Raw genomic sequence first — 576716 nt, 5'->3', positions numbered from 1 at the left:
AGGGAAATAAGTATGAACGAGAGATGACACTACCTAAAAGATTTGAAAGTCTCTATCCTGATTTGACCTGGGCGTTGGAACGCAATAAAAACAACTAGGAAATAGGTCAAGCTCCGGTACGCAATTGGGCTCAAGGAGATAATAGATCCTATGTAGATATTAACATTTTTTGGAGACATCGTAACATACAGAGGGCCTGAGCATTGGTGGATACAGGAGCGGAGGCCACTTTAATTTATGGAAACACAAAGAAATTTAAAGGACAATTTTTCACAATTACTGGCTTAGGTGGTAAAGAAACTCCCGCAGTACAAGCTAATGTTGAAATGAAAATAGGTAGAATTCCCCGAAAAGAATATTCTGTACTAGTAGTACCCCTTCTTGAATATATAATTGGAATTGACATTTTAAAAGGTATGACATTATATTTAGATGACGGATGTTATCGATTTGGAGACAGGAAATACATATCACCAAAGTCCGTGAGAGTTGGTCGTTTGAGAATTCCTCCTGTAAAAATCCCTGAAGCTACAAAAGTAATTTCCTGACACAGTATCATTTTAAACTTTGCTGCTAATTTTATTTGCACAATATTGCCTCCGAGCCTGCTTTTAAAATTGCTGCAGGTCCTACCTGAAGCTGCTCGCTGCTCTCGTGCCAGTGCACCCCAGTCCGTCACGGCAAGTGCTACTTGTACGGATGGTGCGGAGGGCCCTGCCAGCACTCACTTACTTCCAGGAGGGAGCCGTATCCGGTGGTGAGCAGGATAGTTGCACACGCCTCACAGCCTACATAAAGCGGTGACAGAGAGGACACAGAGTCTGTTTGTTTAGGGTTGCCGTAGCTCTGACACCAATCGGATTGACATGCTATAATCTTTTTAAAACCTTTGCTACTAATTGTAAGTTTTAAACTTTGCTGCTAATTTTACTTGCACAATATTGCCTCTGAGCCTGCTTTTAAAACTGCTGCAACTCCTACCTGAAGCTGCTTGCTGCTCCTGCACCAGTGCACCCTGGTCCGTCATGATAAGTGCAGTTTGTACGGAGGGTGCAGAGGGCGCTGCCCGCACTCACTCACAGGGAGCCATTTCTGGTGGTGAGCGGGCTAGTTGCACACGCCTCACAGCCTACATAAACCAATGACAGACCGGATGCGCAGCAAACGCATGTAGTGGGCTGGCCGCTGGCGCGCCAAAGGCAAGTCCGTCTGCGCCGGTCCGCGCCTGGCCCAGGCTTAGGGCCAGAACCCCTGCCCAAAGTAAGGTAAATCCAGCTAGGCTGGTTTATAGTAGCAACAAAATACTTACATTGAGGACCAATCCATATTGCCCTATACTAAACCTGCTGTCCGAAATTAAACACTGCCCAAGTTGCTTACCTCCCTTCAGCTACACACTAAGTGAAACACTGACTAAGCACTGCCCGCACGCTGGTAAGGCAAATAAAGAGGTCAAAGCAGTATTAATTTATGCAAGGTCTTTAGTGAAACACAACATGGAAGTATCCAAACCTAATTGAAAATTACGACTTAGACCTGCATTACAGATGCTTGGGCGGACAAAGCCTCATATATAGACCTGGCACTGGCTCTCCCGAGGGGCTATACTATAATTCAGGCAGACAAAAAAGGAAAACTAGGGGGAGGGCTAGCTATCATCTGCAAAGAAGACCTACAGGCTAGGGGCTCAGCTACAGGAAGCAGCCCAGATTGCGAGACTTTATCGTTCAAGATTGCCATTACAAAAAATTACACTTTTTAAGGCCTTTATAGACCCCCAAAGGCGAAAACCCCCCTGACACAATTACTTTACCCTTTTCTAGAGTCCAATATAAAAGGGGCAGCTTATACTATACTGGGGGATTTTAATCTAAACCTAGAAAAAGACACGGATAAAAACACAATATTAATCTTGGAAACAATGGCCAGCTGCTCCTTAACACAAATGGTCCAGCAGGATACACATATAGACGGGCACACACTGGATGGGATTTTCTCTACCAGCGCTAATAATAAAATTGGCGAAATAATTTCGGTCCCGTGGTCGGACCACAAAGTCATAAAATTCTCCTTTACAATATAACAAGTAAAAACAACAAGGGTCACCAAGGGAAGGCACTGTATCTACCAGGACTGGGCGAAAATTAACATACCCAAACTGCAGGAGCAACTCACGTGGACCAAACCGGAACTGACTGGGATAGTAATACAGCCACATATCAAGTAAACACCTGGATCAAATTTGCGGTCGTAATTGCTGCTCCTACAAAAAAGATAAACTCGAGGAGGAATAACATTTCACAACCTTGGTTCTCGGAGAGGCTGAGTCTACAAAAGCAGACATGGAGGAGGGCCGAAAGGAAATGGAGGGTCAATTATGAGGTAGCGGCTAAAGAAACCTACTGTGGGAGCTTGGCAACCTATACAAAATTAATAGTTGAAGAAAAATCTGCCTATTTTACAAAAATAATAAATGATGTTAAAAACTCTAGTAAAGAACTATTTGCCACGGTTAAGAAATTGACAAATCTTGCCTCAAATAAACAAATTGAAGGTAGCACTGGACTATGTAACACACTAGGTCAATTCTTCATCGACAAGGTGAAATTAGATTATGATTTCTTTACTACTACAAATAACTCTAATTTGTCTCAAGCGAAGGTACTCCCCAACCCTTGCAGGTACACAGAAACCGGGAACCCAGGGTTTTGGTTCGCGACCCCGTCAGTTGATGAAATACGGCAAACAATATTGACAACTAAGTCAGGGGGCCTTACCCTTGTCTACCTAGAGACCTGTAGGAGAGTAGGATCTGCTTCCTATCGTTACCCCCACTTTTGCTGTGATTCTCTGGTTTTTCGACTCTAGTCTGGCTGTGACCCTGCTAATCAGGTCCACAGCCTAGCTGTTCTTTCTCTAAATTGATACCATATAGTTTAGGTGCATACCAGATTGGTTACTGGGTCACCCTTGTGAGCCCCTGTATAGTGTACCCTAGGTACCCAGGGCATAGGTGCTCCCTAGGCCTACCAGGGGCTGCAGCATGTATTGTGCCACCCCTGGTTTGCCTTCCAAACTAACACCACAGGTCTGTTCACACAGTCTGGGTAAGGTGGTTTAATCACCTCTTACTTAGGTATAGTATACCTATATCTATATACATAGATAGACACATATACAACTATAAGTCACTCCTATGGCAGGCCTTGACCATCCTGGAGGAAGAGGGCTTGGTTTTATGTGAGAGGGTGCCCTAGCATGAGCTGAGTCCATCTGCAGCTTTCGGAACCATCTCCTTATAGCTGTTCTATGATATAGCCATGCCATATACTCTTATGTGCATTATAATCCTCGCGGTTAATGCTAACTTTGGTTTGGCTTTATCAAAACATGCGGCAGGGGTAGCATTCCACCCTTCTAGAGGGAGAAGACATGTAGTTACTGGTAAACCCAGTTAAAGTTAAACAGAGCATCACAAAATGGATGCTGCTGCCACAGACACGAGTCTGCCCTCCTGCTGCTGGAAGGAACTCCGGCAGGGGAGGCCTGGACAATAGGTTTTCTGTCCAGGGAGGTGCTGGCACCTCCCCAGACAGGCTTTAGTGTATTGGGGCAGGGAGGGCGGCATTCAGTGAATGCTTTCCAGACACTGCCTGGGGCACACAAGGTGCTCCATGCATTTCCCAGTTCAAACCGGTTGCTGGGGCCCTCTGCCCCAGCTCTGGCATTAAACTGGACGAAGGGAAAGGGATGTAACCACCCCCTTCCCAGGTCTACCCATAGGAGGGACCTTAAAGTTAGTCCAGCCCCTAAACCTAGTATAAGTATAGGATCCCAGTACCTAGGAATTTAGATTACCCTGGACGAAACTCTGAAACATAAATCCTGGACCTTTGACATTCCATTTCGACTGGAAGATGGAAGACATCTCCTTTGTGGTCAAGGAGTGACCACCCTGTTCAAACAGGCACCAACAGCAACTTTGCCAGTCTGCATTTTTGAGGCTCCCGCCGGATCCCGAAGAATCTGCTACACAGGACATGGACTTCCAGACATCTCTGATCCCGACCCTCGCTCGCAGCAAAGTTGAGACCCGTGGTGGACACAAGAGATGTGGAACCCGAACTCCTGGACATCCTGCATTTTGCAAGATGCACTCACTTCCTGAGGTATCTCGAAGTTGTGCATTGGGGTGCTTGAAGCCCAGTCCTAAGCACCATTTGCTCCGAAGCTCGAAGGCCCCCACTCCACGAGTGTCCCTTGGGCTCCACTTTTGCATTTCATCTTGACTCATCTTCCCGGTTCCTAGTACATTGGCTAGTGAGCCCCCGAAAGACTTCCTTTTGAATTTAACTTGCTTTTCTGGTTGCTCCAGACTTTGCTCAAGCTTCCCGACAAAGGAGAAGTGCCCCAGACCTTACTGGTTTGCAACAAAGCCAAACTCAACATCCTGCATGGATTGCGTTTGCCAAGGCTTGTTGGATCCAATCCGGATACTGAGACTGCAGTCAACTTGATTCTTTGTGGGACAGCTCGAATCCAGCTCCTGGTTGTCATCGACACCTCCTGGACCTTGTGGCTGAAGAGACAAGCTTCACCTTTTCACCTGAAATCACCCGACTTTGGCTGGCAGCTTCCCATCGACATCCTGGTCACTGGCAAGTGACCCAGACTCTGTCCCTTCTGCTTTCAGGTTCTTCAGATCTTCGATCCACCCTTGGATCCATCCGGACACTTTTCCTCTGGTCGCCTGCAGCACTTCTTTGCAGCTCTCAATTGAAATTGACAACGAAACCCGACATCAAAAGACACCTATGCACGCGGCTTCCATGGGTGAGGTAACACAAGTACTCTGGTAGTCTCGAGGGTTTTGGCCCTCCTAGTGTCTAAGTCTAAAAGGGTTCCATCGTAGTCCATCCGGAAGTATCCTTAAATTGTAAAATTGTAACTTGTTCGTTTCCCATGGAAAGTCAATAGTAGTAACCCGCGGCTGTGTTTAGACACAGCACGCATCTCCCGTAGGCCTCCTTTTCCCTAACCTTTGGTTGTTTAGAGTAGGCCCAGTATTCCACAGGCCCAAGGCCTGCTTTCTAATTCTCACTTGGTTCTTATACCACTATTTTAATATATGGTTTGTGAGGCCCCTAGGGCAAAATGTATACTGTGCAACTTATTGTATGCTAATTAAGTAACTTGTATTTTACTTTTACTCATAAAGAGTGCAGAGGGGTTGTGTTTAGAATAAATACATATATATTTGATATATACCTTGTGTGGTGTACTTTCATTTGGTACATTTGGGTTATAATTGGTAAAACATCTTGCTTAATGCGCTCTCTGAAGTCTTAGCCTGATGAGTGCTGGTCCATGCTACCACTAGGATAGCTTTCTATAAGGTTGACTTTACAACCACCAACAATAAGGGTTGATTAGATTGGTGCAAGGTGCCCATTAGAACTAGTGGACATCATATGCCAGGCTAACTTCTCACAAGACCTACATCTGTTCCCAGAGCTGTTCAGCAAACAACTTCAGTTGCTCTTTGCAAAGATAATACAGACAAGCCATTTCCCTGATGCTTGGAAAACTGCATCTGTACTGCTGCTGCTGAAAAAGCCCAACTTGGATCTTCTAGACCCGGCAAACTATAGGCCGATCTCAAGATTACCCTTTCCAGCAAAAGTGCAAGAAAAGCTCTTGAATTTTTAAATTCTGTTTATTGATTTTAATAAACCGATATAAACCACCCAGAAGTGGTGCATTACAAGTATACAAAAGTAAGAAACATTGGCCATTACATTACCGCACTCATCCCTCGGCTATGAACGGTGTAATTACATGTCTCCGGCGTATCAAAACGATTGATTGTGGCAAATGGGTGTGATACACTTATGCAGCCTTTTAACAATGTTGTGCATTAAAACAATACTCAGGGTACATCAACCAGCTCTTTAGTTTGTGTGTAATTGGTAAAGAACTGCCAGTAGTCTTTAGCTCTTGACCCTCGTGGTAGCTCCTCCTCATACGTTAGTAAATTGTCTCGACAGTGAGCCATGTCCTTTAACCACTTTTTTATACTAGGTGTATTAGCGCTGTCCCAGTTCTGAGAAATTTGACGTTTTGCTAACAACAGGGCGATTACACAGAATTTGCGTTTTTGTGCTTTCACATTCGTCACCAGCCCCAATAAACACGTTTTTATCGAACATTCAATGTCTGTGCCCAACATTTCGGATAGTGTAGCAGTTATCTCAATCCAATATCCCTGTATTTTCCCACAGTACCAGGCAAAGTGAATAAAATCCGCTTCCCTCCATTTACATCTCTTGCATGTTGCTTCATCGCGTAGTCCATGTTTGTGTAATTTTAATGGTGTATGATATGTTTGGTGGATATATTTAAAATGTAAGATACGGAGGTTGCCGTTTGGCGTAAGAAGTTTAACCAATGCACATGTTGTAAACCAATCTTTGTTTGACAGTGGTTCCCGCAATACCTCGCTCCATCTGTACTTGGCCTTGTCAGTATTATTTGGCAGTTCACCCTGTGCCACCCTGTAAAGTCGGGAAATCAAGTGTGATGTGTTAGAAGATGTCAATATCAGTTGTAGTGATTCTAAACATGCTGGTTCCAAAGGATAACTGGGAAATATTTCCTTAATAGCACTTTGTAGTCTGTAGTATGTGAATCGAAACAGCATGGTTTGATTACTTATGTAAGATAATTCTTCTAATTGACAAAAGTTCCCGTCTTTGCATAGGTCTCCAAACGTGTCTATACCAAACTGTGTTAACAAACCCATTCCCACCATCTCGTTCGTTACTGACAATGCTGGGTGATGGCGTAATGGTAACGCAGGGGCATACAGAGGCAGTTTATGCGTTAGCCGACCCCGTGTTTGTGGTGTCTATGGTATTTATGTCTTCCGAATGTAACAGAGGTCTTTTATGTGGTATAAGTGCTGTTAGTGGTATTGGGAACGCATCCCCTTCCTCCACTGCTGCATGAGTTAGATAAGGCGTTTTGTGAAACCAGAAAGCAGCGTAATGCGCTTGTGCGCATAGATAGTAGAGGTAGAAATCTGGCACGCTGTAGCCTCCACTTTCATAGGGCAGCGTTAATGTGCTGAGACCCACACATGCTTGTTTGCCCGCCCGTATGAGTTTGAGCACTAGGGCAGTAATGTTTTTAAACTCCGCTTTCGGAGGTGGAATAGGAATGTTATTAAATAAATATAAAAATTTGGGAAGGATGTTCATTTTCACAACGGCAAAACGATCTGCCAGCGACAGTGGTAAGTGTATCCATTTGTCAATCTTCCCTTCCAAGGCTTCTATTAGCCTGCCATAATTTTCACAAATAATTTCCTCTGGGTGTCTACTATACCAGACCCCAGATATCGTATAGGGTCAGATTGCTATTCCAGTGGCAATTCTGTGGTATGTGGTAGTGTGGTGTCCGTTAGTGGAATGATCGAGGACTTATCCCAATTGATCTGTAGACCAGAATTCTAGCCAAATTTAATGTATTCCCTCAGTAACGGGTCCAAATTTTGTACCGGGTCACGCACGTACAGGAGCATGTTGTCCACATATAATGATATATGTAGCGGCCGGTCTGGGAAATGTAGGGCAGAGTGATTGTATCTTTGTCTGATTATGCAAGCTAGTGGTTCTAATGCTAGAGCAAACAATAGTGGTGAGAGTGGGCATCCTTGTCGCGTTCCTCTCCCATTGGGAAACTGTTCCGACAAGTAACCGTTCACACGCACTCTGGCCAGTGGATTCGTATAAAGGAGTTGTGCCCAGCTGATGTATCTCAAGGGGAACCCCATTCGTTTTAGTATTGTTAGTAAATACGTCCACTTTATAGAATTGAACGCCTTGGCGGCGTCCAGCATAACTGCTACCACTTTAGCTGTGGGTTCAAGGTAGTGGGATAGTGCAAAAAGTGTCCTGGTGTTGTGTGACGTGGCCCTTGTTAGTATAAATCCTGCCTGGTTGGGGAGGATCAAGTTAGTCATCAGCGGCTGCAATCGTACTGCTAAAATTTTGGCTAGAATTTTAGAATCCACGTTTATTAATGATAATGGGCGATACGATTCACATTTTCAGGGTCTTTGTGCGGCTTTAAGAGCGTGATTACGATTGCCTCACGTAGTGTTGGAGGTAGCTCCGCTTGGTCAAGAGCACCGCCATACATAGCCACCATATGTGGGGCCGGTATGTCCACATATTTTTTGTAAAACTCACAGGTAAAGCCGTCCAGGCCCGGTGCTTTCCCATTAGGTAGTGAGTGTATAATTTCTGACACTTCCTTGGGGGGGTTTAAGTTCAAGGAAAAAGAAGAGTGGAGCTGCAGGGGCTGTAAGCGGGGTGGGGGGACATCAAAGCCTCATTAACAAGCAAAATGTCTTTAAAAGACTTGTGACGTACTCGGGTGCGACTGTGTGTGGGGGCAGGAAGGTATGTCATCCTAGCTGAAGCCTTGTTAGGCCAATGTGTGTTTTGCGCACCTGCTGCCTACTATAGATTGTTTCCTTTTACAGATAACTTGTTGTTGTTTTAGAAACAAGGTTCTTTGCTCACCTTGTGCTATTGCCGTTGACCTTGCTACATAATCCATCGTGAAGTTGTACAACTAAAAGAAATTAAATGAAAGATGTTATGATTTGTAATTGTTGTTATATTCATTTACAGTTAGATAACATCGCTCTTTTATATTCATTCATTGTCATATTTCTATGAACCAGGGGGCATATTATCAAGGACCGGTGATAAAATTATCGTCATTTTATCCACATGAAAGTGCCGATAAAACGGCGATAATGGGCTTGATAATACATCCTTGTTAATTTGCCTAGAAGCCCATGTTCTGGTGTAAACATGGGCTTCTATGGGAAATTACAAGGCCGTATTATCAAGTCCATTCTCGCTGTTTTATTGGCAGTTTCCTGCAGATAAAACAGCGATAATTTTAACAGCCGTCTTTGATAATATGTCCCTGTTTGTATTGTGAATATATTCCGGACATTTCAGCGATTATAAAAACGTTACTGCTATTGGGAAAAAAATTAAACATGTAAAATAATAGATTATATAGGAGTGCGTTTGTCTAAAATATTAAGTCGCATTTTTGTATGTAGTCAGCTATAACCCTTTGACTCCTTCTGATGCGTACTCAAGTCTCACTGCTCACCTTTTGTGGAAACAACACTTTCTTCATGATGTAATCACGATCTCCAACAAAGAAGTCTCATAAAGGGTGCCGGGTCTTGATATTTGTATGACTAACAACATACTCGTGCTCCCATCATCATCATCATCGCAGGTTCTTAACCTTGTCAGTGCTTCGGGCACCGCTAACTCAGTTACCAAAGAGGCCACGCATGTAGTAGTGGGCCCGTTGTTCGGTGCTTTGGGAACAAATCTAAAATGGCGTACAACACGTGTGCTCCGTATTTTTTGTAGATAGGGTCACGTGTGTAGTGACGGATGCGCTGAATGGGTGTGGTGTGGGTGTATACCAGCCATGAGGGAGTGTCTGTATCGATCTGACAACTAGACCTGCAACTAAGAAATCACTACAATGGAAGTTTGGACCTTGTACTTTTGTTGTGTTTTCCTGGTAGCGTAAGAGTGGCCTTCTTTTTTTTATGTGACGTTATAGAGTCACCATGTATGTAGCCTATTTTGTGACGCATTTTATTGTACAATGCATTTCAAAAACTAGTTGTGGTAGGGTGCTTTTAAATTAAACTGTGTACTCTGCTTACAAGTTTGTTGAGTGTAGAAGTATATATATTATTTTCGATTTTCTATTCTATCATAATTGTGCTGAATTTTGTGCTTTAGCATGCAGTAGTATATTATTTTATAAAATGTATAAGAAACTGTTGAAATCATGTTTGAAATTAAAATGAAAGCATGTAAGGTGCTCTCTGTGAGAAATAGCAATGCTGGCTTCCGCAGGAAGTGGGGAGCCGGGTGGGATCGTAGAGACCTTGGGGCTGTTCCACGGTCCGCAACGTTAGATTTGAGCCACGGGGGATGGAGTCCTCGAAATTATAGAAAATTCGTGAAAAAGGCAATTTTTTTTCATGGTAGATTTATCGTACGCGTACCAAGCACGTATGGACGACGTACAGCTGGAAGATTGGAAGTCGTCCCATAAGCGTACTTAAGCAAAAAAAAAACAAATATTTTTAGATATTTATGAAGTGTATTTGTTTATGTGTTGTGTGGCTCTAAAAAGAGCCATTGTGTTTATTGTGAGATTTTAGTACCTACAAGTAAGTACCGATACAGAGTCTTAAGTTTATGAGGAAGACTCTGTTCACCTCATCTGTAAAATGTACACCATCTCTCCTATAGATGTCATGCATATTGAAACGCAGATTGTTGTGGTAGATGGACCCCATTTGATAGTCTCAGGGAAATGCAGGAACAGATTTATTCATATGTTTCCTAGCTTTTTCAATCTGTTGACAATAGTGGTTGGACCAGTTCCATTTCTGCCTTTGGTATATATTAGAATAGACAAAGGCAGTTTGGGGGAAAAGTGTCATCAATTCTCTAAAGGTGTCCTTCATAAGCATTTCCTGACCTACCCCAGTCAAAGTGCCAAGGTCATTGCCACCACAGTGCACAAATATGAGGTCAGGGTGTTGGAGATGTAAAAAGGATTTCACCAATGGCATCAATTGATGCCACTTTATTTCTCTCTGTCCAATCAATTTAATGCCTACATTTGGTAAACCTAGGTCTTTGTGAATTCTTTTCTGTTGTGCGTACCTTTGGCTCCAGAAAATGTAGCTGTGTCCCACAATCCACACTGTAAGCATTTTGAAGAGGGGTCTGGATGCACTCTGATGGTCTCTGTAAATGAAATGGCAGTTTGAAAAGTAAGATTTTTCTAAAATGGTGACAACATGCAGTTTTGAAAAAAGAAAAGAAGTGATTGGTTCTTTGACAACATTTTACAGAAAACTATGATGCATGTTTCTGTTTTTTAAAAGCCTTATTTTTATTGGTTAAGAAAAAATGATAGAAAAGAACGTTACATAAGATAAGCTGGTATATTCTCAAGTCAAGCATACTTGCTGTTTTAATTTGCAACAATGTATGATGAACTTTTCACCTGTTTTCTGAGTTAGGTGTTCCCTGAAGTGTTTTTATGGTAACTGGCAGATTGTGGAATGGTGGAAGGGTTGAAAGTTTTGTCAGTTGGAAAGGGTGCAAAAGTTCAAGCAATATAAAAGTGTGTTTCGTTTTGAATTTAATGTGGGAATAAATGTGATTTTTTTTATTTATTTGTATATGCGTGTACATTGTGTGTGTAGATTGATCGGAAAAGTTTGCTATTTGTTATAGGACTTCCTGATCCCGTAGGACTGCTTAGGGGATTTACAATGATCCCTAAAGTCAAAATCTTTGATGGCCTTTGTTGAGCCTTTGATGGCCCTGGGAAGCACCATATCTGACGGTGGGCTCCTGTAGTGTTATAGGGTGCCTATCCCTGGGATTCTACTGTTTGCTATGGTTGGATGAGAGTTCTCTTTGAAGTAGGAAAGCAGATTGTTTTTCGTCTGAGAGAGCAGTATGTAAGCTGGTTTCTCCGTGCCCTGCATCGCAGTTTGCGATGCAGGGCGCGCTACGTAGTTCGTTTTATTAATTTAATTGTTTACTTACCTGCAATCATCCATATTCCGTTGTTTATCACCCCCACCCTGCCCCTCCCCCGCCCCGCCTGCCTGCCGCACTGCAACTCCTTCCATGGGCTGCAGATGATCAAGCCCATTATCGCTGTTTTCTCAGCATTTTCCTGCCGATTAAACAGCGATAATTTTAACACCGGTCCTTGATAATATTCCCCTATATTTGTCCTTTTTTTCAATAATTTGTAGCCTCTGTTTTTATACTTCCCTCCCCTCTCCTCTTATCCCTTTCTCTCTCTTGGTACTGCTGTCTTTTTCTTATATTGTCCTCTGTGCACATATTGTCGTTCTTTGTGTTTATATTTTCTTTTCTCTCCTCTTATTCCTTCTGTGTCTTCATTTTCTTCTCTCTCTCTTCTTATTTCATTTTTTTCTTGATACTCCCTGTTCTGTCTTCTTTCTCGTTTCTCTCCCTCTGTATATAGTCTGGGCATAATTAGAAGCCCATTGTACGTCTTTGTTGTTTTATTGAGTTAGTTTTTTTGATGTAATAGTGGCAGAAATAATGTAGTAAAATGCATATGTTTTTTGAAAATGAATCATTGTTGTTCACTGATATGTAGTATTTATATACATGGAATATGCATAGTCATTAAAACGTTTTTCAGTAGTAAATGGTAAAATACATGGTCTCATCTTTTTGTGTAATATTACACTGTGCATGTGTGTGCATTAAGGAAATTATGGGGCATATTATCAAGGACCGGTGTTAAAATTATTGCTGTTTTATCGGCAGGAAACTGTCGATAAAACAGAGACAATGGGTTTGATAATACGCCCTTGTTAATTTCCATAGAAGCCCATGTTAAAACCAGAACATGGGCTTCTATGGGAATTAACAAGGGCGTATTATCAAGCCCATTATCGCCATTTTATTGGCAGTTTTCTGCCGATAAACGTCGATAATTTTAACAGCGGTCCTTGATAATATGCCCCTATGGGGCATTTCATCAAGCCTGGGCGTTAAAATTATCGCCACTTTATCGACAGGAAACTGAACATGAAGTTGCAATAATGGGCTTCATAATATACTCTATGGAATTCTCATCAAAGCTAATGTTAGATGTTCTTCACATCCAACATGGGCTTCGATTGGAATTTCATAGAGCATATTATCAAACCCATTATCGCCACTTTAGCAGCAGTTTCCTGCCGATAAAGTTGGGATAATTGTATCACCCAGGCTTGATAATATGCCCCTATATTTTCCCCTTTTTACATATTTTCTACACTGTCTTGTCATACTACCTGCTCTCTTGTCTTACTCCTTCCTCGCTCATTATACTATCTTCTTTTTCTTATATTCTGCTCTCTTTTTATCCTTTTTTTTATACTTGGTCCTATTTTTGCATATTTGTGCTACTGTTTATATTGTCTCTTGTCTTTATATTCACTACTGTCGTCATAGTTGTTACTGTCTTTTCGTAGTACTCCCTCTCTGCTCATACGGTCAGTCTTCCTTTATATTTGAGTAATCTCCATATTTTTGTTTCTGTGTCTTTTTACATTTCTTCGCCTTTATTCATATATACTCTTCTGTTGTTATATTCTATGCTTCTTCTTATTCTTGCTGTTCTTTGCAGGTACTCCCTATTGTTTTCTCATACTTTTCTTTTTCTTCTAATACTCTTGTGTCTGTTCTCACATTTCTTCTGTCATTTCTTATACTTTGCACTCTCTACTAATATTGTCATCTTTTCTTATTATTTTACCCCCTGTTGTTATACTGCCCCCTGTTTTCATATCCTCGTCTCTCTTCTCTTACTTTTCAATGTGTCCTCTTACTATTGAGTTTTTCCTTTATTACCTTTTGTCCTATATTCCTTCTTTCTGTGTTTATATTTTCCACTGTTTCTTCATATTTGTTTTCTATTTTCATTTTCTGTCCTCTCTGTTTATACTTCTTAAATCTGTTCATATTGTTTGCTCACATCTGTTACTGCTCCTTAATTCACCGTATACACTCTGCAGCACTTTCCTCATATTCTCTGTCTTTTCATATTGACCTATCTCTTTATATTTGTTTGTCTTGTCATACATCTGCCTCTTTCGTCATACACTTTTCACTCTTTATAATCCTCCATTTGTTTATACTTCTTCTTTTCACCTCAGTCTGTATCCTCTGTTCTTGTTTACCCCTTTTTTACTTTTGCTCCACTTTTCCTCACATTCTTCGTGCTTTCTTCTGGTACTGTTCTTCCTGTCCTTATGTATACTGTCCTTTGCTAGTATTCCTTTTTTGTTCTTATAGTTGCGTATCTTTTCACACATTCCTTCTTTTTTTTCTTCAGTCTTTCTCTCTCTTCTTATAGTGCCCCCTCTGTCCTCTTACTCTCTTTTTTTCTTCTTATACTCTTTCTTCTCCTCATATTTCCAATGTTCTCTTCATACTCTCCTTTACCTATTCATACTTTCTAGTTTATTCATACTTCCTTTATTTTTGCAGAGTCTGTTTATACTCCCCTTTTTGGTTATATTTTCCCTTGTTTCATACTCCTTCCTCTTTTGTTTTAAGTGCTTTTATTTTTATAGTCCCACGATTGTCCTCATAGTCCCCCCTCTGTTCTTGTACGTAATATAATAGAATATTTGATATATTTATTTGTGTAATGTTATATATATATTTTTTATTATAGATTCTGTTTATCGATACTGAAAAAAATGTATGATGCCGACTAAGTTTCAAAAGCAGAAACAACGAAAGAAAGGTGTTTATTGGAAGAGAAGTCATCAACAAGATTTACATGAAAAAGAATTTGTTAACAAAGAGAAAACAAGTGCTGGTAAGACAAGGAACACTTTTTTGAGGAACATATTAAAGACTAAGAGTAGTGAACACAAACAGAAAAATGTTATTAGTGTATCTGCAACGAAAAATACAAATAAAGAGCAGAGAAAACTGTGTATAGTAAAAGGAGGAAAAACCAATTTATGGAAATTAGGAAACAACTGTTTTATAATAGATTTGTGTCAAATTTAATTAAAGAAATTAAGGTATGTAAGAAAAAAACAGTATAAGAACGCTATAGAAAATGTTGTTGAGGCACATCATCGAGTAGGCAATCTGTAGTAGGGGAGGCAAGATGGCGGTCGTGCTCTAGACCGCAGTGCAGGATAGACTGAGGCTCCAGCGATGTGAAGCTAGGATATCGTGCTAAGATCGCGAGCCAGTGCCCCTGTACCAGGCAATACCGCATTCTTTGATTACTATGGATTGTGGGATGAAAACGAAGTTCACAAGACATTAAGAATGCACGCGCATATATATTCTATCAGTACCTACATTGGACTCACGGTACTTCGTGTTCTTGTGAGCAGAGCCTACCCCTTGGCAGATCTAATCCACGCTAAAGAACCTAAAAAAAAAACGAACCCAAGCACTTAGCCTTACCGGACACGCAATCCTGACAACCCCTGCAGCAGCCCGAAGCATTCGACCATGGCTCCTAAGATAATTGCGGCTCCAAAAACAACAACGAAACCGGTGGCAGTGCCGATCCCAGCACCTGTATCTGCGGCCGCCAAAGCCAGGGCAGCGAAGTTGGCGAAGCAGGAAGATGTCTTGGGTGCAAGCTCAGGTTCTTTGAAAACTTCTCCACCCGATCCCTCAAGCCTTAGGAAAAAATGGCACCGCTCACCGCAATACCGGCCCTACTGTTGCGGATCTTTTCCGGGTAGCAGGAAAGTCGGTTCTTGTTCCGGGGCACCAGCAGCAGAGTGAGCGGGCTCCCGCGGTGGGTTTACAGAGTGAAATGGTTCCGGGACACCAGCGGCAGAATGAGCCAGCTCCCGCAGCAGCGAGAATGCAGAATAAAGCCGCGTTCGTGGAACCTGACCCAGAGTTACCAGTACTCAACCAGGAGGACGCTGTTGCCGATGGTAATTTGTCAACGACCCCGGAGGTGAAAGCGGAGAATATTCCGCTAATACTCAAGACTAACTGTAAAGCAAATACGATGTCAACAAACCCAGATACTAAAGGTGAGCCATCTGCCGACAATATTATAGCAGCCTGCCCTCCTGAGAGGTTGGGTGTAGCCGCCGGTGACATGCTGCAAGAGGGAGGGGGCATCAAGCAGGGAGCCTCAGCCCACAGGCTTAATGACAGTGAAGGGTTTGTTAGCCTTAGTGGATCTTGAGGCTGAAAAAAATCCAAGCGACTTTTATTTATTTTTTGAGAGGGGTGAATGGTCAGATGATGAGGATGAGATTCCCGCTACTACCAACGAAAGTCCCAGCGATCAATCAGACGCCCCAAACTCTAGGGCTAAAACTGTGCTAAGAAAAAGAGCCAAAAGACAGGGCTCCAGAGATCTAGCATGGGTTCACTCGATTAATCCACTTAACACTCCACTTGAAATTCTTTCGAATGATCAAGCGGGGCCAGAACTTCAATTGCATTTATCATCAACCTCGGCAGTAGGTACTATTCTTCAGGCTATTGCTACACATAGAGAAGAAACGCGCCATGACGCGCGTAAAAACCAAGCCGCAATGCGCAAGATGCAGGGGGTAGTGCGCAAGTTGGCCAAAACATGTAGCTCTTTTGGGGCTAGGCTTACAGAAGTGGAGTCTCGTATTGTGACTAATGAAACAGAGTTGGCCACCCATCAGGGCCGCGTTGATTCCCATGAAAAGCAATTGACGGATATTAAGTGGAAGCTGGAAGAGTTTGAAAACCGGCAGCGGAGAAATAACCGGAAGGGGAAGAAGGGGGGGATGCCCGACTGTATGTTATTGATCTCTTACATGACTCCCTTCCCAAAATAACTGGATGGAATTGGGCGGCTGAGGTCCAGAGAGCCCATCGGGTACCTCTCACGATGAAACAACCACAGAAACCTGGGTGGTACCCTCAGGCCATTTTGGTTTATTTTGGAAACTTTATGTTACGTCAATTAGTTTTTGAGAAAGCCCGACCCGAGGCAAAGAGAGTCAGGAATGAGGTGTCATATTTTGTCCGCCCGGACTTCTGCCACACTACAGTGGAAAGAGGCTGGAGGCTACGCCAGCTTATCAAGCCGTTTCAGGATATAAAAGCCCAAGCATATCTCAACAATCCCGCCCGACTAAAAGTGATTTGGGAAGGACAGTCTAAGTTTTTTACATCAGAAATAAAAGCAAAAGAATTTCTGGATGAAATTTCATCCACACGTTAATAGTGATGAACCTCCAGGCTTTAACTAAGTACATGTCATTTAGATTAGGCTGTAGGTAACATAAGTAAGATGCTTGATAGATCTTCTGAGTATCAATTTCAGGGGGTATGGTTGATATATACGGATTATTGAAAGGGTGGTGGCTCACTAAGGGGTTTTTGATGTTCTAAATGGAATATAGGAGGGAGGATTGGTTAGTGATTTGATTCCTACAAATCTTTTTTTTTCTTCTGGTAAAGGTGTAGCTCGGCATCTGTTTGAATTATTATGATATGATAAAGGAGCCTGAGTCGCACGCTGCATGCTCATCATTACGAACTCTTACAGAATCTATTGTCTCATTTGGGTGGGAAGGGTAGAGAGGGGGTGGGCTGGAGGGGTGGCTGTCTTGAGGGAGGGGGGTGGAAGGAAAAATCAAAAAAATATCGGCATCACTATTAAATTCACAGCTTCATGTTTTAAGCTAGCAGTAAGAGTATTACTAAATTTATGGAACCCAACAGAAAGTTGCGATCAGATCAGGTTAGAAAGACTATTTAAAATGTCAGAGGGTTGTATAGAATATTCTCCTAAACAGCAATGGGGAAGTTAACAATATGCTCATGGAAGGTGGCAGGTTTGAACGATAAAACTAAGCGGATTCGTTTGAGCGAGATTATTAGGCAAGGCTTCTTTGACATAATCTGCCTACAAGAGACCTATCTTCCTTGGGATAAAAGAGATCTTCTAAAGTTGTTTGGTTATAATCTATGCGTCCCCACATCTCAAACATCTAATACTCGTGGAGTCGCGATTATTACCAAATTATACCTAGGGGAGCCTATTCGCAAGAAAGGTGATCCTCAAGGTTGGTCGAAAACCCAAGGTATTTAGAGCCATTAACCACTTGATGCAGAGCCATGATTTGACGGATATGTGGGATTTAAAGAATTATAATGATCCTGGCTACACATATTTCTCATATCCGCATAACAGATATGTGAGATTACACTACTTCTTAGTAGTACGGGGTTTGACAAATAGAGCTGAGATAAAAAAAACTCCCAAAGATCCTTTCAGATCATAACCCACTAGTTTTAACATTGGATATATGCAATTTTATTAGACCAGTTACTAAATGGACTTTTGATAGGAAACTTTTGGTCGATGAAGGATATGTGAGTTTCATCAAGAAATGGGTTGAGTTTTTTTTTATATGAATCAATATAGTGCTTCTAGATTAGCTGTATGGGATTGTTTTGAGGCAGCACTCAGAGGTGAAACTATAAGCTACGTTTCTCGTACTAAGAAATTGCGAGAAGCTAAGAACTTACAGCTAACCTGTGATCTGATTCAAGTCGAAGAAGAACATATTTTAGCAATATCCCAGGGTATAGAAGGAAAACATATTCTTCACCGGATAATTATTCTCAAAACTGAAATGAATAATTGGTTAACTAAGTGCTCTGTTGAGACATTCCAAACACAACAAAATAATCTGTACAAAAACGGTGAAAGAGTGGGGAAACAGTTGGCACTCCGTACCCGTCAGAAGGCCTCTTACAATGTGATACCTTGTATAAATATAAATAATAGCCAATATACTGATCCCCAGGAAATAAATGAAGGGTTCCGGCAGTATTACCAAGACTTGTACTCCGATGATAATCCACAAACTGAACTCGAAGTTAGTAATGCTGTAAATCAATGTATTGGTGACATAGGCTCAATAAATACTCTTGATAATCTTTCTAAACTTGGCTTTGAGAATCAAATTACTATAACTGAGTTACAGCTAGCGTTGGCAGGTCTTGCCTCAGGAAAGGCAGCCGGTCCCGATAAAATTCCTTTGGAATTATATAAAATCTTAGGTCTGGTTATAATGCCCTTTTTGCTAGATCTCTTTACAGGCATACAAATAACGGGTACAACTCCAGACTCTTGGAAGGAGATAGATCTAATAATTTTTCACAAAAAAAACAAACCTTTCGAGAATCCATTTTCATACCGACCTATCTCCCTGATCAACTCTGATTCCAAACTCTACGCAAAAATCTTGGCTAATCGGCTCAGGGGTGTGATTGAGCATCTGGTCTCCCCCTGGCAACAGGGTTTCATTCCTGGTAAGGGTACGGCCGATCATATCCGCAGAGCCATTGCGCTATTTGATTTTGTGTCTGCAGAGGGGGGCCAGATGTCAATGATCCTCCTCGATGCCGAAAAGGCCGTTGATCGGGTATCATGGAAGTTTTTGTGGACTATTCTTCGTTTAAAGAATTTTGGAGGCAACTTTATCAGATCTATTCAAGCTATATACTTTCGGCCTAGAGCCAGGCTTCAGATTATGGGGAAGGAATCAAAAGTAATTATGGTGTCTAGGGGGACAAGGCAGGGGTGTCCCTGTTCTCCGATTCTTTACGCTTTATATATTAATCCTCTAATCATGAAATTACTTCATAATAGCGATATCAAACCCATATCTATAGGTAATTTTGATACGAAGGTTCTAGCTTATGCGGATGATGTGGCAATTGTAACACCTGATCCCGCGGAGGAAATTGAACAAATTGAAGCAATAACTCAACAATTCAGCTTATTATCAGGTTATTCACTAAATAAAGCCAAAACAATTATTATTTGTACTGAGAATACAAGCTATAATGATCCTAGGAGAGTAGAAAAGGCCACATATTTAGGAAGATGCTTAACACCTAAAGTTGAAATAATTAATAATTTGAATTTTAATCCATTAATTAAAACTATAGGGAAAGATCTCAAGAGAGTAGACAGTTTACATTTATCGATTATTGGCAGGGGTCATTTTGTAAAAATGAATATTTTCCCAAAACGTTTGTATTTGTTTTGAGCGATACCATTAGTAGTGGAGGACAGTACTCTCAAAGCAATAGACTCATTAATTTCATCTCTTATGTGACAATACGGGAAAATTAGGAGGTCTCTTAAGTATCTATCGTTACCACAGCATAGAGGAGGCTTAGCCCTTCCTAATATTCTGCTGTATCAGTGGGCGGTTTTTCTTCAACAAATGGCTCCCATGCTTACTACAAAAAAGCTAGATTCCAGAACGATAGCGCCAGTAGTTCCCTCCATGGTCTTCTATTGAAACAAATAGAACCAAGCTATTTTAAAAAAACAAAATTTAAAATAATTATGATTTCTTGGAAAGTTTGGGTAAAGATCACGAAATTCTTATCAATCCCGAAACATAATAGATATATTCCCCTTTGGGACTCCTTCCTTCTTCCCCGGTTGGTAAATGATGATATGGCCAAGAAATGGAACAGAGCAGGTATAAGCACAGTATCGGATCTATGCGAGAACGTTGCAGACCTTCAATTTTCTTATATTCAAAAGAAATATGATATCCCCAATAGGCACCAATTTAAATGTTATCAGATCAAGGCGATCCTGAAAGAAAACATTCCTGAGATCTCATTTGAAACAATACCTATTCTGAATATATTGACTATTAAAACAGTAAAAATATGGAAAATATATGATTTACTTCTAGAAAGAATAAAAGATGATATAGAACATACGGAATCATCATGGGCGTCTAGACTAAATGATCCAAATGTTGATATTGACTATAGTTTGTTATTAATATCTAAGATAATTATGTCTTCAAACTTAAAAGCTCAGATATATAAAACGATTTTCAATTTATATTTTACTCCAGCAAAATTGTTTAAATGGGGTAAAAGATCAGATGATCTCTGTCCAAGATGTGCGCAGGGCCCGCTGATTTAATTCATATGTTTTATGGATGCCGGGTGTTAACTCCACTTAAAAATGATTTGATTACATTCTGGGAAGAACTATTTGGACAACAGCTCCTGGTGTCAGCTATGTTATTCATGTTGGGCTCTGATAATACACTTGGATTGAATAAAACTCAGGAATCATGTTTATGCATTGGTGTAACTGTATATAAAATTTTATTAGCGGCTAGCTGGAAGGATGCAGATCCCCCAACCTCGCAAATGTGGCTGGCAAGATTTATGGCTATTTATAATCAAGAAACAGCAATATACGCAGCTAAAGGAACGCGTTCTCGAACGCAGGGTCAGAAAATTTGGGAACCGGTTGAAAGATGGGTGCACGGGGCTAAGGGGTGAACTACTTAACCGTCAGTTATATTGTTTAGTAAGAAATTTATATAACCAAGTTGAGTATGTAGGTAAAATTATCACGTATAGAAGAAGTGTTATACTGCCTTCTGATCAGTTTCTTTTCTTCTTTATTATTTTCTTATTTCTGGATCCTATATTTGCTTTCCGTTTTGTATAAACTTGAAGATGCTTATATGGATGATTATGTTATAATATTCATGACTGTGAATCTATACGTGATGCTGTTTAATAAATACACTTAAAAAAATAAGAAAATGCTGTTGAGATAGGTTTGGAATTGAAACAAAAATTCTTTATTTTAGTTATCAATAGAGATAGATCACTAGATAAGCCAATTCATTTAATGAAGGCCAAAGTAAGCTGAGAAGATTAATTAGCAGAAGTAAATTTTGTCAGTTTCTTTTGGGTGAATGGAAACATAGTTCAAGTTCTGAGCCTTTTTTTAATGAAGAAAGGTATCTTCAGAGTAATGATTTGTTGCATGCAGTTGACACTAATGGTTGTGCTTATGAGGTTAGAAATGATTGTCCTATTGAGAAAGGGACGATTGTTCCCAGAAATGCAGAAGAGGTGTTAGCTGGTAAGGTTTTAGGGAGGCGTCCTAAAGCTCCAGTGTACACTTGAAATTGTAGTAGTATATGCAGTGTGCAGCAAGAATTTATTGATTTTTTTACGCAATTTCTTACGTAACTATACTAAGAAAAGTGTTAAACAAAAGATTAAGATGTTGCAAGGACTAGACCCTTGCAGAGTGAGAGAAAATACTGGTTTGCAAGGTCATTCTCTGCCTTGTGTTTCTATAAAAGTATGTCAAAGTGTTTCTCACCATTTCAGGATGTTAGCAGTACATAATTTTGAAATGAGGAAATTAGTGAGAACATTGTATTATGCAAACAGTCTAGCACTAATGTTGAAAAAGTTGAACAGTGCTCTTTTGCGTGGATCTGTATCAGATGTAACAAATGTTTGTGATGAAATTCAGGTTAGATACTTTGGTCCTGAGGAAGACAGTGCAGAAACTAAGATATTAATAGAAGAAAATGTGGAAGAGAATGTAGAACATTGCAGTGTAGAAAATTTTGAGCAAGAAATTATAAAGTTTAAGGTGATTTCAGGTGAAAGGCCAAATTATTCGTGTATCTGTTGTCAACGAACTCATTATAAAAATCAGACCAGGAGTTTTGATTTGTATTTAAAAAGTGAAAAGGAAAATAATAATGAGTGGAAGGATTTTGCAACTTATTTGTTGGTTGAGAATTGTTTTGATTTGGGTTCTGATCAGCGTATTTGTAAATATTGTTATAACAAATTAGATGAGAACAAAATGCCTGCTAGAGCTTTGCATAATGATCTTCAGTTGGTAAATATTCCTTCTGATCTGATGGATTTAAATACCTATGAGTATATTCTTCTTCAATGTGTGCATCAATTTCAGGCTATTGTTCATATGGAGCCTAAGACAGGAAGATTGCCTCCTTCAGATTTACAGAGAGGATTAAAGGGAAGAGTAGTATATTTGCCTCTAGATTTAAAGAAAAATATTGAAACTATTGGTGTAGAAAATGTAGAGGATGAACCTTTAGTTATTCTTGTTAATGGCGTTCCTACGAAGATTAAGAACATCTGGCAAGAATTAGTGGATGTTAAAAAAGTGAAAAAGGCAACGTTGTATCAGGTAAAAAATAATCAATATTACAAAAATGTGTATGTGGGAGAAGAAGGAATAACTGTACAAGAAGATAGTGACTTGTCATCTGGACAAATTGAAAACGTGGATGTGTCCAGAACTGAAGAAATCTACGAACATTACAGTGTTCATCCACTGCATTCCAGAAATGATGGGGAATGCAATAGAATTATTCCAAATGAAAGAAGCAAAAGGAAGTCCCATTAGGGTATGGGAAAAAAGATTGGAAGCTCGTTGTTTCCCTCAGTTGTTTCCTACAGGAAAAGAAGGACGATATGATGAACGACCTGTGCAAAGTCCTGCATCTGAATACCGGACATCAAGATTATATGCAGAAGATCCAAGATTTCAACAATGAATTCCGTATTTGTTTCATCTTTTGTTTGAGAGTGATTTGTCTGGACTTTCTTATGCTGTAAACCATATATTGAAAACAGGAGTTCATCTGCAAATTGTTTCGGCAAAGGAATTTATGGATAGAGTACAGAAGAAAGATAATGTTTTGGAATGTCAGCTGAATAATCTGATGGCATGTCAGCGTGGTACTAATGAGTACTGGTACCGCCGTCACAGAGAACTCAAATGTATGCTAAGGAACTTAGGAACTCCTACATGGTTCCTTACTCTAAGCTGTGCTGAATATGCTTGGGATGATTTACTTCAATTTCTTCGAGAGGCAAATCCAAATATACTAAATATCGAATACAAGACACCTGGAGAATTGTGCTCTTTGGATCCTATTAATGTATGAAGGTATTTCAATCATAGATTCGAAGCTATGATGTCTTTTATCACCAATAAAAACAATCCTCCTCTTGGAGAGGTTCTAGATTTGTTTTGGAGAAAGAAGTATCAAGCGAGAGGTGCTCCTCACATACAAATTTGGAACAGACTCAGATGATACTGTGTTGTCTTTTATTGAAGAATATGCTACATGTGATGTACCAGAAAGTACACAAGATAATGACTTAAGACAACAAGTCTTACGATTCCAGATCCATCGTTGTGGGAAATACTGTCGTCGAAAGTACAAATCTAAGGACAAATTCTACAGCAAATGCCGTTTTGCATTTCCACGACCAGTAATATCGAAAGGAAGAGTGAACTGTTTTATGTCATCTTTGCGACATACTATCACAAGAAAATCTCCAAAAAATACCTACAACTTAAGAAGAAATGGAGAGTCAAAATACATAAATGACTATAACCCAGTAATTTTGCCCATGTGGAATGCTAATATGGATATTCAATATGTTATTATTATTATTATTATTATATGAAATTTGTAGCGCGCTCAGTTACCCAGGGGCATCCCGGCGCTGAACAGAACGAAGAAGGGAAAGCTCAGACTCAGTCACTACACAGGAAACAAATGCGTCTTCAGGAGTTTCCTAAAGTGCAGAATGTTAGGCTCCGAACGAATCTTAAAGGGCAGGGAGTACCACAGTGCCGCCACTTGCACTGAGAAACGCCGGCCCCCAGAGCAAGCTCTTTTTACTCTGGTTACCTGCAGAAGACGTCCTTGGTCCGATCGCAGTGGCCGTGTGGGTTTATAGGGGCGTGCCATTTTGGACAAGATAGAAGGGCCCCTACCATGCAAGATTTTATGGGCCGTGCATAACGCTTTAAATTTCACCCGCTCCTTAACCGGGAGCCAGTGAAGCGTTTTCAGGGCCGGAACAGCTGAATGTCTTCTAGGAACCTCCATCAGCAGTCTTGCGGCTGCATTCTGCACCTGTTGAAGGGTCCTAAAGGTCGCTTCCGGAGCGCCAAGGAACAGTGCGTTCCCGTAGTCAAGTCTCGACAAGATTAAACCACGAATCAGAAGCTTCCTGGATGGATTGGGGAGCAGTGGTAGCACCTTGCGCGCTGACCGCAACAGGCCAAAACACACCCCTGCGGTCTTCCTAGCATGTGTCCTAAAGGACAGGTCTTCCTCCAACCATACTCCTAGGCTCTTAATCTCCTTCTTAGGAGATGGAGGGTCACCCAGAGACCGAGGCCAGCAACTGGCGATGAGCGAAGGCCTAGACTTGCCTAGCAACATAAGCTCAGTTTTCTCTCCGTTGAGCTTAAGGGCAGAGTGGGACATCCAACGATGAACATTGGCAAAGCAGTCATGAAGAACCTCTGGTTGTTCAGCCAGCTGGGTAAGGCCTACAACCAGCTGAGTATCATCAGCATAGCTGATGATCTTCACTCCTGAAGGGGAGACCACTCTCTCAAGTGGAGTCATATAGACGTTAAATAAGGTAGGGCTCAATGATGAGCCCTGCGGGACTCCAAATTGAAGAGGGAACGGGGTCGACTGCTCTGCCCCTTCCCAGACTTGATAGAAGTGGTCAGAGAGGAAGGACTCAAGCCATTTGAGGGCCATCCCTGTGACACCCACCTCTGACAGTCGTTGGAGGAGCACCTGATGACTCACGGTGTCAAAGGCAGCACTCAAGTCCAGGAGGATCACTGCCACTGACCCCCCCGTATCAAGAATGCTCCTTGCTTCCTCCACCACTGCCAATAAGGCCGTTGCCTTATTAATAAGGTTCTTGCAGACAATTCCATTGCCTTATTGCCTTATTAATAAGGATGTTGCAGACAATTCCATTGCAGTTGTTCGATATGTGACATTGTACATAACAAAGTCAGAAAGGACGGAATTGAAGGAAATGTGGGAAGAGATTTCCCACGAGAAGAGTCTAGGTAAGAAATGATACAGTTACAGTTTGAAGATATTATCTCATCGAGAAATTGGAGCGTATGAATGCTCGGATCGCTTATCATCTGCAAGTCTATACTCCAAATCTAGAAGAATCATTTGGGTGAGTCTAGGTCTTGCTGCAACACGAAACCGAGTACTTAAATCTGTACAAGAAATTGAATATTTAGCTGAACAAAGAGCAAGAAAGTACAGATATTGTGAAAAAAAATGTTGGATACATATTATCCAAACAGAAGTCATCATCTTTAGAACTTTTGTCTCTATGAAGTGCTGCAAAACTATATTTTTAATCGAAATATTACAGAAAACATCAATAATGGTATATATGCCGTGATTGGTTCTGAAGGATGTCTGGTGAAAGAAAGAAAAGGACATTTGATTAATCACCGTAAATTGAGTTGCGAAACACCTGACAAAAGGGAATTTTACTATTTAGCTCTTTTGTAACTTTTCAAGCCATGGAGTTCAGAATTGGAATTACTTGGAGATTTTGAGAGCTATGAAGATTCCTTCCATGCTACTAAAGATACTATAGAATGTCCTGTTTTTGCTAATTATGTGAAAATGTTGAATGACGAAATTGAGCAAGAAGCTACAATTGCAGCTGAGATTGCTAGAGATAGTTCTCAAGACAGTCAAACTTCTGCTCCGTTGAATCAGGACCCACTAAGAGAACCAATTGTTCAAAATGAAGCAGCAACTGCAATGGAAGAAGTGGAAACAGCAATTTATCAAGCTCAAGAAGATGTAGCAAACTTAGGAATCTTGGAAGAACAACTAAATCTTGAGCAGAAAGAAATATATGAGCAAGTGAGAGAACAGATTAACCATGGATTACTTCATGAGAAGAAAGAGTTCCCTTGCTCATCATTTGAACCTATCCGTATGTACGTGAGTGGACAAGCTGGAACAGGCAAAAGTTTTTTAATTAAAGTAATCACAAGTTTTCTACAGAAAGCAACTGAGTCGCATTTGTCTTGTGTTGTGACTGCTCCAACTGGATTAGCAGCCCACAATATTAAAGGAATTACTTTACATAGTTTATTATTGCTACCAGTAGAGCATGAAAACAAATGATACCTCAATCTGGAGAAGCTTCTTGTGAAGTTTCAAGAGTGTTGAGGAAAATGAAACATCTCATTATTGTAGATGTAAGCATGGTATCAAACTTAATGCTTGCCTTTGTGCATTTAAGAATGCAGCAAATTCTTGAAACAGAGTATGACGTATTATTTGGAGGAAAACACGTCATAGTTTTTGGCGATCTTCTACAACTTACTCCTGTAAAAGGACAACCAGTGTTTAAAACACTGGTGCATGAAGATACTAGAAAGTCTTTAGGGAGCATTGGAAATGTAAACATTTGATCATATTTTCAGTATAAAGAACTTATTACAAATATACAACAGGCAAATTATGCTGATTATGGAACTATTCTTCAAGATATAAGAATTGGAAAAATCACTGAACATGGCAAACAAGCTTTACAAAGACGATTACTTTCCAATTTGTTTCCAAATGAAAATATTGTCCCAGAGAAAATATACATGAGAATTGCAGAAAACAAATCTGTACTCTGCTTAATGCCAACACTGCTTGAATGTTCTATATTCAATGATAGGGTGCCTATCCCTGGGATTCTACTGTTTGCTATGGTTGGATAAGAGTTCTCTTTGAAGTAGGAAAGCAGATTGTTTTTCGTCTGAGAGAGCAGTATGTAAGCTGGTTTCTCCGTGCCCTGCATCGCAGTTTGCGATGCAGGGCGCGCTACGTAGTTCGTTTTATTAATTTAATTGTTTACTTACCTGCAATCATCCATATTCCGTTGTTTATCACCCCCACCCTGCCCCTCCCCCGCCCCGCCTGCCTGCCGCACTGCAACTCCTTCCATGGGCTGCAGATGATCAAGCCCATTATCGCTGTTTTCTCAGCATTTTCCTGCCGATTAAACAGCGATAATTTTAACACCGGTCCTTGATAATATTCCCCTATATTTGTCCTTTTTTTCAATAATTTGTAGCCTCTGTTTTTATACTTCCCTCCCCTCTCCTCTTATCCCTTTCTCTCTCTTGGTACTGCTGTCTTTTTCTTATATTGTCCTCTGTGCACATATTGTCGTTCTTTGTGTTTATATTTTCTTTTCTCTCCTCTTATTCCTTCTGTGTCTTCATTTTCTTCTCTCTCTCTTCTTATTTCATTTTTTTCTTGATACTCCCTGTTCTGTCTTCTTTCTCGTTTCTCTCCCTCTGTATATAGTCTGGGCATAATTAGAAGCCCATTGTACGTCTTTGTTGTTTTATTGAGTTAGTTTTTTTGATGTAATAGTGGCAGAAATAATGTAGTAAAATGCATATGTTTTTTGAAAATGAATCATTGTTGTTCACTGATATGTAGTATTTATATACATGGAATATGCATAGTCATTAAAACGTTTTTCAGTAGTAAATGGTAAAATACATGGTCTCATCTTTTTGTGTAATATTACACTGTGCATGTGTGTGCATTAAGGAAATTATGGGGCATATTATCAAGGACCGGTGTTAAAATTATTGCTGTTTTATCGGCAGGAAACTGTCGATAAAACAGAGACAATGGGTTTGATAATACGCCCTTGTTAATTTCCATAGAAGCCCATGTTAAAACCAGAACATGGGCTTCTATGGGAATTATCAAGGGCGTATTATCAAGCCCATTATCGCCATTTTATCGGCAGTTTTCTGCCGATAAACGTCGATAATTTTAACAGCGGTCCTTGATAATATGCCCCTATGGGGCATTTCATCAAGCCTGGGCGTTAAAATTATCGCCACTTTATCGACAGGAAACTGAACATGAAGTTGCGATAATGGGCTTCATAATATACTCTATGGAATTCTCATCAAAGCTAATGTTAGATGTTCTTCACATCCAACATGGGCTTCGATTGGAATTTCATAGAGCATATTATCAAACCCATTATCGCCACTTTAGCAGCAGTTTCCTGCCGATAAAGTTGGGATAATTGTATCACCCAGGCTTGATAATATGCCCCTATATTTTCCCCTTTTTACATATTTTCTACACTGTCTTGTCATACTACCTGCTCTCTTGTCTTACTCCTTCCTCGCTCATTATACTATCTTCTTTTTCTTATATTCTGCTCTCTTTTTATCCTTTTTTTTATACTTGGTCCTATTTTTGCATATTTGTGCTACTGTTTATATTGTCTCTTGTCTTTATATTCACTACTGTCGTCATAGTTGTTACTGTCTTTTCGTAGTACTCCCTCTCTGCTCATACGGTCAGTCTTCCTTTATATTTGAGTAATCTCCATATTTTTGTTTCTGTGTCGTTTTACATTTCTTCGCCTTTATTCATATATACTCTTCTGTTGTTATATTCTATGCTTCTTCTTATTCTTGCTGTTCTTTGCAGGTACTCCCTATTGTTTTCTCATACTTTTCTTTTTCTTCTAATACTCTTGTGTCTGTTCTCACATTTCTTCTGTCATTTCTTATACTTTGCACTCTCTACTAATATTGTCATCTTTTCTTATTATTTTACCCCCTGTTGTTATACTGCCCCCTGTTTTCATATCCTCGTCTCTCTTCTCTTACTTTTCAATGTGTCCTCTTACTATTGAGTTTTTCCTTTATTACCTTTTGTCCTATATTCCTTCTTTCTGTGTTTATATTTTCCACTGTTTCTTCATATTTGTTTTCTATTTTCATTTTCTGTCCTCTCTGTTTATACTTCTTAAATCTGTTCATATTGTTTGCTCACATCTGTTACTGCTCCTTAATTCACCGTATACACTCTGCAGCACTTTCCTCATATTCTCTGTCTTTTCATATTGACCTCTCTCTTTATATTTGTTTGTCTTGTCATACATCTGCCTCTTTCGTCATACACTTTTCACTCTTTATAATCCTCCATTTGTTTATACTTCTTCTTTTCACCTCAGTCTGTATCCTCTGTTCTTGTTTACCCCTTTTTTACTTTTGCTCCACTTTTCCTCACATTCTTCGTGCTTTCTTCTGGTACTGTTCTTCCTGTCCTTATGTATACTGTCCTTTGCTAGTATTCCTTTTTTGTTCTTATAGTTGCGTATCTTTTCACACATTCCTTCTTTTTTTTCTTCAGTCTTTCTCTCTCTTCTTATAGTGCCCCCTCTGTCCTCTTACTCTCTTTTTTTCTTCTTATACTCTTTCTTCTCCTCATATTTCCAATGTTCTCTTCATACTCTCCTTTACCTATTCATACTTTCTAGTTTATTCATACTTCCTTTATTTCGTTATATTGCAGAGTCTGTTTATACTCCCCTTTTTGGTTATATTTTCCCTTGTTTCATACTCCTTCCTCTTTTGTTTTAAGTGCTTTTATTTTTATAGTCCCACGATTGTCCTCATAGTCCTCCCTCTGTTCTTGTACGTAATATAATAGAATATTTGATATATTTATTTGTGTAATGTTATATATATATTTTTTATTATAGATTCTGTTTATCGATACTGAAAAAAATGTATGATGCCGACTAAGTTTCAAAAGCAGAAACAACGAAAGAAAGGTGTTTATTGGAAGAGAAGTCATCAACAAGATTTACATGAAAAAGAATGTGTTAACAAAGAGAAAACAAGTGCTGGTAAGACAAGGAACACTTTTTTGAGGAACATATTAAAGACTAAGAGTAGTGAACACAAACAGAAAAATGTTATTAGTGTATCTGCAACGAAAAATACAAATAAAGAGCAGAGAAAACTGTGTATAGTAAAAGGAGGAAAAACCAATTTATGGAAATTAGGAAACAACTGTTTTATAATAGATTTGTGTCAAATTTAATTAAAGAAATTAAGGTATGTAAGAAAAAAACAGTATAAGAACGCTATAGAAAATGTTGTTGAGGCACATCATCGAGTAGGCAATCTGTAGTAGGGGAGGCAAGATGGCGGTCGTGCTCTAGACCGCAGTGCAGGATAGACTGAGGCTCCAGCGATGTGAAGCTAGGATATCGTGCTAAGATCGCGAGCCAGTGCCCCTGTACCAGGCAATACCGCATTCTTTGATTACTATGGATTGTGGGATGAAAACGAAGTTCACAAGACATTAAGAATGCACGTGCATATATATTCTATCAGTACCTACATTGGACTCACTGTACTTTGTGTTCTTGTGAGCACAGCCTACCCCTTGGCAGATCTAATCCACGCTAAAGAACCTAAAAAAAAAACGAACCCAAGCACTTAGCCTTACCGGACACGCAATCCTGACAACCCCTGCAGCAGCCCGAAGCATTCGACCATGGCTCCTAAGATAATTGCGGCTCCAAAAACAACAACGAAACCGGTGGCAGTGCCGATCCCAGCACCTGTATCTGCGGCCGCCAAAGCCAGGGCGGCGAAGTTGGCGAAGCAGGAAGATGTCTTGGGTGCAAGCTCAGGTTCTTTGAAAACTTCTCCACCCGATCCCTCAAGCCTTAGGAAAAAATGGCACCGCTCACCGCAATACCGGCCCTACTGTTGCAGATATTTTCCGGGTAGCAGGAAAGTCGGTTCTTGTTCCGGGGCACCAGCAGCAGAGTGAGCTGGCTCCCGCGGTGGGTTTACAGAGTGAAATGGTTCCGGGACACCAGCGGCAGAATGAACCAGCTCCCGCAGCAGCGAGAATGCAGAATAAAGCCGCGTTCGTGGAACCTGACCCAGAGTTACCAGTACTCAACCAGGAGGACGCTGTTGCCGATGGTAATTTGTCAACGACCCCGGAGGTGAAAGCGGAGAATATTCCGCTAATACTCAAGACTAACTGTAAAGCAAATACGATGTCAACAAACCCAGATACTAAAGGTGAGCCATCTGCCGACAATATTATAGCAGCCTGCCCTCCTGAGAGGTTGGGTGTAGCCGCCGGTGACATGCTGCAAGAGGGAGGGGGCATCAAGCAGGGAGCCTCAGCCCACAGGCTTAATGACAGTGAAGGGTTTGTTAGCCTTAGTGGATCTTGAGGCTGAAAAAAATCCAAGCGACTTTTATTTATTTTTTGAGAGGGGTGAATGGTCAGATGATGAGGATGAGATTCCCGCTACTACCAACGAAAGTCCCAGCGATCAATCAGACGCCCCAAACTCTAGGGCTAAAACTGTGCTAAGAAAAAGAGCCAAAAGACAGGGCTCCAGAGATCTAGCCTGTGTTCACTCGATTAATCCACTTAACACTCCACTTGAAATTCTTTCGAATGATCAAGCGGGGCCAGAACTTCAATTGCATTTATCATCAGCCTCGGCAGTAGGTACTATTCTTCAGGCTATTGCTACACATAGAGAAGAAACGCGCCATGACGCGCGTAAAAACCAAGCCGCAATGCGCAAGATGCAGGGGGTAGTGCGCAAGTTGGCCAAAACATGTAGCTCTTTTGGGGATAGGCTTACAGAAGTGGAGTCTCGTATTGTGACTAATGAAACAGAGTTGGCCACCCATCAGGGCCGCGTTGATTCCCATGAAGAGCAATTGACGGATATTAAGTGGAAGCTGGAAGAGTTTGAAAACCGGCAGAGGAGAAATAACCGGAAGGGGAAGAAGGGGGGGATGCCCGACTGTATGTTATTGATCTCTTACATGACTCCCTTCCCAAAATAACTGGATGGAATTGGGCGGCTGAGGTCCAGAGAGCCCATCGGGTACCTCTCACGATGAAACAACCACAGAAACCTGGGTGGTACCCTCAGGCCATTTTGGTTTATTTTGGAAACTTTATGTTACGTCAATTAGTTTTTGAGAAAGCCCGACCCGAGGCAAAGAGAGTCAGGAATGAGGTGTCATATTTTGTCCGCCCGGACTTCTGCCACACTACAGTGGAAAGACGCTGGAGGCTACGCCAGCTTATCAAGCCGTTTCAGGATATAAAAGCCCAAGCATATCTCAACAATCCCGCCCGACTAAAAGTGATTTGGGAAGGACAGTCTAAGTTTTTTACATCAGAAATAAAAGCAAAAGAATTTCTGGATGAAATTTCATCCACACGTTAATAGTGATGAACCTCCAGGCTTTAACTAAGTACATGTCATTTAGATTAGGCTGTAGGTAACATAAGTAAGATGCTTGATAGATCTTCTGAGTATCAATTTCAGGGGGTATGGTTGATATATACGGATTATTGAAAGGGTGGTGGCTCACTAAGGGGTTTTTGATGTTCTAAATGGAATATAGGAGGGAGGATTGGTTAGTGATTTGATTCCTACAAATCTTTTTTTTTCTTCTGGTAAAGGTGTAGCTCGGCATCTGTTTGAATTATTATGATATGATAAAGGAGCCTGAGTCGCACGCTGCATGCTCATCATTACGAACTCTTACAGAATCTATTGTCTCATTTGGGTGGGAAGGGTAGAGAGGGGGTGGGCTGGAGGGGTGGCTGTCTTGAGGGAGGGGGGTGGAAGGAAAAATCAAAAAAATATCGGCATCACTATTAAATTCACAGCTTCATGTTTTAAGCTAGCAGTAAGAGTATTACTAAATTTATGGAACCCAACAGAAAGTTGCGATCAGATCAGGTTAGAAAGACTATTTAAAATGTCAGAGGGTTGTATAGAATATTCTCCTAAACAGCAATGGGGAAGTTAACAATATGCTCATGGAAGGTGGCAGGTTTGAACGATAAAACTAAGCGGATTCGTTTGAGCGAGATTATTAGGCAAGGCTTCTTTGACATAATCTGCCTACAAGAGACCTATCTTCCTTGGGATAAAAGAGATCTTCTAAAGTTGTTTGGTTATAATCTATGCGTCCCCACATCTCAAACATCTAATACTCGTGGAGTCGCGATTATTACCAAATTATACCTAGGGGAGCCTATTCGCAAGAAAGGTGATCCTCAAGGTTGGTCGAAAACCCAAGGTATTTAGAGCCATTAACCACTTGATGCAGAGCCATGATTTGACGGATATGTGGGATTTAAAGAATTATAATGATCCTGGCTACACATATTTCTCATATCCGCATAACAGATATGTGAGATTACACTACTTCTTAGTAGTACGGGGTTTGACAAATAGAGCTGAGATAAAAAAACTCCCAAAGATCCTTTCAGATCATAACCCACTAGTTTTAACATTGGATATATGCAATTTTATTAGACCAGTTACTAAATGGACTTTTGATAGGAAACTTTTGGTCGATGAAGGATATGTGAGTTTCATCAAGAAATGGGTAGAGTTTTTTTTTTATATGAATCAATATAGTGCTTCTAGATTAGCTGTATGGGATTGTTTTGAGGCAGCACTCAGAGGTGAAACTATAAGCTACGTTTCTCGTACTAAGAAATTGCGAGAAGCTAAGAACTTACAGCTAACCCGTGATCTGATTCAAGTCGAAGAAGAACATATTTTAGCAATATCCCAGGGTATAGAAGGAAAACATATCCTTCACCGGATAATTATTCTCAAAACTGAAATTAATAATTGGTTAACTAAGTGCTCTGTTGAGACATTCCAAACACAACAAAATAATCTGTACAAAAACGGTGAAAGAGTGGGGAAACAGTTGGCACTCCGTACCCGTCAGAAGGCCTCTTACAATGTGATACCTTGTATAAATATAAATAATACCCAATATACTGATCCCCAGGAAATAAATGAAGGGTTCCGGCAGTATTACCAAGACTTGTACTCCGATGATAATCCACAAACTGAACTCGAAGTTAGTAATGCTGTAAATCAATGTATTGGTGACATAGGCTCAATAAATACTCTTGATAATCTTTCTAAACTTGGCTTTGAGAATCAAATTACTATAACTGAGTTACAGCTAGCGTTGGCAGGTCTTGCCTCAGGAAAGGCAGCCGGTCCCGATAAAATTCCTTTGGAATTATATAAAATCTTAGGTCTGGTTATAATGCCCTTTTTGCTAGATCTCTTTACAGGCATACAAATAACGGGTACAACTCCAGACTCTTGGAAGGAGATAGATCTAATAATTTTTCACAAAAAAAACAAACCTTTCGAGAATCCATTTTCATACCGACCTATCTCCCTGATCAACTCTGATTCCAAACTCTACGCAAAAATCTTGGCTAATCGGCTCAGGGGTGTGATTGAGCATCTGGTCTCCCCCTGGCAACAGGGTTTCATTCCTGGTAAGGGTACGACCGATCATATCCGCAGAGCCATTGCGCTATTTGATTTTGTGTCTGCAGAGGGGGGCCAGATGTCAATGATCCTCCTCGATGCCGAAAAGGCCTTTGATCGGGTATCATGGAAGTTTTTGTGGACTATTCTTCGTTTAAAGAATTTTGGAGGCAACTTTATCAGATCTATTCAAGCTATATACTTTCGGCCTAGAGCCAGGCTTCAGATTATGGGGAAGGAATCAAATGTAATAAAGGTGTCTAGGGGGACAAGGCAGGGGTGTCCCTGTTCTCCGATTCTTTACGCTTTATATATTAATCCTCTAATCATGAAATTACTTCATAATAGCGATATCAAACCCATATCTATAGGTAATTTTGATACGAAAGTTCTAGCTTATGCGGATGATGTGGCAATTGTAACACCTGATCCCGCGGAGGAAATTGAACAAATTGAAGCAATAACTCAACAATTCAGCTTATTATCAGGTTATTCACTAAATAAAGCCAAAACAATTATTATTTGTACTGAGAATACAAGCTATAATGATCCTAGGAGAGTAGAAAAGGCCACATATTTAGGGATATGCTTAACACCTAAAGTTGAAATAATTAATAATTTGAATTTTAATCCATTAATTAAAACTATAGGGAAAGATCTCAAGAGAGTAGACAGTTTACATTTATCGATTATTGGCAGGGGTCATTTTGTAAAAATGAATATTTTCCCAAAACGTTTGAATTTGTTTTGAGCGATACCATTAGTAGTGGAGGACAGTACTCTCAAAGCAATAGACTCATTAATTTCATCTCTTATGTGGCAATACGGGAAAATTAGGAGGTCTCTTAAGTATCTATCGTTACCACAGCATAGAGGAGGCTTAGCCCTTCCTAATATTCTGCTGTATCAGTGGGCGGTTTTTCTTCAACAAATGGCTCCCATGCTTACTACAAAAAAGCTAGATTCCAGAACGATAGCGCCAGTAGTTCCCTCCATGGTCTTCTATTGAAACAAATAGAACCAAGATATTTTAAAAAAACAAAATTTAAAATAATTATGAGTTCTTGGAAAGTTTGGGTAAAGATCACGAAATTCTTATCAATCCCGAAACATAATAGATATATTCCCCTTTGGGACTCCTTCCTTCTTCCCCGGTTGGTAAATGATGATATGGCCAAGAAATGGAACAGAGCAGGTATAAGCACAATATCGGATCTATGCGAGAATGTTGCAGACCTTCAATTTTCTTATATTCAAAAGAAATATGATATCCCCAATAGGCACCAATTTAAATGTTATCAGATCAAGGCGATCCTGAAAGAAAACATTCCTGAGATCTCATTTGAAACAATACCTATTCTGAATATATTGACTATTAAAACAGTAAAAATATGGAAAATATATGATTTACTTCTAGAAAGAATAAAAGATGATATAGAACATACGGAATCATCATGGGCGTCTAGACTAAATGATCCAAATGTTGATATTGACTATAGTTTGTTATTAATATCTAAGATAATTATGTCTTCAAACTTAAAAGCTCAGATATATAAAACGATTTTCAATTTATATTTTACTCCAGCAAAATTGTTTAAATGGGGTAAAAGATCGGATGATCTCTGTCCAAGATGTGCGCAGGGCCCGCTGATTTAATTCATATGTTTTATGGATGCCGGGTGTTAACTCCACTTAAAAATGATTTGATTACATTCTGGGAAGAACTATTTGGACAACAGCTCCTGGTGTCAGCTATGTTATTCATGTTGGGCTCTGATAATACACTTGGATTGAATAAAACTCAGGAATCATGTTTATGCATTGGTGTAACTGTATATAAAATTTTATTAGCGGCTAGCTGGAAGGATGCAGATCCCCCAACCTCGCAAATGTGGCTGGCAAGATTTATGGCTATTTATAATCAAGAAACAGCAATATACGCAGCTAAAGGAACGCGTTCTCGAACGCGGGGTCAGAAAATTTGGGAACCGGTTGAAAGATGGGTGCACGGGGCTAAGGGGTGAACTACTTAACCGTCAGTTATATTGTTTAGTAAGAAATTTATATAACCAAGTTGAGTATGTAGGTAAAATTATCACGTATAGAAGAAGTGTTATACTGCCTTCTGATCAGTTTCTTTTCTTCTTTATTATTTTCTTATTTCTGGATCCTATATTTGCTTTCCGTTTTGTATAAACTTGAAGATGCTTATATGGATGATTATGTTATAATATTCATGACTGTGAATCTATACGTGATGCTGTTTAATAAATACACTTAAAAAAATAAGAAAATGCTGTTGAGATAGGTTTGGAATTGAAACAAAAATTCTTTATTTTAGTTATCAATAGAGATAGATCACTAGATAAGCCAATTCATTTAATGAAGGCCAAAGTAAGCTGAGAAGATTAATTAACAGAAGTAAATTTTGTCAGTTTCTTTTGGGTGAATGGAAACATAGTTCAAGTTCTGAGCCTTTTTTTAATGAAGAAAGGTATCTTCAGAGTAATGATTTGTTGCATGCAGTTGACACTAATGGTTGTGCTTATGAGGTTAGAAATGATTGTCCTATTGAGAAAGGGACGATTGTTCCCAGAAATGCAGAAGAGGTGTTAGCTGGTAAGGTTTTAGGGAGGCGTCCTAAAGCTCCAGTGTACACTTGAAATTGTAGTAGTATATGCAGTGTGCAGCAAGAATTTATTGATTTTTTTACGCAATTTCTTACGTAACTATACTAAGAAAAGTGTTAAACAAAAGATTAAGATGTTGCAAGGACTAGACCCTTGCAGAGTGAGAGAAAATACTGGTTTGCAAGGTCATTCTCTGCCTTGTGTTTCTATAAAAGTATGTCAAAGTGTTTCTCACCATTTCAGGATGTTAGCAGTACATAATTTTGAAATGAGGAAATTAGTGAGAACATTGTATTATGCAAACAGTCTAGCACTAATGTTGAAAAAGTTGAACAGTGCTCTTTTGCGTGGATCTGTATCAGATGTAACAAATGTTTGTGATGAAATTCAGGTTAGATACTTTGGTCCTGAGGAAGACAGTGCAGAAACTAAGATATTAATAGAAGAAAATGTGGAAGAGAATGTAGAACATTGCAGTGTAGAAAATTTTGAGCAAGAAATTATAAAGTTTAAGGTGATTTCAGGTGAAAGGCCAAATTATTCTTGTATCTGTTGTCAACGAACTCATTATAAAAATCAGACCAGGAGTTTTGATTTGTATTTAAAAAGTGAAAAGGAAAATAATAATGAGTGGAAGGATTTTGCAACTTATTTGTTGGTTGAGAATTGTTTTGATTTGGGTTCTGATCAGCGTATTTGTAAATATTGTTATAACAAATTAGATGAGAACAAAATGCCTGCTAGAGCTTTGCATAATGATCTTGAGTTGGTAAATATTCCTTCTGATCTGATGGATTTGAATACCTATGAGTATATTCTTATTCAATGTGTGCATCAATTTCAGGCTATTGTTCATATGGAGCCTAAGACAGGAAGATTGCCTCCTTCAGATTTACAGAGAGGATTAAAGGGAAGAGTAGTATATTTGCCTCTAGATTTAAAGAAAAATATTGAAACTATTGGTGTAGAAAATGTAGAGGATGAACCTTTAGTTATTCTTGTTAATGGCGTTCCTACAAAGAGTAAGAAAATCTGGCAAGAATTAGTGGATGTTAAAAAAGTGAAAAAGGCAACGTTGTATCAGGTAAAAAATAATCAATATTACAAAAATGTGTATGTGGGAGAAGAAGGAATAACTGTACAAGAAGATAGTGACTTGTCATCTGGACAAATTGAAAACGTGGATGTGTCCAGAACTGAAGAAATCTACGAACATTACAGTGTTCATCCACTGCATTCCAGAAATGATGGGGAATGCAATAGAATTATTCCAAATGAAAGAAGCAAAAGGAAGTCCCATTAGGGTATGGGAAAAAAGATTGGAAGCTCGTTGTTTCCCTCAGTTGTTTCCTACAGGAAAAGAAGGACGATATGATGAACGACCTGTGCAAAGTCCTGCATCTGAATACCGGACATCAAGATTATATGCAGAAGATCCAAGATTTCAACAATGAATTCCGTATTTGTTTCATCTTTTGTTTGAGAGTGATTTGTCTGGACTTTCTTATGCTGTAAACCATATATTGAAAACAGGTGTTCATCTGCAAATTGTTTCGGCAAAGGAATTTATGGATAGAGTACAGAAGAAAGATAATGTTTTGGAATGTCAGCTGAATAATCTGATGGCATGTCAGCGTGGTACTAATGAGTACTGGTACCACCGTCACAGAGAACTCAAATGTATGCTAAGGAACTTAGGAACTCCTACATGGTTCCTTACTCTAAGCTGTGCTGAATATGCTTGGGATGATTTACTTCAATTTCTTCGAGAGGCAAATCCAAATATACTAAATATCGAATACAAGACACCTGGAGAATTGTGCTCTTTGGATCCTATTAATGTATGAAGGTATTTCAATCATAGATTCGAAGCTATGATGTCTTTTATCACCAATAAAAACAATCCTCCTCTTGGAGAGGTTCTAGATTTGTTTTGGAGAAAGAAGTATCAAGCGAGAGGTGCTCCTCACATACAAATTTGGAACAGACTCAGATGATACTGTGTTGTCTTTTATTGAAGAATATGCTACATGTGATGTACCAGAAAGTACACAAGATAATGACTTAAGACAACAAGTCTTACGATTCCAGATCCATCGTTGTGGGAAATACTGTCGTCGAAAGTACAAATCTAAGGACAAATTCTACAGCAAATGCCGTTTTGCATTTCCACGACCAGTAATATCGAAAGGAAGAGTGAACTGTTTTATGTCATCTTTGTGACATACTATCACAAGAAAATCTCCAAAAAATACCTACACCTTAAGAAGAAATGGAGAGTCAAAATACATAAATGACTATAACCCAGTAATTTTGCCCATGTGGAATGCTAATATGGATATTCAATATGTTATTATTATTATTATATGAAATTTGTAGCGCGCTCAGTTACCCAGGGGCATCCCGGCGCTGAACAGAACGAAGAAGGGAAAGCTCAGACTCAGTCACTACACAGGAAACAAATGCGTCTTCAGGAGTTTCCTAAAGTGCAGAATGTTAGGCTCCGAACGAATCTTAAAGGACAGGGAGTACCACAGTGCCGCCACTTGCACTGAGAAACGCCGGCCCCCAGAGCAAGCTCTTTTTACTCTGGTTACCTGCAGAAGACGTCCTTGGTCCGATCGCAGTGGCCGTGTGGGTTTATAGGGGCGTGCCATTTTGGACAAGATAGAAGGGCCCCTACCATGCAAGATTTTATGGGCCGTGCATAACGCTTTAAATTTCACCCGCTCCTTAACCGGGAGCCAGTGAAGCGTTTTCAGGGCCGGAACAGCTGAATGTCTTCTAGGAACCTCCATCAGCAGTCTTGCGGCTGCATTCTGCACCTGTTGAAGGGTCCTAAAGGTCGCTTCCGGAGCGCCAAGGAACAGTGCGTTCCCGTAGTCAAGTCTCGACAAGATTAAACCACGAATGAGAAGCTTCCTGGATGGATTGGGGAGCAGTGGTAGCACCTTGCGCGCTGACCGCAACAGGCCAAAACACACCCCTGCGGTCTTCCTAGCATGTGTCCTAAAGGACAGGTCTTCCTCCAACCATACTCCTAGGCTCTTAATCTCCTTCTTAGGAGATGGAGGGTCACCCAGAGACCGAGGCCAGCAACTGGCGATGAGCGAAGGCCTAGACTTGCCTAGCAACATAAGCTCAGTTTTCTCTCCGTTGAGCTTAAGGGCAGAGTGGGACATCCAACGATGAACATTGGCAAAGCAGTCATGAAGAACCTCTGGTTGTTCGGCCAGCTGGGTAAGGCCTACAACCAGCTGAGTATCATCAGCATAGCTGATGATCTTCACTCCTGAAGGGGAGACCACTCTCTCAAGTGGAGTCATATAGACGTTAAATAAGGTAGGGCTCAATGATGAGCCCTGCGGGACTCCAAATTGAAGAGGGAACGGGGTCGACTGCTCTGCCCCTTCCCAGACTTGATAGAAGCGGTCAGAGAGGAAGGACTCAAGCCATTTGAGGGCCATCCCTGTGACACCCACCTCTGACAGTCGTTGGAGGAGCACCTGATGACTCACGGTGTCAAAGGCAGCACTCAAGTCCAGGAGGATCACTGCCACTGACCCCCCCGTATCAAGAATGCTCCTTGCTTCCTCCACCACTGCCAATAAGGCCGTTGCCTTATTAATAAGGTTGTTGCAGACAATTCCATTGCCTTATTGCCTTATTAATAAGGATGTTGCAGACAATTCCATTGCAGTTGTTCGATATGTGACATTTTACATAACAAAGTCAGAAAGGACGGAATTGAAGGAAATGTGGGAAGAGATTTCCCACGAGAAGAGTCTAGGTAAGAAATGATACAGTTACAGTTTGAAGATATTATCTCATCGAGAAATTGGAGCGTATGAATGCTCGGATCGCTTATCATCTGCAAGTCTATACTCCAAATCTAGAAGAATCATTTGGGTGAGTCTAGGTCTTGCTGCAACACGAAACCGAGTACTTAAATCTGTACAAGAAATTGAATATTTAGCTGAACAAAGAACAAGAAAGTACAGATATTGTGAAAAAAAATGTTGGATACATATTATCCAAACAGAAGTCATCATCTTTAGAACTTTTGTCTCTATGAAGTGCTGCAAAACTATATTTTTAATCGAAATATTACAGAAAACATCAATAATGGTATATATGCCGTGATTGGTTCTGAAGGATGTCTGGTGAAAGAAAGAAAAGGACATTTGATTAATCACCGTAAATTGAGTTGCGAAACACCTGACAAAAGGGAATTTTACTATTTAGCTCTTTTGTAACTTTTCAAGCCATGGAGTTCAGAATTGGAATTACTTGGAGATTTTGAGAGCTATGAAGATTCCTTCCATGCAACTAAAGATACTATAGAATGTCCTGTTTTTGCTAATTATGTGAAAATGTTGAATGACGAAATTGAGCAAGAAGCTACAATTGCAGCTGAGATTGCTAGAGATAGTTCTCAAGACAGTCAAACTTCTGCTCCGTTGAATCAGGACCCACTAAGAGAACCAATTGTTCAAAATGAAGCAGCAACTGCAATGGAAGAAGTGGAAACAGCAATTTATCAAGCTCAAGAAGATGTAGCAAACTTAGGAATCTTGGAAGAACAACTAAATCTTGAGCAGAAAGAAATATATGAGCAAGTGAGAGAACAGATTAACCATGGATTACTTCACGAGAAGAAAGAGTTCCCTTGCTCATCATTTGAACCTATCCGTATGTACGTGAGTGGACAAGCTGGAACAGGCAAAAGTTTTTTAATTAAAGTAATCACAAGTTTTCTACAGAAAGCAACTGAGTCGCATTTGTCTTGTGTTGTGACTGCTCCAACTGGATTAGCAGCCCACAATATTAAAGGAATTACTTTACATAGTTTATTATTGCTACCAGTAGAGCGTGAAAACAAATGATACCTCAATCTGGAGAAGCTTCTTGTGAAGTTTCAAGAGTGTTGAGGAAAATGAAACATCTCATTATTGTAGAGGTAAGCATGGTATCAAACTTAATGCTTGCCTTTGTGCATTTAAGAATGCAGCAAATTCTTGAAACAGAGTATGACGTATTATTTGGAGGAAAACACGTCATAGTTTTTGGCGATCTTCTACAACTTACTCCTGTAAAAGGACAACCAGTGTTTAAAACACTGGTGCATGAAGATACTAGAAAGTCTTTAGGGAGCATTGGAAATGTAAACATTTGATCATATTTTCAGTATAAAGAACTTATTACAAATATACAACAGGCAAATTATGCTGATTATGGAACTATTCTTCAAGATATAAGAATTGGAAAAATCACTGAACATGGCAAACAAGCTTTACAAAGACGATTACTTTCCAATTTGTTTCCAAATGAAAATATTGTCCCAGAGAAAATATACATGAGAATTGCAGAAAACAAATCTGTACTCTGCTTAATGCCAACACTGCTTGAATGTTCTATATTCAATGAAGAAATGTTCAAGTTGGAAAATGAAGAAATTATAAAATTGGAAGCTATTGATAAAATAGAACATGAAAGAATCACTATTATTTTTAGTGAAAAGTTGAAAAGGAAATTGGATTCTTTAGAGAAATTGATAAGTAAAACTGCTGGTTTAGAAAAGAATTTGTATGCATGTGTAAACTGTGGGGTAATTTTACAACGTAGTTTGAATGTGGAAAAAGGTTTAGTAAATGGAGCAATGGGTGAAATTGTTGATTTTGTTAATTATGTAAATAGAGATGGGATTGAATTTTTGAAAATCAAATTTGATGAAATTGCTGAAGTACAACAACTTAGTCGTTATCCAGCTCGAATTTTGCTTGTAAAAGATTTGTATGTCTGCAGAAAACAGTTTCCTGTTTCTTTGGCATATGCGGTGACATTCATAAATCTCAAGGCTTAAGTGTAGATAGTGCTTTAGTGAATATTGGAAGTACCGTGTTTAAAGAAGGTATGGCATATGTTGCTTTTTCTCGAGTGAGAACTTTATCTGGATTGCACTTGAATGATTTTGATGAGACAAAGGTTAGTGCAGATACAAATTGTGGAAAGAGCATAATAGGTTAAGAAGAGAATATGCACTCAATTTAGGTCAATATCCAGTATTTGAAAAGCGTGTGGTATGTAGAAGAAGAACATTTGAGAATATCTGTAGTGAATCTGTAGAGAAAGAAAAAAAACAAGAGGACGTGGCGCCTGCAAGCAAAAAGAGAAAGGACAGTGTTGAAGAGAATGTTGGTTATCGGTTTGAAAATAGTTGTGGTTTCAACTGATATGCTAATGTAGTTGTTAATGTTGTTTTTTTCTTGAAAGTTTGCAACAGCAAATTGTAGAAAATCGGGACAAAAGATTCTGTTCATTGTTGAATTCTGTTTATGAGAAATGTAGTAGTGATAAAAGTAAAATACAAAGTGTTTCTGGTATTCAAAATGTTTTGGAAATATGTTCTGGTTGTACTCAATTTACGCAGAATATTCAGCAAGATTGTCAGGAATTTTTGATGTTTATGCTTGGTATACTTGAAGATGAAGGTATAGATGTTGAAAACCTTTTTGGCCTTTCCTAAACAAATTTCGTAGCACGTCCTGCATCGCAAAATGCGATGCAGGGCACGGAACAAAAAACGTTTTATTAATTTTAATTGTTTACTTACCTGCAATCATCCAGATTCCGTTGTTTATCAGCCAGCACCCTGCCCCTCCCGCGCCTCGCCTGCCTGTCCCAACGCAACTCCCTCCACGGGCCGCGGCTGAAAGACGCGGTGGTGGTCTAGTCGTTTACCACACACCTGTGGGGAATCCTTGGTGAGGCGCGCGCTCTCTAACGAGTGCGCACTTCACCGAAGACGTTCCGGAGTTCAGACCCATTTTCAATTGCTCCTTAGACATTCCTGAAGAGAAAGTGCAAATATTTCTGTGAGAGTTAAAGAACGTTCTATGACAAGTTACTGAGTAAGTAAACTTTCCTGACATTATAGACAATATTGAATGTACTCAGTCGATGTATTTTCCCTAACTTAAAACAAGAAACGATAAAATTCGTGTTAAGCAAAGTCTTAAGGGAAAATAACACATTGAGTAAGGAATACTAATAAGACTTTTGAAATAAGAAGGAACGTTAGTGAAAAACACAAGATATTCAAGGATTGACAGAATAGATAACAAGCAACTGCATAAAGAAAGGTTAGTAGAAGAACACAAGGGAATTAATAATATCAAAATTAGACAATAAACTGAGAGGCCTAGGTTAATGAATGTTAGGTAATTATAGGTTATAAGCAGTGAGAAAAATAAATAACCGCAAGGTACAAGGTTGCAGATAAATACTAAAGGAGAGGCTAGTTGGAAAGTCGAAGGGGTAGGTAATTACTAGGGTTAGACTAAGTTATAGATGAGGAATAGAGATAGAGTAAACACATGAAGTATTGAAAAAGTAGTGTGATAATGATGTCTAAATATATACTGATACACAGTGTTATTCTGGACAATTAATAGTATCATTTGCATTTTAGTAAAACACATTTAGTATTTTGGAATGGGTAAGGTGAATAGACATATTCTACATTTTTTAGTAGTGTATTTTACTATAACAGCCTGAGTCTTTTCCAATAGTCATAAGGAGTGTCTGGTTTAAAAATTTAAGAAAAGCTAAGAACAGGATATCCTTATAAGTAAATATATTTATATAACTTTGCAAAGGACTAAAACTCTACTAATGGAATGCTATTAGATAATAGTGTTTCTATAGTATTTTTTGGAGGCCAAAATAGGTGAAAACGGTCGTTTTGTATTATATATTAAGAAAAGTGATAAAATTAACTGTTTATATTTTTATACAAGGAGCAAGAACATAAAGGAAAAATTATGGAAATAGAACAGCCTCATACTGAGGAGATTTTGGATATTATCCTGAGTATAATTGAAGAAGTAATCGTATCTGTCATAGGCAATGACAGTGAAGAAGGGGAAGTTAGTGCTGCAGACGTGACCTGTGATTTCGAAGACGAAAGCTTTGATGGAGATTTTCTGGAAGTATTAAATTATGTTGAAAGTTTAGAACAAATTAATTCACAAACTGCTAACGAGGGAATTTATCTGAATGACATATCTGATGAACTTCTATTGGAATGTGTGTTAAATTATGAGATGTTAATGGAATAAAAGTATTGTTTAAAATAATAAAGGTTTAAGCACTATCTAATTATGTATTTATTGTACTAAAAGTGAAGCACTTATAGATTCAGTTATATATTCTTTAAATGTTTGTATTGATTTAAAATATGCAAAGTGGGTCTGAGGGTATGGATTGTGTAAAAACTGTATGGAGTATACATGCAGTCTTGTATGCACCTGCAAACTTGTGTTTTATGCCTTCAATTCCCCAGTCTGTATCCTTAGACTTCCTCCAAACACTCTGACACTGCTGTTTTAGTATTGTAGTGAGACAGTCAGCAGTATGTTGTTTTCCAATGTACTGTGGTAAAACTGAAGCTGTAATAGATTTAGTGAGGAACTTTATTTGCAGAAGTATAGTTATCCAGTCAGTATCTAGATACTCATGGATTAAAAGAGGCCTTAGTCCATAGTCTGTTTCAAACCTCTATAGACTGTGCATGCACTGTTCTATGCACCAGCAAATGTATGTTTTCTACATTCAATTCCTCAATGTGTATCCTTATACTTCCAGCAAACATTCTCACACTACTGTTTCAATATTGTAGTGAGCCATTCAGCAGTATATGTTTATCTGTATACTGTGGTAAAACTGAGGCTGTTATACATTCAATCAGGTTCTTTCCTTGCAGAACTGTAATCATCCACTCACTATCTAAGTATTCATGCATAAAATAGGCCTTAGGGCATAGACTGCTTCAAACTCTTATAGACGATATATGCAGTCTACTACGTACTTGCAAATTTGTGTTTTATACGTTCAAATTACCATCTTACATCCTTACACTTCCACCAAACACTCTGTCACTGTTGTTTTAGTTTTGTAGTGACTCATTCATCGGTATGTAGTAATCCATTCACTACATTAAAACACTAATGGGCACATATAAAATAACTGGCATATCCCCAGGAATATGTCAGTTATTGTGCTCCGTGACACCACCACCATGGATGTGCCGTATTTACAATGCGGTGTACCATGGGACAAAAATGGCACATATATGTGATGTATCTGTGCTGTAATGGTGGTGCATTGTTTGAGTTATGTTGCAAGTGCAACACCTCTCCAGCAATGCTCTGGAGGCCCTATGCTCAGACTGTTGTGTCAATCCTTACACCTGCTTCAAGGTAGTGCAGGGTTTTGATACAGCATGAGCCCAAAAGTGACAAAGTGAAATCTTGTAGATTTCAGTCAGCCACTTTTAGGAGGTGTTCCTACGCCGGAAAGTCCCCCCCCCACCCATGTAGGAATGTCTCCTTCTAGTACAGAGATTTCTAATGTGACGCACCTCTCAGATACGTCACATTCAAAATACTACATACCATGGCGCATCTTTTGCACCACCGCTTCATCAAAAAAGTGATGCAACGGTGATGTAAATGAGGCACAAGGGTGTTGTAAATCTGCCTCTAACAAACACTTACAAATTCACCCAGGCAGTTTCACTAGCAGTGCATTCTTTTTTAATTTACTTTTGTAATTATTTTACAATAAAAATATGAAATGTACCTTTAAATATATAACAAATATAAATATTTATAATAAAAATGTAGGAAATTACTATAAAAAGAAAGAAATGTAATAATTAGTACATTTTAAAATTATCATTTACAAAACCTTAGAAATTCACTGAAAAAAACCATAGGCTTCAGGCACGTTATAGTTAGGAATTAGCATTTAAAAAACCTTAGAAATTCACTGAAAAAAACATAGGTTTCAGGCACTTATAGTTCGGAATTAGCATTTAAAAAACCTTAGAAATTCAATGAAAAAACCATAGGTTTCAGGCACGTTATAGTTAGGAATTAGCATTTGAAAAACCTTAGAAATTCACTGAAAAAAACATAGGTTTCAGCCACGTTATAGTTAGGAATTAGCATTTAAAACACCTTAGAAATTCCCTGAAAAAACCATAAGTTTCAGCCACGTTATAGTTAGGAATTAGCTTTTTTTTAAAATTAGAAATTCACTGAAAAAAACCATAGGTTTCACACATGTTATAGTTAGCTGGGCATTTCTCTCATACAAAACCTTTGAAATTCCCCCATTATAGTTAGTTCAGCTAACTATAACTCGCGCACCCGCAATGCACTGCTGATGACGTTACATATTACATCACTCATGACATGGTCAGTGACATCACTCATGACATCACTGATGACATCTCAAATTACATCACTGATGACATCATCCTTGTGAAAGAGTGGCAGACCTCCTCTCACCCTAATATAACCTTTGATACACACATTCAAAAATAGAACCTTACATTTTCAAAAAAATGGAGATACCAATACCAGTTAGAACAACCTATTCAGTAATTCCAAAATGTACATACACATCCACTCATTCACCAATAGTTCTATATAGTCACTCATACATGTACTCACTCATCATATGTACTCATACACCTATACATCCTGTTACACACCTACACTTATACATAGAGTAATTCACAGATATACTCACACATGCAAATAAACTATCAAACATCCATTTACTTGCATATACAGCTATACACAAACCACTACACTTATTTCTACAGAAACATACACATACTTACTCTCTTGAACAATCAGTTATAGAAACACATACTTATTTATACAGGAACTCTTCCAATCTGTCACTGTTATATATCCTTACTTATATATATATCAATACTCAGATATACTAGTTTAAAACATATGTAGTTACTCATAAAGACACAATGGACACAGTCATTCACTCACTAACACACCCATACATACTCATCCACCCATACAGTCCTGCACACATGCTGTCTTCAAAACACATACAAACAGTGAGTAACTCATTCAAGCATCTATACGCTAAGTAATATCCCCACCGAACCATACAGACACTCATACAAACTAATAACCCATATACACACTCATGTAGCTACATACAACCCATGCAGGCACTTATACACAAAGTGAGACACTGATACAGATATTTAAATATTTAAACATTACTCGTTAATACGTGTATTCACTAAGATACACTTAATAAGTCAGTTATACAATCAATTTTACAAAAAAAACATCCATTTAGACACTTATTTATCCATTTATTCTTCCATCGACCTTTAGATATACATATATAAAAAATATTTATTTTTCAGAAAGACACACATTCACTGGATGATGTCATCAGTGATGTCATTTGAGATGTCATCAGTGAAGTCATTAGTGATGTCAAGGATCATGTCTTGAGTGAGGTAATATGTGACATCATCAGCAGTGCATTGCGGGCGCACGAGTTATAGTTAGCTGAACTAACTATAACTGGGGATTTTCAATGGTTTTGTACGAGTGAAATGTCCAACTATCTATAACGCCCCTGAAACCTGTTTTTTTCTGTGAATTTCAAGGGTTTTTTAAATGCAAATTTCTAACTTTAACGTAACTGAAACCTCTGTTTTTTTAGTGAATTTCAAAGCTTTTTTAAATGCTAATTTTTAACTATGCCTACAAAGGTAGGATATGTGAAGAATGAACCAACAGAGGAGCAGAAAGAGGCCTTGTTGCAAAATCATCCTGTACCCTCAATTTTTTCAGATGGGTACTGGTGGTAACTGACTCTGACTAACCAGTCCTAGAGCCAGTGCTATGCTAAAAGACACTTAGAATACAGTAAAAACCCGTACATACACTAGGGGACTCTATTCGTTGGGCTACCCCTGTGATTAGCATGACCTCCTCTGTAAGCCCCTAGTATATATTAGGGCAGAGTGATTTAAACTACCTCTTAAAATGCACCAAGGGGCATTTTTGCACACTGATGAAGGGATGGGGGGCCTGAGGTGACATGTGTGCAAACACGCCCTGTGGCATGTATTAAGTAGGGGGATTAAGTCCCCTTGAATTCTGAGGGTTCCTGGGGTCGAACTAGCCCACTAGGTACCTCCAGTAAGCACCACAGAACTGGTTTGCAAAGAGGTGGAAAAACGGGCACGGCCTGGGTCACCGCTCTGCAACGCAGCACAGTGGCAGTTACTGGAAGCACCTGGTGGGCTAGTTGGCCCCACGAAGCCCTCTGGATTGAAGGGGGAATTATTTCCTCAACTTAAAAAGCACCACAGGGCTTGTTTGCACATGTCAACACAGGCCCGGTCCCCTCCCTTCACCACTGTGTATATACGCCCTGTGGCCATTTTAAGTTGGAATATTAAGTCCCCTTGAATCTTGACTGTCCCTGGTGTCCAACTAGCCCACTAGATACCTCCAGTAAGTGCCACATAGCTGCATTGCAGAGAGGTGTAAAAAGGGAAACAGCATAGACCACCTCTCTACAATGCAGCACAATGGTGCTTACTGGAATCACCTGGTGGGCTAGTTGACCCCCCGGAGCCCTCAGGATTGAAGGAGAATTATTTCCCTAACTTAAAACACGCCACAAGGCGTGTTTGCACAAGTCACCTCAGGCCCGTCCCCTCCCTCCACGACTGTGTAAACACGTCCTGTGGCCATTTTAAGTTGGGAGAATATGTTCATTTGAATCCTGAGGTTCCCTAGGGTCCAACTAGCCCACTAGGTACCCCCTGTAAGTGCCACAGAGATGCGTTGCAGAGAGGTGTAAAAAGTGGCAGGGTCTGAACCACCTCTCTTCAGTGCAGCACAGTGGCAGTTACTGGAAGCAACTGGTGGCTAGTTGGCCCCACTGAGCCCTCAGGATTGAAGGGGAATTATTTCCCTAACTTAAAAAGTGCCACAGGGCGTGTTTGCACATTTCAACACAGGCCCGGTCCCCTCCCTTCACCACTGTGTACATATCCAATCCAATCCAATCCAAAAAATCTTTATTTCGGCCGTTTAGACCATAAAAGATACATGCAAATACATACAACAATATTAAAATCATCATTGGATAATAGATAAAATACATAAACAGGGAACAGCACAGTTCATGTCATGGAAATAGAAAAGACAATATGATAAAAGGCATTTACCAACGGAAGCCATAGGTTACAGTGGGGCAATGGCAAAGACATTCATTCTATGTTGGTTTATCCTTAATCAACTTGGACCTAATACGCCACATGGCAAGGAGAAATTTTGAAACTGCAAAAACAATGTGGGGGGAGGGGTCAGATTTCAATATTCTGTAGGATGTCAAACAGTTCCTTATAGCCATGTTCCTGCATAAGGGCACCAACCAATATTTCCTTGGGGATTTATAGGTGGGGCAAAAAAACAGAACATGGATTTCCTCCTCATCGCCCAGGTTGCAGCCAGGGCATAATTTATTCCCTCCATTAGTCCATTTACTAGTGAAGGATTTATTAGGTAGGGAGCCAAACCGCCACTGTATAAACAGCTTCCTTGCCATGATCGGATAAATAAAATCCAAAAAAGTTTCAAACTTGTAAGAGTTTTTGGATTGAGTAAAACAGTGAGTTAAGGTGCCGATGTTAAGTGCAGACATGTGGGATGCAAGATTTTGTTCCTTGTATACTTCCACTAGTCTTTTCCTGGGGACCTTGTTACAACCAATTTCTGGAGTCACCCACAGCTCGTTAAAACCAAGCCTAAACAATTCTTTTTTAACAAAGGCTAGCCAGGGGATCTTGTCATTGTGGTTTAGATTCATAACATGTACAAGATCTTGCCTATAGTGACTAAGCTCCTTTGTTGACCAGAGTCTATGCCAGAATCTTATGGGTTTGGATTTGAGATCCTCCCTGATGGAAGGTAAACCCAGGTCAAGACGTAAGGGAAGCAGGGGAGTTGCAGTTGGGAGGGACAGAAGACGCCTCATAAAGCTATTTTCGGCACTTACCAACTCAGTTGCCGCTTGGTGCCCCCATAGCTCGCTGCCATAAAGTGCGGCAGGTTTCACTTGCACTTTATACATCTCAACTGCAGGAGCTATAAGTTTGTATGTTGAGGTGTTAGTAACCTTTAAAATAGCCCCAGAGAGTTGAGAGAGCCTTAGACGCGATCTTGCGATCTGTGGGCCCCATAGGAGGTTCTCTTGGAGGGTTACGCCCAAATACTGAAATGTTTTAACCCTCTCTAGGACCGTAGAATTTAGGGATGGGTTAGGTCTAGTTGTAGAGGAGGGGTTAAAAATCATGTATTTGGTCTTCCCTGCGTTTATCTCAAGGCCATACTGCCTGCAGAAGAGATCGAAGCCATCAAGGATTCTCTGGATTCCCATGGGTGATTTGGAAAGCAGGAGAGTGTCATCAGCAAACATGATTGCTGGTACCCTCCTGCCTGCCAAGACTGGGGCGTCATTATCCCCAACATTAGCTAAATGTGAGATGACGCTGTTCACATATAAACAAAAAAGAGTAGGGGCAAGGACGCAGCCCTGCCTGACCCCCCGGGAAACAGGAAACCTATTTGTCAGTGCTCCGCCCCGCCCGCAACGTACCTGGGCGAAGTTGCCCTGGTGCAGTCTAATTATAGCCTGGAGTAGATTAGTGGGCACTCCCATCTCCTTCAGGACCTCCCAGAGCTTTCCTCGCGGTACCAGATCGAATGCTGACTTCAGGTCCACGAACACCATGTACAATCTCCCGCCCTCGATGGTCACCGTTTTCCAAAAGAGGAGAACTAGGCGGAAGATTTGATCCATGGTGGACGTATTTTTCCTGAAGCCAGCCTGGAGAGGGCTTAAGATTTCATTTTCCTCCATCCAGTCCATCAGTTGGTCCAGTAGGAGTCGCGAATAGATCTTCTGGGGGACATCTATCAGGCTGATCGGCCTGTAGTTGGATGGGAGCAGAGGACAGCCCTTCTTGAAGATAGGGACTATCTCTGCCCCCAGCCAAGTACAGGGGATCGCTATACATGTGCAAGTGAATTAAAAAGGATGTGAAGGTATGGTGCCCCGATCTCTGGGTGGGACCTAAAAAGGTCACCAGGTAATTTATCAAGGCCGGGGGCCTTGCCCATCGCTAAGCCATCTATTGCGCTTGCCACTTCCCCTAGCGTGAACTCCAAAGTATCTCCAGGGAGGGAGAGGAGTGTTGCAACAGTGGCATCAGTATTCTCAAGGACATCTGCATAGAGTTTCCCGAAGTGATCTTCCCATATTTGTGCTGCTATATTGGGTTCGACTGCAGCTTTGGGTTCCCCTGAGCCAGTAGTAACTAAGGACCAAAATCTTCTTGAGTCCCTAGTTATTAGGGCTGCTGAAAGGTCCTGCCATCTGTCCCAGTCCCAGTCTGACCTCACGCGAGCCAATGTGTCTTTGTACTGTCGCCGCAAAATGGACACCCTGGTCCGGGGTAGACCCTCTTTGATTGCAGTGATAAGGTCAGCTTTGGCCTTTCTGCAGTCAGAGTTATACCAAGTAGATGTTCTAGTCTTGTGCTTGGGCTTGGGCACCTCTGGATAGAGGACCTCTCCCAATACTCCCACTAAGTCTTCGTGAATGGAAGGTAGGGTTTTCTGCAAGACCTGGGTACTAGATAGACTAATTAGTTCTTCCAAGGCCTCAAATTTGGGCAGCACCAGATTATAAATTTTCCCAATATTTTCTTCCGATTTGGAAAATTTCTGCCATCTCACCCTACGCCTGTTTGAAGTTAGTACCAGATTTCCCCGTTCATCACTTTCCTCTGGGGGAAAGGGTCCTACAGGTTCGGGGAGATAGGCCAGGAAGAGTAAGAGAGCATTATGGTCGCTATCAGTACGGGGGATTATACTAAAATCCTCCACCTTTGGCCATAGGCTGGTATCAACAAAAATGTAGTCCAGTTGTGACTCGTGATTAGGTCTATTAAATGTGCACTTAGAAGGGGTGTCTGAAGGAGTGCGTCCATTACAAGCTCTTAACACGAAATTAACAGTTAATGACATGATTTGGACCGCAAGTGGAGACCAAGATCTAGGATGGGGCGAGTGACACACTGGTATACCCCAGAAATCGTCTTCTGTCGTGAGGGCCCCTTCCCTCAAGCCCTCTAAGGGCTCGAAGTGGCAGTTAAAATTACCGCCCATTACCACCTTGATGTCTGTCGGCAACTGGCCCAAAAAGGACGCAAGGTCTTCTAATGTGGTGGACTCCGCCGTTGGTCCTACTGGGCGGGAATAAACATTTATTATTGCTAACTTAGGGGCGCCCTTCCAGTTTAGTAGAACGCACTGGATGTCTTGAGAAGACGTAGCTATAATTTCCGCTTTGCAGCCAATATGAGATGCTATCCACACAGCCAAACCACCCGAGGGTCTCCCCTTGCCATTCCAGGTAGCATGAATTTCAAATATGGCATAGCCAGTTTTAGGAACCGGCTCCCTCGCCCATGTCTCTTGGAAGAGGCAGATATCATTGTTTGTTATTAGGGAATCCCATTCTTCCGTGTGTATTTTGTTGAAAATACCTGCAACATTCCAAGATAGTACCCTCAGGGCTCTAGAAGGAATGTGCAAGTTAGGACCCTGCCCCTCTGAGGTGTTACCACCTCTAGATACATTTGAGATGGGAACCCCTAGAGGGGAGGGTAGACTATAATTAGATGTAACTGGGAGGGGTGGGATCGTACCATAAGGGTCACCTGACAGCTGGCGAGGGGAGTTGGCACCGGGAACATGAGAATTTCCATTCGGTCCACTTAAGGCCCTCTCTACAGCAAGATAACCTGGAAAGGACCCCAAGCGTCAATCACAGGAGTCCAGGCCAGAGAGGACTCCAAATCTATTATTAACTTCCAAAGGTGTAAAAGGAAGCAAGTGGTCCATCCCCCCTGATTGAGAAAAGTGGTCCATACTCCTATAATTAGTGCCATAGCCCCTTTGTGGGACAGGTTCCCACCCATGAGCATTCTTTGGGATCGTGGGGCCTGAGTGTGGAGGGAGATAGTGGTTAGTCTGTTTTGGACCATTAATCCCTATCGGGGGCATGGGGGGCCATGGGCATGACAGGGGAGCTACAAGGGCTCTAGGGTAGAAATAGGTGAGATCGCACGGCATAATTGATTTGCCTAGGCTCCCCGGCATCCAGCTCAGAATATGCCTAACAGCTTCTGGGTCCCTGAAATTAATCACAATCAAGTCACCATCTATATCTTTCTCCCGCCCCCCTAACCAGGAGAGTCGGCGCACATGCACTATGTCCCCATTAACATTCGCCGGGAGTGGTCTATTTTTAGACAACCAGTACATGGTTTTGTTTTTGAGTTGCTCTGGACCTTCTCGCTTATCAGGGTCCAGGGTGGGCACACCCGTGAGCACCACTACATAAGGTAGTGATTCTGGAGGAAGTTCAACCTGGGGGATCCTACGTTTGTGTATATTGCTAGAGGGTACTCTCTCTCCCGCCGGGTTGCTTGGTCTTGTGGCTGTACTATTTCCACCCTTCGAGTTGGTACCGTTCTTATTCGTGGCAGCTCTAGAAGGAGTGGCAGAGGTTATAGTACCTAGGGGGATATGGTACACTGTTTTAGTGGGAAGATTAGGCATGGGAATTGAGGCTGTTGTAGTGATGGTGGAAGTTGTATGGGCTGCCTTGGCTAGATTGGTAGATGTTGGATGGGGCGTCTTAGAAGTAGAAGGTTTTGGGCTATTAAGTGAACTGTCTGCAGTCAGAGCTATACTAGATGTTAAAGGGGCCTTCTGATTGACCGGTCTATTTAAAATAGCCTGTTCCAAGTTCCCTAGCCGTTGTTCAATGGCCAATAATCTATCTACAATGGGGGAAGTGAGCGTCCTGAGCATTTGCCCAAGAAACTCCAAGGTAGGGGCAAGCGGGAGAGTCTCCTCCAGAATTGCTGTTGGAGGGGTAGTAACTTGTATAAGGGATGATGTTTCTCGTGCAGTCACTGTAGAAATAGTAGGTCTAGTACCCGCAGCTGGTTTAGAAACAGAGGCTGGACCCCCCCCTTTCCCCTTGCCAAATTCAGAGTGGCTAATTTTGCCCTTTTGTGTTGTACCCCCCTTCCTCATTCTCTTTTTGGGCGGAGGACCATGGATTATCTGGGCCTCAGTTTTCCTCAGTTGAATTTTTGCGGTGGTTTTTCCCATAAGGATAGGAGCTGGCGTAAGTTTCTGGGCTGCATCAGGATTGCAGGGTGGTGGGGGAGCGACAGTGGGCAAATTAGATAAGTCCCCAGAAGGGGGTGGTGTGGAAGTAATATCCCTTAGAAGTTCTGGGATTCCCTGGGATGTGAAGGGATCCTCAGTAATAGGGGTCGCCACTGTACTGGGTATTAAAATATGCGGGGACGTAGCCAGGGGGGGTCTTGCCTTATAACCCTCGATAGAGCGTCGACGCTCTACCCTTCTCTCCGCTAGGGCTTCTTCTCTTTCAATTTCTGAGATAGATTTTTTGAAATAGTTATCTAGTGTGCCCTTGTTAGGGTTAGCCCCCACTGTCCCAGGAGAGGCCGTATCCATATGGCAAGAGGATACACAACTGTGAAAGTTATACAGAGGTAACTATCCTAGAATAATCTAACCAGCAATAATAAGGGAACTTTACTAACACAAGATAGTAGGTTCAGAAGCACAGTGCGACACTTAAACAGAATGTACAAAACAGTGTTAAGCGTGGCGAGCCCGGGTCTGGATAACACACATAGATGAAAAGGACGGGGCCCAGCCCAGCCTCACCAGCCACCTAACGGTCACACAACGGCCCGCTCTTTGCCCGGTCTTCGCCCGCTTCCTCGTCCGCGCGCGTCCCGCGTACGCGTTCAAGGCGGGGTTAAAGTAGAGGAGGAGAGAAGGGGGCGGGAAGAGGAACCAGGTGCGCGCGGTGGACGGCGCAAGCACTTCTGGACCTCGCAGTCCCGCTCCCTATGCAGGTGGCGTTTCAGGCACTCCCCCAGCCGAGGTGACCGAGCCGAAATGCTCCCAGGTCACAAAGAAGGTCAAGCAAAGGGTTCCGCTGCAGTTAATGCCCCTAAAACAGCCACAAGCAGAGTCCAAAGTTCCTCACGCTACACAAGCGGCACCCGCGCCAGCGGGGGCCGCGAGGAGTTTAAAAAGCTTCCAGGAAGGACCAGGGAGGTCGGAGGGAGAAGGGGGCGGGAAGAGGAACCAGGTGCGCGCGGTGGACGGCGCAAGCACTTCTGGACCTCGCAGTCCCGCTCCCTATGCAGGTGGCGTTTCAGACACTCCCCCAGCCGAGGTGACCGAGCCGAAATGCTCCCAGGTCACAAAGAAGGTCAAGCAAAGGGCTTCGCTGCAGTTAATGCCCCTAAAACGGCCACAAGCAGAGTCCAAAGTTCCTCACGCTACACGAGCGGCGCCCGCGCCAGCGGGGGCCACGAGGAGTTAAAAAAGCTTCCAGGAAGGACCAGGGAGGTCGGAGGGAGAAGGGGGCGGGAAGAGGAACCAGGTGCGCGCGGTGGACGGCGCAAGCACTTCTGGACCTCGCAGTCCCGCTCCCTATGCAGGTGGCGTTTCAGACAATCCCCCAGCCGAGGTGACCGAGCCGAAATGCTCCTAGGTCACAAAGAAGGTCAAGCAAAGGGCTCCGCAGCAGTTAATGCCCCTAAAACGGCCACAAGCAGAGTCCAAAGTTCCTCACGCTACACGAGCGGCACCCGTGCCAGCGGGGGCCGCGAGGAGTTTAAAAAGCTTCCAGGAAGGACCATGGAGGTCGGAGGGAGAAGGGGGCGGGAAGAGGAACCAGGTGCGAGCGGTGGACGGCGCAAGCACTTCTGGACCTCGCAGTCCCGCTCCCTATGCAGGTTGCGTTTCAGACACTCCCCCAGCCGAGGTGACCGAGCCGAAATGCTCCCAGGTCACAAAGAAGGTCAAGCAAAGGGCTCCGCTGCAGTTAATGCCCCTAAAACGGCCACAAGCAGAGTCCAAAGTTCCTCACGCTACACGAGCGGCACCCTTCACCACTGTGTATATACGCCCTGTGGCCATTTTAAGTTGGAATATTAAGTTCCCTTGAATCCTGATGGTCCCTAGGGTCCAACAAGCCCACTAGGAACCTTCAGTAAGTGCCTGTGGAACGGACCCTTCCCCTACCTCTATTGGGCGATGGCTCAGTACCGATTCTCTGGGCTCCGATGATGGTCCCACCGCGTCCCTGGCAACCCGGCATACTCCCCTTTCTCTTTCCATGCAGGAATCGAGTACGAGCAACGGCAACCCGGAAGTACCTGTCGCTGACCCCAGAAGTCCCGCCTACGATCCCGGACCGGAACACGGAAAAGGACGCCGCGGAGAAGGAGCAGAGTTCTTGACGGCGGACTCGTGGCAGGAGACAGCAAACCAAGAACTGGAGGCGGTGGACGGAGATAGCGGAGACCAAGGAGAAGCGAAGACCGGAGGCGAGGAGGAAGAGATCTGGAGCGAGGACTGGTGGAGTCCCCAGGAGGTGGCTGGAGAGCGGCCGCAACTCGGAGAAGAGTTGCGGCGGGGCATGTGAGTACCCTGTCTCCTGAACTGCAGGTCGACTTGTATCATAGTGTATATAAGCCATCCCCTCACTGTATAGCACTCCTAGGAGCACTGTATATACGCGCACTTCCCGAGCCACTGTACATAGAGAATTCCGCCACCGGACCCCTCACTACTTTCACCCTTTTCCTCTCTCGCTTGTATTCCCTTCCGTCTGCGACCCTTCCGACCCCTCCTCACTCTCTCCTCTATCCCCTCACAAACCGGGTGTTGGTGTCATCCGTCAGTACTCAACGTCGAGGACTAAACTGCCCTGTTTTGTCTCTCTTTAACTCCGAGGGCCACCGGATCCCCAAGTCGGAAAGAAGAAGACGTACCACGCCAGCTCATCGCGGATCACTCCTCCCTGACGACTGCCTTCCAGGACCTTCCCTCTCCAATCCTTTGTTTCCTCTACCTCTACAAACTCTATATCTGTCTGTGTTAATAAAAACAGCTAAAGACATAGCTCACTACATATGGCCTCCACGCCTGTTATTCCGGTCCGCCCATACCCAAAGCCCACAGTGCCACTTGCGGCATTGCAGAGAGGTGTAAAAAGGGGAACGGCGTAGACCACCTCTCTACAACCAGCACAATGGTGCTTACTGGAAGCACCTGGTGGGCTAGTTGGCCCCCCGGAGCCCTCAGAATTGAAGGAGAATAATTTCCCTGACTTAAAACGCGCCACAGGGTGTGTTTGCACACGTCACCTCAGGCCCCATCCCCTCCCTTCCCCACTGTGTAAACACGCCCTGTGATCGTTTTAAGTTGGGAGAATAAGTCCCCTTGAATCCTAAGGGTCCCTAGGGGCAAATTAACCCACTAGGTACCTCCAGTAAGCGTCATTGCAGAGAGATGTAAAAAAGGGCATGGCCTGCACTACCTCTCTGCAACGCAGCGCAGTGGTGGTTACTGGAAGCACCAGGTGGGCTAGTTGGCCCCCAGGGTCCCTCAGGATTGAAGGGGAATTATTTCCCCAACTTAAAACTCACCACAGGGCGTGTTTGCACACGTCACCTGAGGCCCAGTCCCCTCCTTTCACCACTGTGTAAACACATCCTGTGGCCGTTTTAAGTTGGGAGAATACGTTCATTTGAATCCTGAGGGTCCCTAGGGTCCAACTAGCCCAATAGGTACCTCCAGTAAGCGCCACAGAGCTGCTTTGCAGAGAGCTGTAAAAAGGGGAGTGGGCTCTGAACACCTGTCTGTAACGCAGCTGTCTTGCATATACTGGAGATACCTCTTGGGCTAGTTGGCCCTCAGGGACCCTCAGTATTGAAAGATAATTAATTCCCCAACTTACAATTCGCCACGGGGCGCGTTTGCACGATGGTGAAGGAAGGGGGTATGGCCTGAGTTGATATGTCTGCAAACACGCCCTGTGGCGCATTTTAAGTTGGAGAATTAATCCTCCTCAATCCTGAGGGTCCCTAGGAGCCAACTAGCCCACCAGGTACCTCCAGTATGCATCAGAGAGCTGCGTTGCAGAGAGGTGCTCAGAGGCCATTCCCCTTTTTACAACACTCAGCTCCGTGGTGCTTACTGTCTGCCAGATGTTTTGCACTGTTATAAACATGGAAGCAGGAATACCATGTGGCCCTCAGGCCTCGTCATTCCTCATTTTCTTGATTGTGGTTAATTCTGTGCATTCTGTAATTGTCGTGCCATGTTGCACCCAGAGGTCTGGGGTAGGGATGGGATAGGAGGGGCCTGCTGCTGTCACCTTGGCGGTCGTGCATAATTATTCCACATGACTGATCTAGTCCCTTTCCCCAACACCATTCTCTTTGATGTGCCCGGAATTGAACAGTCGGGATTGACTCTTATCTTTTAACAGTATAACAATTCCGAGCCACTCTGCTTCGATATGCTTTTTTTTGTGCTGGCATAGTTTCTGCTTATAGGTTACCCTGAGATGGGTGATGATGTGGTTGATTCTTGGTTTATTGCCTCTTCTCCTGGCAGCCAGCACCCTGTGGAGGGTACATTTACAGGCAATTACCTCCTTGGATTGGCAAAAGGTCTGTGTTGGGATTAAGGGACTCAGAGGTTTTCATTGGTGATTTCCCATCACCTGCTGAAGGTCCACTGCGAGGTTCTACCAGTGCACTGGTGCTGTTTTTAGCCTGGATGAGCTGATAGCTGACTTTTTTCCTCTATCCAGTCTGGAAGTTTGACCCCTAGTTTGGTGGACCATTTGATTCTCTGGTGGTCTTTGTGACACTCATCCCTTGTTGGACCCCCAAGTGAAGGTATTGGTAATGAGTTAGCAAACGCTAGTTGCAGTGTTATGCACAGGGGTCTAAGGTTGCTTTCGTCCCTGTCGATGATTTCAAATTCTTGCAGCATAGAAGCCAGCCCTTCGCTGACAAAAACGTAATCTGTTCTGGAGGTGTTCCTAAAAGTGGGGTTGGAACGCCAAAGGAGAGAGCGGGCTTTTTTTATGGCTTTGGCTGAGTTGAGGTTGTTATTGAAGAGAAGAACATGCAGGGCTGCAGCCACACGTGACGTCTCCAGAGAGTTAGAAGTCTTGCCTGGTCTCTGACATTAAAGTCCCCAGATATGATTGTCTAATGGGACTCATATTTAATCAGCAGCTCATCAACTGTTTCTAATAAAGTGGTGCAGGGTTGCGGCAGCAGTGAAGTAGCTGCATATGTAGGGGATGAGAATTGAGCTTAAAGTCTTTGATGCACAGGACTTGGGGGAGTGCGATTTGATGGGTATTTCAGTGGCCACTATTTTCTGAGCATGTGTGATAAAAATGGAAAGGCCACTGGGTGGTCACCAAAATATGGTGGGTCTCATTTAAGAGGCCCTAGCAGGACTTTTGCACCACTGAAGTTTCCCTTTTGTGACACTCCAGTGGCACAATGTGCTGCAGCGTATCTTCAAGGCAAAGCGAGGCCACTTTAAGTGACTTTTCATGGCCTTGTAAGTATGTGCTCCTTCCACGCAGAACACTGCGTGAAAGGGGCGTTTCATGGGAGTTGTTGTGGGTGTTCCTATGCTACACCCATGGAATCTGAAGCATTACTAGTATTACGAGGAATCATAAAACTAGGAATGTGTCAAATTGGCGTAGGAGTGGTGTAATAGGAGAAATATTTATATTTCTCCTAGTTTGTTCCTCTTTCTATGCATGCTGCATCCTGAGGCATGCATGAAAGATGAAAATGCCATTCATTATTGTTTTTGTACAGGAAGGTGTCCCTTAATGCATAAAAAAAGCATCCCTGCAATTCAGGCACCCTTGCAACATGACGCAAGGGTGTCTGCGTTGGCTTAAGCTGCTGATTGTGCCCCGGCAGAGGGGAGAAGGACAGGAATGTGCTGTATATTGTAGATACAGTCATTCTTGCCCTTTTCTTTTGATGCACAGCAGCGCAGTAGGAAGGCCTGTTGTGCTGCCATGCATCAAAAGTTTGTAAATGAGGCCTGTAAATGAATAGTGGCTGAAGGATGAAGTTTGTAATATCCTGCAAGCATCATGGCTGCCCTTGCCCATGTTGCCTAAAGGCAAAGTATGTCACAGTGGAGAAGGTAGTCAAGAGCAGCTTTTTCCTCAAAGAGTTTCTTGAGCCCTGCACATTCCATGAGATTATGGCTAATTGGTGGGAGCTGCCTTTGTCCCTATTGCATTTATTTTCCCCCTGCCTAAGGTCAATGTTAGGGATGATCCATGAGGGGGCTTCCATCTCCTACATGACCCCCTGTTGATGTCCGGATTTGAGCAGCCTGTTGGTTGTTTCTGCAAGTTATTCTGAGATCCTTAGAAGTCTTGAGCAATGTTTGATGGCTCATCCCACTGTTATTAGTGCTATTTGTGTGGAGCAAGACTGAGAGGGCCTTCTTCTCCTCTGTAGAGGAGTGAAGAAATGCAGAAGTTTCTCCAGGCAGGGTATGATAGGATGTCTATTCCCCATTTCACACACTGTGGTGCTTCCTTGAGAGCTGCTGGTTGGTGTTGCTGTTGCAAAAACCCCAGCAGGGTACACCATGTTTGTCCCCAGGGAAATTCTGGAATGTTACCCACTCAAGGTCATCTGACTGAATAAGCACCAGAGATGGTATGTGTTTGAATAAGAGTAGAATATTGCTTCTGTTCAGTGCGGTGAATAACCCTTCAGTGTAATACCTCACAGTAAACAATGCCTCATATGTGTGGAGGGCTGCATTTGAAGCTGGACCCGTTGCTGCTTCCAATCTGTTTGCCTAGTGATCCTATCGTAAAATTCCCTTTTTTGCTGTTCTCCGTATTTGCTATAATAAGGGACTGCTGGTTGGGAAGAGCTGGCAATATGGTTGTGCGGGGGCCTTGCTGAGCGCTCAGATGTTTCAGTGCCTATGGCCTTTTCCAGGGAAAACTGGGTACTAGCATACATCTTCGTCTTAGTAAGTGCTTGTTTATTTGCGTGCTCCGGAGGGGAACTTGCCTCATCATGAGCCTACTATTCCAGTATGTTCCTCTGAGAGGAGGAGGATATTTGTCTCCTGGACAGTGCCCCCCATGATGAGTATTTGTAGGGACCCACTCTATTGGTTAAGATTGGGTATAACGGTACATGCGTGTTGGCTCCCCATGTGAGACGGTTCGATGTGGATGGCTGCGATGCCACTTTTTAAAATTTAGCTTTTTTTGTGTTGTTTCCTCAGATTTTAATTACCCCACCTGGACAGAGGGGCCACTAGTGCTCTGGTGCTTGTTGGTGCCTTGTTGTTGAACACCTCTTTTGGTACAGCCACGGAATAGGAGCTTTGCCCCAATAGGAAAGTAGGTGAATCAGACAGTGTAACTGGGATCGGGGAACCATGAGTGGCCTCAGGCTGTCACTTAAATTTGTAAATGAGCTGGAAAGTGCCCCCTTATGCTTTTGTGACATTGCAGTGGACTTTCAAGCTGGGTGGTGCTGTCTTACTATTTTTTCCCTTGACTGTGGTTACTACCTCGCTGATGATCTCAGGAAGTGAGGCCCACATGTCAATGATGGCTGCACATGAGCAAGACCACGTCTTTTGGCCCAGGATATCTTGAATTCTCTCTTTGATGATATTGATCTTGGTAGTTAAACTAACCAGACACTGCACAATCTATTGCAAAAGGTCTATTTGTACCTCCATTTTTATGTCCTTCCAAAGCAATGCTTTTGCTATGGAGTTTCATGCTGTATTTATAGCTGTGAGTGTAGGTCCTCAATGCTGTTGGTATCTTGTATTTCTGGGAATAATTCTCAGGATGCATCCGGCGTCCTGAAACAGCTTCAGGTTGAGCTCTGGAGTTCTTTGGATCTTTGACTCAAGGCTCTGTAGAAAGGAGGATGTAGGTTTGCCCATGTCGATATTTTCTGCAGTTGAGACGATCACAAGCGCAGTGAGTCCTAGAGAAGTTAGCGGGATGTGCCACATTGGCTCCACTGGGCTGAGTATGTTGTGATGATGACTTTGCATGCTCGTTATCTGCACTTTTCCTGCTTTTTCTTTGAGCTCCCCACACTCACTTAGTTTAGAAAATGCGTTGGATATGGTGTTGATTGATCCAATGCGTGGGAGATGATGGAGGCATCAGATGTCATTGGTTTACAGTGTGATTTTCAATTCCCATTGGGTGTGATAGCATTAGTGAAGTTATGTTGTGTTATGTTAGTGGGTTTTATAAAGCGCAGCTGCTGCCCCAGCAAAGGGGCGTACCGGCGCTGAACAACAATGAGGTAACCAGGATCGGGAAGGGACCAGGGAGACATACGGAGAGGGGAAGAGAAAGGTTTTTATGGCTTTCCTAAATTCGAGGTATTAAGCCCCTGAATGTGGGCCGGCAATGAGTTCCAAAGGATAGCTGCTCTGTTCCGAAAAGAGCGACTCCCAGCACGAACCCTCCTGGTTCGTGGGACCAACATCAGGTGTTGTCCCATGGAGCGAAGCTGGCGGGAGGGAACATAGTGTAAAATCAAGTCAGCCAAGATATTCGGAGATGCAAGTTTCAGGACTTTAAAGGTTATAGAGAGGGCATTAAACTCAATTCGCCTAGCCACAGGCAGCCTGTGGAGATGGCGTGTGGGGCTAGTCACTGAGTGGTCTCTACGCAGACCAAGGAGAGATCTTGCAGCCGCATTCTGGACACTCTGTAGCCTCTGTATTTCTGACTTGTTGGCACCCAGATACAATGAGCTGGTGTAATCAAGTCTTGACATAATCAGGACCTGGATAATGATCTGGCTGGTAGGGCCATCAAAGAAGCCCAAGATGGGTTTGAGTCCTCGCAACAGCCAAAGCAGGTTCCCGCCACCTTTTTAGTTTGAGCCTGGAAGTTGAGCGAAGCATCCATCCATACCTCTAAGTTCTTCACTGCCTGATTGGGGGCGGGGGCAGTGCCTAGGCTCCTGGGCCACCCGAGCTCATTATATAGGCCATGGTGCTTTCCCAGCAACAACACCTCCGACTTGTTGGCATTCAGTTGCAGATAGTTGGCGGTCATCCACTCGGCGGCTGCCGCAAGATCACTTTGAAATCTAATAGCGTCCTGCTTGGAGTCACTCGAGAGAGCCACCACCAACTGTGTGTTGTCCGCATAGGAGACCATGGTCAGCTCTCTGCTCTTGGCTACTAAGGCCAGGGGACTCTGTGCTGTGGCCTGGGCGAAAACCTATCTGGGAAGGGTCAAGCCTGTTGTTGGACTTTAGGTGTTCCATGAGGAGGGAGTTTACATAGGCCTCTGTGATCTTTGCGGCCCGAGGTACCAGGGAGATTGGCTGAACGTTTTCTGCCTTTTTTGGGTCTATGGGAGGTTTTCTGAGCAGCGGTATCCCCCTGGCCTGTTTTCAAGCTGTAGGCATGACCGCTGTGCTCAGTGACCTATTGATCACCTGTTCTAAAGGAGGTAGGATAGTGGGTAGAATTTTCCAAAATTTTTCGGGCTTCAGTGGATCGACTGGAGAGCCCAACTTGATTTTGGAACAAAAGGTGAGTAAAAGACCTGGAGGAATAGGGGAAAAAGCCTCTAGTTTACCATTGGTGTGTTTGTGAGATGCCTCAAGGGGGCCGAGTTGGACCATTCAAGGATTCAAGTTGGACTATAGAGAAGCATTTATAAATGTCTTCTACCTTCCTGACAAAGTAGGAGGCAAGCTTCGCACATTGCTGATCAGAGGTGGTAGGTGGACTTACAGAGTCTTTCTGAGTTTTAAGGCCTGGGACTATCGAGAACATACTCTTCGACGATTTAGTACTCTTGTTGATTTGCTCAGCATAAAATGATGCACGCTCAACTTGGATTGTCCTGTGGTATCTTCTTATGGTGACCCGGTAGTGATCCTTAGAGGTTGGATCATAATCCCTTCTCCAGATTCTCTCCATCTTTTTACAGATTTTATGCAGAGTGGCTAATATAGTGTTGTACCATGGATTGGATTTACATTGACAATTCATGGACAGCTTAGCTGGAATTAGTCTATCCAAGGGCTGGCTAATCCAGTTGGTGAAGACCAAGTTAGCCTCATTAGGGTTAGCTGGTAAAGCAGGGGATGTAGCAGAGAAGTGGATTTGGAATTGGTCCCAATTCAGTTTATGCCAGGGGCTTTTGAGGGAAAGCGTTTTATCTAAGTTACGCGCAGGTGTAATGCCCTGAATAGACATGGGGACCAGATAAGGATCAACCAACCAATCGGGACAGGTGGTCAGACAGTAAGGGAAGGTATATTAGTAAAAACTGGGTCCAACAGGTGGCCAGCTGAATGCGTTGGACCTCAGACCCGTTGATCGAGCTGACAAGCTGCAAGATCGGCCAAAAAATGTGTCACTTCAGAATCAGAGTGGTTATCCAGATTCAAATTAAGATCACCTGTGACTGTAAAATTAGAGGCATTGACAGCCAGGGCACTGACTGTCGCACTCAGGGCTCCCCTGAAGACTTTTGAGGGAGCTGGAGGTCGGTAGATTAGTAAGCCTGTCATAGTGAAGTTGGGATTAAGGGTGATTTTAAAGTGGGCACATTCACAACCGGCAACAGATTGCTTTGTAAAGGTGCAAAGGTAGCCAGTTTTAAGAATGACCGCAATACCCCCGACTCCCATTTCCCTGTTGAAGGTTTGTATCTTGTAACCTTCCTGGAGTGCGAGCACTTGCTCCACAACCATGTCCTCTGAGAGCCATGTCTCTGTGAGAAACAGGACGTCAGGGGACTCAGCTTCCAGGATATCCTAAACATTGGCAAAGTGTTTGGCTAGGAAGCTGCAGTTTAGGTGGAAAATGGTCGTGCGATTACTCAGAAGGGGGAGGTGACTGCTAAGCGTTACCGGGATGACAGACATGAAGCCACAGCCTTTGCAGCCAAAGGAACCCTCTAGACCACTCAAACCAGATTGTTTGCACCTGCCTACCTGCATCCTGATTGCAAACAACTCATTCCGGGCATAAGTGTACCCCATTTTATCAAAATTGGCAGCATGTCTGGCATCTGGCGATGAACTGGCACGGAGGGGCTTGCCTTAGGCATGCCGGAGGCGCGCCCGCTGTGCAGCCGGGCACCCATATTGTTTATGTAGTGTCCCAGGTAGTAGAAATGAGGGGAGAAGGGCAGCACCACTTCCCTCCACTCAATCAGCTGAACTCTGAAGTGGAACAGGGATGGCCAGAAATATTGTGCAAAATGCGCAAGTAAGTTTCGATATTAACATTCTAAAGTAATAGAAAATACAGTTTGTTAAAACCCAATTTTAAAACACACAAAGTACATATCAGGCTAAAAGCAACCTGCTGGGTCTGCAATTCAGACCTGCTTGGTCATGCTCACTCTTGGGTTTGTCCTGGAAAGGGTCACTTCCGCACCTTCTGAATAGTCAGCAGTGGAGGAAATCGGCAGAGCCCCTGAGCTGGGGAGAAGTTTGGAAGTAGTGCGTTAGTTTAGTCCTTTGAAGATCCTTAGGACTGTGCTCCAAATAAACCTTATTGTGGCTGAGGTCAAAGTAGCTTTCCCCTCATTGATAGAGTTTGAGCAGTTGGCAGGTTTCTTGTTAGACCCCATCGGGCTTATGCAGCAAGCTTCTTTTTTGTGAGCTTGAGATAGGCTTGTTGCTGGTACGCTATTGCCTTAAGGGCAAATTAGAGCAGGTGCAAGACTTGTCTGGTTATTTGCAAATTGGGGCCACTGCAGGCCTTGTTGCTCTCTCCTGCCAATGAGTGGTCTGGATCTCAACACACCATGGGATAGCTAAGATCTTCTGGGGGCTTGTATAGATGTTCCCTTCAGGTTGAAGCCCTTGCGATCTTGTAGCTGCCTCTTTCTGGTGTTTTCTATGTTTACTGATCCCCAAAGGACTATGAGAAAGTGAGGGCGGCTATTGAACCTGCTAAGGTTGGTCCTTCAGGCCGCTTATTAGTCCTTGTGGTTCCCGGTGCTGTTATACTGATATGCTAGCATATAGACTAGCTAGCTTTGAACTAGAAGTTCAGGTGGACCAAAGCACAAATAAAATGGGTCTCACTAGGACCCCTCAAACCACACCTAGCCTAGATGGGCCCCTTCTGGCAGGTCTGGGGGCCCACAATCTGTGGAGACTCACTGAAGTTTCCCCACTCGCATTGCTGGAGGCATCACCTTGGGCTGGGGAGTGGCTGAGCCCCACCAGGATACCTTGGAACTTAGGGGCTTTGAGGTTTCAGGTTTCCTCCCTGGGTCACAGGCTCCACGGCTCCACTGCTCCACACCCAGCTCTGCTACGAGAGAAACACTGCGATGTGCCACGCTCTTCTGAAACTCTACCCCTCACTTCCTGTTTCCTGGCTCCATGCTTGCAGGTGACTTCCCTAGGCTGCTAAGGGAGAGTCTCACTTTGCACCAGTTTGACCTCCTCATGTTCCCATTTGAAGTGTTGTACCTTGAATTCAGAAGAAGTACTATACCTCCTGTGTCAATTGCTCTCTGCTGTTGTATTGTATTTCACAATCCTCTGCTGCATCACAAATGTACAAAGGGAAAAGAGACTTGAAGAAAGCAGCATTTGCTTAGGTTTCCGAACAATCTATCAATCACTTTATATCTTCTCCTAAATTGATGTCAGTGTTCAGAAACCAGAGGGTGGATAGCAGTTAAAACTATATACATTTTGCATTAAGAGCGTGGAATTACTTTGTGTGGTCAGAGTCCGCCTAATGTAGTTATGATAAGCTTAAATATTCACTGACACCAGCTTTTAGCAAATCACATAGTGGAAGAATGAGAGAATGTCAATATATTTGCTGCACTGATCCATTGATGAATGGTGTGGTTTATAAGGGGAAATTGTTTTGTGGTACATTTTGCAATAGGGTAAAGGGTAAATTCATGCAGATTCAGATAGGGGGATCAGGGTTCTGGAAACATATTGGAATTTAGTGTATCTATGATATGTGCAGCGATAGAGTGGGTGAAGTTCAAGTCGGCTGCAAATTACTGAAGTATAGAGCGACAGTGATAGCAGGAGAGGATGCTCTCTGGGGAACGTAGTCATGGCTTCGCACAAGCTACCCTTCTTCCCACATAGATTCACCATGGTCAGGAGTGTTCAACACAGTTCTGCCCCATTATCTCAGAAAGATGTATCTTTAAAAATCTAAACAGAGGGTCTTAGTTGTGTGTGTCCACAATATACTTGATTGAAGATAATAAAGTGCCATCAAAAGTGATTTAGAAATACAGAGAGTGTAAGTTGACATGCTGACCTTCAAGTCATCTCATGAAGGGGAATTTGCCCTTTCACTGAGCAATGTCCACTAGCACCCCCAAACCTATATATGCATCAAAATGTCAGTCTGCCATGACTTATAAATTGAATACTGCTACATTGTTGAGTCATATGACATCAAAGTTTACTGATATCAAAGAAGCTTTGTAAGAAATGGGCACTTTATCTGAGTAGCCAATTCTCCCTACCCATTTTACATTTTTGTAATGAGTTAATGTACGCCTATTTATGTGCTAAACATTTGGGTCAGTGTCTGCCCTTGCAACCCCAGTGAACGCAAATGACCTCAATGTATTGACATTCCATTGCTGATGGTCTCTGGGACAGTTACTGGCTCGCCTGTGTACCTGACTCTTACTTAGTTTGGACAATATTTGTAGTCGGGCCATTGCTTAACTTGCACAAGGAAGAGTGCTGGTGCCCAGAGTTGTGGTCAGAAACCTTCTGCTGGTGCAATTCAATACTGGGGTGCGGAATCCCCAAGGCTGCATAGCAGTGGCATTTATTAAGAAAAATGGTGGTTACCCTGTGTCCCTCAGAACCTGGGTAATTAATGGTTAATTAAAAAATGGTTCTGTTGGGTAACAACACAAATGATTTACAACTGCTATTCAATGCAATCAAACCTTGGCGGAGGAAGGTGTGAAAGAAGGATTCTTCAGTCAACCAGAGAAATAATTCCTGATCAAAAAGGAACCTCCCATTCCCACAATATACACCTTGCCATAAGTGCATAAACGTTTGGATAAACCACCGGAAAGGCCGATGATATCGGGATGTGGGTCAATATTGGAGCCCACTAACCAGTTCATAGATTATTTCTTGCAACCCCTTGTACAACAAACCAAGTCCTTTGTACGAGACTCTACACACAATATACAGTTACTGGAAAATCAGCCATTTGATTGCAATACACAATTTATGGTAACACTGGATGTGTGTTCGCTCTACACATCGATACCTCAGATTAAAGCCATAGAGGTCATCAAGGCTACATTGAATAAACGCCCTGCACCACACTGGGTGCCCACCAGTTTCCTAGTGAATCTATTGGAGTTCGCCATGAAGAGAAATTACTTCGTATTCAAGCAGTAGTTCTACTTCCAGTGCAAGGGAGTGGCGATGGGAACCACGTTCGCACCGAGCCTAGCGAACATCTATTTGGACAGCTATGAGGAGGAATACCTCTATTCACACGATAATCCATACATCAATTCCATAGCTGTCTGGAAAAGATATATAGATGATGTCATCATGATCTGGTCAGGCACTGAATCCCATCTACAACATTTCTTCACCTGGCTGAATGAAAGGAGTAAAGATATCCAATTCACTACATCATATAATCGCAACACCATCGACTTTCTGGACCTGACATTCAAAGTGGAGAACAACCTCATCTATTGTGATTTGTTCAGAAAACCGACGGAGAGGAACACGCTACTGAAATATGATTCATGTCACCCCCGCAACTTGCGAGATAATCTACCCTTTGGTCAATACCTCAGAATGAGACGTAACTGTACCAGAAGTGTCGACTTCTTCAGGGAAACCGATGTACTCACTACACGAATATGAGAATGAGGTTACCCACAGGGCCTCCTCAAACGTGCCAGAAAAAAGGGCATGGTACTACCCAAGAGACCAGTTGCTCACTCCGAAAGAGAAAAAACCAGGCACTAACAATCTTGTATGCGTTACCACCTTTCATTCAAAGCGTAACAGCATAAAGAAAATCATCCAGAAATACTGGAACCTGATGGCCCCAGAACTCATGATGGAAGAAGGCCCTTTATTTGCCTTTAAGCGAGGGTGTAACCTTAAAGACAGTGTGGTAAAAGCCTACCTTGCACCCCAAAGACAACCCAATTTGAGAGATCATCTAGGACTACCTCCAGTAGTGGGGCATTTCAAATGTGGCATGTGCAAAGTCTGCCCACGATGCATGGAAGGCCCAACACTAATCGATGGTAACAAGACGCACAAACTACCATCTCTGACGAACTGTGATACCTCCAACGTAATTTACATTATCCTGTGTCCCTGTAATAAGCCATACATTGGCCAGACAACGCAAAAAGTCAAACTGAGGATCTTACAACACATGAGTCGCATCAGATGTAAAACGCAAGGGGCACCGATGGTAGGACATTTCATGACCCACAACCATCCTGTGGAAAGTCTTAGATGGAGAATACTTGACAAAATTACTGTCAATCCAAGAGGTGGATCAATGTCAGCTGCCTTAAACAAAAAAGAATGCAAATGGATACATATCCTAGACTTGGTGTCCCTTTGCCTCAATGAACTTAAGGAGATTGCCAAGCAGATGGGCCTACTGTAATCCCTCAATGATTGTACACCTTCCATACAGGAGTTATCTTTATATACCTCTGGGTCATGCTCATTTAGACTGGACTCTTACCCCATATGGAGTTTGGTCAGGCTATACTACTGTGTCTTCCGAAACTAATAGCTTCATATTTCCCGATCTCTAGAACTCACAGGTTTGATAGACCTAAACAAAAAAGCATACGCATAAATTTATATGTACATTCAGTTGTAGTTGAACTGTGTAATCTTTACTATGCATGTATCTCTCATGTTACTGTGACCGTTGTCTAAGTATGGCAACTTGAAAGATGGCATTGTCAATACGGAATCAGATTCCACCACGAGCGTAGTTAGGCTGTGTAATCTTTATTATGTATGAATCTTTATTATGTATGTATCTCTCATGTCACTGTGACCATTTTTAGTATGGGAACTTGAAAGATGGCATTGTCAATACGGAATCAGATTCCGCCACAAGCACAACGTGGGCTTTCCATTTCTCCATTCCCCCGCCCCCTTCCCCGCCCCCTAGACCTCGGAAGTAACCACAGGTTACGTGTGATACAGTATCAACGCTCTGGTTGCCTTGGAAACGACGCTCCGCTAGTGACGTATCAGCGTCCTCGCGGCACACTGCCTCAAGCTCCATTCCTATGGACCGGCGGTAAGCTGACTGACTGCAGCCGTCTGATGAGTAGCGGTGCAATAGACCAGCAGCGCGATCCTTGCACAGTTTTGGGTAAGCGTTGCCTGCAACCCCACATCAAAACACTTAACTCCGCCGTATCCACCATGAGATAAGCACCGGTTGAGTCACTTAATCGAGAGTCATTTTTAATCTAATTTTTTAACCGCACCATTCGGTGTCCCTATCACCCCCTTGTCCTAATTTCAGATCGATTTGAGCGGCGATAGTTGTAATATATGGTTTATTGATTTCGCACTATGCGCTACCCTATACATTTGGCGCACCGCGCTTTCACTGGTGCTCTACATAATATGACACCGGATTAACCATCCCCCAATCCGTTTGAGCCGCGAAAGTCAAAATCTACACTATGAGCTACCCAATATAATTGGCGAGTCACGTTTTCACTTGATTCACTTTATTGGTGCTCTACGCAATATGACACTAAGTCAAGGTGCACCACTTTAGATAATCCATAGGCACCGCCTAACACCATCATTTGCTGTGTTACTCCTTAGTAGCATTGATTGTCGAATTAATCACGGGACACTGCATCCAATTTATGTAATTTGTCATATGCTGGATTCTCCAGCACTCGATGCCGAGACTGACAAGTCCCTTTCTCTACAGATTTGAGCACTTTGTGCCCTTCCTGTTCAGGCAATTCATACCGACTTGGACCCTAGGGTGAGTAGTCCAACCGACCGTTGTGTTAGGCAAATCATTTAGCCTTATAAATGAACACCCCCTCTGACACACCCCCTCTTTGACTTATTTGCAGACTGTCGTGCCTTGCATATCCGTCTTGAGAAAGACCCGCCGCGACCTTAAACATGGGCGCCGAAGGGTCGAAACGTCGACATTTTTCACAGGCCAAGCAATTCTAGATTTCTATCAAACTGAAATAAATAAATAGGATTCTGGGAAATCGTATCAGCAGATGGCCTTTAGAAAATAAAACATTTGTACATATTTGTATATATTGATTGTATTGGAATGTATCATCACTGTACATATCATTTTATCACGTGATCACTATTCACTATTGTCACTTTTCTGGACTTTAAATATTATCTTGACAGTCATAGTATTTATTGTACGAAAAATCAATTTGAATTAATTTAATTCAGATAAATACAAAGTACAACAAATCACGTACAGGTCTTCTTTTCATTCAGTGTAAGGGCCTGGTTTTGTGTTTTCAGAGGGGTTGTTTCTTTTCTTTGATTGCATTGAATAGCATAGCAGTGGCATAACACGGGGATGGGGAGCGATCCATGTTTTGGGGGTGACAGCCTCCACCAACTCGCCCTTTCATGTGGCCACGGCGGGTGGCAACTCAAAAACCACCCAGCACCCATCCCCGTTCTTTCATGTGGCCGCCGGGGTGGCAAAAGCAGTGACCGCCACAGGTAGCACAGGGGCTAGCTATACCACTGCTGCATAGTCTTAAATCTACGTCACGCCTCTGTATTCCACTACCAGACACTCCCGGCCCGTTTATCTCACTCTTGTAGGTTCCTGCTTTCTGAATTTGAGATGGTTTCTCTGTCTTTCTCTTCCTTCATCTTTCCACTTTCAATGCTGTTCCCTTTCTTCCACTCGGGAAACGTCATATGACGAAAAACAAGTGCCGGTCCCCCACAATGCGTGCTGGTTGCCCCTACTGGCAACAACGGGCTCCGAACAACCACTCAATTGAGCAAAACAATGTATACAAATAAACCCTTCCATCAATTTAAACTGAAACTTTTCCGCTAGGTACATACTTCTTTTATTTGTGAGATATGTGGGTAAATGGCACTGGGGATCCTTACACGACTCCTAAGACCATTAAGAACACTTCTACTAGACTCCCAATATACCTGGGATCTAAAAGAGCTACCGAAACCGACATCGAGGTAAATAGTACAATTGCAAATAATCATAAATACGTAAAATTGTTGCTTTAATGTTGCCTAAAACTAGTTAACGTTATGGAATGAAAACATAAAGAAATATATGCATATATAGATAGTACGATTAATTGTTCAGTATAAATATAATTTGAAAGCTACATTAAATTACATATTTGCACTTCTCAGATAAGGCCAACCTAGTTTTGATTTATTTTTATTCATTTAGGTTGGTCACTGTATGTGCTAGGTTGCTTGTATTGAGATATTGGGTAATAGTTAAAAGCTGATCTCATGCTATCTTATTGCATTTATCACAGAAAGAGTATTTTCAAATAAAGCAATCCCATGTATACCGCAATGTGTATTTCCAGTGACCCGGAGATGGACTTAGTAATGCTGCTTGCATTTATTAGAAAAGATGCATGATTTTCAGGAAAAAAGCGAAAGGCTTTTTCTAGGCTTTGCAGCCGAAAGGATAAGAGGATAAGCGAAAGGGAAGACATTTGATGAAGTTTAGCTTGCTAAAGAAAATGAAATTAAACCTGCTCTCTCTGGAGATAACAGTATTTCAGATTAGGCAATGTTGTAATGCAATCCCAATACCTTTTAGACAAAGTGAGCTAAAGAAAACACCTTTTCATTACGGATTATCTGCCTCTGTTGCACAGACTTTACTCGAGATTAATTCATTTAATGAAAAGACCCATGTAGGCATCAAATGAAGAGTTGTTGCTAGGACATTGCACGCAGCTGTCTCTTTCTTTAAAATTGAAATCATATTGTTAGCATAAGCTTAGCATAAGCCCGTGTCTTTTTAAGAATTAAGTAGCTCATTGTTATTAGCTATGGCCTAATAGATTGGTGCAGAGCCGGGAATGCATATAGGGCGATCAGGCAGTGCCCTAAGGGCTGGCCAGACAGGTCAGTATGTGGGCTATTATTGTGGGTTTTTGTGGACCTGTTTTACACTCTAATAAGCTGGTTTCTGCTGTTAATTTCCCTAATATTACCCCAAACATTTTCTGCACCAAGCTGAAATCGATGCAGTCTTATACCTTGCAAAAATGTATACAGCGTGCCTTTACAGGTTCAAAACTTCCCCATTTTGCAAATATCGACCACATTTTTATCTATGTAATTCATTAATGGACTCGATAATTCTCTCGCCTCGGTGCCCACTCTGATCAGCGTTCACACTCGGCAACTCTGGGCATTAGCTGGCCTCATCTTCACTAACGGCCCCACCAGACCACCGGGGATGCCTGGTCTCACCCTGGAGATACCCATTAAGGGACCATCTCTCAGGGAAGCCAGGAAGGGTTTCGCAGCGGTCGAAGCGCCTCGGGACCCTACGGGTAAGTAGTGCGCTATCTAAATGCCTATACATTTACATTTACATGGATGGCGGCCATATTTATTTTCGTTTCCGGGCCTATTTTCTGTCCCAGTCCAACCCTTTAGACACAGATCTTGTCAGACGTTCAAAGTTAGTGACCTTGAAACAAGACTTTTGCCAAATTGTGTAATTTTTTTCAATTTGCTATATGTGTAATTTTTGACTGCATATGTATGTTGCTTGGGTGGTTACTAGCATGTAAACCGTACTCGAGGTATGCCCCAGGGTACAAGAGTCACTCAAAATACCTAATAAATGTTTTGTGTGGTTGTGTACGTAGAAATTGCACTTGATGTAGGCTCTCTCATGAAAAAAAAAGAATTCATACATGATACCTGATACAAAAGATCAGTTTAATGTATTTTTCTATATAGTTGTTAAAGTCACACTGTGAAAATTACTAGTACAGAGGATGTAACCACATCACACATCCAGTTTCAGTGATTCTGGTATACATTTTTCTGCTCGAACCAGCCATTTTGATTGCATTTCAGCTGGAACCAGTTTCCAGTGAGTAAATGTACACGAAAAGCGAAATTAAAAAAAATGTTATAAAAAAAATACATAATTCTCAAGAATGTGACCGAAGATTGACTATGCTGGAGTAAATTAAAATGCTTGGTCCTACCTGAGATTTTATTCAAGGGTGTTCTGCACTAAAGATCAATGTGATGCCTTAAACATAGAGACACTGATGACAAACCAGAATCTATCAAAGCACTTGCCTGCTACGGTAATCTGTGCAATGCTATGTAACAAAATTCCAATCTGCAGGCTTTAATACAGAGTAATAACAATTCATGCCTATTGCCTCTAACGTATCATTTTCACAATAAATACATTAGGCCTAGTGACTTTATCATAACATTTCATAATAAACCGATAAAGCCTATATCCATAATCCTTACATTGCTATCATAACCAACTCAGTCCTGCTGCATCATGCACAACTTTTTTTTATCACCAGCCAAAAAGTGGAATACAGCTTTTAGTGGAAGCACACAAATGCAGTCCTATTGAACCTCATATGCAAGGAATACTAAGAGCACAGAAAGTTTTATGGTAACTGATATGACAGCATGGATTGATGTTTCGCAACTCATTGAGCTTGGAAACGTGCGTTAACTTGGATTACATTTGAATTACTTTTTTGAGCATGAACATCGTGAAATTTGCCCTGAGGAAGCCCGTTGGCTGTTTGTGGAACAACACGTGGCATTCTGTGTGATGATAGAAGATTAAAGATTCGTCACTGTGAAATGAAGGAAGAATTTGGATCTGATTAATACATTGTGCATCTATGCATTGAATAACTGTTATATTGCCTCTCCGTGCTCTTAGTATTGTTTAAATAACATTAGAGTCCGATGGCAGTGGACTAACGAGGTGGGCAACATTAATTTTGTTCATATTCACAACAGTTTGTATAGTTAGGTGGTGCGGCTCTTTAGAATTCCTTACTGCCATATTTCTTTGTTGAGTCTAACTCATATTCAAAGACCAACATGGGGTCGAGCCTCAGTCTCTCTCTCAGTGGGACTCTGAAACTTTTCTGCTGATCACATAAGGTCCGGTGATAGTTGCACTATGAAGACAGAACTAAAAATCCATGTAGGTTATTGTAGGACACAGGCTTAGTATATGGTGCACACTTATTCAAGTGAAGCACCTTGCACTAATCCAGACAACCCTATGATGATTTTAGTATTCTTAGACAACCTTAGAAAGCTCTCTAAGTGGTAGCTGTGGACAGAATGCTTCAGACGTATCCAGAAGGAGTGTTAAGCAGCTTGTTTTACCAGATCTAATCATGTAGTATGGGTTAAATGAAAAAGAACACAGTGTATATATAAAATGATGTCTATTTATTGCACAGCACTCACTAACACATTGGTATATCTCCTACCTGAAGATATAAACACAAATACACACAATACTTCAATTGCAAATAGGTAAGTAAGCACAATACCCAGTGGTCTCCAGGGGTAGACCAAACCATATACTAAAAAAAGTGGAATGCGAACTGTGACTGAAGTCAGGAGTTGGACTAGGAGATTCAGAAGAGCTGGGGACATAAGGAACCACCCAAAGTAAGTACACAGGAACCCCATGGAGGCTGTGTGTAGAGTGGAAACACAGCTGTGTACTCAATAGCAGTCAACAGGAATGTCGTGATCGCATATTTGAAGCAGAAGGACCATTCCCACTGGACCCTGAAGAAACCCCATGGAAGACAGAAGGTTGGAGAGTCATCCCACCTGTGGATACCCTAGGAACCAGGAAACCTACACCAGGGAAGCTGGGCGCATAAGTGTGAAGTTACGTCGGAAACCGCCGTACACCACAATCGAGGACTTCTGCTCTCCTATGCGCGGATGACGCGGTCCTTATAGCCCGTACTGGTGTCAGCCTTCAACGGCTGCTGGACGCCTTTGGGGTCTTCATGGATCAACTAGATTTAAAGATCAATGCCAATAAATCCCATACCATGGTAGTAGGCCTCCATTGTAGAAAGGGAAAAAGGATGACCTTTAAATGTAAAGAGGAGGTGGTTTCGAGGGTGGCCGTCTTTCCTTACTTAGGAGTACTCTTTGATGAGAGAGGCTCATGGAGACCACAGGTCAGAGTGAGAGGCCTAGCAGTTGCAAGATGAACTGCTTCTCTTATGGGGTTTTCTAAAAGGCTAGGGGCTAGGCCGATGCAGGCAATGCTAAAGATTTATAACACCAAATGCATTGCAATTGCAACATATGGTTCCCCTTTATGTGGTAACATAAAAGACGACACCATCCAGAAGGTGGAAAACAGGTTTCTACGATCGTTGTTGTCGGTCCCTCAGTCCACCCCAACCTTCTCAACACATGTGGAGCTGGGATTGGATTTTGTTTCCGACAAGTTACGGCTAGCCCCAATAATCTTTTGGTTAAGGACCTGGTTGAACAGCGAATTATCTCTGAACCACTCTATTATGGCTGACGTCATGTCCTTAGATCATTCCAATAGGGTGCCCTGGTTGGAGTACATAAAAAGATCCTTAGTTGAGATGGGTCGACCGGAACTTTTTTACTCTCCCTCTTGTATTAGGAGGGAGGACATTGGCATGATTAAAAAACATTACATGGAGGGAGCCAGACTGGCAAGAGAGGAAAGGGAATTGATGAAGCCAACCGTTAGAAGCCATTATTTGCTTCTACATTCCCCCTCAATGGAACTATATCTTGCCATTGTCACTAAACCATTTCACTGGTTTTTGCTGACTAAGTTCCGTTTTAATTTAAACCACTTCCAGCTGGGTAGCTTCCCTAAATGGGCGAACCCAGAGGGAGCCCCGTTCTGTAAATGTGACAATAGATCTGTACAAAATACATTGCACTTTACTATGTTCTGCAGGTTTTTCACCGTGGAAAGGGCTACATTTTTGTTACCTATCTTAAGAAAGGAAGGCTTTACTCAAGTAAGGCCTGCTGTAATTTACCTTCAGTTCCTAGGTAGCACTTATGTTATATTTAGTGTTGCGAGCTTCTTGGTAGCTGCGACAAGAACAAAATCTCGTTTAACAAGAACATGAATTTATTAACATTTGTACTGTTCATATTCCATGTATTGAAATGAAATTTTATAGTCCATTGCACTTTATATAATTCCTGCTGCTAACTTGTTTTAACTATTTGTATTTTTGCATTTGTAATGAATGTATATTGAATTTTATACTTTTTATGAATTTAACAATCGAATAAAGTGTACTTGACTGACTTCTGTCACTGGTGAAGACTGTGCAAGAGTCAGGTGGAAACCAAGGGTGTGTTCTTGAAGAGAAGAATCTATCTGAAAAGCAGAAGGGACAGAGTCTATGCCACTCGGAGATGAACAGGAGGCATGGAAGAGCAATGCCCACCAATGTAGGATGTTGCATCAGTGATGACGGTGACCTTGTTGCATCAGCTGTGAGGTCCAGAAACGTTAAGGAAGATCGTGCACAAGCTGACCCACAATGGAAGTCGAGAACCAGGGGGTCGGTGTCCCTTGGAGCTCCAACTAGCCTTGGCAGCTGCAACAGGCGTGGAAAGCGAAGAAGGAGCAACATTGGGACCAGTAAGAACCAAGGGGCTCACCACATGCAAGAGAGTCAGAGCAAGCTCCTAGCAAGCAGGGGAACCCACTAAAGCAAGAGAAGACCCTCAGGAGGACCACAGGCTGTAGGCACAGGAGTCGCAAGAGGACCTTGAGCAGCTCACCAAGAAGGAAGGCCCATGGTGCAGAGGATGCAGTAAAGACGCTGTGCTTGGCAGTAAGAAATGCTGGAGGGTGGAGCTTTTTGTAGCCTAAATTTCCCTGGAGTGGCAAGCCAACACGGCTTGGCAAAAGCAAGTTGATGCGGTGCACAGGGTTTGGTCCCAGCTGTTATGACGAGGCATACTTTCAAAGTCAGTGGGACATCAGGAGCAACAGCTTTGTTGTGGTGCCTGAAGAGGCAGGGGAGTGACTCCTTCACTCCAAGGGAGATTACTTCGGGTGTCCTTGATGCCCACAGGTCTGTAGAAGATACTGGAAGAAGCACAGACAATGAAGATTACTTACAGAACAGCGAGACCAGGAGCAGCAGGAGCCTTCCTAGGTGCAGTCTTGGTTCCATGCAAAGTCCAAGTGTCCAGATGGTCAAGAGTGATGTGGTTTCAGGCTTGAGTCTTGTCCCATGGTGAATCTGAGTACCCACCCACAGGTCAGCCCTTTTATACCGTTGGAAAAGGGTTAGGATGACTCAGGGGTGCCTCCCAGAGAAGAGGCTGGACATAGGGGAGGATACTCCCATGTCCTTTGTCAAGTTTCGCTCCAGAGTGGGAGCCAGGGGCTTCCAGAGTTGGTTTTAACTGGAGTATGCAAGGAGGGCACCAAATGTGCACTTCAAAGCAGTCTGGTGGTGCTGGCAAGCGTCTCCACCCCAGCCCAATATACTAAGTCCTATCTGGGAGGTGGTCACACCTTCCTGTGACAGGAAACCTATTGTTCTACCTTCCCCTGCTCGAGCTCAGCAAAGCAGCAGGAGGGCAGAATCATGTCTGAGGTCAGCAGCAGCACTAACTTGCTGGCAGACCCTGGAAGGCAGTTACCAGGAGTACTGGGGGCTTCCCGTAGGAGACCCCAGTGCGTGGAATCATACCTCCAACCCCGGTAAGGATGTTGAGGTATGATTCCAGCATGTTTGATACCAAAAATAACCAGGTTCGGCTCAGCCACTATTTATTTAGCCATCGCATTACGACGGATGGACACTATATATATCAAAATGGCTGACCGCACTTAGGATTGAAAAGACCTGCATTAGGGGTGACTTATAGGTTTTGCGTTTAGTGACCTTTGATAGAAGAAAGCATATATCTGTTGTAAGAGGTGCTAGCACCAGCTTACACAGGCTGCAATGGCAGGCCTGTAGTCACAGTTTGAGTGGTCTCTCATGGGTGGCACAATACTTGCTGCATCCTATGGGAGACCCCTGTTGTACCTATGCCCTGGGTCATTAGTACCATATCCCAGGGACTTATAGGGGTACACCAGCAGTCAATAGTGGAGGTTAAAAAGGGAGGTAGCACAGTGAATGGGATCCTGATTACCAGGATTCCAGTCAGAATAGTCAAAAACCACAATGACACCAGGTAAAAAGTGGGGTTAATCACGCTAGAAGGATCCTATCTTCATACAGTGATTAACTGCTCTCCTCCCATCTTTCCTGCTGGGGGAGTAAAATATTGTAAATTATCCAGTTACCTAAGGCACTTTAGTAGCATTATAATGTTATGTGAGTGCCCCTTTAACTTCATGCTCAGACAAGTGGATAAATAAAATGATCACACCTGTTAGGAGGGAAAGCATTTTTTCGTGGAAGCACTTGAAGTCTGCCCACTCAAACTGTGTACTTATGGTTCCCAACATGTGGGTAGAGTCAAAGCGCCTCTCCTAGTGGTTCTCACATAATTGTCTGGCAACAGCTGTGCTGCCAATTTAGACCTAAAAAAGGAACCCTTGCCTGGCTTCCCGCAGCTTATTAACTACCATGTGGGTTTTGAAAATTGGCTCCTTTCTAACTAATAGGCCTGACCTGAAATAAATTATTTTAGGGTAACTCTTCTATTTGCTTGCCACCAGAATATTCCATTGTATGAGGTGAAACAAGGAATCAAAGTTATGGTTGAATTGTGGATAGTTTAAGCAAAGGTAGAGCACTCACAAAAGTTAAGGATAACAGGAACAGCTGAGGAAATTGTCTTGGAATTTGGGGAATTCGACAGAAAGTGGGTAACTTTTGCATTTCTGTGCTAGTGGATATGGCAGGTGCCTGAAAAGAAGGTTGGAGATTTGAAGCATGACACTCTTAGTACATTCCAAGACTTGATGTGAACTGTTGGACAGATAGTTCAACACAGGAAAAGAAAACTCCACTGCGAAAAGATCAATCTCTTTGCATTGTACTATATATGTACATAAGACACAAAAATCTATTTTTCTTACCCATGCAAACATGATGTCTGTGAAGATCAAACTGCCCTTACGCAATGTTGAACCATTTTGCTTTTTTTGTGTTACATCGAGTAGGTTGCTTACTTGGAACAGGTTAATTTAGAATTGTAGAAAATGCATTATTACTTTGAGAGACAGTGTTCCCTTCTGTTGGACTGCCCCTCTCTGCCGGGTCACCCCAGATTTTTGCCTTCCTTCCTTGAACCCAGTATTGTCTGTTCACTTTTCCTGTGCTAATCTGTAGTAAAGTGCTTGTGCTTTCCTTTTTATAGATGGTAAAATTGGCTTACTCCTTATTGGTGCTTCTAGTTTTCTTGTAAATCTGTAGTATATGGTACTATATGTACCCAAGGCCTGTAAATAAAACACTATTAGTGACCAGCAGCAATTATTGAGCCGTCCATGAAATCTATTGCAGTCCGTAGTTCAGCTTTAAACTGCCATTATTACCTGGCGAAATAAACCTTATGCTAGGACTAAACCTTCCTTTATATTACTTATAAGCCACCCCAAAGGTAAGCCCAAAAGGCTCATAGGGAAAGGTGCAAAGTAGGACAAGTGAGTTTAAGTTTCACATGTCCCGGCAATGAAAACCCTCGAAGTCGTTTTCATAGCTGTAAGGCTATCTCTAATTGCTAACTTCAGTTTGGGGCCATGTATTAGAAAGTTGGCATGTTTGTTTCTGCCAGTGTCCTTGGTCACATTGCTGTGAATGGATCTCCTGCTGTGGGTTGTGCATTTCTTCAGACATGGGAACAAAGAAGTCCTAGGTTTAAGGAGAGTTGGTCTTCCTGGCGGGATGGCTGGGGAGGAGCTGTGCCCAACCCTGATCACTTCGAAAGACCTTGCCTGCAGCACACACAAAGGAACCTAAGACCAGGCTGCCTTAGCCTTTGCTTCCCTAACTAGTTTGGAGCCAGGACCAGGGGAAGGGGAAGGATTGACCAGAGCCACTCTTGGGGGTAGGTTAGGGAAATCCCCCACACAAAGGCTAGCACCAGCAATGAAAGTGGGACCTACAGAACATTCCTTCAACTGCCCAGCTGACCAGCACCAACTGAACCTGCCTTGAACCACCTGAGCCCTGCAGCTGGCACTGCAGGAGTGAATCCTGGTCACCAAGAAGTGCCCCCAGGTTCTGGACTCTCAGAGGGTACTCCTCCTGAAGAAAGGGTGAAGTTTGGGGCTCCTCGCACATACAAAGTGACCTCTTCACACCATGAATCAACAGTCCACAACGACACACAATGCACACCTCCAGTAGGACCTGCTCTTCGCGCCAACAACTGTCCTCGACTAAACTAACTTGATGCTCCTTTGAGACCTACACTTCACAGCGACAGCCCATGTGAACTACCTATAAAAATCTCCAGTGACAACCAGCTCTCTGTGTTACAGCAGTAACTATTCTCGAAGCCTGACTTGCTCCTCAAACTGACAACCTCCTCCTCACGGCCCATGACAACGTGAAAGTTACTCTTGGTGGAGGATTTGAAGAGGTAACTCTTAAGCAGAACTAACCTGGTCCCTATATATGATATGCACCCCATTGCTGTCGGACTGAACTGATGACTCTACCCTAGTCCTCAGCGGCCAGATAACTGGAAGTGGTGCTTTGTGCTTTTTGGAGTTATTTCCATCTAAAACCTTTCAAACTCATCTCTCCTGTGCAACTGATTAGGTTTTTGTTGTTTCTGTGCCATTTTGTTTATGATATTTTACAGTTTTTTTCTAAATATTTAAAGTCGTCAATGTGTAGTTATAGTTAGGTCAGCTTATCCAAAGGCAGAACATTTTTTGTTTTTCTAACCACTGCAGCGCAGTTTGACAAATGTTTACGAACCTCTCCAATAAAACATATCATCCATCTCAGCTCCTTACTTGAAACTTCAGGGTGATCTATCAAGCAAAGTGGTGGAATAGAGGAGGGTCCTGGATTGTATTTAGCCCATGCAATTTCCATAAGGAATGTTAGACAATGATACAGACAAAATGGCTGAACAGAAACACACTAAATTAGGCAGAAGGCTAGATCTTTTTTGGTGTAAATCTGTTCAGCTGTTTTTGAGAAATTAAGGTTAAAAAGAAATTGATATCGGACAGTTGATCCCACTGTAGTCCTGCAGGACCACAAATTAAAAAAATAGAGCAATCTGATTGGCTGTGAGGACTTTTTACCTACATGCCGCACAGTACAGAGGAATCTGATAGGTTAGCTGCAACATAAAGAGAAATGTTGCTGCTGCCATTACAGGACAACAGGACTCAGGCCTCGGGTCCTGCAAAATTAAATTATAGACAGTACACGGGGACATGCTAAGGATACCATGGTCTCCTAGCCATTGTGGGAAATGCCCCATGGTCCCAATTTTTTTATTTTATTAGGAAAACTGGTCCTGAGGTACTCTCTCCATTTTTGACAGCTCCCTCATTAGACCTGTGTTCCCCAGCACTGTTTCTTGACTCCCGTTGCAGCACAGGTAGTCGCTGCAGGAGTCCTGTGTAAATAAAAAATATTAAAAAATGAAAAACATGGGTTGGGGCTTCATAGTCAGTTGGTTGCTCAGGGTGCTCAATTGCCCAAGAGAGTTTGGGTTCATGTCCTGGCCAGAGTCCATGCTAGCCCCTGCAGAAGTAAAGGAAACACTTAATGGATGGAATGTTGAACAATACAAACATTCACCCCTGTCACAAAGATCTGGGTTTAATCCATTGTTCTTTAGCTCACTTTACCACCCCAGTTCAGACACAGCTATATGCAAATCAGTCTTGAACCTGTGCCTCATGGGAACAGTCCAGCCCGAACGGCCAAGCCATGTCTTCTCTGGACCAGAAACAAGCATCATAGAACGTGTTTCGGGTTAACACCCTGTAACGACCGGATTTTCGGACCAGATAGAATCAGCTCACCAAGACACCACCAACCCGGCCGAAACGTAACCACCTCCCTCCTCAGGACCTACTTACCTCGGTACCTGGGTACCTACCTGGGGATGGGCAATTAGCAATATACAAGCTCATATCATCAAAAACACCACCAAATCCATAGGGATTACTAGAAACAATCACTAATTGCTACGGAATTCCATATTCGACACCACACTCATACCTTATAGTCTCGCGGCAACTCAGGCCCAGACTATGCTACCCTCCTTCTCATAGTGAAGGGGGCAGTTCTGATCACTTACCATTACACACTGACCTCAATCAGTGCTCACGCAAGCCACAATCCTGTGGGTATACACACTGTATCCTCCCGGTGCTCTCTCCAGCCGCAATCCTGCAGGTATACACACCGTATCCTCCCGGTGCTCACGCTGCCGCCACAATCAGGTGACGATACACACCGTATCCCCCCGGTGCTTTCAGTAACGCCGCTACACAACGGCGATCACTGTCCTATTGATACCTTCAACTCTCTCTCTCTGTTGGGAAGTTTCTCTATATGTCTAATATCTACTGGGAATATCTCATGCACAATATCATATTTTATGTGATAGATAGACAGTTGAATCCTCTCACACAAGAATGGCCAAATCACGGTATGCAAAGATTATTCTCTGATTTAGGCGCTCCCTGCTCCCTTGCTCAGTTACCACTTACCCGGACGGGGAACACATCCGTCCACATAACAGCATCTGATTAGAAGAAAGGTTAGTCTCATCGTAAAAACAACATTTGCACAGTGGTTCACTAAGAACTGGGGTACCTTTATTACACAATAACAAATTATAACAACAATATAATACTGCAATACAACATACAGCCTGAAAAGCAAAGGAAAGAATTAAGATATGTGTGTGTGCGCTAATAAGAAAGGGTCAACGTCACCTTATGAGTACGAAGTCTGGACTCAGGTTTCATCTGGTTCCCTTCTCGTCTGTGCCTTGGCTCATTTTAGGATCACTCCTACAGTCACGGACACACGTCTGCACTGCTATGCTCTGTCTCCTCTGCTCCCCTCCAAGTCACTGGAACCTCGCTCTTGTTCTCTGTTTCGTCTGTCTCACTCTCGTCGTTCTGCACTACTCCTCTCTCCTCTTGATCACGGACTATCTTCACCTTCCGACTTCGATCTTATAAATCAGTTTCAGCCGCTCTAGTATTCGTCCGCTCCGCTAACTTCTTCACTCTGCATGCTCTGATCTCAGTATCAAAGCTCACTAACTGCTCCAATTAAAATAACTTCAATCTGTCTGAGAGATTATCAGCCTTCGGTCTTTTCAGACTTCAAAATGGTGACTGTCTGCTCCAAGTTGATTAACTGCAAAAATGCTAACAACTAGCTGCCATTTACTAACTGACTGAATGAACTCTCCTCCTCTCTGTACTTTCGCTAATATAGAACCCTGTTCATGCATGGAAATTTCCAGCCAGTAACCTGCCGCCCACCAAATTCTTGTACCACCCCGTGCCAAGGACACGTTCTGAGCCGGCCGGCCTGATGTTGCGTCTTCGACACGAAGAAAAATACAGTCATTCGATAAGGGCCAGCTCGAGCCGGTTCTCTCCAAGCGAACAACACCTTATAACCAAAACATCACATTTGACCTGAAAGCATCTCAAGCAGCCAGGGCAGAAAGAAAGATGGAGTCTCTCCCGTTCGAGGCATACAAGGCCCGAAGTAAACAGAAAGATGAATAACTCTGTCAGGAATATACTAATAACCTCACAAAAGGACGAAAAATTACCAATACTAAGGAATCTATCCCCTAACATAAGCTTATAGGCCCTAGAATAGAGAAGAGAATAGGGAATTATGTCAAGCATCTTGTTAATAGGCCAAATCTAAGGCTCTAATCCCTCTATTAGAATGATAGTAGGCTAAAGTCACCTTCACTCAAAAATAGAGCAAAAACCCGGTCAGAACACACCCCTCATCGGCCAGGCTAGTTTGAATCCAGTAGCGCAGTGAGCACAGGACCCACATCTTGGCATACCCTTCCCACCTAGGGCAACAAAAGCAAAGGAAACCATTGATAGACGGAATGTTGAACAATGCAAACATACACCTCCACTCACAAAGATCTGGGTTTAGTCCATCGTTGGTAGTACGGCAGGACCGGTGACAAAATGTTTTTTTTAAAGAAAACACAAGCCCAATTAGTTGGCTAAGCTCTTAATACGCACACCTTTGACCTTGTAGAAATGACTTCATGGAGAGACCACTCTCTCCAGGCACTCAAGCCCCGTTCAGTGGCCACACCCTTCACCATGTACGGGAGACTTCATGAAGAGCCCACTCCCTACAGACACCTAAGCCCCATTAGCTGACCATGCCCCTACTATGCACATCCCTCGCCTTGTACATACATCTACAGAGAGATCATTGACTAGAAACCCAAGCTCAATTAGGTGGCCACGCCCTACTATGCATACCCTTCATCTTGTTCATAAGTCTCCATGGGGAGCCCGATCTCTCCAGACACCCAGTCCCCATTAGGTGGCTCTGCTCCTACTACACATTATCTTCCCCTTAAGCAGATGTCTCCATGGAGAGCATGTTACCACTAGACACCCAAGTCCTGTTAGGTGGCCCTGCTCTTACTACGAACACACTTCACCTTGCACTGAAGTCTTTAAGGTGAACTGACTCCCTTCAGACACCCTAGTCGAGACACACACTCAGGCCTGCACACACTCCTGGGCTGGGGAGACAGACAAGCGCAGATTAAGAAGCCACTCCAATCCTACCCCTCCTTTTGCTGGCAGCCCTTTGGTTCCTGTCACGGGCCCCCGCACTGACCTCAACATGAGTGCAGCCTCAGATAAGGGTCTCTTCAAAGCTGTTGCTGTGTTAGCAGGACAGAAATTAGTTACAGTAGAGTGCTGCATGTCAGATTCTCTAAAAATGGGTTTTCTTTTCGTCACAGACAGGTGTTGTCTGTTTTTTGTGTCCTGCTGGGGCCAGCTGAAATGTTCCGAGCCAAAAGGCAGGATACATGTGCTCCCTTTGGTGGCGCTGTGCTGCTTGACTCTTGGGGGCTGTAACTGGGCCCCCCTGGTAGCCTTAATAGCACCTTGGTGAAAGACGCCTCCTGCTAGGGCCTGCTCTTTTGCTGTGAGGAAACAGAAACAGCCCCAATCAGTTCCACTTGGCTAGCGAGTTGGCACTTGGCAGCCATGACACACACAAACAGGGAGGTGGCATGGCTTGTTGACTGGGTGCCAGAGTCAAAGAGCAGCAGCCCATTCAACCCCCCTCACTTCCCACAAAACACAACTTAACAGAAACACAGTGCCCAATCTCTGGTGAAGCTCTGTGTCATACATTCTGTTTGTGAACATGGTGAGCTTTGCACAAACTGTGATTTTTTTGCTGCCACTATTCTTGTGTACCTTACTTGTCCCAAATGCTGCTCTTTAACACAGGTACACTGTACTGTTCCACAGTGGTTAGATCCAGGCCACCAGAAAATATAGCTTCCATCTCTACCCTGGCAAACGTATGCTTCACAGATCTACTCTCATCTTGCCATTTTTTTCTGATTTTCATCACAGTGCGTACGTCCACCCACCCAAGGCTTTCACAGTATCTGTGACAACCATGTCTTCCTCCTCTTAATTACATGTTGTGTAACATTTGAACTGGATGGTTTGCATCCGGAGACTGCAGAGGCACTCTGGCACCACAATGAAATGTGGTTTAAGGGAAAGACAGCAAGGCCCAAGAGGTGGGTTTATTTATATTCTTTAGACTTCTGTTGCCGCCTGGTGAGTATGATTTTTACCATCAGCTGTAGCTGTTTCCTACGTCTCACTATTCGGACAGATAACCATTCTTTACCTATGATACGTACCATTCCTCCCACACCACATTCACTTTGGTTGCATATTCTACGATGTACTGTATGTTATATAACACTTGTAGGTTATGTGTGTGTTAATACTCCCCTGATTTGCATTGTTGCATGTGGCACGTTGGCATAAGTCTGCGTGTACTTCTTAAGACATGTTTATTTTTTGCTGGTTACCTATTCATACACATTCGCACAGTAGTAGACCTACTTATTCCTGTGCACACTGAACACGAGGCAGGTAACCAGTGCGTTTTGTATTTTACTTGGCTCCGCTGGAACACAGCAGACAAAATAAGGATTTTGTACCCTTCTGAACTCGAGCCGTGGGCCTGTTCACCAACACCCCCGCAGGCCGCAGCCCCCATCCTTCAGAATATCGTTCTGGAAAATGGTTATATTCCGAAAAATCCCCAGCAACATCCGATCAGCAAGAGTACCTCAGCTCAGGCACACTCTCCTCCAGTTAGGGACATTTTAAGGATTGTGAGGGCCCTGGACCAAGCTTATTTTGGAGGCGCCTTTCTTGAACACTATCATTTTATGATTTAATTTCAGCTCTTTCATTACTCTTTAGCCAGGTCACTGACAGTGTACTGCACACACACACACACTTGTCCAAATTCGAAATGCATTTACATCTAATATTCAGGAATAGTGGCGTGTGTTGTCAGTATTGTAACATAGCAGTACCTCACCAATATTACTAAAATAAATCTCTGTGACCCCCTCCCATTAGTCATATGGCAGGTCCCGTATTGACCTAAGAGAAACATAAACAAACCATTTGTCTGTAAAATGCCTGTAATAGACTCTCACATATTATCCACATTAAAAATTATTTAAAGGAAAATGCTTTTTACAACATACTGTCCAATAATGATTCAAGGTCATTAGGACAAGAAAAGATCTGGCTCTATCAGGGGGCCCCCCTAAAAGGCTAGGGTCCTGGGCCAGAGCCCAATTTGCACATGCTTTAAAACGTCTCTGCCTCCAGTATGAGACATGCCACATGTTTCTGGTGGTGGCTGGCTGCAGCCGGCAGGCAATACATCAAACATTTGAATCATGATGATTGCCACCAACAGGGACCGTGACAATCATCATAATTAAAAAAAAATATTTAGTGTGCGCAGGCGCAGCATTGTGTCCACCCTAACAAGTGTTACTATTACGAAGATGGCTACTATGATTTTATTAGGCTTTGTACAGGTGGGAGACGGAACAGATTGTAAAACCAGATGTTTTAATTGTATGCATTAACACTATGAGTGCAAAGGCCGTGCAAATATAATATATGATAGTGGTGCACTGTTTGTAGTTTGAACCTGCGAGGCCTTTCTCTTAGATATACTGAAAATGTTTCATATTAGTCTGGCACAATCTGGTAATATGATGTCATCAAACTAAGCAGTGTCAATTTGCATGGTGTTTTGAGTGTGCATTTCAGCTAGTCGTGGCTTTTTCAGCCTACAGTGCCATGCTTGCTGGGATCTCTGGCTTCATTGCTCCAAATGGGATAAAATCTAAGCATGGGCAGAAAATCCGTTCCGCTCACGGATTTCGCGGATTTTCGGTAAATTCGCAATCCGCGAGATTCGTGAATTTCCCGCAAAATCCGCTAACAAAACGGATTGGGTCAAAAGTTCAAGCTGACTTTTGCAACTCTTTTAGAATGGCGCCGGCAAGCTGCCAGAGCCATTCTAAAATAATTACAAAAGTCCGCTTCAACAGGAAGCTCTAATAGATAAAGTAAAGCAGGTGCTGCTCAAATTCAGCTACACAATCATTAATCACCCAAAACTTGGGGTGATTAATGATTGTGTAACTTAATTTGACCTTCAACTGGAGCACCTGCTTTACTTTATCTATTAGTGCTTCCTGTTGAAGCTATTTCTAGCTATTTTAGAATGGCGCTGGCACCTTGCCGGCGCCATTCTAAGTGGGGCAGAGGGCAGAAGGGCACAAAAGTGGGACAGAGGGCAGAAGGGGACAAAACATGAGTGGGGCAGAGGGCAATTTGCAAATCCGCAAATTCGCAAATTGCCAATTCGCAAAATTCGTCCATGCTTAATAAAATCAAAGCCTGAATAATATTGCTGGCTGACAAATTAGGGCAGGCTTTAAGTCATACTTATGATATGTCATGTGACAAGTTGTCAGGTATATGGGAATACCCCCAAAGCAAACCCCCAAAGCACACAACCAAAGTGCAGAGTATATTGTAGACTGTGCCTTGGTTTTAAAATGAAATAAGTAATTTTTAACACTTAAATAAATACCAAATGGCCCAATTAATATGTGACCTCTACAAACAAACCTTTGTTCTTCAACTTTGCATTTTGGGAGTTGCAGGTTTGTATTTCTTATTGCAATTATGGGCCCAGAAATGCCAGTAGGCAAAGTGCTGATGGCATTTCAGTTTATGCCAATATCATTCTTGTGTGTGTTAAATAGACACCAGACAGGGGTTTGGTGGCATAATTATGTTTGCTAATAGCAGATGTGAAAGCTTTGATGGGTAATATACAGGCGTAATTGTGCTGAATCCACAATTAATTTCATTGGGCAAGTTAGCAGAGTTTACCCACTTTTCCCACACCTCTGCACTTACATAGTTTCACGTGCAAGTGTTGGATGACTCCGGTGACTGGCCAGAATTTTGTATGTGAGTACATTTCTTGCTTAGATTTTCATTGTAAATGACTTAATACAAGTTATGCTTGCAGACCAAATAAAAAAAGAAGACGGTCCCAAAAAAAGACGGTCCCATGTTTCACACAAGAGGCCTACTCAAGTAAAAATTGAGTTTTCGAGAAAACAAATGCATATTTTAAAGTATTGCTCAACTCCGTTTTATTGAGTGTTTAAACAAGGGTAACACATACTCCCACCTACATCTGCTGCCTGGGGTCATCAAAGCTGGCTAAAATAGGGGAGAGAGAAAGGAAAGGGAGGAATGATGGAACTTTGAGGGGAGAAAGTAGGGAGAGATAACAAGAAAGACGTTCTGATCACCCATAAGCTTGACAAAGGATCCATTTTGCCCTTTAGGAGCAGGCCTATTTACCCCATTGCACAGTAACCCAGGTCTGTAAGGTGCAGCACTCATAGATCTTTTGGGCAAGTGTTCTCAAAATTATTATGTGAGAAAATTCACTCAGGGGCCCCACTGCTTCTCAAACTGTTGTGGCTGGTGGTTTACTATAGCTGTGATCATCTCCATGATCAGGTGGTGGTACAGCTTGTGAAGCTAGTCGATATCTTCCGGCATGTCGCCCATACCCCAATGACTTATGTCTAATTTTGGTGCTCTCTTAAAGAATGTCTATGGGTACATATGACTGGGTGGCTAACCAGGTGCTCTTTATGGTCATCATCTACTATTTACTGTGCTTTGAAAGTTGATACAATTGAATATGTAATTAAAAATGTGCTGTAAAATTCACCATTTTGGTCTGTTATTTTCCAAAATATTCGTGGGGGAGACCCCTCCAAACCGCCCTATTAGCAATCGGGCTCGCTTGCTGTGGTCGCTCGCTATGTGCTGAATGGGGGCTGGTCTGGCAAAATTTGACAGGGCTGCTTTCCGTTCATAGTCTGGCCCTGCTCTGTAATTTGCAGATGTGTAGGCACCACACTTTGAGTGCATACGTATTAGATCCAGTCATAGGAAGGAAAGGCTATAACTGGACAACCCATTTAGTGAAAGGCTTCACCTCTTTAGAGGATATACTACTCAACTACACTAAGCACAAAGTATGCTGCAAACCACAACAACGTGAGAAGTCTCATCTCCACAGATGCCATACATCCTGGAATCAATCAATATGTTCAGAGAAGTATTAGTGAAAATCGTATTCTGAAAGAGAATGTGGGTGGTATTGTATTTGATAAATAATGAAGTAGTAACACAATTGTATTTCGTAACTGCTGTTTGTTAGCGCATTTTAGTCTGTGTTATATGTCATGGAAGGATAGCATTCATAACACTGAGAGAATGTTTACAACGGGCATATTGTGTCTGAGGTATTCATAATTCAAGGAGGGTTATTACTGTAATAGGCAAGGAAAGGCAACAATGATTCATGCTGTATTTTCAGGTCGCAGACGTCCTAACCAGCAAATCATATTACATGCATCAAGTTTTGAAAATGACTGCAGATTAAGGTAGCCACTGTTATATTAGATGTGATGCAAGGTAATGCTGCATTATACTTAGGACGTGAAAGTCTTACTATATTTTCAGTTTTTAAAAATATCAGATGACCCAATTCACAAGGGAATCAAAAATACAGAGATAATTACTTTGCTTATATGAATCTGTTTTAGAATAATTATAAACCACAGGTACTAATAATCTTATTTATTTGGAATAACTGCTCTGACATGTTGAAGTTCATGGCCATGAGAATTTGATGATTCAGGGTGGTGATCTCTGGTGAGGCGCTTTTCTCTCCCATATCCAGTTCTCCTTTTCATGGGTCTCCTACTAACATATTGTCATGTGCTTGGTTCGTAGTGCATAAGGTGAAGTGTGGAAGTACACATCGCTCACGTTTGAGCAAAACTACAAGGTTAGAGCACTCTGACAGTGAAAAATTCCTGCCTACATTTCACTGTGCTCCTAGAACAATACATGAGACTATGAGCTTTATAGCTTCCCACCCTTGATGGTGTAAAGTACATGATTGAATATAGAGTCTCAGTAACAGGGCAAATAATAATTGCACAGATGTTGTTTTGGCATTAGACATGCAATAGACAGGACTGGCTTTAGTACCTAATGGTACCCGATGCAACAGTCTTTTTTTGGCGCCCCCTCATGACTTCCTTCTCCACACATTCCCTCACTGCCACCCTCCACCAGTGCCCTTCATCTCTCCATAGCCCCTCTCTGACATGCATTGCACTTTTTTTATAACCTACTCATAGTTTACTCACACTTCAGTTCTGTGATCTGCACGGTAAACATTCTTTGCAGCAGGCACATTAACCCTCTCCACCACTTTATGATTAGTCAAAACTGCCCCTAATCAAAACTCCAATCTTTCTCCAGCAGGAACATTAATCACCAGAGTTATCTTGGCATTTTTTTGTTGCCTGAAAACTGGACACACAAGGAACTCTGCAACACTGTGCTTTAAACTCATAACCTCTTATTAAACATAGCACCCCCACCTCCTCCGAGGTCAATTCCAGGTGCAGTTGCACCAGTTGCAATGCTCTAAAGCTGGCCCTGGCAATAGATCATATCTCCACTTTTAAAACAGCCTGGATCAAGCATCAGTTAAATAAGAAAGCATCAGTCTGTGGGTTCCCTTGAAATAAACCCTTGATACTGATGTGAGTGGACACACAACTGAGGAGTTCAACACACATTTTGCTGTCATATTCTATAAAAGTTACTGTCGCTCACACATTTTGCTACGTGATGTTCCCAGCAATGCTTTTATTGATGTTGTTGATCACTGCTCTGACAAAGCAGCCAAAATGACTTAAGCCTCTTGTGAGCTCTACAAATTTTGTAGTACATCCCTATATTTATGTACTGCACTGTAGGTCAATGCGCAATAACACAGTGCACTTCTTCCCAAAAGTTTACCTAATTGTCTAGACTTGTTTCCTATATTTCCTAAACATTTCGCCACATTTGCAGCAATGTTGAAAGGTCACAGTCATGCATGTTTGTGTGGTGGCAGCATTAGCACCAACTTCTCATTAGACATGGCTCTAGCTGTAGCCTACCTCATCATCTTCCAGTTTGTGCTACGGATTGGCGGTTTCTGTGTACACTCTGTGAATTCCTCTCAGAGGGAACCATTGCTGCCCCCAAGAGTGAAGTCTGTGGGAACACACAATAGGAGAAAAGTAAAAATATAAGTAATAAGTGATCAGAAATAAACGACATTAGAACATCGGTATGTTTTACGCTCCATTGAAGACAATGAAGTGGCTCAGGGTCAACAGCCACATTATAGGCCTTCTGCCAATATTTGTTTTTCTGTTTCACATTTTTAATTTAGAACATTCTACCCTCCTACTCTCAGTGGGTGGAGCATCCTAATAGCTTTGTAGCCCATCTGCCTTGGCTATAATGCTTGTTAAATATCCTCTCCCTTTTTATAAGCTCGCTCCTGTAGTTCAAGCCCACAACTTAGGCTCAGGGCTGTAAGCAAATGGTATAGCCCTCTGTTGAAGGCTATAATGCTACATTAGGTCCCATGGAGAGCTAATAACTATGTTTAGTAGAAAGGTAAACCCTTAACCCGTTCCCAGTGTCGAACGTTCAGCGCCCAGTGCTGAACGTTCGGAGAACGAATGCTGACCCGACGGCCAACGGTCGTGCTCATCACTGGGGAGGTAGCGCTCGTGACGACCGTTGGCTGTCGGCAGCAATTAAAGGGTTAAATGTGATGGTTCACAGGATTACTATGGGCCTGATTATGAGTTCGGCAGACCATGGACCACCAGACTTTTGGTGGTGGTGTTCTGTCTGCAGGATAATGACTCTCTAAGTCCTTCCGGCATTGGACTGCCAGTTGCACCAGGGAACCACTGTTCCCTGGCAGTGGGGCAGTGGAGGGGCAATACAATATGTTGACAGTGGCGCAGTGGAGGGGCAATGTAATATGCTGAGCAGGACTGGCGCAGTAACACCAAGCATATTACTAGTTCCTCTCACTGCCAGCCTTTTCATGGCATTGAGCATACCACAAAAAGGCTGGTGGTTGGGGATTGAGGTTCCGTGACAATTGTAAGTGGTGTTTTCGACTCGCACGAATATGGTCGAGTCTGGTATCTATGAACCGCAAATGACGAGTTTAGTAAGTGTGCGCAGTTTCGCTGTGCTAACTTAAACCGTTCGTTTGTTATGTGGGTTTTTCATCTGTACCCACGGGTTCCATCTTAGATACGGCATCCATTTTGTCTCTTGCCCTCAAGTAGCCAGCGAACGGACGCTGTCCGCTTCGCGACCCTGGGAATCCCAAGATATTTGCGGAAGACACATGTTCTTTGTAAGTGTCTTTATGACGAGGGGGATGCTACTGTAAAGCAGATGGCGCCGCTCGAGGCTCATCTTGCCGCACGGACTTATTGTCTCAGCCGTGCATCTCATTAGGCACGTCCCTTTGATGCCTGTATCTCGTGTTTCCCGATACCTCCCCTTTTACACCCTTTCCGATCTCCCCACTGTCTCCGTCTTCCTCTGCACCTGTCTTTGTTCCTATTTCGATCTGTTTTACTGCCGATTGGAATGCACTAATGTTGGGAAGATGGGTTTTTACAGTTGGGAACCGCCAAATGTTTCCGCACTTATGTTCCGGACCTTATGTGTATCAAAGTGACCAAAGCGACCCCTCTGGGGGATAATTGTGGGAACCGGGTCATAAACTTTTGTGTACCATGTTGTCCTATGGGTAAAAACTGTATAAAAGGAGCGATCTACAGAACCAATTTGAAGCAGTCTCCCCAAGTTGCACGTGTTGTACTTGTCGTGACTTCTGTGTTCCCTGCAGTAAATAAACCTTGAATCTTTGACGCCGAAGGAAGTGTCCCGTGTCTCTGTCATTCGTACGCCGGAGCAGGTTACCCACGAAGGTTTCAGGTGTTGTGCCCTGGCACCGCTGGGTCTTAAAGAACCCAGTCCTTCAGTTGGCGCCCAACATGGGGCTGCATCAGTGGTACCGGTCCAAGCCCGACGATCGTGAGGAACTTCGTGTGAAATCTCCGAGGGAAGGTGCACTCAGCTTCATCGATCCTGTTGTCGAAACAAGTGGCCCGAAGACTTTTCCCGCGAAGATTCCCGCCTCCTGACGGCTGCGACGGACTGCTGCCCTGACTGTAGACCTGTTTTGGCGCCTGGCGTAGACCTTGGTATAGCGAGACGATTGACGGGCCTTCCTGGAGACGCCATCGATCTTTGAGTTAAGTATTTGTGGGTCGCTCCCAGAGTTCTTGGTTGTTGACACTTTAGCGAGTGTTTTTGTTGTTGACGCTGTGTGAGTGTTTTTGTCGGTGACACTTTGCTAGCGTACTTTGTTGTGTTATTTGACGACTGCAGCCGTCAAAAACCGAGGGTATTAGCTCTTTGCTGGGACTTGGTAAATCCCGTAACCCTTGAAGTTTGTGAAACTCGGCTAGTGTGCGAGATGCCTGGTCGCAGTACTTTGTTTAGTTGTTTCAGACCTTGTGGTACGGATTCCCGACTGGAGGACTCGTGTCCGATACCTCCGGTTGGAACTCCCACTTATGAACTGTACAGTAAACATGGGCTAGGCCCGATTACTTTTAATGAATACTGGATCAAATACACGAAGAAAGATGGTGACCTTCGCTGGCCACCACATGGTAGCTTCGAGGCCCCGATCTTAGATAATCTAGAGGTTAAATTGTTCGCGAAAAAGTCAAGGCCGGCCATGTTTGATGCCTTTCGGTTGTGGCGTAAAGAAGCCCGACAGAAAGAAATCAGACAGACTAAGCGAAATCAGAGAGATAGTGCTGGTACCATTGTAAAGAAAGCAGAGCAGTTCCAGCATGATAAGGAGGTTAGGGAAAAGGAAGTGTTTGACAGATTACAGCGTATGACTATAGATAAGTGCTATCCCGCTTTGCCTACGGAGTCGGAAAAGAAGGATGAGTCAGTTGAGGATCCTTTAATGTCCTATCTTATGAAGTCGCCACCTCCGTACGTACAGGGTACCACAGCCCCTGTGATTCCCCCTGTACCTGTTCCTGCACCTATTCTTCCTTTGCCTGTTCCTCAACCTGCACCCGTTCTTCTGACTGTTCCTGCTCCTTCGTCTGTTGCTATTCCTACTGCTCCTCCGCTTCCACATACTCCTGCTCACGCTACTGCTCCTGCTTTGTTAACCCCTGCTACCGTTTCTGTTTCTACTCCTTCACTTGTTAGTCCTGTGTCCTATACTTCTCCCTCTACTCGTAGTCGTAATTCCCCTCTTGCGGCTAGCTTCTTTCATTCGCTCGGACCTGTTCTTGGGTCCGCCGGTTCAGATGGTCCTCAGAGACGTAGCCAGCTTCCAGGTAATAGGGAACGCGCTTCGCTATATAATATGGCGATGGGTTGGATGACGCACCCCCTTAGAAATCCACCTCGTATTGTACTCGACACGTTTTGTCAGTTCAATATACCAACCCAGAGATTTGTGTTCGAGGAAATGTGCAAGGTCCTTCGTGATCAGATATCGGCCGACGCACCTGACGAGGTGCTGACCGCGTTGTCTGATTTACAGCTTCAGTTTTCGGCTGGACTGATAGTGGATACCAACGTTCGACGAGCCGTTGAACGGTTGCTATCTTTTCGTCCCACTCCTATACCTCAAGCCTTGTTTGTTGAGGATATTGAAAGACAGCCAGACGAGTCTGGTCAATTTCCTATGCGAGAAGTTCCACCAGTATGGATGCCTGGTAACCCTGCAGCAAACCCCCCGATTTTGCCTTTCTTCCAGAGAGTATGGATACATCTCCCATGGAAACGCTCGGATTTATTGCAGGTGAAGCAATCTTTGCCTGACCCACGCAAAAATCCTACAGGGTATTACAAAGAATTATCGCAGCTCGTAGATGCTACGGTGATGAATCTTGCCGATATCGATATGTTGTTCGGCAATGTCGTACCGCAACCGGTATGGGCTAAGATTCGTCATGAAAACCATCCGAATGAATTAGGTGGTGCTTGGGCTGCCATTGTAGCGGCAGATGCTGGACAAACGGCTGCTGCTAAACCCGACCAGCTGATTGTTGACCTTCCTCAAAGAATTATAACATTAATGAAAACTCTTATGCCAGCTATGAGGGTGAACTGGGACAAATTGTCAGCTTGTAAGCAAAAGAAGGACGAGAGTGTTTCCGATTTCTTTACGAGGTTCGAGGAGGCATTCATCGACCATAGTGGTCAGGATATGAGCACTGAGGGTGGTCAGAGGTTGTTCGTGGATAAATTTGTTTCGAACTTATTGCCCGATTTGAGCAATAAATTGAAAAATTCAGAAAGTGCATGGGCTGTTTCTACTTCAGCTCAGATATTGGCTACGGCACAATATTATGAGAATAGGGAGAAAGAAGAGAGCGACCGTGCTGATAAAAAGACGAAAGAGCTTAAAACTAACGTGTTGCTTCAGCAAGCGTATCCTCCACGTTCGAATCAGAATACTTCGCAACAAAATAGATCGCAGCCGCAATCGAACCGATCCCAAACTCGTAATGACTCCTCTTCCCAAAGATCCTCGTTGGGGTACAATCAATGTGCTTATTGTAGACAAGAGGGTCACATTAAATTCAATTGTCCTGTTTTAAATGAACGTAATAGTGGTAACTCATCTAGAGGTGGTCGTGGTGGTTCGCAGCAGGCACCACGTGGTAGAGGTCGTGGAGCCCAGAACGATCGCTCGGATAACTCATCAAATTCTGATAATTGTTTTGATCAACGTGGATCGTCGCAAGGACGATCTGCGCAGTATAATGTAGACGACTATTACGTCGATCAGGGAACTGACGAAAGTAATTACTAGGACAGCCATAGACAAGGAGAGGGAGTGGTATCAGTTCCGGTTGATCAGAGAGGGCCTTACGTCGCAGTTGCTGCATCGGGCGTCGTTGAGCCTTTTCTGTTGGACACTGGTGCAGCGAAAAGTTCCATTAAGCATTCGAAACTCCCTGGCGCACCTTTGTCTGGCTTAACAAATGTTTCCGTTGGATTCTCTGGCGCCCCCGTTAGCAATCCAGTTTCGCGCCTTTTGCCCCTTAAAATTGGGCCTCGTGAGCTAGAAGCCCCGTTAATTTTGACCACGGGTTGTGGCGAAAATCTTTTGGGCCTGGATTTGCTTAAACGATTGTATGCGACTTTGTATTGTTCTCCTGCGGGTGTAAAGCTTACGTTGGGAGAGAGGGTTGTCTCTCCCATGTACTTGTCTCTCGATAAGCTTCCACCGGAATTGAGTTCTCTTCCTGCGTCTTTATGGGCAACAGGTCCCAATGATGTGGGCCTACTTGATATCTCACCATATGTTGTTCAGTTAAAATCTAATGTGCGATTGCCACGTATTCCCCAATATCGTATCTCCCTTGATGGTGAACGAGCACTGTTAGCGATCATCTATGATTTGATCGAGAAAGATGTTATTGAAGAAACACAGGGAAACGTGTGCAATAGTCCTGTACTACCCATTCTAAAACGTACTGATCCTTCGAAACCACCTGTTTATCGTTTTGTTATCGATTTACGGGAGGTGAATAAAATTGTGGTTCCTCAATTCCCTGTTGTGCCTGACATCACGGCGCTACTGACTCTGATTCCAGCTTCTGCATCGTGGTTTTCGGTGATTGACTTGAAGAATGCGTTCTTCAGCATCCCGATTGCAGAAGAGAGCAGAGACCTTTTCGGTTTCTCTCTTGGTGGACGCAGCTTCCGGTTTAAACGCGCTCCTCAGGGCTACTGTGAAAGTCCATCGATTTACAGTCAAGCCTTGAAGGGTCAACTGGATGCGTTTAGGTTGCCGGCTGGTGCGGCCTTAATCCAATACGTCGATGACCTATTGGTAGCTGCAGATACTCAGGACATTTGCAAGATTGCTACGGTATCGTTGCTGCAACATCTCTGCGAGTTAAATCACAAGGTGTCACCTTCTAAACTCCAATATTGTTGTCAAGAAGTGACCTATCTAGGTCACTTATTGTCAAAGGAGGGAAGGAGGTTGACCCCAGAGAGAATTGCAGCAATTGCGCGAATGGCTGTGCCAACAACCCAAAGAGATGTGCGTGCCTTTTTAGGTATCACGTCGTACTGCAGGCAATGGATTCCAAATTTTTCATTGCTAGCGAAACCATTGGTGGCTCTTACGTGCAAGGATGTTTCGACTCCTTTACCATGGACGGAAGAATGTCAGAAAAGTTTTTCTGAACTGCGTGATTCATTATGTTCGGCTCCTGTGTTAGGTACTCCTGACTATAGCAAGCCATTTACATTATATGTTCACGAGAGAGAAGGTTGTGCGTTGAGTGTTTTAACGCAACCTTTTGGTGGTAAGCAACGTCCATGTGCATATTTTTCCTCGACCTTGGACCCGGTAGCTAGAGCATTGCCAAGTTGTTTACGAGCAACAGCGGCAGCCGCGGTCTCCATCCGACAATCAGCAGGATTGGTCATGGATAATATGCTTACGGTGATGGTTCCGCATGCAGTCGATACTCTTTTGAATCGTACGAAAACTCAGCACTTGACGAGTGCGAGGTTGTCTGGGTACGAGTTGACGCTGTTGGCAAGCCACATTCAAATAAAACGTTGTAATGTTCTGAACCCGGCAACTTTGTTACCAATTAGCACAGAGTCAGATGAAGTAGCAGAACATGATTGTTACTTGAGGACAGAAGAAGAAACGAAAGGTTGAGTGGACCTTAAAAACACCCCATTGGAAGAACCAGATGGTACACTGTATGTGGATGGTTCATGTTTTAAGTTGCCGAATGGTGATGTGACTACTGCTTATGCTGTTGTGACGTTGAATACTGTTGTTGAGACTGCAAGATTAAATCAGAATTCTGCCCAAGCTGCAGAGCTGATTGCTCTTACTAGAGCGTGTGTGTTAGCGAAAGGGAAACGTGTGAATGTGTTTACCGACAGCCAATATGCATTTGGCGTCGCACATAGTTTTGGACGATTGTGGAGAGAGAGAGGTTTCTTGACGTCGCATGGTACGAAGATTCAGCATGGACAGCTTGTGAATGATCTTTTGGATGCACTTACGTTGCCTAAGCAGGTGGCGATTGTTAAATGTAGTGCCCATCGTAAAGTGACGGATGATGTGGGTCGTGGTAATGCGTTTGCGGATGAGACTGCTAAGGAGACTGCCCGGAACCTTAGCACTCGAATGTATGTGACGAGTTCGGTTAGGTGGCCTACAGAATCGAGTATGTGTGAAGACACTATTGAGAGTGTGAAAGCAATTCAGAATGAGGCCACCGAGACTGAAAAGACGAAGTGGAAAGAAAGTACGGGAAAGTTGGATGCGAATGGTTGTTGGATTGATTTGTCGGATCAGAAAAGATGGATGTTACCGGATGCGTATGTGCTGGCCGTTGTGACAATGGCGCATGGGTTAGCACATATTAGCGCGAAAGGTATTTGTAAATTGCTGTCCCCTGTGTGGAAGAATGATGGTATTACGAAATGTGCTGAACGCTTGGTTAAGAACTGTATGGTGTGTATGATGTACAATCCTGGCAAGGGAACCCCAACTCCTCCTGGCAGTTTTGCTCCCCCTTCATGTCCCTTTGAGGTGATCCAATTGGACTTCATCCATATGGAGCGATGCAATAACCTGAAATACGTCTTAGTTGTGGTTTGCGCATTCTCCCGATGGATCGAGGCCTATCCTCTCAAAGACAATACTGCTTTGTCTACTGCGAAAATCCTACTGAAGGAATATTTTCCTCGGTATGGAATGCCTAGAGTCGTGTGGTCAGATAACGGAAGTGAGTTTGTGGGTAGTGTGATGAAGAGTGTGTGTAAGGGCCTTGGAATTAATCAGAAATTCCATAGCGCCAATCATCCCCAGTCAGCTGGTTTGGTTGAAGGGTATAACGGCACCCTTAAACTAAAACTAGCAAAGATTCAGGCTACGACTGGTCTTTCGTGGCCTGACGCTTTACCCTTAGCATTACTGTCAACTAGGGCGACTGTACACTCCCGAGTAGGGCTTAGTCCCTATGAAATAGTGTTCGGTCGTCCTGCGAATGTTTGGGGGGTTCCTAGGCCAGGTATTTTTTGTGATCTCGAATATCCAATGTTGATCGATTATCTTCATGACTTGACTGCTAAACTGAGGTTAATTCACCAACAGGTTCACGAAGCATTGCCGACGCGGACGGAGGGTCCAGGCCACCAGCTCCAGCCCGGAGATTGGGTGGTGACGCGGAACTTTTCGCGCAAGAACCACTTGGACCCGAGGTTCACCGGACCCTACCAGGTCCTCCTTGCCACGAGAACTGCGGTTCGTCTTGAGGGGCGGAAGAATTGGGTGCACGCCACCCACACGAAGAAAGTCCCCATCCCGTTGCCAGCAGACTCGTGGGTGAGGAAAGGCATTGCATCAACTGAAATCGAAGGATTGTTGGCGTTTGTACCTTTCAGCGACGCACAACCTGTCGGAGAATCCTCAGTGCAGCAGAGGGACACTGTTGAACAATTGTCAGCAAAAGACTCAAGACCAAAACATTCAGCTGATCAACAGGACGCTGTCCCTTCAACGGATCCTTTGTTTGACGAACAGACACGTCCTGGGAAAACCCGATACTTTTTGCGATCTAGCACTAAAGACTAATAAAAGATCCTGCTTTGTTGTATTGACGACTGCATTATCCCGTTTTCCGCGATCAGTTTGAACATTCGTACCATTGTAATTGTTTTGTACATATTCATTGAGCTTCATTCCTTACACTTTTTGCTTCCACAGCTGAGAGACATTGTTTTTGCATACATATATATTGTGCATTAAAGGCCGTAGGGCCGCGCGCGTACTTCCTTCTGGATAGTAGGTCTTGACGCTAGGTTAAAGACCGTCGGTTCCTGGGAACTCCTAGGGATTGACTATTGCTACACAGAACGAAGTGCGTCAAGAAACGTTGCGGACGGTCATAGGGAATGGCATTTTCGAAGCTGACGGATTTGGAAGGAGCTCAGGCTCATAGAATCAAGCTGCAGCAACTCAGTCGTACCAAATGTTTTATATTCCAAATATTTGTATTGTTTTTGACTGTTTCTGCATTATTGGCGGGTGGGGTGTATTACACGATGTTTTACTTCTTACCTTCTGCTACACCTACTTCTACCCCTGACCCTAAACTTATCTCCACTGCTTCTCCTCATTCTTTTCATATCTTACCTGAACACGAGCAGGCTAGACGTGCAGAATTCCGCAACAATTCCTTTATTCAGCTCCTTCATCAGCATCAGTTAGTGGTTAACACTACTAATTGTTGGGTGTGTGGGTTGATGCCACATACTACGGATAAGGGAATTCCATATCTGGTGTTACCGTATAGTTCCCAAGGGTCTGCTCGAGCATTTCAGACAATGTTTCGAAGCGCACTGGGTTTCCACCCCATTCGAGAACCACGTTCCCCCTACTCTGGTCCTACCTCGTACCAAAAACCTTTGTCTATAGCAATAGAGGATTTAGATAGCGATATCTATGATCCCTCGCTTATTCCTGAAGAAGAGGTACAAGCCTATAGGGTCCTAAGTAGAGGCGAATATAGTGTGTTCACCAGTGAAAAGCAGCTTAAAAGCTCGCCCCCGATATGGGTCGTACCCCACATTGGTAATTTTTGTCTCATAGGTCGCGGCAGAAGATCGCAAGCCCGACTTGGAGCGAGTGCTTGCACTGAAAATTACATGCTGCCGATGGTCTCGTCCCCTGTGTTTCTGGCTGCCAAGGGTACATACTTTATCTGCCATGATCGTGCATATGCATGGTTGCCCGCTGACTTCATGGGCTCATGTTTCATTGCAAATTTGTTGCCCCCGACGTTCACTGTAGATGCAGATTATCATAAGACTAGAGTTGTGAGAGGCGTAATTAGCGAAGAGGATACTGCCGGTCAAGAGGCAGGAGACTTTTTCAAGGGTTTCCTCCCGTTTTGGGGACCTATGGTTAATAGTAGGAACCTGAGACAGTTGACTCGAGTGGTAGAATCAACCGCTAATATTACTGCCAGTGCCCTTGGTAATATCACCACTGAACTTCAGGCGGATAGACTTATGACGTTACAAAACCGTATGGTTTTAGACGTGATCTTAGCAGATCGAGGTGGGGTATGTAAGGTGATCCATTCGAGCTGCTGTATTTTCATTCCTGATAACGCTCCGACTGTCTATCAAGCCATCTCGAAGTTGCATAAGATCTCCGAATCCATACACGTGGATGTAGGGGATTGGACGCTACTTGGGTGGTTTTGGGGCCTGATGTCGACTTGGGGTTGGAAGATTCTGATGATCGTCGGAGTTGTTGTGGTGTTCCTGTTCACGTGTTGCCTTTGTGTGCAGTGCGGTCCTGCCTTATGTGGCCTCTGTGCTACAACGTGTATGAGACAGTCACCTGTTACCAAGGGGACTCGGTTGGACAGAGCTATGCTACAGCAACATCTCGATGGTCTGATGAATATCGAATATGATTCCGACTAGTGCTTGCCTACATGAGGGCAAAAGGAGCGTCTGAGGTTCCGTGACAATTGTAAGTGGTGTTTTCGACTCGCACGAATATGGTCGAGTCTGGTATCTATGAACCGCAAATGACGAGTTTAGTAAGTGTGCGCAGTTTCGCTGTGCTAACTTAAACTGTTCGTTTGTTATGTAGGTTTTTCATCTGTACCCACGGGTTCCATCTTCGATACGGCATCCATTTTGTCTCTTGCCCTCAAGTAGCCAGCGAACGGACGCTGTCCGCTTCGCGACCCTGGGAATCCCAAGATATTTGCGGAAGACACATGTTCTTTGTAAGTGTCTTTATGACGAGGGGGATGCTACTGTAAAGCAGATGGCGCCGCTCGAGGCTCATCTTGCCGCACGGACTTATTGTATCAGCCGTGCATCTCATTAGGCACGTCCCTTTGATGCCTGTATCTCGTGTTTCCCGATACCTCCCCTTTTACACCCTTTCCGATCTCCCCACTGTCTCCGTCTTCCTCTGCACCTGTCTTTGTTCCTATTTCGATCTGTTTTACTGCCGATTGGAATGCACTAATGTTGGGAAGATGGGTTTTTACAGTTGGGAACCGCCAAATGTTTCCGCACTTATGTTCCGGACCTTATGTGTATCAAAGTGACCAAAGCGACCCCTCTGGGGGATAATTGTGGGAACCGGGTCATAAACTTTTGTGTACCATGTTGTCCTATGGGTAAAAACTGTATAAAAGGAGCGATCTACAGAACCAATTTGAAGCAGTCTCCCCAAGTTGCACGTGTTGTACTTGTCGTGACTTCTGTGTTCCCTGCAGTAAATAAACCTTGAATCTTTGACGCCGAAGGAAGTGTCCCGTGTCTCTGTCATTCGTACGCCGGAGCAGGTTACCCACGAAGGTTTCAGGTGTTGTGCCCTGGCACCGCTGGGTCTTAAAGAAACCCAGTCCTTCAGGATAGAAAGGGGCCCTACAGCCTTTCATGCCCCCTGCCATGGGGATGCATTTGGGGGCACAACATGTGCCCCCCCCGTCTGCTTGCACCTCCATTTCCAGCACGGCATGGACTTCACAGTCCATGCCGTACTGGAACATTTTTGCCACTCCCATTGCGGTGCCCTTTTTTAGGGCGCTGCCAAGGGAAAGACAAAAGGACCGCCTGGCTGCACGAGTTGAACTCGTAATAAGGCGGGTGGTCCTTGCACAGCTTTGGCAGTGCTGTGCCGGCAGAGAGTCGGCGTAGCACAGCCAAAGTTGTATTTGGTCCCTAAGGCTTTAATTGATTATAAAAGAGGCTGATATTGATAGAACACAAAATCAATTTTCCACAAGCTTTTATCTGCCCGTCAAAACAGAACCTATGTACACCATGACCTGCATTCATAAAGCCAAAAAAAAATTCTTACTGAACAAATTTAACAGAGCACCTTGCATTACTAGAAAAAAGGTCTTACCAGTGATGATTTGAGGTCAAAATCGTGGTGATAGTGGTGAACCATAACGCGTTTTGTGTATCATGGTGGTTCCACTGCAATGATACCCATGGTGGAAAGGAAACACCATGGGCCCCCTGGTGCCTCACGCCATGTGGATGCACACAAGCGGGCAAAACAAGTCCCCCCCCTATCTGCATGCATACCAGTTCCTGTACAGCATGAACTTAACCATCCATGCCATGCAGGAACCTTGTGTGGCATTCCCATTGCGGTGCCTTTTTCACCAGCGCCTTTGAAAGAGGCTCTGCCGTGGGACCTCAATGCCGCTCGACCACCATGCCGCTTGCCCACTAGACCACTTTTCAAGTTGTAATCTGACGGGCGGTCAGCAGAGACTTTTGGTAGTGCGGGGACACTGCACTGGCACGCTGCCCATCCCCGCACCATTAAAAGTCATAATTAGGCCCTTAGCTGTAAAATGACCCTCCATGGAAGCTGAGGTAAGCAAAAAAGGCATATACATTTATGTTGTGTGCATGCTTGTGTGTGGGAGTGCGTGTTTTGTGAGGGCATACGTGTAAATGTGTAAGCATGCATGTGTGAGTGAGAGTTATTGTTAAATTGCGTGCAATGTTACTTCCGCTACCCATGGAACTTTGGTAAATTGACGTTCATGCACACGATGTAGCAATGGAGTACCACTTTGGCATCAGCCTTTTTATAGCTAGCATAACAAACGTGCAAGACTTAATAATATACATTTTGCGTAAAAGAATTTACGTTTTCAGCAAGGGCACCGGCTAAGGTGTGTGTAGAACTGTGAGCAATATTCAAGACCAGTATGTGATTTGCTCGCATTCAACGAGCTCTTGATTTACAAGCAAAAAATATTTAAAAAGCTTCTCCTTAGTCTTTGTTTGGTTTCTATCCAGATGCTTGTAGGCTTTGAACCTTCGTTGAATGTTAACTGTGAGGAGCAACTGTTTAACTGTGAAACAAAAAATCCAGAAAAGCAGTCGGAGGAGGACCAATCTGTCCACTAGAGGACCTTACATCCTGTTTCAGCCTCTAACAGAACTTGCCACATTTAGGAGAGTTCTACCTTAGACCTCAAGGGGGGCTGTCATGACCTTTTTCTGTGCCTGCACAAAGGTGCGAATTGCCACTTTGCAATGAGTTTATCAATGCTTTGCTAACATTACATGGTGGTGTTTATGCGCCAGGTACATGGTGGGGCAACCGCAACTCTGTGGTTTTGAACTGTGCGGTTTGCAAGGCATGCACTGACTCACAGTTAGTGTGTGAGTGCTTACACAGCAGACATCACAACCAGTACATAATCCCATACGTGCCTGCGACGAGGCGCCGAACAGGATCACGATGCTGCCCAAAGACCTCCTCAATGTGAACAGATGTAAGAACAATCCCAAATTGTCAGACCCTTTTCTTACACATCTTCATCAGATTTTTCTTGAGTGATCTAAGCTCCTCAAAAGTGTTGAATATCAAGATACGTTTCTTCAGCAGGCCCTCCTTGTTTGCACTGGATGAACGAGCCAAGAAGTTGACACTACTTTTTGTGGCAGCAATGTACAATACAACACTGAATACGTTAAATTATATGAAAATAAATAACTACCATCCTAATAATTATAATAACCCTGAAAAAAATAACAAAACAACAACAACAATAATAATAATATTAATAATAACCATAAACAATCACAAAACAACAATAACAATAAAAATAATAACTAAAACAATGCCAAAACAACAATAATAACAATAAAAATGATAATAACCAACAACAGTTACAAAACAGCAATAATATTAATAATAATAAATAACATCAATACTAATAATAGTAATGATAATAATAATATTAATAATAATAAAAAACAATGATAGTGAGAAGAATAATGCTAATAATTATAAACGATATTAAGAATGACAATAATAATAATAATCCATTAAAAATAATCATAATAATAATCATAATAATGCTTTACTGGTGCTAATAATAATTCTTATAATAATAATTAGTAAAGAACACTAATATAATACGATCTACCATTTGTCTGCGGTAGACAGATAACAGTTGTTAATTGTTACCTAAATAAATGCAACTCCTTTTACCGACCTCACAAAGATGAAAGTTTGAGAGTGCCAGCTATGATTCGAATGTGTGACCTTCAGGTGACACACAGAACATGTCAATGGATGTACAAATTCACTTCATTATTAAAGCGAGTAATTCAATATTTTATTCATAGTCTTGCAATATTTCTAGAAGATATTCTCTGTCTGCCCAGATGAAAACAATTTATTGGACAATGAATAACAAAATAAATCAATACTATCCGTACTGATCAAGGCTATTGTTAACTTAGTAGAATGGATCTATTACTCCTACATACTTTAGAAATTTACTGTGTTATTTGTATTGTCAGGTTCTGACTTCAAAACTGTTTCTCTTTTGGAAACACAAAAGCAGGCGCCTCTGGCGCTCCTCCCTTCCATATTAATTTGCCGGTATTTATTGTGTCCCTTTCTAAAGCATGATTAGTGAGACAATGCGCTGGCAAGCTGAGGGTGGCCAGATATTTCGAGAGCTGGGCCGCGAAACAAAGGCCATGGGAACGTCATTAATTTATTCTGCGGCTAAATTAACAAATACTCTCTGGTAGATTACAATGCTTTGCAGAAACAAACCAGCCCACCGCTGCGCAGTATCTAGAAAGCAGGACCTGCTGTGGACGCTCACCAATTTGAATTATGTTTGCCATTGTAGCTCCGCTGTATGAAAGCCTGAGTCATTTTCACAGATAATCCGTTTATAAATCACTGTAACAAAATAGCCCTCTTGACAGCCACCCAGTGACATTCTTTCACATCTACAGCCGTATCCAGGCAACCGATACGTGTCGTTAGGATAAAGAGGGAAGGGTTTAGGTTCTCTCTTCTGAGAAAATGGTGTGAGGTATAGAGGGTTAAAGATAAACGAGTTTACAATCACCGGGATATTAAAATGCATCAGCTGTTCAGTTGAAAGCTAAACGCAAAGAATACTAATAGCAAGGCGCATGACTCGGTTGCACCTTACAAATATGGCGGGCGTGTTTGCCAAATTGCGTCTCCCCACCTGTGCTTACTCGTTGCATGTATGAATTTTAATGTGAATCCTTTTGTTCATTTAAAGTTTGGTCTTCGGTTACAGGTTTTTGTTTTGAGATAATTTAATCTTGTGGGCATTCGGTATCAATGTGAATCCAGATGGCAGAAATTCAGGTGCGTACAAACCAGCTGCTCGAGGAATACATTTATTTGCAACTGTTTAGACTATCTTTTAAACATGTTTGTGACAACAAATGCGTTTTATTTACAAGTACAAGGAAGCCGAGAGAGAAAAGAAGAGCGAGAAGAGTGTTTACTGTTCAAATTTTGTATTATTATTTTGTGAAATCAAACTGTTTGGTGCTCTCTCCAAATGTTATGTTATGTTATGTTACGGTGATTTATTGTGCGCACAGATACTCCAGCCAAGGAGCGTCCCGGCGCAGAGACAAGGTAGAACATAACACAACAGGGGAATAAAAACAAAACAGCTAAAACAAGAAGGTTTTTATAGCCCTTCGGAAGGTCAAGAGGTCCTCCATCAGAGTTACTTTCATCAAAAATTGTAGATGTACTTTGATAAAAGGGTCTGCAAAACTAACGTATTGTTTACATCGAGATGACGTTAAAGAATTTTACTGCGTTCAATGTGAACTGATCATGTATTTGTAGTTAACACGTTGCTTCCTGTGAGCAGTAAACTGACCAGAAAGGCTTCATACGCATCTGAATACGAGCCAATTAAGTTGCGTCATGAAGTCTAGCATGTCCCTGCCACAAGAGGATAATGCATCCTAATTGGAGGAACATTGCTTTGTAGTTAACCCCTTCGCTGCGGTGTCAATTCTGCCGCAGCGCTAGGGGGGAGGGGGGCCGAGCGGCGCTCACATGCTTGTGACGGAACCGCTCCATCACGAGCCTCGGTTGAGCTGTGCTCATGACGGAGCGGTTCCGTCATGGCCCCGCTCGCTCAATAAAACGCGCCGCACAGGTGCGAAATCAGCGCCGCGCAGGCGCGCCGAGCGGGCCATGACGGAACCGCTCCGTCATGAGCACAGCTCAACCGAGGCTCGTGACGGAGCGGTTCCGTCACGAGCATGGAAGCGGTTAATGATTGCACCGAAATCTGAAACTCAGCATGTTAATAACGAACTTTGGATGCCGAAGCTCTGAACGATGGAGTATCAATCACCACTTTGGGCCTTGTTACGATGTTGGTGGGCCCGCCACCGACAGACCGTCGCCCACCGACATCCAGGGGTCCGGTGGTCAGATGCACCAGTCCTAGGGACCAACCACTGCTTTTCCGACGGGCTCCCGTTGGGGGCAGCAGTGGGACCGTAATCCCTACAATAGGGACAGTGCCTGCTCAGTTACCCTCATAGGGATAGCGATGGCCCTCTTCCTTCTGCCTTTACATGGCAGTCCAACTGCCATGTGAAGGCAGAGGGAATTAGACTTTGGTAGCCCCTATCGGGGTCCCTCTCCCCCTTTGTCATTTATTTACAGCTGACCTGCCACCCGCACTAGAGGCTTGCAATTCCCAGGCCCCCCGGCTGGGGGGCAAAGCGCTGCCAAGCGTATCTTATGCTGACGACATGGTCTTGGTCAGCCACATGAAAGTGGGTCTTCAAAATCTGATTAACACACTTCATGGATACGCCGATTACAACTTATTAGAAGTCAATATCAACAAGACTAAAGTTTTGTCCATAACTAGGAACAAAACGTTGCACTCCTGGTCCCTTGGCACAAAAGTAATCTCCAACTGCTCGGAATATAAATATCTTGGGATCATAGTTGATAAAGGAGGCCGCTATCTAAGCCAATTAGAGGCCATTAAAAGGAAAGGGTTGTTAATAACCATGATATTGAAACAGCTAAAGTCCAACCTGACAGGTGAGACTCTACTGCCACTGCTTCGAGTGGTGAAAACTAAAATAGAGTCATCAATCACGTATGGCAGCGAGGCTTTAAGAGGTATAGACGCAAAACTTTTAGACACAACTATATCAAAGGCCTACAGACTTCTCTTTAATCTGCCATCCTACACGTCACAAGCACAGATTTGTTTGGAACTTGGTCTGATGAGCCAAACGCTTGCACGAAGAGGGTCATATATGAAGTGCTGGCGCAAAATAAGGAATTCTCCAGAAAACACCTTGAATCAACAGCTCTGGCAATACCTGATTAGCCCCTCGAGAACACCGGCGAAAAAGTATTTAGAGGAGTCCCTGATCATCACAGGTCTGAAAGAACTATGGGAGATTCCCCTATCGCATGCGCAATTTAAGCACGCAGTGAACAAGAGCCTAAAAAGACACTCGATTGTGGTGGATAAAGCCACCTTTTCTCACAGGCGTCACGCCTAGATGACTCTGTGCACATACAAAACTCCGAGCTCCAAACATATTTTGGTCTGGGATATGGCTGGAAAACAAAAGAAGTATTTTTTAAACATAGGCTAGGGATCCCACCTGCCAATACACATTTAATACTGTGGCTGGTGAACGAACTATGGGACCAGATGCCGGCTGTGCGGAAAAAGAGTCGAAGATTTGGAGCATCTAATATGTACTTGCTCGAGGCTGAATGAGGAGAGAGTAGCTCTGTTAAAAACAGCCTTTAACGAACTGAGCATCCACTCACGCAGACAAACAGTCCTTGCTTGTTTCGATCCTGGTCTTCCGCCATTAAATGGAAAGCTGGTGAAATTCCTGAAACTAGCAGAACGGAAACAAACATGCCAGGTAGCAGGCTAAGGGGAATTCACGGGCTGCAACCAGCCGCTATGAACAATATGCCCCCCTTGTTTTAGACTGGTTTTAAGCATTGTTATTTTATATCTCTCTTTTAATTCTCTTGTGGAGACTTGTTTTAATGCATATTTTGTAATAGTTTTAATTAACCTAAACAATAAAGTACTTACGTACTTACTTACTTACCTTCATCCTCCGCTATGTTCCTAGGGCACACTTCGACTGCCCCACCAAACATCATTGCACTGTGTGACAGGCAAGACAGGGTGCCTAGCACGCGGACATGAATGTTTGAAAACTGCTCTTTTGCATTGTGGCTTGTGCTGTGGCTCTTTTCTAGGGCGGCAGCACATGCCACAATTCAAAAGAGCAGTTTTTCGACCATCTAGATGCCAGACGCATTTTAATTGGGCAGGTGTAGCCACCGACATGTTGTCGGTCTGACACCTGTCCGAACTGATGTGGTTGGACGCTAGTCCAAACGCCTTTCTAATGAGGCTTTTAATGTTTCCAAGCTGTTTTATAAGCAGCTCATCCTCCAACTTGCTCAGTTTAAAAAAGAAAATGGTTACACATCTCCCACACAGACCTTGATCGTGACACCACCTCAGGAGTTTCAAAAGTTTATGATTCATAGCTGAGAAATGTCTGTCGACGCATCTTCTGCATGTGTGCTCTGTGATGGGACAATGCACACCTAAGGCATTGTTGTATTCACCTTTTGTTTAAAAGTCCTACATATTGCTTTGAACCTGACTTTCGCATCCACTAAAATGCATGTCTTCCTCTTACAAAAATTGGACAAAATGTTGCATCTTTTGTAGGTCCTCAGAACAGTTGTACAGCTATATTTAGGTCCTAACTTTGAGGTCAGCAGATGTGGCACGTACAGCCATCATGTCAGAGTACTGTACTCTTGCCATGACAAGGAATCTCTGCCTGCCAAATTTAGAGCTGTTTGCCCGCCAAGCGGACATCTCTTGCATTTTGAGGAACAGCAGTGCCTGTTCTGGAATAATGAGTCCTAACTCCTACGTGTTGCCAACAAAGTTCTGTACCCATGGATGGTGTTAGAGTTTACTCCTATACCCAAAAAACCTGTAGAACTGGATACTGAGAAACGTTTTCAGAATTTTTCCTCAAGGGAACAAGCAGAGACTGGGGTCAATGTCAAAGCTGGTTGACTTCAACTTGCCAGTTTCCCCTGCTGAAAGGATTTCGACTTCCAGAAAAGTTTCTAAGTCTGAACTTAGAGGGGCTTGACCAATGGTGACTTGAGCAGCATCAGACCACCAACGAGAACTTCATGGTTACAGATTCTACTCTTTCCCCCTTAGAGGTTACCTGCCTTAATCGCTGATCATGCAACGTTTCCACTGATCAGAGGCTCACACTGAGGACCTGCACATCCCAGGCCATCGTCGTCGAACCCTCCTTTGCATTGCGCATGTAGTGCGACCCGATGATGATCCGTCAGCGAGGACCTTTCTTTCCACCAGAACAAACCCTGGTCTCTGTATCCAAATGTCAAGAGCTCACATTAGGCCTTAACGTTTGACTTGGATCCGGTCTAGTGTGACCAAATAAGGACGAATGTGCTTTGTGCTTTTAGGAGCAATTTTTGAATTAAAATGTCTAAACATCATATTTCTGGTTCCTTATATCTGATTTTAGTTGTTTTGGTGTCTATTTGCTCATTACATTTTACTCTATTGTCATACATTTTAGTTGAGTTTTTATTGTGTATTCTCTGCTCTGTGCTATAGCTACCAAGGGTTGAGCTCAGGTTTAAATTATTGAGCTCTAACTGGATATGGTATGGGATAGTGGCGTTATATCTTTGTGAGGACTCACATCCCCCACACCTAACAGTCCACATTTTTATAAAGATCAATTCCAACATTACAAATGTGGTTCAACTGCTCATTCACAACTGTCATGATGCAAGTTATCGCTTCTGAAGATACAAACTTTTTAGAAGCTATTTTGCATAGTCAATTATGAGGATTGTCATGTAGGGACCCAGATACAGTTGGACTCTACAACATAGGAGCTGATGTTCATATTTTAAGCTTCAAGCCTGGAAATAGTATACAAATGATTTTGCAAAACATGTGTTGGTAGTTTAAATATTCTATTGTTTTGAAGACCCAAGAAATATTGCTCCAAGTTGCAAACAAAGACTGTCTGTTGATTGATACCCATAAAATACATTTGTTAATGATCTACTTACTGTATATTTGCATGTGAGTAATGTGATTATTAAAAAACACTTTCTGACATATATTTTTTGTCTCTATTTATATAGGAAGAAAATATTGCATAATGGTGACTTTTTTCAATATCTACCTCTCAGAACCTCTCAGAACACGTTGTTAGCTCTCAGCCTCCTTCATCTTGACCAGTTCGGATACCATCCAAAAATGGTCATGCTTATCTTGGTTGGGAGAGCAGAGGAACTTTAACTTTAAAGACACCCGAAGTGTGCCAGGAACCTAAGGGAAGGCCCAAGTCCCTCATATAGCATCTCCTCTTACTCTTGGCAGCATCCCTAACATCTGGAAACAAGCATTTGCAATGCCATCGGTCTCACATTTGGTTGAGTTAGAGCTATTGTAAATGACAATGTGTTTTACCCATGTGTTATGGAGTGTATGTATGTGGTGTGTAGTGTAATTATGTGGCTTGAAGTGGAAGTGTTAGTTGAAAAATTCTGTGGTGTGGAGTAGATTTGTGTCGTGGAATTATGTGGCATGGTGTGCAGAGGAAAAATGTGGATAATAATTATGTAGTATTGAGTGTACTGGAGTTATGTGGAGTGGGATTGTGTGTTATTGAGTGTATTTATTTGGAATGGTGATATAAATATGGGGCTGATCAATACCACGACAATTACTTAGCTCCATTGAAAAAGTACAGCCACCAAAATCAAATGAGGTGTGCCCTAGCTGAGACATGAGCTAAAGGACAGCTTTTGGGGGTGGACCCAGATTTTCCTGTAGTTACGACAGGTCAAACAAAAAGATCATGGAGACAGTTGACCATGTTGTAGGCAGGCAAAGCAGGCCATCAATCTGTGTGAGAGCTGGGAGACATAACGCTTGACAGGCGTCTGCACAAGTCCTCCACATGGAGTTCTACGTTTTATGGAGGTGGGCAGGTGGGTGGTCGCTGAGTGAGGCCTAGCATCCACTTATCTGGTGTTGGTGGGTTGTGGTGGGCTGATGGGCGGTCTTTTAGATTCAAGCCAATAGGAAAGCTGTGTGGTGGAGTTGGTGTCTGTGGTACAGCAAATGTAATACATTTATCAGAGCCTTTTAATGCTTTGCATTTCATCATTCATCAACGAGTAGGCTGACACTGTGAGAGACCCAGGAGTGGGAGTGCTGATGACAAAGGTGGACATTAAGCTTACTTTCAAACTTACATTTATTGAGTTTTTAATGTGACCGTGACATATATTGATACATGCATGCCTACAGACTGTCCTGTCTCCTGAAAATATTTGGACATATTTGACAGTGAATTGAAGTGGCTCCTGCACAGATTTGGCAATAGCACCCGTGGGAGAGTATTCAACACTGCCTCAATGGCCTCTTGTCTGTGGGTCACCCAAAAAGTGGGGATTTTGCTACAGTACTGAGAGCATGTCATTCCTTGAGTTGTTCGGAATCTCCTTAGTGCTGCTGCTGCATAATTCAAGTGACGCTGCACATAGTATGGTTGAATAGTTAATTCGGCAGACTGGCTGCTTAGCTGTCTGTGTGGGGGTATCCTGTCTCTAGATGTGAAGTGACCAGACTCTGAGGGCGAAGCGCTGGGGCCAACAGTGCAAGTTTCTGGAAGGAAGTCACAGTATTTTACCTGTACACCGTATTGTCGTATGCTCTGCAAGATATAGTCCAGGTCGTGGTTGAGGCTGCTCATGGCCTCGATCGATGGCTGTCTCTTTACAGCTGCTTAGATGCACAGACAACCGTGCATGATACGGAGAGGCTGAAAGTTCAGCCACACCACTCACGTGCACCTAAAAGGGGCTGCACCTCAAGGAGCTACACCAGAACAGTTTTCCTGCTCTTCCATGCCTCGGTGTCTGCAGAGATCAACCTCCCCTACTGTCTCATTTGGTTCACGCAGACAGAGTGCAGCAAACCCCCTGAACACCGGCAATGGCTGTACCCAAGACATAACTGTATAATCAAACATGACACCATGCGGGGCATATGAATCATCTCGTATCTCCTATGGAAATGCTCATATGAACTGGCCCCCACCAATATTTTTGGTGGACTGCCTCGGTCCTATGGATGTGTCTGAAACCTGACTGAAGACCCTAGGTTTAAGTCCTGCAATATTAAACTAGAATTTCAACCTTGTGGTGTCAATATAGTGAGAAGCACTGAGATGGCAATATTAGCATAGGATTGTTATTGTTGCAAAGAATAATGGATTGAATGGTCTAAAATGACAGAGACAAGCAAATATTTATTTTGTAACCACGGTGATACACGTTGTACTGAATGCAGCGTCTCAAAAGGAATCTTGTTACTGGCATCATCGCAAACCACAGAAGAGACATTCAGAGGTTTTATGTTGGTTGGCCCCATTTTATATTTCATCTTAAAGCAATTAGAAATATCTGATCAGGCTTGGTTTTAGTTACTAAATGCACATTGTTTTATTTAAACATAAAACACAACTTATGCTTTAAAGGAAAATTGCCAAGTAGTCTTTCATGTTACAAGGGAACAGTTTTCCACACTTTATCTTCTCAAATAAACTGGTGTGCCCTATTAGGACACCAATACTATTGCATTTACTTCACTGTTCAAAGACGGCCTGCGTGTTTGTATTCGCAGGTCAGAAGCATATGAATTCCAACCATATTCCTGCGTTCAGTGAGTAAGTCAAATAACTCAACCACTCAAAAGAAGCATATCAGTGGGGCGTGTTAGTGGCAATGTGGAACACATGGTACTCCCCTCGAGATCACACATGCAGTTGTTTTTTTCTCTTCTTTACTTATCACAGTGAGCCATATTTGTGTTTTTGCTCTGTGGACAGGGTGTGCCTAGAACTCTAAAATGAACAAAAAAATCGAGAAGGAATTAACAACATTTAAGGACAACACCATCAATTTCAAAACAACGTATTTTGAAAAAGACAAAAAATCGTTTAATCTGGAGACGGTGTACCCTTATCTAAAAGAAGACTTTTATACTCTGTCCGAATCTACCAGATATCTTAATACCTATCAAGGTAGATCCAAGAAAAGATTCGTCACATTTTCAGAAACGTCCTCTTCGGAATCATCAGCTGAATCAGATCCAGGGGAAGGGTCATCTAACAGGAATCAACAGAAGAGGCCTTTTTTAGGGCAAGGCCAACAACAACAGAGGAGCAAATTCAAACCCCCACAATGGGAAATGAGCACGCGCAAGCGGAATTACAAGTCGTAAAAAATTCCTCCATCATCAACATTTCCAACAAGATCTTGACCAAAGCAGAGGAAGAACTGCTGCAATTGGGCCTCTCTTTCGTACCTGATACACGCATAGACTTCACCAAAGTGAAATTGGAGGTGATCGAATTCTTTCGAAAAATCCAACTCAGATGGTTCTTCAAAGACGCTGTGAACCAGCCACGAACAGAGGTCTCAGGTCTTAGAAACAAATCCTCCTTTTGTCCACCGAGTAATAATATGGCAAAGAACATCATCACCTTCGAACAAAAAAGTGCTGTCCTCACTTAATGTGTTGGAGAAGAAGAGACAATTTATACCAGCAAATCTCTCAAAAGATCAAAGACAAGCCATCGGTGCACTAAAAAACCAGCAGGAAGCAGTTATCAGGTCAGCGGACAAAGGAGGGGCAGTGGTCCTGTGGTTGAAAGAACTGTATAAAGCAGAAGGTAGGAGCCATGTCTACAATCTCAATTGGTACCGCCGCATCACACAAGATCCCACGGCGGAGATCACCCATGAAATATCTCGGATGGTGAAGGAAGCGAGAGAGAATGGAATCCTTGGTCCAAAGGAAGCGGAATTCCTAGTAAAACGATACCCACGAACTCCACACCTGTACTTTCTTCCAAAAGTACACAAAGACCCCAACACACCACCAGGTCGACCGATAGTGTAGGGATGTGATTCAGTGCTGGAGCCAATTTCCAAATTTGTTGATGTGTTTTCTGAAGGAATGTGTCACAAAAGTACCATTGTATCTTCGTGACATGATGGATTTCATAAACAAGGTGGAAGGACTGGAATTTGACCCAAGCACCCAACTTCTGGTCACAATGGACGTTTCGTCCTTATATACTCAAATCCCACAGCAAGATGGAGTGGATGTCATCGAAATGTATTTGGACACCAGGCCACGTCCTCATAGGGTACCCACCGAGTTGATTGTCAACTTTGCGGCCTTGGCTCTTAAAAAGAACTTTTTTGTGTTTGAAGAAGAAATGTTCCTACAAATCAAGGGATCTGCGATGGGCTGTTCCTTTGCGCCAGAGATGGCAATACTATACATGGCCCAGTATGAGGAGAAGTTTGTGTACAATAACAACCCGTACAGAGCCCACATTGGGCAGTGGATGAGGTATATAGACGATGTGTGGTGTATCTGGAATGGTACACCACAATCTCTGGAAGAATTCCATGACTGGCTGAATAACAGAAGTCCAGACATCAAATTCAGTTTGGCGTATGATTGCAGAACCATGCCATTCCTGGATGTAGAGATCAAATCAACACCTGAAGGTCTCAAGTCGACTCTGTACCAGAAAAAAACCGATAAAAACAATTCCTTGCACTACAAAAGTTATCACCCAAAGAGTCTCAAGAACAATCTCCCCTACGGACAATTCCTTAGGGTGAGAAGGAATTGCTCAAGAACAGAAGACTTTGTCACTCATGGTGAAGCACTCACTAACAAACTGAAAGAGAGAGGGTATCCAGCCAAGCTCTTGAAACATTCCATGAAGAGGGCAAGATGGACACCTCGGGAACATCTTCTTCAGAAGCGAGTGAAACCACAAATGGAACGGACGGTATGTGTATCCACATTTGGACCCCACACGACCCCGGTACAAAAAATCATCCGAAACAACTGGCATTTGGTCGAGGAAATCATCCCCGAGATCGGCAAACCCTTGTTTGCGCTAAAGAAAAATCGCAGCATAGGACAGCAGATTTCCTCTACCAGGGCGGCAACCAAAAGAGAAACACAGAGCACCCTCTTCAACATGGGCCCAGTCAAAGGACACCACAAGTGTGGAACATGCTCGGTGTACAGTTTGACGATGGAAGGCACTCACTTTACTGATGGCATAAAACACTGGCGTCACGAGGACTTCACAAACTGCAAAACAAAATACGCAGTGTACGCCATAAACTGCCCCTGCGGGAAAGTATACATAGGCAAGACAACACAAGAAGTGCGCCAACGCATAATCCAATCAAAAAAAAGGAAGGGAGGTCTCCTCACGATTCCAGTGACGGGACGAGGAGTGAAAGACAAGCGAGAAATCAAACAGTCCCTATTACTAACTCAAAAAGAGTTATCCTATCTATAGTGTACCACCATAACTCAAGAGATCCTTACATATAAAACCACATTCTAAAAATATGTGCACAATGATAAAACAATTTTTTATAAAATTTGAACAATTTATTTCATACAATATACAGTATCAAATATTATTTACAGTGCCACAATGTGAAATAGTTAAAAAGAGTGTAAGCACACTTCCTTTTTTTTTTTTTTTAAATATTTTTTTTTATTTATTGCAAGAAAGAACATAAATGCAGTAACAAAATCATCTCGATCGTATACATATACATAATTCTCGATAAATGTTATTGTCATTGGAAAGAGAACAAAAGGGAGAGAAAAAAAAAAAGAATAAAGAAAAGAAAAGAAAGACACGGATGTTAACAAGGCAGCTTTACGGAAAAGTCGTGTCAAAAGGATGTGACATGTCGGTCTCACAATATATTTGTCCATTTAGCTAGTGAATGTGCCCCATATTTTCTCCCTTCCTTTTAGCGCTTTAGGGCCTCTTAATTTAGCCAAAGAGAGTTCCATAGTATGTATTTCGTGGATAAGGTACCACCATTCATTGACACTAGGTGGTTCTTTCGAAATCCATGTACGCGCGATGGCCAGTCTGGCACATGCAAAAACGATTGTTAACAGATCTTTATAATTACTATTCGTGTCTTGTATATCCAGCAAGACCAAATGGGCAGAGAGTACAGGCATAGTTATGTGCTTCCTGTTGAGAACGTCCATTATTCCCAACCAAAAAGCTGTAAGTTTAGGACACTCATAGAGCATATGCTCTATGCCAGCTGCTTCTAGATTGCATTTTGGCCATTGGGTGCGTTCAGTGGAGATATTGCCTGGTGTCCAGCTGGAAATTCTTTGAGGCGTGTAATATATTTGGGTAACTGTCCTATAATATTGTAGCCTCAGATTTGATGACTGGACAACTCGGTTTATTTGTTTAAGTGAACTCACAATCTGGCTAGGGTAGATGTTGATTCCTAGCCTAGTAGTCCATTTATCTGCCATTTTCTCGCAGTCTCAGACTTGGCCTTTATTAAGAATAATATAGCTCTTGCTAATAATCGCTTTAGTCTGATTAGAATAAATAAATTGTAAGATATCTGAGTGTTCAACATTTTCAATTTTCTTGTTATTAATTAAGAAATCTTGTATCTGGATATATTTAAAATATGTTGCCTCATTGATGTTATATAGTATTTTTAGAGCATTAAAGCTTAGAAGGCCATCAGGGCCATAAAGATCCCCTAGCTTGTTAATGTTCTGATCTATCCATAAAGTGCAAGCACCATCTGCGAAGATATTCGGCAGCCCTGGGTTCCCCCATATTGGAAGTTCAGCATTATAGAAGGACATTTTTTCAGTGTCCATAATTTGGTCCCAGATTCTTTTAATGGCTCTCGCGGTCTTGAATTTGACTCTCTTATAGTAATTTGGATCGTGTACCCTAAATAGAAACTTATTGCTTTGTGATCCTAACATAAATTGGTGATAAAATGTGGTGACATCACTAGCCAGAAGGCTACGTATACGTTGTATGAAAGTGGCAAAAAAGTAAATTTTTAAATCAGGGAAGTTTAGTCCCCCTTTTTCAACAGGTAATTTCAATACCGTCATTGACCGACGGGCTTTTTTATATCCCCAGATGTATCTACTGCAAATATTTTCTATTTTCTTAATGTATGATTTATTGAGTTGCAGCGGGATAGATCTGAATAAATATAGTATTTTCGGAACTATCTTCATCTTTATTATATTAATACGTCCGATCAGGCTGAGTGGTATTTTATTCCATTTTTTAAGCATGGAGTCGATATCTTTAAGTAAGGGGTCATAATTTAACGGAACGATTTTCTCGATATTTGCAGTAAGTTTGACTCCTAAATAAGTAGCATTGTGACAAAGCCCTGTTATCGGATGTGTAGGTTGATAGTTAGCTATCACTTGTGTTTTATTAACGTTGAGTCTATATCCCGATATGTCGCCAAATTCTCTAGCTTCCTGGATGATTTTAGGTATGGCCCGCACCAAGTCTGTAGTATATACAGCGATGTCGTCCGCAAAAGCTGTAATTTTTAGGCACATGTCTTCGTGTTCTATTGGAGTTATATGTTCCTGAGCAGTTAGTGCGTTGAGGAATGGCTCTAGAGCTATAGCAAATAATAGGGGTGAAAGAGGACACCCCTGTCTAGTGCCTCTTTTTATTAAGAAGTTATCAGAGTTGTTCCCTGAATAACTAACTATTGCTGTAGGCGTCTCATACAGAGATTGGATCCATCCCAGATATTGCCCCTGTATACCATAAGCCGTTAGTGTTGCCCAGAGATACTCCCACCCCACTCGATCAAATGCCTTCTCTGCATCTAACATGACCATTCCGAGTGGGGTGAGAGTGGTCGCCGCAACATCAAAAGCTGTTATTGCAGTATTGACGTGGGTAGTGGTATCTCTGCCCACCACAAAACCGTGTTGTTGACAATTAACTAGAGCCGGCATTATAGGCGCTAAGCGGTTAGCAAGTACTTTAGCAAATATTTTAGCGTCAGTATTGATTAATGAAATAGGCCTGTATGAACCCTGTTTTCCGGCGGTTTGTTCTTTTTTAGAAAGAATACAATTTTAGCTGTACGCCATGAAGTAGGGGCAGCTCCAGTTTCTCCCACAGAGTCTATCACTTGTTTAAGTAGGGGAAGGAGTTCCTGTTCACAGATCTTATAGATCTCCACAGGTAAACAGTCTTCTCCTGCAGCCTTGCCTGGGGGGAGCACCTTTACAGCTTTTCCAAGTTCTTCAATAGAAATTACAGTGCTAAGTGATCTTGTTATTTCTGTGTCCAATCTTTCAGGTGCGTATTTCTCTAAGTATGATTTAATTGCTTCTGGAGTAGGTGCTTTTTCTGGGGTATAAAGGTGGCAGTAGTATTTGGCAAATTGTTCCAGAATCTGTTCTGGTTTTCTATACATTTTAGAGTCGAGTCCTTTGATAGTTTTAATAGTAGTTTTAGCCTTTTTATCGGCTACCTTATACGCCAGAATTTTCCCAATTCTGTCTCCACCTTCATATTGTGCGAGTTTATATTTGTGTATTTTAGAGCTGAATTTTTCCCTGAGAGTTTTCTTGAGTGATGCCCTTAGTGAGATAAGTCCTAAACTTAGCTCCTTGATGTTGGTTTTGCCCTCTATTATAGCGTCAGAAAGTTGTTGCTCAGCTAGAGAAATATTAGATAAAGTAATTCTTTCTAACCTTAGTTTTTCAGCATTGTCCTTGAATATATATTGCTGAGTGTAACCTCTGATGCTGCTTTTACATGCATCCCATACATATCTGATAGCAGTTGAATTAATATTGAATGATATATATTCTAGAATGTGTTTTTTAATACCGGAAATGTATTGATGGTCAGTTAGTAAATATCTGGGGAATGAAAACTGTCGGGCTATAGGTTGAGTGTCTAAATTTTTTAATTCAAATAATATCGGGTTATGGTCTGAAGTGATTTTAGGGCAAATTTCTATCTTATAGTTTTCTAAAATACAGTCTGTTGCCCAGATCATATCGATTCTAGAGAGAGTTTGATGCGGAGAGGAGTAATATGTGAAGCTGGGTATAGTAGGATGTTTGGTACGCCAGGCATCTTTTAGGTTGTGTATCCTGGCTAGTTCTAAAATGGCCGATCTCACTTTACCCATCCTATTTCTAATTCCTTTGCTTGTGGAGTCTATAGCATAATTCATGACACAATTAAAATCCCCCATTATCAATAGCTCACCATCCCAATCCAGTAATTCAATGGTCAACTGTTCATATAATTTCGGTATATCTAGATTTGGCCCGTAAACTATGCAGAATACATATCGCTTTTGATTAAATTGCAATTGTACAATTGCCCATCTGCCGTTGACATCGGCAGCAGTCTTGATAACGTTTATTCTTAGCCATTTCTGTTTTAAGATGGCGACTCCTCGAACTGGTGCCCCTAAAGTAGAGCAAACAACAAGGTCGTAGCCCATTTGTGATAAAAGTTTGTGATCTTGATATCTAATATGGGTCTCCGAAATAAATACCATATGTGGTTTGTACATATTAATTTCTTCTTGTACTAATTTCCTTTTGCCTTTGTGGTTGAGACCGGCAACGTTCCAAACTAAACATTTAAGAGAAGACATATCTTATATTGTTGTTTCTCAATCTTTTCCACAAAACGACTTCATTAACCTTGTTACAACTTTTAATACATTTCTTATTCTTGCAATAACATTTTTTTTCCCCTTTTTCTTGCCCAACCCACCCAGATGGCACCCTCTTCAACATGGGCCCAGTCAAAGGACACCACAAGTGTGGAACATGCTCGGTGTGCAGTTTGACGATGGAAGGCACTCACTTTACTGATGGCACAAAACACTGGCGTCACGAGGACTTCACAAACTGCAAAACAAAATACGCAGTGTACGCCATAAACTGCCCCTGCGGGAAAGTATACATAGGCAAGACAACACAAGAAGTGCGCCAACGCATAATCCAATCAAAAAAAAGGAAGGGAGGTCTCCTCACGATTCCAGTGACGGGACGAGGAGTGAAAGACAAGCGAGAAATCAAACAGTCCCTATTACTAACTCAAAAAGAGTTATCCTATCTATAGTGTACCACCATAACTCAAGAGATCCTTACATATAAAACCACATTCTAAAAATATGTGCACAATGATAAAACAATTTTTTATAAAATTTGAACAATTTATTTCATACAATATACAGTATCAAATATTATTTACAGTGCCACAATGTGAAATAGTTAAAAAGAGTGTAAGCACACTTCCATTGGTGCAGTGGTGCAAATGTTTTAAACACACAAGAACAGAATTAAAAAGCAGATGGCTGTTAAAAATAAGTTGTTGACGCAGCGTTTCGGTTTTTATGATGACACCTTCATCAGGACAGGGTTCTATTACGGTAAAGAAACATAATATTAAAAAACATTTTCTTTAATAAAGAACAACATTCTCATCACTCTTTTGTGTCTATTTAGCATTATTCCCAACGCATAATCCAACATAGATCTCGGATAAATAACAAAGTACTGACAGCACCTCTTGTGTCCCACTTTCTGAAAAAAGAACATTCGGTCAATGATCTTAAGTGGACTATTTTGGCAAGTATCAAAAACATTGCGGGTGCCGGCGGGGACCCGGATGTACGACTGGCACAAAAAGAGGCCTACCTTATTTTAAAATTCAACACTGCTATGTCGGGATTGAATGATCTGAATGAATTCAGCAATCTATAATGATCTGGAAGTCTGCAACGCTAGTCTGCTTTTGCTTGCTGCAGCTCATGTGATCGTAGTGTACCAACTTTGAGATAATCATAGCGAAAAGATTATCCATCAGCCTTTGCTCCATTAAATCTATAGATGTTTCCACATCCCAATACGTGTCTCATGCTGCACATCACATCTGTACCTTAATTTTCAAAGATGTGGCAGTTGAACTACGTTTCCCATAACACACCAGGACCGCAATCCGTTCAAATACAGGTAGACACACCCCCCGGGCCAACAAGCTGGCTTCCAGAACTCGTTGTGTGCCGGACCGCAGCGTCTCTTAACTCTGTAGAGAAGTAAGTCACCCCGCAGGGACATATTCGATACCGGATAAGTTCTTAAAATCACGTCTCCCTAAATGCTCGCTCTTTATACCAACAGCTCTCAAGCCCGTGGACAAATCTGCCTCGTAAAAAAAAGGTAGGACATTTACAAGTTTCTTGACCGTCCTAGCATGTTAGTTGCATCACGAGCCATACTAAGGGGTCCCTATCCTTTCTCCAGATTATATAGATCTGCACAATGAACAACTGACAAGGGCCGGCACCATTCCTTTTCAGCAGCAATCTCTGCACACTGTTAAGGTATGTTTCGGTCTTATATAATGTATAAGTGCAGCACATTAGAGACAGTGGAGTACCGCTTCTAACCGAGATCTTTTACGCTATCTTTCCACAGGGAGTGATCCGAACCTCTCACCATTAAGGTACTTTTATTTTTAGAGTGGTTGAGTCCAAGCGATGAGTTTATATAAGTTAGCCCCTTCACTGATACCGTTTTTTAAATTATTTCACAGTGACAACGACCCCCCAGTCCATGTCCTGAGGAGAACCCGTCTAATGTTGTTGGGTTCGAAACGCGTCGACGTTCTTACCTCCAAGATACCAAATAATTAGGGCTCGCTAGGAACCAACTCAATACACTTGCAAATGTTTGATCTGTTCCCATGTCATTCCTAGCCATAGCACTTGATGTTAAATCTATTGTGTATCTTGTGTAGGTGATAACAAGTAGGCTCATTGTAACCTGTTAGTCCACTTGTACAGTCTATATCCAGGACTGGAGCCTCAATGATTGATTGACCTGAGGCCTACCACAGTTGTCCATGTTAACCATTTGTGACAATTTCCTTGTTTAAGTATTGTGTTTGATATCTTCTTTTCAGTTCACTGAATATGTATTTGTGTATCCTTATAAATGTTGTGTTGTATTTTTTGATGCCAAAAAAATCATAAAAATATTTTACAATATAAAAAAAGTTATTCTATACAAATGGTTGTCCAACCTAGCAATTTATTATACTAGGCTGCGCACTACTACATAGACTCAAACTGCCCTTCCATTTTTTTGTTCATTGTATAATAGTGGTCCAGGCCGGTCAGTGACAGGACCCGAGCCTTTCCCAGTTTTTCCCTTAGAACTCTAAAATGGCATATTTTACAGTGAGTTTATTATTATTCCAAAGCCTGGCACATACCTTATAATTGTCCAACATGTGGTGTTTTTGTGTGCTTGGGCACTAGCCATCTTCGATAATTACTCATTGCTCCCTATTAATTCTATCCAGGCGGCACCAAATACAGGCACTAGATTTATACAAAGCTCAGGAAATTTTAAACACACTGCCTGACATAGCTTGCAGCTATGCCTTCTAGTGCCCCAGCCCACTGTCACGTGTAATGTGAGCAGCGAAAGCAACATACTCACATGCACACTAAAAACTGGTGGACATATACCAGTGGGCACAACCTGCAAGATCCAACTTTATGCTCTACTTACCTCCTTCGTTTCTGAAGATCCCTGACTCAGAGCATGCCCAGAGCGCTCTTCAAAAGAACCTGCTTAGCTAAACAAGTGCAGAGGGTGGGTGGGGAACAGGGTCTGCAACACAAATAAATGATCATCACATCTGCCGGCTTAGGCTCTGGGGAACCAGGTTCGAGTCTTGGCATCGACTCCACATTCTGAGATTCTGTGCACATACCTCTATTTTCCAGTGCCTAAAAGCTCAACAAAAATGAAAGCATGTATGTAGAATAGAAAATACTGAATGTTGAGGAGCAGGAAACTAAAAAAAAAGATGGACACCAAATACACAAGCAAGACACTCATGTGCGCCAGCCATCCAAGTTTAACCTGTTATTTCAGGAATTCAGGCAGCTGCACTGAGTGCAGGCAAGGACCAGCTGTAAATAAACAAGACAGGGGGAGGGAGGAGAGGGCATTACATGCTGTACAGTGTGAGGGCCAACAAAAACATTCTCTGAGTGTAATCGCCAGGAGGGAACTCAGCACACAAAAGAGGGACATTTCTACAAATGCACCAATAATAAGCCAGCATTGTTAAATGCCACACTTCACAACCAATAGCAAGTCAGAGGTGTGCTAAAAGCCCATAGAGAGATACAACAGTCAGTCAGTCAGTCAGTCAAATATCTTTATTCGGAATAAAAAACATCCATAAAAGAACAAACAAAATACAATCAAAAAACAATACAGTACAAATAATGACATCTGGGAAACAAATCTAAGACCGATCAATCAATATCAATTTCAATTCACATCTACATACAAATTGTCCCTCCTTGATAAAAACAGCTTTATATACAATTAAAATTAAATACTGACAAACAAACATAATTTAAAAATGGATGGATAGTGACATTGTCATTAATGAGTCCACGTTAAATTTTTTTACAAAGAAGCAAAATGTGCAAGTAAAAAATTTTAAAGTGCCTAAGAGAATGCATGTGCAAATATTATGCATCGGTAAGTAAAGTGGCTCGTGATCTAACGGCAGCTTTGAGGAAGCAGCTCACCCTGAATAATACTTCGTCAGATCCCAATAAATCCTAATAAAAAAGACCTCATTGCTATTCTAAAGTTGATCAATTCATGTTTTCTACAATAGGGCATTAAATAATGAGCGGAAAGCTTTTTGTAGAAACCACAGAAGAATAGAAAGTGCATAAGGCTCTGTTTCATGTTAGGGTTACATGGGCAATTCAGAGTTTCTAGGTGTTTATTGTAACCCAAAGGGAAGTTTAGTAAGTTTACTATACTGCCGTCTCGGAAGCGAAACAGTAAGCTCCTATTCCATCTGCTAAGATGCAAGCATAAATACCTGTGTGGAGGGCCTGGATGTTTAATGTGAGGTTCAAAATGGCCCATATATTTTATAACAGTGCATTTAGCCAGGTTCTTCCTTTCCCGCTCTTCTCTATACAGATGGTATAGTACCCTGAGAATAATGGTCTTGTGGGAGCGAGTTATTAAACTGGGTGTAGTAAACAGAAAACCCTGCCCTACACTTTCAAGGCAGTCTTTTACCGCTTTTAGCCATGGTATGTAATGGGCCCTATCACACTTTAACCCCTTCGGGGCTGATGACGAGCTGGGATCGTCATGGTGTAGCCTCCTCAAACACTGATGACGAGCCCAGCTCGTCATGAGCCCCACCCTCGGGGGAAGCGCCAGCGCTCTCCCCGAGTCTGCCCGATTTCGTTCGTTTCTGCGGGGATGGCAGGGGAAGACCTTCCCCTGCCTCCCCCCGCCCTCCCCGCCCGCGTCATCAATGACGTCAGCGCGCGAGGCGCGCTGACGTCACCGGAGGTTGCCTTTTGTTTACCGACGCGCAGGGAAGCCATTTGCTTCCTGCGCGTCGTTTGTAAACAGGTTAGTTTTGCGGCTGGGGCGGGGGGGATTGTCCTGAAACTTGCATCGAGGGAAAGGAAAGGCTTTTCCTTTCCCTCGATGCCACTTTTGAGCATTCCTGCTGCACGATCGTGCGATCGTGCAGCTGGAATGCTAGGTATTTTTTTATTTTTTGATTTTTTGTGCAATTTCGTTGTTTGGGGAGCGGCCCCTTGGGGAAGGGTCGCTCCCCTTTTTGGGGGAACATAAAGTTTGAACTGTTTTCGAGCATCTGATGTTTTGTGTTGGCCGTTTTTTGGATAAAAATGCTGATGGGGGTCATTTTAAAATTACATTTCCAGTGCTAAGTTTAAAGGTGAGCAGAGGAGTGAGGCATGGTTGCATCCTGGCCACTTTCTTGTTTTTATTTTACAATTACTCCCTTGGTAAAGCTTTGAGGGCATATAGTAAAGTATATATATGTATAAAGTATACTTATGTGTTTATCAGAAGTGGCTAAATAACACACCTGTCCTGCCTAGGCAAAGCTCACTAGTGTTTTTGGGCTGATGAATGTTCATTTGTATTTGTGCTGCAATTTTAACACATGCTTTGTCTTCAGTGACCATGTGTGTGTTACTATGCCATCGCTGCGATGTGCGTAGGGGTCCCTTGAGTGAGCTGTCCATCATAGTGATGAATGTGTTTCTGAATTTGTGCTGCAACTAGAGCGCCATCTTTGTCTCCAGTGTCCATGTGTGCGTTACTATGCAATCACACAGATGTGCGCAGGGGTCCCTTGAGTGAGCTGTCCATCATAGTGGGAAGCTCACAAATGTTTTTGGGCTGATGATTGTTTTCCTGAATTTGTGCTGCAACTCGAGCGCCATCTTTGTCTCCAGTGTCCATGTGTGCGTTACTATGCAATCACACAGATGTGCGCAGGGGTCCCTTGAGTGAGCTGTCCATCATAGTGGGAAGCTCACAAATGTTTTTGGGCTGATGATTGTTTTCCTGAATTTGTGCTGCAACTCGAGCGCCATCTTTGTCTGCAGTGTCCAAGTGTGCTTTACTATGCAATCACACAGATGTGCGCAGGGGTCCCTTGTGTGAGCTGTCCATCATAGTGGGAAGGTCACAAATGTTTTTGGGCTGATGATTGTTTTCCTGAATTTGTGCTGCAACTCGAGCGCCATCTTTGTCTGCAGTGTCCAAGTGTGCTTTACTATGCAATCACACATATGTGCGCAGGGGTCCCTTGTGTGAGCTGTCCATCATAGTGGGAAGGTCACAAATGTTTTTGGGCTGATGAATGTTTTCCTGAATTTGTGCTGCAACTCGAGCGCTTGCTTTGTCTCCAGTGACCGTGTGAGTTACTATGCCATCGCACCGATGTGTGCACAGGTTCCTTGAGTAAGCTGTCCATCATAGTGGGTAAATTTAGGGAAGATGGTGCACTCCGCTAGTTGGTGGGCGGGGCCAAACGGGGGTCTTCTGTGCGTGTTCACATGCCGCTTATGTGTATGAATGGTCACAGACAGATGAGAGCACCAGATGGGGTGAAAGGAGCTCCTGGTGATAGGAGTTGTTTTTGGATGTAGGTTGTGAAAGTGAAGGATGCAAGTGCCTCTGTCCAGCATCACAGTTATCCACAGTAATTCTGTTGCCCCCCTCCCCATGATAATCCCTGATGACGTCAGCGCGCACAGCATGTGCAACATCTTCAGGGATTCCCAGGTGGTCAGGAAGCCATTTGCTTCCTGCGCCTGGAGGTGTTAATTTATTTTTGAGAGTCTTGGGGGGTGTGGGGCCGCAAAGAGGCATCAGGGGAGAGGCAAGTGATTTTCCTCTCTCCTGATGTCTCTTTCCAGCCTCACGGTTGCGCACAGCATTGCGTTTGTGCGGTGGAAATGCCCCCACTAGCACCAGGGATTTCATTTTAGATTGTAGGAAGTGACCCCTTTTGCAAGGGTCGCTTCCTGGTGGGTTGGATTTTTAACTTAGATTTTCTGCCCCCCCCCCCCCCCGGTGGGAAAATCAGCCGTACTTTTGTTTGTTTTGCCCTTTTTGATGGCCCATCTGTGTGGATGTGATTTTGTGGGTAAATTTGTGTGTTGTTTGTTTATTTGTTATGTAGTTTGTGAAATGTAGTATTAATTTTTTTATTTCCTCTTTGTTTTTGATCCAGGCTTTTGCTGTTGCTATTGGTGTAGGTTGTGGTTCAGTTACTGCTGGTTTTGCAGCTTGTGTAGTTGCAGGTGCTTGGTAAGTAAAAAAATGTTGTACTACTTTCCCTAGATGAATGTGTTTTTTTGAAAAGTCTAGTTATTGCTGTTTGTGTGGCTTTGTGGTTCTTGATTGTTAACTTTTTTTTGTATTGCTGCTTGATGTGTACTTTGTCTAATCTATACTTTTTTTTTCTTTCTAGTGGGATTTCCTTTCTTTTTGCTGTGTTTCAGCAGAGTAGGTGCTGGTGAGTGTTCTTATATTTTGTTAGATTTGAATTGTTTTTAAAGTGTGTTGTTCTTTGCGTGAAGACTCTACCTTGTTTACTTCGTACTTTGCACAGTGTAGCTTGTTGTTCACTTGTGTGTGTAGTCTTCTTGCATAGTAAGGATAATGGCTGCTCGCAGAATGACTGCTCAGCACGTTGTTAGTTTGCTTTTTGAGACTTCCTCTGAGCATGGTCCAGACACTGACTCCGATTCGGAGCATGAGGAATTTGCAGAAGATTCAGGCAGTGAGTTTTCTCTTCGCATGGTATCATCATCATCGGATGATGATTCTTCTAGTGCTGATGAAGTGCCTGTGGAAGAGAGGGACATTGATGTGCCGGTAGAGAGGCAAGAGCCATCTGAGCGGCAGCCTAGGTCCTCAAGGTTTCCCTGTTTTTCTCGTCGAGAAGAGGCAAGTGTGGTAAAGGGTGTGCCCAAAAGGCTTCACATTGCTGTGGTTCGCCAAGGGTTATCTGGTGCTGCTAGTGTTCCTGTTGTAGAGCAGCATGAGGCATCTGGTGCTGCTAGTCTTTCTGTTGTTGTTGAGCAGCAAGTGGCATCTGGGGAGGCGAGTTCTTCTGTTGATGTTGAGATGCATGAGGCAGCTGGGGATGCAAGTGTTCCCGTTGATGTAGTGCAGCAAGAGGCATCTGGGCTGCAGGCTAGGGTGGCTACTTCTTCCGATGTTAGTGATGACGTCTGGGTTGCCCCTGGCATGGTACAGCCGGAATTGCCAGACTTCACTGGTGTTCCAGGGTGTAGAGTGAATACTGACAATTTTCTGCCAATTCAATTTTTTCAGTTGTTTTTTGACGATGAGTTTTTGCAAGAGATTGTGGAGCAAACTAATTTGTATGCAGAGCAGTATTTGAGGGACCACAGTGCCAGCCTTAAGCCCCATTCTAGAGCTACCCATTGGTCTCCCACATATGTTGAAGAGATGAAGAAGTTTTTGGGATTAATTTTTTTGACGGGCTTGCTAAGGAAGCCATCAATGTCTTCTTATTGGTCCACTAGTCCCTTGATGGCAACATCTATATTTCCAGCAGTTATGACTCGTGATCGGTATATGCTTCTTCTTCGCATGTTGCATTTTGTTGATAATGATTTAGCGTTGCCACGCGATCACCCTGATTGTGACCGTCTTTTTAAGATTCGGCCTGTCCTTGATCACTTTGTTGATCGTTTTTCTGAGATCTTTGCTCCTGGAAAAGAAATAGCTGTGGATGAGTCTTTGGTATTGTTCAAGGGCCGCTTGGTTTTTAGGCAGTATATTCCTAGTAAGAGGGCACGCTATGGAATCAAACTGTATATGCTTTGTGACAGTGAGACTGGATATGTTTATAATTTCAGGGTGTACACCGGTAAGGATTCCAGCATTAACACTTCTGCTTGTCCGTCCACTTTTGGAGTGACTGAGAAAATTGTGTGGGAACTAGGTAGACGATTGTTTAACAAAGGCCACCATTTATATGTAGATAACTTCTACACTAGTGTGCGTTTGTTCAAGGAATTGGCCAAAGTGGGCACTGTTGCTTGTGGCACGATGCGCAGTAACCGGAAAGGTTTCCCAATTGAACTTGTTTGCAAAAGGCTTGTGCGGGGACAGTCTACTGCATTGCGATGTGGGAATCTTCTAGCTGTGAAGTTTTCAGACAGGAGAGATGTGTATATGCTGACTACAATCCATGATGAAAGCACTGAAGCTCTGCCTGTTCGGGGTGAGCGTGCTGAAGTGCGTAAACCTGTGTGCATTTTACAGTACAATAAGTACATGGGTGGTGTTGACAGAGTAGATCAGAGGTTGGAACCTTATGCTGCTCTTCGAAAGTCTTACATTTGGTACAAGAAGTTGGCTATTCATCTTTTCCACTTGGCATCCTTTAATGCTTTCGTTGTGTTTCAGAAATCTTGTCCTGAGGTAAAGATGCCTTTTGTTAAGTTTCAGGAGACTATAATAGGCAGCCTTGTACTAGTGGAACAGGCAAGTGTCCCAAGATTTGGAGTGGTGGAGGAAGTGGCTAGACTGAAAGATCGCCACTTTCCAGAATACATTCCTCCCACAACTGCAAAAGACAATCCCACTAAAAGATGTAGAGTCTGTTGGTGAAGAGAAGTGCGGAGGGAGTCTCGTTTGTACTGCCCTGACTGTCCTTCAAAACCTGGATTGTGTGTGCCAGCTTGTTTTAAATCGTACCACACACAAAAGAAGTTTTGGGAGTTTCATTGAGCTTGTAAGTGTACTGTCTGGTCTGTATTCTGTAATATTTTTTAGTCTGCTTCAAGGTGTGCATTAGTGCACAGCATTTAGTTTTTGAATTTGTGTTAGCAGATTTGTAGGTTTCATCATTTGATTTCTGGTATATCGTAAAAAAAAGTCTAAATTTCAATGGTGGTGTGTGCAGCATTGTGCTTGGATTGTCGGTGTGCGTGGACTGGCGTTTGGCTGGTGGTGTGCGTAGTCTGGTGCTTGGCTGGCATAGTGCATGGATTGGAGTTGTGCTTGGGGGGTGAGTGGATTCTTGCTTGGCTGGCAGAGTGCATGGTTAGGTGCTTGGCTGGTGGTGTGAGTGGATGGCGTTTGGCTGGTGGTGTGCGTGTTCTGGTGCTTGGCTGGCATAGTGCATGGATTGGAGTTGTGCTTGGGGGGTGAGTGGATTCTTGCTTGGCTGGCAGAGTGCATGGTTAGGTGCTTGGCTGGTGGTGTGAGTGGATGGCGTTTGGCTGGTGGTGTGTGTGTTCTGGTGCTTGGCTGGCATAGTGCATGGATTGGAGTTGTGCTTGGGGGGTGCGTTGATTTTTGCATGGCTGGCGGAGTGCATGGTTAAGTGCTTGTCTGGCGGTGTGAGTGGATGGTGTTTTGCTGGTTGTGTGCAAGGATTGGTGCTAGGCTGGCGGTGTGAATAGATGGTGCTTTGGTGTTTGTGTGCAAGGGTAGGTGCTTGGCTGGCGGTGTGTGTGGACAGGTGCTTGGTTGGTGGTGTTGGTGGACTTGCGCTTGGCTGGCGGTGTGTGAGTATTTACTTTCTGATGGTCACTACACACAGTGCTAGCTGAGTGCCACTCCACCCAGTCCATCAATTTGTGCATTTGCTGTGTCTGGAATGTGGGCGTGTGAATGTGATGGGCCCTTGAATGGCGCTGTCTGTTGGTGGGAGTGTTTTAATGTGAAGGGCCTGCGGCTGGCGGTGTGAATGTTTTGTTTGTGTCAGATGTATGAAAGGTGTGTGAATGGCCTGTAAAGAGGTTGGTGCCTTGTCGTGGCTTTACAGCTCACGAGCTGTGAGTCAATGGTTCAGTTTCTCCTTCTCTCAATTATTAGCAGTGCATTTCATTATTTGTGAATTTGCTTGCTAATAGAACTATATATGTTGAACCTTCACTCACCCTCGTGCTAAATCCAACCAGTGTGTGTGTTTGAGGTCTTGTTTGCTGTGTTTTTTTAAAAATATTTTTCAGGTAGGGTGCTCTGTGTTTTTTTGGGTAAATCTTGTGATGTGTTCCTTTTGTGCCTGGTGGTGTTATTGTTTTTCTTTGTTTCAGGTATGAATGGAGTGTGAATGGCCTGTAAAGCGGTTGGTGCCTTGACGCTGGCTTTACAGCTCACGAGCTGCAAGTCATTGGTTCAGTTTCTTTGTCCATGTAATTGACAGTGCATTTCATTTTTGGGAAATCTCTTGTTAATGTTCTTTTATATACTGAACCATCACTTGCCCTCGTGCCAAATCCAACCAGTATGTGTGTATGTGTCTGGAATTGATGGGCTACTAGGGAAACCTACCAAAACCATACATTTTTGAATTGTAGACACCTAGGTGCTTTTAAGGAGCTATGGCTTGTGTGGATCCTCCAACGTTCCTTTACCCAGAATCCCCTGTAAACCTCAATATTAGTTAAAAATATTCATTTTTTTCATCAATGTTTGTGTTGGAAAGCGTGGCATCACTGGGCTCACCCAAATTTCCTCCCTCCCAGCGTTCATCCATGTCTCCCGGAAAAAATGGTACCTCACTTGCGTGGGTAGGCATAGTGGCTGCAACAGGAAACGGTTCAAATCGTACGGTGGTGAATTTACAATAACCAATAGCAACATTACCTTTTTTTGGGGGGGAGGGGACTGAGTTTTTGGACCGGGGCTCGGCGGGCATCTTTGGAAAGTACCAAACCCAAACAGTTCTGAAAACTAGACACCCGGGGGAGTCCAGGGAGGTATGGCATGCGTGGGTCCCCCAATGTTTTCCTACCCAGAAATCCCTGCAAACCATAAATTTTGGTTAAAAAAACAGTTTTCCAAAGATTTTTGCGTGGGATCTCCGTGTCGACACAAATGTCCTACCACCCAGCGTTCCCCTTGTTCTCCCGAGTAAAATGATACCTCACTTGTGTGGGTGGGCCCAAGGCCTGTGTCTAAGGCAGTGGGGCTTAATTTGTAAAACATAAATAAGTCATTTTCGGACTGTTCTGCTTTGGGGCACCCACACAAGTGAGGTATCCTTTTACTCGGGAGCACAAGGTGAACGCTGGGTGGTAGGACATTTTTGCCGACACGGAGATCCCACGCAAAAAAGTTTGGAAAAGTGATATTTTTACCTAATTTTAAGGTTTGCAAGGAGTTCTGGGTAGGAAAACATTGGGGGACCTACGCATGCCATACCTCCCTGGACTCCCCCGGGTGTCTAGTTTTCAGAACTGTTTGGGTTTGGTACTTTCCAAAGAATACCACCGAGCCCCGGGCCAAAAACTCAGGTGCCCCCCCCCCAAAATCAAGGTTGTTTTGCAATTGGCTATTGTAAATGCACCACCGTACGATTTGAACCGTTTCCTGTTGCAGCCACTATGCCTACCCACGCAAGTGAGGTACCATTTTTATCGGGAGACTTTGGGGAACGCTGGGTGGGCGGAAATTTGTGTGAGCCCAGTGACGCCACGCTTTCCCACACAAAAAAAGTGTTAAAAAACTGATTTTTTCAACATAAATTGAGGTTTGCAAGGGATTCTGGGTAAAGGAACGTTGGAGGATCCACGCAAGCCATACCTTCTTGGAAGCCCCCGGGTGTCTACTTTTCAGAAATGTGTGGGTTTGGTAGGTTTCCCTAGATGGCCGTCTAGCACGGGGCCAAAAACCCAGGTAACCCCTCTTGCAAAAGCTGGTGGTAGGCAGAGGAGTCACCCCATCCTGAATTCCCCAGGGTGTCTACTTTTCAAAAATGTATAGGTTTGCTAGGTTTCCCTAGGTGCTGGCAGAGCCAGGGCGCAAAAACTAAAGGTAGTCTTTTTGTCCAAGAAGCTCAAAATTTCACAGGAAAATTGAGGTTCGACCATGTTGCGTTTTGCGCTGTTTCCTGTCGCAGCCACTATGCCTACCCACGCAAGTGAGGTACCATTTTTCCCAGGAGACATGGGGGAACGCTGGGTGGGTGGAAATTTGTTGATCCACGCAGATTCCAGAACTTTCCACCACAGAAATGTCAGGAAAATGTGTTTTTTTTGTCAAAATCTTAGCTTTGCAAGGGATTCTGGGTAACAAAACCTGGGGGTAGGCAGAGGAGTCACCCCTTCCTGAATTTCCCTGGGTGTCTACTTTTCAAAAATGTATAGGTTTGCTAGGTTTCCCTAGGTGCTGGCAGAGCCAGGGCGCAAAAACTAAAGGTAGTCTTTTTGTCCAAAAAGCTCAAAATTTCACTGGAAAATTGAGGTGCGACCATGTTGCGTTTTGCGCTGTTTCCTGTCGCAGCCACTATGCCTACCCACGCAAGTGAGGTACCATTTTTCCCGGGAGACATGGGGGAACGCTGGGTAGGTGGAAATTTGTTGATCCACGCAGATTCCAGAACTTTCCACCACAGAAATGTCAGGAAAATGTGTTTTTTTTGTCAAAATCTTAGCTTTGCAAGGGATTCTGGGTAACAAAACCTGGGGGTAGGCAGAGGAGTCAACCCTTCCTGAATTTCCCTGGGTGTCTACTTTTCAAAAATGTATAGGTTTGCTAGGTTTCACTAGGTGCAGGCAGAGCCAGGGCGCAAAAACTAAAGGTAGTCTTTTTGTCCAAAAAGCTCAAAATTTCACTGGAAAATTGAGGTGCGACCATGTTGCGTTTTGCGCTGTTTCCTGTCGCAGCCACTATGCCTACCCACGCAAGTGAGGTACCATTTTTCCCGGGAGACATGGGGGAACGCTGGGTGGGTAGAAATTTGTTGATCCACGCAGATTCCAGAACTTTCCACCACTGAATTGTCAGGAAAATGTGTTTTTTTTGTCAAAATCTTGGCTTTGCAAGGGATTCTGGGTAACAAAACCTGGGGGTAGGCAGAGGAGTCACCCCATCCTGAATTCCCCAGGGTGTCTACTTTTCAAAAATGTATAGGTTTGCTAGGTTTCCCTAGGTGCTGGCAGAGCCAGGGCGCAAAAACTAAAGGTAGTCTTTTTGTCCAAGAAGCTCAAAATTTCACAGGAAAATTGAGGTGCGACCATGTTGCGTTTTGCGCTGTTTCCTGTCGCAGCCACTATGCCTACCCAGGCAAGTGAGGTACCATTTTTCCCGGGAGACATGGGGGAACGCTGGGTGGGTGGAAATTTGTTGATCCACGCAGATTCCAGAACTTTCCACCACTGAAATGTCAGGAAAATGTGTTTTTTTTGTCAAAATCTTAGCTTTGCAAGGGATTCTGGGTAACAAAACCTGGGGATAGGCAGAGGAGTCACCCCTTCCTGAATTTCCCTGGGTGTCTACTTTTTAAAAATGTATAGGTTTGCTAGGTTTCACTAGGTGCAGGCAGAGCCAGGGCGCAAAAACTAAAGGTAGTCTTTTTGTCCAAAAAGCTCAAAATTTCACTGGAAAATTGAGGTGCAACCATGTTGCGTTTTGCGCTGTTTCCTGTCGCAGCCACTATGCCTACCCACGCAAGTGAGGTACCATTTTTCCCGGGAGACATGGGGGAACGCTGGGTGGGTGGAAATTTGTTGATCCACGCAGATTCCAGAACTTTCCACCACTGAAATGTCAGGAAAGTGTGGCTTTTTTGTCAAAATCTTGGCTTTGCAAGGGATTCTGGGTAACAAAACCTGGGGGTAGGCAGAGGAGTCACCCCATCCTAAATTCCCCAGGGTGTCTACTTTTCAAAAATGTATAGGTTTGCTAGGTTTCCCTAGGTGCTGGCAGAGCCAGGGCGCAAAAACTAAAGGTAGTCTTTTTGTCCAAGAAGCTCAAAATTTCACAGGAAAATTGAGGTGCGACCATGTTGCGTTTGGCGCTGTTTCCTGTCGCAGCCACTATGCCTACCCAGGCAAGTGAGGTACCATTTTTCCCGGGAGACATGGGGGAACGCTGGGTGGGTGGAAATTTGTTGATCCATGCAGATTCCAGAACTTTCCACCACTGAAATGTCAGGAAAATGTGTTTTTTTTGTCAAAATCTTAGCTTTGCAAGGGATTCTGGGTAACAAAACCTGGGGGTAGGCAGAGGAGTCACCCCATCCTGAATTCCCCAGGGTGTCTACTTTACAAAAATGTATAGGTTTGCTAGGTTTCCCTAGGTGCAGGCAGAGCCAGGGCGCAAAAACTCAAGGTAGTCTTTTTGTCCAAAGAGCTCAAAATTTCACAGGAAAATTAAGGTGCGACCATGTTGCGTTTTGCGCTGTTTCCTGTTGCAGCCACTATGCCTACCCACGCAAGTGAGGTACCATTTTTCCCGGGAGACATGGGGGAACGCTGGGTGGGTGGGAAATTGTTGATCCACGCAGATTCCAGAACTTTCCACCACAGAAATATCAGGAAAATGTGTTTTTTTTGTCAAAATCTTAGCTTTGCAAGGGATTCTGGGTAACAAAACCTGAGGGTAGGCAGAGGAGTCACCCCATCCTGAATTCCCCTGGGTGTCTACTTTTCAAAAATGTATAGGTTTGCTAGGTTTCCCTAGGTGCAGGCAGAGCCAGGGCGCAAAAACTAAAGGTAGTCTCTTTGTCCAAAGAGCTCAAAATTTCACAGGAAAATTGAGGTGCGACCATGTTGCGTTTTGCGCTGTTTCCTGTCGCAGCCACTATGCCCACCCAGGCAAGTGAGGTACCATTTTTCCCGGGAGACATGGGGGAACGCTGGGTGGGTGGAAATTTGTTGATCCACGCAGATTCCAGAACTTTCCACCACTGAAATGTCAGGAAAATGTGTTTTTTTTGTCAAAATCTTATCTTTGCAAGGGATTCTGGGTAACAAAACCTGGGGGTAGGCAGAAGAGTCACCCCACCCTGAGTTCCCCTCGGTGTCTACTTTTCAAAAATGTATAGGTTTGCAAGGTTTCCCTAGATGCCGGCAGAGCTAGGCTGCCAAAACTACAGGTAGGCACTTTGCCAAAAAAGGGTCAATTTGTAACTGCAAAATTTAGGTGTGAGCACGTTGCATTTTTCGCCGTTTCCTGTCGCAGGCACAAGGCCAACCCACACAAGTGAGGTACCGTTTTTATCGGGAGAATTGGGGTAATTCAAATTTGTAAATTAACTGTTATTACCCATTGAGCTTTCATGCATTTCTCCCTTTCAGTGAAACACATTGTGTTTAAAAAAAATTTTTTTTGAAAAATGACCAATAATTCTCATGCTAGTATGAGTATTCCCAATTTTGAAAATTAGCAATTATATACTGTTTCTGAACTCTATAATTTGTACCCAATTCAGAAATACATAGGTGACTTTCATACAGATTTTTCCATGTATACATTTTCCAAAACAAAGTGCTCTATACCCGGTAAATGAAAAAATACCATTGCAAGTTGCTCCTCAGTTTTTGGATCTGGGTTTGTCGGGTTCTTGGTGACACTACAAGTCCTATATATCCCCACAACCAGGAAGGTCTAACGGACATAACGGTATATTGCTTTCCAAGAGTTCTCAAAATTAGAAAAAGTTATAGGTGAAAACGTTGAGACAAAAGGCTGTTTTTTTAAACAAATTTTCATTTTTTTCGATATTTAACTGTTAGTTTCTATAAAGAAACCTTCATGGATTTAGACAAATGACCCCTTTCAGAATTCAGAATTTTGTGTACTTTTCGAAAATGTACAGCATTCCAGGATCCATTATTGCTTTCAAACTCTTTTCTACCATTAACTGGAAGGAGGTAGAAAGCTCTAAAAATAGCAAAAATAGGCTATGTCACAGAAAAATGCCAATACTGTGTGAAAAATGTCGGTTCTCTGACAAAAGACTGTTATTCCCTAAAAGCTATGAAAATGGAGATTTCAGCCCCACAAACCTTTTTTTGATAACGTTTTTAGGGAAAAACCCAGAAGCTTTCATTTGCAGCCCGTTTTTCCTATTTTTCTGAAAAAAACAAAAAAATCACTATATTTTGGTTACTTTCTGGGACCCCTCCAAGAGAATCCAGAAACCCTGGGCACCTTTGGATTCCACATGATGTTGGAAGAAAAGGACACAAATTTGGCGTGGATACCTTATGTGGTCAAAAAGTTACAGGGGCCTAAGCGCGCACTACCCCAAATTGCCAAAAAAGGGCTCAGCACAGGAGGGGAAAAGGCCTAGCAGCGAAGGGGTTAAACAATCTAAAATTATATCTCGGGTCAAAATGGCAGCCGGGTTAATCCATATCTTTAACCAGAAGAGTGCTGGTCTGGATCTCACAAAGTCTTCTATGTATGAGATATTTAGTTCATTGTGACATACATAATGAGGGGAGCAAATAACCCCACCCAGCACCTTCCGGCAGAACCTATTTTCTTCCGTTTGGATATGGGTACAGTTTGTGTATTGCAAATGTGTTATATATATATTCCTTTGCTCTGTATTTTTAATTACTGTATTATCCAACTACGCATATGAGAGATTGATTCTATGTATTTTTACTTTTCAAGGAATATTTCTTTGAAATTTTAAATATTGTGCCTTTTTTATTGTATGAATTTTTTTAATTAAAAATAGATTGTTAACAAATTTTATTTTTCTGTGGAAATTATTATTTCTGACACCATAGCACAGCGAAATATAGTAGCCTGCTATTTAAATGTTCTAGTGTAACTGCAATGGTATAGATACATTAAGTAAACGAGCGCACTCCAGGGATTTCCCTCTGACTTACAGTTTGTGTAACCCCAAACCTCAGCGCCATAAGTGCCAGTTGGTATACATTGAGTTTGGTAGATCTTAACTAGTGGTGTGATTACATCAGCATGGTTGGGTTGTTTCAAAGAAGTAACACAGTTTATAGCTTTGCCCAACTTGTTCCTAGCATAAGATACATGTGCATGCCACGAGCCAGTATTTGAGAATAGCAGCCCCAGGTAGGGGAAAGTGCAAGTGCTTTTCAAAACATTTGACCCTGATTTAATCTCGGCAATTTTATAATTTTTGGGACCACAACTCATGATTAAGGATTTTTTAAAATTAGTGCTCAGGCCTAAGTCGGCCATAAAAAGTACAAATCCTGAAATCAGAGTGCGAAGTGCCTTTGGAGTGCGGCCCATCAGGACCGCATCGTCTGCGTAAAGAATGGTAGGAATAGGGACTCCATTTATATGGGGTACATCTTTTGTTAAAGTACTTAGTGAGCCGCTCAAATTTGTTAATATACAAAATAAATAGGAGGGGGGCCAGCACGCACCCCTGTCTGACCCCCCTACCTATGCTAATGTCGCCAGAGACTTCACCGAATTGATTTATGCGCACACGTGCTCTTAGATCACTATGTAAGAAAGCTAAAAACTGGACCAAGTAAGCATCCAAACCATAATCAAGAAGGGTGGACCATAGGCGGGAACGGTTAACAAAATCAAATGCAGAACTTAAGTCCATAAAACCAAAATATAGAGGGGATTTCTTAGCAATATTGTATTTTGCCATAATCAGACTCAGGTTCAGGATTTGTTCCACCGTACCAACATTGCTACGGAAGCCGAGCTGGCTGGGATGTAGAATCTTACTCTCATCTGCCCAGGTTCTGATTCTTTTAAAAATAATCCGCCCCAAAACTTTCAAGGTGTTATCGATTAACGAGATGGGGCGGTAACACCCAGGATCCATCCTATCACCTTTCTTAAAAATGGGGACGATTGTACTGCAAGACCATGTTTCTGGAATGTGTTCATTTGTCAAATTATTAAAAACATTACATAATAGTGGAGCCCAAAATTCTGGCTCACATTTTAGCTGATCAATTGAGAGCCCATCAGGGCCAGGCGCTTTGTTTCCTGCGCTTTCGGATATGGCATCCTCGACCTCAGACACAGAGATGTTAAGGGGTCTTAAGAGGAGTAAGGTTGAGGCGGGGTTGTCCGGTGTGGCATAAATTTTAGCAAAATGTTCAACCCACGTAGGTCCGGTGATGTTACAGTTAATTGCCGTTAAATTTGAACCTATAGATCTTAACTTCTTTACCTCCCTCCAAAACCCAGTAGTGTCTTTCAATTCGGCCGAGCGTGCCAGGGAACCCCAGTGGATCTTAAGCAGTTCATTTGATCTGGTTCGTAGGGTAAGTTTATACTCAGCTCTAAGTAACCTTATTTGGGGGATGTCCCTGAATTCGGCTTTTAGGGCAGCTCTCAACTTCCTATTTGCCTTTGAACAGGAGGCATCAAACCATCTAGGTGTTTCCTCAGCTTTACTCGAAGCAGGTCTGGAAATCTCACCTTTTATTACAGAGCAGAGTTCAGTAAATGATGAAATTATATTACCCCCATGGCCATCACTAATAGTAAGACAATTTTCAATCAGAACTGGATGTTTATTAATGATTTTTCCCAGGATTCCCCTATCATCCACGCCCCTCCAAATTACCCTTAATTTATCCGTAGAAACCTCGAGGTTTCTTGCACCTATTTTATTTCGTGAACACTTACCCCTCGGAAATAATAGGTGAATAACAATAGGATAATGGTCGCTATATACTTTACATACAACTTCTGCCTTTGTTAAAGCATTTGCGACAGGAGGTGAAACAAAAACATAATCAATTGTAGTACCGCTCCCATGACCAATAAAAGTAGGAAATGGGGCGGCGCTGATTTCTGTGCCAACATATTCCATACAGTTTACAAGGTCTCTAGTGGCAAGGAGATTTGATAGTTCTGTACCCCTTCTACATGGGGGATTTCTAGAGTGTATATGGGCATTAAAGTCCCCTCCTAAACAGATACCGTCAAATTTCCCGTATTTCTGTCCATCCACAATTTCATCAATAAAGACAAATAAAAGAATAAAATTGCGATTAGGTTGGGACAAAAAGTCATTATTATAGAAATTGATCAAGCATAGCCTTGTCCTTTGAGTATATGATAATGCCATGAAACTTGGGCAATTAGTTTGGAGTAAGTCGATTTTAACTTCTGCATATATTTTGACCCAGATAGATAGTCCCCCACTGGGGCGGCAAGAAAGGGGGCCCTGAACAGTACTATTATAACAGCTGTATCCCTCAAACAATAAATCATCAATACACCAGGTTTCTCGAAACATTAATATATCATGGCAGTTGACCCAGTCCTTCCAGGAGGTAATTTCCATCTTGGCCTTCAGGCCGGCTATGTTCCAACTAAGAATTGTCAGATTCTTATCTAACCTCAGGCAGGGACCCTGTTCAATTCCTGGGAGAGATGTTGCTGTGATATGCCCCTGTTGTTCACACGGTGTTTTAGGTGCAAAAGTCATGGTTATTTGCGGAGATGCCTTAGGTGATGTTTCCGCTATCTGGTCATCGGCAAAACACACAGAAACAGAAACAGGTTCTTCAGTGGTAGGGGACAGTCAATCCAATGATCCCAAATCATGAAACACTGAGAACCTGTTGTGCAAAGGGAATACAGGTGGGGGCTGCATCATTTTGTGTGGTGGGCGATAGAAATAATTTAACGGTAGGGGGGTCACCACAGTAGATGGTCCATGTTGAGCAGAGTTTTTATTCAGCAAAAATTTTGCTGTGCCCGGATTCCTGAAGTTGATAACAATACAGTCCCCATTAATATTCTTAAAAAGAGGACCTACCCAGGTTACTCGACGTGTGGATATGATCTCTTTGGAGATGTCATAACCCACCCCCTTATGTTTCGTTAACCAGTCGATGCACTTGTTATGCAATTGAACCCACGATTCTCCTTGCCCTTCCCTTAGAGGTGGGATGCTAGCCAGGACCAAGACGTAAGGACACGCCTCAGGTGGAAGGTGTAAGGCAGGGCCTTGATGTTTGACAGACCTTGTGTCTACGTGTGAGATCTTGTTGTGACGCTGGCTGGAGCTTGTAGAAGCCTTCTGAGTTGTGGTGCCTGTGCCCGGATTACTTTTATGATTTTTCATAGGGGCACTTGTAACTACATTGGGAGAAGGGGTAGAGTTAATCGTGGAATCAGGGGCGCTGATAACAGTATTAGAAAGCAGAGGAGATTTAGACGCAGAGTTAGGCGGATTACTTCCTCTTAAGCTTTTGGTCACCGCAGATGTTTTAGTCACTGGTGGATTTGTAACAGCCTGTGAATCATTAGACCTATTAGGAATTTGATCACTACTGTTAAGCGCACGACCGGTGGATTCCAAATCTTTTAGCACACGTTCCACTCTTAATTTATCCAAACATGCTATGCCTTTTCTCTTGGCATCATCATTTTTTATTAAGTTTTCCAGCCTGTCGAGTCTTTTAAAAATATTATTAAATTGTTTGATTATTTGACCTTCAAGTTGTTTAAAAATTGTATCCGTGATGGTCTCAATGAGATTCCCTTCTGATTTAGAGTAGTAATTATTTGTATTGGGGGACTCAGTCTGAGTGGAAATAGATATTAGATTTAAGGCATTGTTATTTATTACTACAGCATCACCCAGATGAGATTGGTCCTGCACGGGTACAGTCTGTAGAGTTTGTTTCTGTTTCTTTCCCCTGCTCCACATACTTTGTGGTGTTGGTTGGTTTGCGCTCCTGAGGGGCTGCTTCCTTTTATTGTAAATTGTTTTTGCTGGGCCCCTTTTTCGCTTGGCTCCTGTTTTCTCAGTAGCCTCAATAATGACCTTAGTACTTGGCAATGAAGAGGCAGGGTCTGAAGCTATATATGTGACGGTGTTTTCGTCATCTAGGACAATGGGCACACTGACAGCAGGATGTGATGGTTTAACCACGATGACTTCAGGGGTTATATGCGTGTGCATGTTTCCATTTAGACTACCTATTACACTTGATTGATTAGTGGTAGTAAGTGAACCCATTGAAAACCTCCTCTCAGTCTCAACAATCTCATTGAATGCAGTGTCTATCAAAGTCTCAAAAGATGTGATGAGAGAGACAGAGGTATCAACACCCTGGGTGAGTACGTCGGTGATATTGATAATTGCGTTACAATCGCCCATTGTAGTATCCAAGCGGGACGCTTACCTTCGGGGGGAGTGTTAGTGGGGTGGCCCGCCCGACCACTGGTGACCTCTGAGGGCCTCAGAGGGCCCGCCCTTGTCCCGGGCTTAGCCCGGCGCTGCCCGCGCGCGTCCCACGTTGCGGGAGGCGTTCCAAGTTCTTAAAGCGCCTCCGGGCGCGTGCAGAGCGTCAGGGTTTGCCGTCTCCCCCGGGGCTTATGGGGAGTGTAGTTCGCCTGGTTGAACTACCTGGCAGCGGGTCCTGGCGTGTCCTGCCGTTTCCCTCACGACGCTGGCGGTAAGGAGCTGGTGCCGTTGCCCTCACGGCGCAGTGGTAGTCAGTGTCTCTGCTTGCCCCCAGGAGCGTTCGCCGCTCCAAGTTCTTAAAGCGCCTCCGGGCGCGTGCAGAGCGTCAGGGTTTGCCGTCTCCCCCGGGGCTTATGGGGAGTGTAGTTCGCCTAGTTGAACTACCTGGCGGCGGGTCCTGGCGTGTCCTGCCGTTTCCCTCACGGCGCTGGCGGTAAGGAGCTGGTGCCGTTGCCCTCACGGCGCGGTGGTAGTCAGTGTCTCTGCTTGCCCCCAGGAGCGTTCGCCGCTCCAAGTTCTTAAAGCGCCTCCGGGCGCGTGCAGAGCGTCAGGGTTTGCCGTCTCCCCCGGGGCTTATGGGGAGTGTAGTTCGCCTGGTTGAACTACCTGGCGGCGGGTCCTGGCGTGTCCTGCCGTTTCCCTCACGGCGCTGGCGGTAAGGAGCTGGTGCCGTTGCCCTCACGGCGCGGTGGTAGTCAGTGTCTCTGCTTGGCGAAATCAAGTCTAGGGATGCACTTACATCAGAGGGTGCCCCAACGAGACTTGCTTTCGCCAATTAATTGGGCATATTGGTGGGCGTAACTTATAGGTCACCCACCATATTCATTTGTATTGGAGATATCAGTGGACAGTAATTGCACACCTGGAATAAAAGAATAAGACTGCTTCTATCACTGACCTTATTGAAGCTGGAAGTTCTACCTATATGCCACTCCATTTATGACTGGCTTTTTATACCCAGAAATTTAACGCTCAAACCATCTCCTGTCCTGATGATGACCGCATAGTAACCTAGTGGTTGAAACGCCGACAACGCATTTTGTGGCCATAATTTGTAAAGGACACATCATTTTGTCTTTGTTGGTCCTTTTTGTATATATAATGTCAGTCTGTTAGCCACTTGTTTGGCTTGTGAATTATTTGTATTTGTTATGCCAAAATTCTTTATGAGCGTTTTTGTTCTTTCCTGGAACCTTTTAAAAAAGTACATGTATAATAAATTATAATTGTTTTTGCAGAATTTGCCCATGTGTACATATAGGCTTCTTCATTCTTCTTTTTCTTTTCTGTTTTCTATGTTTAAAGTTTGATTGTTCACTTTGACTTTTTCACCCGAACCTTTGTTAGGTGTTATAATCTAGTGTCCCTGGTTCAGGGTTGTTGTACAGCCCCTGTACTCTGTCAGTTGTTACAATAGCAGCACCGTATACATTCAGCAGCATTACATTTCCTTTTAGTCAGTGAGTAATAAACAGTATTGATAGGATGTGACTTTAAGTGGGCCAATTCTTGCTGCACTGAAGAACAGCTGTAGTCCAAGGAACAGGATACATGTAATGGGGTAATTAAAGTAAGCTACCCCACCGACCCGTTCCCAACTTCGTCTGACACGACCCCATATCAACCTTCTGTCAGAGTGCTCCATCAGTTGTGCCCACACTTTCTTACACATGTTAATATGCATGCTTTACATTATTAAGTCAGCAAGACATAAAGGAAATCGTATTGCAGACTGGGAAGGGCCTGGGTTTTATGGCTGTTATTAATCCTGCGCTACAGGGACTGGTGGTGGTGCAAGGGCCTTGAAAGCTTCTAGTATTGTATCCCAGTCCAGAGAGATTACTTTTTTGTGCAATCCGCAGGCCACCTCCAGCTGGATTGCAGCACTTTCCGTGCTGCCCCATCTTACCACCTCTCCATGCCAACCAGAAAGTGTTGGAGGTGCAACTGATTACCACCGCATTGTGATAGAGCGTTTGGCCATAAGTAGTGCTAGGTCTACAAAGCAAAGCTGTACTTTCTGCGCCGTGGGATGCTGGGACAATCCCAACAGACAGACAGCAGCCGTGATCAGTACAGGAATCCCAGTTGCAAAAGTGACCTTTGGAACCACTTCCGACGAGTAAGAGGTGATCATGGGCACAGCATGTGGAGCAGATCCGATTCCTCTAGCTTACATCTAGGGCAATAGTGTTATGTGGCTGGGAACAGGCACTGTAGGCGGGGTGAGATATGCCCTGTGTAGGACCATATACTGAATAAACTTAAATTTGTTATTACATGGGATTTTTGGGGAGTATTTAAAATCATGCACCATTGCTTATCCATCAATTCTGTACTAAGATCCGTGGACCATCTATAGTGCTAATCCATCAAGGAGATTCTAGTGTGTGTAGTAATGCCTTTGTACAGCCATTTAGTGAGGTGGCAGCCTTCTCCCATCAGATAGGTCATATGGACCAGTTATTGTGGCGCGGCTGCCTCCCTGTGTGGGGCCCAGTAATTCCTCACATATTGTAGAACTGCAGCGTGCATGAGATATAGTGCGTCCGTGACCCTATGGTGTCTGGTGATATTGTCATGGTCTATGAGGGTGCCCTCATTGAACAGAGTGCCCACTGTGGTGACACCACCCTCAGTCCAAGCAAGGAGTCTCTGTTTGGTGAGTAAGCCAGTTCTGGTAGGGATGCCCAAGAGCAGCGTGTTGTCAGAGTATGGAGGGCAGCTACCTGTGTAATAATGGATAGATTTTTTCCAGTATGCAAGTGCAGTGCAAAGGTGTGTTGGGGCATCGGTAGGTTTCCAAGCCTTTGGCAGTAATGGTGTATGGAGCCCCCCTTGGCCAACGTCAGAGGGGTTGTAATCTATTTCATGCTGGTTATACCGTGCCAGCCAATACGAGAGCCACTGTAGTTGACTCACGAAGCAGTAGGCACGGGAGTTCAGAGCACCCAGACCACCCTTATCTGTGTCTAGTTGCAATTTAGACAGACCCAACCTGCATCGGCCATTGCCCCAAATCAGGTCGGACAACATTGTTGTTTGATGAGTTAAGTACCGGGGTTGGGATCACCACCAGTAAATTGGTTAAGAATTATAGCAGATGAGGTAGGACCACCATTTTTGAGATCGCTACTCAGCCCATCACAGAGAGTGGCAGGGAGGTCCAGAATGTGACCTACGACCGGAGTGCTCTGATAGCCGTAACTAGATTACCCTCTATAAGGTCCGGCTCAGTGCTGTACACTTGTAGGCCCAGGTATGGGCGACCGCTAGGGAGTGTGGACCAAACTGAATCACTTCTGGGTGTTCCGCAGATTGAAAAAAAAGTTGTATGACTTATTCTCATTTAATAAATAAAAATTATAAGCGTTAAAATATATTAGTACTATATAAATATTTGCATTTAATTTTTAGTATAGGTTGTAATTTATAATGTGATTTTTAAAAAACATTTAATTAGACATTTGTAAGTTATTAGGTTGTGGGCTTTGAAGGGCTGAAAGCTGAGAAATTATGTAAAAGGTAATTTGCTGTTTTTAATTAATAATACATATTTATCTAATTTAGTGCATGTCATGATAATTAATAAAATGAATGAATTGACCAATTGTTAGAAAGATGTCTGGTCTTCCTACATTTGGGAGCTTTATGGGGGGAATGGCACTATAGTGGATACTAACTTCCCTGATGTAATCTCTGAAGGAGAAATTAACTATCCTACAGAGGAAATAATAGAAGCGGCCATAAAGAATATGCGCTCGTCCGGTGCAATGGGCCCGGACGAACTCCCCATGACAGTCCTGAAGCAGGAGCCTCTCCTTTGGAGTAAAATTCTTCATCCTTTATTCAAATCCTGTTTTGAGTCGAAAAAGGTACCAGCATCTTGGAGGGGTAGTATCTTGGTCCCCATCTTTAAGAAGGGTGCAAGGGATATCCCTAGTAACTATCGCCTGATTGCTCTCCTCGACTCAGTCGGCAAGATCTTTGCGAAATGTCTCTTAAATCTACTTTCCGACTGGGTTGACGAGAGCAATATTCTACCACTCGAACAAACGGGATTCCGTAGGGAACATGGCACTTTAGATAATTTAACCACCCTGCATGTGATATCGGACAAGTATACGAAAGTGAGAGGGGGATTTGTGTATGCAGCCTTCATTGATTTCTCCACGGCGTTCGATAGAGTGGATCGTAGAACGCTGTGGAGAAAATTATCTTCTCTTGGAGTACCCCCATACTTTTTAGATCTGGTCCGTACATTACATACGGAAACATGGTGTAGGGTGCTGCAGGGGGGTGAAAGGGGTCTCTCTGACCGTATTCCTTCCCTAAACGGCCTAAAACAGGGCTGTCTTTTGGCGCCCCTTTTGTTCTCCCTATATACGCAGGATTTACCTGCCGCTGTGTCTGTCTGTGAGGGTATTGCTCCAGTGATAGGGGGGGCCTCTATTTCTTGTTTGATGTACGCTGACGACATTCTCCTTCTAGATCTAACACCTAAAGGCCTGGCAAATAGGTTGCAAGCTCTTCATGCCTTTGCAGTTTCCCACTCTATGAAGATTAACATATCCAAAAGTAAAATCATGTGCATAGGGGGGAAAAAGAAGTGCCGCTCGGAAGATTTCGGGTGGCACATCGGCGGCCAAAAACTGGAGGTCGTTAAAACTTACACCTTTCTGGGAAAAATCATCGCGGCTAACCTGAGCGAGAGGCCTCACATTGAACACTGCTCCCGAAAGGCCCTAGCACATGGTAAAGGCTTAAATTCGCTCTACTCAGCAACTGGCAAAAGACACTTTGCCTGTTTGCTTGAAGTATATAGGGCTAAGATCCCCGCTACCCTTCTTTATGGTATTGAACTCATTGAACTAAAGCTCTGGGATTTCTGCAATAAAATTGAAGGGAAACTTTTGAGATCCCTGTCTTCCCTAAATACTAACTGCTCTTTAGCAGCGTGCAGACTCGAGTTTGGGCTAAGGGGCAGTTGGGTGCAGGGTCTATGTGCCCTGGTACGATGGGTGGCCTCTCTCGCCAGAGCAGAACCGGGGACAATGAGAGCCTTACTGAAAAGTGAATTATTAGGCAACTTTAAAGAGTTTTCACAACTTGTAAAGAACTTCAGAAGAGCTGTGACTCTTCTGAGGTTAGATGAAAGTACTCTGTTCCTGCACTCTCAATTACAACTAAAAATCCTGTTAAAACAGGCATCGTGGGAACTATGCTTTCTAACTGATAAGAACGTAATACAAGGAAAAGGGGGTTGTGATCTTCTCCTTAACTCATATGTTGCCAAAAAAGCACTAAACTATGTTTTATGGAACTTACCCCATGGCATTAGAAGATTCTGGTTCCTTCTTCGTTATGACCTATTGCCATTAAATGTACTTCTCTCTAAATGGCATGGTTCTTCTAACATGTGCAATTTTTGTAATGCAAGTATACAGGACCGTATGCACGTTCTGCTGATCTGCCCTGCACTTCGCACTTTGCGCCTTAAATGGCTAAAACCTATCTGCCTTCGCTTAGGTATATCTAATGTAAATATTTTTGTACAATCTTTATATTGGCCCCCAAATGAAATGTTCTGCTTCTATATTTTTAAATTTTTTAAAGGATTTTTAGATATTTATTAATATGTTACTTAGTTACTGTGCCAGCTTTTATTTGTGCTTACTTTAATGAATGATTTATGGACTTGAATGACATATGTACTTGGAATATCTTGACTGAATTTGTAATTGTTTTGAATTTGTTGTACGTCTTTTATGTGGCCCTCGATGAGAGCCAAAACATAATAAACTTTGAACTTACTTACTTACTTGACCAATTGTTATCTCAATGATTTGTTTTTTTAAATTGATTATCAATTGGTTGACCAGTTTTTTAACAGTTATTTAAATGAATGTTTTGGTATTTTCTTTAATGCTAAATGGTCTATGTAATAGGCATGAGCGGATTTTGCGGATTGGCAATCCGCGAATTTGCGGATTTGCGAACTCGCAATCCGCAAAATCCGCGAATTCCCGCGAATTTGCGTTTTTTTTTTTTTTTTTGTGTTCGCCCGTGTTTCTGCCAGTTCGCGAGGGTTTTTACAATTTCGCAATTTGCGAACTTACCTGTCGGGTCGCAAGTTTTGCAAACTTGTTGTTTCTACGTGTCCAACCTGTTTGGGACACTCTTCTTCATCACTGCCACTCTCTGTCACCACTGCCACTCTCTGACTACTCATGCCACCCTCTGGCCCACCCATGCCACCCTCTGTTTCATCACCACACCCTCTGGTTGTCCAGTGTACATTATTTTCGGCAAAGCAAAGCACACCTTCCCTGCCTCAAGTGACCTGAATTAATTTGGGGCTGATTAATGTGTCACAGAATATTTTTTTAGCTGGCACCTGCTTCCTTAGTGCGCCCTGATTAGTGATCTTTTGCACTTGCTAAGTGCTTTCATTGTTGCAAAATTAGTTACAACACCTGCCCTGCCCCAACTGACAATAATGAATTAGGGGCTGATTAATGGATTTTAACTTCCAGCCTGGCTCCTGCTTGTCTCCCTTAGCTGTAATTCATGACCTTTGTGGCATATGTGTAACTATTCTGAGGTTCAGAGCAGGGTCACATAATAGTTTCAACTGGCAACTGAACTCTGGAGGGGCCCCTCAGGAAGCACTACAGGAAATGGCTACTAATGATGTGCCTGAACTTTTGAACCTGGTAAGTAGTTACTTTCAGTTTTGCTTAGATCGTATTTCTGCAATTTCGCACTTATTCGCGGGGCGCGAACTCACGCGAACAGTGCGAGCAGTGCGAGCAAAATCCGCTGCTCGCGGATTTGCGGATTTTGCAGGAAATTCGCAAATCTCGCGGATTGCGGATTTCCCGAAAATCCGCAAAATCCGCGAGCGGAACGGATTTTCCGCCCATGCCTACTATGTAACAGTTAATTCATTACATTATTGTTACAGTTTTTTAGTTTAATTGTTATTGATTGTATGTTGTTCTTTCACTTTTTTAGGCAGTAGCAACAGAATTGTATTTATTTAAAATATGTATCATTTTTAATTTTTTTAAATGTATGTGTTAAATAAAAATTGTCTTTTTCGAATGCCATTTGATCTGATTTCTATGTATTAAATATATTTACTATTTTCAATATGTTACATTTTTTTAATGTATATTCTATATTCATTTGACTTTTTAAATTAGCTGTTGAAATAGTAAATCTGACCCCTCCAAGCAAAACAGTTCCTCTACTTTTGTTTACATAAGAGAGAGAATGGTAAATCTAACCTCTCCAAACACCAACACTGACCGCTAAAAACTCAAACATTCTCCATACTGTCACTCAGATTGGAGTAAGAATGGTAAATCTAACCCCTGCAAAGTCCAGCAATTTCTTTACTGTAGTTTATTTTGGAGTGGGAATAATAAAAGTAACCTCTTAAAATGTTGACGCTTTCTCTGCTTTTGCTTATGTTGGAGTAGGGATTGTACATTTGACCCTTTCAAAGTCCACCACTTTCCTTACTGATGCTCAGATTAGCATGAGAATAGTGAACCTAAGCCCTCCAAAGTCCAATACTATTCCTGTTTTTGCTTACGTTGGGGTGAGGATAGTAAATTTGATTACTCCAAGGTCCAATACTTTCCCTATTGGTATTTACGTTGGAGTGAGAATAATAACCTCTCCATAGGCCAACGTCTTTCCAGTTTTAGCTTATGTTGGAGTGGGAACAATAAATTTGACCCATCCAAAGTCTAACGCTTTCTCTACTGTTGCTTAAGTTGGACTCCACCCTCAGGAAATTTTTACGCCTTCACGGAATACAGGAAAGCGCCTCCCTGTTATTTCACCTACAACTGCCTAGAGGCCTTAGGAACATGATGGGGAAGCAAATATGTATCAGCACTGTTTTTCTATGAAAGATTCAAGAACCACTCCTTGTACGATCTATTATAACAGGCACACTGATTGGGGCCAAGATCATTTAGTAAGGAAGGATTAAAGCAGAGCTTTTCTACCCTGTCACTGCCACCAGCTGACCTGCTTATATAATCCTCCCAGCATTGTCTGTTGCCTTGCCAGACAGTGTACAGAGGGTTAATGTAACACAGCTCTGATTCACTGCTGGGCTCTCTGCTCAGATGAACTGATGTTCCTAAACCTAAAACAGCAAGCCATGCCCCTATATTCACAGTATGAGCACCATCATGCTCGCGATAAGCCCAAATTGTCTCCATTAAAGCAGAACTTGCTGGTGTCCCCATAACTTCTGCCCTCTGCAGACATTCTTTGAACACACAGTTGATCTGCTTCACTAATCCATTGGCACGGGGACAATACAAGGCTGATTTGTGATCAGTAATGCCCTCGTGAGAGAGAAATTCTTTCATATTATCCGAAGTGAACTGCATTCCATTGTCTGTTATAAGGGTGTCAGGCATGCCTTCCTCAAAGAAAATGCCTTCTCAGAACTGTGTGAGATCTCTTGTGTCGATTTGATGAACACATTTGTAAACCACCCAACGAGTGTCATAGTCCACCAATACTAAGATAAAGCGTTCATTCAATGTTTTTTTTTCAGGTTGAGGGGACCTATTATGTCAAGGGCTAACTTGGACCATGGCCGGTCAGGAACCTCAACTGGAGAAAGAGGAGGCTTGCAGGTTTGGTGAATTTTGTCACTGTGGCTACAGTCCAAACAATTTTTCACTACATTCTCGGTCATGGCATCCATGCCTGGCCACCAGTAGTTTTCTTGGTAAGACTGCGCCCTAAATCTCCCATGAGTGCCAAATCAACGATTTTCTGTCTTAAGTTCTCCGGTGGGATCACTATTTCTTCTCGGCAAACACTACCTTTTTGTATTTTTAATTCTAATCTTAAATCCCAGTACTTACACAGAGTTGTTGGAACGTCACTTTTATTAGCAGGCCAATAATTTTTGATGAATTCTTTGATAGAACTCATTACAGCATCAGCTTGCATACCATTGTCCCATTCCTCCTTGTTCAAGCAGGTAAGTTTCAGTATCACATTGTCACAATCACAAGAGACAGAATTGCTTTCCACCACAGTTGGGGAACGTGATAAAAAAATCTGCAGCAATATTTTTAGAACCTGGCACATACTTAACAATGAAATTGTACCTTTCAAGTCCTAGGATCCACCTGGCGATCGTGGGGGTGGTTTTATTTGCCCCTTTATTGGTAAATGCAAACATTAGTGGTTTGTGGTCGGTCTTTACCATAACTGGAATACCCCACAGAAAAAAACAGAAGTGTTTGATCGCCCAAAAGCAAGCAAGTGCCTATTTCTCCACTACCGAGTAGTTAAATACATCACCCTTGAGAGCACGGAGGCAAATGGACAATCTGTTCTTTACCATCCACAATTTGGGTGAGACTAGCTCCCAGACCTTTATTGCTGGCATCGGTACAAAGGATTATAGGTTTGCTGGGGTCGAATCTACAAAGGGATGGGGCAGAAATGATGCTTTCTTTAACAGTTACAAAAGCATCCTGACAGTCATCAGACCACACAAAGGGAGTTCTGAATTTGAGCAAATTCTATAGGGGTTCAACTAAGGAGGCGTAATTTCTGAAAAACTTGGAATAATATTCGGATAGGCCCAACAAGGATTTGATATCTTGAACACACTTAGGGTCCGCAGTGTTGCGAATAGCCTCCACCAGGTCCAGTTTGGGTTTAATACCATCTTGAGAATTGGTGTTCCCAAGGTACTCAACCGATCCCACGCCAATGCAAAAATTTTCCTTTTTGAGTGTGAGACCAGCTTTTCCCAAGTTGGTTAACACCATTTTGAGGGTGGTATTTTGTTCCTCCAGATCCTTACTAGATGAGTATATCATCCTGAAGGCAGAGGGTTCTAGGAAGGTCTTGCAGAACGTGCTGCATGCTCCTCTGGAAGGCAGCAGCAGATGCCAACCCAAAATGCATGCAAAGGAATTGGAATGCTCCCAGAGGTGTCACAAAGGAGGTGAGGTGACGTGAGTCAGGGTGGAGCTCTACCTGGTGGTAGGCTGAAGACAAGTCAAGAACGCTAAAACAACTTGCACCTTTGATAAGGGTAAGGACCTTGTGAATGCGTGGAAGGGGGTGCCTGCCAACCCAGATGTTCCCATTAAGGTTCCTGAGGTCAAGACCTAGCCTGATATCTTAACTAGACACTTTGGTGGTGAGAAAAATGGGGGACAGCCACTGTGAACACTCAATAGGTTCGATTACACCCAATGACAATAATCTGGCTAGCTCAGTGCGATGGGGAGCATGCATCAAGTAAGGGATGGGCCTGGCCTTGTGTGCCACCGGCTTTGCATTAGGATTTAACTTAATGGAGTGTTGGTAATCCCTAAGTAAGCCTAACTCATCAGAAAATACTTTAGGGAAATCATTGCACACCTTCAAACCCCAACTGAGGGATCCATCAAAAGAACCTGATCGGGACTGTTGGGATCTAACTTGATTCCAAGTTCCCTTTGGTGTTTCCACCCTTTTGGGTGATGTCGATCTTGCCCACTGTGTACCTGTTTTTAAACCCTATCTTCATGGTGGTCATGGCCAATAAGGGTATGGGATCCCCATTGAAACCCCCGGTTGGATTTCAGGGGGCCTATGTCTTCTTGCCAGGATGGAAAAAGTTGGGAGAATACCTTTGCATCAACTAAGGTGAAAAGGGAACAGGTTTATTGTCCAAGGTAATTTTGCTAGAGGGAAATTTAGAAGAGTCGTCCATGTCTTTAAGCTGAAAGATTAACTTGGTGTCAGAAGAGAATTCATGCTCAATAGACAAGACTGATTTGGAACTCTATTCCCTGCAAACCCTGGTCAAGTGTTCCCTTTTCCCGTATTTATAGCATGTGACTGAACGGGCTTGGCACACATGATTGTTGGCTAGATGGCTTGGGCTCCTACACCTATAACACTTGTGTTTGGTGCCAGGTGGGTAACTATTGGTAGTCTCCCTGCTTTGGGCTTGCTTATGACATTTACCTCTGTGGATTTATCCCCCTCTCCTTCCATAGCAACCATGCAGTCCGCTGTATGCTCAATTCCCACAGCTCAATGGGCTCTTTGAGATCAGGGTTACCTGCCAAATGTCTTTCCTGAATCTTAAGATTGTTAGTGCACCTAACCAACTGATCCCTAATAAGGGACTCTTGGAGAGATTCAAACTCGCATGTTTTCGCTAGGCCCTTTAAGCAGCAATGAACGGTTTAGCTTTTTCACATTTACCTTGTGTCCTAGAAAATAACTTATGCCTCTCTAATACCACATTTATTATCTTGCCGAAGTGTTTTTCTAATTTTTGACCACTACTATATAAAAGTTTTCATCATCATCACTATCACTTTCCCCATCTGCTGTAACTGAAATATCATCATAAAACTTACGGCCTTGATGCCTAAGTTGTGCCAGAGGGGTTGCAGTTTACATAACAGAGAAAGTTTCTCCTCACCAATAGCAATAAGGTAGGACTCTAATAATCCAAACCATTGCTTCCATGGCAGCAACGGTTCCCCCCCCTTCGTTAAGGAAAGGAGGAGGTTGTGACATGTTAGCAGCTGCTAATTCATTTATATAGGACGGTTGTATGTTTCAAAAGTACACCTTGCAGTTCTTTTTTGTGTTCTTTTTGATGGTCTATACATAGCAGCTGGAGGGCACAGTGGAATGTTGGCAAACACTGAAATGGGAGGAATCAACTGGGAGGTACCGGAGGGGGTAAAGGAATGTACCAAATAAGAGGAGATTACAACAGAGACACATTGAGCTTCACCTCTGTAGCAAGGTTTTTCTGTGCGCAGTAATACTAGACTCTCTGTCTTCCTAATGCAAACCAAAAAGGTTTAGCCCTATTGATTTTATAGAGAAAACATTTCCGGAGCTGCAAATGCCTTCAGGAAAAACACTGGCATTGGAACAAGTTCAATGAGACACCTATAGATTGTCAAGAGCATGACCGCACAATAGCCCGGTCTACTTCACTACCATTTCTCTTTTTAAATCAAACATTTTGCTATTCTTGTTCAACAGAATCCATTTCTTTGTGTATTTAAGGATAGTGATATTGAATTGAAATCACTCATGTATGATGATGATACTAATCAAGAGAACCGGGAGATCTGCCAGTTGAAGAAAATTGATATCTATTCATTTTATTTATTAAAATAGTTTACTTATTAAAATTGCAAGATACATACATTAATTGAACCATAATAACATCAATTCACATAAATATGTATTTAAATCAATACCTTATACTTCTTAAACGATTGTCAAGTACTATTAAATATCTCTATTTTTTAATACCAACTAGAAAACAGGCAATCTGCTTGTAACTTAACTCAATACTTGTTAAGTAATGGCAATATGTACAGAATTACAGCAACAGAAAACTTTGAACAAAACACCATTAAATTACAATGCTCATAAGGAGCTGTGAAGCAGGAACTACCCTTTTCATTACGTTTGTAAGATGTGTTTAAGAGTGACTCTTTAAGAAAGATGTAATAAAAAAAACATATTTATCATTCAGCAATAATCAATGCATTGTTTCTCTTGGGCCGTATATACAAGTGCCCCAGGGTTGCAACTGGCATTTGTGCCTGTTTTGCACACCTCAGGGCACTTTGGTATTACAGAAAGGGCCTTAAACACCTGCTCATCCCTGCTGTAATACCTATAGTGCTGGTGCACATAAAGCACCAGCGCTATCATAAGAGGGTATTCTCTCATTTGCATGTGGGCATGGCCGCATGCAAATGAGGAAATTCCTTTGCCTCCGGCCCGCTGTATTACAGACGTGGATGCAGAGACAAAGAAGCTCTCAGGAGGCGCAGTGAAGGTGCGCCACCTAAAAGGCGACGCACTGTCAGTGTGCCCCCTGACTGCAGCACTCTGGAGGGGGGCATCTCCTTGCAGGTGGGTGCAGCCACTCACTGGCAGGGGGATCTCTAATCCCCCTTAAAATTTCAGGCAGGTTAACGCCTGCACTGTGAAAACATGGAGCGACTTCAAAGCAGATGCTCTGTTTTTCCCATGTATGTGCTACCCTGGGGGCAGTGCGAGTTCACGGTTGCCCTGGGGGCAGCACATTCACCATAATGCAGTGAATTATTATTGTTTGCACTGGGAGCACCTTCAAAGGGTGCACCCAGTACAAAGAATAAATGCGCTGTTTGCATAAAACGGGCCCTGATATGCAATCTAAATAAGCAGAGCTAAACAGTTTCATCTGGATATGCCGCATCTATTGTAAATATGAGTATGAGTATGAGTATGAAAAAGGCTTTATTTCGATAAAAACATATCTTAAAAGCATGAACATAAAATCAATACTTTAGGATAACAACTCATTTTCCCTTCGAAATTACAATCTTTCTTTAAAAAAAGAAAAAAATATACATTAACACATCAAAAATTTATCACATTGCAAGAGGATAAAAGCTATTTACACATACAAGTAAAATCTTGAATTAAATATTTTCTTTGAGCCTTTTTGATCTGATGGACCAGGCCCATCTCAAAAATTTTGCCAGTCCACATACATACAACAATCTAGTGTCAGATTTAAGAATGCGCAGCGCTACAGAATGGTCTCTAGTACCCAACTCTCTACACAATGGCTTAAGCCAGTAGTTCCTAGGTGCTTTGTATGCCGGACATGCAAACAAAATATGTGCCATTGACTCTATTCTTGAGTCACAATTGGGGCAGGAAAGACATGTTTGGAAAGGGACTTTCCAGCGGGTGGTCAATTCCGTATTGGTAGTGTACCAATCCTGAATTGGAAATACAACGCCCTATCAGAGAACTTGTGGATAATATCAAGGTAAGACTCACTATGTGTTATATCCTTGATCCTCAAAAAGTCGTTAGTTATTCTTCCTAATTTGGGATCAGAGTTACACTTATTAGATACCCAGCTCCAGTAAAGTTTCTTTAATACTATTTTCGGTGGGGCAGATTTGTTCTCCCATGCCTCGCGGAGACCCAGATCACATAAGAGGGATTTGACATCTTTGAGCTACTTAATTTTATGCCATCCCATCATAGACATCACTTCCGACAGACCTTCCGCATACTTTGCTAACTCCGGCGCTCGCCATAACCGAGCCCATAATAGAAGTGGTCGGAGTTTTGCCAGGTCATTTATCGAGTGACAGCCCAAATCCAATAACAATGGGACCATAGGAGTGCTCTGAGGGAGTGCCATTAGGTCTTTAAAAAATCTATTTTCAGATTTAGACAACTGTTCCATGTTGCTTAAGCCCCAGAGTTCGGCCCCATATAGGGCTGAGCTTACTCCTCTAGCCTTGTATATTTCAATTGCTGGGCCGATGGGTCTAGTTGATGAGATGCGTTGTTCATTAAGGATGGCCCCCCACTACCCTTTTGTGACCTAAGAGCATTTTCTGCATATGAGGGTTCCACTTCATTGAATCCGAAATACGTATTCCAAGATAATCGAATACCATAACCCTTTCTAGTAATACAGAATTCAGAACTGGGGGCCTACCAAGCTTTTTTGACGGATTCAGTACCAAATACTTGGTCTTATCTGTATTTATCACAAGCCCTCTCAGGGTGCAGAAGGACTGGAAGCTATCTAAGAGGCTCTGAAGGCCAGCCGGGAATTTGGAAATAAGGAGGGTATCATCGGCGAACAGGAGAGTTGGAATTCGCTCACCCGCCAGAAATGGTGCATCAGATGGACTTTTCAGCAAATGCTCCACCACGCCGTTCACATAAAGTGAGAACAGAGTGGGAGCAAGAACACATCCCTTGCGGACGCCCTTGTTCACCAGAATTCTGTTAGTCTTCTGCCCCTAAGGGCCCCACCTCACTTCAGCAAAATTGCCATCATGGAGCCTCACTAGTAGTGACAGAATGTTCGATGGAATCCCCATTTCAGTCAATACTCCCCATAAGCGTTCTCAAGGTACCAGGTCAAAGGCAGTCTTTAGATCAATAAATGCCAGGTAAAGACTGCCTTTTCCTATGATAACCGCTTTCCAGTAGATAAGTAACAACCTGAAAGCCTGCTCTATTGTCCCAGTTCCCGATCTAAAACTGCTTGGTAATCCGAGAGAATTTTGTTTTCCTCTGCCCATTGTAGGATTCTCTCGAGTATCACCTTCCCAACAACCTTCTGGGTGGAATCGATGAGGCTTATTGGGCGGTAATTGGCAGGGTCGACCCTTTCTCCCTTTTTTGAAGATCGGGACGACCTCTGCCTCCTTCCACGACTCAGGAATAGGAGCCCCATTATCAATGGCATTTAATAAATTAGAAATAAGCTTTGCCCATTTGTGAAGGTCAAAGCGAAGAAGGTCACCTGGGATACCATCAGACCCTGCTGCTTTGTGTGGCAAAATGCCCTTGATCGCATTTTCCACTTCTTTGTCTGTAAATGGAAAGCTATTGAGATCCCCCGGGATTGACAAAAAGCTATAAGGGATAGGCTCATTTTGACCACCCTGTGAACAAGAGTACAGTTTAAAAAAGTGGTCAAACCATGTTTGGCTTACTATATTGCAAGTTATCAGGTCGTTGCCAGGTCTATTCTTAGTTCTTATAATTATAATATTCCAAAAGCGGCCAGCATCTCTCCCCAGGCTAGCCTCTTTAAGTGACTGCCAATACTGGTCTTCCCACTCTTTTTTTGCTTCTAGAACAGTCCGCTTGTATTCTTTCCTAGCCAACTGGATACACCCTTGTGACTTGCTCTTAACTGCCTTTATTAATGCAGATTTCTTGTGGCGACATTTTGTTGTATACCACCCTTCTTTACCGTTAGATCTGCGGGGCTCTCTCTGTGCAACACCTTTATTTTGGACCAGAAATAAATTACCCAATGCTTCAATGGTCTCCTGAAAAATATCTGTGACCAAAGATAAACCACATTGATCTATAGGGGTTATATGTATATTGTAAATATATCTTTCTTTAGTATAAGAAATCACATACAAAAGCTCAAAATGATCCTACTCTAACAAGCCTCTTACCTAAAGACAAGCAAGAGTAGGGAAAAAGCAGTTTGAAGCTTGTAGTTCTCCAACAGATTAACACATTGCTAATGCTTTCCAAACAACCAGGTGAAATCATTTTAAAATAATGAAAGAAGATAAAAAGAGCAATTGAGGGCAAAGCTTCACTCATTAACAAAAGTGAAATTTTAATATTAAGATTTTGGAATCAAACACCAAGCGTCACAGGCCATGCTCCAGTTGTAAACCTTCAGTACTAGATGACATTGATAAATACATTTCCTCTTTCAAGTAATTCTATTCCAATTTTCCAAAACCAGGGAGACCATCTAGTATAAATCATAGAACACTATACTATATAACTGTTTTGTGCTTGCATACCTTTAGCATTTGCATTATTGAATGACCTCCATAAAGGAGATCAAATGTATTCAAATCAGACATAGCCAGTAGTTCAACTTGGAAAGTCCTATGCTTATGAAATTTACAATAGAACTGCTTCTTAAAAGTACTGGTTTATAATTGGTTGCCTTAATCAATGAAATCTAACAGTTCTTAAAGAACGCATAGAATAGAGGTCATTCATTCTTAAAAACAACAGTCTGAGTTTCTTTTAAGGTTTAAAAGCTTTATTAAAAAAATAAATATAGAAACAAAGAATGCATTATACAAGTATAACCAGTTGAACTTACAAGAATAAATATGCAAATATCAACAAAAAGAAAGCATTTAACATTTTGAGATTTTATAGAAAAAAAGGGCGGGAGGAGAGAGGAAAAGAATAGAATCTACAACTAAAAGAAGCGGGCAAGTTTATAAAATAGCAAAGACTAATTGTTCATATAACTGTCAGTATCTGATTCCAAGTTTCAAACCTTCCACAGGAGCAGAACGGCTGTTGACCCTCGATGAATAGTTCCCAACTCCCCAAAGTCTCTGCGCCAGAATAACTCTGATATCAGAAACAGGGGGGAAAGGGGAATGGGAGAGAAAGAGAGACTGCCACACAATCTTCGCCACTGGACTCCTTCAGAGGACTCCTGACTGCACCTGCAAGGAAGCACTGTTACTAAACACCTACTTTCATTCGAACTATTTTTAGTAATTAAACATTTGTCTTACTGCACTATACCTTAGTGTGTGTGTGGAGTTAGCCTCTCTCTTAAGCCAGTTGAAGTGAATTGAGCTTAAATAATACTCTATGCAAACCTATAACCAAAAATGGCCTTGCATTCAGGAGGTAAATGTCTTTAGTCTTTCTTTCCAGGAAAATAAAAATTTGAGGATGCAAGAAGATACTGATATGGAGGTAGGTACAAATATATATATGTATTTCTGCTTACTTTGCTGAAGAATGACTTCTGTAGTTTAACAGTTTGAACCTGAGTCTGTTATTGCCTTCAAAAAATGTAGTCATGAAATACTTAATAACAACAGGCAAAAATATATTCCACAAAATGAAGAGCTTCAAATGCCTATTTTAACTCCACATAGGCAATAAAATTATATTCGCGGATTGAGTTTGCATCTAAAATGAGGAAGAAAATACTCAGTATTCTGCCAAAAGATTTGCGTGTGTACGCACCAAAAGGATACTCCAAAATAATGGCAGAATATCTTCTGTGAGCGGCTGACAAGAAAATAACTAAACACCTCACTGGAAATGTCAAGCCGAGAATAAGAGCTGAATTACTCTGCCGCTGTAACAGCAAAGTCTCTGTAACCTGGAAACGCCACTTCACCAACGATATTTCGACGAAAAAGCAGACTTTTCGTCAGGAACTCAGAATGCCAGGTTCAACCGGCAAAAGCTTCAGTTGAAGTGCGCCACAATCAAGCAGCGCGAGCAACTTACAGCTCAGCTGTCATAGTAAGCTAAAAGACTAGAGCTCTAACGTTAGCCGCCATGTTGTGTAGGTGTGAAAAGGAAGAGCTAGCTACGTGTATGTAGCGCCTGAGCAACTAAGTGACTCCAAACTGCAGGGACATGACTGAATGAGTGACATTGTCTTAGTCTTAAAACGGGGCCTTTACTCCTTAACTGGGGTGAATCCTGAACCATCCTGACAATAACATTTGGACTATCATCTCCAACATTTTTAAAATAAATACTCCTTTTTTCTACTGAAATTCTCTTTGCAGGTAGCCTGATGGAGTCCCTAGGGTTGCTCTCCCATGAACGAGCCCTATTCAACCTTATGTTGGCTTTAGCCTTCCAACAAATCACACTTAATTTGAAATGCTCCACCAATCTATCTGTTAAATCCTGGTGAAACAATGTTTGTCACTATAATAGATTGGATATTGCTTTTGCCTCCTTCTATAATCCACTTGGTAATAGGGATTTATACCGGTTACCCTTAACTACTTATCTAAACACCATTGCTAGAAATAAGGTTTGCTTTAATCGTTCTGAAAATTTTAAACCGCCGTAAATTATTTATTTTTGATATTTATTGAGCGCGAACGAATGCCCGTAGGCGTCTCGGCGCTAAGACTTCATACTGGATTCCCCACTGCTAGTTCAGGGCAGAGTTACTGGTTAAACAGCCAAGTCTTCAGCCTTTTACGGAAAAGCAAGAGGGAGTGACTTGTCCTAATCGACAGTGGCAGTGTGTTCCACAATTTAGGTGCTGTGACCATGAACCGCCGATCTCCCCAGGAGACAGTTTTAGTGCATGGCACCACTAGTTTGTACATGGATGATGATAGAAGTTGTCTCGGGGGGCAATAGAGTGTGAGCTGATCTTTGAGAAATTGAGGTCCCTGCTTGTGTAGCGTTTTATATACGATACAGAGGGATTTGAATTTTATCCTGTTTCTGATCGTAAGCCAATGGAAGTTCTGAATTGTTTCTGCTGTGGATTTGTATTTTGAGGTTCTGGAGATCACTCTTGCTGCAGCATTTTGTGTGGTCTGCATTTTATTAACAACACGGATCTGGGCATTAGCAAACAAGACGTTGCAGTAATCTAGTGAAGATAACACCAGTGAACTTATTAACGTTTTTCCAGCGCTATCTGGTAGGAAAGGAATTATTTTCCTTACCAGTCTCAGCTTATGAAATGCTGCTGCCGCTATTTGGTTGGCATGGGCAGTGCAGTTTAGGTTTTGATCGAAAACTACTCCCAGATTCCTGACCCTGGGCACTGGTTTAGGTTGGGCTCCAAAAGATGAGGGCCACCAAGCGGGAGACCAAACTGGAGAAAGCTGTCCGAAGACAACAACCTCAGTTTTCTCAGAATTAAGCCTGAGGCAATTGGAGGCCATCCAGTCTGCAATTGCCAGCATGCCTCCCTGGAAGCGTTTGGCTACCCTTTCTCCGTCAATGTTAATAGCCAGCACTAACTGGGTATCATCTGCGTTGGAGGTATGGCCCATCCCATGCCTTTTGATGACTTTAGCTAGGTCCGACACATAGATATTAAACAGTGTCGGACTCAGGGATGTGCCTTGAGGAACCCCACATGGCAGCGACAAGTTAGCTGACCGAAATGGTCCCAGGGTGACAACCTGTGTTCTTCCCGATAGAAAGGAGGTGAGCAGGTTCCTTGCCGCTTGTTGGATGCCCATTTTTTCGACACGATCAATCAGGGTTAAGTGATCGACCGTGTCAAAGGCCGCAGATAAGTCCAGCAGCTTTAATTAAGGCAGTTTCTGTGCTATGAAATTTCTGAAACCCAAATTGGGTACTGTCCAGCTGTTGATGTTCCTCGATGAATTCCGACAACTGTTAGTTCATTGCTTTCTCGGCCACCTTTGCCAAGAATGGCAGACTGGCAATTGGGCGGTAGTTTTTTAGATCACCCTTATCCAGATGTGTTTTTTTTAGAAGTGGTTTTAAGAGGATATTTTTTAATATATCTGGATAGGTCCCTGATCTGAACATAGTGTTACAGACTTGAGTAATAACTGTTATCATGGAGTCCATAACTGGGGCGAGACTTTTGACTGGGCAGGGGTTCATGGCTGATCCTGTTTTTATAGATGTGATGATGTCCATTGTCTGAGACTCCGTAAGATCTTTGAAATGGGTGAATGAAAAATCTAGCGGTGTGATACATCTGGAGTGTGTAGTACCATCGGTCTTAGCAAAAAAAGCTAGATATTTGTCATTCACTTTGGTGAAGAAGAAGTTTGCCAACGCATCACAAAAGGTTTGAGAAGGGGGGGAGTTAGGTTGGGGGCATTTCCTGCAAGTTGCTTAGTTATGTCATAGAGTTGCTTGTTAGAATTCTTGGCTTTCTCGATTTGGTTGCTAAAATATTTCCTCTTAGCCTCTAAGATAATTTTTTTATAGGTAAAGAGCATCTCCTTGTAGCGGAGTTTACTATCTGGATTGTACAGTTTCCTCCAATGTCTCTCTCTGTTCCTACAGTGTTGTTTCTGTTTCCTCAGGTCTTCTGTGAACCAGGGCGCGGAAGGCGCCGTCCTATTTCTGGTTACTGTTTTAAGAGGTACCTGTGAGTTTGTGGCATAACTCAACCAATCCTGATATTGCTTGGTGGCTGTGTTAGAATCTAGGGATAAAATAGGCCGAGTGTTATCCAATAAGGCTTATAACTCTGTGTTGTTTATGTCCTTCCAGACCTTGAAAGGTTCACGACTAGGCAAAGAGCTGTTGGTAGAGGCGGCCCCCTTTAGTGTGATTGTACAAATTATGGCGTGATGGTCCGACCATGGGAGCGGGAGAATATCTTTTATATGCATACCCTTTAAATTGGAGAAAATACCGTCCAGGGTATGACTCGCGTCATTCTTGGGGGAAGAGACCAATTGAGGGAGCCCTAAGGTTTCCATGTCTGATAGTAAGGAGTGCGTTTCGGTGTCATCTTATTTTTCTAAATGGAAATTTAGATCACCCAGGACTGTTAGTGACTCTTCGGTTGCTAGTGATTCCATCATAGTACTTATATTAGAAAGGAATCCTGAGCGTGCCCCTGGTGGTCTGTACAGAAGCATCCCTTTAAAATTATGTGAGGTGGTCAGATTAATAGCAAATTGCATGGCTTCGCAAGTAGGTGAGGGAATCAAAAAGGTCCTCACCCTAAAGGAGTCACGGGCAATTATAGCCAGCCCGCCTCCTCTTTTGCGCTCCCTATCCTGATGGTAAACCTTAAAACCTGGTGGGACCGCAATAACTAGATCTGGGTCGGACGCACTGTCCATCCAGGTCTCTGTAATAAAGAGTATGTCTATATTCCTGTCAGTGATAAAATCTGCGATATCTTGTCTGTGCCTTCCCAGTGAGCGAGCATTGATAAGCTCTATAGTAATGTATATTTGTTTTCTGATGTTCTGTGTACTGGGCTTGGCATTGTTGTTAATAAGTGATATAGTGGACTTACAGTAAGGGCAGGATAGCCTAGTTGTTGTTGACGCATACTCCGGGTTGTGTTTATACAGTTATTCATCAGCGCTGGGCGCATATCGACCAATGTCGCTTTGGAGTAGATGATGTTCTGATCTATACGATCGGGACCAGGGGTTGTGGCCCTAGGCCCGGTCCCGGCGTGGACGGGATGACAGCATCCTTTTATCCAATTTAGAGGAGGGCAGGATGCGGCCGGCAACTCGACCGCAACCCTTTCCTCCCCCCAGTATGGCGGCTCGAGACAGTCTCTCCCGCAGCGTCAGCAAGTAATCTGCTGAGCTAGGAGATGTGGTGAACTCAGAGGGTGAGGCAAGTTCTTTTTGAAATTTCAAAACATAAAATAAAATGCCACAAAACCAAAATAGTAATGCACACAGTTTAAAATCACAAATACGCTATCCCCCGGCTTTCCCCCTCAGGGGTATGACCCAGTAGTAGTCAGCGCGCTCGCGCTTGAAGTAAGTAAATTGCTTCTTTCTCTGCTCATTTATTATTATATTTTAGATTGTTTCATACGGTTGTACTGTTTTTTCTAGCTATATGAACAATCTGAGTTTTTAAGGTGTAGATGGTGAAAACAATAGACAGATAACTCATCTAACTCTTTCTAGAGGCCTACAGCTATTCGATCTAGCTTTGCAAGTAAAGTCCTATGAGCCATGGCCTTAGGTGGAAAGCTCCAGTAAAGACTCTAAGTAAATCAAAACCAAAAATAAAGTAATCAATAGCGGTGTAAGAACATAGTCATGTGTTAGGTCATTACCAATCATAATTTTGTCTGACAAATGCCATTATCATCCAGGTGAACCTGTGTCCAAGTAGAATTATAACACAATACCTCAATTAGACAAAACAATGACTGAGGGATTTACATTTCCCACATCTATGCCCAAGAAAGGCATTCATATACATTGTTGAAAGCCATGTCGAAGTTGATGAAGCGCACATACACAACCTTTTAGCATTGGCATCTGATGAATACTCCATATGGCAAAGATCTGGTATATCATGATAAGGAATGGTATGGAATATGTTCAGACTGCTGAGATGGAGTGATCCTGCCACAGTTCTTCCAATGTTTCCTTGAGACCTTGAAAAAGAGCCTTGTAAACATTTTAGAAGATTCTTCTAAAAGAGAAATGAGCCTGTATGATTTAGGGTGTGGTCATTTTGTACAATAGTTATATATGATAGTTAGATCACAGAGGAAGAATTTTACGTGAACAAGCAACTTAACTAAAAAGTGGTAAAAATTAAGACAATGATTGTGACATGATGAGGGCGAGGAGCTGTATTAGTCAAAATTGACTTTATTATTTGTATCAGATTACTAGCTGTGATCATAGGAAATAGTTGTTCATCTCCACAGATGTGATACTCACGCTTTTCTCAGTCCCTGGTTTTCAAATTTTGCTGAAAAAAACACTCCATGACTGCTGTGAGGTTTGTAAATGCAGCCCATTGTAAAGCTGCTACCCAATCAATGAAAGATCAGATTATATGGGATTCTCTTATAGAAATAGCATTCTTAATTATCGTCCAGGCCCTTGTTAAAGCCAATCTTTTTCATCCATTCCTTGTAAAATTGCAACTAAAAGCTATGTTGCTCAAATATAGATTGACCATTAGTGTTTGCAGAAAAATTACGTTTTCTCCATATGTCTTTGAGTTTGCTCTCTCAATCATATCAATACATCGTTATTTCCGCACATAGCCATAAACGAATAAATAAGAACATAGTATAAAAAATAAAATAAAAGAACCATTTACATTTTGCTCCAATTCATAAATGAGTTCGATTTCATACTTCCCAAAATCAAATATACATTAAATAGAATGTACAAATTTAAAAAAATCAAAGTCATTAAAACTTGAGGGGAATGGTACCCACTGGCTAGATAGATGTTTTAGTCAGTACCTCCACATGTGCATCAAACATTGGGACACGGAAACACAATACATTGATTGGTATTACTTCTAAGGATCCTAAATGCAATCCTAAAATTCCATGAACCTAGATTACGAGAAAATGATAGAATTCACTTGTGTCTAATTGCATGCTAAGCCTGGAAAGAAAAAATATAACATGCTCAGTTGTTTCCTCAACCTGAGGGTAAAAAGGATAGGAACTACCATCATCACTTGTATAATGGTTCCAATTGGCTGCAAAGGCTGTTAAGAGGAAGAATACCTAGGCAGAATGTAACATAAAGGGTCTTTGCCAGTGGGGGTGCGATCTCATCCAAGTATGTTTTCATACAGTCATACCACAAAAAATCATATCATAAAAAGAAAGACTCTTTTGGTACAGAAAATAAATGTACTTCACCGACCTGACAGCACTCATTGTAGACTCTCTGACAACTGCGATCCCAGGAAACTGAATGTATCTCCTTTCTACAACCAACGTAACAGCTAAACTGTTCTCAATTTGAATTCTTTATTGCAATGCATTCTTGACTTTATTGCCGTTTTAAGATTGCAATGTAAATTGGCATAGTGAAGGAACTGGCTATCTTGTAATTTTCATATATTTAAATATTAAGGATATATTTGAAAAACTATAGGTGTTGCCTTTCCACCAAATAAAAAGGATTGTGTAAAAAAAGGATATAATACACTTAATAGGTAAAAACTGAGCACAAGTAAGACGTGTTTATTGCCCAGGATACAATCTACAAAACTATACCAAATGAAAACTATCCACTGTCCTCTGATCCATTAAATAGATTTATTATACATACATGGATGTTTCTGTGGTGCAAGCTAAAAAATTCAAATCTACCTTTTGTTACATAAGAAAAAAACAGAAGCTGGATTTGGATATCAATACATAGGTATATGCACCAGCAGAAATGTTTTCTTAAGACCCCTCATTTTTTATTTCTGAGGGGTAGACTTTCAGTTCATGAGTGGCGTTGTGTTGATAATACATCCTTAAATGCCTCTAAATTTTGGGGCAGATTTATGATAACTGGCGCATCCCCAGGGATGCGCCAGTTATCGTGCGCTGCAGCTACGCCACCCATGGTGCGCCGCATTTATAATGCGGCGCACCATGGGGCAAAATCGGCACAGATGCGTCACGCATCTGTGCCGTAAAAGTGACGCATTGCTGGAGTTGCGTCGCAAGCGTGACGCAGCTCCAGCAAGGCTCGGGGGTACCCTATCTGACCAATGCTGCGTCAAGCCTTACGCCTGCTTCAAGCAGGCGCAGGGTTTTGACGCAGCATTGGCCTAAAAGTGACTGAGTGAAATCTTATAGATTTCACTCAGTCACTTTTGCGAGGCGCACCTGCCCCGGAACGCCCACCCTGCGCCGGAACGCCCACAAGCGGCGCAGGGCTTTACAACGTGACGCATCTGCCTAGATGCGTCACGTTGTAAATCGGCCGTAGGGATGCGCCACGTTTACGCCACAGTTGCGTGACGCAAACGTGGCGCATTCACAACATAAATCTGCCCCAATGTTTGTTACTTATGATGTAGATATTATCGGCTTGATGTGGAACATGGGCAAGAGTGGAATATACCAGTGCTCTTTGGAAACAAGTATCTCAATGTAAGATTGCCTCTTCTGCAGTAAATAACTTTCTTCACTATGGGTTAACCCCACTTTAGAGCAGTATGGAAAGTATGGATGTTGAGGCTTATATTACTTGCTACAGATATGTCACAACAAAAGCAGTAGTTTATATTGAATAACTAAAATTTTAATATCTACCATCATACGCAAGAAACAAACTCTGAATGACAACCTTCAAGCAGTTACAATTCATTTATTATGAATGTGCTCAAATGTGTTTCTTTCTAAACCTATTTCCTGCCATTATAAAAATACAATTGTTTTTAGTTGGCAGCATATTGCAACTTTTTGGCCAGGTGATATCAATCTTCTCTAAACCAATCAGACTTTATCAAGATGTATTTGGCGTGATCAAAGGCCCTAGGAGTTTATTTCAATTTTATAAATTGGCCCTTAATATTTGTGGAGATTGATAGTGCCAAACATCACTTAACAAAAACATGCAGTGCCACTTTAACTGGGAACTGTTTTGAATGGCACAGCCTGGGTTGTTTCATCTTTGCTTGGCATGTAAAACAGAAGAAAAAAACTTGGGATACGTCATTTGTAAATACATCTCTGTCTTAATCCATGCAAACATGCAGTCTCCTCACTTAATGCTCATTAGTTGCAGATGTATTCTTCAACCTAATCTGCATCACCTTGATCTGAAAATGCCTCTCACTTAGGAAGAATGATTACCTCTCCAAAATTCCTTTGTTATGGGTATTGAATACCACAGGCTTATTTTACAGGAATTCTGCATGGGAGATCATAATCTCGCATGAGTACTTATCTAGAGTTATTTACTGGCCATCTGACTTAGAGCCAGCATTGAGACCCACATAATAAACACAAGGCTCAAACTATAATGGGACAAACTTGCTGCTACTGGAGGCAGTCTTGACCTTGCAAAGGCATAAAGAAGCTAGCTTCGAGTGCCATTCTGATTACAATGCAAATTTAGATTGTACAAACTAGGGAAGAGTCAAGTATGCGGAGGGGAAATTTAAGTTTAGAAACACGCCATACAGAAAATATGAAATACAATATGATTTTAAAATGTCTTGAGCGTGAAGATCACAGAAATTAGAAATGGCATTACAGGGCGTAAAGTTAAACATGGTGTTAGCAACAAAAGAGATACAATTGTCAGGGCTATTAGGGATAATCAAAAGAGAGATCTTCAACAAGCTACTCCCAATGAGGTAAATCAAAGTAGCTAAGGAAGCCACCAAGTATAGAAACTAGGTCAAACGAATTCAAGGGTTTTTGACATAGAGAAAAAAGTGCACATTTTCAAAGTAATTACATTAATTAATTATTTCCAGAAGAAGTTCATAAACTACTCAACAAGAGTTAATAAGGCCAAGAGGAACTGAGGAGTAAAATAATGCCCTGGTCCATTAGAGGTTAGAGGTTGTACATCTGTAATAAACAGTGAAATCCTTGCGACATAAAATATTTCCATCAGCTGATCAAGAGGGTGAAGCTCCCAGGGTTATTGTCGTAAATTTACTTGTGTAACAGTACATTGGTAAGGGCCTAGTAAACTTAGAAACAATCTGCACCTCCTGAGATGGCAGTAAGTGCCATTCAAGACCTGAGTATATCATAGAGCTTGCAAAGGAAAGATTCAAAGGTGAGACACAAAATGGGAATAAAAACGTAGCTTTATAGCGGAATGCTTAGGTAGGGGCAAGAGGAACCAAGGAGCCTGATCATTGTAGGCGAGTTTGTAAAAATTATGAAAGAGAGACTAAAGTGCAAGACGAGACACATGTAACATAAATTGGGGTTGCTGGCCCTTATACAATATAGGCCACTGGATATAATGAAGGAACCAGCACATTGAAACAAAATGATTGAGTGCTATCCCCATCCCCCAAAAATAGAGAACTTTCTAACAGATGACCGTCATTGAAGTGGGATTGAGACCGCTCGACAATGAATCGGCGGTCCCACCTGCCATATTTTGATCAGACCACTGTGTAGGCAGTTGGAATCTGCCTTTTGCTACTGTGACGTGCTGTGGCCAGAAAGGGGCGCAGCACAAGCTGCAGTAGAAAAAGACATTTTTCAAACATCCATGCTCCATGTGGTGCCTGACACACTGTGAATATAAATCGTAAAGCATAAATCAGGTATTTGTAAAGCGCACACTGCTCACCCTTATGGGTCTCAAGGCACTGGAGGCATCATGGAAGTTAAGTGAGCGATTGTCCAGAGTCACATGGTGCAGAGCTGATCTGCCACAAGAGCGGGGATCGAACCATGAGCCGTGTGCTCTGAAGGCAGCTGCCCTGGCCACTGCACCACACCTCACCACTGTGCATGGATTTTGGAGGGGCACCACATGTGCTCCCTGGGCACCTAACATGGGCCTCGGGGACGAGGGCCCTGCATCAGGCTCCCAAATTCCCTTTCAGACAGCCATTTCATGGCGGTGTGACCGCCTTGAAATGGCTGAGGGAAATTGACATCATGATCCTGATGGCGGTGCCTGAGTAGGTACTGCTTCCATTCAGGATCACAATTCTGACATCCACCCCTTCGGGACCAGTGGATCCTGTAGGAGGTGGCGGTCTGTCCCCCGACAGTCAATGATCCAACCACTAGCACTGTAATGCCGCGGTCGGCCTGAAGGACTATCAGTGGGACAGCCACAGATGGTGGCCCCTTGATTCAGGTATGGCTGGGTTGCAAACAAAATTGCATGCCAGTCATTGGGTACACTATGTTAAACAAGAGTCCTGGGCTACTGAAACATCACCATTTGTTGATTTTAATCAGTTGAAACCAAGAGAGAAAAAGGACAGATCGGAAAACTGTATGAGGTTTTCAGTGTAAACCAGGTTTTATTTAACCCGGGGTGTAAAACTCCGCTCCACTCGCAAAGTTTGCAGAGTTTTGGCAACTCTACTTCAGCGTAGAGTGCAGAGTTGCAGAAAAACTAGGTGCGGACCCGACTTACCATGTGCCTGCGATTGCCGATGAGATTTTCCGAGCCGTTCGTGAGCCTCAAGAGATTTGCTTAGTGGCTGCATGGTACCGCAAGAGTTTGCGCTCGCAAACACGTCATTCGGGCACGCCATCAGACTTCCAGCAGAAGTTTTGTGAAGAACAAGATCTCGAACGCGCAGAATCTACTGTGACTACAATATGGAGAAGGTTCTCTCCTCGAGAAGCATCAAAACCTTCTCGAAATGATGATTTGGATTTTAAAAACTTCTCAAATTGGCTGTACTTTTTTGTCCAAGGAGTCCTTTTTCTTTTTTCCTTATTTTGTTAAGAGGAAGGAAGTGCCCCAGAGTCTCCAACTTTCTGTTCCTGCCCAGCAGGCTCTTTCCAGTGATTTGTCCATCTCCTGGTCACTCTTCATTTTGATTTGGAGCTGGAAGGATCACTCTTTGCGTCTGCTGCATCATATATCATTGGATTTGAGGACTTTTGAATTTGAGATTTCATAAGTAAGTTGGAAAATTGGTGTTGTTTGTTTGATTTGGGCCATGCACCTAGATTTATTTGCACTTTCCATTGTTTTTAAAAAAAAATGTATTGCTGTGGGTGGTCCGTAGTTTCAGGAGGGCTCTAGTTATTTCTTTGTAAATAATTGTTCTTCTTCTATAAAGAATACATATTGCACAGTTCATGAACATTTCCCCAACTTTTGAAATCAATTTGCAATATTTATTTAATTCACTATGTAGCCCAGTAGTCTCCGTGTAGGCCTTTTAGCCAGTAGGCCCAGAGCAAATCATGAGTGCAGGAATCAACTGTTTCCGTCGTGTCTGTTGAATTTAAACATCATTTAGAGAATGGATGGCATTGGATTGAAATACAAAATGTGTTTTTTTGGGATATTTCACTTTTTTCATGTGTGTTAAATCAAATGCCTTTGTTGGATGTGTGTGGTTATAACTTGGAAACCTTTTTTTAGCCCTCTGTATTTTCATTCTTGGCATTGTTGCATTAAAGATGTATTGTTTAGCATGCCTCCTTTGTCTAGCAAGTGTGTGAGTGAGCATTTTCCTTGGCTGAGCCTCACCATATGTCCAGGACCCATTTTGTAAAGTCTGTGTCCATATTGGCCTGCTTGAGTTCATTGTTATCCAGGCCTTCTGCTTGTTGTTGTTGTGTTGTGACCATGTGGCTAGTGGTCATTTTGTGGAGGCAGTTAGTGTTATTTTGATATAGGCCTGAATGTCTGTCTTACCTTTGTTCCCTTTGGCTTATTGCTTCCATTGTCAGCTGCAGCTCCCTGAATGCTGCATCCCATGTTATGCACAATGCCAAACCGTTACATTTGTATTTTTGTTGTTGTTCTTCTTCTTCCCTATCCTTCCTGAGTGTACTACTGTGGTGTATACAGTACACAATGAAAGCCCTTGTTATTGTCAAAGACTCACAAATGGTTACACTGTATTGTTAAATGATTTAATAACTTGGGATATAACACTAACAAGTGTGACCACACAAACTAAATTATATTGTATATGTTTCTACTAGAAATTGAACCACAACAATGCCAAGTTTCACTGATGTTCTGCTTGCTTCTTTGCTTTTAGGTGCACAAAAAGACACAGGAGGAAACAACACCACACATTGTACTGCCAGACAGAAGACCTGCGCATGACATCATGTGACGTGTGACCACAGACAGAAATCTCTTCAACTTGTGCCACTGTGTGCTAACTGACATCTTCAAGATGGCCCCAAAGAAAGGTACCAGGTCCTGTACCGAGAAAGTTGCCAGTGAGAAGAAGGCACTGCCATTTACCACCACCGGTATGTCTCCCAAGACCTTTTTTGTGAAACAAAAAATTGTGCCCGCAGCAGTGGTGTCCGGGGAGCAAGCTGGGAGCAGCACACCCTCAATAGTGGACCCACTCCATCAACCAAGGCCCAAACCCATGTCTGTCGCAGAGGCCGGCAGTCTAATCAAATGACAATGCCAACGACCAGTGATGTTAAAAATTGACTTATCGTTATCGCAAAGTAGTACCCAATCAAAGCAGGAAACTAGGATAAGTGGGCAACAACAGCTGCAACCACCCTCAATAGTAGTTGTTCCTCCCAAAGTAGGGGCAGTTCAAGAGATCGAGCTGCCTACTGAGGAAGAAGAAGAGCAAGCCACTCTTTCAGAAGATCCATTGTCTTCAAGATCCCCAGCAAAGAAAAGGAGGGTTAGTCCATCAACTTCTTCTCCAAGCCCCTTCTTCTGATGATCTTAATGCCACTTGGATCCCACCTCAGTCTAAGAGTGAGACATGCCACGAGACAAGGCTAAGGAACAGGAAGTTATGGTGGTAGATGTGAAAGAGGAGGATGAAAATGAGCCATTCATCATGGACATCAGCCCCTCCCCAGTGGAGACCGACATTATTACCCCATCCCAAATGTGTGAGGGATGGGACACGGATACCAACACAGATACCACCACCTCCAGCTGCCATATTTACAAAGTCCCAGCAGCGTCCTACATCTACCACAAACACATTAGAAAAAGTAGGTACTGCAGAGAGTCAAACATCACACCCACCTACAGTTCATCTGACATTGCAAGTGGCACCAGCAGTGTCAGAAAGTTGGCCTCCCCAGTTTGGGACTTCTTTTCGGTTAATAGGAAGGAGGTGAACATTGCTATATGGTCCATTTATGGAGTAGGTGTCAGTTGGGATAAGTTTGGTACAAACAATGGTACCGGAGGCAAAACAACCCATCTGAGAAAACACCACTTGAGCCAGTGGGAGGTGCACCTCAGCGGCCTAAAATTGCTAGAGTTGTTGGTGCAGGGGATGAAAAAGATCCGATCATGGTGGAAGGTGACCAATAGGGAGACATTTTCTCTGGTACACAAAGCAGCCCGGTCCCCAGCAGTGCAGTGGTACAGCCCACATCATCATCAGCAACCTCGCAATGCCACAAAAGTCAGTCTGAGACACCAAGGAGTCCAAGGCAAGAGAGTACTGCAACCATAGAAAAGTGCAATGAGCCTAACATCTGGTATCAAGAGGTCACCTCCATCAGTGGCACCAGAAAAGAACAAAATCCAGGCTACCATTGTCAGCATGTTTAGGTTAGAGAGTATTACAAATGCTACCACCCAACGGCAGGTTTGTACAACACGAAGCTGGCTAAGCTTTTAGCACTGGACTTCATCCCTTTTTCTTTTGTGGAAGGGGTGGGTTTTCTTGAATTTTTGGCAGCCATCTGCCCGAAGTGAAAGGTTCCCAGACGGTCCTATTTCACCAGATTTGCTGTTCGAGCGCTACATCACGACGTGCTGGAATTGCTTGGACAAGCTTTGCTGCAGAGGGCTGTTCACACATCCACCTGACAACAGACATGTGGAACAGTTGCCAAGCCACTGATTACATGTGCATCACTGCCCACTGGATCTCTTTCGTGGGAGCTAGAGAAAAGGTATCTGCAGGTTTTGACACTGCTGAGATTGTTCATGCTGCTCGAAAACGTGCAACAGTAGCCATGTTCGTCATGGAGAAATCTCATACTGCTACAAACATTTTGGAAGACTTTGACAACAAGGTCTTTGAATGGCTGCAATCAAGAGGGCTTAACATTGTTTTTTGCCACAGACAATGGCAGTAATAAAGGTAAGGCCATGGCCGATGGCTATTTCAGGGTCCTGTGTTTGTCGCACTGCATTGACATCATTGTTCAAGACTTTCAGAAAAAAGAAGACAGTCAGCAACTTACTTTACTGACCACCTGCAGAAGCATCTGCACACATTTCAGCCATTCTTTTAAAGCCTGGCAGCAGCTGAGGATCATTCAACGTGATAATAGAATGCCAGTTAAAGCATCCAGGAGGTGCCAACACTTTGGAACTCAACTTATTACATGCTTGAACGTCTTTTCTGAACAGTACAGACCAATCAATGTATATGTCAGGAGATGATACTGTGAAAGGCATGATCATTGAGATGGACCAATGGGGATTAGTTAAATGGGGGTGACGCTTCGCAGCCGCTGACTTTTGTGTGGGGTCATATCGGACCAGCATAAGACTCCAGGTCCCAGGAGCACATGTGGCCAACGCCAGCTGTCTTGCCTTCGCCCCTCCCACCACCTGTTGTAATATAATCCATCACGCTACCCGCTTCACGGAACGCACGCGGACGCTCGCTGGGTGAAGCCCGGGCCAAGGGCGGGCCCGTATGAGCCTGTCCGAGACTGTGCGAGGCTGGGCTGGGCTAAACACCCTTGGTTTTGTAATCAAGGATTAACAAAGTGCAATGTTTAAGCAACCCGGTTCTCCGCACATGCTACCCTAGAGTTTTTTGCGGCATTGACACTAATTAATGTTATTTTTTAAATGTAGGTGATCGATAAGCTTTAATTATTTTAAGATTCACTAAGGTTGATTAAGTGGCTAGGATATATATATATTTGATATTATATTTTATCATTGTATTATTCATTCAATATTATTCGAACTCAAAGTAAGATTTTTAGGTGTTTTGTTTTATACTAGCAATGGCCCTGGCTATCGTACTACTCACATTATTCTGTGTATAGGGGTACTTGTGTATTCTTTTTCGATATAAATATCCCGAGCATATTATAAGGCTAGCTTTTGGCAACTGGGGGCTATTTGGCTCTTGCAACATTTTTTATAATACACACAACATTATTAACATGTCGAAACGTAAATTGCAAAAAGGAATTAATAATGTAGTCGAGCCCCCAGGTTCCACCATTGATTGTTATCTCGTGAAGGCGGTTAGCACCATTAGCGTTGCAATAGACAGGACAGAACACCGCCTCTAATTAGGATTAGGCAGCGTGTCCGGCCCTGTAAATGCGACTGCTTTACAAGTAGAGTCTAATGTAGAGTCCAATGCAAGTAAAGACCAAAATATTTCCACCCCTATGAGTTAATTATGTCCAGATCCTGCTTCAGATTCCCCTGAACTTAGAGAACTTCACTGTTTACCAGCTTCTAACGGATCACCTACTCCAAAAAGGAAAAGGAGCTGCAGGAAAATCCAACAAAAACAAGGGATATCCAGTAAAGGCACAAAAGTTCCACCTCCTAACCTTATAGTAGAGCACCCACCTAGCATGGGGATTATGTGTGATGCGCAGGTTAATCAGATCATTGCTGCCTTAATCCTTAAATTAGACACATATCTCAAACCACTTCATGATAAAATAGATAAATTAAATGGTGACATTGCTAGACTTAGTGGGACATTTAGCCACCCTAATGAGCTACCTAAAGAAAATACAATTAGGCAGCAGGAAGGATCACATGGCGGTAAAAATATAGGAATAACATCAGTCCTAGGTGTTGTATCTGATATTTCCAGGAATGAGAAGACTGGAGAAGTGCCAAGCTCCAATCTTAGTGTACCAGACACAGTAGTCAATACAGCTTCTTTAGGCCAAAGAAAGCAATCGTTGAGGAATAGCTATCCCTGTGATGCAAGAAATAAAGGCCCACATGCATCAAGCACTTTTGCATTCGCAAACGGTGAGATTCCTTAAAATCGGCCGTTTGCGAATGCAAAAGTGCTTTTTGGGATGCATGAAGCAATTTTAGAATTCGTAACATGTTTGCGAGTTATAAAATTGCGGGTGCTTTTAAGAAGTCGCAGATGTGCGATTTCTTAAAAGCAATGCATCATTAAATTTAAAACTGTAAATTCGCAATTAGGGTGCCAAATTTACCGAGTGGTTGAACCACTCGGTAAATTTGGGAAAAGTGTTTAAAATGCTTAAAATGTTTTTTTTTCAACATTCATGTTTCACACACACATGTCCTTAGGACATGTGTGTGTGAAACATGATGCGAAAAATACATTTCAGGGGTGCATGGGGGGGTCCTTTGGACCCCCACCTGCACCCATGAAATTTTCAAAGTGCCACTCGCAATTCCCATTGACTCCTATGGGCCTTTTGGCCTATAGGAATCAATGGGAATTGCGAAAATTAACTTAAGAATTCGGTATTCATTTGGGATTCGGTAAAAATTGCGATTTTTACCGAATCACAAATGAATACCGAAAATAATGATGCATAGCATTTTGCACTTCTTAATTTGCGATTCCTTATTTTTCGCAAATTAGGAAGTGCAAAATGTCACAATGATGCATGTGGGCCAAAGGACCTAGGAATATTGAGACTATACAGGTGCCTTAAAATCGGACAGAGAAAGAACCAGAGGAAGGAAAAAGGATTATATCTATTAATTTACCCCCGGATTGCTGTGCGTTTGAGGAAGTTTTGGTGAATGTCCCCCCTCTCAGTCCGTGTCTAATGGAAATACATGCATCCCTCAAAAATAAAGTGGTGGATTGGCTAAATTGAAATTGTGGCTACCCTGTTAATCATGCAGACCAGATCCTTATGACTAGAGGAGTAAATTGGATTGGCCCTATAAGGAAATCAACGAAGGGTGACTGCGTTATTATTAATTTTAAGAACCCACATTATGCTAGGATTACTTTGGAAAGAGCTGCTGCTCTGTCAGATAATGATTTTAGTATTCAACTCCTTCCACTTGGTTTCTTTTATAGCCATTTAAAACAAGATATATCTACAGGAGTAGATCAGGAATACTGTAGAGCAAATTGGTCAATGCCACTATTGCCACATTTTGCCCTTCTCACCTATAACAGATTTCAACCACTCAGTACCCTTGAGGAGAATGAATGACAAAGTCCTGCCCGCCATATTAAAGGAGTGGCGGGCCCTAGGAGTAATGGTCAACAAGGGGTTGTGAGGCCAGCAGGACAGATGTTATCAGGACAGGTATCAAGGTCACAGGGGGTCATAAATATTTCGGAAGAAAGGGATTTAAGCATAGAGCAAGGAGTGACCCCTGGTGGCAATATAGGCCAACCATCAGAAGAAGATCTTTCTCCCCAGGTTGTGTTTTCTATAACTGATATGACCAGGGATGGACAGCCACTAACGACTCAGTTAGTCGAAAACACAGAGAGAACCATAGCTAGTGGGTTCACTATAGCTTCATGGAATATAGCCGGATTGACAAAAAAAAGATATATGTTAGGATGGACGGATTTTCTCAATAAACACGACCTTATATGTCTTCAGGAAACTTGGTGCATAGACCATGTTAATTTTGAGGGGTTTGTTTCCTATGACTTACCTGCACTGCACTCTATAGCTGGTAGAGCAAAGGGTGGGCTGCTAGTACTTATGTCAAACAATCTGCCTTTAGAAGTTAAAATGTTTACAAATGGCGGGTGTCATTCACAGGTATTCTGGCTACACCAAAAAAATAGCTGGGATGTTTTGTTAATTAATTTTTATAATAATTTGTTTGACTGTACACGTTATAAAGTAGTTACAGAACTGGAGAAAGTAATTGATAAATTGGGAAATGAAGAGAATGTCAATTTTGATATAATATGGGTGGGAGACTTTAATACGCCAACATGTCCTTTGTCCTCAACCAAGGTCTGTGGGTTTAGGAAGGATACAGGAGATGATTGTGTGCACTTTCCACATAATCCCTATGGAGTTATATTAAACACCTTTCTGGCTAAAGTTGACCTGGACATAATGCAGTGTGCAAGAGATGGTCTTGGGAAATTGATCCCAACTTTTACAGGTAGAAATGCAAACACTAATATTGATCATGTATTGGTTTCTGCAAATATTGTCCCTCTTTGAACTACCCCATGGATCGAAGAATTACTACTTAGTGAATATATCTGCATTATTATGCCATTAGGTGTATGGGGCAATAGATCCCCCGTAATACCAACTACAGTGGGCAATATTGCCCCGTGTAGACCAAATGGCACCAGAATAAAATGGAAAGGGGTCAACCCAGATAAGGTGTTAAAAAATATTGTCACTGACTGTTATACTGAGATCTCTGAGAATTTGGATGTTAATGTCGAACCAGCCCAGATTTTAATGAACTTTTGTAAAATTAATGGAACTATTAATACTATCTTGACTACGACATCAAATAAAAAACTCACTCAGAATAGAGGATGGTTTAACCATGCTTGCAGACTCTCACTGAACTACTTAAAACAAGCACTGTCTAGTATGAGCAGGGATATGGTGCTTTTACAGAATCTAAGATTGGCCTATAAATTACAATTAAAACAGAGAAAGAGAGAGCTCCAACAGGAGGCCTGGGACAAATTCACTTCGGCTGCAGACACATCTAACAGCCAGTTGTTCTGGGAAACAGTCAATTCTCCTTACTTAAAAAATTAGCAAGTTCCTGAATTGACATCCTACGTTAGTAGTGAGGCATGGTTTGTACATTTTTCTAGCATTTTTAATCCAGGAAATATACCTACAAATGATTCTAGGGATCCAAGTATCTGACCGATTATACCTCTAAATATCACACTAGCGGAGGTAGAACAAGGAATTAACAGCAGTAAAGGAAGGAAAGCCCCCTGCCCGGACAGTGTTCCAATAGATGTCTATAAAGCCATAACTGCCCTCTGGGGTCCCATATTAAATAGAATTTTTAACGCCGCTGAAACGGAAGGGGGCTCCCTCTACATGGGGCAAATCAATTATTATTCCCATTTTCAAGAAGGGGGATAAATCCGAAGCCAAAAACTATCGGCCAATTTTCCTTTTAGATTTGTCTATTAAAATTATGAGCAGGGTCCTTCTTGTCAGATTAGAGGAGTGGGCTGAGGAGAACGGGATTTTAACACAGACCCAATATGGTTTTAGGGAAGGGCGGGGAACCCTTGAAGAGTGCATTAATCTGGAATTATTAATCGGAAAATATACACGTGCTAAGCAAGGGTCCCTTTTCCTATGTTTCGCTGTCCTCAGCAGCGCATTTGATTTAGTGGATCACGCCATACTTTGGCTGATTTTACTAGGTCTTAGAGCCCCAGAGTCTATTATTTTCTTTTTGGCAAGGCTTTATGAAAAATTATTAACATCAGTGCGGTATGGCCAACGGGGCGAGTGTACCCCTAAATTTAAGGTTAAATGTGGCATCCGACAAGCTGCGTCCTTGCTCCTTTGCTTTTCACACTTTTTAAAAATGAAATCGACGCAGCACTTAAACTTGTAAAGTCGGATGCTCCTCAGGTGGAGGGCCAGGATGTGCTGGTTCTGCTTTACGCAGATGATGCTGTACTTTTATCAAGAACACCTATAGGCCTACAGAGGTTAATAGATAAGTTCGCTGATTTTATCAAGGGTAGGAAGTTGCAGATCAATAAGACTAAAACTTATACAATGGTCTGTGGTCCGAGGCCAGGGAGAACCAAATCCTTTTTTATAGAAGGGCACAAAATACAAACTGTGGACAAGTTCTGTTACCTAGGGATAACGTTCTCTGGTGATGGTACATGGTCGCAAGAGATGATGAACGTCCGGGCCAAAATGGCAAAAAGTGTACATGGGGTTTTTAGGTTTGCCCCGAAATCAGGGGACCATTGAATTAAAGATATGATGCATATTTACCAATCAAGATGTACCTCAATCGCACTTTATGGTGCCGGGGTATGGGGCCATCACTATTATGGTGTATTGCAAACAGAGGAAAATATGTTTCTTAAAAAGCTGCTCCATTTACCCACTTCGGCGTCCACTGAATTAATTCACAGTGAAGTGGGTATTAATTATCTGACGGACTTAATTGGGCTCAGACCATTATTGATCTGGAGATCAATATGGTTGAAGTAGGAGCCTTATTTAATAGAATGATTATCAAAGATTGTCTCCGACTAGATAATTGTTTAAAGATCCCCTGGCTCAATTATATAGCACACACTTGTAAAGATTTATTTAAAATAAGCATCCTGGATAACCAAAATGGAGTGATAGAACTGCCTAAAGTAGAAGTGAAAAATACGTTTCTGTGGGAGAGAAAGTATGTACGCCAGAGAAGCATAGGCCAGTTAACAACTTGCCAGTACTATTACTCATACATAGAAACTGAGGGATTCCAAATGTATTTGAGCCAGGTAACTTGATTGTCGCAGAGATTTGTCCCTACAAGAATGAGATTAGGTCTTGTTCATCACTTGGTGGCATTTCCTTGCGTAAAAAATTAGCTGTTTCCCCCTTGCCATGTAATAGACGTACCAAACAAAGCACTTTGCACTTTTTCATTATATGTGATCTGTATCTGAACCTCTGTATTGCTTTTTTAAAACCCTTGTTTAAAAAATATTGCACTTTAACTACGGAAGCTGCTATGAGTTTGTTGTTTACAATGCGAGAGCCTGATATTTGTTTTTTAAATGCGACATTCATTCTGAGATCAAATCATGCAAGGAAGAGTATGTTGTTTTAAGCTGTATTAATAACTATGGTTGTATTCCATTAATTCAATGAACTGTATTGGTTTAGAATAATTGTTTTAACTGTGCTTTTATGTTTTTTTTATCTGAACCGAATAAAGCTTATTGAATCGAATCGACTAGTTAAATGCCTGACAGAGATGCTGCTTCCTGTCGAGGTCTTCACAAGTGAAGTCAGCAAGGAGGACAGTACCATATACAAAGTTATCCCATTGTTGCACATGCTACAGGAACAGCTGAAGAAGTTGTCTGCAATGTACGCTGGTGTGGAGGAATAAAAGGAAGCTTATGGTTGGTGGAGAGCTTAACCCTTCGTTTATCTGAAAATACAAGGGTGCAATGAGGCATTGTGTCTTCCAACCATTACATATGTGCCACAATTCTTGATCCACGGTACAAACCATTACTGCACACTTACATTTGTTTTTCAAATGGGGATGTTGCCTGCTACAAAACGTGGACAGCTGTGCAAGCCAGTCAGCTATAAAAAGAGCGACTGGGAATTAGAGGCCCGCTCCTCCAGGGCACAAGTACTGCAGGGCAGCCTTTAGGCAGGGCTTAAGTCCACTGCTGAGGCAAAGGTAAAAGAGGCCCAGCAGAGCAGATCACCATTGAGCGGATGGTCCTGGCCTATCTGGATGACCCAACAGAGTTCTACTGTGATCAAAACCCATTGCTGTATTGGTATGGGAAAAGATGCTAACGGCCGGTGCTCAGCAGGCTGGTGATAAACTATCTGGCTTGCCCAGGAGCAAGTGTCTCTGCTGAGCATGTTTTCTGTATTTTAAGGAAAAACTGTGGCTCCTGTGGATTAGATACTTAATAGTAATTTGGAGGGAAAGAAAGGCGAAAATCGCATATATATATGAAGGGATCGAATTGAGATGCCAGCTAGACAGAGACTCAGACACACTGATTCAGTTCATCAATACTTATATTGAAATTTCAAATGTAGCAGAATTTTTTTACACTTATAACAAAGATATTTACAGTTGTGTACTGTGTCCCAAGTGAAATTATGAACCAAAACACAAAGATAACATTTGTTAAGCAATATGTGACAGGTTTCCAATAAACTTTGTTGTTTTTACAAAAGTGACCACTTTCTTTTTTCAAAATACGTAACATCTATATAATAATAGAAGGCCAGTTGTAATGGTTCGCTTTTCTCAATTGTCGACGGCGTTTCGACCCTAGTATGGATGTAGGGTCTCTTCAGGACATACAATGTGAGGGACATCTGATTTAGGAATTGCTTGAGTGTTTGGGGTGTGCGTGAAAACCATGTGCAGGTGAATTTAAAATTCTCACTATAAAACCCAGCCGGGTTCCCTAGTGAACATGTGAATTTTCGCAATTCTTGGATGCACAATGACTTGTTTTACGGGCTGGTATTTGGAAGGTTCAATGACCGGATGTAGATGTATTGCTCCACGCGGGCCAATGATGGCAGTCACTGCAGGTTGTATAGATTTCTTTCTTTTCTTCATTCAGTTGAAAAAGAACTGCATCTGTCAGTTCTCAATCGGTGTAATGCCAGCCCGGAAACCAAGAGGACAGCCATTGTGCATCCAAGAATTGCGAAAATTCACAATTAAACTGTGAATACAGGTATTCACACAGTTTAATCACTATCCATTATATTTAGTGAGACACATTAAATTTGTCACTTAGACAGTCAATCAAATTGCAACTAAATCCTCCTTTCAGTCACTTATACATCCACTCAGACTTCAAGGCAGATTGCTATATATATATATATAATACTTATTTAAATATCGAACCAAACCACATTGACTGGATGATGTCATCAGTGATGTCATCATGAATGAGGTAATATGTGACATCATCAGCAGTGGATTACGGGCACTCGAGTTATAGTTAGCTGAACTAACTATAACGGGGGAATTTCAATGGTTTTGTATGAGTGAAATGTCCAGCTACTATAACATGTGTGAAACCTATGGTCTTTTCAGTGAATTTCTAAGGTTTTTTAAATGCGAATTCCTAACTATAACGTGGCTGAAACCTATGTTTTTTCAGTGAATTTCTAAGGTTTTTTAAATGCTCATTCCTAACTATAACGTGGCTGAAACCTATGTTTTTTTCAGTGAATTTTATAGCTTTTGTAAATGCTAATTTGTGTTCACGTGGATAGAAGACTGTATGCACACAACATTCAGCTTCAAAGCAGTCCTTGTCCTAAAGCCTACTTCGCTGCATAAGTACTGGCTACTGACTGAATCAATAGACTACTGTAAAGAGAGTGTCTGAGTGAATCTATAAGTGCTTGAGTTTTAGTACAGTGAATGGATAAGTACATAGTGTTAAATGCTTTATTATTATTAAACAATACAATTATTCTTTAGACATCTCATATTTTAACACAGCTTCTAAAAGGATTTCATCTGGTACTTCTTCGAGATCGTACTACTGGTTTGCCATTTCAAAGTTTATAGCTTCCAGTAACTCTACGTGATCCAGTGCTTCCAAAAAATTCAGCATCATTGCTTTCATTTTCAAAATCACCGGGGATATCTGCAGTACTGATGTCCTCTAATTCAGTCGCGCTGCCTGTTATAGGTAGATTTTGTACTTCAATTAAACTGTTGCTTTTTCAATGTGTCTTCAGTCATATTCTCCTCTTTTACCATAACAAATCTGTTATGTTCTAGGTCCTTGGACAGAAATATAAACACTTCACGTTAACAGTTTTCTTAGTACATAATACAAAAATAGGTTTATCAACTATTTTGGCCCCAAAAAAATATTATGTAAATACCATTGTCTAATAACATTCCAACAGTAGAGTTTTTAGTACTTCATAAGGGTATATAAATATAATTGCTTATAAACATATCCTGTAATTAAGTTTTCGTAAAATTCGAAACTAGTCACTGCTTATGACTATGGAAAATGACTCAGGCTCTTGAACTAAAATGCAGTACTAAAAAATGTGGAATATGTCTATTCACCTTACCCCTTCCAAACTAGTAAATGTGTTTTAGTAAAATGCAAAGGATACTGTTGCTTGTGTAGAATAACACTGTGAATCTGTGTGTATTTAGGTACCATTCTCACAATAGTTTTTGAATACTTCATGTGTTTTCACACACATCAATGATTAAAGACCTATCCAGTACTCACCTTTTAACATGATTAGAAATTAGACATTGTTTAGATAAAAAATACTCACAGCAACAGCTATAGAACACCCCTTCAACACAAAGTATTGTGTATAATGAGGACATATTTACATAGAGAAGAAAAGCTATGCACAGTAACTTATCCTGTCCTTCTAAATATGAAAGAGTATTTGAAAACACACTGTGTGACGTACTTTATGTTGAGCAATTTGGTCTCTTTTAATCCTGAAAATGTCCCTGGTCTCTACTAGCCAAGCATGTCTTTCTATTCAATACCATACAGGTGCGTTACAGAGACCTGTTCTCAACAAACATATTCCGGAGTTGTAAGTTGTTTCAATATGGCATAGGCATAGTACTTAGTTATAATTTGTGGCTATTTGTCAATATTTAAACATTTATATCGCGAAAAAAAATGTATTGCATGTTTTTCTCTTTTTCTCTGCAATGTCAGCAGCTTGTTTTCAGAAACAGATAGATTACAACAAACATTGCTTCTTTTCTGGCTCCTTTCTGCTCATATATTGTGACTTTCTATATTATAATGTTGACACTGTAGTTCGCTTGAGAGGTGTTGGTGACCCATCGGCGCAAACCTTAAACATTTACAATCAACGTCACCATCTTCCAGTTGTTATTGTGTTTTCCCCTAGAGATCATATACTGTTAATATGTATATTATAACATTAACAGTTATGCTGATCTCAGTGGAGTTCATGATACGTCGGCACAAAGAGTAAAGATATATAAGCAACGTCACCGGCTTTTGGTTTTTAGTCCGTTCCCCCCTTGTGATCATATGCTGTGAAAATATACAAATATACATATATTATAATTCTCACAGTTATGATCTCAGAGGAGTTTATGACCCGTCGCCACAAAGATCAAATTTTTTCACCTCCCGGAGAAAAGAAGTTCAGTAAATAATTATCGCTCAAAAATATTTCATTATGGATGTCTTGATAAATAGATAACTTTATTTTCCTTTTCATTTTACTGCAACACTGGTATCAATCCTTATATTGTAGTAGTTTGTCCTATTGTTACAGAAGAGGAATAGGAGATTTTTCAGCGCCATCTGTAATATATATCTGTATATATATTTTTCCAAGAAACATATTTTACGAAATTGCACAATAAAAAAATATAGCTATCATGCATACTTTCTTACTTTAAATATTTGTTAAACCCTACATTTCTGAATGTTATTTTCTAATTTCTATTCTTATTTGTGGTTCCTATTCAGATTCTCCCTAAAGAATATATAGGACCAGTATTGTACATTATAAGAGTACCGTCCTATATATTCTTAAGTGACTATGTGATTTGTTAGCGGAACAGTGTGCAACCTCTAAGCACAATGACAGAACGTTCCTGAATTCTACAGAATACAAATTTGAAAAATAATAATGCATACATTTCTATGTAATATGAAGTCACTTGTATTTATCTGTTTTTTACTTGTTCTCTTGACCTCAGATAATGTAGTGGGGGTGTGTTTGCTGTAGCACTTCGATTCTACTTTATCTAAAAGTAACTGATGCCCTCTTACATTATCAACAATACGGGGCAACACTTTTACAAACTGTAGCAGAAAAAAGGAGGATGTGGCCACGCTTAACTGATATTTTATGAAATTCCATTTTTAATTCTCACCCCTTTCATATATACAATGACAGTTTCTGAAGAAAGTTTATTTGTATTTGCTTAATAAAAACTGTTTCAAACCTAGATTGAATTTTTTGCTGCGCAACCACACCTCCCCATCAGAAAAATAAATACAACATTATACGTAAATAGTACTCCTAAGAAGTGTGTCACCCGCAAACTTGATAAAAAAAAAACAGCGCAAGACACTGTCCGTTTTTTGCCGTGATTTATACATCACACAGCAATTATATAAATGACCCTTGAAACATATAACAACAATTTTTTACCTCATAATCCCTCTCCACCACCTTATGAGCACTGTACAGAGTTAATATTGTTCCTAACCTGCCCTCTACGACGTTCTTTTCCCATACTCCTTTGGAAGTGCGTCACAAAATCACTGACAACAGTCCACCGTTCCCACCCAATAAGGAGCAAACTTGTGCTCGGAACACTTTAGCCAATAAAATGTCCATGTTGTTATGCAGAGGAGGAAGGAATCACTGCCAAAACCTCTTCTTTTAATACTTCACAGCCAATGAACATTAGGCTTCGTAAGGTCCCGCTTGGAACACGTTACCCTAATACTCTGCGAACAGAAAGGAATCGCTGACCACATGTTCACTTTCAACAGCTTACAGCCAACAAACATTAAGCTTAGGAAAGTCCTCCTCAAAACACGTCAGCCAATCAGATGTCCCTCCTACTCCACAGAGCGGAAATGAATGGCTGACACCACTTCTACTTTCAATAGTTCGCAACCAACCAACATAAAGCTCAGGAAAGTTCTCCATACAACATGAAAGCCAATTACATGTCCTTGCAACTCTCCGGAGCGATTTACAGAAAATACTTCTACTTTCAATAGTTCACACCCAAATAAACATTAAGATTGTTGTTAGAACACCTTAGCCAATTAAATGTAAAATTTGTATCACGCACACATACAAAACAGGCCGTCCTACATAGTAATAAATTGCCTGTAACAAAGTGACTGTATCTGTAGCAAAAGTGAACACTGCCTAATAAATAAACATTATTCCACATTATATTAAAGAAAAGACGCAATAAGCTGCATTGTTGTTTTCCCAATATCATTTCCACAGCCTACTGCACCCCCCTTCCAACATGAGTAAATCCCGGGGACTGTGAGGGCCCCAGCGTACCCCTGCTATTATTTTTATTATATTTTCCACTGACTTCTATGAGTAACGGTTCCTATGGAATAAATGTCAAACTCCATCAAGTTACTATTTCTATTACCAACATAGTGTGGTGAACTTCTAACTTCTGTGCTTAGTAAACTGTTCCATGAACTGTTACTATGGTAACAGGCAGAAAGACGTTTGATGGTAGAGTTGAAAGGTACTAGCAGTACAAAAACCTTTATATTTACCCTGGATCCTCTACAAGACAGAATGAAAGCAGAGTAAAACAAAACACTCTGCTCCAGATTTACAACCCACTTGCGCCACTTTCGCGTCTAAGGCCCCCCACCCTACAAAATGCTTTAAAAATAAAAACGAGTTTAAATAAAGCATTTTAAAAATTATACGAAATTTAAAAAGTATAGAAAGAGGCATGTTTACATAAACATGTGACGCACTAAAACAGTGCAAATGAAAACACCTGTCAACTGAAAAATGTGACTTAAAAGTGGGAGGAGTGAGGGAGTGTTTGTCGTAGCACTTCTATTCTACTTTATCTGAAAGCAAAAAAAAAAAAAACATTTAAAAAAAAATTAGGGGGCAACACTTATATAATGTAAACATAAGAAATGACTGCTTATGATAAAATAAAAGAAATGTGCTCCAACGCGTGATACCAATGAATTAAAAATAAAAATTTGAATTTCACACATATGATGAAAATAAAACACTCAATAAAAATAGATTGAAAATTTGTGCATATTTTTAAATACCTTTACAGTCAACAAACTCGTAAGCATACTAAACACTTTAAGTTAAAAACACCCTACCAAAATTAGTTCTTGAAACGCATTGTAAAATAAAGTGCGTCACAAAATGGGCTACATACATGGTGAGTGTATCGTAACGTCACATAGAAAAAAAAGCCAATAAAAATTACCATGAGGAAAGTACACATAACCACACAACAGCCAATAAATGTTTTTCAAAATCTCCGCAAGGAAAGGGATTGGTCGCTAATACATCTTCTTACAATGCTTCACAACCAATCAAAAAGAGGTGTTGAAAGTATATTTGTTTAACATACGAGCAAATCAGATAACCTTGCAAGTACACACAGCGAGAGGCAATTATTAAAGATGATTTACTTTCACAAGACCCTGAAAGACTTCTTCCAGAATAACTACGCACTTCACTGCCAGACCCCATTTAATGATTATCCAGGCTCTCAAGCCTAAACACGTCACAAATCATCTCTCATCACTTTCTCTTCTTTTTTAATGTATTGTGTGAGGCAGACTGCGTGTCTCTATGCCTAGAGCCGTCGAAGGGCCTGGAAACTGCCATGCCCCAGGGCCAGCTCCTGCTATGTCCCAGAGCCGCGCGGCCCCCCTCCCAACATTTAAAAGCCCGGGGGGGGGGGCGGTAAATTCATCAAGGCTGAATACGCTAGTACCCCCTCTGCTTACGCTACCAGGAAAACACAACAACACTACATGGTCCAGATTTACATTGTAGTGATTCATTAGTTCCAGGTCTAGTTGTCAGATCAGCACACACACTCCCTCATGACTGGTATACACCCACACCGCACCCATCCAGCACATACGTCACTACACACATGAGCCTACCTATAAAAAAACGGGGCACACATGCTGTACGCCATTTTAGAGGTGCTCCCATCGCAAGCGCTGGAATGCCCAGTCCTGGTGGTTTGCACGCTTCATGTAGGCCCAAACTACCAAACAAAAGGGGCCCACTACCACATTCACGGCCTCTTTGGTCACTGAGTTAGTTGTACCCGAAGCACTGAGCGAGTGAAGAACCTGCGATGATGATGATGGGAGCACGAGTATGTCGTTAGCCATAGAGATATCAAGACTCGGCACCATATTGAGACTTCTTAGTGGCAGAGCAGGACTGCATGATGTAGAAGGTGTCCTATCCACGAAAAGGTGAGAAGTGAGGCCTGGGTTCGCATCGGAGGGAGTCGAAGGGCTGTAGTAGACTGGATACAAAGAAGCGACGCAGCAACTTAGAAAAACGCAGTCATATATAGTGTATCAAATTACATGTATATATTTTTTTCCAATAGCAGGAACGTTTTTATAGTTGCTCAAACGTCCGGAATATAAACTATACAAATAGTTCTTTTAAATGTGAGAAGGAACGTGTGTGAAAGGGCGATGTTATCCAAATCCACATTAAGATAGTAACAATTACCAATCAGAACATCTTGTTTTACTATCTTTTAGATGTAGAGCTTCAGGGTGTATTATGTCCCAGGACGTGGTGAAACACACACTGGTGACAGAAAGTTGAGCTGCAAACATTCTTTGCAGTCACTCTGTCAATTCCTCTCTCCTTTGATAAAGAATTAAAACACACAATGTTAACTTCCTTTTTATCTTACAGGTTGTGTTTCACAAATTGGCATCCCCCAACACTTCTAAAACTCAATGTTCAAGGATTCTGCGATGATGCATGGCCATCGTAACAACTTCTGAGAAAGCTGCTTCGACAATCATGCCAATGGCACAAGGTGAGTAAAGAAGCTTGTTTCCGAAACAACAAGTCATCAGTCAAAGGAGAAAGTGGGACTCTACTATTACTAATTCTTTATACTATCTTTCAGATCACTAAATTGGAGGGTGTACTATGAACTACCACGTGCTTGAACACAACGGAGGCAAAAGGTGAGCTACGAGTATTTTCTCCAGTATTAACTGTTCCATCTATAACTCTCTCTGTCCCACATTTTAATGTTGTTTTTTCTCTATTTCTCTTTCTCACTTTCTCTCACATCATTCCTCTTTCTCTTTTAAAGTTATGGTCTCTGCTGTCCACTCTGCCGTGCACAACCTTAGCTGAGCTCAAGTAGTAAACTCGGTTGGCCACAGTGAAGCCTGCTTCAACACGTAGTGCACCCTCCTTGAATCACGCCAATGGTACTAGGTGAGCAAAGAAGCTTGTTTCCGAAACAATAACAAGTTATCTGTGAAAGGAAACAGTGGGTAGTGTTCAGCACATTCACTACGTACAAACATACAATTACTTCCGAGCAGTGAGAATAGATACAATACAACAGACTGACAAACAGATCTACAAGCTTCTTGTGCCACTTCTGTGTCACTTTTAACATTGGAAAAGTAGCGCAAGGAGCTTGTAAATCTGCCTCTGACTTCTCAAGAAAAACACTCACCTTCAGACTCTGCGAGTCAATGAGATGCAACAGTCTTGGTACGCAGGGGCAGGTCTACAAGAAAGTACCGCAGCGTGGCACCGTAAGCCCTTTGGCTGCATCATGCTACTGCATTTTTAGCATGCAGCTCGTGCTCGTAAGGGTACGCGTATAATCCTCGGACAGTACTTTGTCCATATATATATATATATCTATGATTTTACTTTTGATTTTCTCAGTAACTACTGCACCGATTTACACCATTTAACAAAAAGTGTCATCTGCAAACCAAACTTTACCTCTCTGCCAAATTTGGTGTACTTCCGTTCAACAGTTCGGACTGTAGCGCGTCTTAAACATCACTATGGAAAATTGCATGGGGAAAACACAATTTGGGACCCCCCTTTTTTTCTCGGCCCACGCTTGACGAATCAGCACTAAAGCGGGCTTCAGCTTTTCTTTTTTTTTTCAACCAAATACGCGTATTCTACGCGCATCCCTCGTTTTTAAAAGATATTTTTTTAGGGCCCTTATGGGTCCTTCTCAGACCCCCTGAGGAGGCCTAGGGGGTTAGGGTGTTTCTACACTGCCCCCTTTGTGCCTTTTGCGCACTTGTTTTTCAGTTTTCTTGTGCCTCGATTTTACCGAGACACAAGATGTCTGCCAACACTTCCTGGTTTGGAGTATTGACAGACAGTTGACAGTCAATTAGCATGCACCTTGTGCTCCTAAAGGTACGCGTATAATCCTCGGACGGCACTTCGTCTATAGATATATCTATGATTTTACTTTTGATTTTCTCAGGAACTACTGCACAGATTTACACCATTTAACAAAAAGCGACATCTGCGAACCAAACTCTACCTCTCTGCCAAATTTGGTGTAATTCCTTTCAGCAGTTCGGGCTGTAGCCCGTCTTAAAGCTCCCTATGGAAAATTGCATGGGGAAAACATGTTTTGGGACCCCCTTTTTTCTCTGCCCCCACTTCACGAATCACCCCCGACATTTCAGGGAAGGAGCAGACCGGGGCAAACCATCTTCTTGGAGAATTTCGCAAAGATTCATCAACTGGCACCAAAGTTATTCCAAATAGAATGATGCAGATTTCCTATTTAAACTAGGTCCTAACTATAGCTACCTACTGGCGACTCCCAGTAGTTAATATATATATATATATATATATATATATATATATATATATATATATATTCACTGAAAAAACCATAGGTTTGACACATGTTATAGTTAGCTGGAAATTTTACTGACATAAAACCAATGAAATTCCACGTTATAGTTAGTTGGACTCACTATAACTTGCGCGTGCAATGCATTGCTGATGACGTCACATAATACATCACTCATGACATGGTCAGTGACATCACTCATGACATCACTGATGACACCATCCAGTGAATATGTGTCTTTCTGAAAAATAAATATTAGTGAGTAATGTTTAAATATTTAAATATATATATTAGTGTTTCACTTTGTGTATAAGTGGCTACATGTGTTGGTAAGTAGCTACATGCGTATGTATATGGGTTATTAGATGTTTCTCTTAGTATCAGTATGAGTGTCTATATGGTTTGGTGGGGGTATTACTTAGCACATAGATGCATGAGTGACTGACTCTCTGTTTGTATGTGTTTTGAAGACAGCATATGTGCAGGACTGTATGGGTGGATGAGTGTGTATATGTGTTTGTTAGTGAGTGAATGACTGTCTCACTAGTGTCTTTATCAGTAACGACATATGTTTTAATCTAGTATATGTGAATATTGATGTATATAAGTGAGTATATGTGAGAGTAAGAGATTGAAAGAGTTCCTGTTTAAATAAGTATGTGTTTCTATAAGTGATTGTTTAAGAGAATAAATATGTGTAATTTTCAATAGAAGTAAGGTGGAAGTGTGTGTATAACTCTATTTTCAAATAAATGTATGTTCAATAGTTTATTTGCATGTGTGAGTATGTGTGTGAGTAACTTTTCGATGATTGTCGGTGTGTAACAGGATGTATAGGTGTATCATTTCATATGATGAGTGAGTATATGTATGAGTGGATGTGTATATAGATGGTGGAATTACTGAATTACTTGTTGTAACTGATATGGGTATCTGCATTTTTTTTTAAATTTCAGTTTCTATTTTTGAATATGTGTTTCAAGGGTTACATTACAGTGAAAGGAGGTCTGTCACTATGTCACAAGGATGGTGTCATCAGTGTTGTCATGAGTGATGTCACTGACCATGTCATGAGTGATGTAATATGTGACGTCATCAGCAGTGCATTGCACGCGCAAGTTATAGTCAGTCCAACTAACTATAACGTGGAATTTCATTGGTTTTATGTCAGTAAAATTTCCAGCTAACTATAACATGTGTCAAACCTATGGTTTTTTCAGTGAATATATATATACATACATATATAAACATAAATAATCTGTATATCTATATAAATACAAATATAAATGCATGCATACATATACATATATGCATACATATGCATGTTATTTACATGAAAGTTTAAAAAACACTAATAAAATCAATGCTAAAAAGCCACCTCATTACAAACAGAATGGCTTTAACTTAAACGAGGGAGAGATCTTTTGCATTTTCAATGCTTGTTTACTTTGGTTCCATCAAGAAGGCATTCAGATGTGTCACTCATTTGCCATAAATTCTGAATGTTAGCACTCTAGTTGCTCATTAGATCACTGTAGTAAAGCTACTGCTCACCAGGGAAGTCTGCTGCTGGTATTCAAAGTGCATTTCTTCATACACCCCTCAAAGAACTTATAGTACGTCAAAGAGACTGTACCTAGACTTCTTTTTTATTCTTATGAAACTTTTCAGTAAATGGAGCCGAATGTCTTTTTAAACTTTCGTGCGTTACCGGATGTACACACCTTGGTATTTTTTTTAGAAATATAAAACGTTTCATACTTTAACAATTGTGTGCTTAAATCCAGCTCAGAAGATATACAAAATCAGGATGGTAGTTGGTTCAACCCGGACCGTTTATTAGAGGTAGATCGTCCGACTCCACCGGAGGACACCCCTAATAAAAAGGACATATATATAAAATGCGGACTAGCCGCTGTATCGTGCTAGCAAACTATAACATATAAATCGTTAGAAAAAACAAAAAGGAATCGAGCAAAATCAGTAGGCCACTGATGAGATCTTTTTTTGACCTCGCTAAAATAGAAAAATTAGGAACAACCCCTCATGAGAAATATGAAACTAGTGAGAGAAACCGAGCTCGACGCCATGATGGCTGCAAGACAGCTCGGCTCCGCCGCCCACCCCACCCAAAATAACGACAAATATTATAAAGATACACAACACACCAGCAAAGTAACAGGGTAAAACGTTTTATTAAATAACTATTTACATGGCAGCCTACTGCAACATGAAAACAACACTTTCAATTGGTTCTTAATAGTTTCAATTCTGGAATTTACACGCAGCACTCCACCCACTTCCCTCACTATCTTTTCTACTCTCAAGAGACAACAACGTCCTACATCTTTCGGAAGACTTTGGTGAAATGGCTACCGTATCTCATTCATCTTCCGAATCTGACCAAAATGATCGACTACCTTAAATAAGAAAAAATAAATCTTTCATCTGGCAATTTTTCACTTATCCTGAAGATCAAAAGAAAGTGAATGCACCAAAAGTAACCTGCACGATATGTGACTTGGTTCTCTCAAGAAGAAATCCAGCAAAAAAATATTCCTTTTCCATACATACCATGGTGCGGCATGTCAAACAAGTGCACCCTCTGCAATTTGCAGAGGCAACGACAAGAGCCCTGGCCACGCTATTACCATTAGAGGTGGCCAGCACATCTTCTGATCGGCGACCTGTATCTCCATCGAGTGCAGAGATGGACTTCAGATATTTAACTATATATGGTCTATAACCTATGGTTTTTTCAGTGATTTTCTTTGGTTTTTTAATAGCAAATATCAAAAGCTTTTTTGTGGAAAATGACTAAAATTAGGTATACATAAGCGGCGTTCATTTATGTTCACCACAGCCATTGTTAAAAGTAAAGAGAAAGTCGCGAAAAAGTGGCCACGCCATCTAGTCCCTTTTAGGCCCCATCATGCACGTAAGTAACAGCCATTTTCTGTGTCATGGCCTCTCTGCCCACTGCCAATAGCCTTTGGGTCATTCTCTGTTCACAAATAAGCATAAAGTCGCAATACTCTGTTTAGTTTTTGCAGATAGTGAAGGATAGGTAGTGCACACTTTTGTCCCCTTTGTAACCCGTCATGCCTATCTCTGCCCCGTTTGTTGGTAGTTGGTTCAACCCGGACCGTTTATTAGAGGTAGATCGTCCGACTCCACCGGAGGACCCCCCTAATAAAAAGGACATATATATAAAATGCGGACTATCCGCTGTATCGTGCTAGCAAACTATAACATATAAATCGTTAGAAAAAACATGAAACTAGAGAGAGGAACCGAGCTCGACGCCATGATGGCTGCAAGACAGCTCGGCTCCGCCGCCCACCCCGCCCAAAATAACGACAAACACTATGCAAATATTATAAATATATACAACACACCAGCAAAGTAACAGGATAAAACGTTTTATTAAATAACTATTTACATGGCAGCCTACTGCAACATGAAAACAACACTTCTAATTGCTTCTTAGTAGTTTCAATTCTGAAATTGAACACCCAGTACATCCAGAGGTCATGTCCGACAAGTTGTGTGGGGGGATGCCTTGCTAATGCCGCCACCACCACCACCTTCTGTAGGAAGGACTCTGGATATCCTTGGTCCCTGAGAGGCTTCGATGTCCCTGCCTTGCACAAATGTCATAAGTTCTGGATGTTGAGAGCCATACTTCAGGGTCCGACAAGTTGTGTGGGGGGATGCCTTGCTAATGCCGCCACCCCCACCACCTTCTGTAGGAAGGACTCTGGATATACTTGGTCCCTGAGAGGCTTCGATGTCCCTGCCTTGCACAAATGTCATAAGTTCTGAATGTTGAGTGCCATACTTCAGGGTCCAAGAAACGCGGACTCGGAGGGGGCGCTTGGCTCCTGCCCCCTCCCCAAGTCTTGTTCCCCTGGTATGGCCTGAGATCGCCCCCGACATAGGCGGCCGGCTCCCGGGGTCAGGCGGAACTTCTTGCCTTTTGATGCCTCTTCCATTCTGGACCTTGTCCCACAATCCGTTTGACCTGAAGACACGTCCTGCGGTGCCCTGGTCCGACCATTACATATACCTGCGCCAGGACACGGCGTGGGGTGCACTGGAAGGGAGAGACGGTGCGAACGAGCCTCTCCCACCTCACCAGGTGGAGGTTTCTTAGCTACACCCCAGCGCTTCACTCGGCCAGCTGAGTTCCGCCTGCTCCTGCGGCACAGTGCCTCGCTCGGCCAGCTGAATTACGCCTGCTCTTGCTATTACACCGTCTCACCCGCCATCCGGCTGAATTGCACCCACTCTTCCGATACAGCGACAGGCGGCTGCCATGTAGCTCAGGAAATGGCGGTCGGCTCCACAGACTTGGGCCTGGCCTGCAAGGATGGCTCTGGGCAACCCTGGAACTCGGACGCTTGACTGCTAGGGCATGAGCCCCATTCCCAAAAGCGTCCCCTCAGCCTTGAAGATTCTACAAGAGTCACCGAGGCCCCCGACTCCTGCAGACTTCCGGTGGGGAGCGACTGCCATGATTGCTCGCGGAATGGCCACGACGTAGCCACGGGGTGCTCTCATGCTGACGCCAGCTTCAGTCTGAAACATCCAGAAACACTGTAGACTACCAATTCGATCAGTTCCGGTGGAGCCCCAACAACGTATCGCGTTGTTGCGTAATCCGTCATATGACGCGCCGCGTTAGCGCACCCGGAAGTGCTCCGGTGCGCGAGGCGCGAAGCGCAGCTTCCCGGAAGCAATGCGGAGCGCGTAACGTAAGCATTTACATTTCAGTTGGTTCTCCCTCACAATATTTTCAATGTCACATAAAAGTCACCCATCACCCACTGCCATCTCTGGCTGTTTCCATGGTAACACCTCATTCTGCACCTGGCTGAAGGCACAGGTCAAAAGTTCATATCTCAACGTTCTACAGCAAAGTAACAACACTGTTTTCCCTCCAAAAACACCTGCCAATCCACAGCTCTGTTACATGTCTTTTTTTTTCACACCCAATAGTACTTTTCGTTTAACATAAACATTAACATGCAACGTACTGTTCAATCTCCACTTCTTACAATCAACCAATCATTTTTATTTTTTAAACCACACCCAGCCTCTTCCTTTTTCTTTATTTAGAATTTCAACTTCTAACTACCATTCCACTTCCAGAACCGATCGGAGGACGACTACAAATCCCTTGAAAATGAAGGTCTGGCTAATAGGACACAGTTATATTCACTGGAGTGAAAAATATGCAGTAAGCAGACGAATTTGCAACCTCAGCTTACCAAATGTACACATAACATGGATTTCCAAAAGAGGATTGAAATGTCACCAATTGATTCCATTGGTGAAAACTTTTATGCATCTCCCAGAACCAGACCTTATAATTGTGCACTGTGGTGGGAACGATCTAGGCACAATCAATGGGGTAGGTCTGGAAATGCTTCTAAAAGACACCTTTCGACAATTGATGACACTTTTTCCTCGATCTGCCTTGGTATATTCCAATATATGCCAAAGACAGAAATGGAATTGGTCCAATAACCATTGTGCACAATTTGAGAAAGCAAGGAGACATGTAAATAAATCTGTTTCTGCGTTCCTCAGAGATTATAGCATGGGTTTTATTTACCACAACAACTTGCGATACCACATGCAAGACGTCTATAGGAGAGACGGTGTTCATTTCACGAATGAGGGAAACAGAATCTTCCTCTGCAACATCAGGCTCTGCATCGGTACTTACTTATAAATGCAGAAAACACTCAATTAACACAATGGCTCTTTTCAGAGCCACCTTATATCTAAGCACTCAAACTTCTGATTTATCTCCATTTTCACACTCTTGTAAAAAGGTGTGCGCGACCGAGTGCGCGCACCACGCAACTTTAAAAAAAAAATATATATATATATTTTCGCCTTTATGGGCCTTACTGCACACCCTGAGAAAACCTACGCAGCAAAACAATCTCTACCTTCTCCCCTTTCCATATTCCAACGCTTTGAAATCAACAATATATTTACTCGCAATGACAAAATGGCGGTCAACACTTCCTGATTTCCTTCGAATCGAACGTTAACAGACGTCACGCAGCAAAATTCCGCTCGCGCGCGCAGCCGTTTGGGTGCGCGCACGTGTGCGCGCGTATAGATATATAATTGACTTTAACTTTAATTTCCTCAGCAACTACTGAACGGATTTACACCATTCCAAAAAAAGCGTAATCTGCGAGCCGGACTGTACAGTTTTGCCAAATTTCTTATAAATCCATTCACCCGTTCGACCTGTAGCCGAGTCTAAAGGTCCTATGGAAAATAACATGGAGAAAACACGTTTTGGGACACCCCTTTTATCTCAGCCCCCACTTGACCAATCCCCCCCAAACTTTTAGGGAAGGAGCCATCTTCTTTGAGAAATTCGCTAAGATTCTTCAACCAGGGCCAAAGTTATTCCAAATAGAATGTTGAGGATTTCCTATGGAAACTAGGTCCTAACTATAACTACCTACTGGCGACCGCCAGTAGGTAATATATATATATAAAGCCCAGCCTGAGGCGTTTCATGGATAACCACTTTATCAAAGGCACTGGACTTGGAACGTCGATGGAAAGCTATTATTACCACCACTTAAATCTTCTTAGACACGCCCAGTGGGCGCGGCCACTACTGAGGCATGCTGATACTTGTGGTGTTCGTATTGCTCCAGTGAGCTGCCTTCACAACGACCTTAACAATTTTCCAATAGTTCTACAGTGGTTCGTGCTGCACAGTTCAAGTCCCCGCAAATATAGATCTTGCTCAAAATAACAGGCTGCCTGCTGCCATCGCAGAGACATCGGTTGGCGTCTCCGCTGGAGCGCTGAACAGCACCTGGACCCTCTTGGCGGCTCAAGCAAGCCGCTAACATCAATTCAAACAAATTTTGCCTGTCGAGAAGAAAGCCCACAGCAGGAAAGTTCCATTGCCAACAAACTTTATTTGAGCAGATGCGAGGAAAACGGCTCTTCAACATCAAATTAAAGCCCAGCCTGACGCGTTTCGTGGATAACCACTTTATCAAAGGCACCGGACTTGGAACGTCGATGGAAAGCTATTATTACCACCACTTAAATCTTCTTAGACACGACCAGTGGACGCAGCCACTACTGAGGCATGCTGGTACTTGTAGTGTTCGTATTGCTCCAGTGAGATGCCTTCACAACGACCTTAACAGTTGTCCAATAGTTCCACAGTGGGTAGTTCTGCACAGCTCAAGTCCCCGCAAATATGGATCTTGCTCAAAATAACAGACTGCCTGCTGCCATCGCAGAGACGTCGGTTGGTGTCTCCGCTGGAGAGCAGAACAGCACCTGGGCCCTCTTCTCGGCTCAGGCCAGCCTCTAACATCAATTCAAACAGGTTTTGCCTGTCGAGAAGAAAGCCCACAGCAGTTAAGTTCCATTGCCAACAAACTTTATTTGAGCAGATGCGAGGAAAACGGCTCTGCAACATCAAATAAAGCCCAGCCTGAGGCGTTTCATGGATAACCACTTTATCAAAGGCACTGGACTTGGAACGTCGATGGAAAGCTATTATTACCACCACTTAAATCTTCTTAGACACGCCCAGTGGGCGCGGCCCCTACTGAGGCATGCTGATACTTGTGGTGTTCGTATTGCTCCAGTGAGCTGCCTTCACAACGACCTTAACAATTTTCCAATAGTTCTACAGTGGTTCGTGCTGCACAGTTCAAGTCCCCGCAAATATAGATCTTGTTCAAAATAACAGGCTGCCTGCTGCCATCGCAGAGACGTCGGTTGGCGTCTCCGCTGGAGCGCTGAACAGCACCTGGGCCCTCTTTGCGGCTCAGGCCAGCCGCTAACATCAATTCAAACAAGTTTTTCCTGTCGAGAAGAAAGCCCACAGCAGGTAAGTTCCATTGCCGACTGGGTCTAAATTGACTATAGAACGACTTGATATTGCCCACTTAGGTTAATAATCTGTGATTGGTTTATATGTTCTTGAGAATGAACGGCTCACCTAGTACAAACCAATGGGGTATCACTGCTGGTTGTGTCTGTATTGATAAAGCTACTTCAGCTTGAACGAAGACAGTGTATGCATTTAATAGTATTATGCCAACTATACCAGCAGTGACAATTGTGAATCTTTTCGCACTTATGTCTTTACCAATCGCATAACGATATTTACGCTACATACTTTTGAATAGTGATCAAAGTCGCATATTGAAGGGTGAGGAATGTATTAATTTTATTTTAACAATGCAACATAATCCTTCAATTGAAATGTGTCTATAAGTGCATAATATATTGGTTTATACTTTTTGCTCCATTATAATCAATCGGAAGACGGACACTTCAAAATGGCCGCCAATGGTGTTTATGTTTTTCACGGGATAATGTCCTTACAATGTAATTGACATGCTTTTAAAAATGGTGGAGTGCATGATGGTCACGAGCGTGAGCAAGCCGTAAAGGTGAAACGCTTCGTTTTCTTCACTTGTCGAATACATTTTCACTGCAAGTAACCTGGGTGTCCGAGTGCTTTCCTGTGTATCTGAGGAGATTTGTGGCATATATATATATAAGGTGAAATGCAGTTGCCTTTCATCAATGGACTAAAGGATTTCAAGCACTTTCCGACATTGAAAAAGAACAACAGCTTCAGAAACATTGCTAATAACTTCGAAATTGCACTGATCCCACTGTGGAGAGACAGCGCTGAACTACAGGTACCAGCATGCTTGACATTTTTTGCTCACTCGAGATGTCCACTGGGAACATTTAAATTAAGAGCATTCAGCTGGCGCCATGACAAGCATTACAGTGCATTTCGTATCCTATGAGGAAGGGGCTATGCAAAGCCCCGAAACGCGTCAGGATTGCATTTCAGCTGTTTTAAATAAAAGTGCGAGTCTTTACCTGAAGTCTGGTCAGGCGTACTTCTTTTCGTCAGAATGGGAGTTTTGGTTGGAGATATAAGGAGGTTGTCCGCCCCCTGCGCCCTGACCGCCCTGAAAGTGGTGCCTGCTCCCTGCGGACGAATTGTGGCTGGATTAATTTCAAAAGGAGCGGGGCCCGCCAGCAGTGTTCATGTCAGTTTCTGGCACGGAGTTTCCAGCCAAGAGATTTTCTGTGCGCTCGGCGAGGCAAGGGAAAGGTGAAATGCAGTTGCCTTTCATCAATGGACTAAAGGATTTCAAGCACTTTCCGACATTGAAAAAGAACAACAGCTTCAGAAACATTGCTAATAACTTCGAAATTGCACTGATCCCACTGTGGAGAGACAGCGCTGAACTACAGGTACCAGCATGCTTGACATTTTTTGCTCACTCGAGATGTCCACTGGGAACATTTAAATTAAGAGCATTCAGCTGGCGCCATGACAAGCATTACAGTGCATTTCGTATCCTATGAGGAAGGGGCTATGCAAAGCCCCGAAACGCGTCAGGATTGCATTTCAGCTGTTTTAAATAAAAGTGCAAGTCTTTACCTGAAGTCTGGTCAGGCGTACTTCTTTTCGTCAGAATGGGAGTTTTGGTTGGGGATATATATATATATATATATATATATATATATATATATATATATATATATTACCTACTGGCGGTCGCCAGTAGGTATATATAGTTAGGATTTTTTCCCTATGGGATTTCTGAAAATTCTATGTCTAATAACTTTGGCGTTTGTGGACGGAATCGGCTGAAATTTTCAGGAAAATGGCACATTTTGTTTCTGAGCAGCTCCTGGAAATTTGGGGGGGGTTCGTCAAGGGGGGGCTGAGAAAAAAGGGGGGTCCCAAAACGCGTTTTTAACATTGAGTTTTCCATAGGGCGGTTGGACTCACTTTTAGCCCGAATGGCTGAATGGATTTACACGAAACTTGGCAAAATTGTAGGGACTGTTAGCCCGATGTGCCTTTGCTAGGTCTCAATATATGTGCTTCAGTGGATTTTGTGAAATTAATGTTTAAATCAAGATATATATCTGTAACAGCGGTCCGGGCAGCGATCCGGTTCGCGTACTTTTCGCGTAACGGAACTTTGCGCACAGAAAGCTGATTGGCTCTTCGGTGTCTGTCAACATTCTAAACAGTCCGGTGCAGCCGCCATCTTGTCTCTCGGTAGGATCGAGAGATAAGAGGAGGCCAAAACAAAGGGGGAAATTTCCATAAGGGGGCATAGTAGATCCTCCCTGACCCCCTATGTTTTATGTGGAGGTTTTAAAAGGGCCCAGCAGGGTTCAAAAAAATTTTTTCTTGTTTTTTTTTTCGCGTTGAGCGCCTAGTACGCGAACCGGAAAGCGTTCTAGGCAGCGTACTATAAGGATAATAGAATGATATACTTTTCAAAGACTAAATGTTAATTGTTTGTTGTTTTGTTTGTTGTTTTTTTTTTTTTTTTTTGTTTTCTTTATTTTTAAATTTTTTTTTTATTTTGATTGTTTTTCATAATTTATTAAACTTTCTAACATTTCAGTGTCTGAAATGTCATTATTTTCTTGAAATATTGTTTGCAAGCTGTGAGCTTGTAAAATGTCCTCATTTGCAAGGAGGGCATCTACTGCTTGGACACATTGCAGCAGTTCATTATCCAAGCTTTGATCCATAAATTCCATGTCAATTTGTTCAATCAATTCCTGGCTGCTTTCTTGCAGGTCCATTTCAAAAGAAACTTGGTTTTCGCCTTCCATTTTGCCTGAAATTTGGATTAAAAAAATATATATTAGTAGAGATAGGGCACTGTTGGGATTAATTTTAGATAGTCATTTTTTATCAGTGAATTTATCTTTTGGCAGTGTATAGTATCAGAGTGGAAATAGGACTATAAAAAAGTGTATGTGATTTAACCTAGACACTCTAACTCCATTCATAACTATAACAGAGAAGTCTATCTAAATACATTACTAGTACAGAGGGATAGTGTATATGTAGCAGAAAAAGTCTACTATATTAAGTTATAGTGCACAATATATTTCATTTTTAAAAATTATAACTTACCTTCACAAAGAAGTTGAAGTTTTTGGAAGCTATTGAAATGTGATGTACAACAAGAAGTAGTAGTCAAAATGGCTGTGTTTTCTTCTCTTCCTTTATATATTCAAGTATATAACCAATCAGATGTCAGGTAATAAAAGTGGAAAATGAAAGTAACATTTTCATTGGTTGTCAATTCCAACACTTCAGATGTGTTTTGTGAAGTAATTTACCTCACGGTACTTGGAGAGGTCTACAGGCTAAATGGCTAAATTAAATTTCAATCAAATTTGTGAGAATGAAAGGGATTGTTATGTAGTATGAGCTAATTTATATTTGGTGAGAGTGTCTCTAGTCGTTTTTCTGTAAATTACTTTCCCACCTTTTTTTGGACCGCTTCCTGGAAAGCGGTCCGGTCCGCGAACTAGGAGCGTAACGGGAGTCCACCATTTTGTGTTTCGGTCGAATCAAGGTATAAAATGGAGGGTAAATAATGTTCTGAATGGGTAGAAGGGGGCATGGTACAAGTAGTTTGCCCCCCTACGTTTTCTGAGGGTGGCTGAGGAGGACTATATGTGCGAAGAAAAAACTTTATTTTTGAAAGTTTGCGCGGTTAGCTTCCAGTTCGCGTACCGGATAGCGCTCTTTGAGCGTAGTTTGTTGAAAATTACAGAAAAAAGTTAGAAAAAAATAATAATTGTGAGTGATCAGATGAAGGGTAGCTCTGAGAAGAGCTTTTTGAGTTTATGCTACATTTAGGTACTTATAAGTGGGTACCAATGCACAGTCTTAAATTCAGAATGAAAATTCTGTTGCCCTCATCTGAGAAGTGAACTCCATCTCCTCTGTAGATATCTTGCATGTAGTAACGCAAGTTATTGTTGTACAGAGAGCCCATTCCATGGTCTCTCATGAAAGCTGAAACAGATTTGTTTACATGCTTCCTCGCTTTCTCAATTTGTGGACAAAATTGGTTGGACCACCTCCATTTCTGTCTTTGGCATATATTGGAATATACCAAAGCAGTTTGAGGAAAAAGTGTCATTAATTGCTCAAAGGTGTCCTTTAAAAGCATTTCCAGACCTACCCCTGTCAAAGTGCCCAAATCATTACCTCCACAGTGCACTATTAACAGGTCAGGTTTTGGCAAATGCATAAAGGTTTTCACCAATGGTATCAATTGGTGACATTTTAATTCTCTTTGGCCCAACCACTTAATTTCCACATCTTGTAAATTGAGGTTGTGTAAATTTCTGTTGTCAGCATACCTTTGAGCCCAGTGGATGTAACTATGTCCAACAATCCAGACCTTAAACATGGTGGGAGAAGGTTGTGCTGCAGTCAGATGAAGTGTGGTAATGAAAGGGCAGTTGAAACAGTAGGAGTTTGTAAAGAAAAAAAACTGTGGATTTCCAGTGCTAATGATTCATTAACAGTGATTGGTGCATTTCCATTTCTGAAAACAGAAAGTTAGGGTGCATGGATGTGTTCTTTGAAAGATGTAATTTGAATGGTCAAGGAAGAAACATTTAATGAAAGATTGCACTGGATACGCAGGTGCACTGAGAGTTCAGAGTTCAATTGAAACATTGTTGTGTGAATTTGCAAACATGAGAGGTCTTCCAGGAGGTGGTTGCTATGGAAAAAAGGCAGAGAGGGCAGAGGGGGGAAGGGTTTTGATTTGAAAAAAGTGAGGGAAGAGTTATGATTGGCTAATATGAGAGATATGTGAAATGAATATCTGTATTTCTGTGCTTTCAATAGCTGCAGCCTCTGGAGTGCATCGTTTTTCTTCTGCTGAAGACAATTTGGTGTATTTCTGAGACTGTTTTCAACACTCAAAAAGTATTTGCTAAGGTGAGAAAAGATTTATTTATTTTAGATAGAGAATAGTATGAATTAAGGAGAAAATGATGAAGAAAGCTGTGTTTTTAAACTGTGGCTTTGTCTGTAGTGATATAGAAATAGATTTTGTTACTTTGAGAAATTGTATTTGCATATTCGGTGTAGCATTGTGGCATGCAGTAACACAAGTTATTGTGGTACATGGAGCCCATTCCATGGTCTGTTATGTAAGCTGAAACAGATATGTTGTTTTTAAAAACGAATTTTGAAATCAATTACATTTCTGGATATGTACTGCTAGAGCTTCATAGGTTGTTTTGGGCCATATTTATAAGGCATTTGAGTGTCTATTATGCTATTTTACGTTCTTCATGGTGCAAATTTCTTGTAAATACGCTCCCACTTGTGCTTTGCAAATTTAGATTTTGATTATGGGAGTTACATAGCCATGTTAATAATGTCCAAACAATGGTGGTAGGGCATTCAAGAAAACGCTTTCCTGTGTCTCTAGGACATTTTCAGTCCTTTCCTCTTGAAAACAGGTATACAATTGATTTATATGCTGTGTTTAAAAACGAATTTTGAAATCAATTACATTTCTGGATATGTACTGTTAGAGCTTCATAGGTTGTTTGGGGTCATATTTAGAATGCATTTTAGTGTCTTTGATGTTATGTTTACCTTTTTAAATGGAAAGCGTTCTTCATGGGGCAAGTGTCTTGTAAATACGCTCCCACTTGCGCTTGGCAAATTTAGATTTTGATTATGGGAGTTACCTAGCCATGTTAATAGTGTCCCAAAAATGGTGCTAGGGCATTCCAGAAAACACTTTCATGTGTCTCAAGGACATTTTCAGTCATTTCCTCATGAATGCAGGTATACCATTGATTTATATGCTGTGTTTAAAAACGAATTTTGAAATCAATTACATTTCTGGATATGTACTGCTAGAGCTTCATAGGTTGTTTTGGGCCATATTTATAAGGCATTTGAGTGTCTTTGATGTTATGTTTTCCTTTTAAAATGGATAGTGTTCCTCATGGGGCCCTGAGCAGTTCTTAGCCATGTTATTTAATGGGAAGTGGATAACATGGCTAAGAGCATTTGCTGGAAAATGCATGAATATCGCTGACTGTTCAGCGATATTCATGCATTGCGGCCGTTTTTTTTTGCATTTGCGAGCAGTTCTTAGCCATGTTATTTAATGGGAAGTGGATAACATGGTTAAGAGCATTTGCTGGAAAATGCATGAATATCGCTGACTTTTCAGCGATATTCATGCATTGCGGCCGTTTTTTTTTGCTTTTGCGAGCAGTTCTTAGCCATGTTATCCAATGGAAGGTGGATAACATGGCTAAGAGCATTTGCTGGATAATGCATGAATAAAGCTACTTTTCAGCGATATTCATGCATTGCAGCCGTTTTTTATCGCATTTGCGATAAATCTTGCTAAGGAGAAAATGATGAAGAAAGCTGTGTTTTTAAACTGTGGCTTTGTCTGTAGTGATATAGAAATACATTTTGTTTCTTTGAGAAATTGTAATTGCATATTCGGTGCACCATTCTGGCATGCAGTAACACAAGTTATTGTTGTATATGAAGTCCATTCCATGGTGTCTTATGTAAGCTGAAACAGATATGTTGTTTTTAAAAACCATTTTTGAAATCAATTAAATTTCTGAATATGTCCTGCTAGAGCTTCATAGGTTGTTTGGGGTCATACACCTTTTTTGGGAAATTATTAACATGTCTATGTAACTCCCATAATCAAAATCTAAATTTGCCAACCGCAGGTGGGAGCGTATTTACAAGAAATTTGCACCATGAAGAACGTAAAATAGCATAATAGACACTCAAATGCCTTATAAATATGACCCAAAACAACTTATGAAGCACTAGCAGTGCATATTTCCAGAAATGTAATGGTTTTCAAATAATGACTTATTTCATTGGTAGGCCTTCACATGTATTTTCTCCATGGTTTTTTTCAGTGAAAATCTTATCTGCAACCATGTGTTGGCCTCACCTCAAATAAACAAAACAGGTGTTGGACCGAATGTGGATCAATGACACACATTCACCCCAGTCCAAAGATCTGGGCCTATACAAACCTTTAGATAGGCTACATCTTATCGTCATCCTGAATTAATCATTTAAAATATTAGGGAGAGATTTATGATTGTTCTATGCCTGTTTTGTACCATTGAGTGTCATTTTTGTGAAGCAGTGCTTGGCAGAGTTCAAAGAATTCTACCACTTTTTTTTAATAATGGGGAGGTAGTTCTGAAAAGAACTGTTTTTTTTGTTTTTGTTGTTTTAAATTTTTTTTATTAGTTTTCTGAACATTTTTTATATTTTTTTGTTTTTTTCTGAACATTTTGTATTTTTTTTTATTTTTTGGGGGGAGGGGGAAACAAAAATGATTCATCGAAGACGGCTCAACAGGAGCAACAAAAAAAAGATGAATTTACTTTTTTGGGCGTTTTGGGCACACATGATTGTTGATGGCTCTCATTATAAGGGTAATGCTACTTTCGCGGTAGCAAAGTGTCTGGTTGCACCACACACAGACTTGCTTCACTTCTCCCATGTTGATTTGGATGTTCGGGATCACCTCCCTCGCCTCCGGTCCCGATACCTCCTGAACAACAGATCTTCTTGCCATTTCTGGAGGATTTTGTTGTTGGTCGCGAAGTTGGGCATTACTGTAATTGTTAGGGTGCCATCGACTCATATGCCTGTGCATTGTATGATTCCCATAGCTGTACTTTTTGTCTGTGCCCCTTGAAAGACGATTGCCGCAAATGCGACAAAAGACGTATCTGGCATTTACTTTTTTTTGGTCAGCTGGAAATTTAAAAAATTGCCAGATGTAATTTTCTTTCCTGTTATATCTCCTGGGCTCCTCTGGCAAAAACTCTGGATGTTCTTCCTCTTCCTCCTCTTCTTCATTTTCCTCCTCTTCTATAATTAGTGAAGCAGGTGGTCCTTTCTTCCTATGAGGAGGTGGAGGAGGTGGTGGGGGCACACTGGCTGAAGCAACCATTGAAGCCATTGCTGAAGAATCAAAAAGGGTCTTTCTCTCACCAAGATGAAAGTCAGAGTGAGGAAAGAAGGAGGGGTTTTCATCATTTGGGAGAAGGAAAAATTTTAAACCAATGAAAAGTGTTAATTTTAGATCACATGACCTAGTATTACATCATTAGGAAACCAAAAGTGAAATGAACTAATGAAAAGTGTTATTATCGAGTCACATGACCTGCTGTCTTTACGTTTCGCGCTTTGCGCCGCTATCCAATCCGCTTCCGAGTCCGCTAACTTGGCGCGTCGGATAACGTATTACGCGACAACGCAAAACGTCATGATAACGTAACAGTTACGCTTAAGGAACGATTACCGGCTCGCGCACCAAGTCGCGGCTTTGAATTCAGCTAACGGGAAGCTGACCGGTTCGCGGACTAGGAGCGCAACAAATTTTTTTTTTTTTTAAAATGTATAAAAAACATGTACAATATATTTTATGATTTAAAGAAGAATACATTTTACAGATAGAAATATTAGCTTTCAAAAAACCATTGAAATTCAATGAAAAAACCATAGGTTATAGTCCATATATAGTTAGGAATTAGCATTTAGAAAACCTTATTTTACTCGCATAAAACTATTGAAATTCCATATATAGTTAGATGCGCTAACTATATATCGCGCACCCGCAATCCACTGCTGATGATGTCACATATCACATCATTCATGACATGGTTAGTGACATCACTGGTGACATCACTGATGACATCTCAAATGACATCACTGATGACATCACTGATGACAACATCCAGTGACTGTATGTTTCTGTAAAGTTAAAATATGTTTTACATATTGAAGAATGAGTGGATGTATAAGTGTCTGGATGAAGGATTTACTAGGTGCATGACTGACTGATTGAGTGAGTGATTAAATGTGTCTCACTGAGTGCATGGGTTAGTGACTAAACTGTTTTAATTTGTGCATCATTATATCTGTTGTTCTACAAACTGCTGCATATGTTGATCAGTAGCTATATGAGTAACTGTATTTGTATGGGAAACTGAGTGTGTGTGTATGGGTGGCTGGGAGGTGTGTGACTCTGTACATAGATGTGTGAGTAGTTGATTCACTATATGTATAGATTCAAAAGTGCATGTGGAAACAGCTGTATGGGCGGTTGACTGTGCATGAGTGTATTAGTGAGTGAATGGATATCTCAGTGCTACATGTCAAATTAAGTACATATGTAAAACACAGTACATGTGAGAGTTGACATCTATAAATAACTGTGCATAAGAGCCAGTGAATGTGTGGGTGGCTGTATGGATCATTGTGAACATGTATCAGAGATTGTATAAGAGAGTAAAGTAAATATGTGTTAGTATATGTTTGAATAAGTAAGGTGTGTATAACTGTATAGTTGAGAAAATGGAGGTGTGATTGATTTTTGGCATAACTGACTAGGTGTGTGAGTAACTCCATGGATGAGTGACTGTCTGTTTACACTGATTGTATCTAAGGTTATATTAGAGTCTGAAGAGGTTCATGGTATTATCACATGAATGATATCATCAGTCATGTCAAATGAGATGTTATCAGTGATGTCATCAGTGATGTCATTTGAGATGTCATCAGTGATGTCATCAGTGATGTCACTAACCATGTCATGAATGATGTAATATGTGACATCATCAGCAGTGGATTGCGGGTGCGCGATATATAGTTAGCGCATCTAACTATATATGGAATTTCAATGGTTTTATGCGAGTAAAATAAGGTTTTCTAAATGCTAATTCCTAACTATATATGGACTATAACCTATGGTTTTTTCATTGAATATATATATATATATATATATATATATATATATATATATATATATATATATATATATATATATATATATATATATATATATATATTCACTGAAAAAACCATAGGTTTCACACCAGTTATAGTTAGGAATTAGCATTTAAAAAACCTATGAAATTCACTGAAAAAACCATAGGTTTCACACCAGTTATAGTTAGGAATTAGCATTTAAAAAACCTATTAAATTCACTGAAAAAACCATAGGTTTCACACCAGTTATAGTTAGCTGGAAATTTTACTGATATAAAACCATTGAAATTCCCACGTTATAGTTAGTCGGACTCACTATAACTTGCGCGTGCAATGCACTGCTGATGACATCACATATTACATCACTCATGACATGGTCAGTGACATCACTCATGACACCATCCTTGTGACATAGTGACAGACCTCCTTTCACTATAATGTAACCCTTGAGACACATATTCAAAAATAGAAACTGAAATTTTTTAAAAAATGGAGATACCTATATCAGTTACAACAAGCAATTCAGTAATTCCACTATCTATATACACATCCACTCATTCACCAATAGTTCTATATAGTCACTCATACATATACTCACTCATCATATGAAGTGATACACCTATACATCCTGTTACACACCGACATTCATCCAAAAGTTACTCACACACATATTCACACGTGCAAATAAACTATTGGACATCCATTTATTTGAATATAGAGTTATACACACACTTCCACCTTACTTCTATTTAAAATTACACATATTTATTCTCTTAAACAATCACTTATAGAAACACATACTTATTTAAACAGGAACTCTTACAATCTCTTACTCTCACATATACTCACTTATATACATCAATATTCATATATACTAGATTAAAACATATGTAGTTACTGATAAAGACACTAGTGAGACAGTCATTCACTCACTAACAAACACATATAGACACTCATCCACCCATACAGTCCTGTACATATGTTGTCTTCAAAACACATACAAACAAAGAGTCAGTCACTCATGCATCTATGTGCTAAGTAATACCCCCACCAAACCATATAGACACTCATACTGATACTAATAAAAATATCTAATAACCCATATACATACACATGAGTGGATGTGTATTAGATGGTGATATTACTGAATTGGTTGTTGTAACTGGTATGGGTATATCCACTTTTTTGAAAATATTAGTTTCTATTTTTGAATATGTGTTTCATGGGTTACATTACACTGAAAGGAGGTCTGTCACTGTGTCACAAGGATGGTGTCATCAGTGATGTCATGAGTGATGTCACTGACCATGTCATGAGTGATGTAATATGTGATGTCATCAGCAGTGCATTGCACGCGCAAGTTATAGTGAGTCCGACTAACTATAACGTGGGAATTTCAATGGTTTTATATCAGTAAAATTTCCAGCTAACTATAACTGGTGTGAAACCTATGGTTTTTTCAGTGAATTTAATAGGTTTTTTAAATGCTAATTCCTAACTATAACTGGTGTGAAACCTATGGTTTTTTCAGTGAATTTCATAGGTTTTTTAAATGCTAATTCCTAACTATAACTGGTGTGAAACCTATGGTTTTTTCAGTGAATTTCATAGGTTTTTTAAATGCTAATTCCTTTGTATATCGAGTTTCTAACCTTTTTTTTTTTTACAATTTGCTGTTTTTTTTTAAGTATTCATTTTTTCTTATAATTTTTTTCTTTTGCGCTCTGGGTGCGCGCTCCGGGAAGCTTTCAGCTAAGCTCTCCTGTAAGCTTCTCCGAGAGCTCATCTGAAAGCGCACCCAGAGCGCAACTGTCGTTCGTGAAAAAAAAATATGAATGAAAAGTTAATAATAATGCAAAACATTTCGTACCATACAAATAAAATTAGTTTTTTTTAATATGGAAAATGATTATGCATTTCTATAAAAGATTGATGACGTCACTTCGGCGCGCAACGTAAGTGCCCTCGGAAGCGCATACGTGCGCGGCGCATAAACGCACGGAAAAGCGCCTACGATCGCGCCACGTTTGCGCCCCGGAAGCGCCTACGATCGCGCTGCGTAAACGCACCCGGAAGTGCTCCGGAGCGCGCAGCGTAAACGCGTCGGGTCATGTGACCCTCAAATAACACTTTTCATTGGTTGCTAACAGTTTTTTTTTACAATGAATGAAATCCCCACCCATTTCCTTCACTTCTTCTTTCACTTTTGTGACTGAAAGACCTGCCTTTTTTGCTGCTCCATATTCCTGGATTCATCATGGCTGCCAGACCATCCAGCAGTGAAGATGACTTCATTGATGAAGAGCCTCCTACCCCAAAGGTGAAGGAACATTTCATTTGGAAATTTTTTAAGTTTCCAGAAGGCCAGAAGAAGGTGAATGCACCAAAAGTAGAGTGCAGGATCTGCAAACAGGTCCTGTCACGGGGTAACCCCCAAAAAAAATACTCTTTTGGGAACTTTACGATGATCCGACATGTGGAGAGGAGGCACCCCCAGAATTTTGCCCGGGAAAGTGTCAGGGCTCTGGCACAGGAGGTTCCCAGAGATGGGGCCTCTACATCAACAGGAGGAGCAACTTCTTCTGGAAGAGAACAATCTCAGGGGCAGGTAGCAAACATTCAACCTGCATTCAACCATGGGGTCGTCAAATGCAGATACTGCAATCAACTCCTCACCTATGGGGAGCAAAGTGTCCTGCTCATGGTTCGGGCATTGGAGAACCATCACTGCCCTTCCCACCCCTAATTTTTTTCTTTTCTTTTTGCTCCTGTTGAGCAGTTTCTATTCCCTGTTTTTGTTCCTCTTCAGTTAAAAGAAGAAAACCAAAAGTTCTTTTCAGAACTACCTCCAATTCTCATCAAAGAGCTATAATCTTAAAAAATGAAGAGTAAGTGAAATATAGTGCATTGATAATTGAAAGGAGAATGAGTAAGAAAGAACAGAAAGGTATGAGAGGTGAAAGGAAGTGAAGTAGGAGGAATGAAAGAAGGTGAGTGTTAGAAAAGAAAGTTATGACACAGTGAATAAACTGGAGTATTTCTGACATATCTGTAAACACAAAAGTAACGCATTGCAGGAGTGCGTCACAAAAGTGACGCAACTCCCCAGTAATGTGTCCTTTCACATGGAAAAAGCACCATGTGAAAGGTTTGCTGTGAAGCAGGCGCAAGATTTTGGCGCAACTGCATCCTAAAAGTGACGCACTGCGTCATTATTACCAAGCTTTTTGCAAGGAACACCCCCTCTGCATGCATTATACCTGACACTATTTTTTAAAAAGTGACGCATCTAGGTACATGGGTCACTTTTTAAAACTCTGCGCCATATTGTATCTGCATCAGGTATATTGTATGCAGAGGGGCAATCCCGCGCAAAAAGCTTGGTAATAACAACGTACTGAAATCTATGAGATTTCCCTGCGTCACTTTTAGGATGCTATTGCGTCAAAATTTTGCGCCGGCCTCGCATCACTTTTATGTTTACACATATGTCAGAAATACTGACGTATCTGTAGCTCCTTGCAACATGATTCGTCATACATTAAATATGACACATCTGGAATGTCATAAGGACTGTGGACAGAAAAGTGACGCATCACACCAGCAGTGTAATAAAATGTGCCTCGTTGCACTATATTTAAAGGATGCAACAGCATCCTAAAAGTGACGCAGTGAAATCTCAAACATTTCACTGCGTCGCTATTACAAAGCTTTTAGTGGGAGAACACCCCCTCTGCATGCATTATACCTCACGCAGATATAATGTGGCGCTTGATTTTAAAAAGTGACCCATCTACCTAGATACCTCACTTTTTAAATATAACGCAACGCGGCACATTTTTTTACACTACTGGTGCAATGCGTCACTTTTCTGTGCGCACTCCTTATGACATTCCAAGTAACGCATTGCTGGAGTGCGTCACAAAAGTGACGCAACTCCAGTAATGTGTCCTTTCAAATGGGGAAAGCAGCATATGAAAGGTCTTGCCTCAGTCTAACACCTGCTGTAAAGCAGGCACAAGATTTTGACGCAACAGCATCCTAAAACTGACGCAGTGAAATCTGAAAGATTTCACTGCGTCGCTATTACAAAGCTTTTTGCGGGAGAACACCCCCTCTGCATGCATTATACCTGACGCTATTTTTAAAAAGTGACGCATCTAGGTACATGGGTCACTTTTTAAAACTCTGCGCCATATTGTATCTGCAACATGATTCGTCATACATTAAATATGACACATCTGGAATGTCATAAGGAGTGCGCACAGAAAAGTGACGCATAACACCAGCAGTGTAATAAAATGTACCTCGTTGCACTATATTTAAAAAGTGACGCATCTAGATAGATGCGTCACTTTTTAAATATTGCATAACAATGCGCATTTTTTTACACCGCTGGTGCGTCACAAAAATTGACGCACAGGAAGCGCAAAACTAACAGCGCAAGGCCTTCATAAATATAATCCTGGATTTTCCCCGTGCTTCGCCGGTGCGCGTACCATGCGCTTCCCCCGCGCAAAACGAAAAAAAAATTTTAATGCCCTGCAGGACCCTATTTTAGTCCCTACATCAAACCTAGGGGGTCAGAGGGGGTCTACTCTTCCCCCTTATGGTCATTTGCCCCTTTTTTTTTCAAACCCCTTGTGTCTCGATTTTACCGAGACACAAGATGGCGGCCGCTCCGGACTGTTTAGAATGTTTACAGACAACTGAGAGCCAATCAGCTTCCTGCGCGCAAGTCGCGTGCCGCGCCTGGAGCGCACTCGGGTGCGCGCACGGGAGAGCGCCTATAGATATATATATTTTTTTGAACCTAAATTACTCAAAATCCACTGGAGCACATATCTTGAGACATAGCAAAGGCACATCGGGCTACCAGTCCCTACAATTTTGCCAAGTTTGGTGGAAATCCATTCAGCCGTTCGGGCTAAAAGTGAAATCGACCGCCCTATGGAAATTAACATGGGGAAAACGCGTTTTGGGACCCCCCTTTTATCTCGGCCCCCGCTTGACGAATCCCCCCCAAACTTTCAGGGAAGGACCGGACCGCCATGAGACCATTTTCCTGAAAATTTCAGGCAGATTCGTCAACCGGCGCCAAAGTTATTCAAAATAGAATGTTGAGATTTAACATTGAAAATTATCCTAACTATAACTACCTACTGGCGACTGCCAGTAGGTAATATATGTATATATATATATATATATATATATATATATATATATATATATATATATATATATATATATATATATATATATATATATATATATATGAAAGCAGAAAGGACCAGCACTCCCATTGATATTAAATCGAATTAGGATTTAATCATGCAACAAAAATAAACAAACAGATGCGTTTCAGCCGTAGCTTTTATCAGTGTCGGCGAACGTCTCAGAAGCGGAAGTTAATATTTACAAAGTGCATCAAAATAGATGAAGCACTATTCATAAAAAGTCTATCAGCACCATATTGGAATGTGCAAATCAGCATAAATACAATGCATTCTTTTCAAATCATTATATACAGTTCATTGCTGATCCATTTCATGATTTAAATACTCAATGTACAAATTAAATCATTTGGCTTGATCAAAGGAGACTGTCATTATGCTCTACCTCTCATGATTGTATGTAAAAGTTGCACATCGTTCAACACTTGTCATTATAAGTTATGACTCTGAGTTATTTAGCCCTGGATGGGCAGGCACAGTTTACTGTTTTGAGATAAATATCTCACAATTTTATCCTGTGTCCCAAATGGGTTTTTAACTATGTTTAAATACTTGTTATTTTGATTTCATTGCAGCTTTTTTGAACTATTGTATATATTGCTATTATCTTTCAATTCTCGCCAGGACATCTACTGGTGCTGTTCAAGTTAATTTTTTCACAAATGAGTTATCAGCTCCTCCCCAGCATTTAGCCCATTGGGAAACTTGGTCTGGAGTTTAATAATATATCTCGACTCCAGATGTTGTAACCTCTTCTCTCTATCGCCACCACTGATTTCATTGGGGATACAGTCTAGACAGAAAAACTGTAAAAGTGTTCTGTTGCTGTTATGGTGGCTAGCAAAGTGACGGGCTACAAGGTAATTCTCATCCCTATTAGCGATTGCTCTTTGGTGTTCGAGCACTCGCATTTTCACTGCATTGACTGTGCTGCCCACGTAGCGATGGCCACATGGGCATTCCAGACAGTAGACTACATGTGTCGTGGTGAATTTGGAAATCTTTTTTCGTGACTGGCACCCAGGGATCTGATACGTCAGGGTTCTTTTGCTTGAACAACACGCTTTGCATTTCCTGTATATATATATATATATATATATATATATATATATATATATATATATATATCCCACACTGGCAATATATAGATATTAGATTGCCCCTCCAAGCACAGTATATATTTAATTTTTTTCCAGAGGCACATAATCCATCATAATTAATTGCCAGCATCATCATCCTTCCAGCGCTATAGGTTACCCTTGCCCACTTCATAGCTCTAGTCGACTTCAGTTTGTAACTTGTACTAGGCTAGCCCACTATTCTGTTTTATTTTACTTTAGCATTTCTAATCCTCATGGTTTCCTGTTTGACAGTCTTTTTTTGAGTATTGTACTTCTACCAGTCATTCGCTAATCTCCCTCAGGTGACTGTCTCATTTGTTTTTTGGCAAATGCTACTGTCTACTGATACTACCACCAACATGGCACCTTGGGAAACCAAACCATTACCATGCAGCCATCGCGTTGCCTAATCATCAATCACAGGTAAGCGAACTAGTGTGGGGGATGCAATAATGTATATACTATGGAAATCCATTAATTCACCCACTCAAACCCTTTTGTGTCCATAGGGGTTTTAGTTGTAGACTGCATGGACTAGGAGGAGAGAGAGACCGTAGTAGGACAGATTAGGGTACCACATCTATCTGTTGGTGTGTGTTACACTATCAGCAGATTTTAAAAACTGGCTGCAGCCCTGCAACACTGAAGGAAACAGTGCGAAGTAAAAGAGTAACCCCCCAAAAAAGATTTATATCATATGAAAGCTATAAATAATTTAGTCCTCTAAAAATTTAAACTAGAAGGGATTTAGAAAATAAACCCACAACACCTGACCCACCTCTTTCCCTAACTCCAAACAATGTCCAGTAGAGCAAGTCCCAAAAGATTGTCCATAAAAAAGCAAATGTCCATAAAAAAAAGAACAGAACACCCAGGTTTTCCCCAACTCCCATATTCCCACCCTCTCCCTAACAAGACCCACCCACCAGAAAAAGATTTAAAAAGGGGCAAGGGTCAAGAAGACTAAGGACTAGCCCGGGCTTGCCAGATCTTGCGCTCTAGGACATGGTAACGCTCCTCAATCCTGGCCTCTAGACCCACCATCTGGAGTGGCATTCAACACTGACATTTTTAGCAGGAACAACAGGGGTGGGCAGCAGTGTTTAAATTCTTCTGGGTGGCTGCCAGACCACTGCACAATACCACCGGAGGTTATCGGGGGACCTGGCTGGTGCCCTGGGCATTGGAGGCTGCATCTGTTGCCTCCTCCTCCACCAGAGCCACCAGCTGACTATATTCACCCCTGATGGCCTCCGGCTTCTGGTGCTGGGACCTGGCTGCAAACTCCTGCCTGTTGGTTTGGGAAGGAGTAGCTATATCAAGAAAGAAACAAGCATTTGCAATGCAATTGGTCTTGCATTTGTGAGAGTTTGAGCTATTAGCATTGTAAAAGGCATTGTATCTTATTTATGTGTTTTAAAAACCTTTGTACTTATAGTCATTGCTTACAAGAAGCAAGGCTGGCTGTATCTGCACCCCTTTTACTGCCAGCCTTGTTTCTCGTACGCAAGGACTTTAAGTACAAATTTCCTGTTTACGCACTGCTTGCAGGTTTTCTAAGCACAAATAAAGGGTATTGGCATTTACAATGCCAATAGCTCAAATGCTTTTATCCTTAAGAGGCTTGTAGCACTAGTCTTAGTGAGATGGGTGGCAGCGCCACTATTTACAGGCTGAGATTAATAATGTTTCTAGCATTTGAATGGTGCACATCCTGTGGCACCAGTGTGGCTCTCTAGTGCTTTGAGGCATCAGAGTTGGCACTGGTGCTCAATTCCCAGGTTTCTATGTCGGACTGGAGCCTGAGACACCCACTGATGATGTTTGGGTTGGTATGCCCTGCCTGGCATCAGGCTGGGCACTGGGTTAATCCCTGGTATGCTGAAAGCTATGTAGTAAAGGGGCCGTCCCTGAGCTCTGAGTGGATCAGTGGTGAGGGTGAGAGGAGGTGTGAGGATGAGAGGAGGCAGGAGGGTGAGAGGAGGCAGGAGGGTGAACACTGGCTCCATGCTTGATGGATTGAGAGACTACCAGACAACTTATAGGCAGCAAGCGCTGCATAACTTGAAAGGTGTATGTATGTATACAGCGCAACTGGCTACCTATAGCTAGTAGGTCAATGTTCAGGGCAATCTGCATAACCCACAGAGCCTCCGAAAGAAAAAGTACCAATGTCTTGTGTTTAAAACTGAATAATAATCACACCTTCAAGTACAATTACAGTTGACAGACATGTCAATTCATCTGTAACCCTTCTCGCCCATACAAATATTCTAAAACTCACTCAGAGGACAGCAGACAATTTATCTCTAAACATGCCTGCTCAGAGCCATTAACTTTTAAATAAAGTATCTCAAATTGGGCATCACATGGCGATAGCAGGCAAAGTAAACTATGAGAAAAGGAAATACCAGAAAGGGACCTGCAGAGCTGGTCAAAGCAGCTAGCCTAGTGAAAACCATCAACTGTGCTCCAACGTTTCACACTTCATCTGCCACACTGTAAGTGATGCATCCTTTAATCCCATAACCCTACCTAGGTGGTCAGCACACATGACAATAAGACACTTGCCACAGAGGAACACCTACAAAAATGCCATTACAAATTCACACCCTACACAGCAGTGTAACATGTCATGTAGGCAAGCTTTTCACTTCCCCACACAGGGGTGGTAAGAGCTATATAAATAATTCAATACAGTTAAAGTAGTAAGCAGGAACACTGCCACCCTTGTTGGAGGATGGTGGAACTAGCTGAACAGTTGGAGTTTATCATTTGACAGGGCATGTACTTTTCATTTAACAACAGTAATGTGCGGCACCTCAGTCCCCAGAGCTTAACCCCCAATTGACAGACCTAGAAAGAGCTTTAAAAACACGATTTACATACTTGGAACTGTCCGAAGGCCAGGTGCATTTTAAAATACATACCTGGTAATCTTCCTAATTGAGCTAGGCTTTTGCCCTAATCTGGTGGGAATTCAACTAGATGTCCAATATTAGTGATTAGTTTCCGTACAAGTCAAACATTCATTCATGGAAACCAAGCAAAGGTTTAAAGGTATTAAATAGCAAAATACTCTTAAATGTAAAGAGCCTAGTATAACCAATCAAAAAAGACAATATCAAAGGATTTGGGTTGTAAGGCCTAGAGTCGGATTCTTAAGGCCATTACTCTGGGACTGACACTTGTGTCCCAGACTAGTGTAACAAATGCCGGTAAATGTTTCGAAACACTTGCGTAAAAGGCAACATTTTGTAGTTTGGTGGGAGAGTAGTCAGTGAATGTAAATGTGTGGTCGCAGCAGTTCAGGTTCATGAGTCTGATCTTTTGGGCTCTGGGAGAATTTTGAATTATTTGCTCTAGAACCTGCAACTGAAGAGACAGTGAGAGGTGCTGTAGTTAGTTAGAGGTAGGAAGGTCAATACCCTGCTACCTTTCACAATATCGCATTCCACCACCCTGCGTAGATCCCGAAAAGGTTGCCCACGATCACATTCCAGGTGTTGAGAGGCCGCAGCTTGCTCAGTTCCACCACCATCTTTCGGCCATTCAGTTTGCGGTCATTCAATGCTGCTATAGCGGCCAGGGCCTGGTCCTTTTCACGCATGTGAACGAAGATGAACTGCTTCATGACGGCACAGCTCACCACCATGCCCTGGTGCTAGAAGAGCGCACGCAGCTCTTCCTGCGTCATTCGATTGTCCACGTTGCCCACGAAGATCTTCATTTCGATGCGTGTAAAGACTATGTGAATGGAAAAGGGAGAAAAAACACGAAATATTTCTTTCTTAGGCATCACCGGTGCCGACTCCAAGCCCTTGTGACGCCCCAAAAATACAAAGATGGATGCGATGCTCTAATAACCACCTGCCACCCTTTATGGTCTTATGAGCAATTCAGAGGATGGCATGGTACCGAGGATATTTTCTTGGCATGAAAAACGAGCATTAAAAACTGTGTGCACTGCTTCCTATGCACTTACTGGGGAGCTCAGGGAAAGTCAGAGGGAGGAAGGGGTTAAGGGTGGGTGCATGGTGAGAGGGTGAGTTGGTGAGGTAAACAAAGATAACATCCTTTAAGTGGCTTGTCTTTAAACAAGGAGGTGGCTTAACATATAAAGCTGCCGACTTTGGAGTTGGAGAGCAGGGTTCGAGCCTCAGCGAGGCTGTATCACCTAATCGTAAGTAAATAAACAGCGATCTTGGAGGGGGGTTGAGAGAGACAAATAAAAAAACACAACACACATCTAGGGTCGAGACAGATAAAATAAAAAAAAGGTCAAATGTAGCATCTCAAACCAACTTAAACAAACGGTTCTGAGAAGCGAAGGGATGAGGTGGCTCAACATATAATGCTGCTGACTTTGGAGCTGGAGAACAGGGTTCGAGCCTTGGCGTGGGCTGTAATTATCATAAATAGATAAACAGAGATCTCAGATGAGGGTGGGGAGAGACAAATAAAACAATCAATGGCAATGCAATAGGGAGCTCAAGAAGCCTACAACAAATTGGGCCAAGAGTGGGCAGAGCTTCCGCAAAGCTTCCACGCTATAATGTATACTGCATGCCTCAACGAGACAGCCGAGCACTGCCTAGGCAAGACCTCAAATGACAATCGTAACCAATACTCTCAACAAAACAGTAACACAAAATGATACACATAAAATTAAAGTGGAATAGTAGCAATAGCAGTACATAACATTTGTAGTATCCTCGCTTCCTCAGCCCCTAAGATTTGGATGTGATTAGAGTTTTAGGCATTAGGCACAAGTATTCTTCTTTTTCTCTCTCTTGTTTAGCTAAATTAATATTGTAGGCTTGCCAGCTCAGTCAACTTGCGCCCTAGACAGACATACTGGTGTCGCGGACTCATATTACTTTACTACTGTCTGCAAGTGGAGCAGCTGTACTACACAATTATCTATTTTTTTTATTATGGACATACACTGCAAAATTAAAAAAACACACAAGATGATGGACGGAATGTTGCACAATGGCAAAACATTCACCCCCAGTCACAGATCTGGGTTTAATCCATTGTTTTTTTCTTACCAAGCCACCCCAATTCAGACATGGCCATATGCAAATCAGTCTTGACCCTGTGCCTAATGGAACAGTCCAGCCCGAACTGCCAAGCCATGTCTTCCCTGGACCTGAATCAGGCATCCTAGGACCAGTTTCTGGCTATCAACCATCTTCAGCCAGGCTTGAATCTAGTGGCTTAGTGAGTACGGGACCCAAGTCTGGGCATACCCTTCCCACATAGGGTGAACAGGAAAACACACAAGATGATGGACGGAATGTTGCACAATGGCAAAACATTCACCCCAGTCACATATCTGGGTTTAATCCATCGTTATTTTTCTCACCAAGCCACCCCAGTTCAGACATGGCCATATGCCAATCAGTCTTGATCTTGTGCCTCATGGGAACAGTCCAGCCCGAATTGCCTAGCCATGTCTTCCCTGGACCGAAATACGTGTAGAAACATGAAAGTAGCATTAAATGTGTGGGGAGCATGAAAAATAAACTTTCTTTATGCGAACTGAGACATTTACAAGAGAGAGAAATGGAAAATAATAATAGATAAACGCTAAAGAAATATTATGCATAGACGCTTATTTTCTTTTCAAGTAATGTAAAAGAGACATGTTAATTTATCCTACAATTAATTAGAATAAGGTTTGTGGTTTTAAATTGCTGTGATATTTTGTTTAGCTGTGCACAAGTTAATCTTTAGGAATTATCTCGTCTAAGCATGGGCGAATTTTGCGAATCTCGCGTTCGCGAATTTGCGGATTTTTTTTTTGTGTTTGCGCGGGTTTCTGCCAGGTCGCGAGGGTTTTTGTACAATTTCGCAAACGCGAACTTACCTGTCGGGTCTCAAGTTTTGCGAACTTGTTGTTTCTACGTGTCCAGCCTGTTTGGGACACTCTTCTTCATCACTGCCACCCTCTGTCACCACTGCCACTCTCTGGTTTTCCCATGCCACCCTCTGGCTCACCCATGCCACCCTCTGTTTCATCACAGCACCCTCTGGTTGTCCAGTGTACATTATTGTGGCAAAGCAAAGCACACCTTCCCTGCCTCAAGTGACCTGAATTAATTTGGGGCTGATTAATGTGTCACAGATTATTTTTTTAGCTGGCACCTGCTTCCTTAGTGCTTCCTGATTAGTGATCTTTTGCACTTGCTAAGTGCTTTCATTGTTGCAAAATTAGTTACAACACCTGCCCTGCCCCAACTGACAATAATGAATTAGGGGCTGATTAATGTGTCACTGGATTTGAACTTCCAGCCTGGCTCCTGCTTGTCTCCCTTAGCTGTAATTCAGGACCTTTGTGGCATATGTGTAACTATTCTGAGGGTCAGAGCAGGGTCACATAATAGTTGCAAGTAGGCAACTGAACTCTGGAGGGGCCCCTCAGGAAGCACTACAGGAAATGGCTACTAATGATGAGCTTGAACTTTTGAACCTGTAGTTTCAGTTTTGCTAAAATCGTATTTCTGCAATTTAGCGCTTATTCGCGGGGCGCGAAGTTGAACTGGGAAGCCGCGAACTCACGCGAACAGTGCGAGCAAGCAATAAAATCCGCTGCTCGCGGATTTGCGGATTTTGCGGGAAATTCGCGAATCTCGCGGATTGCGAATTTACAGAAAATCTGCAAAATCCGCGAGCGGAACAGATTTTCCACCCATACTTAATCTCGTCGAATTAAGTTACCAACTGGTGGGACGTACGCGAGTATGTGGATAAATGGTGGGAGATGTTTTCCTGCTTTCTGTGGAAGGATGACTTCATTAGAGCTAATAATGACTTTCTTCAATTAACTTTGTCGAGTTCGTATGGTCAGATGGTCACTTTATTTTGAAAACCAATGAGAACAAGAAGAAACTATGAATGATAGTTTTATCAGATTGGACATTAATATTTAGGGTATAAATTTGTACGAAAGTGAATTATTTTGGAGTGGCTGTTTCTATGAGAGGAGAGCTTCACTGCTGTTTCTCTTAATGCTACTCTGGCTGGCCGCTGAATTTACTAAACCTGTCTGAGACTGCCCTGAGATCTGTGCACTCCATCGGCTGATGATGTTGCTTTAGCTATACCTTTTGGCCAAGAGGTTAGCTTCCTAATGGCCGGGATGCCCGTCACCCCCTCCCAACACAATCCCCAAGGATGTGAAGTCGGACACAGGTTTGAACTTTTGGAAGGCGGGAGGGAGTCACCCTCCCGGCCGTATTTATTAAAATATGAAACAAAATTTAAATTTAAAACATTAAATAAAAGTTTCATAATCATGTACAATTTTACATTTATTACATTTCGATGAAGACATGTTCTTTGGCTAACCTTAACAGATCTCTAATACAAAGGTTTCCTAGCCGAGTCTAACATCCTGCAAATGCAACAATTCTAAATTAAAATTGTACATCCTAGCATTAAGGGCCAACGGCAAGGTCTTAACCGGTGTCAGATCCCTCGTACCAAAACTCTCGCCCTCACGGTGTGAGTGGCGCATGCGCAGAGGACTCTATCCTCGTTGCCAACTGTAACTTCCCTTGTCGTGGTGGGGGCCCCCTTTCCACTCGACGCCATCTTAAAGGTCGTCCGAGTTCCCGTGTGAGGTATCTGTAGGAAGGACAGCGTGGACTCCGCCCCATCCCCACACTCTCTATCCGCCGTCGCGGATATCCGCCCCCCGGGAAATTAATAGGAGGGGCATATAGCCGTCTGGAAGGGGCCTATGGCCGTCTCCCCTTAGGCGACCCATCCTTAGTGGGTGCCGCCTCCCCATGGGAGGGGCCAATGGCCGCCTCCCCCGGGCGCTCCCATCCATTCTGGGTTGCGCCCCCCTCTAGGGACCTTGAAATTACTGCTCACCGATCATGACCCTACCGCCCGACCAAAAATAAATACGACAGTTGTTTACCTACTAAGGAAGGAAAAATTCAGACATTGCCTTAATGTGTCATCGACTGCTCACTCCTACAAAGAAAAACATTATCCTACAGGCAGAAGTCACATCCTTAACTTAAACATTCCTTTACTTTTCTTCAAAGGAAAAAAGGCCTATCTCAGCAAAACTTTATTTTAAAACAAACATTGCCATAAGGGGCTGGTGGGTGGGTCAAAATTGCTGCTTGTTCCGTTGAGGGCTCACGAGCAATGGGTGGGTGCAGCCTTCAGAGCACAGGAACAAGAGGACGCTTCTTCGGATTCCCGCTCTATTTATTCTTCTGCGGGAGGGCGTGTACCCTCCTCCGGTACGCCTATTGGGCGTGGTCATCGGTGTAGGTGTCTAGGACAACCCCTCTTGGGCGGGAAAAGGCGCGCCCCGGCTACGCCGCTTCGGGCATACCAGCCGAGACACGCCCCCCACCCAAAATGGTTTCCCGGGGGGATCGGGGCACCCAACTATACGTTCGGGGGGACCGAGTGGTCGCCCCTTTCCATATGGCCGGTATGCCCGTCACCCCCTCCCAACACAATCCCCAAGGATGGGAAGTCAGACACAGGTTTGAACTTTTGGAAGGCGGGAGGGAGTCACCCTCCCGGCCGTATTTATTAAAATATGAAACAAAATTTAAAACATTAAATAAAAGTTTCATAATCATGTACAATTTTACATTTATTACATTTCGATGAAGACATGTTCTTTGGCTAATCTTAACAGATCTCTAATACAAAGGTTTCCTAGCCGAGTCTAACATCCTGCAAATGCAACAATTCTAAATTAAAATTGTACATCCTAGCATTAAGGGCCAACGGCAAGGTCTTAACCGGTGTCAGATCCCTACTACCAAAACTCTCGCCCTCACGGTGTGAGTGGCGCATGCGCAGAGGACTCTACCCTCGTTGCCAACTGTAACTTCCCTTGTCGTGGTGTGGGCCCCCTTTCCACTCAACGCCATCTTAAAGGTCGTCCGAGTTCCCGTGTGAGGTATCTGTAGGAAGAACAGCGTGGACTCCCCCCCATCCCCACACTCTCTATCTGCCGTCGCGGATATCCGGCGCCCCGGGAAATTAATAGGAGGGGCATATAGCCGCCTCCCCCCTGGGAGGGGCCTATGGCCGTCTCCCCTCAGGCGATCCATCCTTAGTGGGTGCCGCCTCCCCGTGGGAGGGGCCATTGGGCGCCCCCATCCATTCTGGGTGGCGCCCCCCTCTAGGGACCTTAAAATTACTGCTCACCGATCATGACCTTACCGCCACAGGCCGGATAGTTGACCGACTATCCGGCCCCCCCTACTCCTCCTAAAGGTCATGCTTCCTCAAAACCCTTAGCCATGCTATGAAGTCTCCTATGAGTATATCATTCCCCTCCCTGGACAGGTGAACCCCATCATTCAGATACATGAGATCACCCCGAATACACCCGTGAGGAATGCTATGCAACTGTGAAGAGCGAAACAATTTACCAACTTTATTGTTAACCCTTTTCACCGAATGGTTCAGTGCTGACACCGAAAGGCCCCCCTGCCATACCTTCCTGGGAATCATGTGAGACCAGGCAATCGTGCACCCCGGGATTCCTTTAGCCAACCAGCTAACAGCAGAAAAAATGTGTTCAAACAACACTCGTCTACCCAGTGTCACCAAGTCATTGCCCCCCAGGTGTACTATGATTACAGATGGCGGTGACCTTTTCCGCCCTAAGAGACCCTCAACAAATACTTCGAATTGGTCAAAACAGAGCCCGCCCTTCCCATGAAAGGCCACTCTGTACCCGTATTCCCCAGCTGCGTGAGTCGTGTCACCTGCTTTGAATACGTCCCCGGCGCGCCTCACATATGAGTGGCCCACAACCCATACCACTCTCTCTCCAGACGGTGATCCTTGACCGCTGGTCTCCTGGTGCTGGTCAACTGCAAATTCCGCCCCGCGTGACAGGCTTGCGAAACTGTAATTCAAACAAAAGACAAGAAGCGTGAGTGCATGTCAATTGATCTTTACAACATGTGCAATCGCACATACCTTTTGAAGCAATTCGAGGACCATCGTCCCAACTGTTTCACTTCCTCCGCACTCTGACCCCTGGCTGTAGCCTCAGTACCAGCCCCTATCCTAAAGGAGTGGGTCCCAAAATCGCACGGGTCCATGCCCGCAGCAGCGATTGTCAGTGCTAGCACCCTCTGGAACTGAAACCTCGTCAGTGGGGTGCCATCCTTGTGCCTTAGCAAACTCCCCCCCCATGTAGCCGCCCTCAGTGCCAAGTATTCCTCTATACACTTTAACGGGCAGGTGGGGGACCCTCGTGCGCGATGCACGATAACACTATTGCCCATAGCCCCCTGGTCAGTTTTGGACCTGGCTATCAAGACAACCATCAAATCACCCCTAATTTGGACGTGATCCCTGCACAAACCTCCCTCGACGTCTTTCTTATTCCTTGCGACCAGTTCGCTCACCCGCATAGCCCCATTGAATGCTAATGCAAAGGCTGCTGGGAACAGAACTGCCTCAAAGTGGGAGGAGCACATCTCATCTAGTTTCGCTACAAGTAGAGACAATCTGTCTAAGCCAATCGGGCGCCTCGCATCTTGCTTGCGACCCTCGAGGCGCTGCCAGCCGCGAAGGGCCTTCTTAACCAAAAAGGAATCCGTCGGGTCCTTTATGCCATGCACTTGTGCCATGAATGAAATGGCCGCCCTATGCCTACTGGCCGTTGCCGCTGATCGGCCTTCTCTGTGCAGCGCTACCAGGAACCCCAGGAAGGATTCCTCCTGACCCCAGCTCTGACTCCCTTTTGGACCCAAAAATGTGCAATAGGAACGAAACGCTCCTTCGTATGCCTTCCTTGTCCTGGGGGCTAAGCTTGCTGCCACGAGGTCTTGTAATCCGGGGCACCGTTTAGCCATAGTGCTTCGGGGAATGGTGCCGCCACTAGGTCCGCTGTAGGCAGGTAACCCCTGAACGCCTGCATATTTGAACGAGAGAGTGCATCAGCTGCATGATTCAGTATGCCCGGCACATGTTTCGCCCTGAAATGTACATTCATTCTCATGCAAAGCAGCACAATTTCTTTCAACACTCTCAGGATCCATTTGCAGCGTGCCGCCTGTTGGTTAATGCATTCGACAACAGTCATATTATCAGACCAAAACACCACTGAGCGGTCCCTGAAGTCGTCCGGCCATGCCATCAGAGCAACCCAAATGGGGAATAACTCCAAGAACCCAATGTTACCTGTGAGACCGCTGGAGTACCACCACGTCGGCCATGTTTGCGCCGACCATCGATTACCAAAGATGGCGCCAAATCCCACGCTCCCCGCTGAGTCAGTCCACAGACCTAGCTCATCTGAGGACGCTGGCGGCTTGTTCCACACGACTCGACCGTTGAAGTTCGCCAGAAATGCCAACCAAATGCGCATATCCTGGCGAACCTCTGCAGACAGTCTCGTACGGTGGTGTCCTTCTTTGAGACCAACCATAGCTTGTGCAATAGAGCGTGAGAAGGGGCGGGCCATTGGTATCACCCTCAAGGCAAAGTTAAGCTGACCCACTGTTTGTTGTAACTGATGCAGGGTCACTTTCTCCTTGCCCAGGCATTGCGTCAAGGAAGCCCTAAACTTGGCCACCTTTTCCATCGGTAGACGGAAACATCCCTCCACAGAATCGAGCTCAATTCCCAGAAACTCCAGTGAAGTAGATGGTCCAAGCGTCTTACCTGGTGCCAATGGGACCCCAAACTCCCTCATGAGGATGCAGAAGTCGTGCAGCGCCTGCGCACATTTCGAATCGCCGGCTGCTCCCAAGAACAGGAAGTCATCAAGATAGTGCATAACATGCCTATGCTCTGTGGCCTCGGTGAATGCCCACTCTAAAAAACAACTGAACATCTCAAAATAGGCACAGGAAATGGAGCAACCCATAGGCATACATTTATCCATGTAATAACTTCCTTGAAATGCAAAACCTAGCAAGCGCTGATCCTGTGGGTGTACCGGGAGCAACCGGAACGCTGATTCGATATCTGATTTCGCCATCAGCGCCCCGGGGCCCAGGCGATTTAACATGGCCACGGCATCATCGAACGATGCGTACCGCACTGAACAAACTTCCGGGTCAATGGCCTCGTTCACCGAGGAACCCCTTGGAGCAGACAGGTTATGAATAAGTCTAAACTCCCCTGGGTCTTTCTCCGGGACAACCCCTAACGGTGAACAGATGAACTCCGCCACTGGCGGGCAATGAAAAGGCCCTGCCACTCGCCCCAAGCTGACTTCTTTTGCAATTTTTTTCTCTGCCACGCTTGGGTTGTGCTGTACCGATAACTGGTTTTTACAAAAGGAGTCCCCCCCGAAAATTCCCCGCCGGGATGTGGAAGCCGTGTAAGAATCCCTTCCTCAACACCCCAGCGGATACATGATCAGGGTATTTGTTCAACCAAGGAGTCATAGCCATGAGATCAACGGGTGTAGGCAATCGGTGACAACGTTCTACCTTACTCCTGCTTGGACCCTCCTTTTCCTCCAGTCCCGCTATTTTTAGATCTACATGAACTCTCCGGGTGTGAGGAATTCCCACAGCCCGCACACACATGCTTGAACCTACATGTTACCTGCGGTCTGTTACAGTTGCCTCGATTGAAGCCCCAACAGACCCCCCGCTTGCCGCCATTCCCGCCGGTTTTCGGCTGGTAATCCCCACCGGCGCCCGCTTGAAAGGGCACCGCAGGCTTTTGGCGGATGATCCCTGACCCACTCCCGCCCGGCGAGGATGTACCTGCCGCCCCTGGCAGGAGCTGCTTGTGCCATGACACCGAGTCAAGGCAGTCCCATGTCAGAGAAGCATCATATTCTTTCGCTTTCCGGAATTTCATGTCATAACCTTTCCATTCTTCCCCCTCATACATTGCATAAAAATCCATAATCCGATTTTGATAGCAAGATAGTTCAGTTAACACCTTGGGTTTACGTTCCCCCATAACTGCAGTAAATATAGAAAAGGCCTTGACCCAATTCGTTACTGTCTCCTCCACCCTGAATTCCGCCATCTTGGCGCGCCACACGCTCGGGTGCCACAAATCCTTCTGGGTTTTAGCATATTCCATCTCGCGATGGTCAGTTAATAATGAAAACATGTTTACATATTTGTCTCCCCATATTAATTATTTCGTGGCCATAGAGATGTGCTGTGCCACCTTCTCCCACCTTGAGGGCAATGAGCCCTCCCCTGCCATTGGCAAAGCGAGCTTACCCGGTTCGGCCGTTGTTCCTGCCGTTTTCTCGTGACCAACTGCAGGTCCCACCGGTGCCACCTGTGGGGAAACAAGAGGAAGATTCGCCTTTGCGGCATCTCTCGACTGCCGCAACTGCTCGATTAGTAGTTTGGCCTCTTCGGCCATGTCTCTAGGTGCCACTGCACCCCCTGCCTTCTTATTGAGCCATGCTGCCAACTGCATGGCCAATTCGGGGGGCATTTCCTCATCGTTAGCGGGAGTAATCACCACCGGGATCGGCTAACCTGCATCTGGGATTGGTACCGGGTTGTCTGCCGGCGCGACGGGGGTGACTGGGGGTACCTCAGGGACGGGAACCTCCCCTGAAACCGCCCTCTTCTTGACCTGCTTCCCTCTACCCTCGGGGACGACTCCCGGCAAGGCCGGGCCTATTACCTTTTTAGGGTTACCGGGGTTGCTCAGTGCAGCCAGCTGTTTTTTGACCTCTGCCAAACCTCGACCGATCGATTGGACTTGTCCGAGTTTCCGGTCCATGCAAGCCATCCGGTTCGACAATAGGCGCAGCACCTTGTCCGTCTCGGAACCCTTTCCTGATTTCTTGCCAGCCATGGTTTCGAGTATTCCGCTCTTTAACCGATCAACGAGGTCCTGGACTCCTCGACTCCAAATAACAGAAAGAGAAACAACAAGATTACAAGTTCTCAAAATTGCTGCTTGTTCCGTCGAGGGCTCACGAGCATTGGGTGGGTGCAGCCTTCAGAGCACAGGAACAAGAGGACGCTTCTTCGGATTCCCGCTCTATTTATTCTTCTGCGGGAGGGCGTATACCCTCCTCCGGTACGCCTACCGGGCGTGGTCATCGGTCTAGGTGTCTAGGACAACCCCTCTTGGGCGGGAAAAGGCGCGCCCCGGCTACGCCGCTTCGGGCATACCAGCCGAGACACGCCCCCCGCCCAAAATGGTTTCCCGGGGGGATCGGGCACCCAACCATATGTTCGGGGGGACCGAGTGGTCGCCCCTTTCCATTCTCATTGCACGCTGTGCTTTGATTCTCTAAGTTCGTAGGAGATCGAATCTCTCTCTCTCCACCTTAATGCTTGTTAATGTGCTGAATTTTGTCGATCGTTTCTATATATATGTGATTTATATATGTGATTTATCTGTAACATTTGTTTATGAAGAAAATAATGATATTTGCTAATGTACACATGTATTAACCATTCATGTTCTGAAAAACTTAGAGAAAGGTGACTTGATAAGTATTCAGAGTTTGTCGTCATTAATATGAGGATTTATAGATTTATGTAAATTATGACAGTTGTTATTACAGTTTGGTATTTCCTTGATTGGGGTCCTCATGAGGGGAATATTATCTGTGTTCCCATTACTAAGTCCCTATTAGATCTAATTAAATATCCACAGGAGAGCCTGTTGTTGTAAGTGGTTATTGAGTTCTTATGGGCCCAAACTGCTAATCATAAAAGTGTCTAGTTGGTATATAAGATTTTCAAACGTAACTTAGCTGCATGGGTGCGCCAGACCCTAGAGGAGCAATACATTGCCCGGAGTACCCTCGCTCACAGCTGCTGATGCTCCTGGAGCCCGTACCCAGACCCAGACCTGCCACGTGCTTCTAGGGTCGATGGGAGGTGGTGCTGCACAAAAAAACAAGCGCAGCCAACTCCACCTCCGAAAACATGGCCCGAGCTGCACCTCTTCCGGGAGACTCTCTATCCAGGTCGCACTCTGAGTTTTGGCCATGATTCTGGTGAGGCGGGGGGCGAAAAAAAAATGTAGAAAGAATGCCAACCAAATGCGCATATCCTGGCGAACCTCTGCAGACAGTCTCGTACGGTGGTGTCCTTCTTTGAGACCAACCATAGCTTGTGCAATAGAGCGTGAGAAGGGGCGGGCCATTGGTATCACCCTCAAGGCAAAGTTAAGCTGACCCACTGTTTGTTGTAACTGATGCAGGGTCACTTTCTCCTTGCCCAGGCATTGCGTCAAGGAAGCCCTAAACTTGGCCACCTTTTCCATCGGTAGACGGAAACATCCCTCCACAGAATCGAGCTCAATTCCCAGAAACTCCAGTGAAGTAGATGGTCCAAGCGTCTTACCTGGTGCCAATGGGACCCCAAACTCCCTCATGAGGATGCAGAAGTCGTGCAGCGCCTGCGCACATTTCGAATCGCCGGCTGCTCCCAAGAACAGGAAGTCATCAAGATAGTGCATAACATGCCTATGCTCTGTGGCCTCGGTGAATGCCCACTCTAAAAAACAACTGAACATCTCAAAATAGGCACAGGAAATGGAGCAACCCATAGGCATACATTTATCCATGTAATAACTTCCTTGAAATGCAAAACCTAGCAAGCGCTGATCCTGTGGGTGTACCGGGAGCAACCGGAACGCTGATTCGATATCTGATTTCGCCATCAGCGCCCCGGGGCCCAGGCGATTTAACATGGCCACGGCATCATCGAACGATGCGTACCGCACTGAACAAACTTCCGGGTCAATGGCCTCGTTCACCGAGGAACCCCTTGGAGCAGACAGGTTATGAATAAGTCTAAACTCCCCTGGGTCTTTCTCCGGGACAACCCCTAACGGTGAACAGATGAACTCCGCCACTGGCGGGCAATGAAAAGGCCCTGCCACTCGCCCCAAGCTGACTTCTTTTGCAATTTTTTTCTCTGCCACGCTTGGGTTGTGCTGTACCGATAACTGGTTTTTACAAAAGGAGTCCCCCCCGAAAATCCCCCGCCGGGATGTGGAAGCCGTGTAAGAATCCCTTCCTCAACACCCCAGCGGATACATGATCAGGGTATTTGTTCAACCAAGGAGTCATAGCCATGAGATCAACGGGTGTAGGCAATGGGTGACAACGTTCTACCTTACTCCTGCTTGGACCCTCCTTTTCCTCCAGTCCCGCTATTTTTAGATCTACATGAACTCTCCGGGTGTGAGGAATTCCCACAGCCCGCACACACATGCTTGAACCTACATGTTCCCTGCGGTCTGTTACAGTTGCCTCGATTGAAGCCCCAACAGACCCCCCGCTTGCCGCCATTCCCGCCGGTTTTCGGCTGGTAATCCCCACCAGCGCCCGCTTGAAAGGGCACCGCAGGCTTTTGGCGGATGATCCCTGACCCACTCCCGCCCGGCGAGGATGTACCTGCCGCCCCTGGCAGGAGCTGCTTGTGCCATGACACCGAGTCAAGGCAGTCCCATGTCAGAGAAGCATCATATTCTTTCGCTTTCCGGAATTTCATGTCATAACCTTTCCATTCTTCCCCCTCATACATTGCATAAAAATCCATAATCCGATTTTGATAGCAAGATAGTTCAGTTAACACCTTGGGTTTACGTTCCCCCATAACTGCAGTAAATATAGAAAAGGCCTTGACCCAATTTGTTACTGTCTCCTCCACCCTGAATTCCGCCATCTTGGCGCGCCACACGCTCGGGTGCCACAAATCCTTCTGGGTTTTAGCATATTCCATCTCGCGATGGTCAGTTAATAATGAAAACATGTTTACATATTTGTCTCCCCATATTAATTATTTCGTGGCCATAGAGATGTGCTGTGCCACCTTCTCCCACCTTGAGGGCAATGAGCCCTCCCCTGCCATTGGCAAAGCGAGCTTACCCGGTTCGGCCGTTGTTCCTGCCGTTTTCTCGTGACCAACTGCAGGTCCCACCGGTGCCACCTGTGGGGAAACAAGAGGAAGATTCGCCTTTGCGGCATCTCTCGACTGCCGCAACTGCTCGATTAGTAGTTTGGCCTCTTCGGCCATGTCTCTAGGTGCCACTGCACCCCCTGCCTTCTTATTGAGCCATGCTGCCAACTGCATGGCCAATTCGGGGGGCATTTCCTCATCGTTAGCGGGAGTAATCACCACCGGGATCGGCTAACCCGCATCTGGGATTGGTACCGGGTTGTCTGCCGGCGCGACGGGGGTGACTGGGGGTACCTCAGGGACGGGAACCTCCCCTGAAACCGCCCTCTTCTTGACCCGCTTCCCTCTACCCTCGGGGACGACTCCCGGCAAGGCCGGGCCTATTACCTTTTTAGGGTTACCGGGGTTGCTCAGTGCAGCCAGCTGTTTTTTGACCTCTGCCAAACCTCGACCGATCGATTGGACTTGTCCGAGTTTCCGGTCCATGCAAGCCATCCGGTTCGACAATAGGCGCAGCACCTTGTCCGTCTCGGAACCCTTTCCTGATTTCTTGCCAGCCATGGTTTCGAGTATTCCGCTCTTTAACCGATCAACGAGGTCCTGGACTCCTCGACTCCAAATAACAGAAAGAGAAACAACAAGATTACAAGTTCTCAAAATTGCTGCTTGTTCCGTCGAGGGCTCACGAGCATTGGGTGGGTGCAGCCTTCAGAGCACAGGAACAAGAGGACGCTTCTTCGGATTCCCGCTCTATTTATTCTTCTGCGGGAGGGCGTATACCCTCCTCCGGTACGCCTACCGGGCGTGGTCATCGGTCTAGGTGTCTAGGACAACCCCTCTTGGGCGGGAAAAGGCGCGCCCCGGCTACGCCGCTTCGGGCATACCAGCCGAGACACGCCCCCCGCCCAAAATGGTTTCCCGGGGGGATCGGGCACCCAACCATATGTTCGGGGGGACCGAGTGGTCGCCCCTTTCCATTCTCATTGCACGCTGTGCTTTGATTCTCTAAGTTCGTAGGAGATCGAATGTCTCTCTCTCCACCTTAATGCTTGTTAATGTGCTGAATTTTGTCGATCGTTTCTATATATATGTGATTTATATATGTGATTTATCTGTAACATTTGTTTATGAAGAAAATAATGATATTTGCTAATGTACACATGTATTAACCATTCATGTTCTGAAAAACTTAGAGAAAGGTGACTTGATAAGTATTCAGAGTTTGTCGTCATTAATATGAGGATTTATAGATTTATGTAAATTATGACAGTTGTTATTACAGTTTGGTATTTCCTTGATTGGGGTCCTCATGAGGGGAATATTATCTGTGTTCCCATTACTAAGTCCCTATTAGATCTAATTAAATATCCACAGGAGAGCCTGTTGTTGTAAGTGGTTATTGAGTTCTTATGGGCCCAAACTGCTAATCATAAAAGTGTCTAGTTGGTATATAAGATTTTCAAACGTAACTTAGCTGCATGGGTGCGCCGGACCCTAGAGGAGCAATACATTGCCCGGAGTACCCTCGCTCACAGCTGCTGATGCTCCTGGAGCCCGTACCCAGACCCAGACCTGCCACGTGCTTCTAGGGTCGATGGGAGGTGGTGCTGCACAAAAAAACAAGCGCAGCCAACTCCACCTCCGAAAACATGGCCCGAGCTGCACCTCTTCCGGGAGACTCTCTATCCAGGTCGCACTCTGAGTTTTGGCCATGATTCTGGTGAGGCGGGGGGCGAAAAAGAAATGTAGAAAGTACAAAATTAAGTGAGGAGAAGAAGAAAGAAGTAAAAAAAAGCAAGTAATAGAAAAACAGTACAAAAAAACACACAAAAAGTAGAAAAAATGCAAAATATATAAGAAATAAAAATGATCAGAATTGTTTTTAGGAACAAAGGATTGCAAACATTTAGGAAGGATTTAAAAAAAACAGGCTAAGAATAATAACAGACAAGAATAACAAGATGGCCTCACCCATGTGCAACCATGTGGTAAAGTTTGTGTGATATTTTACCCGAACACGCAATCCTGGTTGCCGAACCTCAGAAACATCTCACAAAGCTGCGGAAAAAGCAACTCAACATGCTTGTAGAACTCTGTGTAGCCCCGCTGAGTTTCTTTACCGCTTTGCAAAGTTTCACGGAGCGCCACTATGCAAACTCCGCCCAGCCTTCGTCCACATATTCTCTACTTGTCCACAGCTAGATACCTTGAAATCACACTCTTTGTGAAGTTATTGACATTTAAGCTAGATTACAAAAATAAAGTTTTGTAGCATCTTGTGTGAATTGTGAGCCCAATAGCTTATCTTGCTTGAACTGAAATCATTCACAAAACAATAGCGCAAAATTACACAGTGGCAAATTTCGGATAATCCCGCTCACAGCTTTTACATTTCACAAATTTTACAGGTTGTAATACATTTCCCACAGAGTAAGAAAAAATCATTTTTCAGAGGATCTATATAGGCATTAGTTCTGTATTTATATTTAGGTCTCAATTTGGACAGCACAGCTGTCAAACACACCTATTGCTTAATATATAAACGTTAAAACTCCACTCAAACGAAATGGCCCTATTATATATAGTCGACAAGTAAGGGTTGTCTCCTGGAATGTTTGCGGGTTGGCAAACAAAGTACATGAAATTGCTTGGGGGGAGTTTGTCAAGAATATTGACATTCTATGTGTGCAGGAAACCTGGTTACTAACTGGAAAACATTTAGATGGATTTAAGACCTTCCATATCCCAGCAGTTCGCTCCTGCCATGGTAGGCATAAAGGAGGTCTATGTATATACGTTTCTAATCTCCTGAACGCTATTAATATCTTTGGTAGAACAAGTTCTCACTACTATCAATTAGTTACCATCTCCTTAAATCCCTCCGTCGAGCTAGTAATAGTTAACTTCTACAATAATATTAAGAACCCCGACTTTGTGGAAGTTCTATGGAAGCTGCAGGAAGAGATAAGGGGTATAAAACAGGTGAAAGGGAAAGACTCAATTTTGATTTGGCTAGGCGACTTTAACCTAAACCTATGCGATAGTGACACGTGGATTTCAGGAATATAGGAAGGGGGAAACTGCGGGCAGGAGTCATTTTGTACATACAGAGAGAGGATAAATAGTAAATAGTATTATGGCCAACTTCCATCTTGGCTTTGCAAACAGGTTATGTTCCCCAAAGGGTGATTTCACCTCCACTTTTTTAGCCATGGGCCTCCATTCTGTCATTGATTTTATCATCATGCCTAATAGGTTTGCCAACCGGGTGGATAAGTATGAGATCCCTATTATTGGGCTGAATGACCATCTACCACTTAAATTGTCTATAAGCATCTTTGAGAGTAGGAGCATTTCCACTATTGAGTTCCTGGCCTCGACGCAAGATCTTGTTGTAGCACACCAAAATGGTTTGGCGCTAAAATTGAGTACTGTGGATCCAATTAAAAAATGCAGGGCAATAGTGGAAAACGCCTTACCACACATAATCACATAATGGTATGCTTAGATGAGAATTCTTCTAGTGGTGAAATCCTGGAGGCCGTTAGCCATATTACTACTACTATCCAGGGCGTGCTAACCAGGGTTGGTTCTAGTAAAAGTAATAAAAGTAAGGGCTAGTTTGATTCTCACTGCACTAAAGTGTATACTGCCCTTAAGACAGCCCTAAGTAACAAACCGAGGGACCATGGCGCAGTAAGGGTATACAGGAATGCCTATAATTTAGCAAGGCGTCAACGGAAAAAGGAAATTAAAGATCAAGCATGGCAGAACCTATTAAAGGCTGCCCAGTGTAGAGACCCAAAATCCTTCTGTCAGGCAGTCAACACACCTTTCCTTAATAACAAAGAGTCAGCTAGGTTAGAAATAGCCATTGACGAAAAATCATGGATAGACTTTTTTTCCGATGTTTACAGTAATACACAAGGGGAACCCTCAATAGAGATTGACTTTCTCCCAATCCCATTGGAGTTCACCCTTAGTGAAGTTCTATTAGCTATAAATTCAACTCAGAACAGTAAAGCCCCGGGACCAGATGGGATCCCTAGTGACATCTATAAAATGAATGCTGATCTATGGGCCCCACTGTGTACACAGGTTTTAGGAGCTTGTTGCGCTAAAGGTTTTATTAAGACATGATCTGAATCGATGATTATTCCCATATATAAAAAGGGGAATAAGGAGAGCCCATCCAACTACAGACCTATATCTCTCCTAGACTCTGTAATGAAAATCGCAGGGAGAGTGGTCTTGAATAAAATACAAATGTGGGCTGAGGAACATGATATTTTAAGCCCAGTAAAGTACGGGTTCCGGGAAGGGATGGGCACGGTGGAGCAGGTGCTAAATTTTGTCATGATACAAGGGAAATATACCCGTGCCAAAGAGGGATGCTTGTTTGCAATATTCGTCGACCTCTCCTCCGCTTTTGACTGCGTTGTGCATTCAAAGCTGATGGACGTCGACCCCGCTAATGTCCTTTTTGCCAAGACAATTATACTCAGGGGCAACTGCCAGAGTAAGGTACGGGCTGGGGGGGATGGGTGCACGGGGTCTTTCCGCATAGAGAAGGGAGTAAGACAAGGCTGCGTACTGGCCCGAATTCTTTTCTCACTATATACGAACAACTTGGAGAAGGAATTGGGGGCCAGTAACATCGATTCGCCAAGGTACGGAAATAAGCAGATTGTTTCCCTCTATGCGGATGACGCAGTACTGATGGCCAGAACGAAGGTGGGCGCACAAAGGGCCCTATCGAAGTATGTAGAATTTATGGAGGCTAGGGGTCTTAGAATTAATGCCAAGAAGTCCTTTGTGATGTGTTGCAGTAAAGGTCGTGCCAGTTGTAAACATCTCAAAGTGGCAGGCCTTCGAATCGAACATACTAAAACCTTCCCATACTTGGGGGTATTAATTGACAGATCAGGTTCCTGGGGGCCTGAGGTAAAGAATAGAACCCTATCCTTCAAACGATCAATAGCGGCGTTGATAAATATTTCCACTGCATTGGGTAAAAGACCACCTGCAATTATGCTTAGTATTTATGTTGCCAAATGCAGAAGTATTGCTTTATATGGGGCAGGGATTTGGGGGTATCAAGACATAACATCTCTGCAAATCGCAGAAAACAACTTCTTTAGATACCTGTTATCCCTCCCCAAGGGCACCTCTGTTTATAATTGTCATGCCGAATTAGGTATGGACCACTTAACGGATTTGATTAGAATCCAACCTAGTCTGCTGTGGCGGCGAGTATGGGCCTCAGAAGAACTTGGACTAAACCAGGGTATAATCAGAGATGCCATGGGTCTGGATAATGTAAAGCGCATCAACTGGCTTGAGTATGTCAGGAAAGTTCTAACAGACCTTAATAGGCCAGAGTGGTATAGTAACCCAGACTTGATTCGGGAAGTCCCAAAAAAAGTTTTTAAAAAACTATGTATGGATCACTTTAGTTTGTTAAGGTGCTCCGGGTAGGTTACCAAGAAAACGGTGATTGAACACCAACGGTCACTGACTTCTTATAAAATACAACCATATTTAAATCTTGTCACCCTGGGGTTTGACAGTTTCATCTTGACCAGATTTAGATTTAACCTCTTTCACCTGCTGGTACGTACCCAACCAAAAATGATTGGAATAGATCCCTAGCCCCATGTCCATGCGACAATACGTCATCTCAAACCACCTTCCATCTGGTTTTGTTCTGTAAATTGTATAAAAATGAACGTTGTAGATGGATCAAACAATATTTGAGATGTGGTGTATGGCGGCAATGTAGGCCAGCGTACCTCAGCCTACAGCAGTTGGGGAACGTTGTATGTATAATGACCATGACAGCATTTTTGAAAAGTGTTTTAAGGATACGGAATTCCTTGAGTAGCTAAATTTTTATATTCAATAGATTCACTGTCATGATTTAATACCTTTTTAACTTAAATGTTATTTATTATTGTATGATTGTAAAGATGTATTTTTGCATGCTATTTGCTTTTATGATTTTTAATATTGTGAAAATCGAATAAAGCTTATTGAAACTGAAACTGAAAGCTTAATATATATAATGTGGGCACTTGGTCCACCCTTTTGGCTTTTTTTCAACCAGCCTTTTCTAGCCATTGGGTTGAGACATTGTCAGTCAAGGGTTGGCTCAGCCAAGTGAAGTTTTCATCTCCCACTTAGTGCAATTGGCTATTTACTATTTGGATGTATACTTCAACCTCCAGTCCAGTGTTTGCATTAAAGTAAATAAGCTGCAAATTTACAACTATATCCCATCCTGGTTGTTTCGGATGGCTGCCTCCAATTTATCTGGCTCTTAACATGCTAACACTGCATGCGTTAGCATATTAAATAAACCCAGACTTATTGGCTTGGTCAATGCATGGTTTATGTTAGCAGGCAATCATTTTGATTTGTCTTAGGAACCGGGGGGCATATTATCAAGGACCGGTGTTAAAATTATCGCCTTTTTATCGGCAGAAAACTGCCGATAAAACGGCGATAATGGGCTTGATAATACGCCCTTGTTAATTCCCATAGAAGCCCATGTTCTGATGTTAACATGGGCTTCTATGGGAATTAACAAGGGTGTCAAGCCCATTATCGCTGTTTTATCGGCAGTTTCCTATCGATAAAACGGCGATAATTTTAACACCGCTCCTTGATAATATGCCCCCGGATTCCTTGTGCAAAGAAGCAGGGTGAGTGGGCACATTCCTTCCATATGTCTCTAATCTTCAGTTGACTGTGCCAAGAAGCTTACCATTACCTCTCTAGTCAGCTATAAAATAGGCCTTTGCACCTGTAAGTGCAATATAAAAGAGAAAGATAAGGATGTTATGAGCATTTTAAAGCTTATGCTGATTAGTTCTGCTGGTTGTCTGGGAGTAAAGTAAAAGAAGTCTAGGCAAAAGATAGCTTCAGCACAGTTGGAGATGCAAATGACAGCATCAGTAAGATACTTATATTTTTTTCCCACGGAATGTATCAGATTCATCTCATTCCTTTGTTTTCATGCCATTACACTATGTAAATTGGTTTCCAGATTTGCATATGATGTTCTACATCACGAGTTGAGAAAGAAGGCAGCATCCACGGCTGTGTCTCCGTTCGAAACGCCATTTTGTGAACTAACGTGTCTTCATCAATTCTAACTCTATCCTCTGTTTGGAAATGAAACGAGAATATGAAAGCAGTGGTGTGACTTCAATTAGAATGAAGGTTTTTTTATGTTATCTGTGTGCCAATGCGGACTGCGGAAATGCACTCCAATTACCTGAAATGGGCCTGTGTCGGTACTGACTGTTCAATCTGCTGGTTGCTTCAGAAAAACACATTTTGCTAGCATATGGCTCATAAAAGTATACCACCGATCTTTTAGGTTTATAATAGCACGTTGGGAAATAAGGATGCTGTTAGGTAATGTTGCTAACACGCAGAGAGTGTGCCTAATTGAAATGGAGTTTTCTGAGAAAAACATTTCTTTGTCAAGGAGACTCGAGAGGTGTGTACAATTTGCTGGTTGATCGATACGTCACTCCTTTCGAAATACACGTGTAACAGAACTTCCTTTCACTAAATGTCTCAGCAACCTTGAACGCCCATTTGCACAGAGAAGTCAAGTTGAATGGTGCAGTAAAACATGTTATTACATGATGGCATATTTAGTTTATGGTTTGAATTCGTACATACAAGAGATTGTTCTGATGTGAGAGTGCAGTGCATAGATCAAACGTCAACATAAAAGCTGTACCGTGCAATTCAAACGCACAATTTTGGCCACAAACGTATACTTATGGGAAAAATGTCTGCGCGTATGCCTGCAATTCACAAAAGGAGTTTTGGAAAATATAAACGGGCTTACTACGGTATAATTCTTGGCCACAATTACAGAGACATATAAAGTTAATAGCTCCCACATAAGGGTTGGGAGTGACAAGGCGCGGTTAACTTTGCGAGTTTGTGAATGACCAGACACGTAAAGATTGAAGGTATTCACAAAAACTGATCTGACCCTTTTCACACCCTAGAAAGGGTCGGAGATTTACAACAGCAGCAAACTGGTTGTTTAACTCCCCTCATCGGGCAGGAAGTGGAATAAATCACTTCCGCAATTGAAGATGTAAGGGAAAATGTTTCCCCCAAGGCGCAAAAAAAATAAATAAGAAAAAAAAAATGTGCACATTGGAGACCCTATCCCCTGTGCCACAGTCGACGCCTTGTAAAATGTACGCACTGGGCAAAGGTAAGAGAGAGGAACACATCACATGGGATTACCAGTAGGGCACCTGGCAGCCTGCACCTGGCACAGCTCTAAAGGCCTACTTGTGTTAGAGGTTGTGAATTCCAAAAAGTGGCAACCTGCACCCTTTCCTAGGAGTACTTATAGGGGTTCGCATTTAGTACTTTCTTTCTGATATTGAGCAGTATATTAAATGAGAAGACAAACCTTTATACATATACAAAGACACAAACCCGCTGAACACATAATGAATATTGGGGTTCAATACTGGTATTCCTCTGACATATCATTACAGCAACACATCCATCAAACAGTGCTATAATAACGTGATGGAGGATCTCTGGTAGAAGAATTCGCCTGAAAAACAGGAAAACAAATAATTACAGAATGTTTGTTTCAGAAAATCACAGTGCTGCCCAGTGATAGGGCGGTCGCAATGATCTTGGAGCCATTGATTGATAAGATTGTAGTAGGATACACCCAGACAGAAGGAGCATGAGCTGGATGAAGAACACTACTAGGCTCATTCCCTGGTGAATAAGGGGGCACAACACGAGATGTTGGGAGGAAAGCTATCAAAATAAAGAAAATGGGATGAATATGAAAATAGAAGGGCGAAGCAAGGGAAAGAAAAGTGGACCTATAAAGTAATGTTCTGTATGCAAACTGATGAATAGTCGTAATGATGTAAAACATAGGCCCAGTGGGGCTCAGCTTGTAGGGGGAGATGTCTGTTTTATTGAAGCAGCAAGTTGATCTGTGTTGTGCATTAGGAGTGAATAATGTTGGGATTCAGTGGCGTAGCTAGACCTACTGCAACCCAGGGCGGCACCTACTTTTGCAGCCCGGTGCAGGTAGGAGTGCCGGCAGACAAACAACTTGTTCTCAGGGGGGGGCGGGACAGACAATGCTTGCTCACCCCCGCTGTCCCCAAAAAGACCCCCCACCAGCTATGCGACTGTTTGGATTCGTCTTGTGGCTCATCTTCAGGCAGAAAGACTAGAGATGTGTGAAGATGCACAGGCTTCTGAATTGTAACTGCACTTTTTTCACTCTATTGCAGCTACCTCATGCTCACAGTTAGCTCATCCCCCTCTTTGCAGGCCATGTCCTTGTCACCCACTGCAACAAGGTTTCGCTCAGCTCTGCTCAGTGCTGTACCACACATGTCTAGCTCTCCCCAAGTCGAGACAAATGTTCTGAGACCCTTCCTTGGGGATATTACCTGGTCTTGGAAGTGGCTCCAGTGCCTTCTGTGGTGCACCACTGTAAATGTATTTTATTTTAACCAAAAACAATAGTAAATATTTCCTTTTACTCCTATTCCTTTTTGTTTTGAAATTGCATCTGATGTTGCATTTATTTTTAATTACTTTTGCTCTTGCTTGCACCCACTGATGCATCTTTCCTTTGGTGTGGATGTTCCTGACCCTTCTTGGGCACCCATGTACACTCTGGTCGGGATGGTATGGGAGCTCAAGCACACACATTCAGGTTGTCTCTCCATAAGCTAAGTAAATGCACGTGGGGGGGCGGAATTGGATTCAGCTCTCACCTTCCCGTCTCCAGTAGTTTAAGTGTCTGGGCAAGAGGCGCTTCAGAATCACCAGGACCAGACATATGTGGTCTTCCACAACTCTAAGAGGAAAACAAAAATAAAGCATTATGATGCTAAAATGGCCAGTCACTGGGGATTACTCAATAGGATACAGACTCTCCTTGGGACAAAAATGAAAAAAACTCTGTTTGTGGTTATGCTTTCGCCAACCTTGTTTCTCCACATGGCTTCAAGGTATCTGCCACGTCAGAGCAAAATGGCGCATACGAGTGGGAAGAATAAAGTAGGATACTTCGGGACTTGATGAGCCAAAACAGAAGGAGAGCTGAGCTTACTGCTCCTTTTGGAGTGTCACATTCACCATTAGGTACAAGTAAGACCCTTTGGGCCTCTAAACTATTTTGATTCTTTCCCCAATGTTGTTTCTTTCCTTTGGGAGTTTTATTTTTAAATTGCTTGTCCTTCATGGAGAAAGAGCTTCAGGGACCTGCCATCTTGCCTTCCTCCTGCTTCCGCTAATCTTCTGGCCCGGAGTCTCTCAGCAGCATAGCAAAAAGCCCCCAAAGGCAGACTACACTGCCTACCTGGACTTTCCAGGACCTGAAGCCTCCTGGGCACTTGCAGCAGGCCTATGTCTCCAGCAGGAGTGAGGGAGTCTTCACCTGGGTTTCCCCTCCAAAGGACCAGATAGTGTGAGGGAAATCTCTTCTTCTAAGTACCCAGCAAGTCCGCCCTCTACTGGTCCCTGGAGAGAATGGGAAGGCCAGTGTCACTGGTCTTGGCGATAGAGTCCACAGCAGTAGCGGCTCGTGGAAGGAGTGCCACGGGGCGGTGGGCGGGGCAGGGAGAGGCAGGGTGTAAGGTAGCAAAGTCTGGCTCATTGCCGACCGGAATATTGTAAATAAATAAATAAATAAAACACATTTCATTGCGCGCGCTGAAACACATTTGGCGTTTCAGCGCACACAATGAAATTCAGTTAATATAATTATTTATTTACATTGCTCCGGTCGGCCTTGAGCCGGAGTTTACTACCCCCCACACTGCCCCCTCCCACACCCCGCCTTACCGCCCAACCGCACTCCCTCCACGAGCCGCTACTGGTCCACAGAGTACAAGAAGGACAAGCTGGTGATCTCTCTGGGCAGGCATCTTTAACCAAGATGATCCCTCTTTCCTCCTCTGTAGTTCCATCTTATTTTAAAGTTGTTGCCCATGTACAGTGGCGGCGCAGAGATCTAGATGGTGGCCATCTCTGCCCAAACAAGAGATGGCAATCACTTTGCCATCCCTAACAGACATTTTCTTGAAGCAGCCCAAAGGCTGGCACACACCCTGTTACATAGTTACATCCCTACTTGACACTGCAAAACAGATTCCTTCATTGCAAGACTGCAAAGGAATCCCTGATGTATGCACACATTTTTATGTAGAACCAGCACAGAGCCTTTTACCCAGTTGCGTACATAGCCTAATCTCGAAAGGCGAGCACTGGAGGTTGCGGCTGAAAAAGAAGTTAACAGAAGCTTAGTGGAAGAAACTACATAATGGTGTCTCATTGAGAGCAGATATAGGAAAAGACCTGATAGTCCAAAATCAAAATTCGGTTGGGGCTCAAAAGGGTCAGAATCGGTTTCTTCACAATAACATATGCAGATATAAACAAGCATTTTATGGTACTGAAGCTCTAACTCTGATGCATGTAGGCAAACATATATTACACAGCTAGTAAAAGCCCTTATCAAAACAATGACATTTATATTTATTATGGGTGGGTAATATGAATACGAGTCAGTCAGTTTTCTCACTTATTGCAGTTATAAATTTCAAGAGCACCATTTGATGTATGAACAAACCATTCCCTGTAGTAGGGACAAAAATGCGTTTTTTGTAGTTTTTAGTCTGCACGTGGGTCTTTGTCATGGTAGGGTGTTGAAATATCGATTACAAAAATATAGTTGACAAAAATATAGTTGGAAAAATATAGTTTACAAAAATATCGACACCCTATACCTAAACAGGTAAGTACATAAATATCTACTCAAAAATATCGTTGTAATAAATATAGATGTAAAAAATATCGACTTTTTAAATTAATTAAAATTACATTAAATAATAAATACATTGATGTGATATACTCTTCCTCACGGAAACGTGGCTCGGCCCTCACTCGCAATCAGACATGGTATTAGCAACACCACAGGGCTACTGTATTCAATCCCTACCCCGCCCTCTAGGTAGAGGAGGCGGTGTAGCTATCATCCATCGAGAACACCTCCACTGCAAAACCCACGACGCACAGATTACCGACGCAGAAAGTCTGCATTTTACCGTTACACTCAACCCAACCACTTCTCTAACAGGACTCCTTGTTTACCGCCCCCCTGGCCTCTCAGGCCCCTTCGCCTGCTCTCTTCTAGACCTAGTCACAACTCAGGCCCACTCCCTATCAAACTATATGATAGTTGGGGACCTGAACATCCACCTAGAAGATCCGGCCGACTCGGTAGCCAATGATCTGATTCAAGACCTAGCGGCTTTTGACATCCACCTATTAAACTCCGGAGCCACCCACATCAAGGGCCACCTATTAGACCCTGTGTTTACCAGCTCGCCCTCGATGCTAGCGAAGGAGGCCCTTCCCCTCCCTTGGACAGACCACTTCCTTGTCCCCTTCCAATTACCTGGAACCTTCAGGAAAAACCGAATACCCCCCACCTTCAGTAAGGACAGGACCTGGTCCAGACTCCCCACGGAAGAATGGGCTAAGACCCTTGAAAAAAACATCCCTGCTCACGCTGGAGATCCAACCACGGCAGACAGAAGATTCAGGGACTGGATTACCGCCTCCCTAGACTTAGTACTCCCACTCAGAAATAGGGAAGACAAAAACTGCAAACATGGCTCAGCACCATGGTATTCCGCAGATCTCAGAACACTTCGCAAAAACTGCAAAAAAGCCGAACGACTCTGGAGAAAAAATTGGCAACATGCCAACAAAGAAGCCTACCAGTCTACGGTCAAACTCTACAAAGAGGCCATTAAATCAGCCAAAGCTTCATACTATGATACGCGAATACAAGAAGCATCTAATTCAGCCCGAGAATCCTTTTTAATCGTTAAGGAGCTGATCAAGGTCCCCATCACTTCCCCCTCCAACACCCCTAAAGTTGACAGAAGTAATGAGCTAGCGAACTTCTTCAACGATAAAATCACCCGCATCCTGGCCTCCCTCCCACCCCCCAGCTCCCCCAGCCTCACGGAAAGCCTTACATCCCTCGACCAGACTGAAAGCATCCGTCGCCCCACGCTTCAGACATTCCGACGTGTCACCCCCCTAGAAATCGAGCGAACCCTAACAAAAATGAAAAGTGGATCACCCTTGGACCCAGCACCAATCAGGTTCCTCAAGACCGTAGCCTCAGTAATCGTACCTACCATCACAGATCTCATCAACTGCTCGTTCGCTCACGGAACTGTTCCCGATAGCTGGAAGAGTGCTGTGGTTAAAGCACTCTTAAAAAAAACCTCAGCTAGATCCATCGGACCTGTCCAACTACAGACCAATATCTCTACTCCCTGGCATCAGCAAAGTCACTGAGAAACTGGTAAACATCCAACTATCCCAGTTCCTTGAAACTAATAACCTGCTTCGACAATCCCAAACCGGATTTCGCCCGGGCCATGGAACGGACAACGCACTCCTCGCAGTCATTGAAGAGGCAAGGGGCTTACTGGATTCAGGAGGATCAGTGGCAGTGATCCTCCTGGATCTAAGTGCAGCCTTTGACACGGTCAACCACCGTGTCCTTCTGCATAGACTGGCGGATGCAGGACTTACTGGGACAGCAATCAAATGGATCGAATCCTTTCTTACAGGACGCACTTTCCAAGTGTGGGACGATAATCATCACTCATCCACCCTCCCACTCACCAGCGGCGTCCCCCAGGGCTCTTCCCTGAGCCCGACGCTTTTTAATGTCTATATGGCCCCCCTCGAGGACGTGGTAACACCATTTAACATAAAAATGGTGAGTTACGCTGACGACACCCAACTAGTCGTCTCCTTGTCCCAGTTGATTGATCATCCTGAAAATCTGACTAACTGCCTCATAGGTATCCACAACTGGATGAATGACTCATCACTAAAATTGAATGGGACAAAGACAGAAGTGATGCTACTTGGCAAGCAATGGACGACTATCCCTCCTACACTATGGCCCGACGTGTTCGGAGAAATTCCCCCCCCAAAACGCGAAATCAAGACACTCGGGGTGTGGCTTGAACCACAGCTCACGATGAAAACCCAAGCAACCAAAACCTCGGGCACATGCTTTGGGCTCATGCGCTCGACCCGTAAAATCCTGCCCTTACTTCCACCTATGTCCAGGAAGCTCCTCATCCAGGGACTAGTGCTGTCCCGCCTGGACTACAGCAACCTGGTCTACTTGGGAGCCCCCGAGTCTACTATCACGAAACTCCAGCGGACACAGAACGCGGCAGCACGCATGCTTACTAACACTCCCTCCAGAACGTCCGCCAAGCCAGCCCTCAAAGCCCTGCACTGGCTCCCCGTGCGCCAAAGGGTGCACTTTAAAGCAATGTGTACAACACACAAGCTTTACAACGGATTTGGTCCAGCGATTCTCAGTAAAATGATTACACCTTACACAGCAACCAGATCCCTACGATCTCAAAATGAGAACTTAGTCAGCACCCCCAGATTCAAAAGAACCTGCACAGGAGGTCGACAATTCTCCGTTCAAGCGGCTAAGGGCTGGAACGCACTCCCTCGCTCCCTCAGACTAGAATCCAACTACCTGGCTTTTCGCAAAAAACTTAAGACCCATTTGTTTCCTAAATAACACCCTTCTGTCGCTCTCCCCCCTCTCTCCCCCTCATCAGGATTTCAAGTTACATAGCGCGGGGATACCCTTGGGTCACCAGGCGCTTTAGAAATCGCTAAATAATAATAAGTACTATTAACAAAATACATTACATTACTTTTATTTTTTGACTATTTAAAACAAATTAACTACACTTTTTCATTATAAACTTAATAAATGTGTACCTATACATATATTTAACACATTACTTTATATAACAACAATAATACATACATATAATTAAAATATAAAATATATTATTAGTTAAAACATTTGATAGCGAAGGGGTCAAAATTACTATTCCCTCTCCAGAGGGTGCAACAGTAGGGAAAGCGTTGGATAGCGTAGGGGTAAAAATTACTATTCCCACTCCAGAGGGTGCAACAGTAGGGAAAGCGTGGGATAGCGTAGGGGTAAAAATTACTATTCCCACTCCAGAGGGTGCAACAGTAGGGAAAGCGTTGGATAGCGTAGGGATAAAAATTACTATTCCCACTCCAGAGGGTGCAACAGTAGGGAAAGCGTTGGATATCGTAGGGGTAAAAATTATTATTCCCACTCTAGAGGGTGAAACAGTAGGGAAAGCGTTGGATAGCGTAGGGGTAAAAATTACTATTCCCACTCCAAAGGGTGCAACAGTAGGGAAAGCGTTGGATAGCGTAGGGGTAAAAATTACTATTCCCACTCCAGAGGGTGCAACAGTAGGGAAAGCGTTGGATAGCGTAGGGGTAAAAATTACTATTCCCACTCCAAAGGGTGCAACAGTAGGGAAAGCTTTGGATAGCGTAGGGGTAAAAATTACTACTCCCACTCCAGAGGGTGCAACAGTAGAGAAAGCGTTGGATAGCGTAGGGGTAAAAATTACTATTCCCACTCCAGAGGGTGCAACAGTAGGGAAAGCGTTGGATAGCGTAGGGGTAAAAATTACTATTCCCACTCCAGAGGGTGCAACAGTAGGGAAAGCGTTGGATAGCGTAGGGGTAAAAAATACTATTCCCACTCCAGAGGGTGCAACAGAAGGGAAAGCGTTGGATAGCGTAGGGGTAAAAATGACTATTCCCACTCCAGAGGGTGCAACAGTAGGGAAAGCGTTGGATAGTGTAGGGGTAAAAATTACTAAATGTATTTACTCGTTTAAAAATTAACAAATCTTTATTTTTATTTAATTAATCATTAATTAAATATTTATTCAATTAAAATGTAATTACTTCACTACATTTTCACTTAAAATTTCCAGTACACACACCTAAAATTAATTAAACAATTAACATAATGAATTTACATAATTATTAATCGATTAACTAATTGAAATTAATTAACTACTATTTATTACACTATTTATATTCAATTAACACATTAATTAATCAATTATTTTATTATATTTAAATTACTTCCCACCCTACTCCCCTATAAACCCACAACCCGCTACGGAACTATTAACACTAAATTCAACATAAAATACATTATTAACTAATAAAATGCTACAAAAAATACTTCTTTGACAACCAATACTCATTAAAAACACTAAATTACTTATAATTAGTTAAAAAACGATATTTTTGTAAACTATGTTTTTGTAAACGATATTTATTACAACTATATTAATGTTATCGAAATTACTTACCTGTCTGTCGATATTCTGGTCAAACTATATTTTTGACATTGATATTTCTTCTTGTAGATATTTCTGCGGCGATATTAAGGTTAGTCGATATTTTTACGACGATATTCCCGCTCTGCACCCTTTGTCATTATGTAAAGCATATGCAATCAGATAGCCTAAAGTCATGAAGAGATGAGGTCATCAAAGAAAAGACATAAAAGAGGAAGGGCTCTAATATCCTTGGTCTGTCTTAAAGTCAGAAAGTCAGTCTTTGTCCAGAAGATGCCATCTGCAAAAGGGTAAAACATGAATTGAGTGGACAATGCACTTATCGGCACCCTGTGTGCGGATACATGAGCTTTTAAGACCATCTGAGCTGTAGTTGGTTCTTGTTGAGCAGGAAGGTAGTGTACAGATACCAAATTGGTCACAAATAGAATGGAGACAATCTCAAGAGAAGGATGTTCCAAACATGGCTAACCATACATATGTCCAGGATAGTCAAACTTATCTTTAGACAATACGTTTAAAGGCCAGCTAAATGATGTCACCCTTATTCCGTCAGGTAGACCAATTTGCGTCACTGAGAATTATATCCTCCTAGAGGCTGTGCTTGGATGTCAGCAGCATCTGAGTTCTGCAGTACGCAAGCAAACACAAGAAGATGATGGACGGTGCCCTGAAACGTTTCAGCCACACATCCCAGTCACAGATCTGAGTAATCCATCATCATTCTTTAGCTCACTCCGCCACGCCAGTTCAGACATGGCCAGATGCAAATCAGTCTGACCCTGTGCCTGATGGTAACAATTAAGCCCGAACTGCCAAGCCATGTCATCCCTGGACTGGAAACAAGCATCCTGGGACCGGTTTCTGGCTAACAGCCCTCATCAGCTAGGCTAGCGTGAATCCAGTGACAAAGTGAGCAAGGGACCCACGTCTGGGCACACACTGCCAACTTAGGGTGAACAAAGCAAACACAAGGGGATGATGGACGGAGCGCTGAAACTTTTCAGACACTCACCCCCATTCACAGACTGATTTGCATATGGTCATGTCTGAACTGAGGCGGTGGAGTGAGCTAAAGAATGATGATGGATTAAACCCAGATCAGTTGACTGGGGGTGAGTGTTTGATTTGCTCCGTCCATCATCCCTTTTGGTATCGTTCTGCAGTACCCAAACCTGACTTTATTATATATTTGACTCAATGTTAGCATTGTCAAAGAAGGAACTGTGTAAAAGGGTATGACACAAGCGATTAAGGGGCACATGCATCAAGCTAATTACCGGTTGCAAAGGTGCCGATTCTGCGAATCGGCCTCTTTACGACCGGTAATTAGCCATTTGAGATGCATCAAGCACAAACCAAATCGCAAAATAGGTCATTGCAAAATTTGCGATTACCTATTTTGCAAATGCATTTAGGGAATCGCAATTTGTGATTCCTTAAATGCAATGCAAGAAGCAATCTAGATTGCGATTTAGCATTAAGGAATCACAAATTACCACCAACTTCAAGTTGGCGGTAATCTGCCATTCCATAGAAAAATGCTAGAAATTGCATTTTTCTAAGGGCCATGTGGCACACACACACATGCCCTTGGGCCATGTGTGTGTGCCACAAGTGCACACATGCCAGTTTGGGGGGTGAATCAGGGTGGCCTTTTGGCCCCCTATCAATCTTGAAATTGCATGCACAATTTGTGATTACCTTTTTGGTAATCGCAAATTGCAAGTGTTTTCCTATTCATTCCTATGGCCTCTAGGCCCAAAGGTCTGAATAGGAAGGCACTCCCTATTAGTGAATCACAATTTGCAATTCGGCAATAGGGAATGTGTAGGAATCACAATCTATTTATTGTTTCCTACATGCATAAGGAATTGTGAGTCCTTAATAGCGATTCCTTAAAAATCGCCAATAAGGAATCGTAATACCTTAAATTGATGCATGTGCCCCTAAATGAGGGCATGTACTGAAGCAGATCTCATTCCCAGCATTTCAATTTCACTTTTTAACCACATGCGCGCTGCTCTGATTCTACTGGAATGCTGACTTTTTAAAAAACCCATTGTTCATGACGAGCTGGGCTCGTCATCAGTGTTTGAGGAGGCTACACCATGACGAGCCCAGCTCGTCATCAGCCTCGAAGGGGTTAAGGAATTTTCCAAACCTTCATTGTTGCCTAAAAATTTAATTCACACAGCTGAGGTATTTGCCTTCATATGGAAGAACTCAGTTCAGGATGCAGGTTTTTACAGACCTCGACAAATAGGGCAGATGAAACTCTTCAAGTTATAAATCATACTAATCCAACAAAATTTAAATAATTCTATCAAAATGATAAAATACTTTGAGGTAGAATTACTAAGATGTGGCTCAAAGTCACACAAAGAGACGCAATATGGAGCAGTCGTGGAAGGATACTTTGGGCAAAATGTATTAACGTTTGGTGCAACATTGGACAGGAACAACAGTTTCTGCTCTAAATTACATAAAAGGGGAGAGACTGCTGGTGTACGACATAGACCACAATGAGCATTCACTAGGAATTCCAACAGAGGTGCTTTTAAAAGACCTGAGTTGAAGACACACAACAACAACGGCTCCTTGTAGTCCTGTGTATGGATAAGTCAGTGAATAGATCGAACAATTGATTCCAGAATACAGGTCCCCTACTCCACACCAACACAAAGGTTCACATTGACTCCAATAATTTAGTCTGATTTGGTCTGATCACAAGGTCCTTTTTGATTTAGCCAGGTACAGTGCTTCCTGTCAATTAAGTAGAGGAAGGCATGCAGGAAAACCACTTTCTCTAAGTTCCAATAAAGACATTTCATCTGGTCAAAGAAGATGAAATGAGCATGGGGAAACGAGCCTAAGAATAAGGAATACCATTTCCTACCTTTATGCCACCTTTCCTCAGGGGTGCTCTCTCAATGTGCCATGATAATAAAGTGTTAATTCTGCATGTATTGAACTCTGGCACAGACCTGTCTTTAACTCATGTCTTTTAAAAGCACCACTGTTGGAATTCCTAGTGAATGCTCATTGTGGTCCTTGGTGTACACCAGCAGTCTACAATAAAGTGCACATGACTTAACAGTAGTAATAGTAGGATAAGTAATACCGGGGCCTTCCCAACCCCCAAAGGAACAAAGGGACACCATAGTTCATCCATAAAACTAAAGCTCAGGGGCCTCATGCAAAGTCACAGTTAGTCCACACCTGAGTTGAGAAATCAGATTCAAAACTGCAAGAAGCTGGGTAGAAATGATCTAGATTACATGTCATCTCAGTGGCTCTGCTGATAACCAGCATATGATTTAGTGTGAAAACTTAAGAATGCTGCTACCCCTATACAAACTTGCAAGATACCAGTACTTCATTGTGCTACTCCTCTCCAAGATTGGGCAGTCTGCCACTCCCAAGGTGGGAGAAACTTAGGCCAAAATGTTCCCCCTCCACATCACCTCCTTGGCTCAGGGATTACTCAGTCCATCATTCAGCCCTTAAGGGCTGCAAGTTATACCCAGACTCTCTACCTGGCCAATGTCAGGATGCATCAACACAACCTCTCAATCCTCATGTTCCTCATGACCACTGTAGTTCAGAGAAGCTCAGATTCATGGCTCAAAACCCTCTATTGATATTTACCCCGGCCACTGTACACGGATCTTCTCTCAAAAAGAAGAGATCAAAAAAGGACCTCAGTTATTCCATAAAAGCCATAAGGCCTGATTACGAATGAAGGTATTGTTTATATCCGCTCATAAATAATCATACCAAAGGGTATGTTATTTATTGGGTGCAATACATACCACCTATTACGAGTTCATAGTGAATAACGATCCAAATTCTGCATGTTATAGTAAACTCCATATGTTGTTCCCTGTTTAATTTCAGCAGGTTTTACCTACTGATGTTTAATGAAGGTTGAAGTATTTAATGCATTCTATAATTGTTGGATAAATTAAATACCTCCAAACCTGGAATTTTGATGAATGCGTAAACAGGAGTTTCCAGATTAGTTGGAATATCATGAGCCACTCATAATCAGGCCATTTTATCGAGACTACCAACATGAAAATTACAGTCAGACATCACCGCTAGCAAAAAGTTCTATCTGGCTAGCAGAATAGATGAGGCCTCTAACTCCTGCAAAGAAATTTTCAGGAGTGTCAAGGATTTTATTTCCCCTCCATGGACCAATCCCAAAATCTTGCATTCCGAGTCCTGGATTTCCGAACTCCCTGTTTTTTTTGCTAACAGAATTAGGACTATCCACCTCCAATACGAGCAACACTCCAATTCTATGGTCTCCGGATCCCTCTCCGACCGCGTCAGGGCCTTTCCTCTAGAACTTTCCTTCACTGTCCCTCCAGTCCTCTTTGGACCTCCTCTCCAAACTTAAATCAGGCTCACCTCTCGACCCGTGCCCTGCTAAATTCCTTGCGCAATTGGCCCCTACCCTCAATCACCTCATCAACCCGATCCTTAACCTCTCGCTCAGCTCAGGTGAAGTTCCTCAGCCTTGGAAACAGGCACTCATTTTGCCTTTACTTAAGAAAGCCAACCTGAACCCTGAATCCCATGCCAACTACAGACCCATCTCCCTTCTGCCTGCTCTTGCGAAAGTGGTTGAGAAATACGTCCACACTACCCTGTCCCACTTTCTAGAGATGAACGATATACTACACAAATCTCAGTCTGGTTTTCGCTCTAATTTGAGCACCGAAACTGCTCTGCTCGAGGTCACCGAAGCGATCAAAGCAACCTTGGACAGGGGAGGAAAAGCTATGCTGGTGATGCTTGACCTCTCTGCAGCCTTCGACACCGTCCCCCATGACCGCCTCCTAGCTAGACTCTGGGAGGTGGGTCTTAGGGGGACGGTGTTCAGTTGGTTTAGGTCTTTCCTCTCCAATCGACAGCAAACTATCTGGGCTCCACCTTTTTCCGCCGCGATGCCGCCTCTGGAGGTCGGATTTCCGCAGGGCTCGATTTTGAGCCCCTCGCTCTTCAACATTTACATGACCCCTCTGGCGGCACTCGCGGAGGGTTTTGGGGCCAGTTCACCTGCGACAGGGGCCACGACTTTGAAAAGGAAATGGAAAGCGTCTTAGCAAACAATGAGATGCTCAAAAAATGTGGTTGACCTCATTTCCTACAAACACCAACTAAATGATTACTAATGACAGATTAAAAAAGCAACGACAAAATGATTTAATCAAAAGACTAAATGGTAACAGTGGCTCTTCTAAAGTGCTGTTTATAATTGTAAAGGAACGGTCACAGCCAGTTAGTTTATCACAAGCAATCACCCCTTCACCTCACCATTGTGTGGCAATAGCTAACGAATGTTTTGATCAAATAGAAAAAATATACTGTACTTTCGACAGTCAATCCTATTTTGAAGACTTTCCATGAGCCCTGACAGGTCCACATTCGGAAGCAAAACGTAATTTAAGTACATTTTCATGTATTGCCATGGAACAGGTCGAGAATTCTATTATTGAAGTTAAGTCAGGATTCCCATTGGACCCCTGTCCTCCTTTCAATTTTTCCTGCCTAACATCTTTCCTGAACAAATATTTGAGCCAAAGTTTTAACTTGTCACTAAAGACAGCGGTGTACCTGGACATGTGGAAGCAAGCTCTATTTCTCCTGTTTATCCAAAAATCAGGACTTGATGTATCCATCCTATCTAACTATTGTCCTATTTCACTGCTTCCATACATGTCTAATCTATCAACTGACAACATTTTTGGAGGACAATAACCTACCTGAGCCCTCTCAGACAGGATTAAGCGCTAAAAATAACACAGAATGTTCTATTCTAGCTGTTTTGGATAACAACAGAATGGAGGTAGATCAGGGCAGGGCACTTGCCCTGATTCTGCTAGACTTCTCCACAGCACCCAACACAGTCTCTCACAGTCTTTTGATCAGGAAACTTCATGAGTTAGGGCTCCACTCCGCCGATCTCCAATGGTTGGGATCTTTCCTATGCAAAAGATCATAATCTGTCTACATAGACAGTTTTAGATCACTAAACCACCGATCAAACTGTGGCATACCTCAAGGTTCCTCATTGAGCCCAACTTTTAACATGTACGTCTCATCCCTTGCCACACTGGTCAAAAAATGGGGGTTTGACATATTTTCCACGCTGATGACACCCAGTTGATCAACTCCTTTGGCAAGGAGCAGACAGGGACCGAGAAACATTTTGCAAGCTCTGATGTGGCCAAATGGATGATGGTACACTGCTTGAAACTCAACGCAGAAAAAAACGAGATTCTTCTATTTTGTGGTGTCGAGCACATCTGGAATAACTTCTGGTGGCCTTCTACTCTGGGGCGAAGCACCAGTACACAAAAATAAGGCAAAAAATAATAGGAATTAATATTGGTAGATCTTTATCAATGCAGGGCCAGGTCAGGACCACTTGTGGTAAATGTTTTGGCCTGCTGAAACTCCTTAGGAAACGTTTCCATCAACTGGCACTGCACTGCTATCCAGGCCTTATTTGCCAGGAGACTGGATCATAGAAACGTATTGTACATGAGATGGCAAGCTACATGTTTACGTGTTTACAGGTGATCCAAAATTCACCTGCAAAAAGTATCTGTATTAATGACAGATATAGCTCTGCCACCACTTGTCTGAAATCACTTCACAGGCTGCCCATACGAAAGAGAGTGAAGTTTAAGCTCCTCTGGCATACCCATGGGGACCTTCATGTATATGGCCCTCTGCTCCTCAGACAGAAGGTGGAATTTTACCAACCACACGAAATCTAAGATCAACCAACCGTGCCCTAGCCAAAAACAATCACTTAAAGAAAACCAGAATGGATGGTTGCTCTTTCACCTTACTGACAGTGACCCACTAGAACTCCCTTCCTTTGGATATTCAGCTCACGACAACTACTTGGCGTTTAGAAAAAAACTAAAAACATGGCTCTTCCCGGATTAATAAACCTTCTCTTCATGCCCCCTTACCCCCCAGTTTATCCCCTGTTGACTAAACAAATAGCAGTATCAGCGTAGCTATATCAATCTGGTGTTGAATGTAAGCGCCCCATAAATACAACTAAATAATATACATAAATACATTTAGGGACATTTATAATACTATTTTATTAGATAATCAATCAATAACTAATTTCAGTCATGAAGGAAATTATGGCAAACTCTGAGATTTTAGCTAACTGATTTGAATTGTCCTCTCCTTAAGCAAACTACGTAAGAATGGAGTGACAGATGAATTGTAGGAAAAAGATTAACAACAACAACAACTCCATAACCATTTACATCTCATCAAATGTGACCCCTGCAGTATGTTTAAAATGTGAGGGGTGGAAAGAGCAGGGCAAAGACTGTGCAAACTTCTTAGTATGATTGGGCCCAACAGGGAGCCCTGCCTTCCTTCCCATTGATTGCTTGCCAGTATACTGCTGCCCTTAATTTACCACAAAGTTTTGGGAGAGTTGAGGCCTCAAAATAGTGTGTTGTGATTTTCAGTGAACACCATCATGCAGTATATTTGCTTTTTAAAACGTTGTATTGGGTTGGGTAAAATTGCTATTCATGGCCTACACATCAACCTTTTGGCTAATGATGGGGCTTTGTCCTCATTCCTACTGACTGCTTGCAAACATGTCCCCACCCCAGACCCATGTCTGAGACTTGAAACCACTGCATACTCATGTGGAGCATGAGAGGCATGTTAAAACACAAAGCATGCTACTGACTGGTTGAACGGCGAATGGTCAATCATTAGACACACTGGTTATTTCTTTTGGTAAAGATGTAGCATTTTGATGCATTTTCCTTTTTTTTCAGTTGTATCTCTTCAGGCTCACTCCCATTCAGCTCAGGCCAGAAAGCCTCCATCTAACATGTCAAAAGCAAATGTGTGTGCTATTGCTGGTAGAGTTGGACCCTTCTTTCCCGGTCTGTCCCATTTAATATTTTGTTGAAAACGCAATTCAACTTACAGTGATTCCCTCACTGGCCCGCCTAAACTACGTGGGATTTATGCCCAGACATGCCACCAGACACATTTTTAGGTGACTCCTTAGCTCTCTCTGTCAGACTTGGGTGACTGTCAACAGTGCTCTTGACAGACATGGAGAGAGCTTTCAATTTGGTGGGCTGGTCCTACCTGTTTGATCTTCTCCGTCGCCTCAACGTTAGCCTGAGTTGCCTCATTAACATGCTGCTTCTATTTACGGATCCCAGTGCCTGTGTCTGAGTGGAGAGACATCTGGCCTTTTTGTTAGCTTAGCCAAATCATCAGATTACCCAATTCCCACCCTTTCCCAGGACCTAGATTTGGCATCCAAGCTTTTTGTCATCACACAGGGATTTGGCTACCTCGGAGTATACCTCACTGGGCACACGCACATGGCATGGGCACGCAACATCCATGCTCTGATTAATTCACTAATGGTAGACCTTAAGACATGGTCCACACACCCTCTATCAGATATGGGCAGATCTGCCATTTTAAGAATGGTGTGTCTTACAAATGAATGGTGGTACAACACATAAGGAGATCCTAAATATTCCAAAGACAAATGTGGGCTCCAGCGAACTCCCTTAAAACACGGATTCACAACACAATCATCACTCCCTCTGCAGCAAAAGTGGTGATCTGACTTTGAACAACTACCCTGAAAGGCATGGGATGAGAGGGACAACTCAGAGGAGACACTGCAATGGGAGGGCTCTATGCTGCTATGAATGGTGGCACTACAGGGGGTTCCACAGAAGGGACAAATAGGTATCTTCACCCTCGGGGACTTAATGGAGGACACGATCCTTAAGTATTGCCAAACATTACAGAATGAGTATGACCTGCACCATAGTCAATTTTACCGATATCTGGGGATACGAGATACACTGATGCCATATATAACAGGAATACAGGACTTCACAGACTATAACCCCCTGGAGGTGACATTACACCTAGGAAAACTGGGGGAACATAAGGTGGCACAGTTATACAACTCACTCATATACCAAATGCTAGATACTTGTGACACTCTTCACTCCGCATGGGAGTGCAACCTGCGCACCCGCACAGATAGGGAATGAGCTGAGGCCATGGCCTGTCTATGGTATTAAGTAATTGCCACAACAGTCAACATTGTACAGCTTAAATATATCAGTAGAACATACCTCACACAACATAGACTTTGGAGGGTGGGAATGATGCTCCTGCCTCCGATGCAGGACTCAAGAAAGTGACTTCTCACTACATGGATGTGACAAGCTGGAACCATACTGGAGAGGGATACTGGCATGATTGGGAGTGATACTAGGGAGAAAGATTCCACTAGATCCAAAGCTGGTCCTCTTACATATTACCACAGACTTCAGTGAAGATCAGTATAGCCGATTAATACTAAGATTTGGATTAACTGTGGCCAAACAGGGCAGTATCCGTAGCCAGAAAGTCAGAGACCCTCCCTCTGTAGAGGATAGGAACCAAGGGCTTGACTGGTGCATGAGAAGAAAACAGGCCTTGTTTGAAGCCAGGTGTTGTCTCAATAAGCACATCAAGATCTGGCAGAAGTGAGAGGTCTGTAAATTCATGGGCTGAATGTTAGTGCCCTCTCCTTGTCAGTAAGCTGCAGAAAATTGGATGAGGGTGAGGTTCTGGGGTGGAACTCTATCATTGTACTATTAAAGAAAAACCTTAAATGGATCAATATCACTAGTATTAAAACTGAAATTCTAATACAGGGAGGAATAAAAAGTAACAATACCATCCATATGTCTACCTGGCCACCCCTCTCGGGTAAAGCATCAGCATAAAGTGCAAAATGTTTTGAACATAGAATTCATTTTTGATTTCTATTTATTATCACTCCTCCAAATTATACAGTTCTAAAAGCGCTAAACTTTCACCTGCTTTTAACTGCAACTGCCACTGCATTGCTCTACCTCTTCCTCATTCTGAGCAAGGAGCAAAAGCTACCAGATCACTAATAATGACTTAAATAGACTATTCCAACTTGGCATTTAAAGAACTGCCCAAGAATCTCCATCAGCATGTTGTGTGTGCATGTGTGTATTATCAAAAGTTCTGTATCCCCTCCTTGCAGTATTTAGCCACTGTGTAACGCTGGCCCCTGCAGCCATTGCAGTTCAGGGTGGCCTCCAACACTTAAGTTGGACCCCCGTCAGCCCAATGTCAAAATCTATCTGTGAGATACGGGAGACTGGGGCACCTTTTTTCACATTTTGCATGGTGGGCGTCGTTTTGTATTATACCTCTGCAATTAGCAACCTGACAGCTTTTGTCAGATACCCAAGAAATCGATAAAATATACAACATTGGATTACGGGAAAGTCCAAAAAGAGACATATTCATGAACAAGAGAGAAGCTGACAAAAAATAGACCTGGTTTCTATCTTTTTAATGTACATGGAGATTGTCTCCCCAATACAGTAAATACACATCAAACCTTAAATAGGATGATGAGCTAAGAAACTTCACTCATTCCCTAATGAAAAATCTAAATCTTACATCAGTTGATCCACCCAAACTTAATACCTTGTTGTAGTGTTCATGCGAAATGCATCCCAGGAATATGTTTTCAAGGCACACTGGTGAACGTGCAGTCTCAATGGCAACTTACCATCTTGAGACAGCAAACCTGGGGTACTGCAATCCACAAACCACCTGCAGAGTACCTGACGGAGGTATGTTCTGAGCAACACCAGTCTTGTTTGCTTCATAGGAGTATTTATTATTAATGGATTCAAAACTTCTTCACCATGTATAGAGACACTCACGACTACGCACTAGGAACATATTTTATGATTTTATGAAAATCAGCGTGCTATTCTATTGAAAATAATGTGTATAGTTGTAATGATAAAAATAAACAAAATAGTGGCAATGAAAATCGTTAACAAACCAAAAATATAAAATAACTGCAACATTGTAATAATGTTTCGGATTTCTTTAAATGGAAAGTTAGGACCAGTTTCTGCTCCCAACCCTTCCCTTCTTACCTCTAGCTAAACTGTCTTAGCAACAAAAGGGCCTGTATGAATTTTTAAGATCCCCTCTCAACGGCGTACCTTATTAGAACTAAAGATGTGCTTTTTCTATATTGAGATGGTAGTTCTCTGTCTCTGTCCTCAGGACGTTAAGGCATGCCCAGCAGGTCGATAAGGCTAGTTTGACTCCGAGAAGCCTCCTTGTGGTCTTCACAAATAATGTTTGGAGCTTCTGTTTGCAGGATCCAGGTATCACAGGATGTTGAAATTTTCTTTTTAACATCCACTTTTCTGTACCCACCTTTTTAAGTACAAAAAAGAATTTTATTAAGTAAAGAAGAGAAAAACAAGGTGTCAATACAAAGCATAAAAATAGGAGATAATAATATAAAAACAGTAATACTCAATGGTATTCTGTACCCACCTTAAATTCACTTTTCTGATTATTTTGAAGGGGACAATCCACACATCGAATAATGTCAAAAGCAATAATTAACATATTAATCTTCTTACAGATTCACTTATGTCTATAAAACATTATAGACACCCCCGCACCGCACGGCCACCAGCTGCAGCGTGTGCCCTCCTCCTGCTGCTGCACTCAGCCTCGCTGAGCCTGCTGCCACGACCCCGCCCCCCGCTGCCCGAGCGGGATTGCATCCTCTGCCTGTCTGTTGTCCTGTGAATCTGAGTTATCCCCAGCGCCCTCTGTGTATTTCTGTGCTCATTGTATAGTATTCTCCAGTGTCCCCTGTTGTTATTTGCACATTTTCCCCTTGTTGTAGGTCTCCCTGCGCCCCTGTGCCCCCCGCCCCGCTCCCCGCTTCCCGCCGCCGTACTCGCGGTCACACCCCCTTTTCTTTCTGTACCCTCCCCGCTCCCGCCTCCGAGCTCCTCCCTCCCTCCCACTTGGCCATAAATGGCGACTGTGCGGCGCAGGTGAGTGTGACCTGCTCCCAGGACACCCCCGCACTGCACGGCCACCAGCTGCAGCGTGTGCCCTCCTCCCGCTGCTGCACTCAGCCTCGCTGAGCCTGCTGCCACGACCCCGCCCCCCGCTGCCCGAGCGGGGGGCGGGGTCTGTCTGTCCTCTGCCTGTCTGTTGTCCTGTGAATCTAAGTTATCCCCAGCGCCCTCTGTGTATTTCTGTGCTCATTGTATAGTATTCTCCAGTGTCCCCTGTTGTTATTTGCACATTTTCCCCTTGTTGTAGGTCTCCCTGTGCCCCTGTGCCCCCGCCCCGCTCCCCGCTTCCCGCCGCCGTACTCGTGGCCATGCCCCCTTTCCTTTCTGTACCCTCCCCGCTCTCACCTCCCAGCTCCTCCCTCCCTCCCTCCCACTTTGCCATAAATGGTGACCGTGTGGCGCAGGTGAGTGTGACCTGCTCCCAGGACACCCCGCACCGCACGGCCACCAGCTGCAGCATGTGCCCTCCTCCCGCTGCTGCACTCAGCCTCGCTGAGCCTGCTGCCACGACCCCGCCCCCCGCTGCCCGAGCGGGATCGCATCCTCTGCCTGTCTGTTGTCCTGTGAATCTGAGTTATCCCCAGCGCCCTCTGTGTATTTCTGTGCTCATCGTATAGTATTCTCCAGTGTCCCCTGTTGTTATTTGCACATTTTCCCCTTGTTGTAGGTCTCCCTGCGCCCCTGTGCCCCCCGCCCCGCTCCCCACTTCCCGCCGCTGTACTCGCGGCCACGCCCCCTTTTCTTTCTGTACCCTCCCCGCACCCGCCTCCCAGCTCCTCCCTCCCTCCCACTTCGCCATAAATGGCGATCGGGCGTACGCGCAGCATGCACGCGCAGCGGGCGGGCCGATTGTGCGCCGAAGGCGCGCCAAAGGTAAGCCCGTTTGCGCCCGTCCGTGCCTGGACCGCGCCCAGTGCCCAGACCCCTGGCCCCCACCGACGGAAGACGACCCGACTGTCCTACGACGCCACCAAACTCATCGCACTCAACGCCGGCAGACTCCCGGGCTGCTACCGAGCCACCCCGAGACGCACCCACGGACACTTCTGCTGCAACTCCTGCAAGTTCACCTGCATCCGGACCTGCACCACTCCAGCAGTGCCCAAGACCTCGACGAGCAACAGCAGCAGCCACCTGAAGTGCATCCTGCTCAACACCCGCTCAGTCCACAGACACGCCGTCGAACTCTGGAACCTGATCGACACCACAACCCCAGACGTCGCCTTCCTCACGGAAACCTGGATGAACGCCTCCTCAGCGCCCGACATCGCCATTGCCATCCCGGACGGCTACAAGATCATCCGGAGGGACCGCGTCAACCAGACAGGAGGAGGCATCGCCATCATCCATAGGAACTCCATCTGCATCACGACCAACACCGACGACACCCTCGCACCCGCCGAGCACTTGCACTTCCAGATCCACATCAACCCCAAGACCACCCTCAGAGGCACGCTCATCTACAGACCCCCGGGACCATGCACACGATTCAGCGAAGACATCGCCGACTTCGTCAGCCCGCATGCCCTCCCCTCCGCTGACTACATCCTCCTCGGGGACCTCAACTTCCACCTGGAGAACAACAACGACGGCAACACCACCACCCTGGTGGACAACCTCGCCAACCTCGGACTCAAGCAACTGGTGACCACCCCCACCCACTACACCGGACACACACTCGACCCCGTCTCCTCCTCCAGCAAAGACATCGCCTTCAGCCACGCCACCGGACTCCACTGGACGGACCACAGCTGCGTTCACTTCAGCTTCAAAAGGACCACGATCCACCACCAACAGCAACAGGTTGCACGCAGAAGCTGGAACAAGATCACAGCCGACCAGCTCGCAACTTCCCTGAGCAAGAACCCACCAACCAGCGCTACGAACCCCAGCCAAGCGGCCACCAACCTCACGAAGTGGATCAGCGACTGCGCAGACGACCTCGCCCCCCTGAGGACCCCGCCTAGCAGACCCGGCAGCAAAAAAGCCCCATGGTTCAAGAACTCGAAGAAGAACTGTAGAGCCCTTGAGAAAGCCTGGCGCAGAGACCCAACACCGGACAACATGACTGCCCTCAAGCTCGCCACACGAAAACACCACCAACTGATCCACACCACCAAGAAAACTGCATTCAAGGAATGACTGGACAACAATGCACACAACAGCAAGGAACTCTTCAACATCGTTAAAGAGCTCTTCAACCCCAACGCCGGAAACAACGACATCACCCCTTCACAAGACCTCTGCAACTGCCTCGCCTCCTACTTCCACAACAAGATTGCGGAGATACACAACAGCTTCAGCACTCAACCGACGCACGCCACGACCGTACCACCGCCCCCCACCACCACCCTCCGCGCCTTGGCCCCGATCAGCAGCGAAGACATCGTCCGCACGATGAACTCCATCCACTCCGGATCTCCGACCAACCCTTGCCCTCACCACGTCTTCAACAAGGCCGACGCTGTCATCGCACCCCACCTGCGGGACATCATCAACACCTCCTTCAACACCGCCACCTTCCCGGAGAACTGGAAGCATGCCGAACTCAGCGCCCTACTAAAGAAGCCATCAGCTGACCCCACCGACCTCAAGAACTACCGACCCATCTCTCTGCTCCCGTTCCCCGCTAAAGTCATCGAGAAGACCGTCAACAAGCAGCTGGCCGCCTTCCTCGAGACGAACGGATCCCTCGACCTCTCGCAGTTTGGCTTCCGGGCCAACCACATCACTGAGACCGCCCTGATCGCAGCCACCAATGACATCCGAGCTCTGCTCGACAATGGAGAAACAGCGGCCCTCATCCTCCTAGACCTCTCCGCGGCCTTCAACACTGTCTGCCACCGTACCCTAGTACAGCGCCTCAGCAACGTCGGAATCCAGTAGAAGGCACTGGAGTGGACCATCTCCTTCCTCACCGGAAGGACACAGAGAGTCCGCCTCCCCCCGTTCAGATCAGAAGCCACTGAAGTCATCTGCGGCGTCCCTCATGGCTCCTCCCTCAGCCCAACGCTCTTCAACGTCTACATGAGTCCCCTCGCAGCCATCGCACGCCAGCACAACCTCAACATCATCTCCTACGCCGACGACACCCAGCTGATCCTCTCCCTCACCAACGACCCCGCCAGAGCCAACCTACACGAAGGGATGAAAGAGGTAGCCGAATGGATGAAGAACAGCCGCCTGAAACTGAACTCGGACAAGACAGAAGTCCTCATCCTGGGATCCTCACCCTCCGCCTGGGGTGACTCCTGGTGGCCCCCCGCCCTAGGCAGCGCACCCAAACCAACAGACCACGCACACAACCTGGGCTTCATCCTGGACTCCTCCCTCTCCATGTCCAGACAAGTCAACGCCGTCTCCTCGTCGTGCTTCAACATCCTACGCATGCTACGCAAGATCTTCCGGTGGATCCCCACGGAGACCAGGAAGATGGTCACCCAGGCCCTCGTCACCAGCCGACTGGACTACGGCAACTCCCTCTACGCCGGAACCACCGCCAAACTCCAGAAGAGACTCCAGCGGATCCAGAACGCCTCAGCACGACTCATCCTGGACATCCCCCGTCACAACCACATCTCCGGACACCTGAGAGACCTGCACTGGCTCCCGGTCAACAAGAGAATCACCTTCCGTCTCCTCACCCACGCACACAAAGCCCTGCACAACCAAGGCCCAGGATACCTCAACAGCCGCCTCAACTTCTACGCTCCCAAACGCCCGCTTCGATCGACCGGCCATGCCCTCGCCGCCGTCCCCCGCATCCGAAGAGCCACCACAGGGGGAAGGTCCTTCTCCTACCTCGCCGCAAAGACCTGGAACTCTCTCCCGACCCACCTCCGACTGACCCAGGACCACCTCGCCTTCAGGAAGCAGCTCAAGACCTGGCTGTTCGAGCAGTAGCGGACCCCCCCTCCCCAAGCGCCTTGAGACCCTCCGGGTGAGTAGCGCGCTATGCAAATGCTTTGATTGATTGATTGATTGATTGATTGATATAAATCATATGAATTCATATATGAAAAAATGATGCCCTATCAAACTATATTAAAGCGAGTGTCGTACAGTATTAGTACACAAGCAAACTAAATGTAGCATGTATTTATAAATGAGTACTATGCATTCAAATAAATGACTATATGAAATGCATAAAATGCAATTAGAGGGTATAGAGACAGAAGACATGATTATTATGTTAAACTGTTCTCAAACGAAGCCCCCAAAAAATAAATATATAAATAGTTTGGGTCAACGTGTTGTATCGTATTCCACACTAGAGATCTCATGGGAAAATCAATGCTAATATGGCTACGTAGAATGCAGTTCCTTTCACTTAATAAAACATCCTGTAAACAATCCACTGTTCGCTCTAGTAGCCCCTGAGTTGTGCCTTGCTTCTTCCCCAGCTGTATAACGGCAAGCCGCACTGTGTAATCCCCGTGAACAATTGCCAACTATGCAGGAAGGTTTTGATGCAACATTAATTGAACATCATTATGACAACTGTCTGGGAACTCTTAATAAACATGGTGCTAGCAGTGCTAAGGGCAAAGGTGTGATCAGGAGTCATGCGGTCACAAGACACGGAAGGTTTGAAAATAGCTGATAAATTGGCAGATGTATTTCTTTATTTATTGTTTTCTGTGTTTTTACTTAGTGCTACTTTGCCAAGTGTTATTAGAGCGCTTTACAATGTAACATTTACATAGTTTTGGGGCATAATTTGTGTACAATTAGCAAAGCTTTTATTGGTACAGTAAACATTAAACTGGAGGGGGGGAGGAGGGAGAAGGGGGGGGGAAGGAGATTGGGGTGACTATTAGAGATAAGAAAAACATTTGAGTGGAAGACAGATTACTTTGCTGAGAGAAGGAAGAAAGGGTAGACAGAGGTGGGTATAAATGACTGTTTGTCATCAACTGGAGAAAAAGTGATGCCCCCAAAACCTATTTATGTCTCTGGTTAGGCAACTTATTTGCTTAAAATTCTTGAAACTCACCCTTACTTTGGAAATGCACATTTAACATAAGAGGTCCACCATTGAGATAAATGAATATAACAGAAACAACGTCAAAATATTAAGCAAAGCAAAGGATAGGCCAAATCTAGTTAAGTCAGGTACACTACCCCTACACTCTACTATAATTATTTATATGATCCATATTTATGACAAAGTGTTGTAGGGCAACGAGTCACCTTGCTGCCCTGCATGCCTGGAAAAGGAAAGAAATGCCACTATTTATACCATACAACACATTCTTGTCCTTTACCACAGGGCTGACACACAATAGGATGCCTAGCACCAAAGCAGGCACCCTTGCACCATGGTGCAAGGTGCAAAATGCAGCATATATGTAAAAAGAAAGTAATGAGGTGAAATGAACATATTTCTCCTTATTACTCCTCTCCTGGGAAGGCATATATTTTCTGGAAATGTGTAAAAAGCCATGGGAGTTACATGGGACCACATATGTAATGCCCATCAAACGCATCCCTTGTGCATAGTAATGCAATGCTGCAATTTTTGCTGTGTTGTGTTACTGTAGATCTTCGAAGCCATTCAAGCATTGCAAAATGGCTTTGGACAGTTACAAAAATATGACTTATGGTTTGCATAGCTCTTGCACCACGTTGCGTAGTGCAAGAGCGATGCAAACTTGGTCCTAAATATGGCCTTAAGGGGCATATTCTCAAGGACTTATCGCCGAGTTATCGGCACTTTATCGCAGCCAAAGTGGCAATAAATCTATTGCCTCGTGGTGCTTGTGCTGGTGCTAACAGCCAATATCACCAGTTTACCTGTGATAGCAGCCGCAAAAAACATCGCCACAGATGACCCGGCAAATAACGCTAATGAGATGCAGAGTAGGTGTTCCCGTGCAAAAAGCCACGAAAACGCCACTTCACAACATTCTCAACGACCAGCCAGATTGGCGATAAGATCCCAAAACGGGCGATAAGGTGCCTTAGCAGCAGATATTTAACACCTGCTCTTACCTGGTGTAAAGTCGGACGACTACCTGCACCATGAAAGGGAACCCAGCCCAGAGCCACACCAGAAGAACAACAGATGCCATGAAGCTATTGATCATGAAGCTCGGAGCCCCAAGAGGGCAACAACACCCACCACCACCACCACCCCCAGGCCCGCAACCCCCAGACCCCCCCCACACCCACCTTGGACCACCACAGAGGCAGCGCAGACAAAGACAGCGGACCCTCAGAAAATGCACCAGCCTCATCAAACTAACACCAGAGGATGTCATTGCCCACTACAGGCTCAAAAGGACAACCATCCTCCGCATCCTGAACATCATTGCCCACAGGCTGACGGTACCACCACAGCGGACAACCAACATCCCTCTGCAGACAAAGCTGCTGGCTGTGCTGCATCTGTTGGCCTCTGGTACGTTCCAACCAACAACTGCCAGAGTCGGAGGAGTCTCACAGCCAGCCCTATCAAAGTTCCTCACAACTGTCTTGGATGCTATCATCAGCTTGGTAGCCGGGTACCTTCACTTCCCCCACACTGTGCAGGAATAGCAGGAGACCAAGCAAGGCTTCTATGCCATTTCTGGCTTTCCACGCATGTTGGGGACAATTGACTGCGCACATGTCCTATTGTGCCCCCTGCCGACACACCACACAATTACTGCAACAGAAAGCACACACATTTCATCAATGGGGACTCTTCCCCAATGTCGTCACCAACTACCCAGGCAGTGTGTATAATTCCTAAATCTTCCGACAGTCCATTATCAACTGGCGCTTGCAGTATGGCACCTACAAAAATGTTCTACTCATTGGTAAGTACCAAATGAACACACCACACACTGCAACTCCACAATCATTCAACTTACAACTCTGGTAAAGCACACATTACAAACTCGTATACAACATGCCAAACAACATGCCCACCCACCAGACACAACAGCACATTTGTTCTACATCACAGATGTGAGGTTGTACTCGTACATTGTCATCTCACCGTTTTTTTCTCTGCTTTTATGGTGCATTTTCCCGTATGACGTGTGGGAATTGCAGGCCTGTTGCTGGTTGTCGCTGATTTTTGTATCACGGTTTGGGACATTGACGCTTTTTCCACGTTTGTGTTTTGCATTATTCCCGGCATCACATTGATTTTAACGTGGTCATTTGACACGTTATCGGGAGACTATCGCATGGTACCGCCGTGTTGAGAATACAACGTTAACACAGCAGTATTTTCCCACGATGGACTGCGATGTGAAGAGTTGTGTTAAGCTAATTATGGGATAATTATCACACATTCTTAAGAATCTCCCCCTAAGTATTTAAGGGTTGACTTAGAGAATCCTGCAAATTGCTTCAACTTAAAACCAATACATCGATTTCCCACTGCTTACCTTTGCTTTGGTCTAGGTATTTTGTCTTTTCCTTTCACCACATAAATTTACAATTTTAATCGCTCTTATATTACATTAGATCATATTTTTCTTCTGATATTGGATATTTAATCCTTCATTTTAATGATAAATGTGCGTATATTATTATGACTTAAGTATGGTAATGGCATTTTATATTAAGTTATTCAAATCCTGTTTAAATGAAAACCTAAAGTTCAAACTTACAACCATGTCCTAGAGTATAAGCTATGATATCAAAAGACATTTTCAAATTTTTGTCAGGAAGCAGAACTCTAAAATAACATCAATTCTTATCCTGTGACTGACAGAACACAAACTGTGCATGTTACTAAAGTGATTGAGAACTTCTGATTAAATCTTTTCACAACTCAATATTTTAAAGTAGGAAGACTTTTTTCCTGTGGTGCGAATATTCATATAAAGACCATATAAAATGATAATTTACTTTATAAATAGTACTTTTTATAGAGCACATTTTTTTTCTTTTATATATCATAGATACTTTCAGGAGAAAATTCGGAGCTAGATTACAAATGACTCTTCTAATACAGAACAACATGTGAAACTGATGCTTTTTTAAGCAAACTGTGGATTGGTCATAACAACACACAAGCAATTATTTTTATTCATACAAGTTACTACGACCTTTGTTCTAAGTTCCTCATCTTCACAGCACCATTTAATGTAAACATAATGTTAATTTGCTGTGTGGAAATGATGCATGGTAATCAATCATTCACCAACCCCTATCAAATAGCTAGTTCACATAAACATTAAAGAAAACATATCTTGCCCCATTGGGTGAGCACAACCCACTTAATATGTGGGTGGCAATTTATTGTCTTCCAACTGATGTCTAAATCACCCTCCAACAATGGTTTGGTTGGGATACTAATATAGTGTGATAAAGGTTCAATGGGAAATTCACTAAGTACCTACAAATGTAAGTGTGCAGATTTCCTCATATGTTGCAGATGTTGATGTGTTTAGTGTTGTAACTGTGAAACATTCCTGTACTGATGACTGGACACAGGAAGGTGATTTCTTCTTAAGTTGTATTCCTTGCAGAATCCCATCCATGAGGAAGCAGGCAGAGGGTGATCACAAGAGTACTGATCTGGTTTACATACAAATCTCCTAAAGAATACAGTGACCTAGATACATTGCACCTGCAACATTCTGTAAATGACATACTATAATTCTACTCCAGCACATCAACCAGCGGGAGGAATACCACAAACTGCCCCAGCGGGCTAATTATGATCAACATTACAGAATTTGATATACCTTAAAAAAGTTGGTTACAACATAATTCGTAAGCTCTGTTTTTACAAGCAATCATCGACTGGGGACTGTCAGAAATATCCAGATGGATGGTGGTAGAGGGAAGAAAAGACAGGGAAGGAGTACATAATGCCAGTCAATGTTACCAAGGAAGAATGAGACAGCAAAATGTAATGCTCTATCTGCAGATTGTAGATGGCATGATTTAACAAGCATGCTTGCTATGCTTTGATTACTCTTCCACACATAATGTCAGTTCCTCATTTGCATTGGGTCTTAGAGGTTCTGTGCTTCCTAGCAGTATGATGCAGCATGTCTCTGCCTTTTGTAGCAGGTTAACTCTGTTGCTCCTCGTCATTGTGCTTTAAGCCTACTGATTCCAATGAAGGACACTACATTTGGATTTCATTCATATAAGTCATCAAAGTGCCTGCCTATGGGTTAAGGCTGGTCAACATTCAAAATCGCCAATCTATGATCCAGCATTTTTAAGAGGACTATTGAGCTGCCTGCATACTGAAGGCCACAGGTGGGCATGCACGTACTTAAATACAACATTCTGATGTAACGTTAGATTTTTGCAAATGGTATGTTGTTGCCCATACTTAGTACTGTATGATCTTACATTGTTACAATATTTACAGGCTTACATTGACTAAAATGAAAAAGCCATGTTGCATGTTTAGCTGTGTCCCTTCTCTTTGTTATGTAACATACCTTTGGACTAACATGTCCCATAGTGAACTACCCGTTCTGCAAGTCATAATTGCTTTTGGTGTGATTTCCTTGCCAACGACTCTGTCATTTCATAATAGCTTCGAATGCTTATTAATCATCTGATTACCCATATGGGATGATGAATTTCAAATCGGGTGTGGAAACTCTTCAAATGAAGGATGCTATTGTCAGCGTCATCTTGAAATTAAAATCTAACTCAATCAGAAGAGAAGGCCATCAAAGAAAATAACATTTATGAACATTATGATCATTTCAAAACAAAAATATTAAAATGGAGCCTAATGGCAGATCCACAAAGTAAGGTGTTATGAAAAGATAAAGAAAGATCTAAATATGGTAGGAAGGACATCTATGGCTAGAAATTGTTGAAGTGGAAATAAGGAGACCTTTTGAATGAGAATAAGGTTACATATATATTACATTTCAGAATCCCATAATGCATATATTAGAGTTTCTTTCCAAGATACATAAAGGGAAAAATAACCCACTGGGCAGAGTTATTGTATTATCTGTTTGAAAAAGAATCATTGATACATTAATGCCACATATAGCCAAGCAATTATGCTCTTACGTTATAGACACAATTGATTTGTTATGCCATGTACAAGACATTTAATGAAATGAGAATTATTACTTAGTTCTGATGGATGTTACAGTGCTATGCACCAATATTAACCATGTCATGGGTTTAAGAGCATGCAAATACTTCATGCAAAAACAAAAACTCAGCAGGGGGATAAGATCCAACATGATCTTAGAAATGATTGAGATACCCTTAAAAAGCAATTGTTTTCCTGTATAAAAATGATGTTTAATATAAAATTTGTACAACGGTGATGGGAAATTTCTTCCATCCTATTTATGCTAACCTTACAATGGGACAGTGGGAAAAAGAGTTCACCTGGACAAAAGTCCATGGCATGTATTTGTAATCCATGGTACTCTGGCTTTGATTACATTGATGGCTTACTAACAATATGGAATGAGCCAAGGAGACTCTTTGAGGAATAGCCTCTATTGTCTGAATTAGAACCATCATAATATCCACCTAATATATATGATAAGTCAGTCAGATATCAAATTTATAGCCAAAAGTATATCTGTAGAAGGTGAATAAATCGAGATGACCATCTACAGCAGACTACATGCTATAAAGTATCAGGAAAACAGCATGAAATGAAGCATTTCTATGAGTGAATGTTACGGTTGAAGAGAAATTGCTCAACTGAGGAGGAAACAAGAATACATATAGCCAAAGTGAAACAACGTTTTCTGCAAACAGATTACCCTAAGGAAATAGTAACTGGAGCTGAGAGAACAGCTGCCAGTTGGAAAGAGAAAAATCCAATGATTAAACACAGGGACATTTCTGAAAAGGATCATAACTTCAGATTGATTACAAACAACAACTAATCAATGAACCAAATACAAAATAAATTTAGTAGAATCATTGGCATGTTTTTAAAAGGGACTCCGAGATAACAGACCACCCTCTTATAACATATCTCAGAGCTCCATCACTTGTCAGTTATCTCCCAGAAAGTCAGTTTATTGAGAAACAGGAAAAGCATATAAATATGGCCTCACCATGAAGGAATTTGAATCCAATGAGTCGAATTGAAAGTTTGGAAAAGTATAACCCCTAAAATTACATATGTGATTTAAAAATTCCAATGCCCATGACATCTGAGATATGTTGATAGCACAACTTTCAAGTTAGAGAAAAGGATATTGAAACACGTCTCGGCAATCAAGAACAAGGATCCAAGATGTCTGGTAGTATGTCACAAATGCGAAAAGCATGAAGGCAATTCTGAAAGCTTACAATTCTGGGGGATTGACCTTATGGAAAAGAACGCACATGGAGGACACAGAATTAATAAATTAAGAGCAGCATATTTCAGGTTTGTAACAAGATTGAGAGCCTTGTATCCAGAGGGACATTATTTACATGATGAGTTGTTTGGCACCAGTAGGCACCCTTTAGGGCTTTAGTACCCATTGTGTTATACATGCACCTAACTTCGTATGTGATATCACCCTAAATAAATGTGAATAATGAATCAGGTTACCACTAGAGGGTGTGACTCATGCTCAAATATGTGTGAAGAATCCAAAATGTAGACATGCAAATGAGAACTGTCTCATGATTTGAGGCACTTGGTGCAGTATTCACACAGGACTGACCTGGCATTGAAGGATTTGTATGAAATGTCCTTTCCTAAATCGTTGCACTGGGTTAACATGCCTTTCTTCATACGATGGGTTTCAGACTTTACTATGTGCACTTATGCAAATATTTTCTTGTTTTAAGGCATTAGAATAGATGCATGGTACTTTTAAGGCTTCATTCGGAAAGATCTTATGTAATGCCCCATGATGCCTCGTGGTCTGTGCCATTGCATACCGAACGTAAGAACTGTATTAGGACTTGACATACCCTGTGATCAAGATTTCAGTAAAAATGTTTTGGATGAGTGTTTCTATCCTGTTCATATTCGATTCAAATTAATTAAAGATACCAGCATTACCTGGAGCTCCGATTCCTGTTGAAGGTGAATATATTACGGGAGTAGTTCACCCTTAGAGGCCGAGCATCAGCCCAAAGTAGCTGTGCTTTATGGTCACCACATTGGTTAACATCCTTCTTGGATGGTATTCACTTACCGTGCCTATCAGAGGACAGCAGACAGCTGCTTAAGGGCACGATCACTAAGGAGGAGATAGAGCAGGCCATCTTGGAGCTACCATGTCATGAAGCCACGGTTAAGGACGGATTCCCAGAAGAGTACTATAAGTGGAACAAATCCAAGGTGGTGAAATTTCTCCATGAGGCCTATGGTGAGGCTGATTGCTCGTGTTCCTTGGGTTTACTGTCTAACAGGGTGCTAATTTTGGTCCTCCTCAAACCAAGAAAGGATCCTCTCCTTCATGACAGTATCACCCTATATCCCTGATCAATGGGAACTGCAAAATATTGGCCAGCTTCTAGCTGCCTGCCTCAAGTGAGTCCTCCCATCTCCTATTAATCATTTGCAAGTGAGGGTTTTCCCAGACCACTCATCATGTAACCATCTTCGCACATGAGCTCCTGTGGTCTGGATAGCAGCAGAACATCTGGATCAGCCCTAGACGCTGTTGTTGAATGCAGAGAAGGCCCTTGAAAGGATAAAATGGGACTACCTGTTTGCTGCACTTTGGAAATGTGGCTTTATTATTGACTTAATCCCTAGAGTAAGATGGCTCTATGACTCCCTTATGACATAGGTCAACTGTGGAGGCTTTTTTTTCTGACATCTTCCCGGTCTGCAGCGGTACTCATCAGGGTTGCCTACACTCCCCCTTGCTATTTCCCCTTGCAATGGAGGATTTTTTGGCATCCCTGCACCAATCACATTGGATCATAGGTATTCCTACGCCTGGAGGTCCCTTGGCACTGTATCTATAGGAAGATGATATCTTACTCATCTTAAAGGCCTTAGCCACATCCATTCCCACAATGCTGGAGAGCATTGTCACTTTTTTAGCAGTACCTGCCTACAAGGTCAACTGGGAAAATAGCCAGACCTTGCCGCTGGCAGGGATGGTCGCATGCCCCGCCATCACCAGTTACCCATTTCAGTGGAAGAATTTCCCCCTCAGTTATTTGGGCATTTTATTTAACAGGGCCTAGAGCACATAGTGGTACAAAAGGGAGGTGGTGATGGACGGAGCATCTGAATCAATCAAACACTCACACCCAGTAAAAAGATCTGGGTTTAATCCATCACCGTTCTTTAGCCCACTCTGCCACCCCCACACTTAGCACATGGTGGCAGATTACCTGGACTCACTAATGGAGTGAATGTGATTGGATTTCTCAAAGTGGTCTCACCTGAATCTCTCACTCTGTGTAGAGACTCAAGTGGTGAATATGGTTACAGTCCCCTATCATGTACGTGTTGGGCATTCTCCCCCAATTAATCCCCTTCTCAACCATCCATCAGATAGACTGGACCATTAAGGCCTTCACCTGGGGTTCAGCAAGACCTAGCCTGACAATTCGGAAGCTTATCACTCATAGATCAGCAAAGGGACTGGGCCTGCCTTCTGTGGAGCACTACTGTCTAGCCCTACAATTGGCACAAATGGCTTACATGAACCCCCATGATCGAGGCCCCCAGTTAGGGGCCCATATCGAATGCAGACTCCAGAAGGCCTCACTGGGAATACAGGCCATCTATCTTGCTGGCCCCTCTGCCGCCGGGTTCCCCAACCCCATGCTGACAGCCATATATGCCACTGGGACAAAGCTCCCCTCTGGAGCAACACTGGTATCCACATGGGGGTGGGGTTGATTGGGGCTCCTGGTTTAGAGCTGGGATCCTGGGGCCTCATTTATGAAGGCCTTGCGTCAGTTTTGCGCCGCTGGTGCGTCACTTTTTGTCACTTTTTGTGACGCACCAGCGGTGTAAAAAGTGCGCCTCGTTGCGCCATATTTAAAAAGTGACGCATCTAGGTAGATGCGTCACTTTTTAAACCCCTGCGCCACATTATACCTGCGCCAGGTATAATGTATGCAGAGGGGGCGTTCCCCCGCAAAAACCTCGTAATAGTGACGCAGTGAAATCTATGAGATTTCACTGCGTCACTTTTAGGACGCTGTTGCGTCAAAATCTTGCGCCTGCCTCACAGCAGGCGTAAGACTGACGCAAGCCCTTTCACATGGGGCTTCCCCATGTGAAAGGACGCATTGCTGGAGTTGCGTCACTTTTGTGACACACTCCAGCAATGCGTCACTTTTGCGCTTACAGATACGTCAGAAATACTGACGTATCTGTAACTCCTTGCGACATGATGCGTCATACATTAAATATGGCGCATCAGGAATGTCATAAGGAGTGCGCAGTGAAAAGTGACGCATCGCTGTTTTCACGCAGCGATGCGTCACTTTTCATAAATGAGGCCCCTGGCTCTTACACTCCTGATCTCCGGCGGTGAACTAAAGTCCCTTGAGATGCTGCGGGACGAGTTTGGCTCATTGCATACTCAACAGTGGCGCTATACACAGCAAATTCATTGCCTGCTGCGCAAACCAGGTGCAAAACCCTGAAACAGCCCCTGTTCCCTGGTGCTCTCTTTCCTTAATACTTGGGGCCAATTTAAAGGCATGATGTCTGGATTCTAGAATCTTCTGATTTGCCAGTCGCCACCTCTGATCCAAGTCAAAATTGGCTCTGACTGGAGACTTACATTTGAGTTTCTGATGCCTTTCTTCATGAGAGGCTGCTTATTTAGAGGCTGATCTACAAGAAACTAATCATGGTGCAAGGATGCCTGCATCATGGGGAGATTGTTTTTGTGCAGGAAGGGGCACCTCCCTGCATGAAAACAATCAATTGAGGTGAATTCCTCTTCTAATGTGTGCTGTAGAATGCAGCAAGCATTAAAAGAGGAAATAAAAGAGGGGAAATTAAAACATTTCTCCTTGTTGCACCTCGCTAGGTGGCGTAGCATTCTGAAGCATTCCCAGATTTACAATTTCTCGTAAATCTGGAAATGCATCACTGGACATGGGCGTTGCATGGGAACACCTACAGCAACGCCCATGTCTGCCCATAAACCGCAAAGTGTTGTGTGAACAGGGGCAATATTTACAAGCACAGGTTAAGTCAAACAGGTGACTTTATCTGTTCTTTTAAATATAACTGAGCAGGCTGCGCCACCGGTGTCACGCAATGTGATGCACCGGCAGAACAAGGGTCTTGTAAATCTGCCCCTTAGTTTTTACTGATAGCTTGATTTTAGGCTGGAAATACTTTCAAGCTGATTATGCAAAGGCTGAATGCCTTGCAATTCACTCTCTCATCAGTACTTTTTATGGCTATCTGAAATGACAACTTTTTATTGTCTTATTCAAATTTAATTTCGATTAGGGAATTTTCCTTTATGGAACAAGTTTGCTGTATTATTGCAATATTCATTGTTATTTTAACAAATCTTATATTCTATTGTATGATCAAATATTGATTGAGAGATTATATTAACTTTTAATGCTGAGATCTGAAGATTAATGAATAAGAGATGAAACACTTAAAGAATTAAAAATAAAACTTTTTAACTCACATTACACTTCTAATATTGACTGAAGAAAAAGGCATTTACTATGTAACATGTTATTCGACTGATGTATATGAGTGCTTCTTACCTCTCCTTCTTGACAATTAAAGGTTGATGTGACCAGTTGCACGGGCTATTTAATGATTACACATGAAGATTATGGTATTGAAAACCCCACTCCCTCAACCACATCTGGAGTTAGTGGTGTCATCTGGACAGGCTGATGAAGCTCTGAGATTTAAATATAATAACAAGAGCTTGTATTGGAAAAGATACAGGAGCCTTAGTGATACCTAAAATGAAGTGTTCTTATACATAATGAGTTATCTCTGAGATAAGTGGATTAGATTTCTACACACCACTTTGCAAACCTGGCTGAGCATCCTACAGTACAGACTAAAGGGATAGGTAATGAATTTTAAACAGAAAATCGGTCTTGCAAAGAATCTATTTGAATATTATTCAGCATTTTTTCTGTGTTCTGGCTGTGTTGAATGTAATCATTCCCAGTTGAAGTTCCTGGTTAATTTTGAAATATTTCAGTAATGCACAATGAACATGACAGGACCTTTTGATTCAACTTTTATCAATATTTTGTTTCAAATGCTAAAGTTGATATTGCCTAGCAGATGCCTACATGTTAATTTCTTTACATCAGTATGTTTCTGTCAAGCCACTGTCACTCATCATTTCCACTTCATTGGGTTTACTGGAACGTTGAAGGTCAAATGCCTGTAAATACGTTTTGAGTTAATTTGATCACAGGCTTCTTTTTATTTATTCTGAGACAATATTTGTGTGGATATTTTGGGTGCTAGTTAGCTGTATCTCTATTTTGCTTCTATGTGCACATATATTACATGATTGCATGTGCTGTGAAAGTAATGTTTCGTGTTCTTCTTGGTTTTCCATGTGTGCAGATAGTTGTTGTGTGCCTTTTGTTGCAAGGGTTTGATTCATTGAAAGGTTTCTTACCTTTTCTACAGTCATTCTCTCTGTCTCAGGATTCCCATGCAGCACTAAAAACATGACACCATCACGCCTAAAATTAAGGAATAAAAGTAGGAGAAGCCTTTTGAAGCTATGCACTTAATATCTAGATGTTATGCACTTAATATCTGGAATAGCATCACTCTGCAGATAATTTTGGTCCCACTCTCCTGAACTTTGAAAAATAAATCGAGACACATTACTACAATAGCTCCTGATCAGTCCCCAATAAGGCATCTCCATACTTCTTTGGGTCCAAGGTCCATGATCATAGAGAGTTATGCTCTCTACCTGCATCCCCCAGTGAACATGTGCCTCTGATTATGGCAGAGAACCAAAGTTCATGTGCATCCCAGTTAGTCCACACTACCCGTCAAGAACACCACACTGGATCATAGTGCATGTATTCTCCAGGCAGCTATGCTTAGCCTGCCAAAACATACCTGGAGCTGTTTCACTCCGATCGTTAGACATAACAATCACACCCACAGGGCTAAATGCTCCCAACCCATTAAAAGCAATCTGGTTCACTGTAGCCGATAGGAAGTGGTATCTGAATGTAATAACAGGAAAATACACAATCTTGAAATGCTCCTCATCTTCTGTTGCTTCTCACTAGGTCTTGCTACTAATACTTTCATATATACAAATGTGTAATTCAGTTATTGCAAACTGTAACTAAATCAGCTTTTTTGCCGTGTGAAAATGGTTTGTCATGGTAGGTTGCACGGGTTTGTCATAAGCAGTGTATTTGGGGGGTGCGAGTTATAGAACTGCTGAATTTTGTACGAGTGAAATGTCAGCTTAACTATAAAGTCCCTATAACCTTTGTTTGTCATGAATATCTAAGGTTGTTTTTAGTGCTAATTCCTAACTATAACTTACCTGTAATCTTTGATTATTTTCAGTGAATTTCCATGGTTTTTAGATCGAGCCTGGGCAGCGCTTGCCCTGCTCTGCGAGCCATTCTGTATTGAGTTAGTGATGTGAAGCCCTGCACACTCTCTTCGGATATTTTTTATTGGCTTCTATCATTGTCATTTGTAAATGCTGGCTTCTGATTCCTTAATTGCCTTGTTAGTACCTCCTTAGTGGCACCTTGTCTTCATTTGAAACCTCCCATTGTCACTGGGCCTTTTACTTCTCTTGTGACATGATATGTTTGAATTCGTCTGTAAGTACTATTTTCAACAATGGGTTTTTCCCTACTGCAGGAAAAAGAAACAAACGTCCGGGTTCGTTGGACAGTTTAGATGATGCCTTGTTTTAGTGTAGGACTAACGGGTATCCCCTTTAGCACCCTAGGGTTATTTATCATATTTTTAATAGAATAAAATATGTCCTACATGACATGAATTCAGATGTAACTATTAACAAAGAGCGCATTGGGTTGTGGAGCAATAAGACTATAACGTTTAGGAAATATCCCATACAGATATCAGCGAAACAGAAGAATATATCTCACAGGACAGGTATTGCGAGTGAGACACATTGTTACCCAATTGACAAGGGGAACTTGGCACTACAATCTACACCCTGACTCCCACGGTGAGTGCATTGACAGTATATGAAAGAAAATGAGTAATGAGTCAAAAGAAAAGAAAGATACCTTACACATTTTAATCCCCACAGGGAGGACAGAGCTAGAAGGCTCAATATATAGAACGGTGGCTCCTCCTGGCAGCTAAAGACACGGCAAATATAGAGCCCCATTAAGGTATGTGGTTAATCGATAAATATGATAGTAATAATCGAAAATTTCTTTATTTAAAAAAACAAAACCCTCAATACATGCAATTTAATATCCACAGGTAGAAAAGGAGAGTATCAAACCTCGTACTGTAGAAATCTTGATAAACTGATCTGGAAGTCAAGGAAATTTATTAAACCCATGACTTTGGTATGTAATGAAAAGTTTCTTTTATGGAATGCAGCCCAAATAAGCAAATCCACTTGTCTATAGTAAATGGTCATTGATCATTGGTTCTCTACTTAGGAGACAGAACAACTTTGCACACATTGAATTGGCAAAGCACCAAGAGTCCAAATTTCAAAAAAGGATTTCTCATAGAACCAAGTAGTTCCATCCAGGGAGATAATAAACTCAACTGGACCAACAAGGTACGCACCTGATTATAGGAGGTACTTTTTCTTTTTAGTGAAGGAGCAAATGGGTGTCTCCCTTATATATGTAGTAGATATTTCCAAGGGGAAGGCAAACAGTGGTAAGACTATTTTAAGATCTATCTAGTAAGAAACCTCATGAATGGTACAGAAGTAATAATGTTCAGTGTAACTAAAAATGTAACATGTGTATAGATCAGGAGTAAAACAGTATTTCTAACCAGGGGGGTCAGAAGCAACAATGGACAGACAAATGATGTTAAAAGACGGTTTTTACCTGTTTGGTAACTTTGTGTTTTTATTATTTTAATTGTCTAGAATCAGTCCTGATGAAGGCATACTAGACAAAAAAGCCGAAACGCCGCGTCGACCTTTTTGATTCTGTGACCTTTTTATTGTATTTTAATAACATTGTGATGATCATGTACATTGTGTAATGGTTTTTATGTATTCTTTTTTATAACATTGTATTGTGTAATAAAACTTGTATCTTGTTACCGAACCAAAGTAGTGATATGTTCTTAATCAGAAAAAAACGTTTATTTGTTTAATAATTTGTTTAACAAATTGTCCATTTGTTTGTTGCAAGGAAACACAAAAGTTTAGTTATAGACAACTGAACCAATTCCTTTGATTTGTCGTTTCACCTGAAAATTCTATCTTGATAACATCGATATAATCTTCTACCATAAAGGAAAAATATATATATATATGTTTATTGTTCTCACGAATATGTGTGTAGTTTTTGCCTTCTTCATGGAAAACATGCCCCTCTAAGAAAGGATAAATAACCCTAGGGTGCTAAAGGGGATACCCGTTAGTCCTACACTAAAACAAGGCATCATCTAAACTGTCCAACGAACCCGGACGTTTGTTTCTTTTTCCTGAATGTTTCCCCACCGTCCTCTACAAAGCTAGAGTGGGGTCCTCCTATTTGTTTACACACTTTTTCCCTACTGCAGCCATACATTAAGCCTACCATGCACGCTTTTACTTTCAAAGCTACTGTTCCCGGAAAGAGGAGAAAACAAAAGTAGCGCTTTTACTAGTCCACTCTGTAAAGTGGGGCTTATGTGTTTGTGTGTGACTGAAACCATTCTGGTCAATTTTCTACCACTAGGTTTTGCCTTATTTAGTTATTTTCCCATATTCAGAATCTTTTTTTTGCATTTATTTACCCCTTCTGCCCTACGCTCTTCAACGTCTACATGGCTTCGCTCATCCCCATCGTCAGAACCTACGGACTCAAAATTGTGTAATACGCAGACGACACCCAACTCATCCTCTCCCTATCCACATCAAACTCAACACCGCCAGACACAACTTTCAAGAAGGCATGGAAGCTGCCGCCAAATGGATGAAAAACAGCTGCCTATAACTAAACACCAATAAAACGGAACTACTCATCATGGGTCCAAACCCCAACACCTGGAACGACACCTGGTGGCCCCCGCCCATGGAAGCCCACCAACCCCCACGGACCACGCACGCAACCTGGGAATCATTTTGGACTCAGAGCTCAAAATTGACCACCAGATCAACTCCGTCTTGGCCTCCTGCCTCCTATGTAAAACCTTCAAATGGATCCCCCTCGAACACAGAAGGACCGTCACTCATGCCCTGGTCACCGGTAGGCTCAACTACGGTAACACACTCTATGCCGGAATAAACAAAAACCTCACCCGCAAGCTACAGAACATTCAAAATGCCCCCGCAAAACTTATCCTCAACCTGCCAAGACATTGCCATATCTCTCAGCACCTGCGCACACTCTACTGGCTCCCCATTGAAGCTAAAGTCACCTTTAAGATGCTAACCCACGCTCAGAAGGCCCTCCAAAACACTGGATCAGCATACCTGAACAGCCGACTCAAATTCCACGCACCCCAAAGGACCCTACGATCAGGCTAGCTCTCCTACGTCATGGTCCCCCGCACCTGAAAGATCAGATCGAGAGGCAGCTAGTTCTCCTTCAGCACGGCCAGAGCCTGGATGACCTTCAGGTCCACCTCAGGCAGATAACATTGCTCCCCATTTTCACCAGAAACCTCAAAACCAGGCTCTTCTACAGACCCCCTCCTTGATGGACTGACACCTGCGACCTCCCCCGCCACCTCAGCTCCCTGAGACCCTTACGGGTGAGTAGTCGCGCTTAACAAACACCTGATTGATTAATTGATTAGTTGATTGAGGCTGCAGTTTGGAACAAAAATGGCAGAGAAAGAAGAGATTTTAACAAAAGTGTTTCTTTCTTTTTTAAATCCATTTCACAGTGGAACGAATGAAGAGGAGGAAAGAGAAGGTAAGAACCACTTGTTGAAGTCATAGTTTTCCTTCAGCAAGCTTGAACAAGGGTGGACATGGGGCTCCAAGGACCACCACACCCCTCCCGCTTTAACCCGAGCTGGCAGTATGAGGTGACAAGCGGCGTGCAGACACAACTCCCCCCATCTCTCCACTTACCTGCCAATAAGCATTTGCAATGCAATAGGTCTTGCATTTGAGAGAGGTTAAGCTGTTGGCATTGTAAATGACAATGCCTTTTATTCATGTTTTAAAAACCGACACATAAATAAAAGGCATTGTCAATTACAATGCCAATAGCTTAAACTCCCGCAAATGAGATACCTATTACATTGCAAATGCTTGTTTCAGTAGCAATGGTCTTTGCAGAATGGTCGGGAAAGGAGGTAGGACCTCTGACCAGCTCTCAGAAATCCCACCGAGTAGGACTTGTAGAAAGTACCCAGAGGGCTTCTTGGTCCCCAAGGTCCTTTAGCTTCCAATAAAACTTTATTTCCCAACTACTAGTGTGCCAGAAGACGTGTTAGCAGAGTTGTGCAGAACACCACTTTGCAAACTGAGTGTGTGGAACTTGCTGGAGATAACAAGAGGAATACTTGCCCCCCAGATACACTCAATAGCCAAGGGGACTTCATCCCCCAACTAGTACTATCCTGGAGGCACGTTTTCAGAGTGATGCAGAAAGGGCGTCCTTGATGATTGCACAGGTGGGGCCTGTATGATTCTATGAGTGCCATTGCCAAGGACAGACTGCGAATACCGGTTGTTTTTGACAAAGTGTAAAATACATATATATAGACATATTTGACTTAAAGTTTTAGTGTAGCTGTTTAGTAAGATACTAACGTAACTTTCCCCTTTGTATTAATTTGTCGAAATAATTACATCAAAAATGCATTTTCCTTCTTCACAGCAACACCAGAGGTTGCAATGACATTAGTAGTCACGAATATGAACGAAGAAGTGTAAAATAGATATATAGACATATTTTACACAAAGTTTCAGCCTATCCATTTAGTAACATATTGGTTTAGCTTTATTTTAACAACATATTTGTAAAAAACAACAGTTTAAAAAATAACTTTCAACATCTGAACTCACGAACACAACATAATTTTCAAACAAACATCAAACTATCCATTGTTACCCAAACGCATGGGAAATAAAACACTGCTGTGAAACTAGTGCAATGCACAATGTGTGACAGGACCCTCTTTAGAGGGACGAACAAAAAATGTTCATGTGAGCCGACGTCCATGTCTTATTATCTTAAAACCTATCATAGAAAACATCTCCAACTGGCGATCTACAAGAGCGAAGCTGGAGGACTATCTACATCAGTGGCAGCAGCAACAATTCCTGGCCAAGTGGAACAGACTACTACAACAGATATGGCTACACACTTTTTAAGAATGGCCACGTATGGCATGGACTGTAGTGTTGTTAAAACAGCTGCTGTGCAGTGTGCTGCAGCTATTCACAATGCTTCCAAAAATCATACATGGTATTTTTCCCCTTTTACATTTTTTGCACATTTCATAAGAGGAGTTCATAGTGAACAGCAAGATGGCAATGCAAAGCTGAAGGACCCTTGACTTCAATAGCAGCACAACAACACCAAAGCAGAGAGTAGATTCAAAAGTCCAATCCCAACTTTAACATTTGTCTCCACAGTTTTTGATTTGTGGAACTGTAGTTAGTGCTGGAGAGCAGTCCATAATGGCCCTACGCAATGCTGAAAAGAATAATAAATGTTGATTTTTTTTGTTGCCCTTCATAGTTCTTTTATTTGCAGGCATTTTATATCTTACAAAATTGGTATCTAATATCTGTGTTCTTCATTTTATTGTCTTCTAATTTTTTGTTACACTACTTACATATAACTTGCTGTATAGACAAGTCAAACCATCCCTCTACAAATAAATACACAGGTAACTTTTGCCAAGAGATGGCTATGGTGACTCCCGCTGAAGCATAGCCTCAGGTGATCGCTTGCCCATACCCCTGTAACGGAGTTTGCACAGACCTGAGCTTCGTTTGGAGCAGACCGGAGGCAGCGGCGGCAGAAACTGTCATGATTACTGGACTCTGCTGAGATTGCAGCGACAAGGCAGAGCTGGAAACGTAGACAGACAGACGCGACTGCTGTGAATTTGACTGGCCCGGGAGTATTAGGAGGCTGGTCCTTGGGGTTGTGTTCGGCATGTGAAGAGACTTGCTGGCTGCTGGTCTCCCGCCTTTCATGGAGCTCATGGACTGTGTGTTTCTGTAAAGTTTAAATATGTTTTATATATATATATAGGCCAAGGTATATTGAAGAATCAGTGGGTGTATAAGTATCTGAATGGATGAATTTGTGGGTACTTGACTTGACTGTATAAGTGAGTGATTAAATGTGTCTTACTGAATGCATGGGTTAGTGACTGATACATACATTCACATAGTTTAGTTTGTCAGTTGATGTGGAAGTGGCTGCATGGGTTGGTGAGTAGCTAAATGAGGGTCTAAATGGGTTATTGATTGGTTGTCTCAGTGTCTGTGTTAAACTAACTATAATGGCCGAATTTCTCTGGTTTTGTATTAGTGAAATGTCCAACTAACTATAATGTCCCTAAAACCTGTGTTTTTTTCAGTGAATTTCAAAGGTTTTTTAAATACTAATTCTAACTATAACATCTCTGAAGCCTATGGTTTTTTCTGTGAATTTCAACGGTTTTTTAAATGCTAATTTCTAACTATGCCTACAGAGGGATGGCATGTGCAGAAAGAGGAAGAAAGGCACAGAAAGAAGCAAGAGAAATGCAGAAAGAGGCAACAAAAGTCAAGAAAGACGAAGAAAGGTGCTGAAAGTAGCAAGAGATTTGCACAAACAGAGGAGCAGAAAGATGCCTTGTTGCAAAGTCATCCTGTACCCCCAACATTTTGCTGATGGGTACTGGTGGTAACTGACTCTGCCTAACCAGGCCTGGAGTCAGTGCTATGCTGAAAGACACTTAGAATACAGTGAAAACACCTACATAAATTGGGGTACACTATGGGTTGGGGTGCCCCTGTGATTCGCATGACCTCCCCTGTAAGGCCCCAGCATATAATAGGGCAGTGGCTTTAAAACTACCTCTAACTAAGAAGTGCAGAAGGAGGAAAGAGAAGTGAAGAAAGAAGCAACAGAGGTGCTGAAAGAGGCAAGACAGGTGCAGAAAAAAAGCAAGTGAAGTGCAGAAAGAGGCAAGTGAGGTGCAGAAAAAAGTAACATGGGTGCAGAAAGAACCAACAGAGGTGTAAACAGAGGCAAAAGGGGTGTAGAAAGGGATAGGAGAGGTGCACAAAGAGGCAAAAAAGGTACAAAAATAGGCAGGAAGGGGTGCAGAAAGAAGGAAGAGATGTTCAGAAAGAGGCAAGATAATTGTTGAAAGAAGCAAAAGGGGTGTAGAAAGAGGCAAGAGAAGTTAGAAAGAGGCAAGTAAGGTACAAACAGAAGCAAGAGCAGTGCAGAAATAACCAAAAGAGGTGCAGAAAGAAGGAAGAGGGGTGGAGAGAGAGGCTGGATGGGTGCAGATAAAAGGTAGGAGGAGTGCACAAAGGGGCAAGAGTGGTACAGAAGAAATCAGGAAGGGTGCAGAAAGAAGGAAGAGAAGTACAGAAAGAAGTAACAGAGGTGCTGAAAGAGGAGCAAAGGGCACATAAAGAGCAAGAGAAGTGCAGAAAGAGGCAAAAGAGGTACAAAAAGAAGCAAGAGAGGTGCAGAAACAGGCAGGAAAGGTGCAGAAACAGGGAACAGGGATGTAGATAGAGGCAAGAGAGGTGCAGAAAGGGATAGGAGAGGTGCACAAAGAGGCAAAAAAAGGTACAAAAATAGGCAGGAAGGGGTGCAGAAAGAAGGAAGAGATGTTCAGAAAGAGGCAAGATAATTGTTGAAAGAAGCAACAGGGGTGTAGAAAGAGGCAAGAGAAGTTAGAAAGAGGCAAGTAAGGTACAAACAGAAGCAAGAGCAGTGCAGAAATAACCAAAAGAGGTGCAGAAAGAAGGAAGAGGGGTGGAGAGAGAGGCTGGATGGGTGCAGATAAAAGGTAGGAGGAGTGCACAAAGGGGCAAGAGTGGTACAGAAGAAATCAGGAAAGGTGCAGAAAGAAGGAAGAGAAGTACAGAAAGAAGTAACAGAGGTGCTGAAAGAGGAGCAAAGGGCACATAAAGAGCAAGAGAAGTGCAGAAAGAGGCAAAAGAGGTACAAAAAGAAGCAAGAGAGGTGCAGAAACAGGCAGGAAAGGTGCATAAACAGGGAACAGGGATGCAGATAGAGGCAAGAGAGGTGCAGAGAGAGAAAAGAGGTTTGCAGAAAGAGGCAGGAGATCTGCAGAAAAAATCAACAGAGGTGCTGAAAGAGGTTGGTGAGGTGCAGAAAGAGGCAAGTGAGGTAAAGAAAGTAGCAGGAGAGCTGCAGAAAGAAGGAAGAAAAGTGCAGAAAGAAGTAACAGAGGTGCTGAAAGAGTCAAGAGAGGTGCAGAAAAAAGCAACAGAGGTGAGGAAAGAGGCATGTCAGCTGCAGAAAGAAGCAAGAGAAGTGCAGAAAGAGGCAATAAAAGTACAAAAATAAGCATCAGAGGTACACAAAGAGGAAGGAAATATGCAGAAAGAGGAGAGAGAAGTACAGAAAGAAGCAAAAGAGGTGCTCAAAGAGGCAAGAGGGATGCAGAAAGAAGCAAGAGCAGTGCCGAAAGAAGCAACAAGTGCTGAAAGAGGCACACAGGGTGCAGAAAGAGTCAAGAGAAGTGCAGAAAGAAGCAACAGAGGTACAAAAAGAGGCAAGAGGGGTACAGAAAGAGGGAAAATGGGTGCAAAAGCAAGCAACAGTGGTGTAGAAAGAAGCCCAAAAAGTACAGAAAGAGGCAAGTGAGATGCAGAAACAGGCAAGAAAAGTACAGAAAGAGGGAAGACGAGTGCAGAAAGAGACAACGGGGTTTCAGAAAGAAGCAAGACAGATGCAGAAAGGAGCATACAAAGTGCAGAAAGAAGCAACAGAGGTGCAGAAAGAGGCTAGAGAACTGCAGAAAAGGGCAACACAATTGCAGAAAGAGGCAAAAGAGGCAAATGAAGAGACAACAGGGGTGCAGAAATAAGCAAGACAGGTAACATAAAGAAGCATGGAAAGTGCAGAATGAAGCAACAGGGGTGTGGAAAGATGCAAGAGGAGTGTAGAAAGAAGCAAGTGAGGTGCAGAAAGAGCCAACAGTGGTGCAAAAAGAGGCAAGAGAGGTGCTGAAACAGGTAAGAGACGTGCACAAAGAGGCAATAGAATTGCTAAAAGAAGCAACAGAGGTGTAGGGAGGTACAAAAACAGGCAGGAAAGGTACCGAAAGAGGGAAGACGAGTGCAGAAAGAGACAACAGGGGTGCAGGAAGAAGCAGGACAGGTGCAGAAAGAAGCATGGAAAGTGGAAGAGACAAAAGAAGTGGAGAAAAAAGAAATAGAGGTGCAGAAGGAGGCAATAGATTTGCAGCAAGAGGCAAGAAAGTTGCAGAAACAGGTAAAAGAGGCAGAGACAAGAGAGGTGCAGAAACAGGTAAAAGGGGTGCAGAAAGAGGCAAGAGAGGTACAGAAATTCCAAGAGAAGTACAGAAAGAAGCAGGAACAGTACACAAGAACAAACAGGTGTGCAAAAAGAGCAAATGAGGTGCTGAAGGAGGCAAGAGCACTGCAGAAAGAGGCAAGAGAGTTGCAGAAACAGGCAAAAGAGATACAGAAAGAGGGAACAGGTGGGCAGACTTCAGCGAGAGAGGAATAGAGGTACAGAAAGAGGCAAGAGTGGTGCAGAAAGAGGGAAGAGAGGTGTAGAAAGAGGCAATAGAGTTGCACAAAGAAGGAAGAGGGGTGCAGAAACAGGCAAAAGGGGTGCAGAAAGAAGCAAGTGAGGTGCAGAAAGAGGAGGCAAGAGAGGTGCACAAAGAGGCTAGAGAGTTTCAGAAAGAGGCAAGTAAAGTTCAGAAAGAGACAAGAGAACTTCAGAAAAAGCAATAGAGGTGCAGACAGAGGCAAGTAAGGTGCAGAAAGAAGCAAGATGAGTGCAGAATGAGGGAAGAGGGTTATGGAAAGAGAGAGGCAAGAAGGGTACAGAAAGAAGCAAGACAGGTGCATAAAGAAACAAAGGAAGTACAGAAAGAAGGAACAGAGGAGCAGAAAGAGGCAAAATGGGTGCAGAAAGACGTAAGAGGGATACAGAAAGAAGCAAATGAGGTCCAGAAAGAGGCAACAGATGTGCAGATAGAGGGAAAAGAGGTGCAGAAAGTACAAGAGATTTGCAGAAAGAAGCAAGAGAAGTGCAGAGAAAGAAAGAAACATGCAGAAAGAAGCAACAGAAATACATGCAGAAAGAAGCACAATAGGTGCAGAGGGAAGCTAGAGTGGCTTGCACGCCATTAGTACCAATTTAATACCCACATTTAACAATAACTAATAGGTGACCATTCTAGGTTTGCAAAGGGCCTTCCACCATGCTGTAACACTTGTTGCTGCCCCTTGGTAACATTTGAGCGGTTTGAGCAAGAAACAAGGGTTTTTTTGTACAAATTTGCAGATTAGGGAGCAGATAATGAATTATGTGGCTAATGCAGAAAATGCATAATTGTACAAAAGTCGGAGCAGCCAAACAGTCAGATAATTCGGGTGGCCCTGCTCATACCTCTGACTAGGTCCACAAGTGCTCCTCAGTGATTCCTTCTTTTTTTGTTTCAATGGAAACAAGGAAGACTAAAGCTGAGGTTACCACTCCACAACATAGACCACCATACCACATAATTACTCTCCATAACACATAATCCCACTCTACATAATTCCTATACACTAAATACCACATACTTTCTATCCACATAATTTCACTGCACAACATACCACATAATTCCACTACACACAATGTACATCCACTCCAACCCAAAAATCATTAGTAAAAACGTTTGCATTTACAACGCAAATAGCTCTAATCCTAACAAATGCAAACCCTATTACATTGGAAACACTTCTTTAACTAGTAGTCACGTTTTTAGAGTGGTTAAGAAAGGGTGATGGGCCTCCGACCAGCGCTCAGGAATTCTGCTGCGTAGGGCTTACAGGGCGTACCGGAGGGGTTCTTTGCTGCTAAAGTCCCTCAGGAGTAAATTTGACTTCATCTCCCATCCTGCCATGTCTGCCAGAGGTTTGTTTGCAGAGTGGTAGAGAAAGGGGGGCATGGCCTCCGAAGACGTCGTAACAATACCTTACTGGAGGTAACAAGAGAGGTAGTTGGCCCCCAAGGAAAACCTTGGGGGCCAACTACCCTTCCTAATACCTCCAGTAAGTCCCACACAGCAGGATTGCTAGATTCTCAGAGCAGGCCACACTCCCTTCGCCCATCACTCTGCAAACTCGCTCTCTGGCGCACAATTGGATGGGGATTGAAGTCCCCTTCGCTGCTGGGGGTCCTCTAGGGGCCAACTAGCCTACCTCTTACCTCCAGTAAGGTGGACATAGGCCACACCCCTTTCTCCACCACTCTGCAAACGCCCCTCCTGGCGCGTTCTTAGTAGGAGAAATATGTCCCCTTCATTCCTGAGGGTCCCTGGGTGGCAACTAGCCCACCAGGTACCTCCAGTAAGCACCACACAGCTGGATTGCAGAGAGGTGGTACGAGGCCATGCCCCTTTCTACACCACTCTGCAAACGCGGCTCCCGGTGCACTTCTGCTCAAAGGATAAAATTCACCTGTTTCCTGTGGTCCTTAGGATCCAAGTGGACCTCATCGCCCCAGCAGCAGTGCGAGTGAGGTGCCTTTGCAGAGTAGTGTAAAAAGGAGCAATGCCTCGGACCACCTCTCTGCAATCCAGCCGTGTGGCGCTTACGGGAGGTACCTGGTGGGGTTTGAAATGCTTTTTTTGGCCCTGGGTGTCCTCGTGGGACCCACTGAGCAGGCCTAGGGGGTCAGGTTGTTTGCGCCCTGCCCCCTTTTCTAGTTTTCCACTTTTTTTTACTTTTTTCTTGTGACTTGGTTACCTAATCACACGATGGCTGCCAACACTTCCTGGTTTAGAGTGTTGGCATTCAATCAGAGTCAAGCTCTTTACACCATTTACACCATGGAATTAAACCATTTAAAAAAAGGTTCTTTCTGAACCAAGACCTACCTTTTTGCCAAATTTAGTGTAATTCCGTTCAGCAGTTCGGGCTGTAGCTTTGTCTAAAGTTCCTATGGAAATTAATATGGGGAATACACGTTTTGGGACCCCGTTTTTTTTCCGCCCCAGCATGACGAATCACCCGAAAACTTTCAAGACAGGAGCTAACTGGAGCGGGCCATCTTTTTTGAAAATTTGCTGAAGATTTGTCAAACGGTGTTAAAGTTATTGGCAAAAAAAACGCTTTTCCTATGGAACTAGGTGCTAACTATAACTCCCTACTGGTGACCACCAGTAGGTAATATATAGAGACTGCACTCTGCAGCAGGTAAGTTAAAAAACCTTTATTTATGAAAGGCATGCGGCTTCCCATCCCCGCATACAGTCCATGGCCTTACAAGTTTCAGAGCGTCCTTGCTTCACATCAGAGGCCGGGTCAGCAAACAATTAAAACAAGGCTCCCACATTTCCATGCCTGCTTTCTCAATTTCTCCTGGCTTCCGGTGTGCCTTCATGATAGAACATCATTAGATGATGCACGGTGAGATTTGTAGTATTTTTCTCCGGTAAAAACCCTCCAGTGGGTTTGTTTGCTGCACGCAATCTGGGACAGCATTTTATCCAGCCCTCCAGTGGGCTCCTGGATAGAATTCCTTATGCCTGAAATATATCACCTCCTATACCCATGCAGATTAGAAGAGGTCACGTCTCCGGTCCTTAATTGATTACAGGTGGTGCATCATCCCCGCCGCCTGGAACCGCCATGTTTACATATACATCACAGGTTTCCCAGATATGAGACAGCACACTGCAGCAGGCAAGTTCAAAAACCTTTATTTATGAAAGGCATGCTGCTTCCCATCCCCGCATACCGTCCCTGGCCTTAGGCATTTTAAAGCATCCTTGCTTCTCATCAGAGGCAGTGTCATCAAACAATTAAAACAAGACTCCCACATTTCCATGTGTGCTTTCTTATTTTCTCTTGGCTTCCGGTGTGTCTTCATGATAGAACATTATTAGATGATGCACGCTGGGATTTGTAGTATTTTTTCGCCGGTTTAAACCCTCCTGTGGCACGCAATCTTGGACATCATTTTCTCCAGCCCTCCATTGGGCTCCAGGATAGAATTCCGTATGCCTGAATTATTTCGCCTGCTGTACCCATGCAGATTAAAAGAGTTCACTTCTGCGGGTCCTTAATTGATTACAGGTGGTGTGTTATCCCCGCGGCCTGGAACCGCTGCGTTTACATATAGATCACAGGTTTCCCAGATATGAGACAGCACTCTACAGCAGGCATATATAGATGGAGAGAGAGAGAGAGAGAGAAGAGAAGGAGAAAGAGAGAGTACCATAAACACAGTATTACAAAGTTGCCTCTAGGCACTCGTGAGATAGTGTAGAAGTAGGGGAATCATTGAAAATTGAAATAGACATTTTTAGGGAATGTTACTGAAAAACAATAAGTTCAGACTCAGATTGAAATACCAAAGGGTACTAGGTGCTGTGACCTTGGCTGGTGTAAATTGGAGTATTTTAACCAAAATAAATTTAGGGTAACACTGATGAAGTAAATTCTCCTAAGAAGGTGAATTTGTCCTAAACTAAGACAACTAAAATCAAAACTGCATTTGGATGTTGGCGATGCCATGCTTCATGGCCTCCCAGGCTCCACTGTCCCCCAAAGGCATCCAACGCGACACCTCACATCTCATCCAGGGCGGATCGAAATATGACAACATCACCCTCATCCTCAGGGAACTCCACTGGCTGCCTTTGCTGTCCACCATCATATTCAAACCCAGCTGCAATATTTACGTGTCATCACAACCAGGACCTTAACCTATGGGGTTGACAATCTCGTCATACCCTGTGGCTGTCAGCACACCTTCAGCTAAATACCCACAAGACTGGAGAAAATGAAGTATAAAAAAAGGAAAAAAACAAGGCAGCAGTCCTTTTTTATCTTTTCACCTTGGATCTGCAACAATATCCCAGTATCAATCAGGACCATCCCAACCCACCTCCATTTTAGAAAGGAGTCAAACGTTTGCCTCTTTAGAGTACACTACATCACAAGGTAGTAACAAAACACATCTGCTTCCAGAACCTAGTCTATCACTCCTGACTGTCTGCCTTTGACCCTGAGAAGCACTTGGCTACATTTTAGATAGGTATGCTATGTACAAATACCATGTAATTACATACATAAATAAATGAAGATCTGTCTTGGCCCAATAGCTTTTACGCCTTACCACTTGACTATTTGAGGCGCTGACAAATTGGTCCGCTTTACTTGTAAATTGCAGGTAGATTGCATGTCATTGGTCTAGGAGTGAAAGTGGAGGCTGCAAAGTCTCAGGATGCCTATTAGGAGTTCAAAGCAGATGTTTTGTAGTAGAAGTGAAAGGTGAAATCTTGGATTGATGTGCAGGTCATGTATGACTAGGGGATGAGATGCCATCCCATCATGCCTCTTTTGATTGACACACGAAGAATAAATTAAATCATTTCAATGAATTGCCAGTGAGAAGGATAACTTATTGTGGATGATAGAGGAGAACTGAATTCTCCACCGTATTGAATGCAGCAAACAAGACAAGAAGGATCAGTGTGCAAAGTTAGATGCTGTCAGCCATGTCAAAGATGTCGCCACATACGCTGAAGGTGACGGTTGAGCACTTTACTTTGGGCGGATACGTAATTAGTTGGGCTCTGGTATGTGTAAGCCTCCTACTGAGTCTGAGGCTGAGCACTGACAGATATTTACATTACCGTTTGACATGCGTTTCTATTTTCCACAAATGTTCATAATTCTGCAGCAAACCCTTATTCTCCTACACTAAACACAATTTAAGTCTCTTTTTTACACCAGACTTCTTAAGAAACACAACGGCACCTCTTCTTGAACATCCTCTGCAACTATGAGCTATAGCCGTTGTGTGGCGGGTGTCCTTTCATCTTATATTGAGTACACAGAGGCCCTTTACCCTCTAAATAGGGGGATGGGATACTGTCTGATTTTTTTTAATGTGTCCCACATCTGCCAAATTGTACATAAACGCTTATGCCTGTACGTCGACGCACTATTGGTTGCCCTGCTTAGATGAGTGTAAAATGTTATTGTTTAAATCCTATTTTTGGCAGACGTTCAAAGCCGGTTTTGCGTATAGAACTTGGCACCTCCTCCTGTGTACTGACCAAAGCGCGTCACTAAAGAGGCCAATTTGTGATTTTAGATTCAGTGAAATATGGTATGCTTGATTTACATTGAAAAAAACATGGCGTCCGCCCACATTTCCCTATGGCTTCTGTCTGAGAAGTATCATACTTTACATATAGAAAAGTATGAGCAAGTACGCCTTTAGATTGCCTGTGATTTTTTTTCTACTTCATGTTTGACAGCTGGATTATTAAAAGCAGGGTTCTGAGGAAATTAAAGTCATAACAGAATTACAGAGGGCAGCTGTTTCCCACACAGAAGTGTTCTTTCGAACACATAATGAACCTGATGGAATGCAAGAAAATCTGCCAAAACTGCAATAAGTGAGCGCATTCAAATGTTTAGTAAGCAGTAATGGAAGCAGATTTGACATCCGCAGAACAAAAAATCCCCCACTCACTTCGATTGTGTCTCTCGCCAGATTGTTTTGGTTATGAGTAAAAAGAAGAGAAACTGGATATGGGTTTTTGAGGCTTGGAGAATTTTCTGAGATTAACCACTGCACTCCGGAATGCTGCGGCGTCCTCAACATTAAACCTACAGTAAATGGAATATACTGCATATGGTGCAACATTACTCAAAACGGACATGTATAGAGCAAAATAGGCGATATGCTGGCTGCAGTGGACATTCGTCGGCTGTACGAATGTTTAGTAATCCAACAGCAGTGGTAGGCAGCCACAAGGAGATTTTGACTGTAAGTCTGCTAGACATAACCAACATTCATCTTTCAGCCATCAAGCGAAGGCCAGAAGTATGTTTCTCTGAATCCTCTCTCAGAATAGTTTGGGATTTGATCATCATTTTTACGAGCCCTTCGTCTTCCTGTTCATCTCACGTGCCCCTAGTATCATCCTTGACCCATCTCGACGGCAAACACTGTCATAACAAGAAGCCATTCCTGATTACTATTCCACTGACACATAGAAAAGGTTCTAGGGCGAAGCTTTGTTTGGCAATCCCTTGTGGCACTATGACCAACTTTTACCTAAATTTCCTACTTGCAGCAGAGGATACCCATTGCCTAGAAAGGGAGGAATGCTGGCACTTTTTCTAAGGTGGAAAAAAGTTTTGGACCTCAACTGTGCATTCATGTTTATACGCACACACACAAGCACGTGTGCACAGACACACTCTCTCTCTCTCTCTCTCTCTCTCTCTCTCTCTCTCTCTCTCTCTCTCTCTCTCTCTCTCTTATCCAGTGTCCAGGCAATGCATTTACCGAATACATTTTATGATCAATTGATTGCATAATAGGACAGAAAATTGGCCACATTATTTCAGTATTTTGGTCTTCACAAGAAGAAATAATGAGGAGCAAGACAATGCTAGAGGTTTTGTCAGCCTGCTCTACATCTGCCTATGAGGTGCTTTGAAATTATTTAGCTCAACAAATAAGCACACATGTCTTTGAAAATACCTGAATTTAGTGAAATGTGCATCTATTGATGTGCATATATTGAAAATCTTAAAGCTAGATGGAAGACGAGAGTTAGGGAAAAGATGGTTCAGAATGCAAGGCAAAGATTTATTGATCACAAAAATGTATTTCCGGCTGAGAGTAACAGTAATAACTAGGGGGCATAATATCAAGGGGAGATAAAATTATCTCCCTATTACCTAGCTGTCGCTAACACCAGTTAGCGACAGCTAGTAGGAGATAGCGACCATCTTGGGCCCCACTTTGCATGTCAGTGATATTTATCACTAATTACATGCAAAGTGGGCGTGCCAAGATGTTACCGACTGAAAACAGTCGCTAACATCGCTATCTCCTATTACCAACTTTTGGAGATATTCGCGCTAAGCGCGAATATCTCCAAAAGCTAACACCTGCCCTGAGCAGTTCTTAGCCATGTTATCCAATGGGAGGTGGATAACATGGCTAAGAGCATTAGCTCGGTAATGCATGAATATCGCTGACTTTTCAGCGATATTCATGCATTGCAGCGATTTTTATCGATTGGTAATATCAAGGTTTATTTGCGGTAAAAATCGCCGCAGCTCAGCAGTAAATATTTCACGCTAACCAAGCAATAGCGATAATTATCGCTATTGCTTGGTAATATGCCCCTAAGTGTAGTGAACAAGAAATGTCACACTGTCGGGTAATTTATACTCACAAACATGGTGAGCAGTAGCAGCTCCTCCGCTAAGGCCTTTCCAACATGGACTGTGGGTGCCCTTAGCAAGGCCTGCTTTCCCCTTGGCCCTGCACTATGGGGTCCTCCAGGCACCTATGGCTCCCCCTAAACATCCCTACAGTGCCTGCCATATGGTGCAGGTATGTCTGAAAACATCCATGATTCGATTGCAGCTTGTGCTGTGGCCTGTTTCTGGCAGCTACATAAGCTGCTATTGAAACATGGATGTTTCTGACCGCCCACAGGGAGGTTGCATTCAAATTCAGTGGAACTGCCGACTTATGTTTGGGCGGTTCCATTCCGTAACAGTGTCGGTCGGACAAGTGTAATTAGGCCCAAGTGTTTATGATGACAGCAGGCACACAAACACAAGCAAGGCTATTCAGCAATTGATACACCATGATGCACATGCAATCTGTGTTATGACACAATGGAAAATAAATTACCACCAAATATGAGGTAGTGAGACTGCTCACAGATACCACACACAAAAAGAAGTGTCCTGGTAAGGACATATAATACTCTGGGAACAAAAAGAGACAAATCCACAGTCACCCAGGGGCTAGAAGACAGGAGTGGGTGGAAACAAAAAGTCATTTCACAGATGAGGTCACCAGTAGCCGATTTGCGGAGGTCAACAAACACAAGAACAGCGTTTCTGAATTCTAAAATTGCATCTTCGAGGAAAGCTGTGGTGTATAATGACAGTCTAAAAAAATACATGCAGTGTTACTTACCTAAGGGTTAGCTAAAGAAATAAAAAATGATGGCATGCAATTGGGCAAAGATGAGGTTAGTGAAAATTAGAAAGTCAATGAGAGTGTATGGAATTGTGAGGTACACATCAACAGTGTGCCAATATTTCAATTTCCATATAGAAGTTAACTAAAGTAATAACACAGATAATCAACATACATCTATGTAAAAGGGCATAGCCTGTTATTGCAAACCAGTGAACCTGCTAGCCCATAATGCATAGGAGCCATTAGTCAAGTAGCATTCCTGTAGGATATACCCATTTTAATACAATTAATGCATCACGTCACAAGTCACAATATAATTCTCATGTCAAAGTAAACCATAGGCAGTCAAGTTCATACAATGTCACACATATATTATGTGACATATTACAACATCTGTAAATGTAATTTGCTACTTACTGTGCACATGTTTAAACCATTTCACATTATCTGATGTTCACCTTCTGGGTAGCAACATTCTCGGAGAGCTGAAAGCACGCCAAGATCAATACCTTACTCAAGAAACCCATGGCGGACCCCAAGGACCTCAAGAACTTCTGGTCCATCTCCCGGCTCCCGTTCCCGGCGAAGGTCATCGAGAAGACAGTCAACAAACAACTGACCCACTACCTCGAGGAGAACAGAATCCTGGACCCATCCCAGTCCAGGATCCGCAGCAACCACAGCACTGAAACTGCCCTCATCGCCGTCACCGATGACATCATGGCCCTGCTCGACAATGGAGAAACCGCGGCCCTCATCCTCCTGGACCTGTCAGCCGCCTTCGACACGGTCTGCCACCGCACACTACGCACACACCTCCACGACGCCGGGATCCAAGAGAAGGCCCTTGACTGGACCACCTCCTTCCTCTCTGGCAGAACACAGAGCGCCCGCCTCCCCCTTAACCCCTGAAGCCACTGAGATCATCTGCGGCGTACCCCAAGGCTCATCCCTCAGACCAACGCTGCTTAACATCTACATGGCACAGCTCACACACGTCACCTGACTGCACAACCTCAACATCATCTCCTATGCCGATGACACCCAACTGATCCTCTCCCTCACCAAGGACCCCCACACCACCAAAACCAACCTCCATGAAGGAATGAAAGCCATCGCCGAGTGGATGTTCAAGTTCAAGTTCAGGAATTTGTATAGCGCACTACTCACCCAGAGGGTCTCAAGGCGCTTGAGGGAGGGTGGGTGCATTACTTATCAAATAGCCAGGTTTTTAGCTGCTTTCTGAAGGAGAGGTGGTTCTGTGTAAGGCGGAGGTGAGTGGGGATAGAATTCCAGGTTTTGGCCGCTAAGTAGGAGAAGGATCTTCCTCCCATGGTGGATCTATGGATGCGCGGAATTGCGGCGAGGGCTTAATTGGATGATCGTTGTTGGCGGGTGGGTGTGTAGAAGGACAGTCGCGTGTTGAAGAACAGCCGACTGAAGCTAAACTCAGACAAGATGGAAGTCCTCATCCTCGGCCCCACCCCCTCGGCCTGGGAAACCTCCTGGTGGCCGACCACACTGGGAACAGCTCCAACACCCACCGACTACGCACGCAACCTAGGGTCTATCCTTGACTTTACTCTCTCCATGACAAAACAGGTCAACGCCGTCTTGTCCTCCTGCTTCAACACCCTCCGCAAAATCTACATGTGGATCCCCACCGAAACGAGAAGAACAGTCACCCAGGCCCTCGTCAGCAGCAGGTTGGATTACGGAAACTGCCTCTACGCTGGAGCCTCGGCCAAACTCCTGAAACAACTTCAATGCATTCAGAACGCCTCTGCATGCCTGATCCTCAACATCCTATCACCACAGCCACATCACACCCCACCTGAGAGACCTACACTGGCTCCCTGTAAACAAGAGGATAACCTTCAAGCTCCTCACCCACACACATAAGGCACTCCACAACACCGGACCAGCATACCTCAACAGACGACTTAAATTCCCCACCCCCACCCACCAGCTTCGCTCCGCCGACCTCGCCCTTGCCACCCTCCCCTGCATCCGAAGAGCGACCTCCGGCGGCAGATCATTCTCCCACCTCGCTGCCAAGACCTGGAACACCCTCCCCACTCACCTACTGCAGACCCAAGACCTGCTGACCTTCAGAAGACTCGTCAAGACCTGGCTCTTTGAGCAGTAGCAGCACTCCCCCCAAGCGCCTTGAGACCCTCACGGTAAGTAGTGCGCTTTACAAATGTTCTGATTGATTGATTGGGTAAGTTGAACCAGTAAAGCAGACAATGGAACACAAACATCTGTAGACCGCAGAATGTCACAGTCCACACCATACAGTGTTGATGACACAGTTGTGCTATTGCTTCAGAATCTCACTAACTCTCCACAGGGCAAAAACAAATGCAGCCTTGACTGCTGCACCCACATACAAATCAACATCCGTGGCTACTATTGATAAACCAGTGTCCTAAAAAATTATACCCATCAGAACATTCACAGGAATGCAAGATCATGTCATTGTCTTTGACATCAGAATAAGATAAATGAATGTCGAACACACATGGGCACTTCTGGTAAAGTTGGCCTAGCATGCATACATGCAGATTTGCATCCACAATTCAAAATAAATTGGAGCCTTGGAATGCATTGACTGAGCAGACTTTATGACAGGACTGAAGAATATCTTTTCAGACAGCAAAGAAAACCCAGGGGAGACAATCCAGCTCGCAATAACATTGAGAGGCCTCTTGAGTATGTGTTTGCTTGTCCTGAAACCTCAGTGGTACAAATGTCAGTTGAGATGAACAATGCGATTGGTCACATGTCATCAGCATCATGAAGCCCTAAAAGAAAATACGTTAGAAGATGAATGCCCAAATATCTTGATCACAAGGGGCATAGCAATGACACTGCACCACATTACTGAGGCGTTGAAAGTTCTGCATCACCCAAGTCTCAATGGCTGTCAGAATAGAAGTGACACAAAAATGTCAATCATCAGCCATGATGGGGGATTGCAGTGATAAAAGGGAACCAGTTGTAAGATCTACCGGCTGTAATAAATAAATTATTCTGTACTACATAAAAAATGACTACGGACTACGGGGCATATTTACAAGCCCCTTGCGCCACTTTTGCGTCACTTTTCCAATGTTAAAAATGATGCAAAAGTGGCGCAAGGGGCTTGTAAATAAGCTCCCACCTGTCTGAAACTGATGTTTTCACTGAAAAACAATTACATTAGAAGTGATTTGTATTTATTTATTCACTTGCAAGAAAATCAGGCTGAAAAAGGCAAACCACTTCAAAACCTTTCAAAGTTTGCCTACATTTATGCATTTATTGAATATCCTGTTTCTACAGTTGGCCTTCAGTGTTTAGTTGGCATTGAAGATCCTGTTAATTCACTTATTCGAGCACGAGTGAAGATAAATTGGTTGCTTAATGTGCACATCATTATTTGCAGACTGCCTAATTACTCAGACAGATTGATAAAGTAAAATATTTCTGTGCACATATTAGTAATTGTGGCTTCAATGTAATTAGTGATGATTTATGAGCAAAGTATTTTCCATATGAATTTGCATCTCTAGGGGTACGTATTTGTATTCATATGAAAGGGTTTTCTTAATTAAATCTTTTAGTAGGTCATCTTTATTGAAAATCACAAGTTAAATTCAGATTAAACTCAATAAGCATTATTTGACGGAAATATAAAATCAAGGATAGCTAATCAAATAAAATAAAATAATGCACCAAAGTGAGTTCCACAAAGGACTTTCCATAAGAGTAGTTTATGAAATTCAGTAGAGTCTCAGTGGTCTGGTTCTCGGTAAATGGGAAAACAGGCAAAAAGAAAGAGGTCTGAGGAATAATGGAATGGGATAAAGTGTGCTAACCTACACCTGTAACATGCACTATTATAGACTTCAAATTTTAACAACTTTGAAACATGTTTGTTTTGTCTCCTCCTATCAGTCAATCATCATTCCATGTTCTCATTAGAACAGGATCTCTCCTCATCTACTTGCACAAATACAATAGGTAATAATGATGCACTTTCAATAATATCAACTATGCATTCACATGGAATCTGCTTCCTTCAGGATGGCATTCCCCATATGTACGGTTATTCAATTCTCTAATATCAGCTTCTAATAAGCAACCTATGTAAAATGTTAACATCTTTTTAATAAAAAGAAAACATTTCTGCAGGATCATCATAAAGGGGGAAAAACAAGTCGATTAACAAATCAAATTCACATTTTAAACTCCTCAGTTCACTGAACTATTGATTACCCCATGAAACAACAAAAATGTGTTATTTGTAGCTGTGATCTTTGTATAAGTAGAAACATTCTGCGCGAATACTTGAAACTACATGAGCAACTTATTTCTTTAAAAATAAAAATGGGTTCATAGTGTGATCAAGAATCACACTTTTTGTGTGTATTCATCATTTTGTATTCAAGCTTATTTCTCATGTGGCATTGCTTTAGCTATTATTGGGGCCTAGTACAAGTAATTATACAGTTTACAGTTTTATGCATTTTAAATACGTTAGTTCATCAAACATGCAAATTTATTCTGTGCATTTCATTACAACCAACATTATTTTCTTCTTAATTTTAAAACTGACTATCTAGTGTTATATGCCGGAGCAGGCAGTGTTTGACATGCCTCATGAAAACCCGAGAATCATGCGATTTCAATGTAAATTTGAAATTATAGCAAAGTGAGTGTGCATGGTCCCTGGATTTGAAAGAGATAACATTTCAAAGTGTACAAAATGAAAGTGGTCGAGGCCACTACTTATGCTTTCCATATCAGTTGAGTAGAGCGCTTGCCTTGTTGGAAACCTGGGGCCTTATTTAGAGTTTGGAAGAGTAGGACATCCACCAAAAAGTGGTGAAAGAGTTCCTTTAACATCAATGCATACTTAATAGAGGGGAAGAAACATCTGCCACTTTTTGGTGGATGTACCGCATCCACCTAACAATACATATGTCTTCTAGGACCAGATTAACTAATGTTTCAGGCAACTCAATGCAGCAAAGAGAACTTGCTGTGCTGCGATGTGTGAAATGAAGAAAGCAGAAATACACCATTTCTACTAAGATATGACACACTTCTGCTCCCTTCTGGAGTTTAGCACACTGTGTGCTGCTTAATGTCAATGCAGGCACCTTGTCACGATGGTGCAAGTTATGGGCAGGATTGTTTTTGTTCAGGAAGGAATATCTTCCTGCACAAAAACAGTCCAAAGGAGCTTATTCTACGTCCATCACGTGAAAAGAGGAAATAATGAGGAGAAATTAAGATATTTGTCCTGTTATACCACTTTGTGGTAGGTGCACTATTTTGGTGCATTCTCAGTTTTGCTGCGCTTAGTAAATCTGGGATAGCATCAAATTCGCGACATGGGAATGCTTGTGCCCTACCCATGGAACGCCTACCACGCTGAGATGTAATGCAACGCAGTTTAATCTGCTGCATTGTACTACATTGCACAAATCACACTTTACATCGCTTTGTTAATTCATTTAACCCCTTCGACGCTCATGACGAGCTCTCGTCATGAGTTACGGTTCTCGTAACGCGGGTTTTTAAAAAAGTCAGCGCACAGCGGGAAAAGCCGCCGCGCGCATGGTGTTAAGGACTCATATTGTCTTGAGATGACTTGTGTTACGCAAGGGCAACACAAGTCCTGATTAAGTCTGGCCCTCATGCTTATCTGAAAAACCTTTGTTTGAGTTTCCAAGAATCAGCCTTTTAGGTCTGTGCACGAAGGCAAGATTTGGCTGTCTATAAAAGTGCAGTATATGTGTAAGAGGTGGGGGGAAGAAGAATAAGAGTATGGAAATGAGTTTGAGAGATTTGGTAGATAATCGGCACATGGAACAAAAAGATAGTTCTCATGAAGACATTCTCGAGTCAGCTTATTTTCAAGCTAAGTTTCAGCAATGAAAACTGATTAAATTCTTATTTTGCTATAGAAGTGTTCTGAGGTGCTTAAGCAAGAGAACTACAGTCTTGCACAAATCTAAGGCTTTCTGCTCGTACAAAGCCTGTCAAGATAAGAAATATTGGATACTAACATGTGCCAATCATTTTCTCACCAAAATTTTCCTTCACAGAGCACAGACAATTGTTTTTACCCCAAAGAGAGGTACGTGCTTGCAGGAGGGTGAGCTGTGGGTATTGATGTTGTTGTGATTTAAGTGTATATATTACAAACAGGGCAGATGTTATTGGCACCTGTACATAAATAGATCCTGACTATGTATGTTGTGAAATATTAGTTGCCCCACAAGTAACACTCTAGCTATCAGATGTGCCTTGATAAACTGCAGGTCTACTTATGCTAACGCTAGGACTTTAGAAGACAGCCTCAGCCTTTGCACAGTCACAAAAGCTTGGTTTTCTCCTGTCTCTGCACCTCTCCGTATTGCCACCCAAATACAAGATATTTCACCTAGACAGCAGAACTAACAAAATGGGACGAGGGGAGCTTTAATGTATGAAGAATCCCATTGCCTCTCCATGGCCGATGCTCCCCCTTCGAAATCTCCCAAGATCTTAGAGAGGACATGGGCTCCAAAGTGCAATCCAGAACCAGAATGTATCTCCTTTCCATCCTCCTGGTGGTAGAAAGTCATTTTAAAATGTTTTGACAGTGCAGCTACTTTCTTCTTGTAAACATATTTTGCACGAGACTTTACTAATATCTACTTCCAGGTTTTCACCTAGACAAATTACCTAATACTGCATTGCAGCTTATCCACCCACATGAAGCAGACCACCCCCGAGTTGGTGATTCCAATCTATTGCCACCTTATTATATAGGACACACACAATATAATATAACACATATTTGTAAAGTGCCGTCAGGCAACTTGGTGCTGGATGACTGATGTCTGCTACCTAAATCATTGGTACTCAAGTTTCAAGATTACTGATGGTTTGAAATAAAATGTCCTCATCAGAAATTCATAAAGCATTCGCAAATAAAAGAATTTAAAACAAGAGAACAAAAGTATACATTATTGGCACACACATAAAGACAGCAACTATCAACGTCAGAAGGCCGAAAGGCACAGTTGACTCACCAGGATTCGAGCTGCCACAAAGAGGTCAAGCACAGGTTCGAGTAGTGGATGCTTTAGTTCACTGAGCCACCACATAAAGCCTCTACAGTCGGATCTTTATTGACTTTATTCCTGAACTATCTCTACCTATCAGAACCTACCTCCAGAAGATACCACGCACTGTTCTTGATGTGAAAATGTCGACCTTTGGACTTGATGCTGAACTCTGTCACGTCAGCGTGTGTATCACTACACTATTCTATCATTGCAATGATGAGATATCCAAGATTATAAGGAAAATTGCCCCTTCACATTTGTACAATACAGATAATGTTGAGTAAAACGCCTGTGATTTGTTTTTAGAAGGAAACAAACGACCATGACTCTACAAGAACAACAGTCATAATACATTTGCAGCCTAAACGTGATCCTCAACAAGAGGATCACGTTCAGGCTCCTCACCCACGCACACAAGTCTCTCCACGACCTGGGCCCTAAGTACCTCAACGACCGCCTGACCTTCCACACGCCCACCCGCCAGCTACGGTCTGCTAGCCTCGCCCTCGCCGCCGTACCACGCCTCCGAAGAGCCACCGCCGGAGGCAGATCCTTCTCCTACCTGGCGGCCAAGACATGGAACTCCCTCCCCGTCCACCTTCGGCTGACCCAGGACCACCTCGCCTTCAGGAGACAACTCAAGACCTGGCTGCTTGAGCAGTAGCGGACCCCTTCCCCCAAGCGCCTTGAGACCCTTCCGGGTGAGTAGCGCGCTATACAAGTGTTTTGATTGATTGATTGATTGATCATGGCACTCACAAGCTTGGTGATTTTCCTGATAAAATGGAGACAAATTATGTCTGATTATGAGTTTAGTGGATTTCCAGCAGCTGAAATTACCATTACTGGCCGTGATCTGTACATGGAATTCTGCTACTTATGATGTTAACCCCCAGAATGGGGAATAACTCTGTGGACACAGAATTACTATGTAGGATTCCTTACAGTAGTTCCTATTCACAGGGATTGAGAGCTGCCATCTACTACCTGCTTTGAGCACGTAGTAAACGGGAGAAGTGGGTTCTCTAGTAGGTGGGGTAGGGGAGTTGGAGGGTTGGGGAGGGGTTAAGAACAATTTTACAAGGGGATGCCTAACAAAATCTTCGACAGGGACATGCAAATGAGGTTTGGCTGCTCTTGCAGACACATCTTCATGGATTTTACTTTCACCCTAGGATATAACACCTGGGGAAACCATGTCCTGGGGACTGTGAGTCAACCATGATCAGGCGGAATAGAATTCCATATGGTGATTCCACTTTGCCTGACATATAATCAGGACTAAAGAGAAGCAACAGACCCCTGACACTACATTCAGGGGCCAAGCGATCAATCTAAAACAGAATTACCAAGGCTCAGAATCACTTCCCAAAGTGTTTATCTCATTTATAAATGAGTGTGCTAAAAAATATTTAAAGTAGTTCAAATTTAGAGAGCTAGATAGAATACATTCACACTTTAAATATATCTTTCTGTCAGCAAATTACTTCTAGCAAAATTCTGCATCTGTGTCCCGGTATGGCTGGCATGCATCAAAAGCTCATTGCCTCAAGGAATGGAAGCAGTGAGAAAGAAGTCATTGCATTAATACGGTTGTAAATGTAGTAATGAAGTCTGTCAAAATGTATTAAACTGTTTAAGGTTATATTATCCGCCTCCAAAAATAAATTTTATGAGATGTTACCTGTCAGTGAAAATAGTTCAGTACTTTGTGTTGCCAGTGCATTCCTGAAAAATGAAAATTGACAAAAATGACCACTGTTTCTTGGAGTGTATAGCAACATACTATGAGGACCATATGATAGTGCTGAAGCGTGTGCATTCGGTATGTGTGCTTATATTAATTTAGCACACACATTACTTGTCCTTGCAGATTTGTGTATATTGGGCAGATGAAGCAGAATGTACTGCACAATAGATTATCACTTAATGTTGGCCCAATGCGTTGGACTCTCTTTTAGGGGCATCCATCGGTCAATCAGGTAGTAATGGGATACAGAGACCTATAAATGTTTAAAATACAGCCAGATAGAAACTAAATAATCAGCTTGGTATAGGAAATTCTGAGTTTTAATATAAATGCATTTTATTAGTAATTTTTTTTAATATGCAGATTTTGCAAAAAATGAGGAAGTCAGAACAACGTCTTATGCTAGTTACACATGTATGATAGATTGATTTCGAAACTGAATTAATTTCCATTTGCTGTTTTTAAACACTGGATGTTATGTTTTACACTGCTAATGCTGAAATGCTTTTAAACTTTTTAGTGTATGATATTTGATCTATGCAAAATTGTTATGGTTTTAACCAACTAAACAATACAATTCTTCTTCTTCTTCTAGAATAAGAAGGTAAAGGTATAGATGAATAAACACAAAAAACGTATAAATGAAAACTATAACATCGTTTTATTGAGATGACACATAAAATATCTCTTTTAATATTTCAAGTTTTTGAAGCAGTTTCTTATTAAAGATCCTTGAACAAAAGGACTGAGGGGCATATTATCAAGAACAGCATTAACATTATCGCCGGTTTAGCGGCAGAAAATTGCAGCTAAAACGGCGATAATTGGCCTAATAATATGCCCTGGAGAATTCCAATAGAAGCCCATGTTCACGAACATGGGCTTCTGTTGGAATTCTCCAGGGCATATTATCAAGCCCATTATCGCAAATTTAACGGCAGTTTTCTGCATCTAAACCGCTATAATTTTTAAAGGCTTTCTTGATAATATGCCCCCAATTTATTATTACGCAAAAAGGTCTCTAAATAGACAAATCAAGCACTATTTAACGTAGCAACATAATAAACTTCAATGTTGCACATCACATGGTACTAAGAATATGTATGGACTACACCTGGCAAAGAAAAAAAAAGAAGCTATAAAAAATCTTCAGGATAGCAAAAAACATTATTTAAACAGACTCTATGTAGAACAATTAATTCTATGGCACTTATTCCGCATACTGACTGAGAATTTTTGCATTCAGCAAAGAGTGAATGACTTCATTTTAGTTAGTCACCTTTTATTGATGTGGACTTCTAAATTGTAATATTATATTTTTAAAATAATTTGGAAGGTTGCTCTTATCTTTGACCTTCATTGCTTAGCCCCTGTTGTATTGTCAATTTAATGTAGTGGGCATACGCAATACCAATTGACAGAATAAGTGTAAACGTGTCACCGAACATGCGATGAACACATACAACTTTATTTGATTGCAGATTGGAAATGCATATAATGGCATTTGCAATGAGGGATTATTGACTTGCTTTATCTATCTCTGCACTCAAGGGCAGCAACATTTTTTTGAAAGCAAAAAATATATTTACATTTATTTCATACTAAATCTCTGACTCTTTGAATGAGGAAGTGTGAGAACTTGTTGCTGGGTTAATTGGGCACTCAGGGTATATACTTGTCACTAATTTTGAAGATTAAAGTCACTAATTTTGAAGATTAAAGTTCTTCATTGCTGGTGTCCTGCGACAACGGGACTGTTAATTCCACCAAGTACACTCTTTAGCGCTTGACTCATAGGATAGAGTGGTGTAAGTTGAGACACTAAGAGCCCAGAAGTCCATTACGATGGCGGATGGAAAAGCTTTCTGACCGCCGTGGTAGCAGAAACATACCCTCTGCAGGTACTGCGGCAAAACCGGTGGTCAGGTTAGGATGCACTGGTTGAAAAATTCAGACCGCAGCTAATGGATTCCACAAAACTCCGCTGGGAATGTCCAGAAAAGCTTAAAATCCATCTGTGTTGGACGGACTAGGTGCGGAAAAACCCCAAAACGCCGATTGACCTGAGGAGTGACTGTCAGGGAAATCATGATACAATGGCGGAGCCAGCAGAACTATCAGTTGTTCCTGACCGCCGCAATCGTGCACAAAGATAAATGGTAGAGCCGGCGGAAGGACCATTGCATTCAGACCGCTGAAGTTGCGTGGAAAGAGCATTGGCGGTCGAAAGCAACCACACAAATAGGCTACCAAGTGTGGCTGTTTTCCTGACACAGCCTCCAAAAACATCTGATACACTAAGCCTGGGCGTAGTTCGCGTAGCCGCACTCCGCGAGCTACGCGAAGATGCACTTGCACTCCGCGAACTACGCATAACTCCGCGAGCATGTGTAGTAGCTTGCTTGACCCGTTCGCAAGCCATTTTACGTCTTCGGGAGCGCCGTGGAACTCTGGAACCTGCTCGACACCACATCTCCAGACGTCGCCTTCCTCACGGAAACATGGATGAACGCCTCCTCAGCGCCCGATATCGCCGTCGCCATCCCGGACGGATACAAGATCACCCAGAGAGACCGCGTCAACGAGACAGGAGGAGGCATCGCCATTGTCCACAAGAACACCATCCGCATCACGACCAACTCAGACGACACCCTCACAGCCGCTTAACATCTTCACTTCCAGATACACACCGACCCCAAGACCACACTCAGAGGCACCCTCATCTACAGACCCCCAGGACCTCGCACACAATTCAGCGAAGACATCGCAGACTTCATCAGCCCGAACGCCCTCACCTCCGCTGACTACATCCTCCTAGGGGACCTCAACTTCCACCTGGAGAACAACAACGACAACACCACCACCACCCTGCTGGACAACCTCGCCAACCTCGGACTCATGCAACTGGTGAACACCCCCACCCACTACGCCGGACACACGCTTGACCCAGTCTTCTCCTCCAGCAAGTACATCTCCTTCAGCCACTCCACCGGGCTCCACTGGACAGACCACAGCTGCGTCCACTTCAGCTTCAGAAAGACCACGACTCACCACCACCCGCAACAGGTTCCCTGCAGGAACTGGAACAAGATCACCACCGACCAGCCCACCACTTCACTGAGCCAGAACCCGCCCGCCAGCTCAACGGACCCCAACCAAGCAGCCAACAACCTCACACAATGGATCACCAATTGCGCTCGCCCAACCAGCCTCGACCACTCGCAGTCCGGCTTCCGCACCAACCACAGCACCGAGACCGCCCTCATCGCAGCCACTGACGACATCCGAGCCCTGCTCGACAACTGGGAAACAGCGGCCCTCATCCTCCTGGACCTCTCTGTAGCATTCGATTCGGTCTGCCACCGCACCCTAGTGCAGCGCCTCAGCAACATCGGAATCCAAGAGAAGGCACTGGAGTGGATCATCTCGTTCCTCACGGGAAGAACCCAGAGAGTCCGCCTCCCCCCGTACAGATCCAAGGCCACCGAAGTCATATGGGGCGTACCACAAGGATCATCACACAGCCCCACCCTCTTCAACGTCTACATGAGCCCCCTCGCAGCCATCGTACGCCAACACAACCTCAACATCATCTCCTACGCCGACGACACCCAGCTGATCCTCTCCCTCACCAACGACCCAGGAACCGCCAGAACCAACCTACACGAAGGGATGAAAGACGTAGTCGAGTGGATGAGGAACAGCCGCCTGAAACTGAACTCAGACAAGACGGAAGTCCTCATCCTTGGATCATCACCCTCCGCCTGGGACGACTCCTGGTGGCCCCCTGCCCTGGGCAGCGCACCCAAACCAACGGACCACGCACGCAACCTGGGCTTCATCCTGGACTCCTCCCTCTCGATGACCAGACAAGTCAACGCCGTCTCATCATCATGCTTCAACATCCTACACATGCTCCGAAAGATCTTCCCATGGCTCGCCACCGAAACCAGGAAGACGGTCACACAGGCACTCTTCACCAGCCGACTAGACTACGGAAACACCCTCTATACCGGAACCACAGCCAAACTCCAGAAAAGACTCTAACACATCCAGAACGCCTCCGCACGACTCATCTTGGACATCCCCCGACACAGCCACATCTCCGGACACCTGAGAGACCTTCACTGGCTCCCCGTCAGCAAGAGAATCACGTTCCAACTCCTCACCCACGCACACAAGGCCCTCCACGACCTGGGCCCCAGGTACCTCAACAACCGCCTGACCTTCTACACTCCCACCCGCCAGCTACGATCGACCAGCCACGCCCTCGCCGCCGTGCCACGCATCCGAAGATCCACCATGGGAGGAAGATCCTTCTCCTACCTGGCAGCCAAGACTTGGAACTCCCTCCCCATCCACCTCCTCCTGACCCAAGACCACCTCTGCTTCAGGAAGCAACTCAAGACATGGCTGTTCGAGCAGTAGCGGACCCCCCTCCCCCAAGTGCCTTGAGACCCTCTGGGTGAGTAGCGCGCTATACAAATATCCTGATTGATTGATTGATTGATTGCCTGCATGCTCGGGATGTGTAGCGCGCGAAGTTACCCATGAGGTTTGTCCCGCCCGCTCGCGTCCCCTTATTTCCGGTCACTACTAACGTGTTCGCGAGTTATTCTGTGCCAGATTGCAGTTTCTGCGTGTTCGGCAACTCGATCTTACCGACAAGCATCCTCGCGCACGTGAAAATGCTATTGAGCGCGCGAGAACTACGCTACGCAGCAGTTTGCGGAGTATTCAACAACTTCGCATTCTCCGCGGAGCGCGGAGTTGCCGAAACTCCGCAAACTCCGCGAACGGAGCGTAGTTCTTCGCCCAGGGTTATGATACACCCCAATGACAAATCCCGATGGCAATAAAAAATACAAAACCCAGGTCAACCCAGATAATACACCTGACACGATTCCTGCACTTTGACCCACACACATAGCTGAGTATAAAAACAACCCCTTCTGTGTCCAGAATCCTTTGCACAACTCCAGAACTGAAGGGCCCAACACCACAGCACAAAGGAGTGGCAAATCAGCACACATCACACCATCACAACCATCCACACACCACACACATCTCCACCAAAACCTTCACCTCTGCACTTTTCACCCATTTGAACATCACACATGATGGCACAGAAAAAAATGCCAAACTTAATTGACAATGAGTTGTCAGTCATGGTAGATGAGATAATCAGAGTAGAACCACATTTGTTTGGATGCATGGTCCAACAGACACCAGAAAAAATCAAATGTGGGGAAGGATAGTCAACAAAGTCAATGCAGTAGGGACTACCTTGCGTGACAGCAAGAAGAGGTTGCATGACTTAAAGAGCAGGATGAAAGAGCGTGCCAACAAGAACCATGAGGTGACTCAGAGGACTGGCAGTGGCCCTTCCATTCCACCACTAACTTTCACTGAATGGGAGGAGAATGGGCTTGCCATACCGCATCCAGAGAGTCTCACAGGAATACCTCTGGGAGTGAAGGCTGGTGAGTACCAACAAATGTCTCCCATTAAAACTGCTATGGACTGTCTTGCACAACTAGAAAGCTACACTTCCAAGACCTAAACTCACTTACAGACAACACACTCTTCCCAACACATGCCTCACAGATCTAAAATGTCCTACCTCTGAATCACCCCATTGGTAGCTAGCAATATTTCCATGGGGGCAGGTGTACAAGCAGCCAGCACTACAACTCCCACCAGGAACCATCGTCCCACAGCTGAGCAAGATGGAGCCCTTCCCCCACCCAGAAGCATGTGCTAGCCAATTCATTGCTCCCATCAAACGTACAGGTAGTTAGACTTCTCATAATCTCTTGTCACACCCCTGAGCAGGATGTAATACTCCTCCCACCCAAGAGCCATATGTAACCTATTTCCTTCCTCTGCTCCACTTCACAGGTAGGTAGCTATCTTAACAGGGAGGGATGTTTGTGGGTAGGAAGCCAGCACTGCAACTCCCACAAGGCACCCTTGTCCCACAGCTGAGCAGGATGATGCACTCCCCCCACCGACAACCATGTGGCAGCGATTCTATCGCTCACCTTTGCCTATCAGGTACAACACTGGGTGTCTCTCCTGCTCAACACTTTGAGCCTCAGCTCTTTGTCATCTCTTACCTTGCAGAATCGGTCTCAGGGATGCTTCCTTGAGACCTTATACTATAGCATGCCAAAATAATTGTTTAGGTACACAGATTGATCTAGTTAGACGACCTTGATAAAAGGATGCACTATTATAAAATTGTCTTGTAATATTCTCTGACTGTAACAAGCAATGCAAAATTTTTGCAGATGCTTTTTCATACTTTTCAGAAATTGAAGAACTCCCCGTTTTTTAATTGGTGTATTTATGTTTTGTCCTATTTGTTTTCTTTAGGTTCTGGCCCTGAAGAAGGTGATTTAAATATAAACTGTCACCGAAACGTACGTAGGCCGTACACACCAAAGACCCGGACATGTATTATAAATTTGAAAATAATGCAAAGATCAGTAAATGACTAAGTGGTAGGACTTCTCTCCTTTACATCTACAGAGGTCTACCTTGGACATCTTGTGTTAGTCTTATGTGAGGTTTTGTCATTATGTTTATATTTGCCTTTTTAGAATGGGTAGTGAATGTAGAGGTATGCATGCTAGAATGAATGATAATAGGATAAGATAAATTGTTAGGGGTGTTTTGCTTCAATTGCACTTTATGAAATCTATATCTCATTTAGACAGCTTGTTATTTAAGATTATGTTTGCGTGTCACAAAATAATTTGTATTTATGTATAAACAGATAAATTGAAAAACAAAAACAGAAAAGAAAAATAATAAAATGTTTTGAAGAAATTACAGGCCTTTCTCTTACTTATAGCATCCTTTCCTATAATATTTGTGATAAATTTCTGTGAAAAAGTAATATAGGTCTAACCAGAGGTAACCCCTTTGCTTAGTTTATTCTTTTCTCCCCCTTCTGGACCTAAAATTACACTGGGAGAACTCTTCCTCTTGTTCAAGATGGAGCACTTCCCACACCTACAACAATGTGGCTGTCATTCTATTGCTCACATTCACCTAACAGATAGGTAGCAATCTTAACAGGAAGGGGTGTTTGTGGGTAGGAAGTAAACACTACAACTCCCACCAGGCCTTCTTGTCCCACAGATGAGTAAGATTGAGCACTCCTCACAGCCACAACCATGTGGCAGCCATTTCATTGTAATCCTCAAAATTACAGGTAGGTATTCATCTTAACAGGGAGGGTGTATTGTGGGTAGGAAGCCAGCACTACAACTCCCATCAGGCCCCCTTGTACCACAACTGAGCAAGATGGAGCCCTCCCCACACCCACAACCATGGGGTAGCCATTTCATTGCCCACCTCAATCTTACAGGAAGGTATCCATCTTAACAGGGAGGGTTGTTTGTGGGTAGGAAACCAGCACTCCAACTCCCACCTGGCCTCCACGTCCCACAGCAGAGCAAGATGGAGCACTCCGCACCCCCACAACCATGTGTCAGCCTTTCTATTGCTCACCTTCACCTAACAGGTAGGTAGCCATCTTAACAGGGAAGGGTGTTTGTGGGTAGAAAGACAGCACTACAGCTCCCACCAGGCATTCTTGTTCCACAGCTGAGCAAGATGGAACCCTCACCACACCCAGAAGCATGTGGCAGCTATTTCATTGTTCCAATCAAACCTACAGGTAGTTAGCCTTCTCATGCTCTCTTGTCACACCACTGAGCAGTATGTGACACGCCCCCCACCCTAGAGCCACAATGAGCCTATTCCCTTACTCTACACTTTACAGGTAGGTAGTCATCTTAATAGGGAGGGGTGTTTGTGGGTCGGAAGCCAGCACTGCAACTCCCACCACACACATTTGTCCCACAGCTGAGCTGGATGGAGCACTCCCCCACCCACAACCTTGTGGCAGCCATTCTATTGCTCACCTTCAACTAACAGGTAGGTAGCCATTGTAACAGGGAGGCGTGTTTGTGGCTAGGAAGCCAGCATTCCAACTCCCACCAGGCAACCTTGTCCCACAGCTGAGCAGGATAAAGCACTCCCCCACCCACAACCATGTGGCAGCCATTCTATTGCTTACCTTCACCTAACAGGTAGGTATCCATCCGAACAGGAAGGGTTTTTTCAGGTAGGAAGCTAGCGCTACTTCTCCCACCAGGCCCCCTTGTCCATCAGCTGAGCAAGATTGAGTACTCCCCACACCGACAACCATGTGGCAGCCATTTCATGCTCACCCCAAACTTACAGATAGGTATCCGTCTTAACAGGGAGGGGTGTTTGTGGGTAGGAAGCCAGCACTACAACTTCCACCAGGCTCACTTGTCCCACAGCTGAGCAAGACAGAGCACTCGCCACATCCACAACCATTTGGCAGTTGTTAGAACTGGGATTTCTGGTTGGCTAAGGCTTGCGCCAAAGCCAGGCAGAAACCCCCATTCCAGTCAGGGTAAGGGAGTAACACGCCAAGATAACCCCTGCTCACCCCCTTGGTAGCTTGGCACGAGCAGACAGGCTTATCCCGGAGGCAATGTGTAAAGCATTTGCGCACGCACACAACAGCAACAACATCCTAGGCACACCACAAAAGGAACTCCACACAAGGTCATATAAAAATACCTTTCGTATTGTCAAAACACATCAGATAGTAATCACACAATATACATTGTGCAAACTGGCACGGGCAATATTCACAAGGGATCAGTTACACCAGGACAGAGCCACGTGGGCCACTGTCAGGATCAACACTTAGCAGAAATAACACTTCTAGAACATAGAATAACTGTAGCACAAAATAACAATTATAGTCAACAACCAGTAACTACTGGTAACAGGTAGGTACACACTACGCAATACTAATAACCATAGGCATAGATCACGCATGGACACATAACCTCTAGAGTATAAACTATACTAGGCAAAACAACCTCCTAAGCATGAAAGCACATCTAGAGGTATCACAGGCATAATGGCATTGCACATTACCCATGAATCACATTTAGGCCTAACCAGTAAAAATACAGTAGGCAATCTCCTCACTAGTCTAAACACATTAGACCCTACCCCCTAAGCATAGCTCACCTCTAGGGGCGTAAATCACACAGTGAAACATAATCTCACTAACATAAACCTCAATAGGTAAAACCATCTCTAGAGGTATCAACACAGGGTGCGTAAAACATACTAGATGCATTATATTTCCTAGCATCACTTTTAAAGCACATATCACCTTTAGTACATGAATCACATTAAGCAATTATCATCACAAACATAGTAGAAATCACATTGCGCAAAAATCACATTAGGGCCTTGCGCCCTATCCACATACCAGCCCCCCTGGCCAACTGGCCATCACAAGAAGGGGACTCAAAAGCCCTGTGTCCAAAATGTCAGGGCGTGCTGCCAATGCAGCGCCAGTCAGGGGTGCGCCACCGGCGCAAAACCTAAACGTTGCAGCTGCCCACTACTTGCTGGGTAGCTGAGGACAACAACAGGGCCTAAACGTTGCAGTTGGCCTTAAGTGCTGCGCAGCTGTAGAAAGCCTAGTACCTCTGTGCCACTTCTGTCCCTCTCAGGGACTTTCAAATTGCGCCTAAACGATGCAGCTGCCCACTACTTGCTGGGCAGCTGTAGAAACCAAACTGCGACATGGGCTCTCACTGGCCCTCAGGACAAACTGCGCCAAATCGTTGGAGCCACACGGGGCTCTGACAATACATATTGCGCAAACGGTGGAGCCCTCTAGGCTCTGAACACACATGTGCCCTTTGGAGCACTCTGCCTCCTCAAAAACATAATGCCCCCAAAGTAATTATGTCCCAATGTGGAGTGTTCAATTCAATTCAATTCAATTCAATTGATTTATATAGCGCGCTACATACCCAGAGGGTCTCAAGGTGCTTGGAGAGGGGTGGGGGATTATAGGTCGAACATCCATGTTTTAAGTTGCTTTCTGAATGCTAGGTGGTTCTGAGTGAGGCGAAGGTGAATGGGAAGTGAGTTCCAGGTTTTAGCCGCCAGGTAGGAGAAGGATCTTCCTCCCATGGTAGTTTTGTTGATGCGAGGTACAGCAGCAAGGGCTTGGTTGGAAGAGCGAAGCTGGCGGGGGGGGGGGGGGTGTAGAAGGGTAGAAGGAAAGTCGTGTGTTGAGGCAATCGGGACCAAGTTCGTAGAGTGCTTTGTGTGCGTGGGTTAGGAGGCGAAATGTTATCCTCTTGTTGACGGGGAGCCAGTGGAGGTCTTTCAGGTGACCAGAAATGTGGTCTTTACGCGGGATGTCTAGTATGAGTCTGGCTGATGCGTTCTGGATTCGTTGGAGTTTTTTCTGAAGTTTTGCGGCAGTACCGGCGTATAGGGTGTTTCCGTAGTCCAGTCGGCTTGTAACCAGTGCGTGGGTGACTGTTTTCCTCGTTTCGGTGGGGATCCAGCGGAATGTTGTTTTTGAGCATGCGAAGAATGTTGAAGCAAGATGATGAAACGGCGTTGACTTGTCTGGTCATTGAAAGTGAGGAGTCCAGGATGATGCCCAGGTTCCGTGCGTGGTCCGTCGGGATGGGTGCTTTTCCAAGGGCCTCTGGCCACCAAGAGTCGTCCCAGGCGGAGGGGGAGGCACCCAAGATCAGGACTTCTGTTTTGTCTGAATTCAGTTTCAAACGGTTGTGCTTCATCCACTTGGCTACTTCTTTCATCCCTTCATGTAGGTTGGTTTTGGCGGTGTTAGGGTCTTTGGTGAGTGAGAGGATCAGTTGAGTGTCATCCGCGTAGGAGATGATGTTGAGGTTGTGTTGGCGTGCGATGGCCGCGAGGAGGCTCATGTATACGTTGAAGAGGGTGGGGCTGAGAGACGATCCTTGTGGTACTCCGCAGATGACTTTGGTGGCCTCTGACTTGAATGGTGGGAGGCGGACTCTCTGAGTCCTACCGGAAAGGAACGAAGTAATCCATTCCAGTGCTTTTCCTTGGATTCCAATGTTTCTGAGGCGTTGTATGAGGGTGCTATGACAGACTGTGTCAAAGGCTGCGGAAATGTCGGAGAGCAACAAATGCCCCCCAAGTCCCTTGTGGGGACTCTAAAATCACTGTGGGCCTTGTTGGAGCCTGCGGGCTTGAGACATGACTAAGACGTTGGGGCGGCCTACTGTCAACCGGGGTCGCCCTAAATGCCACCAACATCCAACTACCGGGGAAGAACGCGCCCCTCCCCAGGAATGGGCCCGCTGACTTTGTGCCCTTCAATGCCCCCCAACGATCAGGGAGCCTCGTGGGTGAGGCCCGCTGCCAACCGGGGCCGCTCATACTGGGTGCCTTGACCCAGCACTGACACCATGCTCTTGCATGGTGCTGCTCCGGTCCTCGGCGACGGCAGCGCTTCTCTGGTGGGGCTACCTTGGACTCAAAGGAGCCATGATCCGCTCGCCTCTTCACCCGGTCCCCCATCTCGGGACCGGGGCTCGTCGTGGGCACTTGAGGAGGCGGGGTAGGCTCCCGACCTCCTTGCTCCCTCATAACTTCCTTCTCTCGGTCAGCACTGCCTGCGGAAGATCCTGAGGGGACCCGTGGGCGAGCCCCCACCTATTTTCGGGAACTCTTACTCTCGGCACGGCGGGCAGCATCTCCCGTCGCCCTCTTCACACGGGAGACTGGCAAAACGGCCACAGACTTCCCCCAGGCACAGGGGAAGCGGAAATCACGCACTCCAGGCCCCGCCCCTAGTCAGGCGGGTGTGGGTCGGACTTCCGGGTTTGGCGGCATTCTCCTCTGTGTCGCGGCGGTGATTTCTCGGGGACAATATTGAGGGGTGGGCACCCTCGAAGGATAAAATAATAGTAGAAATGGGGTGGGCACCCGTTAGGTAATTAAATAAACGGGTGGTACCCGTAATTAGAAATAACAATAAAATCACCATGAAGAAGCAGGGTGGGCTCCTGCGCACTCGGGGCACAAATGGCAAGGAGCGCTTCCCTTCGAGGGAAAACAACAGCGGTCTGCCCTAAAATAAAGCACTCACATCGCGCTGGGTGCATGGACAGCCCCAAAAGACCCCAGGGATGACCCCTGCATCAAGAAGGGTCCCAGCAACTCAGAACAAAGCTCCTGGGGCAAGGAAACTCTCCCAGCCATCCTCAGGCCAGAAAATCCTCCATCATCCAGGGCATCCAGGGGCTAGGCAAAGCCCAGGGAGGCAAGCCTTCCCCTGGGCCCCAGCAGCAGCACGCCCCTGGTTGATTCAAGTCAGCAAAAACAAGAACATCATCATGGTGTCACAGCCCCCTTTTTACAGCAAAATCCGTTGTTCTAAAAGGTGCAGGCAATGGGTGAGCCAGCTACAACTGGTAATGGGGAACTCCCTTTCACTGGCCAGGCTAGGGACATCAGACGCACCACAGGGGGTGGAGCCAGCATTGTGGAGGAAATGACCAGCCCTATTCAGGTCCCAGGTACAGCCTCTCCCTCACATCAGCATGCTAATCTCAACACTCACCGCTGGGGAAGACCCATCCTGAATCCTGGAGCCAGGCTCACCAGCCAGCTCCAGCTAATCACACGCCAGACACAAATCACACAAACATGCCAACTTCTAAAAGTGGCACTTCCACACTAGACACAATCATGCCGCGTACATCATTGTGCAGCATTCAATCTCACGAGTTCGCACATACCAAACTCGACCCTGCACTTCCCACACATCAGAAACTACCATTGTCACTCTCACCACACACACAGAGAGCGCACGCACTTTACACTGGACCACAGTGAAAAAGTGCGCAGAGACCTAAAATCACCAACACCATGTTACAGAAACAGGCTAGGCACAGCAAAAAGTTTCAGGGTGAACTGCCAAAAAGGGCCGGGTCCAACAGCAGTCATTTTATTGCTCACCTTTGCCTATCAGGTAGGTAGCCATCTTAACAGGGAGAAGTGTTTGTACGTAGTAAGCCAGCACTGCAACTCCCACCAGGCACCCTTATCCCACAGCTGAGCAAGATGGAACACTCCCCACACCCACAACCATGTGGCAGTCCTTCTATTGCTTACCTTCACCTAACAGATAGATAGAAATCTCAACAGGGAGGGGTGTTTGTGGGTAGGAATCCAGCACTACAACTCCCACCAGGCCCTCTTCTCCCACAGCTGAGCAAGATGGAGCACTCCCCACACCCACAACCATGTGGCAGCCATTTCATTGTACTCCTCAAACTTACAGGTAGGTATCCATCTTAACAGGAGGGGGCATTGTGGGTAGGAAGCCAGCACTACTACTCCCACCAGGCCCCCTTGTGCCACAGCTGAGCAAGATAGAGCACTCCCCACACCCACAAAAATGTGGCAGTCATTATATTGCTCACCTTCACCTAACAGATAGATAGAAATCTCAACAGGGAGGGGTGTTTGTGGGTAGAAATCCAGCAATACAACTCCCACCAGGCCCTCTTTTTTTTTTTTTTGTCCTCATTTGACATCTCTTCGCCCCTGAATTTGGCGGTACCGCCCTAGGGCAACTTATCTCATATGAGGGGTTTTCTTAGCTCTTAGGAGGAAGTATACCACCTTTACCGGTCTTCCACAAGACTTTTACCAGCCGATATCTGAGAAAGCTTAATCAAAGGACTTCAGAAACACCTTTACCTTTACCATTACAAATCTGCCCTACACCCAAAAAATAACAGAAAAGGAGTCCAAAAATTATATCTCTTCTTTTGCCGATACACAATATCCAACCTAGCAATAGCACTCAACGCTCTTAACCAACTCAACTCTGTCGGAGGGTCTGTTGAAACCCAGTTTCTGCATATCTCTCTCCGGGCCAACAATATAGCATAGAAAATAAATTTTGTTTTATCATCCAAGCCCTTACCTTGTAGGTCCAACATTCCCGACATGACTAGTTCAGGGCTTACCTCGATCTGCTGGGCAAGTATAGTTGATATACAAGAACTTACGGCATCCCAGAAGGTCTTTATCCCCGGGCAAGTGACAAACATATGTAAATCATCTTCATTTAAGCTGTTACATTTAGCGCATGCCACCATTCCGCCAGTCTTGAACTTCGAGAGTCTTTTGGGAGACCAATATGCCCTGTGGAGGGTGAACAAGTGATTTCTCCTTAGATTTGCAGGTTTAACCACTTTATATAAAGTAAACATAGTTACTTGCCATTGGTCTACTGTTGCAATCTTCGGCAAGCATTCTCCCCACAGGGTCTCCGGCAAAGTGACTGGCCCTTCTTCTAGCTCTACGATCGACCAATACCACAATGCAACTTCTTTTTTTATTGGCCTCTCCATCCCAAGCTTTTCTTCAAACATATTATACTGTCCAATTAGATTTGCCTTGCCGGCCGCATAACTTTGAATCTGTATGTATTTAAACCTTGAAAATGTGTGCCCCCACTCCTCTTCACAATACCTCCAATGTAGCAGATCCCCTTCTACAAAGAGTTCTCTCCATCTCTGGGGCCCCTCAATCTTTAACACCAATGCCAACGCGTCTTTAGTCCAGAGGGGGGCTCCTGGCATGTCCCAAATTGGTGCCCTAAAACTAAAATATGGTATTTTTGTTGCCCTCCTGATTTTAAACCACACAGTTGCTAGATCCTTCAACACTTTTAACTTTATCTTTTTAAAAAATTTGGGACCTGCAAATTTATACATGAACGCCTGTTACTTCAAGTTCTCCATCTTTAGCAGAGCACTCAGCATATTCCCAATGTCCGAGCTCACTAAGGTGTCCAACATCATTCTACAGTTCTTCAACAAAAAAGCCCTACCATATATCTGGAAATTCTGGGCCACCAGTCCATCCTTCAACAAGTTCCTCCTAATCTTTTTACATGATATACGAGACCCTTTTGAAGCCCAAATAAAAGACCCTATCTCGCTCTATAACCTGGCAAGCCATTCTTTTTCAAACAATAGAGGTATTGAATCAAACAAAAAGGTTATCTTAGGTAAAATCATCATTTTTACCAGGTTAATCCGGCCAAATATTGTTAGCTGGAGTTGTGCCCACCCCCGCAAAGCAACGGATATCTCTTTCCTGACCTTGTCAAAGATAACTTTTGTAAGTTGCCTTATATCTTGCGTTATTCTTACCCCCAGATAGCGAATCTCTGATTTACATTCTATACCCCCTAGCTGCATGTTCCAAGCCATAACCTCAGTCTTCTCAGCATTTATAGAATATCCCAAAACTTTCCCAAATTCTTGTGTTATTTCTTTTAGGCACTCCATCGACTGGTGCAAATTTGAAGTGAGAATCACTACATCATCGGAGTATAGCCCGATCTTCCTAGCCCTTCCCTGGAATGTAAAAGGTGGGATCCTCTCTGCCTCTCTGATTCTGCAGGCTAGGGCTTCAATGTAAAGGTCAAATAAAAGTGGGGACAGGGAGCACCCTTGTCTCGTGCCTCTCATTATTTTAATTGGCTGGGTTAATATTCCATTCACTATTACCTTAGATGTGGGAGCTTGATACATTTGTGCCAATGCTGAACTAAAATGTGGGCCCAGGTTAAGATGTTTTATCAAAGCACTTAAGTATATCCAATTAACCCGGTCAAATGCCTTGGCGGCATCTAACGCGATTACCGCCAAAGGAAGATTATGACTAGAAGCAACATCTATACACCCTATAAGAGAGAAAGTTAGCTCCTTCAAATACCTGCCCTTAATGAAGCCCTTCTGATCTTCCTGTATTGAGTAGGGGATGACCTTCCCAAGCCTGTCTGCCATGATCTTAGCAAAAAGCTTATAGTCACTATTTAAAAGTGAAATTGGTCTATATGATTCCAAATATTTGGGAGGCTTACCCGGTTTTGGTAATACTATAATATTTGCCTCGTTCCATGATTGCGAAAAGGCAGCTCTCCCCATAAAGACATCATTGAACACTTGAGTCAGTATAGGTGCTAAACTCATTAACAAAGCCTTGTAGACCTCTGCAGCCAGCCCGTCTGGGCCCGGAGCCTTCCCTTTCTTTACTTGCTTAATTACCAGTTCTACTCCTCCCTGTGAGATCTCACGATTTAAACCATCCCGAAACTCTTCTGTTACTGGTTTCAATACCTTAGCCCATTTGTCCACTGCCTGAATATCTGGGTTAAGCTCTTCCCTGTATACCTCCTCAAAGTACTTATGAAAAGCTCCCATAATTTCCTTATTATCAGTAACCAAATGCTCACCCACTTTCACTTCCTTAATCAGATTTCGAACTCGATCTTTCCTCGCTTTCCATGCCAACAGTTTGCCTGTCCCTTCCCCATATTCAAAATGCGCCAGTTGGCTGGCGTCCCATTTTTCCTTAACTCTAAGTCTTAGCACCCTTATCAGTTCTCCTTTTAGCTCACTCAATTCCTGAGCCAACCTTCCCTCTATCTCGGGGTCCCCCGAACTCACTATATCTGCCTCGTGCTGATGAATTTCTTTCTCCAGTACATCTATCTTGTTAAAGTAAGCTCTCCTCTTGCCTGCTCCTAATGCTCCTAATCTTCCCCCGCAAAAAAGCCTTACAAGTCTCCCAAACTATATCAATTTTTGCAGACCCCACATTTTTTTCTAGAAAAATGTCCAATTCCTTGCTTAAATTCCCTAAGGCTTCATGGTCATATAAAACTGTGCGGTCCAACCTCCAGACTGAACCCTCATTACTGCTTTGTATCTTTAAAGCCACAGTTACTGCTGAATGATCCGATAAATGAACCCCTACATGTGTTATCTGAGTCACATTCTCCATTAGCTCGAAATCTTTCAAAATGTAATCTATCCGTGACCTGTGGCTATACTTTTTATTATAGTAGGTATACCCTAATAGCTGACCTGACCTCTTTCTCCAAACATCACAAAGCCCTAATTGAGCCATCAGGTCTTTTACCCTGTTCGACATTTTCACATTTACTAACGCCCTGCTGTTAGAGGACCTGTCTAGCTTATATTCCAGTACCGTATTAAAATCACCAGCTAATATAATTTTTCCCTGGAGACCTATTAATTCCCTATCCAGTTCGTCTAAAGGCCCCAGGTCATCTTGATTCGGACCATAATATCCTATGAAATTATACAACTGAGCTTTTATCTTAAATCTAACAATCATCCATCTACCCTTTAAATCCACCACCACTCCCTCAATAGAACACTCTACCACCTGCCTTACCAACAACGCAATGCCTTTTCTAACAGCCACTTGAGGTGTATAAAAAACATGGCTTAGCCAACGTTGTGACGCCAGGAATTGCATACTTTCTTCCCCAGTTAAATGAGTCTCCTGTAAAATCATAATGTGAACCGGAAGATCTCTTAAATATTTCAAAATTAACTCTCTCCTTGACTTGACTCTGAGATCATTTACATTCCATGATAAACACTTTATTTCCATTGAACTACCCCCTTTCATAACATGCCCAATACAATTCCTTTCCTCCCCTTTTTCAAGTATTTTGCCAATACCCTCCCCCCATTCCCCCCCCCAACCCCCCTGCTCCCCCCGCCCTCCCTGGAAAACCCAACCAACTTTTCCTCTGGGCCTTCCCTAGCCCTTTGGGTGCCTGCTGCCTGAGGCGGCCTCTTTTTTTACCTGAACTCTTAACTGTCTACGGAGGAAAAAGGCACTCTCCTATACAGTACTTAATCTATTTTAGCTACCAATATTAGATTTCCCCGCTTTGACACTGTTCCAAAAAATTGTCCACATCCTCAACAAACCGAAAAGTGTACATTTTGTTCTTCCACATAACTTTCAAAAAAGCCGGGAATTTCAATTGCACTGTTGCTCCCAAACGCCTTAAGGGCTCAATCCTCTTGCCAAGCTCCCATTGCCTGTTCGCTGTTACTATTGACAGATCTGACCGGACCTCCACTCTGCCTCCTTCCATCATTATGGCTCCTTTTTTCAGGGCCATTGCCAAGATTTTTTCATTTAGGCTATATGATAAAAAATGTATCAATATTCTTCTGGGCTTTACACTGCTAGGGTTCAGTCTGAAGGGGTCCCGATGCACCCTTTGTATATCTGCTGCAATCTCGTCCTCGGTTTCATCTAGTTGTAATTCCATTTTTAACAGCCTGACAACATACCCTTTTATATCCGAACCTTCCTTTCCCTCTGGAAGTTTCAAAATGTTTAAATTGTTTCTACGTTGCATATTCTCCAATCTTTCTAACCGCTCTTCATATTCTCTTTCCCTTAATCTCACATCCTCCAACTCCTTTTGGTTCTCCTCAACTTTCTCTCTAATCTCCTTCACCTCTGATTCAAGAGCAGTTGTACGCATATTTAAATCGTCAAATTTGGCTTCCAGGCTGCCGCATATCTCTCTGATCTCTTCCTAAATCATCTTAGACTCCTCAAAGCCCTTATGAACGTCCACATCCAGCTTCTTCAAAAGGGCAATAACCGAGAGATCTAAATCCCCATTTATTGGAGGGCTCATGCTTGAAAGTTCCCCACCGCTTAACTCGTCACCGCTTAGCTCACCCCTAGTACTGATACTAGTACTAGGCTTCTCTTGAGAGGTGGGGTTCTCATTTGCATCAGCGGTCCCTCCCGCCGCCGCCTCCTGTATCTCTAAATCCTTGATCTCGCCCTGTTTTTCTGCCTCCATCTCTATCTCGAGCAGTTGAAATCTGTTTGGGGTAAAGTGGTCCGACCAGTCTACTAAACTCCGACTAAAACTATCTCCCTTATGTGCTTCTGCAATGACTGGGGTGGCTAAAGAACTGGGAGTGGGGTCCCTCTGTAGTGTCAATATCTTAGGTATAGGTTTGAAAAAAGAATTTAGCGAGGGAGTAATTTTAATTTTTCTATCTGGAATTAATACCTTACTTTCCTGCTTGGTATGTTTTTTCGCTATGACTTTCAATTTTGTGCCTATATTCCCTTTACTCCCCTATCTCTGCACACTCGTGCGTCAATCTCTAATTTCATCCTTTTTTTTGATTCCTGCCTTCAACTCTCCTGCCCCTCTCCCAGCACTTCTCAAAAAATATCTAACTGCCTCCTGCTTCTTTACCGCCGCTAGCCTGGTACTATTTTCTCTCCCACCCACTTGAACTACTCCTCGTTCCTCCCCCACTTTGCCTCCCTGACTATTTGCTGCTACGGAGCTCCTCACAAGATTTCTCTCCGTTTTTCTACTTTCCTCCTCCTTGGGGCTGCCTTCGTGCCTGCCTGCAGCACCCACAGCGCGAAACTGGATTCTGGCAGCTGCTTTCCTCCCTCTCCCTACCTCTATCGCTGCTCTGCTCCACAGCTCCACAGCCTGCTCCAGAGCCTGCTCTCCCGTTCCCGCTGGAGGCTCCATGAGCGGCCCCGCCTCCTCCCCCTCCTGATCGAGTAGTCATCCTAACTCCAGCGTCGCCATACACCGCTGTTACCACTGCAGCTTGACCACGTCGGTTATGGCCAAAACAGTCTACTTTTACTGGCCGGTAAGATCTGCCCTGCAGCTACCGCTGTTTACACACGCTTTTCCCACAGCTGAGCAAGATGGAGCACTTCCCACACCCACAACCATGTGGCAGCCATTTCATTGTACTCCTCAAACTTACAGGTAGGTATCCATCTTAACAGGGAGGGGGCATTGTGGGTAGGAAAACCGCACTACTACTCCCACCAGGCACCCTTGTCCCACAGATGAGCAAGATGGAGCACTCCCCATACACACAACCATGTGGCAGTCAATATATTGCTCACCTTCACCTAACAGGTGGTAGCCATCTTAACAGGGAGGGGTGTTTATGGGTAGGAAGCCTTACAACTCCCACCCGGCCCCCTTGTCCCACAGCTGAGGAAGATGGAGCAATCCCCCATACACAACCTGTGGCAGCCATTTAATTGCACTCCTCAAACTTACAGGTAGGTATCCATCTTAACAGGGAGGGGTGTTTGTGGGTAGGAAGCCAGCATTCCAACTTCCCCCAGGCCCCCTTGTCCCACTGCTGAGCAAGATGGAACACTCCTCACACCCACAACCATGTGGCAGCCATTGTATTGTTCACCTTCACCTAACAGGTAGGTAGGTATCTTAACAGGGAGGCGTGTTTGTGGGTAGGAAGCCATCACTTCAACACCTACCAGGCACCCTTGTCTCATAGCTGAGCAGGATGGAACACTCCCCTGAGCCATAACCATCCGGCAGCCATTTCCCACACTGTGTCACAGAACAGGTAGGTAGTCAATGCATGCACCCAGCTATCTGCCTCAAAATGCATGGAGCTTTATGACCACACCAGCCCTCACATGTCAGGCAACTTGGCATGGATCAAAAATCCACATCCAGTGTGCAGACAGCTAAGCGCATGTAACTGTTACAGAAATAAAACTTTGAGTCACCTAGGGCCAGATGTAGGTCGGTCGGTAACGGCCGAAAATCGGTATTTTCGGCCGTTACCGACCTGTATACATGATTTGGCATGTAGGGGCACCCTTTTACAGAATCGGTAACTTTACCGATTCGGTAAAGTTACCGATTCTGTAAAATACCGAATCGGTATTTTTACCGATTCGGTAAATCTCTGATGTAGGTGGGACTCTTCTGAGTCCCAAAGGCCCTACAAAATCGGTATTTTACCACACAATTCGATTGTGTGGTAAAATACCGATTTCAGGTGTGCATGCACATGTGTGCATGCACAGCTAGCCATGTGACAGACAGACATGCCCTTAGGGCATGTCTGTGTGCCACATGGCGCACATGCCTATTTGTGGGGTGCCAGAGGGTGTCAAAGTGACACCCCCTGCACCCTTGCAAAATTCGGTATTTACCGATTCTGTAAATACAGAATCGGTATTTACCATTGATTCCTATGGGCTTTGAAGCCCATAGGAATCAATGGTAAATACCGATTCTGTATTTACAGAATCGGTAAATACCGAATGTGACAGATTCGGTATTTACACATCTGGAAATACCTACATGTCCACCACATTGATTTACCGATTTTCAATTACCGAATCGGTAAAATTCGGTAATTGAAAATCGGTAAATCAATTTTACCTACATCGGGCCCCTAGTCACATATGAAAGAAATTCAGGCCCAATCATGCACAGCAAAGAAAGCAATGTGTAAGTGACATGGTGTCAGAGTATGAAGGCCCATATGAACACACAACATGCATGGTTAATCTGACTAAGTAAAGTACTTGATATGAAAAAGGTATGTATAACATTCCAATGTCTAGTTCTTGCTTAGCTGAAAATGATTCCATGAAGAGTAAACAAAAAAGACGCATTATCTAAAGTTGATGTGCTACAAGTTGCTAGAGATCATATGCCTTTGTAATCAAACAATATTTACAACTCACACCATGGACAAGTAATGTATGTACCTCAACATCATGTCATGATGCTCATTATCTTACATCCATATCAAGTGATTGCAATGTAAAGTGTTTGGTGTATCAAATGTAATGTCCAAAAGACTAATACCAAGCTTGTGGAGTGCACTTAAATGACCATTTAACCTCTGTTCAACAGGAGATCCACAAACAACTGCAGCCGAAAACACCACCAACCTGCAGAGCTTGTCTCCCCCGAAACGTGAACTCTCTGATGCAGACTCCCTACGTTACTCGGATGATGAGCAACAACAGTATAGCCAGGGTGTACTACATCTCAGGGCCTCATTTTTCTTACCACCACCACCACAGCAACAACAGCGCTGACCCCTGCTACAATTACCTGTGCAGCATCCACCACCATCATCACCACTCCTGCTTGCAACACTCTCCCTGCCACAGTGGTTACCAATACCACCACACAATCCGAGGATGCCAGGGAGAATTTGCAGGTGCAACAAGTTCCAACACCACAAGTCTGTGTCAGCAGGGTAGGTGGGAGGGCAACTGGGGGACAATCACAGAGGACACTGCGACAGAAGCCCTGACCACCATTGCAAGAGTTCTTGGGGCATATGAACAGAAACAGGGACAGATGGGCCAGGTTGTGGAAGAAGTGTGTGAGCTCTGCCTGCTGCTGAGGTCCATGGACACACGTATGGGCCAACTGTGGACCCCATGGGCCAGCTTGTGGGTGTTCTGAGGAACAGATATGCAGCTCAAATGACGGCTCAACCCCCCTCCAGTGGCCCACATGCTGATACTCCCACCACCTCAGCTGTGGCCACAGTGAGGGATGAGCTGCAACTAAATTACTCCTCAGACACTACTGGGCCTGTAGCAGAGTCCCACCCTCTGCCAAGGACAGGAGGGGACGTTTGAGAAACACCACAGGAGGATCACGTGACAAACCACCAACTAAAGGAAATTCTCTGAGCCAGCCATTATCGCACTTGTGTTGCCCTTGACATTGACTTTGTTAACTATCCTTACCCACATTGCCATGTTGATGGCAGGAGTCTGTTGGATTGTGTGATTACATCAACGTGGTGACTACTCTATTTGTCTCATTTACCATCACTAACAACTCATAATTTCACTTTGCACAATTTTAGGAACAATCACTTCTCTTTCACAACAAACATTTAGAAAATAAACACTCTTTACACACCTATGTCTTTATGTCATTTCCATGTTTATCACAGTATGTACAATGTCAACTCCGAATCCAATGTACCACAAGCTCTGATTGTGCCGAGGCATCGATAGGGTGAAGGAACCTAGAAAGCACAGGAAAATGACATTTACTTGTCAGGTGAGACCGTAACAGCTAAAACATACTACTCAACCACACACCACTCAAGGTATAAAAACCTGCACACATAAAAATGAGCAACAACATCAACATCCACATGAGGTATGTGGAAAACAAAACCCAGTGCCACACACATCAGCCATTAGCACAGAGCCAACAACAGCCAGCAGTCCAAAAGATCATCTATGCCTTGCCACTTCCATCAAAGCCAACAGACAATGTCGCTGTTGTACAATGTCACTTACACTCTAGGGAAGTAGTTGTCGATGAGTTGTTGACGTAGGTCAACACCTTCCTCTTCTCCACTATCATCATCACTGGGCATGTGTCAATTTGCAGAGCGGGAGCACCTACTACTCATCATCGTCAAGGAGCAGGGGGGTCTCTTTGTGAAAGGCCAGGTTATGGAGCATGCAGCATGCAACTATGATCTGACACACCTTTTGGGGAGATTATAGTAGTGCACCTCCGCTCTTGTCCAGACACCGAAATCTAAACTACAGAAGCCCAAAATTACATTCCACTACATGACCTGTTCTCCCATTTGCATCATTATAGCGGACGTCACCCGGGGTCCTTGGATTCCTTAGTGGGCTCAGCAACCAAGGCCGGTTGGGATATGCAGAGTCACCTAGGTGTGAGATACACAGACCAATCTTGTAATTTAAACAGCATGTTACACATACAGCACACTACTTGACTCTGCGTACTCACCAAAAAGCCATGGATGCTCCAAATGCAGATTTGCCATCAATTATGAGATGAAGTTGTTACACAGTATGTAGGAGCCATGTGCTTATTCTGGAAATGTGGCACAGACATGGGAGATAATCATATCTGCTTGGCATACCACTTGCACATTAATTGAATGGAAATACTTCCACCTACAGTTTATGTGCTCACATGCCTGTGGTGGAACTAGGCCAACATGTGTGCAGTCAATGGCTCCAAACACATTTGGTATGTATCCAAGATCATAAAATTCAACCATCACATCTGCCAATTCATGTCTCTTTGGAAAGTGTATGTAGTGGTCCTTGTAGGTCAACAATGCAGACAGGACATCATGCAGCACCATGCTGAACATAGCTTGAGATATACCACCAGCGATTCCCACCGTGTGCTGAAATGATCCAGTGCAAAGAAATGCAGAGCTGCTATCACCTTAACTGTTGGCATCAAATATTTTGGATAGGTTCTGTGAGGCTTCAGATGGGGCTCCAACTGACCACATAGGTCTTGAAGGGTAAGGGGATCCAGACGGAATTTCCTAATAATGTCCTCATCCTCCTTGTTCACCAGCACTGGGAACGGCTGATGCACATTTGCTTGTCTCCTACATAATATGCGAGTGGAAACATGTAAATTTAATTCCCCAATGAGATTTGTCAAATATCTCACATATTGACTGACACAGTGCCATCATTGACTGGACTGTAACAATGGCTTAATGTACAAGTCACATGAAGAGACACCTTGATTTCATGTTGTCATACATGTGATCAGTATGTACATACTCACTACTTCCAAAACAGAATCTGACAATGTGAATGGTAAATGGTACACTCCTACATCTTGTGTCACCAGCCCTGGGTGTAGGTGACACAGCACATAGCACATGTGGCAACCAGCAACACTGCTGACTTTAACGTAACTGCTGTACCTGCCACACCTTCTTGCTTAAGTTGCACAGAGCACCACTATTCTACACAATGAGCACAGTGTGTGTTAGCTGATCAACTATCAAAATGATAACAGCAATGTACACAGTGAAATAGGCACATTATGTGGTCAGTCCATCATTACTGTGGGTTGATTAGCCATCTCACAAATTGACATGTTCACAAACATGAGACTCCATTACACACCAAATCTGTGTACATGCACACAAATATCCCATTTCAATCTTTATTTCGATCTTTTAGATCATAAAAGATATACAGACAATAAAAATCATTTAAACAAATCAATAAAACGTTGATTGTAAAATTGGACTACTGCATGTGAGTCAATTCATCATCAAATAACCCTAAAATCAGTAATGGGCTTGGGTTATTAAAAAACCACCTCCGCCTTCAAGAGGCGGTTGCGAATAAACCACATTGCTGTTAGATACTTTGCCACTGTGAACACAATTGGGGGTGACACATCAGTTTTTAGGATTCTGTACGCGGGGAGGAACTGTCTGAAGCCCAGATTTTTAAGAAGGGGGACAAGCCAATGTTTCCTGATTCCTTGGTAAGCTTTACAAAAGAGAACCACATGTAGGTAATTTTCTTTGGAATGCGCACATGCCGGGCAGTGCTCAGTGGTCGGGGGAAAGGACCAGGAACTAATGAATGTTCTAAGAGGAAGTGTGCCATATCTCCATTGCAGAAATAACTTTCTGGTTAGCACAGGGGTCATACCATCCAGAACACATTCCAGGAAGTAGAAGTCTTTACTTTGAATGAATAAGTTCGTTAGGGATCCCTCACGCGTGGTGTTCATGATAGTAGCCAGCTTTCCATCGTAGTAAACTTTTGACAATACTTTGCGTGGAATCCTAGTACTTGCGTTTGCCGGATCAGTCCAAAGTTCTGGTAGGCCCAGGCTCTCGCATGAACTTTTTATGTAACTAAGCCATGGGATGTTGGTGGCTTATGGTAAGGCCAAAAACTCCTGGAGCTCAGTCCTGTAGTTGATAAGTTCTTGGCTGCTCCATAAACGTCGCCAGAAAGTTAGTGGTTTGAGTCCCAGTTCTTCTGCGATTGGCCTAATTCCCAAATCTAATCTCAGGGGGAGTAACGCAGTACTTGGTGGGAGAGCTACCAGATGCCTGATGAATTTGTTTTCCGTGATTGTCAGCTTTTTGGCAGAAGTGTGACCCCACAATTCGCCCCCATATGTAACTGCCACCGTCCCTGTGATTTATAAATTTGGATGATAGGGCCAAGTGGACGATATGTTGATTTATTCACCATCCTGGAAATACCACCCGCTATCTGCACCAGTTTCATATTTACCCTAGTCTGTTGTGTCCCCCATGTCATGTTCTCATTAAGGGTTACTCCCAGGTACTCAAATGTAGATACCCTCTCTAACCGCGCTGCACCTAGCAAGGGATTAGGACGTGTTGAAGGGGTAGGGTTTAGGATCATATATTTTGTTTTGGAAACATTGATCTCAAGACCCCTCTCCGTACAAAATTTCAGAAACCCATCCAGTACACGTTGTATTCCAATGGGGGATTTCAACAGCAGCAGGGTATCATCCGCAAACATGATTGCAGGTACCCTGCTGCCATTCAATTTGGGGGCATCAATATCATCAATCCTGGTCAGGTGGGTGATTACCCCGTTCACAAAGAGGCAGAACAGGGTCGGTGCGAGCACACAACCCTGTCTCAGCCCTCTGTCAACGGGGAATCTTTCCGTTAAGTTGCCATTTCTGCCACACCTGACAAGCTCAAAGTTATTCTGGTGCAATTTCATCAAAATGGAAAGAATGTCTAGCGGAACGCCTAGGTCAGCCAGCACACTCCATGGCTTAGATCTTGACACCAAATCGAAGGCGGCGTGCAAGTCCCCGAACACCGTGTACAAGCTGCACCCCTCGATTAGTGCGGTCCTCCAATAAATAAGGTTAAGGCCGAATATCTGATCAGTTGTGGACACCCCCCTCCTAAATCCCGCCTGATAAGGGCTCAGAGTGGCAGTTTCCTCGAGCCAATTCTGGAGACGATCCAGGATAAGCCTACCAAAGAGCTTCTGGGGGACATCTATTAGGCTGATGGGCCTGTAATTGGCTGGGAGCAGAGGCGAACCCTTCTTGAATATAGGAACAACCTCTGCGCCCAGCCAAGTATTTGGCACCTCCATGCCTTTTAAGACGGCATTAACTATTGTCAATAGATAGGGGGCCCATACGGCAGGCTCTTGCTTAAAAAGGTCACCTGGGAGGCCATCCAACCCAGGAGCCTTGCCTGACGACAGGCCTGCAATAGCAACTCGTACCTCCTCTTCTGTAAAGGGGTCCCCCTCAGAATGGGTAGATGTGTTTGGGGGTGAATAGCATATAGCTCCAATTTCTTCTGTATACAGGGACTGAAAGTGCTCTTGCCATCCCCTAGGCGCAATGTTCGGTTCTATTGCCGATACTAGATGCTCGGATCCCGTATTGACAATTTGCCAGAACTTACGGTAGTCCCTGATAGCTAGGGAATTTGAGAGATCCTCCCATTTGTCTTGGTCCCATTCAATCTTGGCCTGGTTGACCAGTTTCTTATATTCCCTTCTTTTGGTCTGTATCTCCTGTCTTCCTTTACGCTCCTTAATACAAATCCTTCCTTTACCCTCCTTAATGCAAGTCAAGAGATCCCCCTTCGCCAATACCATGTATTGCGGCGAGACTCACCACCTCTTCTGTGTCCCTTAGAAAAGAGATCTGTTGCCAAGGTCCTAATGAGTTCCTCATGTGCCAGGGACAATAGTATATGAGTTTCCAGGGTGCTGGGTTCCTCACTTAAAATACCCACTTTTTCCAATATCGGAATGAGTCTAGTACAGCGGTCTTCAATCTGTGGGGCGCTACCCCCAGGGGGGTCGTGGAGTCCTGGGAAGGGGGTCGCAGATTCTGCAGAGTGCAGTTCCTGGCATTGGGCTGATCGAGGGTGCTCACGGCGGCGGAGGCCTATTTCACACCGAGGTGTGAAAAACATCAACGCCTCATTAACAAGTAAAAGGTCTTTTAAAGACCTGTCAAGTACTTGGGTGTGACTGTGTGTGTGTCCCTGAAGCTGTTACAGCCGGGCTCACATACACGAGATGGGGGGAGCTGGGGGGGGGGTGGGGGGGAGGGCTGGGGGAGTGGCTGTAATGTAGTCCTTTGAGTTCAATGGATGTTGCGTACCTGGAGCTGTTTGGCCCGTGTCACGTCCCACGCCCCCAGCAGGGAGGCACAGAGATGCCCTCCCATGAGCGGGAAAGAAGAAGGAAGACGACGCAGAAAGATACTGATCCACCCCATGAGAGAGGCACAGAAAAGGTGGGTGGATGAATGATGAGAGGATGGATGGATGAAAGGCTGAAAGATGGATGGATGTGTGAAAAGGTGGGTGGATGAATGATGAGTGGATGGATGAATGAAAGGGTGGTTGGATGAATGATGGATGTATGGATGGAAGGATGAAAGGGTGGATGGATGAAGGATAGCTTGCTAAAGGATAGATGTATGGATGGAAGAATGAAAGGGTGGACGGATGAAGGATGGATGGATGAAAGGGTGGATGGATGAAGGATGGGTGGATGTGTAAAAAGATGGGTGGATGAATGAAGGGTGAATGGATGGATGAAAGAGTGAATGGATGAATGATGGATGTATGGATGGAAGGATGAAAGGGTAGATGGATGAAGGATAGATTGGTGAAGGATAGATTGGTGAAGGATAGATGTATGGATGGAAGAATGAAAGGGTGGACGGATGAAGAATGGATGGATGAAAGGGTGGATGGATAAATGATGATGGGTGGATGTGTAAAAAGATGGGTGGATGAATGAAGGGGGAATGGAAGGATGAAAGGGTAGATGGATGAAGGATAGATTGGTGAAGGATAGATTGGTGAAGGATAGATGTATGGATGGAAGAATGAAAGGGTGGACGGATGAAGGATGGATGGATGAAAGGGTGGATGGATAAATGATGATGGGTGGATGTGTAAAAAGATGGGTGGATGAATGATGGGTGAATGGATGGATGAATGGACGAATGAAAGGGTGGATGGATGTATGGATGGAAGAATGAAAGGGTGGATGGATGAAGGATGGATGTATGGATGGGGTATGAAAGGGTGGATGGGTGTATGGATGGATAAAAGGTTGCATGTATGAATGATGGATGGATGTGTGAAAAGGTGGGGGGACGAATGATGGGTGGATGGATGAAAGGGTGGGTGGATGGATGTATAGATGAAAGGGTGGATGGATGAAGGATGGATGTATGGATGGGAGGATGAAAGGGTGGATGGATGAATGATGGATGGATGGATGTTTAAAAAGATGGGTGGATGAATGATGGGTGAATGGATGGATGAAAGGGAGGATGGATGAATGATGGATGTATGGATGGAAGGATGAAAGGGTGGATGGATGAATGATGGATGTATGGATGGAAGGATGAAAGGGTGGATGGATGGATGTGTGAAAGTGTGGGTGGATGAATGATGGAGGGATGTGATGAGGTCTAACAGGCGCATTTATGGTTGTCAAAAGTTGATGATGAGGAGTACCAGTTTCTAGAAACTTTTGTCGGAAGGGGGTCCTTACGCCTAAAAAGGTTTTACAAGGGGGTCTCGGCATCAAAAAGTTTGAAGACCTCTGGTCTAGTATAAAGCCTGGGGAGGTTCTCCCTACCGGAGACTAGTTTTTCCCACCTTATTCTCCTTCTGTTGTTTTCAAGGAGAAGCCCTGGATTTGTCACCCTCATGACTTGGTCCCTACTCTCCTGGCCAGGGAGTCCAATTCAAGGGCGTTGTGGTCGCTGTCAACTCTATCTATCACCCTAAAGTCGATGATATGCGACCACGAAGACAGTTGCACTAGAACATAATCCAGTCTTGACTCCCTGCCTACTCTATTAAAGGTATGTTTGCTGGGAATATCGGATTTAATGCGCCCATTACATGCTCTAACACAGTGTTTGAGGGTTAGAGCGGTAATCTGTAGGGCAAGGGGTGTCCATGCTCTGGGCGGAGGAGCCACCGTAGGGGGTACTGACCACCTTGCGTCCTCTTCCAAGGAGGACCCATCCAAGAGGCCTGCAAGGGGCTCAAAGTGTGAATTTAGATCCCCACCCACCACAAATGGGATCCCCTTAGCAATTTCACTGAGGAAAGTTGACAATTCCTCAATAGTGAGTGATTCCCGTGATATGTTTACCGGCCTAGAGTATACATTTATTACGGCTAGTCTACGGGAGTTTGGCCATTCCAGCAACACCGCTAATATGTCTTCAGACACCAAGGGGAGGGGTGCAGCCTGGAATCCCAGGTGGGTAGCCACCCAGGTTGAGAGGCCTCCAGAAGGGCGGCCCCTGCCCCCCCATTTCGCAGGAATGGAGAATGCCGCGAAACCTTGGCACAAGTACACGTCCCTTGCCCAGGTTTCTTGGAACAGGCATATATCTTTGGAGTTAATAAAAGGGATCCATTCCTGTTGTTCCAGCTTGTTACCCAGGCCAGCCACATTCCATGATATTATTTTCAGAGGTGGTGGCCTTGGGTTAGAAGCTGGGGCAAGGGAGGAAGCGTTGTCATTTTCACTACTCTGGGACCTTGTTTTTATGTTCAAATCTCCTAGTGCTTCCCCTAGTTCCCTGGTAATAGGAAGAGGCAGGTCGGCATTGATCTGGTTATCCTCCGAACTATGCGGTGGAACTTCAGGCTGCCCAGTCTCTACCATCGGAACAGTAGTAGATCTAGGTGTTGTGATGTCTGCTTCCTTACCCTCCCTTGGATAACAGTACTGCTTACTACCATCACGCATGAACTGTCAATCCACCATGTCTAAGTGGCAATACCTACTTGATGTCGGGAAATATATGGGGTGGTGGACTCTAGGGCTGCGGTAATCTCCTCTCTCTCTACCTCTCCAGTCACCTCCCCTCTCGTGACAAATCTCCCAACCCTCCTCCTTGGTATTTGATGTAAAATACGCTTGATGTTGATTTCTAGGGTAGTGGTCTCCTCTCACTCTTGCATCCCACCCACCCGCCTTCTCCGGGGGGCCGCCCCATCTCTCCTCCTCCAATGCATGTGTCAGCGGGGGGTAGAAGAAAGAAAGGGGTAGGGGCTGAATATTACTCTCCTGATCATCGGGGAACCATCCACAAATGTGGGAGACGGTCCTGGGATCTCTAAAACTAATCAGGACACAGTCTCTGTTGATGGATTTTCTTGTACTACCCACCCATGGAACCCTTCTGACCATGAGGACCTCGCTTTTTATACCTTGTGGGAGAGGTCTGTACACAGATAACCAACTTACCACCTTGTTCTTTAGAGAGGCGGTAGATTCTTTAAAAGTGTTTTTTAACTCCGGGACCCCCGCTAAGACTACTGTATACGGACTTGCCTCCGGCGGCAAGTTCACTACCCTTGCCTTGTTAGCTTTGCCTAATGCCTCATCTGTTCGTACTACTACTTTCTGAGGCAGGTTGGGGGCAGAAGTGTTATCCTTAGGCTGCTTAGACTTAGTTTTTGGAGGGCATGTATGTGGAGGTCGGGCTGGGGGCAGATTGGGGATAGCAGCGTTAACCTTGGACTGCGTGGTGGTATTTTTGGAGGGGGTTGGTTTGGCCTGTCGGACTAAGGGTGCTGCACTATTGTGCGCCTTGGTGATAGCTGGGACACCCCTCTTATTCTTTGTCTCTGCCCCCCCTTTATAACCCTTGCTGTCTACTTTGCTGTCTACTTTTAAGCTGTCGGCTAGTTGCACCGTAGATTTCTCTATGGTCACTAGCCTGGCTTCCATCTTGATTAGGCGAGCTTCCAGGGGAGTTAATAAGTACCTCAAAAGAGTTCCTATATCGGCAAGAGTGATATCTTCACCTGAGATCTCAAAGGGGTTCGTATTAGCATGTTCAGTTGTCTCTACAAATGGGATCTCAATGGGTATAGCCTCGACTCTATCAATAGGCAAAATCCCTGTTATGCTCAATCCGGGGCTATCAACCTCCGGAGTAGGATTGAGCTTCTGAGTTTTTGCCTTCCTTCCCCCTTTGTTTTGGGTCCCTTTTTTCCTTTTAGGGATAGCTCCTTCCCTTGCCCCCTGCAGCGTGTTACTATCTCTACCAATGGTGTAATCAACATCGGGAGCGCATTCAGGAGGGGGGTGGGATAGGGTGGGGTTGGGCCGGTGGCAGATTTAACAAACTCAGGTCGACAAGGTCACTAAGGTCCTTCGCACTAATGTGAGAGGTGGAGTTGGTCAAATCTGGATTCGGCAAAATCTCTCTGGCACTAGTTACCCCATTATTAGACTCAGTATGCTCAATGCGCTCATGTCTATTATCTGGGGTCTTGGCCTGAGCCAAGGGGCCCATGGAGGATCTCCTCACCCAATCTATTTCTTGAGAAATATGCCTCTCTAAGATCGTGATTTCATCAATCAATAATGACCCCGCTTTTACAAAATAAGTGTCCAAAGTACCTTTGGCAGCTCCCGTTGCTGCCAGCGTGCTTTTGCTCCTTGTTTCCCTCGTGGACATCGTCAGGCACAGTTGTTTTTTATATTCACAAGAGAAGGGTCTGTGAAAGGAGGGGAGACCAGGTGGGTTGGCCCGGTCCCGGTCTCGACCGTTCTCGAACGGCCTCAAACGGCCCGCCCTTTCCCTGGGCTTTGCCCCGTGCTCCGTCCCACGCGTGTCCCGCGTGCGCGTTTGTAGATTCTCCTATTAAGTGAAAGGTACAGGAAGGGGCGGGAAGAGGACCAGCTGCGGCCGATCAGCGCCGCTGGGCAGGTTGGTCCAAGCAGTCCCGCCTCAGTCCGTCAGTCGAGCAGATGGTTCCAAGGTGGTCCACGGTCCTCTGGGTCCCAGCTATGTCACAACGGCAAAGTTCAGTAACCCGCGAGCGGCCCCTGCGAAGCGGGGGCCGCGAGAGGTGGCAGAGTGGCCGGACAGGCCAAAACAAACAGCAAAATCCAAATGAGCAGCAACCCTCCTAACGTGGCAAAGGGAAGTTCCCACTTGGTACACTCACTCAAAGTTCTTTAAAACAAGAGGGGGCGGGTAGAGGACCAGCTGCGGCCGATCAGCGCCGCTGGGCTGGCTGGCCCTCGCAGTCCCGCCTCAGTCCGTCAGTCGAGCAGATCGTTCCAAGGTGGTCCACCGTCCTCTGGGTCCCAGCTAGATCACAACGGCAAAGTTCAGAAACCCGCGAGTGGCTCCCGCGAAGCGGGGGCCGCGAGAGGTGGCAGAGTGGCCGGACAGGCCAAAACAAACGGCAAAATCCAAATGAGCAGCAACCCTCCTAACGTGGCAAAAGGAAGTTCCCACTTGGTACACTTGCTGAAAGATCTTTAAAGCAAGAGGGGGCAGGAAGAGGACCAGCTGCGGCCGATCAGCGCCGCTGGGCAGGCTGGTCCTTGCAGTCCCGCCTCAGTCCGTCAGTTGAGCAGATGGTTCCAAGGTGGTCCACGGTCCTCTGGGTCCCAGCTAGGTCACAACGGCAAAGTTCATTGACCCGCGAGTGGCTCCCGCGAAGCGGGGGCGGTGAGAGAAGGCAGAGTGGCCGGAGAGGCCAAAACAAAAGGCAAAATCCAAATGAGCAGCATCCCTCCTAACGTGGCAAAAGGAAGGTCCCACTTGGTACACTCGCTGAAAGATCTTTAAAGCAAGAGGGGGCTGGAAGAGGACCAGCTGGGGCCGATCAGCGCTGCTGGGCAGGCTGGTCCTCGCAGTCCCGCCTCAGTCCGTCAGTCAAGCTGATGGTTCCAAGGTGGTCCACGGTCCTCTGGGTCCCAGCTAGGTCACAACGGCAAAGCGGGGGGCAGGCGGTCCGCCTATGCCAATGCAATTGCAGCCAACAGGAACCGCGATCACGGTTGTGCAATACAAATATGAAACTCACTGTATGCGTGCTCCGCTACCACGGTCCTGGTTATTGGATACAATTGAAAAATGATAATCAGGTTGACCAATTGCAGCAGCAGAGTACCACTGAAACAACCCTAAGGGCCTACAAATGTCTGTGAGAGAGCCACACATTCCACTTTCATTCAGAGACAGCTGCCTGCAATTTATCACAACCAACTGCTGCTGCTCGGGTATTCTGGACCCAGTGATGGTGAGAACTGAGAACATCCCTTCACCACAGAGGAGCTGGAGGTCCTGGTGGGTGAGATCCTTTCACAGTATGGGAGGCTATATGGTGCCCCAGATGTACTAGTAAGTGTCTGAGTAAAAGTTTGAGAGTGCTCAGAATGCTCACATGATGTTACTGTGCAGTAGTAAGTGCCTGTGAGTGCAAGTCAATGTGCATGCATCCATATTTTGCCTTTAGCATGCTCCATAAATGGCCTATTAAGAATTGCATTTGAGTATGTGGGGAGGATGGCAACATGTACACTTTTACAGCTCTTCTTAAGCTAAAACAAACACGCTTTGGTCTTAGACAGGGTAATGTAAATGTGTGATACACTGCCTAGCACGCTGACTTCATGTCAATGGGGTATGTAGGCTTATTCTACAGATCCATGACTGCGTTAAAGGACGGGAGTGACATACTGTGGTTTTTGCAGTCATACAGTTACTCTGCTGGTTTGAGACACTTGAAGTCTGAACAAACATTGCCTGTGCTATGTGATGTCATATTCCAAAAGTCTTCATATGCTCATTTGTGACATTACAAATGTATTTTGTCCAGAGGGTACTGAATGATGTGTGTACAGTTTTAAAATTGACCTTATGGAGATGTGTGCATTATGCACAAGAGGACAATGCCTGAGTGTAACTCGATTAGTGGTAATTCACCTATTCGGGGGGCGCCGAAACGACGGAGCATTTTGCAGCGCCTGGAGGCGCATAAGTGGCAGCCGCCCCTGCTGCTGAGCGGGGGTATTTTCCTGGCGGGGGCTCTTACCTGTGGGGGCCCAGCTCCACAACTTTCTGCATCACACCCACTGCTGCTGCACTCGCTCTCCCCCCCACCGACGCCGCTCCTGACATCGCGGTTGCGGCGGGGAGAGAGCAAAGACTTCAAATCCCGGCATCCCCTCACTGCCACCGGGGGCGCCGAAACGACGGAGCATTTTGCAGCGCCTGGAGGCGCATAAGTGGCAGCCGCCCCTGCTGCTGAGCGGGGGTATTTTCCTGGCGGGGGCTCTTACCTGTGGGGGCCCAGCTCCACAACTTTCTGCATCACACCCACTGCTGCTGCACTCGCTCTCCCCCCCACCGACGCCGCTCCTGACATCGCGGTTGCGGCGGGGAGAGAGCAAAGACTTCAAATCCCGGCATCCCCTCACTGCCACCGGGGGCGCCGAAACGACGGAGCATTTTGCAGCGCCTGGAGGCGCATAAGTGGCAGCCGCCCCTGCTGCTGAGCGGGGGTATTTTCCTGGCGGGGGCTCTTACCTGTGGGGGCCCAGCTCCACAACTTTCTGCATCACACCCACTGCTGCTGCACTCGCTCTCCCCCCCACCGACGCCGCTCCTGACATCGCGGTTGCGGCGGGGAGAGAGCAAAGACTTCAAATCCCGGCATCCCCTCACTGCCACCGGGGGCGCCGAAACGACGGAGCATTTTGCAGCGCCTGGAGGCGCATAAGTGGCAGCCGCCCCTCCCGCCTCGCGGGACGCGCGCGGGACCAGCCGGGCTAAGCCCGGGCAAAGGGCGGGCCCTCTGTGGCCCTCGGAGGCCAAAGGAGGTCGGGACGGGCCACCCATCTGACATTTCCTTGGAAGAGGTACCGAAATTTCATTGTTCATATTGTGACTTTCCTAGCCATACTGTTTTCTTTTTCATTATGTCCTTCTGGGAGGATCTTAACGCACTATGTGGAACCAATTATATACCGGACACACTGCCCACCATAAGCAAGGACACCAGTCCAGATGATGTAAACGACACCCTGCTGGATCCACTGCTTCACTTGACTAAACACAAAACCATAGCCATTACACCTCCGGCGGGGTCTAACATCCGCGATGGCGATATTGTTAAAGAGAAGCAAGCCAAAAATCCAATTGTACGTACTTGTCCTGCTCTTCTCCCCTCCAACCCAATTACACCGATGGGGGAGACGGTGTATGGAAAAATAGAAAACCGTGCATCACCTCTTCAACCATCTTTGTTGGCCGAGCTTGAACATTTGCTAACATCTCTCATATCACCACTGGTGACCAAAATTAACGATTTGGGGGACAGGTTATCCAGCATTGAACAAACAATGAAAACGCACATTTCACCAAGTATAAAACCGGTATTTTCCAACTGTCCTATCCCCCTCACTATTCCGGAAATACCTAAATCAAATTTCTGTAAGAACGCCTCCTCGCAAACATTGTCGCCTGCTACAGGCCTCAAACCGGCCAAAATTCACCCGCTGATAAAACATACTGAGGCCAAACCCGAACCTGTAAAAATGCTACGAATTGACTTGCCACCTGAAGCCGCCCCTTATGTGTCAGTCATATCTGGGGTCCCACCTTCAAGCCAGGGAAAATATGAAACACGTCAAGACCTGTTAAACAAGGTCATGCCCTGGCTACAGACCAACAGACCCCTGCCACCTAACTTGGATGGTGGAATTTTAAGTGTCAGGAGGGTGGGGTGGCTGGGCGCGCTGCCAAAAACCATCCCTGGGGATTTGGTGCTAATTAAATTCAAGCACATGAACATAGTCCCTTTTTTACGATCATGCAAGCACAAAGAGTGGGATGGCCCAATTCGCATCTGGGATTTACATGACTTTTATCCGAGCATCCCACCTATTACGTCTTCAAGAACAGCAGTAAACAATTATAACGTCTGGGGTGGGGGACCATGTGTACCTTGTGCCCCTAGCTTCCTAGCTCTTAACAGATTCGAACCTTTGTTCAAAAAACGCACTTTCCGACCTAATAGCACTGTGTGTCCTAGAGGTGTTCAATTTGACAGGGCATTGTTTTAAATTGTTTTTCTATTGATTAGCTGTTCTCTCTTATCAATTTAATCGTGTTTTAGAAATTGATATACATTGTTGTATTTATCTATGTTTTGTTGTTGCTTTTATGATTTTAAATTCAAAAATCGAATAAAGCTAATCTGAATCTGAATCACCTATGACACATCAGATGAATGTGATTTGGACATATCATCCTTCTATTGATTCCATGATGTGTTCAGTCTTGCATGTGTAGGCAGTGTTTTATCTCTCATATTGTACATGCATGTGATTTCTCTGATGGCTCATGTTTAACCTCAGTGTGAGGCCTTCTGGCCTGCACAGAAACTGCCCAATGTTACAAGGACCCAGCACTAAAATGCCTGAGTGAAACATATGGGTTGTTCACCAACCTATTTCACAATGAGCTATCTTAGGCCTGAGGATTTCACAAGACAGAACTACACCGTGTGATAAGAGTGTAAGAATGTAAGATCATGGCCCTAAATGTGACCACCATGACACATGTAACCATGCACTGGTCAAGCACATTTAGGGGTTTGTAGTGTTGGACACAGTGAATCTGCCACAACACATCATGTCCACTGTATTGTACTTCATGCTCACTCACACAGCATCACCGGTGAGGGCCATTATCACCTTGCTTGCTGTGCTGGCCCTCTGCATGTGCTTGATATGGCCATGTAGTGTGTCCATCATCGTACATGTATACATTTCTATGAGACTATTTGATCGAAGTGTACTATGTGTCATGTTGTATGGCCTCTGCTCTCCATTTATGTTTTAGTGTGATATGTATTTTCATGCTCCTGTACTGACACACAGTGTTACAAAACACAGTGTCACTGAAACTTCCTTTTCTTGTCTCCCATGCCTGCAGATTAAGGTCCATCAGCCTAAAGCTTTATGGGGGGCCATTGCATGAAAGGTGCGGGCTCTGGGTGTCTCTAACCGACAGCATACACACTGTCACAAGAGGTGAGATGACATCTGCCGGCTGAGCAAAAACATGGCAGAGATGGTGCTGGAGTTGCTCCCTTGGAGTGGCAGGTTGGCACTCGGGAGCATGACACCCCTAATGGCCTGCATCTTGGCAGTGACACAGCCAGAACTGGATGGACACTTGAAGGCCATTCAGCAGCAAGTTGGGGGGTGAGTATTGTGCAAAGCGTGACTGACTGCATGAATCCCAACCCTGAGCCAGTGCGGAACTCTGTGATGTCTCTAGTGTGATGCAGTGGCTTCTAAGTGACCTCTGTGTTGAGTGCAACTGTTCTGTATTTGTACAACATTTTGTTTTTCATGTGTCAACAACCTATGAACCTTGTCACATTTAATCACCTTGTAATATTTATGTCACATTGCATGAATGTTATCTGCACTGATACCCCCTTAAACAGAATTATTCATTGTGTGAAGTGGGTAGCCCAGGACAATTGCTGTGCTTGTGTGTGCTGTGTGACTAGCTCAATAGTATGCTCATGTCATGATGTGTTAGTGGCTACAGACATGCACAGATGTGGACTCAGGGAGCAGTTAGCTGGTAATGGTCACACCTGCCACATGGGTCCCTTTTTACACAATAATAGAGAGGACAGCAGCATTTAAAGTATAGTATCCCAATATCAGCGGCATGACATTACAGGATGAAATTAACAGCCATATTGACAGCAAGTGCACACATGTGCTGAAAGTGTAGATGGTGATAATTGCAGTGATGCATTGGCTAATTTACCTTTGCCATTTTTGCATATGGCAACATGACTGGGATAGTTAGTCTCTGTGTTTCAAATGCAATGTAGCTGAACCTGGCTATTGCAAAATAGTTTAGGCAATATGGAGCATCAGTCCCCAGTATGTGTACATTGTGGAGGGGTGTCCTTGTGTCCTTGTGCATCAGTGCGTGGTTAAGCTGTGGCTAATGTTTTAATCAGTATGTGATGTGACTTATTGGAACATTGATGTGTCCTCGATGTCATCAGTCAGCACAACATATGGATGCATATGCCGGACCCTAAGTATTGTCACACATTAGCTGTCCTTATGGAGTGCACCAACTCTATCATCAACAGCAGACACAATCCTGCCTTGGATCAATGAGGGACTGTCAGGGACTTGTGGATATGTTGGTATGTGACATGTCACAACCTATGAAGGCCTTGCATTAATTTCACATTCTCATGCTTAAGTGCTTTGTGTTTGTGACAACATTGTGCAATGGTGCTCATTGGCACTTCATTGACAGATGAGATGTTGCCTTGTGACATATGCTGCAGTTTGAGTGTAATAGACATGAACTGGCAGTGAACAGCAGTGGGCATCATGTTAGTGTGCATTCATAGAAGTGTGCTGTACACATCAGGTAATTGTAACTTCTACACAGCTGACATCAATGGACAACTGTTGTTGTACTTTGAAACCCAACATTGTGGATATCTGGAGCTTGTAGCCCTTACAAAAGGACATATTAGAGTTTGTATCTGTGGTGTTCCCTTAAAGAGACTCCATATGTGACATATGTATAGCAATCTCAACTACAGGCACGTAAGTATGCTTACAGACAATATTATGTGTGGTTAAAGGGAGGCACAGGTCCAGCTATCTGGCTTTGTCAATGCCAGATGGAACATTACTATCAACTATGCATGTTTCCATGCATCATCTGATGATTGCATAAATGTAGCATATGCTGAATATACATGGAAGAGTTCAACATGGGAGTATCATTTTAAAGTTTTGTGCTTTGCTTGAAAATGATGTTTGTGTGTATGGCACTATCCTGACCCTATGTCTCTGTCTCTTGCAGCATCTATCGAGGGCAGGGAAGGACGGGGGACCAAAACCAGCGGGAAAGCTACTGGCACAACTGCTACACTGAAGTTCACTGACACTGAGGGGACCAGCGCCGCAGAGGGGGACAGGAGTTCCCTGGATGATTCATGCCACCAACCTCCACATCGTCAGCTTCCAGCAGTGACTCCACGGTGTAGGCAGGCACAGGAAGTTCCAGATCTGCATATTCTTCTTCCACACCTCATCCAGTGCCCACCCTCCCAGGTGATCCCCCAAGTGCTGTCCATGCACGCAGCCCTAAGAAGGGTAGAGTCTCCTTCCCCCAGGCACCACTGTCCCTGTCTCCCCTGCTTCCCTCAGTGTGGAGGCGGTAGACATTTTGCACTAGCTGTGTGTGGGTCACTCTGCTCTCCATAATACCTTCCAGGATCATGACAAGAAGTTGGCACAGGTTGTTGCGTTCATGAAAAGCATTCATTTGGACGTGGGTGGCCTACACCGAACTGTCCAGTTTCGAAGGCAGATTCACACAAAACGTCAACTCCCACCCACACCCCTGTGAAACATCTACAATAGGGTATGCAGCGGAAGAGGCAAGGCCACCCCAAGCATACCACCAGGTCCAGCAACCCCACATGGGGAGAGCCACCTGCACCTACTACACCTTTGTGTGAGAGTGAGGCTGTTGTGCCCACCTTACTTCCCACTCCGGCCAAGACACTTGTAGGCTATCGGATCCCCAAATAATTGAGACCCAGCCATCAACATTCACCCTCAACCACTATGCTTCCACGCAGCATTTCTCCACCTCTCCGTGCCACCAATCCACCCGGTCCAAGCAGCCCTCAGGCTCCTATAGCCATGGATGCCTCTACCTCAGCTGGTTCTCTCCCTCCCAGTCCAGTCTTCCAACTGGCCCCGACAATGAGCCCCCTCCCAGTTCAACTTAAAGCCACATTTTAAGCCTAGTCCCCCTCCCCACACCATTTCTCCCACAGCGGTGCCTGGACTGCCCATATGTAGCCCCTGGGCTGTGATGATTCCCATGGCAGTGGACCGTGTTACCCATTTGATGTGCAAGTTCTCATACACACATGTGTGGACTAGAAATTTGTACTGGCCAATGGAATTGATGTTTTGAACTTTTGATGCCTATTTCCTGTGCAAGTTCTCATGCACATCTGTGCAGACTAGAAAGTTGTACTGGCCAAGGCCCTGATGTTTTGCACTTTTGATGCCCATTTCCTGTGCAAGTTCTCATGCACACATGTGCTTACTAGAAATTTGGACTGGCCAATGGCCTTGATGTTTTGCACTTTTGATGCCTATCCGGAGATTATGTAATAAAGACTGTTACTCATGTTGTCTGCTTTGTCTATGCCCTTGCTAAATCAAAAGATTAATGTATGGGTATATGTTCATGTGACACATGCTCTGAATGCCACCTTCACATTGGCAATTAATTGATTTACTTTTTCAGAGGTTGCCAGAGATTAAAGGCACTTTTATGCTTCTTGACTCTGAGGCTTGAGGGTGCAAGGATGGTTGTTTGTGATGATCTAATCTTATCCTAATCATTCTATTGTCAGGTTTGCAAAATTGTAGCCATCTCATATTAGGATGCAGTACCACTACAGAGGTGAATTCTATCCACAGGATAACTTTCGGGGTGGCCAGGGTCCATCATATCTGTGGGATCTTTCTTGATGTGTGAACAGCAGTGTTGATGTGCATGCATCTTGTGTAGGCCTGTATTCATAGTCACATGGGTACATTTGAATGTGTGTACTTGAGTAGTCATACAGTGTGATTGGCCTGTCATTGTCAGAATTGTTCAGGTATATGTGCCCCTGCACATGATATCTACACACATGTATGATCCAGGTTGTGAGGGCCTGTTTGATTTCATTATCAGACATGTGCATCAGATTGTGGGCACATGTACGAGTTGTAGGTTGAGCACTCTGCAGTGTGTCGGTGTGACCTTGAAATCTCAGGGTACACCTACTTGTTGCTGCTGTCAGTTGTGAGTTTGCAGAGTGTGTTACTGCAATGTCTGTGTTGTGTTGTGTTGATCAGCCATGGGTCTTGTTTAAGTTTGTGCTCACTCTGCTGACCTGCCTTGCCACACTGACATTATATGTTACTTTTCTCATACATTGCTGTCACTTGACACCATTTTGGGACAAGTATATTATGTGGTATGAAGTGTCAGTCAGTCAATTCACTTTATTCGGTTTAAAAACAAACCATAAAAGTATACTACAAAACAGTGTAGCACGACAAACAAAAGAAACCATGCTTAAAAACAGTTGATTCACTACTATATACGTATAAAAATTACAGATAAAATCATTTGTACATATATTTCATCTTAAAAAACTATTTCACTGTGACATACATAATTTCATGTTATCAATTCAGTCTCTTAAGGATTCTAACAGTAGCAGCAAGAAAATTAGCAATATTAAAAATTTCCCAAACATTTGTCAGCATTTGAAGATAAATTAAAGCTGGCCTAGCTTGCATGAATCCTTTGTTAGATAAAATTGGGATAATAAATCGCTTCCTAATATCAATGAGGTGGTCGCAAAAAAACAAAAAGTGCAACGTGTCCTGCTCAGAAGAGTTGTCACAAGAGCAGACCCCAAGTTCTTCAACCCTTTTCCAACCTGGCTTTTCACCAATCAGGTAATGAAACTGATTCAATCTGAATCTTGTCAATAAAAAACGATGGTTGGGATTTGTGACAATGGTCAGGTATGGTTCGATGTCTAATGTGGTTGTCCGCAACTGATGGGCTCTTACGGTTGCCTTTCCCAGCTCTCTCTCTTCTCTATCTGCGCTAACAATACGATAGTATGTTACCTTGGTCCACTTTATATCTGCCTTGGTTAGATTTTCAGGGTGGGAATAAAGTTCAGGTCTACCCAGCTTGTCTGACATCTTGTGGACATAATTCAGGCAGGGAATGTGGTGCCCATGATCAAGTGCCATACAGTCTTTCAGTATTTGATGATTAAGTAAGAGATCAGAGTTTAACCAGGTCTTTATCCATTTCAAGAGTGGGGCAACAGCAATAGCATCTTCCACATGGCCAATTCCACACTCCTGATGAACAATGTAATTGGCTGTTGACTGCGGGACAGATAGAATATCTTTTTAAGAACCTGTCCTCAACTATCTGAATTGCCTTGGCATTTTTAATGCCCCACAGATCTGCCCCATACATTGCAAGTGAAAGACACTTAGCTCTATATATTTGGAAAAGTGCCTTCATTGGTCTAGCTCCTAGCTTCCTGGAAAATCCTTGCACAGCCGCCGTGGACATTTTTTTAGCTAGGATTTGAGTACCCCACGTACCACGGTCATTAAATTGGACTCCTAAGTATGTGGTATGAAGAGTCATACCAGCGCCTATAGGTGCTTTTGATGCCTACACATTGTGAATTACTCCGCTATGTGTTTTTGCATTGTACGCTCCTCACCTGTTCAATACTGATGTACACACCACTTCAGTCTCATGTCTTCCACCCCATGCCTTGCCAGTGTGTGACCCTCACCACCACTTCATAGTGTGACACTATACTGTGGAAGGATGATATGTGTACAGGACCAATGTGCCACTCAGGACATTATCACAATTTTTTACGTGGTGGTTTCTTCTACTTGATTGCAGTCATGGTTGCTCATGTGCAGTACATATGTTTAACCGGCACAGTCCTCTAGTCATGTTGGATGCATCTGGGTTTTCCTGAGTCTTGCAGCTATGGGTGATGGCTAAGGTGTATGTCTGTTTGCTGAGGTAATGCTACCCTTCCTGAGTGTGCTGTGTGCTGTAATGAATTGTGGTGTGGAAGTTCATGGTGAAGCACTCAGATATATGTGATACTTGTTTTGTTGGTGTTCACACACTGCTTACTGTGCATGCACTGCTGTCAGTGTATGTTGCCTTGTACTTGCCTGGTGTGCATCCCCCTGATGTCCAGCTGAGTCTGCTATGTGATGAATTGGTATGTGGATATGTTGTGTTTTTGTTGTTTATGGATGTAGTGTTTGGCCTGTGTTGGCTCTTTCTACTGACAGGTGCATGTGTGTGTGATGTTCTATTTGCATGACATTGTGTATGAGTAGTTTGTGCATTGTAATCCATTTTGATGTGTGTTGAATTTGTAGTGTTCATGTCTTGTGTGAATGTCACATGCAGCAATGTTGATTCTTGTTCAGGAGCTCCCTTTGAGTGCACATTTGTGCTCTTTCCAATCATATTGGACCTGTCACTTGTCAGGATTGTGTGTGTGCATGCTTGTGCTACATGTTGACACCATGCTCACTCGATGGCTGGTGTGGTGTCTATGTCTGTGTTAGCAGATTTGTCCTATTGATCACAGTTAGTGTTCATGATTGGAATTTGATAATGCATTTTTTGATTGGGTTGGGTTATGGTGTCTGTGCATTTGTCCTGAGGGAAAATGTTGTGTATTCTTGTTCTTTATAGGGTCACGTTGCCTATCCAATGTTTGCCTGCACATGGCTGAGCTTGTTGGACTTCTTCAGATGTTGTTTGTGAGATTTGTGTTTGGCTATTGGTCTTTGACCAGCATAAGTTCAGACATCCCTGAGTGGGATTCTGACATTTGTAGATACACACTAGGGTGTATAATTGGTTGTCAGGAAACTTACAGGACCTTATTTGCACATTCATATGTGTTTCGTACAGGTGTTGAGTAGTGCAGGTGTGAGATGGGTAGATGAGGGGTGTGTGAGAAGGTCCTACTTGGGTTTGACAGTCAGGGAGCATGACAATAAGCCATGTGTGTTGTGCTAGTGGCATACATATGTCAATGTAGTTGACACAGATGTGGGGCTGGTCACTGTATGGCTTCTGACTCTTCCTATCATTCCTGTGCCAATACATAGCTTGATTGCTGTATCCCAGAGATATTGCACAGATGTTACTTTAGTTTAATTTCAATCACTGTGCCAACCATGTCTGATTTGATGGCATAAGGGTAATGTGATATATTCCTCCTCTTGTATGTCATGTACAAATGCTATGAGGCTTGCTCCATGGTTTTCCAGCACTGTGCACTACACTTTGGGCCTAGTCTATTTATTGTCATACATTGCTGCTGACTTATAGTATGTGTATGTGGAAGAGTTTCAGTGTGTGATCTGTCTGAGGGACTTGACATGCAGTGTGAACAGTTCCATGGTTGGTAATATGCAGAGTTACTCTTCATTTATTAATGTACTCGCTTTGATTTACATGTGTGGAAGGCAGGTGTAAGGAGGAGGGTTGTTTTCCCCCCTGACCTTCTGTGCAGGGTGTTAATCTTCACCCCCACCTTTCTAGTCAATCTAGCTTGCCCTTTTAAGTGTGAGGTGCGAGGTCGAGCCACACCTGGCTTCTAAATAGTGCATGGAGGGGAGAAGGCACAGGAGGACCACACAGCATGGGCAGCAATGGATGTGGGAAGTATAATGTGGGCCGTGACCAACTGATGCGGGGTACCATGTGAATAGGGTGAAGGTGGTGCCCTGGGCAGCTGCCAACACTGCCCATGCCTGGCATCGGCCCTGCCTACTACATTGTGCGCAGGTTATCCCGTGTGTTCACCGCTGCAGTGACATGACCGGGACATTGCAGTGATTTCTAGGTTGATGGGTGACCCTGATGCGGAGGTGTAAATTTCTAGCAAGCAGGACATTTGTAAGTACACTTCCGGATATGTTGTAGGCAGGAAACATTTTTCAGCACAACAGTTGTGTGTTGTGGTTGTATGCAGAGATTAAGCGTGGGTGTAAAATCCGTTTCGCGGGCGAATTTGCGGATTTTCGACGATTCCGCGATCCGCGAATTGCGCAAATTTACCCAATAATCCGCAGATTCGCAAGCTACGAATTATTTTGCTTGGTCGCGCTTGAAAAATACAATATTGCGTGCGTGGCGTTGTCTTACCGTAATTCTGAGTCCGCTGAGCTGTTTTTCTTCAGGTTTTGCGTGTGCGGCACCATTTTTAATCTTGCTGCGTGATCGTGCGAGAGTTTTTCCAACGCATTTATGTTATCGCGGCTTGCCATCTTGCACTTGAGAAAAATTGCAATTCTGCACAAGAGATCCACCGGAGGAAGCATAAACGTTGTTAAAATGATGATTTTTATCAGAATAACTCCTCAGATTGACATTTGACTGCACTTTTTGGTGCAGGAGTCCATTTTTTGGGGTGGGGTGGGAGGAAGGAAGTGCCTCAGAGTCTCCAACTTCCTGTTCCTGTCCAGCAGGCTCCTCCCAGTGCTTTGTGCATGTACTGGTCACTTTTCATTTGGATGTTGAGCTGGAAGGATTACTTTCTGTGACTGCTGCTGGATTTGTATTTGAGGACTTTTTTGACTTTGGAGTTTGGATCACTTTTGGACTTGAGATTTTACAAGTAAGTTGGTGTTGTTTGTTTGGGGCATTGCAGTTGAGGCAACTACAGTTCTAAAACTTTTTTCACAACTTTAACAAAATATATATTGTGGTGGGTAGCCACGGTATCCAGTAGGCCCAGGGTTAGTCATGGGTGCATGATACAACTGTTTCTGTGATTTGTTTTTTAACTTAATTCTCATTTATGTCATGGAATTTTAGCTCACTGTTATATGTTGATTATTATTTAAAATCTTGGGGTGCCTGTAAAGCCTCACTAGCCAGTAGGCCCAGGTGTAGTGAGTGGTGCATGGCCCTAGTCTTTCGTTGGGGTGTCTTGAATTTAAACATCATTGAGGGCATGGATGGCATGGGATTGGGGTGATTTTTGAGTGTTTTTTGAGTTTTTGGGGTGTTGTTGGGGCCTGGCCATGTGCGTGGGGGCCATTTTAAGGCCTGGTACAGGCAGGGCCTGGCCATGTGGTGGGGGTCAAGGGGCCATTTTTAAGCCAGGTAGTTTGCTCAGGCCTGCACCCAGTTTGCCTTGCTTTCAACCATTATGCCCAGGGGTACTCAGTGGTGCATGGGCCTAGTCTTTCTGTAGGGTGTCTTGAATTTAAACATCATTGAGGGCATGGATGGCAAGGGATTGTGGTGATTTTTGAGTGTTTTTCGACTTTTTGGGGTGTTGTTGGGGCCTGGCCATGTGGATGGGAGCGATTTTGAGGCCTGGTACAGGCAGGGCCTGGCCATGTGGTGGGAGTCAAGGGGCCATTTTTAAGCCAGGCAGTGTGCTCAGGCCTGCACCCAGTTTGCCTTGCTTTCAACCATTAGGCCCAGGGGTACTCAGTGGTGCATGGGCCTAGTCTTTCTGTGGGGTGTCTTGAATTTAAACATCATTGAGGGCATGGATGGCATGGGATTGTGGTGATTTTTGAGTGTTTTTTTTTACTTTTTAGGGTGTTGTTGGGGCCTGGCCATGTGAGTGGGGGCAATTTTGAGTCCTGGTACAGGCAGGGCCATGTGGTGGGGGTCAAGGGGCCATTTTCAAGCCAGGCAGTGTGCTCAGGCCTGCACCCAGTTTATCTTGCTTTAAACCATTATGCCCAGGGGTACTCAGTGGTGCATGGGCCTAGTCTTTCTGTGGGGTGTCTTGAATTTAGACATCATTGAGGGCATGGATGGCATGGGATTGTGGTGATTTGTGAGTGTTTTTCGACTTTTTGGGGTGTTGTTGGGGCCTGGCCATGTGGGTAAGGGCCATTTTGAGGCCTGGTACAGGCAGGGCCTGGCCATGTGGTGGGGGTCAAGGGGCCATTTTTAATCCAGGCAGTGTGCTCAGGCCTGCACCCACTTTGCCTTGCTTTCAACCATTGTGCCCAAGGGCTACTCAGTGGTGCATGGGCCTAGTCTTTCTCTGGGGTGTCTTGAATTTAAACATCATTGAGGGCATGGATGGCATGGGATTGTGGTGATTTTTGAGTGTTTTTTTCGACTTTTTGTGGTGGTGTTGGGGCCTGGCCATGTGGGTGGGGCCCATCTTGAGGCCTGGTACAGGCAGGGCCTGGTCATGTGGTGCGGGTCAAGGGGCCATTTTTCAGCTAAGCAGTGTGCTCAGGCCTGCACCCACTTTACCTTGCTTTCAACCATTATGCCCAAGGGCTACTCAGTGGTGCATGGGCCTAGTCTTTCTCTGGAGTGTCCTGAATTTAAACATCATTGAGGGCATGGATGGCATGGGATTGTGGTGATTTTTGAGTGTTTTTCGACTTTTTGAGGTGTATAACTGATGTTCCTCTGGCTTCCATTGCTTTTAGGTGCACAAGAGAACCACCAGTGCCAGGAAGAAGTCCTGCAGCGGTGTGTGCAGCACAACGTCATGTGACGTCACGTGTGGCCACAGACAAGACAACTCTGCAACTCATGCAACTGCGGCCTGCTGCTCTGACATCTCAAGAAGATGGCCCCAAAGAAAGTTGGCCGTAGCGCCTCAGCGAAAAATGTCACCAGTGCCACTGCCAGTAAGAAGGAGCAGAAGAAGCAAGTGGCACCACCTACCAAGGAGACTGGTGTGCCCACCGAAACCTTTTTTGGGAAAAAAAACTACCCCTGCAGCAGCAGCGGTGTCCGCCGAGGACCAAGCTGGAAGCAGCACCTCCGCTTCATTGGGCTCAGTGCCACCACGCCAAGTTAGGTCCAAGACCACCATGAGTTCTGCTGCGGCAGCCACTTTGGTTGTTAAATCACCATCGACCAGTGATCTTGGCTCATCACAAGAAAGTACCATCCAATCAACGCCGGGTGTACCTCAGCTGATGAGTGTTCAACAACCACAGCCACAAACACAGGTGCAAGTAGTACAAGCGCAAGTACAAGGGCAAGGAGAGGCGCAAGTAGAGGCACCAGTACAGCCGCAAGGAGAGCCGCAAAAAGAGGCGCATGGACAGGTGCATGGAGAGGTGCGACTAGAGGTTCATGGAGAGGCACAACTGCCTACAACGCTTGTTACTCCAGAAGTAGGGGCACATAAGGAAATTGCTATTCAAGAGGAGGTATCACCCGAGGAAGCCACTCCTCCTGTTAATGATTCATTGTCTTCCAGATCCCCAGCAAGAAAAAGGTCAAGGAGGGCTACTACTACTACAAGTTCTTCTTCAAACCCCCTTCCTTCTGATGACCTTGATCCTGATTGAAAGCCACAAATGCAGTCTGAGAGTGAGGCACGCCATGATGAGTCGACAAAGGTAGCTAAGCCTAATAGGAAGGCTCCCGCAAAGCTTCGACTTATGGCTGATGACGACAAACAAGAAGTGGTGTCTTCTGCTGATGAACAGTCTGACGATGACCCAATCATCACAGTCGTCACTCCAGCCCCAGCAGGCATGCAGCAGACAGACATTTTAACCCTAGCCCGAATGGCTGCTGAGCGGGATATGGGCGGCGTTGCACTGGTACCACCACCGTTAACTACAACACCAACAAGACCTACAGCTTCCATCTTTTTTAGTCAGAAGGGCCGGCATGGACGTCCATCCAGCTCGACCTCAAGTAGTGGTGCTGTAAGTGAACAACAGAAACGAATTCAGCCACACCCATCCACCACTTCATCCGGCATTGAAAGTCAAAGTAGCACCTCCACCTTCAGCCGACATCACCAGTTCCCAATTTGGGACTTCTTTACTGTTAGCGCAAAGGCAGAAAACATGGTCGTTTGTTTGATTTGTAAAGTATCCGTTAGTCGGGGTAAGCTTGATACCAACTATGGTACCGGAGGCCAGAGAGGTCATCTCAAGCAACACCACACTATCATTTGGGAAGCACACATGAGGAAAATGGAGGAAGGAAAAAGAAAAACTAATCCCTGGATATTGCATATGATAATGACAAGAATCTGATCATGCAGGGGGTAAGTGAAGAAGCGACAGACATTTTTTCTGGTACACCTAGTTCTGCTCGCAGCAGCACTGCAGTGGTATCGCCCTCTACCCCTGCAACATCTATGAGGCACACTAAGAGTGTTGTAGAGACACCAATGCGAAAAACTACATCAATGGGCCTAACTGGTTTGAAGAGGTCATCATCATCATCATCACGTAAAATGATCCAGCCCACCATTAGCGGAATGTTCTGGTCGGAGGCGCCATTTGAACGCAACCACCCAACAGTACGTCTGTATAACGCAAAGCTGGATAAAATGCTAGCGCTGGACCTTCTCCCTTTTTCTTTTGTGGAAGGGGTGGGGTTTCTAAAATTAGTGGCAACAGTCTGCCCTAAATGGAAGGTTCCTAGCTGGTCCTATTTTGCCAGAGTTGCGGTTCCAGCACTACATCAAGAATAAGCATGGGCGAATTTTGCGAATTCGCAATCAGCGAATTTGCGGATTTGCAAATTAGCGATCCGCAAAATTCGCGAATTTGTGAGAATTTTTGGTTTTTTGCGTGTTCGCTGGGTTTTTTGTGTGTTTGCGGGGTTTTTTGCGTCTTCGCGAGCCGCTTGCATAGCGAAGTTACCCATGCAGTCGTTTATGGGAGAGGGAGAGAGAGATAGATAGATGAATAGATAGATAGATAGAAAGATAGAGAAAGAGAGGGAAAGAGAGAGGGAGAGAGAGAACGAGAGAAAGAAAGAGAGGCCGGATCTCTGAAGGGCCAGATTCCTGAGTTGCCCCTACAGAACATACAGCTTTTTATTTTTAGCAAAATGCATATGAAAATTGTGCTGTAAAGGTCTCTTTTAGTTTAAACCCTCCTGACAACTCAAAATGGGTGTATTTGCCATCCTCTCCCTTCTTCCTGTTTTTTTATATCTGTAAGTGCTTCCTGATGAGGTTTAATTCCTTGGACAGGTGCCTCGTTGCCTACTTGTAACTATTCTCTGACCCTGCTTCAAGGGTCAGAGCAGGGTCAGAGAATAGTTGCAAGTAGGCAACGAGGCGCCAGGAAGCAATTAGCAGCAGGTGTCCAAGTTGAAGTTAATTTGTTTGTAACCCTTTTGTAAAAGGTTACAAAGAAATTAGGTTCAACTTTTGCACCTGCTGCTGTAACCCTTGCTTGGCTGAAAATTCGCCCCCGCTGATTCACGGATTTTACAGCGATTTCGCGAGATTCGCGGATCGCGAAATATTCACCCGCGAAACGGATTTTATGCCCACCCTTAATCAAGATGTGCTGGAGGTGATTGGGGCAGCTTTGCAGAAGAGTGCTGTTCACACTATCCACTTGACAACAGACATGTGGACCAGTTGCCAAGCCTTTGATTACATGTGCATCACTGCACACTGGGTCTCTTTTGCAGGGTCTTTTGCAGGGGTTAGAGACAAGTCAAGTGCAGTTGTTGACCTGGACACAGTTTTTCAATCTTCTCGGAAACATGCAACATTAGTCATGTTTGCCATGGAGAAAACTCATACTGCAAAAAACATTTTGGATGAGTTGAACAGTAAGGTCTCTGAATGGCTGCAACCAAGAAATTGCATAGTTGGTAATGGCAGTAATATAGTTAAGGCCATGCAGGACGGTGAATATTTCAGAGTGCCCTGTTTGGCGCACTGTATAAACCTGGTTGTTCAAGATTTCTTGAAAAATGAAAACCCAGTCAAGAAGTTACTGACCACCTGACGAAGAATCTGCACACATTTCAGCCATTCTTTTAAGGCCCGGAAGCAGCTGAGAAGCATTCAACATGTACGTAAAGTGCCAGTCAAAGGACTCATCCAGGAGGTGGCAACACGTTGGAACTCAACCTTTTACATGCTTAAGCATCTGTTTGAGCAGTGCATGGTAATCAATGACTATATCTTTACAGTAGGTTCTATTGACCTGAGGCTAGAGTTGGAGGAATGGCAGCTAGTTAAAAGCCTGACAGACATGCTTCATCCTTTTGAGGTCTTCACGTGTGAAGTCAGCAGGGAGGACTGTTCTTTGAGCAAAGCTATCCCATTGTTGCCCATGCTAGAGCACTGAAGGCGGTGTCTTCAACGTTGAGAGATGATGGTGGAAAGCATGCTGCATATCTGTTGGCGGAGAACTTATTAAGCCGTCTAGTTGCCAATGAAATCAATCAATCAATCATACCACTTGTATAGCGCACTACTCACCCAGAAGGGTCTCAAGGCGCTTGGGGGACGGGGTCTGTTACTGCTCGAACAGCCAGGTCTTGAGGTGTCTCCTGAAGGCGAGATGGACCTGGGTCAGCCGAAGGTGGGTGGGGAGGGAGTTCCAGGTCTTGGCCGCCAGGTAGGAGAAGGATCTGCCTCCGGCGGTGGCTCTTCGGATGCGTGGCACGGCGGCGAGGGCGAGGCTAGTGGATCGTAGCTGGCGGGTGGGCGTGTAGAATATCAGGCGGTCGTTGAGGTTCTTGGGGCCCAGGTTGTGGAGAGACTTGTGTGCGTGGGTGAGGAGCCTGAACGTGATCCTCCTATTGACGGGGAGCCAGTGTAGGTTCCTCAGGTGGCCGGATATGTGGCTGCGTCGGGGGATGTCCAGGATGAGTCGGGTGGAGGCGTTCTGGATGCGTTGGAGTCTTTTCTGTAGCTTAGCTGTGGTTCCGGCGTAGATGGTGTTTCCGTAGTCCAGTCGACTGGTGACGAGTGCCTGGGTGACCGTCTTCCTGGTCTCGGTCGGGATCCATCGGAAGATCTTGCGGAGCATGCGGAGCGTGTTGAAGCATGATGACGAGACGGCGTTGACTTGTCTGGTCATCGAGAGGGAGGAGTCCAGGATGAAGCCCAGGTTGCGTGCGTGGTCCGTTGGTTTGGGTGCGCTGCCCAGGGTGGGGGGCCACCAGGTGTCGTCCCAGGCAGAGGGTGATGGTCCCAGGATGAGGACTTCCGTCTTGTCCGAGTTCAGTTTCAGGCAGCTGTTCTTCAAAGGCTTCAAAGGCTTCAAAACAAACATACAGAACAACATACATTTGTGCCATTATTCTGGATCCACAGTACAAAATGGCAGTGGCCAGCAAAGCATTCTTCCCTTTTGATGAGGCAGATGATTCAAAGTACAAACATTGGATAACTGTGTCAGCCAGTCGGTTCGAAAAAGATCTGCTGAAGATTCAAGGAGCCGTCAGAAGTCCAACTGAATCAGCAGGCGATCCAGCGTCAAGTTCCACTTCTGAATCTCTGGGAGAAGGGAGTAACTTTCCCTCACAGCCGTTAACGACACCAGCAGCAACCCTATCATCACCCTCACCTGCACCAGGCCCACAAATAATATTGTCGGAAGCGGATTGGCTAACTCATCAAGGGTTTGTTCGTTCCAGTGCTCAGAAGTCCACAGATGGTACGCAAAGTGGAGCAACCATGGAGAACCTTGAGTTGATGGTGCAGGCCTATCTGGATGAGCCAACACAGGTCTTTGTTCATACGAACCCATTGCTGTATTGGTACAGGAAAATGGCTATATGGCCACTGATCAGCAACCTGGCTCTAAATTATTTGTCTTGCCCACTCGCAAGCGTGTCTTCTGAACGTGTTTTCAGTGCTGCTGGTGCCATTGTAACTTCAAAAAGGTCCTGCCTCTCGGCCAAAAATGTGCAGAGGTTAACACTGATCAAGATGAATCAGCACTTGATACTACCAGATTACAAAGTATGTGAATGCACGCAGGAAGAAGAGGACACCGACTTAGGTGACGGAAGTTCTTCTCTGTTGCCTGACCTTCACCTGTCTCAATTCATGGAGTTGGAGGACGAGCTCTACTTCCCTGACACCGAGCCCTGAACATGACTTCCTTTTTTCGTCCTTATTCACTTTTATTCCTGTGTGTCTTTCTTTGTTTTGCAACTTTTACCACAACAAAACTCTAATCACCTAATCACAACAAGTCCAGCAGCAGCACTGTCTTCATCTTATATTCCTTAATGATTTGAAGAGGCCGCAGTCTGCATTCCTGAGGTTCACAAGTTCACAACTCAATCATGCTCCTTTATACTCCTCCTCCAGACTCCCCCTATCCATTTCCCTCAAGGCAGATGAATGGATTACGGAGAGTCCCCTCAAGTGGGACTGAAATTACTGACTGACTACATGCTTGCTGATTGCTGACAGATTTACTTTTGATATTGTCAGGAGAGGCTGCCCGTGGGCCCTCACTTTCCGAAGAAGATGCAGACAAAAAGTAGAACAGGTAATGAATAATTGAGAAGATGGCATGCACTGGACAGCAATGGCTGTCTGGCTCTGATGAAACCAATTGCTGCTTGTTTTTTGTGCATGAAATGATGATTCATATGTCTTCTTGTCTTAGTTATTATCTAATCTTTCACACAGTAATTGTAACTCATGTCAACAACTCTTTTTTTTTACCTTGTTTAATTAAAATTGTACTTCAAATTCAGGGGCCACTATATTGCATTTCACAAAATATGCAAAACCTCCGTGGAGCGGATTCACTTGCCAATACACCATGATGATTGATTAAATAATATATCTTTTTTCTTTAAAGTCACTCACTGGGATGGATGGATCATCAGCGTCGATTTACGGAAGAACTATGGCCAATTTGTGAGTGGCAAACACGTAAACCAGTCTACAACAACTACTACAGCAGGACTACATGTCTGTCTATTCGTGGTATGTATTGGTTGAGGGCGAGGCAGTGTACTGTTGTTGTTATGCCAGGCAGAGTCCACTCCAGACAGCAGTTCTTGTAAAATTGGGGCTATGTGGCTTGCTGCAAACAATTAGATATGCTTTGTCCGCCTGACAAAGAGCCTAGGTATGCTACATCAGGTTGCTTCACTCAGTGGTGCCTACCTTGACCCTCTGCATGGCACTGCCTCAAGCTTAGGCCAAACATCCGTTATGTTTGCAAAATTTGCTGTTTTTCGGAATTTCGCAAATCTCACGAAAGTACCGAAAAATCGTAAATTCTTGAGCGGAATGGATTTTGGCCCATGCTTGCGGCAGGGCCATGCAGACGGTCAAGGCAGGCACCACTGAGTGAAGCATCCTCCTGATGTAGCATAACTAGGCTCTTTGACACAGACAGACAAAGCATATCTACGGTTTAGGGTTCAGTGCGTTTTACTAGGGCTTTTGGGTTTAAGTTGGTATGGTTTACGCTGATTCTAGGGCTCGGGCCCGATGCAGGCTAGTTCGTCATGACATTGGCAATGTTTTAGGGTGGGTTGGTGTTCTTTGGTCCAGAATTGGCAGAATTTTGGCCTTTTCGGATGTTTTGCGGGCGCGTGTGTTTATGTGAAAACTAAGTGAAAACTAGTCATAGACCTTCTTCTTTTTCTTCTTCTTCTTTTTCTTCTTCTTCTTCTTCTTCTCCTTCTTCTTCTTCTTCTTCTTCTTCTTCTTCAAAGAGCGCAGTGGTTCGATTTTGTTCTGCCTTGCTGAGATTCTTGTGAATCTCTGGAACAAGTGAGTTTCAAGAGGATCAAAGTAGTGGAAGTGCTGAAAACAGCAATGTTTTGTGAACAGCGCAATTCGCCATGTTTTGAATATACCAGTATTGCTTGTATTTGGGGGACTGTTTGGGGGTGTTCTAGATTTGTGGGGGAGGGTGTGGGGGTCTGGGAGCACTGCTGGGATAGCATCATTTTTATTGGAGGTGATTTGAAGAAAATCCATGGTGGGAAAGAGGAGTTAGGGCCTAGCTGCAGAGCGCGTTTGGACCGATGTTGACTGGTTGGCTGAAAACGTTCTAAGTATGAGTTATTGCATTTTTGCTTTTTGCCTGTTTAGGGGTGTTCTGATTTTTTGCGGGTGGCTGCAGGGGTCTGGGGGCACAGCTCGGAAGGTCTAATATCGGAATCAAGTGTTTTGGACCAAATCCATGGTGAAAAGGTTTTTCAGTTTTTGCTCACTTGCCTGTCTTTGGGGTGCTGTTTGGGGGGCTTCCAGGTTTTTGTGGGTGGGTTTTGGGGTCTGGGAGCACTGCTGGCACAGAATAATGTTGATTGCATTTGTTTTTCAGGAAATCCATGGTGGAAAAGGGGAGTTAGGGCCTAGCTGCACAGCGCATTTGGACAGAATTGAAGGTAGGCCCATTTTTGCTTTTTGCCTGTTTGGGGGTGTTCTGCTTTTTTGCGGGTGGCTGCAGGGGTCTGGGGGCATAGCTCGGAAGGTCTAATATTGGAATCAAGTGTTTTGGACCAAATCCATGGTGAAAATGTTTTTGCATTTTTGCTCACTTGCCTGTCTTTGGGGTGCTGTTTGGGGGGCTTTCAGGTTTTTGTGGGTGGGTTTTGGGGTCTGGGAGCACTGCTGCCACAGTCTAATGTTGATTGCATTCGTTTTTCAGGAAATACATGGTGGAAAAAGAGAGTTAGGGCCTAGCTGCACAGCGCATTTGGACAGAATTCCAGGTACGCCCGAAATTTAACTAAGTCTCACTTTTTGCGGTTTTGCTTTATGCCTGTTTGGGGGTGTTAAACTTGTTTCCACCTGGGTTGACGGGTCTGGGGGCATTGCTGTGAAAGTCTAATACCGGATAAAAGTGGTTTGGAGAAAATCGGAAGTGAAAACGTTTTCCCATTTTCAGGCATTTCGCTCACTTTAGCGTTTTCGGGGGCTGTTTGGGGGGGGTTCCTGGTGTTTGTGGTTTGGTTTTGGGGTCTTGGAGCAACGCTGGGTATGAATACTTTTGATTGCAAGAGGTTTGACGGAAATCCATGGTGGCAAAGGGGAGTTAGGGCCTAGCTGCAGAGCACGCACGGAGTGATCTGGGAAATATGCAGAAATTTGACAAAGTTCCCATTTTTCCGTTTTTGCTTTTTGGCTGTTTGTGAGGGTTAAACTTTTTTCCGCCTGGGTTGACGGGTCTGGAGGCATTGCTGCGAAGGTCTAATACCGATAAAAGTGGTTTGGAGAAAATCGAAGGTGAAAAAGTTCTTCCATTTTCAGGAATTTTGCTCACTTTAGCGTTTTTGGGGGGCTGTTTGGGGGGTTCCTGGTGTTTGTGGGTGGGTGTTGGTGTCTTGGAGCAACGCTGGGTATGGATACTTTTGAATGCAAGAGGTTTGACGGAAATCCATGGTGGCAAAGGGGAGTTAGGGCCTAGCTGCAGAGCGCGCAAGGAGTGATTTTGGAACAAGGGCTAAATATTTCTAAGTCCCCGTTTTTGTATTTTTGCTTTTTGCCTGTTTGGGGGTGTTACACTTGTTTCCGCCTGGGTTGACGGGTCTGGGGGCATAGCTGTGAAGGTCTAATACCGGATAAAAGTGGTTTGGAGAAAATTGGAGGTGAAAAAGTTTTTCCATTTTAGGAATTTCGCTCACTTTAGCGTTTTTGGGAGGCTGTTTGGGGGGGTTCCTGGTGTTTGTGGGTGGGTGTTGGGGTCTTGGAGCAATGCTGGGTATGGATACCTTTGATTGCAAGAGGTTTGAAGAAAATCCATGGTGGCAAAGGGGAGTTAGGGCCTAGTTGAAGAAAGCATTTGACACTATTTAAAACTTAGGGCTCGTTAGGGTTAGCAGTATTGCATGTGTTTGGGGGTGTTCGAGATTTTGGCAACTAAGTTCTGGGGCCTACTCTTGGAGCACTTGTCGAGAAATGTCTAATTTTGGTTGCAATTGGTTTGAAGAAAATCTATGGTGGGAAAGGGGGGATTTGGGCCTACTTTACTTTCAAAGTACGTTTTGTCACCTTTTTCCACTAGGCCTCAGACAGGTAGCAGTATCGCACGTTTTTTTGTGGTCTGATTGGTTGTATTCTACATTTTAGCATCTGCGTTTAAGGGTCTGGGAGCACTGCTGGGAAGGTCTAATTTTGTTCTAAAATCGTAGGTTACACTACACCTAGCTTGAGGGGAAAGATCCGCAAAATTCGCTCATACTTATTTATCCTTCAAAAGGAGACTCAGAGTACGCCCTTTCGAACATATTGTACTGTCGATTCTGAAACTGAAAGTGTGACTTTTTGCACTACACAGAGTACATACCTTATATTTTTTTCTCAGTGGTGTTTTAATATCACTTCCTGTTTTTGCATCAACATTTACAGGGCGGCTTTCACCCTGTGCAATGGAAAAAAAGGATGAAGTCAGGCTTCACATTAGCGACCCGCAATTCAGCATCCGCCAGGCAGGCAGTGGACAGGGTGTCTTCTGGTCAACAACATTGATCGACGGAGCGTCAGATGGAATGGAGGAGTACCGCAAATGAGAGGAATGGCTTGATGCATGCAACTTCCCAAATTCAACAGGACAAGTACAACAACATACAGTAACAGTATCCATTCATTTCTACTTATCTTTTAAGTAATGTTATTGCTGTGAACTTCTATGAGTGTGACTCTGCATTTCTTTGCTCTCTGCTTCTAAATCCATCCCTCCAGCCATTGTATAGTTTTACTTTGCTATTTTTCAAACTAATTTAATGAACAAAGTGTTTCTCTGAGTGCTGAGATAGGCAAAAACGCATAATTAATGCAGGCCTGTACTGTCGCATTCTTTAATTCATTAGAAAGTAGTACTTAGTTTAAGTAACCTAACCATCCATTGAGAAATCAACTTCATGCCTGCAGAAGTGCATGCACTTCCTTTATGTCCCTTAAAATATATATGGATATCTTCGTATCCAAAGATTTGTTTATCTTCATTTGTTGTTTCTCCATGCTGTGTTTTTTTCCTCTCTCAACAAATCTTTGCCAAAAATCCCCATTCCCATCCAATTTCAAAACCCTAACCCTCTTCCCCGGGCTGTGTGGTTTTCATTGATGTGTGAGTAAATGACAGCAATAATTCCACACACTTGCTGGAGAGGAAAGGTCATAGCAACTGAAAATGAAATACATTTGACGGCTGGTGAAGGAATCGAAGGATATATTCTTACTCAGCTTGAGACAGACCCACGACTATTGGCAAATCAAAGCGGATTTTCATGGGCGCCATCAACTGGATTGATCATGAAGAACATCCTCCTCCTACACGTGGCAAATGATTACGCTGATGTGTCCTTCACCTTCAGTACTATTTCTTGTAGTAGTAGCCAATGTCAAATTCCACTCAAGTAGTAGTTATACTTTCAATACTTTAGCATTTGTAAGGGTACATTTTGGCACTGTTCTAGTGTACGGTCACGTGCTATAGTATCTATCGTACCGTTCTAATGCTCCGCTCAGGCCAATCAAGGTTTCAATTTCTTTTTTTTCATATGCTGCATCTGCCACTGTGCACCACCACTAGTACCACCGCAATGATGCCATTTCAACCGCCCAGGATTGCCATCCTTAATCGCCATTTGCCATGCAGCCAGCCCTGGGCCTAGCCCTATTTTCAAACACGAATTACAGGTAAGATAAGCATTTTGGGGGAGGAAGAATAATGGAGTAGTATGAGAGACGAGAGACTGGCGGTAGTACTAGTAAAGTCCTAGGACAATTGAATTCACTGACTCTGTGAGAGGTACTTACTTTTGTAAACATTTGGGCAATTACTTACACAATTTGAATCAAGAAGCCACTAAAGTTTCAGGAAAACAAACTTACAGTTAACCCCCCTCCAGCCTCAACCTCAGTAAAAACACGTATGCTATGTTTAAGTTGAAAGTAATAATTATTTATATCCCTAACAAAAATAAACTATCCCGCAAGACCCGAAGAACCCCAACGAATGTCCATGAAATAATAAAGTCCCCAAAGTCCAAAAAACCCAACTCCCACTTCCCTCCCCCCAAAAGTCTTCAAAAAAGGGGCAAGGGACAGTCTCTCCTTCTCTAATGCCACCGGCGGCGTACTTTTAGGGCCAGGTGGTGATGCTCCTTGCGGAGGTTCTTGAGCAGGATTCTCAGTTTCTTCTACTCCTGCTCAAGGTAGGGCACCCTGAGGGTTAGGCGGTGCATGAGTGCCTTGCACCTGCTGTGGGGGACACCTGATTTTTTTGCTGCTTGGCGGTGGCGGGTGGCTGCGGTACCACGGCTCAGTACCGCTGGAGGCTTGCGCTGACTGGCTGACCCAGGGAGCGCGGAGGAGGATGCAGCTGTCCCTGTGGATGTTGTGGTTGACTTCCTGTCCTCCTCCTCCTGGGCCACCAGCCGCCGATATTCGGCGACAGTCGCCTCCAGTTTCCGTTGCCGGGCTCGTCTCCTTCCTTGACAGTTTGGAAGGAGCATCTATATGAAGAAAGAAAAACATAGGCCTAGATGTATCAAGCATTTTGCGATTCATTCGGCCTTAACGAATCGCAAACTGACATTTTGCATCTTTTGGGATGTATGTGAAATTAGCAAAATAAGGAATCGCAAAAAATTGCGATTCCTTATTTTGCTTAAGCATTTAAGGAATCGCAATTTTGCGATTCCTTAAATTCCATGTATGAAGCTTTTTTAGTTTGCGAATTCAGGTTCGTGTTAATTTGCGAAATCCTTTCAAAAACCAAAATGTGGCAATTTTGAGGGTGGCATGTGACACACATACATGCCCATAGGGCATGTATGTGCGCCATATGCACACACATGTAAGTTTCAGGGGTGCAGCAGGGTGTCCATGAGACACCCCTGCACCCTTGCAATAATTCTCAAATTGCGATTAGCAAATAGCGAATTCGCAATTTGAGAATTATTTCGCAATCATTCCTATGGGCCTCCTGGCCCATAGGAATGAATGGGAAATTATTCCTTATTTGCGAATTCGCAACGTGCGAATTCGCAAATTAGGAATAATAAGGAATCGCAAAAAAATAGCGATTTAAAACATACATCCCATTTTGCGATTACTTAATAGCGATACGGTAAAAATCGCTATTAAGAAATCGCAAATAGGAACGATGATACATCTAGGCCATAGTCTGTAACCAATGCTCCTTAAGATTAACACAAAATAATTCAGCAGAAAGTTGTGTCACAGTAGAACTAGTAACTTGCAAGCACAGTACATAACATTTGTGGCCTGTATCTATCCAACCTCCCACTTCTTCAGCATTGCTCTAACATTAGTGGGAGTTTCAGGAATCAATTCAATGAGCACTATGGACTCAGTCCATTAGAGTCGACTATGACAGTACACCAGTCTTATTCTTCTTCTTCTCTCTTGTTTAGCGAAATTGGTACGTAAACTTCTGGAAGCCGGCATAATGCCAGCGCAGTCAACTTGCACGCCATGATGACACAGGCTTGCGTTACTATACCAGTCCAGTACATGCAGGTGGTGAAGCTCTCACTTTTCTATTTCGGGTGGCACTGAGAATACTCTCTTACAAGGGCTACTAATTAATTATTTTAACTTTCACCCTACAGTGCCAATGACTACTAGAAAAGGAAAATGAAGAAGATAAATAATATGATTATCTATCCCTTCATAGGATATGTATTTGATTACATATGGGATGACTTTAGGTGTTTTATTTTTTATTGAGTGAACACTGATAGGCCACACATGAATGACAGAGTTGTACTAAAATTATTAACAGAGGTATTGAGTGGCCCCTGTAATCGCCGGATATATGCTGTGCTTGCAATACAAAGTACTGCTACTATTCATGGTAGTATTCGGAAAATTTACAACTTCTTTTCCTTGCCTTTCCTACACTGAAATGGACGTGCCGGTGCGGTGTTACATGCTCTTCAAAGTATCACTTAGTTCATCCAGTGACCGTCTACTCTCGCTACATACACATATGCTATCTATGAGTCAGATAGTACCATGATCCAGGCATCCACCCATTCAAAGTAAATGTCAATCATTCATACTAATGTCTCAAGTGGACAAACCTTACTTTTTCTCACGGGAAAAGAACATTTTCATTTTATTTTGGAAACCGCAAGCCATGCATCCGTGCTTGACTTGCTTTTGAATTTCAGCCAAAGGATATATTGCTCACACATACAGTTTCTGTTTCACCCACCCAGGCAGTCCTCTTTCCTTTCTCCTTCCACCCATCCTTGCTTCATCCTTCAACCGGACATGCATCATATTCCCAGCCACCTCAGGCAGCATTCAAAAACACGTATCATTCTTTGCCAGTCATCATTACTTTTAACTTGCTCGTCCTTACTTACACCCTTCTTTCCCTTTTCGTTCATACCATCCATTAAGTTCATCTCTGATCTGACTTGGTTTCTCGAAAAAACTTTCACAGCTGAGTTGAAGTCAATTTAGAGTAGGCTACTACCTGGTTAATAAAAACTTAGTTCTAAATTTGTCTTCTTATTCTTAACAGTACAGTATACTTGTACTGTACAACATATACTACACCCTTGCAGAGAGCAAACTCTGCAGTCTGCTATCTCAATAAGTAAGGAATAGAATAGCTTACCACTGTCCGCCACTACCATGGCATCCCCCATAGCAGCTTCCGCTGGCTGTTGCACCGCCTCCGCCCCAGGAGTGCCCACCTCCACGCTGGCCCCGGCACCGGTGGATGTTTGTGCCGATGTTCCGCCTAGAACATGCATTTCAGATTCTTAGATGCCATATACACCACTCCCTAGTATTTTGTCTAGGAATGAAAAAATGTCACTACAACTACACAAACAAATGTAATACTTTGTGACTGTCTAGTCAAAAATAAAAATTGCACTTTTTTCAGCGAAAGGGTGTTGTCTTGCTACAGTTTTTGGTACAACTGATGAATGCTTGCTTTTTAACATGCACCGTTTTTCTCATAACAGACAGTAGCTTCCCTTCTAAGAACAAGAGCAACATAAGATCATCATCAGTAGGACGGAGTCAGCAACGATTCAGCACCACAAAGAAGATTTGAAGTTCCAACCAGGTGAGGGCTCGCTCACAATTAATGTGTGAGATCACTAAGCACTTTTCCATTTTCAATCTACCGTTTATGCTGTATGATGAACTTGATTTTAATAAATGTTTTTACTTTTAATAAAGCTTTAAAACTTACATAGACTCTGTGGTTTTTAGTCATGAGTGAGTGAGCGAAAGGGTTTGCAATTTGCAAGCATGAGTCCATGGCTCTGACAGTTCTGGACTCTGACTCCGTTGTCTTATGTCCTGGGTTGGATAATCATCATTGGGAATCAATCAACGATGAATTAGGGAGCTCAATGACTCTGTCACACTAGCCAGTCAGTAAGAAGATTGGGGGTTAAAATTCTGTTATGACTGAGGTATGTGGAAAGTCTAACTGCGCCTATTATAATTGATAAACAATGCACTATTTAGTGTCCATAGTTCTGTTTGTCCAGAATTGTCCCTGCAACAATAGTAGTATGGATTGTCCTCCTATCCAATCAAAATGTAAACAAGAATCTTATTCTTTCTTGGTGCTCATTGACAGTTTATTGTTAGGAATTGTCAAAGCATAAACATTTAGAAGACTTCAAAAGACATTATGGACAACCCAGAGGACTGCACTCAGTGCATATAGCTATTGCTGAATAGAATGGGAGTTTCGTTTAACACCTTTTGCCAACTGTGCAAGCTTAGTTAGCTACACAGACAGACTAATAATAATAATCTAGTAGTACCACAGGGAGTCATAGTAGAGGCAGGATAAGAATTTAGAAACAGTCTACTAGAAGATCAAAAACGATGTAGGAAAAATCAAATGTGAAACGTTAGTAAAAAATAGGTACTCTAAAAGATAGGGAAGTTTAATTATTAATATTAACATGAAAACTTACTGGGGCCGGCAGAGGAGCCCTCGCCTGACCGATCCTGGCCTTCCTGGTCCTCGTCCGCAGGCGCCGCTACCTCCTCCGCTGTCCTCTTGCCCCTGGGGGAGCTGATGTACAACATGAAAGAAAGACCAGAAAACATGGATGATTGTTACCAACCAAATCAAACATTACAAAAGAACAATAACAAATTATTTCGGGGAAATAGCAAATAGACAACAATTGCACTGCATTTATTGACCTATCTGATGTGGTCTACTAGGATATTAGTATTGCTGGATTCGCTGACCATCGACTTGGAAAGTTATGTAATTCACTAAACAAACTACAAAAAGGTTCGACTAGGACGGGCAGGCAGCACTATGCAGCACGCCAAGTGACAGACAAAGTCCATCGTGATTGCAGACCAGTGAGAACACTAAAAAGTAAGTTTCCTACTACATAACCAGTCATTAGAATACTTAAACTATCAATCCACCACCACTATCTCTTCTTAGTGGCAGGTGTACAAAGGAAGGACTGGACTTGAGTCTCTAGGGGCAGATTTACAAGTCCCTTGCGGCGCTTTTGCTCCATCGTTGCGTGACTTTTGTGACGCAGCGGCAGTGCTAAAGAGGTGCCATGGTGCAGGGTATATTAACAACGTGAAGCATCTGGGAGAAGCATCACGTTGTAAAGCCCTGCTCCATCAGGGGGAGTTCCTGCCCAAGGGGGTGCGTTCCTGCGCAGGAACGCATCCTAAAAGTGGAAATGAAATCTACAAGATTTCACTAAAGTCACTTTTAGGCCAATGCAGCGTCACTCAGTCAAAACCCTGCGCCTGCTTGAAGCAGACGTAAGGCTTGATGCATCATTGGGGAGATAGGGCACCCCGGAGCATTGCTGGAGCTGCGTTGTGGTTGCGGCGCAACTCCAGCAATGCGCTGCCTTTAGGGCACAGATGCGTGACGCTTCTGTGTCGTTTTTTTTGCCACATGGTGCGCCGTATTGTAAATGCGGCGCACCATGGGTGGTGGAGGCGTGGAGCACAATTACTGGCGCATCCCTGCTAATTTGCAGGGATGCGCCAGTAATTGTAAATCTGCCCCTTAGTGTCTAGCATTATGCAGTTCTGTAAAGTACACTCATACAGAATTACTCAGGCCAATGAAATGAACAAAAAAAATCGAAAACAAATAAGCATAGTAGCACCGCCACTGAGCAGGAGAGCAGTGCACCTGAAATGCAACCACAGAACATTTTGAAACATAATTTACCTACAATCTAATCGGCAGCATTATTGCTCTTCGCAAAAAACAAAAATTTGCAATATGATAACACATAGAGCAGGAGAAAACAGAGTAGTGATTAAATAGCTACTACTACTCACCAAGCCCGGGGATCTTGACGTCTAGCCAGGTCGATCAGGTCGCGTTCTCGGTCCAGGAGGTCGGACCACCTGGTTGAAGGTGCGCTGGACCCGAGAGTGTTGATACATGGCCTGGCACACCTTCTCCCACCCCTTCCGACGCTCCCGGAGCCCGTATCCGCTAGCGATCCTGCCGCCTGCCGCAATGGTCTTGGGGAGGCAGCGCTGCACATAGTAAACCAGTGCGGCCACCTCCTCCGCGCTGAAGATCTCCTGGGCTGTGACTAGCTCCCCCCTTCAATCGCCCGCAGGGACCCTTCCCCTTCTCCTTCCCGGCTCCCTTTGCCATGGTCCTGTACAGCAGAAAGAAAAAATAAGGAAAGAATAGGGGAAAAGTAAAGTAAAAATAAAAGTTTAAAAAAGTAGCTTTAAAAGTAACGAAAAGTTGAAAAAAACACAAAATATAGATATAGAAAAAAAGAGGGATAGATATAGAGTAGAAAAGATTTTAAAAAAGTCCAAAGAAACAAAGGATTGCACAGATGAAAGGAGGATTAGAAAGCATGCACAGTACCATACTAATGAATAAAAAACAAGATGGCCGCGCCCACTGAGGACCGCTTGGGTTAGTTTGCGCGATTTTTCCTGTGCGAGTACGCAAAAACACGTGCGAACTGGTAGTAGCGCGCCGCACACAACGGGACATTGTCAATAGCGCCCAGAAACGGAAATACGCACCGTGCACAAGATGGCTGTGCCTATGTACGACCGCATGGGCAACCTCGCGGTCGGTGCGCTGCGAGCGGTCCGCAAATAAGCAAAAAAACGGGTGAACACGCAAAAAAAAAGAAATCCGCAAATTCGCGCAAATTCGCGGATTGCAACATCGAATTCCAGCAAATTCGCGCCCAGCGAATCTCACGAAATTGCAGAAAACCGAATTTTGCAAAACTGCAAGGACTTAGCAGGTGCAAAAGTTCAAGCTAATTTGTAACCATTCCCTGTAGTGCTTCCTGAGGGGCCCCTCCAGAGTTCAGTTGCCTACTTGCAACTATTCTCTGACCATGCTCTAACCCTCAAAGCAGGGTCAGAGAATAGTTACAAGTGTGGCACAATGCTCCTGTAAAAAAAATTAAACTGCCATAGGAAGCACTTACAGCTAAGGAAGCAGGTGCCAGACTTAAAGCTCAAATTCAGTGACACATTAACCAGCCCCAAATGAATTCATCTCAGTTGAGGCTGGGAAGGTGTGCTCTGCTTTCCCCCTATAATCTACAGTGGTGAACAAGAGGGTGGTAGTGGTGAACCAGAGGGTGCTGTGATAAGCCAGAGGGGGACAGTGATGATCCAGAGGGTGGCAGTAATGAACCAGAGGGTGGCAGTGATGAACCAGAGGGTGGCAGTGGTGAACCACAAGGTGATGAACCAGAGGATAGCAATGATGAACCAGAGGGTGGCAGCCTTGAACCAGAGGGTGGCAGTGATCAACCAGAGGGTGGCAGTGATGAACCAGAGGGTGGCACTGGTGAACCAGAAGGTGGCAGTGATAATCCAGAGTGTGGCAGTGGCAAACCAGAGGGTGGCAGTGATGAACCAGAGGGTGGCAGGGATGAACCAGAGGATGGCAGTGATCAACCAGAGGGTGGCAGTCTTGAACCAGATGATGGCAGTGATCAACCAGAAGGTGGCAGTGATGAACCAGAGGGTGGCTATGGTGAACCAGAGGGTGGCAATGATGATCCAGAGGGTGGCAGTGGCAAACCAGAGGGTGGCAATGATGAACCAGAGGGTGGTACTGGTGAACCAGAGGTTGGCAGTGATGATCCAGAGGGTGGCAGTGGCAAACCAGAGGGTGGCAGTGATGAACCAGAGGGTGGCAGTGATAATCCAGAGGGTGTCACTGGTGAACCAGAGGGTGGCAGTGTGGAACCAGAGGGTGGCAGTGATTAACCAAAAGGTGGCAGGGATGAACAGGAGGATGGCAGAGATCAACCAGAGGGTGGCAGCCTTGAATCAGAGGGTGGCAGTGATCAACCAGAGGGTGGCAGTGATGAACCACAGGGTGGCACTAGTGAACCAGAGGGTGGCAGGGATGAACCAGAGGATGCCAGTGATGATCCAGGGGGTGGCAGCCTTGAACCAGAGGGTGGCAGTGATCAACCAGAGGGTGGCAGTGATGAACCGGAGGGTGGCAGTGGTGAACCAGAGGGTGGCAGTGATGATCCAGAGGGTGGCAGTGGCAAACCAGAGGGTGGCAGTGATGAACCAGAGGGTGGCAGTGATGATCCACAGGGTGGCAGTGGCAAACCCTAGGGTGGTAGTAATGAACCAGAGGGTGGCAGTGATGAGCCAGAGGGTGGCAGTGGTGAACCACAAGGTGGTGAAACAGAGGATAGCAGTGATGAACCAGAGGGGGGCAGCCTTGAACCAGAGGGTGGCAGTGAGCAACCAGAAGGTGACAGTGATGAACCAGAGTGTGGCACTGGTGAACCAGAGGGTGGCAGTGACGATCCAGAGGGTGGCAGTGGCAAACCAGAGGGTGGCAGTGATGAACCAGAGGGTGGCAGGGATGAACCAGAGGGTGGCAGTTGTGAACCAGAGGGTGGCAGTGATGAACCAGAGGGTGGCAGTGGTGAACTAGAGGGTGGCAGTGGTGAAAAAGAGGGTGGCAGTGATGATCCAGAGGGTGGTAGTGGCGAACCAGAGGGTGGAAGTAATGAACCAGTGGGTGGCAGTGATGAACCAGAGGGTGGCAGTGGTGAACCACAAGGTGATGAACCAGAGGTTAGCAGTGATGAACCAGAGGTTAGCAGTGATGAACCAGAGGGTGACAGCCTTGAACCAGAGGGTGGCAGTGATGAACCAGAGGGTGGCACTGGTGAACCAGAGGGTGGCAGTGATGATCCAGAGGGTAGCAGTGGCAAACCAGAGGGTGGCAGTGATGAACCGGAGGGTGGCAGTGGCAAACCAGAGGGTGGCAGTGATGAACCAGAGGGTGGCAGTGATAATCCAGAGGGTGGCACTGGTGAACCAGAGGGTGGCAGTGCGGAACTAGAGGGTGGCAATGATGAACCAGAGGGTGGCAGGGATGAACCAGAGGATGGCAGTGATCAACCAGAGGGTGGCAGCTTTGAATCAGAGGGTGGCAGTGATCAATCAGAGGGTGGCATTGATGAACCAGAGAGTGGCACTGGTGAACCAAAGGGTGGCAGTGATTATCCAGAGGGTGGCAGTAGCAAACCAGAGGGTTGCAGTGATGAACCAGAGGGTGGCAGTGATGATCCAGAGGGTGGCAGTGGCGAACCAGAGGGTGGCAGTAATGAACCAGAGGGTGGCAGTGATGAACCAAAGGGTGGCAGTGGTGAACCACAAGGTGATGAACCAAAGGATAGCAGTGATGAACCAGAGGGTGGCAGTGGGGAACCAGAGGGTGGCAGTGATGATCCAGAGGGTGGAAGTGGCAAACCAGAGGGTGCCATTGGTGAACCAGAGGGTGGCAGTGGTGATCCGGAGGGTGGCTGCGATGAACCACAGGGTCGCAAACAGGCTGGACACGTAGAAACAACATGGTCGCGACCGTTGTGACCACAAAAGTAAGTTCCCATTCCAGAACTTGTAAAAAACCCTTTCGAACTGGCAAAAACAGCAAATTCGCAAATTCACACAAATTCACGAATTTTGCGAATTGCGAGTTCGCTTTTACACAAATTCGCGGATCGCGAATTAGCAAATTTCGCCCATACTTAGCAGAGATGTATTTCCTTACCTGCGGTGTTGACCACGGTGACGTCTTAGCTACTGGTAGTGGATCAGGTACAGCAGCAGAAGGGCTAGCAGTCAGGAACATGTGGAGGAGCCCCGGAATTGAGCTTCTGTTTCTGCAGTTGTACTTCCTCCATCTCCGAGTGGTGGTATCTCCGCTGCGTTTCGATGTTCTGTTTGAGGCATCTTGATTTGTCCGGCGGTCTTTCTCTATTGGCTCCCTCAGCCACAGTTGTAGAAGGAAAATTTTGGCGGGTCCCGAAACTCCACAGTGGACGGGAAATGGGCTATCTTTGCCCATTGTAATATGGTGAACACAAGGACTGCCGCAGGAGTGAGGAAAAGGATGTTTTCTGCCACCGCCAGCAGGGATGATGTGCCAAAAAACCGCCATCCTAATGCGCCCTTCAGTTACCATGGTAACAGCAGATAATAAGGAAATCACTTCAGTCATTGTTAAGCATCAGAAAAGTACTATAATCTACAGAAGAATGATATTCTAGAGATAAATTGCTTCTAGGAAAAGAAAAACCAGATCTTTCTAACCACTTTCTAGCCAGAGGTAGGAGCTCAAATGCTAAGATGTAGATTGCCAGTACAATTACGTGTATATCCCATCCTGGTACAAGAACATAGGGCCAGATGTATTAAATTATTAAATGGTAATTTCCAATTTGTGAATTGGAAGGAATCACAATTGGAAAATCAGTATTTTATATGTCCTAACCATTAAGATATCAAATGACCCAGACATATGCAAATCAGTTTTGACCCTGCTCCTCAGGCCAACAGTCCAATCTGAACTGCCAGGCCAGGTCCTTCCTGAACCAGAACACGAGCAACCCAGGACTGATTCCTCCCTAGTTTTGGGCCCATCAGTCGGATGCAGCTTGGTTTCAGTGACACAGTGAGCATGGGACACATGTCTGGGCATACCAATTCCACTTAGGGCTGTACATGAAACATATGAAAGGTGATGCAAATCAGTCTTAACCCTGCTCCTCATGGAAAAGTCCAGCCTGAACTCCCAGGCCAGATCCTCCCTGAAACAATACACAAGTAGCCCAGGACTGGGTTTGCCCTAGTTCTGGGCTCCTCCGCCGGTCACAGCTTGGTTACAGTGACACAGTAAACATGGGACCCATGTCTATGCCTACTCATACCACTTAGGGCAGTACATGAAACACACAAAAGATGATGGTAGTAATGCTTCCAATTTGACTAATCACTGGCAATCTTACCATGTCACCTCAGTTTGGACCCTCCAAATATAATTCAGTCTTGCCCCTGGTTTTCATGGGAACAGTACAACTGGTAATCAGACAAAATATCAGATTTAAAATATCGTCAGACATAAATATTGAGTTTTAAATATTGTCATGTAGAAATATTATATGTAAGAATATTGTTGTCAAGAATATTGATTTAAAGATAAGTAATATCAATTTCAACAATATCAAAATCATTAATATCATTTACAAAAATATTGTTGTTAATAACATAATTTTTAATTATTTTTATATATTTTAGTCTATATTTTAATTGCATTTATTACACATTTTTATATATTTATTATTAGTATTTTTGATTTGATTTTTTTTGCAGTTTTGAAATGTGATAATGTTTTATTATTTTTCATAATGTAGTGGGTTGTGGGTGCATAGGAGTATAGGGTGAGAATTAAATTAATTTAAATTAATTAATAATTAATGTGTAATTAATATTAATTATGTAATTGAGGATTTTTTTGATAATTGTATAATACTTTTTTATAGGTAAGTTTCAAGTGCTGGTTGCAGGTTTTATGGGAATATAGGGCCCCATTAGGATGTCGGGCGGATCGCCATGCCATGCAGGCAGTAGCGATGCGACCGACATCCTTCCTCGCCCGCCACCCATTTCCCCCCATATTACTATGGCGGGGGGGGGTACCGCGGCAGACGGAAAGACCGTCTTCCGCTTTTCCTCCAGGTCGACATGTCGACATACCGCACGGTGCCTGCCACGTTGTGCATTGAAGTGAGCGACGTGCATTTTTAGCATTTAGCATTAGCATTAGCATTTTTAGCATTTTTAGCATTGCGGTGGACGGTGCTTTCAGCACCACCCACCACAATGTTAAAAATGCGGGATGCACCATCCAGTGTCCTAATGGCCCTCACGGGACCGCCGCCTTTATGGCGAGTGGTCCCGTTTTACGTCAGGCTGGCAGGCGGACTTTGTCCGCCCGCCATCCTAATGGGCCCAATAGTGTGGGAAGTAAATAAATTACAATTCATTCATTAATCATTTGTATTTAATATTAATTATTTATTTGATAATTATATATAATAATTGTATAATTAATTTTTCCAAAGTTAAGTTTCAGGTGTGGTTTTTGTAGGGGTAAAGGGTGGGAAGTAAATTAATATTAAATAATTTATAATTCATGTTTGATTATTATTATTATTATCTTAATTGATAAATAATGGTATAAATTGTGTAATAATGTTTTTTGTGTGTGTTGTTTGTGTATTTGTGATGGGTGTGTATAAATGTAATTATAATAATTATTAAATAATGTTAATTTATAAAAAATATTTTAATTATTAATAATGATGTAAAATGTGTAAGTAAGATATTATTTAAGATATATATTAGGTGTGAGTTATTGCATTTGTAGGGGTTAAAGAAGGGGAAGTTGATTCAATACAAAACATTTATTATTAGTTCATTATTAATCTCAATTGTTTACTTGATAATAATTATGTAAATTAGTTTATTTTTAATTGATATATTAATTGTGGGTAGTTCATTTTGTATGGATAAAGGGTAGGAAAGTACTTACATATCATTACTTAGTTGAGTTAATAAATATTTAATTATGTAAATTGTGTAAGTGTTATGTATTAAATAACACATTTTAGATGTGTGTTGTGTACTTTCTAAAGGTATAGGGTTGAAAGTTATTTAAGTAATAACACATTTGAAAATACTTAATTATTTTTTTAAATGATGAAATGTATTAATGTATGTGTTAACTGTGTTGTGCTTTTTAAATGTATTTTAATAGAAATCATTTTTGTATTATTTTATGATATGTATTAAACATTGTAATAAATATGGAATGTGTTTATCTTAAAAACTATATAGAGATATTTGATATTTAAATATTTACCTTTTTTTACATTTATTATAACTTTGACAGTATTTTATTTTCTTGAAGTGAAATAGTCTCTTTCTAATGTTGCAGTGAGAGTAGTACATTTTGCCCTTCTGCAATCCAACAGTTTCTCTACTGTTGTACTAACTGGAATGTGTATTGTAAATTTGACCTCTCTGCAATCCAACACTTTCTCTAATGTTAAACAACCCAACAGTGGAAAAACACAAAACATAACCAAGTTGTGTGTGACGCACCTCTCAAATGGTAAAATGCCCGCCCTCCCAAATTGTATCATAAACTTCGAGCTCCTAGCTCTCGTGGTGTGCACCTCCACTGCCCCTTTTGTTCCCAAGGGGCAATCACAATGATCCTAAGACAAATCTTCCACCCACTGTGGAATGCACCACCTAACAACAGTAACACATGTATTAATTGAAAAAGTGTCCATCCAATGTTGGTATGTTTATAGCGTAATCCTTTATTCTTCTTTATTCATATACATTTCATCTGGCAGAAAAACGTTCTCTAATGTTGCATTTATTGGAGTGGGAATAGAACATTTTACCCCTCCAGAATCCAGAATCCAACACCCTCCATACTGGTGCACTGACTGGAGTGGGAATAGTAAATTTTACCCCTCCAATATCCAACAATTTCCCACTGTTTCACTGATTGTAGTGGGAATAGTAACTTATACCCCTCCACAATCCAACACTTTCCCTACTTTTGGCACTGCGTGGAGTGGGAATAGTCAATTTTACCCCTCCTAAGTCCAAACTTTTCAAGACTGTTGTATCATTTGGAGTGGGAATAGAGTTTTATATTTTAGTTTCCGTTCTTTAAATGTATATTATTATGTTTTTGTGTATTTAAAATACAAATGTGTGTTTTGTTTTTACATATAAGTATAATAGCTACATTTATTTTATAAATTATTTTAATATATTTAATTTGATTATTTTACTGTTACTTTTAGATATATCTAATATTTATTATTTATTTATTTTTTTAAACTATATTTTTGACAAAAATATTAGTGACAACGATATTTTTAATACTAAATTTTTCTCATTTACATTATTAAGATAGGATGTTGATTTTTTTGCATTGATATTTCGGTCACAGTATTTTTGTAGGACAATATTTTCAGTTTCTATATTTTGTCACTGAATCAGTCCAGCCAAAAAATGGCAGGACAAGTCCTCCTTGAACTGGAAAACAAGTAACCCAGGATGGATTTCAACCGAGTTCCCCTTGTTGCACAAGTGGGAGATAGACCAGCGGGGTGGTGGTGTAGTTCAGGCCTTTTGGAAGTAGCCCCATCACTACCCCCAGATCTCGGAGTGTATCTCTGCATAGCATCTGTATATAAACTTCCTTCTCCACCACTGCAGAGTGATCCATTCCTCTAATCTATTCTTATATGGGGTGGGATGCTTGGGATCCCAAGTGACAGGACACATCTTGTTTACCAATCATGTGTCAAACAATCAGGGTTGTAAAGCATGGCTTCCCACTCTTGAGAGTCTCAAGGAGCGGTTGGAGGGGACAAAGCAGATCAGACTAAGTGCTGAGTTCATCCGCATAGCCAGGCTTTGAGTTCCTTCCCGGGTGTTCTATGTCTTGGAGGTGAGGTATTTTATTCATATTTTTATTTATTTATATATTTATATAGCACAACTAATACCCAGAGGGGTCTAGGCGCTGACATCCAACCTCCTGCCAGTCATGGGGAGCCAAGCTTGAAAAAGGAGAAAAGAGAAGAAACTAGTTACCGCTTATTACTAGGCCTTAAAAAGCCCGGTCTTCAGACCCTTCCTGAAGGATGTCAGTTATGGTGATTTTTTCAGTGAGAGTGGCAATTGATTCCACAATCGGGTGGTCATTTATAAGAAGCTTTTCCCACCCCAGTTGAAAAGACGTGTCTTGGGAATTTTCACCAGCCGGTGGGAGGAGGACCACAGCATTCTAGGAGGCGTATACCAGCGAAAGTGGTCAATCAGATATGCAGGGCCCTGGTTGTGCAGCACCCTAAAGGCAATGCAGAGTGCCTTGAACGTGATCCTCTTTTCCACCGGGAACCAGTGAAGAGAGTTAAGGGCCGCCTTTGCAGAAGCATATTTTGGTAGTTTAAATAGCAAGCCGGCTGCTGAATTCAGCAAGACCTGCTTTTGACGAGGAGGGCTTTGTTAATTCCGATCAGAAGGCCATTGCAGTAGTCCAGCCTTGACAGAACTAATGCTGAGACCACTGTTTTCTTTAGGTCAGGTGGTATATAGAAGAAGATTTTCCTCAGAATCTTTAAGGTGTACCAAATAGCTAATGTGATTGCATTCACATGATGTGGGAATGAAAGAGTGGTGTCAAAGATGACTCCCAGATTCCTTGCCTTGGGGACTGGAATGGGGAGAGGGCCAAGTTCGATAGGCCACCAGTCCAAGGACCAGCGAGAGACACCTCTGCCAAAAAGAAGAACCTCTCTCTTATTGGAGTTCAGTTTGAGACAGTTCTCTGACATCCATTAACTCACCTGTCCCATACAGGCGTACAAGTTGTGAATAGTTTTGTGGGAGTCCTCTGAGATTAATAGTATAATCTGGGTGTCATCTTTTTATGACACCATGGCAAATCCAAAGGATTTGATGAGCCTAGCTAGGTAACCCCAGACAGATTAAAAATAGTCGGGCAGAGGGATGAGCCCAGTGGGACTCAACACGGAAGATTAAACTCTGAGAGCTCAGGCCATTCATCTCCACAAATTGTTCCTGGTTAGAAAGGAAGTAGTTAAACGATACTAGGGCGGTGCAAGCAATGTATATTTCTTGGAGGTGACTTAGTGTGAGGCCATGGTTGGACTGTGTCGGACGATGCCAACAGATCCAAAAGGATCAGTGCTGCCATGCCTCCCATATCTACCGTCTTTTTAATATAACAAGGGAACCCAAACAGTTGGCTGAGGACCGTGGGAAAGTATGCTTTGGAAGACAAAGGTCTTTAGCTTATCAGAATCAAGAGTGTGGATAAAATATAGGCCATAATAGGAGACTATGTTTGTCCTCTGTCCAGCCAGACAGGGTATTTATTTAAACACAATGAGAAAACACTTGAATAAATGATTTTTGAGGCACAGTCCTGTACCTTACTCAAGAGAGACAAACAACATATAAGAAAAAGATTTCACAGGCAAAACAAGAAGAGAGCAATATTGGCTACTTTTGAGTAAATGTTGGATTAAAGTATTGCCAGAAAGTGCTAGACACAACTAGAATTAAACACAATGGCTAGGTTGTGAAAGCATTACATGAAGTCGACGTTTCGATCCCTTTTGCTTCAATTACATGGGATCATCATCAGGACTAAAATTGACAACATTTGCCTGCCTGTGATTATAGTACAACCGCCTGTTTTGGAGGGAGAGAGAAAGGAAGAAAAAAAGGTGATAGCCAATGGCCGAATTAAAAACGAATACTTCAACGTACCAGTCAGTCCAATTATTTTGCACACTTTGCATTTATTCGGATACGACTTAACGTGCTCTATTTAGTGTCTGGAAATAAGTGAGAGGGCCGGGCATTCATGACTTAGTGCATAAGTGACTGGTGTTAGCACATTTGGTTATTAATTCTTCAATGATAGACACGTTTCCTGAGATCAAAAAACACCAAAAACCAGGAGATATCGCCGTATATATCCATATCATTAAGTAAATCACATTTGGTCTATGGAGATCCATTTTAGCGATTAGCGGCAACCATCAAGTGTACAGCCAAGCGTGTGCATTCATACAGTGTGTTAAGGTAGATGTGATCCTGCCTTATGGTTCCAGTGAACCAGGGAAATTAGCTTACCCAATTCTGGGCTCTGTGTGTTGGGAGTGTGTGGCGTGCCCGCCTCCACGGGTGGCTGACAACGAGGGTCTGTTGGTGTCAGAGTGAGATAGCTCTGCCTAGGGGGAGGAAGGTGTGCAGTGATTAATCATAATACCATTCCAAAGGGGTTGGTCTCGAACCGTGCAGGAAGGGGGATTTACCTGAGATTCCGGGGTCTAGGGGTCCGAGCAGTTTAGAATGGACTGCAGGGTCCTGGCGTGGTCCACCAGTAGTTTCTAAAACACAGAGAGATCTAAATTACTATCAATGTTTATGCCTGTAAAAGAGGGCGGGTTACTTCACCGTGAAGCCAGGGGAATTACCTGTGGTTCAATGTCTTGGGTCTGAGCAGTATGCAATGAACTGCAGGGTCCGGTTGATAGCCACACGCGGTTTTTTATTACCAGAAGGGAAGGGGGAACGGGTCAGTCTAACGGTTTACGGTTAGAGGTAGTTACGAATAATTAAGTTAGAAGCATCGCAATGTGCGCGAGGTACCAGAGGGGTTGTGCCTCTTACCTGTGGGAGTGCAATAACTCCGATGTAATTGGTATCCTGGGGGCCAGGGGAACGATGTCCCATCCGTCCACTGCTGTGAGTGCAGTATGCGTCGGTAGTACGATCGCTTTGCTTAAGGCAGCGTGTGTTTGGAAATAGAAAGGGGGGCCAAACTATGGTGGCCATTTTAGAGCTGGGTTTTTTCTGAGTGCCATCTTGAAGCGCGTTATGGCGACAGACTTACTCACGGCCATCATGGAAGGGGCAAGTGGACTGACAGGTCTTCCGGGGGGAGCACCAGATCTGGTTATGTTGAACGGGCCGTATGCGTAACATTGAGGCGAAGTTGCAGAAGTAGGCCCGATCCAATGAAAAAGTGAATGTGCGAAAATGATTGTGCAGACGTGATTGTGCAGACGGCGATAATGCTTACTACACAGGCGCGAGTGTGCAGACGATGATGGTGCTCACTGTGGTGCATGCGTAATTGTGATTTCTGTGACATTTGATTCACTCCCATAAAATGTAGACAGGTGGATTAATAGGTGGCCTGGCAGATAATATACAACATAAATGTACATAAATATCGCAAGGACAACGCAAGAAACATTATGGAGAGCATGCTTCCAATGGTTTACTGGGACCAATTTAAGTTTCAATATTGTCTCTTGGTCTGCCTGTTTCCAAGCCTGGAAGGGCAATGGGCTGGTTATAGTAAGGTGGTCCAATCTTCTGCTCGATTCAGACCATTCCTTATCGTGTCGAATTGTATCAATGTCTTTAGTTCCCCTCTGTTGAGCATTTGAGCAATGTCTCCACCTCGGGCCGGTAACTTAACTACTTTTTACTTCTTTTTAGTATTGTTCATTTTAAGTCGTTTTCATTGTGCCCAGCTTCCATGAAATGGTCCACCAGGGGAGCATTGGCTGTTTTACACCTTACTCGGCTCCTATGCTGACAAATGCATGTCTTGGCTTTCTGTGTGGTCTGGCCAACATAAAGTTTTGGACAAGGACATTGTATAGCATAAATTATATTTGAAGAATTACAATTTGAGAATGAGCGTCTTTCAAACGTGGTGTCATTGTGAGTGAATTTCTAGCCCTCCACCGTGTATTCACAGATATTGCAACATCCACATTTAACATGGCCTATGAGTGGGGGTAAGCCCCAAGCTGTGTCAAGTGTGGCTCCCTGTGGTGTTGTTGGTAACGCTGCCCTTACTAGGTGGTCCTTTAAGTTTTTACTCTTGCGAAATGCAAAGAGGGGTCTTTCAATGTTTATTAAGCCAGCATTTACTGTGTGCCAATGTTTTATGATTGACTTTCTGATTTTGTTAGAAACGGGCAAGAAGGTTGTGACGCATGCAATTCTTTCTTTCTGATCTTTGTCTTTCGGCATCAGCAAAACCTCTTGTGAGCAGTACCATGCTCGTTTCAAGGCCTGCTTGATTATTCTCCTCGGGTAGCCTCGGTCTTTTAATTTGTTAGAGAGTACTGCAGCCTCTCTGAAATAATCAGTTTTGCGGGAACAGTTTCGTCTAATCCTGAGGAACTGAGAGTATGGTAAAGAGTCCCTCAGGGCCCTGGGGTGGTTACTTTTATAATACAGAAGCGTATTTCGCTCCGTTGGTTTCCTGAAAAGTCGGGTCAGGAGTTTACCTTCTGAGTGGTAGATGGTGAGGTCCAGAAATGCTATTGAGGACTTGTCGTGGGTCAAAGTGAATGTGAGCCCACAGCAGTTGTTATTAAGCCAATGTAAGAAATTGTTTAGCGTTTCATTGGTCTGGTTCCAAATGAGGAAAATGTCATCTATATATCGACTCCACATCCTAATGCCAGAGATGAAGGGATTAGATGGTGTCAGCATGGAACCAATTTCCATTTGGTCCATAAACAGTATAGCCAAGTTGCGGGCAAAAATCGCCCCCATGGAAGTGCCCTTGACCTGCTGGAAATACGTGTTGTCAAAGAAAAATTAAACACAGCCCCAGCAATTGGAGGATAAAGAGGGTGGGCACCCTATGTGGGCGTGGGCGGGTATCTAGGATTTTTTGGATGACTAGTAATGCTGCCGTTTGCGGAATATTTGTGTACAGCGATTCCACGTCTAACGTGCAAAGTGTTTCATGCAGGGGGTCAAATTCGAGGTGTTCTACCAGGTTGATCATTGACATGCTATCTCGCACATAGCATGCCGTGGTTGGGATGATCTCTTTGATAAAGAAGTCCACGTGGGCTCCAAGGGATTCCAAAATTGAGCCACATGCTGATACGATGGGCCGTCCAGGAGGACTTGTTAGATTTTTGTGAATCTTGGGGAGTGTATAAAATACTGGCAGTCTAGGGGATTTGACGTTGAGAAAGTTATATTCTTTTTACTTAAAAAACCTTCTGTGCAGGCTTGGGATGTCAGTTTGGGAATGATCTCTTGAATATGTTTGGTGGGATTCCCAGGAAGTCTCTGGTAATGGTCTGTGTTATTCAATTGGCGCATGATTTCTGCCTTATATGTTTCTGTTTCTTGAATAACAATTCCGTGACCTTTGTCTACACTTTTGATGACTACATTACTGTTATTTTTTAATGTTGCAATTGCTTTTTTCTCTTGGAGTGAGATGTTATAAGGGATAAAGAGTTTACTGTTCTGTATGGTCATCAGATCTCCGAGTACAAGTTTCTCAAATGCTATGATCTCGGGAGGTACCATTGTAGATGATGGTGAGAAGGTAGATGGAGGCCGAAAAGGAGTATTGGAGTCAATAGAGGGTTAGGATGTAGTTCTAATTTAATTTCTAATTTAAAACATTTCTAAAGCGCAGCGTACACCATGCGGTTTCTTGGCGCTAGTGGGCAGGATCGGCAACTGAGGGAAAAGACAAGAGTGATAGGAATGAAGAGCTAAGCGGGGAAAGCCTGATTGAAGAGGAAGGTTTTTAAATCTTTGCGAAAGGAGAGGTACTGGGTAGCAGAACGGAGATGGTCAGGGAGAGAGTTCCAGAATGTTGGAGCCAAGGTGGAGAAGTTGGCCCCACCCCATTTTTTACGTGTGAAGCGGGGGATCTGAAGAAGGGACTTAGAGGAAGACCGGAGCTCTCTTGTGGGAACATAGGGTTTTATTAAAGAAGAAATAAAGGCGGGGGCAGTGCCCTGACGGGCCTGGAAGACCATGCAGCCAGTCTTGAAAAGGGAGCGTTCTTTTACGGGAAGCCAGTGAAGCTCCCTAAGAAGGGGGGTGGAATGGTGATAGCGTGGGAGGCCGTAAACCAGCCGGGCCGCCTGGTTCTGGATCGACTGGAGTCTTCGCAGGCTGTAAGCTGGAATGCCATGATAGAGAGCGTTGGCATAATCCAGCCTTGATATCACCAGGGCGGCCATGATAATCTTGAGTGCCTGGGGGGAGAAGAAGCGGGAAACAGAGCGGATGGTGAGGAGAGTGAGGAAACAAGAGGAAACCACGGAACTGATTTGTGAGTGAAGAGTGAGCTGATTATTCATTTTGACACCTAGTGTTTTGACCGTGGTTGAGGGGGAAGGTGCGGGCCCAAGAGAGGGGGGCCAGAAGAAAGAGTTCCAGGGGCTGGATGAACCACCGGTGAGAACTAATTCGGTTTTATCCGGGTTCAGCTTAAGATGGTTGTGGTTCATCCAGTCCCTGATGAATGTCATTGTAGACTGGAAGTTAGAGACAGAAAGAGGAGAGAAGGACAGATCGAAGATGAGCTGGAGATCATCCGCGTAGTTGTACACGGTGACCTCCAGCTGCTGGAGCGCGAAAATAAGAGGGAAGATATAGAGATTGAAAAGTAGGGGGGAGAGAGAGGATCCCTGGGGAACACCACAAGTGACAGGGAGGGGAGTGGTAGAGAAGTCGCCTAGCCGCACTGCCTGGGTGCGGTCCCTCAGAAAGGAGGAGAGCCAAACCAGGGCTGATCCCCCGATTCCAGCCGCCCTGACACGGGACAGTAGGATGGTATGGTCCACCGTGTCAAAGGCGGCGGACAAGTCAAGGAGGACCAGTGCCTGGTGTTTGTTATCATCCATACCCTTTCTGAGGTTGTCTAGGACTGAGACCACAACCGATTCGGTCGAATGTCTGGGACGGAAACCGGCCTGGCGAGATGCCAGCCCCCCATTGGTCTCAATATGGGCACTGAGTACCGCGGTGACGTGGCGCTCCATCACCTTGCCCAAGAAGGGCAACAGGGAGATGGGGCGATAGTTGGCCGAGATGGAAGGGTCCGCGCCAGGTTTCTTCAAGATGGGCACTATAGTGGCTGCCTTTAGCGCGGGGGTCACTACACCCTGTGCTAGGGAGCTGTTGAGGAAGGCGATGGGGGGTTCAGGACAGCAGAAGTAAATTTGCTGCAGGATGCGTGCCGGGCAGACATCCGCCGGAGACCCCGACTTCACTTTGGGAAGAATCTCCAGAAATGATTCCTGAGTAAGGGGGGGAATGGAGGTGAGAGGGCATTGAACGGTGGGGGGGGAAGGATCAACAAATGCAGGTGAGGGTGGTGGGATGTTGGCCTTGATGGTAACGATCTTTTCCAGGAAATAGGCGTTGAGTTGATCGCAAAGAAGCTGGGAGGGAGGGATTTGGGGTGAGGTTCGATCTGAGAATGCCAGGTCATTCACTATGCCAAAAATTTCCCTGGATTTATTTTCAGCGGCCGTTATTTTTGCAGAGAAATGGGTGGTTTTTGCGGCGAGGATTGCTGTTTTATAGTTTTGTAGTTGGAAAACGCTTTAAGGCGGATAGTTCTAAAAAATCTTAACAATTCCGTGTGCAGTTCCATAAAGTTGGGACGAATGGTGGGCACAAAAGACAAGCCTTTCCTTAATAGTTCAAGTTCTGCGTCTAGCAGGGTGTGCTGGGAGAGGTTGAAAATAGGTATCACCTCTGCTGGTTTCTCAGTTACCATTGAAAAAAATTGTTCCTGGCTTTCCTCTCTCCTGGAGGGTTGTGCCATCTCTGGGGTTTCTTTACTCGCCCGCGTTGGAGGGGGGTTGAGCTGGCCTCTGGCTAAAAAATTAGTATGGCCATCACCACGTCAGCAGTACTCACAGGTGAATGGAGTGGGCATATTCTGTTCTCAAGGGAAATAGAAAAATGGGGGAGATGAAAGGAAGTATGTACAGAACAGAGATAATGAAAACTGTTGAAGAGGAAAATTACTACTTGAGAGATAAGCAGATGCAAGATTTCAGAAATGGGAAGAAAAAGGGGGACACTTTTCAAACATTGAGTGACTGCAGAGGAAAATGGTGTGAAAAATAGAATGAGAGTGATTACGACACTCTGAAGACCGTTACCACTTACACAGAGCTTAATAATATATTATTCAAAGTTCTTCACTCCTTTTACAGAACACCCCCAGTTTTCATTCCACTAAAAGCAGTTTTCATTTTCACCTGGTTTTTCTTATCATGAATTAAGGTGGCAAGAAATGTGACCATCCTTTTGTTTTTATAATGAAGGTACCAACAGTAGCTGTGTGCTCTATGTAACTTTACATAAATGTAATATAACAATCGTGTTTAATAGTATTGATAATAAACGTTGTAACAAATGGGAATAAATACCCCTTAACAGATGAGTTCAAAATCATTTTATCCATTTTCCAAGGATCCTTAAAGGACCAACGAGAAAATAACTTGTCTTTAAAACAAATAAGTGAAATTAAGCTATTGCTGACCTGCCAAAATCTGCCAAACAAAACAATTGAATTAGCCTTGCCTCTCAAGAAGGACTCATGTCCTGTTAAGCGTTCATGTTCATTGCAGGACACTACTTCTCTCTCCCTCATATACAATGCCGTCAATGTCGATGCACACGAAGAAGGGAAACCATTCCGCCTAACACAAGGGGGTGAAATGGCCAATCATTGCATGGTTTCATAGGAAATCTATACAGTGAATGGCCATTATCTGTGAACCTCCCACACTGACTTGTGTGTGCAACTCACCAGAGAACTAGAAGCCTACACCTGACTTGTAAGCCCATCCAAACACTGCTTTCTCGCTATTTATTTTAGTAAACAGCATGAGGGCAGTGACTCAGGCAGTTAAACCCAGCTTTAATTAGAAGACTAGCGGCTATGGCTGGGTTTCTCCCCAGCTCCCTAATGCTGCGCGAGTAGGAGAGGGGTAAAGTATGCATGTGGGACTGGGAACAGCAAGCCACCAGTCCAACTGTCACAAGGCCGATAGGGGTATTGTAGTCTTCCCTATGTTATCATGAGCACGTTGCTGCCTGTCTCCTGCTTTGCGCAAATTACTACACAAATGTATTTTTCTTTTGCTCCTCTGTACCTTTCACATAGAACATGGTGTTGTTTTTGCTTCTTGCTCGTTCCTGGGATTTTGTCTGCACGTTTCGAACAACAATGCCCCTTGTTATGTTGTTCTGGTCAGGCACTAGCACCTAGACAAAACATGCAGATGCAGCTGATGCTTGGGAACATGTACTTTGTTCATATGAGGCTACACTGATAGGTAAAACACACTTGGAGAGGGATCTTTCCAGGTAGAAGAGCATGACAGCACCTGTGATGTAGATCTCTATAGACTGAGGTACGGGGTCTGCTGATAACACCCAGAGGTCTTCTAAAATATAACCATTTTGCTTCTTTACAAGAGGAGGGAGGTTAGGCTATTCTGTCATTTATCCTGACAGATCCTTTTATGATTTTCGGAATTTCTTTTTATGCTGACAGTATTGTGTTAAGCATTTTTTACTGATTGTAGCACATATGCTGCACACTAGAGCATGTTAGTTAAAATAAACATTGTAAACTCTCTCGTGCTTCTGTCAGATCTTATTGTGGGCGAATACAGGAGCGTGAGCGAAACGAAGTCTTGCAACTGTGATTCCTGAGAGAGTTGGGATTGTTGTGTTCTTGGGTGTCCAATCACTTGTTCCTCTGTGAGTGAGTAGGAGGGCAACTGAGACACTATAGCTAATTGGTCTCACGTTCATGGGTACAAAGGTGGCAGGATAACTCAGTCTCAGCCTATTAAGTTCCCATAATCCCATGAACAGTTCTGTGATTTCGCAGAATCCACGTAACACGACCTGACATATGCACTTCACTTTAGGACTGCTTCTTTGGAGTTACTGCTTTCTTCATCAAGCCCCACCCCCACCTTCATTCTGAAACCTAAAAGCACCAGGTCTGTGACTCAAATGAAAAAGCATATACCTATAATACAGAAAAAATGAGAACTGTACAATGTACGATTTGGCTTCCAAAGGGCAGGGGGTCAATGCCCTTCCACCTCAATGGAGCAGCCACCCCTGGTGGGGAGGCATTGCTTGGATAAAAAATGATTTGCTTGAGATCCCATTGCAGAATCTGAAATGAAAGGAGAAGAAATGGCAACATTTGAAACAATACAAGTTCAACTGGAAATAATTTTCAACTTCAAGTATGGTCTGAGACACATTTTGAGTTTGAGACATTAAGAAACTCCTGGCCATTTCTGCACATGAGGGTCAGTAACGTACACAAGTATATTGTGTCATAGAGCACATGATATGATGAGAATGAACTGTGATGGTTTTGCTGATGGGTCTAACAATGGCACAGTTAGAGTCCACACTGACCATTGTCACTCTGTGAAACAGTGAAAAATAGTGGCATTTTAGGAGATGTGCATTAGGACTCCTGCAGCTGTATTGAGTTCCGATATGGTGAGCCCTGGACAAAGGATGTATCTGCAAGTTCATAGAAAAAGGGAGTCTGAAATTCAGTATGTTCCTCTCAGAGTACAAATACATCATCCTAGAAAGGCAGAAAATGCTACACATATGCATGATGCATAGATTGCTGAAGCAATGCACACACAAGGCGTGTGTAATGTCATCTGCATGTCCTAGAATCTGAGAGACGACCTTGACACAGGCCTTGTTGACTTAGTACCAAATCCTGGAGGATGTCTTACACTAGAAACTGGTGGGATTGACACATCCAACCACAGTTTACTCACTCAGAAAGGTCACCAGTTTGTCCATTAGGACCTGTTAAATAGCTGTTACATTGTTAACTTTTCTGATCGTTTACAGTCATAGAACATGGGCCTTGCTTTAGGCATCCTTTGGCAGGAAATTCATATTAAAATTAGCATTCGTTTTGGTGGACACTGTTTAAGTATATGTGCTTGAACACTGTGCCCTTTTCAGTATTAGACATGAAGATTTTTCTGACTGGAGTGGTGATGTGTCTGCTCTAATTCCATTATATGAGGGCCAATGGTCAAGCATGCTACTAGGCAATATATTTCCAGTGATAGATAGTGAGTGGTCTACTATGCTACTGGGAAAAGTATTATCAGGGTTGCATTTCTGGAGTTGTCATTTTAATAACATTCTAGGTATTTGGAGGTTTTGATGTTCTCTACCTGTGTACTTAATGTGGATATTGTCATTTGGCGCCCTGATTGTTTGCTGCATTCATGTTAGGCCCTAGAATGTGTTACATATCATCTTATTTTGACATGCGCTTTGATTGAGGCGGGATTTGTAACCCCTTCTCCAGCTCCACTGTAGGCAAGGGAAAATGACAGTGCATTCCATACCAATATTCTTCTGTTTTAAAAATCTTTCAGTGAATATTTCTTTTCATTTTCTCACAAACTAATGAAAATTACAAAGGGCAAAATTGTTTGACTGATACATAACTTTCGGAACATTCACAATGCTCCAATATTATGTAATCTACATTACTAATGTTGCGTATGCTAGTCTATTTCTATATATTTTCTTTTGTCTCACGAATGTAGATTCATTATTGTGCAATATCTAAGCCTGGTATGCTAATGAGTTACCAGCTAGACACTGTTTCACAGTAGAAGATGTGATAAATACACATTCGGATTAAGCATCCCAAAAACTTTAAGAGGGAAAAAAAATTGCTATGCCTAATGGACGTCGGGAATCTCTCTGAACTGCGGGAAAATCAAGAACTGGAAACTTTGAGAATCTTTGCTAGGTTAAAAAAATGCACATTAGTGTTTTTAACATAAATCCATTTTAAACTGCCCCCTCCTTGTACTGTCTGTTCACCTTGTCTTCACACATGGTCAGCTAATTATTTTTGCAAAACACATATAACTTCTCTGGCTTTTATTCCTATACTCATCTTTTCAATCATTCGCCATTATAACAACAGGTTCATAACTAATAATTTAAGTGGATTGTTACCTACAGTGTCATTTTCACCGAGCTATACTTACCTGCTCTTTTCGTACGTTTTCTGATAATTCTACAATGAAATGCCCACCAACAATGAAAATAATAAAGTAAGTAAGTTGAATAAGCATAATGTACAATCACTTTTTATTTCCTGATTTAAAAAAGCATTTTCTTCCAAAAACAATTCTCCAAGTAAGTAAAAGTATAATTTTCAATTAAATGAGTATTGAAATAAGTGAAACAAATTGTACACCATTTTGAGCTATCAGATAAATCATTCATTGTATGCAAAACTTTTAAATGAGCTGCTCTAGTCAGAAAAATTAACCTCTTGTTGTTTAATTTATGTCCAGTAAATTGACTTTGACTTTGTAGCTTCTTTTCTTGAACTACATTACGCACCACAGATCAATGACTGCGAGAAAAGTTTACTTAGCATACAATTCAATATTCTCACCAGTCAAAGCCTCCTCAAGATGAACATGCTCAATGTTGACCTTTAAAAGCAAAGCTTTTCTTACACATTTTCACATTTGTGTCCTGCTTTTCAGTTCCAACAGCATTTGGCTAACATAAAAAAAAACATTCTGGATCAAATGTGAAACAGGGTACAGCACATATTTTTATCTTTGAAAGAAGGCTCACATAATATTGCACTACGCTAGACAGAAATATTTATATATATAAGGTTACAGGGGTGTTATTGTTCAGAAATGGAAAAAAACCTTTTAAATTCACTGAAAAAACTAAAGTTACAGGGATGTTATAGTTAGTTCCAGTTTCCACTCTTACAAAACCAGTGAAATTCAACAGTTATAGTTAGCTGAGCTAACTATAACTTGCACCATACAAAATGTACTTCTTATGACCTCACATATTTCCCTTTTTCAAATCTTTTTCCTGTGACTTGCTTCAACCGAGTTATAGGATGGCTGCCAACACTTGGCAGTCAATCAGATCTCAGCACAAGATCGGAAGGGGTCACACATTCACAGCATCCAATATATACAACTGGAAATTTGATTGAATAACTCCGAATATGACTAAACGGATTTACACCAAAGAACAAAATGGCATGTCCCTGAACCAACATCTACCTTCCTGCCAAATTTGGTGTAATTCTGCACAGCAGTTCAGGTTGTATTTGTGTCTAAAGGTCCTTTGAGAATTGACATGGGGGAAAAACACATTTAAGCACCCCCAGTTCTCTGCCCCAGCTTGACGGATCACCCTGAATCTTTCAAGAAAGCAGCTGGAGTGAGCTTCATGAAGATTCCTTAAAAGTCGCCAACGTAATTGGCAAGTGAAAAAATGCTCTTCCAATGGAAACAAGGTTGTAGCTATAACTACCTACCATATATATATATATATATTCACAGAAAAAAACATAGGTTATAGACCATATATGGTTAGGAATTTACATTTACAAAACCTTGAAAATTCACTGAAAAAACCATAGGTTATAGACCATATATAGTTAGGGATTAGCATTTAAAAAACCTTATTTTATTTGCACAAAACCATTGAAATTCCATATATAGTTAGTTGCACTAACTATATATCGCGGACCCGCAATCCACTGCTAATGATGTCACATATTACATCATTCATGACATGGTCAGTGACATCACTGATGACATCACTGATGACATCTCAAATGACATCACTGATGACATCACTGATGACAACACCCAGTGACTGTATGTTTCTTCTGTAAAGTTAAAATATGTCTTACATATTGAAGAATGAGTGGATGTATAAGTGTCTGGATGAAGGATTTAGTAGGTGCATGACTGACTGTATGAGAGAATGATTAAATGTGTCTCACTGAGTGCATGGGTTAGTGATTAAAGTGTCTTAATTTGGCAATTATTATTTATGTTGTTCTGTAAACTGCTGCATGTTTAAATCAGTAGCTATATCAGAAACTATATGGGTTATTGAATGGTTGCCCAAGTATTTGTATGGGAGACTGAGTATGTGTGTGGGTGGCTGGGTGGTGTATAAATCTGTGCATAGATGTGTGAGCAGTTGATTCCCTAGGTGTATGGGTTCAAAAGTGCATGTAGAAACAGCTGTATGGACAGTTGACTGTGTGCATGAGTATATTGGTGAGTGAATGGATATCTCAGTGCTACATGTCAAAGTAAGTACATATGTAAAACACACTCCATGTGAGAGTTGACATATATACATAACTGAACATAAGAGCCAGTGAATGTGAGAGTGGCTGTATGAATCATTGTGAACTTGTATCAAGGATTGTATAAGAGAGTAAATATGTGTTAGTATATATTTGAATAAGTAAGGTGTGTATAACTGTATAGTTGAGGAAATGGAGATGTGATTGATTCTTTGCATGACTGACTAGGTGTGTGAGTAACTCCATGGATGTGTGACAGTCTGTGAGTGCCTGTTTACACTGAGTGTATCTAAGGTTATATTAGAGTCTGAAGATGTATTATCACATAAATGATATCATCAGTGATGTAATCAGTAATGTCAAATGAGATGTCAGTGATGTCATCAGTGATGTCATTTGAGATGTCATCAGTGATGTCATCAGTGATGTCATTTGAGATGTCATCAGTGATGTCATCAGTGATGTCACTGACCATGTCATGAATGATGTAATATGTGACATCATTAGCAGTGGATTGCGGGTCCGCGATATATAGTTAGTGCAACTAACTATATATGGAATTTCAATGGTTTTGTGCAAATAAAATAAGGTTTTTTAAATGCTAATCCCTAACTATATATGGTCTATAACCTATGGTTTTTTCAGTGAATTTTCAAGGTTTTGTAAATGTAAATTCCTAACTATATATGGTCTGTAACCTATGGTTTTTTCTGTGAATTTCATTGGTTTTTTAAAAGCTAATATCTATAGCTGTAAAATATATTCTTTATTAAGTGACGTATCACGTAGCCCGTGAGACGCCTCATGATGCATCGCATAACAGTGACGTATCGTCTCTGCAGCGCAAACCAAACCCAAAACGTAAGCGCGCCAGAACACGCTTAAAGATATATATATATTTTTTTAACCTTAATTAGACAAAATCCACACGTGCACATATCACAAACGTTCAAAAAACACAATATGTCGGACTCCCGTTACGCTGCCGGTTAGCTGCCCAGTTAACGTACCAGGAAGCACCTTTACCACGAAAAATCGCAATTTTTTTTTCTTTTGCCCCGCAGGGAACTTTAATAGCCCCCTCATCAACCCTAGGGGTTCAGGAGGGGTCTGCCTTACCCCTTTCATTCATTTACACCTTTTTTTTTCCACCTCTTGTCTCTCGATCCCACAGAGAGACAAGATGGCGGCCGCTCCAGACTGTTTACAATGATAACAGCCAATCAGCTTCTCCTCAGACTCCCGTTACACTGCCGGTTAGCTTCCCGGTTAGCTGCCCGGTTAGCTGCCCGGTTCGCGTACCAAGACGCGTCTCTACGGCGAAAAAATCTGATTTTTTTAAATTTTTTTTTGGGCCCCGCGTGGCTTTATAATATCCCCCTCATCAATCCTAGGCGGTCAGAAGGGGTCTACCTTGCCCTCTTTCCTTCATTTCCCCCTTTGTTTTGGCCTCCTCTTGTCTCTCGATCCTACCGAGAGACAAGATGGCGGCCGCTCCGGAATGTTTACAATGTTGACAGCCAATCAGCTACTCCTCAGACTCCCGTTACACTGCCGGTTAGCTTCCCGGTTAGCTGCCCGGTTAGCTGCCCGGTTAGCTGCCCGGTTCGCGTACCGGGGCGCGCCTCTACGGCGAAAAAATCGAATTTTTTTTTTTTTTTGGGGCCCCGCGCGGCTCTATAATATCCCCCTCATCAATCCTAGGGGGTCAGAAGGGGTCTACCTTGCCCCCTTTCCTTCATTTCCCCCTTTGTTTTGGCCTCCTCTTGTCTCTCGATCCTACCGAGAGACAAGATGGCGGCCGCTCCGGACTGTTTAGAATGTTGACAGACACCGGAGAGCCAATCAGCTTCGCATCGCAAAGTTCCGTTACGCGAAAAGTACGCGAAAAGTACGCGAAAAGTACGCGAACCGGAGCGCTGCCCGGAGCGCTGTTACAGATATATATCTTGTTTTAAACGTTAATTTCTCAAAAACCACTGGAGCACATATATTGAGACCCAGCAAAGGCACATCGGGCTAACAGTCCCTACAATTTTGCCAAGTTTGGTGGAAATCCATTCAGCCGTTCGGGCTAAAAGTGAGGCCAACTGCCCTATGGAAATTAACATGGGAAAAACGCGTTTTGGGACCCCCCTTTTTTCTCGGCCCCCCCTTGACGACCCCCCCCCAAATTTTTAGGGGCTGCTCAGAAACAAAATGTGCCATTTTCCTGAAAATTTCAGCCGATTCCGTCCACAAACGCCAAAGTTATTAGACATAGAATTTTCAAAAGTTCCATAGAGAAAAAATCCTAACTATATATACCTACTGGCTATCGCCAGTAGGTAATGATGCTATGGAGTTAGAACAGGTGGGCAAAGATTTGAGAAAACTCAAAGAGACACTGGACTAACATCCTTCCCCGGATGAGATTAGAACCTTTACCAAGGAAATGGAAGTGTGATTTATAAAATATGAAGCTGAGATCGAAGCAAAAAAGAAGCGCAAATCCTCAGGAACAAGATTGAATATGCTACAGCAGGGTCCTTATATTTGGAATAAAGTTTAATGAAGACAGAAAGGAGTTCAGACACATGAGCGCTTTGAAACAACAGGAGATGGCAACTTCAGAATACAGCTCAGATAATTTTTCAGATTTGGAGGAGACTTCGGCCCATCAGAAGATTCTGTCTTTCTCTACATTAGAGGAATAATGTTTTTATAACAGAACCAGGGACCAAGGAGAACACCACAAAGATGAAGAGGAGGAGACAATGGAAAAGGAAGAAAACCAGAAGGCGAGGAAACAGCACAAAATAGCAACACGCTGCATGGGAGAAACACACGGCAGAGCAGGAAGGACAAATGATGGGTGAGACAAACTTGACAGTTGTCAATTTGTCTGCCGATTAATTGTCTGATGATGAACGTTCCCTCTTAGAGTTAGGCTTATCCTTTTGCTCCATTGCCAATTTCAACTATGCAAAAACGTATTGATCTCTTCTTGTTTGTTAGGAAACTAAAGTTGCCTAAAGTTTTCACACAGCAGGAGAAAAGACAGCTGAGAAAATCTATAACTATGGGGGAGAACACAAAAGATTTACCATTTGATATTCTCAATATTTATGACATTCCAGGTCCCGCTACTCTACGTGAGTTGGAACAGGGTGGGAGGGATTGGAACACAGATAGAGTAATCTGGGTTTAAAGATGGATAGAAGCAGTCAGAATGATTTCCGACTGAATTCTAAGTTCAACCCGATTACACCTCATGATAATATTGACGCCTTTGATGAAATAATAACCTCTGATCTTATGAAACTTTGGGAGGAGGGTAACAATGATTATGCAAAGAATAATACTCCAAGCCGAAAATATGCTTTAATGTCCTTGGAGGATGAGACATAATTTGTCATCAAAAAATCTGTCAAGAGTGAGAATGTAGTTTTATGGGACGTTAATAATTTTATTAAGTAGGACAGGAGACAACAATTGTTGTCAGGCTGTTATGAAAGAACTTCTATTGAGTTATATAAACAAACTAAGTTAAAGTACCATACACTTCTTGTGAGCTGGCATGAAAAGGGACTGTTAAGTCAGGATGAACATTAATTTCTAATGGTAAAGATCCCTGCTGAACCATGTTTCTCTATACTATCAAAATACACAAGCATAAGACTGACCCTCCGGGTAAACCCATACTATCAGCTAGTAATAGCCTGTTAAAGAACACCTCCATTTTTTAGGGATTTCTTTATGTGTCCCTATGTCCTTAACCTCCCAGCATATTGCAGATATAGGACTGATTTTCTCACCAAGACACAGAACGTCACCTGGAAGGATAACTACTTTTGGCAACTATTGACATTGTATCTTTATAAACATGCATAGACCATGATTTGGGGACAGAGGCATGCAGGTGTTTCTTCAGGGACAAACCTATTACTTTGTATGACCATTACAAAATACTCCAGGAAATTTTGAGGTTTTGCCTGAAAAATACCATCTTTCTGTTCAGAGACCAGTGGCATAGACAATTTACCAGGCCTGCCATAGTTTTGCTGTTATTTTCAAGGGGTGCTGGAAGGCACAACACAACTGGATAGACACAAACACGAGATGGACACAACATCTAGTATTTTGGACACATTATATTCGTGACCTTTTTGTAATCTGGGATGGGCCACAGAACAAACTTGATTCCTTCTTAGAGTGGATAAATAATAACCAGTTAAATTTGTGATTTACTGAAAAGACTTAAAAAACAGTTATGGCATTCTTAGACATTCAAGTAATTCTGGAACGAGTGGAGGTTGGTATACAATTTTTTTTGCAAAGAAAAAAGATAATGAGGATAAAACTGAACCTATGCAACTAGGAGGTATCAAAGGCCCATTGACAACAGAAGAAAAAGCTAGACAAAACAATGGAAATCTTTGTCTTTATTGTAGCATGGCAGGCCATTTCGCTTGAGATTGCCCAATAAAACCTAAAAGGAAAAGATCAATAGTTAGTGTAACCTCTAACCCAACTGAGTCGGAAAACTAAATGTCTCAAGGGATAAAGAGGTCGCCCCTTTGGGAATAAATGACATCAAGATCTCTCAATATGCTACTAATATCATCAACCGTATTCCTTGCCACATGACCATACGAATTACCTTTATTATCTCTGATCAACAAAGATATTGTATATCTGTTTTACTTGATTCAGGTGCTACGGGTAACTTTTTTGACTAGACTTTAGCAAAAAGATTGGCCATTGCTCACGTCCCAAACGAACAACCAGAGCCAGTGAGGGCAGTTGATGGCTCTGCGTTGTCATCTGGCCTGCTCCCCTTTCACACCCCACCCTTGATACTTGTTAGCGAATACTATCACACAGAACAAACAATGTTTGACCTTATCGATACCCCTACTTTTGGAATAATTCTTGGAATTCCATGGTTAGAACTGCATAACCTGAAGATAGATCGGGTTCAACGAACTGTAACCTTGGTTTCTGCATTCTGCAGAACACATTGTTATAAGGAAACACAAGACCCCATTCATCCGCTATATTGTGCTTCCACATTGGAACAAACTATAATCTTACCTAAACATTATCAAGACTTCTCTGCTGTATTCCACCAAATACAAGCCACACAATTGCCAACTCAAAGGTTGTATGATAGTAGAATAGACCTAGTGCCAGGCGCAGTCTTGTCTTGTAGTCGGATATATACCCTTACAGATCCAGAGACACAATAGCTGAGAAAATATCTAGACAAATTGTTACAATTAGGTTTTATAAGATACTCCATGTCACCTGTCTCTTCTCCATTCTTCTTTGTGGCAAAAAAACCAGATCTTTCCGTATGTATAGATTACCGCGCAGTTAACAAAGTTACGATACCAAATCATTACCCTTTGCCTTTAATCCCTGTATTGTTAAATCAATGTAAAGGATCTACCATTTATACTAAATTGGACTTGTGGGGCGCGTACCACCTCATTCGTGTCAAGGAAGGCAACAAATGGAAAACCACCTTTCGCACAAAATGTGGACTCTTTGAGTATACTGTAATGCCATTCGGGTTTTGTAATGCCCCGGCGGCATTCCAGTATTTTTTCAATGAAGTTTTTCATGATTTTCTGGATGTTTGTGCCATTGTCTATATAGACGATATTCTGATAAATGCAAAATTGGAAAAGTGCATTTTCATACCACTACAGTACAAGTCTTAGGCTATTTTTTGTCCCCAGAAGGGATCACTGTGGAAGCTATTCTGAATTGACCTTCCCCATAATCAATAAACGACATTCAACGGGTCCTAGGCTTCTCAAACTTTTACAGACGGCTCATAGCTCAAATGTTCAGAAATTGTATCACCTATAACCCTTTTGTTTAAAAAGGGAAATACCTTTTGTTGCAATGATGAAGCAGAAAAGGCTTTTAAGAATTAAAACAAGCCTTCACCTCAGCCCCTATTCTTTATCACCCAGACCACCGTTTCTTTGTAGAAGCAGACACTTCTCAGACTGCTTTGGGAGGGGTTCTGTTACAGAAGAATGCCAACACTGGACACCAGCATCCTATTGCATACTTCTCCAGAAAATTACTGCAGGTAGAAAAAAATGACACTGTAGCGGAATGTGAACCGCTACATTACTCGCACATCTTCCATGCTCCTGGAAGGTTTGGGTTTTCAATGGGGGGCACCAAGAACAGATTGGAGAAACCGGTCATATCCTCTCATCTTGTTCCACCAAATCCAAGAGCTCCCTCCCCAAGCCAGGCAGACCATGCCGGATAACTCAAGCACCTGCACTGACAGGTGGAACACTTACAGGAATGTGTGGATGATGTAGAAGGGAGGGCACGTGGAAATAATTGGCACACTGTAGGAGTTCCAGAAGATGTTGAGGGCTCCTATGCTGCTCAATGAATTAAAAATTGGCTCCGGACCAAGGTGGCACTGACTGGGCTGTCTGACGTATTTGTGGTGGAGCGGGCGCATTGGGTCCACTCCAGGAGGTCACTCCTAGGGCTCTGCCACCTCCCCAAGTGGCTAAAATCCTCAACTTCAAGGATCGAGATGAGGTACTACATGTAGCATACGAAAATGCACCTATTCTTATGGAGAACACCGGTATTTCGTTGTTTCCTAATTACACAATCACCATCCAACACCATCAAGCGTTATTCCAGGTGGTCAAGAAATACTTACACATGTCTCGTCTCCAGTATGCCCTGCTGTTCCTGGCCATGCTCAAGGTGACCCACGCACAGCAGACTATTTTTTTCATGATGTTTTCAAAAGCTTGGGATTGTCTGGAGCAACACCTTCCGGACTCCCAGTGGAGCCAGACTTCGAGACCAGACCTGCCAAAGCCACAGAGGACCCAGAAAATGCAGAGCTGAAGAGCAAGGAGCAGGATTGGCTCCAACAAGGCTCCCTCAATGAGACAGGTACTGGAGGGACAGCAAGAAGCTATCAGAATGGTGACTACACAGAGACAATCCAAGAAGCCAATCAGCTCCAGCTCGCCCAAAGGCAGCACCTCGGATGTTGAGTTGTTGGGCAACATGGCGCTGTTCCCCTTAATCATTCTACATATGACCCATGACTTATTAGGTTGAAGGTTGTGAGCAATGCCTTAATGTTTCTTTACAGGTTTATTGCTGGTAGTCTAGGTTAAGTGGGTTACCCCGAATGCTCCTGAGTAATATGACTGAAGGGCCTCTCTATATTGTCCTACATCCTTTTCATAGCCTTATGGGACGGCAGACTGTGAGGACCAAAATATGCACTTAGTTTTTTCTATTAGTGACCTGCCAATGGTCACATGCTACTGGATAGTCTTGTATCCTTGTCAGCTGCATGTAGAATGGGTATTGAGGTTACAGTTCTTGACTACCAATGATACTTTGGATCTGGGTCTGTATGAGCCACCATGAATGAACTACCTTTGTTTTAGATCCATATGAAACCCTACTGGCTCTTGTGCATAGGTACACAGTTTTTCTTAATTTATTTTGTTATTATTGTTTTCTTATTGTATGGTCAAAAGATGCTGTATCGCTGTACTAAGTCACCCATCGTATGCAAAGGACATAAATAGTGGCGGGTGGTGGCAACAGGTGTGCCCACAAGGGGCAAGATGCCTACAGATCTATGATGCCTGTTGTACCTAACGATCATAACATCATTACAACAAATGATAGGGGCCTAGGGACGGTACATAAAAGACACTGAACACTACCACAATTACATAGATGCTGCGCTCATATAACATTCCTACTGGAAACCCATCTCACTACACCCAAGACTCTGAACCTATGCAGAAAATGGAGGGGACAACTAATCAACACATCCTACTCTTAGTATGCCACGGGGTTGGCATATGGTTCCAAGTTGGGGGCCCCATTTTCAGTGATACTCAACGAAGGTATGTTTTGGTGAGGGGTGAACTGGATGGGGCATCCATTGTGATGGGCTTTATTTATGCGCCCAATGTTGAATAGGATGTGTTTCTGGCCAATTTGTCAACAGTATTGGCAGACACAACATTAGATTGTTCACACTCCCCCTTTCCTGGAATTGCTCCCATCCAACAAGTAAAAGCACTGCATCAGTGGATAGGAGGGTGGGACCTTTCAGAAATATGTTGTAGTCGCAATTTGGGTATGAGAGAACACTCGCTCTATTTCTACCCAAATCAACTACACTCCTGCCTCAACAGGTTTCTCTACTCTTTGCTTCTCCAGGAAACTGTCCCACAAACAACTTAGATGGCAAAGACGTTTTTGTACCAGGGCAAACTGGAAATGGTACTGTTTTGGGGCTGAGTTCCGGCCCTGATCCCCACCTGGCACCTACAGCCCGCTTTGCTCAAGGATGCGGTCTTCAGGGACATATTTGCTACATGCATTGACACATATTTCTCTGAGAATCCAGGCTCTGCCTCCTCCCCTCTGGTGGAGTAGGAGTCCTTTAAGGTTGTGATAAGGGGATACCGCTATCGGAGCAGTAGTGGTAGCCCGTAGAGAAATGGCTTGAGAACTAGCTCAATTGGAAGACCATCTGGGAACACTCGAGAGGGTGGCAGTCAATGACAATGAGGCGGCTGATAGACTACAAGAAGCCAGTGTCACCCATGCAGAATGCCTAGAATTCCTCTGTGTCATCGAGTACAGGACATACACTTAAAGGATTCATACGGACTCCAATAAGTCGGGAGAACTCCTGGCCCAGCTGATCAGTTTGGATCCCTCACCACAACCATTATCTCCATAAATACTTTGACCCATGAGACCGCCACCACGCAGCTAGACATAAACACGGTTTTCTGGGACTTATATACACTAAACTGCACTGCCTTGGCACCCCCGTATTGGGCGAATGTTGCTTCCTTTTTTTGCAACAAGCAATATTGCCAAGAGTGTCACAGGCTGATAAGGAATCCCTGGGGACCCCTATATCTATGGGGCGAAATTCAAAGAGCGATCAAAGAACTAACACTCAATAAAACACCATGGTCTGATAGCCTCCGCAAGGAATTTTACTCTATGTATGCTACACGTGTAGTGCCTCAATTAGAGAAATGATATAGTACTTTGCTGGAGAAAGGTTCCTCTCCACCCATGACTAGGGAGGCGTTGGTGACCTCACTGCTGAATCCAGGCAGGCTGCCCACAGATCTTACTTCTCATAGGACCCCGTCATTATTAGATACTGAATACGCATTCTTAAGTAAAATACTAGCATGCAGGATGCTCCCGATGCTCCCAGAAATGGTACGCAAAGATCAATGTGCGCTTTGTTGCATGACACTGCACCTCCTTTAATATCCATCATCTGTTCTATATAATAAATGCTGGTCGAGGGCAGTACCCATCATTTGGCTGTGTGTCCCTGTACATGCGCCAGACTTTTGACACCTTAGAGTGGGACTACATAATATAAGCATTGACTAGATTCAGCATCCTCGTGGTATACATTAAATGGGTGAAGTTATTATAGTCGGGACCCAGGGCCAGGGTTCTCATGGGGTCTTATATCTCTGACTCATATCAAATTGCATGAGGGACAAAACAAGGCTGTCCCCTTTTGCCTCTTCTGTGCATGCTAATCATTGAGCCTATCGCACAACGACTGAAACAGGAGGCTATTGAATGGTGGATACTTATTGACCACGCGGTCCACTCCATGTCCTTATATGCTGACAACATGATCCTATATTTAAGAAATCTCAATGAGAGCCTGACCAGGACAGTCCAGCTGCTGACTGAATTAAGGTGGTTGTAAGGGTTGCAGATCATTGGAGATAAGTCATGTGCATCCTTCTTTGAGGATAAATATGTGGACCCCAAGTTGCCACTTGGATCCACTTCTATACAGGTAGCTCTAAGCACGTTCCGGTGTTTGGGAATCCAAATATACTAGAGCCGCAAGACTAGCTTGAGGACAATCTCGTCTGTATGATCAGCTCACTGCGCTCCCAGATTGTGTTCTGCATTACATTACCCCTTGCAGTAGCCAGGTGCTAAGCGATGGCAAAGATGGTTATGCTGCCACGCCTGCGGCACCATTTCATTGACCTCCCGATGTTAGTGATGGTGTGGGTGGTTAGACGTCTAAACACCATGCTGGTGGAGCTTACCTGGGGCAGTGTATGCCACAGAATGAGGCTTGCAAATTTGCAGCCGCAAACTGACAAGGGGGGACTAGGAGCCCCTGATTTTAGAGCATGCTACCTGGTTGGGCAGCTGCAGTGGCTCTCTTATTCGTTGGCTGGTCAGAATCTGATGTAGATGGGTTACACAGCAGGGAGGATAGGCCAATGCCAAGGCCATCTCCATTTTCTTGTTTGCCCGGGCACAGGTGTGATGCAAATGAGTTTCCTCCTATTGAATATAGCCCTGTCAGGTTGGAAGGTGGTTTGGAAGTTCATGGACTCCACGGCATCCTATGAGCCAAACATACCCCTGTGTGCCCCCACTACACTGACCACATGTAGGCTGAGCCAATTGGAGCAGGAGGAGGTGGCGACGGTGGGTTCCTTATTCCAGGACGGGCAACCTCATGATTATTTTGTGCACTCACACGGAATGACCCTCGTACTTTGCTATGAATCTACAAACATCACAGCAACAAACTAGTGTCACCACTTTTGCTCTATATGCTCCGATTTATTACACCAGGACCTTGAGATGGGTGTCTTTACCTAGTTGGTGAAGGGGGGGGGGGTGTAGTTAACATAACACATCCGTGTGGATATGGTTTATTGTTCAAAAGCATGTCGATAGTAATGTCTCATGTGTAATGACCTTCTGCAATCTGTTACCTGCCGGGTTTTTATTTAAATGGATATCTTTGATGTGCTTTCCTTCTTGGAACCCATTAAAGTTTGCGCAGATTAGATGACTCGTGGGTCGTCTACTCTGGCAATTCAGATGTATAACTGTATTTTATTATGAAACAATGTGTTTTTTTGTTGCTTTGAATTTGTGTGTACATATCTCTGTATGCTCTACTCATAGTACACACATCATTAGTTATTCACATCGAACACTTTTAATCTGGTTTACTGTTAACCATCCACTCACCTTAGAGGCTGTGTATAGCTACTGTTTATAGTAAAAAAAAAACAATTATACTCACTATTAATTTCACTAAATAATAAATACATTAAATAATAAACTAAATAAAGTGGCCAAAAGCACAGTCTTAATAAGACATTGAACTCATTCCCATTCGCTTTTTCTAAGAACTGCTTATGGTCAGTCTAGTTATAATGGCCAAACATAGTGCAGGTTCTGTTTAATGCCGCTTTTTGGGTGGAATAACCACCAGAAACAGTGCTCCTGCTGGCTATTATGGCAATTCTCCTCTAGCAAAAATGGCTTCTGGAGAATTTTGATATTTACATCGTCATGTGTGGCATTACTGTGATCCCTCAGGTGTTACGTGAGCAGTTCCCAATAAGTACCAGAACTATGTAACCGCCAAGAGCATTAAAAACAGTAAGGAACCCCTAATACCATATCACTAAGGTCTCATTACTTATGTCCGACCAACATCGTAGCGACTGGAACCTCCCTATGGGTGGTCGGAAACATCCATTTTTCTATTTCAGCTTGTGCGGGGGGCAGAAAGGGCCCGCAGCACAAGCTGCCATTGAAATGGATGTCTCTAAACATCCCTGCACTGTGTGGCAGGCCCCACAGGGTGCAGGGATGTTTAGTGGAACACCATAGATGCCCCCAGGCCCCATAGCGGAGGGCCAGTGGGGAAGGAGGCCCTTCTAGGGGCCCCCAAAGTCACTTTGCGACAGCCTTTCCATATCGGAAAGACCGGTGTAGAAAGGTAGTGTGAAAGTGACATCATAATCCCGAAGGTGGAGCAGAGCCTGGCTCCGCCATTATTATGGGACTAAGGGCCCCATTAGGATGGCGGGCGGGCTTTGCCCGCCCGCCATCCTATCGGAAATCGGGACCGACCGCCCTAAGGGCGGGGGTCCCGCACGCACAATTAGGATGTGCCCGCCACTGTGGCGGGCACATCCTGTATTTTTAGTATTGTGGCAGGCGGAGCTCTGTGCTCCACCCGCCACAATACTAAAAATGCTTTGCAGCATTTACATAATCAAAGCGGCAGGCACCGCGCGGTGCCTACCGCTTTGATTATGTAAATGCAGGGGGGTAGAAGAGGTACCCCCCGTGTGCCACCCCCCTTTGGCCTTCACTCTGGGGGCCCACAGGGGGCCCCCAGAGTGAACACTGCATGCCTTTCCGTGGCGGCATTGCCGCCACGGAAAGGCATTAAAAAATGCCCATTGTACATGTTACTCGTTTTCCGCCCCGGCCGCAAGGCGACCGGGGCGGAAAAGTGGCGGGCGGTGTTTTGCTCCGCCGTGGTCCCCCCCGCCATTCTAATATGGCGGGGGGGGGGGAATACAGGGAAGGATGGCGGGTGGATTTCCCCCGCCAGGCTGGAGGTGGCTATCGCCAGCCGGGCGGGGGCAATCCGCCCGCCATCCTAATGGAGTCCTGTGAGTCTTTCCAACGCTCCAACAGAATTCTTGAGCCCATCAAAAGCACAGCAGAATCTTCCTGTGGGTTTTCCCTCTAACCACCATCATTGTAATTCAGCCTTCGGAGGTAAACCATCAACATCGGGAGGAAAGTCTCTGACAAGCTGTTGGATGGCTTTCTGCCCAAATTCGAAATCGGGCCTAAGTGGTTTAAATTAGGGGTGTATGAAACTAGATGAATTTGCGTTGTTGTAGTTATACAAATTTCAGGAAAGTTATACGAAATGCTGCATAATTAAGTGAAATGCAAATCAATTATTTATCTGTATTTTTTTAGAGTGAAATGCGTCCTCATGTGCATTTTTGACAAGAGGACAGTGGTGGCTCCTCGAGGGAGCGCTGCGAAGGTGGTGGGGTGGGGAGGGGCAGGGCGAGGGGTAGTAAACTCCGGCATACGGCCAAACTGAGTTAAGTACCTAAATAAATAAATATTACAAATTACATTGCGCGTGCTGCACCGCCGATTGGGCTGCAGCGCACGCAATTTAATGTTTTTATTTATTTATTTACTGCCCCCCACCCAGCCCCTCCCCCGCACCGCCCCACTGGCTCACACCACTCTCTCTCTCTCTCTCGAGGAGCCGCCACTGCAAGAGGATGCATTTCGTGCTAAAGAAAAGCACGGAAAACACAATTAACCATCACAATTTTAATGAGTTAGCTCTTAGTAAAGAAAGCAAGAATCGAGAAGTGTAGAAGAAGGGCGGCATTTCATATGAAAAAGCCAAATATGACATCACATCACATTTAGCTGTGTTGTACGTAATGGGCAATGGTGGAATTCCGTCTGTAATGGAACGCAGCGAAAAAATAAATTCAGGGTAAAGATGATCAATTTCATGCTTTACGCCTTCTAATTACGATAAACAGCATTCTTCTAATTATGATGAATAATACAATTTGCATATTTTTGGTAATTTCCCTTAAACAGGCTTTTCTACCTAATGCCTTGCTTCAGGACAACATTTTAATTGCTTCAAAATTATCAGTGATGTGCCTGGAATTTTCAAGGAACACAGATTGATTTCAATTAACTTTCTCACGCTTTAGCATAAAAGCAATCCGATTCAGTTTACTCTAATTGGATCAAGGACAGCACTTCAAGCAAAGCCAATGACAGAGAAAGGGTTTGGCGAGAAAGGAAATCACGGTTGCTTACAGCTTATTTTATGCCTCGTAAGATATCTTCAGACTAAAACTGCTCAGTAAACATTTCGGCAAAATTGCACTGCAGCAAATGAAAAACCTACCATAACACACCAAAGAGAAGTCAGCCTTAAACAGCCCTTCACCAGCATGTGATCACAAATATTTTGAGAGATCCTGCGAACCAGTGCTGATAATAACCTTCATAATTACCTTTAATGTTGCATTATCACCAATTTTTTACGATGTATCCAGAGAGTGGAGTTTGCTCACTTCATGCTATTGGCTATTTGGAATATATTTCCGACGTTTGGAAGTGATTCCATTGCAATGCACGGGGGTCTATTTTACATCTGAAAAGCACACTCAATTACCACACTTTTTGTCATGTTCAACTCTTTATCTTTTATTGGCTTTTTATATAGAAAGCAACCCTTCTTACTGGGTTTTTTCCCCTACATAGGTATAGAAAATAGGACATGCTTCAATGTTACAAACAGCATTTGTGCATGGAATGCATGAAATCTGAATTTGTGAATGCCTGTGTTTCCATGCAGTATGGGTATACACCTGTTACAACGCAACTTTTACAACTACCTACCATTACAACGCAACTTTTACAACGCATACCATTACAACGCATTGCGCTGGGGGGCGCTATAGGATAGGGAATAAGTTTAATTTACTATCCAACACCTTCCCTAGTGTCCACGGGGACTGGAGCTGGAATAGTAAATTATACTTACCACTATCCAGCACCTCTAAGCGCTATGCGTTGTAATGGTATGCGTTGTAATGGTCGCGTTGTAATGGTAGGTAGTTGTAATGGTATGCGTTGTAACGTCATACATCCGCAGTATGTTATCTTATGTTAAACTGTACTTCTGGAGCCCATGTACACCATGCAGTTTCTTGGCGCCACAGAACAGTAAATAGCTGCACGGCCAAACAGGAAAGCTAATACAAAGGTTATATCAGCTGAAAAGCTTGCCTAAATATCCAAATCTTAAGTTCTTTCCTGAACTTTGATTGATCAGCAAACAGACGTACTGTTGGGGACAAAGAGTTCCAAGTCATACGGGCTTGCACAGAAAACCTAACACCACCAACACTTTTTTCATTAAGTTTAGGTATGATAAATAAGTTAGTGGCACCTGAGCAAAGTTTCCGGGCAGGGGTGTATTTCTATCAATCAATCAATACATTTGTAGAGCGCTCTACTCACCTGTGAGGGTCTCAAGGCGCTCGGGGAGGGGGGGTGCTACTAATGTTCGAAGAGCCAGGTCTTGACTAACCTTCTTTCGCAATTCTTGTTTTTAAGAATCGAGATCCATCATGAAGTAAAGCCTTAAAAGTGGTGCAGCAGACTTTAAAAGTACTCCTTTGCTCCAACAAGACCCAGTGAAGATCTCTCAGGAACCTAGCTTGTTTGAAAATGATCCTGGCTGCTTGGTTTTGAACAATCTGTAATCTGTGTGATATTATTTTTAGGGAGGCCAATGTGTATAAGAAATTTGCATAGTCAAGCCGGTAGGTTATTAACGCCATAATCAACAGGATTAGGGCATCATAAGTAAGAAACATAGAGATCTTTTATATTTTCCTAGGAGTCACAAAACAATTCGAAATCACAAATCCAATTTGAGGTTTGAAGGAAAGTTCACTTTCTATGATGATGCCCAATCTTTTTGCAAAGTTTTTGGGGTGAAATGTTTCCCCATTTCAGAAGATCAAGGGGATGTGTTCCAAATGTTAGTTTTATTATTCAGAATGATGATTTCAGTTTTTCATCATTGAGTTTTTAAAGATAATTGCCCATCCAATCCTAAATGAAAGCAAAATCTATTGAAAGTTTCTATGAGAGTCTAGGAAGACAACCAGTCTAAGAAGTAACTGGGAGTCATCAACATAACTACATATTTTACAGTTCAGATCACCTACTGACTGGATGAGTGGTGTAATATAAAAATTTAAATATTGGCATTAGCACAATAAAGCTGACCCTTTTATATTTGCAAGTGCTTGTTGTATATAAACGTTCATTATAATCACAAAATCTGCTTGAATTATTTCCAAAATGAAATGAGAACAGCAGAAAAAACTGTGAAGTGAAAGTTATGTGAAGTTGGTTGACTTAGAATGAGTCCTTACTACTGTTAGCAATATGGAGAAGTCTTCATTAAAATTCTTCCTTTGGGTTATCAATATAAGTAATATTTGTTACCTTGAGTCAAACTTTTTCCAGTCACCGCTCTTGTGTATTGAAGTTCACTCATTGAAAGCCATGTTGTAGCAATGTGAAGCGCTCTGACGCCTTCGGGTAAAGTCCGCGCTATATAAAAATGCATAAATAAAGTTGCTTCCTGGCTGATGAGCCCTAACTAGGGCGAAAACGGTTCAATGTTGCTTCTGTTTCAGTTTAGGGAGAACGTGACCTGGCAGTTTGGGCTGATGTGATCCCATTGGAGCCGGATCAAGATGGATTTACATATGGCTGGGTTCAAAATGAGTTTGCATGGTGTGCAAAATAATGATGGACTGGAATGCGTAATTACCAGTGGCTGAGATTAATTCTGGCATTCCATCAATCACGTTTTTGTATCAGGGACATTTTAAGGATTTTGGGGGCCCTGGGCCAAACATATTTTGTAGGCTTTGAAGTTATGATCCAATTTCAGCTTTTTAAGGGCCTCTTTGGCTAGGTCACTGACAGTGCACAGGTAACACCCTCCCGTTTCTCATATGTAAAGTGCTGTTTCGATCTAAATGAAACTTTTTTTACGAATGTAGCGTGAAACATTAACACAACATTTTTCTACAAAATGTCTAAAATATACTCTCACACATCACCCACACTAAAACTAAATTAAATGTAAACAGTATTTAAAACAATCTGTTTAAGATTTAGAATCATTAAAGGCTATCAGGGCAAAACTCCTTTTGAGCACGGTTGACTCTAGAGGGTCCCCCTGAAAGGCTGGGGCTCTGGGCCAGAGCCCACTTTTCCCTTGCCTTAAAACGTCGCTGTTTTATTGTATACTTTAGTAACGTGACGTGGAAGACTATACATCTTTCAAACCAAGTTTGGATTTAACATGCACCAGGATATTTTCAAGTAAATATGTATTGTTTGATCTCTCGTGCCCACCTGGAATGTGAGACTGCCTGCTTTACTATCTCATTTTAGTGAGGTGAGGTGCCTGCCACACAGTGGACAGATGTACAAAAACTTTGATTTCACAATGGGAGCTTGTGCTCCACGCAGTTTGGAACCACCTCAGAAGCTCCCATTGTAAAATGGAAGTTTGTGACTGACACATGTGTGTTCTCATCCTAATTGCGGTTTCTAGACCGCAGATCGGGGGTCAGTCGGTTCCGCATCTGTGACGATGTTGGCCGGGAGGAACTCTGACCGACATCGTAATGTCTGTCTCTGGTGACCCATCTACAGTACCCAAGAACAGAAATGAGAAAGATGGTTAACACGTATTAAATAAACATATTTTACTATACATATAACATGTCTATTGATGGGTAGTGATCTTTTAGTCCTACTGGTAAAACAAACGAAGAAACATGATGAACAGTAGGAAAATTACGCTGAATGGGGCACGGATGACCAAAGCAAGTTTAGATTTCTGATAGAAAGCTATTTCTATATTGAGAAAATGCTAACCTTGACTTTTTTCTCCCTCAAAATAGTATTGACAACAACACGAAGAAATGGAACAAAATACTCACATATGCTAAATAAAAGGTCATTGTAAATGAGCACTAGCATATATAATCTTATTCCTGACCTCACTCTCTATTTATAGAGGTTCTAATGAATGCTGATATTTATTCTAATAATAGTGACACTGAAGAATGGTGTATTTGGGAAGATAATCAATACATCTGAACGCTCCTTCATTTTCCTGACAATGGACCTCGCCCTTAACCCATCAGCACAACTAACCAGATCATTGAAGAAAGTGATAAAAATCAGACATTCTTAAACCTTTATCTCTTTTCTCTAATCAAATCCTTCCTCCTTATTTAAAGACCTAGAATTCCTCCGTGCCCTGTACTCGACAAACCTGACAAATACCTCACTGAGGAAGTGAGAGGTCCCCGACTGTCTTAAGATTGGATGATTGATCCACAACTATAAAAGCAGCAGTTGACCTACAAGCATTTAAGAATTTCTAACCTGTGATTAACCTTCCATTTCCTGCAAAAGTAATGGAAAACTGAGTGGCAAATCAGATAGAACAGTTTTTATTTTGACATTTAATTTAGAACAGAGACTGCCACATTGAAAATAGTAGACACTGCTTTCAATATCCTAGATGGTGCCTAATCTGATCCAATACTGTTTAGATGCATTTCATATGCTTACCTACTCCATCCTTCTCTAAAATCCTCTGAGGACATATAGAACAGCACTTAAATGCCACTTCTCTTACCTAGAAATCCATGCCTAGAAAATAAATATTTTAAAAACGTTTTTAGGTCTTTTATTGCTTAATCATAGAGTACAGGAGAGATTCATTCTGTCTCCCTCCATATTTAACCTATTTGGTGAGTCCATTTGATTATTAATAAGGTAAACTTATATCTCATACTATTTCTACACTGACAAAAGTAAAATGTGTCTGAACATTTCCCCACCCTAAAGACATCTCAACCTTCCCTGAAATCTCAAATGCATCTAGACCTGGATGTCCTTACCCCACCTGAAATGGAATCCAATTATAACTGACTTTCTGTTAATGTCCACTTACTGCGCTATTCATGTTCAATAATGGCTAACTTCAGTTTTTTATTGCAATTCTTTGATTATTCACTGTACCAATGATCTGGGTATCCCCATTAATAAAATAACAATGATGCACCCAGCATCAACTGAACCTTCCATGGTAACTTAAGTTTTTCATACCTGAATTTGATTTCAGAACAATCATTCAATTCCTATGATATTCAGTCAATAATATGTTGGTGAGGACTTTGAAATTTCACCTTATCCTTCTGAATGCGGTTATGTTGTTGTGAAATTGGTATCAAGTACAAACCATTCTTAATGTATAGCTCCTACGCTTATTAGTTGTCAGTGGCTGCTCATAGAAGCCAATGATTTATTCAAAGTATCATGTATAACACATAAAGCCATATACTCTTTGACCCCGAATTACATGTGTGGGAAACTTACGATTTCTGGAAACATTTGACCCTTTTGGAGATCCAACATTCTTCTCATGAAAAGAGCTTTTTTAAGAGGCAAAGAGGTAAAGAACTCTATCTCCAACCTTCACAGGAAGGTCCACAAATATCTGGAATTCCATTCCCAATAGATCAGGACAAACACCTGTTATGAAAAGTTAAAAAAGGATTGCAAGAAAGTTTTGTCTAGCAGCATTTCTGGACATAGCTCCCTTATGACTTTCTGTACTTACAAGGTTTCTGTTTTTTCTATCATGCAGTGATGAACCTGCATACTTGGGAAACATATCATTTCCTCCTATTGTTTTGGTCTAAACACCCTGCATTTACATTAAACACATTTCATAATTAAAAAAAAACCTGTGTGTAGCTTTTTTGTTTGTGACTATTTTAACTCCATTGCATCAGTTTACTTTTTTGCTGCACATCATCATCATATCTTAATGCTTAATACTGTCTTTAATACTTCTCTAAATTACTCTGACACAGAGTGGATATAGCTCACGGTATAATGAAGCTGCATCCTTTCACTGAATGCAAGTGGTGTGTCTGAGCACACCAAATGTGGCACAAGGAATGCCACAGTGGTGGTCGGAAGAAGAGCAGCCACACCCATTCTATTGTTTTGTATTAACGTTTAAACAGCTCTTCTTCCCCTTTACAATAACCGTTGTCTCTATTGTCCATTGTCACGGTCGAATCCTCCATGAGTTTAGAGGTTGTAATAGCAGCCTTCCGTGTTTTCGCTATGACCTCTATGAGCACAGCGTTATGTAGCCATGAGTAGTACCACTTGTTTACAACTAATATACAGCTTGTACAGTCACATTGTCAGAAAATTGTGGTTAGCCAAAGTCAGGAAATGTTTCCATTCAACAGTATTTTAAGGTAATTTATTTACAATACTTAGGGCCTTATTATGACTTTGGCGATGTGGCAGTCATTATATAAACTGTGAGGTATTTAATCGAATCAGTCCTAAACTTAATGTATTTATATATGTTTTTTATTTTGATTAGAATTTTATATACAAAGTGGGAAGAAGTTTTCTTTCCTGAAGAAGGTGGGGAGCTATGTTCGTTGGACCCACCGAAACGTGTAGATGCTCTAGTTATTTTGGGAACTAACACGGATACCTGTGGAGAAGTGTGGCTCAGGGGTTAGAGGCGGCAGACCCGGAAGCTGAGATCGGCCCTGGACCAGGGTTCAATTCCCCGCCTCGGCGGGTCTTGGGCTCAACAATTCCACTGACTCGATAATTCTCGCACCGGTGCCTTCTCGACTCACGGGTTCACACTCTGCGACTCTGGGCAATAGCTTGCTTAATCTCCACAACGGCCCCTCGCGGCGGGATGCCTGGCTTTCACCTTGTGGATACCCTGCTGGGGTTATCTCACAGGGGAATACCAGGACGGGTTCCCTAAGCAAGCGCCGGGAAACCCTTTGTGGGTAGCTGTGAGCTATATAAGCTCAAATACATTTACATTTACCTGACTAATGCACAGATCTGATTTTCTATTATTTAGCAAAAAATTCTGGTTTGCGTAAAAGCTCTGTGCATATATATTGTATGTTTATATGTCAAATCACTGTGTTGTTTCCTGACTTGGGATTATTTTTCCTTGCTGTCTTTTTTTGTCCCACTTTTTAGCAAATGTAATTTTTATAAATGTATTTTTTAATCTTATTGCTGCAATGTATAATGTGTTTTTAATGTTGTAGAGTTGCTATATATACAACACTTGTAATATATTGTAAGCAACTTTTTATATTTGATTTTACACTGATTTGTTCACTTGGTTCACATTGTGGCTGCTTGAGTGTGATTTTAGTATAACTATATGGTTGGAATGTTGCTTGTGTGATTGAATAGTTCAGTGGTTCCCAAGGGGATTTTCTTTTGACATTTGTCTCTTGGTACCCTACCCCTGTGGTGATTTGGGTCCCTCTCTCTTTTTTCCTAATGTGTGGCAGCAGGCCTCCATGCCAGCGCCCTGCTGCCACACTGACAAAGCCATAACGTGACCTCCCGCCGGATTCCAATAGGAATCCAGGTTAGGCAATCCCGGAGCAGTTAGCCCAAGGCAGTGAGCCTAAGCAAAGCACCAGCAAGGCACTGCAATGGGGACGCCTTTACAAGTTCCTGCAGGGCATGGACTGTCACGTCCATGTCCTGAAGGAACTGGGGGTGCATGCAGTCAGGGGGCACACCATGTGCCACCCAGCATGAATTATCTGGTGCAGAGCCACCAGGGGGCTCTTTGGGCCCCTTTGTTGTCTCACTGCCATACTTTTCATTGCCAGCTCATTGCCATGAAAATTGTGGCAGTACGGAAACTCCTAATGTGCTTGGCAGTGCTGCAGCAGCACTAGCAGCATATAATGGGCCTCAGACTGCTGCAAGACCACCAGGGATTGTGGATCCCTGGCATTGGCAATGGTCCCATGGCATTTGGACCGCACCCAAATTGTTATAGGGCGGTAAGACTACTGGTGTGGTGGTAGCCGCACCGCCACCAAGGGTTTGGCAGGTCATTGGTTCCCCAATCACAAAATAAGGCCCTTAATTTTTTTTCCATGATTAAACATTGTGTTTTTTCATAGTTAAGATGATACTTAATTAAATGTAGATAAAGAAGAAAAGATCCCCATGTTGCAACATACTTATTGAGTAGTATAGTGCCATGATTATTTAGTTCTGCTTTCTGGTGATAAGTGGCTTGCTATGAAGAACTGTGTCCCAGTGTCAGGCTTTCATTGGCCTTTGATGAATACACTTGGAGGGAATCCTTTTCAACATAGGATTTATATGTAGTACAGTATTGTGTTATTGTTTATTCTGTTCTCTGACAGTATTATTATTCCTGCCTGAGAAAACCTAGTTCAATATGTCAATCATTTCATTGTCACTTTTGTTTGTGGGAAAACCGATCTTCACAGTCTTATGCATTTACTATTGGTATTTTGGTACCTGGTAAGAAAGAAGTAAGTTGATTGTATACTCAGATGGCAATTCACAAAGAAAGCTGAAAATCCTTCTCCTATAGCCCAAACAGCCTGGGAGATATTGCCTTCATTTTCACACTATAGAAAGGTATTTAGTCTTGCTCTTAAAATGAGTTAATCTCTAAACATTTCCAGGTTGGAAAGGAGTCAGACAATAGTTTAAAAATGCCCCAAAATTATCAAGTTTGCTGTTAATTCCAAATCTTTCTGGAAACACAGCCCTCAAACCTGCACTCCCTCCATTTAAGTGGGATTTACTCACACACACACACAATATTACCCCACTTCTTAGATTTATATGTTTACCTTTTGTCAATACTCTGCACTAATACATGAAGAGAGGTTTGTCTGCAAGTAAAACTTACAGGTTAGAATGGCTCTGTAAATGAGGCTCCATTCCATCTATATCACTGATATCATTGCCACATTGTCTGTACATGAAGCAAGAGATATACAGGAAGTTTCGGAGAGGATGCAGAAAGCCAGTTGTCCAATCCCCAGAACTTCTATTTGAGGTATATATTTTTAGTTGCATAACGTATTTATTGATTTCGTATGCTAGTTGTTCAGTTTCTTAAAAATGGAAAAAACATCCTGATATGCTAAATATGGATTCTAAGTTAGGCCTTTAAAGAAAAAGCAATAACATGATGTTTATGAAACTTCTTAACGACCATTACCATTGATAAATGTAATCCATTTTCTAGACTTTTGGTTCCTTTCTAATAGAATTCATTTAAACAGTGCTCATCATCAATTATCTACAGCCAAGGTGCTCGATATAGACCCTAGCTCCTATTTCCCAGGGTCTTTGATGAACCTTGGCATGAGAACATACTGTTAAATTGAAACAAGATTCCAAATAGTATATTTGCAAATACATCTGAGCAATACTGTAGAATTCCAAAAGCACAGTATGATCTATAGCTTCAACCTGACAGTTTGCTGGCCAAATCAGCAATCAGTAAAGGGTTATCCCAATGAAAGGGTCATTTGGGTGGCTGTTAGTGTATCCTGTTCCACCGTTCCATCCAACAGCAGGTTTAGGAATTTTCTGTCATTTTATTTCAGTTATCACTTGAGAACCAGAGGGCCTGATTTAGATCTTGGCGGACAGGTTACTCCGTCACAATGGTGATGAATATCCCATCCACGAAATATAAATCCCATAAGATATAATTGGATTTATATTTTGGCAGATGGGATATCCGTCACAGTTGTGACGAAGTAACCCTGCCCGCCAAGATCTAAATCAGGCGCAGAATCTTTCCCCAGGCAGGAGCTCCTTTCAACTTCCTAGAATGGATGGAAAGTGACATTATGAATTCTCATTATAATACATGGGATTATGCCATCCCTATATGAAAATCCTTTTCTAATTTCTTTATAATAGGCGACTTGTGGAACACCCAGACATAGCCGCTCAACTGTAATTACTCATTACAGTTGAGTTCTGACATCACAATGCCAGGGCCATCAGCTGAGAGGAAAGGCAAGTCAAGTCTCGGAGTATAGTTAAAGAAGCTGTTTAAATAATGAAAAAGGAATATAGCATTTCATTCTTCTGCTCTGTTTTTCTACCTGTACAGTGACAAGCAGAAATGAGAGATTTATAACAAAATGCTTATTTTTGCCACTCCTCAGGTAATTATACACGTTAGAATGTTTCTGAATGTTTCCACACATTCCCAATTGCTGCACTTTTTTTGTTGTTGTAAACATTGGACCTTACCTGGTGCTATTTGTAATATAATTTTAATATTTATAATTGTTCTATCAGGATAGTTTTAGAAAAGTAAAATGATAGATATGCAGGGGAAATTCTGATTAACTTCCTGGACACAGTTACTTGTTAATATTCAATCTTGATAAGCCAGCTTGCACTATTTGCCATGGAAAAGGTACTGTATCAGGGAAGAGGTACCATCACAATAATTTACCACATTTCAGTAAACAAAGTCTTCCGATTGCTGTAATCCCTACTCCTATGTCTTCAGTCTTGTTAACACCGTATGCCTAGTCTAGAAGTCGAAGAGGAAGTAGGTAATCAGACTCTGTCGGACTACTGCATATAAAAAGAGGTTTTGATTGCTTGTTCAACTTGCCAATCAATTTTTATAATTATACAACTTCATGGGCCCTATTATATAAAGGGCTTACTTTCCCCGTGTGCGCCCGGCGCAGCTTGACACAGGTGCGCTCCGCGCGAACTGGAAAACTGTGCCTAATTACATGGAATGAGCTGCCCCCAGAGAAGACATGAACCGGCATTACCCTAGGGACAGCGCATTCATATGAAAAACAGATCATGTGCTTTGGAGGCGCTCCATGTTTTTACAGTGCAGGCAGCAACCAGCCTGCACTTTTAAAGGAGATTAGAGAGCCTCTTGCAGGTGGGTGCATTGGCTGACTGCACCCGTCTGCAATTGGATGTCTGGGGGCTGTATGGGATTCCCTTTCCCACCTCCAGAGGGCTGCAGTTGGGGGGGGCACTGACAGTGCCCCATCTTTTAGGTGTTGCACTGTCAGTGCACCTCCAGAGAGCTTATTTGCCTCTGCGCCCGCATATATAATATGGAGTGGGAGCAGTGGCAAAGGGATTTCCCCATTTTTATGGGGCCACACCCACATGCAAATGAGGGAACACGCTCTTGATAAAGTGTTGACGCTGTCTGTGCTCTAGCACTTTCAGTGTCTGTCCCCTTTCTGTAATACCAAAGTACCACAGGGGTGCACAAAGCAGGCACAAATGCCTGTTGCAACCCGGTCCACTTCTATAATACGGCCCCACGACTCTCTTAACCCAGGATTCAATGGGATAGTACTCGTCATGAATTTGTGTGATGGAAGGTGAATAAATGCTGTGGAAATGGCTGTTGAACCTCTCATCTGAATGATAAATGTTTACTACTCCTCCAAGCAATGGTTTTGTTGAAATGATTACAGTTAATTCGATGCACACTCCAGGGCTGCTCACTATAATTAGTGAGGAAGAGGATGACTTTACAACACACATTTCATATAAGTATATATGTATTAATGAGATTATATAGCATAAACTTCCCCTCTCATGGCATTGTAGTATTTTGAATAAAAAATAACCAGATACATCAAACCGGGATTGCAACAAAGAGTGAAGAAAGAGAAGAGAGTGGGAGAAAAGAATAATAGTATTTATACACTTATTAATATATGATTCTTAATTAGTATTGGCTTAACCACGTGGATTATTTGAGTAAGTTAAACAGAATTAGTAACCAGGTGCATCAAAACACCAAGACTACACAAATGGAAACAAGTACTGGCATTAAGCCTGGAATGCAATTGACGCAGGAGAAAAGAATAATAGTACTTATACACTTATTAATATATGATACTTTAAATAATATTGGTTTCCCTCAAGGATTATTGGAGTAGGTTACACAGAATTAGTAACCAGGCACATCCAAACCCCAAGACGACACAAACGAAAACAAGCACTGGTATTAACCTGGAACATAATTGATCAGAGAAGAGAATGGGAGAGAGGAATATTGGTATATATATATGTCATGTGATCAAGCGCTCTGGGCAGCGCAAAATGCGTCATGACGATTTGAAGCACAAACAATAAAAACTTCACGAGCACGTATTTTGAGTCCGTATCCGTTTCTGCCTCATTTGCTAGTCTGGGAAAGATCGGAAAATCCTTGGAATATATATATATACTAGCAGCCCGTCCCGACCTTGTCCGGGAGCAATCAGGCTTCCCCGACCCCTGCCCGCCCCGACATTGTCCAGAAGCCCGGGGCCCCGCCCCGTGCCCGTCCCCTGCCTGCCCCGACCCCCGCCTGCCCTGACATTGTCCGTGGGTCCCCTTACCTCACCCGCCGCTCCTCCCCCGCGCTCCTCAGTTTACCGGTCCGCCGCTCCTCGCTCCACACCGCCGCTGTCCGCTGCTCGTCACCTCACCGCTCCTCCAGCCTGTCCCCTGCATGTCACCTCACCGCCGCTGGTCACCGCTCCTCCGGCCTGTCCGCTGCTCCTCACGTCACACGTCAGTGATGTCATGAGTGATGTCACTGACCATGTCATGAGTGATGTAATATGTGACATCATCAGCAGTGCAAGGCGGGCGCGCAAGTTATAGTTAGCTGAAGTAACTATAACAGGGGAATTTTAATGGTTTTGTATGAGTGAAATGTCCAGCTAACTATAACATGTATGAATCCTATGTCTTTTTTCAGTGAATTTCTAAGGCTTTTTAAATGCTAATTCCTAACTATAACGTGGCTGAAACCTATGGTTTTTTCAGTGAATTTCAAAGGTTTTGTAATTGATAATTTTTAAATGAAGTAATTGTTATATTTCTTTCTTTTTATACTAATTTCTTACATTTTTATTGAAAATTTAAAAATAATAACAAAAATAAATAAAAAAAACATTTTTTTATTATTTTTTTTTTACAATATATTAAAATTAAATTCTATGTAATTCCTTTTGAATTTGTTTTTTTTGGTAATCGCACCGTATGCGTACCGTGTCCGCACAATACTTTGTACGGTAAATCGTCCTCTGCGCGTACGTTACGGTTACTCTTTGACATTGCACGTCGCATCAACGCTTCTGTGTGACGTCATGTACGGCCCCCCGTACGTGCACGCTGTGAAAGTTTCTAATTGTTCAAAAACATATATTCATGTTTTTAATGTACATATTAATGGAAGACATTATCTGGGATAATCATGAAATAAGTTTTTTTAACTTTTAATAAGCGTATATTACTTTTAAAAACAATTACGCAAATCGCGGCGGTACGTCGTACGTACTCGCATTGTAAGAGCACCGTTAAGCGCAGCGTAAGAGCTCCGTAAGCGCATCGTGAGCATACACAAAGCCATGTGACTTTAAAAGAAAAGATTTGATTGGTTCATAACACTTCCTCTTCCAACTGTTGAAAGACCCCTCCCATTTTAATCATTCTACTTTGACTTCCACAGGAGAAGGATCTGTTCCGTAGATCTCTAGCCATTTGGAAGAAGTAACCACCATGAGTGCACAGGATGACATTTTGTACCTGAGGAGCCTCAAAAAAAGCAAAAGGAAGCAATAATCCGGAAATTTTTTACATTTCCCCAAGAACAAAAAAAGGTCAATGCTCCCAAAGTGACCTGCAAAATTTGTGAGGTTACTCTTTCAAGAGGTGACCAACCAAGAAGTAGTCTTTCGGCACTGCAAGCATGGTGCGCCATGTCAAGACTCTACATCCAAATAATTACGCTTGAGCTGAAACTAGAAGGTTGCAGGAGGACCAGGGATCTGCTCTTCCCAGTACATCCAGTGCAGCACCACCACCACCACTGAGTGGTATGGTCGCAAATAAACAACCTGAATTTGGAGACCTGACTATTCGTTGTAAGTTTTGCCACGAACTACTGAGCTATGGAGAACAATCCATTGAATTTATTCTCCACAATAATTTTGTTTTTACTGTTTTGTTCTAGTTTCATTATTTTGTTTAAAAAAAAAAACATTGAAAACTACAGACAAAAAAACAGTTCTTCTCAGAACTACCTCCACTGGTCGAATTAGGAGCTATATTTTTATGATAGTGTGTAAAACTGTCTGAGGGAATGTGTAGTGCATAAATGAATGAATGAATACATTACTAGTGTATGGTAAATGTGAAAGTGCAGAACTATAAGGAAGTGCTACAGCATAAAACTATAAGGTGTTTACCTATAGTATACGGTAGTACCTCCGAAGCACTTGAATGTAACATATGCATATAATAATGTTACAAATCTATGCTTCAATTTGCACTGCTGGTGGAACTGCCTGGGTGAATTGGTATGTGTTAGGAGCGGATTTTAAATCCCCTTGGGCCTCTGTTACACATCTGTTGCGTCACTTTTGTGATGCAGCGGTGGTGCAAAAGATGTGCCATGGTGTGTGGTATTTACAATGAGATGCATATGGAAGGTGCATCACATTGTAAAGCCCTGCGCCAGAAGGAGGCTTTCCAATGTACAGGGGAGGGTGGAGGTGTTCTGGCACAGGAACGCCTCCTAAAAGTGACTGAGCGAAATCAATAAGATTTCAATCAGTCACTTTTAGGCTTATGCTGCGTCAATAACCCTGCATCTGCTTGAAACAGGTGTAAGGATTGATACAGCATTCTAATCATAGGGCCCCAAGAGCATTGCTGGAGCTGCGTTGTGCTTGCAACACAAGTCAATCAATGCACCACCTACACACCACAAATACATCACATATCTGTGCCGTTTTTGCCCCATAATACACCACATTATAAATACAGTGCATCAATTGTGGTGATGTCACAGTGCACAATAACTAGCATATCTCTGCTGATGTACCACTTATTGTACATCTGCTGATTACTGTTTGAATGTAATGAATGGATTACTACACACTGATCAATGAGTCACTACAAACTATAACAGGAATGACAGAGTGTTTGGTGGAAGAATAAAGACTGGGCAATTGAACATATAAAAGGTAAATTTGCAGGTGCATTGAACAGTGCATGCATAGTCTATAGGAGTTTGAAGCAGTCCATGCTCTAAGGCCCACTTTCACCATGAGTACTTAGGTTCTAGCTGAACAGTGTATAGAAAAGCACATACTGCTGTATGGTTCACTACAATACTAAAACAGTATTGTGAGGGTGTTTATTGAAAGTGTAATGCTACAAACTAGGCAATTGAAGGTATAAAAGGCAAGTTTGCTGGTGTATAAAACAGTGAATGCATAGTCTATAGCGATTTGAACAAGTCTATGCCCTAAGGCCTACTTTGGTGCATGACTACTTGGAAACTGACTGAATGTTTTTACTTCTACAAAGAGATTGTCTAGCTGTATATATAAGACCTTCACTTTTAGAACAGTACATACATAAGAACATACTGATGTATAACTCACTACAATACTAAAATAGTAGTAGTAAAATGTTTGGAGGAAGTCTCAGGATAGAGACTGTTCAATTCAAAGTTTAAAAGCCAAGTTTCCAGATGTTTTGAAAAGTGCATGTATTATCTATAGCTCTTTGAAGCAGTCCATGCCCTTAGGCCTACTTTGCTGCATGACTACTTGGATAGTGGCAGAATGATTACACTTCTCCAAGGAGAGTGTAGAGTTGAATGTATAACAGCTACACATTTTGTACAGTGAATAGACAAGGATATATTGCTATATGGCTCACTACAATACTGAATCAGTAGTGGCAAAGTGTTTGGACAGAGTATAAGGATAGAGACTAGGTAATTAAATGTTTAAAATACACGTTTTCAGGTGCATAGAAGAGTACATGCATAGTAAACCAGAGTTTGAAGCAGTCCATATACTAAGACCTACTTTACTACATAAATATTTGAGTACTGACTGGATGATAAGACTTCTGAAAGCAGTGTGAAGCTGAATGTGTAACTGCTTCACTTTTAGAACAGTGTGTAGATAAGTACAGCAATGTCAGAGTGTTTTCTGTAAGTATAATGATATAGAGTGGGGAATTGAAGGTATAAAAGACAAGTGTGCAGGTGCATAGAAGACTGCATGCATAGTCTATGGGGGTTTAAAGCACTCCATGGCTTAAGGACTACTTTTCTCTATAATTAATTGGGTACTGACTGTATAATTACAGTTCTGCAAAGAGACTGCATGACTGAATTTATAAGAGCTTCTTTTTTAGCACAGTGCATAGATAAGGAGATTCTGATGAATACCTCGGTACAATACTGAATCAGCAATGACAGAGTGTTTGCGGAAGGTGTAAGGATAGAGACTGGGGAATTGAATGTATAAAACAGAAGTTTGCCGGTACATGGAACAGTGCGTGCATAGTCAAAAGGGTTTCAAGCAGTCCATGCCGTAAGGCCCACTTTACTTCATGAGTACTTGGGTACTGGCTGAATGATTAGAATTCTGCAAGGAAACTGTATGGCTGAATGTATAGCAGCTTCACTTTTAGAATAGTTTATAGATAAGCACATAGTGCTGTATGGCTCAATATAATACTGAAACAGTAGTGTGATAGTGTTTGCTGGAAGTGTAAGGATACAGACTGGGAAATTGAAGGTATAAAAGACAAGTTTACCAGTGCATAAAAGACTGCATGTAAAGTCTATAGGGGTTTGAAGCAGTCCATGACCTAAGCCCAATTTTAATGCATGAGTACTTAGATAGTGAGTGGATAATTACAGTTCTGCAAAGAAAATCCCACACTCAATTTATAACAGCTTCAGTTTTATCACAGTACATACATAAGGAAATACTGCTGAATGGCTCACTACAATATTGAAACAGTAGAGTGAGAGTGATTGCTGAAAGTCTAATGATACAGACTGGGGAATTGAATGTATACAAATCGAGATTGCAGGTACATAGAAGACTGCATGCATAGTCTATACAGGTTTAAAGCAGTCCATGGCCTAAGGCCTACTTTGCTCCATGATTACTTGGGTACTGACTGGATAATTACAGTTCAGTTTTGCAAGGAGAGTGTCTGACTGAATTTAAAATAGCTTCATTTTTAGCACAGTGCATAGATAAGGACATTCTGCTCAATAGCTCAGTACAATACGGAATCAGCAATCACATAGACTTTGCTGGAAGTGAAAGGATATCGACTGGGAAATAAAAGCTATAAAAGACAAGTTTACTGGTGCATAGAAGAGTGCATACATAATCTATAGTGGTTTGAAGCAGTCCATGCCCTAAGGCCCACTTTGCACCATGAGTACTTGGGTACTAGCTGAATGATTACAATTCTGCAAGAAGAGTCTCTCAAACCATTATTATTATATAATAATAAATGTGTTCTTGTAACATTTCATAATGTAATAGAGCTTCTAAAATAATTTCATCAGGTATTTCATTTTCTTGATTATCAATTTCAAAAGTCATATGATCAAACTCAATGTCCTCTAATGCTTGCACTAAATCAGCATCCAAGGTTTCATCTAAAAAATCACAGCTGATATCTGCAGCACTAATATTTTCATCTTTATTCTTGATGCCCATGAAAGGTATTTTGAGCTCTTTTATGAGAGTGTTACTAATTTCGAAACCGTCTTCTATATTGTTCTGTTCTTCTTCCATAGTGATTTTTTTATGTTGTAGATCCTTGTACAAAAACATAAGCACTTCATTTTATAATTTTTCCTATTACATAATACAAAACTAGCTTTATCAAATATTTTGCCCTTTAAAAAAATATTATGCAAATACCATTCTCAACTACTTTATAAGATTATATAAATAAAATTAGTTATATGAATTTTTAGTTATAACATTGTCTTACATTTTCAAACCAGTCACTCCTTATCACTATAGGAAAGAACTAAGGCTATTATAATAAAATGCAATACTAAAAAAAGTACAAAATGTCTATTCACCTTACCAGTTCCAAAGTAGTAGATGCAAAGAATACAGGTACACTCAGTATATATATTTTAATTTCTTAAAATGTTTTTAAAAGATACAAACCATCTTTACAAACTTATGTACTCCATCCACGTTCTGTTACTTCAGCTCTGTAGCAGTACACCCCATCGATCATTATTAACAGTTACTTATACTTACCTTCAAAATAATACATACAAAAAAAATATTATAAAATTAGCATCTGTAGAAGACAAAAAAAATACAGTTACAATATATCTTTTACAACACAAAATAATTTGTAAAGCATTTTTTTGCCTTTTTTGCTGTTCCTAGAATATATTGAATTTCACTAGAAACAGTGAGTTCAATAGTACTCATCACGTAACAGCGGGCAAAAAAAAAGACAATCAAGAAGATTATCTTAAAAAAAACATTCAACATTCTCAATAACAATCTAAAAAATAGAAATAAAACATATGTTAAATGTTTTTTTCTAAGACCAATTTCCTACGTAACTATGAGGTATGTCAAACAATCTTAAAATAACAAAACACTATCATTAATTTTCATACACTGTAAATAATGTTACTTACAAATATATGCTGACAAAATATACAACAAAAACTACCTAATGGTTTCAGATACTTTTCCTCATGGCCAAATAGTATGTGTGAAATTCTTAGTTTGAATGTTGTTCAATAGTAATCCTGAGTGTCTGCCTCCCAGCCTTCTGATTCAAAACCACTGACACCATTTGCTCCGTCTCCCAGTGCTCATCCCTCAGCCCAACGCTATTCAACATCTCCATGGCCACCCTCACACAAGTGGCCCGCCATCACAACCTCAACATCATCTCCAAGCCGACGACACCCAGCTCATCCTCTTCCTCACCAAGGAGCCACATACCACAAAAACCAACCTCCACGACACAATTAAGGATGTCCCCAACTGCATAAAGAGCAGCTCTTTAAACCTGAACTCGCACAACATGGAGGTATTCATCCTCAGACTCACCCCCTCAGCCTCGGATGACTCCTGCTGGCCAACTACACTGTGAACAGTACCAACACCTACTGACCATGTACACAACCTACGATTCATCCTCAACCCCTCCCTCTCCATGTGTAAGCAAGTCTACAGCATCTCCTCATACTGCTATAACATCCTCCACATGCTCCACAAGTGGATCCTAACCAAAAGAAGAAGAACAGTAACACAGGCCCTCATCAGCAGCAGACTACACTGTGGCAACACACTCTACACAGGAATTCCAGCCAAACACCTACAACGACTACAACAAACCCAAAACACCTCCACCTGACTGATATTCAATGTCCCCTGCTGCAGCCACATCACCCACGACCTGATACAATTACACTGCCTCAACATCAACAAGAGGATCACCTTCAAGCTCCTCACCCTCACTTATAAAATACTCTACAACACCAAACTAATCTACCTTAACAACAGTAATCCTGAAAGGCCAAATTTTGGCTTTAAAAATATTAGGTAAGAATTTGGTAACTCTTTAGGCAAACTTTGCTTAAAAACTAATTGACTATCATTACAATGTATCCAACCTTTCAGACATTTTAAATAAACAGTGTAATGTCCAGATGTTGTAGAAGGTCCATCATGAAAAATAACAAGCTACAAAAGTTCTTCCTGATATTGATAGTTGAGTAGCTGTAAACTTTTTAATTAAAGTTTCCAATTTTCTTCCATCAGCTCTACAACGTTGCAGCATTAAAATTACATACTGTTCATATCTTTGTATAAATAATATTGATGACATTTCTGATTTACATTGGCTGCACTCCATTTTTTGACTTGCTCCTCTAACTAGATTGTTAACCCCTTGCATGCTGGTGAAGGCTCCCGTCCGTCATGGCACACAGTGCTCGTGTGCTGATGACGGCCGGGAGCCGTTAGGACCACGCCCGTGATCGGAATGTGCCGCACAGGAGCGGGGTTAAAAGACACTGATTCACAGTCTGGTAAAGTCAAATATATGAATCTTCCAGTGTCTATGTTAGTGCTACATGTAAACACACCATTTTCACAGTCATGTTGCCATTTATAAGAAATATCAATATCTAAACCTTAATACACTAAGCATGAACATTAAAAATTCCTGACAATCTTGCTGAATATTCTGCGTAAAGTGAGAAGAAAAAAACATGTCCAAAACATTAAGAATATCAGAAACACTTTGTATTTTACTTTTATCACTACTACATTTCTCATAAACAGAATACAACAATGAACAAAATCTTTGCTCCCGATTTTAAGCAATTTGCTGTTGAAAACTTTCAAGAAAAAAAGCAACATTAACAACTACATTAGCATAGCAGTTGACACCATAACTATTTTCAAACCGATAACCAACATTCTCTTCAACACTGTCCTTTTTCTTTTTGCTTGCAGGCGCAACTTCATCTTGTTATTTTTCTTTCTCTACAGTTTCACTACAGATATTCTCAAATCTTCTTTTTCTACCTACCACACGCTTTTCAAATACTGGATATTGACCTAAATTGGGTGCATGTTCTCTTCTTAACCTATTATACTCTTTCACACAATTTGCATCTGCACTTACCTTTGTCTCATTAAAATCAATCAAGTACAATCCAGATAAAGTTCTCACTCAAGACAAAGCAACATATGCCATACCCTCTTTAAACACGGTACATCCAATATTCACTAAAGCACTATCTACACTTAAACCTTGAGATTTATGAATGGTCACTGCATATGCTAAAGAAATAGGAAACTGTTTTCTGCATACAGACACATCTTTTACAAGCAAAAACCGAGCTGAACAACGACTAAATTGTTGTACTTCAGCAATTTCATCAAATTTGATTTTCAAGAATGTAATCTCGTCTCTATTTACATAATTAACAAAATCAACAATTTTACCCATAGCTCCATATACTTAACCTTTTTCCACATTCAAATTACGTCGTAAAATTACCCTACAGTCTACACATGCATACAAATTCTTTTCTAAACCAGCAGTTTTACTTATCGATTTCTCTAAAGAATCCAATTTAGTGATTCCTTCATGTTCTATTTTATCAATAGCTTACAATTTTATAATGTTTTCATTTTCCAACTTTCATTGAATATAGAACATTCACGCAGTGTTGGCATTTAGCAGATTACAGATTTGTTTTCTGCAATTCTCATATATATTTTCTCAGGAGCAATATTTTCATTTACAAACAAATTGGGAAGTAATCGTCTCTGTAAAGCTTGTTTGCCATTTTCTGTCACTTTTCCAATTCTTATATTTTGAAGAATATTTCCATAATCTGCATCATTTGCCTGACGCATATCTGTAATAAGTTCCTTATACCCAAAATATGACCAAATACTAACATTTCCCCAAAGACTTTCTGGTATCTTCATGTGGCAGTGTTTTAAACCCTGGTTGTCCTTTTACAGGAGTAAGTTGTAGTGGATCTCCAAAAACTATGACGTGTTTGTCTCCGAATAATACATCACACTCTGTTTTAAGAATTTGCTGCATTCTTTAATGCACAAAGATAAACATTAGGGGCCGATTATGATCGCAGTTTTCCCGCATCCTCCGGGCCGGCGGAAGCCACCGCCGGCCTGGAGGATGCGGGAAAACCGCTGCGGAGCCTCCAAAGACCCACGGCCAAATTAGGATGGCTGGTGGGTCTTGTATTCCGTCCGCAGCTTTTCCGCCGCGGTCGCCTTCCGACCGCGGCGGAAAAGCACTAACATGGCTGGCGGTGTCTATCAGACACCGTCAGCCATATTAGGATGGAGGGAATCACATGCTTTTACGCGGCGGGTTTTCCGCCGTGGAAAAGCATACAGATCTTCGGCTGCGGGGGCCCGTTGTGGGCCCCCTATGTGAAGGGGGATTTGGGGGGTGCACATGGGGGGTACCTATGGTACCCCCCTGCATTTGTATGCAGAAAGTGGCAGGCACCATGCGATGCCTGCCACTTTCTACATACAAATGCAATGCATGCATTTTTAACATTGCTGCGGGTGCAGCTTGAAGCCTCACCTGTCGTAATGTTAAAAATAGAGGATGTGACCACCAGTGTGGCGGTCACATCCTAATTGCACAGGAGGGAACGCCGCAGCCCATGCGGACGATCCCTCATTCTCGATGATCATAATCGGCCCCATAGTTTGATACCATGCTTACCTCATCAATAATGAGAAGTTTAATTTTCTTCAAAACTCTTGAAACTTCACAACAAGCTTCTCCAGATAGCTTGTGGTATTCAAATGTGTTTTCATGCTCTACTGGTAGCATTAATAAACAATGTAAAGTAATTCCTTTAATATTGTGTGCCGCCAACCCAGTTGGAGCAGTCACAACACAAGACAAATGCGACTCTGTTGTTTTGTGTAGATAAGTTGTAATTACTTTAATTAAAAAATGTTTTCCTGTTCCAGCTTGTCCACTCACACTCACGTACATTCGGATAGGTTGAAACGATGAGCAAGAGCACTCTTTCTTTTCATGAAGTAATCCAAGGCTAATCTGTTCTCTCACTTGCTCATATATTTCTTTCTGCTCAACATTTAGTTGTTTTTCCAGGTTTCCTAAGTTTGTTACAACTTCTTGAGCTTGATACATTGCTGTTTCCACCTCTTCCATAGCAGTTGCTGCTTTATTTTGAATAATTGGTTCTCCTAATGGATCCTTACTTAACGGAGCAGAAGTTTGACTGCCTTGAGAACTGTCCCTAGCAATCTTAGATTCAATTGTAGCTCCTTGCTCAATTTCGTCATTCAACATTTTCACATAATTAGCGAAAAACAGGACATTCTGTAGTATCTTTACTTGCGTTGAAGGAATCTTCATAGCTCTCAAAATCTCCAAGTAATTCCAATTCTGAACGCCATGGCTTGAAAAGTTGCAAAAGAGCTAAATAATAAAATTCCCTTTTGTCAGGTGTTCGCAACTCAGTTTACCGTGATTAATCAAATGTCCTTTTCTTTGTTTCACCAAACATCCTTCAGAACCAATCACAGCATATATCATTGCTGATGTTTTCTGTAATATTCCGTTTACAAATATATAAAAAAATGTTCTCAAGATGATGACTTCTATTTGGATAATATGTATCCAACATATTTGTTTTCACAATATCTGTAATTTCTGGCTCTTTTTCAGTTAATATTCAATTTCTTGTACAGATTTAAGCACTCCGTTTCATGTTGCAGCAAGACCTAGACTCACCCAAATAATTCTTCTAGATTTGGAGTATAGACTTGCAGATGATAAGCGATATGAGCATTCATACGCTCCAATTTCTTAATGAGATAACATCTTCAGGGGGGGCGGAGCTAGCCGGCGTTCATGATGGACGCTTGAGCGCGAAGCTCTGCGCTAGCGCTGCCGACAATCCGTCCATTATCCTGCAAATGCGGCAAAACCTGCGAAATTCCGGCGGGAGCTGCCTCCCCTAACCCCTGCGGACCTCCGGTGTGACTCTCGAGGGGCTGCGGGCACCGGTTCCCCCGGCGCCTTCGCCGACCGAAGAGCTGCGGACCAGGCCGGAATCCCTGCTCTGCCCTGAACGCCGAGGCCGCTCTGCGTCACCCGACGTGCGGCCCCGGGAGGAGGAAGCCCCGCTGTGGTGCGGGCGGAACGGCCGGCGGGAGCCGAAACCCTACTAACGGTCCGCGATTACGCTGCGGGCCACTGCTATGACGCCTGGACCCCTGGAGTGGAGCGGAGGCGCCGAGTGAGAGCCTGTGGCGACACGACCCGGCTGGGAACACACACGTGGCGCTCCCACGGGCGCCATTGCATACTGCGGAGGGGACCCGCCAGACGGCCTAAACACTTGGAAGGAGCCTCTCGGAGCAGCGGGCAGCTTTGGGACGGAGGCCACCCAACACGAGCCTAGCATCCTCGAGCACTGCACCCCCGAGCTGACTGGGGGTGTCCTGACACTGAGGCACCTGGAGGAAGGCAACAAGAGGCGAGTGCCGACCCTGACCCGAGGCTTTACTGGGCACGCAGGACTACACGCGACAGCGGCCTGACCGCGTGGCCTCTGGTGCCGGTCTGTGCACGAGGTCAGTTCCTGCATCGTCCCATTGGGACCCATTGACACTGTAAGGTTTGTGAACGTTGGCCTCCCTGTCAGCAGCGACGATGGGCAAGAACGATAGGACGCAAACGAAACTTTCGTTTGACCAGAGGAGACAGAAGACACCGGAGGCACCGGCGGCACAGTCCCCGGGTGCAACGGCGGACACGAACACTGCGCTGTGCACAGAAATCAGAGGCATGCTCAACACGATGGAGAAAGGCCTGCAGGAGGGCATGACAGCCATCGGCACCAAGATTGACGCCCTGGCGTATCGAATGGATCGCATGACGGAGAGGGTGGATAAGCATGCAGAGAGGCTGGACATGGCAGAGCGCAGGCTGACGGAGGCGGAGGAGGCGCAGACAACGTGGGACGCTGACCGCAAGCAGTTTGGGAGGCTACTGCAGGTGATACAAGAAAAGTCGGAGGACTTAGAGGCTCGCTCCAGGCGGTCCAACATACGCGTCACGGGCGTAGCGGAGTCGACCCAGACAGGGAAAATGGAGCTATTTGTTGAGAAACTCCTTAAAACTCTATTGGGGGACGACACCTTCTCTCCCATGTTCATAGTGGAGCGAGCCCACCGCACCCTGGGCCCGAGGCCCGCTCCAGGGGCGAACCCTCGGCCGATAATAGCGAAACTCCTCAACTACAGGGACAGGGATGCTGCCCTCCGCGCTGCTCGAGAGAAGGGGGAGTTGCAGTACGAGGGAATGAACATTTCGCTATACCCTGACTTTACCTCCAAGGTACAGGAGGAGAGACGGAGATTCGTCCCATATAAGCAGCAGCTCAGAGACCTGGGCTTGGACTATGCCATGTTGTACCCGGCACGGCTGCGCATCAATAGGCAGGGCCACTCGCATTTCTTCACCGACCCGAAGGAGCTGCAGAAATCCCTGAAGCAGTGGATCAAGGAGCATAAGGACAGCCGGAAGGCGCCCGCGGAGGAGGGCGCTGACAACGAGGATCTGGACGAGCAGGACTAGTGTGACGGAGGGGCGCAGTGGTCTCTCCTGAGAACCAGGCTACCTGAGGCCTAGCCATGACCACAGACTTTTGGCCCTCCACTGCAGTGAGCGGACATCCGGACATGGTATCACGGGTGAGATCTGTACGGGTCACACGGGTTAAGGTGGTGGGTGTTACTATCCATGACTCAACTAGCCTGCCCGGGGGCGGCGTTGTTAACGGCCCACGACAGGGAGAGTTTGGTAGGGTCTGGGGGGGGGGGGTGGTAAGGCGGATACGATATTGTTCTTGATACCTAAAAGCCGCACTGGCAATTGGGGGCGCTGGCGTAGGGGCGGCCAAAAGACATTGCGCAGAGGCGACGACCGGACGTGGGTCGGTTGAGACATTGAGCGTGCTACCTCTGCCCTGGCGCTCATAGTGCTTGCGGCTCTTCTTGAGACTGCTTGGGAGAGTCTGAATATGGGTGGGGGGGTGGATGTGGGGATTTCGGTCACACCAGGTTGGGGTTGGTTGACTGTGGGCGGTGGGGGGCGAGGGGGGTTCTGAGTTCGGGAAGTTTGGGATGTTTGGGGGAAGGTCCGACATGTGCTCTAAAATGTCTTGTGCTATAGGATGGGTGGGTGGCTGCTGCTACTGGTGCGGGGGGGTCCTTGTTGCTGCACTACAATTGCTGTACTCCTTCACTGTTAATGGCTGACACACCACAGGCAGACACACTGAGCGATACCGAGTCCCTCAGGGCTCTTACCTGGAATGTGAGGGGTTTGAATGATTATCGGAAACTCCGTAAGGTGCTACATTATCTACAGAGACACCACATAGATCTGGCGCTGCTGCAGGAAACGCATCTGCCCAACACCAGTCCGATGCTAATGCACAGGGGGATCCAGGGTCACTCCACTTACGCAGGCTTCACCACCCATGCCAGGGGGGTCCTCACCTGGGTCAATCCAAAATCCAAGCTGTCCCTCGCCCTGGTAAAGGCGGATCCAGAGGGGAGGTTTTTGTTAAGCAAGTGCACGGGCAAGGGCCTCAACCTGCTGGTCATGAATGTCTATGGCCCGAACTATGACTCCCCTGAATTTTATGCAATGGTTGCGGAACATTGTACTGAATGGGCCGCTGGTGCTATGGTCTGGGGTGGGGACTTCAATTTCACCTTTAACCCTGAGCTAGATAGGTCTGCGGGCCCTGCCAGGCGCCCGGCGGCGGCGGCGCAGTGCATGCAGGCAGAAATGTTGAAATTGGGTCTGGTCGACGTGTGGAGGGATAGAAATAGCGCCAAAGGGGGGTACACGCATTACTCAGCTTACCACAATATCCATACCAGGATTGATTACTGGCTGGCTTCACACTCCCTGCTCACCATGGTCAGGGGCTGCAGTGTGCTTCCCCGCACTCTGTCGGACCACTCACCGGTGCTGTTGGCGTTGCGTTCTCCCCAGCAGAGAATCCCGCCATTCACGTGGCGCTTTCCACCCTACTCGCTGCTGGATGAGGCTTTCAGGGCTGACCTGGGGGAGGACATAGACACCTTCTTCGACACCAATCTGGGATCGGTGGACAGCTTTGGGACGATCTGGGAGACATTTAAGGTGTACGTGCGGGGGGTGGTCATGGCGAAACACTCAGGGGTACTAAAGGCAATTAGACACAGGCTGAAATATTTGGAGGGGCAGATAGCGGACTACGAACGCCGCCAGCGGCTTGACCCGAACCTGCCTGGGGACGGGACCCTGCAGGACCTTTTGAGTGAGTTCCACGAGGAGGCTGACAGGGAAGTGCGACATTTAGGGAAATACGCGACAGCGCGCGCGTATGGCGAAGGGGACCGCCCGGGTGCCCTGCTGGCCAGGATTATGAAAGGCACTAGGCGAAAACAGACCATCTCGGAAATGCGTACCTCAGGGGGGGAGACGCTCACGGAGGAGACACACATTCTGGCGGAATTCAGGAGGTTCTATGAGGAGCTCTACACCACTAAAATCTCCGGGGTCGGGGACCAAATTGACAACTACCTCGCCTATATCAGGATGCCATTCCTTGAGAATTGGCAGAGGGAATTCCTGATGTCCCCCATCCACCGTGAGGAGATATCCGATGCACTGGCCACCATGAGAGCGGATAGTGCCCCCGGGATGGATGGTCTGACGGTGGCCTTTTACAAGGCGTATAAGGATAAGTTGCTACCCCACCTCTCCTCCCTCTTTGACGAAATCTGCGAGAACGGCGCTATGCCACACTCCATGCGAGAGGCGCTGATTGTCTCCATACTCAAACCTGGTAAGCCCAGCGACCAGCCAGGCTCGTACCGCCCACTGTCCCTTCTTAATGTTGACGCTAAGCTCTATGCAAAAGTACTAGCTACCAGGCTGGCACTAGTGGCACCGGGGTTGGTAGCCCCGGAGCAGGCTGGGTTTATCCCGACCAGGAACCTCACTTACAATATCCGCACGGTCATGGGAGCCATGCAGCACACTAGGCATGACACTAAGGCCATTGCGGTCTTTCTTGACATGGAGAAGGCCTTTGACTCTGTGGAGTGGCCCTTCATGCGCAAGGTGCTGCAAAAGCTGGGGCTGGGAGAGCTTTTCCTCCAACTGCTGGGTGCCCTCTATCACGAGCCCACGGCCAGAGTCAGATTGGGAGATGCAGTCTCGGAGCCGATCTCAATCACCAGGGGCACGAGACAGGGGTGCCCTCTTTCCCCGCTACTCTACGCCCTTGTGGCAGAGCCTCTGGCGTGTGCGATTCGGGAATACCACTCGTATGAAGCCATTAACTACCCCACCTACAAATTGGGCATTTCCACATATGCGGACGACACCCTGCTTTATGTCAGGGACCCGGCCAATAACCTCGCGTCGGTGCTGAGAGAAGTGGTGAGGTTCGGCGCGCTCTCCGGACTGAAGGTTAACTGGGCGAAATCAGTTGCCTTCCCACTGACCCCTATCACTGTCCCCTTCGAGATGGACTACCCGCTCCAATGGTCCACTGAACCGATACGGTATCTGGGCATCAAGCTCCACACGGACCCTGAAGTTATGCTGAGGGAAAACTACGGGGTTGCATACAGCAAATTGGCGGATGACGTAGAGCTCTGGATTAAACTCCCGTTATCTCTGATGGGGAGGATTGCCTTAATGAAAATGGTCATTCTCCCGAGGTTTCTGTTCCTATTCAATAATATCCCGATTGTTCTCTCGAAAGCCTTCTTTGCGACCCTGAACAAACTCTTGGTGCGACTGGCGTGGGCCGGACAACAACCTAGGGTGCAGTGGAAGGTACTGCAATTACCGTATGAGCAGGGGGGCTTAGCTGCCCCGGACCTGGAACGCTACTACAGGATAGCACAGGCCTCCCACCTCCACACCTGGATCCATGGCAGCCATGACGTTCCGCACGTGATACTGGAGCGGCTGTTCGCGGACCCTACTCCGCTTCCGGCTACCATTTGTGGCCCACATGACCGCAGAGTTGGCGTACTAGACTCCCTCCTGTCTACCAACCATGCTTGGCACTCTATCCTGCGGAGGCAAAACAAAGAACTAATGTACGCTCCCAACATGCCTCTACACTGGGCGCTCTGGCTACCAACCTTGGCGGAACCAGGAGTCCATAGGGCCCTTCAAGACTTGGGTGCTCTTACTCTGGGGGACCTATTCGAGCATGGACAGGTGAAGACGTGGGCACAGATCTCACATCGGAGGGAGAGCCCCACACTGCTCCAACGCTTTCAGTACCACCGGGTCCGTAGCGCCCTGCTGGAGCTACTGGGCCCCGACATGGAGGAACCCCCTGCGGTCCCGGAACTGGTATATGTCATTGACACCGTCTCACCGAAGAAGCTGATCACTAGATTGTACAAGATAGGGCACGAGCATACGGCCCTGCTCTACACAAGGGCGAGGCTGGCCTGGCAGACTGACCTGGATACACACGTCGATGACGGCATGTGGGCCTACTGCTGTGCGGCCACCAGGCGCCTTTCCCTGAACGGGAGGCACCGGTTGATCCACTTTAAATTCTTACAAAGGGTATACCACACACCGGAGCGGCTCCACAGGTACGGTCTTCGTGACACCCCACACTGCGAGAGGTGCCGGGCTCCGGTTGCGGACTTCCTGCACATGGCCTGGGGCTGCCCGGGAGTCCAGAAGTATTGGGCCAGCGTATTCGCTGAATTAAGCGCCATAGTGGAATTGGATCTAGAAATGGATCCAGCCCTTGCTCTGCTGGGATACACAAAATCAATCCCAGTCGCGATTAGGAAACTGGTGAGCGTGGGACTGCTCCTGGCGAAGAGGGTAGTCGCATTATGCTGGATGAGGGGGCCATTACCTACGCTCAAGCGCTGGGTTAGCGACATGAAGTACTGCAACACGCAGTCGGACACATACAGTGAGCTCCTACCGCCCGGGAGTCGCCCCAAGAACTTCTGGGGGCTGTACCAGACCTACTTGTCCTCCAAACTGGACGGGGAAGTCTCGGAGGGGGGAGAGGGGGGGGACAGAGGGAGTGACGTGCCAGAGCCATCGGATACACACGACTAGGGTGCTCTTCCACACGACTGATGTACTGTAAACGGTAGAGATTCCCCCACCCTACTAGAAGTGAGAACAGGGGGGAGGCACTCCGGGCAGGGGTAGGGCGGCAGGCCGCACTAGCTACTACAGGTGATAGTGACGCCTACGGGCGACCCGGGGAGCACAAATGAGGGACCAGTTGAGGGGGGGGGGCGTTAGGAGGGTTGGGGTTGGTTGGGAGGGGGAAAAAAAATATAAAACTGTTTTGCTTTGCCAATATTGTTTGAATTGCACACTACTTTGCAGATGGTACGAGCCTACAGAGGAGGCCTGTCCCCGGCAGACCACCAACGAACTCTCACACTGGACTCTATGATGTTACTGTGTCATGATATTTGTACTTGCTGTTGCATGGATACCTGTTGCCGGCCCGGGATGGGTTGTAGACATGTGACTGAGTATACATTGTGCTGTGCTTTTTCATAATAAATACGATAAAAAAAAAAAAAAAAAGATAACATCTTCAAACTGTAAGTATATCATTTCTTACTTAGACTCATCTCGTGGGAAAACTCTTCCAACATTTCCTTCAATTCCGTCTTTTCTGATTTTGGTATGTAAGATGTTACATATCGAGGAACAGCAATGGAATTGTCTGCAACATATTGAATATCCATATTAGCATTCCACATGGACAAAATGACTGGGTTAAAGTCATTTATGTATTTTGACTCTTCTTTTCTTCTTAAGTTGTAGGTATTTTTTGGAGACTTTCTTGTGATAGTATGTTGCAAAGATGACATAAAACTGTTCACTCTTCCTTTCGATGTTACAGGGCGTGGAAAACCAAAACGGCATTTGGTGTAGAATTTGTCCTTAGATTTGTACTTTGGATGACAGTATTTCCCACAACGATGGCTTTGGAATCGTAAGACTTGTTGTCTTAAGTCCTTATCTTGTGTACTTTTGGGTATATCACATGTAGCATATTCTTCAATAAAAGACAACACAGTATCATCTGAGACTGTTCCAAATTTGGGAGCATCTTTGATCCACATTAGCATATGTATATGAGGAGTACTTCTTGCTTGATACTCGTTTCTCCAAAAGAAGTCCAGAACCTCTCCAAGAGGTGTTTTATTGGTGATAAAAGACATCATAGCTTCAAATATATGATAGAAATACCTGCATACATTAACTGGATACAAAGAGCACAATTCTCCAGGTGTCTTGTATTCAATAGTTAGTATATTTGGATTTGCCTCTCGAAGAAATTAAAGTAAATCTTCCCAAGCATATTCAGCACAGCTTAGAATAAGGAACCATGTAGGAGTTCCTAAGTTCCTTAGCATACATTTAAGTTCTGCATGACGATGGTACCAGTACTCATTAGTACCGCGCTGACATGCCATGAGAATAATTAGCTGAGATTCCAAAAAATTATCTTTCTGGTGTACTTCATCCATAAATTCCTTTGCCGAAACCTTTTGCAGATGTACACCTGTTTTCAATATTTGGTTTACTGCATAAGAAAGTCCAGACAAATCACTCTCAAACAAAAGATGAAACAAATACCGAATACATTGTCGGAATCTTGGATCTTCTGCATACAATCTTAATGTCCGGTATTCAGATGCAGGAATCTCCACAGGTCGGTCATCATATCGTCCTCCTTGGATGAACACTGTAATGTTCGTAGATTTCTTCAATTCTGGACACATCCACTTTTTCAATTTGTCCAGATGGCAAGTCACTATCTTCTTCTACATTTATTTCTTCTTCTCTCACAAACACACTTTTATAATATTGATTATTTTTTACCAGATACAACGTTGCCTTTTTCACTTACCTAACATCCACTAATTCCTGCCAGATTTTCTTACTCTTAGTAGGAACGCCATTAACAAGAATAACTAAAGTTTCATCTTCTACATTTTCTACACCAATTGTTTCAATATTTGTCCTTAAATCTAGAGGCAAATATACAACTCTTCCCTTTAATCCTCTCTGTAAATCTGAAGGAGGCGATTTCCCTGTCTTAGACTCCATACGAACAATAGCCTGAAAAGGATGCACACATTGAATAAGAATAGACTCATAAGTATTCTGAGTTCTCTCACTCTGCAAGGGTCTAATCCTTGCAACATCCTAATATTTTGTTTAACACTTTTCTTAGTATAGTTACGTAAGAAATTGAGTAACAAATCAATAGGTTCCGGCCGTACACTACAATTACTACTGCAATTCCAAGTGTACACTGGAGCTTTAGGATGTCACCCTAAAACTTCATCAGCTAACACCTCTTCTACATTTCTAGGAACAATTTTCTCTTTCTCAATAGGACAACCATTTTTAACTTCATCACCAGCATGGCCAGTAGTGTCAACTGCATGCACTAAATGATTACTCTGAAGATAACTCTCTTCAATAAAAAAAGGTTTAGAACTTGAAGTATGTTTCCATTCACCCAAAAAACTTCAACAAAATTACTTCTGTTAATTACTCTTCTCCACGTACTTTTGGCCTTCATTAAATGGATTGGCTTATCTAGTGATCAAATTCTACTGATTACTAAAACAAACAGTTTTTTTCAATTCAAAAGCTTTCTCAACTACATTTTCAATACATTTCCTCTTCTTATAAAATGCTGTTTTCTTTTTACATTTCTTTACTACCTTAGTCAAATTTGACACAACTCTATTATAGAACATCTTTTTCCTTATTTCCTTATATTGGTTTTCCTCCTTTTACTATACACAGTTTTTTCACAAGATGATTTTCCATGGTTCTTCTCTTTTCTCTTAGTTGCAGATACACTAATACTACTTTTGACTTTGTGCACACTAGCGTTTAACAATTTTCGCAGAAAAGTCTTAGTTTTCTTACCAGGACTTGTTTTCTTTTTGTTAACACATTGTTTGTTAGGTAAATCTTGTAGATGACTTCTCTTTAAATAAACTGCTTTCTTTTGTTCTTTCCTCTTTTCAGTTTTTGTAGGCATCATGTTTTTTTTGTGTTGATCAAAAGAAACTATTATAAAAAATATATATCACTTTAGAAAAATAAATATATGAACTACACTATTATATTACTTATTAGACTAGAGGGGAGATTATGACGACAAACGTGGGAGTATGAAAATAGAAGGAGTTACAACAAGAGAACAAGGACCATGAGACAAGGGGAAATATAAATAGAAAAGAGAATATAAGCAGACACTGCAGTATAAGGGGATAAATAGAGTATGAAAAGACTGGAAAGTATGAAGGGATAAGGAGGAGTATGAGGAGAAAGGTGGCAGTATGAGGAGAGAAGGGAGAGTATAAGAAGAAAGAGACAGAGTGTGAGAAGACAGGGGGGCAGTATAAGAAGAGAGACAAGGACAATAAACAGAAAACAAGGAATATGTGGAAACAGGCACTAGTATGAGGACAAAAAAGAATATAAGGAAAGAGGGGTGTTTATAACAAGAGACAGAAGAGTACCAGAAGAGAGCAGGGATAATGTTAGGAAAAGTGGTGCATAAGAAGAAAAGGGGTGTGCAAGAACAGAGGATACACTATGAGGAGAAAGGAAGGAGTATAAACAGATGGTGGATTATGAAGAGTGAAAAGAGTATGAAGAAAGAGGGAAGAGTATGACAAGAGAAACAAATATAAAGAGAGAGGTCAGTATGAAAAGACAAAGAGTATGAGGAAAGTGCTGCAGAGTATACACAGGGAGTCAAGGAGGAGTAAGAGAAGAGAACAGGCAATATGAACAGAAACGGGAAGTATAAAGAGAGACAAGACAAAATGAAAAGAGAAAAAGAATATGAAGAGAGACAGGAGAAGACGAACACAAAGAGAAGGAGTATAGGACAAAAGGGAATGTAAGAAAAAGGGAATAGTGTGAGGATACAAGGGGAAGAAAGAGAAAAGAGAGGAGAATATGAAAACAGGGGGGAGTATAAGGACAGGGGTAGAATGATGAGAGGAATATGACAATAAGAAAAGAGAGGAATATCAGGACAGAGTCCGGAGTATAAGAAAAGAGAGGAGAAGTGTGAGCAGAGAGAAGAGAGTATGAGAAGAGAAAGAAAAATAAGAGAAAAGAATGGCAAGTATGTGCAAAGAAGAGCGAGAATAAGAAGAAAGGGAGAATATAAGGAGAGACGAGTATGTGTGAGAAAAGAAGAAGAAATATAAAGAGAGAGAGAGACAAAAATGTGGAGAAAAGAGAAATATAAGAGAAGACTGAGTGTATAAGGAGAGAGAGAGTACCATGAGGAGACAGTAAAAACTATGACAACAGGGATGAATATAAACACAGGTGAGATTATGAAGAGTAGGGGAACTATGCAAATAGAAAGGCAAGTATGAAGAGAAAAGAGAAGTATAAGGAGAGAGGAGAATATAAGAAAAAGGAGGTAGTATAATCAGAGAGGAAGGAGTAGGAGGATAGAAGAGGGAGTATGACAAGAGAGTGTAGAAAATATGAAAAAAGGGGAAAATATAATTCTTTAATCTACACAGAGACACAGTGTTATATTAGACAAAAAAAATGACACCATGCATTTTACCAAAACACATTTACAACAGTAAAAAGTTTAAGTGACTTTACAAATTCGATGTATATAACTACTACATTTCAGTGGACAACCCTGACTCATTTTGCAAATACATTTCTAATTTGCTGCATTATTTTTTGCCAACATTACATCCAAAAATGTGACACAATAGAACAAGAAATAGGCCCAAGGGGCTTGTATATCTGCCCAAGAGTGTATCAGCAGTCTGTGGATACTGACTGGGGAATTGTTAAGAGGGTGGTATGATGAGAGAGGGAGGATTAAGAGGACAGAAGAGGGAGTATGCATAGAAGGGGGAGTATTAGGAGACAGAGGAGACAATGAGGACAGAGGGGGACTAAGAGGACAGGAGGTACTATGAGAACAAGCAGCACTATTAGGAAAGACAAGTGAGAATAAGGAAAGAGGGGAAATATCAGAAGAGAGGGGACATTATAAGCAGAGAGAGGTAGACTTTGAGGAGAGACAGGCGAGATTATTGAAAAAGGGGCAAGTATAATTCCTTAATGTACACATACGCTCAGTGTGATTCTAGACAAAAAATGTAAAACCATAAATTTTACCAAAACACAATTACTACACTAAAACGTTTAAATGACTGAACATATTCCATGTATATAACTACTACATTTCAGTGGACAACCCTGACTCATTTTTCAAATACATTTCCAATTTGCTGCATTATTTTTTGCCAACATTACATCCAAAAATGTGACACTATAGAACAAGAAAGAGGCCCAATGGGATTGTAAATCTGCCCAAGAGTGTATGCAGCAGTCTATGTATACTGACTGAGAAATTGTTGAGAGGGAGGTATGATGAGAGAGGGAGGATTAAGAGGACAGAGGAGGGAGTATAAAAAGAAGGGGGAGTATTAGGAGACAGACGAGACAATGAGGACAGAGGGGGACTAAGAGGACAATCGAAACTATGAGAACAAGCAGCACTATGAGGAAAGACAAGTGAGAATAAGGAAAGAGGGGAAATATCAGAAGAGAGGGGACATTATAAGCAGAGAGAGGTAGACTTTGAGGAGAGACAGGAGAGATTATTGAAAAAGGGGCAAGTATAATTCCTTAATGTACACAGACGCTCAGTGTGATTCTAGACAACAAATTTAAAACCATACATTTTACCAAAACACATTTACTACACTAAAACGTTTAAGTGACTGAACACATTCCACATATATAACTACTACATTTCAGTGGACAACCCTGACTCATTTTGCAAATACATTTCTAATTTGCTGCATTATTTTTAGCCAACATTACATCCAAACATGTGACACAATTGAACAAGAAAGAGGCCCAATAGGCTTGTAAATCTGCCCAAGAGTGTATACAGCAGTCTATTTAAACTGACTGGGAAATTGTTAAGAGGGAGGTATGATGAGAGAGGGAGGATTAGGAGGACAGAGGAGGGAGTTTAAAAAGAAGGGGGAGTGTTAGGAGATAGAGGAGACAATGAGGACAGAGGTGGACTAAGAGGACAGGAGGGACTATGAGGACTATGAGAACAAGCAGCACTATGAGGAAAGACAAGTGAGAATAAGGAAAGACGGGAAATATCAGAAGAGAGGGGACAGTATAAGCAGAGAGAGGTAGACTATGAGGAGAGACAGGGGAGATTATTGAAAAAGGGGCAAGTATAATTCCTTAATGTACACAGACGCTCAGTGTGATTCTAGACAAAACATTTTAAAAAACTACATTTTAGCAAAACACATTTACTACACTAAAACGTTTAAGTGACTGAACACGTTCCATGTATATAACTACGACATTTCAGTGGGCAACCTTCGCTTATTTCACAAATACATTTCCAATTTGCTGCATTATTTTTGCCAAAATTACATTAAAAAATGTTACACAATAGAACAAGAAAGAGGCCCAAAGGGCTTATATATTTGCCCAAGAGTGTATGCAGCACTGTATGTATACTGACTACAAAATTGTAGATTTAGAACACAAGCCTAATTCTAAACAAGGAACACTATTAATTACTCTACAACTAAAAAAGTGACTGTACACATTCTACATTTGTTAGTACTGCACTTTATTGCACAAAGGTGACTCACTAAACACATTAACTTACCAAATGATTTTATCACAATAGTTATCCAAATGCATACAAACTCAGAATATGATTCTACAAACTTTACAAGAATAAACACATTACTCTTACTAAAAATATAATGCACCACATACAATCCATTACCAGTTATCAACTCACCTCTCAAATTGATTGGTAGATTAAGGAGAATGCCACTCACCCAGCAGATAGTCTTATACAGAATCTCTCTGCTTCAGTGCTTGCAGCAGAACCAAGAAATGGCACATTTTCCCTCTTAATTCACACATATATACACGTTAATAACAAATCAAATTCCTTCACACATTAATTCAAAACCAAACACACATTTCTATTGGTTCAACATTTCAAACCTTTCCAACTGACATAACTTTCCACCCTACCCTCAACAGATCATGCAAATCTCAACTGTCAACAGTGATCAAAAGTTCAGCACTCTATAAAACACTGCTCCTCAACAAGTTTAGACTATGCATAAGTACTTACTTATAAGTACCAATAAAGAGAAAAGGTCTCATTAGAACCAACTAACACATAAACACATAAACTTGATAGATATCTGTAAAATATATTTTTTAATTGATTTTTTTCTTGCTTAGGTACGCTTGCGATACGACTTACAGACTTTGCACCGTACGTCGTACGTACTTGCATGGTACGCGCATGGTAAATCTATCATAAAAAAATAGCCTCTATTACTAATTTTTTATAATCCCTGGGGACCCCATCCCCCGGAGCTGAAATATAACGTTGGGGACCGTGGGGGGAGACCCAAAGCCCCCAAGGTCCCAGCCGGTTCCCTGCATCCTTCGGGAGCCGGCATTGCTTTTCATCAGAGACAGCAGCTTACATGCTGCTCTTTCTGACGAAAAGCAATCTGCTTTCCTACTTGAAAGAGAGAGCAGGTTTCCTGCTCTCTCTTTCAAATAGGAAAGCAGTTTGCACTGATAGGGGGGGGAGCCGCGTGACTCCCGCCTTACCATAGCAAACAGCAGTGTCCCAGGGTTAGGCACCCCGGGACACTGCAGAGCCAACCCTGAGGGGTGGCAGTCCCCAGGGCAATCAAAGGCTCCAGGAGGGGGGCCTCAGGGCCTTCCCCCAATATTCAAAAGCCCCGGGTTGGTGGTCCCCGGGCTGAGGGGTCCATCACGGACCCCCTAGTTTACATATTAGAGCCCCGGGGAGGTGGAGGTGCCCGGGGCATGTGGGGAGGCTTCAGCCCCCCCACACAGGTGTTTTTTAACTTATTTATTTTTAAAAAGAAGCCCTGGGGGTTGGTGGTCCCCGGGGCTGCGGGAGGGCCATGAGCCCCCGCAAACTTATAGTTAAATCCCCGGCGGATGGGGTCCCTGGGGATTGAAGGACTGGGTTCTTTTGGACCCAGCGGTGCCAGGGCACAACACCTGAAACCTTCGTGGGTAACCTGCTCCGGCGTACAAGTCACAGAGACACGGGACACTTCCTTCGGCGTCAAAGAGTCAAGGTTTATTTACTGCAGGGAACACAGAAGTCACAAGAAGTACATCGAGTGTAGTTCGGGGAGACTGCTTCAAATTGTATTTGTGGATCGCTCCTTTTATACAGTTTTTACCCATAGGATAACATGATACACAATAGTTTACAACCTGGTTCCCACAAGTCGCTCTCAGAGGGGTCGCTTTGGTCACTTTGAAACACACAAGGTCCGGAACATAAGTGCGGAAACATTTGGCGGTTCCCAACTGTAAAAACCCATCTTCCCATCATTAGCAAATTCCAATCAGCAGTAAAGGAGATCGAAATAGGAACGAAGACAGGTGCAGAGGAAGACGGAGACAGTAGGGAAATCGGAAAGGGTGTAAAAGGGGAGTGTCGAGAAACACGAGATACAGGCATCAAAGGGACGTGCCTAATGAGATGCACGGCTGAGACAATAAGCCCGTGCGGCAAGATGAGCCTCGAGCGGCGCCATCTGCCTTACAGTAGCATCCCCCTCGTCATAAAGACACTTACAAAGAACATGTGTCTTCCGCCAATATCTTGGGAGTCCCAGGGTCGCGAAGCGGACAGCGTCCGTTCGCTGGCTACTTGAGGGCAAGAGACAAAATGGATGCCGTATCTAAGATGGAACCCGTGGGTACAGATGAGAAACCCACATAACAAACGAACGGTTTAAGTTAGCACAGCGAAACTGCGCACACTTACTAAACTCGTCATTTGCGGTTCATAGATACTAGACTCGACCATATTCGTGCGAGTCGAAAACACCACTTACAATTGTCACGGAACCTCAGACGCTCCTTTTGCCCTCATGTAGGCAAGCACTAGTCGGAATCATACTCGATATTCATCAGACCATCAAGATGTCGTTGTAGCATAGCTCTGTCCAACCGAGTCCCCTTGGTAACAGATGGTTGTCTCATACACGTTGTAGCACAGAGGCCACATAAGGCAGGACCACACTGCACACAAAGGCAACACGTGAACAGGAACACTACCACAACCCCGATGATCGTCAGAATCTTCCAACCCCAAGTCGACACCAGGCCCCAAAACCAACCAAGTAGCGTCCAATCCCCTACATCCACGTGTATGGATTCGGAGATCTTATGCAACTTCGAGATGGCTTGATAGACAGTAGGAGCATTATCTGGAATGAAAATGCAACAGCTCGAATGGATCACTTTACATACCCCACCGCGATCTGCTAAGACAACATCTAAAACCATACGGTTTTGTAATGTCATAAGTCTCTCCGCCTGAAGTTCTGTGGTGATATTACCAAGGGCACTGGCAGTAATATTAGCTGTCGATTCTACCACTCGAGTCAAATGTCTCAGGTTCCTACTATTAACCATAGGTCCCCAAAACGGGAGGAAACCCTTGAAAAAGTCTCCTGCCTCTTGACCGGCAGTATCCTCTTCGCTAATTACGCCTCGTACAACTCTAGTCTTATGATAATCGGCATCTACAGTAAACGTCGGAGGCAACAGATTTGCAACGAAACATGAGCCCATGAAGTCTGCGGGCAACCATGTGTATGCACGATCATGACAGATAAAGTATGTACCCTTGGCAGCCAGAAACACAGGGGACGGGGACATTGGCAAAACGTAACTTTCAGTGCAAGCACTTGCTCCAAGTGAGGCTTGCAAGCCACGACCCACAAGACAAAGATTACCAGTGTGGGGTACGACCCATATTGGAGACGAGCTTTTAAGCTGCTTTTCATTAGTGAACATACTATATTCCCCTCTACTTAGGACCCTATAGGCTTGTACCTCTTCTTTAGGGATAAGAAAAGGATCATGGATCTCATCTTCCATCTCCTCTATTGCCATCGATAGCACCCACTGATACGAGGTAGGACCAGCGTTGGGGGAACGTTGTTCTGGAGTGGGGTGGAAACCCAGTGCGCTTCGAAGCATTGTTTGGAATGCTCGAGCTGACCCTTGGGAACTATACGGTAACACCAGATATGGAATTCCCTTACCCGTAGTATGTGGCATCAACCCACACACCCAACAATTAGTAGTGTTAACCACTAACTGATGCTGATGGAGGAGCTGGATAAAGGAATTATTGCGGAATTCTACACGTCTAGCCTGTTCGTGTTCTGGTAACATATGAAAGGAATGAGGAGAAGCAGTCGAAGTAAGGTTAGGGTAAGGAGTAGGAGTAGGAGTAGCAAGTAAGAAGTAAGACATAGTGTAATACACCCCACCCGCCAAAAATGCAGAAGCAGTCAGAAACAAAACAAACAATTGGGATACAAAACATTTCGTACGACTAAGTTTCTGCAGTTTGACTCTATATGCCTGAGCTCCCTCCAAATCATTCAGCTTCGAAAATGCCATTTCCCTACGACCGTCCGCAATGTTTCTTGACGCACTTCGTTCTGTGCAGCAATAGTCAATCCCCAGGAGTTCCTAGGAACCGACGGTCTTTAACCTAGCGTCAAGACCTACTGTCCAGAAGGAAGTACGCGCGCGGCCCTACGGCCCTCAATACACAATATGTATATATTAGCACAATATTTCTCAGCTGTGGAAGGAAAAAGATACAAGGAAGAAGCTTGATATATATATATATACAAAACAATTTTCAATGATACGAATGTTCAAAGTTGATCATGGGAAACGAGGATATTGCAGTTATCAATTTCAGCAAAGCAAGCAAATTTTTTATTTGTCCTTAGTGTGAGATCGCAAAGAATATCGATGTTTCCCGGGACGTGTCTGCTCGTCAAACAAAGGATCTGTTGAAGAGACAGCGTCCTGCTGATCAGTTCGTTGATCTGGTCTTGAGTCTCTTGCTGACAAATGTTCAACAGTGGCTTTCTGCTGCGCTGAGTGTTCTTCAACAAGCTGTGCGTCGCTAAAAGGTACAAACGCCGGCAATGTTTCTGTTTCTGTTGACGCAATGCCTTTCCTTACCCACGGGTCTGCCGACAAAGGAATAGGGACTCGCTTACAATGGGTAGCATGTACCCAATTTTTCCGCCCCTCAAGACGAACGGCAGTCCTCGTGGCCAGGAGCACCTGGTAAGGTCCGGTGAAGCGGGGGTCCAGATTGTTTTTGCGTGAAAAATTTCGGGTTACCACCCAATCCCCGGGCCGGAGCTGGTGGCCTGGACCCTCCGTCTGCGTCGGCAAGGCGTCGTAAACCTGTTGATGAATTAACCTCAGTTTAGCAGTCAAGTCATGTAAGTAATCAATCAACATCGGAAACTCAAGATCAGAGAATATTCCTGGCCTAGGAACCCCCCACACATTCGCAGGACGGCCGAACACTATTTCATAGGGACTAAGCCCTATTCGGGAGTGTACAGTCGCCCTAGTTGACAGTAATGCTAGAGGCAAAGCATCAGGCCACGAAAGTCCAGTCGTAGCTTGAATCTTTGCTAATTTTAGTTTAAGGGTGCCATTGTACCCTTCAACCAATCCAGCTGACTGGGGATGATTGGCGCTATGGAATTTCTGATTGATTCCAAGGCCCTTACACACACTCTTCATCACACTTCCAACAAACTCACTTCCGTTATCTGACCACACGACTCTAGGCATTCCATACCGAGGAAAGTATTCCTTCAGTAGGATTTTCGCAGTAGACAAAGCAGTATTGTCTTTGAGGGGATAGGCCTCAATCCATCGGGAGAATGCGCAAACCACAACCAAAACGTATTTCAGGTTATTGCATCGCTCCATATGGATGAAGTCCAATTGGATCACCTCAAAGGGACACGAAGGAGGAGCAAAACTGCCAGGAGGAGTTGGGGTTCCTTTGCCAGGATTGTACATTATACACACCATACAATTTTTCACCAAACGTTCTGCACACTTAGTAATTCCATCATTCTTCCACACATCAGCCAACAACTTGCAAATACCTTTCGCGCTAATATGTGCTAACCCATGTGCCATTTGCACAACGGCCAGTACATACGCATCAGGCAACATCCATCTTTTCTGATCTGACAAATCAATCCAGCAACCATTCACATCCAACCTTCCCGTACTTTCTTTCCACTTCATCTTTTCAGTGTCGGTGGCCTCATTCTGAATTGCTTTCACACTCTCTATAGTATTCTCACACATACTTGATTCTGTAGGCCACCTAACCGAATTCGTCACATACATTCGAGTGCTAAGGTTCCGGGCAGTCTCCTTAGCAATCTCATCTGCAAACGCATTACCACGACCAACATCATCCGTCACTTTACGATGCGCACTACACTTAACAATTGCAACTTGAGCAGGCAAAGTCAATGCATCCAAAAGATCGTTCACAAGCTGGCCATGCTGTATTTTCGTGCCATGCGACGTCAAGAAACCACGCTCTCGCCACAATCGTCCAAAACTATGCGCTACACCGAAAGCATACTGACTATCGGTGTACACATTCACACGTTTACCTTTTGCTAATACACATGCTCTAGTAAGAGCAATCAGCTCTGCAGCTTGGGCAGAATTCTGATTCAATCTTGCAGTCTCAACAACAGTATTCAATGTCACCACAGCATAAGCAGTAGTCACATCACCATTCGGCAATTTAAAACATGACCCATCCACATACAGGATGCCATCCGGGTTTTCCAATGGGGTGTTTTTAAGGTCCACACGACCTTTTGTTTCCTCTTCTGTCCGCAAGTAACAGTCATGTTCTGCTACTTCATCTGACTCTGCACTAACTGGTAACAAAGTTGCCGGATTTAGGACATTACAACGTTTTATCTGAATGTGGCTTGCCAAGAGCGTCAATTCGTACCCAGATAACCTCGCACTCGTCAAGTGCTGAGTTTTCGTACGGTTCAAAAGAGTATCGGCTGCATGCGGAACCATCACCGTAAGCATATTATCCATGACCAATCCTGCTGATTGTCGGATGGAGACCGCAGCTGCCGCAGTTGCTCTCAAACAACTCGGCAATGCTCTAGCTACTGGGTCTAAGGTCGAAGAAAAATATGCACATGGACGTTGCTTACCACCAAAAGGTTGCGTTAAAACGCTTAAAGCACAACCTTCCCTCTCGTGAACATATAACGTGAACGGTTTACTGTAATCAGGGGTACCTAACACAGGAGCCGAACACAATGAATCACGTAATTCAGAAAAACTTTTCTGACATTCTTCCGTCCATGGTAAAGGAGTCGAAACATCCTTGCACGTAAGAGCCACCAATGGTTTCGCTAGCAATGAAAAATTAGGAATCCACTGCCTGCAGTACGATGTGATACCTAGAAAGGCACGCACATCTCTTTGGGTTTGTGGCACAGCCATTCGCGCAATCGCTGCAATTCTCTCTGGGGTCAATCTCCTTCCCTCCTTTGACAATAAGTGACCTAGGTAGGTTACTTCTTGACAACAATATTGGAGTTTAGAAGGTGACACCTTGTGATTTAACTCACAGAGATGTTGCAGCAACGACACTGTAGCAATTTTGCAGATGTCCTGAGTATCAGCAGCCACCAATAAGTCGTCGACGTATTGGATTAAAGCCGCACCAACCGGCAACCTAAACGCATCTAGTTGACCCTTCAAAGCTTGACTGTAAATCGATGGACTTTCACAGTAGCCCTGAGGAGCGCGTTTGAACCGGAAGCTACGTCCACCAAGAGAGAAACCAAAAAGGTCCCTGCTCTCTTCGGCAATCGGGATGCTGAAAAACGCATTTTTCAAATCAATCACCGAAAACCATGAAGCTGTAGCTGGAATCAGAGTCAGTAGCGCCGTAATGTCAGGCACAACAGGGAATTGAGGAACCACAATTTTATTTACCTCCCGTAAATCGATAACAAAACGATAAACAGGCGGTTTGGTAGGATCAGTACGTTTAAGAATGGGCAGTACAGGACTATTGCACACGTTTCCCCGAGTTTCTTCAATGACATTTTTCTCGATCAAATCATAAATGATCGCTAACAAAGCTCGTTCACCATCAAGGGAGATACGGTATTGGGGAATACGTGGCAATCGCACATTCGATTTCAACTGAACAACATAAGGGGAGATATCAAGTAGGCCCACATCATTTGGACCCGTCGCCCACAAAGACGCAGGAAGAGAATCCAATTCCGGTGGAAGCTTATCGAGAGACAAGTACATGGGAGAGACCACTCTCTCTCCTAACGTAAGCTTTACACCCGCAGGAGAACAATACAAAGTTGCATACAAACGTTTAAGCAAATCCAGACCCAAAAGATTTTCGCCACAACCAGTAGACAAAATCAATGGAGCTTCGAGCTCACGAGGCCCAATTTTAAGGGGCAAAGGGCACGAAACTGGATTGCTAACGGGGGCGCCAGAGAATCCAACGGAAACATTTGTTAAGCCAGACAAAGGTGCGCCAGGGAGTTTCGAATGCATGATAGAACTTTTCGCTGCACCAGTGTCCAACAGAAAAGGCTCAACGACGCCCGATGTAGCAACTGCGACGTAAGGCCCTCTCTGATCAACCGGAACTGATACCACTCCCTCTCCTTGTCTTTGGCTGTCCTAGTAATTACTATCGTCAGTTCCCTGATCGACGTAATAATCGTCTACATTGTACTGCGCAGATCGTCCTTGCGATGATCCACGTTGATCGAAACAGTTATTAGAATTCGATGAATGGTCAGAGCGATCATTCTGAGCACCACGACCTCTACCACGTGATGCGTGCTGTGAACCACCACGACCTCCTCTAGACGAATTACCACCACTACGGTCATTTAAAGCAGGACAATTGAATTTAATGTGTCCCTCCTGTCTACAATAAGCACATTGGTTGTACCCTAATGAAGATCTTTGGAAAGAAGAATCATTACGCGACTGCGATCGATTCGATTGCGACTGTGATCTATTCTGCTGAGGCGCATTCTGATTAGAACGCGGCGGATATGCTTGTTGTAACAACACTTTAGTTTTCAGCTCTTTCGTTTTTTTATCGGCACAGTCATTTTCCTCTTTTTCTCTATTTTCGTAATATTGTGCCGTAGCCAATATCTGAGCTGAGGTAGAAACAGCCCATGCACTTTCTGAATTTTTCAATTTATGGCTCAAATCGGGCAATAAGTTCGATACGAATTTATCCACAAACAACCTCTGTCCACCCTCAGTACCCATATCCTGTCCACTATGGTCAACGAATGTTTCCTCGAACCTCGTAAAGAAGTCTGAAACACTCTCATCTTTCTTCTGCTTACAGGCTGACAACTTGTCCCAATTTACCCTCATAGCTGGCATAAGCGTTTTCATTAATGTAATGATTCGCTGGGGAAGAAGTTCAATCAACTGATCGGGTTTAGTAGCAGCCACTTGTCCAGCGTCTGCCGCTGTAATGGCAGCCCAATCACCGCCTAATTCATTCGCGTGATCTTGGTGACGAATCTTGGCCCATACCGGTTGCGGTACGACATTGCCAAACAACATGTCGATATCGGCCAGATTCATTATCGTAGCGTCTACGAGCTGCGACAATTCCTTATAATACCCAGCAGGATTTTTGCGAGGATCGGGCAAAGTTTGTTTCACCTGAAGCACTTCCGATCGTTTCCATGGGAGGTGTATCCACACTCTCTGGAAATGTGCTGGTATTGGAGCATTAGCATTAGTATTATCAGCGGGTACCCAAACTGGCGGAACTTCACGCATAGGATATTGGCCAGACCCATCTCCTTTCTCAATGTCCTCAACGAACAATGCATGAGGAATAGGAGCGGGACGAAGGGATAGCAACCGCTCAATAGCACGTCGGACATTAGTGTCGACTATCAGTCCAGTTGCGAACTGAAGCCGAAGTTCAGACAGGGCGGACAGCACCTCGTCAGGCGCATTGGCCGCTATCTGATCATGTAAGAACTTGCACATTTCATCAAACACATATCTCTGAGTAGGTATGTTGAATTGATCAAACGTTTCGAGGACAACACGTGGTGGATTTCTAACAGGATTTATCATCCAACCCATCGCCATATTGTATAGCGCAACACGTTCTCTATTACCAGGAAGCTGACTACGTCTCTGTGGACCATCAGAACCAGCAGACCCAAAAACAGGTCCGAGCGACTGAAAGAAGTTTGTCGCAAGGGGAGAATCACGATTACGAGTAGAGGGAGAAGAATAAGACACAGGACTAACAAGAGAAGGAGTAGAGACATTACCAACAACAGGGGTTAACAACACAGGAGCAGTAGCGGGAACAGGAGTATGTGGAAGCGGAGGAGCAGTAGGAATAGAAATAGGCAAAGGAGCAGGAACAGTCGGAAGAGCGGGTGCAGGTTGAGGAACAGGTGGAGGAATAACAAGTGGAAGAACAGGCACGGCAGGGACCACAGGAGCTGCGGTACCCTGTACGTACGGAGGTGGGGACTTCATAAGATAGGACATTAAAGAATCCTCAACTGCCTCTTCCTTCTTATCCGACTCCGTAGGCAAAACAGGATAGCATTTGTCTATGGACATACGCTGTAATCTCTCAAACACTTCCTTATCCTTATCCTCCTTATCACGCTGAAACTGCTCAGCTTTCTTCACTATAGTAGCAACAGTATCTCGCTGACTACGTTTATTTTGTCTGATCTCTTTCTGTCGGGCTTCTTTGCGCCAGAACCGAAAGGCATCAAACATGGCCGGCCTTGATTTACGTTCGAACAACTTTATTTCCAAATTATCTAAGATCGACGCTTCGAAGCTACCGTGAGGTGGCCAACGAAGATCGCCGTCTTTCTTTGTATATTTTATCCAATAATCGTTAAAAGCAATCGGGCCTAGCCCATGTTTGCTATATAAATCATATGTAGGAGTTCCAACCGGAGGTATCGGACACGAGTCCTCCAGCAGGGAATCCGCACCACAAGGTCTAAAGCAACTGAACAAAGTACTGCGACCAGGCATCTTGCACACTAGCCGAGTTTCACAAACTTCAAGGGTTACGGGATTTCGGGATTTACCAAGTCCCAGCAAAGAACTAAACCCTCGGTCTTTGGCGGCTGCAGTCGTCAAACAAATACAACAACAACAAAGTACGCTAGCAAAGTGTCACCGACAAAAACACTCACACAGCGTGTACAACAAAGACACCCGCTAAAGTGTCTACAACAAAAACACTCGCTAAAGTGTTTACAACAAAGACACTCGCTAAAGTGTCTACAACCAAGAACTCTGGGAGCGACCCACAAATACTTAACTCAAAGATCAATGGCGTCCTCAGGAAGGCCCGTCAATCGTCTCGCTATACCAAGGTCTACGCCAGGCGCCAAAACAGGTCTACAGTCAGGGCAGCAGTCCGTCGCAGCCGTTAGGAGGCGGGAATCTTCGCGGGAAAAGTCTTCGGGCCACTTATTTCGACAACAGGATCGATGAAGCGGGGTGCACCTTCCCTCGGAGATTTCACACGAAGTTCCTCACGATCGTCGGGCTTGGACCGGTACCACTGATGCAGCCCCACGTTGGGCGCCAACTGAAGGACTGGGTTCTTTTGGACCCAGCGGTGCCAGGGCACAACACCTGAAACCTTCGTGGGTAACCTGCTCCGGCGTACAAGTCACAGAGACACGGGACACTTCCTTCGGCGTCAAAGAGTCAAGGTTTATTTACTGCAGGGAACACAGAAGTCACAAGAAGTACATCGAGTGTAGTTCGGGGAGACTGCTTCAAATTGTATTTGTGGATCGCTCCTTTTATACAGTTTTTACCCATAGGATAACATGATACACAATAGTTTACAACCTGGTTCCCACAAGTCGCTCTCAGAGGGGTCGCTTTGGTCACTTTGAAACACACAAGGTCCGGAACATAAGTGCGGAAACATTTGGCGGTTCCCAACTGTAAAAACCCATCTTCCCATCATTAGCAAATTCCAATCAGCAGTAAAGGAGATCGAAATAGGAACGAAGACAGGTGCAGAGGAAGACGGAGACAGTAGGGAAATCGGAAAGGGTGTAAAAGGGGAGTGTCGAGAAACACGAGATACAGGCATCAAAGGGACGTGCCTAATGAGATGCACGGCTGAGACAATAAGCCCGTGCGGCAAGATGAGCCTCGAGCGGCGCCATCTGCCTTACAGTAGCATCCCCCTCGTCATAAAGACACTTACAAAGAACATGTGTCTTCCGCCAATATCTTGGGAGTCCCAGGGTCGCGAAGCGGACAGCGTCCGTTCGCTGGCTACTTGAGGGCAAGAGACAAAATGGATGCCGTATCTAAGATGGAACCCGTGGGTACAGATGAGAAACCCACATAACAAACGAACGGTTTAAGTTAGCACAGCGAAACTGCGCACACTTACTAAACTCGTCATTTGCGGTTCATAGATACTAGACTCGACCATATTCGTGCGAGTCGAAAACACCACTTACAATTGTCACGGAACCTCAGGATTATAAAAATTAGTAATAGAGGCTATTTCTTTTTTTTACGGTAGATATACCGTGCGCGTACCATGCACGTACCTACGACGTATGGTGAAAAGTCTGTAAGTCGTCCCGTAAGCGTACCTAAAAAGAAAAAAAAAGATTTTGACTTTGGGTATCATTATAAAACCCCCTAAGCAACCCTAGGGGACAGGAAGTCCTATTGCAAACAGCAAACATTTCCTGTCAATCTACACACTCATTCTACACACATATACAAATAAATAACGAATCACATTTATTCCTACATTAAATCAAAATGAAACACACTTTTCTATTGCTTGAACTTTTGAACCCTTTCCAACTGACAAAACTTTCAACCCTTCCCCAATTCCACATTCTGCCAGTTACCATAGAAACTCTACAGGGAGCACCTAACTGACAACACAGGTGAAAAAAGTTAATCATACATTGTTGAAAATCAAAACAGCAAGTGTGCTTGAGTTGTCACTATACCAGCTTATCTTAAGTAATGTTCTTTTCTATCACTTTTTCTTAACCAATAAACAACATGCTTTTAAAAAACAGAAAATTGCACCCTACTTTTGTAGCTAATAACTTTTCAAACAAACAATCACTTCTTTCCTTTTTTCAAAAGTCCACTTATCCAACATTTTAGAAAAACAAAAATCTTCAAACTGCCCTTTCATTTACAGAAACCATCTGAGTGCATCCAGACCTCTCTTCAAGATGCTTAGAGAGTGGATTGTGGGACACAGCTATATTTTCTGGAGTGAAAGGTACGCAGAACAGAAAGGAATTCACAAAGACCTAGGTTTACCAAATGTAGACATTGAATGGATTGGACAGAGAGGGTTAAAGTGGCACCAATTGATGCCATTGGTGAAATCCTTTATGCATCTCCAACTCCCCGACCTCATAATTATGAACTGCGGTGGCAATGACCTAGGCACTTTGACAGGGGTAGGTCTGGAAATGTTTATGAAGAACACCTTTACAGAAGTGATGTCACTTTTCCCCCAAACTACCTTTGTCTATTCTAATATATGTCAAAGGCAAAAATGGAACTGGTCCAATCAATTTTGTCCACAGATTGAGAAAGCTAGGAAACATGTGAATAAATCTGTTTCTGCGTTTCTCCGAGACTATAGAATGGGGTCCATTTACCACAACAATCTGCGCTTCAATATGCATGGCATCTATAGGAGAGATGGTGTACATTTTACAGATGAGGGGAACAGAGTTTTCCTCTTGAACTTTAGACTCTGCATCGGTACTTACTTGTAGGTTCTAAAATCTCCCAATAAACAAAAGAGCTCTTTTTAGAGCCACCCAACATGTAAACACATACACTTCATAAATATCTAAAAATATTTTTATTTTTATTTCTTAGGTACGTTTACTGGACGACTTACAGACTTTGCACTGTACGTCATCCGTACGTGCATGGTACGGGCACGGTAAATCTATCGTAAAAAAAAAATAGCCTCTATTACTAATTTTTTATAATCCCCGGGGTCCCCATGAAATATAACTTTGGGGACCGTGAGGGGAGCCCCAAAGCCCCCACGGTCCCAGCCGGCTCCCCGCGTCCTTCGGGAGCCGGCATTGCTTTTCGGCGAAAAGCAATCTGCTTTCCTACTTGAAAGAGAAAGCAAGGTTCCTGCTCTCTCTCTTTCAAATAGGAAAGCAGTTTGCTATGTTAGGGCGGGAGCCGCGAGGCTCCCGGCCTACCATAGCAAACAGCAGTGTCCCAGGGGTAGGCACCCTGGGACACTGCAGGAGCCGGCCATGGGGGCCACCACAAGGCTCCAGGAGGGGGGCCCCATCCCAACATCAAAAATCCCCAGGGGGTGGTGGTCCCCGGGGCTGGGGGGGTCTGTCACGGACCCCCCTATGTTCAATATTAGAGCCCCGGAGAGGTGGCGGTCCCAGGGGTGACTGGGGGGGCTTGAGCCCCCCACACAGGTTTTTTTTTCATAATTAAAATCAAAGCCCAGGGGATGGTGGTCCCCGGGGCTGGGGGCCCCTCTGGACCCCCCATTACATTAAAAAAATTGACCCCAGGATTTGGCCCCCCCGGGGCTAATTAGGAAAAAAAACGACTTTGTTTTTTTTTTCACCATGTACGCGTACCATATGCGTAGCCCGTCATTTAAAAAAAATAATAATAATAATTGGGGGGCCTTGGTGGTCCTTGTGGGACCCCCTGAGCAGGCCTAGGGGGTCAGGGTGTTTCTACTCTGCACTCTTTGGGTGTTTTTCATGTTTCTTTTACTGCTTTCTTGTGCCTCAGATCTACCGAGGCACAAGATGGCTGCCAACACTTCCTGGTTTGGAGTGTTGACAGACAGTTGACAGCCAATGAGCATGCAGCTCGTGCTCATAATGGTACACTTGACCGTACGCTTACCGGTGATGGATCAAGCCCTGATCTTTGGACTGGGTAAGAGTGGTCTGTTTAACTCAGACACTCTGTTCATCACCACCCCCTTTTCTAAATCGTTTTTGGCCACTATAGGTGTGGCAGGGTATACTCAGACATGAGTCCCTTTCTCACTGCTCCATCAGGATTCAAGCAAGCCGGGCCGAAGAAGGCTGAAATGCCAGAAACCGGTCCCCGGTAGCTTGTCTCCTTTCTGGTGAAGAATTGGCTTGGTAGTTTAGTCTGCCCTGTTCCCATGATGCACTGGGCCAGGGACAGACTGATTTGCATATAGCCAGGTTCTGAGCTGGGATGGGGCAGTGAGATAAATAACGGTGATGGATCAAGCCCTGATCTTTGGACTGGGTAAGAGTGGTCTGTTTAACTCAGACACTCTGTTCATCACCACCCCCTTTTCTAAATCGTACCGTACGCGTACAGTATGTACGTAGGTATATCTATAGCCGAAGTTTCGTACGCGGACGGTAAACGTACTGAAAACTGTACAATTAAGAGCACGAGCTGCATGCTGATTGGCTGTCAACTGTCTGTCAACACTCCAAACCAGGAAGTGTTGGCAGCCATCTTAGGTCTCGGTAGAACCGAGTCACAAGACAACAGTAAAACAAAGTTGAAAAATAAAAAAAGGGGGCAGGGTAGAAACATCCTGACCCCCTAGGCCTGCTCAGGGGGTCCCAAATGGATCCTTAGGACCCCCCAAAAAATGTTTTTTTAAATCACGGGGTGCTTACTGGGTGAAAATGAAAAAAAATATTCAAAGTCTGCTTTATTTTTCAATCCCGGGCCAATTTTTTTCTATAATGGGGGGCCTGTATGGCCCCCCGAGCCCCGGGGACCACCACCCCTGGGGCTTTTTTAATAATTTGTTTTTAAAAAAGTATGAGTGGGGGGGTTCAAGCCCCCCCCACATGCCCCAGGGACCACCACCTCCCCGGGGCAGTATTTTTAAAAATAGGGGCTTTATTTTGAAGTATGCGAGGGCCCCCCGCAGCCCCAGGGACCGCCACCCCTGGGGCTTTTTTAATAATTTGTTTTAAAAAAAGTATGAGTGGGGGGGTTCAAGCCCCCCCCACATGCCCCAGGGACCACCACCTCCCCGGGGCAGTATTTTTAAAAATAGGGGGGTCCATGACGGACCCCCCAGCCCTGGGGGCCTCCACCCCCTGGGGCTTTTGAATGTTGGGAGGGGGGCCATGCTGCACCCGTCCTTGAGCCTTTGATGGCCCTGGGGTCCTCCACCTCCCAGGGCCGGCTCCTGAAGTGTCCCGGAATGCCCCACTATCTGTCTGTGCTCCCCATACACGCGCCTGCGCTGTCTTACTGCATCTCACTTTAAAATGATGTTGCATGCGAATAGAGTCATAAAGTGTATATCCAGCAATTATTTAAAGATATGCAAGGACTAATGAATATAGAAGTGCAGTGAACGAACTTGAGACAATAGTGTATTGGTCAACATCATAAGAAGCAATTATTTTCAATAAATTTAATTATATTCGGTCACATGTCATATGTATGTTTGAAAATAATTTCTTTTTACATATTTGCATAAACTCTTCGTGTTTTAAGTATTTAAATGTTGTCAAAACAAGTTTATAAATATACATATATATGTGTTAATAAATAGATTTATATGCAAATACATATATATATATATATCATATAATATAAAATGGTATTAAAATACAGGTGTTCTAGCTTTTTCCTGTCCTGTGTCCAAACGGGAGTTTATACAGGCCTATTCTAGGTTGGCAGTGTGTGTTGACTAGGGTTTGGCTGCCGTTGTTGGGGAGCAGATAGTATTTCTGCTCCCCGTGGTTTTGTGTACCCCCTAAGTCTAATGGGAGCTTATACAGGCCGAATCTATGTTGGCAGTGTGTGTTGACTAGGATTCGGCTGGCGGTGTTGGGCAGCAGATAGTATTTCTGCTCCCTGTGGTTTTGTGTACACCCTAAGTCTAAAAGAAGCTTATACAGACCTATTCTAGGCTGGCAGTGTGCTTTGACTAGGGTGATGGTGTTGTGTACCCCCTTTGCAGCTTCTTAAACATTCGAACATATAATTTCTGCAAAAACTTTTCTGTGTTGGGCAACAGAGTATTACCCCAGTGTCTTTGTCATCATGTATATCTTTATTTACTCTTTCTTTATTTGAACTCCTCTTTTTTACAGTATCTTTCTACTTCTCATCACAATCAGTTCCACAGCGTAGGGTCCATTCCAGTATTATTAACCTTCTTGTAGATCTTGCAGACCTACCAGTTTGTATACAAGATCTGCCGTCCTATTTGTGCAGCCTTCCTTTGCGTATCTTTTGTGCAGCCTTCTTTTGTGTATCTTCTTTTGTATCTGAATTTGGTTCAGTGCTTGATCCAGTGTCCCGAACGTACCAGTACATCTGTGGATATGTAGTTTACTTCTTTCTATTCACTCCCTCCACCCTAATTGACAACGTAATGGGGGGAGACAAAGTAAGGCACTCTTGTAGTCAATGTTGTAAGCTTGCAACACAGTAGGTAGGACACGGATTAAGAAACCCAGCCTCCGACACTCTTGGATCCTCCTGCCCCTTGTTGCCACCTCCTTTGCTATGCCTTAAGTATTACATACGTGTACTTGACTGTGGTCCTCCAACAGTGTATTGTCATCATAGTCCAAGCACATACAATCCATCATTTCATCAGCCCTTGCCCACTCTGTGTGGTGGTACCGCCAACACATATTGCACATTATACAACACCTTGACTGTACTCGCCTCCAAAACGTCTCCACTGGCCATTGTACATGCAGACCTTGGATCACCCTTTTCATCCATTTTTGCATCCTGAGATGTAACCTCCTACCTCTGTACTTCACCTCCTACTTTCCCCTTTAAAATTTTACAAATCTTCTAGGAAAGACCTTACCAACCCTTTGCATAGAAAAATTAACACATTTCTGAAATCAAATTACATGTGAGCTCTGTATGCCATCCTACTACCCAATCTTCCAATTACATGCTTTGTACCATTATGTAATGCGCTTGAGTTGCAGTGTTGTATCTTGTATGGCTTTGTGTGTCATGACAATCAAAGGTAACATATTCCTGTATATCCTAAATAAAGCACTTGACACAATGCATAGTGACACTATTTATTTTTTGAAAACCTTCAAAATATACACTCAAGTACACAATATTGTTGCTTCTTTTGCAAGATAAATATTTAATATATTTCATAGGAAGCACCACATATGTCGATATTACGGTAACAAAGCTGTAAAAATATTTTCAATGTATCACAATTATTTTCTGTTACCACCTCAAACACTGATATTATAGTAAATAATTTTTTTAAATAGTTGCAATGTATCCTAAATGTCTTATGAGAGCACCTCAAACACTGATATTACAGTAAACAAGTTTCAAAAATAGTTTCAAGGTATCACAAAATATTTTATGTGAGCACCACAAACCTCGATATTACAGTAAAGAAGTTGTGAAAATAGTTGCAGTGTAGCTCAAAATATTGAATGTGAGGACTACAAACACTGTAACAACAAACAACAGTAAACAAGTTGTGAAAATAGTTTCAATGTATCACAAAAACTCATTTCACTTTCTGAGAGCATGTTTTTTTTTACTATTGACTGATCTTACAGCTTACAGATGGAAAATGTCATTTACATAGTAAGCGTTTCTTTTTGGCAAGTAGTGCTGTAGATTTAGATGGTTTCCATAGTCCTGCCATCTTGTGTTGTGTTGGGATGTTTGAAAGTTGTTTTTCTTTGAAGAAGTTCATTTCTTTACCAGTGTAGAACAAGCTCACATCTATTTTGGATGTACATGTTTACATGTTATAGAAACAAACATCATCAACTATCCATTGTTGTGTTTTTAGTGAACAAAAATAGGAATCATACAAATTTATACTCAACACTATTGCTTCCAGGCGTCCTTTCACTGGTTTCTTCTAAACAGCCATAACTTTTTGCATGGCTTTGAATGCATTATCTTTCAGGTTTAAAAAAGGATATTTAAAAGAAGTTTTGAGCAAGTTGACAACTTGGTAGAAGAAATAAAGTCTGTTTCCTGTTGAGAAACGGCTACCACATCCAAATAAGGCAGCAGAAGTGCAAATTACCCACTCACTGACTCTGCAGGTAGTTACGAAAAATACCAATACAGGGCTATGCTGCCTTTTTAAATAAAGTTTGGTCTTTTTAAATGTTGGTGTGTGTGTGTGTTTTAAAATGGAAATTAAAAGAAGATGTGAGCAAGTTGACAACTAGGAGCAAGAAATTAAGTCTCCTCTTCTGCGCAAATTTCCCACTGCCTTCGGCCTGGGTAGTCGCTACAACAAAAAGGCTTGATAAAGGGCCTGCACTTTGAGTAGGAATATGACATAGAAGAATAGTTGATAACCACAGCCAAGAAAGGCAGCAAGTAGTTGTGTGTATGTGTGGATGATGTGATTGAGTGGAAGATGAATAAAGTGAAAAATAAGAAAGGCTGCAGATGTGCAAACTAACCAATGCCTTGTCAGGGAAGTGGATCTTTGGATTTCCAGCTCATTACTCAAGTACTCATGGTGCAAAGTGGGCCTTAGGGCATGGACTGCTTGTAGTGTATTTTGTAAAGTGCACAGCTGCCCCAAAGGGGCGTCCCGGCGCTGTATAACGCTGGGGAACCCTTCCTGGCTCTCCCTGTGAGATGCCCCTCCTGGGCACCCCCAAGGTGAAGCCAGGCATCCCAGTGTTGTTGGGGCCGTTGTGGAGATTAAGCAAGCTATTGCCCAGAGTTGCAGCGTGGGACCCACGATTAGAGTAGGCGCTGAGGCGAGAATTATCGAGTCCACGGACATTGAGCTCAAGACCCTGCCGCGTCGGGACTTGAACCCTGGTCCCGGGCCTGATCTCTGCTTCAGAGTATGCCGCTCTAACCTGTGAGCCACACTTCTTCACTGCTTCAAACCCTTATAGACTATGCATGCACTGTTCTATGCACTTGCAAATTTGCCTTTTATATGTTCAATTCCCCAGTCTCTATCCTTACACTTCTACCAAACACTCTGTCACTCCTGTTATAGTTTTGTAGGGACTTATTGATCAGTGTGTAGTAATCCATTCACTACATTAAAACACTAATCATCAGATGTACAATACGTGGTACATCCCCAGAGATATGCCAGTTATTGTGCAATGTGACATCCGCACCATGGATGCACCTTATTTAAAATGTGGTGCACTATGGGGTAAAAACAGCACAGATATGTGATGTATTTGTGTTGTGAAGGCGGCGCATTGTTTGACTTGCGTGGCAAACGCAATGCAGCTCCAGCAATGCTCTTGGGGCCCTATGCTCACAATGCTGTGTCAATCCTTTTACCTGCTTCAAGCAGGTGGAGGGTTTTGACACAGCATAAGCCCAAAAGTGATTGAATGAAATCTTCTAGATTTCACTTAGTCACTTTTAGGAGGCATTCAAGCGCCAGAACAACCCCCCCCCCCCCCGCGCAGGAAAGCCTCCTTCTGGCGCAGGGCTTTACAATGTGATGCACCTTCCATATGCATCACTTTGTAAATACTACACACCATGGCACATCTTTTGCACCACTGCTGCATCACAAACGTGAGGCAACAGCTGTGTAAAAGAGGCACAAGGGGCTGTAACTCCGCCCCTAACACATACAAATTCTCCCAGGCAGTTTCACCAGCAGTGCAAATTGAAGCATAGACTTGTAACATATTTATGTGCATATGTTACATTCAAGTTCTTCGGAGGTACTACAATATACTATAGGTAAACACCTTATAGATTTATGCTGTAGCACTTCCTTATAGTTCTGCACTTTCACATTCACCATACACTACTAATGTATTCATTCATTCATTTATGCACTACACATTCATTCCGACAATGTTTTACACACTATCATAGATATGTAGCTCTTTCTTTGACCAGTGGAGGTAGTTCTGAGAAGAACTGTTTTTTTCTCTTTTTAGTTTTGTAATTTTTTTGTATTTTTTTAACAATTTTTTATATCTTTTGTTTGTTTAAAAAAAAATGGAACTGAAACCCAAAAAGTTTCCAACAGGGACAAAATGGTATGTAAAAAAAACTATTGACTAGGACAGCGATGCTCCCACTTCCTACATTTTATCAGGTCGATAGTCTGTTCCCCGTAACATAAAAAGTTCATCACAATAAATGCAAAGGAATTTAAGTTCACCAAAATCAGGTTCGATCTGTGGGTGTGGACTGTTTCCCACTGGTGATGGAGCACTTGATGTACTTGCTACAACAGCAGGTGGATCCTCTTGCAACCTCCGGGTTGCAGCTCTCGCAAGATTGTTGGGGTGCAAGTTCTTCATGTGCTGCAGCATACTCGCAGTGCCAAATTAGTATTTTTTTGCAGAATTGCCCCTGGAAAGTGTTGTTTGGCAAATTTTACAGGTCACAAGTGGAGCATTAAGCTTTTTTTCCCCTTCAGGGAAAGTAAAAAACTTCCATATAAGTGCCTCTTTTTTCTTCATTCGAGGTGCTTCTGCAAGGAATTCTCCATCAGAAGAATGGTTGGAAGACGAGTCGATACGTGTTGTCATGTTTCACCAATACATTTTAGGCTCATCTTCAAACAATGACATTCAGGCACAGTCCTATTACTGGAATATTCCAACTCAATCCTTTAGCAGCCAAGGTAAAACCTTCAAGCTGGTGAAGGAGCTGCTGGATGACCTGAAGCACATCGGCCTGAGGGTTCTAAATGGAAGATTCGCTGATGACTCCCCATCAGTTACCTCATTCAATTCAGGCAACGCAACCTCTACAATAGACTACACGCTAGTCTCCCTCCCACTTTTTTATCATATACTAGGCGACAAGGGAGATAGTGACCACCGTCCCCAGGAAGTCTCTATTTCTGCCTTTCTGGACCCAATTCTATCCAATCCAACAGGACCACATGCCTGTCATTCCACAAATCACAAACGAATTAAATATTCTGTCGCAAATTCAATGGAGGTATTTCAAGTAACAAATCTACAATTAAATAGCTTAAATTATCCTATGGGTAATTCAGTAACCGTATGGGAAACCTTTACGGCCGATTTTGCAAACACATACTCAACAACAGAACGGCACTTCCCATCTCTTGGCTCCACGGTCACAAGGAAGATTTCAAGCACCCAGAAATTGGCACTAAAAAACCATAAAAACAAATCCCTAAGACTATTGAGAATAGGCCCGGACAAAAGGGGTCTTCTTGAACAGCTTCGTAAGCACCGGGCGGACCTCAAAAAACTTAATTGGGAGGTTAAAATGAAGATGATTCCTGGGCTAAACTTCACTACGACTCTAGGGGGAATGACAGCGCCCGATTTTGGCCTACACTAAACACATTTTTAAATCCAAAACATTGTGGAATAACATTGCACATAACCAATAACTCCTGGGAATCTTTCTTAGATACTCATTTTAACCAACAGGTCATTGTAACAAACATGCCCCATGTTGCCCAGGAGGGCCATCCCCCACAAAAAATAAAACTACAGGAAAAAGCCAAAATCAAAATGAATGCCGTCACACTTAGGAAACTAATCTCCAAAGGAAGGAAGGATGGAGCTCCGGGGTTAAACAGAATTCCTCCAGCCCTCTTCAAACTTGGGCCGGAATACTGGGCAAAATCCTTGACCCTCCTCTACATGTCTGTCAGCTACTCTGGGCGTCTCCCTGCATCATGGAAGGGATCTGTTATTTCACCGATATGTAAAGTAGGGGACAGAACGTTACCAAAAAACTACTGCCTGATAGGCCTTCTGGACATTGAGGCAAAATACTTTGCAGGGCTTTTACTGACACAGCTGTGCGAATGGGCAACCAAGTGCAATATAATTCCACCTAGTCAAACTGGATTTTGTAGAGATATGGGAACAACAACAAACCTCCTGGCACTATCGCTACTTATAGACAAAGCAAAACTGACTACACAAACTCTTCACTTTTGCTTTGTGGACTTCAAGGCGGCTTTCGATAATGTCAATCAAGCCAATCTTTGGAGAAAATTAGCCTTCTGGGGGATCCCTGCCCCTCTCCTAAGCCTTTTGATCGAACTACACTCTAATGCTTGGGTTCAGGTGAAGCTTGGAAATGGCACCCACCTTTCCAGGCGCATTCCAACTACAAAAGGCCTCAAGCAGGGGTGCGTTTTAGTGCCAACCCTTTTTAATTTATTTACAGCTGATCTGCCACCTGCTCTAGAAACCTGCAACGCGCACGCACCCCACTGGGGGGTTAAGCCCTGCCCAGCATATCCTATGCAGATGACGTGGTCCTGGTTAGTCAAACCAAAGTAGGACTGCAGAATCTCATTAATACATTGCATGGATACACCCCAAAAAACGTACTTGAAGTAAACATCGATAAAACCAAAGTACTGTCAATAACTGGGTATAAAAAGTCACACTCCTGGCTCCTTGGAACACAGGTAGTTACAAACTGCTTTGAATATAAATACCTTGGCATCATAGTCGATAATCGATAAAGGAGGTCGCTTCACAAATCATCTTGAGGCCACAAAGAGAAAAGGTATGCTGATCGCGACAACACTTAAACAACTTAAAACTAAGTTGACTGGCCCCACTCTTCTACCACTGCTTTGTGTTGCCCAAGTTAAAATACAGTCATCATTTACTTACGGCAGCGAAGCATTAAGAGGCACAGACGCGAAACTGCTGGATACAATCATCTCAAAAGCATACAGACTTCTCTTAAATCTGCCACCTTACACCTTGCAAGCCCAGATTTGGCAAGAATTTGGACTAACGAGCCAAATGCTAGCAAGGAGAGGATCATATATTAAGTGCTGGCACAAAATAAAGAACTCACCAGAAAATACATTGAACAACCAGCTTTGGCAAGATCTGTGCAGCTGCTCCACAATGCCGGGGAAAAATACTTAGAGGAGTCCCTGACTGTTACAAGACTAAATAAACTATGGGAACCCCCATTATCGCACGCACAATTCAAACATGTAGCAAATAAGAGTATAAAGAGACTCTCGCTCATAGAGGAGAAAGCTACTTTTAAGCTTCACGCTTGGATGACTCTGTGTACATATAAATCACCCGGGTTAAAGGCATACTTTGTACTGGGGTACTGAAGGAAATCAAAAGAAGCCTTTTTAAAACAAACGTAGGCTAGGAATTCTACCAGCTATACCACATCTACATCCATGGTTGAAAAGGAACTGTGGGACAACATGCAGGTTGTGCGGTGCAGGGAAAGAAGATATTGAACATTTGTTATGCACCTGCTTGAAGTTGAAAGAGGAAAGAGTAGCTCTTCTAAAAACGTCTTCTAGTGAATACAGAATATGCACACGCAGACAAGCAGTCCTTGCATGTTTTGACCCAGGATATCCGTCACTAAATGTGAAGTTGGTGAAATTCCTGAAATTAGTGGTGCTGAAACTAACAAGCCAAGATGTCGGCCCAAACAAGATATAATGAACTATGGACATTTCCCAAACCCTATTTTTCTACTAATATATCTATTAATAATCTTGATCTCTTTTTTTTAAAGATTTTGTATTGATGAAATGTGCAGCCAAATGTATTTTTGCAATCGTTTATTTAATCAGGGACATTATATTTTTACTTACTTGCTTACTTACACTGTCGCAAGAATATAGTACCGCCCACCCAGTGACTCAACTGGATAGCAGCAGCACACTCTGCCTTAACTGCCTTCAGAGCTGTGTACATACCCCCAGAGAGAAATCTGGTGGCCTTGAATTAGTAGTGATGTGTTGATTTTCCTTACTGCTTGACTCCAGGATGTGAAGATGAGGTGCAGACATTCAGAGAGCTCTAAAAGCAGTAATAATAACATATGCAACAATGCAGCAAAGCAAGTGTAACACAGCTCTTGTAGAGTGCTCCAAAAGTGAAGACAGGAGGCAGAAGGACAGCTCTATAATCCAACCACGCTGCCTGCCTCAAGCCTCTTCTCCACGTGTAAGGCGTCTCCTGTGGACCTCAAGTGCAACAAAACTGCCAGGTTTTAAAAAGTGCCGGCCGAGAAGGGTGAAATAGCACGTACATGCAGCAGTCCGCGTAGCCTCGAAGCCCCAATTGCATATCACTGCGGTCGAGTGGCATCTGACTTTGAGTTGAATGTAGAGGGGAGAAGGAACTCAAAGCAATCAGCAGGAAGTCAACGCCATCCTGAGTTCTTACTTTTCCACAAAGAAAGCAGAGTTTGTAACCACAAAATCACCACGCTTATCTGATGCTTGAAATGTGATTTCTTCTCTGTTAGTGAAAGACTTGAACATTCTCCACTTTTTCTAGTTAATTTTCGAAAGTGTCCAAAGACATGTGTGAAATAGGTGACATACAGTTCCCTTGTGAGTTGAAATCCACATTCGTTGTTTTCCTTGGACTCTCTTCAAAGGTATTAAAAAAATATATGAGTCGTAGATTTGATATGAATTTGAAAACCACAATTTCTATTTCTAGTTGGTCAGTCCTGTATGTTGGGTCATAGGACATGCCTTTATTCATAACTGTTACTTGTTGTCAACTTTTAGGAAAAGAAGAGATGCTGTTTACTAAGTTTTCATGTTGCTGTGGAGATTCCGTTCCCTTGTCTTTTTCTTTTTGTTTCGCCCTTTTCACTAGATATGCCTGGTCTGTTGTTGGACTTTCCGATAAAACATCTGCCTTTTCTCTGGGTAATGATTCTGTTGTTATTAGTGTAATTCCTGCTGTATCATTAATGAGGATAGTCAGCTTACCCCTGTTAGTTGGAGTTATGTTTTCCTCAGAGGTAATATTTTCATCAGAGGTATCTAGAGAAATTATTTTATCTTCTCATTTATATGCATAAACTTTGGACCAAGTATAGTCTTCATCAAATTTGTAGTCAATGGTGTCTCGCCTGAATTTTATGTAATGTTATTATCATTGATTTGTTTATGTTCCTTGAAGTTTTTTGCTGATTTCCTCTAATGTTTGTTTCTAATTTAGACTGCTCTAGTCTTTCTATTACTTCTTGTTTCATTAATGCTATTTCCTCCTCTAGGTTGGCCATTACCTTTGATAATTTTTCAATATTTAGGAGAATCAAGTCCAATTGACACTTGTTCAGAGAGGCATACTACCTCTACAATTTTTTTGTAGCTCCTTCCTGTAGGTTTGCTAAATTGCCACGCCTATACCTCTAGGAATATATATTGGTATATTTAAACATATTAACTTTTTTAAATTAGTCTGTAATATTTTTATAAACTATATTTTTGAAGCTCGTGATCTGGTCATTTTTAAATAATCTCTATTTTGTCAGATGTTTTTAGTAGATGTTTTGATATTTTACTCTATAAGTATTCAAAGTCGATGTTTTTTTCGTCAATATTTTAGCAACAATTTTTTGATATCACAATAATTTCATGTAAGAGGGGGTGATATCTACATACCAAAGCCCATACGTAGTTCAAGTTGTGACGTTTGGTAAAATATTGCAAGATGTTGTTTAATTGTGTGCTGTTAGACCTTACTGAATTTTAAGCCCCATGAACTACTTGTGCATTTTGGTTGGGAACAACCAATAGAGGTCAGTAAAATACCAGAATTGCTTTCTGCTTAGGGACTTTCTTTTTTAAATCTTTCTGGCAATTGCCTGTATTTCACTTTTTTGATAGAAAATGACCAGCAGACATCAGTAAAATACCAGACTAGCATTCTCTAGATTCCAGTCCATAGAAATTGTCTTCCATGAGCATCCGTAGACAATAATATTTTTTCCAAATCTTGTATTTTCAGAGACATGACCCCCGAAGGTCCTGCTTTTATATTAGAAACAGAGCTTTGGACTATACTATTTCCCGCTGAAAGGCAATATTTCTCTCCATGTGTTCCCACACCTGGTGTGTCACACATTTTGGTGCTTACTTTCCCTCCATGTTGAAGAACAGTAGATGTTTCAGCACCCAGGCTAGTGTGCTGCATAGCTAAATACATATAAGGTCCCAAAGGCGAGACTGATTGCATTGCAAATGCTTATTTTTCCTATGTTGACATTTGATGAAGATTTTTCTGTTTATGGCCTTGCTCGAGTTAACCAAAGCATATGGAAAAGATTCAAAACTTGGAGCCTTATTTAGTCACTATTGAAGTATCAAGCTCAATGGATTGTTTTCCCCTTTCAATGAATGTGATCGCACTTTACAGTAGATTGCATTGTATTTGAACTCTCTATTCAATAAAAAACAATATGTTACTGGGCTATTGAAACAGGAAGTGGATTGACATTTTCCTTCATTTAACACCTTGGCTGCTAATGGTTTTCCCCTCCTGTGCTGCATTCCCTCAATCCCCGTTGTTCATGACAAGGTCAGCTCGTCATAAGCACAGCTCCACTGTGCTTCATGACGAGCTGAGCTCGTCATGAGCAGCAAAGGGGTTAAAAGGTATTGTGCAATAGTGTATTTGACATCACATCCCCAGAAACGGTCGGGAAACTGCAGAGCTTGTCGCCTGCAGCCATTTTACACCTGTGCAAACAGGCTGTCTTTTCTAAATTGTTGTTTGTAAAATGGACAAATTTAATTATGGGAAATCTTCGCAGGCTCGGTTTAATTAATGCTTACAAAACCCAACATATCTCAGGAGGAAATCATTACTAATTCGGCCTTTAATTGTTGATAGGATAAGGCAGTCAATGGAACCGCCCACGTGACCAACACATTGATGCGCAGTTATCGGATATATTCTGCCATGAGTTCGTAAAATCAGCATGAAGCTCACATATGACATCGACTCATTAAGATGCACGTGGGCACGTGCTTTGTGCTGTAATGATTATCTTCTTTTAATTATCCTCCGAGTGGAAATCAGAGCGAACAGACTTATCAAGTGATCAGATAGTGCACAGTGGTTGAACAAAACAATTAATTTGGTTACAGAACACTGCAACTGCTACAGTAGTTTGCAGGGATAAGTTCTAACCCGCATTTCCATTTTAATTACATCTGAACCTTGGTCATCCATGCCAGGGTCAAGTTGTTGTCCGAATTGTTATGCTTGTGGAAAGGCAGCATATTTCCTGGGCCCATTTGTAGTACATTGTCAACCCACATGTATAGCAGTCTTTACATTTTTCGGACGTATATTAATTGGTGCACACTTTTAATTGTCTTTTGTTGTATTTGAGTATAAACCTATTAATAATGAGGTGGAACCTTTTCCCTGGTGCTGCTAACATTTGTAAAAGAAGACACAATAATGCTGAAATACTGTCATAAAACAAACCTCACTATGCCACCTAATGTGCCTTTTCTTGCTCTATAATTTAGTCAACCCTGCCACATAATTTGGACCTCCCCGCCACATAAATATGACCCAGACTGTAATAAGCTATTACAGTTGAGTGGCTATTTCATTTCTTTTTCAGTCAACTAGGTATGTTATAAGTTGCCTGTTGTAATAAAATAAGGGGCCTTTATTTCCGGCTTTGCAGACTCCCATGTTTTAAATTAGTCTTCTATATTACAAACACTACATCAGTCACCTGTGGCATCCTTTCAGGCTATTATCTTTCACCAAACCTTCTTAACATGTTTAACACTCTCTTATAGAGCACATGAAATCACGTGACCCCTTCTTTCAATCGTAGGTTGGTTATTCAGAGTCAGAATCCCCTAAAATCAGTTCTCAATAGTCATAGTTGGGTTTCCTTTTTCTTGCCAATCTACATTTCATTGAATACCTTTAGGTAAGCAAGAGATCAAAAACCCAAAGCAGTTGACGAACATCTGCTGATGCTTCTACCCATCTCAGGGCACATCAGTCCACTTTGCATCCTGCTAACCCCTGCCCAGAAAAATTCGGAGAAATACATATATATTTGTATTTGTATTTGTATTTGTATCTGGGTTTTATATATCGCGCCAACTCACCGACAGGTCTCAAAGCGCTTCTGACCAAGTACAGCAACAAGAAACAAGGTGGAAGAGAGTGGAAATACCGACCTGTCTTACGGGGATGTAAACTCGTCCTTAAAGAGTAAGGTCTTCAGGGATTTCCTAAAGCGGAGAAGATTGGATTCTCTACGAAGCACCTCCGGTAGCTTGTTCCAGATGGTGGGAGCTTGGACTGAAAAGGATCTGCCACCTTTGGTTGCCAGTTTAAAGCGTGGGCAGGATAGCAGAAAGGAGTCGGAGGATCGCAGAGCGCGCTTGGGTTCATACACTTCAAGCCTATCTTTTATATAGGCTGGCGCCTGTCCATGAATTGCTTTATGGCAAATACACATGCTCTTAAATTCAACCCTCTGCTTCATAGGGAGCCAGTGTAACCTATAAAGCAGAGGGGAGGCATGGGTCCGCCTGGGTAATCCGAAGATTAGTCGGGCTGCGTCGTTCAAGATGACCTGTAGACGATTAATAGAATTTTTTGGAAGACCTAGGAATAACGCGTTTCCGTAATCAATTCTGGACACTATTGTGGCTGAAACAATGGTTCGAAGCATGTTCGTTGAGAGTAAAGGGACAAGTTTACGTAGTTGCCTGATCCGGTTGGTACAAGAACAAACCACAGCGGACACTTGGTTGGTCATCGAGAGTTCCTGATCGATTTTCATACCGAGGCTCTTTACACTAGGACACAGCTTTGGGGTAGGTCCGAGTTCTTGTGGCCAGAACAAATCGTTCCAGGGGGAAGTAGAGGTTGAAACTACAAGGACCTCCGTTTTGTCTGGATTAATTTTTAATAGATTGGACGTCATCCAGTTTACTGTGAACCGTAGTATATTTTGGGCCATGGACTGAGCCGATGTTGTGTTATCGATACTCAGCAACAGCTGAGTATCATCGGCGTAGTTAAAGACTTTACAGCCCATGTTTGCCAAGGATTCTATCAGTGCCTGCAGGTATAAATTAAATAAAAGTGGTGAGAGTGCGGACCCTTGCGGGACTCCACATACCAAGGCGCCCACGTCGGAGACCTGATCTGCTAACTGGATCCTCTGCGTCCTCCCTAGTAGAAAGGCCGTTAGCCATTGGAGAGCTTGTTCTTTTATCCCGGACCTGGCTAGTCTGTCCAGGAGCAATGCATTGCTGACAGTATCAAACGCCGCTGAAAGGTGTAATAATATCAGGGCGCTTGGCTTTTTACTGTCAGCCATGCATCTGAGCTCATCCAGTACTGACAGCATTACTAGTTCCGTGCTATGGTGGGCACGAAAACCAGCTTGCCGCTCCTGGAGTTGATGGTGAGATTCCAGGAGGGGTGACAATGATTTTAACACATGCTGTTCTAGAACTTTTGATAAAAACGGCAACTGGGAGATTGGCCTGTAGTTCTTCAGGCTAGTTGGATCCGCCCCAGGTTTTTTATCAGGGGTCTGACGCGTGCCTCTTTAAAGGTGGTTGGTAATGATCCAGTAGCTAATGAATTATTTAGGAGGTCTAGGATCTGGTCCTCCAAGATTGGAATTGCTAACCGAAAAATATCGGGAGGGCAGGGGTCGGCAGGGGAACCTGCCTTGGTTGATGCTGCTAGTTGTCTAAGGGTAGTGGAGTCGATTTTAGGAAAACTAGTAATGATAGGGGTTGAGGGGTTTTGAGGGGGCGATGGCATGGTGTGTATAGTTGAGTTGTCTTTCTTGATGTCTGACAGGATAGTCGCTACTTTTTCAAGAAAGTGTCCTTGGAAGGTGTCACAGTCAATCAGTGTATCTACCTTTTCCTCCTTTTTGCTTAGTTCCCCTGGACAATGACCACATGAATGCTCAGATGAACACCTTTGGGAAGAAAGTGATGGTTAGACAACCTTGCCTAAACTAAATGATAATCACTCTTGGTGTATCTCTCCGCCATTACCCAAGGAGACTAGACTACCTTATCAGCCTAAACTGCCCCCCTGATATACCTCCAGAAAAAAATTGTTGTCCAGAGATGTGTTTTTGTATCAATAGAGAAGTAATTTAGCTTGAATAGACAATGCTGGTCTAGGTCAAATTGTTTTGGATGACATTTTTTAAAGTGGCAGATGTGTTGCAGAGATGATGTAATATTTCTGGGACCATGGGACCTCTATACTTAATTTTGGTCTCATATCATATTTTTGGGGATCACGTAGTCTTATAGAAACAGAAAATTACTCCTCAGAGCAACCAATCCGCCATTTTCCAAAATGCCTGCTATAATAGAGGAAAAATACACATATATAGAAATGAAAGAAATAATATAGTTATTTAATCCTTTTTTGTATACACCAAACAATGTTTATGACCTGAGTATGAAAAAAGTTTATTGTTTATCTCTCTTCTATTAAACACATTTTCATATTTCACTTTATTTATTAATTTCAGCAATCGATCATGGTACATTTGCAGAATATTGAACATTTTAGAAGAGGTTATCAACAGGGATATCTATTTGCAGCACAGGTTTTACAAGTACATGTATGTGTAAGTTCTGTGGGTAGAGGCTATAGAAATGTCATACATTTTAGCACCCCATCAATTTCTTCCCAACCAAATTCACACAGATTGTTTCCTACATGTGCATGACGCAAAACATTTATACATCTTCTGATCAAGTAGATCGCTCTTTTAATGTGTCCAGGCACAGAATATGATATCAGTGGAAGGTCACTTAGCAGGACTTATCTCTTGAACCCAACCTGTACCAAAGACTGTCAAAAGCGTGACAGTCAGAACTCAGTTTCCACATGCTTACAAGGAATTTTTCTATGTCTATAAAGTCAAATGTTTCTACTGTCTCAGCAAATGCTTTTAGAAACTTGCTTTTAGAAACTTTGCAGATTCAGCAGTTAAAGTTCCAAGCTTTGTTCCAGTTTTGCTTAAAGTTTCTTTCATCACTGTTAGGAATATATGTCTTGATAAGAACAGTGGACATCTCCTGGTCAAGTTTCTTGTAAAGAAAATGAAGCGGGATAAGTTTCTTTTCCCACCTGTTCCATAACGTATCCATAACTTTGACAATCCTTGACTTATGAACAGTGCAACAAAGTAAGACAATAATAACATATGTTTTCATTTGGCAGTACAATAACTCAATTGGAACCATTTTGAACAGCCCACTCAACATTTGGCAGTACATGAAGGTCAGCTTCTTCCAATTTGCTGTTAAGTTTTTGAACAATATATCCTGAACCTTTTGAATATATTGCTGCAGTTACCAACTCCTCATTGACAATCATTCAACTTGCAATATTTGGAAATTCAGCATTCACTGAAGCATCAGCAATGTTTTGGTGAGTTAACATCTCCGAGAATTCATTAGGTCGCTCAGGAATAGGTATTGATTGTTTGATGCAGGCAAGTTCAATTGTTCACACTTGTAGGCATTCTTCTGATTCTCTCAAATTGTTTGACAGATAGTTCAAGATAAATATCAAAGACAAAATGCAGTTCTTGCAAGGTGCACAATTACTTTGATATCTGTAGTACAGTCTGAACGACCTCCCTGACCTCTCCCACCTCTCCAAAGCTTTGCATGTATGAAATCTATTAAATCTTGACCTTTCGCTATTGTGACATATAGTCCACAGTAAAAGCAGTTTTCAGTGAGGACACTTTTTCTAATTGAAATTCTTCAGGTTAAAGTTTTCTTTTGAGATTTGGTACCAGTTTGTGCTCTACTGGTTTGATTGCAGCACCTCCTTCAAATAATGCATTTGTTGGAAGAAGATCATGCAACAGAATGTCCCTGATAAATTCACCCCTTTCCTTTACTACATCCATCTCTCTATGTACTTGCGCAAGTATTTTTTTGTAATCTGTTTTGTAGTCGCTGGTTGGACGAAACTCTTCCAATGGCAATTAAAGAGTGGAAGTTTTGCGTTAGTGATTTTGTCCTGTTTCAGTTCTGGATAGAGTTTTGATCCATGTGCCAAGACTTCTATTAGCTGTGTCTTTATATAGTTAACCACATATTGCTTAGCCTCAAACCTGCGTAGTCACAGAGGCTCGGTCATTTTAAAGGGGTTTCCTTGCTCCTGCATGTATTTAGGAAGGCTGTCAACATGTTTATTAAAATGTCCCCCTCTCTTTCCCACAAGTTCGTGGTGAGGAACAGTTTCACAATAGTCCAGTAATTTTGAATTTATCGTCTCCCAGAAAACATCGCAGATAGAAAGGACTTCATGGTAAACTAGCTGCCATTGAGTAACATATTCACTTTTACCTATCTGACCAATAATTCGCCTGGAGCTTTTCGGTGATCTCGGGATCATCTATTCCAGTTTTATATCTGGACCCACAGCATTGCACCTTCCCTCTCTGTCTTTCACCACAACATGTATTTAAATGAATTTTCCTTAGAGGTATGGTTTTTCCACCTCTAGCTTCTTCACTTTTTTCCAAATACCAGCACCCATATGTTAGGTAGGGTGTGTAATACTTACAACGCAACTTTTACGTCGCATTCCGTTACAACGCAGATTTTACAACGCGGGATCCATTACATCGGATGTCATTACAATGCATGGCATTACATCGCAGATGCTATTACAACGCATACTATTACATCGTAAGTATTGGTAAGTATTTTTTTTTTTTATTTAATATTATTTAATTCATTTAATTATTATTAATTATTTAAAAAAATATTTATTTTTGTTTTTAAATATTATAAATTAAATATATTAATTTAAGTGATTTTTTAAATAAGTATGAGTATAGGAGTATATGTTTTGGGGCAGGATTTTGGGTTTTGGGGCACAGGGGTGTTTTTAGGTTTTAGGCTAGGGTTTGGGTTTTGGGGTACAGGGGTGTTTTTAGGTTTTAGGGCAGGGTTTGGGTTTTGGGGTACAGGGGTGTTTTTAGGTTTTAGGGCAGGGTTTGGGTTTTGGGGTACAGGGGTGTTTTTAGGTTTTAGGGCAGGGTTTGGGTTTTGGGGTACAAGGGTGTTTTTAGGTTTTAGGGCAGGGTTTGGGTTTTGGGGTACAGGGGTGTTTTTAGGTTTTAGGGCAGGGTTTTGGGTTTTGGGGCACAGGGGTGTTTTTAGGTTTTAGGCTAGGGTTTGGGTTTTGGGGTACAGGGGTGTTTTTAGGTTTTAGGGCAGGGTTTGAGTTTTGGGGTACAGGGGTGTTTTTAGGTTTTAGGGCAGGGTTTTGGGTTTTGGGGTACAGGGGTGTTTTTAGGTTTTAGGGTAGGGTTTGGGTTTTGGGGTACAGGGGTGTTTTTAGGTTTTAGGGCAGGGTTTGGGTTTTGGGGTACAGGGGTGTTTTTAGGTTTTAGGGTAGGGTTTGGGTTTTGGGGTACAGGGGTGTTTTTAGGTTTCAGGGTAGGGTTTGGGTTTTGGGGTACAGGGGTGTTTTTAGGTTTTAGGGCAGGGTTTGGGTTTTGGGGTACAGGGGTGTTTTTAGGTTTTAGGGCAGGGTTTGGGTTTTGGGGTACAGGGGTGTTTTTATGTTTTAGGGCAGTGTTTTGGGTTTTGGGGTACAGGGGTGTTTTTAGGTTTTAGGGTAGGGTTTGGGTTTTGGGGTACAGGGGTGTTTTTAGGTTTTAGGGCAGGGTTTGGGTTTAGGGAAAAATAAACTATATTTACCATTTTAAAATTAATTGAAATATATTTAATAAATTAAATTAATTATTTTACATTAATTACATTTTTTAATTAAATTAATTAAATTAAATAAAATATTATTATTAATTTAATTTAATTTCATTATAAAAAAATATGTACATTAAACTAAATATTTTTTTATTAAATTGAATTCATTACAATTTTAAATGAAATTACATTTATTAAATAGATATTATTTTATTAAATTACATTAATGACAATTTTTAAATGTCTTTAATTAAATTATTTAAAAAAAATTAATTACAATAAACTAAATAACATTTTTAAAAAAAGGTATACTTACTTATACTTACGATGTAATGCCATGCGTTGTAATAGCATCTGCGATGTAATGCCATGCATTGTAATGACATCCGTTGTAATGGATCCCATGTTGTAAAATCTGCGTTGTAACGGAATGCGTTGTAACACAACGCGTTGTACTGACACCAATCCATTAGGTAGTTTATGCAATCAAATTCATGAAATACAGTAATCAGTGACTCCACAGTCTTTACGTTCAGCTCCCAATCACCTTGCCGATCAGCATGTACCACGTTTTTCACTAGAGCTATCATGTGTAAAACATTTCCCCAGTACTTGCAAAGTTTTGATTTTTATTCACATACTTTGACAAACTCTACAATTTAATTTTTGAGGTTTTCTGACTTTAAACTGAGTGTTTTGAACAGTCCCTGGCTTAGCATTATGTCTTTTGAATGAAATGCACCCTGTGCCATGTTAACTTCTGAGATAAGATATGCAAAGCCTAATTTGTCATTTTCTTCCAGAAAATATTCCAATACAATGTTTTTGTAGCCTCAGATGTGATGAGCATACCTTGTAATGAGTTCTGCCCCACAATGACTGGACAGTTTTGTTTCCAAAGATTTCAGCCTCAATAAGTGCATTGTCTATGCCACAGCCACTCAGATAGCTTACAGCACACTGCAATGCAACTTTTTTCATGTGGAAAATGCCCATCATTGGATAAAGATCATTAAATTCTACTGCATTGCTCATTCAAAATGTCAGTTACAATACAAAAAACACATTCATCACAGAACATTTTCGGGAAAGGCTGGTCTTTAAGCTGAGCACGCATATTTCAGCATTTTTTTAGAGCTGTGATATTGTTGAATAGTAGTGGCAAGAGATGGTATCACTGCTAAAAACCTAACCTTCTTTAGTGGGATGGTAGTCTGGGAGGTCAGACCATGAATTCCAGCTCACGGAGGAACTGGCTTGTCTTCATCCTTCAGTCCGCACTGAACAAGTGATATGATAAATTCATTTAAACCAGCTTTGTGGACCGCAGCATTAGGTAGAAGAAGATCCATGTCCGCAGCCACTTTGAAACGTTCTGGTAGACTGGGACGTGTTGATGGCTTGTAGAGAATTTGCTCATGTTGGCGATGGCAGTTGGATAATAAGTTTGCAGCTTTCTTTGTTTATGCCTACAGCTTATACAGCCTGTTTTTCAGCAGCTATTTCTTTGGTAAAGTCTTGAAAAAGTACCATGGAAGTATCAAGACTGCTAGATGTGCCAAACAAAGAAGCACTGCCTTCAAAATCAAAATTATCAAGAGCAGCAATTGTATATCTTTCCCGGTAAAGTGGTTTGAAAGGGGTGTGCTGTCTGATTCACAAACCTTTACAGCTTGAGCTGCAAACAAGTTCCTGCTCAATACTATGGGTCAGATTGGGAGTTTGGTGGTCCACAGACTGCTGTGCTAGCGGTGGCGGTATGACAATGGTGAGCTTGGTGGCCCTACCACCCTATTACGAGTAGGGGGAGTGACTTCCTGAAGACCACTGCTGAACAGCTGACCCTGCCACCCTGTTCCTAGCGCGGCAGAGTCAGAGCTGACCAATAAAGCTGTGGGAGGTCTGGACCACCACTGAGACCACCTGCCCATTACTGTTGCCTCACATGCGGCGTGATGGTGGTTGTTCAACCACCACTACTGAGACAGGGGAAAAGGAGGGATACAAGGTTGAAACTCACCTATTCTCACCTCCACTCATCTCCACATGGCTTATGTCACCATTGAGCTGATCCTATTCATTCTGCTGCTGCTGTACCTGCTTGATCACATCCAAAACAGAAATCATCACGGACAAAATCGATGTTAAGTTATACAACTTCCTGTTGTCATAGACTCCTCTGCAAAACAATGCCCGCCCTATACCAAGTAAGGGAGACAGGGTGACCAAGTATTTTGCCAATTATACAGCAACCCTCCTAAGTAATGCTGAAGGATGCCCTCCAATTGCCAAACATGTGTACTGCACAGCCATACTGTTCACAAATGGATGTGTGTCAGCATTCTTTAATGTGAGTGTGATACCTAAATTAATATCTGTTCCGCAACACCAACTCCTCCACAATATCACACATATCAATGCCTGTCACACATAACACTAGCCCATTCTCAGTTCTCTGCCATATCACCACTGATTTTCACTAATCATGCAGCTCATCATTTCTCAAGGCTTGTTAAATTGACTTTGAACTGACTGCAACTTCCAAGATGCCTTGGAAGACTAACTCTGAAGAAAATGCTACCCTCCTTCTGCTCTTTCTTACTTCTTTGCCATGTCATTACTGATCAACACTAGTCACGCAACTCATAATTTGTCATCTCTTGTTGAAGTGACATTGAACTGACTACAACTACCAATAGGCCTTGGGATTCTAACTCTGACCATGATGCCTTAGTGACTATGATACATTCCCAATGCTCACATCTCTGCTCCTGGCAAGAGGTCAAAGAAACATCATTATGGATGTGTTAAAGTCAAACACACCTTCTCAGCTACAACTCTGTAGTCAACATGTTCGTTCTGTTTTTGTGAAAAGGCTGTCTGTCATATGTGTGTTTGGAGGGTGGGCTCCATGATATGGCTCTGTAAGGCAGCGAGCGCTGAGTAGGGGTATGCATACCTGCAAGCGGTCATGTGGACTTGTCAAGAAAATGTAATCTACTCAAAGTCGGTCGCAGACACACCCTCGGGATTGGCAATTGCCGATTGCTGTGAGCACCGGACACGAGCAGTCAGGAAGGAAGGAAGGAAGATGCGAGAGGGGACGCAACAGCTACCACTGCTACTATCGCCACCACCACCGTTAATCTACGGGACTCCCCCCCTGCTGCATACGCAGACTGCAGGCAGGGCACAGTAGCTGCAGGTGGTGTGCAGACATGCAGCCAAGTCAGGGGGCCAAGTCGGGCTGTCAACTCGGGCGGGGCTGGGCTCAGCCTCATGAATGCTGAACGCTGAACTCCTGAAGCTGAGCTCTGCACCGGCTCCGTGAATCGCCGAATCGCCACGAAAGTGCCCGCAGAAAGGCAGGTACAAACAAGCAAAGCTGCCTTTGAGACATAAATTTATCGCCTTGTGCGGCAGTGAACTTGCTTTCCTGTGCCCCTCACAGTCCTCACAGCCTGCCCCTATAGAAAAACAGCGAGGAGTAAAACTGCTTCACAATTTCCAGCAGGACTTGAAAATAAAAACGGGATCCCCAGGACCATAAGGCAAGGCAATGCAAGGCACAGGGGCTCACAGGGGCTCATAGAGACTGCCAAGTTTGAAAACCTTCTGAGTTCCTTTGAGTTTCACAGGATCCTTTGAGTACCACAGGAAGAAGTGTGGTGAATTTGAGAAGTGACAGGGGGCAACAGTGGGGAGCAGCCTGACTGTCAGAAAAACCCCATCCTGCCTAAGCTTACAGAGAGGTGGTTGAGATCGGGTCAGAAACTGCTGATCATTCTCGAGACAAGGTAAGGAGCACCTACCATTTTTTAGGGGAGAGCGGTTAGACTGCTCCTTACAACAGCTGCAGTGGGGGGCTGAGTAGCACATTGCTGGTTTTCTACACACCCCCTCCCTATATGTCAAAGCCCTGCTCACCTGAGTCTCCCATCAGTTCTGCTGAATTCTGAAGACAGTCCGTACCCACCCTGAAACCACTTGTACCAGCACACTAGGATTTATACTGTGCAAAGAACCAGTAGCTCCAGGGAAAGGGGAAGTGGATAAAATAAAAAAAGAGAGATAACACGATTCTTGGGCTTCTGTGTTGTTGAAAGGAAATCTACTGCTCATGCAGACGTCTTGTGCTATTCGTGTTTAATGGAACATAAAGAAAGAACCGGTAAGTACATCCTACTCTAATAGTATACCTAACTTGAATGAGTTTCTTGAACTTTCCCTAAAGTCTGATAAATACCTCTCTAATCCTGGTCTCTAGTCTCTAGGATGGACTTATTCTGTGTAAAGTAATCCTCTTCTTCTGATGTGCAGATGAGGGTTCTAAAAACTAAAGAACATACAACTATCTGTCAATTGTTTCTTATAATGATTAACATTCAAAACAAAATATTATCTTTACGTATGTATAACTCACTTGTACACTTGCCAAAGGACTTCTTAAATGACCATACTCTTTACATCAGAATATGGTGAACTTTCAAAGAAAAGAAACAGCGCTTCTTATGATTACTGCATGCCTTGCAGTTCTTAGTTTCACTGTATGTATATCTAATGTTCCATAAAAATACTTGCTAATAAACAGAGCCATTCGTATAGTTCCACAAAATTGATCAATAAATCCAACTCAGTCCGATTTTGCCTTGATAGTGGTAAGTTACCTGTGATTATGTCCGTTTTTCTCTTTCTCCCATACTCGCTCTCACTTTCTCGTAAAAGCGCTTGAAATAGCAAAGGGTTAAAAACTTACTTGAGGAGTGGGGAGGGATTACGATCTGTCTAACCTGTCAGCTTTTTGTCTTGTAGGTGGTTCTCATTGGCCAGGAGAGGCGCTGGGACCAGAAGGGGCCGGAATCCAGAAGGAGGAAGCGCCACTGTTTGAGTTCCCGCAGTTGGCTGGAGAACAGGAGAGAGCGAGGTCCGACGCAGAAAGCCAAAGCCGAATTTAAGGTGAGGAAACAGTTCTCAGGAGAGCAGAGCTGGATAAAGACGAGCAATAGCACCAAACGAAGCTCGAGGCAGTCTTTTATAGGGAAGGGTGGGTGTGGCTCCTCAGCGTTGCACATTGTTCCAGAAAACGTGCAGTGATCTGGTTAATATGCAAATCAGAATCACATGTGAAATAAGCATATGACAAAAGCAAGGGAATATCCAAAAAGAAACCTTGGCAACCACAAATGTGTATCTTATGGCAATACTCATACCAAACTAATTCATTCATACCAGACTTGCTCCCTATAGTAATAAACACTACCAATAGCATGAAAGGGGATCTAAAGGGTAGAATGCATGAGTAATTCGACGTGTGTTTAAGGCCTAATGCTTTAGTGAAAGAGGACAAGCTAGTTGTGTTGTGCAACCCCTAACAGTCGCCCCCCCTCAAAAGCCCGCCCACTGGGTGTGGTTTTCCATGATGTGTCAAAATAAACCTTCTGATTAAACGAGGGGCATGTACATAGGATGCTGGTTCCCATGAATTTTCAGTTTCATTATACCCCTTCCATTCCACTAAATAAAACAATCGATGGATTCTTTTTGCGTCTTTTATACTTTTTACCTGATACTCTAGGTTTCCTTTAATTTGAACGGGTGGTGGTCGGGGTTCTGATCGTGTATCTAGGGTATAGGGTTTCAATAAGGACACATGAAATGTGGGATGTACTGGATATTCTTTCAGCAATTCTAATTTAACTGTAACTGGATTCACTATGGCGGTGACGCTGAAAGGCCCAATAAAACGTGGCTGCAGTTTTCTAAAGCCTTCTATGTTTAGGTTCTTTGTGGATAGCCACACTTTGTCTCCTATTTGGTATACTGGGGCCTCAGTTCTATGTTTGTCTGCTTGTTTTTTCATACGTTCCTTATATTTGAACAAAAGTGCCTTGGCCTTGTACTGAATGTTTATTAATCTGGATAACCTGTCTGTTACTCTTGGCAAAAAAGAATCTTCTACCAGGATTGGCGAGTCTCTTGGATGATATCCATTCATGAAATAAAATGGTGTACAATGTAATGCTGAAAGTTCGGTGTTGTAATAAACGAACTCAGCTATTGGCAAAGCTTCTAGCCATTCACTAGAATAATCTGTTAACAAACAATGTAACGTTTGAAGTAGGGTCTGGTTTATTCGTTCTGTTTTTCTATCTGTTTCCGGATGAAATGCAGTGGATAGCCCAACTTCGATCTTTAATTTCTCACACAATTTCTTTCAAAATCGAGAATTGAACTGGCTTCCCCGATCAGAAACCACCTTACTTGGCAAACCATGAAAACGCACTACTTCCTTCAGAAAAATTTCTGCAAATTCGGCTGCAGTAGGTAATTTTCGTAATGGCACAAAATGCGCCATCTTGGATAACAAAATCCACTATCACCAAAACTGTTGTGAAGGTTTGACTTGGAGACAAACTAACTATAAAATCTACACTCACAGTGTGCCAAGGTTGCGTCGGTGATGGCATTGGAACTAATAAGCCAGCAGGGGCCATATGAGAGGCTTTCTGTCTTGCACACACAGGACAAGTCGTGACGTATTGCCTAATGTCTCCCACCAAAAAAGTTTTCGCACGTTTTCTAGAGTTTTTACCCAACCAGGCTGACCTGCCAAGGGTGAAGTATGATGCCAGTTTATCACCTGTGTTTGTAACTCTTTAGAGGGTACATAAAGCATGTCATCATGATAAAAAAATCTATGTTGCATTGTGTTGCGAGAATCCTTTAACCAGTTTTGAGGAGTTAGTTGCATATGAGCAGCATACATGTCAGTCATAAAATCCTTCTGTTGTATAGGTGCTACCATTTTTTGGAGAGCAATAATAGGTTCTCCTACCTTATCTTGTTTTGTTTCCGTGGTATAACCATATCTAGACAAGACATCAGATTGAATTTGTTGCGTACCTGGTCTATAGGTTATAACAAAGTCAAAAGTGCTAAAAGAAATCAACCAGTGCATTTGACGAGGGGTTAAAGCCTTAAGGGATCCAAAAAACTGCAGGTTCCTGTGGTCAGAAAAGATGGTCACAGGATACTTGGCTCCCATTAAAATGGTGTCTCCACTCGGAAAAGGCCACCTTAATGGCTAAAAGTTCCCTTTCAGCCACAGTATAGTGCTGTTCAGCTGGTAATAGTTTTTTGGAATAAAAGGCAATTGGGTGCAATTGGCCATCTATTGTATCTCGCTGAGAAAGAACCCCCCCTATTGCTACCTGTGAAGTATCCGCTTCTACATAAAATGGCAAATCAGGGTCAGGATGTTTCAAGACAGGGGCTGATGTAAATTTCTGTTTCAACAGCTGGAAAGCTTGCGAGGCTTTAGTAGACCAAAGGAATTGCTAACCTTTTTGCAATAAAGTGGTAATTGGGGCCACAATGTCTGCAAAATGAGAAATAAACCTCCTATAAAAGTTTGCAAAACCTAAAAATCATTGTACATCTTTCACTGAAGATGGTTCAGGCCAATCATCTATTGCACTGACCTTTTTTATGTCCATAGTAATACCTAATACCTTGAAGTGACAAACAATATCCTACGAAGTCCACTGTACTAGCATTAAAAGTACATTTCTCCAATTTTGCAAAAATATGGTTTTCTTTTAATTTTGCTAAGACTGCTCGAACATGTTGCGTATGTTCTTCCTGATTTTTTGAATAGATGAGGATGTCGTCAATGTATACCATGACGCATACATCCAAGAATTCGTTTAAAACTTCGTTAATAAAGAATTGGAAAGCAGCAGGGGCATTACACAATCCAAAAAGCATTACAGTATACTCGAATAGTCCGAACTTGGTTTTAAAAGCTGTCTTCCACTCATCATGTTCTTTAATCCTAACCAAATGGTAAGCCCCCGCAGATCTAATTTCTTGTAAACAGTAAAGTGTCTTAACTGGTCCAACAGGACAGGTATTAGAGGTAGGGGATACTTGTTCTTTATAGTAGCCTTGTTGAGTCCTCTATAGTCAATACAAGCACGCAGGGATTTATCCGGTTTTGGGATAAAAAAAAGTGGAGATTACACCAGTGAGGTAGAATAACGGATGAATCCTGGTTGTAATAGATCATCCAAGTATGATCTTAAATATTTTGTCTCCTCATCGGTCAAGGCATATACTCTGTTATTAGGCAAAGGAGCTCCGGGAATAAGGTCTATCCGACAATCATAAGTTTGGTGTGGTGGCAAAACAGTAGCTTTCACCGGGTCAAAGACATTTTTAAAATCACAATACTCCAGAGGGAGATTTATTTGGTCTTGTGAAATACTAGCACAATGTACAACAGTACTGTGTTCAGTTCCTGCTTCCTGATAACAAGAAGTTCTACAAAAGGAGGAATCCAAAGTTACCGTCCTATTTACCCAATCAATTTTTGGATTATGTGCCATTAGCCAAGGCACTCCAAGAATCAACCCAAAGTAAGGGGTGTCTATCAAATCAAAGCTGATCAATTCTGTGTGCTCATTTTGACAAACCATAACAATGGGGTTTGTTTGTCTTGTGATCATACCAGACGCTAATTCCGAACCATCAACAGCACATACTGCTTCAGGATTTGTTTTTAAGCATACAGGAAGACCTATTTTTTCCGCTAACTTATTATCCACAAAGTTTCCTGTAGCTCCAGAATCAAGAAGGACAGGAAGAGAATATCTTACCTGTATAGAAACAATAAGAATTATGTGGATTAAAAAATGTTTTGGTATATGAGGTACTAAAAATGCTGCAGTGTTAGAGGTTTGAAAATGACTTTTCCTCAAACAAGTAACCTCTTCCCTTGTTGAGTTTATTCGTTTTCTGGCCCAGAGGAAGAGATAGAGGACACAGTAACTTTTCGTGGAGTTTTGGGTTTTACTGGACACTCCCTAGCAAAATGACCAGCTTTTCCACAATATAAACATAGCTGAAGCTTTCTCCTCCTTTCTTTTTCCTGCGAGGTGAATGGACCCTTCAGGGAGCTTGTTATCTGCTTCTTTCTTCTCGTGTCTGACACATGTCAACCGTGATTCCAGTTTGGATTTGTCTCCCTTCCTTTCTCCTAATCTATGATCAAGTTTTACCCCTAAGTCTACAAAATCTGGAATGGAATGGAATGAAGATTTGTAGAGCGCGTTGGCTACCCAGGGGCGTCCCAGTGCTGTAGGGAACTTGAGCTAATCCGGAGGGGTGGGAAGAGGGAGGCTAGGTTTGGGTTTTAAACAGAGGTTTTGCTGAATAACCAGGTTTTGAGAGTTTTTCGGAAGGTGAGGAGGTTGGGTTCGGATCTGAGATTGAGAGGGAGGGAGTTCCAGATCTTGGCCAGGTTGTGGGAGAGCGAACGACCACCACATCTGGCCTTCCTGATGCATGGTACTGAGGCGAGGTAAGAGGTCGCAGATCTGAGAGAACGAGTGGGCTGGTAGGTTTTCACAAGGGGAGAGTTAATGGGGGGGGCCTGTTCCCCAGTAAGAGCGGTGTGCAATGCACATGCTCTTAAACTCGATTCTAGATCTCACCGGGAGCCAGTGAAGATCTCTCAGTCTGGCTCTTACTGACGTTCGGCGGGGAATATCCAGAAGAATTCTTGCTGCGCAATTTTGAATAACCTGGAGTCTGTTGATTGTGGATTGGGGTACTCCAAGATATAAGGCATTTCCACAGTCGAGGCGGGAGAGGATCAGTCCTTGAACCACAATTTGTCTCGAGCGGAATGGAAGCAAAGGGAGAATTTTGCGGAGCAGTCTCATCAGGCCAAAACAGGTCGCAGCTAGCTTAGTGGCCTGATGGTTGAAGGACAGAGTGTGGTCAAGCCAGATGCCCAGGCTCTTGATTTGCTCCTTGGGTTGCGGGGGGTTGCCTAAGCAAGAAGGCCAGATGGGGTCGATGGTTTTGGCGATGTTATTACCCAGGAGCATTATCTCAGTTTTTTCCCCATTAAGCCTAAGACAAGAGCTGGACATCCAGGTGGGGACTGCTTCCAGACATTTGTGTAGGCTGTGTTGAGAGTTTGGTGGGGGGGCAGAGATACCACTTGCTGCGTGTCGTCCACATAGGAGACGATCTTCACGCCAAATGGGCGGACGACATCAGCTAGGGGGCGCAGGTAGACATTAAAAAGGGTGGGACTCAGGGACGAGCCCTGAGGCACTCCACAATTAAGTGGTCTACTGGCAGAGGTGAAGTCTCTCTCAAAAACCTTGAAGGATCTGTCAGTCAGAAAGGAACTCATCCAACTGGGGGCAGTCCCGGTCACTCCTATTTCTCCAAGACGATGGAGTAGGATGTTATGATTGACAGTGTCGAAGGCGGCACTTAGGTCAAGTAGGACGATGGCCGTAGAACCGCCATCGTCCAGGATCCTTCGTGCCTCCTCCGTCACTGCAATCAATGCTGTCTCCGTTCCGTGACGGGGCCTAAAGCCGGTCTGAGAGGAGTTGAGGATGTTATTGACTTCTAAGAAGTTGGTGAGAACGGAGTTGACATGCTTCTCGAGGAGTTTACTGAGCCATGGCAGGAGGGAGATGGGACGGTAGTTGGCGGGGTTAGATGGGTAGAGATTGTTTTTTTTTAGAAGGGCTTTGACCATTGCTCTTTTCCATAGGGAAGGGACGATCCCAGTACGGAGTGAGGAATTGAGCAGGTCTAGAATAATAGGCGAGATCAAAGGTGTGATCTGTGTGAGGGTACTGGGGGGAGCAGGGTCGGTGGGTGATCCAGATTTGACCTGTCCCATAAGTCTCTCCAAATTAGTAAGTTCTAAAGGAGGAAAGCTGTTCAGATCCTGGAGAGGGACTGGTGGGCTACCTGTGTTGACGAAGTCTGTGGGTGGAGTGACGAGGAGGGGGAAAGAGGAGTTGATCGTTTCAATTTTCTGGTGAAAAAACTCAGCTATTTCCTCGCAATGGGCCTGAGTATTGTTGTGGTCCTTCGGTGGTTCCGGAAGTTGTAGAAGGGTTTTGGCTATTCAATAGATTTCTTTGGGTTTGGACGCTGCGATTTCAATCTTGAGTTCGAAGTATTTAGCCTGGGCCTGGTGAATTTCCGTTTTGTAGTTTTTGTTTGCTGTTCTATAGCATGATTTATCTGAAGGGAGGTAGCTGAGGCGCCATTTCCTCTCCAGTCGCTTACATACACGTTTTGCCTCTCGTAGCTCGTTTGAGTACCACGGGGCTGTGGGATTGCCCCGTTTAGGGTGGGAATTTTTTAGTGGCAAAACTGTATCCAGGGAACTGGTGATCCACAGGTTGAAGTTGTCATTGTCTTGAGTGGGGATAGATGTATTGGTGGGTTTAGTACCTAGTAGGAGTTCCTTCCACTCAGATAGGTGGAGTTTAGACCAGTTACGTGAGCGTTGCACCAACGGGGGTTGGGGGGGAGTGATCGGGCAGGGTCCAGGTGAACGGGATAAGGAATTGGTCTGACCAGGGGAGGGGAGAGGAATTTCCAATTTGGAGGTTATTGCAGTTGCTGAAAACGGGGTCCAGGAGATGACCCTTTTGATGAGTAGGCCCGGTGACACGTTGGTGCAATTCAAGGGCACTTAGGCCCAAAGACAGATCCCTTGCTATAGAGTCGTTTGGGTCATCCAGGTGGATGTTAAGGTCACCCAGAATTGTGCAATTAGCAATGCTGACTGCAAGACTTGCCGCTATCGAGGTGAGGTCTGAAAGAAATTGCCTTTGTGGTCCAGGGGGACGATATATAAGCATACCCGAAAAGGTATGTGTGGCACTTAATTTTATGAAGAATGGGAGGCATTCGCAGTCTGGGAAGTCTACGGGGGTGCTGTTGACAGTGTAATTTGATTTGTGAATTATAGCCAGACCACCGCCAATGCCTTTTTTCCGGTCGAGGCGGAATATTTGATAGCCAGGGGGAAGTGCTTGTACTAGGTCAGGTTCAGAATGTTCCTGTAACCAGGTCTCGGTAGCGAAAAAGACGTCAGGACTTATTTCCTCTAATAGTAGAGAGATTTCTGCTGAGTGTTTAGGGAGCGAATGGCAGTTAAGCAACAACATGGAGAATGAAGTGGGATTCTTTATACCATGAGAAAGGTGAAAGCCACAATGGTTGCAGACGGAGTGTTGGGTAGAGGGATCCCATGTGTGTAGACAGGATGGCCCAACTGTCTGGTTTAATTGGTGAAGGGATTGCGGGTGATAGGTGATGGTCTGGCGTGATAGTTGGGCAGGGGGGATGGCCCCTGGCCCCGGCCGGTCGCGGACGGGCGCAGACGGGCTTGCCTTAGGCTTGCCTTAGTCTTCTGGCAAATCTACTATATGCGCAAGCACATCTTTTAAATCGTCTCTCAAACCTTTATAAAAAAAGGAGACACGCTTCTCCTCTGGCCACTGAGTTTCTGTGAGAAGGCGATTAAAACTAGTAAGGTAGGTTAACAAATCCTTGTTTCCCTGCTTCAGATTTAGAAGTTCGTTATCACTTGCCTGCATAAGGTGTGTTTTGCAAAAAGACGGGTCATGGTACGTTTAAACTGATTCCAATTATGGAGGATGGGATCATCCCTATCCACGAAGGGTATTGACCAATTGGCCGCTGTTCTACCCAAATAAGACAAGACAAATGCCACTTTCGTGGCTCATTGGGGAACTGATGCAGTTTGCAAACAAAATACAATTGGCACTGATTAAGAAAAACATGGAACTTATTGTTATCTCCGAAAAAAAATTCAGGTGCTGCTAAGGGTACAACATTGGGTACATTTACTGTGACCTCCATGGGCGGAGAAGATTAAGTGAGTTTAGATCTGGCCCCTGTTTCTATCACGTCCTTAAGCAAAGGAGTGAAAGGTTTGTGCCACTGAAAGTTTCTAGGCCTAAACCTAACTAGATTGTTTTTTAAAGTATCATTTTCCAATTTTAAGTTCTCTATTTCTTCTTTCATACGTTGCAAAAGTCCTGACACTGACTCATTGTGGGCTAAGTCTTCGCTCAAGGCTTGCGCCATGCTTGTGGCGTCAATGCACTCTGTTTCTTCCCCTGAATTCATCGTCCAAGAGAACTGTTTGGTTAAAGACTAGTGCTTCTGTCAAAGCCCTGCTCACCTGAGTCTCCCATCAGTTCTGCTGAATTCTGAAGACAGTCCGTACCCACCCTGAAACCACTTGTACCAGCACACTAGGATTTATACTGTGCAAAGAACCAGTAGCTCCAGGGAAAGGGGAAGTGGATAAAATAAAAAAAGAGAGATAACACGATTCTTGGGCTTCTGTGTTGATGAAAGGAAATCTACTGCTCATGCAGACGTCTTGTGCTATTCGTGTTTAATGGAACATAAAGAAAGAACCGGTAAGTACATCCTACTCTAATAGTATACCTAACTTGAATGAGTTTCTTGAACTTTCCCTAAAGTCTGATAAATACCTCTCTAATCCTGGTCTCTAGTCTCCAGGATGGACTTATTCTGTGTAAAGTAATCCTCTTCTTCTGATGTGCAGATGAGTGTTCTAAAAACTAAAGAATACAACTATCTGTCAATTGTTTCTTATAATGATTAACATTCAAAACAAAATATTATCTTTACGTATGTATAACTCACTTGTACACTTGCCCAAGAACTTCTTAAATGACCATACTCTTTACATCAGAATATGGTGAACTTTCAAAGAAAAGAAACAGCGCTTCTTACGATTACTGCATGCCTTGCAGTTCTTGGTTTCACTGTATGTATATCTGATGTTCCATAAATATACTTGCTAATAAACAGAGCAATTCGTATAGTTCCACAAAATTGTTCAATAAATCCAACTCAGTCCGATTTTGCCTTGAAAGTGGTAAGGTACCTGTGATTATGTCCGCTTTTCTCTTTCTCCCATATTCGCTCTCACTTTCGCGTAAAAGTGATTGAAATAGCAAAGGGTTAAAAACGTACTTGAGGAGTGGGGAGGGATTATGATCTGTCTAACCTGTCAGCTTTTTGTCTTGTAGGAGGTTCTCATTGGCCAGGAGAGGAGCTGGGACCAGAAGGGGCGGAATCCAGAAGGAGGAAGCGCCGCTGTTCGAGTTCCCGCAGTCGGCTGGAGAACAGGAGAGAGCAAGGTCCGACGTGGGAAGCCAAAGCCGAATGCAAGGTGAGGAAACAGTTCTCAGGAGAGCAGAGCTGGATAAAGAGCACTAGCACCAAACAAAGCTCGAGGCAGTCTTTTGTAGGGAAGGGTGGGTGTGGCTCCTCAGCGTTGCACGTTGTTCCAGAAAACGTGCAGCGATCCGGTTAATATGCAAATCAGAATCACGTGTGAAATAAGCATATGACAAAAGCAAGGGAATATCCAAAAAGAAGCCTTGGCAACCGCAAATGTGTTTCTTATGCCAAAACGCATACCAAACTAACTCATTCATACCAGACTAGCTCCCTAGAGTAATAAACACTACCAATAGCATGCAAGGGGATCTAAAGGGTAGAATACATGAGTAATTCGGCATGTGTTTAAGGCCTAATGCTTTAGTGAAAGAGGACAAGCTAGTTGTGTTGTGCAACCCCTAACACTATATCTATCACACGAAAAAACATATCATGGAATACAATTAAATCAGCAGCAGAGCAACACCAGAAACTTAGCTAAGAAAGGTAGCTACCAGAAAATGCGTTTTGGTAAAGAAAGAACTGTTGTCTCGCCAAAGAAACGTACCCGAAAAAATCAAGCATCCAACGTACAAAAAAAGGCCCGAGTTAAAGCGCAAATAAAGGGGCCGATTCAGTCGCTAATATCACCAATAGCAAGAATGTTTGAAAGATAAACAAAAATCCCACAGAAATTTGACCTCTTGAAAGATCCAACAACTGCACTTATGACCATGCAATCGGTATCAGAACTAAAAACATTACAGTCCCCACTTAAACCAACAAATGAAATGAAAGGGGGCTTGGATTCAAATGACGAGGTGGGAGTAGACCAGGTCTTCAAATTTAACAAAAATCCAGAGGGAATAGACCTAGTACAATTAGAACATCCTTTGTACAAAATATTTCCACAAGACGAAATGTAGAGAAGTGGAAAGCGTAGAGGATCTTAAACACCTTGACACCACAAAGATAGCAATTACTGATCCTGCCCTGATACCATTAGAGGCCAATGTGGTCATTAGAAAGAAACAAGCTAACACACATAATTAATTCCTATTGTCACCTATTATAGTAGGGTGCCAAAACAACCCTAAAGAGAAAATAATTGTACAAGTATTAGGATACCAAAATACAGATTTTAATGGACCACTCACAGTGCAAAGTCACGAATCCCAAGAACCAATCCAGCAGGAAAAATCTATCTATCTACAGACTTTAGCAAGTATAAATGTTGGAATAGGAAGCAAGAAACAATCATCACCTGAAAATGGTCTTCCAACCAAGAAACAACCATCACCTGCAAATGGACCTGCAACCATTGAGGAATGCGCTTCTTACAAACAGAGTGTTCCCTCGTCAAATTATGCATCGGCAACTATATACAAAGAAATTGCCGACTTCGAAAGAAATGGCGAAGAAAACCATAGCATTTCAGGAATCAACAAAACAAACCTAGAAAACAACTTAAAACAAACAGAAAAAATGGACGCCGGAACAATATGGGATATACATTACCAAACATCAGTATTAACTCTGGAAGCGTTATCAGCGCAGTCAAATAAAATGGACATTCAAATAGATATTTTGGGACTTACGGCCAATGCAGTTGCAGGAATTGAGAATAAATTAGCTGACCTAAATAACCTAATATTAAAAGCACAAAAGGAATCAGTGCCAACCTGCATAGAATGCACATGTGCTCCAATAATAAACAAACTGGTACTTATACCGGAGGTTGTAAACACAATTTTGGAGGATGCCAAAGAAACTATTTATAAAAGGAAAATAGAAAATTGTAAGGAGGATGGACACCACACTAATATAAGGGAGTCTATCTCAGAATACAACCAGGAGCAACCGATAAAATTGTCTTGCGAAGATAGTACAATCCCAAACGCGACAAAACAAGCAAACACAAGTCAAGAAACAAGTAAAAGCAAACAAAAAACCAGCAGACTCACCAAATAAACAGAATAAAGAAGACGTGGCCTTTGAATTAACAAAAAGACAGAAGAAAAAGCTGAGGAAAGCAAGAAATAGGGCAAACAAGGAAAGCTTTATACACACTGAAATTGAAATAGTTACTGATGGATTTGCTTGTTTTCTTTGTTTTGGTCACTGTTTAGTCTCCCTTCAACCTTAATCATACAGCAAATTTGTTCATCTGGGAATTTCCACAGGTTTGAAATTCTCGTCATATAGCACACAAGGGTGTAAGAGTTACATGAGGGAAGGCACAAAATATATGATGGTACGAGTGTGGTAGGGAGCAGCAGAAAGGAGAGTGCAAAATCATTAGATGAGGCATAACGAGGGTAAGAACAATGAGAAGGCAGGTGTGGGGAATAGGATACGTTTGTTTGAGGGGGGTTTCTTCTTACTGACTTCGAAAAGTGGCACGGGTGACAAGTACCACAGAGTAGTGATGGTACTTGGAAAGGGAGGACAGGGCAGAGGACATCAGCACCAGTTCTCCTCTTAAAGGGAGATCTGGGGCTTTTAGAACCATTTTCGATAGTAGGTCTAACCACACTTCTTTACCTTGTCCTCAATCTTGATTGTAAGTTCTTAAGTGCAACCGTGCCCTGACTCCACTATGCTTTTTCTTGCTACACATAAGGAATGCACATAATTGATTAAACAACTGTTCATGGAGGGGGCATGAGTTATAGTTACCTTCAGGCATGAGTTATAGTTACTGGAGATAACTATAACTGGTGCCAACCCCAGGCTACATAAGGCCTTTGGCTGTGCACAGCAGGGGGTGGCCAGGATCTGCTTCCAATCCCCTGCAGGCAACAAACCCCCACACCGGGCACAGTCAAAAGATATTTGGAAAGGAAAGGAGAGTGCGTACCTCCCATACCAAGGCCATAAGGGTCCCTCGAAAACTCACCCTCTAGGGCCTTTAACCCGTTCCGTGCTCATGACGAGCTCAGCTTGTCATGAGGCACTGTCGCACTGTGCTCATGATGAACTGAGCTTGTCATAACTGTTGTGCCACGCTCACGCGGGGATAATTCCCCTGCTGTGCTGGGCGTTCCATTGGAATGGGCGTGGTCATGACGAGTTGGGCTCATCATGAGCACAGCGCCACTGTGCTGCATGATGAGCTGAGCTCGTCATGAGCACCACGGCGCTGCGCGTGCCCCAGTACCCCCAGAATTTACAAGGGCATTATCCCAGCTTTTTTGGGGGGAAACAGGAATGGTATTTTATCCTTCTAAATGTCTCTATTGAGACCTTAGAAACACTGAGCAGTTGTTGCGTCTCTCTGTTTCTGAGCAGTGCAGTCTGTAGAGCGCACTGACTAACAAATAAGCACCTTCATCATAGGGCCACTGAATGGAATTGATAACTTTGCGCAAAACATATTCAACATACCACAGTCCTTACTAATGTGTAGTATGCAAAAAATATTGTGAGCTATAATCTCAACTTAGGGGCCGAATATGATGCAACCTGAGGGTCGGAACCTTTCTGGCCGCATAGTAATCGGCCCCTCGGTTTACTTTCGGTCTTCTGCATTACAATGCTGTAACCAGAAATGAGCAACCCAATATACCCTTGAGCGTTTTGGCAAAGGATATAATAGGGTATAAGTACCTTCAAGGGATTTTGTTATTATGTGTTTCAGACAAAATTTCAAACTATACTTGACGGCCTTGTACACATAAGACCGATAGTGCAAAGCAACAACAACAGATATTCAGTCAATTTACGTAAGTCACTTCAAGTGATCAAAATGGAAGAGAGGACACCCCCTCTCCCTCTCTTCCATTTTGATCACTTGAAGTGACTTACGTAAATTGACTGAATATCTGTTGTTGTTGCTTTGCACTATCGGTCTTATGTGTACAAGGCCGTCAAGTATTGTTTGAAATTTTGTCTGAAACACATAATAACAAAATCCCTTGAAGGTACTTATACCCTATCGCATTACAATGCTAGCGGTGAACAACTAAAGCAGCTGGTTATTCCAGCTGGCTTCTGATTAATCCTGGGCAGAGTTTGCGTAGTGGGGCAACACAGAGTGCCACAGAGTTGGCAACAAACTCAGTGGCACTCCGTGTAGATCTGCTACTCTGCCCACCTCCAGCCCTATTAATATATAACTTAAAATTACATTAAAGAGACTTACATTTTAACTGCGGCATCCCGGGCTGCCCTTCTCCTCTTCTTCGCTATTATAAAAACCAATAGGAAAACTGCGCATTCGGGCGCGCCTGCGCGAATGCTAATTTCTTTGAGAAATGTGCATGCCCAGTTTTCTTATCAGCATTTCTAATGGCGAAGAAGAGGAGAAGGGCAGCCCGGGGATGCCACAGTTAAAAGGTAAGTCTTTATAACTTGTTTTAATGTACTTTTAAGGTATATTATTAATATGGGGTGAAGGCGGGTGGCTGGCCAACTCCGCTCCGCTGCAGAGTGTGCTGAGTTTTGCCTACTCTTCGTTCTGCGCAGAACGTGGAGTAGGCAAAACTCTGCACACTCCGAGGGCGGAGCGGAGTTCTCTGCCCACGGTTACTTCCGATGGGCTCAATGAGTCTGATGGACAGACAGAACTGGCTCGTTTCCCAAAGGGTGGGACTTTCCATCCTTATGATTACGATGCATAGTTTCCGGCATGGTTTCGATGCCGGCCTGGCCAACATGGAAACCATGTCAGAAAGCGTGTTTGGGGCCACCCAGCAGGGCCCCCTTGTGTGTGCAGCCTACGGTTTGGGGCCAAGGGGGCACCTATGGTGGGTTGATCACTGCACCTCGTGGCAGGCACTTCAAGGTGCCTGCCATGGGGTGCAGGGATGAAAAGCACCTCTGATTTCCCTAATAGAGCATGTATTATGGCAGGTTTACGGTCATAATGCATGCTCCCATAGGGAACTGTGGAAATGCGACCGAACAGTGTTCGGTCACATTCTAATTAGCTGGTTGATACTCCAACCAGAGGTTGGTCAGTCCCAGGACCCAGACGGTGTCAGACAGACTCAAGTCCACCCGAAAGCATAATTAGCCCTAAATGTCTTTTATTACAGAGATGTTTCGGCATGAGCTAAAATATGTATTGTATTGTTCTACAACTATCTCATTCAATATTCTCAAAATATTTAAGAAAGATTTGAAATACCTAAGCCTGCTATGCATAGTCATGTTTGTTACAGAGACTTTGCTTTTTTTAAAACCTTCTCCACTTCATTGAATGTCTTTTCAAACTATTTATTTCCATTGCCTTTCTGAAGTTTTTTGAGGAGGCAGAATTAAAATGAGATGTATTTCCAAAGAATATACAACAAGGCTATTGCATTATTGATCACAGATTTCTTAGCGCAGTCTTTGAATAGAAAGATTAAACATGAAATAACTGTGACAGTGGAAGGCATATGTTTTAATAAACAGAAGAATAATTCAAATATTTGAATATTTTTCTTCTGCAAGCAATACATAACATGACCCATGCTGTTCACAGATTTCTCATGATCTATGGGACAGCGAGAAATTTTCTAAGGGGAACATTTTAAAGAAATGTATAGTCTGTGGACATAGGTGCATCCTTTCTTCTTATTTAATTGATGTTAAAATGATACATGCTTGTACACTCTAAAACTGATTTTATGTCCAATTTTGAATTGTTTTACCAAAACATACAGTTACATTATAGATTTACTCAAATAAGGTGACATGAATGTCTCATCAAAGAGAACCTGAATCACTGTTTCTTTTGGCACCTTAAAATCCTCACACTCTTTCTCTGGAAATGGGGGCGCACAATATTATGAGTTTGTGTCGCTCAGAAGTTTTGGGTGAGTTGTTTAGTCCAAATAGGACTGACATTGCCTTTTGGGCTGCATTGGGCTCGGGGGCATACATATAGAGAATTCATTTAGTCTACTAGCCACTATTTAAGGTAATACGCGGTGACTGGTACCTCTTGCAGGTAGGGAATAATAGAACACAATTTCCTGGCAGTGCAGCCATGATAGAAAACCCCTGTGTCATGCAGCAGTGGTGTTTCTGTGCTCAGTGCATGGGGTAGTCCTGTACATGGCAAGCCAAAGGCCGGGAAAGTTGAGGAGGAGTCTGTCAAGCCAGGTGTAGTTGGGAGCCCTGGATGCTTCTCACACTGCCAGGACAAACCTTGTTTAGGGTGATAGTGAGATAGAAGGGAAGGTGAGGACAAGGCACGGAAGGAGCTGGGGGAGCAGTACATTTTTAGAATCTTGGGGTTGGAGTCACATTTCCTTAGCACCCTCATCGTGTCTTAGGGGGGACGTGGGCAGTCAGTGGGGTCCTGAAATTAATCTAGAGGGGCGAGGTTGGGGCAAAAAATGGGTTATCCAGAGAGCCATGGGGTTGAGTTGCTCACAGGCCACGCCAGTTGGGTTTGGGTGCCACCAAGTTTTGGTGAAGGGGTAGGGATAGTGGCAGAGTGCCAGCACATCGGGCCTTAACACAACTTCTTCTTTTTGCAATAGCTGTACACATCCTTGTCGGAATTTGACTTAGTGGCACACTATATGGATGACTTCTTCTTTATGGGTCCTCACAGTTCTTGGGACTGCCAGCAGATGCTGGTAGGGTTTAGAAAGTTCATGGATGATATAAGAGTGCCTCCTTAGAAGAAAAGACAGTGGGTCCAGTTATGGTTGTGTTCTTTTTGGGCACAGAAATTGCTACATAAAAGTGGGAAACTAGGATTCTGAAAGACAAAAGAGCAGCAATGCTACAGCTAATTTAGATGATGCCAGTCAAGAAAAAGGTTCAGGTGAAAGAAGTGCAGGTCCTTTTGGCTCATTTGAATTTTGCATTTCGAGTAGTGCCGGCGGATAGGACTTTTTGTCAGAATCTAGGACTGGCATTATTGGGTCTGTCTTTACCCCACCATCAGCTACGTTTAAAGGAGGAAGTTAAAGGAGGACTTATGCATGTGGCTTACATTCATGAATAAATTGAATGGGGTGTCTTTGGAGGGCCCGAGCAACAAAGCGGACTGGAGGATGCAGGTTATTTTTGATGCTGTATGAAATGAAAGAGTCATTTATATAGCGCATGGCTACCTGGGAGCATCGCAGCGCTGGGCCAAACACGAGAGAGGAAGTCAGAACGTTGGGGAACAATAGTGTCTTCAGTTGTTTCCGAAAGACAAGATGACTGGGTTCCCTGCGAAGATACAGTGGCAGGGAGTTCCAGAGTTTGGCCGCGTTTTATAAGACAAGCTGCCCACCGCTTCTGTCCTTCTTGAGGAGCATGGTTTGGCCTCTACTGGCAGGGGCACTGGTGTACTGAAAAATGGCTTGAGACGTGGAAAAACAGAGGAAAGTGTACTGCTTTCTTGGATTTGTTTTCATTGTTGATGGCTCTGGCCCTGTGGGGAGGTGAGTTTGCTAACAAAAAGGTGTTGTTCAATGTGAACAACATGACAGTGGTGCAGGAGGTGATTCAGCAGTCGACTCGTGATGTGCAGATTTTGAAGTTGTTGAGCGTGCTTGTACTGAATTGTTTACACCAGAACATTTGTCTCAGGGCACAGCATGTTTCGGGTCACGATAATAAAATTGTGGATTTTCTGCCTCATTTCCGTGGCAACGATTCTGTGGGCTTGTGTTGGGAGAAGATGTGGGTAGGACAGTGATGTTGGTTGATTTGCGGAGAGTAGGAGAAAAAGGATGCCGCAATTGGTAATTAGTTCCTTAGTTTTTTTCACAAGATGGGCATATGGCTAGGTTTGGAGGGAGTTTCTGTCATCAGTAAGAAAGAAGAGGAGCTTGGATAGTGCAGCAGGAAGGTGCCCGGAGGATGTGGTGAATTTTATCATGTTGATGGCGGAAAAGGTATGGCCTAGGTGTGCAGGGGGAGTGTTGATGTGTCTTGTTACTGTCTAATTGTTGATTTTCTTCTATGATTCGGTGCCAGGGCCTTGGCATGCTTGGATGAATGTCTAGATTGTCACAATAGGGGATTAAAGTTGCATGGATGAGGAAAGGTAGAATGTTATGGTCTGAACTACTTCCTCACTTGAATTGTTTGAGGGGTTCAGGTGACTGACCAGAAGCCCTAGTCGTTCATGTGAGTTAAAATTGTCTTGTTCAGTTCAGTTTGGGCTGGACTGTTCCCATTGGGCACAGCGTCAAGACTGATTTGCATACGGCTGGGTTCAAACTGGAATGGCATGGGGGGCAAAAAAACGATGGATTAAGGCCCAGATCTCTGTACTGGGGTGAATGTATGACATTGGTATGCATTCTGTCAATCAATTGTTCTTTTTGCTTCTGTCACCCCAAGAGGGACGGGTTTGCCCAAACGTGGTCCTGTGCTCTCAATGCTGGCTGATGAGGGGTGAAACCCCAAAAACAGTCCCAGGAAGTTTATTTCCAGTCCAGGGAGGACCTGGCCTGGCAGTTCAGGTTGGACTGTTCTCAATGGGTGCAGGGTCAAGACTGATTTTCATGTGGATGGGTTCCATATGGAATGGCATGGTGAGCAAAAAAACGATGGATTTAGGCCCAGATCTCTGTACTGGGGTGAATGTATGACACTGTTCTGCATTTTGTCCATCAACTGTTGTTTTTGCATTTGTCACCCCGAGTGGGACGTATGCTCACACGTGAGTCCCGTGCTCTCCATGCCACTGGAGTCAAGCTATCCTGGCTGTTATGGGGTGAAACTCTGAAACCAGTCCCAGGATGCTTGTTTCCAGTCCAGGGAGGACCTGGCCTGGCAGGCTCAGGCGTGACTATTACTATTGGGCACAGAGTTGAGACTGATTTGCATATGACTCGGTTCAAACTGGAATGGCATTGGGAGCAACAAAACAATGGATTTAGGCCCAGATCTCTGTACTGGGGTGAATGTATTGTAGTGTAGTTCCTATTTTCCCAATAAACAGCAGTGTAGACGTAGGACTGAGGTCATCTAGGTCTCTACTGACTATGTTAAACTTAATTTAGGTTTGCCAGCTAGCGCAGAGGTCACTAGAAACGTTCTCGAATGAACAGGGAGGAGTGAACTTCCCAGTTTAGACAAGAAGGGATTCAGTTTCTGACAACCGCAAAAACATGACAACTTTGCTCCCCCAGAATAAAGAGTGTATCTCTAGAGTCGTGTGAAAACAATAGGCAGCTATTTCACTCAGTCAACCGTGCATACTTAGTTTCACCAGAGTGCAGAGAAATAGAGATATGGGCGTTTTCAATAAAAAGTGTTATTATTGAGCAGTCTTCTTTCTCATGCAAGAGAAATGAATTGCCACAATTCCAATACTTATCATAAAGTAAAGTGTGTACAGTAAAAGTAGTATTACGAAATAATACTGTAAAAGCATTGATATGGTTTCTTAGCCATATGGTACTTTAAAATGGATAAATTATATACATACATAAAAATATTGACTAATGTACTCAACTGGTGCTTCTAACTAAGCCTACCCCAGTGTACCTGACCTAAGCCTAATAGCTTAGGAAGGAGTAAATAAGTAGCAGTTTAAGTTAAGTTGGTTAAGATTGTTTTGCCAAGAATCTGCATCAAGAATTCTCTTCAGGGTTTAGTCAGCTCCGTACCTTGGTAATAGAATGTGAGAGGTCTGGTATCTCTTTCTTCAGGACTCGATCCCCCAGCAACCCGCAAGGGTTGGCTGGAAACACCGGAGCTGGATTTTCTCAGCTAGAGAAAAAGACAGCGTCTATCTCAGTGCGTCAAAACCGGAGGGGCTTCTTCCGTGGGCTCTCGCATCAGCTGGGCTCTCGGGCAGGTAGATAGCCGCTCTGCTCCAAACCACCATGTGTTTGCTTAAGGCAACTGTTGGTATATTTATACCTGAAAGGTGCCGAGTTTGACATAAGGTTGGACATAAGACGTCACTAGGAACTAACAGTTCTTGCTGGACTCCAGGAGTTCTTGTTCAAATCTAAACAGAAGCAGGGGGGATTTTCCGGGCTGCTGGAGGCTTGGTTTGTTTAAAGAACGCGTTGTGCTTTCTAGGAGTCGATGGGAGTAGCCGGGGCTGTGCTTTGGACTGCATGGGCTATCGCTGAATATGGATATGATTCTTATGCTTTTATGAGGATATTATTGATTATAACCACATAAGAGCATGAATCGGGAATATCGAATTAGGGTCCTAGATAAAAACATAACACCCACTCCACGGATTAATGTCCATCATTACAAAAAAACTAAGCAATGGTAAACATATAACGATGCATGTGTGTTTTCCAACCCACCCCAAAATACATTATTTCGTAGTTGAAATGGTATATGGTAAATACACGAAAATGAGTGTTGGTACTGTACGCTTTTCAAGAAGTGTCATCATTCAGTTAAATGCAAATATATATATATCAGCTGAATGAATATATCATATTTATACAAAAATGCTGTATATGTGCTAGAGGCTGAGGTAAAATATTGTCTCTAGTAACTAAAAAATAGAAGCTCGGTTCTCTAAGAATAGTTCTACTTTAAGCAGAGTATCATGTGCAAAAAAATTATAAATATTTTGGAAAATGAACAAAAGGAATTTTGTTTTCAGGGGAAAAAATAGTTCGAAGTATTTTTGGTAGTTTTGTTTATCAAAATTGAAGGCCGAATTCAGAGTTCAGGGAACGCTCTGTGCTTGAACATTTTTTTTCATTCTCGCTGCTCAGGGGAGAACATCATTTCCGACAGACTCGCAAAGAATTGGTCTACTACATCAGGTGAAAGTTCGACCAAGTTCGAAAATACTGCAACGGTGCAGTTTTCTGCGTGATTGCTATTATTGATGTTAGGATCAGCAATGCTCACAGAAGGTTTTACCTGTTCGGTGCTGCTTTCCTCTTGTACCTCACCGCCACCTACTCGTAGTGGTGAAGTCTCAATGAATGCCGTCATCAGAACCGGTAGCCACTGGGGACAACACGATGCATGAGTCTTTACAGGACCTAGCAAAGTATCAATATCATTTGGTACTGCTGATGGTAGTGTAAGACAGACGCCCAACACGCATTCTTCTCCGCATAGCAGACATCGAAGCACAGGTAAGATGCAATCCTGCCAGATCGGTCTGAATGAAAGAAACCAGGTTGTACTCAGATCTCGTAGCCGGGCCAATCCGAGGACCTTAATGATACGGTCTCGGTATCGTATTGCTAGAATCGTTTCTTCCATCATTGCTGGACTCTTGTCTGTGTATTGGCTTGCCATATCGGAGCAGAAGGAACAAAAATAAAATTCCTACCACGAGTCCCAAGATCAAGGGTAGGCCGCCAAAGACAGAATGGACAAAATACGGGAAGATGCCTAGAACTGTTTCAAAGGGTGCTAACAGTCCCGAAAAAACTGTCTTAAATACATGTGCGATGCCACTGGTATCAGACATGTTTATGATTCGGCTTAAAATTTCTACGAAATGCACGGGCAAATTGTCGATAAAAGGGAATGTATCTCTGCCGATGTCCTTGCCATTTGCAGATCATACGTTTCTTTGGATGACGTCAAAGGCACAGTTTTCTGTAAAAGAATAGACTTCATTCTGCTTAAAGTATCAATTCGAATAGAAGAGATATTCAAGGAAGGCCATATCGCAGCCTCCATGTCTGGATTGCTGTGTGGATACAATACTTGCCTACAGCAAACGACCCTGGAAGTTACGGACAAGAGATAGGATTTTCCTGGCACCATGCCACAACAGCTGTGGTCACTTATTAAAACGTAATTGCAGTTAGCAAGTTGTCTAAAAAATGGCTCTATCTGTTTTGCAGGTGTGCCATGCAGGTGACATGAAAGGTTATTCGAAGACCCTTTGCAGGCTCCATGCAAATTAATACCTTGACACAGAAGTGTGCCGCTTAGTGATTTTTTACAATTGTTACCACTAAGGAATACTATAACATCTGTGTGTATAAGGTAAATTCCAGGTTGATTTGATGTATTCTTTACCCAACCTTTCACACTGGCCCGCAGGTATATACTCTTGGCAGTATTTAAACTGGAAAGTTGTTATCGGAATTGTAATTCTTCCGTGTATTATCCATTCAATGACAGGTCTCTCTGACATTGTCAGTGGTAATCTCTCAAGTTTTTCAATGCTCAGATTAGTATAATCTGCTCCTTTCTGTGCCAAACTGATTTGTTTATCAGTAAGGTTAAAGATGCCGAATAATGACGTTGTGTTGATTAAACGCCAAGGTACATAGCCTGAACGCAGATTTTGCAACGTCCAACCAAGCTGTACAATAGAACATAATTGAGACTGGCCATGTTGTAACATTAGCATGTCTTGCTCTATTATATCAAAGGCAGATGATACAATACTGTCCAATGAATACATTCTGGAAGACAGAGTCGTTAACCCATTGTCCACAACAGAAAGTGGTTTTTCCAAATTTATGCGATCAATTTCTCGTATTTTCTCTGCTGTTTCAATTTGCAATACTTTCCAAGCTTCGTTGTATGCAGCGTATATACCGGCCGCTATGAAACGTTTTTGACGCTGTTTGCGTGGTCCCAATATGAAATCACGCAAGTCAGCACCGTCTTTAAGTAAAGCCAAGTGTTGCTTAATTTCAACCAGTGTGGATCTCCCTAGCCACTCAAGGCATAGTTTCCCTACACTGTATGTTGTAACTATCCCTGGATGTTGTCTCTGGGAGTATCTTGGGTCTGGCCTGGTCATTTTGAACCCCTGTGTTTTGATCAGGAATCTTTCTTGACAGTTGTTTGTGTCTGTTGGCCAGATCAACCACTTTTTCCAATCAGGATGTGTTCTGTTTTGGTGTAAAATATGGGATACGTCTATCTCCACATCTGTAGTGCTGTCACTATCAGTTATGGGTTTCGGAATAGACGGTGTATTTAAGTATTTTATCTTAGCTAGGCCAAGACATGTAGTTTGTTGAATTGTGTCATTCAAAAATATCAATTGATCTGGGATCATGAAGGCCCTAAATAATGCTTCTTGGCCCCAGATCGTTTTTGTTTTAATGGTGTTTTTCCAAAACTCGAAATCAAATGTAGACATTTTGTCATAAAGTTTTTCAGAATAAATCAATTTAGTATTTGTCAACATTGTTTTCACTCCTGTCCTACTTAACATTTTAAAGTAAAACGTTTCTGGATCACTGTTATTAAACCCTGAGAAGTACTGGAATTTATCATAATATGTTTTCGAGCTGCCTTTTGGCAGAGTTGGACAGTGCTCCCATTGGTTATAAGATAACACATTTCTAGGCTGAGCAGTTTTATGCAAATAGTGATCACCAAAATCATTATAACTCTTCATAATTCGATGAACCCTGTAAGTAATCATGTTCTGTACATTTGGAGACATTACTAAATCTGACATCATATTATTAATATTTTCAAAGTCTCAATCATCAGAGAAGGTACTTGGTGTCACAAAGTCTCTTAATGAAACCTTGAACTGGTGTGGATATTTCAAGAGTTCCACCGGGCCAAAAATGTCATAATCAGTTCTGTCCCATGCTACCCCACCGGGTATTGGATTTGCAGAGATGTTTACTGATGACAGTTCTCTTTTCACGATGTGGGAGGATGTGTGAGGCTTTAGGACCAAGTTGATGTTCTGACTTGCTGTGTCCATTTCACTATACTTTCCATCTATGAGTTTTCCCAAACATAGAACCATGATGAGCCAAAGCAGGAGAGTAAGTACACCTAACACCATCCAAAATTCAATCCATGGTAAAATCAGATATGTTTCTTTTAGTTGGTGAAAAAGTTAAATTACTTTGTCTTTGAAAGTTTTTGTTGCAGGCGTTTCTTCATGCTCGCTTGGATCTTCTGAAAAGTCGTCAAAGTTGATGAAGTAGCCAGATGCAGTTCTGTCAATTGTTGGAATTATTTCCGTATATTCATTTACTTTTGGATTTTTATTCGTTTCATCAGCATAGTCAGAAGCTACATCATTGTAGTCTGGTGTTTCTTGACGAACTGTTGCAATTTGGGTTTCAAGAGACACAAGTTCCATGGCAGTATTGCATAGTCCTTTGTTATTCACTGCAGGTTTATCAAATGTGATTAGTCTCTTAGTATGAGCATCTTGGATTGTAGCAAATTTTGGTATTCTGCTATTTCTTGGGAGTCCACTGGGCCTACTACTTATTATTGGCCACATGATTGTGGTTTTACCAGGTCGATGGATACAACTCTGTTCTCCTTTTTACCAGCAAGGGGCGGTAGTACAACTGATCTTGTTCCGTTGACAGCTAAGACAGGTACTGCTTTTCTGTAAGAAGGCCCAAATTCCTTCTTCTCTCTGACCAGATCCCCAATCTTTGGAATCCAGACAGGTCTTGCTGGGACAGGTGGTTTTTCTTCAGTGGCTGTCGGCTGTTGTTTCAACTTTATGTTACTCAGGCTTTTTCTTGTTTCATTTAAATCCCGTAAAACAGCCAAATGGTCTTTGATATCAAAGGATTTTTCTTCTACCACTTAAGTGTGACTATCAAGATCCTGAATGTGCATTCTAGTACCAAACAATAGTTCGTATGGAGTGAGACCTTTTAGGGAATTTCTTGGCAGATTATTAAGACTACGTTGGACACTTGTTAAATGTATGACCCACCCAACACCCGAACCTAATACCCTCGCTGTTATAGATTGCTTTATGTCCCGTTTTATTCTTTCCACTACAGCATTTCCTTCAGGATGGAAGGGAGAAGAGTACCGCAATGCGATGTCCATGCTGTTCATGGCCTCTTTGCAAGCTCGAGAGCTAAATGCAGGACCCTGATCAGAATGTAGCATGCCAATTGCGTACGTGCCGATAAAGACTTGCAAATCTTTTATAACAGTCCTGGTGTCAGCCGAGCACTAGTGTCTACATTTTTAAGTGTATCAAGTCTTAAAAATTACTGGGACACATTTTTCTGGCTGGATTTCTGCACTATAGAAAGCCTGATGCTCTCTAATAGTGGTATCTGGGCTGTTGCCTGGTCCGGTTCACAACTGCGATCTCTGTTGCAGTCCTCACAGTTTTTTGCAAAACTGTAAATGTCTACGCTCATTCCTGGCCACCAGTATTGTGATTGTAATTCTATCAGAGATTTCAATATCTCTTGGTGCCTCAGACCCAATCCCATGTGTGCATCTTCAATCAAGAAAACTCTTCGGTTTGTGTTTGGAATTACTCTATCCCCCACTCCAGGGATTCAAGCAAACGGAACGGAGTTTGCATCAATAATGTATGTATTATTGAGTGGATAGTTGGGAGGTAATGCGGCATAGTCGCCTTTTAATGAGGCTTTTACTGCCAGCATGGTTTCTCCATCTATTTGTTTTTCTGAACGCTTTTTCGTGGCTACGGAAGCCGGTTGAACCGCTGCCGCTGTGGCTGAGTTAGCCAATGAATTCCCTGCAACGTGAACGCCATCACGTTGATGACTCAGTGCGTGTATCATGTGAGTCTTTTGTAGTTCTTTCTTTAAAATAACTCCTTTTTCCTAAAGCAATTTATGCTTTATTGTTGCACCTGTCTCATCTTTGTAACCGTTTTTACTCCATGTCTGCCTGCCACTGTTGTATGACTTGACGCAAAAATACGAATCACACACTGTTAGTGTGTGGAATTCGCGATCAGCATTTTCAAGCACCATCTTTAAAGATCTTATCTCGCTGAGCTGAACAGTTTCTGAGTGATTCAGTTTTGGTGATCATCGGTTTGAACTTACCAGAGCGCCAGCGACCTTTAACAATCGTGCACTCTGCATTGTAGGATTCTTTATCTACATCGTAGTATTGTGCGAATCTGTCCATATAGATTACGCAGGTTCATTGCTCCAGAGGCAGAATTTCGATTGGCAGAGGATATTCTTTTTCATACTCTAGATCATCTAGTTTTTTCAGTTTCGGGTCAAAATAATATTTCAAGTCTTCTGTAGCAAAATAATTTTCCCATTGTATCCATTTTGGATCTAATGCCACTGTATTCAGATTTCCTGGACTTGTTAATGCTTCAAGGGCTGATTCCGCTGTATAAACAGATATTCTCTTGCCTTGGGCTAGGGCTCTTTCTTTTGCTACAGCAGTTTGAACCGCTGTCAGAATTTTTTCTGTAGAACTGAATTTCATTTCAGCTTGAGTGTACAAATGTGATGTGTAAGCTATAGGTACTGTTTCTCCCTCATTAGAGGTCAAGTATGTGAATCCGCATTTTCCTGGAATTACTCGGATTACAAGGTTGCGTATGTTAACATGTCAGTTTGCAATGATCTCAAAATCTCAGTGCGTTTCTGAGTCCAATTGATTGGTTTGAAATCTGGTTTTATCAAATCATAGAGAGGTTTAACCCTCTCTGCATAATTTAGAATGTATGTTCTCCCAAAATTCAGGAAACCTAGTATTGACTGTAAATTCTTAAGCGTTGTTGGTGCTTGGAGTACAGCACATTTCTCTAAGAAATTGTCTGCCAGGCTTTTGCCTTCACTTGATAATTCATATCCGAAAAACAGGACTGTTAGATGGGCAATTCTTGACTTTTTAAAGTTGAATTTGTAACCCTCTGATGCGAACCCAAGAATTATGGTGTTCACCCTTTTTAAGTGAGTCTCCAGGTCATCATCTGTGAGATAGATGTCATCGACATATGATAATGCCTCATCATCATATATTTGTAGTAACTCTGTTACCCTTGCTGAGAATAATCCTGGGCTATTCTTGAATCCCAGTGGGAGTCAGCAAAATTGTTTTTGGGATCCCATTATTGAGAAAGCGGTCAAATAATTGCTTTCAGGTGCAATGTTTGACAGAAGAATCCATTAGAGATGTCTAATGTCGTTTTATATTTTTTGCGCACAATGTTATTCATTAGTGCTGCACTATGTGAGTTTTGTACTGCAAATGTTTTACAACAGGAGTTAAGGTGTCTGTAGTCCAAAACTAGACAATACGAATTGTCTTGCTTGGAGACAGGAAACAAAGGATTGTTCATTTGTGAGGTGCATGTTTCAATTACCCCTTGATATTCAAGTTGATCTAAGATCTCCCTGACTTGCTTTTTAGCTTCTTGTTTGACTGGGTACTGCCTTTGTGCAGTGGGATGATTTTTTAACTGGATTTTGTGGTGAGGAGAGTCCTCATCCCATCCTACATGATTTTTGTATTAAGCAGGAGCTTGGGCCACTGCCCATTTTCTTGCAAGTGTGTATTTTTTATGAATTGGAATATGATTTGAGAAGGCAGGCATAATTATTTCTTCGCCAAGAGGGCACTCCCTGACAAACTCTGGTGGCCAGTCTTTTTCAGCTAACAGGATGTCATAGCCTTTAGAAAGTTTTTCCCAAAAGAGACCTTTTATTTTCCTAATTTTATCTCCCTCTGTACGTAATGTTATTTCATATAGTTTATGGGGCACACTGACTCGTTTGTCTGCAGTTTCCACCTGAATGTATTCATTCGTGTCCACTGTCTCCAGAAGATTCATCAGGATCTTGCAAGCTATTGTCCCTTCTGCTGTGCTGTCTAGCATTGTCTGGGCCCACTCTCCATTTTTCAGTTGTGCCCACAGAATTCTCTGCATGTTTAATTTTAGTACTGGCTACCTTCTTTCTAGGAAATTGTGTTTTCTTACTTTGATGAACAGGTTCTTTGTCTTTGGACTTGACGTGCTCTTATCTGTGTTCTGACCGTCCTCTTCTTTCCGATTTCTGTGAGGAATATCGAGAAAGATTGAGTGAGAAGGATCGAGAGGGACGTGTATCAATGTCTTGATATCAGTCTGGTTTTCTTATTTTATCCCTATCTCTAAGGTTATATCTTTTCTCCGAGGGCTCCCTTTGGGGAGACCTGCCTCCTCTATCAGGAGATCTTTCTCTCCGTTGAGGAGACCTTCCTCTGGACTGGAAACGTTTTTCTCTGGGACTGGATTGTTTATTACCATCCCAGCTCTGTATGGGGTACTGAGTGCATGTGTGAGAAGCTGTATGGGTGAGTAAGTGTCTGTATGGCTGTGTCAGTGATTGAGTGCTTGTGTCAGTATGGGTCAGTAACTGTGTAAGTGAAAGGCAGTATAGGTGAGTGACTGGGTATAGGAGTGACTGTAAGAATGAGTGAGTCAATGTGAGAATGGCTATATGGATGAGTACTTGCTTCTGTCAGTGACTGTATAGGTGAATGGGTATGTGTTACTATTTGTATGAGCAAGTAAGTAGATGTTTATGTAACTGTTTGGGTTAGTACATAGCTATATGATTGACTGTATGGGTGAGTGTGTAGGTATATAAGTAGTTCTGTGGGTGACCCACTCAGTGTGTGAGTACCTGTATGGATATATGAGTAGATATGTTAATGGCTGTATTAGTGACTGAGCAGGTGAATGAGTGGCAGTATGGGTGAGCAAGCGGATATGTGTGTAGATCTATGAATTAGGGAGTGGCTAAGTACTGGTATGTCTCTGTTAATGGGTTTGTGAACAGCTGTGTGGGAGTACCAGTGAGTGTTTAAAGGATTCTATAAGGGTATGAGTGGGTGCATCAGAGATGATGTGAGTGATGCAATCAGTGATGCCATCGGTGATGCCATCAGTGATGTCACAGACCATGTCATGAGTGATGTAATATGTGAGGTCATAAGCAGTGCACTGCGGGGGGCAAGTCTAATTAATTCAGCTAACTACAACAAATGAATTTCTCTGGTTTTGTACAAGTGAAATGTCAGCCTAACTATAACGTTCGTGTAGCCATTGTATTTTTCCATACATTTCTAAGGCTTTTTAAATGCTAATTCCTAACTATGTCCTTGAAACCTGTTTTTTCTGTTACTTTCCAAGGTTTTTCAAAAGCTAATTCCTAACTATAATGTCCCTGTAACTTTTTTTTTTCAAAATTCAATGGGCCCCGGGACCTGGCCCACCCAGGGGACTAATTAAATGAAGCACTGGAGTCTGAGCGCCATTTTGTAAACATTTTGGGCGGGATTCATGGATCCCCTGTGGCTCCCTCTGAAAATAAAACAATGTTTGCTTTTTTGGCCCTGGGGGTCCCTTTTGGACCTCTTGAACAGACCTAGGGGCTAGGGTGTTTCACCCTGCCCCCTTTGTTTTTTTCACCTTTTTTCTTGTGACTCTGTTCAACCAAGTCACAAAATGGCTGGCAACAGTTCCTGGCTGGAATTGTTGGCAGCCAATCAGATCTCAGGCATGAGATCAGAACTGTTTGCAGATCTACCGTGGCCACAGTTGTATATCTGAAGAATCTTTACATTTCTCAAAAACTTCTGAACAGATTTACACCATTTAACGAAAAGAATGCTTGCTAGACCAAAAGCTACATTTCTGCCAAATTTGGTATAATTCCGTTGAGCAGTTCAGGCTGTAGCTGCATCAACAGTTTCCTATGGAATTTAACATGAGGAAAAGCCTTTTGGGCTCCCCCTTTTCCTTGGCCCCCACTTGACAAATCACCCAAAAACTTTCAACACAGCAGCTGAAGTAAGTGGCATATTAGTTTTGCAAATTTCATGAAGATTCATCAAATAAACTCTAAAAAAACTGGCAAAAGAAAAAAAGCTTTTCTGTAGAAACAAGGTCGCCAGTAGGTAGTTATAGTTAGGACCTATTTTCCATAGGAAATCCGCAACTTTCTATTTGGAATAACGTTGGCTCCGTTTGACGAATTTACGCGAAATTTTCAAAATTAGTGGAGCGCTCCGGTCTGCTCCTATCCTGAAAGTCTCGGGTGATTCTTGAAGTTGGGTCGAGAAAAAAGGGGGTTACCAAAACGTGTTTTCCCCATGCAATTTCCCACAGGAACCGTTCATCGCGGCTACAGCCCGAACAGCTGAACGGACTTACATCAAATTTGGCAAAGAGGTAGTCCTTGGTTCAGACTCATGCCTTTTGCTCAAATGCTGTGAATCCATTTGTATATATCTATGGCTGTGGTGGATCCGTGCATTATGAGCACACCCAGCCGAGCACGAGCTGTATTCTAATTGGCTGTCGACACTCCAAATCAGGAAGTGTTGGCAGCCATCTTGTGCCCCGGTAGAACCGAAGCACAAGAAACCTAATAAAAAAGGTGCAAAGCGCGAAAAGGGGGCAGGGTAGAAACACCCTGACCCCCTACGCATGCTCAGAGGGTACCACAAGGACCCCAACGGCCAAAATGAGTTATTTTTTTTTTTGGGCAAAATCCACGCTGGGTGCGTGGATCCTGCAGATCCCCCAAAAAAAAACAAAGCACGGGCTCCAGAGCTTCAATGCTAATTAGCCCCCGGGGGACCAAATCCCGGGGGCATTATAAAAGAAAGTGTGGGGGGCCCAATCACCCCCACACTGCCCCGGGGACCGCCACCCCTGGGGCTTTATCATAATATAGGTGGGGGCTCACAGGCCCCTCCACTGCCCCGGGGACCGCCACCCCTGGGGCTTCTTTTTAATTAGTTGCGGGGGCTCTTAGGTCCCCCCAGCCCCGGGGACCGCCACTCCCCAGGGCTTTAAAAAATGTATGGTGGGGGGCTCAGGCCCCTGTGGCCCCGGGGACCACCACCCCCTGGGCTTTATTTTTTTTAAAATACTCTTTTGGGGGCTCACCCCCCACACGCCCCTGGGACCACCACTCCCTGGGGCATTATAAAAAAAAGTGTGGGGGGCCCAATCATCCCCCACACTGCCTCGGGGAACGCCACCCCAGGCTTTATCATAATACAGGTGGGGGCTCATTGGCCCCCCCAGCAGCCCGAGGGCTTCCTTAAATTGGCGTGTTTTCAGACATGTCACCTCAGGCCCTGCCACCTTCCTTCACCATTGAGCAAACGCGGCCTGTGGTGCGTTTTAAGTTGAGGAATTTATTCCTCTTCAATCTTGAGGGTCCCTGGGGGCCAACTAGCTCAACAGGTACCTCCAGTATGCGCCAGGGAGCTGTGTTGCAGTGAGGTGTTCAGAGGCCACACCCCTTTTTACACCTCTCTGTAATACAGCTCTGTGGCACTTACTGGAGGTACCCAGTGGGCTAGTTGGACCCCAGGGACTGTTAGGATTCAAGGGGACTTAATCTCCCAACTTAAAACGGGCACAGGGAACCTTTACACAGGGGCGAACGGAGGGGACCGGCCTGAGGTGACATGTGCAAACACGCCCTGTGGCATGTTTTAAGTTGGGGAAATAATGCCCCTTCAATCCTGAGGGCCCTTGGGGGCTAACTAGCCCAGCAGGTGCTTTGAGTAAGCGCCATTGCGCTGTGTTGCAGAGAGGTGGCCCAGGCCGTGCCCCTTTTTACACCTCTCTGCAACGAGCTCTGTGGTGCTTACTGTAGGTACCTAGTGGGCTACTTGGACCCCAGGGACCCTCAGGATTCAAGGGGACTTAATGTCCCAAATTAAAACGATCACTGGGCGCGTTTACACAGTGGTGAAGGGAGGGGATGGTGTAGGAAAGTGGCTCAATATATAGTGAACCAAAATAATATCAGGCGAACTACGAGTTCCGATTTACTCACCAATTATCAGGAGAGACCTCAGTGCTGTATCTTTGAGCCCACTACTAATCCTGGAAAGTAATTCTACCCGTACTTACCAGTAACTTGAGTTTCCTTCCATAGGCTAACATGGACTGGTTTCACTTGGAAATTCTTCTAAGTGTGGAGTTTTGGAACTTTAAAATATTCAGCTAAAATCATCCGAACAACGAATTCCAATTTACTCACCTGTTATCAGGAGAGAACCCAGTGCTGCATCTTTTAGGCCAGCACTGACCCTGAAAAGTAATTCTAACCATACTTACCAGTAACTTGTATTTCCTTCCATAGGAATCCATTGTCTGTTTTTCACCAGACAAATTTCCAAGTGTCGATTTTCACAAACTAGAAATATTCCTTAAAGATTGCCTGTATGACTTAAACGCATTCTTTCAACTGTTTACGGGAGATGCACCAGTGCTGGATCCAGGATCCACCACTGAGTAAGAAAAAGTAACGATAACACTACTTACCTGCTAAGTGAATTTCCTCCCGTAGGATAACATTGGTGATTATAAGTGAAAAAGTTTCTAAGTGTCAACTTTTAAAATACAATAATATTCTTAAAAAATCACTACTGTAACCAAAAAACGCTTTTACTCAACTGGTTACAGGAGATGTCCCAAGACGGAATCTAGGATTCAGACCTGTGGTTAGAAAAGTAATGCATACATTAACTAATTGCATTTAACTAGAAATCCCCATTGTGCTCAATATTGCATTGTGTTTGAAATTGCGTTGCCCATTGCAACAACTGTAACTACTGTACTTAAAAGTCTATTGCCTATTTGCAAAGTATTTAAACTAAAGTAATTAATTCTGAGAAATTATATTTTGTGATGTATAATGTAATTATAATGTAATTTAAAAAAATATCAAAAAATAAATAGTTTAGAAAAATGAAGTAAATTAGTATCAAAAAATAAATATAAGAATTATAACATTTAAAATTTGTCATTTACAAAACCTTTGAAATTCACTGAAAAAAACATAGATTTCAAACATGTTATAGTTAGGAATTGGCATTTAAAAAACCTTCGAAAATTCACTGAAAAAAACATAAGTTTTAGGGGTGTTATAGTTAGCTGGACATTTCACTCGTACAAACCCATTGAAATTCCTCCGCTATAGATAGTTCTGCTTACTATAACTCGCGCGCCCGTAATCCACTGCTGATGATGTCACATATTACATCATTCATGACATGGTCAGTGACATCACTGATGACATCTCAAATTACATCACTGATGACATCACTGATGACATTATCCAGTGAATGTGGTTTGGTTTGATATTGAAATAAGTATTGTATGCATGGTTCACTTCAAAGGGTAAAGTTGACTGACCTTCAAGACAATGAGGGTCTTTGCAGATGTCATAAGGGAGACAGATCTTGAGGGTTGCTCTTATTGCAAATCTGATGCATCCACTGTTTGTGAATTTGACAATTTGTGAGATTGAATGGTTGTATCCTGTACACTAAAGTGGGGACAATATTTGGTTTGTGTTTGTTCTGGAGGTATTTGGGAGCAGACCCTTCCAGGCATATGGCAGTCAGGGTTAGTAGTCCCGGGTGCTTCTTTTTTAGAATTGTCGGGAAAATATTGGTATGCTTTTAGCCTGAAGATTAGGTTGTCAGCCGCCCTTTGGTCTTAATCAGTCTCTTGATGTGGCAAGGAGGGAGAAAGACATATCTTTAATTTCTGCATTGGAGGCAGGAGTTGACTCTTGCTACCCAATCCCTGCTTGTTGCACTGGGGAAATGGTTATTTTTTAACACTTTACTCTAGAAGAAATTGGCTTTTTCTGTTACTTCTGTCATGGAAATAAGACTCATCCCTGTGACCCAAATGACGCCCAGGAATTGTACGTTGGTTTTGATTGGAAAAATCTGTCCATATAAGGTTGGAGGAGACTCTTGCATCCCTAAGTTTGTGGAGGTGCTAAGTAGTTTAGGACGAGAACAGTTCAGTATTAGCATTCTAATAAAGTTGTGGAATTGCAAATGGCTGGCATCTCACACTTTCAATGTCTCCTTATTGTTTCAAATTGAGCACACCTTTAAATTAGTTTCTGTTCATTTGCTAAAACCGAAAATGTGCGTAAGGCTAATGGCGTCTTAAACATTAATAAAAGAGAGAGAAAAGACTTCTCCAGTTGCCTTTCCAAAACTCGCAACATCTCAGTTCCATGTTTCACATTCTGTTGTTGCTACCGCCCCCCCTCCTCCAAAAGTGCTTACTCCTGCATTAAAAGGAGTCATTTTCCGGGGTTTGGGGGGGGGGGGATTTGGAGGTCAGATACAAGTTTAATAATACCAACGCAATTCTACAGAGTTGTAGTAACTCAGCCACACAGGATGTAGGTTGCGATTCCAAATGACATCAAGTCATGGAATACCACAAGAGTCACGATAATCAGTCTCCATTCATAATGAAAAAGAGAGCCAAGGCACATTTAATTTCGTCAGACGAACAAATGTGGTCATACTCGGGAAGAGACTCATACATTTATGGGCCCTTATTTATGAAAAGTGACGCATCGCTGCGTGAAAACAGCGATGCGTCACTTTTCACTGCGCACTCCTTGCGACACCAATGATGCGTCATATTTAATGTATGACGCATCATGTCGCAAGGAGTTACAGATACGTCAGTATTTCTGACGTATCTGTAAGCGCAAAAGTGACGCATTGCTGGAGTGTGTCACAAAAGTGACGCAACTCCAGCAATGCGTCCTTTCACATGTGGAAAGCCCCATGTGAAAGGGCTTGCGTCAGTCTTACGCCTGCTGTGAGGCAGGCGCAAGATTTTGACGCAACAGCGTCCTAAAAGTGACGCAGTGAAATCTCATAGATTTCACTGCGTCACTATTACGAGGCTTTTTGCGGGGGAACGCCCCCTCTGCATACATTATACCTGACGCAGGTATAATGTGGCGCAGGGGTTTAAAAAGTGACGCATCTACCTAGATGCGTCACTTTTTAAATATGGCGCAACAAGGCTCATGTTTTACGCTGCCGATGCGTCACAAAAAGTGACGCATCAGCAGCGCAAAACTGACGCAAGGCCTCATAAATGAGGCCCATAGAATGATATCATAGCATGATAAAGAGAATTAGCGCGAGTCTACTATTGAACAAAATAATTCGTTTCTTTAATAAACTAAAAACGTCTCTCCCTTTTAAAAAAAAAAATCTAAAATAATAGCTATGTAAACGAGAATGAGAACCATGAAATGTGTAGTGTTGCACGATGTTAATTATACAAACTTAAATAAATACTCTGCGTACCATTTCATAATTCATGCTTATACTGTATCAAAAGATATTAGTACATAATTTGAATGCTGCTGCTGCGTTCATAATGCAAATATTTTTCCACGTACATGAAAAACTGCAACAGAAATCTATTCTGGCATTACAGTCTTCTTACTGGTTCCTATCCATTACACATTGCCATACGTGTTAATTAGATATACATTGAGTAATTTGTTATTTTGTTTCTTCGTAAGTATTTAATGATTATTTCCAATGCACATTTTATTTATTTTATATGCTTTCCCATGCATATATGCATTTTTCATCTGAATTGCAGTAAGAGTGAGCTGGTTCTTCCAATTTTAATTTAAGGTACATCTTCTAAAGGCTGGTTGAAGAAGGTGATCTTTTTTACACAGTGCACAAGTCAAAATACTGCTTTCCCAACCTCATTACCTTCAAAAAGATATATTTTATAATTGCTTTAACTTAAATGTTTTTTCTATACATTTAGTTATTATTTCATTATAGAATTCCAGTTATTGTCACATTATTCTTTTTAATCAGTAATTATCAATTAAAAATAGTTATGGAATGAAATTGCCAAACAATGTAAAGAAAACTTTGGGCCCGATATAGAGTTTGGCAGATGGGTTACTTCATCAAAAACACAAAGGATTTTGTGTCCAACTCATTACAAGAGCCATATTACATAATGCACATTTAATGAGGCAGACCAAGATATTCATCACGTTTCTGACAGAGTAAACCATCAGGGAAACTCTAAGTTAGGACCTTCAGTTAATTACAAGTGTCCTAGTGTCTGAAAGATGTAATGCTGCCTCCCTAGAGTTAACAGTCCTGAGGTTCCTCTTAAATCCTGGGTAGCAGATTTAAAAGGAATATGTCTTCAACTCTGAAAATATCCCTGATCAAAGACAAAATTAAAGGGGGAATCGGGAAACTGTTGTTAATATACCCACTATTTCCCCCAAAGTTTTGTGTTGCAAATGTTAGCTGCTTTTGGTAGCCAAAGGCATTTTGGGGAGAATGTGGCAGGTCTACTGTATCTTTTTGGAAGTTATGCTTCCCACTGTGAATTACACAGTGGCGGCTGCCTCGGAACGCAGTGGTGCGGCGTGGATGAAGGGATGAAAAAAAAAATCTTACCTTCTTCTTGTTCGCCTCCGCCCATCTATCCTCCGTCTTCTTCTCTGCTGCACCAGAAGCACCCAGGCTCCTGGGCTCTCCCAGCCAATCACAACAATGCATGAGCAGCGTCCTGAATTGTCTGAGTGGCTTCTTTGGCTGCTCAGCCAGTACCTGAGAGGCTGGGCATGTTCTCCACTGAGCTGTGCAACACAGCCCAGTGGAGAATATGCCAAATTTGCATGACTGTTTGGACAGCCCCAGAGGGTCGGCCAAGCCGTCATGTGCACTCAGGGAGGGAGTGCAAACCACTCCTGCTTCCTCTAAAGCAGGAAGCCCAGCCCTGCCCGACCAGGCTGGAGTCCCAAAGAAAATTAAAATGATAATAACTTCTTCTTATTATCATCTTATTTTTATTTTCCACTGCTCAACAAGCAGTGGGGCGATGCTCCTCAATCTTAGTGGAGGAGCTGCCACTGGAATTATAGGCCTCTCATATTGAGGGTCTTTATATCGGTTTTTTTGTTTAACACATAGCACTACATTGAAAAATAAACTTTGACAAATGTTCATCATTCAAATCGTAAAGCTAGCATAGTAATATCAAATTATGATTATGACTATGAAAATATGGCAAAATAGATTCAGTTAAGGTAGACATTTTCTTTATTATACCTAAGGCTAGTTATATGTTATTTAACTATTGCAATTAGATATCGTGAGAAAGTGCCTCTTTCTGCAAGATCACTTTCATTTTCTGTGGGATAATATTACTGCATTTTTTACTCTGTGTATGGGGACCCTGCCAACCAGGTCCCAGGGTATCTGCCTTGACCCTTAAAACATTTCACAATTGCTAGCTCCTATCTGCCATATTTATCATTCACATAAGGCCATCGTAGATGGAGTCCAAATATCACATATTCTGTTGAAAGTTAAATGTAACTTAAACCTATGGAATGCTAAAGTGCCATTCATTATTGTGGACAGGCAAACATGGCTCCAGACCTACCACTGTAGCCTGGCTGCCTACAGCCTGGCTGCATCAGTTCAAAAACTTGCATCGCGGCCTGTTAAAATAAAAGCTTTTTGACTGGAGAAAACCTTCATTTTAAATATTATTAAGTCACCTCTTTGTAGGCCTTGTAGCCCACAAGGCAGGGTACATGATATTTAAAAGTAGGACATGTATGCATTTACAATTATCATCTCTGGTTAGAGCCCAGATAGAACATTTTTAAAAAACTATGAAAAGACCAACTCAATGGGAAAGTCTGAACATATTGCACAGGGGAATGGATTTTCTCTCACTGTTTACAGTACATGAGTGTGCCATTGCTTTATGGGGCACCTCAATTCACAGAACAAGTGTGTTGTGATGGATCCAGGAATTAGTCACACCAAGATGGTTTGTCGGTGTCAGCACTTAGACTGGAAGTATCAGGCTTGGGAAGGACGTGATCTTTATAATGATCATGTATTTAGATTGCTGCTCAGTCATAAGCGCCACAAGCGTCAGTAAAGCAAAGTGCATAAAAGATGACTGCTATATTTTGAAGAACAACTTGATTGTTCTAATGTGAAGCATACTAGTCAGATCATTCCAGATTTCTTCCTGGGCAGGGGCTCTGATTCGTGTTTGCTAATAAGTGGTGTGACAACTAAGCAGCCAAAAGAGCAGACTCAGGTGTACTGAATAATTACTTGCAGCTCATTTATTTCAGAGTTTAGATTAAAATAAATTGATACATGAGGGAAGTGAGGTTGGCACGTGCAGCTGTTGAGATCCTCGTGTGTGCCAGCCATTTTATTTGGAAACCATGCTCCTTTCCATACTGATCTACACAATATGGCTTTGTTGAAGCAAAAAACTAAGGGGCAGATTTTAAAAGAAGTCACACAATGTAGCTCAGGAGCCAAAAATGCTGTGTTGCGTGACAGAGAGAGATCAGGAGAGTGCAATATCTACAGAGATATGGCTCTCTTTTCCCCTCTCCCTAGCGCCGGCACTGATTTCAGCAGCTGTGCTCCAGCCTCACACCTTAGCATCAAGATGCATTCCTGAGTGCAGCTTTGGTTTTGTACTGGAAGGGTACCTTTCCTGCACAGAATACTATGCTTAGACAAGTTCTTACACTTTTCCCACTTTGTATGCGTGCTGCACAGTGCAGCACGCATGCAAAGTAGGAAAAGAAAACAGAAATGAAAACATTTCTCCTCTTGACGTCTCCTTTTAAATTACATTCACTTTTGGCTCTAGACCATGTCTACAATTGTTTGTAGATAGGGTTTCACGTCAAAAAGTATGGGTGGTTGCATGGGAATGCCCATATGCCACCCATGTAACGCCCCTTTGCGCTAAGTAATGTAAGGCAATGCTTCACGCTGCCTTGCGTTACTTGTAGGATACTTTCCAACACATCACAAGGTTTGCGCTGGAAAAAATTGGTAAAAATCATTTTGTGCTGGTTAGCATCAATTTTGTCACGCTAACCCAGCACAAAATATTTGAAAATCTGCCCAAAAGCTTGTCTGAAAATATGGAATCCATATGGAAGAATGTGTTACAGTCTTGCTACTCTCTAGTGATGTTTTTAACCCCTACGATGCTGATGACGAGCTCAGCTCGGCATCAGCTACGGCGCTCGTATGCTAATGACAAGCTGAGCTCGTCATGTAACGCAGTATTTTAAAAAACGCCGCACACAGCGGGAAAAGCCGCCGCAGCGATGCGGTTAAAACAAGCAGAATAGCTCAGTGTAATGAATGATCACTGTCAACAAATGTGATGTTCAGGGGGTCATGGGACTGATTTCCAGCAGGTTAGCATCTAAGGGATCTACACTTCCATACATAGTATTCAATCTGGAATCTTACACTCCTAAAAAATCACACAAAGCCTTTACTCAAGATAATATTCAGGCACAATGTCAAAAGTGGTGGCATGCTTTATTGCAAAATATAATTGAAAGAGATTTCTTCTTATATATCTTTAACGGTGTTAAACAGAATTGTTGGACTCATAAACTATATATTCGTGTGTGCAACACCTCCAGTGGGTTGCCTCTGTTGCTTTTAGGTGAATAAAATACAGCACTCCTAAGGAATGTTTGGTGTGCCATAAATGGGTTGCCCTCGGTCAATTGAGTGCATGCTATATATTTGGACCTTTGGGGGTTAAATGGTAACTCAGAATGGTCCAGATCTAAATGCTACAGAAGGAGTTCCACACAACTCTGGCTTGTCAAAATTGTGCATCTTGTTTGTACAACACAAATGTATATACCGGTTAGACTGTGATATGAGGGGGTAGATAACTGTATTGAGATCACCAGCCTGTAATTATGAAGAAGGATTTCTCATTTCTAAAAATTATACCTGCTACTGTAAAAGACCTCTGACTACAGACCACCAACTCTGATGTGCTCTCTGGTTCCTTTGACCCCAAACAGCACTTAGATGAGACGACCTACCCTGAGCATCATTAACAGGAACTTGAATATTCTCTTCATAACACGCACTAAAACAAGTCAAACGCATTGTCTTTGTCACTGTCGACAAGTGGAGTGGTGTGGCTCACTGGTTAGAGGCGGCAGACCCGGAAGCAGATAACGGCCTGGGACCAGGGTTCAATTCCGGCGCGGCAGGGGCGTGGACCAGGGTCAGCGGACTCGACAATTCTCGCCTCGGTGCCTACTCTAACCAGGGATCACACTCGGCAACTCTGGGCATTAGCTTGCCTCATCTCTACAACGGCCCCCCACATTCGCCGGGGATGCCTGGTTTCACCTTGGAGATACCCAGAAGGGACCATCTCACAGGGATAGCCAGGACGGGTTCCCCAGCGGTCTACAGCGCCACGACGCCTCAGGGCAGCAGTGCGCTTTACAAAACACATACATTACATATTAGCACACAAAAAGTGTTTTTTTGTAATCAGATATTGGCTTGTATCGGTGAGCCCCCACCAAGCATTGGTTTGCTGAGTTGTTCTGTGAAGTTTTAGTAGCAGCCTATGGCATTTTGTGATCGGATACATTTTTAATTTTGCATTGATGATATCAATAAAAAGAGTCCTCTTCTGTATCAGCCCCGTTTGACATTGCATCCACTGTGATGCCTGAGCCCTCCAGTGTCTCAGTTACCGGGACAGCTCTGATGTACTGCTCAGCACCAGTAAGATACAGTACACGAGAACTGACCCCTGCTCCTCTCAGAGCCTAGCTGGGTCCCTTCTCAGCTGCTATTTTGTAGGGTGACAGTACAAGGCATAGGTGTGCAGGAAAGTATCAGGAGCAGAGGCCACAGTGCACTCGGCTTCATGAGGACAGATTGGTAGTTAGCTGGAAAATGACTGCTTTACTTACATTTGGTGCGGGAAGTGTAGGAACCAAGGTACTTCAACTGATGCAGTGTTCCATCTCCACATGTGCTTATGTCTGTGCTGAGCTAATAACACTGTTACTGGACTGTGGTGGCATTGAGGGCAGAAAACTCAGGTAAAGCAGTGTGATTTCATTCCAGGTTCAGGCGTTCGTCCCTGTCTCCTCAAGCCCCTACCCCACTTATACAGGCTTGCAATCCCCTGACCTGGTCCCGAGCCGAACCGCTTGCAATGGATCCTGTTTCTCCTGTGTGTTCTTAAGGGCCTTTGCTTGTTTTTTTTAAAGAAAAGTTTGCCATCATTACGTCCGATATGGCTTTGTTTATGGATGATTGTTTTTGTTTTACACTTCTGACCTATCAGCCACTTCTCTTTCAATTAACCCATTGCCATCATTATGTGTAATGAACTTCTTTTAAAGATGATTACATTGTTATACTTCAGAACTGGCAACAAAGCAAAGTGAAAAGAAAGAAGTAAGGGGGGTCTAACATTTACGCATGGCATTTTTAAGTAAAAAAGCATTATTTTCGGTGAAAATATTTAGAAATAAAAAACACTTTTCAGCTGCTGGAATGCGTAGGAATTTGCATGATAGTGGAGCATCATATTTAAAAGTTAAGACCGGCAACCACTATTATGCTTTTTTTTCGTTGCTGCTCTTAGTCAAGATGAGTACCTTTTCTACTTGTGGCAATTCATTCTTTTCACTGTTTGATTGATATATTGTTGAGTAATATATTTCTTAATTGTTTATTAGCACTTATTCATTTCATGTGCGGTAGTTTTCCAGCACGTTCAAGTCAAAGAACTCAACTGTGGCTTTCTTAGTTTGACCCAACTGCTCCTGCTGTTGTGCACTTAGGCGACTGAGGATCAGTAGCGTCTCCTGGTGGCAGTGCTACCGGGTAGTGACGTGGGAGGGGCAGGGTGAGGGGTAGTAAACCCCGGATATGGATGAATGCAGGTAAGTTGACAATTAAATCAATAAAACGAATTTTGTTGCACGGGCTGCATCGCATTTTGTGATGCAGCGCGCGCAACAGAACTTCTTTTATTGATTTAATTGTGATCTTACCTGCATTCATCCATATTCTGGTGTTTACTACACCCCAACCTGCTCCTCCTCCGCCCCACTTTACTGCCCGGTAGCACTCCCACCAGGAGTCGCTACTGCTGGGGATGCGAGCGAAAACTGCGACTGAAGCGGCGATGAGTATGGGACATGCTGCGCTGAAAAGCGGCTAAGGCAGAGAAGATGGCATCGCGCAACAAAGACACTCCACGCATTACTGTTCATAGCATAAAAGGTCACTTTATTACTAGGACAGCCATAGACAGACTCTGCATCTTACGTTTTATTAAAACACCAACCTTTGTACCTTTTTTCCAAACCTTTTTCCCAAACTGTTATTACATCACCATTCCCCAAATGATTCCATCATTTTTCTAAAACTCCAAAACTGTTTTTATCCCAACCAAAGTTTTTCTTCCAACTTTTCTTTTCCTTTATCCACCTACCCTCCCCCCACCCCCCCAGAGAGAAAGGATATGTCCGCTCTAGACTATCCTAACCCCAAAACACGCCTAACCAACATATACCAAAGAGGAGCACTAACCACGCTGTCCTAGAGCGACATTGCCTTGAATTAGATATATATATTTTTTTTATTTTATTTTATTTTTTACATGTATTTTGTTTTCTTTTTTTAAAATTTATTTATTTTTTATTTATTTTTTTAAACACAAAAAACTGACAAAAATACAAAGCAAACATACCCGACCACCCTACCAAAACATAGGGCGGGCGGGTGGTCAAAAACGCCAACACCGCCTCCTCACTCGCTACGAGTGACGTCTTCTTCCCGCTCCCACCCCAAGCGCAGCTAGGCCCCTCCCACAAACCAACCAACCAATCACCTCCCGTGGGAGGTCGCATTGCGCGAACAATCCCGGGGGGACACCGACTCCTGCCAAGTCCCCCCGGGACCCATCGCGCAACAAAGACACTCCACACATTACTGTTCATAGCATAAAAGGTCACTTTATTACTAGGACAGCCAAAGACAGACTCCGCATCTTACGTTTTATTAAAACACCAACCTTTGTACCTTTTCTCCAAACCTTTTTCCCAAACTGGTATTACATCACCATTCCCCAAATGATTCCATCATTTTTCCAAAACTCCAAAACTGTTTTTATCCCAACCAAAGTTTTTCTTCCAACTTTTTTTTTCCTTTATCCACCTACCCTCCCCCCACTCCCCAAGAGAGAAAGGATATGTCCGCTCTAGACTATCCTAACCCCCAGAACACGGCACCCAGGAAAATCCCCAGTGTTTTCCTGCCCCACCCCAACCTCTGCAAATATAAAACAAAACATTTTTTTTTTCTTTTTTAAACTTCTTTGTGAGAACACCACAAATCAACCCCCCACAACTTTGCCAGTACATCACGCAGTTCCATTACATAATAAGCTTGACCCATCTGTGACTGGTGTACCCCATCACTCCTGAACAAATGAAGCATCTCACTTGAAAAATGTTCATGCACCAAGACCGTGATACCCATTGACTGGCATAAAACTGACATTGCTCTGTTCAGTTTTCAACAGGCTTTCTCCACCGCTGAGTGTAACCTAGCCCCTCTCCATTGGTGCCTGTAAACAAAACCAGTCCACGTAACCCTTGTTCCAACCCAGTTTTCTTTTATAACTGATAGATTCAAGTTCATTTGTTTTATCAGGGTGAGGCCTGACAGGTCCACCAAATCGTTCTCACCCAGGTGTATAATTAGAAGATCCGGGATTCCCCACACAGCAGCCAACTTTGACAGCAACGGAAAAAGGTCCTTCCACCTCATTCCACCCACACTCTTCCACAAAACCTCGTGATCTTTCCCATACAAACCCAAACCTCTTCCGCAGATTTGCTGTTCTGCAAAAACTGATGACCATTTAACCAATGAATGGCCCACAATCCATGTCCGTTTTTTCCTGGGGGAAATCCAAAACTCGACCTATGATGAAAAAACACACAATTAACTAGCATTCGAGAAAAGAACTGTAATTCATAACCGAACATATCTGTAACAACAGTTGGACTTCCACCTCCCAATACGCTGTTTCTCCTCCCTCCCCCAAACCAATCTGGCAGCCTCCGTTGCAGCACCTATCCTAAAAGAATGTGTACCAAAGCATTGAGGATTTTCCCCCACCAATGAAAGCCCTTTCCTCAGTACTGATAAAAACTGAAAACCAGACAACTGCCCCTCTTGATCATGGCAAAAAATTACCCCAGAACGGAAAACACCTGACTTTAAAAAGGACTCCCAATCCCACAACGGGCAACAACCCACAACCCCATTCGCTCTCAACTGAATCCAAGTACCAACCCCCTTTTGGTCTGTCTTTGGCTGTCTCAACTTGATCTGTAAAACTTCCCCATTCACAACTCGTACATCCGATGTCTGAATTTCAAGTTGATTTCATAAACCCAACAGTTCCAAAACCCGGAATGCCCCAAAGAACATCCAGACCATGCACAACTTGAACCTAACTAATTCCCATTCACTATAGCAGCAACTAGGCAAAACACTTAAAATCCTTCGCAACAACTCAAAAGTAATATGTTCCCTCAAAGTTTTAACCGAAACTTTGCCACGCCCAAACCCCTTCAGCATCCTCCTCAACAAGAACCCAACCTGAACTACCTTACCCAACAATAACTGACTATAAAAAGAAATGCCCGCCAGTTTGCCGGAAATCGTTGTATGCGACAAACCCTTATCTAGCAAGTGTAATACAAAATGTAACATAAACTGGTCATTTTCAACAGCTGCGCCATCCTGGTTGTGTGTCAAAGCATAATTAAAAAATTCAGACCATGCTTGCTGGTAACTCTTGCGTGTGGACTTAGCAATGGACTGCTCCACCAGTGCCACAATCCTCACTCCCCCAGGTCCCAGATGGTCAATGGAATCACCATCTTGCTTCTGTCCACTTTTGTCACCAAAAACCGGAACTTCTGCCAATTGCAACGAAACAGAGCATCAGCGATTGAGTTGTTTACCCCAGGAATATGCTTGGCCTTAAAAACAATGTTCAGCTTAAGGATTTGCAACATGAAAGCTCGCAATAATCGTAGCACTCTCACATCTCTTGCCTTCTGCCCGTTGACCAAACTTACCACTGCCATGTTGTTGATGTGAAATAACACACAACGATCCCTGAATTACTCTCCCCACACCTGCAATGCCACCAGTAGCGGAAAGAATTCAAGAAAGGCGATACTGAGGCCCTGTTCCAAATAATGTTTCGGCCAATTCTCTGCGCACCAGCGCCCTTCCCAAAACAGCTCAAATCCATGAGCCCCTGCCACGTCCGAGAAAATCTGGACCTGCCACACAGTGTCGTCTTCCACAAAGTTAATGGACACACCAATAAATTCGTCCAGGAGCCTCAGCCAAATGATCATATCTTCCTTCACCTTGTTGGACAATCTTACATGATGATGCGGCAAAGAAGCTCCCGACATGGCAAGACCAAGACGTCTGCAGAAGGATCTTCCCGCTCTCACCACCCTACAGGCAAAATTGAGGTACCTCAAAAGCTGCTGAACCTGTCTGAGCTGCAACTTCTTTTCCCCAAGAACTTCTCTAAAAAATGTCCCGATCTCATGGACCTTAGCCAAGGGCAGACGAGCCACCATCGCTTCAGTATCAATCTCAATGCCTAAAAAGACTAACTGAGACGCAGGACCCTCCGTTTTGTCTGGGGCCAAAGGTACGCCTGTCATTTCCTGAAAACATGCCAACACTTTGGTGCATTGCTCAGTTCCAGCTTTACCGATAAACAAAAAATCATCCAGGTAATGGCAGACAGCTTCATGCCCAGATTTGCGTCTCACACACCACTCCAGAAATGTGCTAAACGTCTCGAAAAGGGAACAGGATATGGAACAGCCCATGGGCAACACACGATCAACATAAAACTTCCCTTCAAAATACATTCCGAGCAGCTCAAAGTCCAAAGGATGGATGGGCAACAACTCAAAAGCCGCCTGAATATCACACTTAGCAAGTTGCGCCCCCACTCCAGCCAAACGTACCAAATGCAAAGCGTCACCTACTGAAGCATATGACACCGCCATGTCCTCCTCAGAAATGAAGTCATTTACCAAATGGCCCTCCGGCCACGACAGATGGTGAATGAGACAAAACTCTCCCTGGACTTTCTTTGGAATGACTCCTAAAGGCGAGACCATCAGATTGGGCAGTGGACAGGTAACAAAGGGACCCGCTATCCTACCCAGCTCCAACTCATTTACCAGCTTAGCTCAAACCACGTGAGGTAATTCTTTTGCAGATTTTAGATTATCAGCCCAACGCTGCACCCGGGGACCTTGGTACCCAATCCTAAAACCTACCCGAAAACCCCAGAGCAATTTAACCGCTGCTGGCCCATCTGTGTATTCCTCCAACCAGCCCTGCATGGCCTGAAGCTTAACTGGGTTAGGCACCTTTTGGCATAGGAGGTGGAAGGGTCCCTCTGCCTCTCTGCCCTCTCCCTTGATCCCCTTGATGATGATTGGGGAAGCACTGGAATATGGCATGTCGACCTCCACATTGGGCACACTCATGCTTGAATTTGCAATACTGACGCACACAGGTACCCCTATTAAATCCCCAACACGCTCCTGTGGTAGGCAACTGTCCCCATCCCAACCCACCCGCCCCCAGTGGAGCGGGATGCTGGAGAAAGGGCCGATATGGAATGGGAAGACCACTAGCTGTATGGATCGTAGCTGATACCTGATGCCCCGACATCCATTGGAGCCACAGCTCCTGGTCCACCTCTCACCATGGTTTGTCATTGAACAAACTCACCCTTGCCCTGAACTCTTCGTCATAGTTCAACCAGGCATAACCTCCCGCCTGCAAATGTGCCCTCCTGATGACATCCATGTACATAAATAATGTCACCGCCCGCTCTGGATACCGCTCGCAATAAACGCTTGCATAAATTATAAAAGCGGCCGTCCAATTTTCGATGGTCTTCGGCACTTTGGGGCGGCGAGACAACTCTAACTCTTCTTCCTTCGATCCCTCTCTAGCCTGCAAGACCCTGTGTAATAGACGGAAATCGTCCACATAGTCATGAATCCAAATTCTTTGTTTCGTCCTCTGCGACAAGTGCATGCCCAAAGGCATGGCCACCCCCATATAAGGAAGTTTGGTGCGACCACACCCCTGAACCTCACTCAACGCAGAGCTACCTATGGACCAAGCAGGACTTGCCCCACCCCCAACTCATTCCAACTGACCCCCAGACACCATAGTGGACTGTGGTGTTTCCTGTGATACATTGCCCAAATCACCCTGCACTTTAGCCCTCCCTTCATTCCCACTCTCCCCTGGCTCCACACCTGAGCCGCCCAACAAAGGCCGCGTCCACGCAGCCCACCAGTCTTCCTTACCTGGCGGCAGCTGTGTAGCCCTTTGATGAAAATCCTTCAGACCATCACGCTGATGATGACCGCCACGCCTTCCCCGATCAGCAGAGAAAACCGCTCCAGTTCTCTGAAACACACTAGAAGATGTGAGACGACCCCCACCCCTAACTCCAAATTCCTGACCGCCACAACCAGGAACCACCTCCCTCGACACCCATTCCCTGGAATAGTCCACATTTTCCTTATCCATTTCATCATATTCACCAATGTAATCATCATGAATCATATTACCGTCACCACTTGTGCTTGGCATAGCTCCATCGCCAATGCCGCCATCATAACTTACCCAATTGGACACAGGCCTCTGTTGTGAGCGCCCGGCCGATGACCCAAAATCCGCACCAGATTCGCCACAGGACCGCTGCGCAGTACCCAAAGCCGCACTTTGCTTCGCTACAAAATTACCAGAACTCTGACCAACAGACCCATGACCAGAGTCCGCTGACAAGTTCCCGCCGCTCCAGCGAGGAATCGCCCGCAACTTACCCTTTACCTGAGAACCATTGACTCCAGATAAAATCTTCCTGGGCAAGTTGGCGTGTTTGACCCACACCCACTGCCCTTGCTGAGGACCTTTATCCGAATCAAACTGCACTTGAGGGTGACGCGGAGGAGGCCTGGACTCCGGATACACCACCACCACATCACTGTCCTTGAGAACAGTAACACCCTCACCCTGCCCCCCCTCCAACGTGAACTTGCCCCAACTCGGCTGCCCAACAGACCCTTTTCAACATGCTGAAAATCATATGGCTGCAAGTCAACAGTATCCTCCTCATGACCGAACTCCATGTCCACATTTGCCTATGGGGGCCCTCTAGATTGAGCCAGCTCGCCCTTTGTAATCCTGACATCTCCTGCGTCTGAGGGCTGAGTGAAGACTGCACTGGCTCACCACTACCAGCACCTACAGCCCCCACAGAGACCTCCTGACCATCTTCCTCTTCGCTGTCGCTGGAGTAGTCCACCAACGCATTGGCCGGCTCCCCCACCCAAACCTCAGGCGCAATATACACGTTTCTGCTATTAGCGCCCACAGCATAAGCCACAGTGGGCATTCTTCCAGTGAATTCAGTTTCCTGGATAAATGAAACTCCTGAAGCCTGTGCAGCAAAACTGTCACCTGAGAAGAAATCAGCACCCATAGTTTCCTCAAACCGCTCCCTTTGCTGCTGCCTATTCACCAACGCAATGCTGGCCCTTCCACCTCGCTTCCCTGCTCTCTTCCTGACCTGCGTCTAAAAGCCAGTTTGACCTTCACTCACAAAAACCGGAGCTGAGGTAGAGCGCAGCGGTGCCTTCTTCCCTCTAGCACTCCTGACTGAAGACTGCGCTCTACGAGGTCAAAACGAGGACCCAGCAAGCTCAAACGCAGTCTCTGAGGAGTTGCTTACTCCTGCCATGCATGCTGCCACCGCACGACTCACCCCCTCAGCCACTAGCCATCGCGGACGCTTCACCTGAAAATCGCCTTCAGTGACAGCTCCTGGGCGCAATAAATCAGTGCGTCCTACAGCCACCAAAGCTCTTATTGCCTCCTTGGCAATCTCCTCCGCCGACATCTTCACTCTGTTCCACACACGACATGGTGGTCACCAACAGCGTTGAATTGGAGGAACACGCTGACAGTAACCCTTCGGAGCCTGCCACCGCACCTCCGCTACACTTCAAAAACAGCTGCAGCCGGTCTCCGTCAAATTCTGACAGGAATTCCACAGCTGACACGCAAAAACGCCAACACCGCCTCCTCACTCGCTATGAGTGACGTCTTCTTCCCACTCCCACCCCGAGAGCAGCCAGCCCCTCCCACAAACCAACGAACCAATCACCTCCCGTGGGAGGTCGCATTGCGCGAACAATCCCGGGGGGACACCGGCTCCTGCCAAGTCCCCCCGGGACCCAGGGCGCTGATGCAAGGCCATGCTCCTGAACGCCGCCGATGCTACAAAGGTTAGGGGAGAAGCCGTCAAACAGTGGGCCTAAAATAGGAGGCTTATGAGGAACGGAGAAGTGCACATCGGTAAGTGCGCCACACCAAGAGAGGTACCTCCAAACCAAGATGGTCGCAGGAGAGTGCCTGATGCGAGTGTGTGCGGAGAAACAACAGCAAATGAAATAAATAAGTGCTAATAAACGATTAAGAAATATATTACATAACAATATCTCAATCTAACAGTGAAAAGAATGAATTGCCACAAGTAGAAAAAGTACTTATCTTGGCGGCAAGCAGCAAAAAAAAAGCATAATGCTCGCCTCCATGTCTTTAATAACATGAAAACTTTCCTTCATAAATCACTAGGAAAATCTGCTGTTTGATCTGGTCCTGAGATAGCTGTAGGAGTGCATGATAATTAAATGTAGTTAGCACTCAAATACATTCTGTGTGACTAAAGTTCGAAGAGAAGATGCAGTATTGTATATGTAATGTACTCCACATGAAACCTAATGAGACTAATAAAAGTGGTGCATAAAAATGTGAATAATATAACTTTTGCAACAATTATATATTAATATTCTAAGAGAAACTAAAGTTCAGACATTTCTAATTGTGAAGCTGGTGAAACAAAGTGTATGTGTAGACTAATGTTTAGGAATTTATATGTGTTACAAGAAATTATATCCATATTGATGTACTTTGAAATAACATAATTTTCGTAATCTTGTACAATCCATTCATATGTTAAGAAACTGCATTTATATGTGTTTAGAAATGTGCACGCATTTGTAACCCTGTGCACTATTAAGATGGCGTGATGTTTAGCCCTCAAGAGCAGTTTTCAGCACAAGCACATGTTTAAGTCTGATATCTAATTCAAATTTAATCTCCAAAGCAGAATGTGTTTGCTTGTATAAGGAGAAACGCAGTAACGATCAAGGAGGCGAGTTCTCAAAGAGGAGGAGAAGAATCGCCAATGACGAATGAAGTAGCAACTTATCGATGTGGGACAGTTGGTGCTAGTAGCCATTTTTTTCTGGAATCTTGGAATGTTACTGGAGCTGTTCACATGATTTGCCTTGAATGCAACTAATATCTTATGCTTTAACTTAGAGAGGAGCAGAGAGACATCTCAGGACTTCACAAGGTTCAGACGTCTTTCTTCTGCTTTATGTAGGCTTCATGCTATATGCCCCCTAGGTGGAGTTTTTTCTACTGTTGACTCACAGCTGACACCTTTCTATTATCCATTCTTTTTCAATGCTTATTAGTTTAGGGTTATACCTTTTAGGGTAATTGCAGGGTAAGATAGTGTGCTCAGGCTTACCTTTGAAAATCAACTGTTTCAATTTAATATTCAATTCTTTCTCATGATTATTTGCATCGCTATAACTAAGTTGTATGCTTTTTGCTACATAGGGTAAATCTCTTTGCAATATATATATTTTTTAAGAACATACTTTATTGGTTTTTCTTTTGCCAACTTCATGCTCCAAGAACCATTTTATGCATGTGCAGATTATGATAAAGAGTTGGCATAACTAAACAATATGATACTTTTGTATTTTAACAACCAAGAAAAAGAGAAGGGAAGAAAGAAACAACAGAAAAAGAAACAAGTTTTTTCACTGGAGGATGAACGGAACGTGACCCACGCACATTGCCGTACCGTCGCTTGGTTCTCCAAGCTCCACCTACCGCTGCACGATGGCTGCCGCTCTCCCCCACGTTCAAGTTCAGCTCGGAGTTCTACACTTGTCAGTTTGTTAGCCCTTCACTTAGAAAAACTTTTTTGATAACAGACCACAGCCGCCACCGCTGTTTCATTTAGCGGTCAGCCGCTTTGTATTTCTTCAGTTTTGCGGTCTCACATCGGCGCGAGTTGGGCGTCAGTCACCGCCACTGTCAGAACCTCCAGAGCCGCCTGCATCTTGTGCCTCTCTCCACGCCTGCCGTGCCTGCCGATTTTCTGCTGCTACTCTGGGAGAAACCAGGAAACGTTAAACACACGGGAACGTGTAGACGTGTAAGGCTGTACAGTGGAATACAACAATGGAAAGCGCGACGAAATGCGGTAGGCGCAAACATTGAATTTTGATCAGGCACATTTGAGAGATAATGGGGGCTGTGGCAGGAGGACAACGCTGACGCTAGTGGCTGAGATAAAGATAAAAAGATAAGATTAGCCATTACATGACGTGGACTATAAGAAAAAGGTGCGTACACAAGTAACCATTCAAGCTTAGCCTGAAGTTGGTTTTGAGCACATAAATGACACTAGTCGATTTTATAAGCTGTGGGTTTTCAGTGTTTACAGAGAAGTGATATATCTTCAATCCTAAACAAAACCTTCATAAATTCTTCTAAACTCCCAAAGGGCGCAATTAAGGGGTGTTCCTTCTTCTTAGCGCCTGCCCGTATTTTGCCTATATTTTGTCAGCATGGGCGGAAAATCCGTTCCGCCCGCGGATTTTGCGGATTTTCGGTAAATGCGCAATCCGCGAGATTCACGAATTTCCAGTAAAATCCGCGAGCGGAACGGATTGGGTCAAAAGTTCAAGCTGACTTTTTGTAACTATTTTAGAATGGCGCCGGCAAGCTGCCAGAGCCTCTAAAATAGTTACAAAAGTCAGCTTCAACAGGAAGCACTAATAGATAAAGAAAAGCAGGTGCTAGAGTTGAAGCTCAAATTCAGTTACACAATCATTAATCACCCCAAACTTGGGGTGATTAATGACTGTGTAACTTAATTTGACCTTCAACTTGAGCACCTGCTTTACTTTATCTATTAGTGCTTCCTGTTGAAGCTGACTTATGGCTGAGGGCAGAAGGGCACAAAGTGGGACAGAGGGCATGAGTTAGGCAGAGGGCAGAAGGGCACAGAAACAGTGGGGCAGAGGGCAAAAGGGCACAAACAAGAGTGGGGCAGAGGGCAGAAAGGCACAAAAACAAGTGGTACAGAGGGCAGAAGGGCATAAAAAACGAGAGGGTGGCAGTGATGAACCAGGCAAAAAAAAAAACGTGAACACGCAAATCGCCCCGCGAACGCGCAAAGCTCCCCGCGAACACCCGCGAACACGCAAAAATAAAAAAATCCGCGAATTCGCACGAACTCACGAATTTTGCGGATTGCGAATTCTCAAATACGCAAATTCGCGGATCGCAAATTTGCAAAATTCGCCCATACTTAATATTTTGCTCTGGGAGGAGAAAATATGTCAGTTGTGACAAAGGCAGTGGCAAAGCAGCGGAACAAATAATCCAAAGCTGGTACAGGAAAAGACCATCATCCCGACATCAATATCAGTCCCATTGTCCAAAGGAGCTAGGAGAGGGAGAAGAAATGCTCAACAGAGAATTGACTTAAAAGCAAAAGTTCTGGTGCTGGCTGAGAAAAACAAATTGCCCAGCCAGGACGACTTTGATAAAACATCGGAGGAAGAGGAGGAAAAAGAGACACAATCTGAGCTCTTAGTGGATTTAACTATGTTGGTTGTAGGAGGGGAAGAAGTTGGAGGAGAAGAAGAAGGAGGCGAAACAGAGAATATATTTAGTAGAGAGAACGATACCTTGGTAAAATCTAAACAGTACCCTCTCTTCACTAAAACAGCGATTAGGGGGAGACACACAAGTTCACCGGTCCCAAGTACGGAAGGGCAGGACAAAAAGCGGAAAATGAAATATGCCCACAGGTAATACAAGGCGAGAAGGATGCACCTAATCCAGAAGGTTACGTCCCTGCTCAAGCTACAAACCTACAGCCAGTATAGAAATGGAATTTGGAGCAAGGGCAACAAGAAACAAGTACAGTTTCTCAGGGGAGATCATTTCCAACTAGTCAGCTACCGGTTAATGCGCCGGTTAATGCAGATTAGGCATCTTTACGGTTATCACAAAAAGAAGTTGGGGAAAAGATGCTGACAGTTCATCCGGACTTTGTGCCCAACCCAGGATTAGAGGCAGACAAGGAAAAGAGAAGGGAAAAGGAGACACCCGCCGCTTTAAAAGCTTATGAAACTCTGGATAGTATAAGAACTGATCAAGACACCTCAACGCAGGAAATGCTTACAATTATATTGCAGAAATTACGAGACATGAAGAACTCGCAAGCATCTGAAATAACACAACTAAATAATAGGTTATCTACGATGGAAGAAAACCTAAGTAACCTACCCAGACGGGTTACAGAAGTGGAGTTCTGTGTCTCTGCTTTGGAAGATAACATCGTAATTATGCAGAAAGATCTCCAGGCACTGACTAAAAATAAGAGCCAGATGGAATCAAAGTTGCAAGATCTGGAGAATTATTATAGGAGATCTAATCTGCGCCTTGTGGGAATATCGGAGGGCTTGGAAAGTGCTGAGATGGTGAAATAGACTGAGGCTCTGTTGAAAAAAGCAATACCTGAATTATAAGGAGACCATAGGGTGCCGGCGCATAGACCCGCTAATCCAAAGTACCCACGAACCATCCTAATAAACTTCTCCAATTATAGAATTAAAGAGCGAATTCTGAACGTGGCAATATAAAGGAGATCATTTAACACTAATAAAATCAAAAATTTTAAAATCTTCTCTGATATGTCAGCAGCCTCTGCCCACAGGCGTACGGATTTTGTTAAAATGATCGATTCTTTTAAAGCCAAAGGGGCACAGGCAATGATTGTGCAGCAATCTAAGTTAAAGGTCATAACTAGAGGGAAAATGTTTATTTTTACAGAAATTTCGGAAGCTCAAAACCTTTTGGATACTTTTATAGAAGTATAAAGGAAAAAGGAAATCTGCAAGGCTTTTTTCAAGGGGCGGAGGAGAGGAGAACCTAGGGACGCAGCAGGATGCAGCAAGATGGCATCCAATAAAAAGAGGGAGGTAGAAGGAAGGACAGTGGGACAAGATGGGGTTTTCCTTCTTTTGGGGATGGTGGTAGGGGGTAGGGAAGGGGTTGAAGCAATTAGAAAAAGAGAGTTCACAGACAGAATTTTTGTTTTACTTTTGGAGTAAGTTAAGGAGAAAGAAACTGAGTGTTGTTGAGGAAGGATACTGTCTTATATAATACAGCTATTGTTATTGTATATTTTGTACATCGAGTATTGCACTTTGATGCATGTCTGCATAATTGCTAGTATCTGTACTGTAGTAGTTAGGTCTGATTGGCCTAACAGCCAGTTTGATTTTGCACTTTAAACAGCTTTTTTGCACAGTCGAAACACGTCTGCATAATTGCTAGAACATGTACTGTAGTACTTTGGTCTGATTGGCCTAACAGTTTGCTTGATTCTATACCTGATCTTGCACTTTAAACAGCTTTTTGCACAGTTAATACAAAATTGCACTATGGTATGCTGGCCTAAATGCGTGATTTGCACTCTTCTATATGACTTGTCATTTTCTAAGAAGAGATTTAAGAATTTAAACGATTGTTTATACATATGTTTTGCACATTTGCACAAATTGCACTTTAGAAATGCATTTTTGCACATATAGTGCAAGATGCACCTTAAGATGGCTACCCCTAGGGAGTATATGTATTTTGGTCTATTGTTGTTTCTTTTGAAGAAGCGATCCAAGAAATTAAGTGGTTTTTTATATATGCGTTTTGCATATTTGTATGAATTGCACTTTAGAAACTCATTTTTGCACATATAGTACAAACTGTATGTTAAAATGGATCCCCTTGGGCATATATGTATAATACAGCACATATTTTTTCTCTTCCCAGTGACTTTATGAACAGGAGAAAATGTTAATTCTGTCACTTAACGTTAACGGTTTACACAATAGACGTAAAACTTGTGCAATAGAATGTTGGCAAAAAAACTACCACCCGGATGTGATCTTTTTACCAGAGACACATCTACGAGCCTCAGCAGATGCTAGTAAATTGTTTAGAAAATGGGCAGGCTTTCATTGCTCAGCTGTGTCAGGGACAGCTCAGAGTGGCATAAGCATCTACTTAGGTAAGCATGTCCAATTGCAGGTTGAGGCATCTTATTCCGATGTAAAGGGCAGATGGACATTCCTACTTGGGAAAGAAACCGCACAAATGTGATACTTGCTACAATTTATGCACCAGTTGTAGATGACCCGCTCCCGATTTTACAGCTAAAACAAGCACTGTCATATATACCTGGTCAGATTATATGTAGGGGGTGATTTTAACTTTTTGCAAAACCCAGGGGTTGATTAAAAAAAAAAATGACCAAAGGCAAAATAAACCACAAGTAGCTAATGCGCTTTTGAGTTGTAAAACAGATGTAGATATCTTAGACAAATGGTGGATGAATAATTCGAAAACATGTGAAAATTCTTGCTATTCAGCAAAATATGATTCATCATCAAGATTAGACTTCTTTCTAATCTCACATAGTTTGGAAATCAGCAAATATGAGCATACAGTGAATGCCTTCTCAGATCACGCCCTCATTAAGATGGAAATCTTTCTATGGAATAAAGATGGGGGAACATCGAGGAGGTGGTATTTTAATAAACTAAATTTAGCAGATAAGCAATGGTGCACAGATCTAGAGAAGGTGATGATCTCCTTTTTTTCAATAAACAGGGATTCTGCCCCATTAACATCACATGGAATGCCTTTGAAGCTACACTGCGAGGCATAGTCACCTCAAAAGAGATACCTGAACAAAAAGCTAGAAAGGAGGAAAGAATGGCTTTAGAAAATAGGCTGACTCATTCAAATGAGGAATATTTTAGAAATATGACTTCAGAGAACAGGCAAGAAATAGCAAATGCCAAAACACGAATGAGGGAATTTTTTCATGAATTAGGGGATAGGGCAAGTAGAACTTATCTTCAGACAAGCTATGAAGATTGTGAGAATTTGGGAAGACTGTTAGCTTGGCAGGCAAAGGAACAGCAAGTCAGTAATAGAGTTGAAAGTATACAGCACAAAGTAACTAAAACATGTGTAGTACGCCACTAAAAAGGTAAAGTGTTTCTTGAACATTATAAAGACATTTATCAGACATCGAATCAGGTTCCTATAGAGATGATTGTTTAATTTTTGCAGGAACTGCCAATTCCAAGTTTGGAAAATAACTACAAGGAGTTGCTGCTAGCCGATTTCACGAGGGAAGAATTGGATTTGGTTAGCAACTCCTTGACTAATGGTAAAGCGACCTGAGAGGATGGCATTCCTGCAGAATTTTTTAAAGCATTTTCTACAGTACTTTGCCCCAAATGTTTAAGACTTGCAAATTATTTATTACAAGGGGGTGACCCACCGGAATCATTCCGTAGGGCAGTAGTGGTTAGTATATTAAAAAAAGATAAAGATAGCCAAAATTTGAACTTCTATCGACCGATAAGCCTTTTAAACACAGATCATAAAATGTTTACTAAACTACTTGCCAACAGGTTAAACAAGATGGTGGGATCACTCATCGGGATGGACCACCGTGGTTTTGTATCAGGGAGACAGCTTTGCACTAACACAACTATGTAGGTATTTTGCCTGCATCAACTATATAGGTATTTTAGCTGCATCAGGTGTGTCCGCAAGGTGACTGCGGCTCCCCTGGGTGACTCTGGAGCCTCTCTCTAGTCTTCATTGTTGATAGGGCCTTTATCAGATCAATCAATCAATCAATCATGGGCATTTGTAGAGCGCGCTACTCACCCGGAGGGGTCTCAAGGCGCTGGGGGGGAGGGGTCCGCAACTGCTCGAAGAGCCAGGTTTTGAGGGGCTTCCTGAAGGAGAGATGATCCTGGGTCAGCCGGAGGTGGGTCGGGAGGGAGTTCCATGTCTTGGCTGCCAGGTAGGAGTAGGATCTTCCCCCGGCGGTGGCTTTGCGGATGCGAGGTACGGCGGCGAGGGCGAGGCTGGACGATAGTAGTTGGCGGGTGGGTGCGCAGAAGGTCAGGCGGTTGTTGAGGTACTTGGGGCCCAGGTCATGGAGGGCCTTGTGTGAGTGGGTGAGGAGCCTGAACTTGATCCTCTTGCTGACGGGTAGCCAGTGCAGGTCTCTCAGGTGGCCAGAGATGTGGCTATGACGGGGGACGTCTAGGACGAGTCATGCAGAGGCGTTCTGGATATGCTGGAGTCTTTTCTGAAGTTTGGCTGTGGCTCCGGCGTAGAGGGTGTTTCCGTAGTCCAGTCGGCTGGTGATGAGTGCCTGAGTGACCGTCTTCCTGGTTTCGGTGGGGATCCATCGGAAGATCTTACGGAGCATGCGCAGGGTGTTGAAGCATGATGACGAGATGGCGTTGACTTGTCTGGTCATCGAGAGGGAGGGGTCCAGGATGAATCCCAGGTTGTGTGCATGGTCCAATGGTTTGGGGGTGGTGCCCAGGGCAGGGGGCCACCAGGAGTCATCCCAGGTGGAGGGTGATGATCCTAGGATGAGGACTTCCGTTTTGTCTGAATTCAGTTTTAGGTGGCTGTTCTTCATCCATTCGGCGACGTCTCTCATTCCTTCGTGTAGGCTGGTTCTGGCGGTGGCGAGGTCGTTGGTGAGGGAGAGGATTAGCTGGGTGTCGTCGGCGTAGGAGATGATGTTGAGGTTGTGTTTGTATGCGATGGCTGCGTGGGGGCTCATGTAGACGTTGAAGAGGGTAGGGCTGAGTGATGACTCTTGTGGTACGCCGTAGACGACTTTGGTGGCCTCGGATCTGAACGGGGGAGGCGGACTCTCTGGGTTCTTCCGCGAGGAACGAGATGATCCACTCCAGTGCCTTCTCTCGGATTCCGATGTTGCTGAGGCGCTGTACTAGGGTGCGGTGGTAGACAGTGTCGAACGCTGTTGCCCCGTTGTCGAGCAGGGACCTGATGTCATCAGTGGCTGCGATGAGGGCGGTCTCTGTGCTGTTGTTGGCTCCGAAACCGGACTGCGAAGGGTCGAGGGATCCGTTCGTCTCAAGGAAGGCAGCAAGCTGTCTGTTGACGGTCTTTTCGATGACTTTGACAGGAAAAGGAAGGAGCGAGATGGGGCGGTAGTTCTTGAGGTCGGTGGGGTCCGCTGTAGGTTTCTTCAGGAGGGCGCTGAGCTCAGCGTGCTTCCAGGTCTCTGGGAAGGTGGCGGTGTTGAAGGAGGTGTTGATGATGTCCCAGAGATGGGTTGCGATGATGGAGTCGGCCTTGTTGAAGACGTGGTGGGGGCAGGGGTCGGTGGGTGATCCGGAGTGGATGGTGTTCATCGTGCGGGTGGTGTCTTCCGTGCTGATTGGGGTCTAGGCGCAGAGGGTGGTGGCGGGGGGCGTTGGTTCGGCAGTTGGGTGAGTGGTTTGTGCGCCGAAGCTGTTGTGCATATCGGCGATCTTTTAGTGGAAGAACGAGGCGAGCGAGTCGCAGAGGTCTTGCGAGGGAGTGATGTCTTTGTTTCCGGCGCTGGGGTTGGAGAACTCTTTGACGATGCTGAAGAGTTCCTTGCTGTTGTGTGCGTTGTTTTCCAGTCATTCTTTGAATGCTGTCTTCTTGGTGGTGCGGATCAGCTGGTGGTGTTTGCAGGTGGCGTTCTTGAGGGCCATCATGTTGTCCATGGTGTGGTCGTGGCGCCAGATTTTCTCGAGTTTGCGGCAGTTCTTCTTGGAGGTCTTGAGTTCGTCGGTGAAACAGGGGGGCTTTCTTGCTGGGAGGGTCCTTCAGTGGTGCGAGGTCATCTGCGCAGTTGGTGAGCCACTGTGTGAGGTTGCTGGCTGCTTCATTGGGGTCTGTTGTGCTGACGGGAGGGTTCTGGCGGAGGGAGGTGGTGAGCTGCTCGGCGGTGATCTTGTTCCAGCTCCTGCGAGGAACCTGTAGCGGGTGGTGGTGGGTCGTGGTTTTTCTGAAGCTGAAGTTGATGCAGCTGTGGTCAGTCCAATGGAGTCCGGTGGAGTGGCTGAAGGAGATGTGCTTGCTGGAGGAGAAGACGGGGTCAAGCGTGTGGCTGGCGTGGTGGGTGGGGGTGTTCACCAGTTGATTAAGTCCGAGGTTGGCGAGGTTGTCCAGCAGGGCGGCGGTGTTGCGGTCCTTGTTGTTCTCCAGGTGGAAGTTGAGGTCCCCTAGGAGGATGTAGTCGGCGGAGGGGAGGGTGTGCATGCTGATGAAGTCGGCGATGTCTTCGCTGAATTGGGTGCATGGTCCCGGGGGTCTGTAGATGAGGGTGCCTCTGAGGGTGGTCTTGGGGTTGGTGTGTATCTGGAAGTGGAGGTGTTCGGCGGTGGTGAAGGTGTCATCGGGGTTAGTCGTGATGCGGATGGTGTTCTTGTGTACGATGGCGATGCCTCCTCCAGTCTGGTTGACGTGGTCCTTCCGGGTGATCTTGTATCCGTCCGGGATGGCTATGGCGATGTCAGGCTCTGAGGAGGCGTTCATCCAGGTTTCTGTGAGGAAGGCGACGTCTGGTAATGTTGTGTCGAGCAGGTTCCAGAGTTCGACGGCGTGTCTGCGGACGGAGCGGGTGTTGAGCAGGATGCACTTGAGGTGGTTGTTGCTGGTGCTCAGTTTGGCGGGCGCGGCGCGGGTTCGGATGCAGGTGAATTTGCAGGCGTGGTAGGTGAAGGGTCCGTTGGTACGTCGCGGGGTGGCTTGGTAGCAGGCGGGGTTTCGGCTGGCGTTGAGTGCGTGGAGGGAGGCGGTGTCGTAGGTCTGTCGTGTGGTCTGGCGTCGGCGGGGGCCAGGGGTCCAGGCGCGGACGGGCGTAGACGTGCTTGCCTTTGGTGCGCCTGCTTCGCGTGTGCACTGCGTGTTTGCGCGGTGTCCATTTAAGGCAAAGTGGGAGGGAGGATCAGCTGGGAGGTGGGAGCGGGGCTGTCAGTGGGGACACAGGAAAAAAAGGGTGCGGGGCCACGATGGATCAGCGGTGGGAAGCGGGGAGCGGAGGGGGGTCACACCAGGGGAGCCAGCGGCAAAATCGCTAACCCTACAGCCAAAATAAGAGAAATACAGTGAAATACAGTGAAATACAAAACAAGGCAAAACGAAAATACAACAGAGGCACAGGAGGGCAGAACAAAACGGATGGAAGAACTAGCAGCAGCAGCGAGGGGGCTCCGAGTTCAAGGGTGGACCTGAGGTGCTGGGGCACAGAATCGCCTACAGCTGGAGGGCCGTGTGGCGTGGGGGTGTCCTGAGGTCAGGTCAGATTGCCCGGTTTCTCTGAGAGATTGCAGTGTGGATGCTCTGTGACAAGTCTGTCCTTGTGTCAGTTGGCATAGCCTATAAAGAAGTCTTCCGGACTTGTCGCTCCATTGATAAGTTCAGCTCTGCGTAGCGAGCCACGCTCCCCACATCTCATCCTTCTGCTTGCTATTATACTGTTGCTGGACTATGCACAGCTGCTGATGTGTCGCCATCCCATTATTATCTCGAGCCGGACGCTCTAGTTTCATGATTTTGCCTCTAGTTGGATGAGAGACTGTCCCTGCCGCTTATGATCCACTGCACGGAAACTTATATACACCCCCGCAGCATGGGCTTTATAGCCTCCCACAGAATACAGGTTGAGGACGCTGTCTCTTCATCATGTGATATGTACTCTTAAAGCGCTTTGTGAATGTGTGCGATGTATGCCGGGTTATGCAAGTGCCATACCGAGAGCTGCCACCTGAAAGGAGGTCGGCTCGAGCTTATCAAAAGATGAATGGCCAAGGGAGAATTGCCTGATAGGCCTCTGGGAAGGATTGTTGCTGTTGGTACTCTGTGAACATATGTGAAGAAATTAATATGTAATCTATCCTGGAGTATGAGGTGTGAGTATAGGAGATAATGGTGTAACTGGTATCCGTGGGGTTTGATATATTTTGTAGATGTTATGATCCGCTAGATCTTCCATGAGGAGTTTCCCCTCCAATAGGCTAAATTCAGGGAGGGCCGTGAGGTTTCTAAGATAGGGAGTTAGGTCATGACAGAACTGTAAATAGTTGTAAAATTGAGTGCGCTAAATGGAGTATTCTTCTTGTAGGCCTGAAAAGGATTTGAGGGCGAGGCCTTGGCGAATGTCACCCAGTGAGGAAATCCTGATCCTGTCCCAACCCTGGAAACCCTGGAAAGGTTGCAAATGTGGGCGAAGGCGATTGCACCATAGTAGGGACTACCCGGTATCATGGCCCCTCCTAGCTGGGCCACAGGGTAGGCCCATGTGGCACCTTGCTGTTGACTGGGAAGAGTTAGGGCCTCAGGGGCCACCACTAGACCCTAATCTCGGAAGGATCCTCGAGACCCAGATCCGCGGAGCCCAGTGGCAACATTGGGTCCCACTGCGTCCCCCACTAGATTGTGGAGGCCAATATTATAACCCCTTCATGTGAAAGTAAGTTTAGGATTTTGTCTTTGGTTAGTTCTGTGAATCTGGCCCCTAGAGTTTGAACTGATTTGCAATTGTTCAGATAAAAAGATTTGGCATAAAGGCGCCACCAGAAGATTCGCCAGCTCTTTATATGGCTACAAATGTAGGAATCAATAGCCTTTTTTTTTTAAACCTTTATTTTTGCATTTTCACCTTAAGTAATGAACATTACATTTGTCATTGAAACAAGAAAGAGAGATGTATTAAGGAGACGCAACTCCAAGGACCATTACATATTTCGACAGGTAGTTCATTCTTACCAAATATATTGTGGTAACAGCTTCCAGCATAACAGTCACATGAATCTTCACATACATATCATAATGGCAGGTGAACATTAAACATGAAAAATGCAAGACAAGGCAGAGTTATATGGATGCGAGGAAGAAAAAGGTTCATACAGGATGCATCAGGGCACACTTTAGCAGTAGTCCATCAAAGATGACAATGCAATGAGAGTCCATTCACAGAGACAGTGTTCTAAGGGGACAACATTTAGCCATGTTTATGAGATGGGTTAGTGCCCATGAGGACTGCCTGTAAAGCCTAGTTAGACTGCAACGTCTGGCAGAGTAGTGTCCGATCCCTCTGCATCCCTTAAAAGGAGGTAGCTTTGTAATGTGCCCCAAATATCTCTAGACCTAGAGGCTAGAGGCACTGTCTCAGCATAAACATTAGATTGCTCCTGACAGTAAAGAAAACCACCCAGCCAAATCTTGAATTTCGGAGCCTGCCCTCTGCCCCAGCGACATGCTACTCTGTGCTTCGCCAGTAATAAGGACAGCGCCAAGAACTTAGGATGTGACTTAGGCAGCTGCGCATTGTAGCCTAAAAGTGCCACCTGTGGATCCCTCACCAGCATGCTGCTCGTCATTTTCCCCAACGCTACAAGAAACTGTTCCCAGTAGTCCTGCACCCTGGGTCACTCCCACGCCAAATGGAGAAAGTCAGCCTCTGGCCTCCCACACCTTTCACAGCATTCATTGTCAGATAAGTTGAACCTAAATGTCTTTGCCGGAGTATAATACAGATGATGTAAAAACTTGTAGTGTATAACTCGGAGTCTACAACTAGAGGAAATCTGTGAGGTCTGAAGGCAGCAATATTCCCATGGTTCATCAGAAATGTCCTCACCTAGCTCTACGGACCAGCATACACGCGCCGAAGTTGAGACCATCACTCTCTGCATACAGATACTATTATACAGCTGTGATACCAAATGTTTACCGTCTGGAGAGCCAAGCAGTAGGTGCAGAGGTGCTAGATTAGGGAGAACTGTCCGCATGCCTTGTCGTAGGTGAACATATAAGAAATAGTCTAAAGGAGAGGGACGTTCATCGTGAAAAGAATGATCTGCAGAGCGAAATGTGCCATCCTGGAACAAATCACCCAAGGTGACAATATTGATCCGAGCACATAGCATGTGAAATCCTGTTTCCTGCAGCATCGGTATGCTAGGATGATAGGTCAGTGGCAACAGTGGAGAGTATAGCAACGGAGCCCCTGATATGGCTATGATGATAAGTCAGTCAGTCAAAAATAAGGTTTATTTAGACCATTGGTCTTTAAACAACATGAAAACATGAAATTTCATATGAATATTCTAAAATCATTAAAAGTGCATCAACCAACGCCATTATTAAAGCCTGATTTTCATGTACTTCCTCTCAATTTTTACACAAGGCTCCATACATATGTCATAGACACACCTATATATCAACATAATATTTTTTTAAGAATAATAAAATACCTATTTTAAAATATTTCTAAAACGTATATAAATGAAATGTTCCTAAAATTCCTATTCATCATAGCTTCTAACCTTGCTTACAGCCAACCATTTCCTATTCCATAAAAATCCTTTTTACAGCCTGCATATACTTCGCAATGGCTATTGGAATTTCAAGATTTGTCATATCAGTGAGGAGTTCAATTGCTTGTGCATGCAACCTAGTACCATATTTTTAAAAGATATGGCGTAAAAACTGTTTCCCCAGAGCTAACAATTTTTGACTGTCCATTAGGATGCGTAAATTATCACATTTTAAGCCCAACCTGCATGTGCATTTACCATCAGATTGCATCAGTTCAGTTTTTATTTTACCATTTGACATAGCAGGATTAATACCTATCCTCAACCTTAGGACTTCAAATCTAAGCCATTGGTTAGGTAGTATATCTAGATAGGAGTACCATATTTCTTTCACCCAGCTATCTCTCAAAAATTTCAGATTCTTTCTTTCTCAGGTACTCTGTCATCTAACCGAGATGATTCTTTTTCCAATGTTCTGAATGCAGTCTTTGTCACTTCTGTTTTAAGAGTCTGAACATCAATTTTCACATCTAAATTTTCACAGATGTTGTAGAGTTGTTGACCCAGCCCCCATCCGCACCTCAAACCCTCATAGGTCCCGCTCCAACGCCTGTAGTCGTTCATGTATATCCCTAAGGACTCCAAACTCTTTGCCATACACTATCCCCGTATTGTGACCTTAAAGGCCTCCCAGATGGTCTCCACAATGTCCACCGAGCCCTTGTTCCTTACGAAAAAGTCTTGCATCTTTTCCCCTAGCTCGGTATGAAATACTGTGTCCAATAAAGCAGTAGGCTGTAACCGCCAGCTAGGCTTAGGTGCTTCGTAACCTGGAAGCATAAGTATTAGTTTAATGGAACAATGAACAGAGAAGGTCCTGGCTAGGTGAAGCACCCTCTGGATGGCCTGGCCCAGTCCCCTGGAGAGTAGACAATAGCCAAAGCGTGCCCAGGTCACAGCATGCACCAGAAAGTGGGTGCCTTCTTTGACTAGCGGGTGAGTGTATCGCCAAATGTCTATCAATCCCCCTTCCTCCATTATACCCTGAAGGGACGCCTGACAGTTAGTGTAGTGATGTGGGGAGACAATAGACCAATCTAAAACTGGATTAAATGCAACGTTAATGTCACCACCCCAAATGACATGCGTGGACCCTATGCCTACAATCTTGACCTATATGTTGTTAAAGAAATCAGGTGCGTCCATATTGGGGCCATAGCAGTTAACTATAGTCACATAATCCCTACCTAGATGACCCCATATTATTACATAACGTCCCTGTACATCAGTGAAGACACCCACCAATGTGAAGCAAGTTCGCTTCTTAATCAGGATAACTGTGCCACGAGCATACGATGAATATGAAGAAAAAAATCTACCATCTGCCCACTTGCTAGCAAAGGTACACGGGGATCGTGGGTCGATGTGAGTCTCCTGAAGCAGCACTACATTTATCTGCTGCCAATCTAAATATGCTAATATCTGCCTGCGCTTTCTCAGATCTCCCAGTCCCCTGACATTCCAGGATAGTATATTCACAGATTCTCTATCCTGACGATCTCCCACGTTCCTTCATGCTAGAATAACTGTTAAAGCACCACTTCATACAGTACCACAACTGGATAACATGAGAAGAACCATATAAAAACACAAGCCTTGAATTGCGTCTAACAGAAAATACATTAATCCAACCCCTCACCGCCCCCACCCACTGAAGCATCCCAATCATGCCAGTACTAAATGCCCCACCCCCCTCCCATATACCCAGTAACCAAACTTGTGTCATAAACACTAATGGTCAGTGATAAGGTCTCACATGAGACAAAAAATAAGGGGATCACCCGTTCGGGGAGATAAACAACTAGGTGGTCCACAAGTCACCCTTTGTCCACCTGGGAACGTCTACGATGTCAAGCACAACTCCCAGTGGGTTACAGGGTTGCCTGGTCAGCTTTGGTCGTCTTGCCTACATGTGACAATACATTTAACCAATCCTTTGGATGCCCCATCATGTCAGGAATCATTTATTAGAGCCATTTTCCATTCGGTCGCTGGGCGTCTTCTACCTGAACTAGGATGTGACCTGCCAAGCAGTCAACCACCAGCGCAGTTTTCAGTCTGAGGATGGCGACTGTGTTCTCGGCGATCCCGCCTGCGCGGAGGATGCAGCAGCACGTTTCTTAACTTGTTTAAGGAAGTATTTAGCCTGCTGGGGCTTGACAAAGAACATTTCCTTGCCTTGATAAGTGACCCGAAGTCGTGCTGGATAAAGAAGGGCATAGGCTATTTGAGCCTGCCGCAGTTTTTGTTTCACTTGAAGAAATTTGCGCCTCTCTTCCTGTACCTGCATGTTAAAGTCCGATACAGCATGAATGAAACCCCTTCATAATGTAGCTGTTTTCATTCCCTGGCTACCCTGAGGGCAGCATCACGATCTCTATAACTCAGCAAGCGCGCTATGATGGGATGGGGAATGCCACCCGGCAGCAGTCTCAGTCCAAGAGAGCGATGGGCCCTTTCGACAATGAAGTGTTTAGACAGAAATTCTACCCCCAGGACGTCCAATAACAATTGTTCGATGTACTGTTCCTGCCTGCCCGTGTTGGTGCTCTCTGGGACACCTATCACTCGGATGATATTTCTCCGGCTTCACGCCTCAATATCCTCTTTTTTCGCATCAATGATTTTAAGCAGCTTGTCCATTTGTATGACCGTGGTGCATAAGTTGCTTGTGGTATCCTCGGTCTCAGATATGCGATGTTCGGCTTTCTTTAGTCTCGTGGCCCTCGAGCTTGGGGACTTTAGCATCCATATGTGTAGAAAGGGTATCCGTCTTGTCAGCCATATTCGCAAACCCCTGTCTCACGTCCTGTAGGATTGCCTGCATACCATCACCTGCTGCAGAATGCGAGTCCTGCGAATAGCACTCCAGGCTAGTATCCACCTCAGCAGCTTGCTGTCGAGGGCCCTTTTTCCCCTCAAATGTGAGGTGCGGCTGGCGCGTATCAGGTTTGCCCATTGCGCCTTAGTAATAGAAGACTCCCAATGCAGATGGCAAGAGGGCCACTGATGGCAATGGCAGATGGGGGGGAGGGCTGGAAACACCCGTCAGCATGCACCGAGTACAGTCTTCAGGAGGCCACCCAGGATGTGCAGTTTAGGCAGCCTGCATCCTCGTCCCCAAGTCTCCGGTGCCCAGCAGTTGTACCCGCAGCATTCAGGGGACACAGAAGAGCCAACACAATAGGTGCGGAATCCCTACCACTCGGTGAATCACTCCCTCTTACCGCTTGAGTGACACTGTTCCAGGCCCTCACCCCCAAGTTTCAGGTTGAACACTGAGCGCTCTGTAGCAACGCCGCGTTTTCTCTGGTTTGTGGTGCTTCCTGCGGCGTAGTGTCCCTGGGTTGCACACTCGTGTATAACTCACGCTTCAACAACAGGTGCCAGTGCCTCTTCCTAGTTATGGCCACCACCAATGGCCGATCCGCCACCCGTGTGGGACCACTGGCCTGACAACTGCCCAGCCCTTCCCACACAGTTCGCCTCCTCACACCGCAGTCACCGGGACTCCCATTCGTCAATCTTGCTGCGCTGCCACTTCAACCGACAGCGTAAGGTAGTCAGCCTACTCCCAGGATGTGTGGCACATAACTTTTTTTCCGTCTGCCTAGTTTCACTGATGCCCAAGCAGCGGCACCAGCAAGTTTCAGAGGATTCTGAAGTGCTATCACCGTAGGCGCGAGATCTGTCCCACCTCGCGCGGGAAAGCACTTTGCACCGCCTCAAACCCTCACCTCAGGGCTTAAAATTACTATTGAGCGCTGTTTGCTAGTGCTGCGTATCCTTCATTTGCAGCGCTTTTCATGACTGGGAGTCTCTTGCGTGCCGCTTCTATGCACCTCGCACGCGTCTCGGGCAAGCACCGAGAACACACATCAATTACGGCCATCACCTATGGCCGATCTGCCACTCGTGTGAGGCCACAAGCTGCCCAGGTGCTCACATGCAGGTCACCTCCATACAGCGTATCTGGTGGGAGCCTCTATGCCACCTACAGGTCTGCGCCCACCGCTCTTGCTGCCATATAACTCACGATACTTCCTTCGCTGTCCGTGCGGTCTCGTGGCCTTGCCACCACGTGGGCACCGCAGTCCATGCATGGCAGTCGCGCTCGCCAGACAGCTCCACACCATGCCAGGTCACAGCCCGGGCGCTTAGCTTCAGGAACCGCAGGAAAACCATCCTTCGCTGAATCGCCTGCAGGATGAGCTCCCAGGTGCCACTAACGTTAATCTTCACTTGCCATTGTTTTTCTTTTGGGCAATTACAGTCATGAAGGCGAGGATAATTTCAGGATTACTGTGCCAGGCTGTGGGAGCCTCACACCATGGCGGCCATTCCTCACGTGCGCCACCTATCGCACCCTACTCCATAGCATTATTTGGCTTAAGAATTGGCACTAGATCACAGTGAAAGATGGTGCATTAGCATTTACCCGCTATGGTACATTTAATTTGAAGATAACTCATAATCTGAGAGGAGTTCTGTTTGCAGTGCAACCATTACCTACACCTACACATAGTGCTTATCAAGGGAGACTGAATAAAGCGATGCATGCGTACACAGATGCAAGATGGGATGATCAACAAAGGAGATGGAAGGTAGACATGATGGAGGGAGTGAGATATTGTGCCATATACTGGGAGAGAGAGAAAGAAAGAGGAAAAGAACCATACAGGAGATGGGTTTGACAATAGTGACAGTGACACAAGTGACTGCCTTTTAGACAGACTGTAAGCAGAATGCCCACCCCATATAATCAGCTGTGCACTGGAAACGCAGGAGAGATAGATACTGTTATGAATTCCAGAGGAGCCTTAGCACCGGTAGCTTCAAGCTCTGGTATTGTTGGGGTCATAAGGATAGACATCACACAAACGGTAGCAGGAGGGAATATGGGAGTGTGTGTTCCTGGCTCTTCCAGAACTCGTAATTTAAATTCAGTATCAAAGATTCTGGGCACTCTTACAGAACTAGCTAGCATTGTTTCTATAGTCCCCCATATATAACCCTAGTTTGGCTAGTAATGAAAGTCATAAAATGCCCACTTGTTTAGAATTGAGGGGACCATAGAAAAGAGTAGACAGCTCTAATGTGTAATTTGTCCCGTTTACTCCAAGGAATGCAATTTTACTTTGCGCAGCGAGTGCAGATCCCGCTGCAATACAAAATGGATTTGGACCCATCAGGTCCTTTTACTGGTTTGACAGGTTTAGATTCACCCACATGGGAAACACTCCCAAATGTACATAACAGTAAGCCTCAAGAGAGTACTACACCCAAAATAACTTTTGAGGGCAAACACATATTTGGTGTTCATGGTTTAGAGCACAACAATAATTAAAATGAGAGTCAGAGGACAGAGACAAGTCACTGAACCATTAAATCTGCTATTGATGTGGTCAAATTGATACCTGAATTGTTGAGATGATGATCAGAATCCTTTACCTTAACTGAATAGAAACCTACCAACTGTCGTGTGGCGGGACTTATGGGGCTGTCGTGGGGCGGGACTTATGTCTTTCAGAGAAGCCCGCGCCCACGGAGTGGATGGCCCAGAGGACCGTGGCAGCAGAAGGAGTGGCGGCTGAGGCCACTGATGAGATAGAAAGACCTGAACACATTGCCGCATTGCTGTGGGGGATACACAGCCTACCTGCTCAGGAGACCGGGAGATCGCTGCCTGCACTTGGGACACCACTCTGTCGGTCTCCCCTGCCGCCGCTGCCTGCTCCATCGCGCGGCCGCCGAGGGGGGAGACTACAGCTCCCAGGTAGCAGTGCGGTAGCAACGCCCACTTCCGACCACCATCGCGCCCGGAGGCGCTCAAAGGAATCATTTATTAGAGCCATTTTCCATTCGGTCGCTGGGCGTCTTCTACCTGAACTAGGATGTGACCTGCCAAGCAGTCAACCACCAGCGCAGTTTTCAGTCTGAGGATGGCGACTGTGTTCTCGGCGATCACGCCTGCGCGGAGGATGCAGCAGCACGTTTCTTAACTTGTTTAAGGAAGTATTTAGCCTGCTGGGGCTTGACAAAGAACATTTCCTTGCCTTGATAAGTGACCCGAAGTCGTGCTGGATAAAGAAGGGCATAGGCAATTTGAGCCTGCCGCAATTTTTGTTTCACTTGAAGAAATTTGCGCCTCTCTTCCTGTACCTGCATGTTAAAGTCCGATACAGCATGAATGAAACCCCTTCATAATGTAGCTGTTTTCGTTCCCTGGCTACCCTGAGGGCAGCATCGCGATCTCTATAATTCAGCAAGCGCGCTATGATGGGACGGGGAATGCCACCCGGCAGCAGTCTCAGTCCAAGAGAGCGATGGGCCCTTTCGACAATGAAGTGTTTAGACAGAAATTCTACCCCCAGGACGTCCAATAACAATTGTTCGATGTACTGTTCCTGCCTGCCCGTGTTGGTGCTCTCTGGGACACCTATCACTCGGATGATATTTCTCCGGCTTCACGCCTCAATATCCTCTTTTTTCGCATCAATGATTTTAAGCAGCTTGTCCATTTGTATGACCGTGGTGCATAAGTTGCTTGTGGTATCCTCGGTCTCAGATATGCAATGTTCGGCTTTCTTTAGTCTCGTGGCCCTCGAGCTTGGGGACTTTAGCATCCATATGTGTAGAAAGGGTATCCATCTTGTCAGCCATATTCGCAAACCCCTGTCTCACGTCCTGTAGGATTGCCTGCATACCATCACCTGCTGCAGAATGCGAGTCCTGCGAAGAGCACTCCAGGCTAGTATCCACCTCAGCAGCTTGCTGTCGAGGGCCCTTTTTCCCCTCAAATGTGAGGTGCGGCTGGCGCGTATCTGGTTTGCCCATTGCGCCTTAGTAATAGAAGACTCCCAATGCAGATGGCAAGAGGGCCACTGATGGCAATGGCAGATGGGGGGGAGGGCTGGAAACACCCGTCAGCACGCACCGAGTACAGTCTTCAGGAGGCCACCCAGGATGTGCAGTTTAGGCAGCCTGCACCCTCGTCCCCAAGTCTCCGGTGCCCAGCAGTTGTACCCGCAGCATTCAGGGGACACAGAAGAGCCAACACAATAGGTGCGGAATCCCTACCACTCGGTGAATCACTCCCTCTTACCGCTTGAGTGACACTGTTCCAGGCCCTCACCCCCAAGTTTCAGGTTGAACACTGAGCGCTCTGTAGCAACGCCACGTTTTCTCTGGTTTGTGGTGCTTCCTGCGGCGTAGTGTCCCTGGGTTGCACACTCGTGTATAACTCACGCTTCAACAACAGGTGCCAGTGCCTCTTCCTAGTTATGGCCACCACCAATGGCCGATCCGCCACCCGTGTGGGACCACTGGCCTGACAACTGCCCAGCCCTTCCCACACAGTTCACCTCCTCACACCGCAGTCACCGGGACTCCCGTTCATCAATCTTGCTGCGCTGCAACTTCAACCGACAGCGTAAGGTAGTCAGCCTACTCCCAGGATATGTGGCACATAACGTTTTTTCCGTCTGCCTAGTTTCACTGATGCCCCAGCAGCGGCACCAGCAAGTTTCAGAGGATTCTGAAGTGCTATCACCGTAGGCGTGAGATCTGTCCCACCTCGCGCGGGAAAGCACTTTGCACCGCCTCAAACCCTCACCTCAGGGCTTAAAATGACTATTGAGCGCTGTTTGCTAGTGCTGCGTATCCTTCATTTGCAGCGCTTTTCATGACTGGGAGTCTCTTGCGTGCCGCTTCTATGCACCTCGCACGCGTCTCGGGCAAGCACCGGGAACACACATCAATTACGGCCATCACCTATGGCCGATCTGCCACTCGTGTGAGGCCACAAGCTGCACAGGTGGTCACACAAGGTCACCTCCATACAGCGAATCTGGTGGGAGCCTCTATGCCACCTACAGGTCTGCGCCCACCGCTCTTGCTGCCATATAACTCATCATACTTCCTTCGCTGTCCGTGCGGTCTCGTGGCCTTGCCACCACGTGGGCACCGCAGTCCATGCATGGCAGTCGTGCTCGCCAGACAGCTCCACACCATGCCAGGTCACAGCCCGGGCGCTTAGCTTCAGGAACCGCACGAAAACCATCCTTCGCTGAATCGCCTGCAGGCTGAGCTCCCAGGTGCCACTAACATTAATCTTCACTTGCCATTGTTTTTCTTTTGGGCAATTACAGTCATGAAGGCGAGGATAATTTCAGGATTACTGTGCCAGGCTGTGGGAGCCTCACACCATGGCGGCCATTCCTCACGTGCGCCACCTATCGCACCCTACTCCATAGCATTATTTGGCTTAAGAATTGGCACTAGATCACAGTGAAAGATGGTGCATTAGCATTTCCCCGCTATGGTACATTTAATTTGAAGATAACTCATAATCTGGGAGGAGTTCTGTTTTCAGTGCAACCATTACCTACACCTACACATAGTGCTTATCAAGGGAGACTGAATAAAGCGATGCATGCGTACACAGATGCAAGATGGGATGATCAACAAAGGAGATGGAAGGTAGACATGATGGAGGGAGTGAGATATTGTGCCATATACTGGGAGAGAGAGAAAGAAAGAGGAAAAGAACCATACAGGAGATGGGTTTGACAATAGTGACAGTGACACAAGTGACTGCCTTTTAGACAGACTGTAAGCAGAATGCCCACCCCATATAATCAGCTGTGCACTGGAAACACGGGAGATATAGATACTGTTATGAGTTCCAGAGGAGCCTTAGCACCGGTAGCTTCAAGCTCTGGTATTGTTGGGGTCATAAGGATAGACATCACACAAACGGTAGCAGGAGGGAATATGGGAGTGTGTGTTCCTGGCTCTTCCAGAACTCGTAATTTAAATTCAGTATCAAAGATTCTGGGCACTCTTACAGAACTAGCTAGCATTGTTTCTATAGTCCCCCATATATAACCCTAGTTTGGCTAGTAATGAAAGTCATAAAATGCCCACTTGTTTAGAATTGAGGGGACCAGAGAAAAGAGTAGACAGCTCTAATGTGTAATTTGTCCCGTTTACTCCAAGGAATGCAATTTTACTTTGCGCAGCGAGTGCAGATCCAGCTGCAATACAAAATGGATTTGGACCCATCAGGTCCTTTTACTGGTTTTACAGGTTTAGATTCACCCACATGGGAAACACTCCCAAATGTACATAACAGTAAGCCTCAAGAGAGTACTACACCAAAAATAACTTTTGAGGGCAAACACATATTTGGTGTTCATGGTTTAGAGCACAACAATAATTAAAATGAGAGTCAGAGGACAGAGACAAGTCACTGAACCATTAAATCTGCTATTGATGTGGTTAAATTGATACCTGAATTGTTGAGATGATGATCAGAATCCTTTACCTTAACTGAATAGATACCTACCAACTGTCGTGGGGCGGGACTTATGGGGCTGTCGTGGGGCGGGACTTATGTCTTTCGGAGAAGCCCGCGCCCACGGAGTGGATGGCCCAGATGACCGTGGCAGCAGAAGGAGTGGCGGCTGAGGCCACTGATGCAATAGAAAGACCTGAACACATTGCCTCATTGCTGTGGGGGATACACCGCCTACCTGCTCAGGAGACCGGGAGATCGCTGCCTGCACTTGGGACACCACTCTGTCGGTCTCCCCTGCCGCCGCTGCCTGCTCCATCGCGCGGCTGCCGAGGGGGGAGACTACAGCTCCCAGGTAGCAGTGCGGTAGCAACGCCCACTTCCGACCACCATCGCGCCCGGAGGCGCTCAAAGGGAAGAGACAACTCCCGCGTCACGGGACGCGCGCGGGCGACGCCGGGCAGAGCCCGGGCAGAGGGCGGGCCGTCCGGGGCCGAAGGAGGCCGGGCTGGGCCAACCCATTAACATCTGTTACTGAAAATGGGTAAGCGCAAGAAAACTACCAATATGGAGGAGGGAGGGAAGAAAGCTCAGGTTCCGAGACACTCTAATACCATCATGACCTACCTTACTTCGGTGGTTGGCGAACTAACAAAGGAAATTGCCAACGCGGAGCTGGAACTGGGTTTGTCAGCTCCCCCCTTGCCAACTACCGCTACACCCACCCCTCCAGACCGGGGCAGAATAACACATTATGGGCCCCCGCCGGTACCATTAGATCCCGTTGTGATTATTGACAATCCCCCGCCCACATGCCCTATAGCCAAGGAACCTACCCCCATCCCGCCAGCCAGACAGCTTGTACAGAGGAAACAGTTAACCAACCAACCAGGGGACTGTTGGATAACAACGTGGTTAGCACAAGCCCATCTAACCTGCTTAATGACCTTTTGGGGGGAAAACTAGAGGATCTTTTTGTCTCCAGGATCGAACCACTGCTCGTCGGAATAGCGAAAGACATTGTGGATACACTAAATACCTGCCTAGAAGGATTACTTAAGAAATGTGCATTAATCGACAGACTAATTGAGGGTGAGGGTCAGAGGAAGATGACTGGGATGGGGGTTTTGGCACAGGCACCATGTGCGGTTTCGCAACCGAAGAGTAGCGTCGGGGTTACTAAATCACTACCCCCAGCCATGGGCTCATCGCCCCCAATATTGGAAGGGCAGCCATGCACGCAGCACCAGCTTTGCACTCCTGACCCCGTGAGAGTAACCCATAGCAAATACAAACTTCATTTGTCACCGGAAGCATCACCCCTGGTAGCCGTTTTTATTGGGGTCCCTCCTCTGATGGTTGGTGACAGACCTCATGGCTAAAACCAATTAATGGTGCACAGACAAATGTTGTGGCGAGAACATTGCAGACGAGATCATTTTTGCAAGGAGGGTGGGTTGGATTGGTAAACAACGGAAACTTACTCAAGGAGATTGTGTGATTGTTAACTTTAGTAGGGCCAACCTAGCGGATAGACTTTTTTGGGATGGATCTGACATATCTTTAAAGGACCAAATAAGACCTGTCCCGCTGGGCTTTTTCTACCCACCCCCGTGCGCATGTCGCAACTTAGAGGCCCTGGGAACATCTGGATGGGAGGGCGTCCACCTCTGGGTGGGGGTAGGACAAATACTCACTCATTTCCGCAAACCCCAAGGTGCCCAACCACCCCATTGACCATTCAACCCCTTGACCCACAGAATCCCCGGGAGGGTTTGGTGTGGGCCACTGCAAACCGTTTTGCCCCTCTGTCGGGCCTGGAGGATATAGACTGACTATCAGTGGACTCCACCGGTGCGACAGTGGAGGTAGGGAGCAAAGCGAATGGTGAAACTGGGGCATGTAAGCTACTAAGCTGGAACGTGGCTGGGATTAACTCCAAACGTAATGACAAGGGATGGATTAGCTTCCTCTCAGGACATAAGGTCATTGCTTTACAAGAAACGTGGGATACGTCTGCTAATTTCTGGATGGACGGGTTTACTAGCTTCGCTAAAGTGGCTACCCCTAGCCGTGCTGGTAGAGCTAAGGGGGGTCTTCTAATTTTATTCTCATTAGAATTGAAGGGTTCCCTAAGACAGATTAGTACCGTCTGCCCTAATATCATTATTGTTGAAAGGGAAATTAGTCCCACTAGGAGGACCCTATACATTAACTTCTATAATTCCTGGAATAGGGACAATAGCGATAGTCACATTGCCAGTTTAGACGCTGTTTTAATGTCAATCAGTCAGAATACACTTTTCGATGCAGAGTACATACTGTTGGGAGATTTTAATATTGATCCTTGCAAGCTAGTGTGCGGGCAAGCATCAAGGAAGGGGGAGAAGGTCCCGAAGGTCCCCATTTTGAGCACACTACAGCAGATGAGGAGCTAGAAGACTTCCTGGCTAAATTTAATTTGCATGAACCAGAGGGCGGCACAAGAATAGCCACCTTTACGGGTACTAACCCTGGATCAGTAATCGACTATATTTTTGTAACACCAGGGATCGTAAACAGGGTTATACCATACTGTACAGTGCCCTCTCACTATTGCGACCACAATCCTGTTATACTCGAGGTTGCGTGGGGAGATTATATGGGTCCTACCCCGGGCCCAGCTAGATTGGAGCACACGTTGCGCGCATCCGACCAGGGCAGAAGACTTAAATGGTCCAAGGTGATACCAGAGAACTTCTATGCGGAAGTTCTCCCGAAAATTGAGGCCCAGGTTGGGGTGTGCCAAAACCTACATGCTCAGGATCAAGAGATTATAGGGGCCTTTGAGAGCATCTGTGGGCAGGTCTCGCAGGGCCTTCTGGCAAAACCCAGGAAGGGAGCGCCCAATAAGCAGCGCTGGTTTGACGCTCCCTGCTCAAAAGCACATAGGTCTTTAATGTCAGCATTGAAGAAAACTCCCAGGATTAGGGAAGACATTGTAAGATTGAGGAAAAATTACAAGGTAGCTATCAAGACTAGACAAGACAATATTAAACGTGAAGCCTGGGAGAGTCTCCTCTCCGTGGCCGTCTTGAAGGATAGCCGGCAATTCTGGGAAATAATCAAACAGCCATTCTTCTCTGACCAAAATAATGAAGTCATGGATTGTGTCATCCCGGATAATAAATGGCTGGACCATTTTAAAAAGGTGTATGGAGACAATGAGACGGCGGTTCAAGTATGTCCCCTGGTGGCTCTGGATGCCGCTCCCATTCATTTCCTTAGCTCAGAAGTGGAGAAAGCCATCTTAGCCACTACAAAACACAAGGCTCCGGGTCCTGATGGGGTGCCGGCCGATTTTTTCATACACTCTACCAAGTTATGGGCAAGGGTCTTGGCCAATGTCTTTACCACCATAAATACCAACCACATACCATCTACCTGGTCCATTTGCACCATCGTTCCCATTTTCAAGAAGGGCCAGCGGGACGATCCTGGGTGTTATAGGCCCATATCCCTATTGGACTCTGCAGTAAAGATCCTGGGCAGAGTCCTTTTGGCTAAACTGAGGGATAGCGTGGAGAGTTGTGGAGGGCTGGCCGAGATCCAGTATGGATTCAGAGAAAAGAAAGGGACGATTGAGCAATGCTCCAACTTGCACCTGTTAATTTCAAAATATACGGTGGCCAAGGAGGGGTCCCTGTTTTTAGCATTCATGGACCTCTCCTCGGCCTTCGATATGGTGAACAGGTCTAAGTTATGGATGACCCTCCTGAAGATGGGGATAGATGAGGCATTGGTCAAGTTTATGGCGTCTCTTCACCAAGAGCTTTTTGCTGCAGTAAGAGTCACTAACGAAGGGAGGTGTACGTCTCACTTTAAGTCCATGCGAGGGGTTAGGCAGGGCTGTATACTGGCCCCCTTGCTTTTTACCATTTACATTAATGGCTTGGGCTCCTACCTGGAGGAGGTTGAGGGTGATGTTCCGCGTGCAGGAGCAGTTAAGATCCCCGCGCTCCTGTACGCAGACGACGCTGTGCTGATCGCCTGCACTGGCGTCTGCCTTCAACGCCTCCTGGATGCTTTTGGCACATTCATGGACCAGTACAAATAAGTCCCATACTATGGTCGTGGGGCGTCACAGCAGCAAGAGGAAAACTAAAACTTTTCAATGTAAAGGTGAGGTTGTCTCAAGAGTCTCCACGTTCCCCTATTTGGGGGTTCTTTTCGACCAGAGAGGATCTTGGGGACCTCAAGTCAGGGCAAAGAGGCTAGCGATGGAAGCCCTGTTGAAAATCTATAAAAGTAAACCGGTTGCTGTGGCTTCATATGGTTCACCCCTTTGGGGTTATGTAAACTTAGAACCTCTTCAGAAGGCCGAAAACAGATTTATACGGACCCTCCTGTCTGTCCCCCAGTCCACACCGACTTTCTCTATACACATGGAGGTGGGCTTAGACTACATCATTGATGGGCTGAACATGGCACCCCTGATTTTCTGGCTAAAGACCTGGCTCAATGAAGACCTGCCCCTCAACCATAAGATCATGGCTGATGTTTTGTCTTTAGACCACTTTAAGAGGGTGCCATGGTTGGCCTATCTGATGAAGGCGTTCTCAGATCTGGGAGGTCCAGAGCTCTTTACATCCCCCCGGGACATTAAGATCCAGGATATTGACCTGATTAAAAAGCAATTCATGGGTAGGGCAAGAGCATGTCGGGAGGAAAAGGAACTAGTGAAACCCGCAGTGAGGAGACACTATCTGCTCGTAAATTAATTCTCACTAGCACCCTACCTTGGTTTAGTTACAATCCCTTTTCATAGGTTTCTCCTGACCAAGTTTAGATTTAATTTGTTACATCTTTATTTGGGTAATTTCAAAACGTGGGAAAAACCTGAATCAGCCCCTCTGTGTTCCTGTGACCACTTTTCTACTCAAGATACCATGCACTTTGTTATGTTTTGTGGGTTTTATTTAGAGCCAAGTAGAAAACATCTGTTACCTGTACTAAAAGAGGCTGGTTTCACACAAGTGAGACCAGCCCTGCTCTACCTACAATCATTGAACAATATACATATTACATTTTGCATGGCTAGTTTCTTGGTGGCAGCAGTTAGAACCAAAAAAACATACCAGAACAATGGCCTATGTTAAAACTGCATGAACTACTGCACTGACCCTGGCTTAATTAACTAAAATTGACCTTTTTATTATCCTGATGTATGCTCTGATTTGTATGATATTGTAAATAGTTTTTATATTATATTTTAAAGTGTATGAAATGTTTTTATCTCTTTGTATGATTTTTAACTAAATCGAATAAAGATATTTTGACTGACTGACTAATACCTACCAACAAAACAAATTGCTATTTATGAGCAAAGATGTTATTCACAGAGTGAGACAGGCTCAAGATACATTTTCTGAATTTGCTAAAAAATATGACATTAACATAGAATAGATGAGGGCTTTACATCAAAATCACAGACTTGCATTCAGCCATCAGGACATAGTGATCCTGAGGTTACCAGGTTGAAGAATCAAATCAGAGAATTATTTTTGAGCATTTGGATTTGGAGCACATTAGACAAATGGGAAGAAAGATGGGCTAAAAGTAAGGGTTCCAAGAGAACAATGGGAGAACCACCTTCCTTAGGGGAAAGGGAAACGAGTGTCAAGACTTTTCCTTTGTGAGAAGTACCAATTGGAGGTTATGTGCATGTGCCTTGGAGTAGAGGTGATTTTGCGGAATTTGCCAATGATTTCCCGAGGTTGAGAGAGAAGCCTGTAGAATGGTACAAACAGGTTGATTGATTTGTAAAAATTTCGAAGGTGGTATAGATTGATTTGAATACGCGGGTTGGGAATATGGTTCCTAGTGATTTGTGGTCTGCATGAAAAATAGCTACAGAATGGCCTGAAGGTGAACCTGTGAGAGATCCAGTTTCACATGGTCCGTCATCTGTAGTGATGACGAAATATGATCAGGTGATTACTTGGCAGTATGCTAAGGTGCCCCCACAAGATATCAATTGACTAAAGATTGATAGCATGACTCAAGATCCTAAGGAGACGATTCAGGAATTTTAAGAGAGATTGTTACAGGATTACAAACATTAAGGTGGAATGGACACCTTAGAACCAAAAGATATGGAACAGTTTTTGTCCAGATTTTTGACTGGGTTGAGACCTAAAATTAGTATAACGATTCAACACTTTTTGATTTGCTAGCAGAATAAGTCAGTAGACAATATTCTGCATAACATAGAATATCATCGACTGACTTATTCTGCCAGCAAATCAAAAGGAAATATTTTTGTGATGCGATTGAGATGAATCAAAAAAAGTTGAAGGTAAAGTTGATGATGGAGCAGATGAAAGCTGCTCAAAGAGGAGGTCAAAATCTGCCTTATGTAGGGAATACCGTCCCTATGCAGGGAGTCTATCAGCCAGGGGTTCCGGTGCAACAAGTTGGGGATTTCAGGGGCAGGAAAGAGGCGCTCCTATAGATCCTAGGACTGCAATTGATGTTGTCACTTTAAAAAGGTGTAATCCATGTCACTAGTGTAAACATTTGGGGCATTGGAAGTGCAAGTGTCATCTTAATCCAGCTAAGCAAGAGCAGAATGGAAGGTTTAGTCAACCACAGGGTAATGTCATGCAATCTCACTCAATCATGGCATTTGTAAAGCGCACTACATACCCGCGAGGGCCTCAAGGTGCTAGGGGGGGAGCTGCTACTGTTCGAAGAGCCAGGTCTTGAGGAGTGTTCTGAAGGTCAGAAGGTCTTCGGTCTGCCGCAAGCGAATGGGGAGGGAGTTCCATGTCTTGGCGGCGAGGTGGGAGAATGATTTGCCGCCGGCGCTCATTTTTCGGATGCCGAGGATGGGGGCGAGGGCACGGTCTGCGGAGCTGAGCTGGCAGGTGGGGGTGTAGAGGCTGAGTCACTGTTGAGTGGTCCTATGTTGTGGAGTGCATTGTGTGCGTGGGTGAGGAGTTTGAAGGTTATCCTCTAGTTGACAGGGAGCGAGTGCGGGTTTCTCATGTGGGGTGTGATCTGGCTGCGGAGAGGGATGTCGAGGATCAGGAATGCAGAGGCATTCTGGATGTGGCCGGTGCTCCTGTGTAGAGTGAGTTTTCTTAGTCCAGTCTATTGCTGACGAGGGCCTGGGAATCTCAGAATTCGCTCGTACCAAGATCCCAGAATTCAGTTGGTCCCCAAGGTCCTGTAATGCAACAACAACCCCAGATGCTACAGCAAGCTGTATAGAACTCTCAATTGCACCAGAAAGCAGATATAAGTGGGAATCAGAATTTGTCCCATAATAATAATCCATTCCAACAGTTCTCCAGGTTTGAGACTTCCAATGAATATGGTTCAGATCGGTCCTTGAGGGGGGTAAGAAGACTGTACACTTGGCGCAGTCTTATAGGTAGACCAGAATGGACCACATGTCAATGCTGATGTAGATGCCCATAATGTCACTTTTCTATTCAACACTGGTGCTACCCACTCTGCTGAGAGAACAGAAATGGTTCCCAACGTACCCCTCTTGGGAAAAGCAATTCAAGTTAAAGGAGTTGTAATAAAGAAATTGTCCAGACACGTTTGTTATGTTATGTTATGTTATGTTATGTTAGCCGGATTTGTAGAGCGCGCAGCTGCCCCAGCAAAGGGGCGTCCCGGCGCTATAATGGACAAAAAGCCGGACACAAGCAGTACCAAAGGCACAACCATAACAACTCTAGGAATCCTGAGGAAAAAGGAAGGTTTTTACGGCCTTCCCAAAGACCAGAAGTTCGGCAATAGCGCGGATATGGACAGGAAGAGAGTTCCATAGCCTGGCAGCAAGCACTCTGAAAGAGCGGCCACCGGCCCTAGCTCTCTTGAAGCGTGGGACTGTGACCAGATGGAGTCCTGAAGATCTTAGAGACCGCGGGGGTACATACGGCAAGATAAAATGCTCCAAGATCTGAGGAGAGGAGTGCTTCAGAATTTTAAACGAAAGGCAAAGAGACCTAAACTTAATCCTCTGAGCAACAGGGAGCCAATGGAGTTTATAGATTTTTTTTGGGCCGAACAGAATCTCGGCAAGCCTACCTGAGCCCTGGCGGCAGTGTTTTGAACGCGTTGAAGTCTGGAAAGTTCGACCTGATTAGCTCCCAGCAGAAGGGAACTCGCGTAGTCCAACCTGGACAAAATCGTAGCTTGTACAATAAGCTGTCTGGTTGGAGCATCAAAGAATTTAAAAATGGGTCTGAGCCTACGAAGAGTCCCGAAGCACATGGCAGCGGTTTTCTTAGTGTGAGAGACAAAACTAAGTTTAGAATCCAACCAGACCCCTAGGTTTTTAACCTCGGTGGCAGGGATAGGGGTTGGGCCGAGTTCAGATGGCCACCAATGATCACCCCAGAGATGACTCTGCCTGCCAACAATAAGCACCTCAGTTTTTTTGGCGTTCAATTGCAGGCAATTGTCTGTCATCCAACTGAGCTGATACCCTCACAGAACTTAGCCGCCTCAAGGTCGGAGGCCCCACTTATTGCAACCGCCAGCTGCGTGTTGTCAGCGTAGGACACCATAGTCAGGTTCCAACGCTTGGCGACAGCAGCCAGCGGCTGCACATAGAGATTGAAAAGTGTGGGGCTAAGATCCGACCCCTGCGGAACACCCTGTGCAATAGGATAGGGTTTAGATTGGAAGGGAGGAGTGGCAACCCTGAATGTGCGACCAGATAAGAACGATCGGAACCATTCAAGTGCCACGTTGTCGACGCCTGCCTCACCCAAATGCTGTAATAAAACAGCGTGGGAGACAGTGTCAAACGTGGCACTGAGGTCAAGAAGCACCAGTGCCGCCGTTTGACCAGAATCAACCAAAGTTCGCAGGTGATCGACCATTGAGAGCAGCGCAGTCTCAGTGCTGTGGCCAGGTCGAAAACCATTCTGCGAAGGGTCTAAGATATTGGCAGAATGGAGATGGTTGAATAGGATGGCATGGACGTGGGCCTCGGTCAGTTTTGCCACCTACGGAAGAAGGGATATGGGACAATAGTTCTCCAATTTTTATGGGTCCAGGGCAGGTTTTTTTAAAATGGGCAATACCTGGGCTTGTTTCCAGCTACCAGGGACAGAGCCTGACGTCAGGGATAAATTAATAAGGTTGCATAAAGGAGGGAAACAGAGTGAAGCAGATTCTTAGAATTGGGCAGGTCATAGTGGATCCATTGGTGAACCTGATTTGACTTTCACTGCAATTTTATTAAATTCCTCCATCGAGAGCTCTGGGAGAGAGCACAAAGACATGGTTGTCTTCGGGCCAGATTCCAGCTTCTCCGAAGATGCGGATGAGCCAGGAAAAGAACGGTAAATGGCCTCCATCTTTTCCACAAAAAAGGCGGCCAGGCCCTCCCAATGCGCGGCAGAGAAGATCTCAGCAACTGGGGCTCTGCTGGCTGTAAGATCCTTAAGCACCATGAATATTAATTTAGTAGGATTGGTGCTGATGTTAAATTCACGAGAAAAGTAAGCGGCACGAGCTTTACAGACCGCTCTATGATATTTCTTAATCCTAACAAGGTACTGCGTTTTCCTATCAGGCTGATATGACTTACGCCAGGCTCTTTCAGCTTGTTTGCAAGATTTTCTTAGGAGCCGAAACGAGTCATTATACCAGGGACTGGATTCGGCGCGTCGGCGTTTACTCTCAGCAATTGGGATCAGGCAGTCTAAGGCTCAAGTCAGCCAGCTACAGAAAAGATCATAGTCCGACTCAGCGTCAGCAAAGGGGCCCGGAGGATATAGACCAAGAAGCCGATGAAAATCGGCTAGCTTCAGTTTTTTCCAAGGGCGTCTAAGAGACACAGGCGCAATTGCTCTGTGAGGAAAATCATCAATCGAAAGGTGCAGCTCTATAAGATGGTGATCAGTCCAGGCCATAGGCCTGGGAGGCAGCACTTTAGCCGAAGTTAGATTGGTAAAAATAGGGTCCAAAATGTGCCCACCAACATGAGTGTGATGATTAACCAGCTGAGATAGCTGGAGAGCCTCCAGGTCGGCAAAAGTGCTACTAGCCGCAGGAGAAAGGGGGGTATCAAAATGAAGATTTAAATCACCCACAATGCTAAAGTTGGCAGCCCTTAAGGCTAGTGAGCTGACAGCTTCAGGGAGAGCTGACCTAAAGGCAGCGTCCGGGCCCGGAGGCCAATAGATAAGTAGCCCTGAGAAAGTAAAATGGCGACTAACAAAGATACAAAAAATGGGCACTTTCGCAGCCTGCTATGTCCATAGCCTTCCATACACATGAGTAGCAAGATTTAACAGCAGCCGCAATGCCACCGCCTCTCGACTTACGATTGTGGGTGAAAATCGCATACTCAGAAGGAAGAGCCAAATTAACCGCTGCCAGATCTTCCTCATGCAGCCATGTCTCTGACATAAAAAGAATGTCAGGAGATTCCTCCGTAAGTAGATTATGGACGTCCAAATGGTGTTTAACCAACGCCCTCACATTGAGATGGCGAACCTTAAAGTCATAAGGGATCTGAGATTTTACCAGCGGTGGAACAATACTGTCTAGGCATCCTAGAGGGGCTATCCTATAAGCAGAGGTGGAAGCGGGAGATGAGAGTCTAAAAACGCACTCGGGGCACTGAAAAGGGCCGGAAAGAGGGTGTAGCGGTGTATGAGTGCAGGACGAAGAATCGCGAAGACTAAGCAGCTCGGTTCTAGAATACATTCGTACAAAAGGGTTCAGAGACAACACGGAGGGAAAAAAGCTATAGAGCCCTGCCTTAGCCCTGACTCGGCGCTGACGAGTGCAGACGGGCAGGACTCTGGCACGACTCAGGCGCAGTGAAGGCACAGCCGCTGCGCGTCACCGCTGCTTGTTAGATGGTAGATTTAAATAGGGCGGGCAGGAGTCAGCCGCACCACTAGACCATTCGGTATGGCGCCTCCAAAACGGCAAAACCACACCTAAGATGGCGGCGAAAACAAACAAACTAGGAACCCACAGAACCCGGACCCGCTAAGCAGCGGTGCTTTAGCTATTATAGTGCAGGTAAGGGGCAGGAAGACCCACGATAAAAACAGGGGATAAAAGAAATAATAATAACAGAGATACAAAACGGGTTTTTAAAAGCAATAGACACAGCCGGCAGAGTAGCGTTGCAGCATGTGAGTCCTCAGCACACTAGTGCTCGGGCACCTTGTCCAGGCTGACCCTCTAGAGGACCGGTCTTAAATAGGGCGGGCGGGAGACAGCCGCACCACTAGACCGCTCAGTATGGCGCCTCCAAAACGGCAAAACCACACCTAAGATGGAGGCGAAAAACAAACAAACTAGGAACCCACAGAACCCGGACCCGCTAAGCAGCGGTGCTTCAGCTATTATAGTGCAGGTAAGGGGCAGGAAGACCAACAATAAAAACAGGGGATAAAAGAAATAATAATAACAGAGATACAAAACGGGTTTTTAAAAGCAGCCTGCAGAGTAGCGTTGCAGCATGTGAGTCCTCAGCACACTAGTGCTCGGGCACCTTGTCCAGCTCTGTCCACCTTGTCCAGTATCTGAAGAAATACATGTGAAAATAGGGACATTTGAAGATAATCATCAATTTATGGTGTGTGATGCAAGTCCTGTGTGTCTTTTAGGACATGATCTGTTGCACCATTCAAATTGCACCATTTAATGCACACCCAAGGGTGTTGAGCTTCAAGCGAATGATGAGGACATTGCCTTTAAATTTTCAAATCAAAATTTTCAAGTCTCATTGTTTTCAATGCTGACTATGGAAGATTTACCATTGGATCTCGGAGACACAGTGGGAGACATTAATTTGGTGTGAGACTGCCTCCTCCTCTAATTCCTAATATTCCTTTATGCGGATATCATTCTCAATACCAAATGGTAATTTCCAATGTAGTCTTTTATGTATGCATTTAAAAAGGTATATACATCAGTCCATTCCTTTTATTGAAAACAAATGCATAAAGAGATCCTGAACAGCCGACACGTCTTTCGCCCTTCAGTGTCTATCGGACCAGGGCTTTTTCAAGCCTTTAAAATTCATTTGTAGACATTCATTGAATTCTGCATTGGTAATTTTACTGTGGTTTGCATGTTATCGGCCTTAGCGTGTCTGTCCACGAGCAGTTTATGGACGGAGACGCAGAAAGTCCTTCCATCTTTCACCAGATTTTGAAGAAGAATCTGGAGTCTCTAGTCATGCCCTGCAATTCTTTCCTGGTCCAATATATTGATGACCTTTTGGTTGCATCAGTCACTCGGGAATATGTAAAACTGATACTATTGCCTTGTTGAACCATTTGGCCGGCAACGGACATTTAGTGTCCCCATCTAAGTTGCAAAACTCCATGACAGAAGTCCTCTATTTAGGATATCACATTGTGAAAGTTGCAAGAAAGGTGTAAAAACAATCTCAACATTCATGCAAGTCTCACACACAGAAGCAAGTCAGTATGTTTTTGTGAACGGTGAGCTACTGTCGTCAGTGGATCCTCAACTTTCCCCTAATTGCCAAACCTCTACAGAGGTTGACACACAAGGATGTGTCTGATATGGTATCCTGGGGCAATGACTGTTTGAATGCCTCCCTGGAGTTAAAAGAGAGCCTCTACAATGCTCCTGCACTGGGAATGCCTGACTACAGCAAAGTGTTTTCAATTTTCTTCTTTGAAAGGAAAGGTTTTGCTCCTTCAGTGTTAACTCATGGGGATACCTGTAGACCACTTGCCTACTTCTCAGCTACTTTAGATCCAGTAGCTTCAGCATTCCCTGGATCTTTCGAATCCATTGCCGCAACAGGTGTCAGCACGTAGAAGTTCCAGAATATCGTGATGGGTCACCCAATGACTGTTTATGTACCTCACTCTGTTAAAAGTTTGTTTACTCAGACACATACTCAGCATTTGATGACTAGCAGGCTCATTAGGTATGAGCAAGCTATCTTGGCTGCTGAAAATTTAACTCTGAAAAGTTGTTCAGTTCTGAATACTGCTACTCTCTTACCAATACCTGATTATGATGCAGAAGAGATCATAGTAGAACATGACTTTCTCAATGTCACTGAATTGTGCGCAAGCCATGTCCCAAAATAATGGATGAGCCATTACCTCAATCTGATTGCACCCTATTTGTAGATGACTCTTGTTTAAGTGATAATGAGGGAAAACTGGGAGCTGCATATGCTGTATGTACTGTTGCGGGAGGGGTTGAAGCTGCATGACTTCAAGGATTATTTTCCACGCAGGTGGCCACATTGACTGCCCTTACCCGTGTATGATGTGCTTCAGACCAGCTAAGGGTGACAATAGGTGTTGATTAGGACTTCAGTCAGTAATGGTCTCAAAAGAGATTTAGGACCTCATTAAGGTCCCCTATCAGCAATGGAGAAAATGCGAGGAAACTGTTAGAGGCTTTACAATGCCTGCCCAGGTTGCTGTTGTCAAATGTTCTACCCACTGTAAAGGATTTACCTTTGTCACAGTTGGGAATTGTTCAGCAGATACGGTTGCACATTACTGTGCACTGAATGATTGTACTTTCAATGGTGAATACACAAATGAGGGAGCAAGTGATACCAACTTCAACCTTTTGATGACAATTGCTGATACATAGGAAGAAGTGAAGTGATTGCAAGAGGAAGTTACTGAGGAGGACAGCACAGTTTGGTTAGAGCAGGATGTGTGAAACGAGATGATAAAATTTGGGTTTCAGCAGAAGAAAGACCAGTATTGCCAGATTGCTTGTTGTGGCTGATGGTGAGACACTACCACAGGTCAATGCATGTAGGAAGAGATGCCATGGTGAGAGGCAGACTTGGTTCAATCCACAGTTTCATGTGATGGCTGAGGCACTGTGTTAAAGGTGTGTGATTTGTTAGCAAATGGATGCAGAAAAAAAAGATTCTGTTACACTGAGTCACATAGGGCGATCTGGAGGTCCTTTCAACAGAATGCAACTGGTCATTGTTGATATGACGTGATGGAATTGATTGAGGTATATCTTACTAGTGGTGTGCATTTTCTCATGCTGTGTTAAACTAGCTGTTATTGAGGAAACTTACTCCGAGATTCGGATTTTCAACCGCTTTAGAATCAGACCGAGTGTGTGATTTAACATCTCTTAAATGGCCTGACGCTTTGCCTCGTGTCCTGACAAGTCTTCGCAGTTCCCAGACTGAAGAACAGGATTGTCGCCTTATGAGATATTCAAGGGGTGGGCTATATGACTGCCTGCTGTGCTTGTGAATATGCTGGTAAAGTTAAAGGCCTGATCTGAGAAGGTCCAAGAGATCAAGGATGACTTATTGAAGGTACTCTTCTACTGAGGTGACTTATCGTGCTACGAATTTTCAGAATTCTGGAGCAATATTGGAGATTCAGCTGAGACTTTTGGAATTGTATCTGAATTGTTTTCTTACTTTTGAACTTTACCTGACAAAACCAAGTGCCTTGAGACACCTAATACTGAATATAGCTGAATTTCCCTATCTGGATTCAGAGGAATTTCCTGTGCTCATTGATCGACTGAAAAGAATGATATTTGTAATGCTTGTTAATGAACTTAGTACTTTTATTATTAGGAATGTTGAATGAACATTGATGAGTGACTTAAAAGAAAATTACCTAGGCCAGAGTGGAAGAAGAATACATTCAGATTTGCCATTTAAAAGAACATGGATTAGGACTAGGGAAGCCTCATGAAGAATTGTGCATACATTTGTAAATAAAGTTGAAACAGATAAAGACTGGGTTTTGCTGTTTGCACAGGTGGAGACTGACAGAGAAGATTCTGTTTGCTGCTATTTCTCTACGCACTTGTTCTGAGTCTAAATTGTGTGGCACCAGATACATATAACCGTAGATTTGGGTACATAATAAGTGTAATAATAACAACTTCAGCGTTGGGTTTAATTATATTGCTTGTAGGATTATATATTTAGATTCAGCTAGCGCTATAGAAAAGAACTGCACACCTGAGCAGAAATGATCACATGAAGTAGATGGAGGATTAGGAGAGAAGATCTTACCTGCAAACTTACCTTAAGGAGATTACACATTAAACACTACACTAGGTTGCTTTAAGAGTATGTTGATACTATGTGGGCTCTGGATTGCTATGTGTGCATCCAGTTACCTACATCAGTGTCAAAGGCATTACTTACCATAATATACCTCTAACATATGGTGTCAATTGTAGCTTACTGTTGAGTATTTTTTATGGAAAGGTTCCTTTCCAGTGTTATTAGTCTAAATATGATTTAGTTCTTTCCGAAGTTCCCATATTCAAGCACCTGAAGAGACATTCCTATGCCCAGATTACTTAAAGTGCTAGTAAATATGTTGCCCCAGTTAAAATGTTCGACACTGTTTATGCACATAGACTTAACTTGACCTGTGTGCCACTGACATTGAAAAGAAATTTTGAAATCAAGTAGAAGATAGATGTAGAGCAGTGAATAATAACACAACTAAAGGAACTCACTATCCTATTTGGATATAAGACGAAAAGGATCACCAGACAGCAGGGAACATTGATGTTAGATCGATAATATCAAGGGAAGCTGTGCATGCAAAAAGACAAGTATGACTGTGATAATATTTTTGTAGGAAAGAGTGAATCTGACTATACCTTTGAGGATCGAAGAACTTGGCAATTGTTTTTAGATGGCAGTGACCCTGTAATTCCTGGATTTTATTTTATTTATGGGAAGTACGCCTACTTCAAATTGCCTAATAAATGGCATGGCACATGTTATCAAAGCCTTATCATGCAGAGAATTTTGATCATCCTGTGCGGGATAAAAATATGGATCTAAACGAGGTGCTAGTGCTGGAGAAATTGTGGAAGATTTTTTTGGAGCCATAATTCCAAATACAGGTGCAATATTGAATGATATCAAGATTAGAACATTATCCACTGTAGTTAGTAAGTTAACAACTAGTACTGCTGGAGCATTATTGCTTGTAAATACTGCAATGGATGCTATAGGGGCTATGGTTTTGCAGAATTGGCTTGGTTTAGACATTTTGCTTGCAAAAGAAGGCAGAGTCTGCAGAATGCTAAAGGTCCAACAGTATTGTACCTACATCCCAGATACAAATAAGGATTTACAGAAGTCTATAAAGAATATTACTGACATACAGAGAGATATGAGTGTATTGGCAACTGCTGGTGTTTGAGATTCATTTGAAAATTGATTTAGTGCTATAGGTAGATGGTTTGGTACCTTGGAAGTGGCTTATTTGGTACCATCTTGAGACCTCTCTTGATCATTGTTCTTTGTGCAGTGGTTGTGGTTGTGATTGTGGCAGTGGAGGTGTACAGGAGAAATAAGGCAAGGAAAGGATTCTCTAGAAGAAGAGGACATAGACATGGAGAAAAACCAGAGTGATTATTATAATGAAAGGAAGCGTATGGAGGAACTGAGATGAAAAGCATTTGCCACGTCAAAGGTTTAGATTGGCAATCGTGAAAAGATCAAAAGATAGGATAAGAGATTATGTGATGGCTTGGTACGCCATCAGAGGGGAGATTGGAGAAGCATAATTTTGATCTCGTACTAAAATACCCATAGGAGTACATCATAATCATGTGTAGTCAGCACTCAAAAACATTCTGGGGCATATGTACGAGGGGCCAAAGCCACCTTAGCAGCATTTTTCTGACAGTTTTGCTGTGATATTTTTATCGCCATATGTACATGCTGTTGCTAACCTCTGTTTTCCTGCAAAAACTTCCATTCTAAAGATCGCAACTTCTGTTATTGATAATGACATGCAAGGGAGGCGTTCCAGTGCAAAAACGACCGCTAACACCACTTTGTGATATTTACAAGGGGATTCGTGAACAATGTTGCAGCGCTACCCTGTGACTAAACTACAGCGCAGGAATGGGACAAGACAGCGTTGCAACACTTTTCACTACACCCTTCTTTTGGCACCACGGTTGCGCAGTATGCACTGGACAGAACTCCATGATGCCAGTAATGACAGATACGTCTGGAATTCTGATATATCTGTCTGGGGTAAAGTCGCACATTGCTGCAGTCATGTCAAAAGCATGACACAACTCCAGCAATGCCATAAGGCAGGCATAAGGTACTGACACAGTGCCGCCCTACAATTGTCACAGTGAAATCTGAGGGATTTCACTGTGCCACTCCTATGAGGCCTTGTTGTGTGGGAACGCACGCCCTGGGTACATCATACCTGATGCAGGTATGATGTGGCACAGGGCTTAACAAGTTCACGCATATGCATACATGCGTCACTTTGCAAATACGGCACAATGTGGTGCTAGTTTTGCCTGGACCATTCGTGAGGGGTGCAGGGTGCAGTTGGAGATCCATTGGTGGCGGTTGCATGCTGTGGTGTGATCGTCTGTAAGCGTTGGCGGAGTGGTGGTGGTGCTGAGGGAGCTGACAAAACATTCTTCTGTGTCCTTGATCCAGCTGGGCAATGATGGGGATGGTGTACACTGGGCATGGTGAAGACATGATGTATACAATAATGGTCAGTCCAAGATAGTCCGGTGGTGTGACTGCAGTTGAAATCGCCGCTCGCGGAGGCGACGTGCTCGACCATGTACCCTGATATGTTGCTTGCTGCTGTGAGTATCTCCTTGAGTCTGATGTTGGGGAGCTTCCCCAGGAGAGGCTGGTGTTCTGGTCGCTGGGGTTGTCCAAATGGAACTTCTTTGTCGAGTAGGATGTTGTCAGTGGATGGGAGAGCCTGGTGTGAAATGAGGTTTACAATGGTATCGGAGAATGGGTGTCCATGCCCCGGGGGGCCTGCAGATAAGGGTGCCACAAGGGATGGGGTTGGGGTTGGTCCTGATCTGGAAGTTGAGATGTTCCATGGTCACTGTTGGGTCATTAGAGTGCTTGGTCAGTCTGAGTTTGCTTCTGTAGGTCATGGCATTGCCTCTTCCTGGACAGTTGGGGTGGTCCTTGCGGGTGATTTATTAGCTGGCAGTGATGGTGATGGCAATGGCGATGTCCGGTACGGAGCAGATGTTGGTCCTGGCAGGTGATGTGCCATCTAGGGTTAATGGCGAGGAGAGTGCTGGTGCCGTAGCAGTGGAGTGTCCGAGAGGAAGCGTCCATGGTGCTGAGCGAGGTCCACGGGCATATGGACACAGATGGGCTTGCTTACGGCTTGACATTGGCACACAAGACATCCAGTACAATGCAGGCATTACATCATAATGCCTTTATAATGCACCTCCAACAACGCAGGTGCCTTTACATCACATTCCATTACAGGATTGTGAGGTCAGTAATGGGGTATTATTAGGTTTTAGGGTGGATATGGGTTTTGGGCGGAGGAGATACATTTGGGGTGTCTCATGAGGTAAGATTTAGCATTTCAGTTGTGTTTTGGGGTCAGTCATGAATATGCAGGTAAGCATTTGGGTCAAAAATTTAAATTGGGGTTTGCATTTGGGTCAAATATGATTTTTAGGGTGTGTTTTGGGGGCTCAAATATGAATTTTAGGGTTCAGGGTTTGCTTTGTGGTGCAAGGGTTAGTTTTAGGGTTGCATTCACTGCAGTGGGAATAGTGATATTTACATCTCCACTATCCAACACCTTCCCTACTTTTGCAACATGCCTAGTATTAGTATGCATTGTAATGGAATGCCTTGTAATGATATGCGTTGTAACTTCATATATACCTTTGGCACACCCGTGATACGCAAATGCACACACAGCGGCTGCCATTTAGAAGTGCTATGGGGGGGTGGAGTGCTGGGAGGTGGTAAATGCCGGAAAGGACACTGGATGGGGCGTGGACACAGGGGGTGTGTGTAAGCGGGTGTTGTAAATATTTAGAAATCTTACCTGGAGGCCAGGTCCTGTGTCTTCGTTCCTCCTGCTCTCCTGAATCTGCTTCCAGGAAGAGGAATTAGGCAGCCAGGTTTCCTTCCCATAGCCAATCACAACACTGCAATGTGTCATTGGGATTGGTCATTGGCGCTGGGACAAGGTGTTCAGCCAGGGGCTGGAGGGGTGGGCATATTCTTAATGCAGGCTGTAATGCAGCCTGCATTGTGAACAGGACAGTGTGCATGACTTCTTTGGGCAGCCTCAGTGGGCTGACCAAACATTAATTGCGCACTTGAGTGGGTATGCCACTCCGCCCTTACCCTGCTCCGTGAGTGGAGCAGCCCTACCCACCCTCCTGCCCGTCAAGGAAACATACCACGATTACATCCTGAAGTTATCATCATGTGATGTTTCTTCCTCTTCTTGCACTGATTGAAAGGAGTGGGGCGACGCTCTTCCATCGTAGTGGATGAGCCGCCACTAGGGGTGTGTCATCTACAGGTGCTAGACCTGTGCGACATGACCCCAGGGCCTTCTCCGCTACGCGTCCCTGTAGCAATCTGCTGCACTCTTTCCAAATCTGTGAATCAGCCAGGTAGGATTTCACAAGCCTGGGTAGAGCAGTTGCCGACAAGTCAGCTGGTGAACCTCCCGATGCAGTTGATGCAACAGGGTCCCCTAGGCGTGAAGTTGTAGCACTCCCTCCACATAAGTTCAGGGGCCTCACCCTCCACAGCATCCGGCCAGTGCAACATCATCCGGCATGTGATGCAGAGAGGCGCCGCCCTCCATTGGTAATACCCTCCGTGCACCCGGTGTAGTGGTGGATGGTAATATGAGATGCAGACCTCCGTACGTTGGTGCGCAGGAGCACCTCTACCATTCACAGCTCCAACGTGCTCAAGGAGGTGATCTCATGCAGGTCAGCAATGTGTCCCCAAGTGACCTGCCAGACTTCACCACCAGAGAAGGGTGATCGCTGCACCTCAATGTCTACCGCCATGTCTCATCGACTCCAGAGCTCCTCCGCATCCCACTACAGGCTCCAGACGCAGGTCCAGCGAGGCATCCAGGCTCTCATTCTGGTCATCCTGGATGTTGGGTGGCTTGAGGGGTTGTTGATGTGTGCTGCACTAGGCCCTGGCTGCTCCATTCTGCATTTCATTTGTTATTAGAGGTCGACTGATTTTTCCAATAGAAGCAAAAAAATCTCATATTGGGCTGACTAATGTGAGTTTTTTTGCAGCTGATGGGCCTTTTGTTGGTTTTCGCCCACTATAGCCGGAATTCCTATCACCATCATTCTAATATTAGCTGCAGTTTTCACCGCTGATCCCTGAAGGTATCACCATGTTTCAACATTTTGTACATACGACGCTAACAAGGCGATAGTTTTCAGCGTACACAGCGGTAAGAAAACTGCTGCTAACTAGCGTTAGCGGTAGTTTGCTAGTCCTTGTACATATGGTCCTCTGTGTGACTATTGTCACTAGAAGTAGATGGGGAATTGTGTATTTAAAGTACTCCACATGAAACCTAATGAGACTTAAAAATGTGGCGCATGGAATTATGACTAATTAAAGTTTCTCAACACATATATTATTATTCTAAAAATACATTAAAGTTTAGATGTGTCTCATTGTTAAGCTGGTGAAACAAAGTGTGTGTAGACTAATATTTAGGCATTTACATGTGTTACAAGAAATTATATTCATATTGATGTACTTTTAAATAACATCATTTTTGAAATCTTTATCAATTTATTTGTGAACTGAGAAACTCCATTTGCTATGTGTTTAGAAATGTGCATGCATTTGTAAACCTGTGCAATATTACGTTGGCATGATTTTTAGGCCTCGAGAACAGCTTTCAGCACAAGCTCATGTTTAAGTCTAACATCTAATTCCTATTGGACTTCTAATGTAGAATCTGGTTGCTTGTATTTATGTTTCTATTGCAGGTGCAGACAAAGCTGCAATTAGTTAGTAAAATAAGGGTTTGTGTTTCAGTGAGATAGCGAGGTATGTGAAGCAGGATTTGAAAGGAGAAAAGGGGTAACGAGCAAGGAGACAAGTTCCTATGGAGTAGGAGAAAAATGGCCAAGTGTGAATGAAGTAGCAATTTATCGATGTGGGAAAGGTGGTGCCAGTAGTCAAAGTGTGTTGGGATCATGGAAAGTTATTGGAGCTGTTCACATGATTTACCTTGAATGCAACTAATATCTTATGCAGCAACTTAGAAAGGGACAGAGAGATATCGCAAGGCTTCAGAGAGTTCAGACCTCTTTCTTCTGCTTTGTGTAGGCTTCCTGATACATGACCCTTCATTGGGGTTTCTTCTTCTGAAGACTTTAACAGTTGATACCTTTCTATTATTCATTCTTATTCAACACTTCTTAGTTTATGGTTGTCGCTTTTAGGGTAAGTGTAGGGAAAGATAGCATCTCATGCTTAGCTGTAAAAGTCAACTGATGCAATGTCAATTCTTTCTCCTGATCATTTACATCACTAAAACTGAATTGGTTGTATGCTATTTGATATATATGGTCAATCTCTTTAGGAGATTTTGACTTCTTCTGGATATGCTATATTTCTATACCTTGATGTTCACACTGATTTATATCAGTATGTTTCTGAATTTAGAATTAAACCTTACCAAACCTTACCAAACTCAATATTTGTTGTTGGGCAGCTATTGCATAGCCGAATTGGTTACCCTGTAATGAGATTAAATTGTTATTGCCTTCATCCCACTTACCAATCTAGCAGTTAAAAAGACCATCTAGTTGAGTGGGGATGTGTAAGTGGGTCCAACCTTTCTCATTAGCTTAACATTTCAGCATTTTCTCGTAGTTTGCCCAATTACCTTTTGAGTATACTTTATTAATAAAAATATGATGTTTGTTATATCGCATGCCTAGTCAGATTTATTATTTCAGTGCTTGATGTCAAAGCCGCTAGGTAAGGTTCTAATGTTCTAAAGCATAAAGACAGCATGTGAGCATTCTGGTGTTTGCATACATTAACACATTCCTTTTTTTGTGTTATGGATTGCCACTTGATATCACTGCCAATTAGACCCTTTAACAATTGCCCCAACAGTTTTAAGGACTAATGTTGCATATTCAGGTAAAATATAGGATCTGGAGAAGTGATATCATAAATCTCTCAATAACTCAATTTTCAACGAATGAACAGAAAGCTAATATACAATAGATCAAAGAACTATATACATATATATATTCACTGAAAAAAACATAGGTTTCAGAGACGTTATAGTTAGAAGTTAGCATTTAAAAAACCTTAGAAATTCACAGAAAAACACATAGGTTCCAGGGATTTTATAGTTAGCTGGACATTTCACTCGTACAAAACCATAGAAATTCCTCCTTTATAGTTAGTTCTGCTAACTATAACTTGTGCGCCCACAATGCAATGCTGATGATGTCACATATTACATCATGCATGGCATGGTAATTCAGTGACATCCCTGATGACATCTCAAATGACACCACTGATGACATCATCCAGTGAATGTTGTTTAGTTTGAAATTTAAATATGCATTATATATATACCAATCTGTATTAAAGATTGAGTAGATATATAACTGAGAGGATTTAGCAGATGTCTGACTATTTAGGTGAGTAATTAAAAGTGTCTCACTTAATACATGGATTAGTAACTAATCTATGAGAAAGTGTGCATCACTGTCTCTGTTTTTGTATAACATGCTGCATCAGTTGGTCACTAACTCAATGAGTGTGTATATTAGTTATTGATTAGTTGGGTGAGTATTTGTATGGGACACTGAGTTTGTGTGTGGTTGGATGGGGTGTGTGTAACTCTATGCATAGATGTGTGAATGGTTGATTTACTAGGTGTATAAGTTTAAGAGAACATGTGGAAACAGTTGTTTGGGTGACTGAGTGTATTTTTTTGTGTGTTGGTGAGCGAATATATGTTTTAGTTGAATATCTTCAACAAAGTAAAAAAATAAAAGGCATTGTATGTGAGAGTTGGTGTATATAAATAAGTATATGTAAGAGTCAGTGATTGTGAGAGTAATTATATGAATGATTGTATAATTGTAATGGTGATTTTTTTAACATGTTAACTATGAGTTACTACGTGTTTGAATAAATGAGGTGTTGTGTGTATAATTGTGTAAGTGAGTAAATGTAAGTGTGATTAATTTTTTTCATGAGTGAGTAGGATGACTGCATAACCGACTAAGATGACTGCTGATGTGTCAATGTCTATATATGTTTATAAGTGCATTTGATAGTGTTCTATTAATTAGTGACTGCATGTATACCTGATTCTGTTGTTGAATGGGTAGTTGTGTTTGTAGACTTAGGAATCAGTGAGTGGGTATGTAGTAACTGGAATTTGTATGTCAATGGTTTCAAATATGGTACTCTGTATTTTACAGTGAGTGATGAAAGGTTATACTAGTGTATGATGAGGTGCATCAAAATGTCACGTGGATGATTTCATCAGTGATGTCATCAGTGATGTCATTTGAGATGTCACTGACCATGTCATGAATGATGTAATATGTGATATCATCAGCAGTGCATTGCGGGCACACGAGTTATAGTTAGCAGAACTAACTATAACAGAGGAATTTCTATGATTTTGTACGAGTGAAATGTCTAGCTAACTATAACACCCCTCAAACCTATGTTTTTTTCTGTGAATTTCAAAGGTTTTTTAAATGCTAATTTTTAAGTGTAATAGTAGTGATAACTATTTTTTTTTACTGATTGTCTGCAGTTTTTTTTAACTGTTTATTTATAAATATTTTATGCAATAAATAACTATACATTTTTCTGAAAATTGCAACAAAAAAATTGGGAAAAAATTTCAAACTGAAATATTGTTAAATTTTTTGTTTTCTTTTTTTATTTAATATATTTATATTATTTTCTTTTTTCCAAAAAATGTTCGGAGTCGCGCACGCAAAGGGTACACATCACGGTGGGTGCGCGGATTCTAGCTGCCATTTTAGAAAAGTCATGAAGGATCCGCGTTCGGTGTTTGATGGCTGCGTGGTTTTCAGTTGCATCATATACATTTATTATTACGTGATGTGTGTGATTGGTATGCAGCCAGTCCGTGA

This window comes from Lissotriton vulgaris, chromosome 12, assembly GCF_964263255.1.
Source record: "Lissotriton vulgaris chromosome 12, aLisVul1.2, whole genome shotgun sequence".
Classification (NCBI taxonomy): Eukaryota; Metazoa; Chordata; class Amphibia; order Caudata; family Salamandridae; genus Lissotriton; species Lissotriton vulgaris.
The sequence above is the reverse complement of the archived record's forward strand: the minus strand, read 5'-3'. Positions refer to the sequence as shown.